Source organism: Capra hircus, chromosome 16 (assembly GCF_001704415.2).
Source record: "Capra hircus breed San Clemente chromosome 16, ASM170441v1, whole genome shotgun sequence".
Lineage (NCBI taxonomy): Eukaryota > Metazoa > Chordata > Mammalia > Artiodactyla > Bovidae > Capra > Capra hircus.
Window position 1 is genome coordinate 70,808,633 of NC_030823.1, and position 462,929 is coordinate 71,271,561.

The 462,929-nt window shown below is 43.9% G+C and overlaps 1 protein-coding gene across 2 annotated transcripts; it reads left to right on the forward strand.

Annotated features, from left to right (window-relative positions):
- KCNH1 (potassium voltage-gated channel subfamily H member 1) lies at positions 37,422 to 454,877 on the forward strand. 2 transcript variants are annotated; one of them, XM_018060769.1, is made up of 11 exons: positions 37,422 to 37,699; positions 67,592 to 67,715; positions 72,238 to 72,344; positions 89,400 to 89,528; positions 100,863 to 100,981; positions 137,488 to 137,961; positions 222,632 to 223,061; positions 335,306 to 335,505; positions 341,800 to 342,052; positions 365,906 to 366,102; positions 454,017 to 454,877. In XM_018060769.1, exons 1-11 carry the CDS (start codon positions 37,621 to 37,623, stop codon positions 454,863 to 454,865), a joined length of 2,961 nt encoding a protein of 986 aa, XP_017916258.1. In that variant the 5' UTR covers positions 37,422 to 37,620; the 3' UTR covers positions 454,866 to 454,877. The 2 variants fall into 2 exon arrangements, with proteins under 2 accessions (XP_017916258.1, XP_017916257.1); XM_018060768.1 differs by having other exon boundaries at positions 137,488 to 137,880.

Genomic DNA, 462,929 nt, shown 5'->3' on the forward strand with positions numbered 1-462,929 from the left:
CTTGCAGAGGACCCAGCTAAGCCATTTATAAATTCCAATAAGCCACTCAGTTTGTGGTAATCTATTAGGTAGCAATAGAAAATGAACACTGTATTGTTACAGAATTTTGCTACTTTTTATTTTGTTGATGTTGAGTTTCCTAAGGGATTTTCACACTTAATATGCTGCTTCAGTCTTCAAAAATGAAATATTTTGGAAGCAGAAATTTTATAATGTAATTGCAGCAATGATAGAACTCTGGGGTAACCCACAAGAAAAGCATTTTTGTTTTTAAATGATCTGGTGCCAGAAATTCCACTCTTGAGAATTTGTCCATAGAAACAAATGTTTAATAGCTATTGGTAAGTTACTCTCTGAAAAGACTACTATATTTCACATTTCCACACCAGTGTGTAAGTATTTTTTTTGCTATGTCCCTATAATGAATTATGCCTATAAATCTCTTTTAGTTTGCTAGGGCTGTCATAACAAAGTACCAGAGACTGGAGGGCTTAACAGCTAACAGTTTATTTTCTTACGTTTCTGGAGATTAGAAGTCTGAGATCAAGTTCTTGACAGGATTGCCCTCTTCTGAGGCCTCTCTCCTTGGCTGGTGGAGGACTGTTTTTCTCCTGTGTCTTCACATGGTCTTTACTCTGTGTGTTTATATCCAAGTTTCCCCTTCGTGTAAGGATACCAGTTACACTGGATTAGGGCCATTCCAGTGGCCTCATTTTAACTAAATTATCCCTTTAATAAAGACCCTATCTCCAAATGTAGGCACATCCTGAGATACTGAAGGTTGGGACTTCCATACACGAATTTTGGGGAGGAGACACAGTTTAGTCCACTCAGCTTAAATAGCACTTCTTCAGGGAAGCATTTCCTGATTCTGAGAGAGGTTTGCATCTGCGGTGTTGGACAGGACTCTTGAGAGTCCCTTAGACTGCAAGGAGATCCAACCAATCCATTCTAAAGGAGATCAGTCCTGGGTGTTCTTTGGAAGGACTGGTACTAAAGCTGAAACTCCAATACTTTGGCCACCTCATGCGAAGAGTTGACTCATTGGAAAAGACTCTGATGCTGGGAGGGATTGGGGGCAGGAGGAGAAGAGGACGACAGAGGATGAGATGGCTGGATGGTATCACTGACTCGACGGACATGAGTTTGGGTGAACTCCAGGAGTTGGTGATGGACAGAGAGGCCTGGCCTGCTGCAGTTCATGGGGTTGCAGAGTCGGACACGACTGAGAGACTGAACTGAACTGAACTGACTGATCTAGCTATCTATATGGCTTCCTAGCTGGCGCTAGTGGTCAAGAACCTGCCTGCCAATGCAGGCGACATAAGAAATGTGGTTTTGATCCTGGGTTGATAAGATCCCCTGGAGGAGGGCATGGCAACCCACTCCAGTATTCTTGCTTGGAGATTCCCATGGACAGAGGAGCCTGGCGGGCTACAGTCCATGAGGTCACAAAGAGTGGGACGTGACAGAAGTGACTTAGCATGCATATATGTGTGTGTATGTATATATATTCCTATACTTCCTCATTCTTCCTGGGGTCAGGAAGATCTCCTAGAGTAGGAAATGGCAACCCACTCCAATATTCTTGCCTGGAAAATTCCATGGATGGAGGAGCCGGGTAGGCCACAGTCCATGGGGTCACAAAGAGCTGGACACGACTGAGCCACTTCGCTTCATTTCACTTAATACTTCCTCATGACCTATCACACTTGTAATATTCTCCTATTTTTGTAAAACAAACCATTATATCCTCCCTTATATAAATGTCTGTATATTTGTGTGTAACAGTATGAAAATGGAGAAAGGTATAGAAAGACAATTTAGACTGGTGACATTGGTTACATGGGGACTGGAAGGGATGATCCAGTAAGAAGAGTGGGAGAGATATAGTAAGCAAGCAAGCAAACAAACAAAACCCCAAATCAACAACCTGCAACCTGGAAAAATATGATGTCCCTGTATGCATGGATATTATACAATTTAGTATTAAAATTGTTTTCATTGCCTATCTCCTGTTGTATGGACAAAGAATTGCAAACTCTCATTGATACTGGGCGATAGGCATTCGTTTACCTTTCTTATCTGTGGCTTGGCTGGGCCGGCAGGAAAGGCATTACTCAGTGTGGCTCTCTCTGAGTTAATCATTCTGATCTAATCTACAAATGTAAATACACACTTAGAGTTACACACTGTTATCTGTACATAAAGAGTTTTATGAAAGGATAAACCCCAAATTAATAGGATTTTTGTGAACAGGGTAGATTTTGAAATTGTTTTTACTTTTTGTCCTTTTTACTTATGTACTGTTTAAATTTTTGCCCTGTATACCGTTGCTTTGTATAACCTTAAAATAACAATAAGATTATTGAGAGTGTAGCATTGAAACATATACATTACCATATGTAAAATTAGATGGAAATTTGCTATATGACGCAGAGAGCTAAAATCAGGTGCTCTGTGACGACCTAGGGGGGTGGGATGGGTTGGGAGGTGGGAGGGAGGCTCAGGAGGGAGGAGGCACGCCTGTACCTATGGCTGCTGCATGTTGATGTATGGCAGAAACCGATACAATATTGTAAAGCAATTATCCTCCAGTTGAAAATAAACTCTAAAAGAGAAGGTATTTTATTGAGGAGTAAAACTAACTTTTTTTCAGTTGAGGGGCTGGTGAGGAGACGGAAGAACAGTGTAAGCAGAGAAGGCCCTCCGAAGTCAGGCCAGCTTGACACACAGTCTTGAATTATAAATAACTTAAGCAAAATAGTTTCTGTCGTCTTGCAAAACCACTGAGTTGAGTCATGTAGATACTCAGCTATAACTTGATATATTATTATTCTAACTTAATTTAATGATTATTTTATTCCCTTATAGCTCAGTCAGTAAAGAATCTGCCTACAATGCAGGAGACCCAGGTTCGTTTCTGGGAGGGAAGGATGCGCTGGAGAAGGAAATGGCGACTCACTCCAGTATTTTTGCCTGGAGAATCCCATGGACAGAGAAGCCTAGCAGACTACAATCCATGAGCTCGCCAAAGTTGAACTTTCTGAGTGGTTTAGTTTAGTGACTAAACCACCACCACAATAAAAAATACACTCAAGCAGTGGATCCCCAGAATCTAACAGATCTCTAATCCCTCAGAAGGCTTTTCAAATTATATAAATTTCAAAGCCTTGTTGCTAACTCAAGTTCATGACATGGAGCTTAGAAATCAGAACTTTCACCAACCTCCCAACTAATTCTAATGGTTACCACATTTGGAAACCCTTGGATAAAGCTAATTTTATAGCAGTTTTCTTGCATTCCCTCTTTCACACGGATGGAAAAAACAAGGAAGAAACTAATGTCTAGAATTTGGGGGGATAGGGAAGACAGAAAAGGTTGAGAATGCTTGGATATGCAAAAAGGGAACTCCATGAGAGAGAAAAGAAGAGGAAAACCGAGGAAGACAGAGCCCCTCTAACAAGATTGTCAAATCTGTCTCAATGTGGAGGAGCAAAACCAAACTGATAGATATCTAACAATCTGGACCAGTTTTCAAAATTTCTCTGTAGTACAGCCTAAAGAACTTGAAATTTACAGCCATAAAGTAATTTCCTTCTCGTATTTCACGTGGGTAAAATGTGCTGAGAAAAGTAAACTTAAATTAAAAGTACCAAAATATGTATCTCTTGTCCTCTTGCACTTCTTAAGGGCTGGAAAATTCCATTTCTACCCATTTCATCTTAAACATCTCACTTGCTCAATTTTGGACAGAGTCTTAAACTCCAGGCTATAAAAGATAAACACGAAGTCCTATCAGGTACAAGGCATCCCAATTTTTAGCCACAAATTTGACCAATTTGTCCCTAGTGCCAATAATTGAGTGCCAAGAAGAAAGTGCAGAGCAAATGAAAAATGTGATTAGAATTACAACTGAAAACACAAGTTACCAAACTCGGACTAGACTCTGGTTCTATTGAAATGTGCTGACTCTGGTCTGGGGGAATGCCACTGTGCTGCAGCTAGATCCAGGGAGTTCCAACATTGCCCGTCTCTCCATCAACTTTTCCATCCATTATTCTTCCCTAACAGCATGACATTCAGCACTCTAGTAAAGACCGTAATGTCTTTAAAACAAAACAAAAGCGAAACAAAACTTCCAGTTCTGCTGGAGACACTCTGTCAAATACTCGAGGTAGAAGTGCTACCTTCCCTTATCAAGGGGCAGAAACTTAACCACATGAATATCACTTCTCTTTAGGTTGTACTGGGGCTTCCCTTGTGGCTCAGCTGGTAAAGAATCTGCCTGTAATGCGGGAGACCTGGGTTTGATCCCTGGGTTGGGAAGATCCTGTGGAGAAAGGAAAGGCTACCCACTCCAGTATTCTGGCCTAGAGAATTTCATGGACTATAGAGTCAGACATGACTGAGTGACTTTCACTTAGGTTGTATTGAGAGTATTTTTGTAGACCAAATTGACTCAGTTTTATAAATGTAGCTACAGACTTCCAATTTGAACTAGTGAAGTACTTTTAAAATCCTTTAAATTTATTTGAAGTGAAATTAAACACAGTACTCAAATTCAGTAAATGTGTGCAATTTGCTTTCAGATTTCAATTGTTTCTGTTTTGTTCCAGTGTCAGGCCAGGCTGCCACAGTTAAAACAGCCTTAGAAATAAAAGGATGAATCCAGTTAAATAAATATTTTTGTGTTGTATTTGGTCTCACTGAGAGAAGAATTTTTTCCTTCTGATAAAGTAAGAGCAGATTTGAAAGTACCATATCGATGATGTTTAAAAAGATGTTACTTATGAACATGCTTGAAAAGATGTTACCGCAGTCTATTATCTGAGGCTTTGAAATGGGGGTGGGAAAAGGAAGCAGAATGCTTTAGGTGATTATCTTAACAATATGTTAAACCATATTCTTATTCCTGTTTCCAAGATAGTGATCCAGAAAGAGAAAAGAAGGAAAGGAAAGATTCAGCCAAATAACTATTTGGGAATGTTTGACAACTGAGTTAGATGACAACATCCCTCCCATTGCTCTTCCTAAATTCAAGTCCTCAAATGCATCTTGTTTCTCAAAAAAACCCCACAAAGTTTATTTTGCCTTAAGGGAATTCCAAGTTTATTTTTTAAACATTGAGAACTTAACCAAAACTCTGACCAAAGTAGCAAAACAATTCAGATAGTTTTCATTGTTTTAAGGAGACCAGTGAGAGTATTAGGGTGTGAATGCCTGTCCCTCCAAAATACGTAATGTGATGGTATTTGGAGGCGGGGTCTTTGAGAGGTAATTGGTTTTAGATGGTGTGTGTTCAGTGACTTCAGTCGTGTCCAACTCTTTGCGATGCTATGGACTATAGCCGTCCAAGCTCCTTTGTCCATGGGATTCTCCAGGCAAGAATACTAGAGTGGGTTGCTATGCCCTTCTCCAGGGGATCTTCCCGACACAGGGATGAAACTTGCATCTTCTATGTCTCCTGCATTGGCAGGCGGGTTCTTTACCACTAGAGCCATGTGGTTTTGGATTAGATCATGCAAAATCTAGTGTGGTGGGATTAGTGTCTTTATAAGAAGAGGGAGAGACACTAGAGTTCTTTTTCCCTCCACCATCAGAGCAAGAAGATAACCATCTACAATCAGGAAGAGGGTCCTCACCAGTAGTTGAATCTTCCAGCACCTTGATCTTGGACTTCCCAGCCTCTGGAACTCTGATTTAAAAAATGTCTGTTGTTTCAGCCACCAAGTAAGTCCGTGATATTTGGTTATAACAGCCTGAGCTGATTAATACAGATAGGTTCAAGAGAGTAGTAGTCGTGGGATGTACAAGACAATCTTAAAAGTACATGATGGGACAGGGAGCCGGAGAATAAGAGAAATAAAGGTGGAAATGGTACAAGTTGATCAGCTGGTCTTGTGAAAACCAGACTTAAAAGGAATGTATAAAACTTTTACTTCCAATCATCACTGCAATAATTGTTCTTGAATTTCCACCTACAATAAGAAAACCAGACAAAACATACGTTTTAAAGATACTTCTTTATTTTTGGTTTTCAGTAGTTTGACCCTGATATTCTAACTAGCTGTGGTTTTCACTGTATTTATCCTGATGAGGTTTGCTGAGTTTACTGGATCTGCAAGTTAATATTTTCCACCAAATTTGGGAAAATTTCAGCTATTATTCATCAAATATTTTTCTTATCCCATCCTCTCTTCTCTTATTCTGGGATGCCAAGTACATTGTCCCATAGGTTTTTGAAATGGTTCAATCTTTCTTACTATTTGTTTTTCATATTGGATAATTTCTTTTAATCTTTTTAGAGTTGACTGATTCTTCTGCCATCTCAGATGTGATGTTGAGTCCATCTAGTAAACTTTCCATTTCTATCACTCTACTCTTTATTTGTTCTTAAAAAAAAAAATAATTCCACATGTCTGTTGAGGTTCTCTATCTGTTCACACATCAAGACCACATTTTCCTTTAATTATCTGAACACATATTATTTTAATTCTTTACAGTATTTTCTTTGGTATCTTTGATTTTTATATATAACATTCAGGCCCGCTTGGGATCATTGTCTAAATGACTTCTCCTGAGTGGGTCCTCCTTTCCTGTTTCTTAGTACAGCTAGTAATTTTTGGTTCAAAACTGAATATTATAGATAATACATTGTAGCAACACTACTATTTTTGTTTATTTTAGTTTTTGTTTTGTTTTTAAAACTGGGTACTCTTATAGTTTTCTAAGGATTGTTGGGGTTTTGTGTTAATAGGCAGTTAACTTGACTGGGCCAAAACAGTTGTCATCCTGTTGGTATCTTCTGTGCACTCCTACATTAGTGGGTGGCCAGGAATATGGGCAGATTTACATTCCTATTTTGACACTTCTGCACTTCTAGGATTGTGATCCTAAACTTCTAGCTGTTCTTTCATCCTTGAACTCTATCCTCTGTCACACTGAATGAGTAATGCTTCAGTTTTCTGCTTCTGGAACTACAGAGTTTAGGGGAATATTTTAAGGCAAAAACACCAGGAACTCATTTTCTTAACTCATGTTACTTGTGGATTTTCAAGTATAAATTCTCATCTGGTTTCTTTTGAATGTCTTTAAATAATGGTTTTTAAAAAACATTTCATCCAGATTTCATAATTATTATATGTGGAAGAATTTGCTTGAACACGTCATCCCATAAATACGGGGAACCAGAGTTTCATTCTTATTTTTTAAAAGTGTTCTTGCTCCACTTAGAATTCTTTACTAACAGATTTTCTTGTTTCTTTTCAACACTTTAAGATGTGTTAACTGTCTTCTGGCCTTCATTGTTTTTAGTAAGAATTTAGGTGATTTGATGGTTCTTCTTATTGTTCCCCTTTATGTAATGTATCTCTTTTTCTCCAACTAGATGCGTGTGTGTGTGTGTGTGCGTGTGTGTGTGTGCGTGTGTGTGTGTGTGTTTATGTTGAATTTGTCTAACTTGCTGTTAACTAAGCTTCTTAGGTAAATATGTGTCTCAAAACATGTTTTTTTCACAGAATTTGTGGACTTTGTAGCCATTATTTCTTCAAATGTGTTCTCTGCCCCATTCATTGTCTTCTGCTGCTGCTAAGTCACTTCAGTCGTCTCTGACTCTGTGCAACCCCATAGACGGCAGCCCACCAGGCTCCCCCATCCCTGGGATTCTCCAGGCAAGAACACTGGAGTGGGCTGCCATTTCCTTCTCCAATGCATGAAAGTGAAAAGTGAAAGTGAAGTCACTCAGTCGTGTCTGACTCTTAGTGACCCCATGGACTGCAGCCCACCAGGCTCCTCCATCCATAGGATTTTCCAGGCAAGAGTACTGGAGTGAGTTGCCATTGCCTTCTCCAATCGTCTTCTTCTGGGGTTCCAATTACACACATTAGGCTGCTTACTTTATTTTAAAAAGCATATTATTTAAAGCAAAAATAGTAACATTGCATACTGGAATTTATAACATATAGCAATAAAATATATCACAAAATGGCACAAAATATGGAGGGATAAGAAAGAAATCATACTGTATACTCTTCTTATATTGTATAATGTTAACCTTAATGAGGCTGTAGTAAGTTAAAATTATACAGTGTAATTCCTAGAATCATGACTGAAAATAACTCAAAGATATGTACCTAAAATCAAAGAAACAAAAAAAGGAAGAATTGAAATATAATATTAAAAATACTTAATATAATAATTAAAAATAATTAATATTTTAATATAATATTAAAAACATCCAGTCACTCAGTCATGTCTGACTATTTGCAACCCCATGGACTGCAGTATGCCAGGCTTCCTCGTCCTTCACCATCTCCTGGCGTTTGCTCAAACCCATGTCCGTTGAGTCAGTGAAGCCATCTAACAATCTCATCCTCTGTCATCCCCTTCACCTCCTGCCCTCAATCTTTCCCAGCATCAGGGTCTTTTCCAATGAGTTGGCTTTTTGCATCAAGTGGCTGGGGTAAGACGAAAAAAAAAGGATGGAGATATGAAATAATAGATGGGCCATATAGAAAACTAAAAGCAAAATGTTTAACTCAATCCCAACTGTCATATCAATAATTATATTCATTGTAAGTGGATGAAGCACTTCAATTAAAAGGAAAAGATTATCACAATGGATTAAGAAAAGACCCATCTGCCTACAAGGGAATTTACTGTAAATATAAACACACCCAACTCTTTGCAACTCCATGGACTATAGCTTGCCAGGATCCTCTGTCCATGGGATTCTCCAGGCAAGAATACTGGAATGGGTTGCCATTTCCTTCTTCAGAGGACCTTCCTGACCAGGGATCAAACCCGCATCTCCTGCAAGTCTCCTACTTTGCAGGAAGATTCTTTACCACTGTGCCACCAGAGAAGCCCAAATACAAACACACAGATAAGTTCAAAGTAAAAGAATGAGAAAACTTACACCATGCAAATAATAAGTATAATAAAACAGTTGTGTTTATACTGATATCAAAGTAGACTTAAAGACAAGGAATATCACCGTAGATAAAGAGAAACATATTTAAATGGTAGTTGATTTCCAATGTTGGATTAGTTTCTGATGCACAACAAAGCGATTCAGTTTTATATACATATATATAAGACTTTCTCAGATTCTTTTCTGTTATAGGTTATTATAAGATATTGAATATATAATATTCCCTGGGCTATAATATAAACCCTTGTCATTTATCTATTTTTATATATCGGAGAAGGCAATGGCACCCCATTCCAGTACTTATAGACATGTATTAACCCCAAGCTCCTAATTTGTCTCCCCTCCTCTTAACCATGTTTGTTTTCTATATCTGTGAGTATGTTTCTGTTTTATAAGCATAAATTTCATTTGTATCATTTTTAGCTCCCATATATAAGTGATATCGTATGATATTTATCTTTCTTTGACTCACTTCATTTATATGATATGCTCTAAGTCTATCCATGTTGCTGCAAATGGCATTATTTTATTTTTTAATGGCTGAATAATCCTCCATTACATTATCCATATCTGTTGATGGGCACATAGGTTTTGTCTATGTCTTGGCTATCGTAAACAGTGCTGCTGTGAACATTGGAGTACATGTATCTTTTCAAATTAGAGTTTTCTTCTTTTCTGGATATATGCCCAGGAGTGGGATTTCTGGGTCATATGGTAAAGAAGAAACATTTTAGAATGATAAAAGGATCAGTTCATTAGTAAGGTGTATCTATCTTAAGTATCTATCAACCTAATAACAGAACTTCCAAATATGAGAAGCAAAACTGGCAGAAGAAAAGGGAGAAATATGTGAATCTACAATTTTTAACACCCCTCTCTTGTAAGTAAGTGAATAAAGCAAGAAGAGAAAAGTCTATAAGGACATAGAAGACAAGTGAATCAACTTGATTGAAATTTTTTATAGATCATTTCACTCAATGACTGCAGAATATTAATTTCTTCTAAGTGAATATGGTTGCTATGTTGAACTATATGTTGGATCATAAAAGAATTCTCGGCACATTTAAAAGGTTGAAATATTACAGAGTATATTCCCAAACCATGATGGAATTAAATTAAAAGTTAATTACAAATAAAATATCTAAAGAAACTCCAGATATTTAGAAATTAGCACACTTTTCTCTAACCCTTGTTTCAAAGAAAATAATCAAGAGGGAACTAAAAAACATTTCAAACTGAACAATTTGAATCCTGTCTGACTCTTTGCAACCCTGTGGACTGTAGCCTGCCAGGGCAGTCAATCCTCTGTCGGTGGGATTCTCCTGGGAAGAATACTGGAGTGGGCTGCATGCTCTCCTCCAGGGGATCTTCCTGACATAGGGTTCAAACCGGTGTCTCTTATGTTTCCTGCATTGGCAGACAGATTCTTCACCACTGGTGCCGTCTGGGAGGATCACAAGTGGCTTCATTGTTAATTAACTGATTCATGCTGGCACTGCTGTTTACTAGCTGTAAGCCCTCAATGAGTCACTTTCTCTGCACCTCAGTGTCCTCCTGTGTAAAATAAGGATAATAACAGTGCTTACCTTATAGGTACTCACAGAATGAACCTTATATGAGTTAGCGTGTGTATAATGCTTAGAACAGTGCCTGGTACAAAACAAGTGTGACATTCAAGTATTAACTGATGTTGCTATTGTTATTAACTCATTCATCAACAGTGCAATGTGCATCCTTCCATATTAATAACAATGACTCCGTGGTGCATCTCACTCCCAGGAGCTGAGAGACAATTTCCCTACCCTGGAAATTGCTTATCCCATGCCTTAGCCTGTGTCCACTCCAGTATTCTGGCCTGGAGAAGTCCATGGACTGTGTAGTCCATGGGGTTGCAAAGGATCAGACACGACTGAGCGACTTTCGCTTTCACTTTAGCCTGTGTCCCTCGGGTCCCTCCTTAATGGCAGAGCGTCAGCACCCAACATGGCCTGACCCCAGCTTTTAGTTCTAGTCCTGGGCCACACTGGCTGAGCTGGGAGCCCTTGGCCAGCATAATGAGGATGTCTCTGATATTTTCTGGCAAATGGCTCATTGTTTTTTCTTCATTTGACTCTGCCTTTAGGATGTTGGCCTCTTCTTTACCTCTTTTTATTTTTTAAAAAGTTAAATTTTTTTTGACATTTATTGATTTATTTGATTGCACCAGGTCTTAGCTATGGCGCTTAGGCCCTTTGATCTTCACTGTGGTGTGTGGGGTCTTGAGTTGCAGCAAGGGAACTTTTAGCTGCATCATATGGGATCTAGTTTCCTGACCAGGGATCAAACCTGGGTCTCCTGCATTAGGAGCGCAGTCTTCGTCACTGGACCACCAAGGAAGTCCCGTTACCTCCTTTTAGAGCTAATCAAGCTGTTTGGGACTACTGCCCAAACTCCACCTCTTGTGTCCCAGAAAACTTGTTAGCTTCAGTTCAGTTCAGGTCAGTTCAGTCGCTCAGTCGTGTTTGACTCTTTGTGACCCCGTGAACTGCAGCACACCAGGCCTCCCTGTCCATCACCAACTCCTGGAGTTCACCCAAACTCATTTGCATCAAGTCGGTGATGCCATCCAGCCATCTCATCCTCTGTCGTCCCCTTCTCCTCCTGCCCCTAATCCCTCCCAGCATTAGGGTCTTTTCCAATGAGTCAACTCTTTGCATGAGGTAGCCAAAGTACTGGAGTTTCAGCTTCAGCATAAGCTTACCTTACTCCATTTTGTCTTCAATACATTTGAAACTTAAATTTGTTGTTGTTTAGTGGCTAAGTGGTATCTGATTTTTTTGTGTGTGTGTGACCCTATGGACTGTAACCCACCAAGTTCCTTTGTCCATGGAATTTTTTCAGGCAAGAATACTGGAGTGGTTTGCCATTTCCTTCTCCAGGGGATCCTCCCAACTCAGGGATAGAACCCATGTTTCCTGCATTGGCAGGTGGGTTCTTTACCACTGAGCTATCTGGGAAGCCTGAAACTTAAATGCTTTCACAATCTTCTTTGACGTTTTATATTTTCCAATACCCATTCAAAGACTTATGCCTCAAAAGCCTAGGGTTATAAGCACATGGAACACTGACAGAGGAGGCCTTATGTCATTTTCTTGGGATCCTATGCAAAATTCTGAGTTTTAATTACTGTTATCAATCAGTAGCTAGATTTCAGTTCTTGTCTTGTTTGTTTGCATCTGTTTAATGGGACTTGTTTAGGCAATTCTTTTATGGTCTGTAAGTCACTTATTTATTCATTTAATGCTGTGTCACTGTGAAGAACAGATGGCAGAAAATAAATTTTGACTTGATTTAAGGACTTGAATTTCCCTTGCATTTATGGATTGCCATTTTTAATGCTGCCTTCTCTTTGAAAGTTGCTTGCTTATAAACATGTGAGACTACGTAGTAAAAATCCTTTATCTCATCTAAGCACTTACGCCTAAACATATGCACACGTGGATAGAATATGAACTTCAGTGGCAGTCACAGCTGTGTTTACCACCTGGCTCTTGGAGAAAGTTCATAATAGCTGCTCGAGTTTGAGCAAATCTCTTCATCAAAGAACAGTGATATTGACTGTTGACTCTCCAGAAGTCCACCAGGAAAAACAAACAACTATGGATCAAAACAAATCTATGCATATTGGACTTACTGTGGTAAGGGTGAACATCACCTTGACAGAGACTTAGGAATATCTCAGAGGGGAGATGTCCAGGAAGGATATTTAAAGGATTTAGAGTTAGGCTGGATGATTTTTAAGGTGGAGAATTGGTTGAGGATGGGCAGAAATTATGACATAATAGCTCTGAATTGTGGCCCCAGTGTGGCAGGCGTTTTTCATCTTGGAATTAACCTATTTTAGTTAGTTCATAGTCTTATTTTCCTGAAGCAAGTGGTTAGGCTGCTTTTGCCTCTTTTCTGTACTGGCTATCGTGGGGACTGGAAGACGTCTAGTTTCAGGGCTGTTTAATATGGGTTTAGGAAGTGTTCTCAGTGATCAAACTATGTCAGTGGTTGTTGTATTAAATAGAATACTGCATATAAGTGAAGCTGGCACTAAGTGCTCATTAAAATGCTAGTTTCTCTCTCTCTAACCCCAGCTGCTCCTCTCTGCTTACATGAGGGTCTCATCTTCATATTAATAACATCTAAATCAGTGGTATCCCAAGTATTGATACTCATAAAGTATGTTGAATGAGTAAATGAAGATCAAAAGATAAAATTAAGAAAATCAAATGCAAAGTACTTTGTAGCATTTTAATACTAATTTAAGCCCATGAGACTTGGTTTTTCCAAACATAGTTAATTTATTGTTTTACCAAATGTAATTTTCTCATTAATGTACTAAAGTTCTGAAAACTTGAAAACCTAAGGGAAAGAGCTTAAAATTTGATCCCAAATATTTAGGTAAATTATTTCAACTTTGTTAACTCTTCTGGGGGAAAAAAATTGTCCAGATTAGTTGAGTCATTATTTCCCTGGTGGCTCAGTCAGTGAAGAGTCTGCCTGCAATGCAAGAGACCTGTGTTGGGTCTCTGGGTTGGGAAGATCCTCTGGAGAAGGAAATGGCAACCCACTCCAGCATTCTTGCCTGGGAAATCCCATGGACCGAGGAGCCTGGAAGGCTAAAGTCTGAAGGGTCGCAAAGAGGTGAACATGACTTAGTGACTAAACTAAACTGAAATCAGATGCTACAGCATGAGAATAAAGTGGGAGTTCTGACTATCAGGTTCTTTCTTAGGCAGTTTCTTCTCTCTTTGAATGTGATCTTTGTTTTTGATTCCTCTCATTAGAAAACCATTTCGGTAACTGCTCATTCACTTTACATCTACTTTCATTGATCAAGTGTCTCATATCCCAACATGTTCTACTTTCCCACAGCACTCACCTGCTTTCTCCTCCACCCCACCCCCACACAAAAGGAGGATCCAACCATTAGATGGGAATGACGTTAGGTCTGCAGTTCCCTGATCATTAGAGCCTCTCAGAACTGTAAAAGTATACACGTCAGAGTCCCATTCTCTCCTCGCCAGCCCCTAGATTCTGATTCAGTTAAGTCTATACCAAGCATTTAGGAATCTGTTCTTTTAAGAAGCTCCTCAGGAAATACTGAGGCTATCAACCAGGTTTGAGAATCACCCTCTGAAGATAAAGGTCTTAAGTGCATGTACAACCCAGGACTCCTACGATTTCAGAAGAGCCGGATGTCCTCTGAGAATCATTCCCACACATCAGGTGCATTTGCTCAGATGTTTTTCTTTTCTACCAACATCCCAGTTTCAGTGGAGGCAAGCAGGGCACATCTGGTTACAGGCATGCTTCATTAGCTACGAGGATAATACAACTGCAGCTTTTTCTTCTTTCAGGGACAGCAGGAGGGTGAGATGAACAGGAAAAGGAAATTGAATACAGTACAATGCTGTTCTTTTAAGAATAGTAACCACCTTTATTCATTCACGGGCACTAGATATGAGTGGAGGTGTCAGCTGACAATAGATTATGAAAACCTCACCAAGAAATGTCTGGGTTTCTGTAGAATTTAAAGCCCCAGACTGATCTATTTTAGTTTCAAGGCAGGTGTTAATTTTTGTGGCTACTGCAGGCCTCTTTCACTCTCTCCTGTGACATTGGACCAATAACAGTTACCATTTATTGGCAGCTGCTATGTTCTGACAACAAGTTAAGCACCTTCTCTACTTTGTCTCTCATCCTCATGAAAACAACGAGACCTGTTATTCTTATATTACATAAGAAGAAACTGAGGCTTGGGGAGATTAAATAACATCCCAGCTTAGACAACATGTAAACTGCATAACCAGCACTGAGACCCAGGTTGTTGCTGTTGATTTTTTTAACCTCTAAGATCTGAATCCTGAAGGATTCACAGATTAGAGGTTAGGACTATGGGCTTTGAGTCCACCTGCCTGGTTCAGCCCAGACTGTGTTGTTGTTGTTTAGTTGCTAAGTCATGTCCGACTCTGCAAACTCATGGACTGTAAGATATCAGGCTCCTCTGTCCTCCACTATCTCCTGGAGTTTGCTCAAATTCATGTCCATTGAATTAGTGATGCCATCCAACCTTCTCATCCTCTGCTGCCCTCTTTTCCTTTTGCCTTCAATCTTTTCCAGCATCACGGTCTTTTCCAATGAGGCAACTCTTGGTATTTTGTGACTAAAGTATTAGAGCTTCTGCTTCAGCAACAGTCCTCCAATTAATATTAGGGATTGATTTCCTTTAAGATTGACTGGTTTGATCTCCTTGTTGACCAAGGGACTCTCAAGAGTCTTCTCCAGCATCACAACTTGAAAGCATCAGTTCTTCAGTGCTTAGTTTTTTTTATGGTCCAACTGTCACTTCTGTACATGACTACCGGAAAAACTATGTGCATTGCTTAGTCGTTCAGTTGTGTTCAACTCTTTGCAACCCCCAGTCATGGACTGTAGCCCACCAGGCTTCTCTATCCATGGGGATTCTCCAGGCAAGAATACTGGAGTGGGTTGCCATGCCCTCCTCCAGGGGATCTTCCTGACCCAGAAACTGAACTGGAGTCGCCTGTGTTGCTGGCAGATTCTTTACCAGTTGAACTAGCCAGGAAGCCCATAGCTTTGACTATATGGATCTTTGTTGGCAAAGTGATGTCTCTGCTGTTTAATACGCTATCTAGTTTTGTCATAGCTTTCCTTCCAAGGAGCAAGTGTCTTCTAATTTCATGGCTGCAGTGACTGTCTGCAGTGATTTTGAAGCCCAAGAAAATAAAATCTGTCACTGCTTCTAATTTTTCCCCTTCTATTTGCTGTAAAGTATGGGACTGGATACCATGATCTTAGTTTTTTGAATGTTGAGTTTTAAGCCAACTTTTTCACTATTCTCTTTCACTCTCATCAAGAAGCTCTTTACTTCTTTACTTTCTGCCACTAGAGTGGTATCATCTGCATATCTGAGGTTGTTATTTCTTTCTCTCAGTAATCTTGATTCTACCAGCCTGGCATTTAACATGATATACTCTGCAAAGAAGTTAGATAAGCAGGGTGACAATATACAGCTGTGTCATGCTCCTTTCCCAATTTTGAACCAGTCAGTTGTTCCACGTCCGGTTCTAACTGTTGCTTCTTGACCTACATGCATACAGGTTTCTCGGGCAACAGGTAAGGTGGTCTGGTACTCCCATCTCTTTAAGAATTTTCCACAGTTTGTTGTGATTCTCACAGTAAAAGGCTTTAGCATAGTCAACGAAGCAGAAGTAGATGTTTCTCTGGAACTCCCTTGCTTTTTCCATGATCCAATGAATGTTGGCAATTTGATCTCTTATTCCTCTGCCTCTTCAAAACCCAGCTTGTACATCTGAAAATTCTTGGTTAAGGTACTACTGAAGCCTAGCTTGAAGGATTTTGAGCATAACCTTGTTAGCATGTGAAATGAGTGCAAGTGTACAGTAGTTTGAACATTCTTTGGCATTATCCTTCTTTGAGACTGGAAAGAAAACTGACCTTTTCCAGTCCTGTGGCCATTGCTAAGTTCTCCAAATTTGCTGGCATATTGAGTGCAACATTTTTACAGCATCATCTTTTAGGATTTGAAATAGCTCAGCTGGAGTTCTGTCATCTCCAGTAGCTTTGTTTGTAGTAATGCTTCCTAAGGTCCACTTGACTTCACCCTCCAGGATGTCTAGCTCTAGGTGAGTGACCACACCATCATGGTTGTTTGGGTCATTATATAGTTCGGTGCATTCTTGCCACCTCTTCTTAATCTCTTTTGCTTCTATTAGGTCCTCATCATTTCTGTCCTTTGTCGTACCCATCCCTGCATGGCATGTTCCCTTGATACCACCAGTTTTCTTGAAGAGAGCGCTAGTCTTTCCCATTCTATTGTTTTCCTCTATTTTTTGCATTGTTCATTTCAGGACTTCTTATCTCTCCTTGCTGTTCTCTGAAACTCTGCATTCAGTTGGGTGTATTTTTCCCTTTCCTGGCTGTGTAACCTTGGGCAATTTTTTGAACCCCTCTGTGCCTCAACTTCCTATCTGAAAATGGGACTCTTAACCCAGCTAATACATGGGCAAAATATCTGGAAAAATGGCAAGTAAGTATGCAAAAAGATGCTCAAAATCAAATGTTACTAGGGAATTTCAAATAAAAACAACAATGAGCTATACCACCAAACACCTATTAGAATGGCCAAAATCTAGAACACTCACCACACCAAATGCTGGGGAGGGTATGGAATGACAGGAGCTCTCATTATTGCTGGGGATATGCAAACTGATACAACCACTTTAGAAGACAGTTCAAAGCTACTCTTACATTCTGATCTAGCAATCATCCTTTTTTGACATTTACTCAAAGGAGTTGAAAACTTGTACCTATACAGGAGCTTGCACATGAATGTTTATAGCAGCTTTATTCATAATGTAAAAAACATGGATGAGACCGAGATGCCCTTCAATGGGTAGATGGACAGACAAATTGGGACATCCATATGATGGAATATTACTCAGCATCAAGCTGAAAAGTTTACACATTATAGGATTTTGACCATATGATATTTCTGAAAAAGGCAAACTATGAAGAAAGTGGCAATGGTGGTGACTCCAAGGGGGTCAGAGTTAGGAAGAGAGGGAAGAATAGGGTGACCACAGGGGAATTTTAGGGCAGTGAACATCTTCTGTATGATACTGAAATGATGGATACATGTCATTACACATTTGTTAAAACCCACAGAATGTACAACAGAAAGAATCAACCCTAATGTAAACTAGGGACTATAGCTAATAATAATATATCAATATTATCTCATCAGTTGTAATAAAAGTACTATGCTAATGCAAAATATTAATAATAAACAAAACTGTGTGCATGGTGGGGTGAACGTGGAAGACAGAAAGGACATATGAGGGGATGCTGCACTTTTCACACAATTTCCTGTGAACCTCAAACTGCTCTAAAAAAGAAAATCTACTTGTTAAAAAGGAAAGTCAACATCAAAAAAAAAAATGAGAGCAAGTTATTGGGAGGATGCGATGTTATTATAAATAAAACAGAACAAATGCCTCCTACACTGTGAGTGCTGCATAAATGTTTATTGTTATTGTCATTATAATCATTATCTGTATTGCTTTCTTGGAAGTGATCCAAACATTTTTCTGGAAGCAGCCTGAACTTTTGGCAGGAAATTGAGTGTGACCTTGGGCAGGTCACGTAAATTCTGTGAAATTATGCTTCCTCCTCTATAAAATGCGGATGATAATGGTACCTGCTTCTTATGCTGTTGTGAAGATCTCATGAATCGATGCACATAAAAGGTTTAGGACAGTGCCTGGCATGTAAGTGTAAACGCACCTACTTTTACTGCTCTTTCTGTACTGTCTTCCAACCCTGAGTACTCTGTGAAATTTTGCTCAAGCATACTCCCTGTTTCTTTTTCCTTGGCTTGCTCCCACTTTAGCCCAAGACCCCTTAAGCACCTTTTAACTCATTATCTCTGGTCTTAGTACAGAGACTAGAACGCTAAGATGCTCAGTATCTGCTGGAAAAACAAATGGACAAAGCTACAGAACTGAAACCTGGACAGCTCAATTGCAAGGAGCCATTTAACATTCAGTGGTGTGAGAGCATTTCAATTATAGGTCTTATTTGGTATGATAGGGGAAGAGCACATTTGCTTTTCTAGAGGTCCCCCTCCTTTACTATCTACTGTGTTTTGGGCTCCTCTTGGCTGATTCTAACATTTGGGCACTTTTCCTATAATACCTACCTCCTATCCCTCTGTAGTTAGGTTTGCTACTTGGACTATACTGCAATGAATTTCAGCTGTTTAATCATCACAGTGATCATAAGTTAACAACCCTAGGGTTGACATTGAATCTCGAAGCTATCCCTTCTGGTATGTTAATCCCCTTTCACATCAGAGAGCTTATCAATAGCTTAACTTCACAATCTGATACAGATTCTAGATTTCAAATAACCTTTTAATGTTTTAAGGGCTGAATTACAAATATTCCACCAAAGTTAATTTCTTTTCCTAGAATAGTGTTTGCATATAATATATATATGCATATGAAAGAGTTAGGGGCTTTCCTGCTGGCTCAGATGGCAAATGATCTACCTGCAATGCAGGAGACCCAGGTTCGATTCCTGGGTTGGGAAGATCCCCCGAAGAAGGGAATGGCAATCCACTCCAGTATTCTTGCCTGGAGAACCCCATGGACAGAGGAGCCTGGTGGACTATAGTCTGTGAGGTCGGACATGACTGAATGACTAACACTTTCACTTTTTACCTTGAAAAAGCTGTATTGTTTTCTGTTTCCTTATGAATTCTGTAGATATTTAATTAAAATATATGGACACTATATATTCTCAAAACAGAACCACTTTTTTATGAGTGCATAAAAGATTCAAGAGTCTAGGTATAGCTCTCCTAGGAAAACGTAGAACAAAGACATAGTTTTAACAACAAACCAATCTATTTCCTTGTAATTTTAGAGGTGATAATTATGATTCATTCAGTTCAGTCGCTCAGTCATGTCCAACTCTTTGAGACCCCATGGACTGCAGCACGCCAGACTTTCCTGTCCATCACCAACTCCCAGAGCTTGCTCAAACTCATGTGCATGGAGTCGGTGATGCCATCCAACCATCTCATCCTCTGTTGTCCCCTTCTCCTCCTGCCTTCAATCTTTCCCAGCATCAGGGTCTTTTCTAATGAGTCAGTTCTTTGCATCAGGTGGCCAAAGTATTGGAGCTTCAGTGTCAGTCCTTGCAATGAATATTCAGGATTGATTTTCTTTAGAATTGACTGGTTGAACCTCCTTGTAGTTCAAGGGACTTTCAAGCGTCTTCTCCAACACCACAGTTCAAAAGCAGCAATTCTTCGGTGCTCAGCTTTCTTTACGGTCATCTGCATATCTGAGGTTATTGATATTTCTCCTGGCAATCTTGATTCCAGCTTGTGCTTCATTCAGCCCAGCATTTCACATGATGTACTCTGCGTATAAGTTAAATAAGCAGGGTGACAATATACAGCCTTGATGTGCTCCTTTCCCAATTTGGAACCAGTCTGTTGTTCCATGTCCAGTTCTAAATGTTGCTTCTTGACCTGCATACAGATTTCTCAGGAGGCAGATAAGAAGATCTGGCATTCCCATCTCTTTAAGAATTTTCCACAGTTTGTTGTGATCCACACAGTCAAAGGCTTTGGCGTAGCCGATAAAGCAGAAGTAGATATTTTTCTGGAACTCTCTTGCTTTTTCGATAATCCGGCGGATGTTGGCAATTTGATCTCTGGTTCCTCTGCCTTTTCTAAATCTAGCTTGAACATACGGAAGTTTTAGGTTCATGTACTGTCAAAGCCTGGCTTGGAGAATTTTGAGTATTACACTTTGCTAGCGTGTGAGATGAGTGCAGTTGTGAGATGAGTGCAATGAGTGAGTGCATTGCCTGTCTTTGGGACTGGAATGAAAACTGACCTTTTCCACTCCTGTGGCTACTTCTCAGTTTTCCTTTCCCAATTATGATTCAACTATGCTTAAAAATTGGCATCAATTTATTCTCAACTAAAAACATTTAGGGAATGTATATATGACACGATACCAATGTTGATTATTCTAATAATAAGCTGAAAAACATATATACCTTTTATAAATAAAATCTAAATCACAGTTATTCACTATCCTCTTGATTTATAAATCCTTGATTTATACATCCTCCCAAACATGTATCCTAATCTTTTGAGGTGGCCTGGAGAGTGCATTTGGTTTATCAGTGTTGATGGTGTAGAAAATCCTCATAGGAGAGAACCACCTCCCCCTCTGAAAAGTTTCCCAATAAATCAGAGAATGCTCAACCCTGTTATTGAGCCAGTTGACTGTGTTTATTGATTATTCCAGCTTCATAGGGAATTTTAGGCTTAGAAGACAATGTTAATAAAGTGTGTTTCCTTAGAAAAGAGGCATTTCACAAAAATGAAAGGAGTATATCTTTAACAATTTAAATTTTGGAGAGAATATTAAAAGTCTACTCTACCCTGAGTGCCTTTCACATAATAAGCTTGGTATCATTATGATAAGAGAGGGGGATTCTGCAGGGCCAGGTATGATGCCGTTTTCTAAGATGAGAAAATTAAGCTCGCAAGTAGTCAAGTGACTTTTCAATGCCTACATGAAATTTGCCTCTGCCTGGTTCAGCTGCTGTCACACCCGTTCCTGCAAAGTGGTAAACTTCCTGTAACTTCCTTAATTTTTCATTGCTGCCAAATTACTGCCAACTAGCGTCACGGTCTCCAGGCTTAGCCCGTGTTGGGAATGTATTTTCTACATTGAAGCCGAAATGATCTTTCGAAAATGCAGATCAAATCCTGTGACTCCTCTCTTTAAAATCCTTCACTGGCTTTCTGTTGTTCTTTGAGAGAGTAAATCTTTAACAGGGCTAACGAGGACTGAGAGGATCACCCCCTCCATCTCTCCAAACACACCTCTATCCACGCCTCCTCTCACAGTCTTAGTTAGGCTGCACCATCTCTTGAACTTCTGTTTCCTCTCCCCACCAGCTGATCCTTGAAGTGGGTCATTCCTTCAGGTTTCAGTTTATTCTCTTATTTTTACTTGTAAAATATTGTAATGCCTTTTCATTTTCCACATACTAACATTATTATTACTCACTTCATATTTATGAAGAATTCATAGAGCTGGTTAATGTTCTCATCTGAAATGTTAAGTGACTTACACTCTGGCATACTGTTGATCTATCATTTCCTGGTAAAGAGCACTTTATTTGAATGTTCAAGCTACTATCAACGAGACTATCTTAATCTACAATATCTGACCTGTGCCATAAAATATGTGTTGTTAATACTATTGCTTTTAAATTTCATTAGAATTGGTTGTATGTCAATGTACATTTCGATTGTTACAGAATTTTTCAGTTTCCATCGTTTTGGAAAAGTTTCCTTTGAACGTCCATAGTTCTGTGTGTGTGAGTGAATCCAGCATGACATGTGGCTGGATAAGAGACTGTAAGATAGAGTTTGGAACAGACGATATTTTACTCTTTATATACCTGAAACATAAAAATCTACACATTATCATACTAATCAGCAATGTACATCATGCATAAATTAAAACACATTTATTTTCCCATCATACTGGTCCTCTGAAAAGCAAGCTATAATAATAGATTTCTAAACTCAAGGTTTAATATCTGCTTTAGACATGATCATTCAGACTTAGTAGTGACAGTGACGCAATAGCCTCTTGTTCCTGTACCATGCTGGAAGGCTCATTCCAATTGCATGCAGTAAGTACTCTTATCTTTTCTTGTTACTTTTTTCCTTAACATATTAAAAAAAAAAAAAACCTAGGGATCTTATTGGAAATGAAGAAACTTAGGTACTATTCAGAATCTGCATTTTGACAAAATCCCCAGCGAATCTAATAGTAATTAACTTATTTTTGGGTAAATATGTGAGATTTAAAATTACCCTTAAATTGGTTCTGCTTGCCTCTAAAGCTCCTGTTTCCAACCACGAGGCTGATGTGACTCCAGTCAAGGTGCCCTTTACTTTTCTGCTCTTTAGTACTGCGTGCTGTGCTGCGCTCAGTTATGTGCGACTCTGTGACCCCGTGGACTGTAGCCCGCTAGGCTCCTCTGTCCATGGGATTTTCCAGGCGAGAATAATGGAGTGCGTTGCCATGCCCTTCTCCAGGGGATCTTCCTGACCCAGGGCCTGAACCACTGTGCTACCTGGGAAACCTCTTCAGTGCTGTTAGCTCTAAATCAACTATCTGTCAGAGTGTTACCGAAAGAGTGTGTAGTGGGGTCTGGCTGCTCACCTCTCAAAAGCCAATTAAGCCTCTCAATAAGCCAGGGTGGCGATAAGGAAAGTTTGCTTTGTTTCAGGTGCTGGCAATTGCAGAGGGGGAGGGTGGTGGACATCTGCCCAAAGGCCCACTACCACCCCCTCTCCACAAGCAGGAGGTGAGAGTTTTTATAGACAGAGTTGGTGGTAGTGGTGGGGGCTACATGCCGAAACAGCACAGTCACCTCTAACAGTCATCTTCAAATTGACCATCAGTGATCTGACCAGCATCATCTTGGTTATTTTAGGTACAGTTCATCTTCAGTTCCAGGGTCCATTTGTTCCCATTTCTTTGCACCTAGGTCTTGGAATTGTGGCAGTTCGTGTCCTGGGTACAGTCTGGTCACCATGTAGTTAACTCCTCCCACTTGGGGTTTCAGTATCTGTAAGACAGATCACAGGGTATGGCTTGGAATATCATCCATAGTCCTTGAGAAGGAACTACAAGTCCTTGACTATGCTTAATGACTACATTACTATTAGCTGGTCTCCTTTGACTGTTTCTCTTTGTTTTCGTATTTCTCACTTCTCTAATTAAACTTATTCTTTGACTGAAGCTTTCCACAGATGAAAGACAGGCAGAAGACATGATTGGTGGTGGTGGGGGAGGGGGGCAAGGACCACAGGGTTTTGCTCTGTTTCAAGAGTGTCTTAGTATAAGTTGATCCTCAAAAAATGTGGTTAATAAGAAAGATGGTCCTCCCATGAATCATAGGAGAAAAATGTTGATGTTCCTCAGGAACCAATGCACACATCATTTCCCACTTCCCCCTGCACTAATGCTAAAATGATTGCTTAAGTGCTGACGATATGTGAGAAGCTAATTTTAGTCTTTCCCTCTCTTAGGAATTAGAAGTATGAAACCATGAATTGGTGATTTGAACAGCTGTCTTACCTTCTCTGCATCACTCTGTCGATCACAGCATTGCTCTCTGTCCGGGGCTTTATGACTTTATTTCCAACGGCCACATGTAAAGTCGTTTTTCCCATTCACAAACTAAGGTGCCTGTAATCTGCAACTCTTCCTCTTTCGTCTTCCCAACCCCAACTGAGCACTTGATCACCTATTTTCATGTCATTTCCTGCTCTAGGCAAGCCTGTCTTGCCATGCCAGCAACGTCAGTGGCTCCCTATCATCTTCAAGATCAGTAGAAACTTTATTCTTGGTTTATGTATGTAACCCACGTGTTACATACCCATCGACACCTAAAAAGTTCACCCCAAACCCCAGGAGCCCAAGTTCCTCTTGCAGATTTCCGTGTCTGAATCTTTCACATGAACACTCTTATTTCTTGGCCTGGGTTTTAGTGGATAGTGCTTCTGTGGCAAACCAGATATGTAATTCTGCTTGCTAAGTTCTACAAACACTTAAGGAGGCCCATAGATTTGGCTTTAAAATTATCTGACTCAAAGAGGATTTTTCAATTCCATTAAATCACAAAGCCCTTTTGATCTAATATTGCTTATCTGTCCAGTCTCATCTCCTTACCACGCCATGTGTTGTTTTCCGTATCAACACACCACGTCCTTCCTCATTTCCCTATTTTAAGAACATGTTACTACTTCTTCTGAAAGCCCCTTTCCAGTCTCCCAAAAAAGATTATATATATATACGAATTTATGCTTCTTCAGTTCAGTCGCTCAGTCGTGTCCGACTCTTTGCGACCCCATGAATCGCAGCACGCCAGGCCTCCCTGTCCATCACCAACTCCTGGAGTTCACCCAGACTCATTTGCATCAAGTCGGTGATGCCATCCAGCCATCTCATTTTTGGTCGTCCCCTTCTCCTCCTGCCCCCAATCCCTCCCAGCATCAGAGTCTTTTCCAATGAGTCAACTCTTCGCATGAGGTGGCCAAAGTACTGGAGTTTCAGCTTCAGCATCAGTCCCTCCAATGAACGCCCAGGGCTGATCTCCTTCAGAATGGACTAGTTGGATCTCCTTGCAGTCCAAGGGACTCCCAAGAGTCTTCTCCAACACCACACTTCAAAAGCATCAATTCTTCGGTGCTCAGCCTTCTTCACAGTCCAACTCTCACATCCATACATGACCACTGGAAAAACCATAGCCTTGACTAGACGGACCTTTGTTGGCAAAGTAATGTCTATACTTTTCAATATGCTATCTATGTTGGTCATAACTTTTTTTCTTACACAAATATAAAATAAAAGCACATCAAAGATTTTATTTAGTTCAGTTAATGAAGGAGCTAGTTAGATGCTACAACTAGTTCAAAGGAGAATCTAAAGAGTAGAAACATACCTAGCTCATTAGGAATAGTTAACTAAATTTCCTTCGAAAATGTTAAACTGGCTTATTCCACATTAGAGGAAGAGAATCAATTGAATTTCCATCAGGAAAGAATCCATTTGTACCTCTCTGGACAAGAATCGTTTGCATTGCTATAGCTGTCTACAAATTACAGAGTTGTAAACAGCTCAAAGATCACAAAAGACACAGAGACCACATAAACCAGACACCTTGGATGGATGTGCTAGACACTACCTGGTTTTCACTGAAGACATTCCGCAGTCTTTCGGGTTCATTTCTGAGGCTTTCATAATTTTTCTTTATATTGTCTTTCTTTCTACCATCTTTCCCCCCATTTGGTTGATTCATGTTGACTCCCAGTGGTTAATTCGTTTCTTCCTAGACACTCCCAACCCATGTTTAATCGCCTGTCAACGTTTTTCAGAATAACTATAAGCTAAGCGGTGGTTTGCAAAATGATTAATTTCTTTCTCCTTTTGAATAAAATCAGGAAAATATTTTCTTGTGCTTAGGCTTCTGGTGCCTGTAACGTTTCATGCAGCTGGGCATGGAGACTTGAGCTAACTTTAACTTGTTGTTCAGTCGCTCAGTTGTGTCCTACTGTTTGTGACCCCATGGACTGCAACACTCCAGGCAACACTCTCCATCACCATCTCCTGGAGCTTGCTCAAGCTCATGTCCATTGAGTCAGTGATCTCATCCAACCATCTCATCCTCTGTGATCCCCTTCAACTTCTTTAACTACTTGTACAGTTTCTTAACATATATTCCCAGGTCTCAGACTTCAATTTCTTTGTGACTTTGAAAAGTTGCTGCTGCTGCTGCTGCTAAGTTGCTTCGGTCATGTCTGACTCTGTGCGACCCCATAGACAGCAGCCCACCAGGCTCCCCCGTCCCTGGGATTCTCCAGGCAAGAACACTGGAGTCGCTTGCCATTTTCTTCTCCAATGCATGAAAGTGAAAAGTGAAAGTGAAGTTGCTCAGTGATGTCTGACTCTTCGTGACCCCATGGACTGCAGCCCACCAGGCTCCTCCGTCCATGGGATTTTCCAGGCAAGAGTGCTGGAGTGGGGTGCCATTTCCAATTTAAATAGTATTCTCTTTAACAAAGAAGGTAACAGCAAAAGAAACCTTGAGAGATCCCATTTTTTGTCATGTTACATTTATATGGATGCATATTCTCCAAATGATTCTCCTGTGCCTTATACATGGATTTAATTGTTCTAAGAATAAGATTTTGGTTAAATTTTCCATAATTCTCAGAATACTAAAGAAGTCATTCTCTGACATTTGGTTCACAGGTTGAAACAACTCTCTGGCATTTAACTTTTGTCATTTCTGTGTTTATGTCTTTCTAAACGTGAACTACTTGGAAACCTTAGATGGTTTGGTTTATGTTCCTCTTCACTTTCTTCCTTATTGGGGTGCTGCAGTCCATGAAGTCACAAAGATTTGGACACAACTGAGCGACTGAACTGACTGAGTCCAAAGCATCCATCCCCACCCTAAATCTTTTTTAATTCTGAAAGAATAAATTCCATGTGTGAAGACTAGCCATGTTTTTCTGCAAGTGGTCATACCCAGAAATACTGATTTAGCATTTGATACTAAACCGAGTTTCAGTCCTATTGAAATCACACTGAATCTTCGAGCCCCCTATAGGTCATGCCACACATCTTGATCTGTTTCTCACTTGTTGATCTACTCATGATCTTTATCAGCAATATAACCACATGGCAGATCCCCTGATGGCTTTGTGTGTCATATTTGATGAAGATATTTGGTTGATTAAAGTTGATATTAGACTTTATCTTTTTTAGGATTCTTTTAAACAATTTTTTTGGGGGGAAGGAAGTGGCAATCTACTCCAGGATTTACTAGCAACCCACTCCAGTAAATCACATGGACAGAGGAGCCTGGCAGGCTGTGGTCCATGAGGTCGCAAAAGGCTCTGACACGACTTAGCGACTAAACAACAACAACTTTTTATAGGCTCCAATTGTTACCAATGAACAGAGGAAGCCAACTGGAAGAGGAAATATCAAAGGATCTTTTGAGAAGGCTGAGAACAATGAAGACAGCCCCTCAACTTAGCATAAAGCACCCATCTCCAGGGTCCCATGATGGGAAGTAATATTGATAGCTCATGTTTCCTGTGATATGAACCTACTCTAAATCATTCTCTTATAGCACCAAGTAAATAAAGGCAAGTGAAAATTATCTATGTTTTAAGATACAAAATAATGTGTTTATTATTTTTGCTAGTCTCATCCAACTAGATTTAGCTCCTTGATAGGAGAATATTTCTTTTCTTCACTGTTGTATCTCCAGAACCTAGAGCTATTCATGTACCTGCTTAAACTTTGATTCCTGCAGACTGTTCACACGATAAAGTGAACTTTACAGTTCTAAATGCTAGACTTAGCACGACAACAAAGCTTTTCCTGATCTGGCCTTGATCTGGTTTTCTACCCTTTCCTCTCTACCTTGCTTGAGCAGCAACACTGTCACATCTTTGTGCTCATTGCTTTGGTTTTAGTTCTGGTTTGTTTTTTGGTCCTCGGGGAATTTGTTTCATTTCATGTGAAAGTTATTCAATTAAAAGCATATATATATATATATATGTATACATATAACTGAATCACTTTGCTGTATACCTGAAACTAACACAGTATTGCTAATCAACTATGCTCCAAAACTAAAAAATTAAACTAAAAATTAAGAAAATATAAATATATATGTGCATGTAGTATGTTGTGCATATAATAATGTATACATATAACTTTATCATTTATTAATTTTATTCAGAATTTTTTGATATTTGTGATAGGATGGTTTTACAGTATTCCCCAAATCCGAAGTCTTACTATTTCCGTTTCCATCTCCCTCTATTATAAACATTTCTGTGTTCCAAGGGAGAATTTTTTAAACCATCACAAGCTTGATTCTGTTTTGTTTTTATCTGATATAAGTGTTTATTTTAATAAGAAAATTTAGGTGGTGCTAGTGGTAAAGAACCCACCTGCCAATGCAGGAAACTTAAAAGATGTGGGTTTGATCCCTAGGACGGGAAGATCCCTTGGAGGAGGGCATGGAAACACACTCCATTATTCTTGCCTGGAAAATTCCATAGACAGAGGAGCCTGGTGTGCTACATACAGCCCATGGGGTTGCTAAGAGTCAGACACAACTGAAGCAATTACCTGTTCGCATACACGGGCACACATACAAACACACACACACACACACACACATTGTGATTACTGACATATTTTGGTGTATTTCTGCCACTTTTAATGTATTTTAATCTACCATATTAATTCTTTACATCTTTTCTCTCTTTATGTGGCATATTTTGATTTGATTATATTTTCTTTACGCCCATTCTTATTTCCCCTCACTGGTCTGAAAGTTATAGATTTTCTAACAGAGTCTAAACTTTAGCAGACTTGCTATTATAAGACAGATTTTGAAAGATTTCAGTTTCCATTATTCATTCTGCTGTTGTCAAGTATTTTCCTGTCACCATATTTTTAACACTTCTCTAATTTATCTGTTATTGTCCTCACTGTTTCTAGAAGTCAATGTTTATTCGTGTCTACTACCATGTTTTTACCAGTTTCTCTTTCATTATTGCATCATGTAATCCACTTTTTCCTTCTAGTTCTTTTTTTCCTAATTCTTAACCAGTTTTTTTCAGCAAATGTCCATAAGTTTTAGCCTGTCTTGTTAATGTCTTTACTTTATCCTCCCTTTAAAATGGATTCAGATGGATATGAAAAAATTCAAATATACAGAAAATTTGAAAGACTTGTATAGTGAACACTTACATAGCAACCACACAGATTCTACTATCATTACATTGTGATGTTTTTGTTTTATCGTGTCTATTTATCTTATTTTTTTGATGCATTTCAAAATAAGTTGGAGATATCCATATACTTCACTCCTAAATGGTTAGCCTGAATATAACTAGCTAGGGTTCAATATGTAGAGTTTCTTTTTTGAAATAAAATAGTCAGAATGTATAAAACTCAAATGTATCATTTTTGAGTTTTGACAAATCATATACATGCATAACCCACACTTTCATGAAGATATAGAATGTTGCTATTACTCCCGAAAATTTCAGCATGTCCCTCCCTAGGCAATCCTCAGTATCCCCTCTGAGAGACAAACACTGTTCTGATTTCTTTGTCAGCTTGTGTGCTTGTTCTAGAACTTTGTATGAATGAAATAACATGCCATATACTCTTTAGTCTAAGGCTTTTTCACTCAGTGTAATGTGTTGAGGTTCATCTATGTTGTTTGCCTTTAACTGTAGTTTGTTTCATTTTGTTACTCTGCAGTGTTCTATCCTATTGGTACCCCACGGTTTGTTTGTTTATTATGCTGGTGATGGACAGATGCTGCTTTTAGTCTTTGACTGTTATGAATGAAGCAGATACAAAGAAATCTTTTTTGAATGTATGTGGAATTTCTGGGGAGTGGGATGGGTGAATGGTTATTGATAGTTTTGTAAGAAACTGACAGGCTATTTCCAAAGTGATTTTTAAAAAATCATTTCACACTCTCACAGCAATGTTTGAGAGTTCTGTTGGCTCCACAGCCTTGCCAACATTTTGCCCTGTCAGTCTTTTGAAGTTTAGCCATTGTGTTGGAAACCACTGGCATATTCCATCATTTTTAACTCTCTTGTTAGATTGAGATCTCTCATGTCAATATCATCTTCACATTGTTGTAGATGATCTATTTTTTTCCTATGATAATTTTTAAGATTTCCTCTTTTCCTTTTACGCTCTGGAGTTTCACTTCTATATGATTAGGTTTGGATTTGTTTTCATTTATCCTGCCTTTTCAATCTGTGAATTTAATTGTGAGATATTTGATTTCTTTAATTCTGGAAAATTTATTCTCATTGTCCCTTTGAATATTGCTTCTTCTCCATATACGTTTTTATTCCCTAGAGGAGTCTTTTTAGACATATGTTTGAGCCTTTCACTCCATCCACTTATCATTTACATTCCCCATCTGTTTATTTCTATAGGCTATGTTCTGTGTAATTTCCTTTCCAGCTAATTGGGTGTAGACTACTGAATAATATACCCAGGGGATTTTTTGTTTCCATGACTGTTTTGAATTTTGTTTAATTTTGATCAAAATCTGCCTGTTTTTTTGTCATAGTGTCTTATTTTCACCCTAAGGTTTACATTTCTTTCTTATTCTCTGAATACATAAAATACACATCTCAACTTGCTGCAACCTGCATTGTTTCTCAGTTGCTGTTTTCTCCAATTTTTTATTAGACTTCATTTATGATATAGAATTATTTTTGGTATGATTTATAATTATGCCTGTATGCTTTCTATTGGGGGTAATTTTTATCAGTTGGATCTTGAGGTATATTGGTTGGTATATGTTTTTCCTGTAGTGGCAGTTTCTTACTGGTTTCTGATGGGGCTATGTGACATTTCTGTATAAATCTCTTAGCACAAGATTCCACACTGTGAGGGTAGCTGGGAGAATCCTGTTCCATTAATGTGAGACTTAGTGGTCTAGGAGTTCTGATTTGTGAAGGTTTACTGTTTCCACCCATGTTCTGGACCAGCTGAGAGCTCAGGATTGTGGGTTCTATTTTTCCAGGTTCCTGGGTCCAGCAGAGACTCAGCTCCAGTTTCCCCACCATGAATGGGGCCTCTGTCCTCAAAACCATCACACAAATACCCAAACTGGACACCTTAAGGAGCGTTTCTTTGGAGGTTACACTCCCCTGATGCTCCCCATGTATTCCCACAACTGCAATGGATTCCTGCCTATTTTTGACTTCTTTTGATCTTGGCAGTATATTGAAGATAAGCTTAAAAACAATTTATTTGGCATTTCTGTATGTTTGAGTTAGAAGGCCAGTTTTTGCTAGCTCAGTCTGCTATCTGGATTGTAACTTTCTCATTGTTCTTTAAACCCATTGTAATGTGGCTTTGTCCCCACTATTCCATTGAAAATGTTTCCACTAAGGTCTCAAAAGACCAACTGATCATTTTGTCCCAGGGACATTCTCCACACCAGGTTCAATCCCTGGTTGGGGAACTAAGATCCCACATGTTACATGAAATGGCCAAGAAAAAAAAAATAAATAAATCTGGGCTTCCCTGGTGGCTTAGAGATAAAAAATCTGCCTGCAATGCAGGAGCCTCAGGAGACACGGGTTTGATCCCTGGGTCAGGAAGATCCCTTGGAGAAGGGAATGGCAACCCAATATTGTTGCCTGGAGAACTCCATGGACGGAAGAGCCTGGCGGGTTACAGTCCATAGGGTTGCAAAGAGTCAGGCACGACTGAAGCAACTTAGTCCGCACATACATATGCATATAATGGTGTTCATTACGCTTCCCATTTAAAGACTTCTCTCAAATGGCTTATTCCAGTTCCCCCTACTTTCTAGGCTGCTCCTTCTCACTCTCTTTTGAAGGCTATAAGCTAGTGATTTTCAATCTCTGGCTCTGCCTAGATGTTTCTCTCGGGCTCTGTGCTTGTGCGTCCAACTACCTACTCTTGATGAATTCCCACTTCACTTCTGGCTTCTAGGAGCAGGGGCCATGGCAGATGAATATCTTCTAAAGGAGTGTGATCTGTGGGACTCCAAGACCTTTGGGGAGAGACAAGTCTCAATGAAGAGAAGGCAGGAAAGTCTTCAGTGCGAAGATCAAGCTGAAATGTAGTTTGTGGACCAAGATAGCAGGGTTTGGAGGACACATCTGAGAGAGGAAAGTAGCTGAAAGGAGAGAAATCATAAAGAAGCTAACTACTCACTGATTCCTGAGCTTCATGGGGGCAGATGCCAATCATAACCCTCTTGTCATCCTTAGAACCTATTCCAGCATCTGGTGTATGCTAGACTCTGAGCGGATGTTCGCATAATAAAATGAGACGGTTGTAAATGCTTTTCATTATTTTCCTTGAGAGGGATGTGATAAAAGATCTTGTTCCCTTTTGATAGGAGGAAATGAGAGAGAAGGATAATAGGCTCTGGGCATTTAGAAGGATATAACCCAGTTCTGCAAATGTTTAAAAATGCCTATTGGGTTAGCCACAGTTGAGCGTAGAACCTACATCAGTGTGACACCCTCCAGTCAATTAGATTCATAGGCTACAATTCTTATGGAGGCAGACTTTCTTCTTTTTCCAAGCACTTGGTGGAGGTAGGTGTTCATAATACAGAATATGCCTGTGTGTGTGCTCAGTCGAGTCCAACTCTTTGTGACCCATGGACTATAGCCCACCTGGCTCCTCTGTCCATGGAATTTTCCAGGCAAGAATACTGGACTTGGTTTACTCCTCCATTTACTCCTCCAGGGGATTTTCCTGACCCAGGGATCAAATCCACATCTGCTGTGTCTCCTGCATGGGCAGGAGGATTCTTTACCACTGAGCCACCTGGAAAGCCCCATAATACAGAACAGATCTTTCCAGTGGATATGGCCTCCCCAACACATTTCCTGTACGTCTATTAGAAAATACGTTTTGCGAATGGAAATTACATATAATAAATCAGTCACTGGGTCATAGAAGCTGAAATTTCTCATGCATGCTGCATATTCCCCCTCTTTTAGATATTTTACTCATGGTGGCCAGGAAGGTGAAGTCACTTCTGGGTTCAGTTTCTCCTACTGAGGCTTATTCTTTTCTGAAGAGGAAACACCCTTGTTTGCCCATTCTTCCTCTGAGAACTTCCAGGGCTCATGGGCGACTCTCCTATGTTTGAGAGGTTCTTGGCTTTTGAAATCTGTTCCTATACTTCATGGTCTTATTGAAAGGAAAAAATGTAATTCTTGTCTTTGCATGATGCGATCTCCCCCTCCACCCCATCCCTGGTGTGTGGTACTGTCTTCCTCTTCATTTGATAGATATTTTTTGTTGGGCTTTGAGATTTTTCTGTCCTCTCCAGAACTCTTTTCCCAGCCATTCTGTAGAGCTCTATTTCCATGCTCTCTCTGTAGTGCCTCCGTCGCTGTGAACTACTTTTGTGAACTCACCAGTTCTACCATGACACCACCCTTATGGCAGAAAGTGAAGAGGAGCTAAAAAGCCTCTTGATGAAAGTGAAAGAGGAGAGTGAAAAAGTTGGCCTAAAGCTCAACATTCAGAAAACGAAGATCATGGCATCCGGTCCCATCACTTCATGGGAAATAGATGGGGAAACAGTAGAAACAGTGTCAGACTTTATTTTTTTGGGCTCCAAAATCACTGCAGATGGTGAGTGCAGCCATGAAATTAAAAGACGCTTACTCCTTGGAAGAAAAGTTATGATCAACCTAGATAGCATATTCAAAAGCAGAGACATTACTTTGCTGACTAAGGTCCGTCTAGTTAAGGCTATGGTTTTTCCTGTGGTCATGTATGGATGTGAGAGTTGGACTGTGAAGAAGGCTGAGTGCCGGAGAATTGATGCTTTTGAACTGTGGTGTTGGAGAAGACTCTTGAGAGTCCCTTGGACTGCAAGGAGATCCAACCAGTCCATTCTGAAGGAGATCAGCCCTGGGATTTCTTTGGAAGGAATGATGCTAAAGCTGAAGCTTCAGTACTTTGGCCACCTCATGTGAAGAGTTGACTCATTGGAAAAGACTCTGATGCTGGAAGGGAGTAGGGGCAGGAGGAGAAGGGGACGACCGAGGATGAGATGGCTGGATGGCACCATGGACTCGATGGACATGAGTCTGAGTGAACTCCGGGAGATGGTGAAGGACAGGGAGGCCTGGCGTGCTGTGATTCATGGGGTCGCAAAGAGTCGGACACGACTGAGCAACTGAACTGAACTCATTATATATATGAAAACAAAGATTGGTGAAGTTCATCTGTGTTTCAGCTCACCATCTATTGTATGATACAGACAAACCACGTGTTATAATCCAGGGGTAACCACAATACTGAGGGCATAGGAAAGGAAGACCACTGAGACACTGGTTAGAGACAGTGGTATAAAATTTTAGAAGTTTTCATTTCGGACTCTGTATTGTTCTTGGTAGACGTTCTAGACAGAGGTAGCCCACTTCCTGCAGAGAGGGACAGAGGCAGTCTAATTGGAACTCTGGTCCCAGTTATTTAAAGTTGTTCCTTTGAATAAAAAGTGGCTTTGCCTGTTATATAAAAATACAGAGGTACACTGCTGTACTGTGACTCTTTTACAAAGGTGTTAGCAATGTTGACAAATTTGTAAGATAAAGGTTGTTCTAGCTGACTTTCCTACATTATAGTGCTAGATCTCAGACAGAGCTTTAAGCTGAGCAGCTCCTGGAAGTGAATATAGAGTAGGGAACAAAAGGTGGGAAGTAAGAGGCAATGAGGATAATATACTGTACTGTCTAGCTAGTCCCAACAAAGAGGGTGTGTTTCCTGAACACATGCAACCTAGGCCTGCGGATAGCGAAGAGAACCTGGGCAAGGCTTTATTCCTACAGTCAGGCAGTGCTGAGGGTCGGCCAAGGGAATGCGGGACAGAGGATGGGTTTTCCTTTTGTAGATGCCGTGAGGTATCCTCATGCTGAGTAGAGATAATGGTTAGATTTCTGACTGTTTAAGTGATGTTTTAGGTCTTTTAATCTCTTCAAGGGTGCCACTAAAAATGACAGTATTCAAATTGGTGCCAACACACACACACACACACACACACACACACACACACACAGTGCATGCCGAGAACCACAGTAGTAGTAGTACATTTGAAATTAAAAATGGAAGACATCTCTTCGCCCCTTTTTCTTATCAGGTATCCTGCCACGGCTTTAACATCTCTCACCTTAAATGAACATCATCTGTTTCCTTTATACCCGAGCCCTGGAACATGAGAGCTCATTAAAATCTGAGAAATTTTATTAACTCTCTCTGATCGCTCTCCCGTCCCACCCATTCTTTTATCTTCCTTTCACAAGCAGGATTATGAGGTTGCTTGACAGATTTAATATCATCATGAAAAACCTCCCCTTGAGCCTGCAGTAGATTACATTACCTTAAGAGCCTTATTCAAATGAATTGATTCAAATGAAGTAGGCAGACACCTCCGAACCAACTCAGCATCAATACATCTCCAAGTTCTCATCCACACTGCTTGTTATTTCATTTGTAATAGAGCAAAGAACCACTAGACGGAGCTAGGGTTTAAGAAATCACTGCTCTGAGCTGGGTGACGGATGTGCCTGGTAGAATGTTACCTTGTGGAAGAAGTATATCATTACTGGTTTCAAAGCCCATGCAAACCTTCCCTAACTCTGCGAAAAGCTCCCATCCATTCACTTTGTGTCTCTACAAGGTGAGACACAGGGTGATGTCTGTAATGGCCCGATTTATTTGGTCACTCTAACGATGACGTCTGACTGTGGTATACTACTCTACAATTTAGGGGGAGCTCCCCTAAACAATCACGTTTGATCTTCAAGGCATCTCTGAGAGATTGCTGGGCAAGAATTAGTTCCTGTTTTTAAAGATGAATAAACTGAGACGGTATCTACAGAATATTAGGATGCATCAGGCTAGTTAACCTGGACAGCCGAGGTTGCACAGTCAGTTTTTCGCCTCTTACATTCCTGTGTCACTGTTGCTTGTCCAGCATGGAACTGACCAGGAAACTATCGACTCATTCTTTCTGTGGGGCAGCTCTTTAGTCTCTGGCCATACACTCTCTGGGGACACACAGTGAAGAAACAGATAAAGCCGCTGTGCAGGCAAAAATCTCCTAAAACAGTCTGAGCTCCTGCCCAGAAATCTTGAGTTGATGTAATTCTTCTTATACCAGGAGGCAGGTGTGAAGATCAACACGGCATCCTGAACAGGGTGGCCCATCCGTAAAGTCAAGGCTGCGCTTTTCAAAAATTAATTTATTTTTTATTGAACTTTTAATTTTGTATTGGAGCGTGCCTAATTAACAGTGTTGTGATGGTTTCAGGGGGACAGCTAAGGGCCTCAGCCATACAAATACATGTATCCATTTCTCCTCCAAATTCCCCTCCCATTAGGTGCACCAGATAACATCCATCAGCGTTCTCTGTGCTGCACAGCAGGTCCTTGTGGGTTATCCATTTTAAATATAGCAGTGTGCCTGTCAAGCCTGCAGTTTTTGCGTTTTTGTGTGCTAAGTCACTTAATAGTGTTCGACTCTTTGCGACCCCATGGACTGTAGCCCACCAGGCTAGTCTGTCCATAGGATTCTCCAGGCAAGAATACTGGAGTGGGTTGCCATGCCCTCCTCCAGGGGATCTCCCTGGCCAGGGGATCAAACTCGCATCTCCTGCATGGCAGGCGGGTTGTTTACTACTAGTGCCAGCTGGGAAGTCCTCTGCGGTTTTTAATTGATGTCAAATGCCTGGGGAAGCTGCCCACCCCAACCCCAACCTCCAAGCATTTGCCCTCAGGGACAAGCCCCATCCTGCCTGTTTGGATGTTTGTCAGACAGCTTGTTTGTTTCCTAATCTTACACACTGATCATAACAGGTTGTGATTCTGCTAACAAACAAACAGAAAACCTTTCTGTATATATACATGTATTTTCTTGGTCTTTGCTGAAATATTCACTGGATAAGAGTGGAAATGGAGACAATGAGCCCGCAAACTTGTCAAACGTCTGGAGCGTGCGTTTTTGATTTTGCTGCCGCTGCTGCTAAGTCGCTTCAGTCGCGCCCGACTCCGTGCGACCCCACAGACGGCAGCCCACCAGGCTCCCCCGTCCCTGGGACTCTCCAGGCAAGAACACTGGAGTGGGTTGCCATTTCCTTCTCCGGTTTTGCCTTTAGGTTACCTTGAAAAGCAACCCAAGACAGCTCTTCTGGAGTCCAACCAATTAGTCACTCTGCAAGCCTGAGCCCTTAAGTACTTCATTAATTAATGGTCAAACATTGGCTTCAGAATGCAGGTAGGGTAACTTTCATAAATAAGGCTAAGAGACCCTAGGGGGCCAGCAGGAAGGGGTTTCAAGAGTTTCAGAGGTCCCAAGGGTTCCGGCCTGGAACGGAGCAAGGCAGGAGAGGTACACTGTCACGTTCCTCCAAAACTCCCTGCGACCTCGTTGGGAGTGAACCCGCCGAGAGACAGCAGCTCCAACGCCCCCCTCGCCACCCAACCCAAAGCGCGCCCTGAGCACGCTTCCCGGCTGCGGCCAGAGCGCGGCGCTGCCGGTCCAGCCTTGGCCCGCCGCGGCGCTCGGCTTCCCAGCCGCTGCGGGAGCGCCCCGCTCGGTCTCCCGCAGGCCGGCGGGGTACACGCGCCCGGTAGGGGGCGCCGCGGGCAGGGTTGCTGCGGCTCCCCCCCGCCCACCCGGAGGCGGCTGCGGCGCGGCGAGCCCCGCGCGAGTACACAGCGAGGCGGGCCGCGGGGAGGGAGGCGCGAAGAGGGCGCGAGGGTGGCAGCCGGAGGGAGCCGCCGCCGCCCCTGCCCGCCCGGGTCCCCGTGGAGCGCATGGGGCGCTTCCAGCCGGGATCGCTCGCGGGCCCCGCGCCCAGCTTGCTGCTGCCGTGAGTCGCCGTGCCGGGACGCCCCCCAAGACCGCGAGCTGCCGGGAGGATGACCATGGCTGGGGGCAGGAAGGGACTGGTGGCCCCGCAAAACACGTTTCTGGAGAATATTGTCCGGCGGTCCAATGGTAAGAGGTGCATTCGGATTTGACACCCCGGATTTTTATCCGTGCTTTTATTGCAGACGCCTCCCGCCGCTCGGCACCAGCAGATGCAGCAGAACCCCGGGGCTCTGCTGGGAGCCGCGGCGCGGGGCTGACTCCCGGGGGCTGGGAAGGGTGGGTAGAGTGCGGTGGGGTCTAATGGGTCCCCATCCCAAGAGGAGAGCTCTCCTGGGGTCGCTTTTGGGCGCCTTTCGCGCGCCTTCTCAGTCTCCCCTCCAGGGAGTGTGACAGCTGATGAGCAAAGTCCCGGGAAAAGTGATGGGAAGCTGGTCGCGGCAGGAACGGCAGCGCCTTCCCCTTCAGTACTACTCGCCCCTCCGTTAAGGCTCTCCGGGTTCCCTGGCCACTGCCCACGGCGCCGCCTCCCCCCGGAGAGAGAGCCCCGGGAGAGACCGGCACCTCCGAGTCCCGGTCCCCAGGGATGGGAGGATGCGGCTGCTTCCACCTCCCACCCAGGCAGCTGAAAAGTCAGAGGGGTAGGGATGTGGGAACCTAGGGACGTGCTGCAGGCTGCCGGATTCCACCTCCTCACGCACCCACACCCTTTGAAGTTAAGGCTCATGAAGGGCAGAGTTTCCTGAACTCGAGTGCAAAGTGGAAGGGCGCAGGTACAAACCTGTCATCATTTCTCTCTTCCAAACCACAGCAGCGTTTTATAACTCTTGCTCCCCTGTACATTCTCACGCAAACTGTGAATGTATCCACTGCTCGATAAACGAGAGCTCCAGCCCCTCTCTTTTCCAGTGGCATTAAGATGGCATGAGGTGGTGCGAAGTCCTAGGAGCAGGGATAGAATGCAATCATTTCAAACGCCCTTAGTACTCACAGCAGAGCTTCCAGGGTAAAGTGTTTACAGGGCAGTGGGAGAGCTCAGCAGTTGGAGAATGCAGTGCACAGCCGTTCATCAAACAGGCTAAAATGACAGAGAACACGCCTAGAGACGTTCTATACAGGCTCCTGGTCCCCTCTTCTTCCAGAGACAAATGACATTCTGTTGGGAGGAGGTGAAGAGCCAACTCAGGAAACGGGTTTTTAAAATGTGTAAATATCACTGTTGCCGAGCCTGCAGGAAATTGTGTTAAAATTCTGCACTTCTATTAGAATTTAGTTTGGGATTCAGGGGAAGGGCATGAAAGTGACTTATGCTACTAGAAAATACTCTCTATAATTAAAAACAGATTTAAATTTATCTTCTAATAAATAACTTACCAACTGGGACAGCAAATCATCATGTATTATTCAGGCACTTTTTAGAAATGTGCCTCTTGAAGAATTTCTGGTCAATCACTTTTCCTTTCAAAGTGAAAGTGAAAGTTGCTCTGTCCCTTCTGACTCTTTGCTACCCCGTGGTCTATATAGTCTATGGAGTTCTCCAGGCCAGAATGCTGGAGTTGGGTAGCCTTTCCCTTCTCCAGGGGATCTTCCCAACCCAGGGATTGAACCCAGGTCTCCCGCATTGCTGGCGGATTCTTTACCAGTTGAGCGACAAGGGAAGCGCTTTGCCTTTCAAGGGCTTCCTCAAACTAAGGTAGCTTTCGGACAGAGTCCCGGCCATTACCTGAGGAGAGAAGGGAATGCTAATCACTATATGAACAGCCACAATGAACTCTTCTGCAGTGAAAAAGCTGCAGGTGATCATGGCTCTTTAAGTAAAATCTCTGTTTAAGAGTTAATTCGCTGTGATTGCTGTTGTTATTGGCCTGTTGTGGGTTATCAAGGGAGTCGTGCTATTTGAGGATCCAGTTGACAGTGACATCAACTTTCTCATAAGAATCAATGACAACTGTATTATTTTGGTGAAGAGGTAGTGCCCTTTAAATATGAGGGAAAACTATATCTAATGTATACCTTATCATGTTTTTGAGTGAAGAGAGTGGTAAGAGAATCTTAAAAGTGACAATCACAAGGTTCCTAAGGCTTATAGGAGGAAATGAAGAATCATGGAACTAATAACCACAGTAAAATGACAAAAAAAGATACGAATTCTGGAGCTGACACAATTACAGAAACTCCTGGAACTGAGAAGGCAGGATACTTTCTGATTTAGTTGATCTTGGAGCTTCCTCCCCTCTGTAGGCAGACATGGAAGGTTAATAGAATAAGTAGCAGGCAACATTATTAGCACTGGTGCTTTAATTTCAGCTCCAATTCCAACAGCTTGACTTCAATTAACCAACCAACCAAAACAACATCAACAACAAAACCAAAACATCTTGGGAGGAGAGACGGATGAACATTTAAAATAATCTACTGTTTCAAGGTTGTGAGATTTCAGTTTTTAGTGACCCCTGTCTTCATATTTCCTGAGCCCAAACAGGAAAAACAATCTGGACTCTTGGAAGTATCACAATGTCTACCAGCATCATGTTATTTTACTGCGATGGAAAAAATCTATTTAAAAATATTGATTGTCTCTTTCTAGAATCCACCAGCCGTTTTGGGGGTGGGGGCATGAAAGTGTTTAAATAGCATTTACCTTAAAATAGCGGTACTTTTTGATCATTTCTTAGGTATTTTCTCCCAGTGGTCCTATGCAGCATTATTGTTCCTCTTTTACAGATCAAAACACTGAGTCCCAGGAATGTTAAGTGACTTATTGGAAGTGGCAGGCAGACAGTGCCTGAGGCAGCTCTAGAGGGAATCATTCCTCTTTCTTATAGCATCATTGTTTCTCCAGCCATTGTGACTTAGCTTGTAGAACTGTTTTCATCATCCTTTAAAAAATCTCTCATTATGTGCTAATGGATCATAGAACTGGCTTTGTTCTGGGGCATTTGAATATCTGGTATCTGGAAAATCATAGAACTGAGACAGGCCTTAGATGCTTGGTCGTCTACCTCTCCTTCCCTAACACGGTATAAATGAAGAAATGAAAGCAAGTGAATTTTCTCAAAGATTTAAGGGCAGAACTAATGAACCCTAAGCCCTTTGACCCCAGTGTCATGCTTCTTATACTATACCTTGAAATGGCCTTCCTTGTATTACCATTATTTTCTCTAGAGAAGCACAATTTCCCAGTGGAGATTAAATAAAATGTTACAACAACAAGAACAGCATCTATTTTGGCTAACAGCCATGCTGCCACATCCAAGCAGAATTATAGGGTAAAGGACAAGGTAATTCTGTTTCAAGGAAGGGCAGTATTTTCACCTTTGTCAGTGGTTTAGTTGGAGTCACAGGCAGGGTAACAGCACTTGTCTGTGTGCCTTTTGTAAAGTATTAAGTTACTTTCCATGGAATATCATCTTTGATTCTCATAAGCCAGCAGAGGAGGTGCAGTGTCTCCATTTTAGAAATTCAGGGATTAAGAATCTTCAGGTTAAGTCATTTACCTACATTTAGTTAGAAAGAGGCAGCTCAGGGACTAGTCAACAGTTGTTACTGGTTCATTCAACAAAGATTTATTGAGCATATTTATTGAATGCTTGGGATATAGTAGAAAGCAGGAGATCCTCTTTACTTTTAGTAAGTTACATTCTAGTGAGTCTGGGTCCAAGGACCCCGCTCTAATTCCACAGTGTTTCCTGGCTACAACTCTTATTTAGATCTGACATTTTATTTCTAAAAATGTTTAAAAGATTCCTGGTCTTAGTGGGACTTAAATCTAGTTTAATTTACTTCTATATATCCTGAAACCATTTGAAAGAAATTACCTGTTTTTGTTTTTTGTTTGTTTTTGCTTAGCTGTAAGTAGTCAGAGGGCATAATTAGCACCCCAGATTGGATTTGATTTTGATTATCATCATTTCAGATCCTTCTACTGACTTCGTGGCCACTTAGGCAAAGCCAGCCTGTTTCTCTTGATATTCATGCTTGAAAAGTGTTGTTCCAGAATATTTTTTGATGGTTCCTTAAACCTGCAGCACTTACTGTCAGAATGCTTGCTGAAGCAAATAGATCTGTCTTAGGGAGGCTGTCAGATCTCAGTGCCAGGAAACTACAAAAATATTACCCTAAATGGTCCCATTCTAGGCAGAACATATGTTTTAGTGTTCGTAAACCTATATCAAACAATTGTAGGTGCCAGTTAAGAACCCATGCATGTTAGCAGGAGTGAAACGCGACACATTTGGTACAGATTTATGTACATGTATAATTTACAGATTGCTAAATCAGCTGTGTTTTTGTACGGCGTTAAGTTGGTTCAGGTTGTTGATGTAGGTACTTAGCAAACAGGATGAGAGCCGTGGGTAATGTTGTGTCTCCTCAGAAAGTGTTGAGCCATGGGAATATTTATGAAACAGAAAACTGGTTAAAGTCCCTTATTGCTCTGAATGCAGAGTAGGTGGTAATCTGAATTATTACCAGTTCAACAGCATTGTTGTTGGTTTTTTTTCCCCTTGTAGTAAGTTCCAAGATAATCCTGAACCTTGGCTCAGTTCGCTTTCTCTGAAAGGCTCACAGGTTTAATCTATTGGCTGACAGTAGCTGGGAGATTGAGAGGACGGAGCCTCTGATTTAATGTAAGGCAACAAGTTTTCCAAACTCCCTGACTTTTATGAAATCCATATATTTTAATAATCTATCATAAAAAATAGATGCCTTTGAGGAACATTGTGATAAATGGACTCTTTGGCTTCATTCTTTCCAACACTAACTCTTCACTGATGATTGGACTCCATTTGGCAGTGGTTTCTTCAGCATTACCTTGAAGCTCCCTGTTTCTTCCCTGCCTCTTTATTTTTGGTTAGTTAATGGCTTGTAAAGAAACGTTTAAAATATACTTTACTTATTTATTCAAAGAAGCCCTTTCCTAACGTGTCTGTGTTATACACTCAGGATCTTTGGACTATAGTTGGTGATGTTTTTCCTCTAAGTGGCCACACCTATAACTAGCGAGAATCTGGAATCTGAAGGGACACACGTTGCTATTCCTTTTCCAGAATTTGAATCTTCTCCAGAGCATTCCTTCCAGTGGTTCTGCAACCTATGCTTGGAGAGCTTCAAGATGGGACATTTAGTTTCTCACTAGAATGTTGTCTTAAGCAACTGTAACTGTGACCTGGTTTCTTCCCCTCCCTTCCCTCCTTCCTCTCCTCCTTTCTTGTTATTGTCCGGTCTCACCAAAATCTGCCCTCCTATAGATATCATTCATTCCAAGTCTGCCCTGTAGAACTAAACAGACCTAGCCCACTCCTTTTTCCACCTGAAAACTGTTTGGGGAGTAGTTTACTAACAGTTTTCTTAATTCCTCTCCCCGTCTCTTTTTTTAAAAAATGTATTTATTTGTTTTTGGTCGTACCAGGTCTTTGTTGCACGTGGGCCTTCTCTGGTTGCAGCAAGAGGGGGCTACTCTCTAGCTGCCGTGTGGCTTCTCGTTACAGCGGCTTCTCTTGCTGTGGAGCACGGGCTCTATGCACGCGGGCTCAGTGGTTGAGGCTCACAGGATTTAGTTGCTCTGTGGTATGTGGAATCTTGCTGGACAAGGGATTGAACCTGTGTCCCCTGCATTGGCAGGCAAATTCTCATCCACTGTACCACCAGGGAAGTTCCCCTTTTCCTTTTTTTTTAAACTTTTTGTTTGTTTGTTTTAAAATAATAAAAATGCACATGAAATCACTTTGTGTCGATTAATACATTTGTATAATGTTCTGTCACCGCCTTAGTGAGATCTTGCCAGCACTCCAGGACTCCTGGGACCTTCCTGTTCCCATCTTCATTATTACTTCCCAAGGGGAGCTATCTTCTGAGTCCAAGGTGACCATGATTTCTTCATATTCTGCCCCATAATTTCACTTGTTTTGCATTCCTGAACACTGTAGTTCACGTGGTCTGTTTTTGAGCTCTATGTGCATGGGACGCACAGCACGGATCCTCCATCAGCTGATGAATCCTCCGTGCTGTTGCTGCATGTGCTTTCACTGCTATGAAGTACTTTATGGAATGACCCCACTATGCATTGTATTTATCCATTCTACTTTGATGGATACATGTTGTTTTGCAAACTGGCTCCCTTATAGGGAGGGCAAGGAGAGATGGAAGAAAGAGGCAGCCCACTATTGACTGGTAGGCAGCAGCTTTAATAAGTGAGGGAACTCATTGGGTTTGTCTTGGGCACTGCAGTGTGAGTAGATCTCCACAACTGCCTGCCAAAACTTAAACGTTAAAAAGAGGCCTTTATTGGATTCAGTCACATATTCACTCAGATCAGGGATCCCGAACCTCTGGGATCTGATGCCTGATTATCTGAGGTGGAGCTGAGGTAGTAGTGATTGAAATAAAGTGCACAATAAATGTAATACACTTAAATCGTCCTAAAACTATCCCCCCTCCATCTGTAGAAAAATTGTCTTCTACGAAATCAGTCCCTGGTGCCGAAAAGGTTGGGGACCACTTGTCTAGATGGTCTCAACAACACCCTCCTCTCTCCTTGGGATGGCTCCTACTGGGGGAGCAGTAGGCGGAGTGTACATCCCAAGGACAGGAAGAGGTGAGGAGCCTCTGATTGTTTGCGTCCAGCTCAATGGTGAGCTAGCGGTCACATCCTCTCGCTGACCTCCTCCAACCACGTGTGAGTTGTTTGCAGATTTTTGCTGTTAATGCCGCTACAAATATTTTTCATGTCTTTTGGGCATATATTGAGTGTGTACGTAGGATGCCTGTCTTTAACTGTGGCAGAGGCTGCCAAACAGTTTTCCAAAGGGCTTGTATCATTTTTCACTCCCTCCAGCAGTGTATGAAATTTTTCAGCACTCCACAGCACACCCTTGTTGACACATGCTATTTTCTCCTTTAATAGGCACTACCCAAACAATCTAGTAACCAATAAAGCTCACATTAATAGTGAGCACGTGATCAAAATGAAATGAAAACAAAACTTGCCCTTGTCCTTCGGGAAGCTTCACTATCTTCTTCTTGTTCGGTTGTTCAGTCATGTCTGACTCTTTGTGACCCCATGGACTGCAGCACGCCAGGCCTCCCTGTCCCTCACCATCTCTTGAAGCTTGCTTAAACTTATGTCCATTGAGTCAGTGATGCCATCCCACCATCTCATCCTCTGTCATCCCCTTCACCTCCTGCCTTCAATCTTTCCCAGCATCAGATTCTTTTCCAATGAGTTAGTTCTTTGCATCAGGTGGCCAAAGTATTGGAGTTTCAGCTTCAGCATCAGTCCTTCCAATGAATATTCAGGGTTGATTTCCTTTAGGATTGACTGGTTTGATCTCCTTGCTGTCCAAGGGACTCTCAAGACTCTTCTCTAATACCACAGTTCAAAAGCATCCATTCTTCAGCACTCAGCCTTCTTTTTATTGTCCAGCTCTCACTATCTACTCTGTGTTTAAACATTCCTATAGTGTGAACTCCCGCACCGTGATGGTAAATGATATGAAAGACTCACGCAGGTAGAATTGTGTGCAAAGGACACATGCGAGTGTGTGTGCGAGAGACTCATTTTCTTCAATGGAAAAACTCTGGGGACATATGTAAGAATTCAGGCTGGAAGTGAGAAGGGACTAGGAGGTGAATGACATGTTTATTTTAGTGAAAGAAATAAAGTGACTGAAGTGGGGGCAGTGATATCATGGAGGAATCAAAAATCAAAGTCAAACTGAAAAGCTAAGGCTAGCCTCCAGCTCAGTTTCATAGACATGATGGACCTCCTTTGTGCGTGATGCTGTGCTTGAGCCTGGGACTCCCAAAATGAATGTGATGTTTGTGACTCTGGGGCTCATTGCAGAGGGATGCAGACCAACATGCATTGCAAACCTCAGCAAAGATTTAAGAGATGCTCTGCCGACTCAGTACTTACCACACATTTTTTCCATTATAAACATCTCACCCAAACTTATTCTTAGATTTTATAGCTCGTTCTTTTTTTGTGAGATTGGATATGGGATGACCAGGTCCCTTACGTCAATTTAAAGGGGACAACTGCAGGATGTATGAAGCTTTGTTTTGAGGTGGTGGAAGTGCTCGCCCACTGCTGTGCGATTCCAGCCTGTCTTAGATGTTGGGATTTGTCTGATGCCCCGGCTGCTCTCTGTGCAAGTACAGCCTTGCTGAACAGATTGCAGTCTGGCCAACTTTGGCATCTCCCTCAGTTCTCATGGTCTCTATTCTAACAGTCCTGTGTGGCTGCTGAGGGAAAAAACGACTTAAACAGCTCTTTTGATTAGGCATTAGAGAATTATGCTACTAGTCAGAATCTGTTTGCTTACTCATCCTAAGATTCATTTTATCAATTAAAATGACAGCTCTTTCTATTAGTCTTATGTTGCATAAAACTGATGTTCTGAAATTGAGTTAATCTTGTAATTATTAATGTTAATTATTAAATGAGAGTGCCTCAAGTCTCCCATTCCTCATAGCTTTTTAAAGGGTCTTTGGTGACATCAGCTCAGTTCAGTTCCTCAGTCATGTCTTACCCCATGGACCCCAAGCATACCAGGCTTCCCTGTTCTTCACTAACTCCTGGAGCTGGCTCAAACTCATGTCTATTTGAGTCAATGATCAAACCATCCCATCCTCTGTCATCCCCTTCCCCTCCTGCCTTCAATCTTTCACAGCATCAGGGTCTTTTCCAATGAGTCAGTTCCTTGAATCAGGTAGCCAAAGTATTGGAGCTTCAGCTTCAGCATCAGTCCTTCCAATGAATAGCCAGGACTGATCTCCTTTAGGAGGAACTGGCTAGATCTCCTTGCAGTCCAAGGGACTCTCAAGAGTCTTCTCCAGCACTGCAGTTCAGGCACTTTTAAAAAGAAGAGGATGGCCTCTAGTTACTTCCCTCTTTCCTTACAGCAGTGATGTAGGCACCCGCCACCAGCGTTCTCAGAGTGCTGAAGTCAGCATCTGAAAGATGATACGATTTGGGCAAATTTTACCAATATGTATCTACTGCTTAACTTCAGTTTCTATTAAGAGTGAATTTGGAAAGCGTATTTTAGACTAGAGCTTTATAACTGGCGAAGAAAATATGTTTACTTCATCTACATGGATTTTTATGTTTTGAGTTCCTTTACTTTTGTTTCCTCTCAGCATTACTGGGACTGAATTGATTAGCATCCTATGCTGCAGTCTTTAAGGCTGTGCTTTGAGCTCCTACAAGGGCCAGCGTACCGCTTTATCTTCTGCTGTGCTCAGTCGTGTCTGACTCTTTGCGACCCCAAGGACTGTAGCCACCAGGCTCCTCTGTCCATGGGATTTTCCAGGCAGGAATGCTGGAGTGGGCTGCCATTTCCTACTCCAGGGGATCTTCCCAACCCAGGGATCACACCTGCGTCTGTGGCATCTCCTGCACTGGCAAGCAGATTCTTTGTCGCTGGGCCAGGCTTTTTCTTCTGTAACCTGCTCTGCATCCTGGGAGGGTGACCTATGTGGATTATGTCTGTAGGCTCCCTTGCTTCCTGCCTCCTGGCTGGCTTCATACCACCATGAGATGGGGAAGGAGCAGGGGGAGACTGTAGTATTTATTCTCCTAGTTTCCTCCCTGCAAGGTCATCATTGTAGCCTATCTGTTTTACTTTGAGTAAAGGTTATATCTGCAGCTCACTCTCTTTGGGTTTGGGTAAACCTTGCAATTTGCAAAGGTTACTAATACTGGGGGTCCTGCACTGTCCCTGAATTTTTCCCCCATGGTGTGCTGGGGCAGGTGCAGCTGGCTGGTTTCAATACTATCTCTCAAGATGTGGCTATGCTCATCTTTTCTGTATTCCTAGTTCAGGGAACTTGGTAGCTTGAACTCTGCCATGTGGGAATATTTACCCCTCAGAAATTGTCAAATGATATAAATCAGAGCTTTTTCTTCTCGAGAGAGTTGGTTTACCACCTGACCCATGCTTTTCTTAATAGTTCCTTGATTAAACCCTCTTCTAATTACATGCTTAAATGCGTCATTATTTACCTGCTGGGACTCTGACCATAGAACCTGTTACTCATTCTCTGGACAAGTACCTTCTCAGTAGCCTGTTGTCCAGACCAGTATCAGTCATGGGCATGAACTTGGTGAGACGGTATGAATTCAGGTTCTTCTCTTCAACAGAACGAAAAATGCCTGTGTTCTCCCTGGTGAAGGTAGCACGCACCTGTCCTTGCTTTTCAGCTCAACAACTTGGTCACCTATAGGCTTGATGAGATATTTCCATGTTCTTTTTCCATCTTTTTTCACTTTTCAAATTCTCAGAATTCAAAAAACATTAGAAGCAAGCAAATACTTGTTAAAAGCATTCATTATAATCACTGGTTATAACCATGACTTGGGCAAATTAAAAAACCTTTCTCATATGTGTGTCTGGCAGTGTGCCAAAGATTTCACATGTCTCATCTCCTCTGATCTCACTAAGACTATTCTGTGAGCACTCTCACTATTCCGTTTTACTACTGCAGAAACTGAGGTTTAAAAAAGAGATTAAGTAAAATTGCCTTCATTAATTTCTAGTGGTAGAACCTCTAGGAACTTGATAGGAATGCAAATTCTTGGGGCAAATCTTATTTCTGGTGGTTCAGTGGTGAAGAATCTGCCTGCCAATGCAAGACACATGGGTTTGATTCCTGGGTTCGGAAGATCCACTGGAGAAGGAAATGGCAACCCACTCCAGTGTTCTTATCGGGAGAATCCCATGGACGTTGGAGCCTAGTGGGCTGCAGTCCATTCAGTCACAAAGGAGTTGGACACGACTTAGCAATTATAACAACAGCCTTATAGGTAGTGAATCAAAAACTGAGGGGATGAGGCCTCATTATCTGTGTTTTACTGAGTTCTCCAGGCACTTCTGATGGATGTTGCAGTTGGCAGATGACTGCTTCTGAGCCAGCCCCGTGTGTTTCTTTACTTGAGAGGTAGAGGCATGGCTTCCAGGGAGTATAGATGGAGGGTATGTGTCGGAGGGTGAGTGGACTTTTTCTCTATTGGCTTTCTATTGGTTTCCCAGTTTTTGCTCAAATCCCATTCCTGCCTTAGATAGTAGCTAACAGTTCAGTGTCCTGTGTCTCATTAGCCCCTTCCTTGTCCACATCCCTTTGGAATTTCAAAATCATGGCTTCCTCTGCTGCATCTCATTCTCCACTTATCCTTCATCTTCCAGAAACTTAGCTCTTGCCTACTGGTGACCCTTCCCTTTGATGTTGTGGGAATATCCCTTTGAATTTTCCAGCCATCATTCAAGGATGAGGAAGTAAATACATGTTCTTGACCTGCCACTTTGAAATGATAGCTGATAGTTTTTAAAGATGGAGGAGGTTCTAAATTTGAGTCATTCTTCTGTCAGCTAAATTCCCCTTGATACTTTTCCCACCTGGCTGGGCCGGTTGTGCTCCTGCCTGACTTCATTCACTGTGCCTCTTTTCTCTGTTACTCTTGTCAAATGATGAAGCTAAAGCAAGTTAGTAACGACTCTGATGTCCTTTTTCTAAGAGAAAACAACCCATGGACTGTGGGAGTGCAGGGCTCACCTGTGGTGGAAGAATATGCTTTCCAAGGGATTTGGGACAGGAGCAAGGCTTTTCTTTTTTTTTTTAAAATAATTTTATTTATTGGCCGTACTGAGTCTTCACCTGGAGAAGAGAATGGCACCCCACTCTGGTCTTCTTGCCTGAAAAATCCCCTGGATAGGGGAGCCTGATGGGCTACAGTCCATGGATTCGCAGAGAGTCGGACGTGACTGAGCGACTAACACACTGGATCTTCGTTGCTGTGCAGGCTTGTCTCTAGTTGTGGTGAGCGGGGGCTACTCTCTACTTGTGGTGTGCAGGCTTCTCATTGTGGTGGCTTCTTTAGTTGCTGAGCCCTCCAGGGCACATGTGGGCTTCAGCAGTTGCAGTTCTCGTGCTCCCGAGCACAGGCTCAATAGTTGTAGCGAACGGGTTTAGCTGCTTTGCATGTGGGATCTTCCCAGACCAGGGATGGAACCCAGTTCTCCTGCACTGGCAGGTGGATGCTTTACACTGAGCCACCAGGGACGCCCAGGAGAGAATTTTACGGAGCATTAGGAGAGGCATCTCAGACCCAGAGCACGTTTGGCTGGCAGGTTGGAGATTTCCTTTTAAGGCTGCCTGGTCCTGTTTTCTCGGGTCAGGTGAGCCAGCTCTAGCCGAGTTGCGGAACTGTGACCAGGGCCCCAGTGAGCTGTCTCCATCACTGCAGGCTGGCTTAGGTTGAGATCTGTTGACCCTGTTCCCTGGGTCCTGATACAGGAATTAACTTTGCCATGATCTCTCCCAGCTTCTCAGCGTCTGCCTCTCACTTGTCTCCGGCAGTGCCTTTTCTTGGAATGTTCTGGTTTTCTTCTCTGTATCTCCCTCTGGCCCTTGGTCTATCTCTCCTGTACCAAGTCTGAGGGCCTTGAGCTCTCTCCTCACTCTCTCTCTAGATGTGGCTGTGGGTCTCTACCTCGGGGCTGCCAGCTCTTCAGTTCCGGCTCATTCTGTGTTGGCTCCCCTTGCCCCTCACCCCTGCCCCATGCCCCTCCGTTCCCACTCCCTCTCCTCTTCTTTCCGTATCTCTCTCCCTGCTCATCGCTGTGAGTTGCTGCCTGCCACCGATCGTCTCTGTTGTCTGACTGTTGCTGCCGCCTGTCTTGGTCAGTCTCTGTCATCTCTCTCCATCTCTCCCTGTTGCTGTCCGTCTTTGTCTGTAGTCTCTGCCTCTGTTTATCCATCTCTACCCGGTCTGTCTGTGTGTGCAGTTCTCCCCTCGTGTTGCCTCAGTCACTGCCTTCTATGTACCTGTCTGAGGTTCCCATTTCTCTTGCAGGACGGCCTTTCTCCGCCTACTCACCAGCATACATGTGGTCAGCTCTGCTGATCTCTCAGCTTCAGTGTCTTAGTTTTTGTTCTGGAGGGAGAATCTGTTGGTCTAGCCCTGCCTGTGGGCCGGTTGTTCTCTGCTAGTCTAGTCTGCTGTGTCTGGGTCTTGGATGGGGGAGCAGGCTGTAGAGATATGTGATATACAGATAAAGCTAAGCAGGGAAGTGGAGCAGAGCTTTCCAGTGAACAGAAGCATCCCCTGTACTCCCATCATGCCTAGGACAAAGTGGATACTCAGATATTTGTTGTATGAAAGCTAGCTGCTCTGAGATTTCTCCCGTTCACCCCGATGCTATGCTCTGTCTACACTGAGCCATTTGCCATGAAAGTAGTGAAACAACACGGGAGGTAACTGTAAAGCTAACTCAAAAGATCTTTTTCTAAAATTAAAAAAAGATCTTTTTCTATGCCATTCCATATTTTTATATTGCTTACTTTGAGCCAGTTTTTTTTTTTCTTCAGTTCTGGAAATCAAATTTTTATGTTACTCAGTGATGGTCTAGTTGTTTTGTTTAAAGTGCATATATTACGTTCAGATGTGCATTAAGAAATTATTATGACTGTAAAAATGAGAATAAAGCACCCGACTGATTAATTTATTGCACCACTTTTTAAGCAGTTGATCACACAGATAAATATTTCTTAGCAGTAATTCAACATATCATTGACCTCTTATTTATTAAGTAAAAAATATCATTGAGTAATGAAAGAGTCTGTGTTTCTGAAACTATTTCATGTATATCCTCATTCACTTCCATCCTGCTTCTGAAAGGGATTCATATATTTTTATTGTTTTAAAACCCTTTAATTTGATGCTGAGTGAAGATGGAAGTCAGGCTTTGGAAGCCATGTGCTTAGGCATAACCATCCAGTCAATGAAGTGTCTGAGTTTGCTTTTGAAATTGATATCTCTTTCCCCATTGTAATTTACTGACTTAATCAAAATGTATTACTGTAGGATATTAAAACCAGAGACAAAACAAACAACTATTGAATCTCTTAGGAGTTTGGTTTGTATAGTGCAAAGATTGCGCCCTTGACAATTTAGAAGAGTCATTTTCATGGAATTTTATTGCTGAGAAACTGCAATACAGCCACAAAATGACTTTTGCTGATATTAAGGCTTTAGCTGTACCATACTGACTTTGCTTCTTCGCATCCCTTCCTCTCCTTTCTCCTAAATATTACCAAATCTTTTGATCTGTCTGTTTTGTTTTAAAATTTTATCAATTTATTTATTTAGGAATCATATCCCATGCGTGTGTGACTGAGGCCCTTTGCACTGAAATATTAGTGTTTCTTAATGTTTCTAACTCACAATTCCATGCTGTTTTCACTGCATGAGTTTTGTCTGAAAGAATGAAAGCATTCATTGGAAAGCACTTTGGTGTTATTGGGGTCCATCATCATCCTCTGCCCTCTCATACTTTGTTAGAAGGAGTGAGCCTGTAAGTGAGAGATGAGGTGATCTAAGCCACTAACTTCTTGTTGTTGTTCAGCTGCTAAATCGTGTCCAGCTCTTTGTAACTAACTATCATGGGCCAAAGTGCCCCCAATAATGTCACTTCAGATGTGATGGAAAGACCCAACCCTATCTGCCTCCTCTACCCACCACAGGGTAATAGTTTCCAAAAGTTAGGGGTTCTGAGCATCACGTTAAGAATTACTCTATCTCTATTGTCCTGTCTTAAATTCAAACACACTGAGAGAGACAGTACTTTAAATAACCAACAGGGAACTCTGAATTTGTTTATAAGACAACTCTTTTCCACAATAGGAGAAATAAATTGATTTAAGTAACAGAAAGCTCAGAAAAGAGAGAAAAATACAGAAAGAGGGGATGAAGTATCCCGAACTTAATCTGCTTCACAATGTTGCTTAAGCCAGGCCTTAACTATATTATAAAGATTGTTGTTGACATATCATAATATACAAGTAGCAAAATCATCTACTAGCTGTAGGTAAAAGATGACTAGTGCCCAAAGAGAGTATAAAGATCAGTTGTCATTTCTAATTGAGTTGAGAACTTTTTTGGGCTACTGATATTTCAGAGACAGTCTAGGGAAAGTTGCAATTCATGTGAGTTAATAATAAAGGTGGTGAAAACAATGAAATGGGTAACATCAGGTTATGTCTGGTACTGTTCTAAGTTCATTCATTCATCAAACATTCTGTACTACCTTCTGTGTGTTAAGGTACTGTTCTAGATGTTGGAGATTCAGTGGGAGAGGGAAAACAGGCTCTTGCTCTCATGAAGCTTGCATTCTACGGGGGAGGCAGATAATGAGCAAACATCTAGGTGTCTAACATATCAATGGTGTCAAGTGCTTGGAGAAAGTAAGAGAAAAGGAAACAGGTATTGTCAGGTGAAGTTGATTTTTTTTAAAAAATTAATTGATTGATTGGATATCTGTAGGAAAGGAACTACAATCGGCAAATATCCTGCATGCGTGCTCAGTTGTGTCCAGCTATTTGCAGCCCCATGGACTGTAGCCCTCCAGGCTCCACTGTCCATGGAATTCTCCAGGCAAGAATACTATAAGTGGGTTGCCATTTCCTACTCCAGGAGATCTTCCCGACCCAGGGATCCAACCCACATGTCCCGTGCATTGGCAAGCACATTCTTTATCACTGAGCCACTTGGGAAGCTTCCAGATGGCCTGAGTCCTACCTACAGTTGATTAGGTGTTTTTGTTTTTATAAAAATTAATTTCTGGTATAGATTTTATTTAGGTTCAGGCAAATAAAATTGTTGTTTCCCAGTCTTTGTCTAGTGCTTCATGCCTCTTGTCCTCATCATGTATCTCAATCAGTCTTCTATTGCTCTAAAAGGAAGAAAAATGTATTAATATTTTTACTCAAACCTGCTTTCTCTAAGAGTGCTGATACCCTTAGTAATCTGCAATGTTGAGAGTGTCCTGAAGGTGTGTTCTCTTCTAAGAAAAATATTCTGTTATTAGAAGCATATGGTGAAATATTTACTGTAGCTCTCTAAATAATCAGTGTTGGCAGGGAACAATAAATTTGTGTGAGCGGCTCGCTGAATGCAGCTTTTATCTGTGTAATTGCCCAAACTGAGTCACTTTTCTAAGTCATTGCTTTAGTTGGTTTCTCCTTTGTTATTTGTGGTAATTATGATGAAAAGCAGTTTTCTAATAATTTCCTTTTCAAGTGTCTCTGTGTTATGCTTTATGGGCAAATGGTAGGTTTGGGATGATTTTGACACACCTGATGACTGCAGTGTGGCTTGGCTCATCACCCATCCCCTGAAGAACCCTTACATGCTTGCGGGAGGAGAGCTCTCCAATGTTGAGAGGACGTTTCATTCTGCCAATGAGAGGAAGACTGTGGGTGGGCTGAGAAAGGTTGAATTCAGGAAGCCTTACATTTAATTGCATGCAGTCTTCCAGCTAAAGACCCTCAGGGAGTAAAGAGGCATCTGAGGGAGGCTGGAGAACCGGGTTGATTTGCATCAAAGACCTGGAGACACTGGGAAATTTCAGATGAGAGCCAATGAATAAATCATGGCAAGGGCAGCCAGGCTGAACCTCCACGTTTTACTGGACAATGTGGGAGGGACTCAGTTCAGAAAATAGGAATTTGGAGGTAGGCTTAGGGCTTCAGCTGGGCCGCTGGCTGATGGGGAGTTACACATTCTACCTGAAAAACCTGTATGTGTGTGTATGTACACACACAGACACACACGAGATACATATGTATATGTCCAAGGCATTTGTCTTATCTGGATTTTATTGATTCCAAAGGCACATTTAGGCATTTTCTGTATATATAAATGGAAACACCGATATGTGATTTATTACTACTGTAAAATCCCCTGACAGGATGTTTTTACATTAATACTGCGCATCATGCTTGCGTGCTAAATCACTCATTCATGTCCGACTCTTTGTGACTCCGTGGACAATAGCCCACTAGGTTCCTCTGTCCATGGGACTCCTCAGGCATGAATACTGGAGTGGGTTGCCATGCCCTCCTCCAGGGGATTTTCCTGACCTAGACATCAAATCCGTGTCTCTTACATCTCCTGCACTGACACACAGGTTCTTTACCACTAGCGTCACCTGGGAAGCCCACTGCACATCATATCCTATCTTCACATCCAAACAATTCCACCGACAAAAGCCGGTACAACACAGTTCACCTAAAATGTGAGTGTCACTTCCCACTGAGTCAAGTGTAGAAGGGGTTGCTACTATTTTAAAAATGACCCAGGCTCTACAGAGTCCATCATTTGAAGAAGTGATATTTCAAGGTGATGGCTGGTTGATTACTCCACGTGGGTGTGAGGCCTGCAGGTGGCCAAGGTGTCACCTGACTCATTCTTTGTTATGAATCCAGTTACATAGAGCAGCGGTCCCCAACCTTTTAGGCACCAGGGGCTGATTTCATAGAAGACAGTTTTTCATGGACTAGGGAGGGGGAGATGGTTTCCGAATGATTCAAGCACATTGCATTTATTGTGCACTTTATTTCTATTATTATCTCAGCTCCACCGCAGATCATCAGCTATTAGATCCCAGAGGTTGGGGACCCCTGACTTAGAGCATCAGATTTGATTGCTGCCAGAAGCATGGAGACCTTGTAGCTTGCCCGCACGGAGACTCACAGAGCTGAAGTGACTGACCACACAGCTCCTTAGGGACAACACTTCCATTTGAGCCCAACTTGTTGTTGTCTCCAGTGTTAGTCTTTCAAATGGTGCTCTGGGCTCCTAGGGATTGCTGGGGAAAGGTGAATTAATAAGGTGGTGCTTACCCCTCATTTTCCCACTGGGTTTCTTTGTTGGCTGGGTTGGTTGATTTGGTTCCTTGGTGCTTTGTTGATTGGGTTCCTTTGTTGATTGGGTTCCTTGGTGCTTCTACGTGTCATCTCAGGACTTGTTTCTCACTAGGGGACCTCTGCTTGTAGGGTCTCCATATGACCTCTCCCACACCCACGTGGAGAGTTCTCCCATAGCAGCTCAGGGCTCCCACGAGCACGGAAGCAGAAACTGCTGGACCTTAATGCTTATGGAAGTGGAGCAACATCCATTCTATTGCAATATGTTGGTTAGAGCATGTCACAGACTCACCTAGCATGAACTCAAGGGCCCTGATAACTCTGAATCTGATCTTGGTCCCTATACTCTTGCAACTCTCCCTTGCCCTCACCCCTCATGTCACATAAATGAATCATACAGAATGTACCCTTAAAGGCTGGATTCTTTCTCTTAGCATGCTTTTGAGATTCGTTCATGCTGTTGCATTCAATGACAGAACACACACACACACACAGACACACACACACACACATGAAAAGCATGAGTGCGAGGAGCCATGGTTTATCAGGGGCTACCAGTAGAATCTCAACTGTTTATCGTGATGCTTTGACTGTACCAGCTACCACAGAGTTGAGAGTCTGACGCAGGTAAAGGGCTGGTCTTTCTAAAAATCTTTTTTTTTTTTTTAAGAAGAGAGAAAGTGAAAAGGTCTGGCAAGGCACTGTTGGTGTTCAGGAAGGGATTGTGTTGTCTCTTGTTTTGTAGGGAGTTTGTAAAGACTCTTACCGGTGTGATTCAGTAGCGCCATAAGGCAGGAAAGCAAATGACCTCTCAGTGCCCTTTGGGATACTAGAAGTTTGATCCCATTCATATGTTGTGTGTGGCTTAGTCGCTCAGTTGTGTCTGACTCCTTGTGACCTCGTGGACTGTAGCCCATCAGCTCCTCTGCCCATGGGAATTCTCCAGGCAAGAATACTGGAGTGGGTTACCATGTCCTCCTCCAGGGGATCTTCCTGACCCAGGGATCGAACCCAGGTCTCCCACATTGCAGGCAGATTCTTGACTGTCTGAGCCACCAGAGACCATTTTATCCTCATTGGAGACTGGCTGAAGGAGCCAGATGAAGGTCAAAATACAATATCAGCTTTTTTATTGTTAAACTAGATTGGAGAACATGGCCGTGCCATCTGTCTCCCTCCTCAAGCCTAGGCTTTGGTTTCTAGGCTGTGAGTTGCTGACCTCCTAGGTCACGAATCTGGAGCTGATAGAGCAGGGGGCTGGCAGGGCCCATCACAGGTGGGATGTGTGTCTTATGAGGAGCCAAGTAGCTCTCACTCAAGCTCTGTCTTCTCCCAACATGCTGGGCTCAGGCTAGCTTGAGGGGCCAAGACACATAGTGGATGCCTCTTGCTCTTGAGATGCCTACTGAGAGCTTGATGAATCTACTCAGGGAGATATAATTGAGGGAGGTGGAGAAAGGAGGCAAAAGTATTCATTACAACATTTCTTTCTGGGGGTGAGTGGACACCTCAATGAAAGCCTAGGTGTAAAAGAAGTGTTGCCTTTATAAAAACCTTTTATTAAAATAGAGGTTTATAGAGTCACTGTATTCTGCGAAACCTAGAGTCCCAGAGTACCTCCAAGGACTCTGAGGGAGTCTCAGAATTTGTAAGCTCTGGTTCTGTTGATTCTGTTAAAGATTGTTGCAGAATGATATAAAAGAACACTGGCTTTGGTGCTTGTGATTGTTAATTTTATGTGTCAACTGGGTGATGGGATACCCAAATATATAGTTAAACATTACTGTGGATGTTTCTTTGAAGGTGTTTTCAGGTGAGTTTAGCATTTAAATCAGTAGACTGAGTAAAGCAGATTGTTTTTCCTAATGTGGGTGGGCCTTATCCAATCAGTTAAAGGTTTGATAGAGCAAAGGACTGACCCACCCCTGAATAAGAGGGCATGCCTTACCGATTTTGAGCTGGGAGATTGTTTTTTTTTCCCTTTGCCTTTGGGTTTGAATGGAAACATTGCTCTTCTGTGGTCTTGCACCTGGCAGCCTTCAGACTGGAACTTACACCATCAATTCTCTTGTTTCTCAGGCCTTTAGACTCGAAATGGAACCGTACCATTGGCTCTTGTGGGTCTCTAGCTTGCCAACTATGGACCTTGGAACTTGTCAGCATCCATAATCACATGGGCCAGTTCCTTATAATAAATCTGACTTTCTGTCTCTCTCTCTCTCCTGTTGCTATCTCCTATCGCTCCCGTTTCTCTGGGTAGCCTTGACTAATAGAGTATTAGATGTGAGACAGTAGCTACTCCAACAGATGTAGGACACAGAAAGAGTTCCTTTGATTTGCTAAGTTCTCTTTGTTGTTGTTATTGTTTAGTCTCTAAGTTGTGTCTGATTCTTCTGCAACCCCAAGGGCTGTAGCCTGCCAGGCTTCTCTGTCCATGGGACTTCCCAGGCACAAATACTGGAGTGGGTTGCCATTTCCTTCTCCTGGGGATCTTCCTGACCCAGGGATCAAACCTGCATATCCTGCATTGGCAGGCAAATTTTTTTCTGCTGAGCCCCCAGGGAAGCCCCTAAGCTCTTTCACAAGATCTATAAAAGTGGGATAATACTCATGCCCTGCCCACCTCATGGGTGAGTATTAATACATGTGGTCTTGATGGTGGTGATGCTGTCTTCATAGATAAAGAATGTCAGATAGCCTAACATTTCTCGGTTTAAAATCTCCAAATCTCTTAGATCCAGATCTGGTCAGTTCTGTGTGTGTGTGTGTTCTGTGTGTGTGTGTGTGTGTGTTTGTGTGTGTGTGTGTGAGAGAGAGAGAGAGAGAGAGAGTGTGTGTTTGTCTGTGTCATGTGGCTTGTGGGATCTTAGTTCCCCCACCAGGGACTGAACCTAGACCCTCGACAGTGAGAGCCTAGCATCCTAACCAGTGGACTGCCAAGGGAATTTCTCAGATCTGGTCAATTCTGATGCAGTCTCAGGAGATTATATATTTTTAATATTTTCTCCATGCAGTGGGTTACTTTCCCAATTAAGTTTTGCTTGGCTTCAAAATAAATGTTCATTTACTGAGTTTGGAAAATGACTCTTAACCAGTGGGAATACAGCCAGCCACCTCGAGGAATTAAGGAACCTTGGCTTAGCAAAGTTGCTATCATGGAGTCCTTGCACCAGAATTTATGTACCTTTGTTTTTTCAGGAGAGTCTAAGTTTCTGAGCCTGTCTATTCTTATGACAGATATACTTTTAGAGGCACAATGGCAAATTAACTCAGACATACCTAGGTTCACTTCTGTATTTTAACAGATTCTAGTTCCCTCACAGGCTCCCACCACACTGACTGGCAAGGGGAAATCAGTCCCGGGAGGACTCTGAAGTTTCCAGATAGCATCTCAAACTCTTCCAGTTTAGGTGGTCTTTTGGGGGTAACTTGAGCTTCCATGGTGGCTCAGATGGTAAAGAGTCTGCCTGCAATGCAGGAGACCTGTGTTCTATCCCTGGGTCGGGAAGATCCCCTGGAGAAGGAAATGGCAACCCACTCCAGTATTCTTGCCTGGGAAATCCCAAGGACAGAGAAGCCTGGCAGACTACAGTCCATGGGGTTGCAAAGAATTAGACATGACTGAGCAACTTCATTTTGGGGGATAACTCAGTTGATTTGTGTTTAGATGCTTGTTCTACCCGTAGGACTTAGGTTCTGTCTTTGATGGAATAGAACTTGGTGCTCTGCCCCAAAATACTCTATGTGTGTGTGTGTATATAAAACTTGATCTAATCGAGGCTCTCACTGGCTCTGTAGCTCACCGCTGATAGTTTGCTGAGCCCTCAAGTTAATCTTAGGCTTGGACAGTATGAGGAGCAGTCTTTATCTACATGGTCATCACTGACATGATGGGGACAACCATCTGCTTAGGCAGCCACACAGAAGTGGAGCAGTTGGAATCTTCTAGGTCTTTTCCAGACCCCATGGGGACTCTGGAAGGCTGAGGGGTGCTGGCGGACCAGCGCCTTTAAGTCACCAGTGTGGTGTTCTCTCCCATCACTGAGTCTCAAAAGGGGATCCAGGGACAACGTCTCCCCTCTCCTATCATTGTGTGGAAAGAAGAGTGTTCTAGAAATATGTTGGCATGCTAAGTATTAAAAAGTACGAAATGATAGTTTGCAAGTGAGGGAAGAGAAAAAACACTGAATAGACAGACAGGGGAACTGAAGCGTTTAGAAGAAGAGCAATTAGTTCTACCCATGTCAATATTTCCTGTGGGCATCATCGTGTATCACAACGAAGAATCATAATATATGACGGCAATAATGGTAGTTAACTCATAATTAAATGTCTCATTATACTTAGTATTTTAGCAGAAAGGTACGTAAATCTAATGTGTTACAAAGATTTTTCATAGAAATGGTCTGATCTTAGTACTTAGTGGAATAAGGAGGAGATTATGTAATATAATGATTAAAAACATGGATTTTGAAGTCAGATAGAGCAGGTTCTCGGAGAAGGCAATGGCACCCCACTCCAGTACTCTTGCCTGGAAAATCCCATGGATGGAGGAGCCTGGTGGGCTGCAGTCTATGGGTCGCACAGAGTCGGACACGACTGAGTGACTTCACTTTCACTTTCATGCATTGGAGAAGGAAATGGCAACCCACTCCAGTGTTCTTGCCTGGAGAATCCCAGGGATGGGGGAGCCTGGTGGGCTGCCGTCTATGGGGTCACACAGAGTCGGACACAACAGAAGCGACTTAGCAGCAGCAGCAGCAGAACAGATTCAAACCCCAATTCTACCGTGCTCTAACTGAGTGGGTCCTTAGAGACTTAGCTTTTCTTGAGTAAAATGATAAAATCCATGACACTTCATTCAATAAAGTAATGTTGTTGTTAGGTACTAAGTCATGTCTGACACTTTGCGACCCCATGAACTATAGCCCGCCAGACTCCTCTGTCCATGGGATTTCCCAGGCAAGAGTACTGGAGTGGGTTGCTATTTCCTCCTCCAAGAGATCTTCCCAACCCAGGAATCAAACCAGTGTCTGTTACATCTCCTGCATTGGCAGGTGGGTTCTTTACCACTGGCGCCACCTAGGAAGCTGTTATTTGTGTGGGCAATCCCTCAGTTTACACATTCAGAGATTGTACTCTGGAAGGTAAGTTATAGGTTATTTATTGTATCTATGGGCTTCCCAGGTGGTACTAGTGGTAAAGCACCCGCCTGCCAATGCAGGAGATGTAAGAGAGGCAGGTTCGATCCCTGGGTTGGGAAGATCCCCTGGAGGAGGAAATACTGACCCACTCCAGTATTCCTGCCTAAGGAATCCCATGGACAGAGGAGGCTGGTGGGCTACAGTCTGTAGGGTCACAAAGAGTCAGACACGACTGAAGTGACTTAGCATGCAGGCACACATTTGTATGTTATAAATTGAATATGTTCCTTTTAGCCAACCATAGCAGGGTACACATGTGTGCTGTGGATGTGGTGGGGAAGGGGAAAGAATTTCTAAATGCTTGGTTTCTCTGGTATTAGAAGCAAATGGCTTTGTGACTGGAACTAAAATTCTTTCATTCATTTCAAGTCCGTGAATAAGAGGGAGTTCTCTTTCTCCCAAGGCATATTGTTTTATTTATTTATTTGCTTGTTTATTTAATTGAATAGTTAATTTACAATATTGTGTTAGTTTCTGGTATACTCAAAGATATTCAGTTATACATATATTTATAATTTCTCATGTTCTTTTCCATTATAGTTTATTGCAAGGTATTGAATATAGTTCCTTGTGATATACAGTAGGACCCTGTTATTCATCTATTTTGTATATAGTAGTTTATATGTGCTAACGCCAAACTCCTAATTTATCCCTTCCTCCTACATTTTCCCTTTGGTTCCTGTAAGTTTGTTTTCTATGTCTATGAGTCTTTTTCTGTTTTATAAATAAGTTCATTTGTATCATATTTGAGATTCTACATATAAGTAATATCCTTTGATGTTTGTCTTTCTCTGGCTCACTTCACTTAGTGTGATCATCTCTACGTTCACCCATGTATCTGCAAATGGCATTGCTCCATCCCTTTTTATGGCTAATATTCCACTGTGTGCGGGTGTGGGCTTCCCTGGTGGCTTAGATGGTAAAGCATCTGCCTGCAATGCAGGAGACCTGGGTTCAATCCCAGGGTTGGAAAGATCCCCTGGAGAAGGCAATGGCACCCCACTCCAGTACTCTTGCCTGGAAGATCCCATGGACGGAGGAGCCTGTTAGGCTACAGTCCACGGGGTTGCAGAGAGTCGGACACGACTGAGCAACTTCATTGTCACTGTCACTGCAGGTGTGTATGTATGTGTATACCGCATCTTCTTTATCCAGTCATCTGTCAATGGACAGATGTTTCCTTTCTAAAATCAAAGAAGATGCTGCTGCTGCTGCTAAGTCGCTTCAGTCGTGTCCGACTCTGTGCGACCCCATAGATGGCAGCCTACCAGGCTCCCCCGTCCCTGGGATTCTCCAGGCAAGAACACTGGAGTGGGTTAAAGAAGATGCTAGTGTACATGATTTTTCCCAGATAAGGCTGTAATATGCACCCCAGGAACATTTGGAGTGCTTGAGAATAATGAATACCTTTAAAAGATGACCAGACTACTTTTATGAGAAATTACAGTGATATCTGGAGCTTGAACTATATTCCATTCTCATTTTTTTTAGTAATTGAAAAATTTAATCAATGTTAACCTCTTCTGATTAAATTCATTAAAAGTTAAGAATATACTTATTTTTATCAAAGTAGTATACGTTCATGAGTAAATACCAAGCTGAAGAGCCTATGAGGAAAACAGTTGTCCTATGCCTGTCTTTTCACCCATCCTGCTCACTGGAGGCCACACTTTCTAATTACAGCTGTTACTTCTTATAGTTTCTGCTGTGTCTCTAAAACAACATGCGTTGTAGCTATTTTCAGGTTTATCAACTTTAGATATTATCTGTTGAGTTCTGTTAATTTATTTGAGCTTTCAGCTCACGTTATCTATTTCCTATCCATCCTCCTAATATAATTACATTACTCCCTTATTGGTTATCTTTGCAGCTTTCAGTGAAATATTTATACATTAAAAAAAATTAAATCAGCTCTAGAGACCATCTGATGATTGTTCTCCTCTTTCTCAGCTTATCGTTTGTAGTTTTACAGAACTGATGAGGTTAGAGTTGATGAGGTTATTGAGACACTTACAGTCAAATATTCCATGCATACTTTGACTATGTTGGTTTGAAAAATTGGAACTTAAGATGTTTGCATGATGACGGTGATGTGATATAGTATGATTTGGCTTTCCTTCTTGCACAGCTTTTGTTTTCTTTGTTTCTAATTGCCTTTCCTGCCCCCCATTATATACCTTTACTAAGCTTTTTATGTTATTCCAAATTTTCAAGAATATCATTAGATCCTGACTCCCTTTATCTCTAGATAAGTCTCTTCTGGAACTTCTTTTCTCAGAACCATTCTGTATTGAATACTTCATAGCAGCTTCCTTCCCTGCTTTCTATATTTGGAGCCACTTTCCCCCTAGTTCCCATGTTGTCTTCTTTCTTGCTTTACACCCTCTTTTTGCTGATACACATCAAGTTAACTTCCTGAGAAAGGATATATGGGACATAAATTTCCCAGCTCTTATCTGAAGATAACTTCTGGAAATATTGTTATTTTACCCTCACATTTGATAGTTTAAAAATTTTTTTTAAAAATATAAATTTATTTATTTTAATTGGAGGCTAATTACTTTACAATATTGTATTGGTTTTGCCATACATCAACATGAATCCACCACCCTCCCCATACCATCCCTCTGGGTCATCCCAGTGCACCAGCCCCAAGCATCCTGTATCCTGCATCGAACCTGGACTGGTGATTCATTTCCTATATGATATTATACATGTTTCAATGCCATTCTCCCAAATCATCCCACCCTCTCCCTCTCCCACAGAGTCCAAAAGACTGTTCTATACATCTGTGTCTCTTTTGCTGTCTAGCATACAGGGTTATCATTACCATCTTTCTAAATTCTAACTGAGGAAACCAGAATTGAAAGAGACATGTGTACCCCAGTGTTCATCGCAGCACTGTTTATAACAGCCAGGACATGGAAGCAACTTAGATGCCCATCAGCAGACGAATGGATAAGAAAGCTGTGGTACATATACACCATGGAGTATTACTCAGCCATTAAAAAGAGTACATTTGAATCAGTTCTAATGAGGTGGATGAAACTGGAGCCTATTATACAGAGTGAAGTAAGCCAGAAAGAAAAATACCAATACAGTATACTAACATATATATATGGGATTTAGAAAGATAGCTTAATTTTTAAAAAATGTCTTCTATCCTATTCTGTGCTGTTCTTTCTGCTGTTCTTATTAGGATGCATGCTGTTCTTCTTGATTGATCTGTTTGTCTTATCTTTTTCTTATGTTTTCTATGGCTCTCTCTGTTGAATTTTTAATTGTTACTCAGCTTTGATTTACAGGAGCTCTCATTTGCTTGTTCATTTGTTCTCTAATGAGTCTTCCTCACGTGTCCCCCACATCTTATTTTTGTTTTATGGATATATTATCTCTTGAGCCTTTCTGAGTCTACTAATTATGTGTTTTTTTTTTTTAATTCTCTGTTTCCTAGTCATTTTCCCTCTGCTTTCACTTTATTTTTTTTGGTATGTGTGTTTACCTTTTAAATAATTTGCTTTTAGGGTGGCCTAAGGTAGGAAAGAAATGTAAACATATGTAGTTAAACTATTATTTATTCCTCCCTCTCAGCACATAGTCTTACTGGGACTGGGACCCATGAAAATTTCACTCAGTTTTAACCTCCTACCTAAGTCTTCTGAGATTATTACAGTTTAGGCATTAACAAGAGAGTTAAAGCCACTCGACTTCACAAACACTCAGGGGTAATTCAGTCAATTTTGTACTTATTTTAAGGCTTAGTGGCTCAGGTCAAGAAGTGTGAGGTTTTTTTTCAGGGAGAGAAGACCAACGTATAGGGATTACCTGTCTTCAGAATGAAGTCAGAAGTCCTTGACACTCAAGACTGTTCCCAGTCTGGTCTCCAGGCTCCTCTCCTGTTCGTCTTCCTGGCTTCCCTGTCTGTCTGCATTAGTTTGCTTTGTGTCCCATGCCTCCAGACCTTTGCTCATGCTGGGTCCCCTGCCTGGAATGTTCCCTTCCTCCCACATCTTCTTGAGTTCACCGAAGGCAGGCATCATATTTTCATTTCTATATCTTGTTGTTTTTTTGTATCATCTGTGGTAGCTATATCTTAGGCATTGAAAATGTTTAACCAAATTTTACTCATCCTTCCAGACTAGAGCAGGTTTATTCATGACCACTCTGAGACACAATCCTTTACCTCCCTTGAACAGGTTAATCATTTTATTCCCTGTTTCTTTAGTTAGTTGTATGCATGCCTATTTATCTTGGTAAGTTCCTAGAGAACATGTACCATGTCTTGTCAAGCTGGATATCCCAGGGTTTCGCATTGTGTGTTGTACCTAGTGGGAATCAAAAGTATTTATGTATGTCTGGGAGGGATAGAAGAAAAGACCAGCCATAGATTTTTATTAAAGGTGTATTTATAAGGCTAGTGGGTTTGTAGATACACTTTATGAAGGTGCTATTTTCTGTTCATTTTCAATATACCAAAGCATTCTCAAGAGTAGATTAAGAGTAGATTACTGTATACCTCATATGAATGTGTGTATCACAACAGATATGTACATAGACACGTATCTTCAGCAAAGAGAAAGAAGCGGAACAAATAAGAAGTAATAGACACTCTCTAAATTCAGTCAGGGTTAGAACTTTGAAGCTTTGAATGTTCATAAAATGAATCCCTCCCTGAGTGGAAATGCTTGCTCAGGCTGACAGTAAGCATTGCTTCCATTGCTAATAACTAAGTAAATAAGCTCTTCTTTCATTTTAATTCTGCTGCTTCTGACCATCGGACCAATATTGTTTTATCTGATGCTGAATCTCGGACCCTCTGAGGCTCAGGTTGGCTGCAAGTGCCATAGCCCATGGGGTTAGCAGTGTGCCCATCTCGCCACACCCAGGGGTTCTCAGGGAGGAGTCTTACTTCCAATACAGAGGTGATCTCTGATTACTTGGAGCAAATGGGAATTTCGAGTAAGAAATGAAGGAGCCATGGCACCTGCCCTAGATTGAGGAGTCAGGCTTAGGAGCCCAGGTGGCCCTTGAAAGCATCTGCAGGCAGGGTAAGGGACGCAGCCCTGCTCTCACAGCGGGACGGGGTGGATGGATGTTCACCAGATGACCATCTGCCATTCCCGCTTGTGTCCACTGGCAGAGGCTCAGGTGTGTGGCCCATCTGGCTGAGGTAAGGTCTCTCTTAGGGAAGGAAGTCATGCTAACGACCCTTTAGCTTTCAGCTCTCCTGGTGGTGGAGACCACCCAGCAGAGACATCACCTTTCACCAGGAGGGGCTCCAGCAGATAGTGAGGGCACAGTGGACCACCACCACCTTTTGGACCACCAGAAAGGAACAGGTATCCAGGTACACTGTGTGGCTGGAGCACTGCAGAGAGGCTTCTCAAGGCTGGTGGCAGCTAAACTGCCCACTTGAATCCAAAAGTTCTCAAATGTTTGCAGGTGTTAATAAACAAACCAAATGTCACAAAAAAAGAGTTGCTTGCTATATTTAGCTATTCCTCCTGTGTCTCCTTCCTCTGTTCCTTCTCACATAGATAGGAAAGGATGATTACCCATACTGAGAATAATCTGTAAGTGACATACTAGAGCCAAATTAACCTCCCAATTAAATGAAGACATTGCATGTCACCACCACTCCACTCCACAGAGAGCACATGTATAAACAACCCTCCTCTGGTTTCCAGCAAAGGAAGGGTCTGTATGGGTTTTCTTTGCTTCCTTTTGGGTAGGGGGAGGTGGGGAAGGGGTGATTATTCTGTGGAAAGGAAAGCATCAAGCAAAAATAATGATTATATTTAAGTTCTGGATGTTATTTGCTTAAGGTATTGAAAAGAGAAAAGGAATACGTGATTTCCTGAGCACAAAAGGTGTTGAAGACTTTTGATCTTTAAAAATGTAGAAAGTGGTGAGAACATGCCCGACAACCAAACATATCTGGCTTACTTAATCCCTGCATCTTGAGTGAATGGTGGTCTAGTGCTCCATGAAAGAGGTCTGAACTGTGCCTTCTGTGGCTCCAGGATTTCGAATCAGTAAGGTTTGTCATTGCCTGGTGTCTTGATCAGGGTCCACAGAGCCCCAGGATTAGGGATCTAGTCACTTCCTCACCAAGAAGAAGGGTCTCTGATATGTGTGTTCCACGAGGCATTCTGCTGCTGTCCCCTTTGCCTCTCTAAGGAGGCCTTCTCCTCCATGGACTGGCAATTGCTAATCAGGGTGAGTAAGGCCAATTTGTCACTTCTGCCCAAAAGATTGACAAGCTAAGATGCTGTATGGAACTCAGAAGAAATTACTTTCAGTTTCTCACTAGCTCCATGTTAGCATACTCTCACTAAGATGAAAAATTAGGACTTGAATATGTCTTATGGAAATCAGTGGATTTCTGCAGGAAACATTGTTTGGTTAAGCATGCTTCCTTTGGAGTACATTACTTTGCTGACAAAGGTCTGTCTAGTCAAAGCTATGGTTTTTCCAGTAGTCATGTATGGATGTGAGTGATGGACTGGAAAGAAAGCTGAGCGCCAAAGAATTGATGCTTTTGAACTGTGGCGTTGGAGAAGACTCCTGAGAGTCCCTTGGACTGCAAGGAGATCAAACCAGTCCATTCTAAAGGAGATCAGTCCTGAATAGTCATTGGAAGGGCTGATGCTGAAGCTGAAAGTCCAATACTTTGGCCACCTGATGCAAAGAAGTAACTCGTTGGAAAAGACCGTGATGCTGGGAAAGATTGAAGGCAGGAGGAGAAGGGGATGACAGAGGATGAGAGAGTTGGTTGACATCACCGACTCAATGGACATGAGTTTGAGCAAGCTCTGGGAATTGGTGATGGACAGGGAAGCCTGGCATGCTGCAGTTCATGGGGTCACAAAGAATCGAACACAACTGAGCAACTGAATTGAACTGAACTGAACCTCAGCATTTGCTTTCCAAATATTCAGTCTTAGAGCTCTGTTCTTCTGTGTTTCTCAGAGGGCCAGTTTCCTATTCAAGAGACTATTTTGGGGGGGAACAAAAAATACCTGGATTGGTTATTATTTGTGTCCTCATTGAGTCTCAATAATGTCTTGCCTCATGTGCCCTCTTCTTCTCCTTTTTTTGTTTTCAACAGATACTAACTTTGTGTTGGGGAATGCCCAGATAGTGGACTGGCCTATCGTGTACAGCAATGATGGATTTTGCAAGCTGTCTGGCTATCACAGGGCGGAAGTGATGCAAAAAAGCAGTACCTGCAGGTATTTATGTTTGGGCTTTTTCTGTTGAACACTGTTTCATGGTATCTTTTTGGAAAAAGATAATAGCATACTCAACTTGAGAATTTCCTTTCAAGCAGTTTCATTCAGGAATGTACTTCCGAGGTGGCACAAGTGGTAAAGAATCTGCCTGCCCGTACAGGAGACCCAGGAGATGCAGGTTTGATCCCTGGGTCAGGAAGATCCTCTGGAGGAGGAGATGGCAACCCACTCCAGTATTCTTCCCTAAAAATCCAATGGACAGAGGAACCTGGAGGGCTACAATCCAAAGGGTTGCAAAGAGTCAAACACGACTGAGCGACTAAGCACGTTCAGGAATACTTATCACACTGTCATCTCTAGTTCACACACTGTACTGGGAAAATGAAAGAAGGCCTATAACATGGTCTCTACAACTAATGAATTTACAGTCAGTGAGATGAGGGAAAACCTAGAAAAACTCAGGAAAGTCATTTTATCAGTAAAATGTCAACTCAAAATTTTGAGGTTTTAGATGGAGAAGACAATGGCACCCCACTCCAGTACTCTTGCCTAGAAAGTCCCATGGACAGAGGAGCCTGGTAGGCTGCAGTCCATGGGGTCGTGAAGAGTCGGAAACGACTGAGCGACTTCACTTTCACTTTTCACTTTCACGCATTGGAGAAGGCAATGGCAACCCACTCCAGTGTTCTTGCCTGGAGAATCCCAGGGACGGGGGAACCTGGTGGGCTGCCGTCTATGGGGTCGCACAGAGTCGGACACGACTGAAGTGACTTAGCAGCTTAGCAGATGGAAATTATGTGAAAATTAGAAGATTAAACAAAGTTAAATGAAGATGAAATAAAAATTTAGGTCATTAAATTAATTTTTAAAATATATGGTCATTAAAAAATTTTTTTTATTCTTTGGCCACATCAAGTGGCATATGGGATCCTAGTTCCCTGATCAGGGATTGACCCTGTACCCCCTGCATTTTAAGTGTGGAGCTTTCACCACTGGACCACCACAGAAGTCCCTGTCCAGCCATTTTTGAAGAATAAATACCGTTTTGGAGACATGGGCCATGCTCATAGGGCTTTTCATCAGAAAAAGGGAAGAGGCCATGTTTTGCTGCCTTGCTGTTGCCACATCTGTCTTTGACCACTGATTCAAAGATGCAAGTGAAGGGTGCTATGCAGCGTGGGCATTTGACAGGGCTACTAGCCAAGTAGTGCCCTTGGTCTGTGTCACTGGAAAAGCGCTTTTAGAGCATCTTCAAGGTGCTGAGTGGAGCCTGTGGGCCAGACCCTGTGCTGTCTCAGCAAGGTCTTGGCTCCATAGCCTTTTGCTCTTCTCACTCTTTGCCTTCCTCAAGGTTGTCTGTCTTCAGTGGTGTTTGCATGCAGTGGAATCATCTTCCTAAACCTGTGTGCTGTGCTTAGCTGCTTCAGTCATCTCTGACTCTTTGCCACCCCATGGACCATAGCCCACTAGGTTCCTCTATCCATGGGATTCTTCAGACAATACTAGAGTGGGTTGCCATGCCCTCCTTCAGGGGATCTTCCTGACCCAGGGATCGAACCTGCATCTCCTGCATTGGCAGGTGGATTCTTTACTGCTGAGCCACCCAGGAAGCTATTCCTAAACCTGCTAGAGCCAAAAATGAACCCGTCTCCAAAGGGTGGAAAAACCCGTTCAACCCAGGCATAGTCTTTGGTTCTCAGAAGCTGCCTATTTGTATTAAACCAACCAAGTAACTCATTTGGTGAAAAGGATTAAATGTTTTGAAAATATTATCATTTTCTTAAATCTTAGGTTTTGGGGACTGGGAAATGGGAAGTTTAAGCTTCCCTCAAAGTTTTAGAAATTATGACTCAAGTATTACAGTAGAATTCTCTTACACTCTTGGTGTGCTCTTATCCTCTGAGGTATCTGTGTGTCTGCATCTAGTGTTCATCTGTATGTGTACAAACACAATCTGAACACATTGGGAGAGTGAGCTTTGCTTTCTAGTGTGGCTTGAGCAGTCTTTCCTTACCTGTCTTGCTTCTTATTGACTATCATCAAACACTTTAAGAAAATCAGATAAGAGTACTGGATAATTTTTATGCAGATAAGAGAACTTAGTAAGTTTCTAAGAAATTTACTTATTTCTCTGAAGGTGTCCCTTTTCTAGCAGGAAAGGTAGCATGCCCTGTGTTAGCTACATCTCTAATAGCTCAGGGGTCTTTGGCTGATTTCCTGCATTGCAGGCATCTGAAATCTAATGTCCAGAGAAAGGAAACTTGTATCTACCACTGAACTTCAGCCTGAAAAAGCACATAGAATAAGGAAAGCTGAATGTAATGACGGCGCTTCATTTGTGTGAAGACTCCATTTAGCAGGGGTTGATTTTACCTTGTGAAGGAAATTGCCAGCCTGTATACCATCACATCACTTAAATGGAGGTCACTTATCTAGCAAATCCATCCAGAAAGGGAAAGTGGGAGGATGCTAAAAAGGCCTTTGAGCAACTGGCTAAGTGAAACGGTAAGAGAGCATCAGTTTTTACTTCAGGAGAGAAAGAAATCCCCTTGTTCTCAGGCACGGGTAATTTAGTTTTGATCTATCCTTCTTTTTAAAGGTAATTCACCAAGTGTGGTTGTCTCTTTTCCTGATTTATAGTTGAAGAACACAGCCCCAGAGCAGTGCATTACAGGAGATGGGCACACAGGGAACTACAGATGATTGACTTGGTGGTTTGGGAACTGTGCTTCCTAACTTCTGAGGTTCTTGTTAGCTCTGAAATTCTTTGATTCAAGTCATCAAGAAGAAGCTAGGTTGCATAGCTAGGTGTGCACAATTTTAGGAGATGCGTTGTGTATTGCTGGGGAACCCGTGCCGCGGCTTCCACATCACCTAAGCCTTGCGGGCTGAGTGTGGCCATTCTTCCTTGTTGGTGTCACCTGAAGGCCTGGAGGGGGGACATGCTCGCAGGGTCCACTGGCAGCCTTGTTGGAGGGCTGGCCTTTGCAGCCCCGTTGAGGGATGGCTTTTCTTCTCTTGCATTCTGTTAGTGTCCTGTGCCGTGGTTCACTCTACCAAGTTGTTGGTGAGGGGGGAGCATAACCCATTCCTAGAGGAATAAACCTTGGTCTTCAGACCATATTCGGTGTGAGGCCCAAGAAAGTGGATGGTCCTGGCAGTTACTGCCTCGCAGAGAGTCAGTATTACTCGACAGCAGCTTCTACTACTGAGTTTTTTCCTAATTGTTTTTTCATGCTGCTTATTAATTCTTGTTAGTTTACTTTTCTCCAAATGTGAAGAATGAAAAGTGAAAGTCTTAGTTGCTCAGTCATGTCCAATTCTTTGTGACCCCATGGACTGTAGCCTGCAGACGCCTCTGTCCATGGAATTCTCCAGGCAAGAATACTTGGAGTGGGTTGTTCCCTTTTCCAGGGGGTTTTCCTGATTCTTTACCATCTGAGCCACCAAGGTACCTCTTACTAACTTTTTTTAAACTTATTAACCCTTTTGGTTTATTTTTCTCCAAATGTGAGAAGTATGGAAATTAGGAAGAATTTGTAGAATTTTATCATCTTGATTTTTTGAACCCAGTTCTCTGTTTTCTTTATTAGTGGGGGTGGGCCGGAAAAGGAGCTGCAAAGACAGTGACAGTGACTTGCTGAATCTTCTTTTCTTTCCTTAGCTATATCTTGCGTAGAGCATCAAATTGCACCCTTTTTCTTGTTTGATTGGTGACTTTTTGTGATTTTTTTTTCCCTATTCGCTTGTTTATTTTGTTGGAAATTAGGAGAGGAAAAAAATCTGTAGTCCAGATTTATTCTGCTGTCCTTCTCAGGAAGTCTCCCAGAGTTGTATTTCTAAAATGCAGATTTGATTATGCAACTCCTTTGCTTAAAACCCTCCAGTGGCTCTCTCTGCCTTGTTTTGGGGATAAAGTTTAAATTACTTCACCTGGTCTATAATGCCATGGTCTCTTCCATGGCCTGACTCTTTCTTTCTTCTGTATATTATTGGTTGCAAATTTTCCCTTCAGTATCTACATTCCAGGCATACTGACCTGAACCATATTCAGGTTCCAGGATTAACCTCCCTCTCACCCCTGTGCCTTTGCAATGCTCCTTTTTTGCCTAGAACGTTCTTTTCACTCGCTTTCTCAGCTAATTTCCACCTGCTCTTTAGATCTCATTTCTCCTTGCCTCTGGAAAGCCTGTCTGACCACTCGGGGCTCTGTGTCTACTCTTTGTATTGTCATTCCTGTGTAGGGTCATACTGTTTTCTAATCTGCTATTTAGATCACTGTTTTCTAGTGTGTCTCTCCTATTAGACCATTAGTTTTCTGGGGGGGGGGAGATGGTGACGGAGTGTTGATCCCATTTCAGTTAGTAAATCTCTTCTGATGGCACAACTGTTTTCAGTGTGTGTGTGTATGTGCGTTTCACAGTGCATAGCACAGTGCTGGGTATATAGCAGGTATTCAACAGATGCTTGTAGAATAACAAATACTTGCTCATCTAACTCGGGCTCTTTGGTTGTTTTGCAGTTTTATGTATGGGGAGCTGACTGATAAAGATACCATTGAAAAAGTGCGGCAAACCTTTGAGAACTATGAGATGAATTCCTTTGAAATTCTGATGTACAAGAAGAACAGTGAGTATTCAGAACATTCTGAATCATACCTTGATGTGCTTGGAAGAGCATAGCTACTCTTTCTCTATCGCTGTCTTGGGTTTTCTTTTCTCTCATCAGCTAAGTGTTGTGTCTTGAAGCCTTTGTGTACGTTGGGCTAAGTGGTATGGCTTGATGAGTTCAGTCCTGCACAGGAGCATTTGTACTTCTTACTAACCAGTTAAGATTTCTTGATGTCTTTTTTGCCAAGAGTTAGTGTTTTTCCTATTGATTTTCTTATGATGAGCTGTTGGCTTAAGATACTTGTAGACTTAAAGGCTATTTTGCTGGGAGAGAGGAGGTAGGTCAGATTCTCTGTCCAGTTCACCTTCATATCTATCTCCCTGTAGTGCTTAGCACAGCAGGTATTACCAGTTGATTGCCCAATTAAGAATTTCTGAATAAAATTTTGTTTCCCTGGTGACCCCAGTTTTCTGTAAGAGACAGTATTAATAGTCGTAGTGTTTGTATTGTTAATTTATATTTGTTTTCTCTATAATCCCTTCTAAAAGTATAGTAATGAAGAATCTAGGTCAATAGCCATACACAAGTATAAAACTTACTTTTCTCTTAGAGGTTTCCTATTGAGTGGAGATTAATTATATTAGAAGTATGAAAAGCGGGCCATGTGGAGACATGGCAGTAACAGGGTGCAGACGTGTTGAAAGGTGCTTTCTCTTTTTAAAACACTATTTGGTTTGTAAAGAATCCTGTTCTTTATATATAGGATTGAACTAGGTAGGTCATTGGTTCACTAGAAAATGTCCGGAGTGGCCCAGGTGGCGCGGGAGGAAACATGTTTATTTTGGTGGCATTCAGGGTGATGTGTTTCACTCTGGAAAGCAAAGGGCGCATGTGGCTTTTATCCAGAAGGACCTGGGGCTTTTTTTCAGTCTGGAGTGCTGGAGCAGACAACTGAGAGGACTCTTTCCTGGATGGCTGGTGCGGATGCCGAGCCGAGAGATTATCTTTGAGCATCAGCAACTCTGCGAGGGCTGGTCCCGTGATTTCTCTCTAGAGCTGCTACCTTGCTCATTTCACCCACTCAGCCAGTAGACCTAGTTCCTACCCTGTACCTCCCCTAGTTCCTGTCTTGAGACATTTTGCCAAACAGGGCTGAGAGGAATGAAGTGAAAGATGGTGACCGGCTCTATGCCAGCCCTTCCTCTACGGGAACACAGCTCAAAGCCACAGCTCTTCCCAGGAGCACGCCAGCAGTGCCTTCTCATGGGAGAGGGGACTCTGCCTGTGTGCCCTGAAATAAGGGAGTGACTTAAAGGTTTCCCATGCTGGCAGCGTTGTGTCCTGAACAGCATAGATTTCCTCACATCACAGAATACTAAATTGGGATCCCATATGGCGCTAGTGGTAAAGAACCCACCTGCCAGTGCAGGAGATACAACAGACGTAGGTTTGATCCCTGGGTCGGGAAGACCCCGTGGAGTAGGAAATGGCAACCCACTCTAGTATTCTTGCCTGGAGAATCCCACAGACAGAGAAGCCTGGCAGGCTGCTATCCATGGAGTCACAAAAAGTTGGACACGAGTGAATGACCAAGCATAGATATACACAGCATAGATCTCAAAGACAATGCCCTGCATTTGTATTTTGCTTCAGAGTTTTCACGCTTTGTTAGACTATGCATTTAACTTGCTCAAAGTCCACTATACATGTTGGCACTAAAGAGAAAGAGAGGGATACAAAATTAAAACCAAGTTGGCGATTCCGCTCGGAGAAGGCAATGGCAACCCACTCCAGTACTCTTGCCTGGCAAATCCCATGGATGGAGGAGCCTGGTAGGCTGCAGTCCATGGGGTCGCTAGAAGTCAGACACGACTGAGCGACTTCACTTTCACCTTTCACTTTCAAGCATTGGAGAAGGAAATGGCAACCCACTCCAGTGTTCTTGCCTGGAGAATCCCAGGGACGGGGGAGCCTGGTGGGCTGCCGTCTCTGGGGTTGCACAGAGTCGGACACGACTGAAGTGACTTAGCAGCAGCAACAGCAGCGATTCCACTTGCTGTTGTCTTCAGTGGACACATAGCGCAATCCTATTGTATCTCATTGCACTAAAGACGATTCTGATATTTCTGTTTCTGTACCTTAGGTAGACATGGGCTATGCATGGAAGCAGGTCAGTGCAGCTCATGTTTTTACCAAATTATTAGCATCTCTCCCCTCCCTGGAGGTTGTGCTGGGCTTACTGAGAGAGACATGCCAATCCCTGGAGTGGCATGTCAGCCTGGGTATGGACTCTACTTCGTGGATGATATGGAGGCATTCTCAAGGGTAATTGAGGTCCTGTGAAACTTTTACCTTACCCTTTAATTTTAGAAAATACTCTCAGTGGAAGGTATGATTCCACTTTTTTAAAAAATGTTGATTCTCTAAGCCCAGTGAGGTGGGCATGGCGGATGTCATCTCCATTGTATAAGAAGGTAAATTCCTCACCCAAGGTCATGCACAGCTAGGACCTGGTTTCCACTGCTTCCCTATGGCCATTCTCTCCAGACTGGGTTAGATTTAGTGGGGGCACAGGGCAGGACCACCACATATGATGATGCAACCCTGCATCGGGGACAACTGGAAAGCAGTTTGCTGAGTCCTCAGAGCACCCTGACCTAAAACTGCACCTGTGCTGAGGGGTGACCTTCTCTTTCTAATTTACACAAGGAAGTCCACTGCGTTTGCAGGGGTTTTGTTTAAGGCTCAGTTTAGTTCAGTCGCTCAGTCGTGTCTGACTGTTTGCGACTCTGGACTGCAGCACGCCAGTCTTCCCTGTCCATCACCAACTCCCGGAGCCTATTCAAACTCATGTCCATCATGTCAGTGATGCCATCCAGCCATCTCATCTTCTGTCTTCCCCTTCTCCTCCTGCCTTCAATCTTTCCCAGCATCAAGGTCTTTTCCAAGGAGTCAGTTCTTCGCATCAGGTGGCCAAAGTACTGGAGTTTCAGCTTCAGCATCAGTCCATCCAATGAATATTCAGGAGTGATTTCCTTTAGGATGGACTGGTTGGATCTCCTTGCAGTCCAAGGGACTTTCAAGAGTCTTTTCCAACACCGCAGTTCAAAAGCATCAATTCTTCAGTGCTCGGCTTTCTTTATAGTCCAACTCTCACATCCATACATGACTACTGAAAAAACCATAGCTTGAACTAGACAGACCTTTGTTGGTAAAGTAATGTCTCTGCTTTTAAATATGCTGTTGGTCATAGCTTTTCTTCCAAGGAGAAAGTGTCTTTTAATTCCACGGCTGCAGTCACCATCTGCAATGATTTTGAAGCCCCCCCAAAATAACATCTGTCACTGTTTCCCCATCTGTTTGCCATGAAGTGATGGGACCAGATGCCATGATCTTAGTTTTCTGAATGTTGAGTTTCAAACCAACCTTTTCACTCTCCTCTTTCACTTTCATCATGAGGCTCTTTAGTTCTTCTTCACTTTCTGCCATAAGGGTGGTATCATTTGCATATGTGAGGTTATTGATATTTCTCCTGGCAATCTTGATTCCAGCTTGTGCTTCATCCAGCCTTGCATTTTGCATAATGTATTCTGTATATAAGTTAAATAAGCAGGGTGACAATATACAGCCTTGACGTACTCCTTTCTCAATTTGGAACCAGTCTGTTGTTCCATGTCCAGTTCTAACTGTTACTTCTTCACCTGCATACAGATTTCTCAGGAGGTAGGTCAGATGGTCTGGTATTCCCATCTCTTTCTGAATTCTCCACAGTTTGTTGTGATCCACACAGTCAAAGGCTTTGGCATAGTTAATAAAGCAAAGTGAAGTGAAGTCACTCAGTCGTGTCCAACTCTTTGCGACCCCGTGGAATGTAGCCCACCAGGCTCCTCCGTCCTTGGGATTCTCCGGGCAAGAATACTGGAGTGGATTGCCATTTCCCTCTCCAGGGGAACTTCCCGACCCAGGGATCAAACCCAGGTCCTTTGCATTGCGGGCAGACGCTTTAACCTCTGAGCCACCAGGGAAGCCAAAAGTAGATGTTTTTTCTGGAACTCTCTTGATTTTTCTATGATTCAGTGGATGTTGGCAATTTGATCTCTGGTTCCTCTGCCTTTTCTGAATCCAGCTTGAACATCTGAAAGTTCATGGTTCATGTACTGTTGAAGGCTGGCTTGGAGAATTTTGAGCATTACTTTGCTAGCGTGTGAGATGAGTGCAATTGTGTGGTAGTTTGAGCATTCTTTGGCATTGCCTTTCTTTGGGATTGGAATGAGAACTGACCTTTTCCAGTCCTGTGGCCGCTGCTGAGTTTCCCAGATTTGCTGGCATATTGAGTGCAGCACTTTCACAGCATCATCTTTTAGGATTTGAAATAGCTCAGCTGAATTCCATCACCTCCACTAGCTTTGTTAGTAGTGATGCTTTCTAAGGCCCACTTGACTTCACATTCCAGAATATCTGGCTCTAGGTGAGTGATCACATCATCATGGTTATCTGGGTCATGAAGATCTTTTTGTATAATTCTTCTGTGTATTCTTGCCACCTCTTCTTAAAATCTTCTGCTTCTGTTAGGTCCATATCATTTCCGTCCTTTATTGTGCCCATCTTTGCATGAAATTTTCCCTTGGTATCTCTACTTTTCTTAAAGAGATTTCTAGCCTTTCCCATTCTATTGTTTTTCTCTATTTCTTTGCATTGATCACTGAGGAAGGCTTTCTTATCTCTGCTATTCTTTGGAACTCTGTATTCAACATGGGGCAGAAATGGACACAGATAGTGTTGGCTTCTTCCTAGGATTCTGTTCTTTGCTGCAACTCCTCCAAATCCTACCCTTTCTTGAGGAATTTAGAAACTTAAAATTATTTTTTTAAGCTTGGAAATTTTACAGTTGCACCAAATTCTGTGCCTTTTTCCCAACAACTTCTTAATGACCAACTAAAATATACCTCAGAGATATTGTAGGTCCCATTCCACAAATTTTGATTTCCCAGTGAATGTAAAAGTTATGTTTACGCTATAACTGTAAACATAGCTGTTTATTAAGTGTGCAGTAGCATTATGTCTAAAAAGGTTCATATGCCTTCATTAAAATTAACTAATTTATTGCTAAAAATTGCTAACCATCATCTGTGCCTTCAGTGAGCTGTAATCTTTTTGTTGGTAGGTGGTTTGAAATACTGCAAAAAAATTACCAAAATATGACACAGATACATGAAGTGAGCAAATGCCGTTGAAAAAATGGCACCAATGGACTTGCTCAGTGTTGGTTGTCACAAACCTTCAGCTTGTTCAAAAAAAATGCAGTGTCTGTGAAGCGCAATAAAGTGAGGTCTGCCTGTACTCTGTTAGACCCTGGGCTTGTTCCTAGGAATGCGGTTATGAAAAGACAGACCCAGCCTCGGCTCTCCCAGTGTTTGCAGTAGTCAGGGGCAGCATCCATAGGTTAGAGCTGTAAGTGTTTTGATAGTGGCACACCTGGGGGTTGTCTCTTCACTCCAAACATAGGAGGTCAGGGAGGGAAGTCTTCCTCACAGGTGGGAAATTCATGCAGAACCCAAGGGGTAGTGCTGAGTTAGGCAGAGAGAAGGGCCGGGAATATCCCAGGCTGATGAAAGGAATGTATAGACAAGAACAGCAGTGAGGGAGCGCTGAAGTTTGAAGAGACACAGAACAGCGCTCCTCAGACTTTGATGTGTATATGAAATCACCTACAGATCAAAATTTGTATATCTCTATTCAGATAGGTCTACCAAAGGGCCTGAGATTCTGCTCCAGGTGCTGCCAGTGCTGCTGGGCCAAGTAGCACACTCTGAGGAGCAAGGACAGAAAACAGCCTCAGTGAAAGCTGACTTCCATGCCTCTCTCTTTTGCGGCACCCAAGGCGGTGCCTGACACAGAAGGTGCTCCACCTGAATTGATGGAGCACTATCTCTTGAATAAATGAGGAGTCACCAGTGAACCTGGAGAGGTTGGGAAGGGCCAGTCATGCAGCCACATTTAAGAGTTTAGAATTTATCTTAAGGGTAGAGGTGGTGGGACCAGAGAGTGGGGTGAGGGGCGTTGAGGGGTTTTAAACAGGGTTTGTTTTTTGTTCAGTCACTAAGTTGTGTCCAACTCTTTGCAACCCCATAGACTGCAGCATACCAGGCTTCCCTGTCCTTCTCCAAGAGTTGACTCAAACTCATGTCCATTGAGTCAGTAATGCCATCCAACCATCTCATCCTCTGTCATCCCCTTCTCTTGCCTTCAATCATTCCCAGCATCAGGGTCTTTTCCACTGAGTCAGTTCTTCACATCAAGTGGCCCAAGTATTGGAGCTTCAGCTTCAGCATCAGTTCTTCCAGTGAATATTCAAGGTTGATTTCCTTTAGGATTGACTGGTTTGATCTCCTTGCTGTCCAAGGGACTCTCAAGAGTCACCTCTAGCACCACAGTTTCAAAGCATCAACTCTTCTGCTCAGCCTTCTTTATGGTCCAACTCTCACATCCATACATGACTACTGGAAAAACCATAGCTTTGACTAGACAGACTTTTGTTGGCAAAGTGATGGCTCTGCAGGGTTGCTGCTGCTGCTACTGCTGCTAAGTCGCTTCAGTCGTGTGCGACTCTGTGTAACCTGATAGACGGCAGCCTGCCAGGCTCCCCTGTCCCTGGGATTCTCCAGGCAAGAAAACTGGAGTGGGTTGCCATTTCCTTCTCCAATGCATGAAAGTGAAAAGTGAAAGTGAAGTCGCTCAGTCGTGTCCGACTCTTAGTGACCCCATGGACTGCAGCCCACCAGGCTCCTCCGTCCATGGGATTTTCCAGGCAAGAGTACTGGAGTGGGGTGCCATTGCAGGGGTAATTGTGTATTAATCAGATTTTCATTTCAGAAAGACAACTTCATCAGAGAGTGGAGATGGAATACAACATAGGAGACAGGAGGTGGGGGGCTTGTTAAGAATCACCCCAGTGACAAGATGGTTGTGGGCTTCTGGCGGAGGGATGGGGAAGAGGCAATTGAGATGGAGAGGTGTCTGGGGAAATGGGAGGAGACTGAGTGTAGGGATTTTTCTGGTGCTGCCTTCTGATGGGCAAGCTGATCTAGCTCATAGTCCTCCTGGAGGAGGTGCTTGGTTTACTGAGTGACTTTAAATGAACCTGATATTTACCAAGAAACAAATGGGTGACCAATGAGTGACTCAGAGCAAGCACTTCAGAGCCAAGGAGCAAGCTGTGTGAGGCTGAACTGACCAGCAGTGGCCTGGGAGGAACAGATTGAACAGAGATGGATGGGAGGAGGGGAAGGAGGAGGCCGAGTCTGTGGCTCCTTTCACAGTTTGCAGTTCAGTAGCTCGAAAACTTCAGCATTTTAAAGCTGTTCAGAGTGCCCTGAAGAAAAAGTTATTCCTTTGAGATTTTAAAATGTGAAATGTCACTCTTTAAAGGAATGTTTTTTTCTCTGATATTTACATTGGTGATGGGTTAGTCTCTAAGTCATGTCTGACTCTGAAACTCTATGGACTGCAGCCCACCAGGCTCTTCTGTCTGTGAAGTTTCCCAGGTAAGAATACTGGAGTGGTTGCCATTTCCTTCTCCAGGGGATATTCCTGACCCAGGGATCAAACTCGGGTTTTCTGCATTGGAGGCAGATTCCTTATGGACACCAGGGAAGCTGGAAAACACATATGAAGGCTTAAAGAAGAAAATCAATCACCCCAAAGACTCAAAGACTCCAAGAAATACTACTATACCTTACACTTTCTGGTGTTTTGTCTTGCAGATGTTACATAATTGAAACTTCTACATGTATTCAATATGAAATAATACCTTTAATCTTTTATCATGAAAACATCATAACAATATCCTTATAAAAATTCCCCATAAATATAATTTAGAAGGAATTTTATTAATACTTCCTTTATTGCTAGATATTTATGAACTCTAAATTTTCTTGATTAAACACAATGCTGGCATGAAAATCTTTGTGCAAAGATATTAGTTGACATTCTGAAATATTTCCTAGAAGTTGAAAATTACTGTGTCAAAGAATGTGAACCAAGGTTCCTGAGACATTTTGCCAAATAGCGTTTCAGAATTGAACCCATTTCCAAGTTCACTTGCAGACTGTGTCTGACTCATTGAACTGCTCCAGCATTGAATATTGAATCATTTTAAAAGATCAAATTGCCTACAATTACAGGGTTTTTTTTGTTTAACAAGTATTTTTAATGCAAGTGCAACTGAAGCATTTTTTCTTATTTAATATCCATTTAAAATTACTTTTTATATTAATTGTTCAGATTCTTTGCCATATGTTCTACTTAATTCTTGCGATTTTCTCATTGGTTTTCCTCATAAACTTTTAATAAATTGGTTTGTGCCCCCCCCACCCCCCCCATTGGTATTTGCAAGGACAACTTTGTAGGAAAGATCTAACTATTGATAGGCATTCATGTTTTTGTTACCGTTGAGGGAGTTGGGAATAATTAGCAGAAGGCTTCATTGTGTTTTGGAATGAGTGTGTGGAATACTATTATGTATCTTGGAGACTGGCTTATCTGAAAGGTTTCTTTCTATTTATTGGGCAGTCTAATCAGTAAACCTGGACCTTTTGGTATTGCTATATATTTTGTATCATTCCTTAACTCATTCTCAGTATGCTGGATAAGTTTCTTAAATTAGTGACAGTCATCATTCCTGAACTCATTTAGCAAATATTTAGGTGTCATTTTTGTGCTGGCCAATTAGTTTCTCCATTTTTCTTTTTTTTTAAAATATAAATTTATTTATTTTAATTGGAGGCGAATTACTTTACAATATTGTATTGGTTTTGCCATACATCAACATGAATCCGCCACGGGTGTACACGTGTTCCCCATCCTGAACCCCCTTCCCTCCTCCCTCCCCGTACCATCCCTCTGGGTCATCCCAATGCACCAGCCCAAAGTTAAGCAGTATTAGCCATGAGTGAAAGTACTCCACCCTCAGGACAACACTCCCCAGCATGTGACTAACTCTGCAACTCGTGGTGTGACTGGAAGCCCGGGTTTGGAAGCCTTGCATCAGCTTCTCCAGCAGAGAAGTGCAGGAAAAGGCAGCTTAGAGCCAGGAGAAGCTGTCAGCCAGTCCTTGATTACCTACTGCAGGCCTGTGGGTTTGAACCGCAGAGATCCACATGTGAGAAACCTACTCTGCCTTGAGGTGGTGGCAGTCTAGTTGTGAGGACAAATCATCGCTTGCCTAGTTTGCCAACAGATTGTCTTTTCTTTTTCCAATTCATTTTTGACTGCTCCGGGTCTTCATTGCTGCGCTCGGGCTGCTCTCTAGCCGTGGTGTGCAGGCTTCTCATTGTGGTGCTTCTCTCGCTGCTGAGCACTCCAGGGTATGCATGCATTTCAGTAGCTGTGGCCCCTGGGCTCCTGGGCTCAGTAGTTGTAGCGCACAGGCTTAGTTGCCCTGAGGCATGTAGAATCTTCCTGGATCAGGAATCAACCTGTGTCCCCTGCGTTGGTAGGCAGATCCTTTACCACTGGACCACCACGGTGGTTACCACTACCACCAACAGATCGGTCACTTATTCAGTACTAGAAGCTGTTTATATATAAGGGATATTGATACTAAATCACACACATATTGAAAGCTGTTTTGCCTATTAAATTTTTTCTCTTTAGTTAAAGACTTTAAAAATACCATATCTGTTGTTGTTCATTTGCTCAGTCATGTCCAACTCTTTGCAACCCTATGGACTGAAGCATGCCAGGCTTCCCTGTCCTTCACCATCTCCCAGAGTTGGCTCAAATTCATGTCCTTTGAGTCAGTGATGCTGTCCAACCATCTCATCCTCTGTCTTCTCTTTCTCCTCTTGCCTTCATTCTTTCCCAGAATCAGGGTCTTTTCCAATGAGTCAGTTCTTCCCATCAGGTGGCTGAAGTATTGGAGTTTCAGCTTCAGCATCAGTCTTTCCAATGAATAATCAGGACTGGTTTTCTTTAGGATGGACTGGTTGGATCTCCTTGCTGTCCAAGGGACTCTCAAGAGTCTTCTCTGACACCACCTTTAAATTTTTTTCTCTTTGACTAAAGACTTTTAAAATACCATATGTAAGTTAAAAAATGTTTTTCAGTCTTTTTCTTTGTGGTTCTAACCTTTATATAATACTCAGGAAGCTCTTCTCCTTGCCTAAATAATAAACATATTCTTCCATTTTCCCTTCTGGTACTTTTAGAGCACTATTTGTTATCATCAATCTCTTTCTTTCCAATTTGAAATGCTCTTTTTTAAAATGCTAAATGTTCACATTCATGTATTTGTGTCTCTCCTCCTCTTTTTTTTTTTCAGGAATCTTTTTGTAACTTATTAGCTTTGTGAGTTTGGTTAAAGTGCCTTCCCACTTAGGTTCTCCATATTTAAATAAAAGATAATGTCACAGTAGCAGTTCCACCTCACAGAGTTGTGAAAAGTAAACCATGATGTGTCAGGGTTTGGCCCCACTGTAAGCACTCAGTAAATGATATTATTGTTTTCATTTTTGCTTGTTTTAGGGTCACTGCCATTGGTTCCTAATTACTATGGAAATTACTATGGTTCCTAATTACTATAGTAAGTAACCCCTGTCATTAGTTTTCTCTTCAAAAATTTCTTGGCTGTTCTGCCACCTTTATTCTTCTATTTGAATTGAATGTCAATTCATCAAGCTCTGAGAAAAACAAATGAAAAAAGAAACAATTGAGATTCTGATTGAAATTGCATTAAACTTATATATTGAAAGAAGAGGTTTGACATCTTACAGAATTGAATCTTCTCATCTATAAACAGTGTAACTCTCTCCTTTATTGAGGTTTTGTTTTTTGCTCTTTAATCAAATTTAAATTACATTGAGACTTAAGCATTGCATTTTCTAGCTTTTCCCTTGTTATGGTTGAGACTGGCTCTTTTCCTTAGTGACAGGTGAAGGCAGCTTTGGATTTTCATTAAACTCCTTAAGATACATTGTCTTTTACAGTCATATAAACACCCCTGTGAGATGAGATTGAATATTTCAAACTTATAGATGAGGAAAGAAGGAAAGAAAGTAATAGTTTTATATATCCAGGTATCAGGCATTTCAACTTAATCTAAAGTCAGTCTTGTGGCTCAGACAGTAAAGAATCCGCCTGCAATGCTGGAGACCGGGGTTCGATCCCTGGGTTGGGAAGATCCCCTGGAGAAAGAAATGGCAAGCTGCTCCAGGATTCTTGTCTGGAGAATCCCATGGACAGAGGAGCCTGGCAGGCTACAGTCCATAGGATCACAAAGAGTCAGACAGGACTCTGACACACTAAAGTAGATCTAACGTAGACCTACTGTGTTACACCAGAGTAGTAGATAGATCTAACACACTAAAGTAGACTAACGCTAAAGTAGGTCTATTATCCCCGTTTTACAAATAAGGAAACTGATTCTGGGAGAAGTTCAAGTGACATGGCCAAAGCATACAATAAGTGAAGGCGGGGCTCAAACAGAGGGCTTGGGATTCTGAATGAGATGTCCTAAAGACTAGTGGTCACTACCTCCCCTACCCTCTCTCATATTCTCACACTTGTCGTTTGTCTCAGTAAAGTTGACCAAAACCTTGCTGGTCTGTTTCCCAGAGCAGACTGCTATTCTCTAGTTTCTGGACTCATCACAATGGCCCAGCAAGTGCAGCCCTTCCCAAGGGCCAGTCAAGTGGCTTGGTGGATTCTGTTGCGTTCGAATGTGACCTGGGGCTTCCCAGGTGGCGCTAGTGGTAAAGAACCCGCCTACTAGTACAGGAGACTCAAGAGATGTGAGTTCGATCCCTGGGTCAGGAAGATCCCCTGGAGAAGCGAATGGCTACCCACTCCAGTATTCTTGCCCGGAGAATCCCATGGACAGAGGAGCCTGGCAGGCTACAGTCCACAGGTCTCAAAGAGTCAGACACGACTGAAGTGACTTAGCATGCACCCATGTCATCTAAATTTGAAAGTGGCCTGGATGTCTGGCTATGGAAAGTGCCTGGAAGGATGTCCAGGGTCAGAGGGAGACTGATGGAGGCCAAAAATCCTGTCATACACCTGCACCTTGCTGTTTTGTTATCTGACTGTTGTGGTTGAGAAGCTCTACAGTGAGATTAGGTTGTCAGATTCATTAGTGCACAACGCAAGGGAGCAACATAAGAGATGACCGTCACAGAGTGGCCAGGAGGAGGAGCCTAACCTGGAACTGCCCTTCCGCTGCGCGTCCTCAGCCAGAAAAGAGCTGCAGCCTTTGCCATCAGTGGGATGTGTTTCTCCTGGATTTGTGTATTGATCTTCCTTTAATAGAAAGTTTATTATTGACCCTTGGTTCTTTTCACAGAAAAAAACATTAAGTACTTGCTTTTCTTGGTTTTCCCATGGTAGCCACTTGAGTGAGGAGGCAGAATTTTAACCTCTTGCTGATTTTGTGTGTGTGTGTGTATATCTGTGCATTCATTGTCTCTCTTGTATCTTGAGGGAATAAATCCTGCTTTAGAATCTGGGCTCTAGAAGAGATCCCCAGAGGCCAGCTGCCCCCAGACAGGTCTTCATCTGAATGGAGACAAAACATTTCTGAATATACCCTGGGTGCATCTGGAGGGTGTAAGGGAACCTGAATGGGTGGGGCTCTAGGCTCTGGATATTTCATGTTTGCTTGAAAAAGCTGTTTCCCGTATTGAGACTTTGAGTAATATTTCATTAGCTAAAAATGCTTCACTCTTACGAAGCAAAAGGTTGAAATGACTGGTCTGTGCTACCTAGGAGGGACTCATATATTCTCTTTTGGAAAAATTTCAGAAATGAAAAATTTGAACCCATTCTTCTTAATTTCCTCGATTTTTTTGGCTAGTGATAATCTGGGGGAGAGAGAGAGAGGCAGGTCTGAGTAACTGTGAGGACACCGGAAGTAGGATTTCTTTCTTTGAAAGTCAGCAGGCATGCCTAGAGCCTGCTAGGTTTTCACAGCTCCAGGCTGGCACCTCCTGGAGCTGAGCAGCATAGTCGCCTCCTGTGACCCCTGGGTAACGCTGCTCTGGATGGCACTGGACTAGGGATGTAGGACCATGAGACAGGAAGAGATCAGGCCTCCTGCCCTTGGAGCACATTGTTATTGTTCATTGCTCAGTCATGTCTGACTCTTTTGCAACTCCATGGGCTGTAGCCCACCAGGCTTCTCTGTCCATGGGGTTTCCCAGGCAAGAACACTGGAGCAGGTTGCCATTTTCTTCTCCAGGGGATGTTCCTGACCCAGAGATCGTACCCATGTTTCCTGCATTGGAAGGCGGATTCTTTACCATGAATCAGGGAGCTCTAAAGAAATAGTCCTTAACTGTTAAGGTTTGATGGGGGTCAGTGCACGACATTGTCTTTCCCTGCCCGTGATCAGAAGCAATTGAGAGAAATTCAGGCATCAGGAAAGTTCAAATATCACCTTTATGACTGGTAAATCTGATCCTAGAGGATGTATTTTATATCTATGGGAAGGTGAGTTTTTAAAAGTTAATATTAGAATTGGACAGACTTATCCACCCAACACAGCTACTGACTAAAAAAAATTAGTCACAGTCTGAAAGTAGCGAGTTATTTTATTTGGTGGGAATGTTAGGGACTCCAAGTCCAGGAGGCAGAATCTCAGTAGTCCTGAGAAAATTGCTCTGAGGAGGTGGGAGTGGGAGTCAGGTTATATATAAGTTCACAACAAAGAGGACAGGGAGTCTGACCATCAAAGATTACTGCTAAATTGTAAGGAAAGCCAAATATCAAGCTAAGGGATTTGGTGTTCTATGTAAGAGAAGATGCAAGCCTCTGGGCTCACTGAATTCATTCCGTTCCTCCGTACCTAAGCTATGTAAGGCCAAACCCTGTTTGTTTGTTTGTTTGTTTTGATTTCTCACATCCTGCCCCTACTTAGCCCCTCAGCTCTTCAGCAATCACTGTTAGGGATGACAGCATTTGCTGAATTGCAGACCCTTTTGGGAGCCTTCATCTATTCAGATGGTAGAGAATTCTCCTGCCAATGCAGGAGACCCGGGTTCAGTCCCTGGGTTGGGAAGATCTCCTGGGAAAAGGAATGGCTACTCACTCCAGTATTCTTGCCTGAGAAATCCCATGGACAGAGGAGACTGGCAGGCTACAGTCCATGGGGTCACAAAGATTCAGACATGATTGAGTGACTAACACTTTCATTCACATATGGCGGCTTGGAAACGCTGATGGCTGTGACATTTCTTGCCCACCGATATGGCAGGAAATATTTCATTTCACACAGGTAACACGAGAGAACCACAGTCTTCTCCTGCCAGCTATCCCCCTGCCCTCTGACCTCTCCCCTAACATTTACAGAATGAGGAAATGGAGTAGAGTGCTCCCTAATCTCTTAAGACAGCGGAGGAGAAAAGGTGGCCAGGCTACACATGTCCAGTTCTTACCCCCCATATTGCCAACCCAGGGGAAAGTTCTGGAGGGTTACACTGAAAGATGTCCCTCCACAAAAAACACCAGTTATGGGAAAAGGAGGGCTTCCCTGATGGCTCAGATGGTAAAGGATCTGCCTGCAGTGCAGGAGACCTGAGTTCGATCCGTGAGTTGGGAAGATCCCCTGAAGCAGGGGATGGCTACCCACTCCAGTATTCTCGCCTGGGAAATCCCTTGGACCAGGTTCACCCTCAACAAGCCCAGGTGATCAGCTGGAGAGGAACTCTTAAAGTAATAGATGCTGACTATATGAATTTTTGGCACAAGAAACAGATTTAGATATTGAAAAGGAATGATCAGAATAGCACATGTTTAGTCAGGGAACATTTCTGGAAGGAAGCAATGGGCCATTTGGTAGAGAGATGGGCACATAGCTTTAAACAAATAGAAATGAGGGAAAGTTCTTGAGGAGCTTGAACTATGGTAAAATGAAAAAGGCCTCCCAGCATGACAGATACAGTGGCTATTGTGTGACCTGGGAGATGTGAATTAGTGTCAGCAGCCTAAGTGGTCATAAAGATTAGATGGCACAGCCCCAGCTGGAACAAGTTCGTAGACACCAGGCCAGCTGGTGTAGCCCCGTGGAAGGCCCACAGGCGGCAGCTGTGAAGGAGGTGGTTCTGGGGATTCCAGCGAGACCAGGCTCCTGGCGTGAGACAGTGTGAGTGGGGGGGCCTCCCTTCTGACATATTACTGGTTTGATAAATCGGGTGTGCTTTCTCATTTACCCAGCTGAAAAAACACAGCTTTTAGCTTAGTTTTCTTTAGAGCAAAAGGAAAAGTGTTCTGTTTTTCTCTTTGTTATATCAGCTAGTATACAACTGAGAGCTGTGTGTACATAGGCTCAATTTTTCTTGAGTTTTCTGTCGTTTAATCCACTTTAGGTTCTAAGGAGCATCCTGGGAGGAATAGTAACACAGGCCTTCCAAAAACTGTGGATAATTCAGAGACCATATATTTTTTGATTTTGGAATTACTCTGATTTTTTTTTCCTTTTCTGGTTGTGCCATGCACCTTGTAGGATCTTAGTTCCCCAACCAGGGATCTAACCCTGGCCCTTGGCAGTGAAAGCACGGAGTTCTAACGACTGGACTGCCAAAAACTCCTGATTTTTGTAAGGTGAATTTTTTTCTTTCAAAACACATTTTTCTTAGGGTGACATTATGGTGTATTCTATGAGTACCCAGAAACTGGTAGGTATAAAGGGAAGGGACAATAGAGGTTTTAAAACTAACTGTGGATGGATATATAGGCAATCAAAATTTAGGAAGAATGTAGTCCTGTCTGATCCATTTGCTGCCTGTTTGACCATACATGGTGGGGTTATTCATACTTACATATGAACAAGCAGCAGATATATGAGCTTGTTACTGTTAAACTGATTAATCCAAGTGTTAATCAGAGATGTCTGTCTGTCCGTGTCATATAGTAGAGTTTGTTGCAACTATAGGCAGAGAGATCTAGGTGACCAATTGAGAATGTATTTCCATCTGCCTCTTATCTCCTAAAATAAAACAATAAAGGTAAAATGCTGAGCCCAGTGCCTTGTGCAAAGGAAGCTTCTCTAAGACTTAACAACACGGAGAAATATCTACTGTATTTTAGTTTGAAAGAGGTTATAAAATGGTATGTAAAGCAATATCCCAGCCAAATAGTTGTTTAGTTCCATTGATCCAGACGCTGTTTTAGGAGCTAGCTACAAGAGCTGGGCGCGGGGAGCCTCTGTTGCTCTGTGCCACATTTAGTTTTGTTACACAGGAGAGATTGGTGCATCTTGCTATGATGTCCTCAATAGACAGAAAACATCTATTTCTTTTCCTTATTTTTTGGGGGGGACGGGGAGCCAGAGACTAATTTTGTGCAGATATTTGTCCATAGAGCCCCGAGTAGGTGGCCTCTCGGAGAGGTCAGTCACATGAGCCCTGCGCATCTTCTCCTTCTGGGGTTTAGGGCAGTGCTTTGGGAGAGCTTGTTTACCCTTCCCTCTGGAGACCTCCCTTTCTGGGGAAGCCTTGGCTTGGATTTCCCTCCTTTCTCAGTGTGTCCTCTTTTGCCATCGTGTTGGACCTTTGAGATTTTTATTCTCGGGAGAAAGACTTGGAAACATAGTTTCTAGCCTATGGTGAATTAAGCATTTGAGTCACATTGATGGGTTCCCAAACCAAATTTTGGCACCGGAGTCTTTAGTAATGGAAATTTGAGTTTTGTGGTCTGCTAACCATGGATGGTGCTACCCAACTGGCCCCCACTCCTTGCTTGGTCTCTATATGCCCTAAGGTAAGTCTTCAGGTCTCTGTCCCTTAGTTACTTCCATAAGATCAGGAGGGATTTCCAACCCATTTTCTAACCATTTGACAAGGTTTAAGAAATCTGTACTTACAGAATTATTTGAACAGGAGAACCTCCTCCACTGAGTAGTTACTATGAAACTTTTATTCCAGCAAGAAGAAAAATTAGTGGTGTAAACCCCCAGAACCTGAAGGAATGAAGCCATTCTAAAAATGAATTAATGTTTGTACCGATTTGTTCCCAAGTCCTTATGTTGGTCCCTCTAAAGAGAGTGCAAATTACTGACCAACCTTTTGGTATTTCTTTCAGGGACACCTGTGTGGTTCTTTGTGAAAATTGCTCCAATTCGAAATGAACAGGATAAAGTGGTTTTATTTCTTTGCACTTTCAGTGACATAACCGCTTTCAAACAGCCGATTGAAGATGATTCATGTAAAGGTTTGTAATTCTGATTTGTACAAAAAGAATTATTATTATTATTATTTTTTGCCTATAGTGTGACTCTTTGTTACAGAGAATTTGAGGTTGCCACAGCAATCTCTGCACAAGGACAAATATTTAAACTTTAATTTGTGTTGGGTAAAGCATTGTATCATTCTGGAATGCACTGAGGGAAAAGAAAGTGAGGAAAAAAAGCTTTGGTTAGGAAGGCATTTTAATCAATTTCATACCTCTGTAGATTAACCCTTTCCAAGTAGACAGAAGAAGGTAATTGGGCACTTCTGGTATCTTTGGAACCTTTGCAGGTTTTCACATGACAGATGTCAGTTACCCCAATGAGCTGCTCATGACCATATTCATCTTATGTCCATGTACACTTCTTTAAATTCGAGTTCTAGCATTTTCAGAGTGTTAAAGCAGATTTTAGCACATCGCTACCTCTGTGGTTGATTAAGTCTGTGGCTGGTTAATTCATTGGAAACATGGCATTAATGAGGCCAGTGTCTTCAGTAACATTCCCATATGGGTCATTTAATCAGCTCCGGAACCACAGATTTTAGCACTCACCTCAGCCGTATCACACACACGTATTGTTTGAATAACACTGGGGACCTAGGAGAGGAAAAGGCTCAGGATTTCTAAAACAGTGATACTCCCGAAGTGGTCCAGCCCATCAGGCTGTCAAACCCAGAAGTCTGGAATTAGGAGGTTGTCAGAGCACTCTTTTCCAAGATAGTCAAGAGGCCAGGAGCTCTTTCTCGTGGCAGTATTTCCTGGCTGGGCGGCTGATTTTCCAGCTGTACCTGAGACCCTGCTCCTTGCATTTTTCTGAGCTGCAGCAGAGAGATAGGAGTGAAGTTCAAGGGAGAGTAAAACTGGGGCATGTTATCCTTGATGTGACAAACTGATTGTTAAATGGCAAGAAAGGAGGAAAGAAAAAGCTTTCCATGGCTGCTCCCTCTGGGGCTGTGTCCTCTGAGGGCGTATAAAGTCCTGCCACGTTTGGATGCTCATTTTTATAGAGTTCAGAGCACAGTGCTGTGCGCACAAGTGCATCCTTTTTTTTTTTTTTTTTTACTGTCTATAGCTCAATAAATCGATGACAGCCTGCCTTTGGATTTCAAGACCAGAGCAGATGTAAATAAAGTCTCTCCACTGGTCTGAGCCTCCCACAGTCTCCTTTTTTTCCTGCAGATTTGTAATTCCCTGATTTCTGGTTTCTGACTTGAAGATTTCTCAGTGCAGTAGCTATCCCTGGGCGATAGACTCACTCGTGATGAGTGTCATCCTGTTACCATCTAGAAAGGCCATTCGCTTTTTTAACTGGGTAAACACATAAATAGCACGTTAAAGATAATCTGATATTTTGACACTTATTTTTGCAAGTTTTCTCTGAAAAATGTGAACTAGGGGATGTGGTTGAGTCAGAATGTTTCTTATCATCACCACTGGAACATTTTCAGGTGATGTGAAGGGATTGTTTAGCAGGAAGAGCTGAGTCAACTTAGAGTACCCCCACGGGGTGTCCGCGTGGCATTCTCGGGGAGCCTGAAAGAAGAGATAAATCAGACTGATACAGGGAGACTCACTGAGGTTTATTTTTCAGGCATAAAATGCTCCACTTCTTTTGTCCTGCCTCACTCATGCCTTCCCCTTGTGCATTAAAGTTTTTGTACACACACGCACACCCTATTCCCTGTTAGCCAAGGGAACCAGATATTAATTCTCTTTGTCCATGAAATACATAGGAGTAATACGCGGCTTGCTTCCTAAAAATTTAAAATATACACGTGTGCACACACACACAAGTACACACTGTTTGTCCCTCAATATAAGAATGCAGATAGTGGGTCATGTTCAATGTTTCCTCCAAGACGGGACTTAATAAGCCTGTCTACTTCAAATGCTATGGCAGATATGTTTAGACCTTCCCACTCGTCATGTCACTGTGCCCCTGACCCATGTGGATTTGGTGGTCTGTTTAGGACAAGGTCAGGTTTTATACTAATCTGTTGATGATGGAAGAACATGATAATTCTCCAGCCTTGTTCGTTGTAAGTCTATAAACTGCAGTTCTGGCTGTAAGGGTCCAATATAACGGTGGGCAAACATCTTGTAGATGGAAAATACACGGCCATGTGACTGGGTGATTCTCCTGACTTGACATTTCTCCTTGGAAGTGTTCTCACATTGTGAGATTCCAGCCGGTCTAGCTGCGCTTTCAGTGCAACACCTCAATCAGCATAAAAAGTCTGAGTGTTGGTGACCCAGGCTTGCGTAGAATTCATCTTCAAGAAAAAAAAGGTTTCTTTATTTTGGGCTGTGCTGAGTCTTTGTTGCTGCATGGGCGTCTCTCTAATTGCAGTGAGCGGGAACTACTCTCTGGTTGCGGCGTGTGAGCTTCTTGCTGTGATGGCTTCTCTTGTTGCAGAGCGTGGGCTTTACTGCGTGTGGGCTTCAGTTGCTGTAGCTGGTGGGCTCCATCGCTGTGGTTTTCCAGGCTCTACATCATAGGCTCAACAGTTGTGGCACCTGGTCTTAGTTGCTGCATGGCATGTGGGATCTTTCTGGACTAGGGATCAAACCCATGTACCCTGCGTTGGCAGGCAGATTCTTTACCACTCAGCCACCATGGAAGCCCGTAGAATTCACTTTTGAGGTGTAATGGAAGGATGGATAATTGAAAACCTCAGAAAATCCCCAGGTATTTGCTCCTTAGCCTAGCAATATGAGATGTTTTCCCATAAAGTCAGCTATGCTTAGATTGTCTTTAAAATGATTTTGTTTTTTCTGATGGCTTTGTGCCGAACTTTGGGGCTTGGGAGTGGGATGGGTGTATCCTAACAGTAATTCGAGAAGCCAGTTGGTGCCTAACATTTTCCCATGAACAACTCACAAAGGGGAGAACACACAGGATCATTGGTGATAGACTATTTTAGCATCTGACACAAAGTAACTCCCCTTTGGCCCTAAGCTCCAATCACATGTGATGGGCCCTGGGTATGCTCTCTAAGCCTCCTCTTTTATTTAGTGTATCAGTTCTCATGACCCTTTTCATGACTTATCTAGACCCCTGATTGCCTCATCTCTTCTTTCCTGTTCATCTTTTGGCTATTTCCCTTGTTCTCTGATAAAAAAAAGTGCCCACAAATGGCATGGAGCAAGGGGATAAAAGTCAAGCTAGGTTTGCTGTTTGGAAACAGCTGTAGTGTGTGTGCATGTGTGTGTGTTTAAAGGCTGAAGGAGAGAGTAGGTGGGAATTCTTGGTTGAAATGAGACTCAGGGACGCTCTGGGGTTTCACTTGTTCCCCATCTCTTGCTTTTCTGTTTCTGTGGATAATTGGGAGTGGGCTGCAGGGTGTTTTTCTCTGTTGAATCCGCCCTTGTAAACCAGGCAAGTAGGTAGAGAAGAATTAGAGTGTAGGGCTCAGAGGTTTTTTCCACATTGTTCACCCCACAATGAGTCACCCCTCTTGTTTGCTCTCTTACCTCACTGAATAATCTCACATTAAAGGAGCAAATTCATTTTCAAAGATCCACACATTTACTTCTAAATTCAGGGTTAAAATTGAGCCAAGAGTAGACAACAAAATGAATGTAAAACTCTGAAGGAGATTTGTAAAGGCCAAAGATATAGAATATTCAGGGCTGAAGGCTCTGGCAAGCTGCCCTAACTGCTGACCCTTCTCCACGAATCTTCACGTGGGGTACATATGAGGTGCTCTCAGGGAAGAAAGAGGGTAATAGATACAAAGCACAGGCCCCCGCCCTCTTCAATAGTCAGATTTTCTCTCTCTGCACTTGGGATGACTGGAAGGTGATGATGTAGTGACTTCTGCTTGAAGAAGCCATTCTAGAGTTTTGGTTGTTGGTACATCGATAGAATGATCTGGGGGCAGGAAGACTTGAGGACACCTCGGCAGTGTCCACACTGGTGGCCCGCGTGTCCTTGGTTCCCTGCTGGGTGTTGGATTACGGCTCCAGCCCCTCTCAGGGACTCCGTGGCTCTGCAGCTCAGGATGTGCCTGCGTCCTGGCCTTTGCCCCCCAGGGTGCTTCCAGGAGTCCTCTGCAACTTCTGTTCCAAGTGCTCCCAGGCGGTTTCCCAGGGAGGGGCCTCTAGATCTGTGTTTTCTAGTTTCTCTGGACTTGTCCTGGGAGGAGCTGCAATTTCAGCTCCTCTTAGAACCATCTCTTCTGGCCTAGGGAGGATACAGGGATGTATGGGCTAAAACAGCCTAGTGGGGGACTCACCCCAGCTGAAGCCAGTAGCCAGTGTGGGCTCAAGTAAGGGAGAGAGGGTTGTCCTTACTGAGTGGAGAAAGGACTCAGTGAATACTTTCTAGCTGCTTGTTAGAGTGCAAACTGCGTTCCCCTTCTCCTGTCCTTCTCCATTCATGCTTTGTTCCCCCCTCCTGTTTACCCTTCTCATCTTGCCTGATCATGTGATGCTTTGATCGCCCCCTGACACACCCAGCCCTACCTGCCATGTGGTGACCTTTAAGACAGAGCTAGAAGAACCCTGAGCTGGGGATTTCTTCATCTGAGCTCAGTTCCCTGTTGAACTCCCAAATGGGATATAATTGGAAGGGTGTGCAGAAATACCTCCTAAAACTGAATAGAGTTTGTAAAACGGGCCACTTTTCCTTTGGGACTTTATGTCTACTGGAAACCCAGATAGAAGTAGGACAATGGGAGAAAACAATTTGTTCTTCATCCACGTTTATTCAGCATACACACTTACTGGGTGTCTTTGGGGATGTTTAGCTTTATGATCGACACTAACAGTAAGGAAATGTAAGACAGAGACCCTGCTCCTTATAGTCTATTTGGGAGATGTGCAGACAGGTAAGCAAATAAGAGCAAAGAAGCCTAACCAATAATCTAATGGGAGCCTGCCTAAGGCAAATAGGGGTACATAGGCGGGAGCCGGTGATTTGGCTGGGGGTAGGTGGTATCAGGGAAAGGCTTCCTTGAAGGCAGAGGGTCTCCCAGCTGCCTTATTTTCCTTGTGGAAGTGACTTCCCTTAACAAGATCACCTTAAGCTCGATTCTCATTGAGTTATTCTCCCCCAGGTGGCCCCTCGGACAATAGGAAATTGACTTTTTCCAGCAGCGTTTTTCCTGATGCTCTGCTGTAAGGGACATTGTTGGTCCAAATTGTACATTTATCTTCTACCAAACCCATTTGCTTCTCTTCTGTGTTTTCTTAAAATTTTTATTGATGTATAATTACAGTAGTATGTAAGTTTCAGGTGTACAGCAAAGTGATTCAGATATATGAATGTGTATACATACATACTCTTTTTCAGAACTTTTCCATTATAGGTTATTACAAGTGAATATATTTCCCTATGCTGTACAGTAAATCCTTGTTGTTTATCTGTTTTGTGTATAGTGATGTGTGTCTGTTGATCCCATACTCCTAACTCCTCCCCACTGTCCCCTTTGGCAACCATAAATTTGTTTTCTATGTCTGTGAGTCTGTTTCTGTTTTGTAAATAAATTCATTTGTGTCTTTTTTTTTTTTTTTTTAGATTCCACACATAAGTGATGTCATATACTTGTTTGTCTCAGTCTGAGTTACTTTCTCCCATGTTTGCAATCTTATTGTATGGCTATCACCCCAGTCACCCTAACCGGGGACCCAGAGGCCACTTGGATCGCCTCCTCTCTCCTTCTGCAGTCATCGATTCTACCTCTGCAGCTGTTCTCAAGTCTCCCCTTGTCTCCTGGCTCAGGCCACAGCACTGGCCCAGGCCCTCATGATGTCTTGCCTGGGATTCTGGTTGGTCTTCTATCTGTTATCCACTCCCACACTGCCATTCTCTCCTAAAATGCCCCCACCACATTTAAACTCCTTTACTGGATTCCCTTTGGGTTTCAGGTTGAAGTTCAAATTTGTTAACTTGCCATCTAGGTTCTTGCACCTAAGTTCTTCTTGGTCTGACCTTTGATGACCTCTTTAGCATCACTTCAGGCCGCTGCCTGCATTCTCCTCCCCTCTGCATGCTATGCACCATTCATCTAGCTATTTAGAAGGTCTTCCTTGTCACTGACATGTTATTCTGCTTTATGATTTTTATGCCTTCATGGGTGCTGTTGCTTCTGTGTTGGATTGTCTGTCTTTTCTTTCCTGAGTTCAGCTGGCTCCTACTCATCTTTGCAAAGTTTGCTCTAGTATCACTTCCTGTGGGAAGCCCTCCCTGATAGCTCAGCCTGGATTTGTTATGCCTTCTCTGGACAGTTGAGATGCTTCTCTAGCATCCTGTAATCATGTATTATATAATTTAGTTTACTCTATCATGGTTTTTAATTTACTTATCAGTCTTCTGTACTAGAATACAAGCACTTCGAGACCAGAATCTGTACCTTACTCATCTTAGCATCCCTGGTACTTGGCACTTCGATGGTACATAGTTGTTATGTTTGGAATTAATATGTGAATGAATGATGTTCTTCCATCTGGCTCAGCATGATTCCTATTACAAAGTTTTTAGAGCCCAGAAAGAACAACTTGGGGGTGGAACTTGGGAAAGGACTTATTGCCTCCCTTCAGAAGAGGCAGAGTCTGCCTGTCCTGGTAGAGATGTGATGGAGGGTTTCATGTCGCCTGTCCATTTCCCCATCCAACATCCACTCACCTTCCTGTGCCCTTCACAGTCAGTCGAGAGCAGAGAATCAGGGCTAGAGTGAGGGACTAGCCTGGGCCTGGGGAAATGCCCAAAAGTCCAGGAATCTTTCTTTTAATGTTTTGTGCCATGCCATTGGATGGACCAGGATCCCAATCCCTGCCAGGCAGGGTCTGAGATATCTGCCCTGCCAAGTCCCTCTTATCATTGGTCCCAGAGTGTAGATCATGGTGGAGGTGGTAGTGGTGGGTAGGTGGGTAGGACTGAATGGGGGGTATGCAGAGCCCTTGCTGATTTTTATGTGCACAACTGTTTCCTCCCCACCTGGAAAATATACTTTCTTTTCCTCTTGAAGAGCTTTGCAGAATTCATTTCCAGCTTTGTTTTGAGCTGAAGGTGAGCCTGACTCCAAAAGAGACTTTATTTATTTTTTAAAATATAAATTTATTTATTTTAATTGGAAGTTAATTACTTTACAATATTGTATTGGTTTTGCCATTCATCAACATGACTCTGCCACGGGTGTACATGTGTTCCCTATCCTGAACCCCTCTCCCACCTCCCTCCCCATACCATCCCTCTGGGTCATCCCAGTGCACCAGCCCCAAGCATCCTGTATCCTGCATCAAATCTGGACTGGTGATTCATTTCATATATGATATTATACATGTTTCAGTGCCATTCTCCCAAATCATCCCAGCCTTGCCCTCTCCCACAGAGTCCAAAAGCCCGTTCTATACATCTGTGTCTCTTTTGCTCGCATACAGGGTTATCGTTACCATCTTTCTAAATTCCATATATATGCATTAGTATACTGTATTGGTGTTTTTCCTTCTGGCTTACTTCATTCTGTATAATGGGCTACAGTTTCATCCACCTCATTATAACTGATTCCAATGTATTCTTTTTAATGACTGAGTAATACTCCATTGTGTATACGTACCACAGCTTTCTTATCCATTCATCTGCTGATGGACATCTAGGTTGCTTCCATGTCCTGGCTGTTATAAACAGTGCTGCAATAAACATTGGAGTACACGTGTCTCTTTCGATTCTGGTTTCCTCGGTGTGTATGCCCAGCAGTGGGATTGCTGGATCACAATGCAGTTCTATTTGCAGTTTTTAAAGGAATCTCCACACTGTTCCCCATAGTGGCTGCACTAGTTTGCATTCCCACCAACAGTGTAAGAGGGTTCCCTTCTCTCCACACCCTCTCCAGCATTTATTGCTTGTAGACTTTTGGATTGCAGACATTCTGACTGGCATGAAATGGTACCTCATTGTGGTTTTGATTTGCATTTCTCTGATAATGAGTGATGTTGAGCATCTTTTCATGTGTTTGTTAGCCATCTGTATGTCTTCTTTGGAGAAATGTCTATTTAGTTCTTTGGCCCATTTTTTGATTGGGTCATTAATTTTTCTGGAATTGAGCTGCAGGAGTTGCTTGTATATTTTTGAGATTAGTTGTCTGTCAGTTGCTTCATTTGCTATTATTTTCTCCCATTCATAAGGCTGTTTTTTCACCTTGCTTATAGTTTCCTTTGTTGTGCAGAAGCTTTTAATTTTAATTAGGTCCCATTTGTTTATTTTTGCTTTTATTTCCAGTATTCTGGGATGTGGGTCATAGAGGATCCTGCTGGAATTTATGTTGGAGAGTGTTTTGCCTATGTTCTCCTCTAGGTGTTTTATAGTTTCTCGTCTTACATTTAGATCTTTAATCCATTTTGAGTTGATTTTATGGTGTTAGAAAGTGATCTAGTTTCATTCTTTTACAAGTGGTTGACCAGTTTTCCCAGCACCACTTGTTAAAGAGATTGTCTTTAATCCATTGCACATTCTTGCCTCCTTTGTCAAAGATAAGGTGTCCATAGGTGCATGGATTTATCTCTGGGCTTTCTATTTTGTTCCATTGGTCTATATTTCTGTCTTTGTGCCAGTACCATACTGTCTTGATGACTTGGGTTTGTAGTAGAGCCTGAATTCAGGCAGGTTGATTCCTTCAGTTCCATTCTTCTTTCTCAAGATTGCTTTGGCTATTTGAGGTTTTTTGTATTTCCATACAAATTGTGAAATTATTTGTTCTAGCTCTGTGAAAAATACCGTTGGTAGCTTGATAGGGATTGCATTGAATCTATAGATTGCTTTGGGTAGTATACTCATTTTCACTATATTGATTCTTCTGATCCATGAACATGGTATATTTCTCCATCTATTAGTGTCCTCTTTGATTTCTTTCACCAGTGTTTTTATAGTTTTCTATATATAGGTCTTTAGTTTCTTTAGGTGATATATTCCTAAGTATTTTATTCTTTTCATTGCAATGGTGAATGGAATTGTTTCCTTAATTTCTCTTTCTGTTTTCTCATTATAGTGTATAGGAATGCAAGGGATTTCTGTGTGTTGATTTTATATCCTGCAACTTTACTATACTCATTGATTAGCTCTAGTACTTTTCTGGTGGAGTCTTTAGGGTTTTCTATGTAGAGGATCATGTCATCTGCAAACAGTGAGAGTTTTACTTCTTCTTTTCCAATTTGGATTCCTTTTATTTCTTTTTCTGCTCTGATTGCTGTGGCCCAAACTTCCAAGACTATGTTGAATAGTAGTGGTGAGAGTGGGCACTCTTGTCTTTTTCCTGACTTTAGGGGAAATGCTTTCAATATTTCACCATTGAGGATAATATTTGCTGTGGGTTTGTCATATATAGCTTTTATTATGTTGAGGAATGTTCCTTCTATTCCTGCTTTCTGGAGAGTTTTTATCATAAATGGATGTTGAATTTTGTCAAAGGCTTTCTCTGCATCTATTGAGATAATCATGTGGCTTTTATTTTTTGATTTGTTAATGTGGTGTATTACATTGATTGATTTGCGGATATTGAAGAATTTTTGCATCCCTGGGATAAAGCCCACTTGGTAATGGTGTATGATCTTTTTAATTGAAAGAGACTTTAAAATATTCTAGCCCATGGTTCACACAAGCAAATTCCAATGAGCACTTTCATAAATGGCCGATTTGGGGGAAGATGTCAAAGACCCCTGGAGAGTCTGGACTGTTCCCTCCTGTCAACACCAGCAGGACTCCCCGCAGCCCAATCACCATGAGTCTCTTTTCACACTGACCCCAGCAAGTCCCATTTCTCTGCCTAATGGAATTGGGATGGATGAAAATGCCACTACCTTTTATTATAGCCCCAAACTTCTGGAAGAGATAAAAAGACCTGATTTGCTATTCTTGCTATATTGACAAAAATTTGTACAGATTATGATCCTTAAAGATTGTGCAGAAAAAAAAGAGCCATCATTCTGCTTGACTCCATTGTCCTCTGGATTCTCAGTCTGTCTTGGAAAGGTGCTCCAGGGTAAAATGTGGTAAATGAGATTTCTGCTGCTAGGCACTGACTACTTCTAAACTCTAAAGGATGAAATATAATATTGCCTAGTTTTGCTTTTAGCTGTCATGTAGAAATAGTTACCTGCTCTGTTTATTTAATATGGCACTTCCAAGCCCAAGCCTGGTTTGGAGAACCCCTACAGACTTTCAGGAGTCTCATGAGACAATTGCTGTGGTCATAAGCTTGATGCAGAAGGCTTGTGGCATGTTGGAATGGACACTTGTCTCTGGGGACCTTTAAAACATCCCTCATGCATCTTAAATTGTTAGTAAAGATCACTTGTTCATTTTAGATTTTGGAGTATGGAGTGGGAGGATTAGAAAAAGACCAATGTTTTACTGCCCCTGGAGGAACTAGTCCAAAGGGCCAAGGAGGCCTCAAGACAGTGTTTATTTTAGTCCACTGCTGCTCAGAGCCTGCTAAGCTTAGTTTGCTTTACCAGGAAAATGCATCCTGCACTTAAAGCATGTAGGTAGAGTATTTTAAGTTCCACTTTACAGGTGAGATAACTGAGGCCCAGGTGACTTAAGCAATTTGTTGTTGGTCACAAGCAAGCAAATTTGGGACTTACATCCATATTTCTTTATTCCAAGTTCAGTGCTAGGCTCATTGAATTTCTAGTTTTAAGGGGACCTACATGCCATCAACTATCCTTCCCTCATCCCAGAGAAAACTAAAATCAACCAGTATTATTCCCCCACCTCTCCAGGGGTTAAATTCATTTCTTATTCCCCTGGCTTTGGAGAATGTAGTACATGGAATGACCATTTGACTAGTTTGTCTAGTTATTTAAAACCTAGAACCAGCTTGGTCTCTGCTAGGATCAGACGCCATGGGGCTTGCAAACAGCCTGAGCCATACATTCAGAGAAACATCTCGGTTGGCTGGTATTATCTGGCAGAAAAGCCTTGGGCCAGAGTAGAGTGATCTGGGTTCTAGACTCTTTAACTGCCTGGACACTCTGTGCCTCAGTTTCCCTATTTGTAAAACAATGCTACTATTAAAACCTGCCTTCCCTACACCACAGAGCTATGATTAGGATCAAGTGAAAGTACAAAGGAAAAGTCCACTGCTGCCCAGATTTCAGCATGTCCAGGGGCTTCTCTGAGCAGCGAGTTTTGATGGCGAGGATGGCTGAGTGACTCATGGGTGCACAAGAAGGTGGGGCGGTGGGGTGGGGGGTGTGGGGGGCGGTGGGGTGGGGCGGGGTGGGAATCTGCATCTGACAGCGTAACTCATGGTGTGAATGTCTGAGTGCCTTCAGGACCCACGTGAACCTGTCTCCCCTGTCTTCCGCATGCTCCAGGCTGGGGGAAGTTCGCTCGGCTGACCAGAGCACTGACGAGCAGCAGGGGTGTCCTGCAGCAGCTGGCTCCCAGTGTGCAGAAAGGCGAGAACGTCCACAAGCACTCCCGTCTGGCTGAGGTAAGGGCAAGGGCTTAGTTCAGCTTAACCCTCCACTCACTTCAGGGGGTCCCTGGGCTGAGAAAATGGTCCCCAAGGAGGGTGCTGGCTTGGACGGGACCTTCAGGACTCTGGACTCTTGTCTCGGCTGAGCTGCATACCACAATGTGTGACTCTGGGTAAGTGAGTTAACTCTTGTGAGCTTTGTACTTTGCTGTATGTAAAAGGGAACTCCAAATTCCATTTGAAATTGCTTGAGATAAAAGATGTCAGTTGACTCGGGAAGTAGTAGTGCCATATATATGAAGGGGGCTTTACTTATAAACCTTTGCTGTTTGGGCAATGCATACTATTATAGGAAAAGAAAATACAGGAAACAAAAAGAAAGAGAATAAAAATCACTTAGAATCCCACTAAACAGGTAACATTGTTAGAATTTTTTATGGGTTTGCCTTTACTCTTCCTTGTATTTAAGAAATATTCTATTTCCTCAAGCCTAAGCAATGTATTTTTTTACTCTAATGGAGAAGAATCAATATGTGCATTTAAGGTGGCTTATATTGCCTTTTCTTCATTTTATATAATTATCAACATGTGAAAAAAAAGTGAAAGTGTTAGTCGCTCAGTCATGTCCGATTCTTTGTGACCCCATGGACTGTAGCCCACCAGGCTCCTCTGTCCATGGAATTCTCTGGGCAAGGATACTAGAGTGGGTAGCCATTTACTTCTCAAGGGAATCTTCCTGATCAGGGGATCAAACCCAAGTCTCCTGCTTTGCAGGCAGATTCTTTTACCATCTGAGCCACCAGGGAAACCTGATTACGAACGTTTTCCTGGATAATAAATATACTTAATATTATTGTTGTTTCCATAACCTTTGTAGTAAGGAAAACTCATGGTGATGGTGTTCCTCCTTTTGCTGGGACAAGTGAGAGTCTAGGAAGCCTGGACAAGATGTTTGATCAGGCTTAGTGCACCCCCATGATTACTGTCTGTCTTTGGCGGTTTTGCATTGCAAACCACTCTCATCTCCCTGTGGTGGTGCCTGGTATTTTTCCCAACTAGACCAAGTAAGGTCTAGTTAATTAGTAAGACCAATTAAGAGCATTACATCTTCCATACAGCACATTTCCATCATACCCAAAGATGACATACCTTAGCTGTTTCTCTGCCTGGTGGTGGCCCGTCAGTTCTTAATCTGAGCGCAGAAGGCAGGGTGCTTCCTGACTTGCCTCTTGGCTCCCATACCCCTGAGGGAGATGCTCCCAGCACGGTGCAGCTGACAGTGGGTGCTCTGCACATATGCACCGAATGTCTAATGACCTGACTACAGAAGATGTCCCTATATGTATAGCAGCCGAAAGCTTCTGCCCATGGTGAGAATGGGACATTCATTTCTGTCATATTGGAGCAGGTGAGACCTTGGATGATGGTAGCGTCATTTTTATCATGACGTGGGCTCATATTATGATAAAAAAAGGAGACCGTTCAGCTCACAGCCTGTACTGTCTGTCCCTGATGCTGCTTTTGGTTAACAAAGTTCCCTCCTCTCACACTGCTCTCCACCTGGCTCACTCCCTTCCAGCCACGTTCCTGCTGTTCCTCTTACAGCACAGGCTTGCTCTGCCTGTAGATATCTGTGTGCAGCTCCTTCACCGATGGCAAGTCTTTGCTCAATGTCATTTTCTTTTTGTGGCTATCTGTGTCGGTAAGAGTTACAAGAACTAGTAGGATATTTATATTTGAAGAGATTAATTGAAAGGAGTTGGTTAATGTGGCAGTGGGGGCTGGCTGGATAGGTACAGAATTCACAGAGCAGGTTGGCCAGCTGAAAACTCTTGCAAGGAGCTGATGCTGAGGTCCATGGATGGAAGTTCTTCTTTCTCAAGGAAACCTCAGTTCTGCTTTTAAGGCCTTTCAACTGATTAGATGAGGACCACCTAGATTATAGAGTGTAATCTCCTTTCCTAAAAGTCAGCTGATTGTAGGTGTCAATCAAATCTACAAAATATCTTCACAGAAGCACTTAGTGTTTGATTGAACAACTGGGTATCATGGCCTAGCCAAGCTGACACATGAAACTAAACATTATGGTTTATTCCTTGTCAATTTGGCACCTGTATACGTTTCCTTAAACCATGTTTAATCTCCAAATAAAGACAAAAGTTGAGCGCCGAAGAATTGATGCTTTTGAACTGTGGTAAGGAGATCAAACCAGTCAATCCTAAAGGAAATAAGTCCTGAATATTCACTGGAAGGACTGATGCTGAAGCTGAAACTCCGATACTTTGGCCACCTGATGCAAAGAACTGACTCACTGGAAAAGACCCTGATCCTAAGAAAGATTGAAGGCAGGAGGAGAAAGGGATGACAGAGGATGAGATGGTTGGATGGCATCACTGACTCGATGGACGTGAGTTTGAGTAAACTCCAGGAATTGGTGATGGACAGGGAAGCCTAGCGTGTTGCAATCCATGCGGTCGCAAAGAGTCAGACACAACTGAGCAATTGAACTGACTGAAAGACAATAACAAAGTCATACTTCCACCTAATATCATCCTCTTATCTTTTTAAATTAAACTTTTAATTTTGTATTGAAATATAGCTGATTCACAATGTTGTGATATTAATAGTTTCAGGTGGACAGCAAAGGGGCTCAGCCATACATATACCTGTATCCATTCTCTTGCATATAATCAAAATATACCAACCCTCCTCCAGAGGAGGATGCAAACTGCTTGGATGAGATCCTTGACATCCTGTAACTTAAACAGTGTGATATAAACTTAATTTCTATCAATATGTCTTGTGTTAGATGATAAAGGAATAAGAGGGAAGAAAATAAAAGTAATAAATAAAATAAATTGCCTACACACACACACACACACACACACACACACACACAGATACATGCAAACATTCATAACAAAATAAGAAATACTCATAACTTAATCTTCTCCTTAACCTCCTCTGTTATTCTCCACTTAACATCTCCCGATATACTCTGAAATTGAAATCGTTAGTCACTCATGTCCAGCCAACTCTGCGAACCCATGGACTGTAACCTGGCCGGCTCCTTTGTTCATGGGATTTCCCAGGGAAGAGTACTGGAATGGGTTGCCATTCCCTTCTCCAGGGGATCTTCCCAACCCAGGGATCGAACTCAGGTCTCCTGCATTTCAGGCAGATTCTTTACCCTGTGAACTACTAGGGAAGCTATACAGTTTGCTTATTTATTGTACTTACTGTTCACTGATATGTCCCAAGCATTTAAAAACAGTGTTTGGCACATAGTAGATGTTCATAAGTGTTTTTTTTTTTCTTAATTGATCAAATGGATAAAAGAAAGGAAATTATGTTAGTGTTTTTGTCTACCTGTCTGGCATGAGTAAGTGCTGGTTGACTGGCAATATGAGGCAAACATCTGGGTCCTCTCCCAGGGGCTAGTAAATTTTAATTAGCCTGGCTAGAGGCTTATGGATTTTATTGATCTTTTCAAAGAACCAACTTTTGGTTTTGTGGATTTTCTCTAATGGTTTCCTGTTTTAAATTTCACTGATTTCTGCTCTAATTTTTTTTTCCTTCTGTTTAGTTTGGATTGAATTTACTCTTCTTTTTCTAGCTTCCTAAGACGGAAGCTCAGTTTATTGATTTTTGATCTTTCTTCTTTACTAATACATCAATCCTATAAATTTCCTTTTAAACACTGCTTTCACTGCATCCCACAAATTTTGATAGGTTGTGTTTTCATTTTCACTTTGTTCAAAATATTTAAAACTTTCTATTGAGATTTTTTTCTTTGATCCCATGTGTTATTTAGAAGTGTTGTTTAATCTCCAAGTATTTGGCGATTTTCCAGCTATCTTTCTGTTACTGATTCCTGGTTTAATTCCATTGTGATCTGAGGGCAGACATTTTTTGATTTCTATTCTTTTAAATTGGTTGTGTTTTATGGCCTAGTGTGTGATCTGTCTTGGTGAATGTTGCATGTGGGCTTGAGAAGAATGTATATTTAGTTACTATTAGAGGAAACAGTCTATAGATGTCCTTTTTATCCACTTGATTGATGGTGGTGTTGAGTTCAACAATGCCCTGAGTGATTTTTGCCGGCTGGATCTGCACGTTTCCATTAGGGGGCTGTTAAAGTCTCTAACTATCATAGTGGATTCATCTATTTCTCCTTACAGTTCTTTTCGTTTTTGCCTCATGTATTCAGTTCTTTCAGTTTTTGCCTCAGGTATTTAATATTCTGATGCTCTGTTGCTTGGTGCCTATGTACTAAGGATTGTTATGTCTTCATGAAAAACCAACTCTTTTATCATTATGTAATGCCATTCTTTTTTTAAAATTTATGTTTTAATTGGAGGATAATTGCTTTACAATGTTGTGTTGGTTTCTGCCATAATTATATATATATTCCCTCCCTGTTGAGCCTTCCTCCCCTCCCCCATCCCACTCCTCTAGGTCATCACAGAGCGTCAGGCTGGGCTCCCCGTGTTATACAGCAGCTTCTCACTAGCTAGCTATTTTACACATGATAGCCCAATCAAAAAATGGGCAGAAGACCTAAATAGATATTTCTCCAAGGAAGACATACAGATGGCCAATAAATACATGAAGAGATGTTCAACATCACTCATTATTAGAGAAATGCAAATCAAAATTATAATGAGGTGTTACCTCACACCAATGAGAATGGCCAACATCAAAAAAAATCTACAAATGATAAATGCTGGAGAGGATGTGGAGAAGAGAGAATCCTCTGCACTGTTGGTGGGAATGTAAGTTGATACAGCCACTATGGAGAACAGTATGGAGGTTCCTTAAAAAACTAGGAATGATACTACCATATGACCCAGCAATCCCACTACTGCATATATACCCTGAGAAAATCATCATTGAAAAAGACACATGTGTTGTAATGCCATTCTTTATCCCTGATAATTTTTCTTGCTATAAAGTTTCTGGTCTGTCAGAAATGAATATTGTAACTCCCATTTTCTTTTGCTTAGCATTAGTATGGTAAATCTTTCTTTACCCTTTTGTTTTAATCTATTTGTGTCTTTGTATTTAAAGTGGGTTTCTTATTGACAGCATATAATTGGGTCTTATTTCTTGATCCACTTTGATAATCCCTGTAATAATTGGCCTATTTAAATCATTGACATTTAAAGTGATTATTGTCAGATAATCACTTTAAAGTCAGATTAAAATTGGATTAATATCTACAGAATTTGTTGCTGGTTTTTCTTTGTTGTCCTTGGTTCTGTGTTCCTATTTTGTCTTCCACTTTTTTTGCCTTTTATGGTTTTAACTGAGCATGTTATATGATTCTATTTCTTTCCTGTTTCCTTAGGATATCAATTATACTTCCTTTTTTACTTTTTTTTTTAGTGGTTGCCCTAGAGTTTGCAGTATACATTTACAAGTAATCCAAGTCCACTTTCAAATACAGTCATCCCTAGGTATCCACAAGGGACTTTTTTCCAGGACCCCTCACAAATACCAAAATCCATGGATGCTCAAGTCTTTTATATAAAATGGCATGTGTTTGTATATAACCTAAGCAGATCCTCTTATATAATTTAAATCATCTCTAGATTACTTATAATACCTAATACAATGTAAATGCTCTATAAACAGTTGTAAATATAATATAACTGCTGTGAAGATAGTTGCTGGTGGAGCAACAAATTCAAGTTTTGCTTTTTGGCACTTTCTGGAATTCCTTTTCTGAATATTTTGATCTGCACATGGTTGAGTCCACAGGCGTGAAAACCATGGATTTAGAGGGCCCGCTGTAAACTGTGGGTTGGGAAAATCCTTTGGAGGAAGAAATGGCAACCCACTTCAGTATTCTTGCCTGGGAAATCCCTTGGACAGAGGAGTCTGGCAAGCTGCAGTGCGTGGGGTCGCAGAGTTGGACAGGACTGAAGTGATGAGCATGCATGCCCTGTAATACACTGCTTCATGAGCAGTGCAAGTGCTTTGTAATTAAATGCTCTGCTAATTGTTCTGTCATGTCCCTTGTATCAGTCTTGTGATTCACTTATTCATAAGTGTACATAAGCATTTATATACACACACACACACATATTATCATACATTGCTGCTGTTACTTTGAACAAGCTGTTACCTGTCAGATCAATTAAGAATAAAAAAAGTTTTCTTTTACCTTCCCTTATTCCTCATGCAGTGTGCACTATTCTTTTTAATTAAGTAGATCCAACTTTATGACTGATATTTCTTTCTCTCTGAATATCTTCTTTATACGCTTCTTGCAAAGCATTTCTGCTGGCAACAAATTCCCTCAATTTTTATCTGAGGGAGTCTATTTATCTTTTCACTTTTGAAAGATAATATTCCAAGGTATAGAGTTCTAGTTTGGTGTTTGCTTTTTCAACACTTTAAATATTTTACTCTACTCTCTTCTTGCTTGTGTGGTCTCTGAGTGGAATTATGGTGTAATTCTTATCTTTCCTCCTAATAGGTTATGATTTCCCCTTACTCCCACCTGCTATGCACCCCCTTCCCTGCCCCCGCACCCTGGATTCTTTGAGGAATTTTTGTTTGATTTTCTGCAGTTTGAATATGCTATGCCTCAGTGGGTTTTTTTTTTAAACGTTTCTTTTCATTATCTTGCTTTGTGTTTACTGAGTTTCCACTCTCTGTGGTTTGGTGTCTGACATGAATTTGGGGGAAATTATCTGTCATTATTGCTTCAAATATTTCTTCCATTTTCCCCTTCTTTTCCTTCTGTTATTCCCATTTCATATTTGTTACACCTTTTGTAGTTGTTGCACAGTCCTTGGACATCCTGTTTTACTTTAATTTTTTGTCTTTTTCTCTTTACTTTTCAGTTTTGAAGGTATCTGTTGACATGTTCCCAAGCTCAGAAATGCTTTCCTCTGCCATGTCCTGTCCACTATGGAGCCCATCAAAGGCATTCTTTATTTCTAAATTTATGGTCTGATAATTCCAGCATCCCTGCCATATCTAGGTCTGTCTCTGTCTCTTTAGACTGTGTTTTTTGGCTTTCAGTATGTCTTGCTACTTTTTGTTAAAATCCAGGCATAATGTTCTGGGTAAAAGGAACTCAGGTAAGTAGGCCTTTCGTGTGGTGTAAGATATCTGGGCAGGTGATGGGTGTTTCCTAGGGGCGCTTTGTTCATAGTGATGCTTTCTAAGGCCCACTTGACTTCACACTCCAGGATGTCTGGCTCTAGGTGAGTGATCACACCATTGTAATTATCTTGGTAATGAAGATCTTTTTTGTACAGTTCTTCTGTGTATTCTTGCCACCTCTTCTTAATATCTTCTGCTTCTGTTAGGTCCATACCATTTCTGTCCTTTATTGAGCTCAATATGTCAGCAAATTTGGAAAACTCAGCAGTGGCCATAGGACAGGAAAAGGTCAGTTTTCATTCCAGTCCCAAAGAAAGGCAATGCCAAAGAATGCTCAAACTACCGCACAGTTGCACTCATCTCACATGCTAGTAAAGTAATGCTCAAAATTCTCCAAGCCAGGCTTCAGAAATACGTGAACTGTGAACTTCCAGATGTTCAAGCTGGTTTTAGGAAAGGTAGAGGAACCAGAGATCAAATTGGCAACATCTACTGGATCATGGAAAAAGAAAGAGAGTTTCAGAAAAATATTTATTTCTGCTTTATTGACTATGCCAAAGCCTTTGACTATCTGGATCACGATAAACTGTGGAAAATTCTGAAAGAGATGGGAATGCCAGACCACCTGACCTGCCTCTTGAGAAATATGTATGCAGGTCAGGAAGCAACACTTAGAACTAGGCATGGAAAAACAGACTGGTTCCAAATAGGGAAAGGAGTACGTCCTTATTTAACTTATATGCAGAGTACATCATGAGAAACGCTGGGCTAGATGAAGCACAAGCTGGAATCAAGATTGCCGGGAGAAATATCAATAACCTCAGATATGCAGATGATACCACCCTTATGGCAGAAAGTGAAGAACTAAAGAGCCTCTTGATGAAAGTGAAAGAGGAGAGTGAAAAAATTGGCTTAAAGCTCAACATTCAGAAAACGAAGATCATGGCATCCGGTCCCATCACTTCATGGGAAATAGATGGGGAAACAGTAGAAACAGTGTCAGACTTTATTTTTTTGGGCTCCAAAATCACTGCAGACGGTGACTTCAGCCATGAAATTAAGATGCTTACTCCTTGGAAGGAAAGTTATGACCCACCTAGATAGCATATTAAAAAGCAGAGACATTATTTTGTCCATAAAGATCTGTCTAGTCAAGGCTATGGTTTTTCCAGTGGTCATGTATGGATGTGAGAGTTGGACTATAAAGAAAGCTTCTAGTCAAGGCTATGGTTTTTCCTGTGGTGATGTATGGATGTGAGAGTTGGACTGTGAAGAAGGCTGAGCGCCGAAGAATTGATGCTTTTGAACTGCGGTGTTGGAGAAGACTCTTGAGAGTCCCTTGGACTGCAGGGAGATCCAACCAGTCCTTCCTAAAGCAGCTCAGTCCTGGGTGTTCATTGGAAGGATCGACGTTGAAGCTGAAAGTCCAATACTTTGGTCACCTGATGCGAAGAGCTGACTCATTTGAAAAGACCCTGATGCTGGGAAAGATTGAGGGCAGTAGGAGAAGGGGATGACAGATGATGAGATTGTTGGATGGCATCACTGACTCAATGGACATGGGTTTGGGTAAACTCCGGCAGTTGGTGATGGACAGGGAGGCCTGGCGTGCTGCAATTCGTGGGGTTGCAAAGAGTCAGACACGACTGAGTGACTGAACTGAACTGAGCACCGAAGAATTGATGCTTTTGAACTGTGGTGTTGGAGAAGACTCTTGAGAGTCCCTTGGACTGCAAAGAGATCCAACCAGTCCTTCCTAAAGCAGATCAGTCCTGGGTGTTCATTGGAAGGATCGATGTTGAAGCTGAAAGTCCAATACTTTGGTCACCTGATGCGAAGAGCTGACTCATTTGAAAAGACCCTGATGCTGGGAAAGATTGAGGGCAGTAGGAGAAGGGGATGACAGATGATGAGATTGTTGGATGGCATCACTGATTCAATGGACATGGGTTTGGGTAAACTCCGGCAGTTGGTGATGGACAGGGAGGCCTGGCGTGCTGCAGTTCGTGGGGTTGCAAAGAGTCAGCCATGACTGAGCAACTGAACTGAACTGAATGGACCTTGAAGGCATTGTGCTAAATGAAATATGTCAGACAGAGAAAGACAAATACTGTATGATCTTACTTTTATGTGGAAATAAAACAAAGCAAAACAAAAAACTCCTGATCTGCATAGATAACAGACAACAGGTTGGTGGTTGCCAGACACAGGGGATAAGGGCAAATGAAATTGATGAAGTCGGTCAAAAGGTACAAACTACCAGTTATAAAGTAAATGAGTTCTGGTGATGTAATGAAGCATGGTGCCTATTGTTTGTAATACTGTATTGTATATTCAAATGAGTAGCTAAACATTCTTACTGCAAGAAAAAAATTTGTAGCTACACGTGACAATGTATGTTAATTCGACATTGTGGACATCATTTTGCATTGTATATAAATAAAGAATCATTATGCCATAAACCTGAAACTAATAGGATGTTTCCCTGATGACAAAGATGGTAAAGAATCTGCCTGCAATGCAGTAGAGCTGGGTTCCATCCCTGGGTCAGGAAGATCACCTGGAGGAGGGCATGGCTACCCACTCCAGTATTCTTGCTTGGGTATCTAATAAACAGGAAATAGGATGTTACATGTCATCCTACATTTCTCAGTAAGAAAAAAATTTCAGTTTTCAGAAGTAAAACAAGTTTTTTGTTGGATTCATATATGCATATATATTTCATATATATAGTGTTCATATCTATTTATATTGATTTTTTAAAAAACAAAATGTTGTCGTAATTCTGTATGTGTTATTTTCCAGTTTGCCTTTTCCCCCACTTCCTAGCGTATTTGGGATATTTTCCTAAGAGCTCATATCCCTTTCATTCTTTTTAATGGTTGCTTTGTATTCATTGCATGACTTTATCTAAAGCTGTTTAGTTAGCTGTCCCCTTGTTGATACATAATTAGATTGTTACCAGTCTTTGGTTACTACAGATCATAATGCTTCAGTGAACCTCTTTGTATATATATTTTTGTTTTAATTTAGAAAACCTTAAGACATTCAGAGTAGTAAAGAGTAATTTAACAAGTTTTCATTTACCTAATTTGTTTATATAGTACGTGCTGACAATTTCTCACTCCAAATTCTTTTTTAAAAATTAAAATATTACATGGAAACCCCCTAGTGGTCTAGTGGTTAGGAGTCAGCAATTTCACTGCTCTGAGCTTGGGTTTGATCCCTGGTCAGGGAACTAAGATCCCATAAGCGACTTAGCAGCAGCAGCAAGCTGCATCAGATCAGTTCAGTTTAGTCGCTCAGTCATGTCCAACTCTTTGCAACCCCATGAACCACAGCATGCCAGGCCTCCCTGTCCATCACCAACTCCCAGAGTCCACCTAAGCCCATGTCCATTGTGTCAGTGATGCCATCCAACCATCTCATCCTCTGTTGTCCCCTTCTCCTCCGGCCCTCAATCTTTCCCAGCATCAGGGTCTTTTCAAATGAGTCAACTCTCCGCATCAGGTGGCCAAAAAATAAAAAAATAAAAATAAAAGATAAAATATTACAGGTAAAGTTGAGGTCCTCTTAGAATTTATTCCCAGAGGTAACATTACCCTAAAGCTGTATGTCTCCTTGCTATTGGGGTTTTAATATTTTTATTACTTATATTTTTATTCATAAACATATATACTCTGATTTGTAGTTTTAAAAATGTGTGTTCACAAATCATATCATATTTTATGACATATTTTATACCCAACATTAATTTTTGAAAGCTTTTTATTTTAAAATTATTATAGACTCACAGTAAGTTGCAGGGCTTTGCTGGTGGCTCAGAGGTAAAGAATCCACCTGCCAGTGTAGGAGATGCGAGTTCAATCCCTGGGTCAGGAAGGTCTCCTGGAAAAGGAAGCAGCAACCTATTCCAGTATTCTTGCCTGGGAGATCCCATGGACAGAGGAGCCTGGCAGGCTGCAGTCCATGGAGTCGCAGAGTCAGACACAATTGAGCAACTAAACAACAGCAACAGGTTAGAAAACTAGTACACAGGGTGCTCTGTACCCTCCATTCAGCTTCCCTCAGGGCAGCATCTTATAAACTACGGTCTAATAGTACACAGTGCGACGTATAACTATAGGAGATCAACATGTGTTCAGGTCAGTTCAGTTGCTCAGTCCTGTCCGACTCTTTGTGACCCCACTGTCTGCAGCACGCCAGGCCTCCCTGTCCATCACCAACTCCTGGGGTTTACTCAAACCCACGTCCATTGAGTTGGTGATGCCATCCAACAGTCTCATCCTCTGTCGTCCCCTTCTCCCACCTTCAATCTTTCCCATCATCAGGGTCTTTTCAAATGAGTCAGCTCTTTACATCAGGTGGCCACAGTATTGGACTTTGAGCTTCAACATCAGTCCTTCCAATGAATATTCGGGACTGATTTCCCTTAGGATGGACTGGTTGGCTCTTCTTGCAGTCCAAGGGACTCTCAAGAGGCTTCTCCAACACCACAGTTCAAAAGTATCAATTCTTTGGCACTCAGCTTTCTTTCTAGTCCAAATCTCACATCCATACATGACTACTGGAAAAACCATAGGTTTGATGAGATGGACCTTTGTTGGCAAAGTAATGTCTCTGCTTTTTAATATGCTGTCTAGGTTGGTCATAACTTTCCTTCCAAGGAGTAAGCATCTTTTAATTTCATGGCTGCAGTCACCAGCTGCAGTGATTTTGGAGTCCCCAGAATAAAGTCTGTCTCTCTTTCCACTGTTTCCCAATCTATTTGCCATGAAGTGGTGGGACTGAATGCCATGATCTTAGTTTTCTGAATGTTGAGCCTTAAGCCAAGTTTTTCACTCTCCTCTTTCACTTTCATCAAGAGGCTCTTTAGTTCTTCTTCACTATCTGCCATAAGGGTGGTGTCTTCCGCATATCTGAAGTTATTGGTTTCCCCCGGCAATCTTGATCGAGCACTGCATTTCTCATGATGTACTCTACATGTAAGTTAAATAAGCAAGGTGACAATATACAGCCTTGACATACTCCTTTTCCTATTTGGAACCAGTCTATTATTCCATATCCAGTTGTAACTGTTGCTTCCTGACCTGCATACAGATTTCTCAAGGGGCAGGTCAGGTGGTCTGGTATTCCCATCTCTTTCAGAATTTTCCACAGTTGATTGTGATCCAGATAGTCAAAGGCTTTGGCATAGTCAATAAAGCAGAAACAGATGTTTTTCTGAAATTCTCTTGCTTTTTCGATGATCCAGTGGATGTTGGCAATTTGATCTCTGGTTCCTCGACCTTTTCTAAAACCAGCTTGAACATGTGGAAGTTCACGATTCATGTATTGCTGAAGCCTGGCTTGGAGAATTTTGAACATGCTCAAAATCAACATGTGTAGAGTATTATTAGTTAAAGATCATATTCAGATTTCATCAGTCTTTACATGTACTCATTTGTGTGTGTGTGTGTGCGCCTTTGTATAATATATACATGTGAGTATGTATTTAGTTTCACAAGAAGCTTCCAAACTATTTGCCAGTTGCAATTGGTTGTACTGTTTTACATAGGAAACATCCAGTTTCTGTCCTTGCCAGCATTTGACATTGCAACTATTTTTTATTTTAACCATGTTACTAAGTACATAGTGATAGCTCATTGTGGTCGTAATTTGCATTTTAAATGGCTAAAGATATTGAATGTCTTTTCATGAGCTTGTTTTCCAACCATTTTTCCAACCTAGTGAAATGTCAGATCATGTCTCTTGCCCATTTTCTGAGTTCTGGTAATATTTCTTCCTTTTTTATTGCCTTAGAAATGTCAGCTTAATTAATTTTTTTATTATTGGAGTATAATTGCTTTATAATGTTAGTTTTTGCTGTACAACAAAGTGAATCAGCTCTATGTAGAGATGTCAGCTTACTTTAAATCCTCTGGTTTGGTGTTTACTTTCCTCTTGTAGTGAGCTTATGCCCGACCTGAGATTGTTGGTGGGAGTCCACTGGGTCCCTAGTCGATGAGGCATCTGGATGTGGTGGTTGAGTTTGCCCGCCAGATTCATAAACTTTCATCTGGTTCAGACCAACTTTCCTGTACATGTTTTTAGCCCTGGGGCTCCCAACCATGTGAACAGCAGGAGTTTGGCCCCACACTCATATATGGCAGGTACTTGGGGTTCTGATCTCTTACATGTAATCCTCTTCTATCCAAAAGGCCGGACAGATGACCAGTTTCCTGTTTACGTCTCTGAAGCACTGTTAATGGTTTTCTGCTCCACGCCTCTTTGTCAGGGCAGCGCTCTGCCACCCCAGGAAGAGCATGTGGTTTCCCTTCCAGTCCCATCCGGTGCATACCCAGCTCTGATAAGCCCTGTTTCTGAAAAACTCCTGGACTGTTTCATTTCAGCTCCTACTGGCAGCTTTGGTATTGCATTTCCTTTACTGTTCTGGCGCCTAAGATTTTGAACTTTATTATTTCTTTTGAAACATTTGTTTGAATTTTTAAACAGTGTCTCAGTGTGTTGGGTGTAAATGGATGGGTTACCATTCTTAGTCCCTTCTATTGATTGTTAGCTCTCTAAATACTTGTGCTAGAATAAAAATGATGGATTACTAGGAGTGGAATTAAGGAGACAGATGGAAACATTTCAAACTAGGATAGAAACTGCCAAGTTCAAACAAGGTTATGCCAGTTTGCCAATTTCTTTCTTCTCTCACCAATATTAATTGCCATCAGTTTTTACTCGGTCTTAAGTTTTAGCATTTCAGTTAATTCTTAAAGGAAGGACACCTGCTTTTCAATGACTGTGCATGGGTTTAGTCTAATCAATACAGAAGCTGCTTTCCTTATGTACACGGAAGTGGTGTCATGGCCGCCCATGTGAGGAGCACGAGTTGGCCCTGTGCCGACCATCTCACGGCAGCTGGACAGAGATGCAGAGACCAGAACTTTACTTACTGGACACCCGCACAGCTGGGCTTGCTCTCCACATTCCATGCTGATGAGCAGGCACGCTGTCCTTGGCTGAGACAGAGTGGAAGGTGGGTTTGTGGAGGCCAAGCTGGTAGTGTGTGTGTGCACTCAGGCGTGTCCCACTCTTTACGACCCCATGGACTCTGTAGGCCACCAGACTCCTCTGTCCATGGAGTTTCCCAGGCAAGAATACTGGAGCGGGTTGCTGTTTCCTTCTCCAGGGAATCTTCCCACCCAGGGATCGAACCTAGGTCTCCTGCACTGCAGGTGGTCTCCTGCATTGTAGGTGGATTCTTTACCAGCTGAGCCACCAGGGAGCCAGTATTAGGGTCCCTAGTTTTTGGGTCCCTCAAGCCAGAATCACTGGTAGAGGCTGCCAGATTGTATGTGAACAAAGGTGTTTTTTTCTGAGAAATAGACCGTATGTGCCTTGAACTTGACATTTCCCACTCCACTATTTCTTTGGGGGGAATGGGGAATGTTGACTTCATTTGACTCTTCAGAGTCAGGGGAAAGTGACAACACTCAGGGGTGTCTCACCATGCAACATCGTATTCTGATGTTTTGTACATGAATATGTTAATAACTGGCGACAGGAACTTCTGCCACAATTATCTGGGTTTGAAGCTCGTTTTGTCTCTCATAGAGAGTCTTTTTTGAATACTCACACTATCTCAGTATGCCACAAGCTGCGCCTAGGTAGTGAGCTTATCATTTCTGGAGGTGTGTTGGGTGACCGTTTGATGGTGCATGGACGGTGAGTTTTGAAGTGTGGCTAGACTAATGGCCTCTGGTTAGCATCCAGCCCTGAAGGGTAGCCTGTGCCTGGTGGCTCCACCAGCCCTCAGGGCCACAGAGTTCCTTCCAGTCAGCACTCTGCTCTCAGGGCTGAGGTCTTAGAGGCGGGACTGTTTGCATTTTTCCTAAGAGGGCCCTATCGTTTATCCAAGCAGGTAGGGAAACCTCACATGTTCAGTGATGCCAGGGATCAACTCTACACTTGATTTTGATTAAAAAAATAAACAAACTTGTCAATGAACAGCTTAATTGAGGTTTAAGGATTTTTTGCAGGTTTTTTTCCCCTTAGAGACAGAATGATGTAGTGGAAAGTGGAAGGGATTTAGAGTCAAACTGACCCGAGTTCTGTCCAAAACTCCACTGCATTCCAGCTGTGTGATTTCATAAAAGTTGCTTAACCTCACTCATCTTTCCTCATACTCATGAACTAAAGATGCTACTTATCTACCCTGAAAGACCATCATGAGAATTCGTGACGCTTCCAAGACACGTCCAATCTTACTGCTCCCTGCTTAAAACTCCTTTAACATCGTCTTGTTATTTCTTTGGATAATTTAAAAATTTACATTGTGACTTACAAGACCTAACCCCCTCTCTAGCCTGACCCAGCTTTATGCTCACACTGAATGTCAGCCAGTGGCATACGCTTGTCAGACTGTCCCTGAGGCCTTGGAAATGCCCTTCTTGTGCCTGCGACTCTTGCTGTGTCTCTCTGCTCGCCTAGCTCCTACCCATGCTTCCAGCCCCAAGGTGGACTTCAGACCTCCCCTGTGAGACCTTCCCAACTGCCCTGTCCCACCTCAGGCAGGTAAGCCTCACTTTCAGAGGCTCTCCTTGCCATGGGCAGTTTCCTCTTTGAGCTCTCATGCCCTGAGAATGCTGCTGTCTAATATTTGCCTCTTCCAATAGATGAAAGGTCTGTGAAGACAGCATCTCTCTTGTTTATTCTACATCTCTACCATGGAACACAGTACCAACACCCCATAAGTGCTTGCTGAGTGTTCATTAAAGGAATGAATGAATGAAGAAGGATGCAAACACTTAATTCAGTGCCTGACGCTTGGTAGGCCCTCAGTAAATATTGATTCCCTTTCACTTTTAACCTCTTCCTCCCCACCTGAAAGTTATCTGCCTCTATCGTGGATAATGGACAACTATTTGCAGCTGATTTTGATAATGATGGCAGTGTTTCCATGATTCCACCTCATCACTAATACTCAAAAACTAGAGTTTTAAAAGTGTAGTTGAAGAATTCAAAATGAAAAGTTAAAAGAAGAGCACTGAAGTACTCCTCAGCTGAATAGAGAACAAAAATGTTGCCCAGTTGCGTTTCACTGTGGGCTTATATTTGTGGAGGCGTCATGGGCTGGTGCTCTATTGTGACATAAAGTATATTGGTTAATACTTTTAATTGCCTCCCACTGCCTTTATCTCTCCCATTAAAGAACAAGTGCATCATGGAAAAAGTTCTAAAAATAGAGCCTGCCTGGTTTATGGAGAAGGGTGTTTATGACGGGAATTAAGCACGTGTTTAGCTCACATGTCTTAAGCCCCGAATCAGGCTTTCTTCTGTGGCCGGGGCCTCGCTAGCATCCAGCGTGCCCTGTTTATTGGAATACACTTTTTCTGGTGGGAACAGACTCTGTCCTCACTCTGTGGTTGCAAAAAACCCATGTTGTTTCTAAGCAGGGCATGTTTTTGGAGCTGTACTTGGGGAAAGGGAAAGAGATGCAGGTATAGGTGCTGAGGGCGGGGTTGTGCCTGGAATAAGGGGTTTAAGGAAAGCAGGATTTCACTTCACTCACAGTGGGAGGGTTTCTGAGGCAGCTGTGAGGGATGAGGGTGATGGTGGAGTTCGTGGAGCAGGCTCTGTCTGTGGCCTTGATCAATAAATGAAGCCAGTTTGGAAGGTAAAGTGGTGAGCTCCCCAGGGCTTCCCTGAAAGAGGAACTTCTCGTTCTCTGTGTTTGACTCTGGTTTCTTCTGCCGTCATCCAGGGAGATGACGCTGACCTCCCCCGTGAGATGGTGGGCTTGAGGTGGCTGGCTGCTCTGACTCTTGCTCGGGTTCCTACTGGCTATGTTGGATTGGCCCAGTGTTCGGGGCTCCCAGGGAGACTTTGCACGCTGCTGTGTCCTGTGCTGCTCCCTGGTTCAAACCCACACCCCCTCCTTCCTGGAGTTCTTCAGCATCGTGTAGCAGGCCTCCCCGTGCTTCTAGACTTGCCTCTTCTGATCCTTCTTCCCCGCTGAGGCCCGATTATCCTCGCAGAGAGCAGTTTGGTTATGCACCTCCTTTACGTAAAGTTCTTACCGTTGCATAAACAGCACATCAAAGCTTGACCCCTCCCTTATATTTAGCTTAATTTCTCAATATTACCCTCTCTATATCCCCTCTCCTTCCCACCCCTGCCACCACCACACGAGAATAGCCATGACAGAAAGCAAAGACTTCCTCTGCCTCAGCACAGCAGGCTTCTCCCACACTGATCTCTTACACCACTTCCGTTACCTGTCTCAGCTTGTACACACAGCCTGCTGGAAACGTCCAGAATTTTGTCTGTCTGGAAATGGGGATAGTTACCTTGCCTCCAAGCTTTTCTGATGACTGAAGTCAAGTTGCTGTCTCTTTTCCTCTTAAGGTTCTTCTATCCATTGAGTCTCTTACGACGTTAAGTATTGTATTTTCACAGTTTGTTTGCACATCTCTTTTCTGCTCTAAACTATGGAATCTTTGGATATTTGTGGGTAACTTCTGATGTCCAAGAGTCCATGGCTCTTTTTATTAGAATAGGTCCATAGCATTGATGGGGTCTCCGAAGCTATTTTGTCCTTTTTTCTCCCAAATAAATTAATTTTATCTGTCTACTTTTCTTTTCAGGCCATATTAGTTTTGCCCTTCTTGGTCCCCAATCTTTGAGGAAGTCCAAGCCTTTAGGTAAAAAGGATGTACTGTAGGAGATGAGCCTTCCTGATTCTCACTGAGAATCTCCTGAACCAATCCTTTCTTTCTTTATACAAAAATACTAGTGTTTGAATACTACTTAACTCTTTGCAAGAATAATTTACATATGCATACACACATTTATACCTATAATCTTATCTGCCCTTCACAATATCTGCCTGGTATTGAGCTTCCCAGGTGGGTATAGTGGAAAAGAACCTGCCCGCCAATGCAGGAGATGTAGGAGACATAGGTTCAATCCCTGCGTCAGGAAGATCTGGAGGAGGGCATGGCAACCCACTCCAGTATTCTTGCCCAGAGAATCCAATGGACAGAGGGCCACGGTCCATAGGGTCACAAACAGTCAGACATGATTGAAGCAACTTAGCACACATGCACAAACATAAGTAGTGTTAACTTCATTTTTCAGGTGGGGAAACTGAGGCATGGAGACTTTGCCTTGCTCAAGGTTGATCAGCTGTACCACTTATATGTGCAATCTAAAATAGAACACAAACAAACTTCTCTACCAAACAGAAACAGACCCACAGACACAGAGAATAGACGTGTGGGTGCCAAGGAGGAGGAGGGTGAGGGAAGGGAGAATTAGGAGTTTGGGGTCAGCAAACTATTATATATAGGGTGGATACTCAACAAGGTCCTGCCATATAGCATAGGGAACTATATTCAATATCTGATGATAAACCGTAATGGAAAATAATATGAAAAATTATATATATATATATAACAGACTCACTTTGCTATACAGCAGAAATTAGCACAACATTGTAAATCAACTACACATCAATAAAGTAAATTTTTTAAACAGGCTGATCAACTGTGAAATCAAGACTGGAATCAGCTGAGTTCAGCCTGCTAGAACCGTATCTTGGTTGACTTACTGTTTGCCGCCCTGTCCCTAACGGTTTCCCCAGTCTACTGTCTAACGTCCTCCCTTCTCACCACCCCCAACTTCACACACAGTTCCATGTGTACACGTCTGTGATTCATGTTTTTTAATCAGTGCTTTGGTTGTGTGGTTCCATTCCAGGTCTGCTCTTGAGCTCCATGCCTACATCTCTTTCAGCTGGTTTGGGACATTCCTAAAGTGCGATGTCATGCTGTGGTTTAGACTGTTGCTGTCCAGTGTTGTGACTGTGTGTGACTGTGGAGCAGCTGGGATGTGGTTCATCTGAACTGAGAGGTGTATTATACTTATTGTATTTAAATCACTATGAGAAAAGGAATGTAAAATATCTCACTGATAATCTCCTATATGGGTAGTGGTAGAAGGGAGTTGGAAAATGGTGAATGGATCCCGAGTCACAGGTATTTGGTGGTAGAAGCAACAGAACTCCCTGGTGGTTTAGTTCTGGAGTTTTCTTGAAAGCCTATGTCAGCTCCATACCTTGAGGTACCACAGCGGGAGAGAGTGGCATTAAGAAAGCCAAGCAAGCAGAGTGTTTCAAGAAGGAAGAGGCGTGAACATCTGTAAACAGCTCCTGAGAGCATGAGTTAGATCAGGATGGAAGCATCCATTGGATTTAGCACCACTGAGATTGTTGGTGACCTTGACAATACCTATTTGATTAGAGAGTGGAGGCAGTGGTCAGATTGGGATGTGCTGAAGGTGATTGGAGGGGAGAATGTGGAGACGTTGTGTTTGGATTATTCTTTAAAAAAGTCTGGCTATAAAGGGGAGCAGCAAAAGGAATTGAGCAAGAAAAGGGAGTTGATTGATGTTTAAAGATGCTGATGAAATGATCCTGTGTCCAAGGAAAGGTTTACGGGAACAAAATGAGGGGAATCATGGGGGTTGTAAAGAACTTGAGGAGGGGGAGCAGGATGAGATTCAAAACACATGAGAGAAATAGACCTTTGATAGAAAGAAGGCACTTCCTCTGTTGAAACAGAAAGGAGGCAGGTGGGTAAGGATAGAGACTGATTTATAGATACATGACCATTGGAAGACTGGTTTTATTATTTTTCTTTCAGTGATTCATTTAGGTAAAAAACATGAGCTAAGAGTGAGGTGAAGCAGAGAAGCACTTAAGAGCTTCTAGTGAGATGTTACAATCTCTCATCCACATCAGCAAAAAATCACTTTGCATGGTAACATTCATTTGACACTGAAGGGTTTCAAGGTAAGTATAAACTAAGATCATGGCATTCAGGAAATAGATGGGGAAACAGTGAAAACACTTATATTTTTGGGCTCCAAAATTACTGCAGATGGTGACTGCAGCCATGAAATTAAAAGACACTTACTCCTTCGAAGGAAAGCTATGACCAACCTAGACAGCATATTAAAAAGCAGAGTCATTACTTTGCCAACAAAGGTTCATCTCATCAAAGCTATGGTTTTTACAGTAGTCATATATGGATGTGAGAGTTGGACTGTAAAGAAAGCTGAATGCTGAAGAATTGATGCTTTTGAGCTGTAGTATTGAAGAAGACTCTTGAGAGTCCCTTGGACTGCAAGGAGATCCAACCAGTCCATCCTAAAGGAAATCAGTCCTGAATATTCATTGGAAGGACTGATGCTGAAGTTGAAACTTCAATACTTTGGTCACCCGATGTGAAGAATTGACTCATTTGAAAAGACCCTGATGCTGGGAAAGATTGACAGCGGGAGGAGAAGTGGACAACAGAGGTTGGATGGCATCACCAACTCTATGGACATGAATTTGAGTAAGCTCTGGGAGTTGGTGATGGACAGGAAGGCCTGGTGTGCTGCAGTCTATGGGGTTTCAAAGAGTCAGACACAACTGAGTGACTGAACTGACTGTGATGTGGTCCTACTTCTTTCTTAATCTAGCTAGGTGTGGCCTGGGGACTAGTGGTTACTCTTCAGGAAGATAGACTCTGGCCAATGTGGCTGGTTCAGGACTTTCATTGGAAAGTCCTGGAGAAGGTCCATCATGGGAGGTGGTGCCTTTGATGACAGGTGTCTTGTTGCTATCATTCAGAAGTCCTATGGAGAAACAGTAGTTCATGAAGAGTCAGTATGCAACAGAAGAAAAGCATTGAATTAGGAAACTGGACATGAGTTTGGGTAAACTCCAGGAGTTGGTGATGGACAGGGAGGCCTGGCATGCTGCAGTCCCTGGGATCGCAAAGAGTTGGACATGACTGAGCGACTGAACTGAGGAAACTGGACTTGAGCTTGTGGTCCTGTTTTGTCATCTGCTATGTGACTATGAGCAAATCATTTAGTCTGAGTTTATTTTCCCAGTCTGTGAAAGAAGAAAAACACCAGCCTCCCTGTTTCATGAGGTGGCGTGAGATGTGACGGCTTATGTCAGTGTTCTATGAAAGGCATTTCAGGCTGTACAAATAGATTTGTGAAGAGGCTTGGAGCTGGCGGCCTGGCTTGTACTCCCAGCTCTCTGCTTACTCAGCCCTGGTGTGACTCAGTGTGAGTCACTTCGCGGCTCTGAACCTACGTTTTCCCATCTGTAGAACACCTTCACAGGGTGAATGTAAGGATTCAGAAGCACAGTAGAGGACTTTGGAAGTGAAAGTGCTAGAGAAATGGGATAATCAGTCTTAATTCCTTATTCTTCATTTAGGGGAAGGACCTAACTTATTTTCCTTCAGAATCCATCTGTGTTCATGGGCATTCTTTGACTTCATCAGTAATGGCTTACAATGAGCTTTTGTGTGGGCAGAGCCTGAGTGTTGCAGGGAGAAGTCAGGGAAAGTATGAACGAACAACATCACACTTGGAAGAGTGTGTCTGCATTTGGGGGAACTCCTGTCTGATTGGGCATGTGGGACAGGTGCAGTCGCACTCTTAGGAAGGACATCCTGGAAGAGCTGTGAGCTCTCTGCCTTTGGAGGCTTCCATGGTACAAAACTTATCAAATGGAAGAAACTAGAAGCATATTGCTCATGCTGATAATTGTAGAAAAGAGGTAGGGGAGAGGACTAACCAAGGGGTGGCCGCTGAGAGCACCAGAGCAGGCTCTGTCTCCACGTCCGCTGAAGCTGTTTCTCTGCAAAGTTTTGAAGCATCACTGAGCATCTAACATTGGGCCCAACTGTTATGACTGGACACAAGGTTGGTGTCCCATCTGTTTTGATTCCACACCCAGAGACTTCTCCCTTTGGTGGACACTGACCGCTTTCCTAGTGGAGAAATATTGTGCACGATCCCTGGAATGCTTTTCCTTTTGACGGTGGCAGCCATGGAGCTCATCAGAGCCATTCTGTTACCACTTGTTCTGGTCTGAATCCATTCCCGGAACACTTGTGAGGGGGACAGTGGGTCTGTCTTCTGGGAATCTTTCTGATAAACACGGATCCTTAGTCATTTGTCACTGCACTCTGAAAAGACTGTCAGTTTACTGGATGCGAAGTACTCTTTTGGTCTGGGAAATTTTCTGAAGAATCTTGATTTTTCTGTAATGAAGAACTCACTCCTTGGAATTTCCATCTTTTGTTTTCCATGTAATTGCTAAAGAGTTCATATTAGAGTGAAACACAGAGGATCTCAAGTCAGACTCTAAAAACTTGGCCTGAGGGGAACAGTTTTCAGCCTTTAACTTAAAGATTTGGGAAGAGAATGTGTCACATTTAACCTGATCAAATGTCCTGACTTCCAGGCTTCTTGTAGAATGCAGATATCATGTGATTTCAGTGTGGAAGGCTGCATCCCAGAGATGGGAAGCGGAAACTGAACACAAGGCCTAACATCCCTGCCTGTCTGGCTTAGCAGCTCTGTCTATACCCTTTGAACCCATGTTGTTGGAGTAGCCTCAGAGGGCGAGTTGTGGTCAGCAGCACTGTTGGGAGGTCTGAGGACACTATTGACCCAGGCCTCACTCAAGCAGGGCCTAAGAGTGTCCTGAAAGCTTCAGAATGGGAAATCTTATTTGGGGATCATTATGGATTTTATCAGACTGTCACAGGAACAGCTGTTTTTCTGTAAGAGGACATTTCCTCCGTGGAACTCCAGGCAACTCTGGTGTGCGGTCAGCAAGTGGCTGCGTACTTGCGGTTTGAGTTCTTGCTGAATGGTCTTCTTGCCCAGATTGTATCTTGCAAACATACAGTAGACTCCTAACTAACTCGTCTCCCTTTCCCCTGCCTTTCACTTAGCTCCGTGCCCAGGACTCCTTCCTTACAATGCTTGTGATTCATCTCTAGTCAGTTAATTGTTTAAAAAATTGGACTTAATTTGAGATGATTGTAGATTGATGTGCTGTTTTAAGAAATCATACAGAGATCCCAGGTGCTCTTTACTCAGTTTCCCTGATGGTAACTTCCTGCAGAACTGTAGTTCAGTATCATGGCCAGGATATTGACATTGGTGCAGTCAATATATAGAATGCTTTCATCACCATAATAACTCATGTTGCCTCTTTATTGGCCACACTCTTCCTGCCCTCACCCCCTCCTTAAACCCTTGGGAAACACTGATTTGTTCAATATTTCTATGATTTTGTCATTTCAAGGATGTTATATAAATGGAATCATGTAGTGTGTTGTCTGAGGTAGGCTTTGTAAATCTCTGGATTTAATCCAGCTTGTCGGTTGTATCAGTAGCTGCATCTTTTTATTACTGAGTGGTAGTCTGTGGTATTGGAGAAGGCAATGGCACCCGACTCCAGTACTCTTGCCCGGAAAATCCCATGGACGGAAGAGCCTGGTAGGCTGCAGTCCATGAGGTCGCTAAGAGTCGGACACGACTGAGTGACTTTACTTTCACATGCATTGGAGAAGGAAATAGCAACCCACTCCAGTGTTCTTGTCTGGAGAATCCCAGAGATGGGGGAGCCTGATGGGCTGCTGTCTACGGGGTCACACAGAGTTGGACACGACTGAAGCAACTTAGCAGCGGTGGCAGCAGTCTGTGGTATGGATGTGCCACAGTTTAACTATTCATCTCTTGAAGGACATCTTGGCCGATGCTGTTTTTTGGTATTACAAATAAACTTACTGTGAGCATTCATGTACAGGTTTTTGGTTGAATCTAAATTTTTGTTTTTCTGGGATAAATGCCCAGGAGTGTAATTACTGTTGCATATTTTGTTGTTTAATAAACTGCCAAACTCTTTTCTGGAGTGGCTGTGTCATTTTACATTTCCATTAGTGATATATGAGAAATCCAGCTTCTCTGCAGTCTCACCAGCATTTGATGTTGTCAAATGCTATTTTTTACTTTAGCTCTTGTGATATGTACATAGTGATATCTCATTGCATTTCTCTGATGGCTAATGACGTGAACATCTTTTCATGTATTTGCCATCTGTGTATCCTCTTGGGTAACATGTCCTTTCATAATTTTTGCTCATTTCTTTCTTTTTTTCAAAGTCATATTTTGTACTTTATCTTTTAATGTAAATGCTATTTTTTCTTTTCTTTAAATCTCATTAAAAAATACATTTCATTGGAGCAAAATTGCTTTACAATATTATGTTGGTTTCTGCCACACATCAACATGAATCAGCCATAGGTACCTGTATATCCCTTTCCTCCTGAATCTCACTCCCACCTCCCACCCACTCCCATCCTTCTAGGTTGTTACAGAGCACCAGGTTTGAGCTCTCTGCATCGTATAGCAAATTCCCAATGGTTATCTATTTTACATATGATAATATCTTGCATATACACACACACACAATGTATACGTTTCAATGTTACTGTTTCAATTTGTCCCTCCACCTCCTTCCCCTTTTGTGTCTACAAGCCTGTTTTCTCTGTCTGTGTCTCCATTGCTGCTCTGCAGTTAGGTTCATCAGTACCATCTTTCTAGATTCCATACACATGCATTAATATGTGATGTTTGTTTTTCTCTTTCTGACTCTGTATAATAGGCTGTACGTTTATCCACCTCATTAGAACTGACTCAAATGCATTCCTTTTTATGGCTGAGTAATATTCCATTGTACATATGTACCACAGCTGCTTTATCCATTTATGTGTTGATGGACATCTAGGTTGATTCTGTGTCCTAACTATCGTAAATAATGCTGCAGTGAACAATGGGCAACAGGCGTCTTTTTCAATTATGGTTTCTTCAGAGTATATCCTCAGTAGTGGGATTTTTGGGTCCTCTGGTAGTTTTATTCCTAGTTTTGTAAAGGAATCTCCATACTGTTCTCCATAGTGCCTGTATCAATTTACATTCCCACCAAGATCGCAAGAGGGTTCCCTCTTCTCCACACCCTCTCCCACATTTATTATTTGCAGGTTTCTTGATGATGGCCATGAGGGGACACCTCATGTGGTTTTCATTCACATTTCCCTAATAATGAACAATGTTGAATATCTTTTCTTGTGTTTGTCAGCCAAGTACATGTCTTCTTTGGAGAAATGCCTAGTTAGGTCTTCTTCCCACTTTTTGATTGGGTTGTTTTCTGTTATTTAGCTGTATGAGCTGCTTGTATATTTTGGGTATTGATCCCTTGTCAGCTGGTTCATTTGCTGTTATTTTCTCCCATTCTGAGGGTTGTCTTTTCACCTTACTTATAGTTTCCTTTGCTGCACAAAAGCTTTTAAGTTTAATTAGGTCCCATTTGTTTATCGGAGAAGGAAATGGCACCCCACTCCAGTACTCTTGCCTAGAAAATCCCATGGATGGAGGAGCCTGGTGGGCTGCAGTCCATGGGGCTGCTAAGAGTCAGACACGACTGAGCGACTTCACTTTTACTTTTAACTTTCATGCATTGGAGAAGGAAATGGCAACCCACTCCAGTGTTCTTGCCTGGGGAATCCCAGGGACAGGGAAGCCTGGTGGGCTGCCATCTATGGGGTCACACAGAGTCAGACACGACTGAAGTGACTTAGCAGCTTAGCATTTGTTTATTTTTGTTTTTATTTCCATTATTCTAGGAGGTGAGTCATAGAGAATCTTGCTGTGATTTATGTTAGGGAGTGTGCTGCCTATGTTAGCCTCTAGGAGCTTTATGCTTCTGACTGGTCTATGCCCCAACCAGTAATGCTGAAGAAGCTGAAGTTTAATGGTTCTATGAAGACCTACAAGAACTTCTAGAACTAACACCCAAAAAAGATGTCCTTTTCATTATAGGGGACTGGAATGCAAAAGTAGGAAGTCAAGAAACACCTAGAGTAACAGGCAAATTTGGCTTTGGAGTACAGAATGAAGCAGGGCAAAGGATAATAGAGTTTTGTCAAGAGAACACACCGGTCACAGCAAACACCCTCTTCCAACAAGACAAGAGAAGACTCTACACATGGACTACTTCACCAGACGGTCAATACTGAAATCAGATTGATAATATTCTTTGCAGCCAAAGGTGGAGAAGTTCTATTCAGTCAGCAAAAACAAGACCGGGAGCTGACTGTGACTCAGATCATGAACTCCTTATTGCCAAATTCAGACTTAAATTGAAGAAAGTAGGGAAAAACACTAGACCATTCAAGTATGACCTAAATCTAATCCCTTATGATTATACAGTGGGAGTGAGAAATAGATTTAAGGGACTAGACCTGATAGAGTGCCTGATGAACTATGGATAGAGGTTTGCGACATTGTACAGGAGACATGGAGCAAGACCATCCCCCAGAAAAAGAAATGCAAAAAAGCGAAATGGCTGTCTGGGGAGGCCTTACAAATAGCTGTGTAAAGAAGAGAAGTGAAAAGCAAAGATATACCCATTTGAATGCACAGTTCCAAAGAATAGCAAGGAGAGATAAGAAAGCCTTCCTCAGTGATCAATGCAAAGAAATAGAGGAAAACAATAGAATGGGAAAGACTAGAGATTTCTTCAAGAAAATTAGAGATACCAAGGGAACATTTCATGGAAAGATGGGCTCGATAAAGGACAGAAATGGTATGGACCTAACAGAAGCAGAAGATATTAAGAACTGGCAAGAATACACAGAAGAACTGTACAAAAAAGATCTTCACCACCAAGATAATCACAATGGTGTGATCACTCACCTAGAGCCAGACATCCTGGAGTGTGAAGTCAAGTGGGCCTTAGAAAGCATCACTAGGAACAAAGCTAGTGGAGGTGATGGAATTCCAGTTTAGCTATTTCAAATCCTGAAAGATGATGCTGTGAAAGTGCTGCAACTCAATATGCCAGCATATCTGGAAAACTCAGCAGTGGCCACAAGACTGGAAAAGGTCAGTTTTCATTCCAGTCCCAAAGAAAGGCAATGCCAAAGAATGCTCAAACGACCACACAATTGCACTCATCTCACACGCTAGTAAAGTAATGCTCAAAATTCTCTAAGCCAGGCTTCAACAATACAGTTCACAATGAACTATGAACTTCCTGATGTTCACGCTGGTTTTAGAAAAGGCAGAGGAACCAGAGATCAAATTGCCAACATCTGCTGGATCATGGAAAAAGCAAGGGAGTTCCAGAAAAAATATCTATTTCTGCTTTATTGACTATGCCAAAGCCTTTGACTGTGTGGATCACCACAAACTGTGGAAAATTCTGAAAGAGATGGGAATACCAGACCACCTGACCTGTCTCTTGAGAAATCTGTATGCAGGTTAGGAAGCAACAGTTAGAACTGGGTATGGAAAAACAGACTGGTTCCAAATTGGGAAAGAAGTACATCAAGGCTGTATATTGTCATCCTGTTTATTTAACTTATATGAAGAATACATCATGAGAAATGCTGGGCTGGATGAAACACAAGCTGGAATCAAGATTGCCAGGAGAAATATCAATAACCTCAGATATGCAGATGACACCACCTTTATGGCAGAAAGTGAAGAACTAAAGAGCCTCTAGATGAAAGTGAAAGAGGAGCGTGAAAAAGTTGGCTTAAAGCTCAACATTCAGAAAACTAAGATGAAGGCATCTGGTCCCATCACTTCATGGCAAATAGATGGGGGGAAACAGTGGAAACGGTGTCAGACTTTATTTTTTTGGGCTCCAAAATCACTGCAGATGGTGACTGCAGCCATGAAATTAAAAGACGCTTACTCCTTGGAAGAAAAGTTATGACCAACCTAGAGAGCATATTAAAAAGCAGAGACATTCCTTTGTCAACAAAGGTCTGTCTAGTCAAAGCTATGGTTTTTCCAGTAGTCATGGATGGATGTGAGAGTTGGACTGTAAAGAAAGCTGAATGCTGAAGAATTGATGCTTTTGAACTGTGGTGTTTGGGAAGAGTCTTGAGAGTCCCTTGGACTGCAAGGAGATCCAACCAGTCCATTCTAAAGGAAATCAGTCCTGAATATTCATTGGAAGGACTGATGCTGAAGCTGAAACTCCAATACTTTGGCCACCTGATGCCAAGAACGGACTCATTTGAAAAGACCCTGATGCTGGGAAAGATTGAAGGCGTGAGAAGGGGACGACAGAGGATGGCCTCACTGACTCAATGGACATGAGTTTGAGTAAACTCCGGGAGTTGGTGATGGACAGGGAGGCCTGGTGTGCTGCAGTCCATGGTGTCACAAAGAGTTGGATACAACTGAGGGACTGAACTTGACTGAACTGACTGGATTGTTTTTTATTGTTGAGTTTTGAGATTTTAATATTGTAAATTATGTATATCATGGATCCTATTTCTTTGTTGAATATGTGATTTGCAAATCTTTTCTCCAAGTTATATGTAGCTTGTGTTTCTATACTTCTAACAGAGTCTTCTGCAAGGCAAAACTGTTAACTTTTGGTAGTGCCCAATTTATTCATTTTTTTTCTTTCATGTATTGTGCTTTGGGTTCAAGATTAAAAATACTTTACCTACCCTGGGTCCTAAAGATTTTCTTAAATGTTTTTCTCTGAAAATTTTATAATCTTACATTTAAGCCTACAATCCTTTTGAGATAATTTTTATGTAAGTGTTGGTCACTCATCTGTGTCTGTCTCTTTGTGACCCCTGGGACTGTAACCCACCAGCCTTCTCTGTCCATAGAATTCTCCAGGCAAAGATACTGGAGTGGGTTGCCATTTCCTTATCCATGGTATCTTGCCGACCCAGAGATTAAACCTAGGTCTCTTGCATTGCAGGTGATTCTTTACTATCTGAGCCACAAAGGAAGCCCATTTTTGTGTAAGGTGTAAGACATATTGAGTCTCATTTTTTTTTTTTTCCTGTCTGTGAATGTCCTTTGCTCCAGCATCATTTGTGGAAAAGGCTGTCTTTCCTCCACTGAATTGATTTCTGCACCATTGTAAAAAATCAGTTGAGTATTTGTGTGGGTCTATTTCTGGGTTCTCTATCTGTTCCATTAATCTGTGAGTCTCTTTTTCTATCAGTATCACACTGTCTTAATTACTTTGCTATGTACTAAGTCCTGAAATTGACTAGGCTTATTCCTCCCACTTTATTCTTCTTATTTAAAATTGTTCTATCTATTCCCATTCCTATGCCTTTCCATATAACTTTTTAGAATAATCTTGTGGATATTTACAACTCTTGTTGGCATTTAGATAGAAATTATGCTAAACCGGTATCCATTTGGAGAGACTGGAAATCTTTAGTATGTTGAAGTCTTCTAATTTACACGTGTCTCCATTTATTTATATCTTCTCTAATCTCTTTAGTCAGCCTTTTGGCTTTTGTTTTTGTTTTGGCATACAAGTTCTGTATGTTTAATTATACCTGTGTGCTCAATCACTCAATCATGTTTAACTCTTTGTGACCCCACGGACGGTAGCCTGCCAGACTCCTCTGTCCATGGAATTTTCCAGGCAAGAATGCTGGAACAGGTTGCATTTCCTACTCCAGGGGATCTTCCCAACTCAGGGATCCAACCTGGGTCTCCTACATCTCCTGCATTGGCAGGTAGATTCTGTACCACTGAGCCGCCTGGGAAGCTTATACCTGTACTTAAGTGTTTTTTTTGAGTGATTATAAATGGTATTGTATAACACTGGTCTTCATTTCTAGTGTAAGAAATATGATGAGTTTTGTATGTTTATCTTATGTGACCTTGCTGAACTCACTAACTGTAGGAGTTTGAATGTAGATTCCTTGGGATATTCTATGTATCCCATTATGTCATTTGCAAATAGGAATATTTTTATTTCCTTCTACCAAATCTGAATGCCTTTTATTCTTTTTCTTTTTCCTCTCTTTCTCTCTCTCCCTTTTTTGCCTATTGCAGAGGCAGTACTATATTGAATAATAGTAGTAAAAACTGATATTTTTCCTTGTTCTTGATGTTAGGGGGAAAGGTTTCAGTCTTTGATCATTAAATATGATGTTAGCTCTAAGTTTTTTATAGATGCTATTTATCAAGTTGAAGAAAATTTCCTCTATTCCTATTTCTTTCTGAGTTTTTATCATGAATAAATGTTGACTATTGTCAAATTTATTTTTATTACACTGATTCATTTTTCAATATTGAATTTGCTTTCCAGCCTTGGAATTTACCCATTTGGTCATTCTTTTTATATATTGCTGAATTCTATTTGTTACTGTTAAGGATTTTTGCAGCTTTATGAGTGATGTTAGTCTGTAGTTGTCTTTTTTGGTACTGTCTTTGTCTGGGTTTGGAATCAGGGTAATACTAGCTTCACAAAATGAATTCAAAAGTATTCCTTTTACTTTTGTTTTCTGGAAGAATTGTCATTAATTCTTGGTTAAATTTTGATGTCATTAAAACCATCTGGGCCTGGAGATTTCTTTTAGAAGTTTTAAAATTATGAATTCAATTTTCTCATAGTTTATAGGGATATGAATTGTGGTAGTTTGTATTTTTCAAGGACCATTTCATTTAAGTAGTAAAATTTTTATGTGTAGAGTTGTTTGTGGCATTCCCTATTCTATTTTGGGTGTCTACAGTTTATACTTGTATTTCCTGTTTCATTTCTGATATTGGCAATTTGAGGCTTTTCTTTTCTTTTTTTCAGTCTTGCTATTGGTTTTATTTATTTTTAAAAATGACTGATTTTCTCTATTGTTTTCCTATTGTCAATTTCACTGATTTCTACTCGTTATTTCCTTCCTTCTGCTTGCTGATTTAGTTTTATTTTGCTCTTTTATAAGTTCTTGAAGTGAGAATGCACATTATTGATCTGAGACTTTTTCTTTTTTCTTATGCATATATTTAAGTGTTATAAATTTTCCTTTCAGTACTGCTTTAGCAGCATCACACAAATTTTTATATGTTATGTTCTCATTTTCACTGAGTTCAATATATTTTTAAATTTCCCTTGAGACTTCTTCTTTAGATCATAGATTATTTAGAATTGAATTGTTTCCAAGTGTTGATATTTAGTTCCAAGTATTTGGATATTTTCCTCTTATCTTTCTGTTATTGATTTCTAGTTTGATTCCATTATAGTCAGAGAATATACCTTGTGTGATTTAAATTCTGTTAAATTTGTCAAGGTTTGTCTTATGGACTAGTGTATGGTCTGTCTTGAATAATGTTCCACATGCACTTGAATAGAATGTGTATTCTGCAAATTCTTGTTGGGTGGGGCATTTGATAAATGTTGATTAAGTTCTGGGTTGGCTGATATTGTCATTGAGATCTTCTATATCCTTGCTTACTTTCTGTCTAGTTGTTCTATCAGAGGTAGAAAAAGAAGTGTGTAGGTTTGTCTGTTTCATCTTTCAATCAGTTTTTGCTTCACGTATGCTTGGAACTTTTTCGTTTGGTGCATAAGCATTAAGATTTCTATATCTTGTTGGAGAATTTGCCTTTTTATCATTTTGTGGTGTGCCTCTCTGTGTCTGTTGTTTAGATTGGGTAATTTCTATTGTTTTGTCTTTAAATTCACTGATTCTTTCCTCTGTCCCCTTCATTCTGCTGTTGATCCCATCCATTGACTTTTAAAAATTAGTTGTCATCATTTTTGGTATTAAAATTTCTATGTGGTTTATGTATTCTCTTTTTGGTTGAGACTTTCTGTTTCTTTGCTATTTCTTTTCTATTTATTTGCTATTTCTGAGACTTTATTTTTGTTTGTTTCAAGTGTGTCTGTAACTGCCTGTTCGAGCATTTATTTTTATTTTTTATGATGGATGTTTGAAAATCTTTGTCAGATATTTCTGACATCTTTGTCATCTTGATTCTTGGCATCCATTGATTTTCTGTTTTTCAGTCAGTTTGGTGTTTTCTTGATTCTTGGTATCAGTTCAGTTCAGTTGCTCAGTCGTGTCCGACTCTCTGCGACCCCATGAATCACAGCACACCAGGCGTCCCTGTCCATTACCAACTCCTGGAGTTCACTCAGACTCACGTCCATCGAGTCAGTGATGCCATCCAGCCATCTCATCCTGGGTCGTCCCCTTTTCCTCCTGCCCCCAATCCTTCACAGCATCAAGGTCTTTTCCAATGAGTCAACTCTTTGCATGAGTTGGCCAAAGTGCTGGAGTTTCAGCTTTAGCATCAGTCCTTCCAAGGTACACCCAGGGCTGATCTCCTTTAGAATGGACTGGTTGGATCTCCTTGCAGTCCAAGGGACTCTCAGGAGTCTTCTCCAACACCACAGTTCAAAAGCATCAATTCTTCGGTGCTCAGCTTTCTTCACAGTCCAACTCTCACATCCATACATGACCACTGGAAAAACCATAGCCTTGACTAGACAGACCTTAGTTGGCAAAGTAATGTCTCTGCTTTTGAATATGCTATCTAGGTTGGTCATAACTTTTCTTCCAAGGAGTAAGTGTCTTTTAATTTCATGGCTGCAATCACCATCTGCAGTGATTTGGGAGCCCCCCAAAATAAAGTCTGACACTGTTTCCACTGTTTCCCATCTATTTGCCATGAAGTGATGGGACCAGATGCCATGATCTTTGTTTTCAGAATGCTGAGCTTTAAGCCAACTTTTTCACTCTCTTCTTTCACTTTCATCAAGAGGCTTTTTAGTTCCTCTTCACTTTCTGCCATAAGGGTGGTGTCATCTGCATATCTGAGGTGATTGATATTCCTCCTGGCAATCTTTATTCCAGCTTGTGCTTCTTCCAGCCCAGCGTTTCTCATGATGTACTCTGCATATAGTGACTGATTTTTTGTTGAAATGGCCATTTTGAATATTATATTGTGAGACTCTGGATCTTACTTAAACCTTTGGTTTTAGATGGCTACTTTTGAGACAGATACAGATAGAGGAAGGAGTAGGCATCCCCTCATATCTACCAGGTTGGGGTGGAAGTCCGAGTTTCCAGCTCAGCCTCCACTGACACTTGTTAGGGCTCCTTGTTAGTGATGGGTGAGCATAAGAGCAAGAGCTCCCTGCTAAGCTCACATCGATCCCTCTGTGCATTGTAGTGGTGGTGGGCCTTATTGCTGCTGGGGGAAGTGAAAGGAAGTCTGTGTTCCCTGCTGGGCCTTCTCTGGTAATACTCGAGTAGGAACAAAGTGGAGGCTGCATGCTTCACTACAGCCTCAAGAAGGGGGAAATCTAGGCTTCCTAGTAGCCCTTCCTGGCTTAGATGGGAGTTGGGGCCACAAGTTTTCTATTGTATTTTGACAGGTAGAGCGATTATTATCTAAAGTGTTCTGTCTGTTGAGGCCCCCTTCCCAGTTTTTGTGCTAGAGAGACTGGCCTTTTGTTGGGACTCTTTTCGTCTACACCCACTGATATTTCCATGTTGCTGCCTTCTTCAGCTCCAAGTCTAGGAATATATGAAGCAGAAAATAAAGCCAGAGAACTCACCACAGTTATTCCTAGCCAGTTTGCTTTCCTTTCTCCACCATTCAGAATAGTTTAATGTTTGTTTAATGTAATGTTTTTTTGTTTTTTTAATGTCTAGAACTTTTCAAGGTACTTAGAGCAAGGAATCAGGCTTTCCAGGTGGCTCAGTGGTAAAGAATCCATCTCCCAGTTCAGGAGATGCAGGGAGCGCGGGTTGGGTTCCTGGGTCAGGATGATCCTGTGGAGTAGGAAATGGCAACCTGCTCCAGTATTCTTGCCTGGAGAATTCCATGGGCAGAGGAGCCTGGTGGGCTACAGTTGATAGGACTGCAAAGAGTCAGACACGATTGAGTGACTGACCACGCTGAGCAGAGTGAGGAATAGGGAGGAGTATGTCTACTCCGTATTTGTGAAAGTGGAAGTCTCATCCAGTTTGCTTTTACCTGGTTTATTCTAACAGGCCAATCACTTTTCCTACCTGAGGTCTCAGGTCCAAGTATCCTTAATCAAACTTGTGTAAATTGCTTTCCATGGGGAAGGAAAGTTAAAATCCCAAAGAGCTCTGTGCATTGGTGGGATGGGTAGAAACAGTTTTCATACCCCAACTACACACTGGGCCCTCTGAATTTATAGCTTTCTTTTTCTCACCTTTAAGGCTTGGGGCCAACTAGAGGGGGGCCAGAGATACTCAGATTATTTCACATTCATTAAGGGATCTTTTGAGCTTCCCTGGTAGCTCAGCTGGTAAAGAATCCACCTGCAGTAGGTCAGGATTCCTAGGTTGGGAAGATCCCCTGGAGAAGGGATAGGCTACCCACTCCAGTATTCCTGGGCTTCCTTGGTGGCTCAGACGGTAAAGAATATGCCTGCAATGTGGAAGACCTGGGTTCGATCCCTAGGTTGGGAAGATCCCCTGGAGGAGGACATGGCAATCCACTCCAGTATTCTTGCCTGGAGAATCCCCATGGACAGAGGAGCCTGGTGGGCTATAGTCCATGGGGTCACAGAGTCAGACACGACTGAGTGACTAAGCACAGCACAGCACAAGGGATCTTTATTCTCTAGAGGTACAAAGACGTTCCCATGACACAAGGGGAAGTTTCACCTAGATGTTTCTAAGAACCACCTAAGTGCCGCAGAGGAGCAGCTGGGGGACGTGTATGGTGGGTCCCTGCAACTTGGCCTGACTTCTAAAAGCAGAGCTTCTTGCCTTTGATTATTGAGGGTGAGAACCATGCTTAATACTTTCTTGGAACCAGGCTTCTCTATATTTCATTGTTTACTGAATCTGATTCCTTAAAAGCCTGTTATTTAGGGAAATATAATCTTGCTGTGGAGCAGCACATGTTTTTAATCCAGCTAGATCTCATTTGGGATCCTGGTCCCATCTTTTGCTAGCTGTATGACCTTGAAGCTCAGTCATTCACTTAGAAATCGTCCTGTACTGCCTACTGTGGACCAGTTACTGTGCTGTGTTTTGGGAATAAAGTAATGAGTACCCCTTCTCCCTTTACTTTCCAGCCAATAGCAAGTCCAGTTGGTTTTAATTCAAAAATATATCCCAAATTGGATTACTTTTCTCCATCACCCTATCGTTTCCCCAGACTATAATAGTGAGTTCTCTGATTCTGTTCTTCCTTCTAATCCTCTGCCTCAATTTATTCTTTCATAAACATGCATCTGATTATTACTTTCTTACTCAGGACCCTCCAGTTACACTGAGACATGCTGAGAATAAAATCCAACACCTCCACATGGCCCACTAGGGCCTGCGTGGTCTGGTTTCTGTTTCCCCGTCGAGTTGTTTAGCATCCCTTTCCCCCTCGTTTAGTATGCGTTAGTCATACCAGACTTTCTTCCTTTCCTTAAACTATCTCACTTGTCCTACCCTGAGGCCATTACACTGGTTATCTTCTCTATCTTGGATACTTTTCATCCAAAGTTTGAATGACTGGTGTCTTGCTTTTATTCAGATTTCAGTCCAAATGCTCTCTGCTCTACTCCTCAAGTCACATTCTATCAAAACACTGTGTGTCCCCCAGCCTCTTATTTTTTGAAAGTAAAATTTCATTGTACATAGTTTTATTAGAATACAGTCACAATCATTTGATTAAAATTTGTCAATAGTGAAATTTAATGATAATTCAAATTTATTTTTTTTACAAGTACTCAGATTTATTTTCTAGGTACTTTTATGTATGTTGTCTAATTTATACTTGACAGCAACCTGTAATGAAGTTATTGTTATCATCATTATTTAAAACACTTACTCTTTATTAGCCACTATTTTAAGCTCTGTGGGTTTCCCTATTGGCTCAGTGGTATAGAATCCACCTGTAATGCAGGAGACGAGCATTCGATCCCTGGGTCAGAAATATCCCCTGAAGAAGGAAATGGCAACTCAGTTCAGTATTCTTGCCTGGAGAATCCCATGGACAGAGGAGCCTGGTGGGCTACAGACCCACCAGGGGTTGCAAAAGAGTCGGACACAAGTTAGCAATCAAACAAAAATAACAGCAGCAATTTTAAGCTCTATGCATATATTAACATATTTAATCATTGCAGCAACCCTATGAGGTAGGTACTGTTGTTGTCCGCATTTACTTTTTTTAAAATTAATTTTTATTGGTGTATAGTTGATTTACAATGTTGTGTTAATTTCTTCTGTACAGCAAAGTGATTCAGTTATATGTAAACATATATCCACTCTATTTATCTCTTCTTACAATTTGGTATCGTCTTGATTTGTCTACTAGACTAACCTCTCCAAGAACAAGAATCATGCTGTTTCCTTCATTGCTATTTGCCCAGTGTCTAGAACAATTCTGGTCCGAAAGTAACCAATATTTGTTGAGTAAAGTTGCTTAATTCTCTTGTGCCCCAGTCTCTTTCCTGTGACATGGAATAATAACTGGCTAATCAAACAAGGTTGTATTTAGAATTGTGAAGTAATCAATGTCTGTGAGCTACTTGGTATATTTATTGTTTCATTATGATCACTTTTATTACAGTGCTCACTCTATTCTCCCATAGTCCTCCAGTTCCTGTTTTTGTACTTCCTGATCCATCTGGAATGTCATGAGTGTTTATCCGTGACAGAGGCTGACTGGTTTGATGCTTGCGATGAAATCCTCACCTAGTTCTCTCTTGGCTGTATTTTTCCTCACAGGTTCTACAGCTGGGCTCAGACATCCTTCCCCAGTACAAGCAAGAGGCGCCAAAGACTCCCCCGCACATCATCTTACATTACTGTGTTTTTAAGACCACGTGGGATTGGATCATCCTGATCTTAACCTTCTACACAGCCATCCTGGTTCCTTACAATGTCTCCTTTAAAACCAGGCAGAACAACGTGGCCTGGCTGGTTGTGGATAGCATCGTGGATGTCATTTTTTTGGTGGACATTGTGCTGAATTTTCATACCACTTTTGTTGGACCCGCTGGGGAGGTGATTTCTGACCCCAAACTCATTCGCATGAACTACCTGAAGACGTGGTTTGTGATTGATCTTCTGTCCTGTTTGCCCTATGACGTCATCAACGCTTTTGAGAACGTGGATGAGGTTAGTGCCTTTATGGGTGATCCAGGGAAGATTGGTTTTGCTGATCAGATTCCACCACCCCTGGAGGGGAGAGAGAGTCAGGTACATCCCTCAAATCTCAGACCTTGTTGTCATGTCTTTAATTGTGGATGCTCAACAGAAGAGTACTTGAATGGGTGGGAATTAGTACGACTGGTGTCTGAAACAGAGGGAGCATGATGCCTGGTCAGCGTCCTTGCCTGCTGCTCTTGTCCTTTGGAGGTGTGCAGAACCCTGCATGTCAATGGATGGGTGTGGAGGAGACCAGAGGCTTCTCTCTTCCTCATGTGGAGTGCAAGCTGCTGGCTTGGGAGGTGGGGCTGCAGAAGCAGGCATGCATTGCCACTGCACTGGTGGATCTTACACTTGGTATGCAATTGCTGAATGCCTATCTACTGATTATTCTCACTATGGGGACTTTTCCATTTTCTGCTGCTGACCTTTGGCTGTTTCAAAACTGATTAACTCTTGAAATCAGGGATGCTACTCTCCCCTAAGGTTGCTTGCCTTTATTTTTCCTTTTTCTCTGGTAAGTGTCAGGAAACAATGAGTTGATTCTTCGCTAAAATGAATTTTGCAGGTGACCAATGGCATTCACTTGTCCATGCTGTCCCTTGCCTAAATTTGCTGAGGTAGTCAGGCTGTGGTTAAGTCTGACTCTTGTGGTTAAGTCAGGCAAGAGGAAAGTGTTACTGGACTACACTGCTTTGGGTTGTTATGGGAAGAATTAAAAGAAGATAAATGCTCTGAAACAGACTAAAATCAGGACATGCTTAAAGAGTCAGTGAATGGGTGCTGGGACCTGTTGCAGCAGGAAGGGGCCACTCGGCTGGTTAAAGTGATTTTCTCCTTTGAAAAAAGCAAGGGTGTCATATCACGGCAAAGGAAAATGTCATATTCTTATCTAGTTTGAGTGTTCAGTACACCTGGTAAGTAGGTCTTCAGCCTCGGGTAGCAGTGGCCCTTGCTGCCTCGGGTTGCAGAGGGTCCCCGAGGCCTCAGTGCGGCTGTGCTGCTGTCTGGGTGGGTCATCAGGAAGTCGCTGGGAGGCTGAAGTGAGGCAAGATTCGCTCTCAGGGCTAAAGGGCGAGTAGGATTCAGCCTTGACATAGTGGGAAGGGACAGCCAGTTCCCTGCCAGGATAACAGGGACTGCCACTGACCCCACGTCTTGCTGGTGGCATAATGGTGCCTCTCACCTTCACATCAGTACCAGCAGTGTGCGAGGATTCCAGCCCCTGCCTAAGAATCCAACTTCCTACTGTTTGCTCTCCAGCAAAGGGGAACTGGTGTTCAGATGCTCCAGACTCAGAACAGTCCCTGTTTTCATCTGTGCGGTGTGTTTTAATAGACTTTAAAATCCTGAGAAATAATGCTTCAGGTGGCTTGTGTGGATTTTGTAGGGGGATTAAATGAGTCGAGACATTTAGAAGAGTGAAATCATCCCTAAAGTGAATGTTGGGATTCTTAAATGTGAATTTTAGTACATGTTGGGAGTGCTATTTTTCTCTGTGAGTACATTTCTAGCAAATTTTATGTTAGTTAGTGAGGAAAATATGATCATTTTGGCTTAGATAATTTAACTGATTATTTCAACCTAAAAGAGCTTCTTATGCACATATGGGAAATGAGTTTTAACTCTAAAAATACTGGTTGAGTTTTAAAAATAAGCCATTTGCTATTTACAGCAATGACATTGAAATTTTGCAGATAAATAGAACAGTTCTTTGGCTTCTGTGGTTTCTTACTAAACACTGGCAGAGCTGTAAACACATATGTAAATGTGTCAAGATTACCTTGTAGGTTAGCAGAGCATAGAGCTTCTTCCTATGCACTGTGTATGTTGGGTTAGAATTCCTTTGCCATTAATTGTGAGTACCCTTGACATGGTTACTGGTGTCCAGATTTGTGAAATCTATTGTAGATAGGGAAATTATAATTTCTCTGCGACCAGTCCCTCAGTCCTGTCCAACTCTTTGCAACCCCATGGACTGTAGCCCTTCAGGCTTCTCTCTTCATGGGATCTTCTAGGCAAGAATACTGGAGTTGGTTGCAATTTCCTACTCCAGGGGATCTTCCTGACCCAGGGATCACACCCATATCTCTTGTGGCTCCTGCATTGGCAGGTGAATTTTTTACCAATGAGCCACCTGGGAAGCCATAATTTCTCTATGCTTTCTATTAATAGTTGGCAAAGGGTTTTAGCATTGAAGTTCTTACAACTGTGTCTTGATCATGGATAATAATATGAACATTAAGAGGTTATAGTTATGATTTGCTTCTGTAAAGACTTGACTTTATATTTGATAACTCCTTTCAGAGCTTTGGCTGACACCTGAAATAAAACCTTTCTGTAATAGTTGTGGTAGAGTTGGGGAAACACAAGAATACTGAAGATTTGGCTGCTGGTCCTCTTGGTCTCACCTATAAGGACAGCTGAGAACCTTGTGCATGTCCTATAGCCTTTCTGGATCCCAGTTTTGCTAGCTGCAGCTAGGGGATGATACCACCTCACCTGCCTGAACACATCACATTTGGGCTGTGGATTTGAGTTCTCTGTCAGTTGCAAAACCTGGTGAGTTCAGAATCCCTGGTGTTAGTCTCACCTCCAGACTGACTGTAAAAATGAGAGACTCAGCACCCTGACTTCCTATCTTTGGTGGAAGTTGGAGGAAGGTAGGGTGGGAAGGGAATATTTAGCAGGTTACTTAGATGGTAAAGTGTCTGCCTGCAATGTGGGAGACCCGGGTTTGATCCCTGGGTTGAGAAGATCCCCTGGAGAAGGAAATGGCAACCTACTCCAGTACTCTTGCCTGGAAAACTGTATGGATGGAGGAGCCTGGTAGGCTACAGTCCATAGGGTCGCAAAGAGTCGGACACGACTGAGCAACATCCCTTTCTTTTCATGATAAGTAGACCGACTGGAGGTCAGAGCCCAGTAGAGCTGTCATATGGTTTAACCTTCTTAACTCACAAACAGAACAGAGAAGAATCACAAGGGGACTCAGTATTACTGTGACCATATGATTTGCTGCACCATCTTGAATGAGTCATATTCTCTGGGTCTGTTCCATGACAGTTTTGGTAAAATAGGGAGAAAACACAGAAGGATACTATTGAGTCAGAACTGACCAAGAGGTTCCTGATGTGTGTGGTTCACCCTTGGCTTGGTTGTTGTGATGGGGAGGCTGGGTATGGGGTACCAAGAGATGGGAAGAGGCAGTTTCCCTGAGGCAGGTGGGTTGGTGATGAGATGGGCAGTTTAAGATGTTCACCAAGGGATAGCACTGTTTTCCAGGCACAGACTTTTGTGTTAAAAGGCACCATTAAATCAGTGGGCATGAAGGGCTGCTGGTGCTTAGAGTGGGTTGGAGAGGCCATGAAGGGCACCCCACCTGTTGAACCTGGGTTCAGTTCAGTTCAGTTGCTCAGTCGTGTCCGACTCTTTGTGTCCCCATGAATCACAGCATGCCAGGCCTCCCTGTCCATCACCAACTCCCGGAGTTCACTCAAGTTAGTGATGCCATCCAGCCATCTCATCTGTCGTCCCCTTCTCCCAGCATCAGGGTCTTTTCCAATGAGTCAACTCTTCACATCAGGTGGCTAAAGTATTGGCGTTTCAGCTTCAGCATCAGTCCTTCCAATGAACACCCAGGACTGATCTCCTTTAGAATGGACTGGTTGGATCTCCTTGCAGACCAAGGGACTCTCAAGAGTCTTCTCCAACACCACAGTTCAAAAGCATTAATTCTTCAGTGTTCAGCTTTCTTCACAGTCCAACTCTCAACAACCATACATGATCACTGGAAAAACCATAGCCTTGACTAGACGGATCTTTGTTGGCAAAGTAATATCTCTGCTTTTCAATATGCTATCTGGGTGGGTCATAACTTTCCTTCCAAGGAGTAAGCGTCTTTTAATTTCATGGCTGCAATCACCATCTGCAGTGATTTGGGAGCCCAAAAAAGTAAAGTCTGACACTGTTTCCACTGTTTCCCCATCTATTTCCCATGAAGTGAAGGGACTGGATGCCATGATCTTCGTTTTCTGAATATTGAGCTTTAAGCCAACTTTTTCACCCTCCTCTTTCACTTTCATCAAGAGGCTTTTTAGTTCCTCTTCACTTTCTGCCATAAGGGTGGTGTCATCTGCATATCTGAGGTTATTGATATTTCTCCCGGCAATCTTGATTCCAGCTTGTGCTTCTTCCAGCCCAGCGTTTCTCATGATGTACTCCGCAGAGAAGTTAAATAAGCTGGGTGACAATATACAGCCTTAACGTCCTCCTTTTCCTATTTGGAACCAGTCTGTTGGTTCATGTCCGGTTCTAACTGTTGCTTCCTGACCTGCATACAGATTTTTCAAGAGGCAGGTTAGGTGGTCTGGTATTCCCATCTCTTTCAGAATTTTCCACAGTTTATTGGAAGGCTTTGGCATAGTCAATAAGGCAGAAATAGATGTTTTTCTGGAACTCTTTTGCTTTCGATGATCCAGCAGATGTTGGCAATTTGATCTCTGGTTCCTCTGCCTTTTCTAAAACCAGCTTGAACATCAGGAAGTTCACGGTTCACGTATTGCTGAAGCCTAGCTTGGAGAATTTTGAGCATTACTTTACTAGTGTGTGAGATGAGTGCAATTGTTCGGTAGTCTGAGCATTCTTTGGCATTGTCTTTCTTTGGGGTTGGAATGAAAACTGACCTTTTCCAGTCCTGTGGCCACTGCTGAGTTTTCCAAATGTGCTGGCATATTGAGTTGCAGCACTTTCACAGCATCATCTTTCAGGATTTGAAATAGCTCAACTGGATCCTGGGTTAGGTGGGGAAAATTGCTTCATTAGAAGAGTTCTGATTAATTCAACATACGTTGTCTTCTTCCCCAGGCTTTGCCATGGGGCTGCTCATCTAAGACTAGAGAATGGGGAGAAATAGGGAATTACTGATTCATTTCGCATAAACAGTAATGGAGCAGACCTCTCTCTGGTATCCTTTTAGTTATGCCAATGGAATTGTGTTGCAGTGGAGACCACCAGGGAAGCGGCAGATGGGCAGTGGGGCCTTTGCCATCTGTGTGTGTAGGGGTTAGGGTATAGGCGTGGGTACTGGGGAGAGGGCTCTTAAAGTGAAAGGATTGGACCTTCCCAATCTTGGCTCAGGAAATTAGGTTAAAAAACCAGCAATTGTTAATTCAGCCCTGTTTGGATGGAGCCCACCTCATGATTTAGGCCACACAGGCAATCCATTTTGCCCCAGCTTGGTTCACTTATGTAGATGGCCTGTGTTTGCGTCATTCTCCAGTCTGTTGGTAATCATCCGTTTTGGAGGCCATTTGGGAATATGTTTGCGCATTAGTTAAACTGGTGAGAGGACAGAAGGTCTGGAAACGGAGTAAGTGGAAGCTCGGAATGGGTGTGCTAGAGCAAAAGCCCAGGGGGTCTCTTTCAAGCACTTAGTGCAGTGGGCCCCGACCTTTTGGGCCCCAGGGACTGGTTTTCTGGAAGATGCTTTTCCCATGGACCAGTGTTGCAGGGCAGGGGGGCTGGTTTGGGGATGATCCTCATAAGGAGTGCAGTCTACATCCCTCTCGTGCACAGGTCACAGTAGGGCTCACGCTTCTACGAGAGTCTAACGCTGCTGCTGATCTGACAGGAGATGGGGCTCGGCGGGTAACGCGAGTGATGGGGAGCGGCTGTAAAGACAGGTGAAGCTTCGCTGGCTGGCCCACCGCTGTTCACCGCCTGCTGTGTGGCCAGGTTCCGCACTGGCCACTGACTGCTGCCTGGTCCATGGCCTGGGGCTTGGGGACCCTTGACTTAGTGGATTATTGCCCTGGTGTGTGTCATGGGTTAAAGATAGAATTATTATTCACAAAACATAAGGAATCCTAATTTTATCCAGTGGAGTGCAGAAGTGCAAACAGGGGATGAGCCAATTGTGCCCCCACCTGGGTCACAATTCTGGTGCCCTGAGGCCTGGGGCCAAGAGCTTCCTCTGTCCCTGGCCCTGCAACCTCAGACTGCAGCACCACCAGCTAGGGCCAGTCACAGCTGACAGTTGCCAAAAGCACATGGGAGACGTTCACCCAGAGCCGAGGAGGACCGGGGCATGCCGATGGAAAGATAACAGCACTGATAGCGACTTCCCTCCATCTAGAGCATCTACCTTTCCCAAACACTTTCAAGTGGATTGTCTTTTTTATTATTGAAATGTAGTTGACCTGCCATATTATGTTAGTTTCAGGTGTAGTCCATAGTAGTTAGACATTTGCAAACATCATAAAATGTTCACTGCGCTAAATCTAGTAACCATCTGTCCTCATACAAAGTTTTTATAATATTATTGACTGTATTCTTTGTTGTGCAGAGGGCCTTTGTTTCAGCTCTGTGGTGGTAAAGAAACTGCACTTAACTGAGGGGAAGATGACTTGTCGGCTTCCAGCCGTGCAAACCTATAGAAGTCATTTCGTCTCCTTGGACTTTGCTTACCTCACCTGTAAGATGGGTCTATTTCAGCTTAAACCTTCTGTGGCTCTAGGAAAGATTATCCCTGCTTTGCAGATGAGGGGAAAGGGCCAGGTTGTCCAGAGAGTAAAACTGGACTCTGGTCTCATAACTCCTAGGTCTGTGCTTTTCCCTGCAAGTCATGCCGCCTCATCAGAGATCTAGAGACAGGATGAGCCAAGCAGTGTGTGATATTCCTCAAGTCCTTCTGTGAATTGTTCCCAACTTGGCCCCTTCTGCCTGCCCCCCACCCTACCTCCAAGGGGTGAGAGGTTTGAGTGGTCAGCCTGGGTGACCCTAAACTGAGGTCCCTAGTGCATACACATAGGGCTGGACAGTGAGCATGGGGTCAGAAGTAAATCTAAAGGGCTGGTTGCCTGTCCTCCTCTCTTCTTGGCAGATGGGTCAAGGTCCTTCTAGGATCACTATTCCTAGCCTTTCTGTGATTTCCTTATCACTGAAGCTGAAATCAAATTGGATCTATGTACACAGATCATCCCGTTGATTTGTAGTTTTCAGGGCTTACCTGTGGTTTCTATTTAGGTGGATGGACACTGGTTCAATTCCCATACAGGTGACACCTCTTTTCCAGCTGAAATCTCAGAGGAAGCTGTCGGCTGAATGTCATGAAATGACTGAGAGTTTTCTATCCTAGACTTTCAGCAATACATTGTGTGGGTGTACTATAATTTCTTTATGTATTTTCCTGTGGTTTATCATAGCAATTATTTTTTATTAATAGACTAATTTTCAGAGCAGTTTAGGTTTATAGAAATAGAAAGACGACCTTCACCACCGGCAGATTCCCTGTTGTTAATACCTTGCATGCACGTAGTACACTTGTTACGGCCAGTGTGCTCAGTCACTCAGTCGTGTCTGACTCTTTGTGACCCTCTGGATTGTAGCCTACCAGGCTCCTCTGTCCATGGGGTTCTCCAGGCAAGAATACTGGAATAGGTTGCCACTTCTTACTCCAGGGGATCTTCCTGACCCAGGGATCAAACCTGCATTTCCTGTGTCTCCTGCATTGCAGGCAGATTCTTTATCTGCCATCGGGGAAGCCCCGCTATGGCCAACATGAAGCATCATTATCAGCTGAAATCCATAGTTTCCATTAGGGATCACTCTTTGCAGTATACATTTTCTGGGTTTTGACAGATGGCTAATGACATGTGTCCACCATTGTGTATCGTACAGAACAGGTTCACTGCCCTAAACATCTCTGTGCTCCACCTAGTCATCCCATCCTTCCCTCTAACTCGTGGCAACTGCTTTTTACTGTCTATCATTTTACCTTTTCCAGAATGTCATAATGTTGGGGTCATATAATACGTAGCCTTCTCAGATGGGCTTCTTTCACTTAGAAATAAGCCCTTAAGTTTCCTCCATGTATTTTGGGGACTATCAGATAGCTTATTTCTTTTTATTTCTGAATAGTATTCCATTGTATGGATATACTATAATTTATGTATTTCACAACAACAACAAAATAGCTATTAAAAAACTCCATTATTGATAGCACTGGTTATTTAGGCCTGATCAGCACAGGCCAGGAGAAGGCAATGGCACTCCACTCCAGTATTCTTGCGTGGAGAATCCCGGATGGGGGAGCCTGGTGGGCTGCCGTCTATGGGGTCGCACAGAGTCGGACATGACTGAAGCGACTTAGCAGCAGCAGCAGCAGCAGCAGCACAGGCCTGCTCCTGGGCTTTCCTCCTCCCGTGGATCCCCGGAACATGGAGAATGTGGAAGAGCTGAGACGCTGGCATGCAGGCCAGCCCGTCTCAGCAGCCTACGCTGTCTCTTGGATACAAACTGAAAATGTTTAACTCAAGCTATTAAGTCTAATGGGCTTCCCAGGTGGCTCAAGTGGTAAAGAATCTGCCTTCTCAAAACAGGAGACACAGGAGATGTGGTTTTGCTGCCTGGGTCAGGAAGATCCCTGGAGGAGGAAATGGCAACTCACTCCATTATTCTTGCCTAAAAAGTCCCATGGACAGAGGAGCCTGGCGGGCCGCAACCTGTGGGACTGCCAAAGAATCAGACGCGACAGCTTAGTGATGCTCTGAGAGCATTGTACATTGGAGCAGAACAGACTCGAGAGATGTGCCTGGCCCACCTCTGCTCACACATTGTCCTTTTTCTTTCCCCCCTAGTCTCTTTTTTGGCCAACCCCAGTTCTACTTTTAATTCTCTACCAACATTTCTTCGAATCTTGTTTAGGGTCCTGTCCTGCGCTTAGTCACTCAGTTGCGTCTGACTCTTTGTGACCCCATGGACTGTTGCCCGCCAGGCTCTTCCATCCATGGAGATTTTCCAGGCAAGAATACTGGAGTGGGTTGCCATGCCCTCCTCTAGGAGATCTTCCCAACCCAGGGATCGAACTTGGGTCTGCTGCACTACAGGCGGATTCTTTACTGTCTGAGCCACCAGGGAAGCCCAATAAAGGTTATTTGAACATAAGCATTGTGATACAACAGTAGATCTGATAACCCAGGAGTACTGAGTGGGTAGCCTATCCCTTCTCCAGGGGATCTTCCCGAGCCAGGAATTGAACCAGGGTCTCCTGCACTGCAGGCAGATTCTTTACCAGCTGAGCTATCAGGGAAGCCCCTGTTGAGGGTGTTTGTAAACCCCTGTTGAGGGTGTTTGTAAACCCCTGTTTAGGGTGATCTTTCCTTAAAGAAAACTTACTGACTGAGGTGGTAGGGGATGGGGATACAACTCTTCAGTTTGCTCCCAGTCTAGTGGGGACATTGAATGATAAACACCAGCAGAGGATGTGAGAAGGGTCAGCTCAGGGTGTTATTTCTTGCTGTTGAGGAGCATGTAGCCTGTTGAGAGAAGCTGGAAGGCTTCCTGGAGAAGATGACTGGGGTTAGTCTGGTGAGGAGTAAGGAGGAGAGTCTTGTAAGAGGAGCACTCAGGAGCAGAGGGGTGAGCTGTCAGGGACTAGCAAGGCGTTCATTACGTCCAAAGCAGAGAGTCAGCCCTGGGGAAGGGTTGAGAGCAGGAGCAAGGTAGTGACACAGGGTCTTGCCAAGGAGTTTACGTGTTGTCACACAGACAAAGAGAAGCCACCCCGGGTTTCCATTAGGTGTGTGACACGATCTGATTTTGATTTTCGAAAGTGTTCCCAGACAGCAGTGGTGAGAATGAGAGGGAAAGGGTCTCCACTTCCACTCCTCCTGTTCTAACATCACACGGCTGCCGTCGAGCTGTAACCTCCGCCGTGGCACTGAGCTGTCCGTGTTCGAGTTTATTTTTAGGCTCTGTGATGTCCCACTGGCGTGTTTGTCTATTCTTACAGCAGGACTGCACTGTGTTAATTGTGATAGCATAATAGTAATTATTGATCAGTTACTGTCTTTGTTCTTTTTCTTCAAGACTGCCCTGTCAATTCTAGTTTCTTTGTACATGCACTAAAATTTGACAGTTAACTTTTTAATTTCCACAGCCTCCCCCCACCAAAAAAAGAACCCAAAACCAAAATCTTGTAGGGGTTTTGAATGGGATTATACTGAATCTAAAAACCAATTTGGAGAGAATGAAAATCTTAATATTGTGTTTTCTAATTTATGACCATCAACCAGTCACATCTTTGGATCTTCTTTAAATTTCTCTTAGCAGTATCTAGTGGTTTTCAGCGTCAGTGTCTTACACATTTCTTAAAGTGCTGTTGTTAAACTTATTCCTAGATATCTGATGTTTTTAGTGCATGTGTTGTCAGTAGGATTTAAATTTCTTTGTTTTTAATTGTTTGTTGCTGGTATAAACTATTTTATTTACTGACTTTGATGCTTGCTTTGGTAACACATATACTAAAATTGTTTACTGATTTTGCAGCAAAGTTGGCAACTTTGCTTATTAATTTGAATATTTTGTAGGTTCTTCTGTATTTTTACATACACAGTGATGTCTTTGCGAATTTATTTCCAAAATCTATGCCTTTTACTTCTTTTTCTTGAATTAGTGCTAGATAAGATCTCTGATGAAATGAGTTAGACAATTTTGTCTTATTGTTAACCATGGGGGGATATGTTCACTATTTCACCTTCAGTATTTTGTTGACTTTAATTGATTTTAGTTTACAAATACATACTCCTTTTTAGATTAAGAAAGGTCTCTCATAATCTTGGTTTTATGTGAATTTTCATCATTAAGAATTATTTAATTTTACCAGATTGCTTTATACATTTATTGAAATAATGTTTTTTCCTCCTTTCTTTTGTTAATGTGATGAGTTATGTTGATTGACTTTTGAATGTTAATTAACCCTGCATTCCTGGAGTAACTCCTAATTGGTCATGATATGTTGTGCTCTTTTATATACTTGTATATGATTTTATAATATTAATATTTAGGCATTTTGCATGAGAGATATTGGCCTTTCATTTTTTTCCCTTGTGATGTCCTTGTTAAGGATACACAGGGAAGTGTACCCTTTGAAACAATTTATGTAACATTGATATTATTTATTCCTTAAATAATTTATCAATAAAGTTGCCTGGCTCCGAAATTTTCTTTGTGGGAAGATTTAAAATTATGATTTCAATTCCTTTAGGAAGTGTAGAACTATACAGATATTGTTTTTTTCATTTGTGTCGGTTTTACATTGTTGAAGGTTTACCCTTTTCATCTAGTGTGCCAAATTTATTGGCAAGAAGTTACATATAATATACAATTATTATTTTTAAATGTCTATTAAATCTAAAGTGATTTTCTTCATTTATTCTTTTTTAATTTTGTTTTTTAATTTATTTTTTAATTGAAGGATAATTGCTTAACAGAGTTTTGTTTTCTGTCAAACCTCAACATGAATTATTTTTTTTACTGCTGTATAGTTGATTTTAGAGTGCTGTGCCAATTTATGCTATACAGCTGAGTGACTCAATTATGAACATACAGACATTCTCTTATCTATATTTTCCATTATGGTTTATCACAGGATACTGAGTATAGTTGCTGTGCTGTGCAGTAGGACCTTGTTTATCTGTCTTAAGTATGGGAATTGACATCTGCTAATCCCACACTCCCAGCCTTTCCCTGCCACTCCCCTCTCCGTCGGCAACCCCAGTCTGTTCTCTCTGTGTATGAGCTTGTTTCTGTCTCATAAATAGATTCATTTGTGCCATATTCTAGGTTCCACATGTAAGTGACATCATATGGTATTAGTCTTTCTCTTTCTGATTTACTTCATTTAGCATAGTAACCTCTAGTCGCATCCATGTTGCTGCAAATGGCCGAGTGCTACCCCACTCCAGTGCTCTTGCCTGGAAAATCTCATGGACGGAGGAGCCTGGTAGTATGCAGTCCGTGGGGTCGCTAAGTCGGACACAACTGAGCGAATTCACTTTCATGCGTTGGAGAAGGAAATGGCAACCTACTCCAGTGTTCTTGCCTGGAGAATCCCAGGGACGGGGGAGCCTGGTGGGCTGCCATCTATGGGGTCGCACAGAGTTGGACACAACTGAAGCGACTTAGCAGCAGCAGCAGCAGCAGCCACACTTTATCCATCCATTGCTCTGTCAGTAGACATTTAGGTTGTTTCCATGTTTTGGCTATTCTGTATGCTGCTGTTGTGAGCATAGGGATGCATGTGTCTTTTTGAATTATATCCGTTTATTCCTCATTGGTCATTTGAATCTTCTCTCTGTTCATTTTGGTCAGTTGTGGTAGGGTTTTGTCAATTTTATTAATCTTTTAAGGAACCAATTTTGACTTAGCTAATTGTCTGTTTTCTATTTCATTGATTTTTGTTCTTATTTGTATTTTTCTTTCTTGCACTTTAAAAAAACTTAGTCTATTTCCCACCCAGCATAATGGGATAGAATCTTTGATCATTTGAGCAAAGATTTAATATATGAATTTAAAGCTGTTTTATTCTCTAAAGACTTTTTGAAAACATCCCCCAAATTTTAATGTTAAAATCCTATTATTTCAGTTCGGTATACTGGGCTTCCATTGTGGCTCCGCTGGTAAAGAATCCGCCTGCAATGCAGGAGACCCCAGTTCAATCCCTGGATTGGGAAGATCCCTTGGAGAAGGGAAAGGCTCCCCACTCCAGTATTCTGGACTAGAGAATTCCATGAACTGTATAGTCCATGGGGTTGCAAGGAGTCAGATATGACTGAGTGACTTTTACTTACTGACTAGGGCTTCCCTGATAGCTCAGTTGGTAAAGAATCCGCCTGCAATGCAGGAGACCCTGGTTTGATTCCTGGGTCTGGAAGATCCCCTGGAGAAGGGATAGTCTTCCCACTCCAGTATTCTTGGGCTTCCCTTGTGGCTCAGCTGGTAAAGAATCCTCCTGCAATGTGGGAGACTTGCTTTCGATCCCTGGATTGGGAAGATCCCCTGGAAAAGGGAAAGGCTACCCACTCCAGTATTGTGGCCTGGAGAATTCCATGGACTGTAATAATCCATGAGGTCACAAAGAGTTGGACATGACTGAGTGATTTTCACTTTCTTATACTTCATTTCCATTGTGATTTCTTTTATTTGAAAGTGTTGCCTAATTTCTAAACATTTGATAATTTTCTAATCATTATTGATTTCTAGATTATTTCTTTAGCGGTAAGAAAATATACTATATGATTTTAATTCCTTGAGTTTTATTGAGACTTGCTTTATGGCTAAATATCTAGTCTATTTTGGTAAATATTTTATATGAATTTACAAAAAATGTATATTTTGCAGTTGAGTGTTATATTCTCTATATGATAAATAGGTCAAGTAGATTAATAGTTTTAAAAATTGTCTATATTATTATTGAATTTTGTCTGTTTGTTCTATCACATACTGAGTGAGGTTTGTAAAGTCTTCAACTGTGATTGTGGAATTGTTTATTTCTCCTGTTAGTTCAGTTAATTTTTGCTTTGTGTATTTTTAGAGCTATGTTGTTAGATGAATACACATGTAGGATTGTTATGTCTTCTTGTGAATGAGTCTTTTTGTTATGAAATATTCCCATTTTACTTAATATTTATTACATTTATGGAAGTACCAGACCACCTTACCTGCCTTCTGCGAAACCTGTATGCAGGTCAAGAACCAACAGTTAGAATTGGACATGGAACAACAGACTGGTTCCAAATTGGGAAAGGACTACGTCAAGGCTGTATATTGTCACCCTGTTCATTTAACTTATATGCAGAGTACATCATGAGAAATGCCAGGCTGGATAAGGCACAAGCTGGAATCAAGATTGCCAGGAGAAATATCAATAACCTCAGATACGCAGATGACACCACACTTATGGCAGAGAGCAAAGAGGAACTAAAGAGCCTCTTGATGAAAGTGAAAGAGGAGAGTGAGAAAGTTGGCTTAAAACTCAACATTCAGAAAACTGAGATCATGGCATCTGGTCCCATCACTTCATGGGAAATAGATGGGGAAACAGTGGAAACAGTGACAAACTTTATTTTGGGGGCTACAAAATCACTGCAGATGGTGAGTGCAGCCATGATATTGAAAGACAACTGCTCCTTGGAAGAAAAGTATGACCAACCTAGACAGCATATTAAAAAGCAGAGACATTACTTTGCCAACAAAGGTCCATCTCATCAAAGCTATGATTTTTCCAGTAGTCATGTATGGATGTGAAAGTTGGACTATTAAGAAAGCTGAGCACTGAAGAATTGATGCTTTTGATCTGTGGTGTTAGAGAAGACTCTTGAGAATCCCTTGGACAGGAAGGAGATCAAACCAGTCAATCCTAAAGGAAATCAGTTCTGAATATTCATTGGAAGGACTGATGTTGAAGCTGAAACTCCAATCCTTTGGCCACCTGATGCAAATAACTGACTCGCTGGAAAAGGAGGAGAAGGGGATGACAGAGGACCAGATGGTTAGATGGCATCACTGACTCAATGGACATGAGTTTGAGCAAGCTCTGGGAGATGGTGATGGACTTCCCTGGTGGCTCAGACAGTAAAGCATCTGTCTACAATGTAGGAGACCCAGGTTCGATCCCTGGGTCGGGAAGATCCCCTGGAGAAGAAAATGGCAATCCACTCCAGTACTATTGCCTGGAAAATCCCATGGACAGAAGAGCCTGGTAGGCTACAGTCCACGGGGTCGCAAAGAGTCAGACACAACTGAGCTACTTCACTTCACTTCAGTTCTGGGAGATGGTGATGGACAGGGAAGCCTGGAGTGCTGTAGTCCATGGGGTTGCAAAGAGCCAGACACAACTGAGTGACTGAACAACAATTGCATTTATTTTATTTTTTTTAATTTTAACTTGTCTAGTATTCATATAGACATCAGCTTTCTTTTAGATAGTGTTTGTATGACATGGCTTTTTCTATCTCTTTCCTTTAAATTTCTTGTGTCCTTATTTTTAAGGGATATTTTTTGTAACTAAATAGCAAAGAATTGGGTCTTTTTATTTTTTGAAATCTAGTCCATCAATATTTGCCAGATAATTGGAATATTTAGTCCGTTTTAGTCCCATTGTTATCATTGGTTTTATTTTACCATCTTGCTATTTGCTTTCTATTTCTCATATCTGTTTTTAGGTTTCTTTATTCCTCTACTAATATTAATAGCTCTATTAATATTACACAAAAAGAACTTCAAAGGAAAATTATTATAAGACATACAGATTTCATAATGTTAAAATTCAATCACCAGAAATATATAATTTTTTCAAAATTCTAAAACAAAGCTGTTTCTTTGAAAACACTTAGTAATAAAGTTAATAACCCCTGGCAATACTAATTAGGAAGAAAAAGAGAAAGCAAAGAAATGAAAATGAGAGGATATAACCAATATCAGGGATCAAAAATGAAAAAAGAGACACAACTATAATGTCCTACAAGCATTAAAAGATATGAGGATATTATTTATCAACTGTATGCTAACAACTTTTATAAATTGAAACCTATAGAAAATTTATAATAAATATGGTTTACAAAATTGACTCTAGAAGTCTTCCCAGGTGGCATTAGTGGTAAAGAACCTGCGTGCCGGTGCAGGAGACATAAGAGATGTGAGTTTGATCCTTGGGTCAGGAAGATCCCCTGGAGGAGAGCATGGCAATCCATGTGTTCTTGCCTGGAGAATCCCACGGACAGAGGAGCCTGGTGGTTTATAGTCCGTAGGGTCGCACTGAGTTGGACATGACTGAAGTGACTTAAGACACAATAGAGCTATACCAACTTTTTCAGTTGTTTTTAGTATTTACATATTGTATTTTTCCCTTGTTTAATAGAAACCCTGCTATATTTTATTTTTAGACATGTGTCTTCTAAGCTGCTTATTTTTGATACAGTCTGGCACATTTGCCTTTAATTTGAAGTATTTAATTAATGTGATGTTTTGGTCTATATATTCTATCTTATTTTGCTCTTTTTTGTCCCATCTGTTCTTTGTTTGTTTCTTTTCTTTCAGCTCATTTATTGCCTTCTTTTGGTATTGATAATTTTGTGTTATTCCAGCCCTCTATTAACCTTTTATTTTCTCTTACTATTGTTTTAATGTGTACTCTGGAAAATACAGTATAATTTTTCCAGTTATTATAAATTAATGCTTAATGCCTCTTCATAGATGTTGCAAGGATTTTAAAAAACTTTAAATTCTTTTACTATCTTTTTCACTTATGAACTGTTATCATCAAGTGTATATAAGTTCTATATGTATTTTCATTGTTTTGACGCCAATATTCATTTGTATCTATATTCTCTTTCATTGTTCCTTATCCCATCTAGCATCTCCTGGTTTACATCTGAAAAGTTTTTCCTTCTAGCCAGAGAATACCCTTTAATATTTAATTTAGTCTGCTGGTGACGAATTCTCCTGAGTTTTGTTTGTCTGAAAATATCTTTATGTTGCTTTAATTCTTGAAAGATGTTTGCATTGGATATTAAACTCAAGGTTGGAAATTACTTCCTTTTGGTTATTTGGATGTACTTTCTTAATCATCTGACCTCTATTATTTTCTGAGAATTCAGCTCTTGGACTAATTGTTGTTTCATTATAGGAATTCTGTCTTTTTTCATGTGGTTGCTTTTAAGATACTTTCTCTTCTTTTTCATTCTTCTCCCACTCCTTTCCCCTTTCCTTCTTCCTACCCCCTTCTCCTTCTTCTAGTACTTTTACAATGACATACCTGAGGATGACCAGCATCCTCAGGGATGTCGAGGACCTTGTGGATAAGAGATAATTAATGAAGAGATGATTGACAAAGGCATTGGACAATATACTGCAAAACAGTGGGAGATAGTGGAGATTTGGGCCTAGTAATAGAATGAGAATTTGGAAAACTCAGCAGTGGCCACAGTGGCCACAACTGAAAAGGTAGTTTTCACTCCAATCCCAAAGAAAGGCAATGCCAAAGAATGCTCAAACTACCAAACAATTGCACTCATCTCACAAGCTAGTAAAGTAATGCTCAAAATTCTCCAAGCCAGGCTTCAACAATATGTGAGCCGTGAACTTCCTGATGTTCAAGCTGGTTTTAGAAAAGGCAGAGGAACCAGAGATCAAATTGCCAACATCCGCTGGATCATCGAAAAAGCAAGAGAGTTCCAAAAAAACATCTATTTCTGCTTTATTGACTATGCCACAACCTTTGACTGTGTGGATCACAATAAACTGGAAAATTCTGAGAGAGATGGGAATACCAGACCACCTGACCTGCCTCTTGAGAAATCTGTATGCAGGTCAGGAAGCAACAGTTAGAACTGGACATGGAACAACAGACTGGTTCCAAATTGGGAAAGGAGTACGTCAAGGCTGTATATTGTCACCCTGCTTATTTAACTTCTCTGCGAAGTACGTCATGAGAAACGTTGGGCTGGAAGAATCACAAGCTGGAATCAAGACTGCCGGGAGAAATATCAATAACCTCAGATATGCAGATGACACCACCCTTATGGCAGAAAGTGAAGAGGAACTCAAAAGCCTCTTGATGAAAGTGAAAGAGGAGAGTGAAAAAGTTGGCTTAAAGCTCAACATTGAGAAAACGAAGATCATGGCATCCGGTCCCATCACTTCATGGGAAATAGATGGGGAAACAGTGGAAACAGTGTCAGACTTTACTTTTTTGGGCTCCAAAATCACTACAGATGGTGACTGCAGCCATGAAATTAAAAGACGCTTACTCCTTGGAAGAAAAGTTAATGACCAACCTAGATAGTATATTCAAAAGCAGAGACATTACTTTGCCGACTAAGGTCCGTCTAGTCAAGGCTATCGTTTTTCCTGTGGTCATGTATGGATGTGAGAGTTGGACTGTGAAGAAGGCTGAGCGCCGAAGAATTGATGCTTTTGAACTGTGGTGTTGGAGAAGACTATTGAGAGTCGCTTGGACTGCAAGGAGATCCAACCAGTCCATTCTGAAGGAGATCAGCCCTGGGATTTCTTTGGAAGGAATGATGCTAAAGCTGAAACTCCAGTACTTTGGCCATCTCATGCAAAGAGTTGACTCATTGGAAAAGACTCTGATGCTGGGAGGGATTGGGGGCAGGAGGAGAAGGGGACGACAGAGGATGAGATGGCTGGATGGCATCACTGACTCAATGGACATGAGTCTGAGTGAACTCCGGGAGTTGGTGATGGACAGGGAGGCCGGGTGTGCTGCAATTCATGGGGTCACAAAGAGTCGGACACAACTGAGCAACTGAACTGAACTGAACTAAATAGAATGAGGCTGGATTAAGATTAGAGTTAGGAGTCTTCCTAGCATGAAGGAGTAAGATGAGTGAGCTTTTACTATAAGCTGGAAGCTGAGAGACAATATGGAGAAAACCACTTTATAGGAATGGTAACTTTTGGCCAAGGAATGCGAGTAACCTATGGCGACCTAGGAGTCAGCTGGGGAAATAAATGCCCTGATCTCCCTTTTCCTTTTTTCACCCTCCAATCTCCTTATGACAACCTGGGCTACTAAGCATGGGAATAGATTTGTATGTGCATTTGGGGCTTCCCTCCTAGCTCAGTCAGTAAAACAAAATCTGCCTGCAATGCAGGAGACCCAGGTTCAGTTCCTGGGTCGGGAAGATCCCCTGGAGAAGGAAATGGCAACCCACCCAGTATTCTTGCCTGGAGAATCCCATGGACAGGGGAGCCTGGCGGGCTACAGTCCATGGGGTCACAAGAGTTGGACACGGCTTAGCGACTAGATGACGACAATGATAGAGTTCATAGGGATTCTTGAATCTGTGGCCCAGATGTAACATTTTATGTAGAGGAGCAAAAACAAATTTTAGGCTGTGTGGGCCACATATGGTCTCTGCTCTCCCTCTCCTTCTTTCCTGACTCTTTAAAAATATAAAAACTATTCTTAAGTCACAGGCCATATAGAAATAGGTGACTCATCAAATTTGGCTGACCCCTGTTATGGGTTGAGAGGGTTTTTTTTTTTTTCTTTTTTGAGGGGGTGTCACTATTGAGGAATTCTCAGCTGTTACCTCTTTCTAACATTATTTTTCAAGTTGATTTTTATTGGAGCATAGTTGCTTTACAATGTTGTGTTAGTTTCCAGTGTACAGCAAAGTGAATCAGCCATATATGTACATATGCGTGCTGGGTCATGTCTGACTCTTTGCAACCCCACGGACTGACTGTATATCCCCTCTCTTTTGGACTTCCTTCGCATTCAGTTCACCACAGTGCATGAAGTAGAGCTCCCTGCTATACATAGGTTCTCATTAGTTATCTATTTTATATGTAGTATCAGTAGTGTCTACATGAAAATCCCAATCTCCCAATTCCTCCAACACACCCTTCTTTACCCCTTGGTATCCATATATTTGGTCTCTACGTCTGTGTCTATTTCTGCTTCACACATAAGAACATCTGTACCATTTTTCTAGATTCCGCATATAGGCATTAACATACAGTATTGGTTTTTCTCTTTCTGACTGCCACTCTGGGTGCCAGTCTCTAGGTGCATCCACGTCTCTCAAGTGGCCCAGTTGCCTTTTTACGCCGAGTCGTATTCCATCGTGCGTACGCGCCGCATCTTCTTTTTCCATTCCTCTGTCGATGGACATTTAGGTTGTCTCTACGTCCTGGCTATTGTAAATAGTGCTCTATAACTTTATTTCTATTTTCTCTTTCCTCTCTTCTGGAATTCCCAGGGCACATGTCAACTCTTCTCACTGAATCTCCCTGTTTCCTGTTTGGCTCTTGTATTTTTTTGACCTTTGGTCTTTCCATGTTGTATTGGCACATTTTTTCTGATTACTCTCCCATTATTCTCCCATTTCCCAATTCACTCTCTAGTTTTGCCTAATTACTTTTAAAACATTTTATTGCATTCATTATTTTGGTTAATTTTTGTTTAGCGTATTTGTATTTTTTAGTGTTAGACTTGTCAGTACCTTATTTTATACTTTCGGATTCTCTGCTGAAATTCTTGATCCTGCCTTTTATTCTGTCAAATAACTATTTTAATGTCTGTATTCAGTGGCTATATAATCTGGAGTCTCTGTAGGTCCTGTCCTGCTGTATTCTATTGTTTCTCTTAATTTGTTTAGATACTGTTCCAGCTCTTCACACGCCTGGTTATTTTTGATTGTGTAGTGGACATTATATGTCAAAAACTATAAAATAGTGTGGGTCTCAGGATGGCATTCTTTTCCTCTAGAGGACATTAACATTGCTTCTTTGTTGTTGTTGTTGAGTCACCTAGTCATGCTTCTTACAGGTGACTTATCAGAGCACCAGCAGCCAGACTTCCCTGAATACAGATTTAAGGATTGAAGTGATTTGAGGCTGTTCTTCAATACATTTCCTAGTTTACTTTACTCTTAAGAATTGCCACTGTGACTTCAGCCAAAAGCAGGATTACCAGAACCCTTTTCTTTGGAAGACTCCAGATTTTATTTTTGTTCTCTTAAATCCGAGAGGCTGTCAAAATCAGTGCTCAGATATTTAGCCTTTTGGGGCTTCCCCGGTGGCCCAGATGGTAAAGAATCAGCCTGCAATGCAGGAGCCCCAGGTTCAGTCCCAGGGTCAGGAAGATCCCCTGGAGAAGAGAACGGCAACCTGCTGTAGTATTCTTGGCTCGAGAATTCCATGGACAGAGGAGGTGGCAAAGACTGTGACACAGCTGAGTGACTAACACTTTCACTGTTTCACTTTCACCTCTTAGCTGCCTCTATAGAACTGGCAGATACTCTGTGGCAGGAATCCCCAGCCTCCCATGTCTAATGCCTGATGATCTGAGGTGGAGACGATGTAATAGTAGTAGAAATAAAGTGCATAGTAAAAGTAATGTGCTTGATTCATCCCGAAACACCCCCCTGACTTCAGTCCATGCAAAAATTGTTCTCCATGAAACTGCTCTCTGATACGAAAAAGGTTGGGGATCACTGCTCTAGAAGAAAGTCGTTTCAAATACTGGACTCATTGTTTGGGTTTCTATCGCTTTCTAAATTTGTGTTCATAATTCTTTACTGCCTTGCTAGCTTACTGATGTATACAAGCTGATTTTTTTTAAAAAGTTTGTCTAGGATTTATAGTTGTTTTCAATGGAAGAATTTGTCTGAATTTCTTATTCCACTGTTACCAGAGGCCCAGATTATTTCTTTGGGAAATTATTAAAAATAGAATTATTAGGATAGTGGGAATGCACATTTTAAAAGTTGTTGATAAACACCGCCAGCTTGTCAACCAATAAGATTGTACAAAAATTTGGGCTAGTTTTCTCATATCTCACCAACATCAGGTATTATTTAAAATTAGATAGTTATAAATTAGAATTCCATTGAGATTTTATTAGGACTGTCATTTATGCTGTCTAGGTTTGAATCCAGCTTTTGCCTTTTAGTAGCCACATGACCTGTAGCAGTTATATTTAGCTTCTCTGTGCTCAGTTTCTCATCTGGAATATTGGAATAAAGATTATACCCCCCCTCATGGGGTAGAAGTGAGGTTTAAATGTGTCAATCTAGATAAAGGGAGTAGAGTAGTGCTTGGGATAACAAAATATCTGAGTGAATGTTACTTTTATAATTCTTTTAGTTATACTTTCCTGGTGGTTAAGATGGTAAAGAATCTGCCTGCAATGCAGGAGACCTGAGTTTGATCCCTGGATCAGGAAGATCCCCTGCAAAAGGAAATGGCAACCCTCTCCAGTCTTGCCTGAGACATCCCATGGACAGAGGAGCCTGGTGGGCCACAGGACACCAGTTGTGTCCCACTCTTTGCAACCCCATGGACTATAGCCCACCAGGCTCCTCTGTCCATGGAATTCTCCAACCAAGAGAATTTCCTTCTTTTATATGAGGAAAGCGAGGAGAGGTTACCATTTGCCCAAAGCAGAACCCTTATAAGAAGAGGCTCCAGAGACCTAGGTAGTTCTCTTTCTGCCATGGAAAGATTCAAATGAGAAGTCAGTACCAGAAGTCCACCATGCTGGCAACTTGAACTTGGACTTCTAGCCTCTAGAACTATGAGAAATAAATTTCTGTTGTTGATAAGCCACCCAGTCAGCCCAAACTGACACTATGCAACCCTCATAGAATATTATTCAGACTTAGATCATAGCTAAATTCTGTCTTGTACTACAGATCCATTGTGCATTATCCACAATTCCAAAAGCTATAAAGCTATGAAAATTGAAACCCGTTTCATTGCAAAACCTCCACTGACCTGAATGTACTTAGATAAACCTGACCTGAACTGATGTGGATTATATACTTCTAGTTTTCATGTATCTTACTTAGTATAAATGCTCACATGTCTTTCTGCAAAAATATTTATGTGCATGAAAATATGGTGCTGCCCAACTTAGCTCAGGGGTATTTGGTCATATATAGTATATGGACTCTATTACCTATCTGAATTCTGAAACCCATCTGAGTGTAAGTCATTGGGTAAGTCATTTTGGACCTCTATGTATTAGGTTGCTGCTAAGTCACTTCAGTGGTGTCCAACTGTGTGTGACCCCACAGACAGCAGCCCACAAGGCTCCCTTGTCCCTGGGATTCTCCAGGCAAAAACACTGGAGTGGGTTGCCATTTCCTTCTCCAATACATGAAAGTGAAAAGTGAAAGTGAAGTCACTCAGTCGTGTCCGACTCTTAGCGACCCCATGGACTGCAAGCCCACCAGGCTCCTCCGTCCATGGGATTTTTCCAGGCAAGAGTACTGGAGTGGATTGCTATTGCCTTCTCTGATGTACTAGGTAGTTGTATGTATTTTAAGTGCAGGAAGCATGTCTATAGTACTAAGTTCAGTTTCTTTTTCTTAGAACGTGTTTTAAATTAATATATACATATACATGTATTTAATTTGGCTAACAGTGATAGAAAACTCAAACAACAGGCCTGAAAATAGGGCTTTATTTTTTTCTCTCACCATTACAAATATATTGGTGGACAATTGCTAATATTGATTTAGTGACGTAACTTTGTCTGGGCTGATATTTCTATGATTCTCTTGCTCTTTCCTCATGACCACAAGATGGCTGCTATAGCTCTAGCCATCATGGACGGTCAGGTAACAAGCAGGAAAAAGGAACCTGTTCCCCTTTAGGAAGATTTTTGGAAGTCTATTCAATGACTTCTGCTTATATCTCATTGGTCAGAATTGTGTTATATTTTTACCCCTCTCTATAAAGGAATGAAAGAAGTGTAGTTTTTAGCTTGGTACATTGTGCCTCAATAAAATAGAGAGTCCTGAGTGATAGAAAGGGGAAATACGTACTGAGTAGACAGTTAGCAGTCCTGGCTATAGTAAGAAATATCTTTTGAGAATTTAATAAATGTTTAGTAAATGAGATACCTTATCATAAGAATCATATGAACTTGGCACATCAGCACCCCATCTTATATATGAGGAAAGTGAGGCCAGGGGATTTTGTTCTTCTGCCCAAAGCAGTACTGAAACTTAGAGTGGAATTGGAATACTGGCTTGTATGAGTCTAGAATACAATTTCAACCAGTCTGCTATGCATCTGCTAGGGTATAACATTGAAATGTTAGACAGAAGCCAGATTATGAACCAATTTGATTGTTAAAAAAAAATAAGAATTTAGACTTCCCTGGGCCTGCCACATTATTTCTAAGTGGTTTAGTTTATGTGTCTGGCTAGACAGATCCACTGACTTCATGCTATGGGTTTCTTCTCCCTTTGTTGATCCTTGGGTTTTCCTTATCAAGACCTTGGAAAGGAGCCCATCCCTTTTGTAAAATTTATTCTAATCGGAGGATAATTATTTTACAGTATTGTGTTGGTTTCTGCTGTGCAACAACGTGAATCAGCTGTTCAGTTCAGTTCAGTTGCTCAGTCATGTCCGGCTCTTTGCGACCCCATGGACTGCAGCACGCCAGGCCTCCCTGTCCGCCACCAACTCCTGGAGTTTACTCAAACTCATATTCATTGAGTCGGTGATGCCATCCAACCATCTCATCCCCTGTCGTCCCCTTCTCTTCCCACCTTCAATCTTTTCCAGCATCAGGGTCTTTTCCAGTGAGTCAGTTCTCACATCAGATGGCCAAAATATTGGAATTTCAGCCTCAACATCAGTCCTTCCAATGAATATTCAGGACTGATTTCCTTTAGGATGGACTGGTTGGGTCCCCTTGCAGTCCAAGAGTCTCCTCCAACACCACAGTTTAAAAGCATCAATTCTTTGGTGCTCAGCTTTCTTTATAGTTCAACTCTCATATCCATACATGACTACTGGAAAACCATAGCCTTGACTAGACAGACCTTTGTTGGCAAAGTAATGTCTCTGCTTTTGAATATGCTGTCTAGGTTGGTCATAACTTTTCTTCCAAGGAGCAAGCATCTTTTAATTTCATGGCTGCAATCACCATCTGCAGTGATTTTGGAGCCCAAAAAGGTAAAGTCTCTCACTGTTTCCATTGTTTCCCCATCTATTTCCCATGAAATGATGGGACCAGATGCTATGATCTTAGTTTTCTGAGATCTTAGAGATCTTAGTTGAGTTGATCTTACTTGAATTTTAAGCCAGTTTTATCACTCTCCTCTTTCACTTTTGTCAAAAGGCTCTTTAGTTCCTCTTTGCTCTCTGCCATAAGGGTGGTGTCATCTGCATATCTGAGGTTATTGATATTTCTCCCAGCAATCCTGATTCCAGCTTGTGTTTCATCCAGCCCAGCATTTCTCGTGATGTACTCTGTATATAAATTAAATAAGCAGGGTGACAATATACAGCCTCGATGTACTCCTTTTCCTATTTGGAACCAGTCTTTTGTTCCATGTCCAGTTCTAACTGTTGAATCGGGTATAAGTATACATATTCCCCCTTCAACTGGGGCCTCCCCCTACCCAGTTCTGCCCATCTAGGTCACCACAGAGCACTGAGCTGAGCTCCCTGTGTTTTATAGCAGGTTCTCACTAGATACCTATTTTACACACGAGGCCCATTCTTTAAGACCCTGCAGAGATATCACCTTCTCCATGGAGATCCTTCCTGTGCTGATACGGTCTCGTCCTTGTTTACATTTCTACACTATCCTATGCCCATACAAAAGACACAAAATATCTATGCCCATACAAAAGATAGGAAGTATCTTTATGATATAGTCATATCATTTTCTTACATGATTAATTATGGTCAAACCCAGTTACCTTAAAATGTTGCATGAATTTGCAGTCATTATAATTGTGAGGGTAGTGGTGGGGGCCTGGTCTCTCATAAACTTCAGGGAGCAGGGAAGAAGAATGTGTGCTCCATGGTCAGACCCCAGCCATGAGGGGCGGGGGCCCAGCCTGGAGCTTTTGAAAGTATGACCTACCTCAGAGACATGGATGGTTCCAGTGGTCCAAAGATGGCCCCGTGAAAGCAGTGCAAATAGTGAGTGTAGATCTGAGTGTGTTGTAAACAGATTGACAGGTCACTTGGGCTGTTTAGGAAAGAGGGCTGAAACTGCATTAAAGGGAAGCATAATGAAAAAATAGAAGATAACAAATGCTAAACAATAGAGGAGAATTCCTTTTTTTAGTTACATTTTTATATAACCAGACTTCTTTGAAATGGATTTGTAAAAGTGAAAAGATTCTATTTGAATAGAGAAAGCAACTAACAGTATGGTAACATTTCGAGGAAAGAATGGGACCTTGTAAAAGATGTCATTTTAAATGTTTTACAGAACCCCTTATTTATGTCTCAATCCAATAAAAGTGTTTTTTTTTTTTAAACAACTACTAGAACAGATGAGATAGTAAATATAAATGTGTTTTGTGCTCTTTGGGAAAAGGTATGACAGAAATGTATTACCTCACTTCTATTTATTCGCTGGTTATCGATTGAATAGCACCAGAAATAGAGCTCTGTGTTTAGTGCTTTGGGAATTTTAGAAAAAATATAATTTCTTCAGGTGGATAGTTTTGAGCCAGGTCTGCAAAAAAGGGATCACCTGAGATTGGCAGGGATCCCAGCTGGCGCAGTGGTAAAGAATCCACCTGCCAAGGCAGAAGGCGTGGGAGATGTGAATTCAGTCCCTGGGTGGGAAAGATCTCCTGGAATAGGAAACGGCAACCTACACCGGTATTTTTGCCTGGAGAATGCCAGGGACAAAGGAGCCTGGCAACCTCCAGTCCATGGGTTACAGAGAGTTAGACAGGACTGACTGAGCATGCACACATGAGATGTCAGAGAGAATTGTTGTTCAGTCAAACAGCAGCACCTTTCATCACAGACTAACCAACTGCCTGCTTGATTCTGTCTTTTACTCTCTGTCTGTTGTTGGGCACATTAAGTATCCTCTCTGAACCCTGACTTCTTACATTTAATGAGGGCAGTGTGTATCTTGCCGGATGTGGGGGAGATTAAATTAGATAACCTGTAGACTAGTGCGCTGCCTGGCACATTGTTGGCACCTGGTCACTAGTATCACTATTATTATTTCTATTGTTGTTGTTAGCCTCGGAAATGATCTAAAACAGCGTTCTCAACCTTTTTGGCACCAGTTTCATGGAAGACAATTTTTTCCAATTTTTCTACAGACTGAGGTTAGGAGAATGGTTTCAGGGTGATTCAAGCACATTACATTTATTGTGCACTTTATTTCTGTTATTATTACATTAGCTCCACCTTCATATCATCAGGCATTAGATCCCAGGGGTTGGGGACCCTTGATCTAAAACCAGATCTAACCCCACAAAGATGCTTAGCTTTTGGAAATATTGCTGTTGGGAAGCTCATCTTTATTCTGGTGGTTACCGACATGAACCACCTGATGCTCATTCACACTCAGTCCCTTATGGAGCCTTGGCTAAAGTGAGAGGCCGCAGCTGCAGAAGAGATCCTACCCAGAGCCAGTTCTAAAGACCAGAATGGCCGTGCTGAGGGCTCATTCTGCTTCTCGATTCAGGGTATCACCTGACTGCACATGAAAATCACCTAGGCTGCTTGTTCTAAATGTCATTGCCAGATGAACGGAAAAGAAGATGTGGTCTATATATACAATGGGATATTGTGTTGTTGTTGTTTAATTGCTAAATTGCATCAGACTCTCTGGGACTCTGTGGACTGTAGCCAACCAGGCTCCTCTGTCCAGGGAATTTCCCAGGCAAGAACCCAGTATTCTTGGGTTGCTATTTCCTTCTCCAGGGGATCTTCCTGACCCAGGGATTGAACCCCCATCTCCTGCAGAACCCTCATCCTCAGGCGGATTCTTTCCCACTGAGCCACCAGGGAACCCCACAACAGAATGTTACTCAGACATAAAAAAGAATGAAATAATGAACCATTGCCATTTGTAGCAATGTGGATGGGCCTAGAGATTATCATAGCAAGTGAAGAAAGCCAGAAAGAGAAAGACAAATATCACAGGATATTGCTAATGTGGAATCTGAAAAAAATGATACAAGTGAACTTATTTCCAAAACAGAAGGTGACTCACAGACATAGAAAACAAATTTATGGTTATCAAAGGGGAAAGGCGGGGGGGAAGGAATAAATTAGGAGTTTGGGATTAATATATACACATTCCTATATATAAAACAGATAACCCGCAGGACCTACTGTATAGCACAGGGAACTATATACTCAATATCTTGTAATGACCTCTAATGGAAAAGAATCTGAAAGAGAATAGTCATATATAGCTGAATCACTTTGTTGTATACTTGAAATTAACACAACACAACATTGTAAATCAACTATAATAAAATTTTTTAAAAAATCACCTAGGTCGCTTGTTGAAAATACATATTCTCAGGTTTTATCCCAGTCTATCTGAATCTGAGTTTTGAAAATCAGTTTTAAAACTCTCCTCAGTTTGTCTGTAGCCACCCTGGCTTCTGACTAGCATTTGGAGTCACCTCAGACCATTTGGAAATTTTCCTGTCAGGCGGGAAAGTTTCCTCACTTACCTTCCAGGCTTTACCTGCTTCTCCCCTGTTTTCCTCAATCTTGGAATCTCTTTGAACATTGATCTTCTGGCTGCCTTGGCTCCCCTTCTGTCTCACAGCCTTGCCTTCTCTGAGTCCTTTACCACCCCTCCGGACTTGAATCAACACTTGCTGAACTTTAGAGAGGCAAGGTGAGCAAACAAAAGGAAAATGAGTTCTTGCTGCCTTTGCTCTGTTGCAGACACCTCTTTGTCTGGTGGTGATGATAATAAAAACTATAAAATAGCTGCTATTTCTTGGGCACTTACCAGAGCCAAGTGTGGACTGGTCTAACTGATTTATGCTCATCATCTAATTTTATTTTACCCTCACAAGTCAATGAAGGAGTCTTCAGTTCAGTTCAGTCACTCAGTCGTGTCCAACTCTTTGCGACCCCGTGGACTGTCGCACTCCAGGCTTCCCTGTGCCTCACCAATTCCTGGAGTTTACTCAAACTCATGTCCATTGAGTCGGTGATGCCATCCAACTATCTTATCCTCTGTTGTCCCCTTCTCCTCCTGCCTTCAGTCTTTCCCAGCATCAGGGTCTTTCCCAACAAGTCAGTTCTTCGCATCAGGTGGCCACAGTATTGGACTTTCAGCTTCAACATCAGTCCTTCCAATGAATATTCAGGACTGTTTTCCCTTAGGATGGACTGGTTGGGTCTCCTTGCAGTCCAAGGGACTCTCAAGAGGCTTCTCCAACACCACAGTTCAAAAGCATCAATTCTTCGGTGCTCAGCCTTCCTTATAGTCCGGCTCTCATATCCATACATGACCACTGGAAAACCCATAGGTTTGATGAGATGGACCTTTGTTGGCAAAGTAATGTCTCTGCTTTTTAATATGCTATTTAGGTTGGTCATAATTTTTCTTCCAAGGAGCAAGCATCTGTTAATTTCACGGCTGTAGTCATCATCTGCAGTGATTTTGGAGCCCCCCAAAATAAAGTCTCTCACTGTTCCCATTGTTTCCCCATCTATTTGCCATGAAGTGATACTGGATGCCATGATCTTAGTTTTCTGAATAAGGAGTCTTCAGTTCAGTTCAGTCACTCAGTTGTGTCTGACTCTTTGCGACCCCATGAATTGCAGCACGCCAGGCCTCCCTGTCCATCACCAACTCCCAGAGTTCACTCAGACTCACGTCCATTGTGTCAGTAATGCTATCCAGCCATCTCATCCTCTGTCGTCCCCTTCTCCTCCTGCCCCCAATCCCTCCCAGCATCAGAGTCTTTTCCAATGAGTCAACTCTTTGCATGAGATGGCCAAAGTACTGAAGCTTCAGCTTTAGCATCATTCCTTCCAAAGAAATCCCAGGGCTGATCTCCTTCAGAATGGACTGGTTGGATCTCCTTGCAGTCCAAGGGACTCTCAAGAGTCTTCTCCAACATCACAGTTCAAAAGCATCAATTCTTCGGTGCTCAGCCTTCTTCACAGTCCAACTCTCACATCCATACATGACCACAGGAAAAACCATAGCCTTGACCAGACGGACCTTAGTCAGCAAAGTAATGTCTCTGCTTTTGAATATACTATCTAGGTTGGTCATAACTTTTCTTCCAAGGAGTAAGCATCTTTTAATTTCAAGGCTGCAGTCACCATCTGCAGTGATTTTGGAGCCCCCAAAATAAAGTCTGACACTGTTTCTACTGTTTCCCCATCTATTTCCCATGAAGTGATGGGACCGGATGCCATGATCTTCTTTTTCTGAATGTTGAGCTTTAAGCCAACTTTTTCACCCTCCTCTTTCACTTTCATCAAGAGGGTTTTTAGTTCCTCTTCGTCTTACTCTTATTTAATTTATTTAGGGCATTCCATATAACATACGGGATCCTAGTTCCCTGACCAGGGATCAAACCCAGGACCCGCACCGTGGAAGCACAGAGTCCCAACCACTGGACCGCTGGTGTAGTCCTCTTACTTCTGTTTTAGAGGAGAGGAGATGGAGGCTTAGAGTGACAGTTGGCCAAGGAGTGAAGCTGACATTCTCACTGTTGGACTTCAATTTCCTGCTCTTCACCAGTTTGTTGATCCAGTGGTTGATATTTGTATCTATCTCTGCTGATAGATCAGGGGGACTTGATCATATAGTTGCCCCAACCCCTTGCCTGAGCTAAATGCACCTTTCAGTGTAGGGAAAGTGAACAAACGGATGTTGAGGTTGTTACAAAGTGCTCTGAGAGTGCAGAGGAAGCCTTCGTTAGATGGACACTCTGGGGATTTCGTAGTGGAGGTGATAAATGGTCAATGCCTTGAGGGAGAAGTCTTGTTTTGGCTGATAATGCTGTAACCAGGCAGATTTTCTTTCCTCCCCTGCTGCAATGAGGATGGTTGTGAATTATGATGCCAACAATCTGCTAAGGACTTTTAATGTCATAACATATCAGGGTGAGGCTTAGCTTACCTTTGGTATCTACTGATATGATTTAGCTAATATTGATGGAAGACTTTCTTGAGCCATGGTTTATTAAATGGAGCTTCAAATGTGGAAATCATATAGAAATATTTAGATTTTAAAACCTTTCAGAAGAAATGGAGGTGTCCCAGGGTAAAAGACAGCTTGTGTTTGTTAAGGACCATCTGGGGAAGTGTGTCTTGAGGCTGGTCTCTCTCAGGGAGGGGTCAGGAATGCCGAAGATGAAGTTTAACCAGGGGCAAAGTAGTAGCAGGAGGCAGGCATGAAGGGGGACCTTCTAGGCTGAGCAAAGAGTTCAGCCACAGCCTGGAGCATAAACGGCGTGGTGTGTCCAGTGCACAGCGAGCTGCCTTGTTGAGGACGAGAGCATAGTGTGTGAGGAAGAAAGTGGGGGACGAGGCTTCAGTGGTGGGGTGGTGCTGGATCAAAGAGGGCTCTGAATTCAGGGTACCGCTTTGACAGTGGTACACACAGTGTTTGTCTAGACTTTAACTCCAGCGACAGATATTGGTTTTTGTTTTTGTTTTTAATTATTATTTATTTTTTATTTTACTTTACAATGCTGCATTGGTTTTGCCATACATTGACATGAATCTGCCACAGGTGTACATGAGTTCCCAATCCTGAACCCCCCTCCCACCTCTCTCCCCATATCATCTCTCTGGGTCATCCCAGTGCACCAGCTCCAAGCATCCTGTATCCTGTATCGAACCTAGACTGGCGATTTGTTTCTTACAGATATTGGTTTTATATCATCTTGTCCAGTATTGTTACAGAATCAGATCTGGCTGCTTGCCACTCAGAAATCAATACGCAAGAGAGGCAAATGTTAGTAGAAAGCAAAGCTGGTTTTAATCAGAATGCCGGTAGTCTGGGGGAGATGGTGAACTCAGTGTCCTGCACAACCACCTCCCAAGATTCTGCTTGGCCATGAAAGGTTTTGAGGAGAAAAGGGGACGGAATCTCAGTTCATCATTGAGATGGGGGTCAGAGTTGTTGCTGTCCCCCCGTGTGCGGGCTTGTCCTGCAGCCTTGCAGCTGCTGTCTTGTTCCCACAGCTTGTTCACACAGTTTATTTGGGAGATTATTGGAAGGGAAGCTGGGGAAGAGATCTGGTCGTCTGTTACTTATTCTTCACTTCTACTTCTTTGATCCGTGGAAAGAACCAACAGGTTAGGCAACGTATTGCGTGATCGAAGGATCTGAAAGGTGTGCTAAGGCTGGAGATGCGTAGAACATGGGGGTGCCTGATTTAGGGTTAGTCACAAGACAGAGGTGTGTCTCGTGCAGAGAGCTCTCTCCTGCCCCAATAATAGGGGCCAGAAAGAAGTGAAAGAGAAGTCGCTCAGTTGTGTCTGACTCTGCGAACCCATGGACTGTAGCCTACCATGCTCATCCGTCCATGGGATTTTCCAGGCAAGAATACTGGAGTGGGTTGCCATTTCCTTCTCCAGAGGATCTTCCTGACCCAGGGATCAAACCAGGGTCTCCCGCATTGAAGGCAGATGCTTTACTGTCTGAGCCACCAGGGAAGTCCTAGTAGGGGCCCGGGTAGTTGCTTATAGAAGGGGCCAGAGTAAAGGCCTTTGGGGGGCATCTCACATAGTTATCTTGCTGTTTTCCCATAATCCATGTTGGTATAACAAAATATAGGTTGTCCAGGTTACTGTGGAGTTCTAACTGCTTTAGGACTTAAAGTTGTTTTTTGCTGTACCATAACGTAGCTTTTTTCCAAATGAAATCTCAGTTTTGATTCTTTTTATTGAAAACTGGTCAACCACTTGTAAAAGAATGAAACTAGAACACTTTCTAACACCATACACAAAAATAAACTCAAAATGGATTAAAGATCTAAATGTAAGACCAGAAACTCTAAAACTCCTAGAGGAGAACATAGGCAAAACACTGTCCGACATAAATCACAGCAGGATCCTCTATGACCCACCTCCCTGCTGCTGCTATTAAGTCGCTTCAGTTGTGTCCAACTCTGTGCAACCCCATAGACGGCAGCCCACCAGGCTCCCCTGTCCCTGGGATTCTCCAGGCAAGAACACTGGAGTGGGTTGCCATTTCCTTCTCCAATGCACGAAAGTGAAAAGTGAAAGTGAAGTCGCTCAGTCATGCCCGACTCTTAGCGACCCCATGGACTGCAGCCCACCAGGCTCCTCCGTCCATGGGATTTTCCAGGCAAGAGTACTGGAGTGGGGTGCCATTGCCTTCTCTGACCCACCTCCCAGAATACTGGAAATAAGAGCAAAAATAAACAAATGGGACCTAATTAAAATTAAAAGCTCCTGCACAACAAAGGAAACTATAAGCAAGGTGAAAAGATAGCCTTCAGAATGGGAGAAAATAATAGCAAATGAAGCAACTGACAAACAACTAATCTCAAAAATATACAAGCAACTCCTGAAGCTCAATTCCAGAAAAATAAATGACCCAGTCAAAAAATGAGCCAAAGAACTAAATAGACATTTCTCCAAAGAAGACATACAGATGGCTAACAAACACATGAAAAGATGCTCAACATCACTCATTATCAGAGAAATGCAAATCAAAACCACAATGAGGTACCACTTCACACCAGTTAGAATGTCTGCAATCCAAAAGTCTGCAAGCAATAAATGCTGGAGAGGGTGTGGAGAAAAGGGAACCCTCCTACACTGTTGGTGGGAATGCAAACTAGTACAGCCACTATGGAGAACAGAGGGGAGATTCCTTAAAAAATTGGAAATAGAACTGCCTTATGACCCAGCAACCCCACTGCTGGGCATACACACCGAGGAAACCAGAATTCAAAGAGACATGTGTACCCCAGTGTTCATCGCAGCACTGTTTATAATAGCCAGGACATGGAAGCAACCTAGATGTCCATCAGCAGATGAATGGATAAGAAAGCTGTGGTACGTATACACAATGGAGTATTACTCAGCCATTAAAAAGAATACACTGGAATCAGTTCTAATGAGGTGGATGAAACTGGAGCCTATTATACAGAGTGAAGTAAGCTAGAAAGAAAAACACCAATATAGTATACTAATGCATATATATGGAATTTAGAAAGATGGTAATGATAACCCTATATGTGAGACAGCAAAAGAGACACAGATGTATAGAACAGGCTTTTGGACTCTGTGGGAGAGGGCAAGGGTGGGATGATTTGGGAGAATGGCATTGAAACATGTATAATATCATATAAGAAACAAATCGTCAGTCCAGGTTTGATGCAGGATACAGGATGCTCGGGGCTGGTGCACTGGGATGACCCAGAGGGATGGTACGGGGAGGGAGGTGGGAGGGGGGCTTCAGGATGGGGAACACGTGTACACCCGTGGCGGATTCATGTTGATGTATGGCAAGACCATACATACAATATTGTAAAGTGATTAGCCTCCAATTAAAATAAATACATTTAAATTTAAAAAATAATTCTTTTTATTGAAATGGATGGAATGTTGATCTTGGAGCCATCCACAGGCATCACTTATTGAGTTCCTAGTATGTGTTCGGTGCTGGGCCAGTGCTGCATAAACTGTATCACTCTGAACCCTTCCAGTTGTACAGGGTGGTTGTGGTTATTTCTGTTTTGCTATTGAGGAAACCAAGGCTTATAAAGGCTAAGTAACTTACTCTCTCATAGAGCCCCTAGGAGTGGAGCCGGGTTTGGAAATCACATTTGTCTTTGACTACTGAGTCAGTGTTCTTTCCAGCAAACTCTGCTGCCACCCCATCTTCCTAAAGGGGTACCTAATGTCCAGAGTCACACTTGAAATGGTGAAATGGTAGCTTGTTGATATTCTTGTGTGTGTGTGTGTGTGTGTGTGTGTGTGTGTTTTCCACTTGTGAGAAGCCTTCTGGCTTCTAGATTTCCCTGGCATAACACTTAGCATGGTAGGAGTAAATGGCCAGCTGATCCCTCTGGATGTTGCAATATTCATTCTTCATTTTCTCCAAGGATCCACAGTCCTGCCTCCCTTACTAGTTCAGACTCAAAGCTCCTAGTGTTGGTAGTATAGTCATTATACTCTTTTCATATGTACCATTGAATTCACCCATACTTGCTGCATAAATCCCCAGAAACACGCTGTTTATAAAGGGCACTTTGACAAGGCTCTAACTCCAGCCTGCTTTGAGGATGCTGCTGTAATTAGTTATAGGCTGGCATTAGCTAAATTGAATATAATCCATCATGCTTATTAGATGTGGTGGGGGAGATTTGCACCCTGAAGGATCAGCAGGAAAGACACATTAAATATAGATGAGCTGAGTATTTTCCCAGGCAGCTGGATAGACAGAGCAGGGCCATGTGTTCATAACACAGCAGCTTTCCACAGTGCACAGAAGAAATAGTAGGGACCTGGAAGAGAAAGCACTTAGAAACTTTAAACATAAATTAAGTTAGTTACAAAGGGTCCCTTATAAAAGCCAAACAGCTGAAATGTAAGAGTGGAAAACAATGTAAGTGACTCTTCAGATAATTACCAAAGATTTTTCAGGAAGGGTGGAGTTTGGTCCAGGCATAGGTATCTGACATCTGTAGATTATTCTAGTAACCTGATGGTTTTCATAGCATTTGATAAGTTTGACTGTTTCCAATTTCCAGAAGTGCTATATGTAAGATGCTCTAGATGATAATTGCCTTGCATTTTTTTCATTGTTTTTCTTTCCTATCAAAGCGAATGTTTATTAATAGCCTGATTTCAGTAGGCACCAGGGGACATGAGGTATGTGGCTCTGATCACTCGGTATTTTGGAGGACATGCCCTTGTGGTGGCTGGCTACATAGATGTCAGAGTCAACCCAATATTTAAGTATCTAAATGGATAGACTCTAATATTGGGTTTGTTTGTATATATGCAGCTGGGGAGCAAATATCAGCTCATGGCTATAATGAAGTTCACAAATTCGTTTTGACATCTGTTACTGTTATAAAATTAGTGTTTGCTGTCTTTTACCTTTGTTTTTTTGCTTCATAAGTACATTGAAAGTCTGCCATAGATTTCAGTCACAACAGAAGTTCACAGCGCTAAGAATCCTGAACATAGTAACAGAGTGTGACCCCCATTCCGCAAGGATGCATTGAAAAACCCAAAGCTTTCCCCTCCTTTCTTTTACCACTGGTGGGCTGGTCCAGGATCCCAGGAACACATAAAGAGGATGTGCAACTGCCGCCGTTTGGCCAACTCCTTTCCTGGGAAAGCAATCTAAAACACATGACAGTAGCACTCTTTTTGTCAAAAAGAAAAAAGAAAACAAAACAGAGCTCCCTAGTTCTATTTCCTGTCGGACACCTTGCTACATTTATTCTGCATTTTCCCTGGTTGTTGCAAAAACCTAAGGAGATACACTGACCACCTTTTTTGTTCATCCTACTAAGCACATCCCTCTGCAAGGCGGGGTAGAGACACGCACAGCCAGTCGGGGAAGCACTGCCGTTCCAGGAAGGAAATCTACTTGCTTTATTGAATGTTGTCAAGTCTAATCTCAAGCAGACAGCACAACATAAAGCATAGCTCCTATTTTATTTTGTTTTGATCCTAGAGTAAGATTCTGGTTTTGCACTCTGCTAAAGCATGGGCATTGCTCCCCTGCTGAGCCTCGTCTATTAAACAGAAATATTTGTATCAAGTGCTTATAAGTCTCTGTTCTCACAGAATCCAATTCACAGTTCTCATTCCCCAAATTAATCATCATGACCATTTATTATGTCTTGGGGCAACACTTTCAAATGTGTTATTCCTAAATATTTATCCCACTATCAGGAGATGAATTTCCCAGGTGGTGGCTTATTGCAACAGTGCTGGCTTGTGTTACGGTGCTTAGTTTATTTTAGGGTCATCTGAATTTTCAAACAATTCTCAGCCTCTCTTGCAGTAATAAATCTCTTATTACTTTTCACATCCTTTTCCTATCTGGTATTTAATTTTGTTTTTAACATCCTTTTGTGGATGTTGAAAATTTTATGAAAAAGGAAGGCAGGGGTCAGGAGTGATTGACTTGTTCAAAAGCCTTGTTGCTGATGGGACTAAGGATCAGGTTTCTTGACTTCTAGGCCAGTTTTCTGATTCTTGCCTGGCTGGTTCCTGAGCTGCTTCTTGTGATTGATATGGTATGTAGTTTTGGACATCTTTCAGACTACGGTTTCTCCCCAAACTACATATTACGTTCACATAAGCGTGTATTCACTGGTATGGATTTACCTTTGCCCCCGTTCCTCATCAAACCTTGAAAATTTTAGCTTCTCGCTCTGTCCCCAGTCTTCCCATCTAGAACAAAGTAGGAAATGAAGGCAGTTGGAATAAAGGAAATGATTCTGATTTGGGACAAAAAAAAAAAACTTAGGACATTTCTCAGGAAATTCTGCCTGAGTCGCTGAGATTCTGGCCCCATTTCTGCTTCACTTTGACAGTGTTGATGGACTTTGGGCAATTTGAATGTATTTACAAAGAAGGAGAACCTGATTTCAGATTATGTCACTCCTTGTTGAGATAGGATTTATAGCTAGCCAACCAAGAGATTTTTATATTGAAAAGTTTCCCCTATGTTAATAACCTAAATCACTTGAAATAGTCACAGTTCAGTTCAGTTCAGTTGCTCAGTCATGTCCAAATCTTTGCAACCCCATGGACTGCAGCATGCCAGGCTTCCCTGTCCATCACCAACTTCCAGAGCTTGCTCAAACTCATGTCCATAGCATCAGTGATGCCATCCAACCATCTCATCCTCTGTCGTCTCCTTCTCCTGAAACAGTCACAAATTCACTGGAATCATTAAGAAAGCCAAACAAACAGTGGCTCTTCTTTTTTCAGGGTGGTGATTTTCTTTATATAGCCATGGGGTGATAACAGATGATTCATTTTATCACTTTCTTTCATGACTCATTTATGGGCTGAGGAGTCCCTTGGACTAGACGTAGTTCCTGTAGCAATCATACCTCACGCTCAGCTTTCTTTTCAGCAATCAGTTCCCCACATATCAGTCCGGCATGGTCGATGTGTAGATTAAGACCTGGGTTAGATTCTCTGCCTGTTCCCATCTGGCCTTACTATGCTATAAACAGTCTGCCTGGACTGGGAAAGATCTTGAGTGACCTTATCTGAATGACTTTAGCACATGTTACCACATTCATAAAAAATTTGTTCCTGAATGCCAAAGGATTAGAGAGAGAGATATAAAAGTTCCAACAATGGGGCATTAATGAAACCCTTTTTGCAGTTTAAAAATACCTAATAAAGATTTACAAAAATTTTCATAGTGGAAATATATAGGCCTTGGAGCTAGATGACCAGAATAACAGTTATAACTAAGCCTTCTTGTCTTTATATGTAAAATTCAGTTGGCAATATATGCCTTGTCATCTATCTATCTATATATATATATGTGTGTATAGGTATAAAAGTAAGCATAGTTGCTCAGTCATGTCCAGCTCTTTGCAACCCCATGGACTGTAGCTAACCAGACTCCTCTGCCCATGGAATTCTCCAGGCAAGAATACTGGAGTGGATTGTCATTTCTTTCTCCAGGGGATCTTCCCATCCCAGGGATCAAATCTGGGTCTCCTGCATTGCAGGCAGACTCTTTACTGTCTGAGCCACAAGGGAAGCATATATATACACATACATACACACACACATATATATAGGTGACAAGATATATAGATGACACATGCCTATACACACACACACACATACATACACACACACGTATATATAGGTGACGAGATATATAGATGACACATGCCTATACGCACACACGCCTGTTGCCTAATACATCATGATGCCTGTCCTGTAGTTTCTTACGTTGTTGCTTCTCAGTGAATATCGGGTGCCATCTCCCGATGGAGAGCCTAGGATTAGAGTAGAGAAGTGGATGGACTCTTTCTGCCTATTCTTGCTTATACTTTTTTCATGACCAGTTAGTTCAGCTGAAACAGAATCTCTTTCAGCCAAGATAATATCATAAAACTGTTCATTTTTTTTTCTTTTCTGTGGGCTTTCTGCTGACCCACCTGTTAGTTAGTGTATGCCATGCCTATGCCATCTTTCACCAGTATGCATTTGTAATATTACAGTTTCTTAGTTTATGAGACATTTACCCCAACCGCTTCCTGGGTGGATAGCTTCCTGATAGAGCATTAGAGGGTAGGGATATCGGGCTGTCAGCAGCATGCCGTCTGAAAATCCAATGATAGGGTAAGTTAATGATGGGATGATTACTTCAGGCAGCAAGCCCTGTTATCAGTGTGAAGATCCTTTTCAGCACTCATCATCGAAGGTGGTCTTCCCTGGCTGACAGGCCCCACTAGTCCTCTCTACTGTGGCTGCCTTGACCTGCATCTGGTGATCAAGTTTCCATTTGAGCCCATATTCCTTTAACAGCTACCAGTTTCAGGTTGTATTCACTCAGCAACTATTTCAGATGAAGCCTGGACTAAAGCTTGCCAACCATGAAGGAAGCCACTTCAAAGGAAACTGAGATGAAGAGGTGGACAGAGCATATTTGGTCGCAAATTCCTGAAATAATTTGATATTTTTTGATATGTTAATGGTGTTGCCAAATTACAGATGTCTTCATTTATTATTCTGCCAGAATATCTTGATACTGTTTTTGAGATGCTAAGGATAGTGCATAAACATAATAAATATAACAAAACTGAATTATATGCTTTAATTTGGATTTCACTAATTAATTTTGCCCCCATTTTAATTTCCTGTTGCAAAAAATTTAATTCATTAAACACTTAATGAATGTCATGTTTGTATAATAAAAGTACTGTATAGACTTGTGACTGGAGGTGAAAGATTAAAGGATTAATTGAGAAGCCACTAAAACTGGTTTTAGTAGAGTGTAACTGGAGAACATCCTCAGATTTAAAGCACCAGCAAACACTCTGAAGTTTGAAATAAAAAGCTTCTGAGGAAAATTATAAAGATAATATGAGAAAAATAATTGAGGTTAATGCATCAAATATATAAGCAAAGATTTAAGAGGTATAATAATAGTTTATAGAAATGAGAAAGATAAATAGGAGCAAAATAGGAGAGTGGAAAATTCACTCAGTGGGAAATGCAAATAAATAAAATAGTTCAACCTTTATAATAATTAAAAATGCTAAATGAAACAATAATGAGAAATTTAAAATATGGGTTACATAAGGCTGAATGGGGCTTCTCCGGTGGCTCAGACAGTAAAGAATCTGCCTGCAATGCAGGAGACCTGGGTTTGATCCCTGGGTTGGGAAGATCCCCTGGAGGAGGGCATGGCAACCCACTCCGGTATTCTTGCCTGGAGAATCCCAGGGACAGAGGAGCCTGGCGGACTGCAGTCCATGGGGTCATAAAGAGTTGGACATGACAGAGCACAACAGCAAGGCTGAATGAGGAGGTGGGCAAATCCTCTTCCTAAAAAGTAACTCTGAAATTAACAAAATTGGCAAAAATAACAATTTCAGTGCTCTGGAAATTAGGCTAAATTATACAATAATCTGAGAAACATTTATAATTAAAATCCCACAGAACTTCAGGTAAAAGCGGTGGCAGTTTATGGCCTTTTAACCTGGGGCTCCTCTAATGTCCTGTCCCCTACAGCTCTGCTGGTGTCGTGCTTCTGCCAGGGCAAGGCAGGATGTTGAGGACCCACAACTGTGCTGCCACAGTCAAAAGGGATTCCCTTGATTTGATTAACTGTTGATGCCCACACCTTCCAGGATTTTCGTGGAAGTGGTGATCTCAGGGGTAGGGTGAATGGGAAAGGCCCCCATCTCTGGTAGTTTGAGGTTGCACTTGGGATAAGCGTGCAAGAAAGACCAGAGAGTGCCCAAACTATCCACATACTCCTGGATAATCCTGAGGTTGTCTGCGCGAGCAGAGGAGACAATAAAGGTCTAACAGCAAGCAAAATACTAGGCAGATTTGCAATAGCTTGAACTTCGAATGGACTTCCCTCCTAGATCTATACTCATTGGCAGAGGATGGAAACCATATGGGCTTCAGGTGCTTGATCACATCCTCTATCTGATCACTGTCTGACTGCCAAGCTAAGCAGATGCAGGAGTGATTCCTAAGAATCCAGTCTTAAAAATAAAAATGATAATAATAGTTAAAAAAAATACAACTCAGCAGAGGCAACATAACTCCACACCATGAGGGAGACAGAATTCGCAGATTTCCCTAAGGCAAGGTACAAACAAGCAACAGTAACCTTTAAGGGAGGAAAATCAGTATCCAGAGTTGCTATGATTTTATGGTTTTAGCCTCTATAATGTGCAGTTTTCAACAAAATATGATGAAGCACACAAAGAAACAGTAAAATGTTTCCCATACTCAGGAAATAAAAGTTGTCAACAGAAACTGCCTCCCAGCATCCTCAGATATGGGTTTAGCAAACCAAGACTTCAAAGAAGTTACATGCAAATTCAAAGAGCTAAATGAAACTATTTAAAGAATTCAAGGGGAATATGAAAGAAATAATTCACCAAAATAGGAGCCAGAAGCTATAAAACAGAACTAAATTAGAATTCTGGAGTTAAAATATATAGTAATTGAAATAAAAAATTCACTATAGGGAATAAATAACAGATTTAAGAAGAAACAATAAGTGAATTTGAAGATAGGTTGATAGAAATGATTTAGGCCTACTTCTCATCTGAAACAATCGAGGCCAGAAAACAATGAAATGATTTATTCAAAGTGATAAAATTAAAAACAAAAGCAAAATTCTATTGAACCCAATTCAACCAAGAATCCTATGTACATCGAAACTATCCTTTGCAAATGAAAGTGAAATGAAAACATTTTCAGTAAACAAAGAATGGAAGAATTGGTTGCTAGCAGACATGCTTTATAAGATATATTAAATGAAATCCTTCAGAATGAAAGGAAATGGCATTAGATTTAACTTGAACTCCTAGGAAGAAAAGAAGGATGTCAGAATGGTAAATATATGTATTCTAAAGACTATTAAAGGCATCTCTTTATTATTTCTTCTAGCTTCCTTAAAAGACATAATATTGAAAATTATAATCATGTGTTTGTGTGTGTGTTAGTTGCTCAGCCATGTCTGACTCTGCAACCTCATGGACTGTAGCCCACAGGCTCCTCTGTCCGTGGGATTACCCAGGCAAGAATACTGGAATGGGTTGCCATTTCCTTCTTCAGGGTATCCTCTCAATCTAGGGATCGAACTCAGGTCTTCTGCATTGCAGGCAGATTCTTTACCATCTGAGCCACCAAGGAAGCCCTTATAATTATGTATTGTTGACTATTTGTATAACATATATAGATGTGATATATATGGCAATAATGGCACAAAACCCTTAAAAATAGAAGAGGGAAACACTCCAAACAGAATAGAGACCATTTTATCTATGAAACTAGTAGTACTTTAATGATAACAAAGACAATGGAAGATATAAGAAAACCACAGACCAATATCTCGTATGAACATAAATAAAAATTCCTCAATGAAACACTAGCACACCAAGTCTGGCCACATGTAAAAACAATTATTCACCATGACCAAAAGGAACTTATCCCAGGAATGCATGGCTGTTTTGACATCCAGGCATTAATGTAATTACTGTAATATACCACATTAATAATGTACAAAGGCAACACGATCATCTTAATAGATGTAAATAAAGCATTAAAGAAATCCAACACCCACCCATGATAAAACTCTCAACACACCGGCCGTAGAAAGGTACTCCCTCAACAAGGTAAAGAGTATCTGTGAAATACCCACAGTTAGCACCATATGGTGAGAAACTCGATGCTTTATCCCTAAGATGTGGAAGAAGCAAACAGAGGAAGGAAGGAGGATAGGAAGGAACAAAGAAAGGAAGGCAGGAAGAAGGGAAAGAAGGAGAGAGAGGGTGAAGGAAGGACGTTAAAGGCATTCAGATCGGAGATAAAGTAGTTACCTTTATCTGTAGATGAAATGATTCATTTTGTAGAACAGCAAAGAATCAACAAATTACCAAAACTAATAAACAGGTTTAACAAGATAACAAAATGAATATATAAAAATCAATTCCATTCTTATATATTAGCAACAAAAAATCCTAAAAATGAAATTAGGAAAACAACTTTATTTACAATAATATCAAAAAGAATAAAAGTTGGATGACTTACACTAATATATTTAAGAATTTACTGTAATGCCATGGTCATCAACAAAGCATGGAATTAACACAAGGATAGAAATATAGGCTTCCCTCATAGTTCAGTTGGTAAAGAATTTGCCTGCAATACAGGAGATCCCAGTTCGATCCCTGGGTTGGGAATATCTGCTGAGGAAGGGATAGGCTACCCACTCCAGTATTCTTGGGTTTTCCTTGTGGCTCATCTGGTACAGAATCCTCCTGCAATGCAGGAGACCTGGCTTTGATCCCTGGGTTGGGAAGATACCCTGGAGAAGGCAAAAGGTACCCACTCCAGTATTCTGGCCTGCAAAATTCCATGGAGTATACAGTCCATGGGGTCACAAAGAGTCAGACATGACTGAGCGACTTTCACATTCACTTCATTTAAACATACAGATTAATGGAATAGAATTGGGAATCTAGAAATAAACCTTTACATTTATGTTTACATTTATGTTTACAAAGATGCTGAAACAATTCACTGGGGGAAAGGGTAGTCTTTTCCCCAGATGTTGCTGAAGCAATCAGGTATCCTTATCCTTTCCTCACACCATACACCAAAATTAACTCAAAATAAATCATAGCTGTAAATGTAAGAGCTAAAGGTATACAAGTTCTAGAAGAAAACGTGGGATAAAATCTTTGCCACCTTGAGTTAGGCAAAGAATTCTTAGATACAATATCAAAAATACAACACATAGGAAAAAACAGATAAATTTTTCAAACTTAAAAATATTTGTGTTTCAAAAGACACCATTAAGAAAGTGAAACTACAAGTCACATACTTAAAGAAATATTTGAAGAGCGTATAACCAAAAAAGTACTTGTACCTAGGATATATAAAGAACTCTTACAATTCAGTTAAACAGTCAATTAAACAATCTGGTTAAAAATTGGCAAAAGATTTTTTAAAACTTTATTCATTTTTAATCAGAGGATAATTGCTTTACAATATTGTGTTGGTTTCTGCCATACATCTGCATGAATCAGCCATAGGTATACATATGTCTCCTCCCACTTAAACCTCCCTCCCACCTCCCACCTGATCCCACCCATCTAGGTTGTGACAGAACACTGGTTTGAGCTCCCTGCATCACACAGCAATTTCCCACTGGCTGTCTATTTTACATATGGTAAGACCCTGATGATGGGAATGATTGAGGGCTGGAGGAAAAGGGGCGCCAGAGGGTGAGATGGTTGGATGGCATCACTGACTCAATAGACATGAGTTTGAGCAAACTTTGGGAGACAGTGAAAGATAGGGAAGCCGGGCGTGCTGCAAGTCCATGGGGTTGCAGAGAGTCAGACACGACTTAGCGACGTAACAGTGTATGTGTTTCCATGTGGCTGTCTCAATTCGCCCCGCCCTCTCCTTCCCCCACTGTGCCCCCAGGTCTGTTCTCTCTGTCTGCATCTCCACTGCTGCCCTGCAAATAGGCTCATCAGTACCATCTTTTTAGATTCCATATATATGCATTAAAATGTGATATTTGCTTTCTCTTTCTGTCTTAGTTCACTCTGTATAATAGGCTCTAGGTTCACCCACCTCATTAGCACTGACTCAAAATTGAGTCTCTTGATGTTTCCAGTGTTATATGTTAGAGATAATGCTGCAAAGAATATTCCCCATACATGGTGTTTTTTCCTTCCTTTGAATTATTTCCAGTGAATATTTTTTAAGACTGAGTTAAGTATTTGGGCAATTTCTAAAAAATTAAATATAAATTTGCTACACACTGAGAAATTTCACTCCTGGATATGTGAAAGCTTATGTTCACACAAAGACATATTTGCAAGTGTTCCTAACAACATTTTTAATAATGACTGAAAACCTGGAAATAACCCAAATGTTCAGCTGATGAACTAACAAGAATTTGGAGGATACTAGAAATGTACTAGTAAAGTATAGATGGTAAAGAATCTGCCCTCAATGTGGGAGACTTGGGTTCGATCCCTGAGTTGGGAATACTCCAGTATTCTGGCCTGGAGAGTTCCATGGACAGAGGAGCCTGGTGGGCCACAGTCCATGGGGTTGCAAAGAGTCAGACATGACTGAATGACTTTCACTTTCACTTTTCAGAAATGTAGTAAAGTGGCATTGTGATGGTGGTTGCACCACCTTATACATTTACTAGTCATCAGTTGACACACTTAACCCAAAATAGTGCTCCTTCTTGAGAGGGCATGGTTAAACTGACAAACTCATGCTTTGAAAATGGTTATGAACCTTTGAGAAAATAATGTAGTAATAGATGGCTAGGAAAAATAATATTAATGTCAACTTTGGGGCTTAATTTGGTCTTAAAAATATTCACTGAAAATAATTCAAAGGAAGGAAAAAAACACCATGTGTGGGGAATATTCTTTGCAGCATTATCTCTGACATGTAACACTGGAAACAACAGAAGAGTCTCATAATAGTGAAATGTTTAATATGTCATTTGGATTAATGTTTTCATTTAAAGATAGCTACAAAGACTGACATGGATAATATGAGTGGTATTCCTGTAATCAAAACAGGCTTTAAAATTAAATTTTGGCTATAGTTAAAATTGTATAAAATTATGTATCCTGGACCTATGGGAAAGGGAAGTTAACTTTGTTTTACCTTAAAAATTTTCATTACTCTTTCTCTTGAATTGTCAAAATAAAATTGTCAAACAAATATGGCACTGTGAGGAAAAGTAATGACCTAACAGTATTGGAGATATTTAAATTTGAATAGAAAAGAAGGGATAAATGAAGGGATAGGAGTTTTGTTTTATAGGTTCAGTGGAGGTGGTTTGGTGGTTGATTAGGGTATGGGGTTGAGAGAGAGAAGAGAATCTCTGTTGACAATGAATCTCTGTCTCAATAGATAGTGGTTAACAGAAAAGGAGTAACTAGGAGATGCTAGGTCCAAGAGCCACAGGTAAAGAAAATAATTCCATTTTTTTTAATGTTATTGAGCATGCACATGAAATAAATATATTCAGTTAACGTTATTTCTCTGTTGTATATATTGAGTTTGAAGTGCCACCTGAAATCAGTTCCAGGTGGAGCTGTCCACAGGTCAGGATGAAGTGAATGCACGTAAGTGTGGAGAGAAGTTGGGCTAAAAGGAGAGACATGGGAACCATATGCATGTGGATGCTAGAACATGAGCAAGTCACTAAAGTTGAAGATTAGGCATCACGGTGACATGTAAGAGGGAAGACCAAGTCGCTGATGGAGGCCAGATGTCAAAGCGTAAAGGACTAGGTAGATGAGGGGCAGGCGACCTGTTTAAATGTTATTTTGAGATATTTAGCAGTGAGAGAGGCAACCCACTCCAGTATTCCTGCCTGGAGAATCCCACGAACTCAGGAACCCGGCGGACTGCAGTCCATGGGGTCATACAGAGTCAGACGTGACGGAAGTGACTGAGCGTGCACACATGCGCAGAAGGAGAAAGATGAGACCAAAGTCAGTAGCAAGACTGTAGAGGGGGTTTGCCCTAGAGATTTTCTTTAAGATTTTAGGCTGAAGTTTATTGTTGCTTGAAGAACCACCTGGCTTCATTACCGCTGTGAATGCCCTTGCACTTGGCCCTCTGACTTTAATGCACAGTTGCCCGGCAGATGTAGACCTTTCCCGATGAAGCAAACTCAATTTCATTGTGTTCTGTAACTGAAATGACTGTTACCCTAATAATAATTTTCCACTGCAGCGAGAAAAGAATTTTAAAAATCAATTTCTCATTTTACTGCCTCTTACAATGAGTCTTCATCACAAAACAAACCAGCATGCCAATTTTGACGGCTTCTTTGTTAAAAGCAGGGTTTTATCTTTTCTTTTCTCCCAGTGTATAAATAAGCCTTTAAAAAAATAACTTTAAGGCAACTGAAAATCATTAAAGAGATGGAGAGGTTTCCAGATGAGGACCGACAAAAAAGATTAAAACTCCTTAGTCTGAAATTACAGTGGTGGAGCGGGTTAGAATTGGAGTCTAAATTGACAAAAGCTACAAGGAAACAATCTGGTCTGCGCATCTTAGACACAGTATGAGAGGCAATCTTCTAGCTGATAATACCTACCTCATGGAGTCTTCAGTAGTGTTAAGAGATACTGTATATAAAAATACTTGGTTATCAATCAAGCACTATTCAAATGTATGATATTATTAAAATTTGATAGGTGGTGTTTTGGGAAAAATAGCAGGGAAAAAGTGCTTTATGATTGGATAGGGAGCATGCATTCATGTGCATACATAGAACTTAGACAGCCTATGTAAGGTCATTTGACTTTGCACCTGGGTGGATTTTTAGAGACCAGCAGGTTTTATCTGTGCCTTCCCTTGATCCTGAATGTGAACTACTTCATGCTGCTTATCACATCTATTTGTTAAACCCAGTAATAGATTGGATGGACACTAACCCCACCATTTCTCTCAGTATATAGCATTTTTTAAAAGTTTGTTTTCTTCAGATGTATACCCAGGAGTGGAACTGCTGCATCATAGGGTAGTTCTATTTTTAGTTTCTTTGAGGAAGCTCTATACTGTTTTCCACAGAGGCTGCACCAATTTACATTCCCACCAGCAGTGTACGAGAGTTTCCTTTTCTTCACATCCTTGCCACTTTAAATATATCACGCCACTCCCTTCTGACTGGCAGAATTTTTACTAAGTCAGCCTGTAGCCCTATGGAAGTCCTCTTGTACAAATTTTGCTGCTTTCCCCTTGCTCCTTCTTATTTTCTCTTTAATTTTCCCCATTTTAATTACACTGTGTCTTGGTGAGGTCATTTTTTGGTTGATCCTGTTTGGGACTTTCTATGCTTCCTTGTCCTGAATGTCTGTTTCCTTTCTTAGATTCGTAAACTTTTTAGCTGTTATGTCTTCAAAAATGCTCTTTGCCCCTTTCTCTCTCTCTTGTCCTACTGGGACCCCTATAATGTGAATGCTAGTAAGCCTGATGTTGTCCCAGAGGTCTCTTAAACTGTTCCCATTTTTAGAAACCTTTTTTGTCTGTCCAGCTTAGTGTTTTCTAGTACTCTGTCTTCCGACTCACTGATCATTCCTCTGTATCAGGTAACTTACTGTTGATTCCTTCCTGTGTATTTTTCATTTCAGTTATTGCATTCCTCACCTCCCTTTGGTTCTTCCTTATCTTTTATTGTTAAACTTCTGTTTTCATTCATTCTTCTCCCCATTCCTTTGATCATTTTTATAATCAGTACCTTGAATGTTTTCTAAGATAGATTGCCTATTCCCACTCCACTTAATTCTACTTCTGGGGCTTTATCTTGTTCCTTCTTTTGGAACATTCTTTGTGTTTGGAGGTTGGAGGTTCTCCCGTCACCTCATTTTGTCTAATCTGCTGCTTTTATTTCTATGTACCTAACAGTTTTGTTACATTTCCCCACTTTGGAGGGGGGAGGGCTTTAGTACGAGAGTATATAGCATATTTAAAGTTTCCTTAGGCTATAAAATAATATATTAGAAAATAGATATAAAAATGTTTAATTTGTTAACACTTCATCATCCAAAAGAAAAAATACCCTAATTTGTTTACTAATATCCATGTATAAATATTTCCTCCATAGCCAATTTGCAGTTATGAACACAAGAGCACTGAGTGTCATCTGGGAAGAAATGCAGGGTAGTGCATCATTATATATTTTCGTGATCTTGACACAGTAAAAGTAAAGAACCTTGAGAGCATGGACAGTAGTAAAGTGGAATAACATCAAAAGTAATGACTTTTGAGTATTTATTACATGTATATTATTTAATAAAATTTTATTTTTCATACTGTCTGTGTTTTAACAACTAGCTCTCAGACTTCCTAAAAGTCAGACAGTTGCTCAATTGAGCCCATGTGAGCTGGTTCAAATACACAGTGCTCTGAATAACTTATTGGTTACAGATGAACCAACATGGAGATCAGAAAATATTTAGGCCTATAAAATTATAAACCTATTATGTATCTAAACTTTTGAGACAAAGCTCTTACTTACATGGTAATCTGAAATGTAAAATGCTTCTTTTAGTAAAGAAGGAAGATTAAAAAATAATGAAAGAAGCACTCAAGATAGTAAAAAACAAGTGAATAAATCTTTAAAAAGTAGAAGAAAGATGATATAGATGAAAGCAGAAATACAAAGGTAAGATCATCAATGTCAAAAGTTTGTTCTTTGAGGAGACTCACAAAATTAACAAAACTTTGCTGAGATTAATTCAGAAAACAAGAGAATTCCCAAACAAAAAAGTAAAAAATAAGGCATGTATATAGATGTAACAGAGATGTGGAGAAGAGTAGGGGGAAACTGAGGACTTAACAACAATATGTTTGAAAATTTGGGAAAAAATAATAAAATTCTGGGGGAGGGGGATTTAAAATTGATTCAATAAAAAATATAGAAAACCTCAATTGTTTTATAAACTTTAATAATGACTGTTATTTAATAAACTTCTCATAGAGAAAAACACCCATACCTGGTGATTTTATAGATTTTTATAGATATTAAAATTTTAAGATATATATCATTATAGTCTTCAGACTTATTTCAGTCTTATTTCAAAGTTTTTCAGAGAATAGAGAAAGGAGAATCCTCCTAATTTATTCTGTAAGTACAGTTAAATCAATACCCAAACACACAAGAGTGGTGTGGGAAGGTAAAATTACAGACCAAACTCATTCACGAATGTGAATGTAAAATTTGTGACCTAAAAAGAGTAAATATAATATTGTACTATACAGAAAAGTTATTATTTCATAACTCAGTTTTGTTCCTAGAATGCAATGGTAGATTAATATTAGAAATTTTATGCCTAATTCATTACACTAATAGATAAATGGAGAAAAGCAGTGCAATTATATGAAAGATGCAGAAAAGGCAATTTATTAAAAGCCAACACCCATTAATGATCAAAACTCTTAGCATATTAGAAATAGAAGAGAACATTCTTAATCTGGTAGAGAATATGTACTGAAAACCTCTGAAAACATCATTCTAATGGGGACATTTACAAAGCATTCTTTACAAAATCAGGACAATGATCCTCACCATCATAGCTTCAAGTCAACACTGTAGTGGAAATCCTTGCCAGTGCAGTAAGAGAAAAAGAAGAAATGATGTAAGAATAGGGAAGAAACAAAAGAAGGCAAATTAAATGGGAGGATAATCTTTAACAGGTACTCAGACTTTCTTATGCTGCTGCTGCTGCTGCTGCTGCTAAGTCGCTTCAGTCGTGTCCGACTCTGTGCGACCCCATAGACGGCAGCCCACCAGGCTCCGCCATCCCTGGGATTCTCCAGGCAAGAACACTGGAGTGAGTTGCCATTTCCTTCTCCAGTGCACGAGAGTGAAAAGTGAAAGTGAAGTTGCTCAGTTGTGCCCGACTCTTAGCGACCCCAAGGACTAAAGCCTGCCAGGTTTCTCTGTCCACGGGATTCTTCAGACTTTCTTATAACAATGTGGTAATTGGGACAGTGTAATATTGATGCAAGATTGACACATTGGCTGATGGAACTTAGGCCCACACAAGCAGAAATCTGATAACGAACAAAGGTGACATTACAAGTCACTGTGGAAATAAGTAGTTCTTGGACATTTGATTACTTGTATGTGCAAAATGATATTTGTTCTTTTTTTATATCCCACACATAAAAATAAATGCCAGATAAATGGTTGAATTAAATGTAAAATGCAAAACTTAAAAATTTTTACAACAAAATATAGAAAGCCCCTGTGTACTTTGGATAGGAAGGAGTTTCTTTTTAAAAAGTATGAGTCCCTCAGTCATGTCAGACTTTTTGGGACCCCGTGGACTGTAGCCCCCCAGGCCTTTCTCTCCATGGGGTTCTCCAGGCAAGAATACCAGAGTGAGTAGCTATTTCCTTCTCCAGGGGATCATCCTGACTCAGGGATCGAACCTGGTTCTCCTGATTCCCTGCAGATTCTTTTCTGTCTAAGCCACCAGGGAAGCCAAGTTAACCATAAAAGTTATATATATATATATATATATATATATATATATATGAAAGGTAACCATAAAAATTTTATGTGTTGACCACATTAAAATTGAGAATTTCTGTTCAGCAAAGACAGCATGCTGCTGCTGCTGCTGCTAAGTCGCTTCAGTCGTGTCCGATTCTGTGCGACCCCATAAACGGCAGCCCACCAGGCTCCCCCGTCCCTGGGATTCTCCAGGCAAGAACACTGGAGTGGGTTGCCATTTCCTTCTCCAGTGCATGAAAGTGAAAACGCTCTGTCGTGTCTGACTCTTGGTAACCCCATGGACCGCAGCCTACCAGGCTCCTCTGTCCAATGGAGCGGGGTGCCATTGCCTTCTCCAAGACAGCATGAGGAAAATGTAAAGATAAATGACCAGTTGAGAGATCTATGCAAAACTTGTAATTATTGAAATATAAGTACTCAGAATATCTATTTTTAAAAGTTCAACAAACAATAAGAGAAAGGCAAAACACATGAATAGATGTTGGAAGAGGAAACACAAATGGTCTAACAGTATAGAAAATGATGTCTTACCTCATAGGTAAACTTCTATTGAGAAATAGAAGTAAGTCTACAGGGAGATACTCATATACCCAATGGCTCACAGAATTTAAGAAAGTTTACAACATCAAGTGACAATAATGTGATGGGCGAGTATAATATTCAGTAGTCCTACTACTAGAATCCTAGAATCCCTGCAATCTTATGCACCAAGCGACATGTTCGAGGATGTTCTTAGCAGCATTGTTTCTAAGAGTAAAAACCTGAAAACAACCCAAATCCCCATCAGTGGGAAAGCAGAAAATACATTGTGGTATATTCACCCAATGGAATGTTGCTCACTGGTAAGAGTGAAGAAATTTAAGTTATTTGCAATCACATGACTGCATGTTAAAAATATAATGTTAACTAAAATCAAATCAAAACTCAGGAGAATGTATAACTTCCACTTATTATATTTATAAAGCTCAAGAACGAGCAAAGCTAAGTAACTTATTACTTATGGAAGGAAGGAGGGAGGGAGAAAGGAAGGAAAATAGAGAGAGGGAAAATAGTAGCCCTAGCATAAACAGTGCTTTGGACATTCTTAACAAACCTTAAAAGCAGGACCTGAGGAGTCCAAAGTATATCCAGGTAACTTAATGGTGTCCCAGGACAAAGCTCAGTAATGTTTATAGGAATACAAAAATATCCAGCCTCAAACGAGGTAAATTCACAATGTCTGGCATCAAATAAAAAAAAAAATTGACAGTCATGCAAAGAAATAGTAAAATATGATGCACAAGGAAGAGAAAATTCAGTTAATCAAAACTGACCCAGAAATTATACAGATGGTAAAGTTAGCAGATAAAGTGTTAAAAGTAATTATTCTAGTTGTATTCCATATGTTTAAGAAATGAATAAAGACTGAGCAGTTGAGTCATGAAAAATATAAAAAGACCCACATTGAATTTCTAGAGATGAAAACTACTTTATCTGAAGTAAAAAAAACATGTATCGTTACACACCTATAAAGACTAATCACACCAAGTGTTGATGAGGGTGTGGAGGACTCTGAACTCTCGAAGACGACTGCTGCTGCTCAGTCCTGTCCAGCTCTGCACCCACCAGGCCCCTCCGTCCATGGGATTCTCCAGGCAAGAATACTGGAGTGGGTTGCCATGCCCTCCTCCAGGAGATCTTCTTGACGCAAGGGTCGAACCCAGATCTGCCACATTGCAGGGGGATTCTTTAGCATCTGAGCCACCAGGCAAGCCCTTTGGACTACTGGGAGGAAAGCAAAATAGAACAGTCATTTTGGAAGTTTCTTAAAAAGTTAAACAAAACACCAGTTATATGACCCAGCTGTTCACCTGTCATCTGCCAAGGAGTAGAAACAGCATATGACCACACAAAGGTCTGAACACAAATCTTTCTTGCAGCCTTATTTGTATTTAACTGGACAGTCCAAAAGCTCATCAGTAGGTTATGCATAAACAAATTGTGGCATTTTCATGCAATAGAATACTACTTGCCAACACGAAGGAGTGAGCTATGGATATAAACAGCAACATAGATGAATTTCAGAATATTTTTGCTGAGTGAAAGACGCCAGGGAATATACTGTGTGAGTCCATTCGTATAGAAATTCTAGAAAATGTGAAGTTATACTGGGAGAAAGCATATGAGTGGAGAACGCAGGCTGTGGGATGGGAGATTACAAAAGGAAGCTTTTGGGGTGATGAATGTGTTTATTATCTTGATTGTGGTGATGGTTTGATGAACATGCAAAAATTAATTTTGCCTCAGTGTAAAGGAGGAGAATAAATAATCTAAAATTTATGATACTGGTTACTTCTGAACAAGGTTGGGAGGAACCACATAGGCAGATGTGATGGAATTGGTCATGTTCTAGTTCTTAGAATGGATATGGGTAGTGGTTTGTTGTTTTTAGTCACATGTATATTTATAGAGTTCTTTTATGTATGTGAAAATTAAGTAATAAATTTAATACAGTGTTGCTGTGAAGAACATTTTTGGTAGAGAAAGCATTTTATGTTGTTATGAAGGCAAGAGAAAGCGTGGCTCATAAAGATAACTTCAAGTAGTTCAATATATCTGGAGATGAGGGCAGAAGAGGTCAATTAAGACGAGAGAAGATGTAGGTGGTTGATAGGTACCAGGTTAGAGAGGGCCTTGAATCCAATACTGAGGGACTTGAACTTTACTTGTAGAAACTGGAAAGCCACTGAAGGGTTTCATGCATGGAGGAGATAGGATTAGGTTAGAGTTTAGAAAGAATGTAAAATTTCACCTTATGGAGGCCAGACTGAAGGGGAGCCAGGGGACCAGCTGAGATGCTATTGGAATAACCCATGCAAGAGAAGATGAGGGCTGTGGGAATGGAGAGAAAGGGATGAATACATACCAGATGTTTCCAGAAAAGTACAAGAAAAACTAAAGGAGAATGTCATAGAAGCCAGCGAGGAGAGAATTTTAAGAAAAGACATGATTGTCAGCACCGATGCGTGCTGCAGGGGATCAGACATCAGTTCAGTTCAGTCGCTCAGTCGTGTCCGACTCTTACAGGACTGAAAAAGCTATCAGTAGATCTGAAAGAAGTCATACGGTGAGTCCAGCTGGGGTCGTAAAGGTGAGTGCCAGCTTGCTTGGATTCAGCTTAAGTGGTGAGAAAGTAGAGATCTGGGGGAGAAATTCTATCTCTAAAAACCATTCTGTGCCTGGATGGAAGGAAAGACTTTCTCTAAGCCTCTAATAAAGAGGCAAATGTGGCTTCAGATATAGATATAATTGAGGTAGAGTAGATGCAATTTGAGGGAGTTGGTATTTGATAATTTTGATTATCTTGGTCAAATAAGAGCTGAGTTAGCTTTTGGAATTAAGTTTGGAAGTTGAGAATACTTGTAATAACATATTAGAGAAGGAGCTGACCAATGAAAATACAAATGAATATAACATGACTGCTGTGATTAGGGCTATTGCATATAGTTGGTTACATACAGCGCAAGATTAGAAGCACCAATATTCTCATGGTAGTCTGTGTGAGTGGTACCCTAGAGGGTTGTGACATATACAGGCTGAACAGCTATACCTGGCAGTCTTAGCCTCCGGCTAGATTGAGATTAGCAACTCTAAGTTTGTAGTAAGAACCATCACCTTGTTTGTGTGATTTTTCTCTCAAGAGTGAATTTTTGGATTGATCCCAAATATCCAAGGTTAGTGGACTTTTGGGAACATGGAGTAGGACAAGGGACTGGATGTTAAAGATGACTGAGGGCAATGAGAATGCTGAACTTCCCTTTCTGTTCCAGGTCAGATATCTGGTCTCATCTCCTCCCTGTCTCTCTCCTTCCCTGGCGGCTTAGACAGTACAGGAGACCTGGGTTCATTCCCCGGGTCGGGAAGATCCCCTGGAGAAGGAAATGGCAACCCACTCCAGTATTCTTGCTTGGAGAATCCACGGACAGAGGAGCCTGGTGGGTGATGTCCCATGGGGGTCGCAGAGAGTCAGACACTACTGAGTGACTAACCACATACTCCTCCCCAAAGTTGTAAGCTCCAGAAAGAAATGGCCAGTTTTAATGTCCCTCATAGTCCCATATGCATGTCACACGTGCACATAGTAAGCACTCCAAAGATGCCTGCTGGATGGACTGATGTATAAATAAGGTCAAGGCTACATGGGGAAGGAAGTTACATCATCAAAGGGTTAGGAACCACAGTGAAAAGAAAGATACAGAGCGCATTTGATGTTTCAAGGACTGGTGTTTCAAGGACTGGTGAAGTAGGAATAAAGGTCTGAAGGAGGTGGAAAGGGTTTGTGGCCAGAGGTGAGCGTGGAATTGTTTGAGGTCTTAGAAATGAGTATAACCCTGTGAAGCAGAAAAGCCTCAGATATGGCTCAGGAAGAGGGGAGGTGATGAGAGGAAGAGGAGGAAGACCCAGGCATACAGTGTAGATATGTGTGTGTGTATATATATATATAGTAAGTGTGTGTGTATACAGCAAGTCCCCTTACATACTAGCAAGTTGCATTCTGAGAGCACATTCGTTAAGTCCAATTTGTTTGTAAGCAAAGCCCAGCAAAGTTAGCCTAGGCACCCAACTGATACAATCGGCTATATGGTACTGTACTGTAGTAGTCTTATAATATTCTTTACATGAAAATATACAAAAAACAAACAAAAAACACATTTTAAATCTTACAGTATAGTACCTTGAAAAGTATAGTAGGACTGTCCAACAGCTGGCATCCAGGGGCCGGCACTGGGCGAGAATGGTTCCTGACTGGAGAAGGGAGAGGAGGTGGGAGATGGTAGGGCTGAGGGAGCGTCAGCAGCGGGGGATGGAGGGCAGGCTGCCGTGTCACAGCGCCTGATGCCGATGCACGCGCTTGCACAGCTTTGAAAGTTCACAACTGGAAGTTTCGTATGTAGGGGACTTTCTATAGATAGTGTGTGTGTATACATACATGCACATATAGTGTACATACAGCGTGTACATATACAGTGTATGACATACAGCTGATTTCATTTTAAGAGAGTGTGGGGGAGGGAGCCTGAGTCTGTTGGGGAGCTAGTCTTCTTGTATCAAGGTGGCTCTGTTGCTTTTTCCCTTACCCTGAACGGCCTATACAGTAACTAGTCAAAAGTTATAATATTGCTTTGATATTTTAATAAAATTACACCATTATAGAAAAAGCATAATCTGCTGCATTTTTATCCCATTACTGATATCCCGTTTTATCCCATTTCTATGTCTGAGGAAGGCTTATCCCATTAACCCTAGAACTGTGACCAGCAGAATGTCTGAAAGAAACTGCTTCTGCCAGACAGCTTAATCTCACAAGTTACGAGCAGATGTCACAGCATCTGGTAGCATCATCTCGGCAGTCCTGCCCTGGTACATAAATTACGCGTACCAGGTTTAAATGGTAAAATCGTCAGGAGTGTTCTCTCTGTTGTAGGTTAACATAAGGGTCTCTGTTTCACTTTTTCCAACGGATCCTGTGCTTCCCAAACCCTATCTGTATTTTCCTTTGTGTGTTTCCCCAGTTTTTCTGGATTTACACAGGCATAGGTCTCTCCCTTTTGTACACTGCACCCCTAGACAGGGGCTCTTCTGTAACAGTGCTGATAACAGAGAGGCCCTGGGCTTGTTCCCAGCCCTTCTGAGTGTCCTGTTGGAGTCTACAGAGATTCTCGCTTTGTGTGTGAGGGTATCTGGGGAAACTCCTCTTCCCTTTTCATTGAAAATAGTCCTTTCCCCATGTAACCAACTTATGTCCTTTATAGAACTTTACACATTTAGCTATTACTTTGTTAAACTTCTTTTCCATCCCTCATTTTTTGCCTCTCCCACTAGAAAGTGAGCTCCGTGAAGGTAGAGCTGGTTTTACTTGCTTAACGCTGGGTCCCCAGGGCCTTGCACAGTTCTGGCACGTTGGGACCACTGAGTAAGTAGATGTTTCAAACCAGTTGTTCCTGCACCTTTACTGAAATGAGGATAAAGAAGCAATTTCATGGAATTACTGTGAAGATAAAATGAGATGATGCATGGAAAGCACTTAACACAGTATTTGGCAGATTAGTTATTAGCCTCAGTATGTAGTATCAGGCAGTACAAGGAACTGGACACATTCTGGTACTTGTTTAGGGCCTGCCCGTCAGACATCCAACTCATTAGAAAAGACCCTGATGCTAGGAAAGATTGAGGGCAGGAGAAGGGGGCTACAGGATCAGATGGTTGGATGGCATCACTGACTCAATAGACATGAATCTGAGCAAACTCTGGGAGACAGTAAACAGGGAAGCCTGGCATACTGCAGCTCACAGGGTGGCAAAGAGTCCGAAACGACTTAGCAACCAAACATCTTGAGGCTGAGAAGTGAGAAATAGCAGCTGTCAGCTTCCTGCTCCCCATGCTGAGCAGTAGGGGGCGCTCTGTAGGAGTTCTATTACCGGGAGGTAGGTGGCGCTCTGTAGGAGTTCTATTACCTGGAGCTAGGGGTACACGTGGGGCTTCCCCGGTGGCTCAGCTGGTAAAGAATCTACCTGCAATGCAGGAGACCCTGGTTCAATTCCTGGCTCGGGAAGATCCCCTAAGGAACAGACTAACTACTCCGGTATTCTTGGGCTTCCCTGGTGACTCAGATGGTAAAGAATCCGCCTGCAATGAGGGAGATCCAGCTTCGATCCCTGGATGGGGAAGACCCCCTGGCGGAGGGTGTGGCAACCCACTCCAGTATTCTTGCCTGAAGAATCCCTATGGACAGAGGAGCCTGGAGGGCTGCAGTCCATGGGGTCGCAAAGAGTCAGATGCGACTGAGCGACTAAGCACAAAACTCACAGGGGTACACACAAGGAGAAGAAACGCCCCTACTTATACACTCGTTGACAAAAAAATTCGTCAATGGTCAGTCTAAGAAAGGAATGGCAAATTTTATTCAAGCCAACTGGAGGATTTTAACTTGGAAGACAGTCTCTCAGCGAGCTTTGAGAACTGTTCCAAAGAGATAGTGGGGGAGGCCATTATATGTGAGTTTGATGAGGGGGCTGCACTCAGTCAAGCAGACATCTTGGTAGAAGGTTCCTCCTGTTTGTGAGGAACAGACATTGTGGTTAATGGTTTTAGTGCTTCTCTGAGTGTGGCAGGACTTCCCTGGTGGCTCAGATGGTAAAGCATCCTCCTGCAATGCAGGAGACCTGGGTTCAGTTCCCGGGTTGGGAAGATCCCCTGGAGAAGGGAATGGCAAGCCACTCCAGTATTCTTGCCTGGAGAACCCCGTGGACAGAGGAGCCAGGCAGGCTATAGTCCATGGGGTTGCAAAGTCAGACATGAATGAGCGACTAACACTTCCACTTTGAGTATTGGAAGATGCAAGAAACTGGATTCATAAAATTTTCTTCTGAAAATATCTAACTCTCTGAGGACCAGTTCTTCCAGTTTTCCCATGTCTTATTCTGATCTTCACCCTTAATTCCCTTCAGGGTGTGTTATAGGTCAGTGACTGTAGTGGTCAGCGACTTGATTCTTATAGAACTGGATGATGGCCAACAGTCATTATTTTTACAATCCTTTCCCTTTGGGCCATAATTTTGACCAGGGTTTGGGAGGGGTTTCATGACCTGTTTGCCCCTCAGTGCTAGGAATGCTCATTCCTACATCAGGCAAGGATTTTGTTGATAGGTCCCTCAATGTGCTATTACTGGATGAGGCCCTGTTAACAGCAACCAACAGCTTCTGTACTTCTGGTTTTGTTGGTCTGTTATGGTCTGGGAAGTGGCTCCCTCTTGTTGCTTCTTCCCTTATCCAGAGTCAGGTTATTATAATCATTGAACTTATAGAACTATATATTTGGCTGATCATTTCAAGTTGCCTAGTCATCCTTATTTTTATTGGAGGCTCAGCCACACATTTGGCAATGCAAGAACCGATCATCTTGTAAAGAGGCAGAATAGAAGAAATATAGCTAGTAACATTAATGAAGCTGTAAGTATTTAAGCTAAGAACTTCCATTAGATACAGTGCTGTATTTACACAAGTCATCTGACCCAGCCTGGTCTTCCCCCATTGCTATCTTTAAGGGAAATGATATATTGGTGTTATGTATAAAGCTTACCAAAGGTGTCTGCACATACAAGGTGAGTAGTGGGTCATCATGACCCCTTACAGGATTAAGACAGGAATGTTATCTTCTAAGGAGTTACATGGTTGGCACCAGAACAAGAGCTGATCTTTATGGTTGAGCAGGTATTTCTGCTGTCGGGAAGGTCTGGTTAATGCATAATGCAAATGTTAATTAGTGCACACTGGGAGGGAAGGTGGGGGCCCGAGGGAGCAAAGAAAAATTTTATGTTTAAATTTTTCTCATCTTACCTTAAAATATAAGCTTTATTTCATCACATCTGTTTTCATTCTTGTTCTGTGTCTGTGTAGCTTGATAATCTTCCTCACTGACTTGTGATTTCAGAAGAATACTGTATTTGATTAAAGCAGGCTTTACATGGTTGGTTCACTGTTCTTTCTTGTAAAAATCCTCCCTGTACCCAGCCGACTGATTCATAGCCTCTTTGTATAATGTTATCTCGTAATGTAGTTGCCAAGGCCTGTAATTGAGGTGAGTGGCTCTGTGCACAGAATGTAATTACTTATCCTGCAGCTTGGAATGTGCCAAAATAATGACCAGATGAACAATTACAATGGATGATACGGCTCATTGTGGCAGATCTTCGGAGAGTGCTAATTGTATCGTTACTGAAATCAACAGCATAAACCTGGAGCACCGCGTTCATTGGTCGGATAATCTTCTCACCACTTATTCAACTAGCATTTGTGAAATCTTCAAGGAGGCACTGTGGGAGGTGGAAAGGGAGCAGAAAGCATGGGTCCTGCCCTCAGTCTTGCTGTCCTGTTGGGAGAGAGAACACACTGGGATGTAGCAATTGGGAACAGTGTTTGTTTGTTTGTCTTTTAAACTATAGTCAAACTACATAACAAAGCAAAAGAGTGATCTGTTTGGATTGTGGTCACACAGGGAAGACTCCTAGGAGAAGGTGAGCCTAGAGCTTGGGTCTTGAAGAAATTGCTCATGATGCTGACAATAGCCTTTGTGCACCAGTACTGAATCGGATCTTGGAGACTGAGTTTTGGGTGAAGTAAGAAAGAATAGTTTTATTGCTTTGCCAGGCAAAGGGTAACGCAGTGGGCTCGTGCCCTCAAAAACTATGTGTCCCAACCCCAGGGTATTTGATGAGGAATTTTATAGCAATGGTTCAAGGGCAGGGCTGCTGTAAGGATCAGGGTGTATGTAGGACCTGCATTCCTTTAATTTGACCTCAAGTGGTCTCCTAATGAGCCTCTGTGGTTCCTTTAACCCAGTCTCGTGTGGTCTTCTCTGGGTTGAGGAATGCTAGCATCCTCCATTTTGGGGGGGCTCAGGTGGTAAAGAATCTGCCTGAAATGCAGAAGACCCGGGTTCCATTCCTGGGTCAGGAAGATCCCCTGGAGAAGGGAATGGCAACCCACTCCAGTATTCTTGCCTGGAGAATTCCATGAACAGAGGAGCCTGGCAGACTATAGTCCATAGGGCCACAAAGAGTCAGACACATAAGTTACACGGTTGTACACATATTTGTATACAACTTTTCTTACTGTGTCATAAACATTTTTCTGCAAGTCATCATAATTATAATTTGAATGAGCTTGTATTTGTGTAGTGCTTTAAAAATGTAGAAATGCCTTATATCCATTGTTTTATCACAACAACCCATGTGATAAGAGGGAGACTTGGTGATTGAGTGACAAGTTCAAGGTCATACAGATATCGCAAGTCAGAATTTCTGATCCCAGATCCCTTATTCATTTTATTTTACAGTTGTTCTACTGATAATTGTATAATTTTCCAAAGTTAATGTAAATCATTTCTATTCTTTTCCTTATTCCATTGTTACATATATCGGTTGCCCCATTTCTTCCCTTTGACCAGTAGTGTCAATAATATGACTTATTTTGCCTTTTATTTATTTTAAGGGGGAGAATTTAGATTTGTTTTAAATTTGATTTCAGAATTCCATTGGTATGAATAGGGTAGGGATTGAACTGTAGGTAGGGAGCGTAATAGGTGGTACAGGGGTAAAAAATTCTGCTTCCCAATGCAGGAGACATAGGTTTGATCCCTGGGTTGGGAAGATCCCCTGGAGAAGGGAATGGCAACCCACTCCAGTATTCTTGCCTGGAAAATTCCATGGACAGAGGAACCTGGCAGGCTACAGTCCATGGGGTCGCAAAGAGTTGGATGCAACTGAATGACTGAGGACTCATGCACACGTACACACTGGTGGTCTCACCCTTGTTCAGCAGCTGCCTGCTCAGAGACTGATCTAATTTCTGAAGTCCTTTTGTGGTTATTTGTGGGGTTCCTATTAGCACCAGGCACAGGGCCAGGTAGATTCTGAAACTGCCAGGGCACTTGCCGTCAGGAAGCTAAGTCACATATGGGAGGCGAGGGGACAGGTAAGCTGGCTGTGATGGTGAGCATGGTGAGTCGGTGGGGGTGCCATCTGGATGCTTGGCAGCAGGCCGCCTTGGCTGGGAGCTCAGGGAAGAGTCTTAGGATGAAGGACTAGTTGGGAGTTGACCAGGCGAAGAGGCATAAGAAGAGGACAGTGGGAGGACACGTCATTCCAGGCAAGGGGACCAGTCTACGTGACAGGTAGGTGGTAAGACAGACCTGGCACACCTGATGAATTCAAGTTGTTTGGGGTGGCTGGGCTAGTGGTAGAGAACCCGCCTGCCAGCGAAGAGAGAATAGAGACACGGGCTCGATTTCTGGGTGGGGAAGATCCCCTGAAGGAGGTCATGGCAACCCACTCCAGTGTTCTTGCCTGGAGACCCCATGGACAGAAGAGCCTGGCGGGCTGCCATCCACGGGGTCGCAAAGAATTGGACATGACTGAAGCGACTTAGCAGGCGTCACACAGCATAGCTGGAGTGTAGGTGTGTGAGGAGGTGGGGAGAGAGAAGGCAGGAGGGTCAGGTAAGGGACAGATGGCCAAGGCCTTGTGTGCCCCATTGGGGAGCACAGACTATATGTCATGAGGGTGTTAAAAAGCCTGAGCTGGAGAGACATGTGACCAGAATTGCCTTTCAGAGAGAACAGGGGAGTTGCAGCGTGGAGGAGGAGTTGCGTCGGGGTGAGCTTGGAGGCACGGGACCAGTTAGGGCAGCTGGGGCAGCAGTCCAGTGGCAGAGACCATGTCGGTGAGGATGGAGAAAGCCGGGCTGGTTCCAGAGGCAGGTAGGGGCACAGTTAATAGAACTGTACAATTGCTCGTCCGCGGGGAATGAGAGACAAGGAGGATCCAAACAAAGATAACATCCAGCGTTCTAAAATGAGGGATTTTTGCATTTTAGATATTTTTCCATCTATTAGTGTCCAGTTAACAGATTATTGGTAAGTAATCTTTGTAGACGCTTGATATATTTTGAGGGTAGTACATTCTCAAAGAGGCAGTCAGTTTAGAATACCAATACATGGATATTTGTGCAACAGAATGATTTGATAAAAACAGTATAAGATGGTAGAAATGGGTGGGTCAGATTCAGTCAGAGAGCCTTGGATGGATCCAGGCTGAGGATATGGTAGGGTTTTAGCCATAACATGTCATGTGCGTGCTTGCTGAGGCACTCAGTTGTGTCTGACCCTTTGCGGCCCCATGGACTGTAGCCCACCAGGCTCTTCTGCCTATGGAGTTTTCCAGGCAAGAATACTGGACTGAGTTGCCATTTCCTAATCTAGGGGATCTTCCCAACCCAGGAATCAAACTTACGTCTCGTGCATTGGCAGGTGGATTCTTTGCCACTGTGCCACCTGGGAAGCACAACTTATCATACTCCTCAATAGCTGATTGTTTGCTTATTCATTCAGGAATCAATTACTGTGTGTCTGCCATGTGCTGGGACTGTGCTGGATGCCTCAGAGATACGTCTAGGTGCTACGTTCTGTAGCTAAGAAGAAGTGTATATATGTAATAGGAGGTCAAGATAGATAGCAAAACGTTAGGGCATGATGAATGTAGTAATAATGGTACCAAATGCTGTGGGAATTCAATGAGAAGAGATTGATTATATAGAGTGGGTGGGGAAGGGGGTAGATTCAGACCGGGCTTCCTTAAAGAGGTGCTGTTTGAGCTGGTTTTTGAGAAAGGGTGAAAGTTTTAGCCACGTGGCTGAGAATAGTTCAGGTGGGGAATAAAACACAAATCTGGGGGCCTGGTACTCCTTTGTTTATTCTGAGATCTGCCTGTCGGGTTGAAGTGGAGGCCCCAGAGAAGGCAGTGCTCTGTATCCTGCAGCTCAGGCTGGCTCAGGATCATTAAAGCCAGGAGTGCCCCAGTGGCTGTCTGCTTCCCAAACGGGTGTCCTATTTTGCTCCTGAGTGAAGCAAATGGAAAAGGATTTACAATTCTTAAATGTAGTTTTGCCTCCAGGTTTTCACCAGGGAGGGGCAGGTCATCTTGCCTCCCTTGGGCAGACTGGTCTGCACCCAGGCCTCTAGGATCGGCAGGTATCCTGGGCTACTTTCTGGCCCAGGGCTCCCTAATTCCTCCAGGAAAAGTACAAGCCCTGCCTCAAGCCCCCAGGACCTGCTCCCACACCACGGGGAGTTATAAAGTCTGACCTTCGTGGTGCGATTCTTCTAAGACATTTCCAGTGATTAAATGAAAACCACAAAGGATAATGTTTGTGGAAATATGTTATAAATTCTTAAATGCTTGGTGGATGCAATGTATTCATCCACTCAACCAATCATTACTGAGAGCCTGCTGCTGTGTTCCACAGGCTAATGATATAGCAGAGCCCCTTAGCATTGTGTTTACCTTCTAGTACAGGGGGCGGAGGAGGCAGCCAATAAATGAACGTAAAGCCTAGAGTAGGTTAAATGCAAAGCCTATAAAGTACTACTCTATTCCTACTCTGTATCTGTGGTTTTGTTTTCCATATTTTCAGATGCCCGTGGTCAACTGTGGTCCAAAAATATTAAATGGAAAATTCCAGTAATGGTGCTTTTTAAGTTCTGAATTGTGCACTGTTCTGAGGAATGTGATGAAATCTCATGCCATCCTGCTATGTTTCACCCAGAACATGAATCATCCCTTGGTCCAGAATATCCTACCTGCTACTCACTTAGTAGCCATCTCGGTTAGGAGACAGCTTGTCACAGCATCATGGTACCCTCATGCTTGTGCTCACGAAACCCTTATTTTACTTAATATTGGCCCAAAGCACAAGAGCAGTGATGCTGGCAGTTTGGTTACTTTCTAAACTGCCTGATTAAACTTTATCATAGATATGTATGTACAGGAAAAAATATAGTACATATACAGTTGACCCTTGATCAACACGGATTTGAACTGTGTCTTGCTGTATCATCCTGCCAACTACAGCAGTTGTCTTGCTGTGTCTCACTGCTTGCTGAACTCAGGGTAGACAAGGAGTGAGTGGGAAGCTGGAAGAAAACTCAAGGGGCTTCAGGAACTGCAGACATGTTTATTCTCTCCTCACTGGCACTAGCAGCCTTAGCAGCCACAGACAACGCTGTATTCTCTTGTGGTTGACCCAGCGGACACAGCCATAATGCAGCCTCAAAGGGCTTTCCAGGTGGAGCTTATATATGTTTTCAGAACAAAAGTGGCCCGTGGCCAAAGAGTACATCGTGACATGCACGCGCAGTGCTCTGAGTGCTCTCAGCTGTTACATCACGGTGTATTTACTGCACGTGGGGTGAGAGTGAGAGGCCGTGGGTGAGAGAGCCTGACAGTGCCATCTTGACTCATTTGCTCTTCCCCTACATACTCGATAGGTCTACTTACATGCAGATTTTGAAAAATAAGTGCTACGGTACTACCCAATCTACAGACTTCCCTGGTGGCTCAGATGGTAAAGAATCCACTTTCAGTGCGGGAGACCCTGGTTTGATCCCTGGGTCAGGAAGAGCCTCTGGAGAAGGGAATAGCAACCCACTCCAGTATTCCTGCCTGGAAAATTCCATGGACTAGAGGAGCCTGGTGTGCTACAGTCCATGGGGTCACAAAGAGTCAGACACGATAGAGCGAATAACACACCTAATCTGCAGATGGTTGGACCCACCAATGTGGCACTGTGGGTATGGAAGGCCAACCATAAAGATACACACAGATTTCCGACTATACGGGGGATTAACACCCCCAACCCCTGTGTTGTTTAAGGGTCGACTGAATAGGGTTTGGTACTGTCTGCAGTTTTAGGCGTTCACCAGGGATCCTGGAGTGTATCCTCACAGATAAGGAGGAACTGCTATAAATGCTTTGGAGAAACATGAAACAGAAGGAGCTAGGATGCGTTAGAGAGAGAGGTAGGTCTGAGGTTCCCGGGGTCTGGGGAGGGGAGACGGGGGAGTCCTTGCTTCACAGACACCGTGCAGTGAGCACTTCCTGCACCTTTGTTTTCTTGCCTGTAAGATGCTGGGTGTGGGCTGTGATCCTTGGGATCCCCTCCTGATCCAAAGAGCTGTTATCCCAGCACTCTGGAGCAAGGCTTATGCCCCGCATTTAGATATGGGCCATTTAGTGGTCCCACCCTTTGGCAGCTTCGTTTGGCCATCTGCTTTCTGGGCCAGAGAACCATGGCTCTGTTCGCTTTCCTGGAGGCTTTTGCAGCTGAAACTCTGTTCTGTATAAATATGGCACTGTGTCCTATCACCAGGGAGGGATTTAAATTATCGTCTGTAAATGCATCGTGACTTTAAAAATCGTCTCTAAATAATATTACCAGTGCCACCAGCGCTCACTTGTGGAGCTTTTGATTTTAACTTTCCAAAAGATGTCCCTGCGAATTGTTCTGCTGTAGCCTCAGTATAGCTCTGTGAACCAGCCGAGCTGTGTGCATACGTGTCTCGTGTCCGACTCTTTGAGACCCTATGGACTGTAGCCCGCCAGGCTCCTCTGTCCGTGGCATTCTGTAGGCAAGAATACTGGAGTGGATTCCTGGGTTGCCATGCCTTCCTCTAGGGGATCTTCCTGACCCAGGGGTCGAACCCGTGTCTCTTATGTCTTCTGCATTGCCAGGTGGGTTCTTTACCACTAGTGCCACCTGGAAACCCTAGGAGACCTGCAAAGTGGCCCCAGCTTGTCCCCTGGCCTTTGAGTAAATCTTTTCCCCTCTCTGGGCATCAGTGGCCTTGGTGAAGTGATTTGAAGAATAAACTGCATCTAAAGAACAGAAGCCAGCTTCCCGTCCCTGGGCCTGCTATGTATGGGGAGCCCTTATTTAAGCAGTCTCCAGGGATCGTGGGCTTCTCTGGTTGCTCACACAGTAAAGAATCCGCCTGCAATGTGGAAGACCTGGGTTCGATCCCTGGGTTGGGAAGATCCCGTGGAGAAGGGAACAGCTACCCACTCCAGTATTCTGGTCTGGAGGATTCCATGGACAGAGGAGCCTGGCAGCCTGTAGTCTATGGGATCGCAAAGAATCAGACATGACTGAGCGACTTTCACATAAGGATCGTGCATAAGGTACTACCCTGGGTAGTCCTGAGATGCCATCATGTCTGTCTGCACGTCATCTTTTACGAGCCCAGAGTCCTCAGTCTATACAAATGCAGCCGGTTTCAACTCTAAGCTTTTTCATGTCATTAGTCTTAAGGAAGGAACATCATCTCTTTATTCTACTGCTGCTTTTGTTTTTTATTTCTTCATTCTGCTACTTGCTATGTGTACTCACAGCCTTCTCGCCGCTGGTAGAGAAGATGACTCTCCTCCTATAGTCATCACTCCTACAGTAGCCAGGTTGGCTTTGGGGGAGGACTTCCTGAGTAGAAAGAGGAAAGGAGTATGCTGGTTGTGTCTTTGGATCAGCCACAGAAGAGGTTGATTTTATTGCTTGTTTTTGAAATCTGATTGTAACTCATCACCCTCCTGGCTGCTTGCCCATCAGTTAATTCATTTTGAAAAATCCATACCTTTACATGTAACAGGGAAAATTATACTGGTTATCCTATAGGATCGTTACAGGAGTCAAGTGAGTTAATACATGTAAGACTAAGAATTAGAACTGCTTGGCATACTGCAAATGCTTCATAAATTATTGTGGTTATTATTTGCTATGACTTAGCGGGATGGGGTTGACAGGTTGGGGTCTGTACACTACTTTTTCATTAAAATAAACTTCTAAGTGGCGTATTTGTTATTTTAATGATTTCTAATCATTGTAGTCACAGTACCAGATCTCGTAAAGAGCATTTAAAATACAAATACCTAGGTGTAAATGACAATTCTGTTAGTTTTCCAGATATCCCTGGGCTTTCATATTCTTATCGGGTGTGTGGCCCAGCATCTCAATGTGGCTATTCTCTTGCTGTTTTTACACCCCCTGCCTGACCAGTCCCCGCTTCACCTGTACCCTACTCACACAAACGTGCTTGCCCCTGGCCCAGCTAGTGATTGTTCTAATCCTTAGGCCAAAACAGCTCCACCTGCTTGTTTATTAAAGGGGAACATTTGCCTTTGCGATGGTTATTAACCTGAGGGGCTGTGAGGGACGTGCCCCAGATGGTTTCCCTGGTAACTGATGAGCCAGCCTGACGTCACCTCCCCCTGTAAATGGTAGCCTAAGGTGCCACCCTGTTCTGCGGACTGCCTGCTGTGTGTGGTGGGGTGTCGCTCCAGGACCTTTTGCTTCAGCTGAGTAAGAGCCCTTGTCCAATAATCCACTGATGTCTCTGTTGCGGTCTCTGGGCTTCTTCTTTGGTCTTGACGCTGGGCAGTTACAAGGCTTGCCGGCCTGTGGGTTGCAGCCCAATATCAGGTGAGGCTGACTTTCAATTACCCCTGCAGCTGTGCGAGTCCAGAAGCACAAGGCTGGGACCCCCTGCCTCTTTCCTTAATCTTATACCCTCGACTGTTCAAGATACTTGACTGCTTGTTTGCAGCTTTTCAGAGAGGGAGTATTAGTTTCCCTCTTTATGAATTCCCACCTAGTGGTGACTTCTCTCTGACATTTCCAGATCTTTTCTTTTCGCCCAGGTCAAATAGTTTCTCCCCTTTGCGTTTCTCTTACTCTTTTGGCTGAATTTTTATAGCTGAAGGAAAGCAAGGTGACCGTTTTTTGAGTAACAACAACAACTAATACTTTTTTTTTTGGCTGCGTTGGGTCTCCGTTGCTGCGCGTGGGCTTTCTCTAGTTGGGCGAGCAGCGGCTGCCCATTAGTTGTGGTGTGTGGGCTTCTCATTGCAGTGGTGTTTCTTGTGGAGCACGGGCTCTGGGTCTGCGGGCTCTGTAGTTGTGGCGCACAGGGTTAGCTGTGCTGCAACGTGTAGGATCTTAGTTTGGGGGCCAGGGATCATACTATGGGTTCCTCTACATTGGCAGGTGGATTTTTAACCCTTGAACCACCAGGGAAGTCCCAACAACTAAAACTTTCTGTGAGCATTAATCCTGTGAAAATGCATTTCCTATGCTTTACAGGTGAATAAATGAAGCTCAGAGAGGTTGGGTAGACTACCAGGGTCATATTTAGTAAGAGTGTGCCAGAGGCAGGACGTGGGTCCAAGCCTGAGGTCTACATGTGGCTCTGGGTGTGCAAGGGCCTCCTAGGTAGTTTTTATTTTCCTGTAATGAGAAGACAATTTCTTTTCTCTATGGCTTGTTATTCCCCAAAGTTGTAGTTACTGATTAGTGTAACCACACAGAATGGTGATTACTTACCTCCACCTGCTTCCAGAAAGTTTGGAACTCTGAATTTACCAGAAGCCTCTTAAAGGAGCCATAACTTTTCCTTACATTATTCCTACAGAGACTTCCTCTCAGAGGGCCACAAGGTAGTCGAGGGAAGCTCTGTATATGGCAGTTGCTTCCCAGGATGGAAGAGTCTAGAATGATCCCGTCACCACTCACTGCTGAGGCTGCAAGGAGGAACAGCCCTTGAGGGTTTTCAGTCTATTTGTGATAGAGTTCAAACCATGAACAATATTGAAAGGGAAGCATGGACCCTCTTCGTAGCCAAAACGGAATTCTTATTACCTTCAACCTAGGAATCCCCAAAGTTAGGGCCACACTATCTTCCCTAGGGTCTGTTTCCCCCGTCCCTTTCTCTGTGTCCGTGTATTGGTCACACTGAGAAGTGTCCTGAGGCTAAGCCCACTTCATAGCCTGCTCCAGGGACCCTGCTCTGAGTTCCCCTTGTGGTCCTTCAGAAGTGTGCCCACCAGCTTATGTAGCTCCTCAGAGGATGCTCTGATCCCGGGGCTTTTGCTGCCCCATGCAGGTGAGCTCGATCCTGAGCACTGGGAATACTTCACAGCTGCCCCAGTTCTCGCAGATTCGGCCCGGGTGTGTGGGCTGTTGCCCTGCAGTCTGCTCTGCCAGCTCCCCAAGCCTGGGGGACCTTGCCTATCTCCAGACTAGCCGCATGAGTCTTCTGTCCTCACCACCCTGGTGGAGGTCTCCCCAGGCTGTACCCCACATTCCCAGTGCTTGACATGAGGCTACACAGTTGGGGGATACTTTATAGCTTCTGGGGGCTTCTACTTTCTTACCTGAAGCTTGGTTTGGAGTGAGGATGAAAATGACATGGGTCATGTTTGGGGAGGGAAGGTGTCTTTAAGCCGAATTAGACTCCTCAGGAAATTATCTGCACCTCTCCTCTGTGTGAATTAGAGGGTTGTTACCCATGGCCCAACCAGGCCCTCACATGTTACCAGTTAATGTGATGCTTTCATAGTGTCAGCCCTGTTTCATGTTGAGAGCTCTGGCCAGGCAGTGATAAGTGAACCAGTGCCCTATTCAGGCCCCAGTGCCGAAGATTCCTACAGACATGACCCTCCTGTAAGCCACGGGGATTTTCACCTGCACCATTGATTTGACTTAAACTCTGATAATTTAAATCAGCCTAAAGCAGATTGAAGGCTTGGCTAGTTCTGCATCAGTGTTAGAGTTGCAGACATGATTTTTTTTTTTTTTGCCTGCTTCATAGGAGAAAAAGTACAGTCTAGGATATCTGGGCTACTTGGGTTCATTTCACTTCCCTGGTAGAGGAAAACCTGAGATTACTATTCTGAGAAAGAGACCTGGCTTGATAAAACCGAATTCTGTACACTATATTCTTTGGATTTTATTTGGCCAGTGATAGAGTTCCATTTTCAAAGCCTCTAGAGAGGAAAAGAGCCTGATGGTATAATATCACAATTAAATACACAGTTTATTTTATAGTTTGAATTGTAAACAAAAGGAAAGTGGATAGTTTTAAGTGTAACTTTTATACTTCCTTTGTTTTCTAAGGAGACTGCAGCTGTGTCTTTTGGGTGCATTCTTGGATTAAACCAATGAAAGGTTTCAAGCTCTCCCATTTTGGGCTAAAAGCTCCCCTCCACTTGGTAACCACATCCTCCCCCTGAGTATGGTCAACATAACTGTTAAGTGAACTAGGAAAAAAGTCCCTTTATGCATGGCTACCAGACTTGTGCTTGTTTAGTCTTCACAGGGGCAGCTAGCTTATGTTTGCTGCTGCATTGCAGTCATGCAGGCTGTTTTTCTCTGTGGTCTGATTGTAGACAATGTGAGGGCAGGTGATGGTGTCTTCTCTGCTTCTGTATCACTGGTCGTTCTGGGCTGTGTCTTCCTATACTAGGTTTTCAGGAAGTGCCTGCTGAGTCAGCTGAGACGAAAGTAAAATGTTGAAGTGATGAAAGGGAAGCAAATTACATTTAAGCTTCAGGGAGTAACTTCCGATGAGATCTGGGAAGCCAGTTTATTCCATTATGCAGTTGAAATGAATCTGCAGAGTGGTGGGACTATCTTGAAATGTTTATTCTTGAAGTCATCTCTGTTTTAAAGACAACAGACAAATCAAGCTCTGTTAATAAAGTAGTAAATCCTTAAAACAGACTGCTAGGCCGCCTCCTTCAAGTAAGTCTCATTGTGAGTTTCCATTTGGTAAACATCTATCGACCATCTGTGAGGAACCAGAACTCTAAAAATGGGAAATTAAAGGTGGAGTCTCTAAAGCAGAGGGATAAAAGCATAATCTCGGGAGTTGGTTGATCAGGGTGCAGATTCTAGCTCTGCTACTTTCTGTGTCATTCGAGACAAATGATTTTATCAGTTTCTTCATCTGTAAATTGGGTGTATAATATACCTACCTCTCAAAATGATGAGGATTAAGTGAGATAATGCTTGTAAAGTCCTTATTGTGTCTGGCATTTAGTAAGTACTCAACAAAATTCCTATTTTAATTAAAATAATTAACTATTACTTCCATGGAAGGTGTGCTTCTTGATCCCAAGGGCCTGATAGCCTAATATAAAGACCATGTGACCTTCATACCTGGGATATTTGGTACTTACTGACCCGCTGGGAGGGATTGGGGGCAGGAGGAGAAGAGGGCAATAGAGGATGAGATGGCTGGATGGCATCACCGACTCCATGGACGTGAGTTTGAGTGAACTCCAGGAGTTGGTGATGGACAAGGAGGCCTGATGTGCTGCGATTCATGGGGTCACAAAGAGTCGGACACGACTGAGCGACTGAACTGAACTGACCCCTGTCTGGAACACGTTTCTCTTAGGTGCCCTGGTGGCTCACGTTCTCACCTCCCCTGGTCATTACTTCAATGCCAAGATTTCAGTGGCGTTTTCCTTCACAGTCCCACTTAACACTCTGCCAGCCCCACTTCCCTGCACGCCTTCTCTATTTCCTGCTTAATTTTTCATCTTACTGTCGTATAACATACCATTTCTTTTTGCTTATTATCTCAGTTCCACGGGGTAAAGATGTTGGTCTGGTCCATCTGTGATCTATTATCAGTGTTTGAAACCGTGTTTGCTTAATGGAAGATGCTCAGTAAGTATTTACTGGAAGAGTGAACCAAGGAACAGTCACAGGAGTCTAGCGCAGGGCATGCTGAGCTCTGCCTGTGGGTATTAGCAAAGGCATCAGGGGAGAGACGGCTTTGTGCTGTGTCTTAGGCTGGCAGTTCTCAACCTTTCTCCTGTTAAGACCCTGTATGGGTCAAGGTCCTACAGAGAAACAGAGTCAGTAGGGTTTGTATATGTTATAAATAAATATTATCTGTATAATTAGCATTATGGTAGTTATGGAGGCTGAGAAGCCCCAAATCCACCCTCGGTAAGATGGAGACCCAGGAGAGGCAGTGGTTACATTCCAGTCTGAGAGCGGAAGACTGGTGTCCCAGCTTGAAAGCAGTCAGCACGAAGTCGCCCATATCCAACTTTCTGTTCCATGCAGGCCTTCAGTGGGCTGGGTGAGGCTACCCACACTAGGGAGGGTGATCTGCTCTACTCAGTCTGTTGATTCAAATGTTAATCTCACTTCAGAAACACCCTCACAGCCGCACCCAGGATAATGTTTAACCAAATATCGGGGCACCTGTGTCCCAGTCAAGTGGCCACAGAAAATTCACCAGTAGACACAGAAAATGAACATAATCAGTGGACTAGGCTCCTGCGCGTGACTTCAGATCCACAGTGTCTAGGTTGTTGCCATGTCTATATTCTTTTTCCCACAGGTCAAGAAAGAACATTGGGATTCAGATGACAGTGATGTCATTGGGGTAAATTTGAACTAGAATTATTTTAAAAGATAAACTACTTTTACACTTGATAAGTCAGAATTTTAGTAATATGTGACTCATCCTGCCACATGGGTGTTGAGAAATGTCCTCAAGGATGGGTAGGGATCTGCCAAGCAGACAACCAGGAGAGCAGTGCTTGAGGCAGAGGGAACAGCATGTGTGAAGATGTGAGGGCACAGAGTGATTGTGGAACCACAAATAATCTGATATGATGAAAGCAGGGGGTGCCTGGGAGGGAAGCAGCGAGTGACGAAGCTGTCTAAGACGACATTACAAAGGCCTTTGTTTACTAAACTAATGGAATTTTATTCAGAAGGCGGTGAAAGCCATTGAATGGGTCTAAGCAGTGTTGGGTCATATTTTAAATTTTACTTTTAATTTTTATAATTTAATCTTTAAAAATTTAAGGTAAACAAAAATTCATATGGAAAAGCATTCAAAAGGATGTTACAATGAAGAATCTCCCTTCTTGAGATCATCCATGTTTCTAGTATCTTATGTATATTCTAGTACCTATGTTCATTCTAGTATCTTATTAATGTTATATCAAGAGACAAGGAATTATTTTTCTATTCTTATCCAAGTGGCAGTAAATTATGCACTGGAATACTGATACACCTTAACATCACCCTTCTAAAAAGAATGTTCCAGTTAAGAAAAGTTTGCATAGGCAGCAAAGATGATGATATTTAGTTTTTCACTTGGGAGACTGTGTACGTTAGGCACATTCTCCAAGTTGGGAAATAGGAGCTGGGCTGAGGGTTAGACGTGGCAGGCTGAGGAAGCTGTGGGATATCCCAGTGACATGTCCATAGAGGGTCTTAGGGTCAGGAGAAATGTCTGGTTTGGAAAGATGGATATAAAGCATGTTATTCTTTCCTGAAGAATCCCAGGGACGGGGGAGCCTGGTGGGCTGCTGTCCATGGGGTTAACGTGGAGTCGGACATGACTGGAGCGACTTAGCAGCAGCAGTATATAGACAGTGGTTAAAGCTACATTAATGGATGCAGCTTCCCAGAGAAAGGAGTATATTGGGAAGAGAAGAAGACCAAGAACAGTGCCTTGCTTTGCATTGAGAGAACCGAGGGAGGGGAGGCCATCTCATATGGTGGTGGGAGTGAGGGCTCAAGGATGTTGTGTGCTCAGAGTTTTGGGGACAGCTAGGAGAACACTTGGCGGCTTTGCTGCCTCAAGCCTTGTGGCAGAACTGGTCCTGTGAGCATATCACTGCTGTTGCTGTTGGATGTGGATTCAAAATGTGCAGTGTTGACCTGACCATCAGTGGACCATGGGTATCAATTCCAGAACCGCTTCTGCTGTCTCTGGGACCTGGGTGATGCTGCCATGCTCTTGCAAAGGGGCCCTGCACAGTTGCTCCATGGGATGCCATCCAGCGACTGGGATGGGTGTCTCTGATGGGCAGGTTCTCGGTCATGTGCTCACACATTGGCTGCAGAAGGAAGGTTTATGGTGTTGTCAGCTTCTAGGTGGGAGAGGAGGTCTACTTTGTAAGGTGGTGACTCCCTAAACATAGACAGACAGTGTGGACCCTGTGTGGCTATGAAGAATGTCACATGCCCATTACAGGTGACAGACGCTGAAGATATGACAATTAGAAGGTGATTGGTGACCGTTGAGACAGTAGTTTCTGGGTAGAGTGAGTGGACTTTTGAGTACAGTGGGTTGAGAAATGACTAGGAAAGGAGGAATCTGAGCTATTGTGTGTTGATTATGGTTTCAGGAGAGAAAGAGTGGGGAGGTATATAGAACTTGAAACAGTAGTATGATTATTTTTTAACAGAAATGAGTCTATGAAAGGGAGATTTGAAGATGAAGGAAGGGACTAGAGAGAGAAGGGTAAGTAGTTGAGGCGATGGGGTTCCTGAATAGGTGAGGAGTGAGTTTTGATTCAGTGTGGAAGGATGGTGCTGATGCATATGCTCATGTTTGTGAAGGAGGAATGTGGATGAGAATCGATACTAACGACCCCTGTGCTCTGTCTGTAAATGGGGAGGTGATGTTGGCTGAGAATAAGAAGGCACGGGTCAGGTGGGATCTTGAAAAGAGGAGTGAAGATTTGGAATAGCTGTTGATGGGAAGGAGAGTGTTGTTAGAGGAAGCGGAAAAGGACAGGTCCCAGCTGAGAATGGAGATAGTAGCCCAGTGTCTGCTGTTGAATCTATACGGTGCTGCATTTTGTAGGGCAAGTGTGATAGGAAGGCAAGGAGAGAGAGATGGTGAGGGTTGTGGGAGGGGGTACTTGAAATGATGTCACAGGGTCTAGTGAAATGGGAAAGGAAGTAAAATCTGGAGAGCTGATGGTTGGGGGAAAGAAGATGGGGATAGAGATATCAAAGAAAAGCCCAAGAGCAGGCTGGATGGGATAAAGGGAAGGATGAAAGGAATGGAAATATGTATAGTCCTTGTGTTGAGTGCTGGTGTGTAAGCTTTCAGAGATGAAGCAGTTCCCAGTCATAACCAGGCACAGGATATGGAGAGGAAGTGAACGTCACTGGAATAGAGAGGCTGGACTGTTGAATGATTTTTTTCCCCTTGAACATTAAGATTCCCTTGCTGATAGCAGGAGATGGGCTGTGGCCAGGTAATGAAGAGGAGGGACTGAGAATTTGATAAATGGGAGAGTAAATGAAAGACGAAGCCCAAGTTCTGGCATATTTGTAACCATTCAATAGATGTTAACTATCAGTAATCAGATAACAGTAATGGTATTGCTGAAGGGCACGAATTTTTTTTTTATGGGGGTGTGGTAGTTTCAGGGGATCTTTATTAATTGCTTTTTTTTGTTTGTTTATTTTCTGGTACATGAATCTTAAAGAAGGGGAGCTTCTTTTCTTTTCTTTCTTTTTTTTTTTGTTTTGAGTGTCAAACAACTCTTATTTGGAACATGAAGTGTGGAGTTTGAAACTCCCTACTCCTAACTCCAGGATGGGAAAAAGCAAGGTGCTTGTGAGAGCCAGTTTCAACTAAAGCAGGAAGGTGGTGGGAACAATCCATGAAGATGCTGAGGCTGGGAATTTTCTACATATCATGACAGGTTCCCAGATGACTCAGAGACCTTTAGTGAATGAGACCTTTAGCTGGAGGAAGGTGCAGGAGAAGAGTAATGATGGGTAATGTGGGGTGAAAACAATTTTAAAAAATCAAGTGTAACTGCAGAATTTCCTCTGGATGCTGTGTGTCACCACATAGACTTGGAAGCCTGGGGACACTTTTCAAGAATGTGAAAGACAGAGTTGTTCTTTTCAATAACACAATGTCATCAGTCTGTGAGAGGGTTACTTTTTGTGTGTATGACAGAAAAAATAAAATGATGAAAGAGCCGAAAACTGGTGAATTTGGCTAGTTGAGGAAGCAAAGTGGAGCTGGAATTAACAGAATGGTTTCTTTAGTCCTGGCGAAGAGGCAAAGCTTGCTTGTGCACAAGTGGACCTGATAATTGCCAAATGCCTACTTCAATCTGAGTTGCGTCAAAATCACTACAGCTGAGATTACTGAGATTGCAGAGCTTTCCTTCCAGTCATACATGTTGGCCTTCAGTGATGAGGCTTACCAGCCTTTCTCAGTGGTCTTTGGCCGTGTGCATTCAACCTGAAATTCTTGGGTCTTCACAACCTTAAGATTTTGATAAAGAACTCTCTGGAACTATTTGGAATGTGAGGTAGGATTTCTGCTATAAGAAATCCCGGGGGGGCGGGGGGAGAGGGGGGTGGGGGAAGTCCCCGGGGAGATGTGATTGGCTCCCAAATGGTGCTGTCATGTTTTAGCATACTATTTTTTTTTTTTTTAAGTTTGGAATATTCTCTCTAGCTAATCCACTGAGCTTCAGGCAAATAAGAAAAAACAACAAATTAGTAGCTTGAAATGCTTTTAAACAGCTAAAATTCCAGCTGTTAGGGCAACAGGGAGCTAATGCAAAACTGTGTAACAGGCCATCCTTGTGCACACAGATAACGCAATGAGGAAAGGCTTACTTTATATAGTACCAGAGGCTCCTGAAAATAAGAAATTCTCTCATAAGCCAAACTCTTTAATTCAGTTTAGAAAATATTTGAGACCCTCTCTGAGAAGGTGCTGGCTTTAAAGCTTGTATAGATATATTAGTTTTCTAGGGCTGCTGTGACAAATTACCAAGAACTCAATACAGCAGAAATTTATTCTCTCCCAGTTCTGAAGGCTAGAAATCTAAAATCAAGGTGTCAGCAGGGCCATGCTCTTTTTGAGGCTCTAGAAAAGAATCTGTTCCATGCCTTTCTCTTCACTTCTCGTGTTGCAAGTCATCCTTGACATTCCTTGGCTTAAAGACCTATCATTCCAACCTCTGCGTTCATAGTCACGTGAGTCTTTCTATCTGTCTGATGAGGACACTGCCGCTGCTAAGTCGCTTCAGTCGTGTCCGACTCTGTGTGACCCCATAGATGGCAGCCCACCAGGCTCCCCCATCCCTGGGATTCTCCAGGCAAGAACACTGACGTGGGTTGCCATTTCCTTCTTCAGTGCATGAAAGTGAAAAGTCAAAGCGAAGTCAGTCAGTTGTGTCTGACTCTTAGCGATCCCATGGACTGCAGCCTGCCAGGCTCCTCTGTCCATGGGATTTTCCCTAGTCATACTGGATTCAGGGTCTGCCATTTTCCAATATGACCTTATTTCAGCTAAGTATACCTGGAACGATAGCCTTATTTCCACATAAGGTTACATTCTGAGGATTCTGGGAAAGACTTGAATTTAGGGAGGAACATTATTGAACCCAATGTAAGAAGCTTCAAAAATGAGTGACAAGTGGCTTCTATCTTCAGGAAGATGTAGTTCCTGATGTAGCTGGGGAACTGGCTGTAGGAAACTTTAATGCAAAGTGACGGATACAGAATAGTGTGAACACACGGAAGGGTGAGTGGCTGGTTGTGACTTCTGGGGGCTCTGGGAAGGCTGTAGGCTGGAGATCTGGCAGACCTGAAGGATAACTAGTGTACCAGCTGGCAGAAATTGGGAAACTGGGCCCTCTGGGCTGAGGGACCTGCCTGAGCAGGCTCAGAGATGCAAGCGTGTGTCCAGTGTGTGGGATGCTCATGCTGCCTGGAGTGTAGGGCCAGAGGATCGCATGGCCTGTGGGTAGGGCTTGCATGTGACGTGGTGGCCACTGGGGAGGGATGGAGCGGAAGGAGGAAGTGCAGGTGGAGCACGCAGGAAGTATGAAAAGGGACGGAGCCCGGCAGTTCATCTCCGTGAATGCCTGCCGCAGAATTGGATCTTCAAGAGGTAGAAGAGGGTTCAAGCGGAGGCTGAAGGACCATTCCTAAGGGAGCTCTAGAGGACACTGCTGGACTCAGAGGTGCTGGACGAGACGACTCCTGTGCTGCGTCTCAGCTCCAAGTTCTGTGACTATTAGGTAGAAATATCTCTTCACTAACTGTATTTCTTGGCAAAACTCTATTAGTCTTTGCCCTGCTTCATTCCGCATTCCAAGGCCAAAAAAATGTGCCTGTTACTCCAGGTGTTTTTTGATTTCCTACTTTTGCATTCCAGTCCCCTATAATGAAAAGGACATCTTTTTTGGGTGTTAGTTCTAAAAGGTCTTGTAGGTCTTCATAAAACCGTTCAACTTCAGTTTCTTCAGCATTACTGGTTGGGGCATAGACTTGGATAACTGTGATATTGAATGGTTTGCCTTGGAGACGAACAGAGATCATTCTGTCGCTTTTGAGATTGCATCCAAGTACTGCATTTTGGACTCTTTTGTTGACCATGATGGGTACTCCATTTCTTCTGAGGGATTCCTGCCTGCAGTAGTAGATATAATGGTCATCTGAATTAAATTCACCCATTCCAGTCCATTTTAGTTCGCTGATTCCTAGAATGTCAACATTCACCCTTGCCATCTCTTGTTTGACCACTTCCAATTTGCCTTGATTCATGGACCTGACATTTCAGGTTCCTATGCAATATTGTTCTTTACAGCATCAGATCTTGCTTCTATCACAAGTCACATCCACAGCTAGGTATTGTTTTTGCTTTGGCTCCATCCCTTCATTCTTTCTGGAGTTATTTCTCCACTGATCTCCAGTAGCATATTGGGCACCTAATGACCTGGGGAGTTCCTCTTTTGGTATCCTATCATTTTGCCTTTTCATACTGTTCATGGGGTTCTCAAGGCAAGAATACTGAAGTGGTTTGCCATTCCCTTCTCCAGTGGACCACATTCTGTCAGACCTCTCCACCATGACCCGCCCGTCTTGGGTTGCCCCACAGGCATGGCTTGGTTTCATTGAGTTAGACAAGGCTGTGGTCCTAGTGTGATTAGATTGACTAGTTTTCTGTGAGTATGGTTTCAGTGTGTCTGCCCTCTGATGCCCTCTTGCAACACCTACCATCTTACTTGGGTTTCTCTTACCTTGGACGTGGGGTATCTCTTCACGGCTGCTCCAGCAAAGCACAGCCACTGCTCCTTACCTTGGACGAGGGGTATCTCCTTACCGCCACCTTTCCTGACCTTCAATGTGGGATAGCTCCTCTAGGCCCTCCTGTGCCTGCGCAGCCACCGCTCCTCGGGTTGCTCCTCCCAGCCGCCGGTCCTGGCCTCGGGCGTGGGTGGCTCCTCCCAGCTGCCTCCCCTGGCCTCGGGCTCGGGGTGACTCCTCCCGGCCGCCACTGGCCTCCAATGTGGGGTAGCTCCTCTCGGCCACGCCTAGTGCACAAGAGAAGACTCAACACATGGACATCACCAGATGATAAACACCACAATCAGATTGATTATATTCTTTGCAGCCAAAGATGGAGAAGCTCTATACAGTCAACAAAAACAAGACCAGGAGCTGACTGTGGCTCAGATCATGAACTCCTTATTACCAAATTCAGACTTAAATTGAAGAAAGTAGGGAAAACCGCTAGACCATTCAGGTATGACCTAAATCAAATCCCTTATGATTATACAGTGGAAGTGAGAAATAGATTCAAGGGTCTAGATCTGATAGATAGAGTTCCTGATGAACTATGGAATGAGGTTCGTGACATTGTACAGGGGACAGGGATCAAGACCATCCCCATGGAAAAGAAATGCAAAAAAACAAAATGGCTGTCTGGGAAGGCCTTACAAATAACTGTGAAAAGAAGAGAGGCGAAAAGCAAAGGAGAAAAGGAAAGATATAAGCATCTGAATGCAGAGTTCCAAAGAATAGCAAGGAGAGATAAGAAAGCCTTCAGTGATCAGTGCAAAGAAATAGAGGAAAACAACAGAATGGGAAAGACTAGAGATCTCTTCAAGAAAATTAGAGATACCAAGGGAACATTTAATGCAAAGATGGGCCAGATAAAGGACAGAAATGGTATGGACTTAACAGAAGCAGAAGATATTAAGAAGAGGTGGCAAGAATACACAGAAGAACTGTACAAAAAAGATCTTCATGACCCAGATAATCATGATGATGTGATCACTAATCTAGAGCCAGACATCTTGGAATGTGAAGTCAAGTGGGCCTTAGAAAGCATCACTATGAACAAAGCTAGTGGAGGTGATGGAATTCCAGTTGAGCTATTTCAAATCCTGAAAGATGATGCTGTGAAAGTGCTACACTCAATATGCCAACAAATTTGGAAAACTCAGCAGTGGCCACAGGACTGGAAAAGGTCAGTTTTCATTCCAATCCCAAAGAAAGACAATGCCAAAGAATGCTCAAACTACCACACAATTACACTCATCTCACACGCTAGTAAAATAATGCTCAAAATTCTCCAAGCCAGGCTTCAGCAATACGTGAACCGTGAACGTCCTGATGTTCAAGCTGGTTTTAGAAAAGGCAGAGGAACCAGAGATCAAATTGCCAACATCCGCTGGATCATGGAAAAAGCAAAAGAGTTCCAGAAAAATATCTATTTCTGCTTTATTGGCTATGCCAAAGCCTTTGACTGCGTGGATCACAATAAACTGTGGAAAATTCTGAAAGAGATGGAAATACCAGACCACCTGGCTTGCCTCTTGAGAAATCTTTTTGCAGGTCAGGAAGCAACAGTTAGAATTGGACATGGAACAACAGACTGGTTCCAAATAGGAAAAGGAGTACGTCAAGGCTGTATATTGTCACCCTGCTTATTTAACTTCTATGCAGAGTACATCATGAGAAATGCTGGACTGGAAGAAACACAAGCTGGAATCAAGATGGCTGGGAGAAATATCAATAACCTCAGATATGCAGATGACACCACCCTTATGGCAGAAAGTGAAGAGGAGCTAAAAAGCCTCTTGATGAAAGTGAAAGAGGAGAGTGAAAAAGTTGGCTTAATGCTCAACATTGAGAAAACGAAGATCATGGCATCCGGTCCCATCACTTCATGGGAAATAGATGGGGAAACAGTAGAAACAGTGTCAGACTTTATTTTTTTGGGCTCCAAAATCACTGCAGATGGTGACTGCAGCCATGAAATTAAAAGATGCTTACTCCTTGGAAGAAAAGTTATGACCAACCTAGATAGTATATTCAAAAGCAGAGACATTACTTTGCCGACTAAGGTCCGTCTAGTCAAGGCTATGGTTTTTCCAGTGGTCATGTATGGATGTGAGAGTTGGACTGTGAAGAAGGCTGAGCCTCAAAGAATTGATATGTTTGAACTGTGGTGTTGGAGAAGACTCTTGAGAGTCCCTTGGACTGCAATGAGATCCAACCAGTCCATTCTGAAGGAGATCAACCCTGGGAATTGTTTGGAAGGAATGATGCTAAAGCTGAAGTTCCAGTACTTTGGCCACCTCATGCAAAGAGTTGACTCATTGGAAAAGACTTTGATGCTGGAAGGGATTGGGGGCAGGAGGAGAAGGGGACGACCGAGGATGAGATGGCTGGATGGCATCATGGACTTGATGGACGTGAGTCTGAGTGAACTCTGGGAGTTGGTGATGAACAGGGAGGCCTGACATGCTGCGATTCATGGGGTTGCAAAGAGTCGGACACAACTGAGCAACTGAACTGTATTTTGCCTCTTATTAGTAATCAGGTTTTTGCTTCCTCTTCCCTTTCTTTCTCTCGAGCATCCTCCACATGCCAGCCCCTGAAGACCCAATAGTGAGCAAGAAGACAAAGCACCATTTTCCTCTCTTCCTTGTAGCTTTAGCACAAGGAGTACAGAGTCAGTTCCCCATAAATGTTGCTTGGGTTGAACGTGAGAGAAACATGACAAGGCAATTTTGCCCAGGGTAATGAGTTCTGCTTCAGAGTAGAGCTGCTTTGAAAGATGATTTCAGGAACCTCCTTATGAGGAGGTGGCAAGTAGGTGGCTGCTTACATGTGTTTGGTTTCTGAGTCATCAAAAAGGCTTCTTTGCCTCCCAAAATATCTCCTTCATCCAGGCTGTGGGTACTTTTAATTCCATGGTTGGAAGCTGATTTCCCTCTGTTAAAATGCAAATACCCTATGGGAAGAGGATATCCATTTACCATCATCAGTCTGTTGCACCTTGATATGAGGATTTTCTCAACCATTTCTCATGGCAGATTTTTGAAAAAAGCACATGGAGGGAAAGGGGGTCCAGGGGATGAATACTGGACACGGCACAGATAAACTTTGTCAAAGTCAGCAGTTTGGATGAACCGCCTGGCTCTGTCGTCCCTTTTGCCTAGTAAGATCCACTATTATGTATTGGCAGGTGTATGTTGGGCCAAAAATGGTTATTTCTGTTGGGAATTTCATGGTTACAAAACCTTTTTTTTTAAGGGCTTCCCAGGTGGTGGTAGTGGTAAAGACTAATCCCTAGGTCAGGAAGATTCCCTGGAGAAGGGAATGGCTACCCACTCCATTCCCTAGAGAAGGGAATGACTACCCACTCCTCCTCTCCTATGGACAGAGGAGCCTGGCCAGGCAACAGTCCTTGGGGTTACAAAGAGTTGGATACAACCAAGTAACTAAAACTTTCAGTTTCACTTTTTTCCCACCCATACTTCAGTGAAATTATTTGTGTGGTTTTGAAATAACCTGTTTGGTTTTATTGCCGAGGCTGTGCTGCATATGGTTTGTGTGTTCATTTGCCAGAGAAGGCTAATGATAGGGGCTGTCACAAATACCCCCAGAGTTTCAGTGGCTTATATAAGAGGTTCCTTTTTCATTGACATCACGATAGGACTCAAGCTGATTTGGGGGATGCTATATTCCACATAACCTCCAAGGGACTCAGGCCCCTTCCGTGCTATGTCTACCATCTTCAGTTGTTGTTCAGTGGCTAAGTTGTATCCAACTCTTTGTGACCCCATGAGCGGCAGCAGGCTTCCCTGTCCTTCACTATCTGCTGGAATTTGCTCAGACTCATATCCACTGTGTCTCCAGTGGATACAGCCATCTCATCCTCTCTCACCCCCTTCTCCTCCAGCCCTCAATCTTTCCCAGCATTAGGGTCTTTTCCAATGAATCGGCTCCTTGCATCAGGTAGCTAAAGCATTTATTGGAACTTCAGCATGAGTCCTTCCAGTGAATATTCAGGGTTGATTTCCTTTAGGATTGACTTCTTTGGTCTCCTTGCAGTCCAGGGGACTCTCAAGACTCTTCTCCAGCACCACAATTTGAAAGCATCAATTCTTTGGTACTCAGTCTACTTAATGGTCCAACTCTCACATTCGTACATGACCACTGGAAAACCCATAGCTTTGACTAGATAGACATTTGTCAGCAAAGTGATATCACTGCTTTTTAATACACTCTCTAGGTTTATCATGGGCTTCCCTGGTGGCTCAGAGATTAAAGCATCTGCCTGCAATGCGGGAAACCTGGGTTCAATCCCTGGGTCGGGAAGATCCCCTGGAGAAGGAAATGGTAACCCACTCGAGTATTCTCGCCTGGAGAATCCCCTGGTCAGAGGAGCCTGGTAGGCTATAGTCCACGGGGTTGAAAAGAGTCAGACATGACTGATCGACTTCAATTTCACTTTCTAGGTTTATCATAGCTTTTCTTCCAAGGAGCAAGCATGTTTTAATTTCATGGCTGCAGTCACCGTCCACAGCGATTTGAGCCAAAGAAAATAAAATCTTTCCACTTTTTACCTATTTGTCATGAAGTGATAGGACCAGATACCAGATATCTTAGGTTTTTGAATGTTGAGTACCTGACCTCAAAGAAGTCATGCCCTGGGGAGGAGAGAACTTGTAGAGAAAGTCTTCTTACAGTTAGCTCCTTGGCGTGGAATTGACACTTCTTACACCTCGAATTCCATTGGCTGGACCTGATTCCAGAGACCCGCCCAGATGGAAAGAGGCTGGGAAATGTGGTTAGCTGTGTGTCCAGGAGGAGGCAGCCTTGGTGAGTCTGACCCAGACTCACCCGGAAACTTCTACGTGTTTTCCTTCTGTCTGCGACATAACCTGACCCTTGAGTGTTGTCATTAACAGTATGGAGGACCAAAGAGGAAACAGTGAACTGGAACCTGTCCAGTGCTTAGAGTAGTGACAAGTCATTCGCTCTGCCTGGCGAAGGGCCTCATTCTGCAGTTAGATTTTTGCTGTGTAAGGGAGACCGAAGTCTTCATTCAAAGAAATGTCTTTATGATGTTTATTTGCTTTTTAATAGAATTTGGGAAATTTTAATGGAAATCTCCTTTCTTTGTACCTTGGAATCATTTCGGAATGGGAGTTTGAGATTTGAATGGTATAGCTTCTGTAATATGTTTCAGCTCCCTTAGGAGATAAGAAAGAGTAAGTTGGCCTATGCGGAAGTTGTATAGCTCTTCCCGTCCACCTCCCGCATTGTCCAGACAGGTGAACTGAGAGGTAACTGCATGGTCCAGATTTACACAGTAAGTTAGCGACCTACCTGGGTGGTAGACCCCATTTTAAAGATTTCTACACTAGTGTTCCTGCCCTACCACAGTGCTATTCCCTAGAGAATTGTTTGGAGAATAGCCCTGTCCTGGTGGGATTTGAAGGAAGAGGTTTTAAGCAGGTGAAATCAGAAGGCTCCTTCTGGTTTTGAGATTCCCTGATTGACTGAGATTAAGTACATTTTGTCTGGCTATATCCCTGACCTGACTGAAGTGCTGTAACCTTCCAAGAGTTTGTAACTTTCCTGGGAAAACAGAATTTCAGTTCTTTATTCTTTTCGGCTGTTCCTTTATTTTTATCTTAAAAAATTATTTGTTCTTTAAATATGTAATTGTAAAGGTAACAGTTTTTAATTGTAGAAGTAAATATATGCAAGTGTAACAAAAATATATATGAAATGTAATAAAAATTGCCCGTAATTCTATAACTTGACAGTGTAGCAATGATCCCTGTTAATGTTTTCTGTGTCTTTCCATGTGTGTTTCCTGACCATTTTTCAATAGGAAATAAATATGCAACTCTAAAAATATTTCATATTACTTAATATGAAATATTACACAACCCTTAATACTGTTTTGAAATGAATAGATGGAAAAATGCTCATATTTGTATACATATATACAATATAATTAGAATGAAATTCAAATTTTATTTGTCTTATTTTTTATTTTAGCTTTTTATTTGCTTTTTAAAGGATGTAGGAAGAAGCTAATGGAAATCTTCCTTCCGTATATGTTGGAATAAAATTCTTATTATATTGTATCTAAGCATAAAAGTATATATGGGCATTTCTCTATGTCATGACTTTATTCTGAAGCAATGTTTTAAGGGTTGCATACTCCAGCATCTCATGGGATATGTGTGCTGAAGGAAGCCTCTTGGGAGGTGGTGGGACGGAGTTGGTGCTCTCTCTGTTCTCGGCCCTGACCCTGTGCCCCTTTTCTCCCAGGGCATCAGCAGCCTGTTCAGCTCTCTGAAAGTTGTCCGGCTGCTCCGTCTGGGACGAGTGGCCCGGAAGCTGGACCACTACATTGAGTATGGAGCTGCTGTGCTGGTCCTGCTGGTGTGTGTGTTCGGGCTGGCCGCTCACTGGATGGCCTGCATTTGGTACAGCATCGGGGACTATGAGATCTTCGACGAGGACACCAAGACCATCCGCAACAACAGCTGGCTCTACCAGCTGGCCATGGACACTGGCACCCCTTACCAGTTTAACGGGTCCGGCTCAGGGAAGTGGGAAGGGGGTCCCAGCAAGAATTCCGTCTACATCTCCTCGTTGTATTTCACCATGACCAGCCTCACCAGCGTGGGCTTTGGGAACATCGCCCCATCCACAGACATTGAGAAGATCTTTGCCGTGGCCATCATGATGATTGGCTGTAAGTATCACAGTGGCGGGGCAAGGGGTGGGGCATGAAGTTTGTCCATCCTTTCGGTTAGCTGGAATAGGGCAATGGTTACAGTGCCGTAGGATCGGGGTGTTACGGCTTAACATAAGGAAGGGTTTTTTTGTATTTAAAGACTAGCTTTATAGTTTTCCTATTAAACAGTATATATTTACTGCACAGAAATTCAGAAAATAACAAAAAAGCACAGAGTAGAAACTTAATGGCTAACCATACATTATTCTGTTTCTTAAAATTGCTGTTTACTTTTGGTGTTTCCCTTAGAGATTTTTGTCTATCCATATCTGAACACACAGATAACACATTTTAATGGTTAAAATGAGATCATGCTATGCATTTTGGTATCCTTCTTGTTCATAGAGCAGTGAATTGTGGAAGTTTTTCCTCGGCAATTTAAAAATAGCTCTAGATTGCACACTTCAGTGTGGTACTAGAGAAAGGATGCATGAAAACAAAATCAGAAGTATCTCATTAATCTTTTGTATTGATTATATCTAGAAATAGTAATGGTTTTGCTAGAGTGGGTTAAGTAAAATATCCTAGTACAATAGTTTTGTATATATTTTTACTCTTTAATGCGAATCCTAGGAAAATTTTAAATCTTATTTCTATTGAACAGTGCTGAGCTAGATCAATATTTTTGATGTCTGCTTGGTGATTGAGAGATTTTCTAAATCCAAAAGAAAAAAACCTACAGGAATAAACAGCTCCTGTTCAGTTGAGAACTAATGGGGTTTTGGATTAACTTCACTGGACTGAAAAACAGAAACAACCCTAGTTCTCGAGGAAAGTACACTTGGCCCTCTGTGTCCATGCTTTCTGCATCCTCGCATTCAACCGACCATGGATTGAAAATATTAAAAAGAGAAACTTCCAGAAAATTCATGAACCTTAAATTTGCCACATACAGGCAATTATTTACATAGCATTTATATTGTGCTCGGTACTGTAAGTATCTAGGGATCATTTAAAGTATATGGGAGGATGTATGTAGGTTATAGACAAATAACTATGCCATTTTATATATGGGACTTAAAAATCTGTTGGTTTTCATATCTTCTAATCAATTGGTCCTAGAACCAATTCCCTATGGACAGAGGAGTGAAAATGAACCCATGGACTGTAGCCTAACCAGGTTCCTCCGTCCATGGGATTTTCCAGGCAAGAATACTGGAGTTGGTTGCCATTTCCTTTTCTAGGAGATCTTCCTGACCCAAGGATTGAACCCAGGTCTCCTGCATTGTAGGCAGACAGTTCACCATCTGAGCCACCAGGGAGGATCTGAAAGTCACTCAGTTGTGTCCAGCTCTTTGCAACCCCATGGACTACATAGTCCATGGAATTCTCCAGGCCCAACTACTGGAGTGGGGATATTCTCCACCCGGGAATTGAACCAGGGTCTCCTGCTTTGCAGGTGGATTCTTTACCAGCTGAGCTACCAGGGAAGCCCTAAATTTTTAAATGCCTGACCATTGACCATTCTGTAGATGTTGCCACTATTACTAAATCTCAAAACAGCCTTGGGTTGTAAACAACAATGAACTCCCCTCACTAAAGGGAGTCTTGGGGAAGATTAGGCCTAACTGGGCTGGGGAAAGCACGTGAACTTGAGTGGATTGGACTCATTGTGAACCTGCCAAATGCACCCTGTTGGTGCTTCCAGGACACACTGTGGTGTGAGAGAGGACAGACCTCCTGTGAAGCATGGGTTTGGACAGTAGTCTGGTCACAGGTGATGAAGCTGGGCCCTAGTTCCAGCTGGCAGAAACCCTTCTGCTTGACGTGCTTCCTTGGGTGGAGTTGACATCTTGTTAAACCAACCAGGGAGTTCTAAGACCTCAGGGAAACTGAGGCTTCAGTTTGTCTGGCTTTGTCCAGCCCATCCATGATCCAGGGACCCCTTGGCAAGTGGATTTTGTTACCCCTTTCGTCCCATTTGCAGCTTGCCTCCTTTTTATTTGCTATTACCTCATCATGTCTGATGTACTCCTTTCCTAAAAGCCCCTCTGCCGTACCCAGAGCCTGGCTCTGTGTGTTTACCGAATGTGTCTAAGGCTTAACTAGTTTGTGGGAAGTTGTGCTGGGGAACTTTTGAGTCCACTCTTTTTGTAAAATGGGTTTTAATAGAGATGATTGCCTGACCACGGGGAGCAGCATTAAGTATCTGTGGGTGGCTAATTGCTTTAGCTTAATTAGAACCCGAGGTGCTTTCTCATGTCATGTAAAAGGATTTAAGATCTTTGCTCTTCTAGAACTATTTCAGCCTTAACATCTCCTAGTTTTCTAGGCAGTGCTTGCAGCATTTTGTGAGCCTTGGGGCACCAGTAAACAACCAGATGCACCGTGCTCCGGGCACAATTTCTGTCTCTTAGGGGGGAAGATGAGATGCTCTGTCAATCGAAATACTTCATTATATGCATTACAGAAAATTTGCTGAGAGTGGTCAGTTAGGAAATAGGCTCCGTTTCATGAGCTCCCTGAAGGCTTTCAAATATGAGGAGACTTCCTTGCAACTTTTTACCTGGAAGAAAAGATAAGAAAACAGCTTTGGTGGCATATGAGGATAAACTGTTTCTCCAAAGCCATCCTTCTCCAGAGAAAATAATTTCCTGGGTATAGTCTCTAAAGGAAAACCCAAACAATTAGCATCACCTCTTTTCTCTCCCCACCTTTTCAAAGCTTTATAGTGTTTCCATTTATTTCTCTTTTTTAAAGTGTAATACAGAGGCAGTCACCTCTGCAATATGCCCCAAGTATGATATTTAGGTAGGCAAGTCTGCTTAATTGTTACTTTGTTTCCCAATCAGTTGCTGTTTGCCAGGTGCTGTGCTAAATATTCTATATGCAAATCCTCCTGTTTACAACAACTCTGTGCCTTAGAGATTATTAAGTACATCTTGCAAGGAAATGGAAGCTGGGAGAAGCTAACTCCTTTGCCAAGAATGCATGGCTAGTATGTCGGAAAGACAGGATTTGTGTCTGGGACTCTGAATTAAAAGCCCAGCTCTTCCCCCTGTACCCATCTGCGATGGCATGGACTGAGAACACAGACCTCATCAGCCTGTCCTCTCTGGCACACCACTCACACTTTGAAAATTCTCTCCATAAGCTTGAACAAGCCAGCGATTTCTACAGTGGAAAGTATTTGTACATTTGCCTGTTGCTTTAACTTAAGAACAAGTTTACAGTGGAAACTCGGGGGACCAGGTGCTTCAGACACCAACCATTTTTTCAGCAACCTGTCACTTACAGTTACAGCTGTTCCCCTTTCTGTGTGACAAGTCTGACATATTCTTGTGCTAACAACAATGCTATTGCCCTCTGTGTAATGCGCTGGTAATTATCCTTGTAAACTCACATCCCAGACAAGCTTTGTTCAGGACAGCTGCTGATGTCTTACTCGATTTACGGGGCTCTCTTTTATCTTGCTTTGCCTGTGTGCACACGTGCGTGCTTGCATCCTTACTGCATGGCTCACGGGACTGGATGGCCCCAGAATTGGGATCTTGGTTAACAGGGAGCACTGACCACACCCTGCATTTATGCTCCGGGGTCAATGCCTCTCCCTCCCCAGTCCCCCAGAATCAGACTAGCATTCTTCAAGGGGAGTAGAGGGAAATAAAGCCAATGAGCTTTGAAGTACTGGTAACATTGTGATTTTCTCCTTTTTGCTTTGAATTTTATGTGCATCACTAATAGTATTTCTTGGTTATTCAGTTGCCACATATTAACCATGATATAGGTTATCCAGAAGCCTTCCGTTGCTTCTCCTCTTTGTTCTCTGTCACTGAACATCTTATGGTAACTTAGCTAATTCCCCAGAGGCTGCCAGGAAGCAGGAAAACTAAGTATTTTCAAGTTTGCTCACGTTTCTCAATTCTGATTTTAAAAAAATGCAATAGGAAGAGGAGAAGACTTGGCTAAAATGAGCATTTGTGATCATCTCTGGATGTTGGGGATCTATAGTGTGTCCACCTCCTGGATTTCATGTCCAACTTGTAGGTGTTGACAAGTCAGCCCTGCCCTGATCCCTTTGCCGTCCTTGAACAGGTCCTCAGTGGTCTCCTGCAAGGCTCACCCTGTGGGGTGATGGGGGGACCCCTCTTTTACATGTGTAGGTGGCCTGTGTGTTGATGCTGAGAGAAGCACAAGGCCCCTCTGGCCCTCAGGGTGACATTTGGGAGAGGTGGCCTCATTTAGCAGCCACGTACCGAGTGCCTCCCTCAATAGACCTCTGAGGATGGAGGTGTCTCTGTGGGTGGCACTCCCAGGAGTCCAAGGTCTAGGGGGTGGACACTGGGGATTGTGGGCCTGTCGCCCACCAACCAGTGAATAGGGCCTGGAGATGGAGACTTCACTGTGGGCTGAGCCCTTCTGGGGCTTCTGAGGGAACCCTCAAAGGTAGGATTGTCAGGGACGAGGGGAGAGTCCCTTTATCTTGGGGTCTCAGTCTCAGGGGCATGACTGTGTCTGGGGATCTCTTCCAGGGAGGATTTGACGGTGAAGCAGCAGTTCTCGTTTTCTTAATATGGGCTTTGCACTTTTCTGATTCTCTCCTCATAATGTCATTGCTGTCATCCTGTCATTGTAATTAAGCCACATTCATTTCCTGTCTCTCTGATGATGGCAGGGGGTCTAGACATCACACTCCTCCTCCAGACGGCCTCCACCCCCCAAGCCCAGCCCTTACTGTTCTGTCTCTGCATATTTCCCCCGCTGTCCTCCTCCGCCTCAGCTCCTTAAACCCAGAGCAGAATGTGAGTGCTGAGGGGACTCTTGTGAGCATCTGTTGAGTCCACAGCAGTGCCTCCTAGTTCTGCTGGGCTGGATCTCATCCTGCTCAGGGCTTTAGTCAACCTCAGCCCACTCCCTCCCCTACGTGGGGGCTGAGAGCTCCAAGAGAGTTATTGGACTCAACCATAGCATTTCCTTACATCACCTTCTTTCTTGGCAGGAAGGGACACTAATAACCTGCTGCTACTGCTGCCGCTAAGTCGTCTCAGTCGTGTCTGACTCTTAGCAACCCCATGGACTGCAGCCTTCCAGGCTCCTCCGTCCATGGGATTTTCCAGGCAAGAGTACTGGAGTGGGTTGCCAGTGCCTTCCCCAAGTAACTTCACCCTGCACAATTTGACCCGACTACCACCACACTTGCAATATGCTTTGTGGCCCCCTTTCAGCTTAGATTGTTATTTGCAAGCAAATGGGGACTTTACCCTGGCTCCTTCAGGACTTTATTTAAGCATTCTTATTTCTTTTCATTCACCTTTATGGAATATGCCTTTTTGCACTCTATACCATTATACTGGTTTTTCAAAAAGGATTGGGCCTCTCTCTCTGGAGGCTGTAAGATGCTCTTAAGAGACTTCAAACACATACCAGACTCTTAATAAAATATTTATGGTCTTGTTGAATCTGAACCATTGAGAAAGTTCTGGAGTTTTAGAAATGGTGTTCAGTGCTGCTGGCAAAACTTCTTTATTAGTTAGGATATAGGTTTAGTTGCTGGACAGAGATGGGACATATGTTTCCTAAATGTGTAGGGCTGGACTGACTGCTCTGCAGTCATCAAAGCCCAGGTTTCTCTGCTATCTTAAATTCATGACTTCCATACTGGGATCCCATATGGCTGTCCCAGCTTTGGCCATATGTTCTTTCTCCGGAAAATAGGGTGGGGTGGGACAGGGGTGGAACTGAACTCTCTTCTTGAGCTCCCTGAAGTGTCTTCCTTTTGAGGACAAGACTAGGAAGTTGTGCATGTTACCTTTGTTCATATCACTTTTGCTGGCACTTGGTAACCTGGCCACATGCTTAGCTGCAAAGGAGGCTGGGAAATGTAGTCTTCTTCTGGGTGATCATGCATCCAGGTAGGAATGCAGTGATACAGATAAGGAACACAGTTAGTGAGGGATGGCCAGCGGTGTATGTCTACCTCAGCCTTTCTCCCTCTTCTCTTCTCCCCTCAACTGATACCAGCAAACATTAGCCCTCTATGACAGGTAGGTATCGTTGGAACTTTGTTCCTGAATTGCTAGTTGAGGGGTTTGGGTTCAAGTCCTCAATAGTTTGTACCTCTCTGCTTTAGTCTGTACCTTTCATTTCCTGCGGATTAGAGGTAAGAAGCTCTCCTGACCATCTCATTTGGTTGAAGTGAGAACTAACTGAAATAATCACATAGAGTAGCTCTTTGAAAAGCTGAAAATCTACATTCAGACATCATGGTTTTCTTGTTAATAACATCGATTGTTTCTTGCTCATCCCAGTTATTTTTCTTCCTGTTCTTAGAAAAAAAGAAAATAATAATTGCTGCTCCCTTCTCAGGAACATGGGACTGCTGTTTAGTTTCATTTGAGGTTTATGCTCATTTTGGGAAATGGGGCCGTGTCCAGAGTGCTATGGCAGAAATAACTGTTCATTTCACATTTATTCTTAGAGATTTTTTTTTCTTAGCTAGCAAATCGGTGGTTTTTTCTTCTCTAGACCCTGATTATTTAAAAAGCTCTATTTACCATTCTCATTTCAGGTGACATCTCCATCTTTAACACAACCTTGAGCTTTCTGTCCTCTGCATCCCTGCCTGCTCTTCTCCAGGAGACCATCTCTGCTTATTACCTCCCGGCTCTCAGCCCTTCATTGTCATCATACTTTTAAAGCTGATGGACCCTGCTTTGGGTTTACTTGCTTGCACTTAGAATCACACTGCTCTATAACACTCTTAGGACTTCAGAGTTATCTTTGTTGTCTTCAGTATATTTTTGTCCATCTCCCATGACACTCTAGGCTCCCAGAGAGCAGAACCTCTGAGCTCTCTGCCCTTTCACTTCTCCTCTTTGTCTGGGCACATGCTGTTGAAATGTGAGAAAAAAACACAAGCTTTGGAACCAACCGGTTCTTCAGAGCTGTACTATTTTAAAAAAAATTTTTAATTTAAGTATAGTAGATTTACAATGTGCCAATCTCTGCCATATAGCAAAGTGACACAGTTACACACATAAACACATGTGCGTGCTAAGTCATTTCAGTTGTGTTCGACTCTGCGACCCTACAGATTATAGCCGGCCAGGCTCCTCTGTCCATGGGATTCTCCGGGCAAGAATACAGAGTGGGTTGCCATCCCCTCCTCCAGGGGATTTTCCCGACCCAGGGATTAAACCCGCATCCCTTTCATCTCTTGATTGGCAAGTGAGTTATTTACCACTAGCGCCCCCTGGAAAGCCTAATCTCTACTGTACAGCAAAGTGACTCAGATAAACACATACTTAACAAAAATTATTTTCTGCTATGGTTTATCACAGGATATTCAGTATGATTCCCATTAGTTCTTGTTTATCCATCCTACATTATACTAGTTTCCATCCATCCCTCTCCCTACCTCTCTGCCCCTTGGCAACCACAGGCCTATTCTCTATGTCTGAGTCTGTTCTGTTTCCTAGGTAGGTTCATTTGTGCTGTATTTTAAATTCCACATATACGTGCTATCATATGATATTTGTCTTTTGGACTTATTTCTCTTAGTATGATAATATCTAGTTGCACACTCTTGATTAATAATGTCTGCTGTTGCTGCTGCTAAGTTGCTTCAGTCATGTTCGACTCTGCATGACCCCAGAGATGGCAGCCCACCAGGCGCCCCTGTTCCTGGGATTCTCCAGGCAAGAACCCTGGAGTGGGTTGCCATTTCCTTCTCCAATGCATGAAAGTGAAGAGTGAAAGTGAAATCACTCAGTTGTGTCTGACTCCTAGCGACCCCATGGACTGCAGCCTACCAGGCTCCTCCGTCCATGGGATTTTCCAGGCAAGAGTACTGGAGTGGGTTGCCATTGCCTTCTCCATAATAATGTCTAGTTGCATACAACTCTTGATTAACGGCAGTTTCCTCCATTGAAAAATGGACATACCAGCCTCTCCTTGATCATATTTTCAGGGTGGAAAAACATAAAATGATGCCATGTACCTAACATGGTGCTTCACACCTGGGTGTTCTAACGATGGTCGTTTCTGTCCCTGGCCCTCCATTTCCACTCTCGCAGCACATTTCTAGCACTCATCCAACTATGATGCTTCTCAATCCTTTGTTAGTCCTTTGAGTATGCTCTGCTTTATACAAATTTGAACTTGTATAAAATATCAGGTGCATTGCTGTATTTAAAGTACAGGCCATTAAAATATGTGTATCTGGAGTTTCCTAGATATAAAGCTTCTCTTAAAAAAAAAAAAAATGGCCTGACTGCAGAGCAAGTTAGGGGAAGCTCTTAAAGGAGGAGAGAGTCATCTGTGTGATCAGGAAGCATCACCTGCCAGAGCTGACTGGCAGGATTTTCACTGGACAGGAAGTGGTACCACGTGGAGTGTTAGTGTTCTCCCTGGAGGAGAGAAGGGACTGGAAACACTCACGCACTGAACACCAGGACCTACCAGTGTCGTGCTTGAACTTCACTCAACAGCCTCATACGTTGGCTCTCTTATTCCTGTTTTGTAGATAAGAAAACCGAGGTTCAGAAACACAAAGTATTAAGTTATCTGAGGTCACAGTTTAAGAGGTTGCTTAACTGGGTTTTGAACAGAGTTTTATCTAACATCAAAGTTTCATTTTGTTGCTTCTGTTGCTGATTTATTTGGGGATGTCAGTGGGGGGAAGTGTTCTCTTCAGGGTGTATGTTGTTGAGGGCAGGGAAAAAAGTTGTCAAGAGAAAGGGGCTGTGGAAAAATTGCAGAGAAGGGGTGCTTTTTCTGATGCTTGTGTGCCAAGTTGCTTTGGTCATATCTGACTCTTAGTGATCCTATGGACTGTAGCCCCATCAGGCTTCTCTGTCCATGGGATTCTCCAGGCAAGAATACTGGAGTGGGTTGCCATGCTCTCCTCCAGGGGTTCTTCCCGACTCAGGGATTGAACCCATGTCTCTTATATCTCCTGCATTGGCAGGTGGGTTCTTTACCCCTAGCTCCACCTGGGAAGCCTGCTTTTCTGGAAGCCTTGTCTGTAATTTTCAATGATAATTATGGTGGCAAAATATGTGATGTGTGTTCTGGGACGACATGACCCTTGTTCATCCCTGGATTACCACACAGAGAGAAGCGTTTGCAACAGAGGTCTTAGATCTGAGGAAACTCTGCCAGTGGGAAGCCAGATGGATGAGGGGTATTGTCTCTGACCTTGTGGCTGCCCATGTCATTTGCAAAATCCTTTTCTTTCTCTTTTCAAATATTTCCATCCAAGTGGGAGCTATCCTGTGGACATGTTGCTGTAGTCAAGGCTTTTGTTTCTATTTCGATTCTTCTTTGAGATTCTCAGTACCCCATGGGACAGGTAGTATTCTCTCCATGTGTTTTTTTTTTTTTTTTTTTTGGATAAGGAAATTGTGGAGTAACCTGTTGAAGGTCACACAGCTGGTTAGAAGCAAGGTTGGGCTCAGGCCCGCATCATCACCCCCAGCTCAGCGCTTTCCCGCACTTCTGATCACCATGGTAGCGGCTGGTGCTGGTATCTCCGGATCGCAAGTTATGCCAGTAGACACTGGCAGCTGGTTCCTTCGTGGGATGTCCTCAGAGCTTGATGAGAAGAGGTGAGGGTGGGTGAAGGGTGCTTTACCTCTATTCTATTTTCAGCCTAGGAACCCGACTAATCAAGTTTCATACCTCTTCAGCTGCTTTTTATCCAGCCTTTGTTGTGGCTCTCAAATGCGAGGCTGACAACTACAGACAGCTCGAGTGAAATCACACAGGGGAGGAGATCTTGTTCCTTCTTTAAAATTAGTCAGGAGGAAAGCTCACCAGGGAGATGTTTTCTAAAAAATACTTGAACAAGTATGGTCCCTGAGAAGACAAACATTAGATTTCCCTGCCAATTCCCCAGAACCTTGATCAGTCAAGTCTTGAGTAACTTTGTTTAAGAGACATTTTTGGGTGTCTACTGTGGATGGTGTGGGGCTTCCCTGAAAGCTCAGTTGGTAAAGAATTCACCTGCAATGAGGGAGACCCCGGTTTGATTCCTAGGTTGGGAAGATCCCCTGGAGAAGGGATAGGCTACCCACTCCAGCATTCTTGGGCTTCCCTTGTGGCTTAGCTGGTAAAGAATCTGCCTGCAATGTGGGAGACCTGGGTTCAGTCCCTGGGTAGGGAAGCTCCCCTGGAGAAGGGAAAGGGTACCCACTCCAGTATTCTGACCTGGAGAATTCCATGAACTGTATAGTCCATGCGGTCACAAAGAGTCAGACACAACTGAGCAATTTTCACTTTCACCGATGTGTACCGATGTACACCAATGGTGTACCAGATACCATCGGGGCTGAGGATGGAGCATTGAATGAGATAAGTAGCTCTGCCCTCTCATGGCTGATGATCTGCTGGGGGTACCAGATCAGTAAATAAGAAACGGCTGTAAAGTGAGATGAGTCTGTGCTAAGGACAGGTTGTTATGGGAACATGTTCAAGGGCTCCTCAGCCAGTCAGGGATCAAGTAGAGGGTCAGGGGGTACATACTCTGTTTATTTGGGCAGATCTCTGGGTCAGGTTCCTCCTCAGATTTTTCTCATTCCATCTTTTCTGCAGATGTCTCTCCAGTCAGACTTCCAGTTGCCTTAGGTTCGGGGCTGTGTGAGCCATTACCTGGTCCACGGAGGGCTCAGTCAATAGCGAATGAATGTAGTAAGGGGGTTAAAATAAGGCATCACCCCTTCCTCAGCCTGCTTACCATCTAGTTTGGGAAGCATTCATGTGAACAGGAGAAACCACGTGAAGCTGGAAAGCAGTGAATGTTCGTGGAATAAGTAGGAGAGCCCATCTGTGCTCTCAGACCCCTGGGAGCTGGTGAGCATTTCTATAAAGTGGAGGTAAGAGCGGCATTAAGGAGGTTTCGCTTGGCCAGTGGATGATGGGTGGGGTCTGTGTGGCATTCAGACAAGAGAGATAAGAATTGTGCTAATAATGATGTTAGCATACACTGTGTAGGACACTTTATACATATTCTTCCTGAAGTCTCCTGACAATGCTCTGTTACAGGTATTATTACCTTAGTCTTCCAGGTGAGGGACCTGAAGCTCGGAGAGTTCAGTTAGATTTCTCTGGGTCAACCTTAATATGACTGGTAGAGTCAGAACTGAAGCCTAGATCTCTGACTCCAGGTTCATTGTCTGTTCACCAGTTTGCACTGCCACCCCAGGATCCTGGCCGTGAAGCAGAAAGCTGCAGGGAAAGCAGCACCGTCCCTTCCTGCCAAGTAGGAGAGTGAAAAGAGAGGACGAAAGGCAGGAAGGAAAGGTGTGCTGGTCTGAGAGGGGCTGAGTGGCCACACAGAGCCTCCTGGTTTGTCAACATGTTAGATTCCTTCCTGCAAGAGGCTAGCTAGTGCCTACTGAGCACCTCTGACAGTCCGTCGCATGCCAAGCTGTCCAGCTGAGCTGCTGAGTTGTTTGAACATCCAGATCTCAGTCTTTCAGTGTGTCATTTAGAAAGAGGCCACCTGTGTGCAGATTTTATTTTTTTACTTGGAGGATACCACCACTGATTTCTGGATTCTGTCACTCAGTTCGTTAGACTAAAGTTGCTACAGCCACAGTATTAATCAGCTTGTCCCCATCAAAGACTGTCCCCTAGTCCTGGATAGCCTGCTTCTGAAATGATGCTGCCAGAGAGGAGACTAGATAAGGAGGATGGCTTCTGAAAGCTTATCTTCACTGCCATCAGAATCTGTCAAGCTGCACATGCAAATGAATTGGGTCAAGGACATAATTTTAATTTTTAAAATCATAAGAGAGGCCATCCACAGGACCAAAAGAGATAAGCACGGGTAAAAATCCGGATTCCGTGACTGAATACTCCAGTGAACAGGTTGCTTGATTCCTGAGCCTGTTTTTTCATTTGCAAAATAGAGATGATGCTCCTTCAGTGGTATAAGTGAAAGTAAAGGGTCTTCGCTTTCAGCCTGTTTCTGCCTGGTGCCCAGTCTGGATCCCCAGATGGTGAGTTGGTTGATGGTGATGCCATTCTCCCAGCACCCTTGGTCTGCATGTTTTTCTCAGCAGTTGAGTCAGAGACATTGGTGGGCGTTGGTGGGGATTTAGAGGAGGAGGAGGAGGTTTTGTGTGCAAAGGTGGTCTTGGAATAGGGTAGCACAATGCTTTGCACATGGAAGAGCTTGACAGGGGTTTGTTGGTGGAACTAAACATCAAAAATCTTCTGGTGAAGATGGTGCAAAGCAAGGAGCTGTCAGGGCTGACTCCATAAATCCTCACCTGATAGTGACTTTGCAAACTTAAAAAACATTTCCATTTTCACTTTTTCCCATTGTGGTCCTCTGCGTGTGTGAGAGAGAATAATTTTAGTTCTTGTCAGCTAGAGGTCTGGCTCTGAATCATAGCTACGTGGTGATAAAAACCCACTGTCGCCTCAAGAAAGCTTGGCAAGGAGAGAGGTCTTGGTAGGAACAGCAAAATGAAAGAGCAGGAGGCTGCGAAAATCAAATCTGTGAAAAGCTGCTGTTGAGTTCTGCAGAAGCACTGTGCCCTCCTTGTAGCACCAACCCTCTGGAGCAGGGGACTCTTTGTTCTTCCTTGGGGATGGGAAGAGGGACTGGGCTGAGCTGGAATGGGGGTGGAGAGCTAGAGCAGGGGAGGGGTCCCTCTTCCCGATCATAACTGCAGAGCTGAGGACCAGGCCCTCTTCTCAGAGCTCCTAGGGTTAGGGATGAGGGAAGCAAAGTGTACGCATTGGAGAAAGGAATGACAAAAACTTTAAAGGGTTGCCTGCAAAGTGAGGTACAAACGCACAGCCTAACAGAGGACAGCAGGCTGACCACAGCTCTGCAGAGACAGCACGAAGCGACTCCCACCTGGGCTACACCCTGGCACCAGGGCAGAACAGGATCACATCACGTTGCCAGTAATAGAGCATTTTCATCTGGCTTGCTTTTTAAATTCTTTTTTTTTTTTTTTTTTTTTAATTCCAGTTTCTTTTCTTAAACCTTGGTGCTCTTAGTTTAGGCTAGAAGATACCCCATATGCTGTACTCTTCTCTCCTGCTTTCTCACAGAATCTCACCCTATCCTAAAGTTCCTAGACAAAGCTTGTGCTTGGCAAGCATCTGTATATGCAGAAACTATAATTCTACCATTCTTTGCTTTTACGATCGGCTTTTGGGACCCTACTCCATGACTAGCAGTAGGGAAAACGCTTCGACACTGGGGTGCAGCTTCTTGATACTTAAGGAGGGCCGTTGTTCCCTGACTACTTGGCACCCTTGACCCTGGAAAGCACTGCGTTTCCCTGATCCATTCTCACCTGGGCAGCTCCTGTGGCTTTACACGTAAATGTCAGCATTTATGCTTTCATTTGCTTGGATACAGTTTTGACCAAATTACACTCTTGGATTTATTTTTGGTTATTTGATTGTCAGGTATGTGATTTGCAAATATTTCCTTCCACTCTGTGGGTTGCCTTTGTGCTTTCTTGATGGTGTCCTTTGCACAGAGGTTTTCATTTTGATAAAATCCAGTGTTTCTGTTTTTTTTTTTTTTCTTTTGCTTCTTGCACTTTTGCCATATTCAAGGATGGTGATCTTTACCCATTGGTCGGTTATGGTTATTAACATTGCATGCTCTGGAAATAACTCCCTCCTTCCACCACTTCAGAAACTTACAGGGAAGCTTCCTGAATCTGCTGGAATCAGAGCAAATGTGCCGAAAGTGCTGAATTAAGAGCAAGACATGTAGCTCACAAAATCACAACTTTATTATGGATAGGGTTCTTGGAAACACTGTTGTGTGAATTTCACCCACTGAATGCTTCTTATTCCCATGAGCAGAAGGAGACGTGGGAAACGGTTATGAAAATCTCTTTAACTTTTCTGGGGTACTGCTGCGAGCTGGAGCCAAGATGGTCCCTGGGTGGAGTGACGGTCAGCACTGCTCTCCAGGGGAGGCTCCCGAGTGTTCCAGAGCCTGGGGTCGGGCGGCCCGTGGTGTTGAGCAGGGGCTACCTGACCTGGCAGCATCTTGTCATCCACTCCCCTGACACCACATCTACGATGATGCCCTGGCAGCCCAGAGCTGCTGCTCATCCCGTGTTCAGTCACAGACCTGATGCTCACAGTCAGCTCGGCCCTGGAGACTTGGCTGCTTCTAATCTCCAGGCTTAGAAGCTGAGCATGAAGCTTGGGGCAGGGAAGGGACTCCCATGAGGTCACAGGCTGACCTTTCCACAGCCAGCCCGGCTGAAAATAGCACCCAGGAGGGACTTCAGTCTCCAGGAGATCAGACCTGACTCTGTATCTCTAGCCCATGTTGCCCCTTCAGCTGGCTGCTTCCTCGAGACCCCGCAGCCAGCTGAGACAGAGAAAGAGAGGAGTGTGCAGGTCAGGCCTGACTGACGGGAAGTATGTACACACTCTGGAATTAATGGGATAGATTCAGGGAGAATGAAAACAAATTCTAGTTCCCCATACTTTTTTTCCCCTATTTTTTTTTATTGGAATATAATTGCCTTATGATGTTAGTTTCTGCTGTGCAAGGCAGTGAATCAACTCTATGTATACCTGTGTCCCCTCCCTTTTGGGCCTCCCCCCCACCCCCATCCTGCTCCTTAGGTCATCACAGGGCACCGAGCTGAGCTCCCCGTGTTATCAGCGGTCTCCCATCAGCGATCTGTTCTCCCCGCGGTAGTATATATCTGTCCGTCCCATCTCCCACACTGGTATGCTGCTTTGTGGCTAGCAGTGTGTTGTACGCACTATGCCACTAATGCTTGTACTAACAGAGCTTAAATGAGGCCCAGAATGGCTGACTTTGTCACATGACATAGCTACTGAGCTTACATCCAAGTCTTACGAGGTGTCCCCTCAGCACCCCACAGCTGCCCCTTTGGGAATCCCACTGAGAACAAGGAGCAGCTGGGCCAGTTCCACCTTTTATATCTCAGCTCTTGCTTCACTGAGATGAAAGACAGGAGTCTCACAAAGAGCTCTCTTGCTCAAACTCTTATTGTTAGCAGTAGTCTGAGTTCACTGACCTCAGAGCCACATGTTGGGAACTGAAGGCCGAGTAACCCCAGAGGAGGACCAGGTCTCTGCCTTGGGGAGATGTCTACATTGGCCACTTGCCCTGTGGCTGAGCTAAGGGAGGAGAATTGACCAGAGTGCCCTGGTGCTCTGTGTCTGGAAGCTCAGCAGTACCAGTATGTCTTGTTTTTCTGTGTTTGGATCAATCAGAATAATGACATCGTTGACGATGCTATTAAGAGCTAAGCTTTATTGAACACTTACTAAACACCAGGGACTCCTAATGGCTCATTTAAACCTTACAGCACTCTGAGATGAGACTATCATCATCATTCCCATTTTACAGAAATGAAGATGGAGGCATAAAACAGTGGGAAGTTGTTTCCTTCAAATCAACTAGCAGGTGACAAAACTCAAATTCATAGACTCCAACTGCAGGTACTCAGAACTGCAGGTACTAGGCCAGAACCTGGGGTATAGGCAGTTTTCAGGGCGTGGCTCTTTCTTCCCTCTGAACTGACTCTCTGCTCCCGTTTCTGCCTCTTCAAGGGGCTGAAGATGTGGGGAGCTGTGAGGGAGGGCAGAGTGATGGAGACCCTCGAGTGAAAACAGGCAAGAGAGATGTGCTTTTCACATTCCCTCAGCTGCTCACTCTTCCTGCAACTTTGCGAACTTCCGAGCACCCATTAACTTCTGAGCTTCAGTGTCCTCGTCTGCAAAATAGAGATGATGCTGTCTCCTTGGCAGGGTGGTTGTGAGACTTAGATGTTATGTCTGTGAAACCCTGAGAGGGGGCCAGACACAGAGTAATGACGGAAATAAATAGGGCCGGAGTTACTGATCACTGAGCAAAAACTTGTCTGACCTCATGCTCTCTTTCAAAAACCAGCACCCAGGAAGTATGAGCAGGTGGCCTGGCCCCAGGCAGCCCGACTCCACAGCCTTCTCCTCTTGTTATGAAATGGCAGGCATCATTCACTTATTCATACCATTGGCCTTTGAGATATATAACAGTGCCCCCAAAGAGAGTTTCTCCATACCTTCCTCTGAGTCTATCACCCCTCCCTCCCTGGCCAGACCTTCAGTAGAGATGGAGGCTGTGAATGGTGGGGATGGAGAGACAGGAGAGAGGGTCGTGGGGCCAGCAGGGGCAGAGCCTGAGAAGGATGCTCTGCTCCACCTGGAGGCTTCTTTAGGTCACCACCTTCCAGGGCTTACTCAGCTGCACCTCTCCCCTTTTAAATCAGGCTTCTTGCAGAGCAGTTATCTCATTATTTAAATAACCTCCAGTCGAATGTTCTCACATTCGTAACTTAATGACCTTAATTATGCATATTAGTGAGAAAAGTACTTGGCATTGCTTTGCCATTGCCTGCTAACATTCCCAGGTTCCTTAGAGGCTGTGAGTTGGGTTTATGGGTGCGTGTTTCCAGGTATGGAAAAAGATCAGAGAACAAGAGATGTGCTGGGGTACGACGGGCTTCTCCAAGCTGACCGCAGCTCGCTGTCCTCGGGCTGGGCGTCTCGGCTCATCTGTCTCCCGCTTAGGGGTAGAGATGAGAAGAGAGCAGTGTTAGTGGTGGGGCCACTTCTATGTCTGCCCCCAAGGAGTTCTGCTTATCTGTGCCTCTCTGATTCATTCACCACCTGGAGACAGGAAAAATCACCCCATCTCTCCTTTCCTGAGAGAGGCAAATACTTGGGGTGAATTTGAGATCTGCTCTGTCACTTTGATCCAGAACTTCTCAGCAAGGTCTTCAGTGGGAAAAGCCTCAAGGGTTGACTTGTGTATGTTCCTCTAAACAGGAGGTAAACAGGGGCTTAATCTCTTGGTTATTGCCTTACATTGTTTCTAAACTTGTATTGAAAGCCTACTGTGTGCAAAGACACATCATAGGTATTTCCAGGTACCAAACAGACCTTTTTTCTCTCTCAGCCTGCATATCAATGACAGTTTTTTTGCTATTTGCTGATGTAATGAAAGACTTAGTGCGTCTACCCGCTGTGCTTAGGGTGGACACTGGGAATATTGCTGAGCTATCCAAGTAAAGACAAATCTGTTTGCCTAAGTTGTGTTTCTGGAGGCTTGACATGGTCCTGTGGTGCCATCAGCCCTTGCTACATCCTCCCAGGGAGACTGCCCATTTACTGCCTGTGACTGATGAGAATATTTCATTTATTTGATTGCTTAATCAAAAGATAGCTAGAAGCTGAGAATAAATAAAACAAATAAAATTGCAAAGCGGTGACAGTAGAAGGGGGAGCAGACAATTTAAATGCAGGTGAGAAGTCGTATGATTGGAGTTTTAAGGGGAGGTGTGGGTAGAGATTACCTAAGCCAGTCTTAGGGCTCAAGGAGCAATGGATTTACTGTCACCTGCAGGCCAGCTTGACTTAACCAGGTGAAAAGCGATGGAGGCGATAGAGGCAGTCCAAAGAGGAGAGAGCATTTGCAGAGAATGAAGTGAGTTCACATAGCTGAAATGTGGTGGGAAAGAACTCAACTAGCAAACCCCAAGACTCCAGCAGAAAGTAGGGTCGATAGAAAGGGCTTTAAGTGCTAAAGAGTTTGCACTTTGGGCTGAAGGCAGGAGGGACTATCCAAAGATATTCAGCCGGGAATCTTACCATCAGAGAATCGAATGGAGGGCAACGGTGCTAGAGGCAGAAGCAACAGGGTGTTCTGTACTATTTCAGTGGAGAAATGTGGATGGTCTGAGCTAAGGCCGTGGTAGTGAGGATGGGGGAGGCGGAGAGTTTGCAAAATCTTAAGAAAGTAGCTGGACAGCTCTTGCCCGTGCTCCTGTCTGGGGCTAGGGACAGAGTGCTGCTGCCTTCCTTTCCGCAGGCTTCCTTCCCAGCCAGGCAGGTAGAAGCACATTTTCACAGTGCCCGGACGTCTCTTCCTGGTGGCTCAGCTGGTAAGGAATCTGCCTGCAATGCAGGAGACCTGGGTTCGATCCCTGGGTTGAGAAGATCCCCTGGAGAAGGGAACAGCTACCTACTCTAGTATTCTGGCCTGGAGAATTCCATGGACTGTATGATACATAGGGTCACCAAGAGTCGGACATGACTGAGTGACTTTCACTTGACTTCACTGGAAGTCTCTTCCAGCCATATGGAGGGTCTGTGGGTGGCCAGGCAGTGACAATGGGGAACAGCCGGCGGCCAGCCAGCAGCAAGGGTGGATGAGCGCGCTCCCAAAGCCAAGACTCCCCCCTCGGCCCCCTGCCCACAGCCCGCCCCCCGACCCCACCCCCGTGCGCAAGGGCCCCGGGGGGTCACCCGGGGGTGGAGAGACACTGCTGTCTACAGCACAACAGCATATTTATTTGTTCTTTCTCCAGCAGCGCCCTTTGCGTGAGCTTCTCTGGGCAAAACTGAAGAAATGCTCTGTCTTTGGGGGATTATTTGACTAAAGGAATCGTTGGTTAGATCCTAAGACTCACTCCCCAGCCCAGCGCCACATGAGGATCTTTGCTCCTGGCGAGGGGCGCGTGGGAGGGGAGGGCGCCCTCTTCCCGCTGTGCCCTCCCCTTGCCGGCTCCTGTACTCACAGTCGATGTTTCCTCAGGTTCCCTTCATCACGGTCTCCCCCAGGGCCCCACACACCTCTGGGCCACTCACCTGTGCACCTTGGAAGGTGCCCAGCGCCTGCGGGGTCACCAGCCCTCAGCTCCAGCTGAGAGGTGGTAGCTGGGAGAGGGAAGGTGCCCCCTGTCCTCCAGATGCTGGAGGTTGGGAGGCCTGAGATGTTTGTTGTTGTTTTTTTAATTGGAGTATAGTTGCTTTACAATGTTGTGTCAGTTTCTGTCATACAGCATAGTGAATCCGACACATACATATATCTACTCTGTTTTGGATTTCCTTCCCGTCTAGGTGGCCAGAGAGCATTGAGTAGAGTCCCGTGTGCTCTACAGCGGGTTCTCGTTAGTTATCTGTCTTATTCATAGTGGTGTGCAAGCAGAGAGAGAGATACAGACATAGAGAACAAACGAGTGAAAGCCAAGGAGGGAAGGAGGTGGGTGGGATGGATCGGGAGGTGTTTGTTCTTCTGATTTTCTCCTTTGGGGCCCTAGGGCTTTGTTGCAAGGCCGCAGGCCCTGGGGTCCAGGCTCACCCACGCTTGTATTGCTCACTGACCTCAGGCCCCTCCTCCCGCCTGTGGGAGTGACCACACTCAGAACCTGCTGGTCTCCAAGCTCTGCATTCCTCCTTCTGGCTCTCTGCCTTTCTTTCCCACTGCTCTCTGGGCCTTCAGTTCTGAGCTGCAGAAGTGTTTCCAGCAACTTTGCTGGGTTGTGAAGGAGAGATTCTTGGCTCCTGTCAGCTGGACTTTGGGCCCGTGCTTTGCTCTGAGCTGAAGGTGGCACTGGGGTAGTTGTCTGTGAAGTCAGAGACCCTGCCAGGGTCTCGGCCTCACAGGGTCCCTGGTGAGGTCTCAGCCTCTCATCGGGCACCCTGTTCCAGCAGCGTCCAGATCCCAGCCTGTGAAACCAGCCAGACAGGGCCCTTGACCCTTCGTTAGTTGTGGAATAAGACTCCTGCTTCCCGATCTCCTTTATCTGATGCAGGACTGACTGCTGCTGATGTGGAGAGAAGCACCATAGATGCAGTCTTCCTAAAACTCACGTGCCCTCCACCTACCCCACCTCAGCCGTGATGTCCCAAGCTGCCCTCCTTGAAGTCCCTAGGAACAGAGAGGTTGAGTCTGATTCAGGATTGTCCCTTCTAGCATCAGGAGAAGTGACCGGTGCGTCACTGCTGCTCCTGTTCAGCTTGGCTGCCTTTGCAGCACTTCAAGACCTGGGAACCCACAGTGGTTGGGAAGGGCCACTTAGGTCTGTCCCTATGGCGTCCATGCTGCTGAGACACCATTGCAGCAGCCAGGCAGGAGTGGAGGTGCCCTCTGGCCTGACCATGCCCTCCTAGAGGTGGGAACAGTAGCCCCAGAAGACCCAGTGTGGCGCCCTGGCCCTCAGGCTGTAGGCATTCTGCTCTCTGCCTTTCTTGGTGTTTCTTCTTTCTGTGTGCTCATTGATGTTTGTCTTGGAGTTGGTCCCACCCCCATGCATAGGAAGATGAGCACCGTTCTCTCTTGAGGACTGGGGTTGGGTGGGGTACAGGGAGAGGACCCTGGCTCTGAGCGCTTCGCTCCTGCTCCGTGCATCCACCCAGCTGCCGGTGTCATCAGCAGGGGCGACACAAACATGACTCATCAGCCTGTGATGCGCTCCTTCCCACTGTCTCTATTTGCATAATACTATTGTTTGCCTTCATCTGATGGCATTGTCTCCACACTGCCATTACTCAGGTTTTATTATTTTTTTAAAAATACTTATTTATTTTTGGCTGGGTCAAGTCTTAGTTGCAGCACACAGGATCTTTGTTGTAGTGCTCGAGTTCAGTTGCCCAGCGGCATATGGGATCTTAGTTGCCTCTGTGTGTGAATGCTAAGTTGCTTCAGTCCTGTTCGACTCTTTGTGACCCTGCCCCATAGCTCACCAGGCTCCTCTGTCCAAGGGATTCTCCAGGCAAGAATACTGGAGTGGGTTGTCATGTCCTTCAGAGGATCTTCTCTGACCCAGGGATCGAACCCACATCTCTCAGGTCTCCTGCGTTGGCAGGCGGGTTCTTTACCACGAGTGCCACCTGAGAAGCCCCAGACTAGGGATCAACTCACGTCCCCTCATTGGAAGGCAGATGCTTAACCACTGGACCACCAGGGAAGTCCCTCACTCAGGTTTTAAAATCCACACACAGTGGTGTGTGTGGATGGTGTTTTCCTCGTTTCTTCGTTGATCACATGTGTGTGGAGTCCTGCATTCCAGGGCTGAGTCAGGCTGTAGGGATCCTGGGGATGAATCGCTCTCAGAGGTGACCCTCAAGGAACCCATCATCCAGTGGTCAGCAAATCATTCTCAAAGTGGATGCAATAAATGCCGTGAAAAGGTCTTTGGAGAAAGGTCTACAGGAGTTCAGAAACTGAGAAATGGCTTTGAGGAAGCAATGCCTTCTGCAGCTATGAGAGCAGGCCTGGGAGAGTGCTGTGTTAATGGAAAGGAGTTTTTCAGAGGTTTGGTATTGTCATTGCTGGAGAAGCAGGGTTGGTTGTGTTGTGCACGTGTAGTGTTGATGTGGGTGTTGAATTGGGTGGGGGAGGTGGGCCCTTCTCTATCCATCTAGATGAACGCTAGCCTTTAAGCAGCCAGAAGGGGCTGAGTCAGGGGTCCTGCCTGCTTGAGGAAGCCCATGTAGTGGGCTTAGCAGACATTTAAGCAGAACAGCCAGCATATACGGGTCACTCACAGCCAAGGAATGCCAGTGTGAGGGACACGTGGGTCCAGCCTGGGCTGCAGTGATGTCATGTATGAAGCTGCAGAACCAGCAGGGAGAGGCCTTTTAGTTTCCTATTGGGTTGGCCAAAAAGTTAGTTCTGGTTTTTGTTACTGTCCTACGGAAAAACCCAGACTAACTTTTTGGCCAACTCAACGTTTTGAAAAGAAGCGATGTTAGGGATGCCAAGTATTAGGAGATGGGGTCCTGGCCCCAACTGGCTCATCATCCAAGTGACTATTAGCTCCTGACATAAAACACATACACAGAGCAATGGGTACTACGTGAAGCTGTTCTCTACCATCTCAGGGTCCACAGGGTTGACCTGAATCTGCAACCTGGAAGCCACTCTTCCTTCTGACTTTTTCAGCTAATAGCAGCAGTACTCCCAGCTTCCAAGCCCCCACCTCCGCCCCTGGCCTTTCCCCTCCCTTCCTGTGTCATCTCCTCCCTGGAAAGCCTATCGAGTCACCTCTGTAAGAACTTGGTGTCCACCCACTCTATTTCCCTGATCCTGGCCCCATCATGGGAGTACCTCAGGAGCCTCCTGATTTGAGCCCCGCGTCTTGCTTTTTTCCTCTTCTCGACCTGACTCCCCTCTGCCAACTGGAGGTTGCACTAGAGACTGGGGGTAGAATAGGCAGAGTGCTGAAAGGTGGGGAGTGCAGTTCCGGGTGAGAGGCCAGTGAGCACTGTTGGTGGCAACGGACATGGGGAGAAGTGGGAAGAGCCTGGATAGGTGTTCATGGTGGAACCAACAGGACCAGGTGATGGATTGCCTGGGCTTCCCTGATAGCTCAGTTGGTAAAGAATCTGCCTGCAATGCAGGAGACCCCGGTTCAATTCCTGGATCAGAAAATGGATTGTCCTCTGTGAAGGGGTTGGGGGGATCCGGTTGTGAGACTAGTGGTTGACTGGGTCGGTGGAGGTGGTCCGGGTATGGACGTGGGAGTGGGAGCCCTTTTTGGGGGTAGATTGTGAGCTTGGGTCCGGATACATGGCGTTTGAGTTACCCGAGAGATGTCGTGGAGCACTGACTTGTGGGGCCGGGGCTATGGAGAGAGGTTTGACCCAGAGGTGGAAATCTGGGCGTTGCTAGCACATGGCTTCCCAGTTGGATCAGGATGTTAACCGGGAATGTGCTGTTACATGCAGCTTCCCTCCTGAAGGCCTTGGAGGCGGTGTGGGGGTTTTATTTTTACTCCGGTTGTGTGAGCGGTACGTGACTGTGACAGGGAATGAAGCTGGCCTCTTTCTGTCTGGCTAGGTTGAGGAGGAGGGTGGGAATAATGGAGAACAAAGAACCACCTATGGTTTAAAAAGAAAAAGCCCGTCAGTGAGGGAACTCTTGCTCCTTTCATCAACGTCTGTGACAGTGACTGTGGCCCTTCTGTCAGCCCCGCGGAGAGGCCGTTTTTGTGAGCCGTTCACACCCTCTCCTCGCCCCGTCGTGACCTCGGCCCAGTGTTTGCACACCGTGGCGAGGAGTGCAGCTAATTGCAGCAACCCACCTCGGTGCCACCCACCGGCCTGGGTATTATTCCTGCTTCTGCCTGGAGCCTTGTTCCAGAAATTCTCTCTTCAGAGCAAACATGCCCACGTGCTTCACACCTCCCCCGGCCTTTCCAAGCCCACCAGGCTTCACAAAACATATTTGTCCTTTCAGAGCAAACAGGAAGCTTGGCTGATCTGGAGGCAGTAGACCAGGGGTGGCTGTGGCTGAAAAAACATCACGGAGCTTTGAAATGCGTTTCTGCTCAGGCGCACTGTGTGAACAGCCCCAGCTCGGGTCTGACAGGCGCTCAGGGATGGTTTGTGCCATGTGACTCTGTCCTCCCAGCTCTCAGTACACTGGCAGGGACTGTGCTGAGCAAACTCCAGTCCCATCCAGACGTTGCTCTTTTTGAACTGCTTTCTGTTTGTATAATTATCTGGCTTCCCTAGTGGCTCAGATGGTAAAGAATCTGCCTGCCAATGCAGGAGACCCGGGTTTGATCCTTGGGTCAGGAAGACCCCCTGGAGAAGGCAATGGCAACCCACTCCAGTATTCTTGCCTGGAGAATCCCATAGACAGAGGAGCCTGGTGGGCTACAGTCCGTGGGGTCACAAAGAGTTGGATGTGACTAAGCGACTAACCAACCAACTAATTATCTGTTTAAGGCCTGTCCTCCCCTCTGTAAGCTCCTTAAAAGGAAGGAAAAAGGTCTCGTCTTGTTTACTGATGAATTTAGGAAGCTTTCCCCGTGGCTCAGACAGTAAAGAATCCGCCTCCCAATGCAGGAAACGCGGGTTCGATCCCTGGGTCAGGAAGATCCCCTGGAGAAGGGAATGGCAACCCACTCCAGTATTCTTGCCTTGGAAACCCCACAGATGGAGGAGCCTGGTGTGCTGCAGTCCTTGGGGTGGCAAAGAGATGGATATGACAGAGGGACTAATGTGACTGACGCTAACACCCTCTGGGCATGAGACAGTGCCCGGCAGGTAACAGGTATTAAGGCTTAAAGAATTACACTAATTTACTACCACTTTATCCTAAGCGCCTTCCTTCACAGTAGATCTTCTCTACTTCCACTGTTATAGGTTTGGCTTTTTAAAAATCTGACTTTAGTTTGTATGCCACTGCAGCATTTAAAAAAATCAATCCTATCCACTCCAGCATTCTGACCTGGAGAATTCCGTGAACTGTATAGTCCATGGGGTCACAAAGAGTCAGACACAACTGAGTAACTTTCACTTCATGCAGGATTGATTTTTTTAATAGGAAGATAGTAGTTAACAGCCTGGGCCTTAGAATTTGATAGGGATGAGCTTGAATCCTATTCTGCTCACCTAATAGCTGTATGACCTTGTTTCCTTTTTCTCATCTGCAAAATGAGGACAGGTTCATACCTTAAGGTGTTATTGCAATGATCAAATGAGATTTCAAATATACAATGGCTAGTACAGGGCCTGGCCCACCAATTAGTGGTAGTTAAACACAGATACATTTTGAATGTGTCTTTACCATTGTTTTATTTAGATTAGTGATTCTCCAACATTTTGATCTCAAGGCCCATTTATAATCTTAACAATCCCAGAATCTCAAGGAGCTTTTGTTTGTATGAGTTACATCTATGAATAATTACTGTTTTAGAAGTTAAAAATAATAATAAGGCCATTGCATTTGACCATAGCTATATTTGACAAAGCAAAAAGATATAGTATCAAGAGGGGTATTGTTTTGATCCTGCCTTCCTAGATGACAGCTGAAGTCTCAGCTCTGCCTCTGTGTTCAGTCCATAGCTCTGTCACATACCATGCAGCCTCCGGAAACTCCACTCACTGTATGCTTGAGAGAGAATGAGAGTGGAAAAGGAAAGTCATGTCTTAGTATTACTCTGAAAATAATTTTGAACTTAAGGACTGTCTGAAAGGGTCTTGGAGACTCTCAGGGATCCCTGGTCACATTTTTTAAAAAATTCATATTACTAAAGTAGAGCTGATTTACTCTATTGGGTTAATTTCTGCTATATAGCCTCGTGATTCAGTTGTACATACACAGACATTCCTTTTCATATTCTTTTCCATTACGGTTTGTCACAGGATATTGAACAAAGCTCCCTGTGCTCTACAGTAAGACTGTTGTTTATCGTTCTGTGTTTACCAGTTTGCACCTGCTAATCCCAAAGTCCCAATCTGTCCCTCTTCCCCCTCCCTCCCCCTTGGCAAGCACAAGTCTCTTCTTTCTCTGTGCATCTGTTTCTGTCTCATAGGTAAGTTCATTTGCGGCGTGTTTTAGTTTCCATGTATAAGTGATATCAGATGATGTTATCTTTCTCTGTCTGACTTACTTCACTTAGTATGATAATCCCTAGGTCCATCCACGTTTCTGCAAATGGCGTTATTCCATTCTTTAAGGCTGGGTAATAATCCATTGTGTGTGTGTGTGACACCTCTTTGTCCATTCATCTGTCGATGGACATATAGGTTGTTTCCATGTCTTGGCTATGGTGAATAGTGCTGAAATGAACATAGGGATGCATGTATCTTTCTAGATGATAGTTGTGTCCAGATATATGCCCAGGAGGGATGGCTGGATCATATAACTTCAGTTTTAGTTTGTTGCATAATGACCATAGTGTTTTCCATAGTTGTTCAGTCCCTCAGTCATGTCGGACTCTTTGTGACCCCGTTGACTGCAGCATGCCTGGCTTCCCTGTCATTAACCATCTCCCAGAGCTTTCTCAAACTCATGTCCATTGGGTTAGTGATGCCATCCAATCATCTCATCTTCTGTTGCCCCCTTCTCCTTCTTCCTTCAACCATTCCTAGCATCAGGGTCTTTTCCAATGAGTGTGCTCTTTCCATCAGGTGGCCAAAGTATTGGAGTCTCAGCATCAGTCCTTCCAATGAATAATCAGGCTTGATTTCTTTTAGGATTGACTGGTTTGATCTCCTTTCAGCCCCATGGACTCTCAAGAATCATTTCCAACACCACAGTTCAAAAGCATCAATTCTTTGGTACTCAACCTTCCTTATGGTCCAACTCACCCAGCCCTACATGACTACTGGGAAAACCATAGCTTTGACTGCTCGGACCTTTGTCAGCAAAGTAATGTGTCTGCTTTTTAATACACTATCTAGGTTTGTCATATCTTTTCTTCCAAGAAGCAAGCATCTTTTAATTTCATGGCTGCAGTCACCATCTGCAGTGATATTTTTTTCCCCAGAGTGGCTGCACCAATTTACATTTCTACCAACGGTGAAAGAGTATTTGCTTTTCTCCACACCCTCTCCAGCATTTGTTATTTGCAGTTTTTTAGTGATGGCCATTCTGCCTGGTCACATTTTTGAGAATGGTTACTCTAGGTATTGGGTTTCCAAAACTAGAATCATAGTTGGATATTTGGGGCTAATCTGAGCGAGGAAATCAATGAGACTGATAGACATGCCTTGTGTGCTGAGCCCCGTAAGGCGCTGCATGAATCTCAAAGTCTAAGCATCTTCAAGTCAATCTTTCCTCCTCATCTGGGCATCTGGCCAGTTCGGGAGCTCTCTAAAGAGTCTTCTATCACCTTTATTTTCTCCATTCTTTCTGTCTCCACCTGAGTCCAGGCTCTAATTACCCACCTCCTGACCTTTCCAAGAGTCTCTCAGGAGTATGACACTGTGACGTAGGAGAACAAGCATGAACTCTGGAGTCATCCAGACCTGGCTACACAGTCTAGCTTCATTTTCCATGAGGCGTTGGCTGCCCATCTGTAAAAGGGGGTTGCTGGGAATCTCTTCAGGGCTCTTGTAGTTCTAATGAGATCAAAGCCACACACCTGGCACACAGCCCGGTTCACAGTGGTTACCCTATCCTCTGAATTCTACCAGCTCACTCCTGGGCATCACCAAATACCTCTCCTCTGAACCCCTATGGTACCTAAAGTCAATACCATTTGTATCTACTGCTTCCCTGCAGACTGTATTATTTCTTCTTCTTCTGTTTTAAATATTTATTTATTTATTTGGCTGTGCCAGGTCTTAGTTGCGGGCATGTGAGATCTAGTTCCTTGACCAGCGATCAAACCTAGGCCCTCTGCATTGGGAGCATGGAGTCTTAGCCACTGGACAAGCAGGGAAGTCCCTATGTTGTTTCTTAGTAAGTTTCTCAAGATGATAAGATGCAGGAGGCAAAACCATGCCTCTTAATGTTTCTGTACCTTCCATGGGGCTGAAGCTTATAAATATGTGTTGTTTTGTGCATCTTCTGACCTTGCCGGATGAACAGTTCAGTGGATGACATACTCCATTTGTACAAGGAAATACTATTGCTCTTAGAAAGTGGTATTATCAACAAGTGACAATCAGCAGGCAGGTCAGATCCATGGACAAAAGATGGCTTGTGCAAACACATCTATTTAACAAAGGAAATTGCTAAGCCTTTGCCAATGGTGGACATAGTTTGAGTATTTTTTAAAATAGCACAATTCACAGAGAGGAAGAAAAGGATATAGTGGCTTGGTTATTTAGAAAGGTGTTAGACTAAGCCAGGTGTTACTGGAAGAGGCATCTGAAAGGTGGGCCTGGCCACTCACTGAACAGCCACTCCCCCCAGGGGCATCCTCATCACCCCAGGTCTTTAAGGAAACCCTGTCTTCCTTGAGCCTGCAGGCTGGTATCCCCTTCCAGTCTTGGAGCAGGGGCTTTCTGCTTCTGCCTGCACCTCACTCTGTGACTTGATCCCCTGAAAGTCCTCAGAATGGCAGAAAACAGAAGCCCAGGAAAGGTATTGGGAGGTAGGATTTGCTTCTTGCTCATCTAAGTGCACCACCCTTCCTGCCGCGTGTCTGCAAAGGCAGGTGTGCATGCGAAGCCTGTACCTGCTCAGAGCAAGGGAGAGAAAATCAGAGCCATGCGATATCCAAATTAATAGCTCAGTAAACGACCCTGTCTCGTTAGAGGATCATAGACGGGCTCTTCTCTGGTTTCCTACTCCACGGGAGTCTGCTGGAGTCCTGGATGGAGACCATCGTCACTTGTCTGGGAGAGGACAATTGATCTCCTTGGTTCCTCATGCAGGGCACCGCAGAGTGTTTGAGATGGAGGCAGATCTTAAAATGGACCCCCTCTAATCTCCTGTGTCCTGATGAGATTATAACCAGCCCAGACAGAATGGGTAATTATTTGTCTTGGGTTTAAAGATTTTTAGGCTTCCCTGGTGGCTCAGATGGTAAAGAATCCGCCTGCAATGCAAGAGACCCAGTTTCAATCCCTGGTGGGGGAAGATCCTCTGGAAAAGGAAATGGCTACCCACTCCAGTATTCTTGCCTGGAGACTTCCATGGGCAGGGGAGTCTGGCGGGCTACAGTCCATGGGGGGTCACGAAGAATCAGACATGACCAAGCCACTTTCACTAAAGATTTTTAAGCCAGACATTCTACCGTCTTCTCACCTGCCCAGTTTTGTGTTCAGTTCACATAGCTTCCTCTGCTGCCAGATAAGAGGACTCCACTTCTCTTTTCTGCTGAAGGAAGCACAACTTGCTGACCTCTTTCTCTTACTGGACCTTCACTGGCTTGAAGACAACCTCTGTCTGTCCATCTTGATCTCTGTGGTCAAGTTGCCTTTGAATCATCTAGGTGTTAGTCATCATGGTACTGGCTTGGCCAGAGCTCATTTATGATTTGGTTGTGATGGTACCAAACCCTGAGGCATGGAATGTTTCTTCCTGAAGAAGATCATTGCATTGAAAGTTGTGCACTGGTGATGAGCAAGGCTGTGTCTCCCAAAACCAGATACGCTTGTTTGAAAATACTGCAAGAACATGCACACAGGGGAATACCATTCTACTACTTGTTTGTTAGAAGAACCCAGAAAAAGATGTGATTTTACTGATGTGCTGTTTATCCACAACCCCCTCCGTGGGGTAATAGGAATAGGAAAGAAAAGTCTGTCTTCTTCCTTTTCTTCTTTTCCTTTCTCTTCCTCTTTTGCTCACGTTGTTTCCTCCTCCCTACTTCCCTGATTTGTCATTCTATTCCATTCTTCCTTCTTATCTTCTTTCTTTGTGTATCAGATCAGCATGAATTCTAGAGAAAGCTGAACTTGAGCCTGGGATACTGGAAGCAGGAGGCTGAAATGTTTTCATATCAGGTTGCTAGGCAGGTTCAGCTGAGCTTTCTGGAAGAGGTGTTCATTTTTATCCATAGATCTTTGGTTCATATATAAAATAAACTGTTCTTCAGAGATTTAGCTGAGGTTCTAGGACCTAGGACTCTATTCTTCCCTTATTCTATCTTCTTGCTGACCAAATTTTACTCCTCAGCCAGTCTATCCAAGGTGGAGACAGGTAAATTGAAAGAAGAAAAATCTGGTCTTTTAGGGGGAAGGCTGTGAACTTATGTTTATCACAGCTTTTACCCTTGAACTGCTTAAGGATTTGAAGGCAACTTCCAGCAGCCTGGTTACTGGTTAGGTTTTCTCTGTAGCCTCTGATTTTGATGGCAGGAGTTTGTCAACATTTTAAAAAGACCCCATACATTAATGACACCAATTTCATCAGTTACCTATGACAGGGGGTGCTTGCTCTTTCTCTTCAGCTGTTCCAACTCTTTGCGACCCTATGGACTGTACCCCACCAGGTTCCTCTGTCCATGGGATTCTCCAGGCAAGTATACTGGAGTGGGTTTCCATGCCCTCCTCCAAGGGATCTTCTCAACCTAGGGATCAAATCCGAGTCTCCTGTGTCTCCTGCATTGCAGGTGGGTTCTTTTACTGCTAAGCCACTGTCGAAGCCCCATGATAGGGGGTAGATGAGTCTAAGATCTTAGAATTAAGGACTGGGGAAACTACTTGTAGACTGTGTCATTTAATCATTTTGGATTGTTGTTCCTGTATGTAAAATGAGGGAGCGTGATACTGTCTTAACTAAGGTTCAGGAGTGGGGCAGACTCACGGAGATCATTAGTATAAAAGTTCCTTGTGTAGCTCACATTAAGTTTCTTCTCACACACCCTGCTCATGATAAGCGGAACCAGTAACAGCTGTTGACATGCTGTATTACCTGGATATCTGGTAGCTGTCTGCAGTATTACCACAGGATTTCTTGTCTGGTGATCTGTCTATATTAATCTCAGTTGCACAGTGAAGTTTAGGAAAGGTGTGGAAATGCATGCATGAACCTGCATGTGATTGGGCTCTCTTGGAGAAATATAACACAGAGGTAGTCCTGCTAAGTTAGAGCAGTGTGAGAACCAGCGGGAATATGAAGCCAAGCAATGAGGAGCCCCTCCCTCTTCCTTTTAGCAACCTCCTCCAAAGAGCCTGTTTCTTTGGTTTGGACCATAACTCTTCTCTGATACCATCAGTACCCTGTCTTCTGCTCTCAACTTTTATCCCTTCCCTATGTTTGGGGGTCCTGGTGTCTTTGACTCCAGATCTTGTTTGGTAATGAGTGTGTGCAGAGATGATTATAAGCCAGAGAGGCCTTCTGTTGCATTCTACATGCCAATGAGATATGAACCTTATCTCTCATCTTCCTTCCCCACCTAAATACCATATCAGTTTCTGATGCCTTGTTAGGGATGTATTAGAAGACTCCATGTGTCATAGATAAAACAGAGGGCCTGTAATTTCTTTCAACCCTGAGATGCTATAAGTGTCCTATGCATCACCCTTGCCACCCCATATTGTAGTCAAAGCAATGGCAAAGGCAGTCAACATCTATGACACTCCATGAACCTTTGCAAATTATGTGTGAAGATATGAAGATGAATAAAACACAGGCCTATCTTTAAGGAGCTCAGAGTCCAGTGGGATAATGGACATATAAGTCGAGTGTTACTAAACAGTGTGATTGACTGGGCCAAGATGGAGTAACAGGCTGGATTGACCTTCTTTCCTGAAAAAATAAATAAAAGCAAAATCCAGGCAAAATATATAAACCAATACTTTTGAAGATACTGGGCATCAAGCAATGGAGGACATTGATCCTTGAGATCTAAACAGTGAATGGGGTTAACTCTGTGATTCTCCCAGCTTACTGCCTTGGGGAAAATTTCTGGGCTGTGGGTACAGGCAGAGGAAACCCAGGTAGAGACAGAGCCTGAGAGTTGGAGCTGAGAGTCTGGGGCAAACCAAGGCAGTGAGATCTCACAGAATAGGGTATCAAACAGAAGACTGCACAGAGGAGAACTCTGGAGATTTGTGGTGTCTCTCTCTCGGATCTTCAGTAGACCATGTCAATGAAATAACGACTCAAGACTACGGAAATGACTACTCAGAAACATAAAGAAAATAGTGCTTGGTGCTCACAGCAGGGCTGAGAATAGTGACTATTCCCATCAGACAGACTGAACTCATAGGCATTGAGTTGAGTTCACAGGAGGGTTCTCCACAGTGATGAGAAATGATTAGCTTTAGACTAAATACTGCTCTGGTCCAATCTAGCAAATCTCAAAAGCAAGACCTGTAAGAATCAAACTGTCTCCTGGTTACTAAACTAAGTCCCAGAACAAGTCTCAAGAGCATGTTCTAGGAATACAAAAACATCCTGCATCCCAGCAGCTCAGATTCATAAAGTTTTGCCATTCAGTCGCTCGGTCATGTCTGACTCTCTGTGACCCCGTAGACTGCAGCACACCAGTCTTCAAGGATAGGCTTCCCTGTCCTTGGCTACCTCCCAGAGTTTGCGCAAACTCATGTCCATTGAGTCTGTGATGCCATCCAACCTTCTTGTCCTCCTTTTCTCCTCCTGGCTTCAAGCTTTCCCAGCATCAGGGTCTTTTTGAATGAGTCACTTCTTTGCATCAGGTAGCCAAAGTATTGGAGCTTTGACTTCAGCATCAATGCTTCCAGTGAACATTTAGGCTTGATTTCTTTTAGGATTGACTGGCTGAATCTCCTTGTAGTCCATGGGACTCTCAAGAGTCTACTCCAACACCACAGTTCAAAAGCATCAGTTCTTTGGCACTCAGCTTTCTTTCTGGTCCAACTCTCACATCCGTACATGACTACTGGAAAATCCATAACTTTGACTATATGGACCTTTGTCAGCAAAGTAATGCCTCTGCTTTTTAATATACTGTCTAGGTTGGTCATAGTTTTTCTTCCAAGGAGCAAGTGTCTTTAAATTTGGTGGCTGCAGTCACCATCTGCAGTGATTTTGGAGCCCAAGGAAAGAAAGTCTGTCACTGTAAGTGATGGGACCGGATGCCATAATCTTTGTTTTTTGAGTATTGAGTTTTAAGCCAGCTTTTTCACTCTCTTCTTTCACCTTTCTCAAGAGGCTCTTTAGTTCCTCTTCACTTTCTCCCATAAGGGTGGTGTCAAAACATCTACTTTTGCTTTATTGACTGTGCCAAAGCCATTGACTATGTGGATCACAACAAACTGTGGAAAATTCTGAGAGAGATGGGAATACCAGACCACCTGACCTGCCTCCTGAGAAATCTGTTTGCAGGTCAGGAAGCAACAGTTAGAACTCGACATGGAACAACAGACTGGTTCCAAATTGGGAAAGGAGTACGTCAAGGCTGTATATGGTCACCCTGCTTATTTAACTTATACACAGAGTATATAATGAGAAATACTGAACTGGATGAAGCACAGGCTGGGATCAAGATTGCCAGGAGAAATATTTATAACCTCAGATATGCAGATGACACCACCCTTATGGCAGAGAGCAAAGAAGAACTAAAGAGCCTCTTGATGAAAGTGAAAGAGGAGAGTGAAAAAGCTGGCTTAAAACTCAACATTCAGAAAACGAAGGTCATGGCATCTGGTCCCATCATTTCATGGCAAATAGATAGGGAGACAGTGGAAATGGTGACAGACTTTATTTTGGAGGCTCCAAAATCACTGCAGATGGTGACTGTGGCCATGAAATTAAAAGCTGATTGCTCCTTGGAAGAAACGCTATGACCAACATAGACAGTGTATTAAAAAGCAGAGACATGACTTTGCTGACAAAGGTCCATATAGTCAAAGTTATGGTTTTTACAGTAGTCATATATGGATGTGAGAGTTGGACTATAAAGAAAGCTGAGCACTGAAGAACTGATGCTTTTGAACTGTGGTGTTGGAGAAGACTCTTGGACTGCAAGGAGATCCAACCAGTCCATCCTAAAGGAAATCAGTCCTTGAATATTCATTGGAAGGACTGATGCTGAAGCTGAAACTGCAATACTTTGGCTACCTGATGCAAAGAACTGACTCATTAGAAAAGACCCTGATGCTGGGAAAGTTTGAAGGCAGGAGGAGAAGGGATGACAGAGGATGAGATGATTGGATGGCCTCACTGACTCAATGGCCATGAGTTTGAGTAGACTCCGGGAGTTGGTAACGAACAGGGAGGTCTGGCATGCTGCAGTCCATGGGGTTGCAAGGAGTTGGACACGACTGAGTTACTGAACTGAACTGAACTCTGCATGTAAGTTAAATAAGCAGGGTGACAATATATAGTCTTGACATAACTCCTTTCCCAATCTTGAACCAGTCCATTGTTCCATGCCTGGTTCCAACTGTTGCCTCTTGACCTGCATATAGGTTTCTCAAGAGGTGTAGATAAGGTGGTCTGATAGTCCCATCTCTTAAAGAATTCTCCACAGTTTGTTGTGATCTACACAGTGAAGGCTTTAGCATAGTCAATGAAGCAGAAGTAGATGTTTTTCTGGAACTCTCCTACTTTTTCATAAAGTCTGGTATTGAATAAAAAACTAAGAAAGTAGAATTCATGATGAGAAGAAAAATCAATTAATCAAACCTGACCCAGGTCTGATACAGATGTTAGAACTGGTAGACAAAGACACTAAATTAGCTATTCTAATTATATCACATAAGTTACAAAAGTTGAGACATGGAAGATTTTCTTTTTTTGATCTGGATCAAGCTTCTAGAATTGAAAAGTACAATATCTGATGTTTAAAAATGCAGTGGATCAGATTAATGGTACAAGTAGACGCTAGAAACTATGAAAGAAAAGATTAATGAACTTTAAGACATGGCAACAAAAGCTATCCAATTCAGAGCGTGTGTGTGTGCTGTGGGTGCCGCAGTTTCTCTGTCCTCTCTTTGTTGCTGCCCAGTTGTCGTTGTTGGGTTTTTTCCATCCACAACCCTCCCTAGATGTGATGTAGGCATCCAAGGGCACAGCTTAGAGCTGTTAGTGGCTGCAGAACTGAAGAGGCTGATGGATCGTTGTCCAGAGCCTGGGCTGGGATGAAGATGTTTAAACCTTTGAACCTTGTCCAGTTAATCATTCATCAGTGCAGTAAAGTTCTCTTGCATTTCTTTATTTTAGATTCTGTACTAGATCCTATTTCCTTTTTCTGAATTGTCCAAATTTTACCAGATTTGCTTGGAATTGATGAAACTTGGATGGCCAAGACAGAATTATCATAAGCCTATGAATTTTTATAGCTCTTTCTTTATACACTATAATGCTTTCTCATGGCTGCCTTTAATACTCTCAATGACACTATAAAGTATGCGATGTAATTTATGTGCACTTTGAAGACAGGCTGGCTGGAATGAAAAGAGATTAAGCAGCTTGCTCAAGGTTGTGCAGCTACTAAGAGATGGGCTCTGATTCAATCCTGCCTTCTGATTCTAGAGCCCTAGTGCCATTTTGCCATCAAGAAGCAAATCCCTGATGGCATTCGTAACAGGATACGTTGTACCTCATCTGTTAGTGTGTTGGTCTCTCAGTTAGTAGCTCAGTTTTGTCCAATTCTTTGTGACCCCACGGACTGTAGCCCGCCAGGCTCCTCTGTTCATGGAATTCTCCAGGCCAGAATGCTGGAGTGGGATCTTATTCAGGAGATCTTCCCAACCCAGGGATCGAACCTTGGTCTCCCGCATTCCAGGTGGATTCTTTACCAGCTGAGCCACAAGGGAAGCTCAAGAATACTTGAAGTAGGTGACCATTCCCTTCCGCAGGGAATCTTCCTGACCCAGGGATTGAACCCGGGTCTCGGTCTCCTGCATTGCAGGCGGATTCTTGCCCATCTGAGCCACCAGGGAAGTCCCACCTTATCCATGAGGAAAGCCAAAGACTGGTAGGATGTGTGCTTTGTGGTGTTCCCAGGTCACAAGTGGGTTTGTAGAGAGACTCCTTCATTCTAAGATCTGGTCTGGTCTCTCTGGTAGTCAAGTGCCAACATGCAGGAGATGGGCTGACTTGGTTAGCCTCCCACATATCAGCCAGGAAAGCAGAGCTTTTCTCTGTACAAAGCAAAGAAGCAAATCCCTGATGGCATCTTTTTTCTTCATTAGCACACATTCACTGCACTAAAGCGCTGAACTTACCACCTATGACTGAATTAATTTACATTCATTTCTCTGTAAAGGCCTAGACTCTGATTCAAAGTTTTTCTACGTGTTCCCTCCCCCGCTACTTCATACCTAGCGCTTGTTTCTAGTCTATTGGATTTGTAATTTAGGGAGAAAATTAGGTGACTCTGTTTTGGGGGGCAGAATTTATTCATTTTAACCCCTCGCCACTGCTACCTGGGTTTATTACTCATTCCTGCTAAATGTTGGTGGCTGCATGCTTCACAGTCTTTTTCACAGTTTCTGTGTTTTACTGGATATTAATGACTCCATTTTGCAGAGTGATAATGTGGTGATGGTTTTTCTTTTCAGAGCTGAAAAGCTTTAGAGATTCTGCCCATTGTGGCTTCTAATTAGGCTAGAGTTTAGATACAAGCATCGATTTCTTCCTTCCAAACAAAGAGAAACACCTCAGCAATTCCCCAGCAAGTACATACAGCCTGAAATGGGACAGATTTCCCTCCTACTCCTCATCCTCCTTATGTTTGTGTTTTCTTCCCCATCTTCCCTGCTCACAAGTACACCGAAAGTGTCTCTGACACAGCGAAGGAGACAACAGGTTCCCCTGCTAACCTTGCTTCATACTTTGGAGTAATGGAGAGGCCGCTGGGTTTACCACGTGAGCCCAGTCTCTGCAAGCCCAGGTCTCGTCACTCAGGATTTTTGAGGGTGAGTTTGATCTTGCAGTCTGAGGAACTGGGTCAGGTGTGTTCTCGGGTGGTGGTGTCAGATGATTCCTTCCAGAACTAACTCTCTGAATCTATCCTGAGGTCTTCCTCATTAGAATTTGTCTTTCTTTCATATTCACATGAGGATGGGCTTTGCCCAATTACTGTTCTGTTAGAAGATCACTTACTTGCTTGATAATGTGCATCCATGATTACACATGGCAAGGAAAACCACCCTTTGGGTCACTGCTTTTTTTTTTTTTTTAATCATCTAAAGGAGTTCTTTTATCTAAAGATTCTATAATGTCCAAAGATGCCAACATACAGAAATAACTGAGTACAATATTGAATTCATATACCACATTTATAATTCAGAGTCAGAACTAAGTGACTTCAATATTTATGCATTTAAGTAATTTTCGGTTACATTTGTATGTTGGGCTTATATTGTCAATGACAGGAGCAAAGGGACTATGCATTCACTTATTCGTTTGGTGCCACCTGTCTTCCAGGCAGTCTCTTGTCAGGAATACAGTGATGAGCAAGGTAGACGAGGTCCCTGTCATCGGCTGGAGAAACAGGATGAAGTAAATAGTAACTGGAGGGTAGAGGTCAGGATGGCAGAGTAGGAGAATGTGGGTCTCGCCTTCCCCCTATGAACACATTGGAAACACATCTAGATATGGATAAATTCTCCCTGAAAATTAACTGGAAGCTGACAGAGGCATTCCTGTACAACCAAGACTATAGAGAAGATCCACAGAATCAGATGGGAAGGGAAGAGACAGGGTTATGTTGGGACTGCTGCCCCTAGGAGGGGGCTCAGAGAAAAGGAGGTTACCTGGAGTGAGTGGTTCCAGCCACTTAGTGGGCACCCAGCCTGCCCTGCAGCACCGCTCCAAACCAGGGCAGGGGTGGCGGTGGCCGAGGGGAGAGCTCAGCCGATACTTTGAGTGTCAGTGGACTAAATGCTCCAATCAAAAGATGCAGGGTGACTGATTGGGTAAAAAAATGGGACTCATCTAGTTACTGCTTGTGAGACACTTATTTTGGAGCTAGAGACACACAGACTGAAAGTGAAGGGATGGGAAAAGATGTTTCATGCAAACAGATGATAAGTAATCGAGGTAGTAATACTCATATAGAACAAAATTAACTTTTAAAATCTATAATGTTTTGTTTGTTCTATATGAGTATTACTACTTTGATTACTTATCATTTCTGTTTGCATGAAACATCTTTTCCCATCCCTTCACTTTCAGCCTGTGTGTCTCTGGCTCCAAAATAAACATCTCACAAGCAGTAAATAGATGAGCATTATATTATGATAAAGGGATCAATACAAGAAGAAAATAAAAGACCTAAGTATAAGATCAGAAATAATGAACCTCCCAGAAGAGAGCATGCATACTGCTCTTTAATGTAAATTGTAACAGTTTTTTAAAAATCTGTATCCTAAAGAAAATAAAAGCAAAAAACAAAGAGAAACAACAAAAAACCCAAATAAGACCTAATTAAACTTAAAAGCTTTTGTGCAGCCAAAGAAACCATCAACAGAATGAAAGACAATATACAGATTGAGAGAAAATATTTTCAATGACATGATCAATAAGAGGTTAATATCCAGAGTACATAAATGGCTCATACAATTCAATACCAAATAAAAAACTCAATTAAAAATGGTCAGAAGACCCAAACAGACATTTTTCCAAAGAAGACACACAGGTGGCCCACAGGCTCCTGAAAAGATAGAACTGCTATCATCAAAAGACCACAAATAAATGTTGGCAAGGGTGTGGCAAGGGGGAATCCTTTTACATTGTTGGTTGGATTGGAAATTGGTATAGTCACTATGGAAAAATATATGGAAGTTCCTAAAAAACTTGTGATAGAAGTACTATATGATCTAACAGTTCTACTCTTGAGTATTTATCTGAAGAAAATGAAAACATTATTATATTATTTTAAAATGATACATGCACTCCAGTGTTAAGAGCAGCATTATTTACAATTGCCAACATCTGTCAACAGATGAATGGGTAAAGAAGGTGTGATATATGCAGTGGAATATTATTTAGCCCTAAAAAACGAAATGCATTTGCAACATTAGGTTCCTATGGGCGAACCTATAGAATATCATGCTAAGTGAAATAAGTCAGACAGAGAAAGACAAATACTGTAGGCTATGCCTCATATGTGGAGTCTAAAAAATAATGTATTTAAAATAAAACAGAAACAGACTCACAGATACACTAGTTACTAGTGGGGAGAGGGAAACAGGGAGAAGCAAGATAGGGGTATTAGATTAAGAGGTACAAACTACTATGAATAAAATAGAGAAGCAACAAGAGTATTTTGTATAGCATATACACTGTTCAGTATTTCATATAGCGTGCATCACCGACTTGATGGACTTGAGTCTGAGTGAACTCCGGGAGTTAGTGATGGACAGGGAGGCCTGGCGTGCTGCAATTCATGGGGTCGCAAAGAGTCAGACACGACTGAACTGATACACTGTTTGTAATAACTTTATGTGGATAATCTATAAAAATACTGAAGAATCACTGTTGTATGTGTGCTACGCTTAGTTGCTCAGTTGCGTCTGACTTTTGACCCCATGGACTAGAGCCCACCAGGCTCCTCTGTCCGTATTGGAGTGGGTTGCCATGCCCTCCTCCAGGGGATTTTCCCAACCCAGGGATCAAACCCAGGTCTCTTGCATTACAGGCAGATTCTTTACCATCTGAGCCACCAGGGAAGCCCAAGAATACTGGAGTGGGTAGCCTATTCCTTCTCTAGGGGATCTTCCCAACCCAGGAATCAAACCCCGTAGGGTCTCCTGTATTGCAGGCAGATTCTTTACCAGCTGAGCTACCAGGAAAGCCCACTGTGTTTTATACCTGGAACTAAATAATACTGAAATCAACCAGAATATGCTTGTGTGCTCAGTCACGTCCAACTCATTGGGACCCCAGGGCCTGTGGCCCCACAGGCTCCTCTGTCCTTGGAATTTCCCAGGTAGGAATACTGGAGTGGGTTGCCATTTCCTCCTCCACAGGAACTTCCCAACCCAGGCACTGAATCCACATCTCTTGCCTTGGCAGGCAGATTCCTTATCACTTGTGCTATTGGGGAAGTCTGATACCTTATCTATGTTTCTCTGAAGGCAGTATAGCGATAGGTATGTAGAAGTTGTTTATTTATTTGCAGAACAAATAAATAACTTGCATGCAACAGTGCAGTGGGTAAATGGGCACAGATTGGGGAGAAACTTTTGGGTGTTCACAGGGGCTGTCGTTGTCAGTTACTGTTGCCAGTGAAGCTGGTGGGTGTTGATGCAGGTGTGGAAAATCGGACATCTTACATCCTGCTAGCTATAGATTTTGACAGCCTGTTCACTTCCTGAGGTTGCAGTTTCATCCACAGCCCCACGGGAGCTGGGCTTCAGAACCACTTTTTCCCTTTGATTTAGGAACAGATGAGACGTTCTGTGTCACTGCACTGAGTGCCCTTCTTCAGACTCTGCGGCCCCATCTTTTTCCTCCTGCTGTGCACCTGCGCTCGCTCCCTTCTCTCTTCTTTTTCACACAAATAAGCAGATCACTTACACCTTTAATTAGGAATGGCATAGTTGAAATTCTGAAAAGCATCTTTCTGCCTCCAGTAGCAAATCCTGGAGCAAGTAATTTATTCTCACTGGTGAGCTATGGAAGTCAGGCTTGGTGGTATCAGCCATTTTTTTTTTTTTTTTCAGTCTGGGGGAAAGCTGCACCCTAAATTGACTTATAATTTCCCTGGAGAAAGACGAATCACCAAATTATTTGAGAACTGGTTAACTCTAGCTGAGAGCTAGGGTTAAGTGCTAGGGAAGGAGGGGTGGAGAGGGCAAGCCTGTGCACTTAATCCACTTTGAGTTGATTTTTACTGTGACCTGCTGGAGGCAGAGCTAATACTGCTGTGTTTGACCAGCACTTAGAAAGCGTATCAGTTCAGTTCAGTTCAGTCGCTCAGTCGTGTCTGACTTTTTGCGACCCCATGAACCGCAGCATGCCAGGCCTCCCTGTCCATCACCAACTGCTGGAGTCTGCCCAAATCCATGTCCATTGAGTCAGTGATCCAACCATCTCATCCTCTGCCATCCCCTTCTTCTCCTGCCTTCAATCTTCCCCAGCATCAGGGTCTTTTCAAATGAGTCAGCTCTTCGCAGCAGGTGACCAAAGTATTGGAGTTTCAGCTTCAACATCAGTCTTTCCAATGAACACCCAGGACTGATCTCCTTTTGGATGGACTGGTTGGATCTCCTTGCAGTCCAAGGGATGCTCACTCCTTTGAAGGAAAGTTATGACTAGCCTAGATAGCATATTAAAAAGCAGAGACATTACTTTGTCAACAAAGGTCCGTCTAGTCAAGGCTATGGTTTTTCCAGTGGTCATGTATGGATGTGAGAGTTGGACTATAAAGAAAGCTGAGCACCGAAGAATTGATGTTTTTGAACTGTGATGTTGGAGAAAGGGTATAGGGGTGCTAAGTTACATGAAGGGCACTAAGGGATTCTGTGAGGAAACTGGATGCCCTTTGCCGCCCCACACAGAGCCCAGTAGTTTGTGTTCCTTGCTGCTTTAGTGCTCCTTGAAAACACAGGGATGGCATTGATTTCTTTTGTTTGTGGATGTTAAATGCTGCTGCATTTTCTCGCCTCTCAAGAGAAGCCCATAAAATCAAAGGCCCCATAGAGATCAGGACTCAAGGGACCTCTGTCGTTGTAGGGAAAAGGGCAAGAAAGAGATTTTAGTTTTTCCCATAGGCCTATTTACTCCTGGCTATTTTAGTATGATTTCAGGGAATAAGTCTTGGTGCATCCCTGTCTATGGAGGAGCGAAAAATTGAATCTTAGGGAAATGGGCGAAACCACTTTTCCTCCTGTGGTAAACAAATTCCAAAGAGTGTTTGTCAGTGGAAAAGGGGGAGATGGGGGAAGAATGGGTTTAGGATTATGGGCAGGGAGGGATAGATGAGGGGTTCAGTTTTGTATTTGTTAAATTTGAGATGTCAAAGAGAATTGTGCCCAGGGTTGTTTAATCTGATCTACCAATTTATTTGTGTATCATGGCATAAGCATCTACTTTAATGCAGGTGTTCAATGTATTTTGACCAGTTTTCTTCTTTGCCATTCTTTAAAAAATTATCTTAATTATTCATGTACTGTTGTTGTTGTATTGAAATTTTAAAATAAGTTACAGTGCCCTAAAAACTGTTGGGAGTTTGCTTAATTTTTTTAATAACATTGAGTCTTACCATAATGTCTTATTTCTCCATTTATTCAAGAATTTAAACATAAATTCTTATATTAACATTAATGTATAATATATTAATATATATTAATATGATCAATTTATTTCAAAATCTTAAATATAAAATTTCTTATATAGATGTGATAATTTTCTCCATAAATGTTCTACACATTCTCATTAGTTTATTCCTAGATGTTTTACAGTGTTTATTTCTCATGAATGTTCTCTTTTTTCCTTATTAAAATTTCTAATTGATATTGTTTCTCAAAATAATGCTGTTTATTTCTGCATGTAGATTTTGTATCTAGTACCCTTCTATTCTAGTGTTTTCTGGTGATTTTCTTGTGTTTTCTATGTAGATAAATATACAATCTATGTATATAATTTTAATTCACGCTCTAATCATCATCATTTTTTGTTCTTATTAAATTTGGGGCACATTCCATATAATAGTCAACAGAGGTAGTCATTTTAGCCTTTCTTCTTTTGTTGACTTTAAAAGCAAAGCTTTTAAGGTTCTACTGTTAAGAATAATGTTGACTCTAGGTTTTGGATAGATGCCCTTTTCAGGTTAAAGCAGTGCTTTTCTAATCTTGTCTTCTTAAGAATAATTCATGGTAAGTTTTATTGAAAGCTGCTTCTGTATCTCTTGGGAAGCATCCGTGTTTCATTTCAGTCTATTAATGTAAATTACATTTACAGGTATTTGTTCCCCTTCTTTCATTCCCTTCTTCCCCCCTCTTCCCTCTCCTCCTCTCTTCTTCCCCTTATCTCAGGTAGAGAAAATTAAGTTACTTACACTCCCCAAAGTATGGGACACTCCCAGCCTTGATCTGTCAAGGTCCTTTTTTTAACTATGCTTTTCGCTGTAACTCCCATTTCACCTTCTATTTGTATATCTAGAGATACGCGTATCCTTGAGAAACAGCAGGTGTTGTATATTGGGTGTTCGTGTTTAATTCACATGAAAGTTATTGTGCTATCATCATGGTTTTCTTGTTTCATTCAACACTGCGGTCTTCAGCATTATTATATCTATACTACTACATATACATAGACATAATTTTAAAATTAGTTGCCTTTACTAATATGATAGAAATCTATTATATTACTCCTCATGTGGTTATGCAGAGAATTCAGTGTTACAAAAAACTACATTTTACTTATTCAGTCCTCTAATGATGGACTTAGGTTACTTCCCATGGTTTGGTACCACAAACAGTGCTGTGATGAATATCCTTGTTCATGTTTCCATAGGACCTTTGGAATCTATAATATATAGAAATGAAAGTGTGGCAAGTTTGCTAGGTTTTCTAATATTAGCCAATTCTTATAGTTCTATGAACAGTCCTACTTGGTCATCAGTTAGAATGCTTTCAGCTATAGACAGAAATTTCTGACTCCTATTGGCTTAAACATTGGGAAACTTGAATCTCTTACACTATAAGATGCCGTAACGTGGAGCTTCTGCACACTGTTTAATCCAGTGGCTCAACAGCAGTTATCAGGTTCCTTCCGTCTTTCTTCTCTGGCGTCTTCCACGTTGGCATTGCCCTTGGCCAGAGTTCCAGGGTTCACATGCAGGTACTGCAGTGCCCAGCAGAAGTAGACAACAACTTGCTCCCTTTGACTGTTTAAAAGTAAGGAAGCATCTCCCCAAAACTCCACCTCCACCCTCAGCAGACCCTTCTGTGCCTCACTGGGCATAATTACATTGCATGCCAAGGGAAACAAAGCCATCCCAAGTGGTTTTGATGAGTAACTCTTAAACCTGGCTGCACATTAGCTTATCTGAACTGTATTTATTAATATTTTATCTAAATTCCTTACTACCTTCTCAGTGTCGTTTGGGGTTGTTGGTCTGTCTTAATTTTTAAATTCTTTGGTTTGTGTCTTTTATGATCACGAGTCGCTGCGATTATTTACTGTCAGCTGTATCAGGAGAATTTCTCCTCAGCCACTTCCTGTGTTTCTTTGGTCCTCTCTTTTCTTTTTGCGCCTTTGAATCAGTGGCGTGCTCCTCTCATGGCCCAAGGCGGGGGGTGGGGGTGGGGGGGAGGGGGTGCGCAAGAGGGAAATCCCAGCTGTGCAAGCACATTGCACCCCCGAGTGCATGGTAAACTTTCTCACATCTCATTTTTCAGATGAAGTCACATTGTTAAGTCCAAACACAAGGAGTACACACTTTTATTACACCTACCATAAGGCCATTGTTGGGGTGAGGGTAATAATACTGCACAGGAGAATGAAGGAGTAAGACCAGTGATTCAGTCTACCTCAGGCAGGAAGTGAAAAGGACAATTCAGTGGTTCTTGTAGCCAAAGGAGAGAATGGGAAATTCTGTCAAAAGCTGTAGAAAGGCCATGGACTAGTAGGCTTTTTAAAAGTCTTAATATGGCCTAGAGGCCACTGGTGATTTTTAGAAGAGATAAAAAGTGTTGGCAGGTAAAAGCTGGATTAGAGGGAGTTAAGAATGAGATGGTACAGAACTCAGAGTTGATAAGCCATGTTTATGAAGAGCTGGAAAAGGGAAGAAAAGAACATACTCTGTTTTTTTAATAAAATGGAAAATCTGAGTAGACATGAAATGATTCTGAACATGCATAACCATTAGTTAAGGAGTAATCGTAATAGGTGGGGCAGAGGGATGGTATGTAGACTAGATGAAAAGTTACCTTTAATCGTCACCACCACATCTAACATTATTAAGCATTTGCTGTGGCCCAGGTATGGTACTTTACTATGGATTATCTTGCTTAAGCCTTAAAATAACTATAAAAGTATACAGAATGTATGATCTATATACCAAAGTATGAACACAAGTTCACGGGGAGTGAGTAAATAGCCTAGGGCTACCCAGCTAATAAGTGGCAGAGCTGGTACCAGCATCCAAAGGCAGTGTTAGTCATCCTAAGGAAGGATGGTGTGGAGGAGTGAGGAGTTGAAGTGATGATTTATGTACCCTCAAGCCTAAGGATCTCACAACTATGAAGCTTGTTGGTGCTGAGAAGGGAGAGAAACAGGCACCTAGCGTGGGAAGAATGTATAAATATCGCCGAGGACCACAGTGATATCAGAAAGGTTCACTCTGTAGTGGGCCGGTTCTCATCCCCCTCTGTCAGAGATCTTCACCTTGACAATGGATATTAAGAAAGAAAGGACCTAAGATGGGAGACTTGACATGCCACTATTGAGGTATGATAATGCTGGGACCAGGATAAGAACACTGGGGGAAGCCAGCTGACTAATAGAGGCTGCAGCTGTTAGCAGAGATGTAAGTACATTTCAAATAGGGGGTTGGGAGGGCATCGGATGAATGTTGCTCACAATGGGAAAAGGGAGTACCCTATGCTTTTTCATCCCAACTCTTGTGCTGGGAAAGCCCACAGTGTTCTGGGTTCAGAGGAAACCATCAAACCTAAATCACGTCTTGGGTGTTGAATACCACCAGAAACGGTTTTGGGGGTGGGGTGGGTGGGAGAAATGGCACTAGGCCGTTTCATGGCGTCGGCTGCTTCTACTTCTATTCGTGAGGAAGTAACTGGGCTGGACTTGTTTTCCTACTGAAAAAGCGAGACCAGCCAGGCAGAGTCCTGTATAACAACTCTTTCCAGATACCAGACAGCAGGCAGTTCAGTTTTCTGACCCCTCTGAGAAGGGGAACAAGTGAGGTGAGCCCTATGGGAGTGTTAGTTTTCTATCTGGAGGCACTTTCTGGACCACAGTACAGACTCAGCCTTAGCCTGGTGGCATCACTGAATTTAGGAGATAGAAATGAGAATTTGGAGAGGCTGAGGTGGCTGGAGTGTGCTAAGTAGAAAATTCTCAGGATTTGCCTAGAGGTCCTCTTGCATCTACTTCTGAGTACTAGCTGTAGGGTGAAAGCACGTGAGGCAGGCAGAGAATGACTGAGTTCCTATAAGTTGAATAATTCCTAGAGGTAGTACAGGGCTATAGAAGTGTGAGTTCTAATCAGCCAGAGTGGAGGCTTCCTGATGAAGATTGAGTGCAATCCAAAACCCCAAAGAGTCAAGGCTTAGGAATAGAATTAAATGAGTCCTAGAGTAAACTCTGCCTGCGTGTCACTCTGTTGTGTCTGACTCTGTGACCCCGTGGGCTGTAGCCCACCAGGCTCCTCTGTCTGTGGAATTCTCCAGGCAAGAATACTGGAGTGGGTTGCCATTCACTTCTCCAGGGGATCTTCCCAACTCAGGGATCAAACCCGTGTCTCCTGCTTTGCAGGCAGATTCTTTTACCATCTGAGCCATCAGGGAAGCCCAAACTCTGCTTATTAAGGTTCTAATAAAACTTAAAAGATCAAGTTGATATGCAAGTAAATTAATTGCCTTAGAGAACATAGCCCAGCACTCATTAAAAACGATAAAATCCAACATTCAATAGCATAAAAGACACAATTTCCGGTACCCAGTCCAAAATTATTTGACATGAATTAGAGGGAAAAAAATGTCCATAATTAAGAGAAAGATCACTTAATAGAAAGAGGCTCAAAATGGTAGTTAAGATATAATGAGTAGATAAGCCCATTAAAAGAGCTATTATAAATATCCATGTAATTGTAGCCTCTGAAAGGGAGGAGAGTAGAAAAAAATAGGAATAATGGCTAAAATCTAAGTTTTATGAAAGCTGTAAGTTCACATATCCAAGCAGCTCAACAATCCCCAATCAGGATAAACACAAAAGAAAATTACATCAAAAGAATTACTGGTCAAATTACTGAAAACAGTTTATAAATAGAAAGTTTTAAGAACAGACAGAAAAATACTATGTACAGACATAAAGCATTACTTACAGGGGAATAAAGATAACAATGTCCAGATACTTGTTAGAAACTTTTTTAGATGGAAGAAAATGTAATGTTATCTTTAAAATGCTGAAACAAAAACAACCACCAAATAAGTCAAAGTTGCTCAGTCGTGTCCAACTTTTTGTGACCCCTTGGACCATATAGTCCATGGAATTCTCCAGGCCAGAATACTGGAGTGGGTAGCCTTCCGCTTCTCCAGGGGATCTTCCCATCCCAGCGATCAAACCCAGGTCTCCCACACTGAAGGTGGATTCTTTACCAGCTGAGCCACCAGGGAAGCCCAGATAAGCTGTTAACCTAAACTACAAATAAACTGTTAACCTAGACCTCTATAGACAGTAAAAATAGCCTTTAGGAACAAAGATGAAATGAACACTTTTTCAGAGAAGCAAAGCTGGCAAAATGCTTCACCAGGAGACCTGAAATGCAAATTCTTAAGATGCAAGGTGACTAATATCAATGAAACTTAGATCCCCACAGGTGAGGGAAAAGCATTATGTGTGGGTAAATACAGAACAGCAGAGTAAAAATCAACCTCAGAAGGTGATATACTTTATAATTTCGTTCATATAACGTTCTTGAAACAATGAAATGGTCAAAATGGAGAACAGATTGGCAGTTGCTGTGGTTAAGTGAGAGGGCATGGGGGAAAGTGGGAGGGCAGTGTGTGTGTGGATATACAAGGAAAACTTGAGGAATCCTTGTTTTGGAGAAGGTGCTAAGACGGTGCTTCAATGGAGAAATAATCTTTTCAACAAATAGCGCTAAAAACTTGTTATTCATACTCAAAAGTGAACCTCAACCTTTGATTCACACTAGACACAAAAATTAACTTGAAATATATATAAAATTACAAAACTATAAAACTTACAGAAATCATAGGAAATCTTTGCAGTCATGGGGTAGACAAAGATTTCTTAGGGCACATAAAATTTGAAACATTAAAGAAAAAAATGGATGCATTGGACTTCATCAAAAACATTATTTAAAAAGACACCATTAAGAAAATGAAATTTCTAGCCATAGATGAAAATAACTTAGCTGGTAAAGGATTTGAATCCAGAATATATGAAGAGCTCATACAACTCAGTAATAAAAAGTCAATTCAATTTTTTAAATAGGCAAAAGATTTGGACAGCCACTTCACAAGAGAAGATATGTGAATGGCCAAATATCACATGAAAAGATACTCCATTTACTTTAGTCATCAAGGAAATGCAACTTAAAATCATTGAGATACCCACTTTAGGATGACCAAAATTAAAAAGACTTCAACCCTCATTTATTGCTGGTGATTATGCAAAATGATATTGAATATTTTGGGAATCAGGGCTTCCCTTGTGGCTCAGTTGGTAAAGAATCTGCCTGTAATGCAGGAGACCTGGGTTCAGTCCCTGGATTGAGAAGGTCCCCTGGAGAAGGGAAAGGCTACCCACTCCAGTATTCTGGCCTGGAGAATTCCATGGACTTGTGTAGTCCATGGGGTTGCAAAGAGTTGGACAAGACTGAGTGACTTTCACTTCACTTGATGGTTTCTTATAAAGTTAAGCATATACTTACCATAAAATCCTATGTATCCCATTTCTATGTAGTTACCAAAAAGCATTGGGAACTTACGTCCACACTAAACTTGTACCTTAATGATCAGAAAAATCCAAATCAGGAAAATCCCAAATGTTCGTAAGCAGATGAATGGATAAACAAATCTTAATATATTCATATGGGGTCATATTATCAACAAAGTTTTTAAAAAGCAATGAACTAGAGATACCCATGACAACACAGTTGAATATCACATATATTAGGCTGAGTTTGTTTAAAACCCAGATCCAAAGTAGTACACACTGTATGGTTTAATTTATGTGAGATTATGGAAAAGGCAAACTGTCCTATAAGGACCTGAAGCAGATCGATAGTTGCCTGAAGCTGGGCTTTGAGCATAAGTATGCACAAGGGAACTTTTGGGGGTAATAAAAATATTCTCTATCTTGATGATTCATGTTGGTGGTTACTTTTGTCAAAATTTATCAAACCGGAAGCTTCAAATGGTGACATTTTGTCTCATATAAATTACACCTCAATAAAGTTGGTTTTTAGAAAGCAACATCATCTAGTTGCTTTTCATTCTATGTGTGGCACACAGCCCCATTCACCAGGTTGAACCAGAGTGCCTGGAGGTGCTTCATTCCATTCTTAATATTGCCTAGGTTTTATATGGCATTTTAATACGTATATTTGTATGTATGTGTTTTATATATATACATGCACATATGTTCATGTGCTTTATTGAAATAAAGCTCACATACCATATCATTCACACATTTAAAGTGTACAATTCAACAATTTTTACAAAGTTCACTGAATGGTGAAAGCATCTCTACTGATGATTTTAAAATACTTTGATAACCCTCAAAAGAAACCCCATACCCATTTGCAGTCACTTCCTATGAATTACACCATTACAATATGTGGCTTTTCTGACTAGGTTATTTCACTTAGAATATTTTCAAAGTTCATCGATGTTGTAGCATGTATCAGGACTTCATTTCTTTTTATTGCTGAATAACCTTACATTGTGTGGATGTCTTCCGCAGCTCATTCCCCCTTTCATCAGCTGATGGACGTACAAGCTGTTTACACATCACTTGGCTACTATGAGCAATGCTGCTATGCACATTCGTGTGCAAGCTTTGGAGCAGAGGCGCGTTTCCGTTTCTTTGGGGTATATACGAGGAGTGGACTTGAGGGGGAGGACTGCTGCGCTGCTCCCCAAAGCGCTTGCAGCTGTTTACATTCCTGCCAGCAGTGTGCTGGGGTCCACTATTCTCTGCATCTCCACCAACACTTGCCTTTTTGTTTGTTTGTTTGTTTAATTTTGATTTTTTTTTAACACCAAAAGCATTTCGTGTTGGGGTATATCCAATTAACAATGAGACAGTTTCAGGTGAACAGTGAAGGGACTCAGCCATGCATACACATGCTTCCATTCTCCCCCAAACCCCACTCCCATTCAGGCTGGCACACAACACTAAGCAAGGTTGGTGGGCGGAAGGGATAGTTAAGGACTTTGGGAAGGTCATGTACACACTGCTGTATTTAAAATCGATAACCAACAAAAACCTGTTGTATAGCGCTTGGAACTCTGCTCAGCACTTGCCTTTTTGAGTATCACCCTTCCAGTGGTGTGAAGTAGTATCTCATTGTGGTTTTGATTTCCATTCCCTTGATGATTAATGATGTTGTGAACTTTTCATGTATCTGTTGACCATTTGTATATCTTTTTCAGGAGGAATATCTACTCAGTTCATTTGCCTATTTTGTAATTAAGTTTTCTTTTGTATATTCTGGATACAAATCTCTTATCAGATATATGGTTCATACATATTTTCTTCTCTTTTGTGGGTTGTGTTTTCTCTTGTTTGACATTTTTTGCAACACAAAGATTTTAGTTTTCATATAATCCAGTTTATTTTTTCTTGTGCATTCAGTTCAGTCGCTCAGTCGTGTCCGACTCTTTGTGACCCCATGAATTGCAGCACGCCAGGCCTCCCTGTCCATCACCATCTCCTGGAGTTCACTCAAACTCAAGTCCATCGAATTGGTAATGCCATCCAGCCATCTCATCCTCTGTCGTCCCCTTTTCCTCCTGCCCCCAATCCCTCCCAGCATCAGAATCTTTTCCAATGAGTCAACTCTTCACATGAGGTGACCAAAGTACTGGAGTTTCAGCTTCAGCATCATTCCTTCCAAAGAACACCCAGGGCTGATCTCCTTTAGAATGGACTGGTTGGATCTCCTTCCAGTCCAAGGGACTCTCAAGAGTCTTCTCCAACATCACAGTTCAAAAGCATCAATTCTTTGGCGCTCAGCTTTCTTCACAGTCCAACTCTCACATCCATACATGACCACTGGAAAAACCATAGCCTTGACTAGACAGGCCTTAGTCGACAAAGTAATGTCTCTGCTTTTGAATATGCTATCTAGGTTGGTCATAACTTTTCTTCCAAGGAGTAAGCATCTTTTAATTTCATGGCTGCAATCACCATCTGCAGTGATTTTGGAGCCCCCCAAAATAAAATCTGACACTGTTTCCCCATCTATTTCCCATGAAGTGATGGGACCGGATGCCATGATCTTCGTTTTCTGAATGTTGAGCTTTAAGCCAACTTTTTTACTCTCTTCTTTCACTTTCATCAAGAGGCTTTTTAGTTCCTCTTTACTTACTGCCATAAGGTGTCATAATTAAAAAGGGTTTGCCTAACTTATGGAGAAGGCAATGGCACCCCACTCTAGTACTCTTGCTTGGAAAATCCCATAGACGGAGGAGCCTGGTAGGCTGCAGTCCATGGGGTCACTAAGAGTCAGACACAACTGAGTGACTTCAACTTTCATTTTCCACTTTCATGCGTTGGGGAAGGAAATGGCAACCCATTCCAGTGTTCTTGCCTGGAGAATCCCAGGGACAGGGGAGCCTGGTGGGCTGCCGTGTATGGGGTCGCATAGTGCTGGACACGATTAAAGTGACTTAGCAGCAGCAGCAGCCTAACTTATGGTCATAAACATATACACTTATTTTTTTCCTAAGAGTTTCATAGTTTTAGCTCTTATTTTTTGATCTATGATTCATTTTGATTAATTTTTCTGTATGGTATGAGAAAGGGATCCAACTTCATTCTTTTGTATGTTATAATCCAATGGTCCCTGCACCATTTGTTAAGAAACTATTCTTTCCCCATTGAATTGTATTGGTATACTACGTGCATTAACAAAAAACAAACAACCTAAATCTGGTCTCTAACATACTGTTGGATTCATATTTAGCTTATGCATCCATCAGCTGCCTATGAAGGAGAATAACAATAAGGATCAAAATGGGAATTTCCCTATTTTATTTGACTGTGGTTTTTCCCACAGGCTAAAATTCTAAATAAAAGTGTCTATCTTAAGGTGTTGGGGAAAAGTAAGAGACAGCCTTTGTTCCATTTTAAAGAACAGAAATTCTGAGCTGTGCCCTTCTCCTCCGGGAAATGCGACAAGAATGGAGGAAGCTAGGGAGGGACAGCAGGGCAACCCACACACCTAGCTTCCATCCCATCTGGAAGGAATGGGACTGCTTTCCAAAGTCCCTATTTATTACACAAAATGCATTTATTAGCAAGAAAAATAGCATTTATGAGTTGCAAGGCTTAACTGTGGCCTTGTGTGTACACTGTGAACATTTAGGCATCAAATGGACAATTTCTGATGAATAAGAGGCTGCCCTTAAAAAAAAAAAAAAAATCTTGTTCCCACTGCCCTAGAACCTGATCATTTTGTTTGCAGCATAATGTTCTGGAAAGATTACAAGCTTTGAGCTCGAGCAAGTTGTTAACAGATTTAGATCTGGATTTGATACTGTTTCTGTGCTTAAAAACTGCATGACTTGAGCAAGCTATCTAAACCGTTTGAGTTCCATTTCAGTTATAAAATGGGATGATGATAAACTACCTTGCAGTATTATTGTGAGGACTGAATTAATGAGCTGTCATACGAAGGCACTTGGTCCAGACCTGGCGCGCTCTCTGCACTGTGAGAAATCCACGCCCAGGACTCTGCTCTCCAAGAGCATGAGCTTGGCGGGTGCACTGACAGGCTCATCAGGTAGGTCAGAGCAGGTGTCTCTGTCCCTCGGCAGGTCTGAACGTAGAACTTCCGCTTTGGGAAGGTCTCCATGGGTTCGAGGAAGTTCCCTCAGCTACTCTTTACTTTCTTGGGAACTTAGTTGCCTGCTCCCTTTTAACCTTCCAGTGGAAGTCATCACAGCTGAACTCAACATGCATGCCCTGAACGTCCCTCCTCTTGCATTCTAGGACAGGACAGCTTCCATCAGCATTTGGATTTCTTGCCAGATAGCCTGTTGGCTCCAGGGCATCTGAGTGGAGGAAGGCAACACTCCTATCAGGTTATACATTTAGAGGTTCCCAATAGGTGGGGAGCTGAGGTGTCCCCAGATTGGGAGAAGAACCTCTCCTCCGTGTTCCCTAAGAGTTTCTTTAATGTTGCCCTTCGCACGAGGTCAGGGACTGGGTTTTGGTTCGTTTGTATGCATAGTATACCCATCGCGTAAGTGGATGCTCGTGGATGTTTTAGGTAAAGTGTGAAGGAATACTTACCAGTCCTATCTCTAACTATTGAAAATAACCAGGTAAACCTTCTTGCTCTGAGACTCAGATCCCTGGGTGGTACGACTTGGTTTCATCCAAGGGTCTGGCCTCATGCATAAACAAAATAGACATCCATTCTCACGGTGTGATTTCTAGAGTGATTTGGGACCCTCATTTATTCCTTTTTTTAAAAGTGAAGTATCATTGATTAACACTGTTATGTTAGTTTGAGGTGCACAATATAGTGACTCCGTATTTTTACAGATCATACTTCATTTAAAGTTATATAAAATATAGGTTGTATTCCCTGTGCTGTACATGACAACCTTATATCTTATTTTATACCTAGTCAACTGTGCCCCTTAACTCCCTTCCTCAACATACTCCTCCCTTTCCTATCCCCACAGGTAACCTTTAGTTTTTTCTCTTTATCTATGAGTCTGTATCTCTTTTGTTATGTTTGTTTGTTGCTTTTTTTTTTTAGATTCTACATAGAAGTGAAAACATAATGTATTTGTCTTTCTCTGACTTTACGGAGCATAATACTCTCTAGGTCCATCTCTGTTATTGCAAATGGTGAAATTTCATTCTTTTATTATGACTGAGTGACTCGTTTGAAAAGCCCCTGATGCTGGGAAAGATTGAGGGCAGGAGGAGAAGGGGATGACAGAGGATGAGATGGCTGGATGGCAACACCGACTCGATGGACATGAGTTTGGGTGAACTCCGGGAGTTGGTGACGGACAGGGAGGCCTGGCGTGCTGCGGTCCATGGGGTCGCAGAGTCGGACACGACTGAGCGACTGAACTGAACTGACACTCCACTGTGTGTGTATTTTTGTATGTACCCCACATCTTCTTTATCCTTTCCTCTGTTGGTGAGCACTTAGGTTGCTTCCATGTCTAGGTCATTGTAACTAATTCTGCTGTGGACATTGGGGTGCATGTGTCCTTTCAAATTTGAGTTTTCATTTTCTTCAGATGTATTTCCTCTCTCTGGTTCTACATGCTAGAAAATTTTTAAAGCGGGGTGGGGGGGTGGGGGGATAAAGCCTTTCATTAAAAGATATTAAATGAAGTCATTGGTGTGCACAACAATCGGTTGACCCAAATGTGCGCTAAGTCAATGCTTCTCACATGTTGATATATATACAGGCGACCTGGGGATCTTGTTACTATGCAGATTCTAATGAGGTAGGCCTGGCATGAAGTTCATGGCTCTGTCATTCTGTGTTGCTCCCAAGTGATGCTGCTGCTCCTGGCCTGTGGACCATACTGTGAATGAATGAAAGGTTTTGTTATGGGCTGACTTGTGTCCCCTCAAAGTTAATATGTTGAGTCCTAACCCTCCGTATCTCAAAGTGTGACTCTGTTTGGAGATAGGGTCTTTAAGGAGGTAATTAAATTAAAATGCGATCATTATCGTTGTTGTTGTTCAGTCATTAAGGCGTGTCCGACTCTTTGTGACCCCAAGGACTGCAACACGCCAGGCTTGCTTGTCCTTCACTATCACCCAGAGTTTGCTCAGATTCATGTCTATTGAGTTGATGATGTTATCTAACCATCTCATCCTCTGCTGCCCCCTGCTCCCTTTGCCTTCGATCTTTCCCAGCATCAAGGTCTTTTCCAGTGAGTCAGCTCTCTACATCAGCTCTTCGTAGCCAAAGTATTGGAGCTTCAGCATCAGTCCTTTCAGTGACTATTCAGGGTTGATTTCCTTTAGGATTGACTGGTTTGTTCCCTATTAGGATGGACCCTAATCTAGTATGACAGGTTTCCTTGTAAGAAGAGGAAATTAGGACACAGGCTCACACAGAGGGATAGCAATAAAGGTTGATCCATCTATAAACCAAGGAAAAGAGCCTCAGAAGAAACCAACTCTTCCACACCTTGATCTCAGACTTCTATCCTCAAGAACTGTGAAGAAATAAATGTTTGTGTTTAGGCCACTCAGCCTGTGGTACTTTGTTATGGCTGCCCTGGGAAACTAATATAGGCTCTAAGCTGGGGGCTTCTCAACTGAGATTGTATCCAGATTTTCTATGATGCTATACAAAGTTTAGATTTAAGACTTTCATTATTAGAGGTACTAGGTGAGCCTCTCTAGAGTACACACCAGGCCCGAGTATAAACCATCCCAAAAAACACTTTCTGTTACTGGAAGTTCTAGCAGGGCATGGGATGAGGGGTGACTATATGGTGATCACTGCAAAAGCTTAAATGAAGAGAAATTCGAATTCTACAGCGAGAATGTGCCCAAATGGGTGATTTGTCCACATGGCTGACAGAAAAGGAAGAAGGGAGAAGCCAGGCAAGCATCCTTGCCTCCATCTGTATTCAGGGGCTTTAGTGTTTCATCCTGCTTAACTTTTCACTGCCCCCCCCCCCCGAGCCCGAAGTAGTCTGCCAGGTAGGCTGCTCAGAGGGCAGTGGGGGAACAGGTGTGGGCTGGAGACTGGGTGGAAGACGTGTCTCTGAACATCCATCCGAAGAGAAGAGAAGCAGAAGAAATTCAGTTCCTTTGAGGACATGTTTCTGGCTCTCCTGGGGGAATAACAGGGATTATTCCGGCTAGGCTCTGGTTTATGAAAACTGCATGAAACGCCCCTCACAGGTGTCTCTAAAGAGTGCTTGATACTCATGCTAAGCATGAGTTTAATGGAAAATTTTGACTCTAGGTAAGTATGGAAACTAGGGGTTTTAGATGGCAGCTGCCCCCTGAGTTTCTATAGCAAACTGAGCTGAGCACTCAAGACTCAGGAGGAATTTGGAGTGTCTTGATCAAGGTAAAGTGACAGATAGTGGACAGAGGCAAGAATGACTCCAGGATGTCAGCACCGTTGCCTGGGACACAAGGTCACCTGCCAGCCAACAGGCTTATAGATAAGGGTAAGGTAATTTCTTGACTTTTTTTTTTTTTTTTAAAGAAAAAAGCTTGTGAAACCATTCTTTGAAATAGAGCTATCCAACTACAGTTCTAGTACTGGCAGGTGAAATGAGTCACTGAGGGAGAAAGTGCTAAGAGAAAAAGTAAATTTCAGAAGAACTCAGCCACCTACACCACGTGTGGAAACCTCGCCAGCATTTCCAGCTGAGCCGTGAGGCTCTGCCCTAGAAAATCAGCAGGTAGGTGGGGCAAGCTGGGGACCCTGAACATCCCATGAGTCTTACTGAGACTGGGCCTGCTCTCCGTGTTGCTAATGGAGCAGCTTCTACCTCTGGCTAAGCGGTATTGTTGTTCTGCTCATCTGCTCTGCGTCTCATGGTTAGTTCCCAGCCTGAAAATGGAGAATATGGTCAATCTGCCATCCTTAAAAATTAACAGACGTCTAGGGCCTGGATTTCCCTCTTCTCCCCACGTGCTGCCTCTAGCCAGAGCCGCCGTGCTCACACCTTTGGTGGAGCCTTTGGCCGACACGGAGGAAGGGTTATTTGGGCGGAGGGAGGAAGCTCACATAGATAATGAGAGGTTTGAGAAAGTGTGGCTTCGCATCTGTTCTCTTAACTCTTAGGTTAGAACGTTGACTGAGCGACTCAGTTTCTACCCTTCTTTGCTGTGCTTCCTTCCCCTGGTCTCAGTAGGTGCCTTTGCCCAGGACTGAGCTGTGGACTGGTTTGGAGGTAGATAATTCTTTGGATGATGCTTTTGAGAGTCAGCTTTCCGAATTTCCCCACATTTGGCACCTTTGCCCTCTTTCTCCTTCATCACTAAGTATTTGTATCCAAGTGTAGTGAGGTTAAAATGAATAAGGAGGGCAGTCTTTTCAAAAGAAAATTGCAGCAGGTAGGCTGGGGGTGATCATCAGGTATTTCTAGCATTAGCTAAATATTTATTGAGCTTGACTTCCTCTCCCTGAGGTTGTCATAATACTAAAGCCAGGGCTAAGGATAAGTGCTCTATTCCCTATACTCATACAGGCTGATACAAGGTGCAGCTTGTACCCAGAAGGACTGGCGCCAGGTTGGTGATATACTCTGTTGTTACTGATTGTGACTGGTGGACACCCACCAGCTGCCAGTCTGGTCTTCAGGGCTTCCAGACAAGCTCTGCCATTGCCCTGCTCATCCTGCTGTGGTTGTGGATTTTATTGGTCTTTTTCTTTTTCGTTGTTGTTGGCCATACTGGAGTCCAGCCCTGTTCATTCTCCCCTCCTCCTGCACTAGATGAATTAGCTGAGCCTTGATATCCTCATTTGTAAACTGAAGGGCTCTTCCCTCTATTTTTGTTATTCTGTGAAATGAAGTAAAAGCTTTCTCATTATGACTTGGTAATAAATATAGATTGGGAAGAGACTCCATTATTGTGTTATATAACACTCGGCTTTGTGGATTTCAAGTTAACGTGTGAATGCCAAATATAAAGGCTCCTTTCTCCTTTTGCTAAAGTTTTCCTACTTAACATAATCATATAAATGAGAGTGGCACATTGCTGGAATAATGGGATTTTTGATCCTCGGTTATTTTATCAAGAAGATCAAGCACATTACGCCACTTGATAAGACTTCAGTCTCATTTTTAACTGAATAAACCTCTTTCTTAGGAAATTAAAATGTTTCAGATTGAGACTCATCAGTCTCCTAGAGGAAGAAATGAAATGCTAAACCAAGAATTCACAAGAGGCAAAAGAGAATTGGGCTGATTTTAACCAGGTTTGAGTCTATAGGCAGAATTTAACAAGGGTATTGATCAGAAAGAACAGGAATAACAAACAAGGATCCATCTGGCAAAAAAGAAGTGAGCCAGCGTGGTGGCAAAACATGAGAAATCTCCCAGAAATTGTGTTTCTCTGGCATTGAACTAGGAACAGTTGTAGTTTTGTTTAAGTCTTTAACGGTGGATACTTGTCTGGTTGGCTCTACCCAGTGAGGCTGAGTTTGGGCTCTGTGGGCGTCCCTGGTGCCCTTGCCCACACAGGAGCCCTTGGTTTCCATATTTTCCTGTAGGACAGAGTCCCTGGGGGGGTTGAGCTCAATGGCATGGGTCTCTCCTGGCGAGCCCTAGCTCTCTCTGTGTATCATCTGTGTTGGTGGCCAGGCCTCTGGGGAGCAACCCTGCCAGGAAGGGCTTTGCTGCGTCCCCAGCATGGGCCGCCTTCCAACATTGGTCTTTTGTTACTTTGTGCCTGTTGTATGTCATACACAGGGCTAGGGCATTTCAGATGTGATCTTTTTTAAAGCCAGAAAGATTCTGCCAGTTAGGTGTTATCTCTGTTTGCCAGAAAAGGAAATTGAGACTCAGAAAAGAACAGAAGTTTGTATGGCCAGTTGCAAGGCAAAGCTGTGGGTTGGATCCAACTCTGTCTCACTGCAAATCCCTTGCTCTTTCTATCACAAATAACAAACGTTACCCTAGAAAAATGAACATTTTTGTGGTTTTAATCCTGCCTTTTCAGTGGCCCTGTATTCATGCTTGATTGCCGCTGAATGATAGAAATGTTGGGACTAGAGAAAGAAGACATGGGTCAGCAGAAGAGGACATGGCACTCAGATAAGATGTGGTTGTGAAAGCTAATGCTTTTCAGCATAAGCGAATGCTATAGCTGTGCCTAGAATCTTCTAAATTGCTTTTGACTGTCTGAGTCTTTTTAATGGGATACCTAAGCAATTCCAGACTATAAAGAAAGCTGAGTGCCAAAGAATCAATGCTTTTGAACTGTGGTGTTGGGGAAGACTCTTGAGAGTCTCTAGAACAGCAAGGAGATCCAACCAGTCCGTCCTAAAGGAAATCAGTCCTGACTTGCCAGGGTCCAGCCCCGGTGGATCCAGGGTGATTCGAAGGTGGGGACGGCGTCAGCGTCCTTGGAAAAATACATATTTAATCACAGATATATAGAGAGATTAGAAACGGATAGTGTAGTAGGAAGATTAGTGGAGGAAAGGGGCTGAATAACTTGGATTACGTGGAATAGCATCCATGCTCCAGATGGGAATTCAGCCAGAAAAACAGGGAGCAAGAAAGAACGACATGGGGGAATCAGTCTTTCCAGAAACTGATCCGATTTATTTATTTTTGGGTTTGCTTATATACCTTTTGTTACACATAGGGATGAATACAGAGTCACGCGGGGGTCAGCAGTCCTGACCTTTATCAAAATCAGGTGCTTCACATAAAAAGGTCTTAGGGACTTTATGATCCTTTCTTTCTGATAACCAAAAACTTATTTTTTCCAAGGGTGTTTTTTCTTAAACCAGGCACCACCCTCCAAATAAAGTTACATTCCTAAAGGGTGAGGGTGTAGTGAGTTACAATCAAGAAAGAAATTTATTTAACCCAAGGTTAACATGATTAATCTTAAAGGTTAATACTTATTTCTCCTATATGTTTAAAGGTTAATACTTATTTCTCCTATATGTTAGTTATATTCATTATAAGGGTAGGGAACATGGAGATTTAGCAACAAACATCAGCCCAACAAATGAAAATCCTTTCATCAATGTTCCCCTTAAGATCTATGTAGTCTTAAGATAGTGATAAAGTTACATTTTTACATAGCAAGGACACAGTGATTTATAGCAAAGCACAGTGATCTATTACAAAAGAGGAAATCCATTAACTCAAAAAGTCTAGTATTGCTAACATCAAAAACTACTATATTTCCTTTTCTATATTCCAAATACATTGATTAATATATTCCCAGGTGCCTAAGGATATGGTGACCTGGTGGCAATCATTGATTCAACAAGAAGAAAAAGCCCTATGCTAATTAAGACTCTCAAAATACTCCCAAACTCTCTGTGCTGTTTATGGTTGAGAGGTAGTAAACAATCATGTGCCTAGTGGCAGCAGTATGGATAATCCTGTCACACAAGCTAGTCTGTCAGCAGAGAGGTTTGACCTGAGACATCCTTGTCCCACCCAGAGCAGGGAATTAGCAGCAATTATTGGCACAACAAATGAAAAAAACCCTTCACCAATATAATTCCTAATCAACCCACTATACTAATAATTTCCAACTCCCCAAAAGAATTTGCCTTTAGTAAAACATCTCGTGCCTCTCAGGTTGGGAGGCTGTAAACAATCACATGTGGCCGGACGAACCTATACAGGTGGGCTAGATAACCTTCAGAGGAGTCCGTAAGCTGAAACACTCTTGTCACGCCCAGGAATTTTTATTGCCTTGGAGCTTCACGTTTACTCCTTCTCCAAGAGAAACGGTTATGGGGAAGAGCCCCCCGTAAAGTCAGAGGTGTAGGCGAGAGCATAAAACAGACTCTGGTTTTGGGGTAGATGCTCGGGAACAGGGGGTTTCCTGAGGCTTGATCACGCCTTTGCGTATGCCAAGCCTCCTTCCTCATGACCTTTGCCATGGGCGGAGTTCCTCACACTGGCCCCCGGCACTGACTATTCATTGGAAGGACTGATGCTGAAACTGAAACTCCAGTACTTTGGCCACCTGATTCGAAGAACCTGACTCTTTGGAAAAGATCCTGATGCTGGGAAAGACTGAAGGCAGGAGGAGAAGGGGACGACAGAGGATGAGATGGCTGGATGGCATCACCTACATGAGTTTGAGTAAACTCCGGGAGTTGGTGATGGTCAGGGAGGCCTGGCTTGCTGCAGTCCATGGGGTCGCAAAGAGTGGGACACAATTGAGCGACTGAATGGAAGCAATTCCAACCTTTATTCTTGGTGTGGTGAGGCAACTAGATCTTCATGAAAGAATGGGAACTATGAAATGATGTTAACCTTGCAGAATGTCTGTAGATATAGGAGCATTTCTTGCTTCCCTTGGACCAAGCATGTTGGCCTCAACAGCATTTACATAGTGCATTGTTCCTTTGGGTGGATGGGAGAATGGCTCTAAGGGTGGAATTCCCTTTCCACCATTGTTCTGCTGGTTTTGTGGTTTACAAAGAACAAGGGACTCTTTTAAATGTTTTCATCAGCAAACTGTGGACTAGAATCATTGAAATAGAAGGATTCTTAGAAATCACTTGGATTATAAATTAAAATGTCCTCTACCAGCTAAGCAAAGCCTTTACATGGAGCCCAAGTTAACTGAGGGCCTGCTCTGTGCTTGGCACAATATGCTGGATCTTCCAGAAGTGCCCTCACTCGGCCAGCCACATCCCCAGCCTTCAGTCTCACAACCTTTCCTATTCCCAAGCTCCCTGCTCCAAACACCTGAGCTTTTTCAAGTTCTGAGCATACCAACCCCTTCCTTCCCTCTGAACCTTTGTCAGTGATGTTCCTTTGGCCTGGAATCCTCCTTCTCTGCTGTTTTCCTTAGCTGGCTTTTCTCATCTCTCCCCTCAGAGATGCTTTTTTTCATTCTCCAGCAGGAAGAAAGTCCATTCCCAACCCCATCTTGCTTTCTTTCCAAACACTTTTCTATCCTCCTAACACATCACATTGGCGATTAATGTATATTTTGCTGATTTGGTTTCTTTCTCCCCCTCTAGACTTTAAGCTATGTGAGGGCAAAGGCCACGTCTGATTGGTTCACCAGAACATCCTTAGCAATTAGCAACTCCTGACATACAGGAGGCAGGCACTCCATAAATATTTACTGATTTGGGAGTGTATATTGTAATCCCAGGTTGATGCCCTGAAGGTCAGAGAGGTAATGTGCCTTCTCGAAGTCACTCATCCGGCAAATGACAGAGTTAATCCAGTGCTCACTTTGCTTTCCAGTGCTGATGACTTTTATTTAGAGAATGTAATTTTTTTGTGCCTCATTGATGGGATAATGGAAGCAGATTCGGTTAGCTGTTATAGTGATATTTAGCACAGGGTTAGAGAAAGTACCAAATGAGGCACCTGGACACCTCAGACTGAGAACACTTAGCAAGAAGAGAGAGCATGTCCTCTGAAACTGGGAGCTCCCTGGGCTCAGGAGGCAGAGCTGTCCAAAGGCTAGCAGCATCATGACCAGAGAGAGGCCAGGGTTGACTTCCTTCTCTGTCCCAGAGCAGACAGCACATGGCTTTGTCTTCTGAGAGTCCGTGTGCTTGGAAGACCGATTTTGAACAGCCCTGTAGGTGAGCAAGAAGGCAATTTGGTGGGCAAAGAACTGCATCTCATTTCCTGGATCTGAAATGACTTCTTTGTGCATGAAAGGCGACACTGAACATGGGTGGTTGGAGGCCAGTGGGCTCTAAAGAGGTGGAAGGGACATCTGGAACAAGCTCTAGAAAGTGGGCTTTTGCTCTGCTCCTGGATGCTGACGGAAGAGCCCATGTTCCCTTTATCTCCCATGAAAGGCTGTTACTGTGGTTAAATCACTGATACTAGAGTGGCATTGTTCTGCCTCTTGGCTTGCTGCGTCAGACCTGAGCTGGTGCCCCGAAGCCCCTCAGGAGTCCCTGCTTTGCCCAGGCCAAGCCAGCAGAGCTGCAGGCAGGGTGATATGCCTGCTGTCTTGGGCACCACTTTCAGTTCATCGGTTGATCTCTGGATTCTGCATTCAATCCTAATCAAAATGCTTTTAGATAAAAGCACATGGCTTGCTTTACCCTCTTGCTGCTGACGTCTTCTCTGATTTCTCATCGACTTCGTTTTCTGAAAGCCTTTCTTCCTGGGACAGGTCCTTACATGAATACTTTGCTTGCCTCCTGCTCACATGTGTCTGGCTTCCTTCTCCAATACAGGGGAGGCTCCCAGGGAGGATTCCAAGCCTCACATGACATGCCATTCCTTCTAGACCAGGCTTCTAGACCTCTAGTGTCTCTCCATAGAGAGACTCGAATCACAGACAGTGACATCAGGAAGGGATTCGATGATCATCACCTGGGGCCTCCACCCTAGAGTCTGTGAAGCCCAAGGGGCTCTGACAAGTGAGAGGAAGGCTGAGGGAAGATGGAACTCCTTTCGCTTCCTGTCTACACTGCCATTCTTTACTTGCTTACGTATTGAACTTCCATCTAAGATACTGCTTGATTAAAGGGTTCCTGGCTTGAAAACATGATCTGATGATCTCTGGTCTAGTTCAAATCCTCCAAGAAGGCAATAATGATCAAAAAGAGAAAGAGATGGGAAAGGGAAAGAGGTGGGATTGTCCTGCAGAACCATGGAGTGGAAACTTGGGGGCAGGACCTGGCTTAACAGAGAGAGCATCAGAGGTAGGACCCCCATATAGAGCTGAGGGGCTGCCACCCCAGTGGGCCTGAAGGGCAGAGTGTCAAACCAAAGAGGATTATCCTTGGGATTTAAGAGCTGGTAAAGTTTGATAACTAGGTTTTGGACTTGCTTGGGATCTATCCCCTCCTTTCTTTTTTCTAATTTCTCCCTTTTGGAGTTGGAATGCCTGTCCTATGCCCATCCCATTATTGTGTTTGGGAAGCAGATAACTTGCCTGGTTGCACAGGTTCAGAGCTGGACAGATATTGTTCCTCAGGACGAATTGTGTCTCAACCCCCACTCATACCTGATTTAGATGATATTTTGATGAGACTTTGGACTTTATTTTTTTTAATTTAAATTTATTTATTTTAATTGGAGGCTAATTACTTTACATTATTGTATTGGTTTTGCCATACATCAACATGAATCCACCACGGGTGTACACGTGTTCCCCATCCTGAACCCCCCTCCCACCTCCGTCCCGGTACCATCCCTCTGGGTTATCCCAGTGCACTAGCCCCAAGCATCCTGTATCATGCATTGAACCTGGACTGGCAATTCAGTTCATATATGATATTATACATGTTTCAATGCCATTCTCCCAAATCATCCCACCCTCTTCCTCTCCCACAGAGTCCAAAAGACTGTTCTATACATCTGCGTCTCTTTTGCTGTCTCGCATACAGGGTTATCGTTGCCATCTTTCTAAATTCCATATATATGTGTTAGTATACTGTATTGGTGTTTTTCTTTCTGGCTTACTTCACTCTGCATAATAGTTTCATCCACCTCTTTAGAACTGATTCAAATGTATTCTTTTTAATGGCTGAGTAATACTCCATTGTGTGTATGTACTTTAAACCTTAGAATTGATATTGGAATGAGCTAAGACTTTTAGGGGCTGTTGGAATGGAATTAATATATTTTCCTTGGAAGAAGGACATGAATTTCCTAGGACCAAAGGTGTAATGATTGTGACTAAATGTATCCCTTTATGTACCCCTAAAATTTATATGCTGAAACCTTATCCCCCAATGTGGCTATTTGCAGATATACCTCTTTGGAAGTAATTAGAGTTATATGAATTCATAAAGGTGGAATTCTAATCTGATAGAATTGGTGGTTATATAAAAAGGGAACAAGAGATCATTTTCTTTCTCCATATGATTGCACTGAGGGAAGGCCATGTGACCACAAAGCAAGAAGATGGCCATTTTCAAGCTAGGAAGAGAGCCCTCACCAGAAACTGAACTTCGCTGGACCTTGATCTTGAACTTTCCAACCTCCAGAACTATGAGAAAATAAATTTCTGTTCTTTAAGCCGCCCAGTTTTTGATATTTGTTTTGGCAGCCCAAGCTGACCAATACATCTGGTTGCTGGAGATCACTCTTGGTACTAAATATCGTTTACTTTTGTACTAATAGGTGGTTAATAAGGACTGTTGAATCTTGACAGAACCCAACTCAAATGCTTATTGCATTAAATTGAATTTATAAGACAAGGTTTAGCAGAAAGCAGGCTATGACCAATGAGGGAGACATGAGCCTTGGAAGCTTTCTATTGTTCATGCCCCAAATTCTTTACATCTTCTGGGTGTAAAATGACAGGAGAAATTGTATATTGTGTAATGTAATTCAATAAACCGTTATTGAATGTCTACTATTTATGGGCTTCCCTAGTGGCTCATGGGTAAAGAACCCACCTGACCATGCGGGAGACATGAGTTCTATCCCTGGGTTGGGAAGATGCCCTCAAGAAGGAAATGGCAACCTACTCCAGTATGCTTGCCTGGGAAATCCCAAGGATAGAGAAACCTGATGGGGTCAGACAGGACCTAACAACTCAACAACAACAACTACTGTTTAGGAGACACATTTCTAAGCCTGGTTAGAATGTATTAGGATTCATAAGATGTGGCCTCTACCTTCCCAGAACCTATCCCTTGTGGCCTTCCTGACTCGACAATTCTTAACCATGTAGGCGAACCGTATCAGCTTCTAATGTCCTCCAGGTTGAGATTACCCAGTGATTATAACTCATATTCATCTTCAAGGACAGTTGCCTTCCAGGACGTGACCCACTCTGTCGTCCTTTTATTTTTAATTAGCTTATTCATGTTTGGCTGAGCTGGATCTTCATTGCTGTGCATAGGCTTTCTCGAGTTGCAATGAGCGCGGGCGACTCAAGCTGTCATGCACAGACTTCTCGTTGCAGTGACTCCTGTTGGGGAGCACAGGCTCGCGGCTCACGGGCTTCAGTAGCTGGGGCACATGGGCTCAGTAGTTGCTGCCTGCAGGCTCAATAGTTGCGGCACACGGGCTGAGTTGCCCTGCAGCATGTGGAATTTTTCCGTATCAGGGTTTGAACCCAGATCCCCTGCATTGGCAGGTGACTTCTTAACCACTGGACCACCGGGGAAGTCCTGTCTTTCGGTTTTCTACTCTTCGCCCCTGACCTGTACTCTTAGGGTTTTGGGACTGGCTATGTTCTACCTAACTTTGTTCCTGGTCATCTTTGTCACAGAAAGATGGCAGAAATTTTCTAAACATTGGTGAAAAAGTGCTAGGTTCATGTGTTACAAGAATTACTGCATGAGAGATTGACTTAATTTTGGTCCCTGTGGGAGATGTTAGAAGATGAAATTTTTTTTTAAATGTGTAATTTTTTCATAGGCACTAATGATCATAATGAAATTAACCAGCGATTAGGATTTGTAGTGGGAGTAACTTGACCCTAATGAGTGGAGGCAATCATTGGTGCCCACATTTTGCTCTTTAGCCATGACATTGAACAAGGGGCCATTTTAACTTTTGAACTAGGTGTTGCTCTGCACCTAATGATGAGATTTTGTCACTTTTCTTTGAAATGTTTACCTGCCTTGCAGGCAGATTTTGAGGGGCAGGGATACCTTTTGACTTCCCCACAAAAATATGGAGAGAACTTGTCTTTCTTGTTGACACTCCCTTTGCCTTCCTTCAATCTTGGAAAAGGCTATAATTTTTAAATTTGTGGGAAAGCTGGAGATTTGGGGTTAATTGGCAATGTTTGCAAGCTACAATTAGTCTCATTATGCTTTGATTATCTTAATTAAACTCCTGTCCTGGAGAGTAGTCACTCACTAATTTTTTTTCTTTTTTGCATCTCTGCACGTGTGCATCTTGAAGCTGCCTCCCTGTGGTTCTCAGAGCACATGGAGTGGGGGTCATGCTTGTTCATCCTCATACCCCCAGCATAGTTGTGATGTATCCTAAGTGCTTGTAAATGTTTCTTGAATTGAGTCAAACAGGTAGGGACATAGCTTGGAAAAGCCATGATGGTAACTCCAGTGGCTTCTAAATGTATTCTCCTTGCAAAACAAATACCTACAATTGCTAGCCCATACTGGAGAAGGTAAGGGCACCCCACTCCAGTACTCTTGCCTGGAAAATCCCATGGGTGGAGGAGCCTGGTAGGCTGCAGTCCATGGGGTCGCGAAGAGTCAGACATGACTGAGCGACTTCACTTTCACTTTTCACTTTCATGCATTGGAGAAGGAAATGGCAACCCACTCCAGTGTTCTTGCCTGGAGAACCCCAGGGACGGGGGAGCCTGGTGGGCTGCCATCTATGGGGTTGCACAGAGTCGGACACGACTGAAGTGACTTAGCAGCAGCCCATACAAATGATTTGGAAGTCTTCTCATTAGCTGCAATAGCAAATACGTAAAACAACAATCTACTGGCAAGGTACGAGGTGGGAAAAAGGAGGACATGACTTCAGTGGCAGTTTTACACCTGACACAATGTTGGGAGCTATCACACGTGCCATCTCATATTATTACCAAAGTGCTTTTTCCCTGGCCCCAGCAGGTTGTTTTCAACCAAAGCCAGCTGAAGCCAGAAGGAAATTGCAGCTTGGCTTGCTGGAAACCCCTGAAGAGGCCCAATGCTGCTGAAGGGGATTAATAAAAACAAGTTTAGCAGAAGCCCTTCTTTGTGGGCTCATCATTAAGTTATTACCTCTTGGGAAAACACTTATCTGGATCAGGGGTCCCCAACCTCTGGGGTCTAATGCCTGATGATCTGAGGTGGAACTGATGTAATTTTAATAGGAATAAAGTACACAACAAATGCAATGTACTTGAATCATCGCGAAATCATTCCCTCCACCCCCGGCCTGCGGAAAAATTGTCTTCCACAAAACCAGTCCCTGGTGCCAAAAGGGTTGGGGCCTCCTGAATGATAAACTGACTGTAAGCCCTATTGATCTACCCAATCCGTAGTATTTCTTATTTACACAAGAGTCAACTGCTATTCACCTAGACGAGGCAGCTGACTGTTCTAAAACAGGATTATCTGTGAGGCAGAGACAGGAGGCAAGTTGTCTTCTTAGCATGTCTGTGCTTTAAAGAGGATGAAACAAGTGACACCATGGAAATATGCTTCTAGAACAAAATGCGATTACAAATAGCAGACAGCCCCATTTCATTCCTCACAATAAATGTGAATATTAGTGGGTAATAGTTAATATGATTTGTAATAATATATTTATAGTATATTGACTCAAAATGATTATATGTTGAATACTATGCTAATATATTATTAGGTATCCATATATCAATATAGTATATATTATATTAATGTTAGAAATTATGTTAATAGATATAGCAATATATTAATGGAGTATTAATATTTCATACACAGACATACAGTAAATGAACATGATCCTGTGACTCTCTGGTAAATACTATCAGTCATTTGGTTGGTTTTAATCTGCCTTGGCCTCCCCAGGCCTACATTGGTTCAGGCTAAGGTATAAGAACACGTAGGAACCAAACAATGTCCACTTAAGGGCAATTCATCTCTACTGTGTTGGGTGCTGGAAGAGTTTATTGCGGAGACAAAAGAATGCCAACCCAAAGACCTGCTGAGAAAAGGCCCCAGAGTAGAGTTACCAGAGGAGAGATCAGTGTTCAGCCTGACTCAGGGGAGCGTAAACATCTGTCACTCGGCCCGCTTGGTCCTTCCGTCTTCTAAAGAGGTGAGCATATTAGTGGTTGGTTTCCTAATAAATTATACAACAGGATGTTCCAGGGGGTCCATTTCCTGAAGGTGGTTGCTCAGCCTCATGGAGCACAGTTAGCACCACTAATGGTACATCAGAATTGTCCAGTGGTCTAGAAATGCCGCTTCTGTATTTCTTGAAAGCACATTAATTCAACCTGAGAAGGAACAGCGCTATGCACCACTCAGTTGATGCACTGAAACATCATCTTTTTCCCCCTCCACCCATTTCTTCTAAGAGAGTTCTCCTTATCTTCTGCAGATCTGGTGATGGGTCCATCTTGGATGATTTTGAATATTTTGTAGGCAGGCACATTCCTTATTTGTTTCACTTAAGACATTTTAGAGGAAAAACTACTTTTCCTTAACTGTGGCTTGTTGGCTTGTTACCAGACGCAGTGAATGAGGAGATGCGGGCAGTGGGGCACCCATCCCCTGCTGGGAAACAACAGCTGCTTAGGGTTCTTGCAGTCTATCAGGGTTGTCAACTCCACCATCATTAGGGATTTTTTTTTCAGCCTGCCTTACTTAAACTCCAGCTGTTTTGTCACCTGAATCTGAAAATAGTGACATCACACAAGGATGATGACAAATAAATGTCATGATTGAAGGAACTAGCCCTGTGCCTGACACCTAGTAGCCACTCAGTAAATAGTAGTTCAATTTCCCCATCATCCCGGAAGCCTCACATCCTTAAAGGCATTGTACCTTTGACTGATATATAATAGGTATTTTCATCATGTCCATTTGTTAGCTCAGTTCTCACCATCTGTGTTCCTTGTCCATCTGCCAACCTGGGAAAACCTTCTTCATATTTCTAAATGAAGAGTTCCGTTTTTTAGACAACACTTTTATATTTGGGATTTTAGTAAGGTGGAGTGCTGTAAAGTATTATCATTTAGTGTCTTATCAAGATAATTAGGACACTACGTGTTCTATAGATGAGCTTGGTCATAGTAGGGGAGGAAACAATGTACCCTTGTGCCTTCATGTTATTTTCGGCTAATGGAGCTACTGAAAATCCAAACCTGATGGATACAAAACCAGATTTGCACACATGTTAGATTTACTATGTAAGGGCATGTTGGGTCTGTCAGTGGAATTAGGTCACTCAATGGGGTATTTCTTTGCAAGAGTTTGTTAAAGAAAGAGCTCTTGTTGTATCCAATTTAAAACCTGTTTTTCAGAAGTTTCTAGGATTCTCTCACACTATGTTTTCCACATATATTTCTTAATCCCCAACAGAGTATAAATGGGGTTTGAAGACATCCAGTCTCTGCCCCTGCACTCCTGGCCCTCCCCACTTGTGCTTGTAATAGTACAAGTTGTAGTTACAGTCCACGAGGGTCACGAGCTCCTGCAGATTCAGGCTCTTAGAGGAAAAAAAAAAACAAACCAGCCTCTTGATATACAAAGGGGGAAACGTCTATTAGTGGACAGTTTTCCTGTATTAAAATAAGAGATTGTGGAAGCCTTGAGGGTATACTATGTTAGCCTCTATTATTTCAACAAAGATTTCAAACTCTGGACCTTCCTGGCCTACTTACCTTTTCCCTCTATCCCAGAAGATTGGTTAAGTTGTCACAGTGGGTGGTGGAGAGAAACATAAATTTCTTAAGTGGTCTTAAGAGCACCTACATTTAATCCAGCTTTATAGGGATGTAAAAGTCACCATCTCACAATTAATTATGATTTTTCCCAGCCTCACTTATATTGTAAAATTCAGCCTTTACTGTGAGGGGAGTAAATTTCCCATTCCTTGATGGCTGTCTTTACATTACAGAGGATCCCAGAGGCTTAGGGCTGGAAGGCACTAGGTACCAGCTTACAGTCTCTGGGTTTTACAGTAGACCTTGGAGGCTGATCTGTTACAGTATTAATGGTATCAACCTCCCATGGCTCCCTTTTAGAAGACAGGTATAAATACATTTAACTAAAACGAGAGTTAGCTAGGAGGCGGGTGAAGCCTAAGCTAATGAGTCTTTCAAATTCTTGAATGATATTAGATAGGCAATAGCCCCATTTGTGATGACTGACCATTTGGGAACTATGGCTTTGAATCTTTTTTTTTTTTTTTAACGTTTATTGGTTGGCTTGTCTGCATCAGGTCTTAGCTGCGGCACGTGGGATCTTTGTTGTATCCTGTGGGTCTTTAACTGGGACGCACGGACTCAGCACCCAGCATACATGGACTCTGGTGGCACACAGACTCAGTAGTTGCAGCGCGTAGGCTTAGCTCCTCTGAGACCTGTGCAATTTTGGTCCCCCAACCAGGGATTGAACCCATGTCCCCTGCATTGCAAGGCAGATTCTTAGTGACTAGACTGTCAGGGAAGTCCCTTTAATCATTTTTTTAAGTGGCAGGGACAGATTTTTGCAGACACTGAGGCTCTGTGTTGCTTGATCATCTTTCTGTTTACTGACCCACATTGCAGGACATCTGGCCTGGTGTCCATTTATGGGGAGAAAGGTAATAGGCCAACGTAAGATTGCAAACCTCGAGTCTGACCTCATTAGAAGTGTGCTTACTAGTGGTGTAAACCATGGCATCATTCTTCCTGCTGGTTTGGGTGATTTTGGAAGTTGTTTGAGTTTTGCTATTTCAACAGTAGCAGGCAGGCAGCTGCAGGGGAGATAACTCCTGTGTGTCTGTAATGACACCCCTACAGAACACATTGAATACTGACTCAGACCATCCACTTGCCTTTAGACCATCCTTTGAAAACAGACAATAGCTTTCTTCAGTGTCTCTAGGGAAGACTTCAGACTTGCTTTTGCAACTCCAGTCTGCAAACAGCTAGAAGCGAGTACTTCCAAAACTCATCCCAGGCCCACCTGGTGTGATGTTACCATTTCCATCTTAGCTGACAGGGTACGTAGGAGAGCTTCGGCACAGCTAAGAGCATCTTTGGCCTGGCCTTGGGCCTGTGTGCTGGAACCAGGAGGGGTTGCTCCAGCCGGTTCTGCTTTTCATGTTTTTCCCCCTTGTGTTATATTTTCTTTTCCTGGTCTTTCATTTAACCCTCTCAAAGCCTGGAAACCCTCAAGAGAACAGCAGCTATGTATTGTTTTTTCCTGATCTAGGCTGCTTTTTTTTGAAAGAAAAACCACCCCACAGCCGTTATCTGTGTACTTTGCCTTTACTGGAAGCTTCCCTCTGAAGACTCTGCCTGCCATGCAGGAAACCTGGGTTCGGTCTCTGGGTAGGGAAGATCCCTTGGAATAGGGCACAGCAACCCACTCAGACATTCTTGCATGGAGAATCTTGTGGACAGAGGAGTCTGGCAGAATACAGTCCATGGGGTAGCTAATGTGAAATGAATGGGCTTCCCAGGTAGCACAGAGGTAAAGAGTCTGCCTACAAATGCAGGAGACGTGGGTTCAATCCCCTGGAGGAGGAAACGACAACCCACTCCACTATTTTGGCCTGGAGAATTCCATGGACAGAGGAGCCTGGTGGGCCACAGTTCATGGGGTCTCAAAGAGTTGACATGACTGAATAACACTTTCACTTTTCACTTGCCTTTATTGAAAGAAAAGTGCCCTAATTCAGCCAATGCTATGAGAGACATTTATTCCAGGGTCCATGTTGTCATAGACTGATAACAATTAGTATGTGATCAGATATTTCTTGGAGAAACCTTTTAAAAACAGTGTGTGTGTGTGTGCGCACACACACCCACACTCCTCCCTCTGCCAGCCTTGGTTAGCTTGCTCTTGAGTCCCAGAACCACTGCCTTATTCCAGCCAGATCCCTTTTTAGGTGGATAGTGAAGAGATCCTTCATTTGTTTCAGAGAAGACAGAATCCAGCCTGAGTGCAAAGTCAATTCCTTCTGCTATAAATACAAATTTTTACTCAGTCTTCCTTTAAAAGACACACAGAATATTTCCAATATAATTGAGGACTTTCTTCACTGTAAACTTGGAAAGACTTCATGAAAATTTTATTTTAAAAATGATAGGCATTTGTTTAGCCCTTTACAGAGTATTCTCACAAAGTAATAACAATGAGAGTAACAATAGCTGGTGTTTACCCATTGTTGACTCTGTGACAGACACTGGTTGTAGTGCTTTCCAGGCTCATTTAATCCTCGCAATAACTTTATGCATAGGGACTGTTATTATCTCCATTTCCAGATGTGTAAACTGAAGCATCAGAGGGCTACATGACTTTCCTAAGTCATACAACCAGTAAGTGCTAAGGTAAAAGATTCAGCTAAAGTTATGGTTGACATCCAGGTTTTTGTCCTTCCCACCATCCCGTGTTCTCTCTTAATCATTAGCATCAAGCAAGAATGCTGTTTCAGAGCAATTAAGTGACTCAATTCTGATGTTTCAACCAGGAGTGACAGAAAGATTTGACGTTTTTCCTTTTCTTTTTACTGATTTCCCCCACTCTATGTCATGGGCATCTAGGTCAATATTTTATTGAGCTCAAATCATCCATTGAGTCCCCATTATGTACTGGGTGCTGTATGACATTTCGTGGTACAAAGATAATGAACTTCCCGCCCTTAAAAATTTTACAGCCTGAGTCTGGGGAATTAGATAAAACACAGTGACAGATGCAATCAGTGTGAATAACGTCCTACTAGGTAGGGTGAAGTACATGTGTTCTGGGAACCCTGGGAATGGAGCACTATCCCAGTCTTCTGATCATGAACGCTGTTAGTCGCTGTGAGCAGTGCTGGCTCTGTGATGGGCTGTGTCATTGAAGAATTTTGAGCAGGTGATGTAGAGAATGGTATAGAATAGATGAAGAGGTTTAGAGGCAAGGAGAACCATTTAGGAGGCTATTAGAATTGTCTAGATAAGAAATGATGGGGTCCTGACCTAAGGCAGAGGCAGTGAGTCAAGCTCTTTCTGTCTCTCCAGGATACACTTAATTGATTCTTCTGTTGCCTTCAGCAGCCAGCACGTCTGCCTGGCTGTCCATTCAGCTACTGAACCTTCATCCCTTTCTTTGTCTTCCTGAACTGCACTTTGTGTACCTGTCTCTCCTTTTAGCTCCTCAGAGGCAGCCAGTGTATCTTTTTAATCTTTATTCTCACTGTACAAGTACTGTGTCTGGTACGTGCTTTTCAAGTTCGTGATGGAGATCAGTTTAGTATGGCCATAGTCTAGGGTCTTTTTTGCCAAGGATTAAAAGGGCTGTTGGAAAGGAAGGATGAGGGAGGAGATGTCTTTTGCTCTACAGGAAAATTGAACGATGTTGACAGATGAGAATTGCCTATGACTTTACTCCAACTCTGCCAGAATGCATTAGCATTCTTCTGGGATTTAAGGTAATTTCCTGGCAGGTCTAATGTTTATTCTTAGTAATGTTTACACAACTTCTGTGCCATCTCTTGAAAACAAATTAGGCTTCAACACAAATAATTAAAGACAGGAATAGCCAAAAAAAAAAAGACGGAAGCAGAAACATGGTTCTAGCACCCGTCTCCTGGAGTATGAACTCACCCTCTAACCAGTAAGTGAAACCCTGCTCTCCTCTCTGTAAGTTGTGTCAGGGCTGTCCATTTAGCTAAGGAGCTTGCAGAATTTCTTTATGTTTTTAAATGTGAAAGCCTCCATGGGAGCCAGATAGAGAAATCAGATTTTTATAAGGAACTGTTCTTGCTGAAGCCAGAGCCACTTTGGGGAACCAGAAGCCATATCCAGCTGTCTTCTGCTCCACCTCCTCCTCACCCCTAAGTAAAGGGATTGTGGAAAGCACTAATTAATACCATCCGCATTTCCCTCTTAACTGCTCATTTTGATCCAATTTCTCCTAAATTTCACACTATTATTACATGGAGCTTTTCACAGCCACTTAGAGGTTTTGTTCTTATGTTCCAGCACTTTTTGACCCTGGTGTCTTCCAGCCAGTCAAAGGGGGATTTGGCTTCTCCTCTGCCTTCCTCCCAGGTTCTCATATGCCCTTCTCCAGCAATGACTGGAAGACAAGCTTACACCTTGCAGTTAGATGCCTACCAAGACCTTAACTGAGAGATAATCATCGTTTAGATAAAAGACTTCCTTGAAAGGATAAATGTTAAGGTAACATTTTCCTTGAATTCATGCAGTTTATTGTTCTTGTTAACATTTAATTATACCCCATGGAGCTCTGGCACATGTGGCTATATTTAATGGCCATTGTGCTTCTATCAAATGTGTTAAAATTAATTTTTGGCCTTACAGAAAAAGAGGCTGAACTCTGGGCCTAAAGATTTTTCAGGATTACCAAGAGGTTTAAAGAGATCAAAGAGACCTCAGCTTGTTTGTGCCAAGGTATGAAAATGTAGTCATTTATTATTCTTGAGCACAGAGAAAGGATTTGTGTACATAAAATTTGGTAAAGGATTACTTTTTAGAAGAAATGAAAGGCAGTCTATGGGTGTGAGTTCTTAGGCACTTTGTTAAAGGTGGTCTGCCCAATTCTGTCTTCTGTCTCAGTCCAGTTCTCCCCACCTGTTTTCAGAAAGCTTTACCAGTCATGTTCAGAAGCCCACCAGGGGTTGGGGTGAGGGCTGTCTGTCAGCCCTGTTTGGTGGCTACGTAATGAATTCCTGCTGTCCAGTAATGCTAAGGTTGTGCCCCATTTTAGAAACCTGATTCATAAACACTTTATATTCTTAATTCTCAGCTCTATTAAGGGTTATTATTTACTTTGAAAGAGGGTTTTGAAAAAGTAAGTGTATTTATCCTAATTCCTGAAAATAGCCCTCTCTGAATGCTTCCTGGGGACTGTTTACAGATCATGTACAATCTAGATGAAGGAGAAGAGAAACACAGAGAGCTAAGATGTTTAAGGATCTGCTGACTCTTTGCAGAACAATCCACAAAGGTGGTTAAGAGTCTGAAATAATTTAAGTTTCTCAGATTCAATTTATGCATATCTTTTTTTTTTAGGAATGCAACACTCATTTATGATTTGTCTAAAGAATATAGCAATTGTAACATGCTGATGTTTGATTTGCTGTGTAATTTATAAGACAATTCTGGAATAGAAGGACATCTGCCTCCCCTTCTCAGTGGCTTCCAGGGCTCAGTGAGAAACCAGGGATAGAGAATTTAACTTTCTCTCACTTGCTTATGATCTCTGAAGGGAGGTGCTTATCTCAAAGTTTCATTCACCCCCAATAACAATTAATTTCTTTCAAGAAGGTTGCTTTTTGCTATTGACTCCTAGAGGGAAAGAAACAAAATAACCCTGGGTATCCTTGAACATATTTATATTCACTTTTCATGTTTCTACACAATTTAAATACAAGAACATTGATGTTCTTAAGAGTTACAAATCCTCAAAGCCAACAGAATAGATAGATCCATTAGATAGATCATAATGGAGAAACGAACATAAAAGGTAGATAATTTGATAAGACTCTGAAGAACTGTGAAAATGGGCTTATCAGATTACACTAAGATACCTGGAATATTCATTTGAGCTTCAAATATTTACTGAGTGCTCAGTGTATGCCAAAAATGTACTAACTAGGTAAGGTTCAAGGAGAAGATTATTAAATATCTGAGCAGAATCAAATAAGAGGTCATGATCTTTTTGAGCAGACCTCAGCAAATCCCATGGACAAAGGAGCCTGGTGGGCTGCAGTCCATGGGGTCACTAAGAGTTGGACATGACTGAGCGACTTCACTTTCACTTTTCACTGTCATGAATTGGAGAAGGAAATGGCAACCCACTCCAGTGTTCTTGCCTGGAGAATCCCAGGGACGGGGGAGCCTGGTGGGCTGCCATCAATGGGGTTGCACAGAGTCAGACACGACTGAAGCGACTTAGCAGCAGGAGCAGCAGCACCAAAAGGTCTCTGTTTTAGTACTTTGTAGGAATTTGGCAAATCAGGACATATCCAGAGAGGGCGAACTACAGGGAGAAGGTTCTGGAAGCCGTTTTGTTTGAGGAACTGTTGAAGAAACAAGGACTACTTATCTGGAAAGAGGAAGATTTTTGGTAAAGAGACCATGAAAAATGTCTCAGTCTTTACCGTTTATAAGATAGCTGCTGACCATACGTGACTAAAGTAATTAAGATTAAATAAAAATTAAAAATTTAGTTCTTCACTTATACCTATACATTTCAGGGGCTCAGTGGCCACATGAACAAGCAGCTACCATTTTGGACAACACACAGATTTCCATCGCTGCAAAAAGTTTTGTTAGATATAACTGCACTGAGTACTTGAGGGATTTCATGTTTATCAAAAGAACGAATTCAAATTGTGTATCTCCAGAAGGCACAGTTTTGCCCAATGGAGAAGAACTAGAGGGGAAATGTTCCAACACGAGAGGTAGTCCAGTAACAGAGGAAGCAAAGTCGGAAGTTCTCTGAGAGCGGGAATGTCCCCTCTTGGAGACCCTTGTCAAGGATGCTATAGAGGAAGTATGTGTAGATGGCTCCTGCAGCATCCCGCTTTCAGACTTTGCTTGTCCACATCAGGCGCCCAGCCAGCCCACCCAGCCATCTGTTTAGACTCTCTGCAGCCCCACCATCATGTGTGATGGAAAGTACCCTAGACTCAGCTCCCTCTCTCCATTCTGTTTTAATCCGATTTAAACCCTCCTTGGGAGGTTGGTAATTTACAAAGCTCATGAAAACCTTTCAATGGAATTATGCCTAGAAAGAAATTATTTCCGGAAATCCCAAAATGGGGATATATTTTCTGAGTTTAAATTCAGGTGAATGAGGAATGAGGATAATGAAAAGACTTTGTTTTCTAACCCTGTGTAGGCTTGAGTTATCTAAGACCCTATATATTAAAACACTTTAATTTAATCAGAATAAAATATCAATTAGCAGTTGGCAACAGTTTTTCCTTGGATATGACACAAAGTAAATAGTTGATCTGTATCTGGAGAGATCTGTGTTTGCAGGGTATCTTAATGGCAAAGCCATGATTTCTCAAATACTTGGTCAAATTCATATAGAATCAAGGGACCATAGTGAGAAGGTATTATATATATATAAAGCTCTTTAGTAGCTTTTGAAGAGACTGCCGGAGAACTCAAGTAATTATTTCTGGAAATCTGAAACCAGGAGGAGTTACCTGAGCACATTCCTTAATTAAGCTTGATGTATTGCCTTGCTTAAGAATCTCAATTCTGGTCAAGCCTGGGCAATTTTATTGGTCTTTTGGAGTTCTGAAATGACACTCTCGAACTGCCCAAGAGTACCAGAGGAGGAAAATGACACTCATTAGATACATTAGGATCGTCTGTAAGAGGTGAAGAGAGAAAATGACTTGCAGTTCTGTAGAGTCACTGGAGGCAGCTTGTGGTCTAGACTGACAGCTGTCTCCGACTGACCTTGCCATTTTCCAAACTCTCCATGGAAAGTCATTGTCTGGGTTTTTTTTTTTTTAACCTTAATTGTTTATTTTTAACATCTTTTAGTTTGCTCTTTTGGTGGTGGATGTTATAAGCAGCTGTTTTCTCTTCTCTCTCCTCTCCTATTCAATACAGACTCTGGTTTACTTCTGTCCGGTTGGTGGAGGTCAAACATACTTTAGGCAAGCGTTTTATCATTGATGTTCTCCAACCCACCCTGTGCTTGAAACTCAGGTATCATTTCTGTGCCCTCTGAGAAAATGCCTCCTTGAGGCAAACACAGATGATTTGCTAGAACTTTGTTTCTTCAGGAAAGCATCTTTGGTTTGAGCTGGGTACACTGAGGAAGGAGCTCTTGTTTATGTCTGTATACAGTCAAGAGAAAGTTCTCATGAACAGTGATGCTTAAATGAAGTTAGAAGATGAGTAGGAGTTTGTGGCATGGATGAGGGTGGAAACATTCCAGGGAGAAGGAATGGCATGTGTGCAGGGAAGCGCCAGACTTGAGATGTCTGAAGGAAACTCAAGGATAGTTCTGTGAAAAGAACTAGTGTGAGAATCATTTATTTATAAACAACTATTTATTAAGTACCCATGATTTGCTCAGCCCTGTTCTAAGCACTGGAAATATTTTAGTAAAGTAAGAAAAAATTCCTGCCCTTATGGAACTGATATGCTGGAGGGAAGATTCAGAAAACATTTGATACATATAATTCATGTATTAAGTTAGTCCTTTCTAAATTGCTTGGAACAATTCTTGAAATATAATAAGGGCTATATAGTGAGAAACTTTTTGGTGGGGGGGGGGCCGGGGGCTCCCAAATCATTGCAGATGGTGACTGAAGCCATGAAATTAAAAGACACTTGTTCCTTGGAAGAAAAGCTATGATCAACCTGCTGCTGCTAAGTCGCTTCAGTCGTGTCCGACTCTGTCTGACCACATAGACGGCAGCATAGACTCCCCCGTCCCTGGGATTCTCCAGGCAAGAACACTGGAGTGGGTTGCCATTTCCTTCTCCAATGCTTGAAAATGAAAAGTGAAAGTGAAGTCACTCAGTCGTGTCCAACTCTTAGCTACCCCATGGACTGCAGCCTACCAGGCTCCCCCGTCCATGAGATTTTCCAGGCAAGAGTACTGGAGTGGGTTGCCATTGCCTCCTCCAGTGATCAACCTAGACAGCATATTAAAAAGCAGAGACATTACTTTGCCAGCAAAGGTCTCTCTAGTCAAAACTATGGTTTTTCCAGTAGTCATGTATGGATGTGAGAGTTGGACTATAAAGAAAGCTGAGTGCCGAAGAATTGATGCTTTTGAACTGTGGTGTTGGAGAAGACTCTTGAGAGTCCCTTGGACTACAAGGGGATCCAACAAGTCCATCCTAAAGGAAATCAGTCCTGGGTGTTCATTGGAAGGACTGATGCTGAAGCTGAAACTCTAATACTTTGGCCACCTGATGCAAAGAAGTGATTCATTGGAAAAGACCCTGATGCTGGGAAAGATTGAAGGCAGGAGAAGAAGGGGACGGCAGAGGATGAGATAGTTGGATGGCATCATTGACTCGATGGACATGAGTTTCAGCAAGCTCTGGGAGTTGGTGATGGACAGGGAAGCCTGGCATGCTGCAGTTCATGGGGTTGCAAACAGTTGGACACAACTGAGCAACTGAACTGAAGTATTTGATATACTGAATAATTTTGTGTGTTTGATAGAAGGCAATAAGTGTTGTCTAGGGTGGAGGTGGGGATTATAGAGTTTGTAAAGAAAATTGAAAATGCCAAAGGGGGTAGGTAGTAATGTCACAATGCCTTTGAGAAGCCTTTTTCCAAAAGCACCATGGAGCAAAGATTTGCAAGGGATATGGGGTTAACAGTACAGTTATTTTGATAAAGCACCTTTCTGTGCAGGTAACAATCAGTGCAAAGACCATAAGACTGGAGATTGTCTTCAGGAAATAGTAAGGATGCAAGGATGGGAGAATGAGGTTGTATAGATGAGGGGGCGCAGATGGAAGGTCATCATAAGGACTTCAGCTTTCATTCTCAGAAAATTGAAGGGCTGTGAAGTCTGACTTAGATTTGAAGAGGTCAGTCTGGTTGCTCTACTGAGAATAGACTTTAGGGGGTAGCACTAATAGCCATATGAAAAGGCAACAAGCTGAACAGCTACTCAGGATACTAACCTGTAAAGGGCACTGAAATAGCACTTTTTTTAAGAAGAGATTGTTCCTACTAGAACTCACCTCAGGGAAGGTACAGTTCACATCAATGAAATTTAATCAAGAACTTAAATTTCTTTTTTAAAGAAAAGAAAATTAAATCTAAGAACTCACCCTCAATCAAGAACGTGATTGGCTGGGTAACAGAGATAGCCACTGAGTGCGTTCTGAGGACCATGGGGCTAGTGAACTGTGGACTCTTTGTTTTGATGAGTATGAGCTACAGTGTGGGGCCAGAGTGGAATTATCAGAATTATGAAAGAGAGGATTCCCTCCACTTGGAGTTCAGCCCCTCCTTAGACTAGGGTTCTTATTGAATCAGACCATCCAGAGAGCCAAGCTTCAGTCCCACTGCTCTGAGAGGAAATACAGGACCAGATCCTGAATGACCTTGAATATCCTTCACAAAATACCTGGTTATGTAAGCCACGCATTTCCATGATGACCTTCTTTTCCCATCTTCAGACCCTAGAGAAGGAGAATGTTCTATTCCTTCATCCTGGGAGCAGTTTTATTCCACTCTTCAGTAATAATGATTCACTGTTACTCAGAAAGACATTGCAAATCATTTCTGAAAGAGTCTGCCCTTGAACAGTGGGGTTTAGCTGAGGATGGCTCAGAGGGTTAGCTGCTGCTGCCCTGAAGATTTGGCCCCTTGGAGTGGAGCCCTAGGAATCGTTGACATGGGTGAACAGTTCCCAGAACTGCAGTTCAGAAAGGACTGTCTGGTCGCCAACAACCTGCTTTAATATAGCACACTTTTGTTGAGTGCCTGAACCATGACTTGTGTCCTTGATGGACCCACTTCCAGCTCTATCATCTCTCCCCTGAGAACTTGTCAGTCCTACCTAGATTAGACCAGTTAGCAAACAAGAAGCAAGCTCATATATGCATGCTGTTCATTCAAAGTGCGCATATAGTTGTTTAATATGAAGAAATGCTATTTTGCTTGTAACTGTGTTTAATTATTCTGGAATGATGAAAGCACAGGTGTAATAGCAGTTTTCTGTATTAATCACCTGTGTATACATGTCAAAAAATGTGCGCAGTGTCTGTAATTCCTTTTTCTTGGTGTCTATTCTGAATACATTTACTGAAATATACATTTTAGTCTGCTGAATCCAATTTAAAAATTGAGGCTTGTATTTTATTCATCGTTTCGAAATGTAACTTTTCTGAATTTAACTTATTTCAACCCAAGTATTAATCTGAGATAGGCTGGATATTTTTAAAAAATGAATTCTTTACTAGAGGTAGCTTGAAAAGCACTGAACTAGAAAACTAAGAAGAGGAACTATGCTACTATTTTTCTTTCTTATTTGTGGAGACTGTCCAGACCCATCAGCAGTAGGGGTGCTCCAAGTTGTTTTCCACTTGCAACAATGGGTTTATGGGGCGCCATCTGCACCCATTCTCCTATGCCCGTGGAGTCAGTAAAGCTGCCCACAAAGAATACAGTGAAAAGAATGAAGATAGAACCTCCCATCACCCAACTCATTTTAGACAATAAAACCAACTATAAAAGTCAATCCAAAGGTCAAGCAATGTGGGAGGCAGAGCATCTTACCCTTCATGGGAAGGCGAACTTAAAGGTTATTTTTCCTTTACCTTCTTTCTAAAGGGAGCACAGCCATCAAAAGAAGAAAGCTGACAACCTCCAGTTCAGCTTTCAGGATTTCAGTTGAGAATATCTAAGAAGTATTTTTCTTCTCACCGTGAAATTATCTGTTAAAGCAATTCTGCAGTCAGTCTGAATACATATAAACTAAAATGACTTACACTCTGAGAGTTAACATTTGCAACTGGCAACGTGCAAAAAGCAGCTTTGCAAAATGTGCCTTTGTGTGCAGAGCCCAGTGAACAACTAACTAGTCCTCCTGACAAAACTGTGTAGGCACAGAACCTGGGTGGTGTCTTCGCCAGGTTTGTCCTGGGCCTGCCAAGTTGGCATCTGGCTACTCAAAGTCTGGTAGGAAACACATTCACCATCAAAGAGCTAGGTTCTTAAACCAGGATGGATTATACATGTACTTTTTCAATTTCATAGATACAGTTCTAACCTTTTAAAAATATCAGCTGGCAAAATCCTTCATGAAGATGTATTCTTTCCTTAACTCCATATTTATCATACAGTAAACATTAACACCTCATGCGAAGAGCTGACTCATTGGAAAAGACTCTGATGCTGGAAGGGATTGGGGGCAGGAGGAGAAGGGGACGACAGAGGATGAGATGGCTGGATGGCATCACTGACTCGATGGACATGAGTCTCAGTGAACTCCGGGAGTTGGTGATGGACAGGGAGGCCTGGCGTGCTGCAATTCATGGGGTCGCAAAGAGTCGGACACGACTGAGCGATTGAACTGAACTGAAACATTAACAAGTACCTCTGTGTTTCAAGGATCTAGGTGGAGAACTGGAAAGCTCAAAGATGAAGGTATCCAACCTAAAGGAGTGTTTGTTATATGGCAAATAAGTAATTCTTTAAATACCTCTTATTTGTACATTACAGTTTACATTTGAACATCACAGCTGCCCTTATCCCAGTGAACTAGGCAAGGACGAGTTATGGCCATTTTTCCAAAGAGGAACTGGAGAATAGGATGTATTAAATCATCATCTTCCATTCACACCACAAATGGCAGATCCAGAACATAGTGCTGGCTAAAAGCATAACTTTGGTGTCAGCTGAATCTGGGTTCAGAACCAGCTCCAGTAGTCATCACTTTGTCTGGTTATTTTGGACATATCGGCCTATTTGTGTTTCTGCTTCCTTTATCTATAAAATGGAGACAACATCTGCCTCATAGGCTATTGTAAGATTAACTGAGAAAATGTGGAGGTGGCAGGAGCTTAGTAAGTGATGCTGGGTATCACTACTTTATCAAGAATACTTTATTAAGCTCCCACTTACACTGCACTCTGTGGAAGATAACATAAACACAGGAACTCACGATATAGTGAGAAGTCGACAAAGAATGTAACACAGTAAAATGAAAGTGACAGGTCAGGCACTGATGAGGACTGCCGCCTCAGTGTTCCCATGGCAACGTCTAGGTCTCAGAGCATGTGTGGAATATGCTGTGATTAATAGGGTCTGTGGCCACCCTACCCTCACCTCTCACCAGTAGATTATGAACTCCGGGTAAGTTTCAGTATTTTTCCTAAAACTTAGCTACCATAGAAATACTGACGGAGATCACGGAGTCAGAAAGTAAGGGCACCAAGGACACAGCCTTGGTGTTTGCCCTTGGAACATGCCATGTAGCTGACACTCAGCTAAAGCGTGCTGAATTAGGTAGATTGTTGATGATTAGATGGGTCTTTCTGGGATTTTCAGTTGTCTTTTATTGATTTCTACTGTAATTCCATTGTTGTATGGCAATCATTGTTATATGATTTCTGTTCTTTTTAATTTGTGAAAGGGTGTTTTCTGACCCAGAATGTGGCCTCTCTTGGCAAATATTCCAAGTGAGTTTGAGAAGAGTGCGTATTGTGCTGTTGATTGTAGTCTGGAGATGTCCATTGTATCCAGTTGATTGATGGTGTTGAGTTCAACCAGGTCCTTACTGATTTCCTCCCTGCTGGATCTGTCCATTTCTGATAAAGGGATATTAACATTGCCAGTTATGATTGTAGATTTGTGTGTTTCTCTTGCAGCTCTCTGTTTTTGCCTTATGTAGTTTGATGCTCTGTTATTAGGTTCATACACATTGAGGGCTGTTATGACTTCTTGGAGAACTGACTTCTTTCTTTTGCTGTTATATAATTCATTTTTTTTTTTTCCTAAAAGGAGGCAGGTAATGCTGTGTTCTCAAAATTCACTTTCAGGTCTTCATCACTAGCCAGTTCCAGATATATTAGTTAACTTTAAATTATTTTTTGATGAAAAATGAATCTGTAGAATTTTTATGCATAAACCTGGGAAAAAAGATTCAAAATATTCTATCAAATTCAGGAAATACTTGGCAGTAATTTTTGGCAAATGTGCTGTATCAATATCATCACCTCTTTCACTGATAATTGTTAAAGTCTAGAACGTGGTGTAAACATGGAAAACTGTTCTTTTAAGCATCTAGCTTTCATTTTTGGTCTTCAATCTTATCTGCCATTGAAAAAATGTTTCTCCTTAGCATGACAGTATTAAGATAATTAAAATAGCAAGGATAAAAAAAAAATAGCTAGTGGGAACTGAGCACAGGAAGCTTGGCTTAATGCGCTGTGATGACCTAGATGGGTAGGATCAGAAGACAGGGTTTTCCTCTCGATAACCGTCAACATGCAATATTGTTGTTTATGATTAGCTGCCTTCTCCATTGTTCATTCAGAGTCACCATGAATTTAACTCACTTACCTTTATGTATTTCACGATTTTTGCTATGTCACTAAATACAATGTTTAGTTTAGCTGACTTGTTTTTGAAGCCAGCCATTCTCAACAAAGGCAGCAGTGCATCCATTTACCTTCTGGTATAAATTTATTAATCTGGGTAGTCACTTCCTATCATTGCAGCTGTGCTATCAGAATATACTTGTACATAGAACTTAAACTCCAAACCACATCTGTTGACAGTGGTAATTCTTTTTAGCTTAATACATTTGAAAGCTAGTGGTATCCTTTGGCAGTGAGCATGAAAAACATTTTTCCTTCCTTCGTATCGCCACCATGGCCAAATTACATCCGTACTGCAAGACTGCCGAATTGGCAGGGCACATATTAATGTGCAATGAAAAACATTTCTCTTGCTTCATTTGGGCAATGAGTTGATCTTATCATTTCCCTGATGTGTTAATCTGTGATGTCATTTGAAAGTGGTAGTGGACTTCCCTTCTTTGCCACAGACTAATGTTTCCAAATAAACACCTCTGTTGCAGATTGTCACTAATGCCTCATTGATTGCACAGGTTATTTTTTTTTCCTTAGCAACCCAAAGTGCTATTTTAGTAGAAGTGCATAAGCATTAACATGTAAAATATTGAACATTTGCTTCTGTGGCTTTCTAATGCAATACTTTTAAATTTCAAACAATTCTTTTAGTTTTGAGCTTTTTTTCCCCAGCCTTTTATGAGTAAATTGTTGCCCAAGAAGTTTTGAAGGAATCGTTAGTTGGAACATCTCTGCCAATGGCTGCAGACCTTTGGGTTTAGCATGCCACCCTCAAACACGGCTGCAAACTCAACTCAAACTTAGTATATGAGGAGTGATCTTCCTGAATAAAACTAGCACAAAGTCTTTAGTCTCTATTTCTTTGGAATCACTTCCTTTGCTATTATTTGGTTTCCTTCTACTGATGCATTCAGATAAAGTATATCTTTTACTGAAACAAACAAACGAGTAAAGTGGAATTTCTTCTCCTGTTTGAAATTAGAAATAAAAAGATATAATACAATTTTTCCTTTTTTAATTAAGCTAATGTTAAGCTACAAATTAAGCAAGTTTGATTAAAAGTTGAAATGATCACGAGAGTAACAAGTTAGAAAAGTAAGTCGATTCCAACATTTTTTTGTATCTTCCTTGTCTTCTGTGGATTCTCTCATCTGACTTCCTAATCGACACTTCTCATCTCAGCTGTCAAGGAGTTGAATAGGAAGATGTTTCTCTAGTAATTGTTTAAAATCCCTCTATAGCCTAATTCATGGAAAAAGTAGGGAAACCAGGATTTCATGTCTTTTATGTTTCATGTTATTTCCTAAGGAGTATGATAGTATCTAATCGTGTCCTGGAGAAATGAGACATTTTCACCATTCCAGGTGTAAGATCCATGATTATATTGATTATGTTTAACTGGATATATGGTATCAAAAAATGTGATGGCTTCAGATCAACACATATATTTTGAGCACCTACAATATTCCAGGCCCTGTGATAGATGTAGCAGAGAATACTAGAGTAAGTCAATCATAGCATCTGTCATCTATGACCTGACAAATATAACATGTATTGATTATCTGTTGCTGCATAGCAGATTACTCAAAGCTTTAAAGTGAAAGTGTTAGTCTCTCAGTATGTCCGATTCTTTGCAACCCCATGGAGTGTAGCCCACCAGGCTCCTCTGTCCATGGGATTCTCCAGGCAAGAATACTGGAGTGGGTGGCCATTTCCTTCTGCAGGGGATCTTCCCAACCCAGATCAAACTTGGGTCTTCTGCATTGCAGGCAGATTCTTTACCATCTGAGCCACCGGGGAAGCCCACTCAAAGCTTAGTGATTTCAAACTGTAACTATTTCTTTATTTAGCTCATACATCTGCGTCTGGACAGTGGCTCACCAGGGTGTCTCCCTTCTGTTTCATAGGTTGTCAGTAGGCTCAGCTTAAATGGGGACTGGATGCTCCTCTTTCAAGATGGCTCACTCACATGGGCAGCAGGTTGGTCCTTGGGACCAATTATAGCCTGGGAACTTAGCTGGGGCTTTGAGCCGGGGACTCAGGTTCCTTTCTGTGCAGGCTTCTGCATAGGAAGCTTGGCCTTCCTCACAGTGTGATGGCTGGGTTCCAAGTGTGAGTGTTTCAAGAGGTCAAGGCAGAAAGGCATGGCACTTTTAAGACCCGACCTCAGAAGTCACATAACATGTCTTCTGTCAGCTTTAGAAGTTGTATAAAGACCTGCCTTTATAGGCAGTCACAAGAACCTGCCAAGTTAAAAGAGAAGGGAACAAACCTATTGATGGGTATATGGCAAGAATATAGAAGAGTGATGGGACATATTGTTGTAACCATCTTTAGAAGATACAGTCTGCCATACAAGTCACTTGTTTATTCATTCAGCAGATATTCACTAGGCACTTACTATGTCCCTGGTCTGTTAAGGACTGAGCATTCAAAGATAAATCAGAGATGGTTTCTGCCCTAAAGGAACTATCAGTTTTAGGAGAGAGAGTGAGATAATATAATGAACTATATTTAATAAAATGTAAGTACTATACCGAAGTTTATACGAATTAAATGATGACACAAAAGAAGGGGTAAAATTTCTCTGAGAAGTTACATGTACGATGACTCTCAAAGGGTGTGTAGGGCAATAGTTCTCAAAGCATGATCTGTGTGTCCATGGGGGTCCCTTGGACCTTTTCAGGGAGTTTGTGAGGTCAAAACTATGGATGTAATAATAGTCAGACATGGTCTGTTTGACTGTGTAGATGTGTCCACTGATGATATTTACAAAAGCAGTGGTGTGTGAAAGAGCCGCATAGCACGAATGAGGCAGTGTTGAACTGTATTTGTAGTCTTCATATTCTTCATCAACAAAAAATTTAGTTTCACTCAAGAAGGCCCATGATGGAGCCAGAATAATTGAATTTATTAAATTTCAATTCCTGAGTACATATTTTAATATCCCATGTACAAAATGAGAATTATGCATAAAGCACTTTGCATCCTGAAATATTATGACTGTTTCAAGGAAAAGGTTTTGTGCAGTTGAATTCCTAGCTGAAGTAGCTGCTGTTTTCAGTGCCATTTTTTACTTGAGAGAACAACTGACGGACAAACTAGGGTTATTCAAGCTTGGGTATTTGGCAGACATTTTCTTGAAAATCAATGAGGTGAGCCTGTCACTTCAAGGAAAACAACTGACAATATTTGTTGCCAGTTATGAAATTAAAGCTTTCAAGCAAACATTAATATTGTGAAAAACTGATATCTGCCAACATGAATTTAATGATTTCCAAAGAATGGTTTGATGCAATTGATACTATTAGCAAATTGATTTTTTGATCTTTTTAATGAAATGTGTTGGTTTGGCACAAAGAAATGCAATTTTTGGAAGAGCTTTATAACACAGTGAATCCATATTTTCCAAATGACCAATGCACAGTGTTCAAAATCATGCATAAGTAAAAAGATCCATTCAAAGAGTTGACAAAGAACAATGGGTTAATGTAACGGAGTATGAGAATTTTACTGATCTTTCAGACTCCACATTACATTGTAAGATACTACCACTTGTTGAATTTTAGGATAGTATCAAAAGCAATGTTCTCAGTTATCCAAAAAGTAGTTCTTTCTTTTCTATCTACATATCTATGTGAAACTGAATTTTCCTTTCAACTACAACAACGTATTGCTTAAGATTGAATGCAAAAGCAGGTATAAAAGTCTGTTATCTCTGAAGTCAGACCTTAAAAAGATTTAGAAAAATGTGAAGCAGTAGCATTCTTACTAACCTGCCTTTTGAGAAATCTGTATGCAGGTCAGGAAGCAACAGTTAGAACTGGACATGGAACAACAGACTGGTTCCAAATAGGAAAAGGAGTGCGTCAAGGCTGTATATTGTCACCCTGCTTATTTAACTTCTATGCAGAGTACATCATGAGAAACGCTGGACTGGAAGAAACACAAGCTGGAATCAAGACTGCCGGGAGAAATATCAATAACCTCAGATATGCAGGTGACACCACCCTTATGGCAGAAAGTGAAGAGGAACTAAAAAGCCTCTTGATGAAAGTGAAAGAGGAGAGTGAAAAAGTTGGCTTAAAGCTCAACATTCAGAAAACGAAGATCATGGCATCTGGTCCCATCATTTCATGGGAAATAGATGGGGAAACAGTGGAAACAGTGTCAGACTTTATTTTTTGGGGCTCCAAAATCACTGCAGATGGTGACTGCAGCCATGAAATTAAAAGACACTTACTCCTTGGAAGAAAAGTTATGACCAACCTAGATAGTATATTCAAAAGCAGAGACATTACTTTGCCGACTAAGGTCTGTCTAGTCAAGGCTATGGTTTTTCCTGTGGTCATGTATGGCTGTGAGAGTTGGATTGTGAAGAAGGCTGAGTGCCAAAGAATTGATGTTTTTGAACTGTGGTGTTGGAGAAGACTCTTGAGAGTCCCTTGGACTGCAAGGAGATCCAACCAGTCCATTCTGAAGGAGCTCAACCCTGGGATTTCTTTGGAAGGACTGATGCTAAAGCTAAAACTCCAGTACTTTGGCCATGTCATGCAAAGAGTTGACTCATTGGAAAAGACTCTGATGCTGGGAGGGATTGGGGGCAGGAGGAGAAGGGGACGACCAAGGATGAGATGGCTGGATGGCATCACAGACTCGATGGACATGAGTCTGAGTAAACTCCAGGAGATGGTGATGAACAGGGAGGCCTGGCGTGCTGCAATTCATGGGGTCGCAAAGAGTCAGACACGACTGAGCAACTGAACTGAACATTCTTACTAATTTTTTAATGTTTTGGACAATATTGCTATTTTCATAAAAAGTATTATCTATGTTAATGTATAATGAGTTTCTTATTTTTTAAAGTGGATAGGCAAATATTTTTAATTTCCTTAGATTTCATTTCTAATGTGGTAAATAGTGATAGACATAGGACATATAAAGTAACACTGTCTGTGGTGCACAATCTTTTGAGGGTAGAAAGGAGACCCAAGACCCAAATTTGAAGCCCAAATTTCAGGCGATCACATTCACCGGGATAATGAACATGCTGGGAACAAAGTCTCAGCAGTCCCAGTGAGCGCGCTGGGCAGTTCAGAAGACTGTGCACGTTCAGATGGGCACCAGAGTAGGGTAGACAACGGGGCAGAGAGAGAGGAGGCAGGTTGGTGGGCGGGGACAGCTGTGATAAAGTGCTGAGGCCTCAGATGGCCTGCTTCAAATCTTGTTCCACCACTTGGTTCCCATGTGATGTGGGGCAAATTACTTAGCCTCTCTGTATCTTAGTTTTCAAACAGGGGTAATCGTAGCTTTGTTACCAACCAGGTTTCTTGACCCCCTTAATCAAAAGAAACTGAGAAGGGGCCAGACAAGAAATTTAGGCAAGGCTTTATTGAGGCTCCAGCCGCGGCAGCGGGGAGCAAGAACAAGCTCCTTTGCTTGCTTACTCACTCCCTGAGAGCAGCAACCAGCTGGTTCCTTCGATGATGGCAAGGGTGGGTACCGGAGTTAGGCCAGAGGGGTGGCTTAGGTGGCATGCATAGCACCCTGCTTTTTGCTCCCAGCTCTTCAGAAGTGGCAGTTGGATTTCTGGTCTTTTTGTATCCTGATGCTCGTAATTTGCCCTAACTAGGCATGCGTGCAGTTATATTTAGTCTCTTGTAGTTTCTTTTTACTTTGTTGCTCAAGGAGATGTTTGTCCAGGTGTAAGCACTGGATGGCAAAGGGCCCCAGGTCCCAGACTGTCTCAGCACCTAGTATTTAAGTCTATGAGGATTTAATGACACAATCTCTGTGAAATACTCAATGTGGTATTTGGCACAAAGAAAGATCTCCATAAATGTTGGCTATACCATGGTGTTTGGGCTCTACTCTCTAGAAAGGAGAGTACTGAAAGGGTTTTTAGTGAGAAAAAGACACGACTTGGGTAAGATGTTCTGTAAATAAAATATATGGAGGGCACGTGTTATCGTTTTGACCTTTCTTAATGCTATATGGTCCTCAGAGGAAAACACATCTGAGTTCCACGGGGTATATTTGGGATGGAAGTCCTCAACCTCACAAAACCTCCTGGGCATCCCAGCGCATCACTCACTGTAGGAGTGATTTTATATACACCCGGGAATGAGTTCTCTTCTGTGGAAAATTTTGCTAGCCTATTAACTTTCAAATAAGGGTTGATTTTTTTTTTCTTCTTCTTTTCACTCAAAAAGCTCTTCATGTGCTTTACTAGTTACAAAATCATTTCACTCCCCTCAAGTGATTGGCTGCCTGGCGCCTGTTTTTACATTACCGTAGTTTCTGAGATGACCAAACGTTACCATGGGCACAGTCTGCAGAACTGGGCTGGGCTGGGAGTAGCCATGGGGAAAAGAGAATTGGGGGCCTAGAAATCACTGGGTTATTACCGAGAGTGAAGTTCAATTCATCACTAATGTGCTGAGAGTTTACTCTGTGCCAGGTCCCAAGAAAGCAGCAAAGGTTAAAGAGTGTACTTCTCACCCCCACCTTAGAGAACTTTGCCTGTCCTTTCGGTAAGGAGACTGAGGTTTGTTGGCAAATAACTATATTGTGAGCTGTGTGTGACAAGTGCTAAAACCGAAGTAAAAGCAAAGTGTTTGGGGAGCCCATTGGAGACCCTTCTTCAGGCTTGAGGAGTCTGGCAAAGACCTGATGGCATTTGAGCTGAGCCTTGAAAGTGGGGTCAGCTTCTAGCAGGTAGGAAAGGACACATAAAGGTCTTTCTGTGGAGAGAATAACATTGGGTTAAAAGTAGGGATAAAAACTTGCAGCATTGGACTTCCCTGGCAGTCGCGTGGTTAAGACTCTGTACTTCCAATGCAGAGGGCGCAGGTTCGATCCTTAGTTGGGGATCTAAAAGTGTTCACGTTTGGCATTGGACAAAAAATATTTAAAGCAGGCAGCATCAGCAGCATGATTTGTGGGACTCAGTGCGAAATGTTTCTTGTTCAGTAATCATTCAGAATGGTCAAGTCAATGACAGCACAGCATTTAACCACTTGTGGGGCCTCCTAAGGGCAGAGGCCACGTGACTGCACAAGTTGTATGTCCACAGAGCTAGTCCTCAGGTGCAGGGTACACGCAAGGAAGGGGAGGATTCAGGGTTGTCTGAAGTATCGCTGTGTGAGTGGTGGAAAGCAAGTGTGCAAAGGCAGGTTGTGTTACCAGATGCAAGTTCATGTGAGGCCAAACGAACAGAAAAGTCAGAGTTTGGAACAGAGAAATGTAAAGAGATGGGTGGCTCATGCCCCCCCAAACCTGGAACTCACCAAAGGATTTCATCAAAGCATTTGTAAAGGTAATTGAGGGAGGGGCGTGGTTAGTTGTTGTAAACTTCTTGGTGCAGGTAGGAATCCTTGGTTCTTGCAGCTGCCTGCATAGGTCAGGACCCAATGTTGCTGTAAACTTCCTGTAAGACAAATGTTAGTCTCATTTCTGCAACTTTTTCCCTATAGGAGAGGATTCTGAAAGATCAGAGCCCTGAGAATAGGCTATCCTGTATATTCTAGGCTATGGGCAACATTCTTAACTTAAAGCAAAAGCATGAGAATGCAAAGGCTAAAGTAAAGGAACAGATCTAATATAGAGGGAGATTTGTTCTCCCCTGTTACAGCTGGGCCACATGCTTGGGCACCATGCTTCGGAGGATGGGCTGGATGGGGAATCCCTGAGTTCAGAGCCGGGATTGATATCGAAAAGAATGCCTTGGACAGATGGCCACTGCAGTGCAGAGTCAGGATTTAGGGTGGTTTGGGAGGAACTGCTTGCGAAGCAGTAGAAATGTGGACCTTTGAGGAGTGGTTCTGAACACTAGAAGAAGCAGCGGGGATAGAATGGAGAAAGTGGGGAGCAGAGACTAAGCAGAAGTAGAGATGCCAGGTAAGGAGAAGAGTGAGGGAAGGAACGTGCAGAAATGGTACCGAAATATTTCACCTGCATGATGGGACTGATGAGAAGAGCTGAAGGGAAGTTGGTGGGTGAGGAGTTTCAGGCATTCAATCCATGCTCCTTGACCAACTGGCTGATTATCTGCAGTGATTTCAGTGCTGTCCTAGGATTTATTTAACCAAAGCAATGAAACTGTGGAAATGACGGAGTGTGTGTACATTCTTCAGCAAAGGGCAGTCCCCGTGCCCTCATTATACTTAATGAAGTTCTGAAAATGTCCGTGGGTTCATAGCACACACTCATAGTTTGGTGAGCAAGTCTTGATTAATTGAACATCTCCCATCGGTACCTGGTCCTCCAGGGCTGAACCGGTTGCCTTTGCTAGCGAGTCTTCCTTCTCCACTCCGCTGCCATACCCCCAGCTCCCATTTATCTTTCAAAACTCTTCTCCGAGCATGCTGCATGCCCTGCCTGCCTGTGCCCCCCTCAGTCTAGATTGCACCCTGACCACACCGTGGCTCATTTGTTCCTCATGGGACCAGGTCTTATCAGACATTGCATCTGAGCAATAGTACCAGACCTGTCCCAAGAGAGATGCCTGGCAAATGTTTGTGGCATAAATAAATAGAGAGATCCAGTTTTTCCATTGGACTGAAGTGATTGAAAACTCATTCAATTTAAGTTAAGTAGTTGTACTGTTTTTAGTTCCAGAATGGGCAGGAGATCTGAAATCTCTATGCAACAGAGCAAGCAAATGCCAAATGGGGTTCAGTTTGATCATTCTGACAGCAAGACCCACCTGTTGTAACCAGAGATCAGAAAGGAACAGGGCTGCCCCAAACGAGAGATGGGCCGGGAGTGTCCACACTAGTGATCTGTCCACAAGCAGAGCAGCGTCCACATCCTGGGATTTTAATATTTAAAAATATTAAAATATTGAATGAAAGTTGGACTATTTCTATGATCACCCTGAGCGGGCAGGTCTAAATGTGTCAGTGATGGAATACTCCCCACTTCAGAGACTGTTGCCACTGGTCCCCCAGAGCGAGCTAATGAGCCCTGCTGGGGCGTAGCACAAGGTTTTGATCAGGCCTCTCAGGAAAGAATGCAGACTATCTGCTCTTTCTAAACCCTGGGCCCCTTTGAACTTCCTTTGACCTCCTCATATTGATGGCAGTGTCGTAGCCATGCTCCCAGGGCCAACCCTATCACTTCTTGGGTTCTTTGCATCCCTCCTTTTCAGATTCAGGGGGCCATCCAGAGAATTGATTGGCTCAGAAAAGCCTCTCTGAGTAGAACTGGATTCTCAATTTTAGAAGAGAGGTGGAGGGCTGGCGTGGAGCCAGGACCTCTGCCCTCTGTGTATGCTGCAGTGGTGGGTGAATGATGTCTAAAGGAGGAGAGGCGGGCCTGTTGCTTGTCTTCTAATTAACCGGCACATGTAGACCTCAATCAATAAAAATAACTTCCTGAAACTGCTCCCCTTGTGCTGAATAAAGTTGGAAAATATTTGAAGTTACAGAAGCAATGGCAATTGGGAAACTTTTACTAGTGAACATTTTGTATCGGGATTGGCAAGTTAATTCTATAATGTATATTGATACCAAACCAAATTATCAGTCTAAAAGATGTGGTGATGCTAAGTGGATCAATCACTCATAAACATGGAGGTGGTCAGTGTCTTTCTTGGCCTTATGCCAACCATTAGGATGCGCACCCAGTGGGTGGCTGCTCTGAACCCTCTCTTGAAACTCACAAGCAGAACGAACAGCGTCCACATCCTGGGATGCTGGTTGAGTGGGGCGTGGCTATTGTCTTGCTGCTCCCAAGGTGGGAGAGAACAAGTATAGAAAAGGAACTCCACTGCCCTCCAGATAAAACTCAAGGACACCCTACATGAGGCGGGTCTTGTCACACACCAGGCTCTCCCCTTCGGATCACCCCACCACCATCCTCGAATTTTAGGCATCAGCCGTGCTGAGAGACATGCAATTCGTCACACAAAATTTGTTCTCAAACTTCCCATCTTAGCCATCCTATTCCCTTTGCCTGGAATTTCCCGTGTATTCCCACTCCTTCATTTACCAGAATAATTAAAATGGAGTTCTGACATCTCCTCATGCAGGAGGTCTTTCTTGGCTCAGTTAGACTAGTTAGATGCAGTCTCTGTTTTCATGTATTAATGTTGCAGCTGTCTTCTAGTCACGTTGCCCTATCCCTGCCTTCAGCTCCTTTGCAGACATTTCTTTTTTTTTTTAATTTAAATGTATTTATTTTCATTGGAGGCTAATTACTTTACAATATTGTATTGGTTTTGCCATACGTCAACATGAATCCGCCACGGGTGTACACGTGTTCCCCATCCTGAACCCCCTCCCTCCTCCCTCCCCGTACCATCCCTCTGGGTCATCCCAGTGCACCAGCCCCAAGCATCCTGTATCCTGCATCAAACCTGGACTGGTGATTTATTTCTTATATGATATTATACATGTTTCAATGCCATTCTCCCAAATCATCCCACCCTCGCCCTCTCCCACAGAGTCCAAAAGACTGTTCTTTACATCTGTGTCTCTTTCGCTGTCTTGCATGCAAGGTTATCGTTACCATCTTCCTAAATGCCATATATATGCATTAGTATACTGTTGGTGTTTTTCTTTCTGGCTTACTTCACTCTGTATAATCGGCTCCAGTTTCATCCACCTCATTAGAACTGATTCCAATGTATTCTTTTTAATGGCTGAGTAATACTCCATTGTCAGTTTCATCCACCTCATTAGAACTGATTCCAGTGTATTCTTGTTGATGGCTGAGTGATACCCCATTGTGCAGACATCATTTCTGTTGTCTGGAACCCCTTGCCACGTGCTTCCTTCTCACCTTGGCCTTGCCCCTCCTGCAGAATTCTCTCGGGGTAGTTTCTTCTACTCATCTAAAGGCTGATTGTGTTTTTCTAAGCACTGTTCTCTCAGTCTCTGATAACTACTGCCAAGTCAACTGCTCAGTGGAGAGGCTGTGGTGAAACTAAGAAATCTAGAGGAACTCACAGCTGTTCCATTAACAGCAGCACTATTCACAGAACGATGGAACCCAGTGAGACCTTCCCAGGTGGTGCTAGTGGCAAAGAACCAACCTGCCAGTACAGGAGAGGCAAGAGACGTGGCTTTGATCCCTGAGTCAGGAAGATCCCCTGGAGAAGGGCATGGAAACCCACTGCAGTATTCTTGCCTTGGAGAAGCCCATAGATAGAGGAGCCTGGTGGGCTACAGTCCATGGGATCACAAAGAATTGGAGATGACTGCAGCGACTTAGCACAAATGCATGAAACCCATTAATCTCTGATTGCTATTTTGGGGACAGATTTATCACAGCATGTAAATATATCAGTAAATAAGCTAAGTACAAGATGAATGTTGATATTTTCCCTCCCTGAGCTCAATATATCCACCACTGCTAAGCATACTTTTTATCTTTCTCCCTACCCTCAGGGTAACTTCGACTGTCTTGCAGCCCCAATGATTCAGGGCAGGGAGCCCAGGGCCCTTGGCCTGTCCTAAATGTCATAGCAGACACTCAAAGCTTGGCTGTTCCAAGCCCTGGTGAAGGTTCTGTTTCCTCCCCCAACACTTGGTGAATCTCCTTAGCATCTCTCTTCACGAGACATAATAACCTTGCTATTTTAAGGCCTAAATTTAAGTTAGTGTTAGTCATTCAGTCATGTCCGACTCTTTGCAACCCCATGGACTGTAGCCACTAGGCTCCTCTGTCCATGGAATTCTGCAGACAAGAACACTGGAGAAGAGGATACATTCTTTTCTCCAGGGGATCTTCCCAATCCAGAGATCAAACCCAAGTCTCTGTAAAATCTGAATCTAGCCTAAGGTTATTTCTTCTGAACTAGGGAAAATTCATTTATCAACTGAGTCCTAATTTCTTCAGTTAACTATTTCCCCCTTTTATTTTTTAATCACCAGTAGCCAAGTAGTACTAAGTATAATATGTTTATAATATGTTTCATAAAGACATCACACTCTTTTCCTGGAACATTTTAAAAAATAGACATAACCAGGCTTTCTGAAAACGATGCCTCTAGTGGTTGCTCACAGATGAATTTAGACGTTCACAGATGGGGGTGAGATAGCGACGCCTGTAAGAATCAGGGCAGTTCTACAGCATCTGCTTGTTCACCCTCTTCTTACCCCACTTCACCCCTGAGTATAGCGAAACCTAGGAAACTGAATCTTAAAGAGCTCTTTCGGTGATTCTAATAGGGCCCTGGTTGAGAATCATGGTCATGGAGGTTCTGGGTGAGAAGGGCCCATCTGAGTTATTATTGATTTCACACATGAGTTACACTGGAGAACAAGCCCAGTGGGGAAGTTAGACGTGCAGGATCTGGGTGGCTTCTGGAAGACTTACATTTTGAGCTGGATCTTGAATGATAATAACAGCAATAACTGGCTTGTATTTGGCATGTGCTACATGGAGTACTTCACGGACAACATCACATTTCAGTTCAGTCACTCAGTCGTGTCCGACTCTTTGTGACCCCCTGAGCCGCATCATGCCAGGCCTCCCTGTCCATCACCAACTCCCGGAGCCTACCCAAACTCATGTCCACTGAGTCGGTGATGCCATCCAACCATCTCATCCTCTGTCATCCCCTTCTCCTCCCACCTTCAATCTTTCCCAGCATCAGGGTCTTTTCCAGTGAGTCAGCTCTTCGCATCAGGTGGCCAAAGTATTGGAGTTTCAGCTTCAGCATCAGTCCTTCCAATGAATATTCAGGACTGATCTCGTTTAGAATGGAATGGACGGATCTCCTTGCATTCCAAGGGACTCTCAAGAGTCGTCTCCAACACCACAGTTCAAAAGCATCAATTCTTCGGCACTCAGCTTTCTTTATAGTCCAACTCTCACATCCATACGTGACTACTGGAAAAACCATAGCCTTGACTAGACAGACCTTTAATCCTCACCGAAATCCTACCGTAAGGCAGAGAGTATTATCCCCTTTTGATGCATGAGGAAAATAGAGGTCAGAGAGGTTAAGTGCTTTGCCCAAATTTGCACAGCAAATGAGTAGCAGATAACTGGTATTTAACCCTTGAATCATGTGACTCCAAGCCTCTACTGAGAGATGTTTCAGACCTAGTGAGAAGGAAGCAGCAGAGATTCAAGATGAATGTATTGGTAAGAGAATTATTTCCTACCTGATTAAAATCTTTGTGGAAGACAGATATCTAGGCTTATAAGAACTCCTCAGAGTCAATTATGGACATCATCATTAGTATGTAAATTATGTGTCTTTATAGACACAATTGCCTTTATGTATCTATGAAAATGAGAAAGACCACGTTTTTGTCATTAGGAATAGGACTAGTGTCCACTTCAATTTTTCCTTTTAATCCCATAGTCCACAATTCATAATCAGCCATTTTGGGGGAGATTACAGGGACTTCAGATCCCATGCAGTCCTGTTTCTTGTCTGACTCCATCACTCGGCAGGTTTATTGATTGAAGGGAAAGAAGTAGAGTGTAGAGCAGTGGTCCTCAGCTGGCTGTGAATTTGCCTGCCAAAGGTCATGGCAATGGCTGGAGACATTCTTCATGACCACATCGGGGGTGGTCCTGGCATCAGAGGGTAGAGGCTAGAGCTTCTGCCACACATCCTGTGACACACATGGCCACTTCCCACAGCAAAGAATTCACTGGACCAGCATACTGATGGCGCAGAGGCTGAAAAACTCTGGTGTAAAGTTTGGGGGCATGGACTTAGTATCTTAGTATCTGCCTTGGTTTGAATCCGGCTCTGTACTAGCTAGCTGTGTGATCTTGGCCCGTCTGTAATTAAGGTTAATGATAGACCCTACCTTAGAGGGCTGTTAAGAGACTGAAATATTCAATATATATGAAGCATTGGAATAGTATCCGGCAGACCTGTGTTTAGAGAGGCATCTGGTACCGTGGTGGAGGCCATTCCCGAGCCAGCCTGCCGGGGCGTGAATCTTCCATCTGCCTCTTACCAGCTGCGCAACCTTGTGCCCGTCACTTAAACATTCTTGACTCAGATTCCTTATCAGTTAAGTGAAGATAATAGTAGTAGCTACCATTAAGATAAACCACGTATGCAAAATGGTTAGAACAATGACTCTTACATAGTAAAACCAGGTACATGCTAGTTGTCATTGTTACTGTCATCATCACTTATTCATTCGTTAAGTAACTATCTGGGCCCCCAGTGCCCAAATGGATGGGGTCACTTGCCTTACAGCTATGAGACAGTAGGCTTGGGATTAGCACCACTGAGTCAGGAAAGAAGGACAGTTCTGTCTGGTGGGATAGTTGATAGCTCCCGACTTCTTGGCATCCTGGGTAGTGTGAAGCTGGGGGATCTGTCATTCTGGAGGGAAGGTGGAAAGAGGCACTGTGACCCACAGTGTCACTGGGCAACTAAATACCTCCAATTCTGCTTTTGAAAAGCTAAGAGGCTAATGGTGGTTCAGTGAGGAAAATCAGCAGATGCTCGAGGTGCTGAGATCAGAGTTGTCAACGATGAGAAAGTGATTTCAATTTCTGTTATTATTATTGAAGGAGGTATAAGAGGCCCTGTCTGTGGTCATTGTGCTGGTCCAATTTAGTTCACCATGGTGATAGTAGTACCTTCTGAATAGTTTCTTTTTTCCATTTTGAGATGGTTTTGAAAAAAAAAAAAGTTTGAGCTTTGTATGAGCCTATAACTTTAGGAATAGACATAACTGAAAATGACCCCAGTTAAGGTTAACATGCTTGCTTAAATGACTTCAAAAAGTATGTGTCATTTTTAGATGGCTTTGCTAATTAGATTCTTTTTGGTGACTCATATTGGAGAAATAGGGCTCCCATTGTGAAGTAAAGCAAGGCCTGGATTTGCAAACCTGCAAGGCAGCCTACTGTTAGCCAGGTAAGACTGTACTTAATGGTCATCTCTTTGCAATCAAGAACTCAGCAAGCACAAAATAAGTGAAAGCAGCAAATTATTCGGAGACCTTTTCAACTTGCTTCTGACCTTCTTGATTCATTTGCAGAAGTAATTGCCTGTGGAAATTGCTGGGCCTTTATCTGTGGTGCTATTAAAACACTGGTTGAAATGAGGTGGCACAGGCTGCATTGTTAATGGGTTACCATGGGGTAGGAGCTGTTGTTTTTATTCAACAGATGAGAAATAGCTGAAAATAACCTTCTGTCTCCCTGTAAGAATTCTGCTTGTTAAGTGACAGTCACCACCACGGCAGAGGTTTAACGTGGTATAGGAATTTGTGCTATTCTTAGCAAGATATTAAATGAGAGTTTGCAGGCTTTTCTTGTTATAGGGAATGTTAGGAGGGTTTTATATTCTCTGATTTGGGGGGAATAGCTGTCCAACTTGAGGAATGAGGGCATAGTTCAGTTCAGCTCGGTTGCTCAGGCGTGTCCCACTCTTTGTGACCCCATGAGCTGCAGCATGCCAGGCCTCCCTGTCTGACACCAACTCCCAGAGCCCACCCAAACTCATGTCCATTGAGTCAGTGATGCCATCCAACTGTCTCATCCTCTGTGGCCCCCTTCTCCTCCCGCCTTCAATCTTTCCCAGCAGTAGGGTCTATTCCAATGAGCCAGTTCTTCACAGTAGGTGGCCCAAAGAGGGCATAGTGCTGGCAGGAAATTCAGAGCTGAGCATAGTGTTTCCATTGGTGTCCCAGGCATCAAGGTATCGCTGACCTGGGCTTACTCTCTCATTCTCTCCTGGCTTTATTGCCATTGTTCAGTCCAGTGGAATAAGGTCAGCTGCCTTCATAGCCTCTAGTGCTTCCTCAATATGGCCCACTATTTTTTCCCCCCTCTGACCATTCTCCTCCCTTGGGGTAAGGCCTTATGCTTAAAACTTATTAGGGAAATACTGAGGATGAGGATGAGGTAAAGCAGAGCTTCTCAAACTTCAGAGGGCATCAACATCACCTGGAGAGTTTGAAAAAACACAAATTCCTGGACCTCACCCCCAAACATTCTGATTCAGTTGGTCTGGGGTGGGCCTGAGAACCTGCATTTCTACCAAATGCCTGTGCCCAAGACCAAACTTTGAGAAGCTCTCGTGCGATATTATGATTCATGATAAGAAATGCATGTTTAGTCTTTGTCCCTATCTTTGACACAGAGCTGCTAAAACCCTTGACATTTTCTGTGATGAAAGCAATAAAGGTGTCTCTTGATGTGTTAATGGGGTGACTTGGCCCCACCGAAGGATGGAGGCTGGTTGCCGATGGGGCCAGCCATGTGGTACAGACTTGGAACTTTCAGCCCCGCCCCTGACCTGGGAAAGGAGAGACACTGGAGACTGAGTTCAGTCACCAGCGATGCAATCAAGCATGCCTATATAATGAATCTGCCATCAAAACTCAGAAGGATGGATTTGGAGAACTTTCAGGTTCATGAACCCGAATGCTTCCATGTACCACCATGCTAGACCCCAAACTCCACAGGGGCAGGAGTCTCTTTGTTTGGAGCCTCATCCTATATGTGTCTTCATCTGGCTATTGATTCGTATCCCTTAATATCCTTTGTGATAAACCAGTGATCTAGTGAGTAAACTCTGGGAGTTGGTAATGGACAGGAAGGCCTGGCATGCTGCGGTTCATGGGGTCACAAAGCATCAGACATGACTGAGCAACTGAACTGAACTGAGTAAACGATTTTCCTGGGTTCTCTGAGCCCCTCTAGCAAATGAATCTAATACAAAGAGGATGTCGTGGGACTCTCTGATGTACAACCAGACAATCAGAAGCACAGGTGACAACCTAGACTTGCGTTGGGAACTGAAGTAGAGGGCTGTCTTTGGATTGAGCCCTCAGCTTATTGGAGTCTGATGGTCTCAGAAACTGAGCTGAATTGTAAGACATCAGTTGGTGTCAGAGAGTTGGTGATGGCATGTGGGAAAAGCGAACCCACGCTGTGTTTGGCTCTAGCTCTCTTTGTGCGTGCTAAAGTCAGTTGTGTCTGATTCTTCGTGACCCTATGGGCTCTAGCCCACCAGGCTCCTCTGTCCATGGGATTCTCCAGGCAAGAATACTGGAGTGGGTTGCCATTTCCTCCTCAGGGGGATCTCCCCACCCCAGGGATTGAACCCATGTCTCTCATGTCTCTTGCACTGGCAGGCAGGTTCTTTACCCCTCGCACCACCTGGGGAGCCCAGGTTCTAGTTCTCTTTGTGCCTTGTATAATTGAACCTAGACAAACTCACCTTTTTGGAATAGTGTCTTCAAGTGTTAGTCAGCTGTGTTTACTGAGCACCTACTGAATGCAAAGAAATATGCCCCTGAAATGACCCCACCACTTCCTGCAGTCTGGAAAGTCACTATTTAAGGACAAGCGCAAGCCTATATACTGCAGGAGAAGGTACCCACCCAAAGCCGAGGACTGAGGAGACTGGAGTCAGGGGTGACTGATGGAGGGATGTTCACAGTGGGTGGTTCAAAAGAGGAAACTAAGATTGATTTCCAGCCCACCCCATGCCAGCATTGTAGTTAGCATTTGTCACTGCTGGCATTTATCACGGTAACTCATTGAATCTTCACTGAGACTCTGAGAGGTGGAGATTACCCTCTCCCTTTCACAAATGAGGAAACTGAGGCTCTTATGACCTGAGTTAGTGGCAGGACCAATAATTTAACCCCTTGGTTCCTTCTCTTTGGAGCCTGAGCTGTGTTCACTGAACCATGTTGCTTCCCAGCACATGACTCACTTGAGTACTGAGCTAACGTTTGTTGAATTAAAACATCTGATGATTAACTTAGTGAAGGAACATTTCCAGGAAATAACCTGGAAATGGTCCTTAACCGTTCTGCAATTAATTCTCGTTATTTTATATTGAGCATTTATTTTGTACCAGGTATTGTGATAAGCAATTTATATACATTATACCACTTATTTAAAAATAAACTAAAAGGCAATTATTAAAGTCTACTATATATGATGAAATTTAGAGAGGGTGAACCCATCATCTCAAGGTTGCGGGGTGGAACCAGGATTCCAAATTGCACCTTTTTGTCTAAAGCGCAAACCGCATTCTCCTGTGCTGGCTTGATCTGCTGGCATGGCCAGGAGCCTTTACTTCTTTTCCTTCCCTTTGTTGCTACCCATTTCTTCCCAGACAATGAGTTTCATAGCTGTGGGCTTCAAATCACAGGAATTAAGGTTTTGAAAGTTAGTTGCCAGTCACCATGCCAATATAAACATCCTCACGCCCACTCTGTCATTATCCCATTAGAATAAGCAAAAGCAATAACAGCAGCAAAGACCAAAAATACGTTAACAAAATCAGATGTGTTGCTGTCATGTGGGCCAGATGACATGAAACAAGAGCTAGATCTTGTTTCCAGGCCTCATTCCCTACCCTCTCTTCCTGTCTCCACTGCCCCCACCTGATCACTTACTCTCATCCTTCGGTTCTTCCTAATCCACAAGCGGCTTCATTCAGAACCACTCAGTAGTCATTCTGTCAGCTGGTATGTCAAAGTTCTTCAACATTTATGGATTTTAGAGATTCCTTTGGAAGCATCTGTTTGTACACTATGTGGTGGTTTCAGACATGTCTCTTCTGGACTGCCGTATTTTCTTGTAATGATAAATTTTGAGTCCACCTGAGGCTCAGATGGTGAAGAATGTGCCCGCAGTGCAGGAGACCTGGGTTCAATCCCTGGGTTGGGAAGATCCCCTGGAGGAGGGCATGGCAACCCGCTCCAGTATTCTTGCCTGGAGAATCCCGTGGACAGAGGAGCCTGGCGGGCCACAGTCCATGGGATCGCAAAGAGCTGGACACGACTGAGTGACTAAGCACAGCACAGCATGCAGTTAAAAGACAGATTCCATTCAGACTACTGTTCCTCACTATTGTCTTGAGGAAAGGTTCTTGGGTGTGTGTACTCTTCACAGGTGACTATAGGACTTCCCTGGTGGCTCAGATGGCAAAGCATCTGCCTACAATGCGGGAGACCGGGGTTCAATCCCTGGGTTGGGAAGATCTCCTGGAGAAGGAAATGGCAACCGGCTCCAGTATCCTTGCCTGGAAAATACCACGGACAGAGGAGCCTGGTAGACTACAGTCCATGGGGTCTCAAAGAGTCCGCAGGACTGAGCAACTTCACTTTCCCTTTTTCACAGGACAGTGAGCTGTAAAGATAGATACACTGGGGGTCTGTATGTTCCTGCCCCATACTCCAGACACTGTAACCCAGTATCCCATTTCCCTAACAATCCAGGGAGGTAAACAGGTATTTTTCCTGCTGTCAGATGAACAGAAATGAAGGGGGAAGGAAGTAATTTGCCTCTGGGCACACAGCTCTTAAGTGGCTGAGCTGACATTTCAACCCAGGAGGGTGTAACTGAGGATAGCATCTTTCTTCAGATAACATTATGGGTGCACACGTTTCTGCATTCACTGATCAGGATTTGCTGGGCTACACCTAATGTAGGAAGCAGAAGATTCAACTTCTGAGCTCTTTCTCTGCCTTCTTAGACTCTACTTTCTGTATGTCATTCATGTCGTGGAAGTGGGAGAATGTCTCTGAATTGCTTGGAAATCTCAATGCCTATGTTAGGTGTGTGTTAATAACTTTCCCTCCAAACCCACCAGCATAGCTACCTGACTTAATGAGCATTTCATGCTCATCAGATGGCTGGCTAATGGGGAATTAAGGATCACTGCTGCTGCTGCTAAGTCGCTTCAGTCGTGTCCGACTCTGTGTGACCCCATAGATGACAGCCCACCAGGCTCCTCTGTCCCTGGGATTCTCCAGGCAAGAACACTGGAGTGGGTTGCCATTTCCTTCTCCAATACAAGAAAGTGAAAAGTGAAAGTGAGGTCGCTCAGTCGTGTCCGACTAGACTGGTGATTTTGTTTTAAGGGAAATTCATATAACAAGTCTTTTTCCTTTTTCTCCAAAAAAAAAAAAAAAAAAAAAAAGAAGAAGAAATTAAGCCTCATTTTTAAAAAAGAGCTGTAGTGAGGCATGATCTTAATGGATATTGAATTTCAGGCGCTATCTAGTTTAATGCAAATTTAGAAATAGCTTCTGTTTCCTCAGTTTTTCTTGTTGGTACCTATGAAACCTGAGGGTGCTGCGTAGCCAGAGAGGAAGAAGCCTTAAAGAAGCAAGGAGGGGAGAGAGGGAGAGAGAATGTTATAGCCTATATTCAGAAACTGGCTTTTTATAGATAAGCAACTCTTTCCATCTACCTTTGCACGTAAAAGAGAAAAATCAGTGAATACCCAACATGCTTATTTGAAGAGGAAATCAAAACTAATGTTCATGTCCATAGAGTTTGACAACATATTGTAAATTAAAACTTGGATTGCAATAGAAGATAGACTCAGTAGCATGCTTCCCGAAGTTCCCAGGAGTAGCAGCATCACCTGGGAACTTGTTAGAATGAAAACTCTCTAGGGCCCACCTTGGTGGCTCATATGGTAAAGAATCTGGCTGCAATGCAGGAGACCCAGGTTCCATTTCTGGGTCGGGAAGATCCCCTGGAGACGGGAATGGCAACCCGCTCCAGTATTCTTGCCTGGAAAATCCCATGGACAGAGGAGCATGGTGGGCTACAGTCCATGGGGTCTCAAAGAGTCAGACATGATTGAGCACCTTTCTTTTTTTGGGGGCCTGCCGAATACCTACTGAATCAGAAATTAGGGTTAAGGCCCACTCAAACTGTTAAAAACCCTGATGAACTTTTGCTGGGTGTTAAGAATACAGAAACAAACATAGGTGTGAGGGTAGAGTCTTCTTTACATTCTAGTTTATTATGTGGAATTCCACATCGAACTAAGTCAGAGTGGATAGACCCATAAACTACCAATAGAGAGCAATGATTTTTAAATGATTACAAAAAGGAAAAAGATTCATATTCTTTATCTCTAAGTGTTGATAGAGATAAGCTTTGCCAGCTGAAGGGGCACCTTATTATTTACAGTTATTTTTCTTCTTGAATTTTGAAGTCCATTATGCCGTGCAAGTTTGTTTATTAAAAGTTGGAGTGCATTTTCTGAAATAATTTTATGAATAAAGACCAACTTCCTGGAGCAGCCTATAAGTCTGTTTAACCCACTGATTATTAGAAGTATGCTAGGGACGTCCCTGGCAATCCCGTGGTTAAGACTCCACGCTTCAATGCAGGGAGTGCAGGTTCAGTCCCTGATTGGGGAATTAAGATCCTGCATGCTTTGTGGCACTGCCAAAAAATAAGTATCAAAGCAAGCAAAGAATTAGATTGTTATATTAAAAGTGTGCTAGTGAGAGTTGACAGCTCTGCAGAAGCTGGTCACCTGGCATTCCAGAGATGCCCTTCTAACAACAGGACAGTTTCCTGCCTTCTTTGCTTCCCCTTGGTAGCAGGTAGATGAGCTGCACCTGGAGTAGGCGTACCAAAGAGGGACAGGAGAGGAGAAGGGGTGTGGCTGATAAAAGTCTGTTATTTGTTGCAGAGAATAGTCAGCAGCTTAGGACCTGAGGCCTGTTCAACACTCCTTAGCACAGACTCCCTCCTTGAACATCTTTCTGTCCCATCAAAGATCCTAAGCGTTGTGCTGCCTCCTTCCTTTTCCGTTGCCTTTAATATATTGTGTCCAACTAGGGCTTCCTAATATTTGGGGCTCATAGAACAGACTCTCAGTTTCCCTTCTCCCTTGCCTTTTGAGGGACTGTGAAGAAATTTATCCAGGTGCTAAAAGAAAGCTGACTAGAAGTTTAAAAAGTGTCCTTGTTAATGCTGGTCCTTCCATCAGCACGCCCCCTGACTGCTGTCACCACCTGCCCATCTACTTTCTCACCTCCCCTCTGCTCTCTTCTCTTTTCCTTTTCTTATCACTTTGATCTGCTGGAGGAAAGTTAACAAAAGAAGAGAGAAAAGTATACGAAATAACCCAAGAAAATTTTCTTAAAATAAAGGGCATAAATTCTTGGGTTGAAAAGGCTTATTGAAAGCCTAGCACAATGGACAGAACCTGAACCAGAGCAGATGGTACATCTTTATGCACTTTTAGAACATTGTAAAAAATGAATTTCTAGAAAGGAGAAAGAAAACAGGTTCAGTATGAGAGAGGAAGGGTCTGAATACTTTTGACTTCTCAACAGCAAGACACTGGGGAAATGCCCCCAAAATTCTGGGAGAAATGATTTCTAATCTAGAATTCTACACCCAGACAAGCTGTTAACTGAGTATGAGTCAACATGTTAGGTCTCAAAGGTTTTGCTCCCTTCTCAGAAAGCTGTTAGAGGATGTCTTTGACCAACAAAAAGGGAGAAGCCAAAACAGAAGACACAAGACGCAGGCATCGAAGGCTCAGACTCAATAGGTGGAGTGACTTCCTGGGTGGACGCATCCACACAGCTGACAGTGGAACAGTTCAGAAGCTTCTAGGGAGGACTTCTTTGAGGAAATGAAGTAGATAGACGAACTAATGGGTTTTAACATATTAAGAAGAGACGTATTTATCTGTGGGAGAGTCTGGAGTCAAATTAGCGACAGCTAAACCAAGCAAATGAAAAGACAGAGTCTATTATTAGAAAACATTGCAGGAAAGGAAAAGTAACCACTGTCGTCACATGAAATGTAACCACAAGACTTATCTGTGCCTGGCATTCATTTAGTTGTAATATAAACAGATAATTGTCTAACCAAAATGATGGTATGATATTTTGGGAGGGTGGGGCAATGGGAAAATGTATTGGGTTTGAGTGTGAGATTGGAAGTAAGGGAAGGGGAAGTGAGTGGAAGCTAAATTCCCAGAGGTCAGTGGATAACATCTGAAACTAAAGTATCTGGACACAGTGATCTGAGCATGATATTCAAAGGCAGAGATCAGTAGCGAAGCAATCAGCTACTTGAAAGTGGGTGCTTCTGCAGAAGAGGAGATAGGGTGAAAAGGAAGAAGGCCGAGGGGACTAAGGATTTTATGAAATCTTAGCCACTTAACTCTTTAAACAGTGTATATGTATAATGTATACAAAAAGAATTACTAAACTTTCTAAAGAGAGATGAAAACTTTGCTGCCTTTCCTCCCAAAGTCCATGCAGAGATTTCTAATTAAGGGTCAGAGAATATTGTCTTATTTTTCTCTGGGTGGGACACAGAGCTTCAGTGTGATAGAATGTTGACTCTTTTTTTTAACCTGCTCTTATCCAAATCCACAGTTTGGGTTGGGGTTGGCAAAGGCCCTCTTACTTCTTTCCCATCTTGGGAGGACCCAACTGATCCACAGTGAGAGTCACCCAGGGCGCTCCCCACACTGTGGAGTTCAGCCCTGACAGTGACGTGACCGTCTCCCTCTCTCCCTCCCCACATCTCATTCAAACGTGTTCATGTCATAGCTTGACTTCAAGTCTTCCAGTTCGATTTCGAGTATTTACGGGCATAATACATCATATGTAGACATCAGTAAATAAAATACACACATTCAAAGCATATAACCGTTGGACCATAAAGAAGGCTGAGCACCAAAGAATTGATGCCTTTGAATTGTGGTGCTGGATAAGACACTTGAGAGTCCCTTGGACTGCAAGGAGATCAAACCAGTCAGTTCTAAAGGAAATCAGTCCTGATCCACTGGAAGAACTGATGCTGAAGCTCCAATACTTTGGCCACTCCTGATGTGAAGAGCCGACTCATTTCCTGATGCTGGGAAACATTGAGGGCAAGAGGAAAAGGGGGAGACAGAGGGTGAGACAGTTGGATGGCATCGACTTAATGGATATGACTTTGTGCAAACTCCAGGAGACAATGAAGGACAAGGAAGCCTGGCATGCTTCAGTCCATGGGGTTGCAAAGAATCAGACACAACTGAACCACAATAAACCTCACTTCACATAAAATTAGAGAAGGGACATTGAGAGAAGAAGTACCCATTTTTAATAATAATGATATTTCATAATAGTAAATAATAATTGAATAACGTCCTCCTGTGGAGCCTTAACCTTCCAGAATGCCTCAGAAGCAGGCAGGGGTGGGAAGAGTGGGCATCACTGCCTTAACTGACCAGCACACCAGTTTCTCAGACCTGCGCCTGGTTCACGGATCATGGGCAAGAGAGCTATTCTGATTGTATTAATTTATTGTAACTCTGTTTTTAAGCTCCAAGATTCAATTAACTTTCAGCAGCCATTCTGAGAAAGGCACCTCTACTCGGCATGGATGACCTCTGGTTCATAGTGGACCAGAAAACCGAGCTGAGGCAGGACTGCCATGCAGGCTCATTGAGTGAGAGTCAGACTCCTTGGGAACAAAACTGCCCTTGATCACGCTTGGGGGCATTACTGGACAGGAGGAGCTGTGGCCCCTCTTGTGTTTGAGGTCATTTACGAGCTTAGAAGAGCTGGCGTCTGCATTCTTCAGGTTGGATGACTTCTGCTTTTCATCTGGCTCCTTTTGTTCAGATGGGTACCACTCCTGGCACCTGTCCAGAGCTGGCAGCATGCTTTCCCATCCTCATTTACAATTCTTGTTGGATAGATTTGTGTCTTCAGTTTTCCAGGCAGCCGTGTCCAGTGCTGTCAGACAGATTTACCTGAAGATTTCCTTCCCTTCCATCCATATCTCTGCCTTTCTTTTACTTTCCCTCCCTTAGTCTGTCAAGCCGAGGAAGATTATTCAAAAGAGATGATTGGGGTGTGTCTGTACAATGGGTTCTATTCATCGGTAGAGAGGCATGAACTGTTGATACATGCAACAGTGTGGATGGACGTGAGGGGCATTTTAGTTGGTGAAAAAAGCCAGTCTCAAAAGCTCATACTGTATGATCCTATTTCTGTGATGTTCTTGAGATGACGTAATTATCAAAGGGAGAAGAGATTAGTGGTTGCTGGGGGAGTGAGTATAAAGGGGTAGCAAAAGGGAGATGGCTGTGGTGATGGAATATTTCTGTATTTTGATTGTGGTGCTTGGTACACGTGAATGTACACATGTGATCAAATGATGCAGAACTATAGCTATACTTTATAACAATGTAAATCATTCAGTTTTTCTATTATCCTCCAGTTATATAAGCTGTAACCAGTGAGGCAGTTAGGTGAAGGGTACACACATGGATCTCTGTACTATCTTTACAGATTTCTGTGAATTTATAATTATTTTTAAGGTAACACTTTTTTTCTTAATAAAACAAATTATTGATACATGCAACAACACAGATCAATCTCAGACTAATTCAGTTCAGTTCAGTCGCTCAGTCGTGTCCGACTCTGTGAGACCCCATGAACTGTAGCACGCCAGGCCTCCCTGTCCATCACCAACTCCCGGAGTTCACTCAGACTCAGGTCCATCGAGTCAGTGATGCCATCCAGCCATCTCATCCTCTGTCATCCCCTTCTCCTCCTGCCCCCAATCCCTCCCAGTATCAGAGTCTTTTCCAATGAGTCATCTGTTCGCATGAGGTGGCCAAAGTACTGGAGCTTCAGCTTTAGCATCATTCCTTCCAAAGAAATCCCAGGGTTGATCTCCTTCAGAATGGACTGGTTGGATCTCCTTGCAGTCCAAGGGACTCTCGAGTCTTCTCCAACACCACAGTTCAAAAGCATCAATTCTTTGGCGCTCAGCCTTCTTCACAGACTAATTGGACTGAATGAAATAAGCCAAGCAAAAAAGGAAACAGAAGAAAATACAGATAATTAGACTACATCAAAACTAAAACCTTTAGTGCTGCGAACCATACCATCAAGAAAGTGAAAAGACAACCCACATGATATGAGACACTATTTGCAAATAGTATCTAATAAAGAATTTATATCCAGAATATATTAATAACTTATAACTCAGTAATAATAAGACAAGTCCAGTTGAAAAATGGGCATAGGATTTGAGTGGACATTCTCCGAAGAAAGCATGCCAATGGTCATTAAGCACATGAAAAGACGTTTAACATCATCAGTCATGTGAGAAATGCAAACCAAAGCTTCAGAGAGATATCAGTTTACACTCACGAGGATGGCAATAATCAAAAAGACAGGTGATAACAAGTGTTGATAAGGATGTGGAGACATGTGGAGACATTTCCACCCCTAGCGGAAATGTAAAGTGGTGCAGCTACTTTGGAGGATAGTTTGGCTGTGGTTCAAAATGTTAAACATAATTACTGTATGACATAGTAATTTTACTCCAAAATAATTGAGAACATGTTCAGACAAAAGCTTACATACCAGTGTTCATAGCAGCATTATTTATCAGTAGAAAGGCCCCAATGCCTATGAACTGATGAATGGATAAATGAAATATGGAATATCCATCCCGTAGGACATTAGTCAACAATAAAAAGGAATGAAGTACTGATACATGCTACAACGTGGATGAACCTTGAAATCTTTATTCTAAATGAAGCTAGTTACAGGAGGCCACATGTATTATTTAATTTGTACGAAATGTCCAGAATAGGCAAATCTATAGGGACAGAAAGTAGATTTTTAGTTGCCTAGGGCTAGGGGATTAGGGAGGAAATGAGGAATGATTAATAATGGGAACAGGGTTTCCTTTGGCAAAGCGTGAAAATATGCTATACTTAGATTGTGGTAATGATCGCACAGCTCGAGCAATGTACTAGAAGCCCTTGAACTGTACACTTTAAATGGAGGTATTGTATGGTGTTTAAAGAGAGTATATACCATACGATTCCATTTATATAAAATATTTTAAAATGCGAGCTAGTCTACAGAAAGCATCAGCAGTTTCTTGGGGATAGAAGGGTCAGGGGATTATAAATGGACATGACCAAATTTTTAGGGGTGATGGATATGCTACTGTCTTGATTGTGCTAATTGTTTCATGGGTGTATATGTGTCAGAACCTACCAAGTTGTGTACTTTAACATGTACAGTTTATTGTATTTCAGTTCAGTTCAGTTACTCAGCTGTGTCTGACTCTCTGTGACCCCATGAACCACAGCACACCAGGCCTCCCTGTCCATCACCAATTCCCAGAGTCCACCCAAACCCATGTCCATTGAGTCGGTGATGCCATCCAACCATCCCATCCTCTGTCGTCCCCTTCTCCTCCTGCCCTCAATCTTTCCCAGCATCAGGGTCTTTTCCAGTGAGTCAGCTCTCCACATCAGGTAGCCAAAGTATTGGAGTTTCAGCTTCAAAATCAGTCCTACCAATGAACACCTAGGACTGATCTCCTTTAGGATGGACTTGTTGGATCTCCTTGCAGTCCAAGGGACTCTCAAGAGTCTTCTCCAACACCACAGTTCAAACACATCAATTCTTCAGCACTCAGCTTTCTTTATGGTCCAACTCTCACATCCATACATGACCAGTGGAAAAACCATAGCCTTGACTAGACGGACCTTTGTTGGCAAAGTAATGTCTCTGCTTTTTAATATGCTGTCATTGTATTTCAGTCACTTCTTTTTTAAAATAAGCCATAGCAAAAACATATGCAATTCACTAATGTGACACATTTGTTGGGCACCAGTGTAGCACTAGCCCCCAGGGTTTAGTGGCAAGGAAAAGCTGAGTCCAGCCTGCAGGACCACCCCGTAAGGGCAAGGTGAGCAAGAATGCAATTATGAAATGGTATGTACAGCGTGAGCTCGACAGAAATACGGTCTCTGACTTGGGATTTTTTGGCTTTACAGTGGTGCAAAATTGATATGCCTTCAGAAACTGTACTTCCAATTTTGAATTTTGATCTTTTCCTGGGCTAGTGATGTATAGAGTGATTCTCTTGGGATGCTAGGCAAGTGGCAGTGAGCTGCAGCTCCTAGTCAGCCATGCGATCATAAAGGGAAACAACCATCTTGCTTTTCACTTTCAGTACAATATTTAATAAACTACATAAGATATTTCACAGTTTATTATAAAATAGACTTTGTGTTACATTGTCCAATTGTAAGCTAATGTATGTGTTCTGAGCATGTCTAAGGTAATTAGGCTGAGCTATGATGCTGGGTTCCGAAGATCTCCTGGAGAAGAAAATAGCAGCCCACTCCTGTATTCTTGCCTGGAGAATCCCATGGACCATGGAGCCTGGTAGACTACGGTCCATGAGGTCCCAAAGAGTCGGACACGACTGAGCGACTTGTTTCACTTTCTTTCACTTTCTTTTACTTTCAGGATGCTCGGTAGATTACATGTATAAGTGCATTTTTAACTTAAGACATTTCCAACTTACGATGGGTTTATCTGGATGTAACTGTGTGATAAGTTGAGTTAGATTTGTATGCTTGGGAAGTCTCATAGTCACCCTCATGGGGACAGATGGAGGGGAGGAGTGCTGGGGAGGCTTCCTGGAAGAGGTAGCACTTGAGCTTAGCATCCAAAGGCAGATACAGTTTACACATAGAATGTGGAGTTTTCTGATGACATAATGGACACGTAGGGGGAGCAGCAGTAGCATGTAGTATGTGCTTGTTACGTCTCAGAGGGGACCTGACTTTATTCTGTTCATATCAAAGCCATGCTTTTCCCCCAGGAGCCACATCACAATGCAATGGCGTGTTGGGTTAACACACACCTCAACAATAAAACAAAGATCTAACATCCTTCAGTGTTCTCGGCAGGCTTGCTCTTATTTAATTATCTGTGATTCCATTTTTAAAGTCTGTCTTTTTGCTGTGTTGTTTGCTGTGTGAGAGCCAGGACTGAGGGACACGTTCCCCCATCCTGTCTCCAGCAGGTAGGGTCGTTGACAGACAGCACAGTTTTAAAAAGATGATTTGCTGATTTGTATTTGGGTTACCCTGGAGAAGGAAATGGCAACCCACCCCAGTATTCCTGCCTGGAAAACCCCATGGATGGAGGAGCCTGGGAGGCTACAGTCCATGTGGTCACAAAGAGTTGGACACGACTGAGTGACTTCAATCCTTGGATTTGGGCTGGTACAGAGCATATAAGAACACATTCAACTAGCGGCTTCAGGCATGGCTCAAACTTTCTGTGACAAGTATACATGAAGCAGTTCAACCGTCCTGTCCCCAGCCTGCACTGCTATCTGTATCCTCGTTCTGGCCCCAGTCATGCCAGTCCCCTTAACCCTCTCTCTGTCTCCAAAAAGTCTCACCTGACTCTTTCTGGGTCCAATCCCAGAGTCTCCTGGGCTGAGCTTCTCCTGAGAAGGTCAGGACCGTCTGCTCTGGAGCAGCCACTCTGGCCATTGGCCTACTTTGAGCAAGTTTGACGTTCTTGGGTCCTGTTCAGGGACCACTCACGTGTGTGTTTTTCTCCTCCTCTTGCCGCTAGCCCTCCTCTATGCCACCATCTTTGGGAACGTGACGACCATTTTCCAACAGATGTACGCCAACACCAACAGGTACCATGAGATGCTGAACAGTGTCCGGGACTTCCTGAAGCTCTACCAGGTGCCCAAGGGGCTGAGCGAGCGAGTCATGGATTACATCGTGTCCACCTGGTCCATGTCCAGAGGCATCGACACAGAGAAGGTAAGGAGGCTCAGGCAAACCACTCGCCCCTCAGCCTTCCCAGGGATTCCTGAGCCTCACCTCGGACGGTTCTCACACCCGGCCGTGCATCTGAACCCACCTGGATGTAGGTTTGGAATCCCAGGTCCCACCTCCAGAAACTTTGCTTGCCCATCAACCTTTCTGAAGGACCAGCAATTAAGAGATTTTACAAACTGGTAAGGCAGATTGTATCAGTATCTCCGGAAGAGGAGATGGACTAGCAGTCTGTCTATGGCAGGATTTCCTTATCAGCTGATATGCTGGTAAGAGTCAGGGCCCCCCAGGGTGAGATGACCAGTATTACTGATTTTCCTTTCACCTCAGGCCCCAAGATGACATATTTCTGCTGCTAGTCCACTTTCGATTCAAAGTTTCCAATTCAGATTTTTTATATATTTTTCATTGCATGAATTTTGATTTTCAGACTATTGCATCACACTATGATTTGTTTGGGGACTTCCTTGGTGGCTGAGATGGTTAACAATCTGCCTGTAAAAATGCAGGTGACCCAGGTTTGATCCCTGGATTGGGAAGATCCCCTAGAGAAGGCCATGCAACCCACTCCAGTACTCTTTTCTCAGAAATCCCATGGACAGAGGAGCCTAGCAGACTGCAGTCTGTGGGGTGGCAAAGAGCTGAACACGACTGAAAGACGAACCCATGATTTGTCTTGATGACGGAGTTTTTAACATGTCCTTAAATTTTGTGTTCTAGGCTATAGCTTTAGTCTTGGCCCTGATGGGACTCCTAGGACGTGGTCATTAAAAACGGGTTTCCAGTCATCATCCTGGACCTTTGGAATCAGAATTTTGTGAGGAGGAATGAGGTGGGATAGAGATGGACAATCTGCATTTTGAACAAGGGTCCTGTTCATTAGACAAGTCTGGGAGATACTGACCAAGGGCTTTTACTTAATAAGCAGTTGATTTGACCAGAGCATCCCTTAGGCTCTTTTCTAGATGTTCCTGTGAAAGGGAAATGGCAATAGATCCCTACCAGTCTCCAAAATTTGCATTATTCTAGATGTATTCCAATAAACTGAAGAAAATTTGGTGGTGCTGGAAAGAACAAAGATATTTGAGAATGATCATTTGTGAACGATCTCCTTTGTAATATTTTCTTTGAGCAAAGTTGTAATCCTAGGTTAGTTTTTCTCTGCTTTTTATGTCTTTGGAATGGCTTTTCTCTCTTTAATCACCATTCCCTAAGTACTCAGGGAATTCAGATTCCTTCCCTTGTTAGAGTGAGGCAAACAGAATGATATTACTGTTGAAAAATACCTTCAAAGCCAAATTCAGTGTCTTGGGAGTCCGCTCTTCACACTCTGGTCTTTCTCCATTAGAAGGGTCCCTTGAGAGTTGACAGTTTAAATGGAAAAATGTGACTAAATTTAACTGATCCCACCTTCAAAGGGAGGATACTTTGATTTTATTGAATATCTTCTGTAATAATAGTGATAACGAAACCATACCGTATACCAGCTAGCACGTCTTAAAGTTGTATTAAGAGCAGATGCCTAACTGCACTTCTGGCCCTGCGTTCCTGCTTCACATGCTTCACAACCACCCTGGAGAGGGAACTGTTCTTAGGTATGAGGACCCAGCAGCCCAGTTAACTTTATTAATTGCCCCCGGTCACAGAGTTGAGAACGGCAAAGTCTGAATTTGAACCCAGTTTTGTCTGACTTCAAAGCTTGTGCTTTTTCCTACTACTGCTTTAAAAAAAAACAAGTGTAAAACACAGACTGGAGGGAAGGACGAGTCCAGATGGGAGTGCCCTCCTCTCTCAGATGGGCAGGCATTGATTGGGAGGGACTTCATCTCTGGCTTTGCTCACCACTGGCCCCACTGCTCCTGTTTTTCTATTCTATTCGGCTGTCTCAACCCAGCCCCTGGAGGTTCTGTGGGTGCCTGGCAGCTGATGGAGCAGAAAGGAACTTGGATCGCTCAGCCCTGGGGCTCCTTTTCCCAGGGGCCAGGATTCCTTTGTAATCTGGTTGTCCGGAAAGAAGCCCTCTTCTGTCCTCACTGCAAGGCTGGGCTGGGCGGCTGCCCCTGGGAGACAGCACTCATCAGCTCTGCTCCTCCCTTCCCCTGCCTGCTGTCTCCCTGGAGGGCTCTGGGATTTTCCCTAGGTCCTGATCCAGATGGAAGAGGAATTATTGAGGCAGCTCAGAGCAGAACCCAGCCCGGCCTGGTGTGGCTGCTCTTCCTTGGCAGGCAATTACTGGGGAGAGAGCCAGTCCCAAGGCCCTGTCTCCCCCCGCCGCCTCCATTCCAGACTGGAATGGTCAGTGATGACTGGGGCGTCTAGGGGATGTGTGTGCAGTGGAAGGGTGGGAGTGCTGGGCAAGTCTGACGTTAACAGTAATTAGCTGACAACCTTGGACCTTAGACCACCATGGGTCCCTCTGAGCTTCGGTTTCCTTGTCTGTGACACATGGCAACTAGATGACTTGTAAGGCTAAGGCCGACCTCTTGGACCCTTTGGACTCTGACATCCAGAACTTCCAAAGCCTCCCTCAAGCTGACCTGCTGCTCTGCTGTGATGGCACCATCCTAAATGAGAGCCCTTGTGCGTTGAACCCAGTCTCATGCAGCAAGCCAAGTCTTTGACACCACAGTGCATGGGATCTTCCAAAGAATTCTATACGCCAGTGAGGACAAGAAGACTTGGGGAAAGTAGAGCTTTAAGTTCACATGACTCCAACAAGTGGAAGCCAGGAGTCCAGATCTGCTTCATCCTGAAGCCTGTTCCGGCACCCGTGCTTTATCCATCCTGCACTCACCACCCCTTCCCCCAGGGAGGCTCCATGAACCTCCATGGTGGCATCTCCTCGAGGCTTCTGAGGCCTCAGAGACCAGCAAGAATTTTCTCTCCTCAAACCAAGCCGAAGGGCAGGTAACCCAGGAAGATGGCAGGGTCTCAAGCTGATACCCTCCCTCAGAGAGAGGTGTTCAGAAGCCCCTGCCGATGTAGGACCAACGCAAGGACGATGGGGGTGCTGGTGGCTGAGAGGGTCTGTGATTTCTCCCCTCCAGTCCCCTCTCCTCCTCATACATGCCTTCCCGTGGCTCTGGGAACAGGGCCCATGAATAAAACATTGTCTCCATGCCTCTGCCGGCAAAGCTCAGCCTGAGGGAAGGGAAATATTGAAAGGTGAACTCACCTGGAGAACAAGTCTTAGTTTCAGACCGCTGGGCACAGTTTCGACATGACAAGCAAGTGTTCCCCACTCCCTGGTGTTCTGCTTAGAGATAAAGGATTCAAATTAAATCTGCCTTTTCCCAGGAGTTTTGCTTTAATGAGTCTGAAGGAGGGGAAGTACTTAACGGGCACTCTGCCTAAGTATTGGCCATCTGATTTTCCCTTGCCTCAGTCAGTCCTCCAGCCCCACTCCCAGAGAACATGCTCGCTTCCTTGGCATCCTGCCACTGCAGAGCAACAGAGGGGGCCTGCATTTATTGAGTGCCTTGCTGGGGCCACGAGGTGTTGCAAGGGGTAGATACCAGGTGCACTGGTAGATATAATATCATTTAATCCTCATAGTGAAAGTGAAAGTGAAAGTCAGTCGTGTCTGACTCTGCAGCCCCATGGACCATACAGTCTATGGGATTCTCCAGGCCAGAATACTGGAGTAGGTAACCAGTCCCTTCTCCAAGGGATCTTCCCAGCCCAGGGGTTGAACCCAGGTCTCTCACATTGCAGGTGGATTCTTTACCATCTGAGCTGAGGGAAGCCCTCAGTCCTCATAAGGCAATGATGAAAATGAAAGTGTTAGTCAGTCAGTCGTGTCCGACTCTTTGAGACCCCGTGGACTGTAGCCCGCCAGACTCCTCTGTCCATGCAATTCTCCAGGCAAGAATACTGGAATGGGTTGCCATTCCGTTTTCCAGGGGATCCTCTGACCCAGGGATTGAACCCAGGTCTCTTGCATTGCAGACAGATTCTCTACCAGCTGAGCCACCAGCGAAGCCCAATGTTAGCAGCGTGCTTTGTTTTTTTAACAGCAGAAACAACACAGGGAGCCCAGCCTAGCTCTCTGTGATGATCTAGAGGTGTGGGATCCAGGGAGGGGAGGGAGAATCCCTAGGGAGGGGAATGTACTTACAATTAGGCTGATTTGCATTGTTGTACAGCAGAAACTGGCTTCCCAGGTGGCACTAGTGGTAAAGAACCGACCTGCCAATGCAGGAGACATAAGAGATGTGGGTTTGATCCCTGGGTTTGGAAAAATCCCCTGGGGGAGGGTATGGCAACCCACTCCAGTATTCTGGCCTGGAGAATCCCATGGACAGAGGCGCCTGGCAGGCTATAGTCCATGGTGGTCACAAAGAGTCGGACATGAGTAAAGTGACTTAACACACACACGTGCAGCAGAAACTAACTCAACATTGTAAAGCAGTTTTACTCCAGTTAAAAAATAAATTAAAAAAATAAAGAGGAAAAAAGAGACACTGAAGTGTAGAGCAGTGGAGAGAGGAAAGGATGGAGATTCTGAGTGTCGGGCCCCCGCTTTCCAATGCAGAGCTCAGGGCAGTGCAGAGGGCTGGGTGGGGCAGCGCTGTCCAGGACAAGGTGAGGTTGAAGTTGGGTTTGAAAGAGGCTGCGGGACTTGCAGATATGGAGGTGAGCACCAGGAGCACGGGCAGATGGCTTGTGCTGAGGTGGAGGAGCAAGGGTGGGGAGGTGACCAGCACCGCCAGATGTCTTCACTGAGCACATTCGATGTTATACCCCCAGTTTTGTTCACAGGCTAGGATGGGAGAAAGGGTTCGTTTAGGGACATTCCTGCTTTCTCAGGAAAAGTCCACTTGGAGGTGTCCCCTGTGTTACTTCACGCTTGCTGTGTAAGGGGGCCACGAATGGTTTCTTGCAAAAATTTAGTCCAGAGAAGTGTTTCTCCCTGTAGGAAAGACTGAGAAATTTTTATTTCTTTGGGAGGTGAGACCCACATGGCCTCTTACAGGTCCCAGTTTGCCTTGAGTTCCTTGAGAGCCAAAGTGCAAACCCTTTGGTTTGGGGCAGGTGTATCTTATAGGAAGTGCTTGGTATCTAAACTGGGCTCTGGAGTGAGACTGCCTTGTCAGCGTCCAGCTCTACCATTTCCTGGTTGTGCAACTTCGGGCAAGTTATTGATCATCCCCGTGCCTCAGTTTCCTCATCTGTAAAATGGTACCACAATAGCACTTACACCAGAGAGTTTACGTGAGGATTCAATTAGCTGGTGCACATAAGACTTGAAAATATAAAATCACACCTCTCCTGACGTTCCCTCTGCTTTCCTTCTCTATCGTTCTCAGCACTTACTGCTGAATTTTACTCATTTTGCTTTTTATTTGTCCCCTCCCACTAGTAAGTCACACAAAGGCAGGGCGTTCTGTTTGCTGCCTACATCCTCAGAGCCTGGAATGTGTTCAGTAGCTAAGTATGAAATGAATGAATGACTCCAAAGTGCTTAGCAATGCCTAAGGAAGTGCTCAGTAAATATCACTTCATATCTCTCTTTGAATCAATCCACCTTCAGTCCATCAGCAGACCATGTCAGCTGTATCTTCAAAATATGTTCGGGATTTGATTACTTCTCCCTGGCTCCCCTGGCAACATTCCAGTCCGAATCCCCTCCCTGCTCCCCGGAGGGCTGCAGCAGTGGGCTAACCCAACACCTGGGCTCCGCTCCTGCCATCCGACAGTCAGGGCCTGCTAACTCCACTCTGGAGCTGCCACAGTCCTCTTAAAATATAGAGGATCCCCATCCCTCCCCTGCTCAGAGTCTCCCAATGTGTCCCCATCCCACTCAGAAGCAAAATCAAAGTCTTTTCATAACGTAAGTCTCCATATCCTCAAGCTTGTCATCCTCCTGAAACCCCTCTCCCACGCCCAGCTTTCCCCTCATTCACACAGGCTGTTGCTCAGGTTCTCTCACAGCCTTTGTGACTCTGCTGGAACTCTTCTTTCATAGGGCTCCCTCTGACACGTTATGCGGACGTCACCGTATTTGTCACCCACTCAGGGAGGCCTTTCTGGATTTGCTTGTCAAAAGGGTCTCACATATTCCCAGCCCCTTGGCTCTCAAGTCCCTGACCTGAGCATTTAGCACAGATTTGGGGGCCCCTGTCTCTCTCTCCCACAGGGACTGAGGCTGTCTTGTCCACTGGTGCCTTGAAGAGTGTGGTCTAGCCTAGTGGGTGTTGCTTCAGCCCCTGGGGAGCTGAGAGAGCAGCAAGCTGGAGGCCACAGCAAGGATGCTGATGCTTTTTCTTTCCGTGCCAGGTCCTGCAGATCTGCCCCAAGGACATGAGAGCGGACATCTGCGTGCATCTGAACCGCAAGGTGTTCAAGGAGCACCCGGCCTTCCGGCTGGCCAGCGACGGCTGCCTGCGGGCGCTGGCCATGGAGTTCCAGACGGTGCACTGCGCCCCCGGGGACCTCATCTACCATGCAGGGGAGAGCGTCGACAGCCTGTGCTTCGTGGTCTCCGGCTCCCTGGAGGTGATCCAGGATGACGAGGTGGTGGCCATTCTAGGTAGGTACTGCCTTTGCTGGGTGGAGGCCTCCTGGTGGCTTGGCTTCGCTGCCCCCTTCAACCAGAGATGGCTTCACAGGGCTGGCCCAGTGGTTAGCATCTAGGCATCTATCCAACAAACACATGTCTGAGTGCCTGTCTTGTGTCAGGTGATGTTTGAAGCACTCAGGATCCTTCAATAACAAAAATGTTTCTTTTTGTCCTCCAGGAGCTCTGCTGGGGGAGGAATAATAAGCAGACATTTGAATATAGTGGCAGGGACACCTGCCCAGGATTCAAGTATTGGGAGTGGCTTCCTGGAAGAAATGACACCTAAGTTGAAAGCTAAAACTTTAGCATGAGTTAGCACTGAAAAGAGAAGGGACACAGGAGTATTCTAAGCAGAGGGGAAGGCATGTGTGAAATCACTACACAGAGACAGCAAGCATGATTCATTTGTACAGCTGTCATGCTCAGATGGCTTGGAACACACAACAAGGAGGGGCGTGGTGAGACGTGGGGTCAGGAAGGGAGCTGAGCTCTAGGCAGATTGTGTCAGGCTCTAGAAGCCAGATTAGGGACTGGGATATTATATTGAGGAGCCATGAAGGGCTTCAAGCGAGAGAAAGGCATGATCAAATCTACACTTTAGAAAGGTGATTGTAGTTGCCGAGTTAATTGAAGAGGGAAGGCGGGGGTTGAGAGATGAAGCTGGAGACTTGTTCAGTTCTGTTCAGTCACTCAGTCGTGTCCAACTCTTTGTGACCCCATGAATCACAGCACGCCAGGCCTCCCTGTCTATCACCAACTCCCGGAGTTCACTCAGATTCATGTCCATCGAGTCAGTGATGTCATCCAGCCATCTCATCCTCGGTCGTCCCCTTCTCCTCCTGCCCTCAATCCCTCCCAGCATCAGAGTCTTTTCCAATGAGTCAACTCTTTGCATGATGTGGCCAAAGTACTGGAATTTCAGCTTTAGCATCATTTCTTCCAAAGAAATCCCAGGGCGATCAATCTTCAGAATGGACTGGTTGGATCTCCTTGCAGTCCGAGAGACTCGCAAGAGTCTTCTCCAGCACCACAGTTCAAACACATCAATTCTTCAGCGCTCAGCCTTCTTCACAGTCCAACTCTCACATCCATACATGACCACTGGAAAAACCATAGCTTGACTAGATGGACCTTAGTTGGCAAAGTAATGTCTCTGCTGTTGAATATGCTATCTAGGTTGGTCATAACTTTTCTTCCAAGGAGTAAGTGTCTTTTAATTTCATGGGTGCAGTCACCATCTGCAGTGATTTTGGAGCCCAAAAAAATAAAGTCTGACACTGTTTCCACTGTTTCCCCATCTATTTCCCATGAAGTGATGGGACTGGATGCCATGATCTTCGTTTTCTGAATGTTGAGCTTTAAGCCAACTTTTTCACTCTCCTCTTTCACTTTCAAGAGGCTTTTTAGCTCCTCTTCACTTTCTGCCATAAGGGTGATGTCATCTGCATATCTGAGCTTATTGATATTTCTCCTGGCAATCTTGATTCCAGCTTGTGTTTCTTTCAGTCCAGCGTTTCTCATGATGTACTCTGCATAGAAGTTAAATAAGCAGGGTGACAATATACAGCCTTGACGTACTCCTTTTCCTATTTGGAACCAGTCTGTTGTTCCATGTCCAGTTCTAACTGTTGCTTCCTGACCTGCATACAGATTTCTCAAGAGGCAGGTCAGGTGGTCTGATATTCCCATCTCTCTCAGAATTTTCCACAGTTTATTGTGATCCACACAGTCAAAGGCTTTGGCATAGTCAATAAAGCAGAAATAGATGTTTTTCTGGAACTCTCTTGCTTTTTCGCTGAGCCAGCGGATGTTGGCAATTTGATCTCTGGTTCCTCTGCCTTTTCTAAAACCAGCTTGAACATCAGGAAGTTCATGGTTCACGTATTGCTGAAGTCTGGCTTGGAGAATTTTGAGCATTTCTTTACTAGCATGTGAGATGAGTGCAATTGTGCGGTAGTTTGTTATCTAGGGGCAAACTGGTGGTGCCCTAAACTATTACTCGTGCTGGGCAGATGCAGAGGAGCACATGGAGTTGACATATTTAAGAAATAGAATCAACAGCACCTGATGGTGGATTGGCTATGGGGGAGAAGGAAGTCAGTGGATGAGGAATGCAGGATCTGCTGGGGAGCTGGTGTGCCATGCCCTGTGATAGGGAGTGTGGCGGGGGAGCGGGAGCATGGGGGAACACGTGTGTATTCGGTGCTTGAGCACTTGTGGCCTTGGAGACATTCATCTGGTTGCTGGCGGCAGCTGCAGAATGCCTCTTTAGGGGGCACGTTTGCCTCTCCGAGGGGGCAAGCCTCCACAATAATACCCACCATTTATGGTCATCTATTCTGCGCCAGGCGTTTCACATACAGATCCTCAGTTCGTCTTTACAGTAACCCTACAAAGTGATTTTATTATCACCATTGTGTAGGTGAGACAATGAAAGCTCAGAGAGGTTAGAGAAGTTTCCTAGGATCTCAGGGTTGATGAGGTCCATGGAGTCAGCATCTTGGAGTGCCTCAAACTCTAGAACCTGGGCTCTGCTCCACTGCGCAGCACTGCGGTCCTAATGGTAACACATGTAGTTTGCTGGCTCATTCAGTTTGCTGGACACTGCCACACATTTGGACTTTTTTTTTTTTAATCTTTGGGTGTGCCTTCTTAGGAAACTGAGACAGAGAGAGATTGTTACACTGAATTAGAGTTGAGATTCAAACTAAGTATCCAGACATGGATAGCATCCTTTGTTAAAGCCTGAACTTTGTTTTTGCTTGATTTGGGAGTATATGATATCCAGCCTCTTTTCTCCCCTGGCTCTGAGTCAACTTGCCCTCTTGATTACACTCCACTCAGGGTAACCCAAAGATGCTCGGTATTCTTTGGCATACGCTGGCAGATGGTGGGAAGGAGACTGAGATAGAGATGCAGCAGGGGATGGAGGCTGAAATTTCGTTCAAGTAAAATTTGGATTCCTAGTACCCACTGAGCTCTGCCGAGTTGTTCTGTCCCTTACCTTCCTCATCCACAGAGATGTCAGATTTGATTGTGCATAAGGAACAGCACACACAAAGGGTTAAACCATTGCTTTAGTATTGCTGCAGGGAAGAGATTTATCTCTACCTTTAACACTAATCAGTGTCCCCAGTAAAGAGGACTTTCCTTCAGTGATAACTCTCTGGACATTTGCCTGGCTGAGAAGAAGGGTAACTAGCAACTAGTGGGCTCTCTCTTGAATTTGAATTTGAGTTGATCATTTGGTGTAGGGTGTCTTTCACCCATTTCCCTCCCTGATAACTTCCCATATGCCTTTCCAAGGAGTGTAGCCTCAGACCAGTACCATCCCTCTTATACACTCACACTCAGGGCTTCCTAATCAGCCCTCAACCCCACCCCCACCCCCACCCCAAGCTAAACTGCTGCACTATTAGGGGTTGGGTTTGGCCACCTAGGCATGGAGGTTGGAAGAGCTGCAGAGGGTGAGGAAGTCAAATGATTACTTCCCAGCTTCATCTCATATCCCCTCAGGCTGGGCCTCTTGTGGGGAAGCAACCAGAGCTTGGGCTTCCCAGATTGGCGCAGGGATAAAAAATCTACCTGCAAATGCAGGGGACATAAGAGACATGGATTCAGTCCCTGGGTTGGGAAGATCCCCTGGAGTGGGAAATGGCAACCTGCTCCAATATTCTCGCCTGAAGAATTCCGTGGACAAAGGAGCCTGGTGGACCACAGTCCACGGGGCTGCAAAGAGTCGGACACAGCTCAGCACACACACACAACCAGATCTTGTTTCATTGTTGACTTCCTTGGTCAACTGACTGCTTCTCCAAATCCAGCCCTCTGCCTTGGGCCCTCTTGGGCATCCTGCCAGCTCCAGCTGGCAATGTGGATAGGACCTCTGAAATAGCTCAACAGCTTCAGATTCAGCGTGGTTGTTTCCCTCAGGCTGTGCAGCCTGGAAAAAGCAGGTATCTTCAGGAGCCAGACTGAGTCCAAACAGTAGGTCCTAGTTTGACCTCCTAAAGAATCTTTGACATTTCAAGACACTCTTACTCTATAAAAGGATGGCACAAGTCCTTTGCATGAACTGAGCCTCTGGGCCGAGAGATACGAGAGTCCAAGCAGTTTTCTCCATGGAAACTTCAGAGTTTTGTTGTTATTGTTGTTTTTCTCGAATTAGAATATCCTGTGCTCAATGGACTGAAATCAGTTTGTTCTTACGAAGAGGGTTCAGGATCCAGCAGATATTAGAACTAGAGTTTTATGGTCCTTTGATGCCTTTCACTTCAGTCCGCTTGAAATTTACTGTCAGCTGTCATAGAGGTGGGGATGAAGCAGTGGACCAAATGTGAGTCCAGCCTTCAAGGAGCTGCTGCACATGGTGGAGACGGACATTATTAAAAAGATACCAATCATACTGTTTGCTAACTGTTGCCATAGAGAGAATACAGGTGCTTCTTGAAGGTTATGGGACACGTAACTATTGAGAAACTACTGTGTAACCAGTGCTCCAATGAGAATAGCCAAGGAATCCTTAGTTACCATAAAGCAGGAGGCGTTCAGAAAAGACCCAGAACTCATCCATCTCATTCCTTTGGTCTCTGGCCTCTTGTTACCAGTTCTCTCATTTACACTCTGCTAATTTGCTTCCTCCTCCGAGTTCTGATATTCCACCCCCATTCTCTGTTTAATTTTAGCACAGACTCCAAGAACAAGGAAAAGGGTCAGGACTCTTAACTGAATGTGTTTCGTATGTATTAAAAAGGAAACCCTCTCTGATAAAAGTTTTCTAGAAGAGTGTCAAGCTTTCTTGACTGCAACTCAGTATGTATTGCATTGTGAACTGGCATACCCATGTGCACAGACACAGTTATACATGAACCCAGTACTTAATGCTGCTGTGTGAGATGCAACCTCGTATCTTCTACTAGATTCTATTCTCTTTCATTTAGAAAGAAACTGACGGTCATGACCCACTCAATTGCTGTCTTGACCTGCTGTCAGCCTGCAGTTTAAAAACATGGTCCTGCAGACGTAGATAGCATCTCTCTCGGGTTGAAAGCCATGCTGTCCCCCAAGGACAGAGAATATACCAGATGATCTCTTGTGTTCTCCTTTCCCTGTGAGGTTCTCTGCCTGATTTTTGAGATGATATCCTCCTAAGCTCCTTTTGGAATTCTCTTAGAAATCACTTCATGGCTTCTCCAATTTAGTTTCTTGGCTCTTTGGAATAAATTCAAGTCTTTAGCCTGTGTGTTTTATTCATTAGATTTTTAAGTAATCTTCTTTTAAGTTTTTCATAGATACCAGAATAAAAAGTACTCATGTCATCGCTGCCCAGGTGGCACTCTTAGCATCTGCAAGTAAGTTGTTATCTCAGTGTTACTTGACCAACATAAGTGAGTGATGAGCTTTCATCAGGGCTAAGCTTGAGTGTGATCTACCTCTCCGTTTCCATCTTATATGGGCAATATTTAAATGTCTCTGTTTCACTGTGATTTAGCATCTCTGTAGTAACTTTTATGGGGTTTGCATTTTAGTACTTAATTCATATTTTAGTCATGGATCATCGCACGTCTTCCGTTTTTGTTGTGTTTTGGTTCATCATATTGGGCAAGACAGACATCTTGGTTGCCAGGCTACAGTGAGTAGTGGAAAGAGCCCTGGACGTGGAACTGGAGATCTAACTGTAGCCCTGTCCTTCACTAACTCCCTGCAGGAGCTCCCACCATGTGGCTGAGTCTCCAAGGCCTCCTGTGGTCTGCTAAGTCCATCACACTGCATCAAGGGCACGTTTACCCTTCTGTCACCTGTGAGCTGAGTCCTTTGGTTTGAGATGTCTGGCATGGCCCAGCACATGGAAGACAGTGTGGGATGTTTGCTGAACTGAGCTGAACTGAACTGAAAAGCAGGACTATGAAGGGCCCTATGGTCCAGAATAAGGATCTGGACTGTATCTTAGAGGGATAAGGGGCCCATAGAGGGTTTTAAACATGGGAAAGATGTGAAGACTTGGTTTCCACAAATACAGAGACGTGGAGGCTAGTCAGGAGGCTCAGTTGAGAAATCACAAGGACCTGAGTAAAGTGATGGAAAGGAGCTGGGGAAGAAGTGCCAGAAAGAACAGAGGGGGGAAGGACCTCCAGGAGATGGGAGGTGAGGAGAGAGAATAGTTTCCAGCAGCAACTGACAAGCAATAGAGTCGGAGGGGGAGAGGGAGGAAAGCTGATGCGTTTATTCTGTTGAGTCCAGTGTCTTTTTGGAATCGATCTAGCCATGGCTCTCAACTAGAGGAGGCACTTCTGACTTGTGGATGGGCCAGAGTCTGCCTAAGGAAGGGAGCAGCCAGGGAGGAGGTTGATGGGCAGGCCCTGGCACAGTAAGTCTGGATGAACCTTCTCCTTGCAGTTCTGTCATTGTTGAACTAGGATTGACATGGACATTCTCCTTAAATATATGCATAAAGTTGTAAACGCTTGTTCACAGGTGGAATCTTTCTTTTTCTTTTTCTTAATAAAATACTCCCTTCTCACAGTTCATAATTTGGAAGGTACTTTCATCTTTGCTTAGAGAGTTGGTTTCTTTGGGTCCATTGACCTTGGATGGACATTAGTGTAGCAGGCATTTATTTAGCATCTGTCACAGCCTAACTTGGTGTTGGTCTCTTTGGGATGGGTGGGGGTGTGGAGAAAAGTCCTTATTGTGGATGAATGTTCTATTCCCTTTGGGAAGAAAAATGCATGATTAGTGACAAGTGACACTGTACTTCTTTCTCTAGACTTCCTTGTGTGAACAGGGAAGTGTTTATGAAGGAGATAGAAACTGGCCTGGGCTTGGAAGGATCCTCAAGAGTCTCTAGGGTCGTTAGAGGTAGGAACCCTGTGGCATATCCAGGGACCGGTGTGAGTGGATGGAGGAGACATTCTGTGCAGGGCAGCGGTCCTCTGCTTTAGCAAGCAGACGTCTCAGTTGGAAAGCGTGATCACAATGCAGATCCCGGGCCCTCCCTGCAGATTCTGATTCTGCAGCTCCAGGGTGGGGCCTTGGCATCTGCCCTCCCTGCCTCACTCCATGGAATGGTTCCATGTCACGCATTGTGGTGGACAGAGGACTGTACTTGAGAAACGTTGCTGTAGCCAGTCACTACTTGATATTCTTTCTTTGTGGGATGGGCTGAAGAAATGAACATGGGGAAGACGGTAAGGCAGGGAAGCACCAGAGAGGGGATCTTATATTACACTAGCCAAAACCATGTGAAGTTGCTGACTTTCAACTATTTCTGACCTTTCAAGATGATGGTGTAAGCTTACTCATGATCTGTGTACAAGGAGGTGAAGGCTGAGCCTGGGGTGGTGGCTTTGTGGAGGTGGAGCCGGCATTTGGTCATGTGAGGTAGGGTATCATAGATGGAGAGAACCGTGTGAGAGGCCAGGGAACGGAGAGTATGGGGTGATCTGTAACCAGGAGACCAGCACTTGCCCTGGGCCCGAGAGGTAGCAGGGGGACGTGGGCTGGAGAGGCAATGTGCGCTAGCCTGTTGATGTTTCTAAATGGGAGCCTGAGGGACTAGGCAGTGGGAAACTGCCAAGGGTGGTGAGTAAAGTGCGATACCATTAAAGCTGCGATTTGCAAAAATTAATGAATTTGACATAGAGACAAGGAGGTTATTCAATGACTTATGGCTTATAGTATGGATGAAAGGTGTTAAGGTGTGGGCAGGAGAAACTGAGACAGGATTTGGGCTGCCGAATAAAACAGGGGCATCCAGTTAAATTTGAATTACATATAAACAAAGAATAATTTTTAGCTTAAATATTTCCTAAATATTGAATGGGCCATATATATATATATATATATATATATATATAGAGAGAGAGAGAGAGAGAGAGAGTATTAAGAAGCAGAGACATTACTTTGTCAACAAAGGTCCATCTGGTCAAGGCTATGGTTTTTCCAGTAGTCATGTATGGATGTGAGAGTTGGACTATAAAGAAAGCTGAGCACTGAAGAGTTGATGCTTTTGAACTGTGGTGTTGGAGAAGACTCTTGAGAATCCCTTGGACTGAAGGAGATCCAACCAGTCCATCCTAAAGGAAATTGTCCTGGGTGTTCGTTGCAAGGACTGATGTTGAAGCTGAAACTCCAATATTTTGGCCACCTGATATAAAGAGCTGACTTATTTGAAAAGACCCTGATGTTGGGAAAGATTGAAGGCAGGAGGAGAAGGGGACGACAGAGGATGGTTAGATGGCATCAGCAACTCAATGGATGTGAGTTTGGGTAAACTCTGGGAGTTGGTGATGGACAGGGAGGCCTGGCGTGCTGTGGTTCATGGGGTCGCAAAGAGTGGGACATGACTGAGAGACTGAACTGATATATATATATATATATGCTAAAAATGTATCTATTTATCTGAAATTCAGATTTAACTGGGTATCCTGTATTTGCTGAGTTTGGCATGTGAGGGACAGGTGGATGAGACCTTCTGGGAGGAGAGTCTGAAGGGCCGTAAACGATAGGATGTGGGGAGCAGATATGGGGAGGTAAGAGAGGTGACTGATGTCCAGGTGGGTGAGGAGATGGAGGCACCAGCAACAGAAATAGCCAATCAGGAGGAAGGGTGGTGCGAGGGAATGACGAGCTTGGCTTTGGCTTGTTGCATTTAAAGGGCAATTGGGTATCCAAGTGGAGTGTTCCACAGCTATTCAGAAAAGCACGTCTGGAACTGGGAAAAGAAACCAGGGCTCAAGACAGATTTAGGATTCAGAGGAAGGAATAGGAAATCAAGGGGAAGATAGGTGCAGAGAGAATATATGGATGCTTATCTGAATGACCAAGTATTTCAGAGCATTTTAAAAGAAATGAGAGTGTAGTCATTCAAAATGCTCACAAGGAATTTTAAATGATATTAGAAGCTCCTATGATAAGTAGATTAATAAAATACACTTTTTTAATGTAATGTGACCTCAGCTATGTGGGAAGAAACATTCATAGATAAAAGTCCACCAACAGCTTCATCACCACGTTATAGTTGGTGACTTTGGTTTTGAGGTGCCAGGGGATTTCATTTTCTTTTTTATATTTGTCTTTCAAGTATTCTTTAAAAGAATGTATGCTACTTTCAAAATCAGGAAAATTAAAAAAAAATTTTAAGTAGATCTTGAGAAAGCGTTGCTCCAAGTTTCACATATCCTTTCAGTTATTAGGATGCAACCTGAAAAAAATAACATTTTATTTTTCAAAAGAAATCTTGACAGCATTTCTTTTGTTATCTCCTCATCCAATCAGAAAAAGTAGCATTAATCTTAGCAGGTCCTCCGAACTCCTCCTTCAAACAGTTCTGGGAAAGGAGAACCACTAGACAACAAAGGCAGACTGGTTATCTAACAAAAGTCGAAAAAGCAGCAATAACTTTGTGTAAATCCTAGTTGTGTTAGAGACAGAGAAGCTAAATCCTTTAGAGACGTTTCCCTTCTAAGGGGTTGAGGGGAGACCCCTCCCCCACCCTCCACTTCCTGCACCTCCGTCTTCTGCAATGTTCCTCCACATTCCCCTGGGAACTTGCTAAGTGGCTGCGTGACCACTGCTGCTGTGAACCATATAATAATACCTCTTGCTCGTGCTCAGCACAAAGGGAGGAAGCTTTGTTTAAGTGTCTCTCTAAACACTTCAGCCAACATTAATATTCATATAGCTGTTCCATCAGCCGAAGCAATTATATTAAATCCGCACTCCTAGCCAGGAGCCATAGCGTGAACAGAACTTCAGAAATGCAGAACCATTTGTATCCGGTAATGTATGCATTGAGTGAGGGTGGGAAGGACGACCAGGTTCTTGCTCCTAATGCTGTTTTTGCTTAAGCAATTTAAAAGATTGGTTTGTAGTCCCTGTAGTCCCAGTGAAGGCACTGATAGTTAGGAGAGTTAATAGAGCTTTCTAAAGGAAATTCTCATAACTGTAGAGCCCAGACAGAGAGGATTGGTTTTAAAAAATTATGGTAAATCAAGGGCAATTGTTATGATGATATAAGAAGTTTTATTGGAATGCAAAATGTTTCAAATATAATGTTAACTGGGGGGGGGGGGGTGGAAAAACGGAATATGTAAGTATGTATGTAGTAACCTTAACTTACATAAAAATGCATATGAGTGGAAGAAAGATGGAGCGTGTACCAAAGTGTCAACTGAAGCTTTCTGCATGCTTTTCTATCGGTCAAAAACATAAAGCCCATATTTTCTATTTTTCAATATATTTCAATTATCTTCTACAATGCATACATATTGTATAAACAAAAGAAGGGAAATCAAGTCAATTTTGAATTGTTATCTGTAGCAATCTTAGAAAATCATCACCTGCTTTCAGTGGAAGATTTGTGATCTGTTTACTTAGTGGAGAAACATTCGGCTAATTTAATTTTATCTGATTGCAGTTGTGAAGAACAGATGTCGTGATGTTTCCAAGCCATCGGTTTAATGTAACCATTTATGTGTGGTGCCCCCATTCAGAGAGCGATGCCAATGTTGTTTGCGAAAAGTAGAGTCTCCACCAGGAAGGCCGGTGACCCATATTTGGATGAGATTTTAATTCCTTTAAGGAAAGCAGTTATATCATAGGATAATTTCTAACATCCATCATTTTTATTTCTTCTTTTTAGATCTGTCCATAAATTTTCAGCTCAGCATTAAGCTGGATCAGAGTGAATTATGGGTGTGTTTCTGAGCAGGTCAGCAAATTCCTTCTAGAGTCAGGCTGACAACATAGCCACCTGAGGATACTTGGACCCGGGACCAGTCCTGTCCTCAAAGTCATCCATCCTAGGGCGTTCTCAGTCTTTTAGATCGTGGCCCACTGTATATTATTCCACTCAGATCCATCTTTCATATATTGATTTGTTCATTCCATAAACAAACCAGCTGTAGTGCTTAAGTCTCACCAGGAAAACAGACAAGTGAATATGCAGTTTCACTTCTGTTATTTAATAGAATGCCAAGAGTTATAATAGGACAAAGAATAAAATACTATGGGAGCTTGTAAGACAGGCATCTAATTCAGCCCAGCCAGGAGAAATCAAGGAAGGCTTCCTGACAGAGGTGGCATCTGAACTGAGACTTCCATGGCAAACTGAATTCCACTAGGTGCAGCAGAGAAGTGGGCTAGGGACTAGGATGGGAGATTTAAGAGTGAGTGTTCCCTGGCAGAAGGGCAGCACCCACAAAGACTTTAAAGGAGAAGAGTGACGGAATTGATCTGTGTTTAGAAAGATCATCCTGGCTGCTGTGAGGAGAAAGGAAAGCAGGCAAGGAGGCTGGTGAGGAGGATGCTGAGAGATGAGAGAGGCCTGAGCCGACTTCACAGGGTGGAGAAAAGTAAACAGATCCAAGATTCAAATGATCAGAGCGTGGTCATTTATTGAATATGGAGACAAGCAAGACGGTGGAGTCTGAAATGACTTGGACCACTTTCACAGGGAAGGGGACACTCCCTCGAGGAGGCACAGGTTTTCCTGGGAGCAGGACTAGTTCCAGCTTTGGGTCTGTGGGTTTGAGCTAAGTTCAAGTAACCGATGGGAGATGCTGGACTCAGAAGAGAGGTCAAAACGTGAGGTGTAAACTTGGGGATCATTGCGATCCTGATGGCACCTGAAGCTAGAGGAGAGGCTGAGAAAACTTGGAGAGAGAGGGGAAGGTAAGAAACAACAGGTCTCAAGCAGAGCCCCAAAGGACACTGTTTAATATGGGTCACAGGTAGGAGCCTGAAATGGACCACCTGCAGAGGGTGAGAGACCAGGGGAGTGGGATGTCACCGAAGCCAAGGAGGGGCAGAAAAGGGCATTTTCAAGTGCTTCAGAACTACATTTCCGTTGTCTAGCAGATGCTGTGGATGATAAAGACGCACCAACATCCCATGGCCACCGAGGAAACATGCTGCCAGTTAAACCGCGATAGATCATTGATTGTAAAATATGTTCTGATTTCAGAGATAAAGCATGCCGACCAGCTTAAATATATCTTAGAATCAAAGAGCTGCAATACGCTGAGGACTGAAAAATATCTTTTAGGCTGTTATCAGGAGAAGTTATTGACTACTGTGAGTAGAGTTGAGAGTATGGTCAGAAGCATGATTAGAGGAGCCTGAGAGATGAAGAGAGGCAGGTGTTGGTTCAGGGGTGCTTCATAATTTGTATTCATCTCTCCTGGAGTTCTGAACCGAGAGAGAGACAATACGTATGATGGGTACCAGTCAAAATATCACCTTTCACGTTTGTGATAAAGCTGATATTGGAGAATATGCATTATATTTGCATCCAAGAAGGCTTCCCAATATTAAGAGCCAGGGTTAGACCCACCCTTGTGTTGCTGACCAGCACAAGCCTACACCTGGGAGGCTCTGTCCTGTAGCTCTGTTCTGCTGGCAGAAGGGACCACCAGAGAGACAAGAGAGGATAAGCTTCCAGCAGGCAGATCCCCAGGACAGAGAAGCGGCTGGCCTGCACACGTGCAGGGTTTCCTTCCAAACTCATCAGTCAGATGAGGGCACAACAGAGGCCAGGAGTGTGGTGCCCCTGGAGCTGCCTTCCAGGCAGGAGCCATCAGGAATAGGGACCAGTCGTTCCCCTTCAACAGTGAGAACATGGAGACAGTATAGATAACACTGCCAAGAACCTGAGCCATTACAGAAAGGAGAGCAGAGCCCAAACCAGCTCTCTTGATCCCCAACCATCCAGTTTTCCCCCCTGCTGCTTGGGGAGATTATCCGTCTCTTTCATGTGTCTAAATCCCCTTGCCTTCCTGTAGAAGGCCAGCGCCATTCTCTTTTTCTCCGTGAAGTCTCAGTAGTTCTGCCTAGATTTGTTGCTGTTTGCTTGCTCGGTCATGTCCAACTCTTTGTGACCCCGTGTGCTGCAGCATGCCAGGCCTCCCTGTCCTTCACTGTCTCCTGGAGTTTGCTCAGATTCATGTCTGTTGAGTTGGTGATGCCATCCAACCATCTCATCCTCTGTCACCCCCTTGTCCTCCTGCCCTCAATCTTTCCCAACATCAGGGTCCTTTCCAGTGAGTTGGCTCCTCCCAAAGTATTGAAGTTTCAGCTTCAGCATCAGTCCTCTCAGTGAATATTCCTGGTTGATTTCCTAGAGCAGCCTCTCACATATCTTGGTTTTACACTTTTGTTTGTTTTGACTTCATCGTTTCACACATGTAAGTTTTGTCTCCTTACATTGTAAGCCCCTTGAATGTAGAAATGAAGCCCTGTCTTTTTGCTTTATCTCCCTTAATTCCTGGAACACTGCCTGATCTGTAATAGGTTGGGCCAAACCTTGAGCTGGATTGAACCATGTGCAAAAGGGTGGTGAGATGTAACCCCACCTTTGGGAACTCCCAATCTAGTAACTGCCTGGGAGAGTCAGAGACAGTTCACATTGCACCTGGTGTATGACGCTATAGGTTCTTGCTTGGTTTTCATCAACCAGATATTTGGCTGAACTACACCAGTGCCCCATTTCTAGTACAGAGATAGTTTGCAGAGAACAGCTGTTCTCCTTTATACCAACCTCCAGAGAAAACAAGTATTTCTTGAACGTCTCTGAGCTCTCCTACAAAATCTAACGTGAGACCAACCTTTCTAGAAGGAGACATCCCTGTGAGAATTGGGATGAACTGCACGCCTCTCCCTGGAGCCTCGACCTCCTGAGCCTCTCCATTCCCTGATTTCTTTTCTGGCAAAAGAAATCCAATAAAACATACAGGCTAAGCACCCAACACCACAGCACAATCTGATAAGATCTGACACTGAAAGCTAAGGCTTTATTCCTAGTAACAGATCTTCATGGCCTGGACAGGAAAGCAAATGGATAAGCTTTCCACGGTGTCTGTCTGTCTTTGATGTACATTCTTATGTCTCTAAACTGCAGGAGACGAAGCAGAGATCACAGACTGCCAGCAGCATTCCCCCCCTCCACACCCCCCCCCCCCCGCACCCCGGTAAGAACAAGGGCTTTGTGGTTTCACTACAGACAGGAGGCAAGATTTACAAGGTGTCAGAACTCTGCTTACCTTCGCTCCTCCATGGGCTCAGACAATGCAAGGGAAATGGCTACAAATGCATGAGGGAGAGTTCAGTATTCCAGAATTAGCTTGAAAGCCTAGATCTTAGCAGCTTTGGGGTGAGGTACGTAGTGGATGCCTAAAGCAGGGTCCCTGGCTGGCCGCTGGCCTGATGCACCAGGACTCCTCAGCAGATCCTGGCTCCATGTCCACACTCAGGGCTGGTGGGAGGTCAGTGGGTACTACCAAGGTGTTTAGCTCAAGTCGCTGGAGCTTTTGCTCTGAATGTGCTATCAGAGCCTCCACCGTCGTGTTACTGTCTGATCCTGCAGGCATAAGGAAGTCCATGCTTTTTCCTGGAACAGGTGAAGGAAATAGGCGTGTATATACCTACTCCCATAGATACAAACACATTCCAGCCCCACCGGATAGTGGACTCCTGAATTGGCTAGGAGGTAGGTTCGGTCGATCCAGCAAAACCCTGAAATAGTAGATAAGACAGAAGCTTGTTTTGTCTCATGTAGCCAGCAGTCCAGGTATAGGGGCCTGAAATGGCAACTTTATGGTGTCAGGCAGGCAGCCTCCTTCTAGCCTGTTGCTTCATCCTAACTAGGTTGGCACCTGGGCTCCCTGGTCCAAGGGAGCTCCCATCCTGTTCAGGTCAGGAGGAGGCAGGGAGAGAGGAGGGCAGGGCAGGACCCAAGGGGGGCACCCACCCCTCCGCACCCCTCGCCTTAACCAGAGCTTGGGCAGAGGGCCACACTTAAGTGCGGTGCAGCCTCGGTTCTGGTCGTCTGTGTGCCCAGCTGAGGGTCATGGATTCCATTTCCGTAACAGAGAAGTCGTTCTGGGGCACATGTGAATTCCTTGGTCATGGCTCCTTAAGGCCAAAGCAGCCTCTGATTTATCCTCTTACCTGTCACCCAGCTTGGTGCCTGCCCCAGGTAGAGGTCTCTAAGTGTTGACAGAAGAAGAAGCTGTTTGGGGCGGGCGGGGGCGGTGGTGAGGTTGCAGAGGATGACCACTGGGATCACTGGGAAGCCTCTCTCCATGTGGAGGCTGCACCGGGGTGTGGGGAAAGTCTGTGGGTCACGGACTATCATTTAAACCTCTCTAGAGCTCACTCTTCCCTTCAAAATGGGACTGATGATCCCTGTGGAATTTGCATCACAGGGCTGTTACAGCAGACTCTTCTTTTTTTTTTTTTTTTTTTTTTAATATTGAACAGGAAAATTGATTATGCATGCTTTAAATTTTTCTTTCTTATCCCCAGCACTCTTTCTGAGAATGGTTCCCACCAGCATCTCCTCTCCCCCATAGCACTCTGCTTCCTATTATCTTTACTCTTACCGTAACTCTTCAATATACTTTGGTGGGTGGGGCTAAGAACTAATTCATTCTTGATATCATATCCCTCAGCACTTAGCACAATGCCATGATAGGCATGCAATACATATTTATTGAATAGAAATAAATCTGAGAACAACAAACCCAGGAGGACCCAGCAGGACCCGGCTGGCCCCTCCTCCTGACTCTCCACCTCCAGTCACATGGCACACGGGTTCTTGGACTTCCTCCAAGTCCAGCTCCCCGCTTCCCTCTGGGCCTTCCCAGCACAGCCTCAGACACTCCACCCTGCTTCCTGGTCTGGATAACTCCTTCTCGTGCCTCGAAATACACCCATACCTCCTCCCTGACCCCTTGATCATATTTGTGCCTTCGGCACTCTGCAAACATAACTCATCCCAGGGGAAGTACCAGGGAGGAGGAGATTTTGGCCTGTTCTCTTTGCGTCTTAGTCTGAGGACCACGGCGAGGACCTGGATTGCACAAGCCTGGTGTGTATCCTGAGTCCAGGAGGTCTGAGAACTCTCCACTTCCTCATTCTAATCCTCCTGAGCTAGCCAGTTCAGTGGGTGTGCGCTGTCTGCTCGGGGGTTGCCTGGACAGATTGTTCCAGCTTCCATGTTACGTCCCCTAAGCAGAATTACCCCCAAGGGCCGGGAGAGAGAGTGGTTCTCCCTCAGAGCCTCTCTGCTTATGCCAGGATCTCTGCTGCCACATTTCACCCTCCTGATGCAGTGAGTGGCAAGGTGCCTCTAGTCTTCAAATGACTCGAGGGCGTAAGACTTCCTGATGCCCCAGAGAAGAATAAAGGCGCTCGGGCGGGCCCTCACTGCACGCTGCTCGTGGCGTCTCTCTCAGCATCCCGGGGAGGGGTGGGCGGGAGTGTTCATGTCACACGCTCACTGTAGAGTCTGGAAGGTGCTTAGATGAGTTTGCAGCTGAATGAGGAGACCAGGCACTTTCCTCAGAGGATTACAAAATAGGCTGTCCACGCTCAGGCTGGTGAGGGAGCAGATGAGCCAAAACATGGGGCAATACAGAGAGCGTTCAGTCCTGCTGAAGAGCCGCATCCTGTGCCTCAGGGCCTTTGCACATGCTGCTCCCGCTCCCTGAAATCATCTCTCTGCTGTGTCTTTTTTTTAATTCCTGTTTGCACAGCACTTTAATACTTTAATATATCATTTCATTTGATCCTGTCTACAAACCTTGGATGTAGGTACTTCCTACTTCAAGCATTTTATAGATGAGATCATTGGAGTTCATAGATGGTCAAATACAAATGTAGATTTGATATTTTAAAAGAATAGTAACAACACTAACCTAATTTGACTGAGTGTGACTCAGGACCTAAGCAGTGAAGAAAATTACCACAAACATTTTTTAAAAATCAAAGTATTAGCTTTCAGGGTTCCAGCAAGGCCTAGATAATTATAACTTTTTCAAAGAGGCCAAAGCTAACAGTTGTGCTTAATTTTTTCCACCTGAGGCTTAGGCTGTGAAGATAGAAATATGCATTAAGTTGAAAAGCCTAAGATAGTCCCCTTAGAGAGCAGAAATGACTAAGAGAAAACTGAAAATTCAAAATTGCAGAAAGTGAAAACAAGAATGAAGCAGGAATGTCAAAGACAAGAGTAGCCCAACTGAGGAAACTGCTCTGACTCCTTAGGTATGTATTCATTCTGGGCCTAAGAAACATGTCGATCAGGGTATTTATTGCTGCTATTTAATCACCCAGTCGTGTCCAAGTCTTTGTGACCCCCTGGACTGCAGCACGCCAGGCCTCCCTGTCCCTCAGCATCTTCCAAAGTTTGCCCAAGTCACATCCGTTGCATCGGTGATGCCATCTAGCCATCTCATCCTCTGATGCCCTCTTCTCCTTCTGCCCTTAATCTTTCCCAGCATCAGGGACTTTTCCAATGAGTCGGCTATTCTCATCAGATGACCAAAATACTACAGCTTCAGTATCAGTCTTTCCAACAAGTCTTCAGGGTTGATCTCCCTTAAGATTGACTGGTTTGATCTCCTTGCTGTCCAAGGGACTTGCAGGCATCTTCTCTAGCACCACAGTTTGAAGGCATCAAGGTCCAAAGAGTAAGGCAAACATTTCAGCGAGGGATTGTGGAAGGATGACTCTTCACTGTAAGAGCAGTGTGTGCGTCGTCTTCATGCTGGCTCACCGGATCCCTTCCTTTAGATCTCAGCTCAGATGCCTCATGTCCCTGGAAGCCTTCCCTTGCCCTTTGAGCTTGAGCTGAGCACCTCTCTCTGTCTCCCACCGTAGTCCCTAGCGTGTTAGCATCACCTGCTCTGTTTCTCTCCCTCCACTACCTCTGCCATCCTGCTGCTCTAGACCTCAGCACCCAGAAGAGCGCCTGCTGAGAGCTGCATGAGGAACTGAATCAGTTCTTTCCAACTGGTATGGGCCTAGAAGTGGCTGATGATTTTTAGCAGCATATGATGACTTTAACTGCAGAGTTACATTTTGCTTAGTACAGGATACCAGTCTGAGTGGTCCTTATGAGAGGACATAATAGAGAATAGTGACAAGAAGCAGCTGGAATTTCATTTTTGCTCTGACCCCTCCAAGCTCACTTACAGCCAGTCTGAGAAACAGGGCTTTTTCTGGAGTGCTGTAAACTCAGTCGTCTGTTTCTGCAGCTCTTTAGCATTCAGACATCAGCTGTTGGATCTTCTCAGATCCGTGAGTCCCAGCACCTCTTGAATTTTCCCCGATCACTCCTCTTAACCCTCCCAACCTCCCTGCTCCCACTGTCCTCTCTGCTTCAGCCTCTGCCTTCATAACATCAAATTGTCTGTAGCAGCAGTCCCCAACCTTTTTGGCATCAGGGACCAGTTTCATGGAAGACAGGTTTTCCATGGATGGTGGCCGGGGGATAAAGAGCACACAACCTAGATCCTTCACATGCTCAGTGCATGGCAGATTTTGCACTCCTATGAGAATCTGTTTGCAAGATTAACTTATTTATTTTAATTGGAGGATAATTCTGTTACAATATTGTGATGGGTTTTGCCATCCATCAACGTGAATCTTGAGCTGCTCTGGCAGGAGGTGGAGCACAGGCGGCAATGCCAGCAATGGGGAGTGGCCATAAATACTGATGAAGCTTCACTCACTCTGCTGCTCATCTCTGCTCTGTGGACCGGGGCTGAGGACCCCTGTTCTACGGGATGTTGGACTCCTCCTGTGCTGGGCTCCTTGTGGAGGGCTCCCCTCCCTCTCCCGGGGCCACCTCAGCCCTGTGTCCAACCCCCACCTCTGCTTTGCGACTGTTCCTCAGCCCCACGTTTGTACCCCAGAGGGCTTTTTATGTTTACAGCAGGAGGAGGTGCAGTAAAGAAAGCTGTGTAGAACTGGGGGTGGGAGGGGAGGAGGATTAATTACCACAGGGATGTTTGCTTGGAGTTTTAATGAGACTACCTTTCCCTTACTCTGCTCTCCCTTTTGTTTTTCCTTTTTTCTTTTCTCCCAGCTGAGAACATCCACTTAGTCTTTCCGAATCCTGGAACATTAGGGTTTAACATTCTGCGCCCAGCGTCTCAGTGTAATAAATAAATCAATAAGCTGATTGCCTGCAGAAGTTTGATTGCTGAGTGCAGGGGGGTACCTTTTGTTCTTCAGCAAACAATCATTTCACACTAGGGAACAGAGATGAATGTGGGTATAAGCTTGTCCTGGCCTCTGATGCGTGACCCTGACCCCGGAAGTCATGATTCCAGCAGTGTGTGTAGTTTACAGGCAGCTGCCAAGTGCTCCGCGTCCTTCCCTTTGACAGTTTTGCGTGTCATAAATTCGTTTCTCATTTGCCAGAATAGTCCTGGGTTTGTTTTGAATCTGACAGGTCCTCCGACACCTCTTTCTTAAATCTCACTAACAGATCATTTATACCAAAAAAGGCTGCCTTGACAGGAAGAAAGATAGTATGATTTTCAGTTGGGGCTGAAAATCAGATGCAAGTTATGACAACACTGAGACTTCCTAGACCCTACAGATTAATCGTGACTATCTCACCGTGAAACACTCGGTGTAGTAGGAACTAGTCTTCATTTATTGTGGCTGTCAAAACCTTTGATTGGAAAACTCTTCACAATGGGAATATTGTCATTTCTAAAGACGCGTGATTTATTTCTTGGTATGTTCAAAACACAATATGGTTGCTCTTTGTGGTAACAATAGATATGCCCCTGAAGAGTTGTTTTTTTTTTTTTTTTTTGTAAAAAAATGAATTTTTACAAATAAACTCATATGTTAAATATACATGGGGGGCTATTATTTTACTTTATGGGTCCTTTTATCATTAGACTACTCCTAGTTCATTTGAGATATATAATGTTCACGTATTGGGTTTTGCTTAAATGAAGTAATATTTTTTCTGATTACAAAATATTATACTTTGAGAAGAAGTATAAACAAGGAAAATCTCGATTTGTAAATCCATTTCTCCATCCTGAGATAACAGTTGATATTTCGATATATTTCCTTTGATTATTTTTTATGTCTATTTTTATGACATGGGAATATAATGACTATATTGCTAAATAATCCACATTTCTCCAGCTTGTTTCTTCAACAATTTCCCCTCATATTTTTTCCATAGGTTTTGAAATTGAAGTATAGTTGATATACAGTATTATAATATTATAGGTCACAGTATAGATACACAATTTTTAACACAATTTTTGTTCCATTTATAGTTATTATAAAGCAGTGGATATTTGATAATAGCCACATTGTACAGCATATCCTTGTAGCTTTTCTGAACAGTTTGTGTCTTTCACTCCTCTGCTTCTGTGTTGCCCCGCCCCCTTCCCTCTGCTCACACTGGTACCTACTGTTTTGTTCTCTATGTATATGAGTCGGCTTCTTTTTTGTTTCATTCACTAATTTGTTATTTTTTTTTAAGTTTCCATGTAAATAATATCATCCAGTATTCATTTTTCCTCTGATTTATTTCACGTAGCATAATACCCTCAATCATGGCATCTGGTCCCATCACTTCATGGGAAATAGATGGGGAAACAGTGGAAACAGTGTCAGACTTTATTTTCTTGGGCTCCGAAATCACTGCAGATGGTGATTGCAGCCATGAAATTAAAAGACGCTTACTCCTTGGAAGGAGGGTTATGACCAACCTAGATAGCATATTCAAAAGCAGAGATACTACTTTGCCAACAAAGGTCCGTCTCGTCAAGGCTATGGTTTTTCCAGTGGTCTTGTATGGATGTGAGAGTTGGACTTTGAAGAAAGCTGAGTGCCGAAGAATTGATGCTTTTGAACTGTGGAGCTGGAGAAGACTCTTGCGAGTCTCTTGGACTGCAAGGAGATCCAACCAGTCCATTCTAAAGGAGACCAGTCCTGGGTGTTCATTGGAAGGACTGATGTTGAGGCTGAAACTCCAATACTTTGGCCACCTCATGCGAAGAGTTGACTCATTGAAAAAGACCCTGATGCTGGGATGGATTGGGGGCAGGAGGAGAAGGGGAAGACAGAGGATGAGATGGCTGGATGGCATCACCGACTCGATGCACATGAGTATGAGTGAAGTCCAGGAGTTGGTGATGGACAGGGAGGCCTGGCATGCTGCAATTCATGGGGTCGCAAAGAGTTGGACACGACTGTGACTGAACTGAATACCCTCAAAGTCCATCCATATTGCTACAGATGGCAACATTTTATTCTTTTTTATGGCTGAGTAGTATTCCATGTTGTGTGTGTGTGTGCGCGCCTGCCTATATGTATACATACCACATCTTTATCCATTCGTCTGTTGATGGAAGCTTAAGTTGCTTAGATGAAGTAATCTTAATAAGAATCAGGCAGGGTTGCCAATCTATTCTCAATAGTTCTGACTTAAACCACTAAGTAATTTCTTATGGGCCCTTCAGCCCAGAGCTCCGTGATTCTGTGTGTTCTAGTTATCTATATCTACTGACCAAACCACTCCCAAATTTAGTGGCTTAAAAAATTGTTTCTCATGACTCTGTGGGTTGTTTGGCTCAGTTGCTGGTTCTCCCTTAAACTTCCCACACATGGTTACAGTCCAGTGCTGGCTGGGGCTGAAGTCATTTGAAGGCTTGTCTGGGCTGGAGGACCAAGACGGCTTGCTTACGAGACTGGCAGAGCCTGGCTGTCAGCTGGACTCTTAGAGCACTTCTGGGTGACCTCCTATGTGGCTTGTTCTTCTCAAAACATGGTGGTTGGGTCCAAGAGGGAGGATGCTGAGAGGTCAGTGTTCCAAGAAACCCAGGCAGAAGCTACAAGGCTTCTTATGACCCTGCCTGAAAAATCCCAGAACATCGCTTCTGCCACATTCTGTTGGCCAAGGCAAGGGATTAAAGTGAGTTCCAGTTTAAGGAAAGGGAATTAGGCTTCACCTCTTGACATAGAATGAGACCTCCACTGGCTCAGGTGGTAAAGAATCTGCCCACAGTGTGGGAGACCTGGGTTTGATCCCTGAGTTGGGAAGATCCCTGGAGAAGGGAATGGCAAACCATTCCAGTATTCTTATCTAGAGGATCCCCATGGAAAGAGGAGCCTGGTGGGCTCCATGAGGTCTCAAAAGTGTTGGACACCACTGAGTGACTAACGCTTTCACTTTTCTTGACATAGGTTGAAATATGAGAGTAGGGTCTATGTTTTGGCTATCTGCCATACTGTGTGTCAGAAAAAGCGCGTTGTCTAGGGGAACAAGAATACATAATTACGAAAGGCATGAGAGGCGTGGCAGAGCAGTAGAGAGGAGTTGCAGTATGCTCCACGTGTATGAGTGAACTGGCCGGCCTTGTTGATGAGGACTCCGTGCATGCTAGGGGACACACTGAACGAACCCCTCCCCATGGAAGCCAGGTGGCACCCCACAGAGAGAGACATTCCCGTCGGCTGGCTCCTGCTCTGCATCACCACACTCATATTACAGATGGCTAAAAAGCCACCTGGTAAGGGATAGCACAGGCACATACCTGCCTGAGAGCTACCCCAACCTGGTATCCCACTCGTATGATGAAGCTGTGTTCATAAATTAAAGCTGCACTTCATTTCACAAACACACAATGTGTGCAGTAATGTGCCCAGTACATCTGCTTCTCAGCTCATGTCGTGGAGGTGCTTGAGAGGGCGATACCCGTGGAGTACCTGATGTGCTTAGGGTGGACACTTTCTGGTGTTTGAGGTCAGTTTCTGTCCAGATGCTTAAAGCCCTAATTGCGTCCCTTCACCTGAATTAGGAAAACAGCTGCCCTGTAAAGTGCACTGAGTCGCAAACCTGGGCTCTAGCTGTATAGGGCGGCTGATCTGAAACGCCTGGGCTGACAACTCCCTCAGGGGCTGTTGCGTTGGTTTTCACCCTGGTTGCATTGTTTCCTTCCTTCCCAAACACCTCTCTCTGGCTCCCTGGAGATTCAGATTTGTGTTTATCTGTGCTGAAAATTTAAAGGCAAGAGAAACAATGTTTCAAGCTATTTGATATATAACCAGAGGCTGTGCCAGGAATGAACTAAGCTTTGCATTAGACATATGTTAAAAGCTCAGTCTCTGGGAAAGGTTGGAAGAATATCCCTAGGTAAGAAAAACGAATATTTAGAGGAGATTGATAGAAGTTTGACCCAGAATACCGCGACGTGGGATGAGTACTCTATTGACGTATTATTAAATATAGTCTTGTGGAATGCTAGGCATAAGAGGATCCTCAAGATGCCAGTTATATAGGGCCCATATTTTTATACCACCAGGAGGGCATCTGGCAAGGTGAGGAATATGGAAGGAGGGATGGGGGAGAGAGAGAGAGTGAGGATGAGGCACCACACACATAAACCTCAGGGCGGTGGACAGAGTTTGGAGGAAGAGGAGCTTCACCCTTGCCTGGTTTCGTCCATGTATGTCATGCTAATCAGGGGAGACACCTCCTGTTTTTCAGCTCCCGATGAAGAGTCCACACCCTCCCCGTTGCAGCCGATGGTGTGCCTCTCAGTCACACTAATGTAGACCTACAGTTTACCTTCCTTCCCTTTTGCCAGCAGACATTGTGAGAACCCTGCTGTGTTGCCAGATACTGTGTTAGTGGAGGGACGGGACGCAGGAGAGCTCGTGCCGGGAGACAGACAACAAGTAACATCATTACAGATGATGATCAGTGTTTTGGAAAACCAGGGGTGACAAAGAATAACTTGGGGTTCCAGTTTCACGTAGGATGCGCGCAAGGTCACACGTGATCCCGAAGTTATTGGTTGAACTTTGACATGTATCCTATGGCATTTTTAGTTTTCTGAAGTTGCATGTCATTAAGGTCCAAATTAAAACCATTCTGGCCTTTTCTAAGCCCCAGCCGTGGAATGCCGAACGGACAGTAGTCCTGGGAGATGGTGGAAAGCCAGCACCAACGGCCAGACTGCTCTGGTGGGCACTTTGCTCATCACCGCGTTCTCTCCTCAGGGAAAGGAGACGTGTTTGGAGACGTGTTCTGGAAGGAAGCCACCCTTGCCCAGTCCTGTGCCAATGTGAGGGCCCTGACCTACTGTGACCTGCATGTGATCAAGCGGGACGCCCTGCAGAAAGTGCTGGAATTCTACACGGCCTTCTCCCACTCCTTCTCCCGGAACCTCATTCTCACCTACAACCTGAGGAAGCGGGTGAGTGTGCAGTGTCCGTCTCGTTTCTACCAAGAGCAGTCTCTGCGCTCTTAGGACAACCACGTGGGCTGAGGAAGTCCTTTCGCTGTCTATTTAAATGGAGTAGCCGATTCTGTAGAGGTTCTGCTTGTTGCTCGCTCTTTGGAGCTTTTGCTATAAAATGAGAGAGAAAAGGACGTTGCTTGATTAAAAGATGGATTGATTTTGGGGCAGAAAGGTTTGCTCCTGAGTGTGTCTGTGGGCTTTTCCTCAGTAAAATCCTCACCTTCTAGCATTTTTGAAAAGATGAGTTAAAAAAAAAAAAAATGAGGTTGTTAGTCAATAAAATGGTTGAGTGGAATCACTTAATTAATGTAAACTGAATTCTCCCTGCTGATTAGAACACACTAAATGGTGTGAGGCTGTTAGCCAGCTGGTAATAATATTTTTTAAAAAAATAAAGATAGGAAAGTGAGTCAGTTGAGTCCAGAAAATAAGAGATGGGATTGGATTGTCTGGAGATTATTTTGTATACAGATGTCAGTTTACCTGACTGAGAAATGATTTGTGGTTTTAAGAACCTGAAGATCTCTCATCTGAACTTGTTACTTTCACCCTCAAATCATCAGAATTGCTCCATCTGTCTCTGCAAGGATTAGACAATGTGTCTTATACTTGGGGTTTTCACGACCGATGTTCTTGCATTTCATTTATCTCCTTTGGTCAAGCAGGTAGCTCCCCACCTATAGAATTCATCCGGGAGGACTGTCTTAGGAATCTTTCCAGAAATGACCTCGTGATCTTCCCCCATCCCTCAAACTGCTCCTCTTTCCATGGTCCCTGTCTCTATTAACATTGTCTGTGTCGCCCTGGGGCTCCAGGTTGGAAAACCCTGCCATCATCCTCGATGCTTCTTCCCTGTCTCCCATGCTTCCGTTTACTCATCACATCCTGTTGCTTCTACCTGTACCCTCAAACCTCAGTCCACACTGCTCTCCTCCCCAGGAATTTCCCTGAGCTCTTGGACCACAGCACCCCTGATAAAGCGTCTCCTCCCGTCCTGGACCAAGCAGTAGGCTCCAAACCCACTCTCCCGCCTTGTGTGTTTCCGCAATGCAGTACTTCCCCGCTGGCCACTTATGTGACCATTGGGATGATGTCATTCCCCTCCCTAAAGGCTTTTTGCCCCACTCTAACTACAGCATGATGTCCGCTCACTCCCGCACGGTTTATGTGGTTTTCCACATCTGGCCCAAACTTAACCCCTAAGCCCCAACCCCAGCCATTCTTCCTGCACCCACCATTCTCACCAGGAAAATGACCCATATGGTCTGTAAACATGCCACACCCTTTCAGAGCACCATGTCTCTGCATGGGCTTCCTGGCCTGGAATTCTTTTCTCTCAAACCCTTCAGTTCAGTCACACAGTCATGTCCAACTCTTTGCAACCCCATGGACTGTAGCACACCAGGCTTCCCTCCATCACCAACTCCCAGAGCTTGCTCAAATGCATGTCCATTGAGTCGGTGATGCCATCCAACCATCTCATCCTCTGTTGTCCCCTTCTCCTCCTGCCTTCAATCTTACCCAGCATCAGAGTCTTTCTCAGCACCAGAGTCAGTTCTTCACATCAGGTGGCCAAAGTATTGGAATTTCAGCTTCAGCATCAGTCCTTCCAATGAATATTCAGGATTGATTTCCTTTAGGATGGACTGGTTGGATCTCTTTGCACTCCGAGGGACTCTCAAGAGTCTTCTCCAACACTACAGTTCAAAAGCATCAATTCTTCGGCACTCAGCTTTCTTTATAGTCCAACTCTCAAATCCATACATGACCACTGGAAAAACCATAGCTATCACTGGATGGACCTTTGTCAGCAAAGTAATGTCTCTGCTTTTTAATGCTCAAACCCTTAAGGGTATGCTAAAATATTTATTTATTTATAAATCCCATACATGCCAACTGAACTAGACTAGATGTATAAAACTGAATTAACAGCCAGCTCCCTAGCTTCAGGAAGAGAAAAGAAAAAAAGTGAAGTCGTTCAGTCATACTTGACTCTTTGCGACCCCATGGACTGTAGTCTGCCAGCCTCCTCTGTCCATGGGATTTTCCAGGCGAGAATACTGGAGTGAGTTGCTATTAGCTTCAGGAACCTCAAGTCTAATGGAGAAGATGCACACAGGAGGGATAAGTGCAATACATGATGCTAAGTACCCTGAGTGTGATTTGTACAAGGTGTTACGAGATCATAAAGGAGGAGGGCAGATAAAGGAGGAGGGCAGCTAAAGGAGTCAGAGAGAAAGTACTGGGGGTGGGTGATGAGACCTGAGCTGAGTCTTAAAGGATCAGTTTGCCAAACAAAGGGAAATTGGAGGGGAGTTTGAGTCAAGGCACAAGAAAGGAAAAGCTTTTTGCCTTCCAGGTTTTTGGTACAAAGTTCCAATCACTTGTCATTGGGCTATCACAACAAAGTGCTTCCACTTGTTTTAAATTCCTTGACTTGCATTGCCCTGTGAGTCTCTGCTCAGAGATCTGGGAGGGCAAGGGCTTGGTATCCCAGTGCCTAATCCAGAACGGGGAATTTAAAATACATCTGGGGATGGCATGGAGAAAGAGATGGGAGCTCTGGGTCTCAGCATCTACATCATAAAATGTGAGGTTGTGGCCAAGATGATTGATTATTTTTCTGGCTCTGTGATTGGAAAACTGGTCATTTAAATTCCAGTGGGGAATGGGAAGTGGGGGAGAAATGTGCATTCACAGTTCCTCCTCGTTTATCTGCAAACGTGGAATGCCTGCTGCTGATACTTTTAGCTAAGTGGATTCTCTTAAAGTCTGTTATTTGATTGATTCCTTCTTTTTATGAAAGCAAGTTGCTTATAATCAGCTTTCAGTGTTGCTGATAACATAGGATGGGAAAAATGTACAGTTTGGGTTATCTGGAGAACTAATCATCTTGGAATAATTGTGGATCAAGTAAATCTGTCTTAGAAAAACAAGGACGGCAACCCAAACAACAGCACGTCAGTGGTCAGATTGCTTTTGTTAAGTGCAGAATGATGGACAGCTCTGCAGAAGAGAAGGCTCGGGGGACGTGTTTCTGAAAGGCTGTTTGGAAGAGCAGCTGGCATGGTCTGTATGGCCACGGGGCACAGAGGAAGAACCAAAGCTGTAGACAGTATGAGAGAGACCTCGGAGAAGATCAGAGCTGCTCAATGAAAGCAGTAGGTACCTGGTTTCTTGTCCTGAAGGTGTTTGGCCATCCTCTGGAGACCCCCTCAGAAACATTGTGGAAGGGACTTAGTCATCCGACGGAGAGTCAGATCAGTTGACCTTCAAATGTCCTTCCAATCTCAAATGCCTATAAATCTGGTATGGATCTGAGAATTTTAGTGAGTTCTCTTCTATAAAGAGATAGCCATTCTTTTTCTTGGGAAAAAGAAAAATAAAAGAGGCTTGTCATTTTGGTATATCCATTGTAGTCTCTCATTGTGTCCTTCTGAGAATTAATTCCTAGTTACATAGGGCATAGAAGATGAGAACATTACATGCATGAATCATTCTTGTAGCTATTTTTTTTTCTGGCCAAGTAAAGTGTATGCTTGTGGCTGTTTCTATCTTGGCAAAATCGACTGTGTTATTCTGCAAAGATGCCTGAGAACACGGTGCCTTTGACATCAGTTTGGGGAGTTGTTTGCTCTTGTGGACGCCCTCCAGTGCACAGCAAGAACTCTATCCAGTCTCTCCTCCATTTCCCCACCACCCTCATTTCACAAACGTGACATTGCATAGAAAGTTCACAGAGCTGGATGAGTAAGGGAAGAACAGGAGCCAGAAACGACTCATTGGCCAGGTTTCTCTCTGCCTCTCACAGCTTCATGGCTGACCCTGGCCTCTGCATCGCAAGCCTCACTCTCTCACCCCTAAGTCCATGTGTCTGAGCACCCTCAGCCTTGGGCGCTGCTCTTGGGATCCAGCTCGGGGAGGACCTGTTACCTTTTCCTCCAAGACACCTGGGGTCATAGGCGGTGATGAAGGAGGCAGAACCTGGAGGCCGGTCCAGCATTTTGTTGACCTTGGGTTTTCCTTGTCTCTGGGCTCTGAGCCCGATGAGACCTCAGTCTGCGTCTTGCTCTGCCACTTTGTGCTTCTGCAAGCCCTAAATGCTGCCTTCCCCATCTGTAAAATGGGGCTGATGGAAAGGTCTCCTTGCAGGATTATTGGGAGGATTAAATAAGATACTATTGCAAAGCTCCCACACACAGGGTCTGGAGCATAGTACATGCGCAATTAAGTTGTGCGTTATCATTGTTTTTTGTGTCCACTTGACACTCTTCTTTCTTGTTCCATGCCTCTGCCTTTGCGTGTAGAGGGCACTCATCCTTCAGAACGTCAGGGTGCTCGCTCTGCAGCATGTTCTGTGGGTGGATGCTCCCCCCGGGATCTCTGCACTTCCTGCAGCAGAGGGGCCAGCTGCTCTGGCCTCCTTGTCCCTTTGCTTTGGTCAGTGGTGGCGTCGACCCTCACCCGGTCTTTTGGCCAATTCCATTCATGGAGGGAAAGCTGAGGTTGTTCTGACCTGTTGAGCCAGTCACCAGGGCATCTGTGTTGTCAAGAGGAAAGCACAGCTTCCTCCTTTCTTCTGAGGGAGGTGGCATATTGTTGTCCTTGATAAGAAGGAGGTAAAAGGTCCCCATCCCAGATCCTTGGCTTTCTAGGGTGTCAGGCTCTCTGGACGTTTTCCTACAGGCAGCTGGAGCTTTGCACACTATTAATAGTAACATTATTCCCAACTCCAGTTAGTCACAGTGGCAGTATATGTTTTATGTCAGCTTATTAAATCTTTAGAACAGCCTTCTGATATCCCTGTACCAACCCCACTCCTCAAGGGAATAGACTAGGACCCCACGGAGAACAGAATCACGTTTCTAAGGTCACCTACTTGTAAGTGGTAGATTGCAAACCACGCACGTGCCCCCCTCCCTGGTAAGCAGCATCACATCCTGTGGTGGGGCCCTGGTTACCTGTGGCGCTCAGCTTTTCCATGTGAGTATTCTCCTTCGGCCTCTGCTTTCTCTCAATCTGTTGACTTTTCAGAGGTGGCACAGTTTGTCTCTAAAATATCTCTACTACCTTTGTTGTTCTCCAGCACACTCCAAAAATTGTACAGTAAATTGCAGTCATATCTCAGGTTGTGAGACTTGAGAAGGTTTCCCCCCAAAGTGACAGCCGCACCATTGCTGGGTGTGCCAGAGAGGCATGGACCAGCAGGTCAGCCTGACCGGTGTTAGTAATTAGGAAGAGCTAAGGACCTGGGTTTGAATCCTGGTGTGACTCCTGACTAGCTGTGTGCCCTTGTGCAAGTTACTAAAATAGCCTAAGCCTCAGTTTTCTCATCTGTAAAAAGGGTTTAATAGGATTCCCTCCTAACTAGGTTTAATGGGAAGATCACATACATTAAAACAAACACAGTTGACATAGTTCCTGTAGGAACCACTCACTACATATTAGTTCCCTTCTCTTCCCCACCACCCGTTCTCTCCTCCACCTTCAGTCCAAGAAGTTCTGGGTTCACCCTTTGCTGTGCTGTTTATAACCAGACCCCTTCTTGAGTTGGCGTTTCACCTGGCTCTACTCTCCTTGTGACCGGAGGGGAGCTCTCACCTCCCAGGTGCTAGGAGATCGGTCCTCCTGCCCATTGTTGGCACAGTAGAGGAAATGGATCACAAGTAACTGACGTATTGCAGACAAGCAGTTGGGTAATTAACAGCAGTCAGTGCATGGGATGATTGGCATGTAGGTTATTAGTAGGGTGGCGCTCATTTTCTGTGTGTGGGGCTTTATTTTTAAAGTCAAGATTGTGCTTTTGAGTATGTTTTGCATCATGTTTGCATATAGTAATTTGTTCCAGGATAGATTTTTTTTTTTCCCTTGGCTTGATAAGGTCTCAACCTAATGAGTTTGGGAGGGACCTGGGACAATAGTTACTGGTGGTTTCAAAGCAGGAGCCTCCTGATGCCTGTTTTCTAAAACGGAGGTTGCCATAGTGAATTGTGATGAATACTATAAGTACATTTCTAGCCCACTTTAACCAAAGGGGATTTTATTAATATTCTGGAGAAGAGGAGATCAAAGCTTGGAGGCTTGAAGAGAGCTTTGGCTGTAGCTGGCATTGGAAAGCCTTGCAGTTTCCTCCCCAAACAATTTCTCATGGAAGGTTGGTAAGAGGCAAAGACAGACTGCAGAGCCAGGTGCTTGGAAATACGTCCCCTTCCTCACTGCATCGCTAAGTTTTTAAAATGATCTCTACACAGCCCATATTTTCCTTGTCATTCTTCCACAGTGAGGGCTTCTGTGGAATGAAAATCATCTATTAAACTGTCAAGCTATAAAGATCATTTTAAAATCAGGGTGTTGAAATTAAGGATGGGGAAGGAAAGAGATGGGTGTGAGTGATAAGACCATAATTCTTTCAGGACAACAAAATATAAATCAAAATTGAGTCCCTTTTTCCTTCAAGAGGATCAGGAGTGATGTTTAGGGACCTGTGAGGCCTTCCATGGATTTTCAGGGATCCTCCCTAGTGCTCCCCCCTACAAAGCATATGATCACAAAGGTGAGAGATAATGAAAGGACCCCATGCTTCATTATGTATAAATCTGCAGCCGTTTCCAAGGAAGCAATAAAGTTCTGGAAGAAGTATGAGGTTTAAAGCTAGAGCCTCCTACCTGGACTCAGCCACTTGTTAGCTGGGAAGGTGAGAGCAGTGAGGGAGGAATTTGAGTAAGTACAGCTTTCTTCTTCTGTGGCTTCATCCTGTCTGCCCCACAGGGTGGCTGTGGCAGGATGATCAGGTGGAAGGCACAGGGCCTTACAGGTGGTAGGTACACAGTCAGATGAATTCCCTCCCTTTATCTGTAGGTGTGGGGGCTGCAGAGCAAAGGAGAGCAGGGGCTGTAATAGTTTGGCTCTTTGGAAAAGACCCTGATGCTGGGAAAGATTGAGGGGAGGAGGAGAAGGGACAACAGGGGATGAGATGGTTGGATGGCATTGCCGACTCAATGGACATGGGTTTGGGTGGACTCCAGGAGTTGGTGATGGACAGGGAGGCCTGGCGTGCTGCGATTCATGGGGTCGCAGAGTCGGACACGACTGAGCAACTGAACTGAACACTCATATGGAGGCAGTAGGTAGTGGTGGCTTAACATGTAGACTCTAGTGTGAAAAGTACTTTTCAAATCCTGACTCTCCTTCAGGACCCTGGGCCAGTTACCTAACTTCTCTGGGTCCCAGTTCATTCGCTGCTAACATGGAAGCAGTAATCGTACCTTAGCAGGATGCTTTGAGGAAGTATGTTCTCAGTGTTATGTGTAGCTATCATTATTGTTATTGATGAGCTTAGCTTTTCTGGAAATGCAGAGGTCCTATCAGATGCTGAAAGTTTTAAAAGGGGAATAGGGGCTAAATTTGAACAGGTAGAAATCTCCCAGACAGATGAGTCCAAGGTCTGTCCCTGGGCCCCTCAAGTTGTACCAGAGGACCAGGTGATTTGTCAGGGAGGTTTGGGAAAGAATGGTGCTGCTGGACTCATCACAGATCCAATTTCCTCCCCAGAGAGAATAGATGGAGGAACTGGAAGGGCTCAGTGTCGGGGAGGCGGGGTGGGAGGGACGTTGTAATTTATCTTAACCCTTATCAACATCATGTCACTGGCACAGTGTGTTTACTAGGAGCTAGAAAGGATCCGGCCTACTGTAGAGGACTGCCATGCCAAAACAATCTTTTGGAGATTGATGTACCTTCCTAATATTTTCTTAGAAGTATGTTGTAATTAATGATAATATCTAGGGTCGTGCTAACGAGTCCCAGACTAGGGGCTCATCCCCAGGTGAGCAGGTTGACATCCTGAAGCCTCAGATGTTTAGCCCACTATTTCTCACATTCATCTGGCCCCTGAACACTTTTTGAATTGTACCAATTAGTATCTGTTATCTATTTTAGTACACCTACTAACATCTGTCAGAGTGAGCGTTTTGCAGAGCATCGTTGGGAAACAGGAACTACCGACCTTTAATCTCTTGCGGCTCCAGTGGTCAGTGACCTGCAGAATAGATGAGTCTTGTCTGTGAAACATCACAAAGCCAAAGACACTCAGTGGTGTGGGGGGGTGGGGTGGGAAGGGAGGGGTGCTCGCTGGGTCCTCAGTAAATCCTGAGCAGAGATTGCTGGCAGAGTCTCCCTGCTTTCTGAACATCCTCCTAAACTCAACTTTCCCTCACTCCCTACAAGTGCCCTGTAGCCCATTTGATTTCTAAAGGGCAGCCAGCCTTACATTGTCAGAGAGCGTTTGACAGCACATTCTTGCTGGCATAATCCCATGGACAGAGGAGCCCGGCAGGCTATATTCGGTGGAGTCACAAAGAGTAGACCCGACTGAGCACACTCACATGCTAATAGGAGGCTGCTGAGACATATTGTCTCCTTGACTTCCGATGCCTTCCTGGTTGTTTTATTGGCTCGGTCAAGTTTCACGTTCCTACCTCATCTGCCACGTGTCTGTGCTTCCTAGTTCCCATTTAAATGTTCCTCCTACTCTTTAAAATTGTCTCTTCGGCTATGAGCTCATCCTTATAAAATTTGCCAGTGAGTCATGGAGGTCTTTATTCTAGCCCCTGCTCCCCTATAACTGGAGAGTCAGGATTTCAAACTAGGCTGCCTGTCACAATGAGAACTACCTTCTAAGATGTTAGAGTAATGGAAACAAATGTTAGTTCAGCCCTTTGGACGCCTGCATCAGGAGCTCACACACAAATCTGCCCCAGCCCAGATGTCCATGCAGATGGTTCTCACTGTGATGTGTGTCATGGAGCAATCCAGTTTTGATGCTTCTCACAGCAAACTTTGTTGGTTGTAATTTACTTGTTACCAGTGTCACTTAATGGTCTCGTCCTGCCCTTACTTAATTTAAGCTTCTCAAGTGAATCCACTGGTGGGCTTGGACTCCATCTGTCTTCCCTTCAGCCTCTCTAGTATTGGTGAGGCCCCCTGTCCCTCTGATCCAATAAGCACTGGTCACCTCACTGATAGCTCTCATTATACTTCCAAGTAACTCTAAACTGTGGGCCTTTCTAGAAGCTCCTTAAGGGCTGAGCCTTGTCTGACTAACTCACCTCTGTCCTGATCAATTCTCTTAGAGCTTGGTACAAGTGAAGAAGTGAAGTCATTCAGTCGTGTCCAGCTCTTTACGACCCCATGGACTGTAGCCTACCAGGCTCCTCCATCCATGGGATTTTCCAGGCAAGAATACTGGAGTGGGTTGCCATTTCCTTCTCCAGAGGATCCTCCTGACCCAGAGATTGAACCCGGGACTCCCGCATTGTAGGCAGATGCTTTACCATCTGAGCCACCGGGGAAATGGTAAACATTTAAAACTAAATGAATGAGTGAGTGAATGAACAGAGCAGCTGACCAACCAGACAACCAACGAATTAACCTACAAATCCATCAACTTATTGGGCACACGCCTTTCTCTTGTTGTTATTATAGATTTTTGAAACCTTGACTGTAAGACTGCATCCACAGAGACACCTCCCTTTCTTTCCATCTCAGAAGCTTTGCCCATAAATCCCACACCATAGCCTAAGGGATAGTCATCTGACACTATCTCTTTTCCCTATGCCTGATGCCAAAATCTTGACATCTGTGTGCCAATGCTGAATCAAATCTCAGTTCAGTCCAGTCATTCTGTCATGTCCAACTCTTTGTGACCCCATGGACTGCAGCATGCCAGGCTTCCCTGTCCATCACCAACTCCTGGAACTTGCTCAAACTCATGTCCATTGAGTTGGTGATTCCATCCAACCATCTCATCTTCTGTGCTCCCCTTCTCCTCCAGCCTTCAATCTTTCCCAGCATCAGGGTCTTTTCCAAGGAGTCAGTTCTTTGTTCTTTGTATCAGGTGGCCAAAGTATTGGAGCTTCAGCTTCAGCATCAGTGCTCCCAATGAATTTTCAGCCCTACTTTCCTTTAGGATGGACTGGTTGTATTTCCTTGCAGTCCAAGGGACTCTCAAAAGTCTTCTCTAACACCATGGTTTAAAAGCATCAGTTCTTCAGTGCTCAGCTTTCTTTATGGTCCAACTCTCACATCCACACATGACTACTGGAAAAACCATAGCTGTGACTAACCAGACCTCTGTCGCAAAGTAATGTCTCTGCTTTTTAATATGCTGTCTATATTTGTCATAGCTTTTCTTCCAAGGAGCAAGTGACTTTTAATTTCATGGCTGTAGTCACTGTCTGCAGTGATTTCAGAGCCCCAGGAAATGAAGTCTCACATTGTTTCAGTTGTTTCTCTATTTGTCATGAAGTGATGGGACCAGATGCCATGATCTTAGTTTTTTGAATGTTGAGTTTTAAGCCAGCTTTTTCAGTCTCCTCTTTCACTTTCATCAAGAGGCTCTTTAGTTCCTCTTCACTTTCTGCCATAAGGGTGGGGTCATCTGTATATCTGAGGTTATTGATATTTCTCCTGGCAATCTTGATTCTAGCTTGTGCTTCATCTAGTCCAGTGTTTCTCATGATGTACTCTGCATCTGCATATAAGTTAAATAAACGGGGTGACAATATACAGCCTTGATGTACTCCTTTCCTGGTTTGGAACCAGTCTGTTGTTCCATGTCCTGTTCTAACTGTGCCTCTTGACCTGCATACAGATTTCTCAGGAGGCAGGTCAGGTGGTCCGGTATTCCCATCTCTTTAAGAATTTTCCACAGTTTGTTGAGTCAAATCTCAAGGACAGAGTTTTGGGTGAAATAGGAAAGAACACTTTTATTGCTTTGCCAGGCAAAGTGGGACAGTGGGCTTGTGCCCCCAAAACTATGTGTTGCAACCCAAGAGGATTTGGTGAGGACTTATATAGCAATATGGGAGACCTGGGTTCGATCCCTGGGTTGGGAAAGATCCCCTGGAGAAGGAAATGGCAACCCACTCCAGTATTCTTGCCTGGAGAATCCCATGGACGGAACCTGGTGGGCTACAGTGCATGGGGTCGCAAAGAGTCGGACATGACTGAGTGACTTCACTTTCTTTCTTTCTTTCTTATATAGCAATAGTTCAAGGGTGGGATTGTTGATAAGATCATGGTCTGTGTAGGCTCTTCAAGCCTTTAATCTGGCCTCAGGTAATCTCTTAAAGAGCTTCTCTGCTGCTGCTAAGTCACTTCAGTTGTGTCTGACTCTGTGTGACCCCATAGACGGCAGCCTACCAGGCTCCGCCGTCCCTGGGATTCTCCAGGCAAGAACACTGGGGTGGGTTGCCATTTCCTTCTCCAAAAGAGCTTCTCTATTTTCCTTTTAATCTGGTCTCGGTTGGCCTTCTCTGGAATGAAGAATGCTGCATCTTCCATTTGGGGTCTTACTTCTGTAAAGTGGAAGATACTGTTCTGTGTGTCCCTTGAGGTGTGATCAGATCCCGGCCCCAAGCCTGCACTATCGTTTCTTGACTCTGCCTCCCTTGGCTCTGTATCCCTTCTCTTCCCTGATTATCCACCGTTCGAATCTGCCCTTTGGGACTCAGGGAAGGTCATGGAGGTAGGAGTCTATTCCCTACAAATTAAACCTGGGGGGCACAGGAAGGCTTCCAGGCTCAGGAGCCCCACAGGGTCCTTCTTGCTTTCACACCTCACAGACAGGGCTCAGAGAAGACTGGCTCAGTGGCTGATACTTAATCAGGAAGGTGTTCTTGCTCGGATGACAGGAAAACAGTGAATCGAATCAGTAAGGCTCGAGAACAGAGGGCCTAAGAGGGAGGCACTAGCAGTCTCCTAACTCCACAAGTTTTTTTTTTCCTTGCCCTTTCCCCACCTGGTTTTACCTATGAGGAGGCTGCTTGAAGACATCAAAAGGGAGTTTGTCCCAGACTTACAGGCTACTCCCCCTTCCTGGAGGTATCTAGAGACCCCATGGAGAACTGGATCAACATGGACTAGGACAGGCTTCCTTGGTGGCTCAGACAGTAAAGAATCTGCCTGCAGTGCAGGAGACCAAGGTTTGATCCCTGGGTCAGGAAGAGCCCCCAGAGAAGGAAATGGTTACCTCCTCCAGTATTCTTGCCTGGAGAATTCCATGGACAGAGGAGCCTGGCCGGCTACACACCCCATGAGGTCGCAAAGCACTGGACACGACTGAGCAACTAACACTCACTTTCACTCACTTCATGGACTAGGAAATGATGCTCTCTTTGGGCCAGAGTGAGCTTGCTATCTCTTCTGTACCCAGCAGTGTTGCAGGGACCCAGCAATTCCTCAAACCTTTTACTTTCCAGGCTTTTACATCCACCTGACTGTCCCTGAGCTGCCTATAGCAGCAAGAGCCTGCATATTTTCTGTGGTAGATTTTATTTTTAAAAACTCCCTTGCTACCAGCAGCATGCCGAGGATGGTGCCTTTTTCCTCGGAGATCTATTTGCAGACAGCTCCTGCATTTTGCTGCATTTCCCAGCACGCTCCTCACAAATACTTAAGCCAGACATGAAAATAGCTTCTGGTTCACAGGGTATGAATTTTTAAAAGAGGACACTTGGTTGTATTGTCTCAGGGAAAAGCCTGCGCTCCTTCTGGAGCACATCGTATATTTGGCGCCTCCTGTTGGTGAGGTGTAATAGTGCATCTAACCATGCACTCCGTAACCAACCGGATGCTCAGAGAAGTGAAGCTGGTCCCAGAGACTCAAACAGGGAGAGGGCCCAAGTCAAATTCTACGGTAGATGATGGAGGGTGGGAAAAGGACATGGAAAAAGAAGAAAAGGCATGCAGAATTAGGAAATGGCATAAAATAACTAAAATCCTTGATGACTGATGTAAACTGGACTTATGGTGGTGACCGTTTTGCAGTGTATCCAAATACTGAATCGTCATACTGTACACCTGAATGGCACGTGCCAATTATATCTCAATGAAAGCAATACTGAGACTCCTGACAAAGTATACCGCACAGAGCTCTAGCTAGCAGCAGGCCATGCAGTAAATCGCCAACGTTTCCTTCCGTAAAGGCCCATTCTCAAGCACTTGGAGAAATTTAGCCACAGGAATTTGATTTATCTTGATTTCATAAGCGGGATGATGAAATGATTATATAAGGCTCGGGGTGGGGGTGGGGTTGGAGGCATGCCGCTTTCTCTGACATCCTCTCTGTTTGATTTTTCACTTGACTTGGGAAGACTCCAGAAAATTTGCTCCAAGTGGAAGCTACTTTCTTCTGCCCTAGGACAGCGAGGGTGTGGAACAAGGATTGAACTGAGGGAAAAGAATGGGGAGTGAGAAATAAAGGCAAAGCATACCCATGACTTTTCAGGAGCAGATTTGGCGAGCATGATTAACTGAAGAAAGGAACCTGGTCCTCGCCCTGCTGAACTCTCACGCAGGGAGGCAGATGCCTTTGCTAACCCCAAACTGTGAGCTGGGCTGGAAGGAAAAACCCAGGGCAGAGTGGGCATGCCAAATTCAATTTTCCCATCCTTCCGCCTCAAGGCCAGATGAATCCAGCAGCAGAGCAGCTTTGTTTTGCTGTTGTGTCTCACTGCGTGTCGGGGCAGCTGGGAAGCCGCCAGGGTTTTCATCCTGGGCTTTCTGTTTGAGCACCTCCTAATTCCGCCCTGACGTTCCTCTCAGGTTAGAACCTGAAACAGGGTGCTTTCATCTTAAGGCTTGTTGACTGGTGTTGGCAGCAGCTTCTCATTATGTGGTCACAGAGACAAAACGCCTCGGAATCTGTAATCAGTCCCTTCAGTCACTCCACGTCCCCCAGCCCCAACTCAGCTGCTGTTGCACAGCCTCCCCTGCAGGGGCGACGCCCCCTGCACCCCGTGCTCCCTCCTCCCCCCTCTGCTACCGCTCATGTGTGCAGGGCCCACGGAGGGGCCGGAGTGCAAGCCGCTACCCCTCTGTCCCTGCGTGGACTTGGGCTACCGTGTCCTTCTGCGGAGCCAGGCTCTGTCTGCACCTGGGCACGCACACCCTTCTCACAGCCTCGGCTGGAAGTCTGCAGGCTTCCCCATGGGCCGGGCTGTCTGCCAGCAGTGTTGCTGTTGTCGGGGTGTGTGTGTGTATACTCTCAGGCGCACATGCATCCTATCAATGACTAGTCCTAAAGGAGACAGCCAGGGAGAAGAGAACTGGGTAACCCAGCACCCGTTTCCGGCATCCGATCACCCCAAGCATCTGTTTCTTCACTAGCTGCGTCTGCTTTGCTTGGCTAGGAAAGTATTTGTTTGTTTTTTCTTCCTTTCCATTAAAGTCTAACCTGTCATCTGCAAGCTCAGAAACCCTGTCGCATGCCATGTGGTAGTCAGTTGTTGTTCATCTATGTGTGTACTTTATCGAGGATAAATGTCCTCATTTAGGGCCATTTGCTTGAGCCCCAGATCCCTCGTAGGCTATGAATAGGTGAGGCAAAGAGCCCGGGGAGGCTAGGAACCACCGTGCATGTAATGCACTCTGAGTGTAGGGCCTTCTAGGCAGGGGCCTTCCATGACAGTTACAAATAATTCATGCCTACAAACCTTCCCCCCGCCACTGGGTTTCTAGGGGTTATTTATGATCCTAAGGCTTCAGGAAACAGAAGACCCTCCTCCATTGAGACAGAGGGAAGCATGTGTCCAGGGTACATACTGGACCGCAGGCCAAGACCCGCCCCATGGAAAAGCCTGGCCTCCACTTCCTTAGGCCATCAGAGGCATTCGAACGCCAAGTTCCACTTGTTGTTTACTCGATTCCACTTTGAGTGTCTTTTTCGGTTATTCACACACGTCCTGCATGGCCTGGCAGACTCAGATTTCCCTTGTTGGCTGGACCTTCCCAGGGTAAAGCATGGCATCAGACCAGAAGCATCTTGAGGGTGGTACACTGTGGCTGCCCCCATCTCCCCACGCACACCCGCATGGGGGATCCCCAAGTGTGTTAGTTTCCTGCTGCGGCTCTTGTACAGATGATGACACACTGGGTGACTTAAAATAACAGGAATTTATTCTCTCACAAGGGTCCAAAAGGATGTCAGCAGGGCCCTGCGCCCTCTGACAGCTCTGGGGGACAATCCTTCCTTCCAGCTTTGGATGGCTCCTGGCGTTCCTGGCTGGTGGAGACCTAACGTCCATCTATGCCTCTGTGTGGCCTTCGCCCTCTGCCTCTGCACCTCAAACGTCCTTCTTGTCTCGCTTGTAAAGACACCAGTCATTGAATTTGGGGCCTTAAATCCAGGATGGTCACATCTCGAGGTCCTTAAATTAATTACATACACCAAGACCCTATTTCCAAATAAAGTCACGTTCACAAGTATTAGGATTTAGCGCTTGGATATATTGGCAGGAGGGAGGGTGCAGCTTCACTCGCACGCCTGCCTTTCCTCTTCCTCGTCTGCCTTCTCTTCTTCCTCTTTCTGCTCTTCATCCTTCCTCATCTTCCTCTCTGCTCCCCTTTCCTCCTCTCCCTTCTTCTCTCTCTGAGCACCTTTCCAGCACAAGATTGTTTTTTTCCCATAAGTAATAGTCTCATGTGAGTTATGTTTCTTCTCCTGGATGGTTCTTGGGATAAAGTCCAAGTTATTTGGTTAATCCTTTGAGTCTCCGGGTAGAATATCATTTTCCTTTGCTTTTTCTTGAGTGATGTCTCCTTTGAATCCTGTGAAATTCTCTGACATAGAGATTCACAAGGCACAGGAAGCATCGAGATCACAGGGAAGAGCTTTGTGTCAGACATTAGAGAGAGCTTCCTGCTGGGAGAGGTGAGGAGAGGCGATAAGCAAAAGACCTAAGTGGGTAATGGACTCCCCTTCCCTGCGGATGGTTAAGAACAATACTTTGTTGGTTATCTAGCTCTGATCTCTGTCACTTTCTTGTTCCAAACCTTTGATGGGTCCTTGCAGCCTCAGAATAAAGTCCAGGCCCAGGGGTCTCCTCTAAGCCCATATTCCAGCTGCAGTACAAACTGTACTTCTTGCTGTTGTCCTCCGCCCACCCCCACAGTTACACATCCTGCTGAGCGTTTACTTTGCCTGTGTCCTCTCTCTTGGGATGTCCTTCACCCTACCTCACCACCTCCCTTCAAACCCAAGCCAGCCTCAAGCCCAGCTCAGCCTCTCCTTCCCACTTCTCAGTCTGCTTCCAGCTAGAATCTCTCTCTCCTCTAATTTGTCTTTCTCTGCTATTCTCTTTGTCCTTTAAAGAGGCCTCCACTCATAGTTTCGTGTAGAATAATGAAACATATATGGAATTTTTCCTCTGAATGTGGGGGTCCTGTATTTTCATTGCTTGCATTTCTTCACCTAGTGCCTGGCCCTCAGTGTTTGCTGGTTTTCAAACCCCTGTCTCCTGCATTAGCAGGCGAGTTCTTTACCAGCTGAGCCATAGTGATTCCCTCTTTGTCATATAGCCACTAAAACTGCTTTCCTCACATGCAGGAGGGGATCTTTCTGGCCATGCACAGCCTTCCCAAGGCTTCCCCCAAATGCAGTCTCCTAAATGTGACTGTGGACTTTCCACCAGCTCGGCAGCCTCCTCATCAGCCTGCTGTCTCTTCTGCTCCACCCTAGCCCAAATCCTAACCTAATCCAAGTAGCTGTCCCTCCCAGACAACCCGTCCTTTCTCCCAGCTCCTGATTTCCTGCCTTTATCACATCAAAGAGGGCCTGGGAGGGTTGGACCCCACACGGAACCCTCCCTTCTCTGGAGCCACAATTCAGAGATGCCTCCTCCATAATGCTCTCCTCAGGAAACTCCTCCCTGCCAGCCACCACCACCAATCATCGCTCTGGGGCCCCTGAGTGACTCAGTGGAGCAGGGCATCTTGAGGAAAGTACCTTGTGCCCTGGACTGTTGTCGGGACCTGGGTTCTACCCCATGTATTTCCACTAGGCCAAGTTATTAACCTTGATGTTGCTCATTGTAAAATGAGAACATTAGGTGAAGGCTGATTATCAGCCTTATCGAATTTGAGTTCTAGGGGTATCTGCCTACCCTCTCTACTCTGAAGAGCATGGATACAATGTCCTAAGCCAGGCAGCATGGGCAGGAGGCCTCTACCATCTTGGCACATCCCCCTCACCTGTCCTTGCTTGACTTGTAATTCTCATCTGTATCCTTTGATTCCCCATAATCCCAGTCTGACCTGTCTGTGAATGGGACAAAAAGGCCACTCCCTACAGCTTAAGAGATTTTAAAGTCCAATTGGAAGACCAGGATTCCTTTCCCCTGACTTGGCTTACAAAACTGGAGATTGAGGAGGAGAGGTTCAAACCCTGAGCCGTGTCCCTGGCTCGGTTTCCACCAGGCCCAAAGCTGTGTCTGGTTTTCCCCCACTGTGCCCCAGATGAGCTCGCCAGGACCTGCTTGTTGCTGCCCCGGGATGTAGTTGAGTCTACTGAAGCAATGGACAGGGTTACTTTCTGCTTCAAGCTCGATCACATGTGCACATCTGTGTGTGGGAGTGCACACACCCTTTGAATGTCTACGCCCACTTCACTTTCATATATTTTATTTCATCTGATCCTTGTAATAACTTTGTGAGGCTGATGCTATTATTTCTCTTATTTTTCCATATGCAAAACCTGAAGCTCAGAGGAGTGAAAGGTGGGTTCAGTTCAGTTCACTCACTAGGTCATGTCCGACTCTGCAGCCCCATGCACTGCAGCACGCCAGGCTTCCTGTCCATCACCAACTCCCAGAGCTTGCTCAAACTCATGTCCATCAGGTCGGTGATGCCTATGGGACAAAACTAGAACTGGAACTCAGATCTTCCAACTCCAAATCCCAAGTCCTTCCCACTAGCCCACCCGACGATATGGGTCTGCAGAGGGGGACTGAGCAGCCTCGCTTCTCCCTCGTACAGGGGCCCTTGAGAACGTTGCGCTGACAGGCGGCCGAGGAGAGCTTTCTTCCCCAGCCTGGTTTTGTAAACTAGAGTCTCTCAGTCTTCAGTGTGCACACAAGTCAGCTCTGATCTTGTTAAGATGCAGATTCTGATTCAGCCGGTCAGATTCAGGGAGGGGTCAGAGTTACATTCCTAACAAGTGCCCCGGTGGTGATGCCTGTGTAGCAGCTGTCGACACTTTGAGGATCATGCTGGAATGGCAGGACTGTAGGCAGCCCTGGTTGATACTTGCAGAGGCGGAAGGATGGGAAATCTGTGTCTTCCCAGGCCTGTACCTGGGAGTCCAGTGCTCTTCCCCAAGTGGCCGAGGCTGTTGAGAGGCCCAAGGATGCTGATCCCTGGGGTAAAGAGAGAGAGCTCCTTTGTAGAAACACACTCATGGTTGTCACCCAGGGCTCAGATGGTGAAGACAGGTGGTCCTGCAGGGGCCAGAGTCAGGTAGGTGTAACAGACATGGGTTCAGTCCCTGGGTGGGGAAGACCATCTGAAACAAGGCACAGCCACCCACTCCAATATTCTTGCCTGGAGAATCCCATAGACAGGGGAGCCCGGCGGGCTACGGTCTATGGGATTGCAGAGTCAGACCTGACTGAGTGGCTTAGCACTCGTGGGATGGGCCAGGAGGGTCTCCGGTGTAAGGGCTTGAGTCTCCACTGGAAGGCCCTGTGCTTGCCGATCTTGGCCTGGGGAACTCCCCTCCCAAGGGACAATGTGTTTTGGTACAGTGACGATTATGGTTATGTAATTTATATAATACCGTAAAATTTTATTATTGTTTTTATTACCATTTCCCAGTACTGAGTTTCTTCCTAGTATGCAGCCCTGTGCTAGGCACTGTTTGTAAAACAAATCTGAGGATTTCAAGGGCGGGGATTATGTTTGGGGGATTGTATGTATCTGTACACAATAGTCACTCAATAATTCCTCCGTTAACCGAGGATTTCTTTCTCCTGATCTTCTAAAAGTGGCTGTCGGTGAGGCACATTGAGTGTGGTGCTTTTGTTTTGCTTTTGGGGAATGAAGTAGAGGAGATCATGGGATAAAAAAATCCAAATACCCACCCTCCCACTCCATCCTTAGAGTCCAGCTGGACTCAGGAGCCTGGCGTGGTGGGTCCTGCTGGCCTCCTGTGCCTTATATACAGTACATCACCCCAGGGCCTGGCCTCCTTGCAGCTGTGGCCCCTTGGCAGAGTGAAATCAACTCTGCCCTGGAGCAGAGCCAAGGCATGCTCTGGCATGAATTCTGCTTTGCATCCCATTATTCTGGGTAGATGACTTTTAAGTCTGGTGACCATAGTTTCTCAACCAGCCTACATAGCAGAGGTCTTTTCAGCTACTTTTGGGAACAAATGGACATCTGAAAATAGAGCTTGAATATGCCAAATACAGAATTTCCATATATTTTTTTAAATGGGGAATATTTATAACTTGGCTGCCCCAGGAAATTGAGGGGATACAGTGCACCCACTGGGCTTTGCCCCAATGCCTCAGTGGTAAAGAATCCGCCTGCCATGCAGAGACATGAGAGACTGGGTTCGATCCCTGGGTCAGGAAGATTCCTTGGAGAAGGGAATGGCAACCCACTCCGGTATTCTTGCCTGGAAAATCCCATGGACAGAGGAACCTGTCAGGCTACAGTCCATGGGCCGCAAGGAGTCAGGCATAACTGAGCGCGCACACGCAATGCACGCCTAAAGCATTGCTTCCAAGAGATGTTCCCTGACCCTCGTGCTCCCAATCCAAGTTAGTTTTTCCATCAACTTTTACTCAGAGCACTCTTCTTTCCCTTCATAGCCCTAAGCAGTGTATAATTTTAAATGTACAATCTTTGTTTGAGACTTGCTTCTGAGAGATGTTTTGTCCCCTGCTGTATCCCCCGTAATTAATGGTACCTGTATGTTGCAGGCTGGGTCCCTCAGGCACTAGGGAGTTGTTCCCAAGTTATGGTCTCTGGTTGCAAAGGCAAGTTCTTGGCCCCATACTTGATCTATTGACATAGAATCTCCTGAACCAGACCCAGAAACCCATATAATGTTAATTCCTGTAGCGATTCTAATGCCCCTAAATCTGAAGAACCATTGCCTTGGGGTCTGGGACCAGTTCCTCAGTGTCATACAGCATGGGTTAAGGAATAGCCTTACGTGGGCTGAAGGTCAGTGAGAGAAGTGAGACATCTCAGAGAGAGGTGAGGGGGCATTCTGGGTGCTCATTCCAGTGGAGGGACCCCATGCCCTTGAGCATCTTCCCTCTTATACAGCGACGGAGAGAGCAAGCTGGTAATGAAGGGCCACAGAAGGGCCTTGGCAGAGGCAGGCCAGGGAGCTAATGGATTACAGGAGTAGGCTGGGAAAGCTTCCCTGGTGGCTCAGATGGTAGAGTCTCCACCTGCAATGCAGGAGACCTGGGTCTGATCCCTGGGTCGGGAAGATCCCTTGGAGAAGGGAATGGTAACCCACTCCAGTATTCTTGCCTGGAAAATCCTTATGAACAGAAAAACCTTGTGGGCTACAGTCCATGGGGTCACAAAGAGTTGGACATGACTGAGGAACCAACATGACACATAGAAGGGAAAGCTAGCTGCCCCGCACCTGGAGAGCCCTAAGGCCCAGGAGAAGCTGTAGACCCTGCTACTTCAACACAGCAGAAGCCCCAGCCCCTGGGAAGCTGAGCTTAGGTGCAGCCCTGCCCACAGGGAGAGGGGGAAGCTCCCAGTCCCAGCTGGTTCACTGCCTGGGCTGTGCAGAGTGAGATCCCTGGGGCAGCTCTGCTCATAGCCCCGGCACATAGCAGGCACTCAAACTTTTTGGGGTGAAGAAGTAGGGTTTCTTCCAACTCTGAGGCTGATCCTGCTTTCCTGAGGTTTGGGCTGCTCACCAGCAGACTCCTGGCTACTCAACGACCTAAGTATAACAATCTCTCCTGATGGACAGGCCAGAGTCTCCATCAGCCCCTGTCCTTGCACCTGAAAGCAGGTGCTTGTGTTGGACTTCCCGACTCCTCACTCCCGCGCTGTCAGCCTGGCTTCCTGGGAGGCTTTGAGGGTTCTCAGTCCCACCGCCCTGGTTGTAACCAGCACCCCCAGGCTGCCCAGCCTACTCAGGCCAGCAGTCCCTCTGCCCCGGGACTGCCCAGGTAGAGACAGTGACTGGGAGTGTTTCTTTATACCCCAGTGGAAGGGCTGTCTACAGACCTGAGTCCCAAAGGCTTTCCACAAGGCAGGCTGACCCTCCGGGGAGGGCTGCTGCTGCCTGGATCCCACCATCTCTCCCAAGAGTCTCTCCCAGGGCACTTCTCAGGGCACTCTGGTTGACTTTTATTGCTTAATTAGAAGTCTCTGAACAACTGGAGGGAAACTGATTACACTGCCTTCCCTGCCACCTAGAGGAAACAGCAGGAGCTGTCTCAAGCCCCCAACCCCAGGCTCTCATCTCGTTATTCCCCACGCCCCTTGCTTTGGCCAGAAGTCCACATTCCTCCTTCATCTTTTGTGACATCGTCTCTTTATCACATGAAACATATACCAATGGCTCCCTTCCTTGACCCTTAATTTCTTCTCAGTGCTTTTTAATCTTTGTCTTCTTTCTTTCTTTCCTGCTGCAGTACGTTTTTGGGACCCACAAATAAGTGCCATCAACAAAGCTTTTGAAGTATTTCTGTATATCCTCTACCCCTAAAGACTCAGACACACACACACACCCCACCCCACCCCCTCACCCCCCCACCCCCCTCCCCACCCCCCGTGAACTGAGCCTCATTGATCTGCTTCCATAACCTGAAGCCCTCGGGCACATCCTTCTTCCTCCCACTCTGTATCAGGCTCCCACAGGTCATTAAGTCCGCTCCAGGAGCGATCAGCCTCCAGACAGCATCTCATGACCATGTCCACAGGTGAGAGTTGGGAGGATGGGGTATGAGGGGCCTGGTGAGGATCTTTATTTACTGTCCTTTACTGGGAAAGTGCCTGAGTCAGCAGAAACCAACTAAGACCTGAAACACAATGCCCTCCCTCAAATTCAGCCCCATCCCGCAGGTATTGCTGCGTGCTAGGAAAGGAAGAACCTGAGTGATACGGGAGTCTGGGTGTTGCCTCCTCAAGCCCTTAGGAAGTGGAGGGTTTGGGACTCTCAGATCAGAAATCCCACTTCACATCTGCTAGAATACTACTCATTCGCCTGGGAACTTAGAGATAAAACCATGAGGACTAGAGTGTTAGGACTTCTGGCCGAATGAAGGCCATCCTTTTGTGACACCTCCCTTCGACCAAAGGTCACCTTGAGTCAGTGGTCCCCTTTTGCTAAGATCTACTCCAGCCGAATTATCAGAAATAAAATAATATTTGTTCCAGCTAAATTCCCAGAAGTAGATGAATTCCTGCAGAGTTCATGGTGACCCAGGTCAGCTCCATTGTCTTTTTCTCCATTGTTTTGTTCTCGGGCTTCCTGCGCCCTAACTTGGTGCTTCTGAGGAGGCCTGCGTCCAGGCGTTACAGTTCCCTCTTGCTCTGGTCTCTGGCAGGTGACTTCCTGACTCAGCCTCTGGCAGCTCACTGAGTTGTCTTCCTTCCAGGAGTTATGGGAGTACCATCAGTAATCAATTTGCTTCAGGCAAATTAAATAATATCTTGCCTGCCAGGAATCCTTTTAATCCTAGCTGTGCTTTTTTGCCCACCCCCAACAATTTTTTTTAATGTAGTTCTTTAGAACGCTTCTGCATTGATTTCCAGTTACTTAATGCAGACCCTCACTGCAGAGGTCCCCAAGTGCTTGGGCTGTCCTTTTAGGTTGGTGGGAGGTTGGCTCTTGCCACTTGGTACCTAAGGCCAGTCTGGCACACAGAACTTTGGCTATACACTCAGTTTGTTGCCTGAAAATTGGATTGGAAACCGCACGCCTCGGATTGGGACTTAAAACCATGGGCTGGGGCTTGAACCAATGGTCTTATAATTAGAATCATTCACCCAGTGTCAAGGCTTAGGGAGGCTCAGGTTCTTTATATCTCAGCTCAGAAGGCATTCAATGCGAGGCACAGTGTTAGGCAAGAAGTGGATTTATTTAGAGAGATACATTTTCCATAGAAAGAATGCAGTCTGTTTCAAAAGGCAAGAGCAGCTTGAAGAAGCACAAGCTGGAATCAAGATTGCCGGGAGAAATATCAATCATCTCAGATATGCAGATGATACCACCCTTATGGCAGAAAGTGAAGAGGAACTAAAAAGCCTCTTGATGAAAGTGAAAGGGGAGAGTGAAAAAGTTGGCTTAAAGCTCAACATTCAGAAAACGAAGATCATGGCATCTGGTCCTATCACTTCATGGGAAATAGATGGGGAAACAGTGGAAACAGTGTCAGATTTTATTTTTCGGGGCTCCAAAATCACTGCAGATGGTGACTGCAGCCATGAAATTAAAAGATGCTTACTCCTTGGGAGAAAAGTTATGACCAACCTAGATAGCATATTCAAAAGCAGAGATATTACTTTGCCAACTAAGGTTCGTCTAGTCAAGGCTATGGTTTTTCCAGTAGTCATGTATGGATGTGAGAGTTGGACTGTGAAGAAGGCTGAGCGCCGAAGAATTGATGCTTTTGAACTGTAGTGTTGGAAAAGACTCTTGAGAGTCCCTTGGACTGCAAGGAGATCCAACCAGTCCATTCTGAAGGAGATCAACCCTGAGATTTCTTTGGAAGGAATAATGCTAAAGCTGAAACTCCAGTACTTTGGCCACCTCATGCAAAGAGTTGACTCATTGGAAAAGACTTTGATGCTGGGAGGGATTGGGGGCAGGAGGAGAAGGGGACAACAAAGGATGAGATGGCTGGATGGCATCACGGACTCGATGGACCTGAGTCTGAGTGAACTCTGGGAGTTGGTGATGGACAGGGAGGCCTGGCGTGCTGTGATTCATGGGGTCGCAAAGAGTCGGACATGACTGAGCAACTGAACTGAGTGACATGTGATCCAAGCCCCAGTGGACCAATTTAAATGAGCATGTGTCCCCTCAGGTGGAAATTATTTAGTCTCTTTAGAGACTTGATTTTTATGGGGAGAAAGCAGATACCTTGATCACTCTGATTCGGAGTGATTGAAAGTACTGCTTCAGTTTTGGTTTCAGGACAGCTTACCTTTCCCGTGTCTTAGCTCCTGGAACTGGCTTTGCCTGATGATACTTTGTCCCTTGTTGCGGAAATGCTCTTCATGCCTCTCTCCCTCCTGCTCGCTGCCTGCCATTACTGTATGAAAGAGAAGTGCTGAGTGTGTTTTGGCTCTAACTAGTCTGAGCTTATTTCCTCAAAAGGCTTTTGAATAAAGAAAAATTCTTTCTAATCATAAAATTTAATCAGAGACTTTTTCTCAAAGGAGGGAGAAAGGGAGATGACTATTTCTAATTCGCCTAATTAAATCCTAAAAGGTAAATAAAAAAGGGCAAAGAAATAAGGCATTGGCAGCCTGTAAATCAAATTCTAAAAGCTTTCCAGAAGAGAACAGTTCTGGCAAAGTGTAGGACTGAGGATCTAGGAAAAAAGGAAGGAAAAATGCACCAGTAACAATAGAGTTGGGTAATCAGGAAAGGAACCGCAGGTCTCATAGCCATGGCTAACACTTCATCAGGTCTAAATATAGTCATCATTGTTAGAAGGTAAAAGTCCATTTTTAGAAACAGAGAATGAAAAGGGCTTTATCAGAGAGTTGATTTTGAGACTATTTGAAGAATATATTTGAATATAATTTGAAGAAGATAGGGTGGGGCATTTTTTTCAGAAATGGTATTTCCTGGTGTGCTGGGGACCACTTCAGATGTATTGATGGGAATCAGTTTGTCAGACTTTGTCTTGTTCGTCTTTATCTATCTACGCCCTCCCGCCTTGTATACTTTTCTCTCTATCACATCAAGTCCCTCCCTTCCTTCAAAATCCTGATTATGTCTCTTTTTCCAGAAAGCTCTACTATCTTTATTTAGCTCTTATCCCTCTAGGCAGCCCGGTATTTACAGAGCTGCTACAGATTTTTTTGGTTTGTGTTCATGTGTTTGTTTTTCCTCCTGGTATCCTGAGGATATCTTGGGGACAGGCACTAAGATGGAACAGCTGGGCTCTTCCCTGTAGCTCCTAGGACCCCATGTCCTGGAGCTGGTTTCAGGTTGCAGCCTAGCCCTCCTTGGGCTCCTGGAGAACACTGTCCAGGGTGCTGATCAACTGTAATTCGATTAAGATAACTTCTGAACTTCTGGGTTTCCCTGGTAGCTCAGCTGGTAAAGAATCTGCCCGCAATGCGAGAGACCCCAGTTCAGTTCCTGGGTTGGGAAGATCCCCTGAAGAAGGGAATGGCTGCCCACCCCAGTATTCATGGGCTTCCCTGGTGGCTAGATGGTAAAGAATCCACCTGAAATGTGGGAAACCTGGGTTTGATCCTTGGGTCTGGAAGATCCCTTGGAGGAAGGCATGGCAACCCACTCCAGTATTCTTGCCTGGAGAATCCCCATGGACAGAGGAGCCTGTTGGGCTACAGTGCATGGGGTCTCAAAGAGTAGGACACAACTGAACAACTAAGTGTGCACACACTGAACTTCCAGTTAGCTTAGACTGAAAATTCATCTTGGCTAAGGCCCTGTGGCCAATGTCCAAGCAAAACTGCAAGCATGTTTAGTTAGAGCTGAGAAACACTGTCCCTGGGCACTCATGCCAGAATGTTAAAGAGCTTTTATCAGCATTTCTTTCTCCCTGACCCCTACTGCTCTCCTTCCAATGAAAACAAGCCTGGTGATGTCAGAGGAATTGTACAGGCTCAGCTGAACAGACCTGGCTCGTGGTGGTCCTGCCAGGTGAGCATCATCTTTGAGGATTTTCCATGGCCAGACTTGGCCTTGCAAAGGGCAGAAAGCAAACCATGCACTCTAATGGGGGCCTTCAGCTATTGCGGGGTGGGCGGTGCATTATAGTCCAGCAACTATGATTTAGGAGGAATGGACACTGTGCAGGATGATAACTGACTGCACTGTTCTGGCATTTTCCAGGACTGAGAATGAGCATTTTTGAGCACAGAGCTGGCCACTCTCCCTCTGAATTCTGTTTTCTTTCTTTAGCAACCAAACATTAAACTCTAGACTCTCTTTTCACACAATCTGCCACTTCATTTCTTGGACTTCCATTTTCTTTTCAGTAAAATAAGTTAACCTATATTTTTGAGCTATAAAGGAATATGGGAACCTGTCAGTATTATTTTTAGTACAATAGTGGGATTTTAGGGGAGTCATAAAATGTCAATGACAAGACTAGTCTGGCTGGAACTCTCCTGAAACACGTATCACTTTTACTGAGTGGCTGGAGAACCCAGAACAGGAGAAAACAAGAATTGGGAAATGAGATGGCCCATCAGTTAGAGTTGTTAAGTTTCATGTAATGGAAAATGACACTGGCTAATTTGAAAAGGGGAGAGAATTTATTGGAAGGAGATAGAGTAATTCACAGAATTGAAAGTATTGATGCAGAATCAGGCTGAGAAAAAGATGGATCCAGGACAGCCCAGGTATCAGGCAAAGACTGTCAGGGCCCCACTGCTGGGATCAATACACTCCGGGACATGTTTCCACCGCACCATCCTTCAGGATTCACAGACCCAGGAGAGAAAGCCCAGTTGTCCAAGCTTGGATCACATGACCATCTATAACTCCATTTCCTCATCGTTCAGAAGCATGAAATGAGTGTCTTTGATATATCAGGGATATATCAGTGAACAAAATTGGCACCTTCATGGATCGCTTGATGCAGAGGGGTCAGAGGAGCCGTCACACAGATTAGGGAACATTTGAGGAAAGACTCAGGTTATGTGAGACAGTAGGCTGTGTAGATATCTGGGGAAGAGCATTCACACAGAAGAAACAGCCAGTGCAGAGGCCCTGGTACATCCAAGAGGAAGCACAGAGGCCAGGATTGTTGGGGTGGGATGAGTGAGAGGAGAGTTTGCAGATGAAATCAGAGAGGTGGGGGTGGCAGGCTCACCCCTGTAGGGCAGTATGTGGATGGTGACCCTTACTCTAGGGCAGTGGAACAGTTGGAGGATTTTGAGCTGGAGAGTCATGTGCTCTGACTTAGATCATGAAACCCTCAATCTGATAACTATTTTGAGAGCAAAGTAGGGCAAGAGTGGAAGCAGGGAGGTCAGTGAGGAGAACACTGTAATAGTTCAGATAAGAAATAATGGTGACGTAGCGCAGGATGGGAGCAGCAGAGGTGTGAGGAGAAGTGGTTGGATGCTGTAACAGATTCCCTGTGGGGCAGTGAGACAGGGTGGTGGACATCTGCAAGGCCTTTGGCCTGATTAAATGGAAGGAAAGAGTCGTTACTAAGCTGACAAAGACTTCTAGAGGATCAAGTATGAGGGATGTGTCAGGGCAGGTGGAGTTGAGAATTCAGACTCAGAGATCAAAAGGAAATTTTGGACAGGCTCTATAAATTTGAGACCTATCTGTCTCTCCAAAGCCACCAGACTGGATGACATATGAGTATAAGATGACTTGGGTAGTAAGTACCTATAGAAAAGAGGTCTCCACCCTGAGCACATGCTGAATTGTTGCAGTCATGTCAGACTCTTTGCCACCCCACGGGCTGTAGCCTGCCAGGCTCTTCTGTCCATGGGATTCTCCAGGCAAGAATACTGGAATGGATTGCCATGACCTCCTCCAGGGGGTCTTCTCAACCCAGAGACTGAACCCATGTCTCTTACATCCCCTGCCTTGACAGGTGGGTTCTTTACCACTAGCCCCACCCTGAGTTGCTGATGCTGCTAAGTCACTTCAGTCGTGTCTGACTCTATGTGACCCCATAGACGGCAGCCCACCAGGCTTCCCCGTCCCTGGGATTCTCCAGGCAAGAACACTGGAGTGGGTTGCCATTTCCTTCTCCAATGCATGAAAGTGAAAAGTGAAAGGGAAGTCACTGAGTATAAATGTTAACTGACCTAATACTACTTGAACGAAGGATTAATGTCTATAATTCTAAATGCCAAGAGGTAAGATAGCAGACAATTATAGAGTCTTTTGTTCCTGGAGAAAAATAATAAAAACATCCACCAAGCCTAGAAGAGCCCCCCTTCTCTTTACACACTGATGACTTTCTTTCCTTCAGTCTCTTCCCTTCGGTTGTCTTCCATCATCATTGCTGTCTCTCTGACTGAACCAGTTAGCAGAGACCACTTCCCACCAGCATCAAGTATAGACGCTTGTGGCTGGGGCTGCTGGCTGCCCAGCGAGCACCCTTCTCCTCTCCCTCCCTCCCTCCCACTGAGAATCCTCTGGTAGGAATCCAGGTGTCAGGGCATGGAAAGGCTGGAAAGAAAAGATCTGACCCCACTCTTGGCTCTGTTAGGATGCCTTTCTTTCCTTGTTTTGGTCCTGTGTCAGAAAATGGCTGGAACCTCCTTTAGGAAGTGCTGATTCATGTAATTCAGTGTAAAAGATGATGATGCCTGGGAGGGAGGGGATAAATACTCTTGGGTGAGCCTCACCTCTTGTAATCTTGCCTAGTGATTGCCTGTGCTGTATGAAAAAACCAGGAAGAGGGTGTGCGTATTGTGAGAATTACAGCCTAGACAGTCTGGGAGGATCTCATGACCATGTGAGAGATTACCCTGACCGCCGCTGCCGTCCAGCCTCCCCCTTCACTCATCTCCATTCAGCCTGGGTGCTGAGGTGCTGGAGACTATTTGGGGCCCATTTTTGTGTGCCTTTTGAGAGTTGATAGATCATCTTTTTTAGGGTTTGTTTTTTTGTCTTTCCTATGAATCTGGGAATTCCCCAAAGGCCCAGACTATATGGAACCTCTGTGTCCTGGTCCTAAGTAACCTTGAAGTTGCTCCCTTCCCCGAAGAACTCCATTTTTAAAAATCTAAAGTTAAAAATTAGATAAAATAACACAAAGACTGTAAGATAAAACACAGCTTTCAGGATGCAAAATGGATAAGATAATGAAAGTGACTAAAATGAAAAAATACAGAGTTTTGAACAGAATGCCCATGCAGGAGTGAGGAAAGCATCTTGGCAGAATTGAAGCGGCAGGAAATAGCTAGCGGTGGGAACTGCGCCTGTGTGCGGATCTGTGTGTCTCCCGGATCTTGGTATTTAGCTGGCGGGGAGAAGATGGTATAGTTAGACTTAGGCAAATAAAACTCTCTATCCACTGCAGTCAAGATACGGAAACCTCTCTGGTGGCCTCTTACCCGCAGCGCTGGGCTGAGGGTTATAACAGTCCATGTACAGGCTCCAGGGCTGGGCAAGTATATCCCCCGTCTTCCGCGGCACCCACCGCTCCATCCCCGGCATCATTCATGCTCCCACCCGCATGCCCACGCACATGCATTTATTCATCAGATGCTTGTTGAGTGTCTTCTGTGTGCAGACAAGGCATGGGGCGATGAAGTCTTACTCCCCATGAGCAGGACACTTGAAAGATGAGATCAACAAGTAGCAGTAGGAACTGAGCATGATGCCTGCTTCCTCGGAGGCAGACACTAGGTCCGTGGAGGCACAAGGGGCTGAGAAGTCTCACAGGCAGGGTGCTGCCTCCTCTGGGTCTGATCAGGTGAGGGGAGTCACAGGTAGAATGGGGGGCGGTATGGAGGCCTTCCAGGGAGAACACTCAGCACCCACAGGACCCCTGGGGTGTGAAAGAACACAGATGTGTGGGGACTGTAAATCATCCCAGACTAAATGGTGGGGTCCAAGCATGAGTGACTGGGGAAAGAAGCAGAAAATGAGCCCAGAGGGTTCGGTGGTGGCCCATCATGGAGAGCCTTGTAGCCTGAGGGGCCTCTAAAGGGCTGTACATAGGGGAAGGATGTGGTCTTTTCTAACTAGATAGGAGGAAGAGAAATAGTAATAGTTAACATTTCTTGAGTGCCTAGATGGAGTGTGTCATGTGTATCATTTCCTTTCATCCTTCAACCAGCTTTGTGGGCTTTGTGTTTAAATGGTCACCCTCTCCAGGTCCTAAGAGGCCTCATGAGCCAGGGGGTCATTGCAGAGTCGAGGCCTGCAGTTTTCACTGGTGTCCCGCTGTCACAGGGCTTAGCTTCTGCCCACATGTGGCTCAGATGGCAAAAAAGAAGGTTTAGTCACCCAGAGAGGTCCCTGCCTCTGTTCCAAACAGCTGCTTCCTGGAGTATCCATTGTACCCAGAAATTTCGGAGTGGGGGGAGAATTATGTAAGAATAAAAGCAGATGCTTTTTATAGTAGATGTGAACTTTGTCTAATTATAAGATAAACGTACGATGAAAGAAAAAAATGTTGTTTTTTTTGATGGGCCTTGAGCTGGACCTCTCTTTCCCCTGTCACCTCCTGTCCTTTCTGGAACATTTTGGTAGGAAGGTTTAAGAAGCTCAGGAAACCATTGTTCTGATCCCCCCAAAAGAAACAACGTCTAGTGAGGTCTCTGCAGGTGGGGACGGCCTCAGAGTAGCTGGGATCAGCCAAGGAGTGGGACCGTTACCGTGACTCCCCCAGTCCATCAGCTCTGTAGGTTCATCATCCTTCAGCATCGAATTCAATATAAATAATGATAGAAATGTAAACCTGAAGGGTTGTTTTTATTAAGGCTATGATTCCTTTTTCCCCCATGTTATTAATTTTTAAAATGTTTATTGGAGTATAGCTGATTTACAGTGTTAGTTTCAAATATACAGCAAAGTGAATCATTTATGCAGCCACACTTATATATATATATATTTCCACTCTTCTTTTGATTCTTTTCCCATCTAGGCCATTGAGGAGTATTGAGTAGAGTTCCCTGTGCTAAATACGCTATGTCTTATTATTAATCTATGTTAGATACAGTAGTGTGTATACATCAATCCCAATATCCCAATTTACGCCTACTCTCACAACCCCCTGGTAACCATAAGTTTGTTTTCTACATCTATAACTCTATATCTGTTTTGCAGGTAAGCTCATTTGTACCATTTTTAAAATTCCACATGTAAGTGATACCATATTTGTCTTTGTCTGACTGACTTCACTCAGTATGACACTCTCGAGGTCCGTCCATGTTGAACCTGGTCTGGGGGCACCACGGACAGAGCTGGCTGAGCCAGGACTGATTTCTTATTGACTCTAGGAGAGCTGAGTGTGAATTCTGAAATGTGAGAAATAGAAAGATTCGTGGAAGGTACTCCAGGCACTGACCTTTTGGGGCTAAAAGGTAAAAGAGTGTTTATGACCAGAGCGTGCACGGGGCAGAACAATGGAGTAGCTAAGACTTGGCCTTCTGCATTCTCCTCTCATGATCTTCCCCTCTTTGCTATGTACCTCAAACCGATTTGGACCCCCCCCCCCCACTCCTGTCTCTCTCTTCACAGCCCTGCCCAAATCTGCTGTCTTCAGAAGCATCTGTGTCCTGTTGCCTGAGTGTGAGTCATGTGAGGTCTTCCTCTTAGGCAACAAAGTTCATCAAGAGAGCCCCGGTACATGCCCATGGTTGGTGTGGCTTACCCATCTCAGGAGGCAATGCCATTTTACTACCTATAGTGATATCTTGAATTTGTTCAAATTAAAACATAAATGTTCATGCAGAACGTTATCAATTGTTTGTAAGAAGTGTGATATTTTAGGCTTTTTTGACAAGTTGGTATGGAAAGTAATTGAGGGTGACGGGAACCTCGTGGGGGCTCCCAGGTCTCCTCCTTCATCTGCACGGAACTGACAAGGGTTGGGCTGCCTTGTAGCCACCCCCCACAGTCTGGATTAACCTTAAGGTAAATTCCAACCCTTAGCCAAGTTCCCATGAGCTTTGCTGCTTCTTTCCCAAGTCAGAACATTTTCCAAACATAAGCTCACGACTCAAGTCCTACTCAGAAAATCTTTATACAATTTGCACAACTTTCTTGGAAGAGAAAGAGGTATATTCTCTCAAAAACTTGAGGCAAGAAAGAAAGGAAAAATTAGGCCCTGTCAAACGATACTTTGTTTTCCATTTAGCTTGCTTCATTTAATTGATAATTTGATCTCCTGATTCTTCTGTCACCAAAAGCTAAGTAGAAAAGAGCTTGTCTCTTCAACTCTGATGGATAGAAGGGCCCTGGGCATCTGAAGGATTCGACTCAGAGAGCTGCTGCGCCCTGCACTCTGAATGAGCCATCACCTAAGCCAGAAAGTGTTGGGGCCTCCTGTGTGCTGACGGCTGAGGGGAGTTCTGTCCTAGAAGGCAGTTAGAAGGGCTGTGCCCTTGAGCCTTGAACACATGAGATAAGGTGGCCAGGCCTGTGGCCGCAAGATAAGGATGCTCTGCTGTAGGAGTTCTGTAAGGGCAGGGCAAGGCAGACTCCAGAGGCTGGAAAGAACTCGCCCGCTTGTGCAGCAAATGTGCCCTGTCTTGTCTGACCCACACGTCCCCGGGCACGGCTCCTGCCATGCTCATGGCCTCTCCGTGGGCCACTTGGCTTCTGAACGTGAGGCTGCTGGGCTGATAGTGGCGCATCATAGGAGGAGCCCACACAGGGTTGCCTGGTTACCTGTGAGAGTGGAGCGGAATTTATCCTCAGCCAGCCGGCCCCTCTCAGGTCTGTGGCCTCATGGTGGAAGGAGCATCCGCCACTATTGTCAATGTTCTTATGGCCACTCCTGGCCTGAGCTCCCTCTGATGAGCTCCTAAATGATTCTGAGATGCCAAGGCAGTGCCTGCTTCTCTGGCACCCCAGGCCTTGGGCTCCAGGAGAGTGTTCATCTGCTACAACCTGACTCAAGTCAGCTCTGCAGAGGAAATCAGAAGTAGCTGAGATAAAAGGTATGATCTCTCTCCTCCTGGGCATGGGTGTTGAGGCGCCTCCTGACCCAAGAGCAAGATCAGGCAGGACTGACTTTTCCTATATTAGTTCTCTCACTTGCCCAGTGTTTGCTCAGATGATGATTTGTGGGTTTAATACATGTACCTGGAGCTCTGTTACTTTACCTGAGAATTCCACCCGAGCCTCCTTAGGACAGTTGTATATTTGAACAGCAACATATATGTTTTGAAAGGGGTAATTTTAAAGTGAATTTACACCATCCATTGTTTTTCAAAGGGCTTATGGCATTTTTTAACAAGCCTACCTCTTTCATAAAATTTCCCCTGTTAACTGGAAATAAGACCTTGAGTTCCTCCCCTTACAGTAACGTGCTCCTTTGTTGAGCTTACTCTTTTAAGCCTTTGTAAATAAATTGTGTATGGAGAAGGAAGGTCTTGTGATAGAAGTGGGCCCACCATTGTGAGGGGCTGTATAGTGATGGTTCAGCATGCAGGCTCTGAGGCCATACCACCTAGGTCCAGGTGCTGACTCTGCCCCTCCTATCTGGTAATATGATAATGTGGTCATGTGCAGATTGCTTCGGGTAGTACTGACATGGGAAGGTCTCTTAATGTCTCTGGGGTAAGTGGCAGAAAAGAGTTTTATCCCAAGAGTTAGAGCCTTTTATAAAATGCAAAAAGCCATGCACACATTATTACTGTAACTACAAATATTTCATAGGAAGTTAGGGAAAGTGATGGAAGAGCTAGAAATACTTCAGCATCATTTCTGCTCTTAAAAAACGTGCAGTGTGGTTGGAAAGATAAAACACAAGAATATAACAGGGCAGAGACAACTCTCCAATCTACTCTCTCTATTCTGTAATCAGTTGGCCCCTTCTCTGTCATAGATTCAACTGTCTTCTAAACAACAAAACACATATATACATATAATATATATATTTCTCCTATGTTTTTAATTCTCCTTTATTAAAGATGAGGATTCTGTTGTTTACAACACAGTTGATTCTGTGACAGAGAAGTTAACACAATAAAGATGAAAAAAAGACAGGACAAGTAAGATAAATGTCCAGGTGCCTGCCTGGATAGTGTCCAGGGGAGAGGATTAGAATGGTCGCTGAGTATATTGCAGATCACAGTTGAAAATGGAAAGCCACTTGGTTCGATTGTGATGGAGCATGAGTAGGCAACATGAGCATTCCAAACTGTTTGAAGCATCTTTGGGAAAGGATTAAACACAAGAGTTCGCTGGGCTCATGCCTGGATAAGAGGCTTTCTGCAGGTCCAGGCAGCCCTGGAGGCCAGGCCAGGAATCTAGACTGTTTGAATTCATTTTTATTTCCTGCCACGTCACACTTCCTGCCTTCTCAGAAAGCCATCCTGCCCCTACTCACCCTGTGACTCTCCTTCAAAGTCATAAGACACCAAAAGAAACGCAGTGGGACAAGTTAGAGAAGCATAGGAAATATTGGCATGTCTCATCGCTGATTACTAGATACACTCAAAATCGGAGGCTGTCAGAGGTAGGGAATGAGATAGTGTTATCACTCAGCTGCTTCTCATCTCAAAGCCGTTTGCTGTCCTTAAAAAGATGACTTGCAAAGAAGTTGCCATGGTACCCAAGGTCACCTGGTGAATGACTTTGGCCATTTCACTCCTTTTTTTTGCACTTTTCAATCAAGAGCTCTTTCTGAGTTAGATGAGCTATGCTTTGATAACCAGGAGTTTAGCTCTGACCATGTCCCTTTGAGAACTGGTACCACCTGCCTTTTGGAAAGAAAAGAATTTGGATTATTTTCCTGCCTAATCTTAGGCAGTGATGTTTCTCAGCTGTAGCTTGGAGATGTTGTCATCACTATAGTAGCAAACAGTCACACAGCTCTTACTGTGGATCAGAGACTATCCTCAGCACTTCGCAGATGTAACTATTTCAATCCACCTTACCTTCGTGTCACAATTGCCCTGGAAAATAAGATGATGGACCCTTATTTTAGAGTAAGACTGTAGTGAGAAATGCCTGTAGGAATAAATAGGGAGGGCCCAGCCAGAAGCTGGGGACTCTCCAATTTCCATTCCTCTCCAATCTCTCTTCCTTTACTGGCCTCACCAGGCCCAGGTCAGTTGTCTGTATCCATAAAAGAGGGTGGGGTGGGCAAAAAGACAATGGATATTCCTTAGCTATTCTTTAGCTAATGGGTAAGTCTCAAAGAAGGTGATATGGCCAAGCTACATTACAATGCACTGATGTTGACTTAACTCTGCACTTGCAAACTTGGAAAGCTATTTGTAGAGCGCTGATAACATGCTTTTGAAGGAAGCCCCATCTTTATACAGGGGGAAGGGTCTTATCAGTTTGCTAGGAATTTTCATTTTTTTCCACGCCCTGGGAAACAAGTATTCCATCTGTTACTGAGTAAGACAGATCGATTTCTTTTCCCCAATAAGTTATGAGCTGTTTTGAAAGCAACTTATCATTAATGACAGTCAACAACAATTATTTTCAGATGATTTCCTTTAAAAAATTATACTGCGTTCAGGATTATGCCTATAGTCATGCCATTTCACTCATTCATGTTTCAGCTTTCCTTCATGATGGAGAGAAATGGGGAATTACAGCTCGCCAGCTGAGGGGGTGGGGTTGGGCGCGTGCAATGTACAGTGAGTTTGAACATCCCTTGCTGCCTAGGGGGACACTATTGCTCAAAGTAGTTAATGTTAGATTTGAGGTATTTCCACCTGAAGTTTCCCTTTGAATTTGAAGTATGTGGGAAAGACAGGTGAGTTTTTTCTTGAGACTCTCTTAACCAAAGTTCAGACCACTAGCAGGATAAATAAGGAAATACAAAATGAAAGGAAACCTAAAGAAGAAGCCACTTATTATGATTGATTTGATCTTTTCTTAAATATGTTTTTGATTGGAGGATAATTGCTTTACAATATTATGTTGACTTATGCCATACATGATTTGATCTCTTGATTTATAAATGTACCTTGTGTTCTAAATGCCATTCCCCTCTGGGAATGCTGGGGAATTTTAAAATACAGAGTGATTGGAGAGAAGTGAATACATCTCCTAACCCTTTTTTGCCCAAATCAAAGCCTAGCTTCTCAGTCTGTCTAGAATCCAACCTCAGCCCCATTATTGTTTACTTTGAGCTCTCCTTTCAATTTGGTAGCCTTTTGTTCTTACCTGGCAATACTTGGTTGGGCTTGTGAGTCCCTGGAGGGCTGGGACCACATCTGAATTGCTCTAATGATGCCTTGAACAGGAAAACTCCCAATGAAGGCCCTTTGGCAGATTGGGATACAGATGGCTAAGGACCAGAGAAGAGCCAAAGCCCAGCCTAGCGGATTACCTGCAAACTGTTTTTGCCCCCAGGTTAAGGGCAAAGCCATCACGATGCACGGCTGCACCTCCTGCCTAAAGGGCTGTCTATCCAAGGCGGAATTGCTCTTTTCTTGGCATTTACTCATTGGGTTGCGTGGGGTCTTCATTGCGGCTCTCAGGATCTTTCACTGTGGTGCAGCTTAGCACGTGGGCTTGTTGCTTCATGACACATGGGGATCTTCCCTGAGCAGAGATCAAACCTGTGTCCCCTGCATTGCAAGGCAGGTTCTTATCCACTAGGCTACCAGGGAAGTCCCCCAAGGCCAAGTTTTTCCATTGTAAATACATTTGCAGCTGGCTCTTCCTGCTGAACTGATCAGTATTGAATGTGGACAGCTAGATCCCTAGCTGCGTGTCTGTGAGCGTGTGTACAGGCACGCGGCGCACGCCTGCACACATACTTCAAACCGCTGGTCTGCACTATTTCTTTTCCTGTTTCAACTGCATGACATGGAATGACCGGAGAGAAATTCATCTATGATTCCCATGTGATCAAGGCAAAAAATTCACTCCAGGTTCATGTTTGGTAATTACTATATTGAAATCTATTATTTCCCTAGTAGCCTCCATTGTTCATTATTTCATTCATCCAGTAACCTGTTCTAATACGTGACCTACTCATATAATCTAGTCACCTATTCCACCACCACTCGCTGATAATTCTTTATGTGCCAGACACTGGGAAGAGCAGACATAGTCTCTTTGAAATGGGCTCAGGCTATGAAATTATCAATAAAAATGGCACAAACTCAATCTCAGAACACAGAGCTTATCAGAACTAGGACAAAGGTACCAGCAGTCTTCAGACCCTTAGACCTCAGTGAATTGTGGTTTGGAGAAGTTGTCTGACAACTTTAGTTCCTGAAGAGCTTATTTTAAAATGTAGGCTCTTGTGCCCACCCCTAGAGATTAAGATTCAGTAGATATGGGGTGTTCCCCAAGAGTGTGCATTTTTAACACATTTAACGCATTTAAATCACGTACCAGCTGATTGTGATACACTTGGTCTCTGACCATAGAGAATATAAGTTTAGAACCTCCAAGCCTCCTTTGTTATCCTTTAGAGTGGTCTATCCACAGTTGTTTCACTTTGCTTTGTGGTTCAAATCAATCGCTTGTTTGGAGGATCATCAAATCCCTAGAGACAGGAGACAGGCTTCTGAGGGGCTTTGTTTTTAAGTGTTTTGCTGCTTCCTATCCCATAACAGCCATCTTCTGGACTATTTTGAGTACTGGAGAGAGGATGAAAATGCACCTGGCTCTTGCAGGCCAGTGAAAGCTAGACTCCAGAGAAGGCTTGTCAAGCCATTTTCAAAGAATCAGACTCTCTCATGCTTTGATTGAAATGAGTTTGTTTTGTTTGAAGTCAGGATAATCTCTGATATCCAGTGGCAGAGCATCTAGATTTTTTTTTTTTTTAGATTATCAATATCTCAGCTTGTTCTCATACCTATAGTTGCACACACCCCTTGCACCATTTCATCCTGGACAACGAAAAGTTAACTAGAGGCTTTGTTTCTGTGCCTTATGGGCTTCTTGAGTAAGGGAAGCCTCTGTGTGCATGTTGGAACTGTCACAAACTTACCATGTAGAAGATTCTATGGGAACCTGCCTTGATTTTGCCGATTAAAACTAGGGCTTCTGTATCGAAAGACACATGTCTTTTCCTCTTTGAAATACCCATCTCTATTCTGGTGGCCAGAATAGTTTCTTCTGCAGTACAGGCATCTCACAGTAGAGCATGAACAGACTTTGTGCCCTTCCTAACCCCACACAGCATCAAGACATAAATGACCATTCCTCATCATTAGCCATGGTTGGCCCTGTGACACATGCTGACTAGTGGCTGGACCAGACAGAGCATGATGACCAAGTCGTGGCCTCAGCCTCCCTGAGCTGAGGTTTTCTCACTGTGTTTATGGTGAAAAGCCTTGGGGGGTGGGGTTTCCATACCCACCTCTCTCTCTACTGAGGGTTGGGTAGGGCTGTCTGTGTTGGAACCTGCACATTTGAATGAACAGAGGAGAGTAGCCTGAGCCTGCACCCCTCCCGGGCGCTGTCCGGGGTCCCTAAACATTGGGCATTTGTATCACTTGACTCAGCTTGTTTGAAGGCTCAGTGCAGTGTTTGAGTAGGAACATGTTTTGTTAAATCCATCTCCTTAATCACCTCATCCCGCCTCTAAAGGTGCTGTCTTTCAAATGAGAGAAATGCTGGCGTGCCTGGCTTAGATAAAAGGATGCAGGCTCTGGCCACAGCAAAGTGTGCCTCGCTGTCGGCACTGGGTCTAAGGAGTTGAGCTGGCCTGCCTCTGATGATTCACCGCACGCTAGCCTGAGCCCCGTGATACTCAAGGTCCAGATGCCAACTTGGCAGGGTGCCCTCCGTCCTCAGCGTGAATTATTACAGGCATCTCAGAAGGGCCTTTCTTGAGCTGTTACTTGTGATTAGATTCACGAATAATCAGTTTGCTTCCAAGTCTCCCCATTCTCTATCTGCTTATGGTGCAATTGCGCACGTGCCAATTGCCAAATGAGCCGTCCTTTCAGAAGTTGGTGCTTCTGCCTGTCTTGCCAGGAGCTGATGATACCAGCGTCCTCCTGTTAAGTCACCCCTATATTAGCCTGTGCTAGGGAGACTGTGCTTGTGCCTTTGAATTGTCTTAGTTCCTGTGAGTTTTTGGTCTGTTCATTTATCTTCTTTAAAACTTTTTTTTGAGGTGGGCTGTTTTTAAAGTCTTTATTGAAGTTGTTAGAATATTGTTTCTGTTTTGTTTGTTTGTTTTGGCCCCACTGCCCCAACAAGGGATCGAACTCATAGCCCCTGCTTTGGAAGGCCAAGTCCTAACCACTGGACCACCGCCGGTTGACCCTGTCACACATGCTGACTAGTGGCTGGACCAGTCTGAGCGTGATGACAAAGGCATGGCCTCAGCCTCCCTGAGCTCATTCTGGTTTCTCACTGCGTTTATGGTGAAAAGCACGGGGAGGGTTTCCATATCCGCCTCTCTACTGAGGGTTGGGTAGGGCTGTCTGTGTTGGAACCTGCACACTTGAATGAATAGGGGAGAGTAAACAGAGGAGAGGAAAGTCCCTCATGCAAATTTTTAATATTTTGCTTTGTTCCTTCATTCCTTTGTCAAAAAGAAGGCACATGACGTGTCTCCCGGCTACTAAACACTTGGCATGTGAGAAGGATTAAGACGCGGTTCCTATCCTCTCGGACTTCCCAGGTGGTCCCAGTGGAACCCTCCTGCCAGTGTAGGAGACAGACGAAAGAGATGCAGGTTCGATCCCTGGGTCAGGAAGATGCCCTGGAGGAAGGCATGGCAACCCACCCCAGTGTTCTCGCCTGGAGAATCCTATGGACAGAGAGGAGCCTGGCGGGCTTCAGTCCACAGAGTCTTAGAGAGTCGGACACGACTGAAGAGACTTAGCCTGCATGTACACACCCCTGTCCTCTAGAAACATACAGCCTAGAGAGGCAATCAGATAACTGTAATATAATGTCACATGTACTATGGTTGCCCAGAGGTAGGGACATCTTCACAGAGAAGGTGCCATTTGTACTGGACCTCGTAGGGTTCATAGCACCCACTGGACCGAGAGGAGTAATGAGCATTCCTAACAAAGAACACAGGCCCGGCAAGGACAGAAATGTATGAATGAACCCACATGGTCTGGTTGGGGAAGAGTGAGTAGTGCTGTGGGACTCGACCCAGGGGACTAGGAGGGAGAAGGGGCTGAAAGACATTTTGTGAGGGGCCTTTAGGATGACTGAAAACATTTGCATGAAGCGAATGCTATCCTGACTGCCTGCAAAAGTGAGTTTCTTCAGTCGGTCGTTCAGCCCCTGATCATATTCGATGTCTTCTTGCAGATTTCCTTCATTTAGATTTCCTTTTGTTCAGGGGCCCTTCTGTGTCACCCTTCACCCCTTCCTCCCCAGCTGAGTTAAGTGGTGTACTGGTGGGTCCATCATGTAGCCACTACATTGGGTTTTACTTGCCTTTTTTGTATCCAACTTCCCCACTGGACTGCAAGCTTGCTCATGTTAGAGGCTGGACCTTATCGGTGTTTTTCACTCAGTATCTTGGGTCATATCTAGCATAGGAAGGCTACTCAGTAAGTGTATGGATAAATGTATGGAAACTAAAGGAGTGCCTTATACTCCCCTATAAGATGCAACCTAACATGTATTATTGAAGGGTTTAAAAATACTTAGGCAGCAAAATATATCTGTGTTGTACAGCTATGGGCTATGGCTAGTGAGAACAGAAGTTGCATGAGATGAACTGTTAGGGAGGCTTTAGGCAATTATAAGCTATAATCTAATAGGGTAAAGAGGAAAGGGTTAATTGGAGGGCAGTGACAGGCTGAAGGCTCTGATTATACAAGTCTTTATTATACAACCCAAGCTAGCTGTCTCAGCTGAAGTGGCCATGGTGGCTCTCGTCCTCAGAAAAGCAAACGTTTTTAATATGAAAAAGTATTTTCCATCATTTCCTTATGACAGGAAAAGTCACAAAGATGGAATGTTCTGTTCCACATGGCACTCGGCAGAGGATGTTTAAATCCTGATGATTTTGCCCTAGAAAATGAGTGCTGTTAACTGAGGCATTCATTGGAATTGGCAGACAGGACCCATCTGTCTGAGCAGATGAGATATGAGCATGACGTTGGTCATGGGTACCTTTGTGAGTCAACACACTCAACTGTGAGCCCCAAAAGGCAGCTGGAGACCCTAAAGTCAAACTCCAGCTCAGCCTTCCAAAACTACGTGGCCAGAACTGGACAGTAAAATGAAACCATTGTGAATGTCTGAAAGTCCTGTTCACAAAGCCCATGCACTCTGCTGTATAGGAAAGACTCTTAGCCCTCAACCTGTTTTGTTTTGTTTTTAATCCTATTTATAAGGAAAGTAAACATGATGTCAAATGAGATTTCCTTTGTCTGAATCCCAGGTCTCCCAATATGTCCAGTATGACAGCCATTTGATGACTTAAAAAAAAAATTTCTGGATTGTTACTTCACGGTTGGCAGTATTGCAGAGAAAAGTAAGCAAAGACCTGGAATCAGATTCAAATCCTAATCCTACTATTTGTAGAGTTGACCAAAATGTTCATTTGGGTTTTTTCCATAAGAGTGGGCGGAAAACCTGAACAAACTTTTTGGCCAATCCAATACTAGACCCGTGGCTGCTCATTGTAGTCATCTGGGGGAGATCCAGGAAGTAGGTGGACTTGGAGTACATCTCTCTCCATGGATACGTCAGGAATACACCTCCAGACACAGAAGATCTTGCAGAACACAGCTGAGAGCGGGCAGGAGTTCCTGACCACCGGAACAGAATATATAGAACCACGCAAAACTTGGTAGGACAAAGGGAGGATGGAAAAAAGCGGAGAGTGAGTGGGACTGGAATCATCTGGGGAGCTTTAAATATACTCTGCCCCAGAGATTCTAGTTTAATTGGCTGACCATGCAGCCTGGGCACTGTGATTTGGGGCTGTAAGGGTAAGCCTTGGTTGAGAACTACCATATTCAAAGAATCACCTTGGAAAAGTTACCCAGCCTCTCTGGGTCTTATTTTTTCTTGCCTGTACACTGGGCTTCCCTGGTGGCTCAGATGGAAAAGAATCAGCCTGCAATGCAAGAGATCTGGGTTCAGTCCCTGCATTGAGAAGATCCCCTGGAGGAGAGCATGGCAACCCACTCCAGTATTCTTGCCTGGAGAATTCCAAGGACAGAGGAGCCTGGCGGGCTACAGCCCATGGGGTCGCAAAGAGTTGGACGACTGAGCGACTAAACACAGCACAAACTGGAGATTATAGTATGAAACTCATAGAATCGTGAGGCTGGAATCGGATAAGGTCTGTTCACTGAGTGACGACTACTGACAGCTGTTACCACATTGCTAAAGATAGGATCATGGATAGCCCATGGAAGCTGGTGACCTTGCGTCTCTCTTGTGAATGACCCAGGCCACGCTCTTTCCCGGCCATGGCAGGGACCACATGAGCGGCTGTGGATGGCTTGGTGAAGCCCGTGTCTGCTGTACCGCTAGGAGTGCTCAGCTCACTGCAAGGACAGATCACAGGCCTTCCTGCCACATGAGGGTGTCCAATGACGCCCAACCAAAGGTCTTTGACTCACAGGTGTCCCTCGGTTAACCTTCTGAGGGCTGGATCTTTCCACTCAGATAGTTAGCTTGTCTTTTTTGTTCTGGAATTATTGATTTCTTATTTGTCTTTTCTTTTTAATCTTTGAGAAATCAGGACCTGAAGCCAGAAGAGCCAGGGGAGCCAGAACACCTTGCTGTTATTTTTCTCTTTGTTGCTCAACCTACTGGCTGATAGTCCCCAGACTGTCATTAAAAGGCCTGTCTTTGTTTCTGTGAGGTCATCAAGTTCCCAATCAGCTTTTCTTTAAAGGAGAGGTATGTTAAGAAAGAGTATTTTCTATGTTTCCCTGTAGAGAGCTTCTTGGGGGGACAGGATGGACCCTTCCTTCCTTCCTCTTCTCCACTTTAGAGGAGTAGCTGGACCTATAAAGGAGAACTTCTCTCCCCAGGGGCCACGGTCACTCCTAGGGCAGAGATGTTAGCACTGAGCACCATGATTGACTCTGACTGCCGTGACCCTCCTAACAAAACATTTTCCTGGTGGCTCATAGATGTGATATTTTTTACTCTATGTAACAGTTTTTTTAATGTTGGTCGTGATGGTGGGTTTTTTTTTTTTTTTTTTTTTTTTTTACAGAGAAGTACAAGGTTTTATATTTATTTTTAAAATTTTATTGGTGTACAGTTGATTTACAGTGTTGTGTTTCAGGTATACCAAGTGAATCAGTTAGACATGTATTGAGCTCGCCAACCCAATACATATACCTACTCTTTTTAAGGTTCTTTTCCCATATAGGTCATTACAGAATATTGAATGGAGTTCTCTGCTCTATAGTAGATATTTATTATATGTAGCGTAGTTTTTAGATTTTAAGTTTAAAAATGTAAGGTTATTATTCCCCCCCCCCCACCCCCTCTAGGAAAGAAGAGGGATTAGAGAATTTTCAGAGAACATCTGATGTGGGTGGGGCCAGATGGGTTTCCTGTCTGGGTTTTCTGTCTGATCTGCCCACCTTACTTAAGTACTTTGGTTGAATGTCTTTACTGATTAATTTTACCCTTACAGTTGAGTGCCCTTCAGAAGTCTGTTTACCTTTCCATAAATTGGTGTTGATTCTATCAGGATAAGTTGTCTCCTTGGAGGCCTTTCAGGAACAGGAAACACATTAACCCCAGTAAGGCTAGTGTGGGATTTTTCCAGGAATGCCTTGGTTCCCCTACATATGGGGTTAAAACAAGTGATCCAATTTCTGAGACACTGTCCTCCATTCATCATGTAAACTGAATCTCACTTCTACAGTCCCTCAGGCTTCAGATTCCTATATTTTACTAGACCCAGTTCTGGGGTACTTCAGATAATCATAAAGAAAGATAGTCATACATTCCACCAACTTTTATTGAGTTTATATCTGGTGTCAAGCCAAAGGATGGAAGATGAATCAGATCCCAAGGAATTCAAGTAGCTAAGAGGAGTATTACCCCTCTCTCATAATTGTGAAGAATAAAGGCAATGAATATGGGGCAGGGGTGATGAACATATATGAACATGTTGAACATAGAGGCAGAGGTGATGGAGTGCAGAATTCACCTGTGCTACCAACATCACCTCCATGGGGTCTCAGAGTCGGACATGACTGAGCGACTGAACACCAGGCAGCATCACCAGGCCCTCCCCTGCTACTCACTCCCCTAGGGCACAGGAAAACTGATCCCTTCTCAAGGAGCTCTGGCTTTCTTCATTGCCTAGCTATTCAGTGGCTCCCTGCTATGTGCCAGGCATTGCTCTCAGCCCCAAGGATACAGCAGTTAACAAGACAGCTGCAGTCTGTCTGCGATGGCCAGAATAATGGGGGAGGAGGAGGACTCCTGCATTTACTCCTGCAAAAGGCAAGAGTGAAATATGCACGTGGTGATTATTTGCAAGCACACATAACAACAAGTACTAAAGCCAAAACAGCCCTTGGAGCCTCAGGAACCCTTCTGGGGATGACCTGTTAGTCCTTTCTATCTGTGCAGCTTCATCTTTTCCAAGCGTTTTTCCATCTTCACCTTTGAGCTTCACTCCAGCCCAAGAAACAGCACAGCCTAGATCATTATCCCTATTCACACAGGAAGTAGGGGCTTCAGGGACTGCCTGGGTCTAATATCTGATAAAGTTCTCATGAATAGTCTTAAAAAAAAGGTCCAATCTCTTGGCCTTAGAGCAGATTTTCTATTTTCTGTCTTTGTAACATTTGTGGTCTCCTGTGAGGCTGCAGCTCAGGGGCATTGGTTTCCTTACAGAATCTGGGTCTGGAATCCACTGGAACTTGCCCTGTGCCTGGTTATGGGTGGATGGGCATGGGGGGAAGGGTGAGGGCAAATGGGGGGTCAGCGATCTTCAGCGGACCATGAGTCAGCTCAGAACCCTAAGGACAAAAAGCTGGGCCCGATTTGCAGTCTCTCCTGGAGCCACAGGGAATTGGCTTCTGACAGCTTCTATCTGCAGCTTCTGACATGTCTCAGAAAGCAGTCAGTTTGCTGAGACAGAGTCTACTCTGTGCCTCGTTGCCCAGAGGCAATTGTGTTCATCCATGGAGGGAGTCTGAATTGTATTCCAGCCATCCATTTCTACACGCGTAAGTCTCAGAGTCGTATCAGGGATCTCATTATTCTAAAAACAAACAAAAATACCTCAAGAGAAAAGGCATTTTATAAGAGCTAAACATTTTATTAACCTGAACCACCAAGTGCTCATAAAGCTGCAGCAGCCTTTGTGAGCCTGAGCTCTTGTATTGAAGAATTTTCATTAGAATTAAAAACCACTCTGATAATCAGGCCAGTGGTGGCTAAGAGCCAAGGCAGCAGGACCTGGGTCATGCTAGTTAAATTTAGGTACTTTTAGTTACCAGAGCATCAAGTATGTATTGTGCGTGCAAATCCAGTGCCAGGTGGAAAAGCCACAGGAAGCAGTGGAGAGAGCTATGAGCTGGCCAGGAGGCATGGCTTGGGCTCCCCGCTAAGGTCAGGGCTCCGGTGCAGAGCTGGCACTTGACTCCTGCTCTCTGGGTCACTGAGTCCTAGCTATTAAAAAAAGGAGGTTGAACTTGGGTCCCTTCATGTCCTCCTAGTTCTAAGGCATTGGGGACTGTGGAGGGCTTGCAGGAATGATAAGGAGCTGCAGAAGAGCAGTGACGCCAGTGTCAGGCTCATCCTTCTATGATGACACCCAGCTTGTGTTGACTCAATTCTTCTTCCACTGTCCCCGAGGAGGCCCAACTTCTGAACAGTGAGTAGCAGACAGAACATTTCAGCTGCTATAATTGCTCCTCTCCTCGGGCAGGCCACCTTTTCCCAGCCAGGGTCCCTCCAGGCAGGGACTCAGCCCAGGAGAACAGGTGAGACAGTGTTACGATGCCACTGCATGATTCATTAACATGCCATTTTTGGCCAGAGTTGGTGAGAAAAAACAATAGATCTGTATTGTTCCCAGCTCTTTTGAGCAAGCAGGTTCAAGTTAACCCATTTAGATACAATTAAAATTCTATCCCTTCTGACTTTTCCCTTTATCTTTGGCATGGATTGTTCTGTGTTCTTCCCCTGACTTGCCCCCCCAGGGGACCTGACCTTGAGCGGCTCCAGCTTCTTCACTGTTTAACTGCAGCTGCTTATTCTCACTTTGATATGATTGCCCATCAGATGGGGGTTTTGTGGCCTAGATAAGCCGGTGCAGTGGCAGCCTTTGTGAAATTCTGTTTGGTTAAACCAGCTGTCCTCTTGGTTCACCTCATATTTTGGCCAAAAGAATGCAAAGAATTCCTTAGTTCTCTCCTCACCTCCCATTCCTTCCCGCACATCTTTATTTTCCTGTTTTCTCTCCAGTAGTTCTAGCTCACCATACTAATTTCACTGCTTCTACGAATCCTGATGCTCTTCCTACCTTCGGTGAAGCAATTTCCTCCTGTTAATTCTGTCCACTTGTTAGCTGGAAAATTGCCTTCTCATGAATCCTGTTTGACCATAGAGTTGCCCTGCAGCTATGAGGATTTCAGGGTAGAGCAGTGATGTGGCCACGGCCCTTGCTTTCAGAGAGTTGAAAATCTGCTCATTGTTTCCCCATTCAAGAGGAGTAGAGGAGGGACTTCCCTGGTGGTCCAGTGGTTAAAACTCCAGGCTTCCACCGCAGGGTGTGAGGGTTCAATCCCTGGTTGGGGAAATAAGATGCTGCAGGGTTCAGGACACAGTCCCCAAAAATGCAGTGGAAGAAAGAGGACCCAGAGGCACACATACACACACACACAAAGAATCCTAGGAGAGGGAGGGAGGGATGGGAGCCCCGTGTGCCAGGACTCGGGCTGGCCATTTAAACTTCTTTATCTCATTTGATCCCTTGTATCATCTTGGGGGGTGGTATGGATTGCCTTTCAAATTTATAAATGAAGCAACATGCTCCAAGAGTTAAAAACAGTGTCAGTTAAAAGAATTAAGCATTTCATTCCACAGATTCAGTTATGTAAGAAAATGACCTTATTTTCTTATAAAACAATTTAGGTTTTATTTCAAGTCCCCAAAACTATAAGTGGCAGAACTTTCATCTCAGGAAATTTGGGGCCACTCCCCACATTTTTCAGGGGCTGACCCAAATTTAGGCCAGTGCGTGCAGTAGAACTTTCTGTGATGGTAGAAGTATATTTATATTGCTCCGAGCACTAGCTCCTAGCCATAGGTGTCTAACGGGCATTTGAAAAGTGGCTGATGAACTGAGCCAATGACTTCTTAGTATTATTTAAATGAATTTAAACAGCCACGTGTGGCTGCTGCTGCTGTCACTAAGTTGTGTCCGACTCTTGTGTCTCCATGGACTAGCATGCCAGACTCCCCTGTCCTTTACTATCTCCTGGAATTGGCTCAAATTCATGTCCATTGAGTCAGCGATACTATCTAGCCATCAATGGCTAATGGCTGTCATATTGAACAGTGCAGTTGTGGGCAAAATCGTATGGCACAAAGGCTTTTTTTTGGTGAGTCTTGACTGAGGGCTTATCCTGTGAACCACCACTTACCACATTGGGAACTTGATAATGATCCTGTTTGCGTTGAAATGGCCAAGGCCTTGGTCCCTGTAGGCTCCTGGGCTCCTTCCATTCCCAACCCTGGGCCACTTTGGACTGGCTCCCTCTTCACACCTTGTTGGTTCGAGGATGACACTGTCTAACATGGGGTCCCTAGACATGTGCACCAACTGTGCACTTGAAATGCAGAGAGTGAGCACTGAGATCTCTTGTAAATATTAAAAATACAATAGATTTTGTCAAAAGGGAAATCATAAAATTTCGAGAAACAAATGACAATGAAAACAAGACCACTCAAAACCTATGGGATGCAGCAAAAGCAGTTCTAAGCTGGAAGTTTATAGCAACACAATCCTACCTCAAGGAATCGAGAAAAGCATCAAATAGACAACCTAATTTTACACCTAAAATAACTGGAAAAAGAAGAAGAACAATGACAACAACAAAAACCCAAAATTTTTAGAAGGAAAGAAGTGGCAAAAATCAGAGCAGAAATAAATGAAAAAGAAATGAAAGAAACAGTAGTAAAGATTAATGAAACTAAAAACTGATACTTTGAGAAGACAAAATTGGCAAATCTTTTAGCCAGACTCATCAAGAAAGAAAGAGAAAAGAATCAAATCAACAAAATTAGAAATGAAAAGGAGAGGTTACAACAGATAATGCAGAAATGCAAAGGGTCATAAGAGACTCTTCAGTTCAGTTCAGTCGCTCAATCGTGCCCAATTCTTTGCGACCCCATGAATCGCAGCACGCCAGGCCTCCCTGTCCATCACCAACTCCCGGAGTTCACTCAGACTCACATCCATCGAGTCAGTGATGCCATCAGGCATCTCGTCCTCTGTTGTCCCCTTCTCCTCCTGCCCCCAATCTCTCGCAGCATCAGAGTCTTTTCCAATGAGTCAACTCTTTGCATGAGGTGGCCAAAGTACTGGAGTTTCAGCTTCAGCATCATTCCTTCCAAAGAAATCCCAGGGCTGATCTCCTTCAGAATGGACTGGTTGGATCTCCTTGCAGTCCAAGGGACTCTCAAGAGTCTTCTCCAACACCACAGTTCAAAAGCATCAATTCTTTGGCGCTCAGCCTTCTTCACAGTCCAACTCTCACATCCATACATGACCACAGGAAAAACCATAGCCTTGACTAGACGGACCTTAGTCGGCAAAGTAATGTCTCTGCTTTTGAATATACTATCTAGGTTGGTCATAACTTTTCTTCCAAGGAGTAAGCGTCTTTTAGTTTCATGGCTGCAGTCACCATCTGCAGTGATTTTGGAGCCCAAAAAAGTAAAGTCTGACACTGTTTCCCCATCTATTTCCCATGAAGTGATGGGACCGGATGCCATGATCTTCGTTTTCTGAATGTTGAGCTTTATGCCAACTTTTTCACTCTCCTCTTTCACTTTGATCAAGAGGCTTTTTAGGTCCTCTTCACTTTCTGCCATAAGGGTGCTGTATGAACAACTATATGTCAATAAATTGTATAACCTGGAAGAAATGGACAGATTCTTAGTAAAGTTCAGTCATCCAAGACTGAACCAGGAAGAAACAGAAATTATGAACAACCCAGTTATAGGCGCTGAAATTGAAGCTGTGATTAAAAAAAAAAAAAACTCCTCCAAACAAAAGCCTAGGACCAGATGGCTTCACAGGAGAATTCTATCAAGCATTTAGAGGAGAGCTAATGCCTATCCTTCTAAAACGCTTTCAAAATGTTGCAGAGGAAGGAACACTTCCAAACTTATTCTACGAGGCCACCATCACCCTGATACCAAAACCAGACAAAGACAACACAAGAAAAGAAAACTACAGGCCAAGATCACTGATGAACATAGATGCAGAAATCAGCAACAAAATTTTAGCAAACAGAATTCAGCAACACATCTAAAGCTCATACACTATGATCAAGTTGGGTTTATTCTAGGGATGCATGAATTCTTCAATATACATAAATCAATCAATGTGATACACTATATTAACAAATTGAAAGATAAGAACCATATGATAATCCCAATAGATGTAGAAAAAGCCTTTGATAAAATTCGGTACCCATTTATGCCTAAAACTCTTCAAAAAATTGGCATAGAGGGAACCTCCCTCAACATAGTAAACGTCATATATGATAAGCCTACAGCAAACATTATTCTCAATGGTGAAAAACTGAAAGCATTCCCCCTAAGATCAGGAACAAGACAAGGGGGTCCACTTTCACTACTATTATTCAATATAGTTTTGGAAGTCCTAGCTGTAGCAATCAGATAAGAAAAAGAAATAAAAGTAATCCAGATCAGAAAGGAAGAAGTAAAGCTCTCACTGTTTGCAGATGACATGATCCTGTACATAGAAAACACTAAAGATAGTATCAGAAAATTACTAGAGCTAAGCAGTGAATTTAGCAAAGTTTCAGGATACCAAATCAATATACAGAAATCACTTGCATTTCTGTATACTAACAGTGAAAAATCAGAAAGAGAAATTAACGAATCAATCCCATTCACCATTGCAACAAAAAGAATAAAACATCTAGGAATAAACTTACCTGAGGAGACAAAAGAACTGTACACAGAAAATTTTAAGACACTGTTAAAAGAAATCAAAGATGACATAAACAGATGGAGAGATATTCTATGTTCCTGAATAGGAAAAATCAATATTGTGAAAAGATTCATTGTGATCCCTGTCGTATTACCAATGGCATCTTTCACAGAACTAGAACAAAAAATTTCACAATTCATATGGAAACACAAAAGACCGAATAACCTCGAATAACCAAAGCACTCTCGAGAAAGAAGAATGGAGCTGGAGGAATCAAGCTTCCTGACTTCAGGTTATACTACAAAGCTACAGTCATCAAGACCGTATGATACTGGCACAAAAAACACAAATATAGACCAAAGGAACAGGACAGAAAGCCCAGAAATAAATCCATATACCTACGAGTACCTTATTTTTGACAAAGGAGGCAAGAATATACCATGGGGCAAAGACAGCCTCTTCAATAAATGGTGCTGGGAAAACTGGACAGCTACATGTTAAAGTATGAAATTAGAACACTTTCTAACACCATACATAAAGATAAACTCAAAATGGATTAAAGACCTAAATGTAAGACCAGAAACTAAAAAACTCCTAGAGGAAAGCATAAGCAAAACACTCGATGACGTAAAGCAAGATCCTCTGTGACCCACCTCCTAGAGCAATGGAAATAAAAGCAAAAGTAAACAAGTGGGACCTGATTAAACTTAAAAGCTTTAGCACAGCAAAGGAAACTATAAGCAAGCTGAAAAGACGACCCTCAGAATGAGAGAAAATAATAGCAAATGAAACAACTGACAAAGGATTAATTTCCATAACTTAGCTCATATAACTCCAAACAGCTCATACAACTCAGTACCAGAAAAACAACCCAATCCAAAAGTGGGAAAAAGACCTAAACATACATTTCTCCAAAGAAGACATACAGATGGCTAACAAACACATGAAAAATGCTCAACATCGTTCATTATTAGAGAAATGCAAATCAAAACTACAGTAAGATATCACCTCACACCTGTCAGAATGGCCATCATCAAAAAGTCTACAAACAATAAATGCTGGAGAGGCTGTGGAGAAAAGGGAACCCTCTTGCACTGTCGGTGGGAATGTAAATTGATACAGCCACTATGGAAGACAATATGGAGATTCCTTAAAAAACTAGGAATAAAACCACCATATGACCGAGCAGTCCCACCCTAGGCATATACCCTGAGGAAAACAAAACTGAAAAAGACACATGTATCCCATTGTTCATTGCAGCACTAATTACAGTAGCTAGAACATGGAAGCAACCTAGATGTCCATCAACAGATGAACGGATGAAGTTGCAGTATACCTACACAATGGAGTATTACTCAGCCATAAAAAGAATGCATTTGAGTCAGTTCTAATGAGGTGGATGAGCCTAGAACCTATTGTACAGAGTGAAGTAAGTCAGAAAGAGAAAGATAAATATCATATTCTAATGCATATATACAGAATCTAGAAAAAATAGTACTGATGAATTTACTTACAGGGCAGCAATGGAGAAACAGACAGAGAGAATAGACTTATGGACATGGAGAGAGGAGGAGAGGGGGAGATGTATGGAGGGAGTAACGTGGAACTTATATTACCATATGCAAAATTAGATAGCCAACGGGAATTTGCTGTATGGTTCAGGAAACTCACACAGGGGCTCTGTATCAACCTAGAGGGGTGGGATGGGAGAGAGATGGGAGGGAGGTTCAAGAGTGAGGGGATACATGTATACCTATGGCTGATTCATGTTGAGGTTTGACAGAAAGCAATAAAATTCTGTAAAGCAATTATCCTTCAATTAAAAAATAAATAACTTAGAAAGAAAAAATACAATAGATTTTGAAGACTTAGTGGGAAAAAGAATAACCCACTTCTCATTAATAGTTTGTTTTTTGTTGACTGCATGTTAAAATGACCATATTTTGGACATAAAAGTTAAATACATAAAAGTTAAATAGCAATAAATTGCTATTTTTTGTTTAGTTTCCATTGTTTTTATTCTCCCTTATTTATTAAATGTAATTGGAGTATACATTGCTTTACAATGTCGTGTTAGTTTCGGCTGCTGTATAGCAAAGTGAATCAGTTATGTATCTACATACATCCACTCTTTTTTAGATTTCTCCCTTATTCTTTTATAAATTTGTTTTAACTTTTTTTCATTTTTATACAATTTCTGAAGGTTACTTTCCATTTAGAGTTATTACAGAAGTATTGGCTATATTCCCCACGTTGTGCAGTGCATCCTTGAGCCTGTCTTACGCCCCACAGTTTGTACCTCCCCACTCTCCCGCCCATATGTATTTTATGCGTACAGTATATAAAGTTACTTTTTTAATGCACTTCTGGAAAACTCACACGTGTGACTCACATCTGTGGCTCACGTCTATTGGGGAGCACAGCTCAAGGAGTCAGTGTGCTGTTCTGAGCCTCCTGAGGGAGATGTAAATCCATTCCCCAAGAGTCTGGCCGTCCGGATGGGAAAGGGGCAAGGTGGAACTGGAAATACATATTTCGCAATGTTACTTCCCCACCCAGCAACTGGATTCTCCCATGAACTCTGAAAGAGAAGGGGGTTCCCAGTGTGGGCCGGAGCCTCCCTGCAGGCTGAGGGCCGCCCAGGAGTGGGTGAGGTCCCCGAGGGAGGGAGACGTACAGCCAGCCTCCGCCTAAGGTGGGACCTGTCTCACCCTTGGAAAGCTGGGTCCCTGAGGGCAGGGAGCAGCAGGGGCCTGCTGAGGGCAGTCTGGAGACTGAAGTGCATTCATATCCTGACCCATGAGAGTCTCACTGATGAATCCCATCACATCCCCCACATGGCCCAGCTCTAGTTGTGACCCCCAGTCAAAGCATTCAGTCCCCAGGTCTGCAATTAAACCTTCCCTCTCTCATCTCACACCTCGCTGAGGGCCTGGCCCTTCAAAATCTTCTGGGGAATGCCTGTTGAATTAAAGCTGGGCCTGTGAGAACAGTGTCTCACCTAATCCCAGAGGCTCCCTGGGAAGCAAAGAGGAGCCACTTGTAAAGCAATTTATAAATGAATCAGTGTGTAGTCAAATAGAAGAGAAAGTGCAAACCAAAGACATAAACTCGCCCTTTTCGTTATTCTAAGTTGGTCAATCAGCTGTGTCCTGGCACCTATTCTTAGAGCCTCTAATGGTCTCTAGGGCTTCCCAAGTGGCACAGTGGTAAAGAATCCACCTGCCGTAGCAGGAGATAGGGGTTTGATCCTGGTCAGGAAGATTTGGAGGAGGAAATGACAACCCATTCCAATATTCTTGCCTGAAAAATTCCATGGACAGAGGAGCCTGGCAGGCTACCGTCCACGGGGTCGCAAAGAATCAGACATGACTGAGCATGCTCGCACAGTGATCTCCATAGCTGGAACAGGAGTCCTCAGGGAGTCTGGTTGGACAGCAGCAGGCGGAGCACATAAATGCCTGGAGAGAAGGAACGGAGACCTCGGTGAACATAGTAGACTTGCTGGGGAAGATAGGGCTCCATACAGGTTGGAGTTCAGAAGTCAAATTCCATCTTAAATGCCTGTAAGGGAGACCCCACTGTTAGAGGAACCCTGTAGCAAATTATTATGCAAGGTAGATCCTTCAATAATACAGTTGTTGGGGGTTTCCAGAAAAAAATCTGAATTTTTGTGTGTGTGTGTCACACACTTTCTTAAAGCAAGATCCATCCGAGCGATGCAAATGGAATGTCTTTGAGCAGGGATGGGAGCACTTAGAAAACAGATGTCAGGGAATGCGGTGCGTCACCTTGCTGGTGGCCTTCTCTGAAGGATACTCCCATTGTCCCAAGACCTGCTTCCCTTTGGAGCCCTAAGACCAGGACAACAGGCCCCTTGGAGCATCTTCTGAATTTCTATCTGAAGATCTGTCCTGCCGCCCAGCTCTTGGAGTCTGTGCTGATGATAGGAAGACCCCAATCCCGGCACCACCCCCAAAAAACACAGCTGTGTTGTTTGACCACATGCCTCAGACTGCACTTCTCTGCCAGGCCCCACATAGGCTGGTTTTATGATTATCGTTGCTGATGTTGGATTAGAACTTTGAGCCTCTTTTTTTTCTTTTCAGCCCTGAAAAATTGCAGTGACTCGTGACTGTCTGTAACAATTAGCTCTTTATAGGAAAATTATGCCCTAGTGATTATGATGCAAAATCCTGGGGAGGTTGCTGTGAGAGATTAGTGATGCAAAGTTGAAACAAGCCCAGCTAATGCTATGAAGATTTATATTGTGAGTTGTGTAATTCTGGCTGTTGACAGTCGCGGCTCAGCAAAAGAAAATCGGGCTCTGCGTCCCTCATGGTCCACAGGCAGAGATTGGCCAGAGGCACGCTCAGTGCCTGGGCCTGAGTCAGCAGGTGCAGACAGTGTATCTGTTCTTCCAGAAATGGTCCTGAACCTGCCAGAGTAGGTGGAGGCCTGTCTTGGCCCCTAATGGAGGGAGCTGGGGGTTCTATTCTAGAACCTTCTCCGAGTCATTACTGGTCTTTGCTGCTGTCCAGCCTCCCCATGAAGGCGGATCTTCCCCATGGACTTGATCCCAAGCCTTTCTGCTCTGAGGTCTGGCTGCTCTATGCCCTCCCTCCAGGACTAACACAAGCCTCCAGTGAGAAGTCTGTGCTGGTCAGACATCACCATGGATCATGCCTTGGGGAACCAGTCCTCTGTTTGAGGAGACAGTGTGCCTCCCAGAACATTCCAAGGGTCTCCTCTTAGAGCAATGCCAGGGCAAGTGGGGGCATGCATCAGCCACACGCAGGCACTGGCTGAATCAAGTACTCACATTCATTTCCTACCTTCTGGGTGGTTTGCTCCAGAGGAGGGATACCTAGGTAGGCAAATGGCCTAGAGAGGAGCTGGAGTGCACAAAAGATGAAGGCAGAAAGGATAGAGACCACATCCTCTGAGTACAGGGCTGCTGCAGAGATCTCATTGTGTCTCCAGAATATAGCCCAGCACACTGGAGCCAGGGGGCTACATATTTGGGTGAATGGAAGAACTAGGATCATAATTCATGAATTAGGGCATGCACGTTATATTGACCCCTATAGTAAACGTGATTTTGACCTCTTGTGCAGTGCAACAAACTCATTGCATGTATCATCACGTTCAGTCCTCAGTAGCCCATTCTGCTGATGACCTTGCTGAGTTTTGGGTTGAACAATTTGCCTAAAGTCATGTGGTACATAAGTAGCAAAGGCCCCAAACCCTAGGTAAAGGCAAAATAAAAAAGGACACAGGAAAATGTTTAAAAAGCACCTATCCCAAACCAGGTTTCATTTAAACCCCTTCCATCTACCTTATAATGTTTGTCTTAATGTTCCATGAGGTAGACTTTACTCTTCTTGTTGAAAGATGAGAAACTGAGGTTCAGAGAGGTTTCGTGATGGGCCCTAGGCACACACAGCCATCAGTCACTGCACAAAGCCACTGCATCACAGTTCACATGCAGTTCCACAGCCCCGAGCTCCTTCTGTGACCTCCATGTCTCCCCACCACACTGCACGCAAGACAGCCTCTTCCCTTCTCACAGTGGGATCACTGCAGGCAGCTTATTGGCCTGGAGCTTGGAGAAAGTTGTCAGTATTCACACCCTTTAGTTTAGAACAATCGTGGGAAGCCGCCCCACTGAGTGGTGGGAGAATCGTCACTGAGGCTCCCAGCACACAGGTCTGCTTTGTTGCTGCTGAATCCCTGCTAGCACCAGGCAGAGCCACCTTGGTCCTGAATGAAGTTAATTTCTGGTGTTTGACCTCTGAACTTTCCACTTCATGAAAAGAGATTATCTTTAAGGCAACACAAGTAGGTGTATATTGATTATTGCTTATGGGTCTGGCCCTGGGTTGTGTCCTTAAAATAGAGACAAGGATAAGACAGGCCAGAGGGAAGAGCTAAAAAGTCAATGCAAAAGGAAAAATGAATAAGTGCTAATATGTCGAAGCAATTGTCATGAGATGTGGAAACAATTAATTTAGCTTGGAAATACATAGGAAGGCTTCTTGGAGGAGGGGGCATTTGAGTTGGGCCATGAAGGGATTCTCTGGACAGAAGATGAAGGACCAGACATTGCAGTCTGAGAAAAGCTAAGACAGAAAGTCTGTTCTTTCTCAAAAACCACTTCCCTAACCCCCATACTTCTGGGCAAAAACCCCAAAGCCAAGGATAATTGGGCAGGTAAATCCACTTCTTTAAGGAGATCGGGGAAGAGAACACATCTTGAGATGTATTTTACCCCCAGAGTCTACGGACTTGGCAGTTAGAAGATGTGCATTTAATGTTTATGGACGAAAGAGAGAATGGACTGCCTTCCCCAAGGCCAGATCACAACTGCATTTTTAGTGCTGAAAGCATGATCTGGGACCTTGCTGACCTCTTTGTGATAAGGGCTGGGAACTTCCAAACTTGTGCCTGGTCCTATTGCTATCTTTGCTTTGGCCTCTAGGAGACTCAGAACTAGACCGATGGCATCTTAGAACCTTCTGGTCAGCTTTCCCCTGTATCTCATTTGCTACCTTTGTTTCCCTTCTGTCCTCATTTTCTTGCTAATGTTATCATTTATCGTGTGTTTTACACATCTAAAAATGCACCTAGGAATCTGTTGGTTTTGAACTGAGTTGGGGAGAGAATTTTTCAAGGTGAATGAAATAAATTGGCTAACATGGGAGGAAATCTAAGTAAAAGATTACTGCCTACATAGGAGCAGTCCTCCTGAGGGAGAAGGCGGGCGAGAAGCATGCAGGGAGCTCTCTGAACAGGTGTCGGGGTAGCCGGGCAGAAGGGAGGCCTGTTCTGTGGTTGGGGTGCAGAGGGAGGAGACCGTTCACAGTTTCTCCGAGGCCTTGGCACTGAGGCGCAGACTTGCAGATTCCTGTTCATGTGCAGCTCTCAGAATCCTTAGTGAACTTAAGACAGAAGCATGAGGGCCCCAGGCATTAGGAGCAAATGCTTCAGGAAAGCAAAGCTGAGTCTTCTGAAAAAAAAAAAAAAAAAGGAAGCTGGATTATTTATGGCAGCAGCAGCCGGTTTGGACATCACCTCCTGCTTCCTTCAGTACTGTTTTTGGGAGAATGGACAGCCAAGGCTGTGGAGGAAGATGGCAAGTCAATGTAGGTCTTGCAGCAAGAATTCCCTCGCCATATGGCAAAGGACAGATTCCGGGTCAAACAGATATAGAAAGAGCAGGAAGACACTCTCTCTTTCTCTCTTTCCCCGCCCCCACAACCATCCCTCCCCATTTCTGCTGGGAGAGGTTTGGGCCCTCTCTTTCCATTCTCTCTCTAAGCTCTTAGCCCATCAGACTTCTGCTTTCAAGTATCAGGAGGTGTCAGGAAGCAGCCCCTGAGAAGGTGTTGATTTGATGTGGAAACCCATCAAAGTTTTCACTGAGGACCACCCTGGCCTTGGTTCTACATGTAGCTCACAGAAGTCCTGCTTGTATTCGTGAGCTGTAGTTTGGATGAACCTCGCTCTGGTTGCAGGAGCATAGCCGTGCTCCTTTCTTGGATCCTAGAGACAGAAGTTGAAGGATTTGAATGGTAGAGCTCTTTTGGGGTGATCACTTTGTGCTTGTCTGTGCTGTTTGTGGGCTGAGGGGACACGGGGTAAGCCAGGCAGGCAAAGGCCCAGCCTGTCCCAGTCACAAGCTGGCGAGGACTTCAGTAAGTGACCACAGAGCTTCAGGAGTGCTCCGACAAGTACTGTTGGATGATAAGGAGACATAAGAGAGAGACACTCAGCGCAGCTCTGAGTCCAAAGGAAATGACGTCTGAACTAGAACCGGAAGGTAGGGGCTGGTAAATTCAAGAGGGGGAAGAAAAGCGACTCAGGCCAAAGGAACAGCATGTAAGGCATCTCAGAGGCTACTGGAAGCCTAGCATGATTGCTGGGAAAAGCAGCATAAAAAGGGCCAGGTGAGATGTGAGCCAGGGCTAGGACTAAAGCAAACACCCCTTACAGGCTGAGATCTAAGAATGGGAGTGTGGTCTGGGGAGACAGTGGGGAGCCAGGCCTGGGCCCTGAAGGGGCCCCTCCAGCTCCCCAAGGTTTTAAGATTCATACACATCTTAGCAGAGGCCCAGGCAGCAGCTCCAGTGTGAGGGCCCAGCAAGATTTCTGACTTGCCAGTGTGATGGCATTTGCATCAACCATAGTGTCTGACCTCCTCACCCTTGCACTTGGAGGGGTCAGGGGCTAGCTGGCTTGGCTAGGAGTGGACTAGGGATGACCTCCATGGGCCAAGAACGGGAGCTACCAAAATAAAGTGAGGCTCTGGGACCAGAGAAGAGACAGAGCTAGTGCCTCTGCGGAAGAGCAGAATCCAGGAGGGGCCGGATGGGCTGGCACTTTGAAGGGAAGCAGGTTGGACTCCTGGAGCAGAGGGCAGGGGCCTCGTGATGACCGTGCTCATCCTCAGTTGCTGCAGGAATGAACGTGGGCTGGCCTGGATTACAGGGAGTGAAGATACAGCTTTCCCGTTCCTGATCACTCTGGATCCCTGGCCAACTCTGTTGAGCTCCCTTGTCTTAACGTGGGATCCATGAGGGCAGGGTTTGTGCAAAGCAGCAGGTGTGACAAACGAGCCTGCGTTGGAGGCCAGGCAGACCTGAGCACGAATCCCAGCCTTGCCACTTACTAACCTGATTTTGTTAGGCAGAAGCCGTAACCAATCTGAGCTTCATCTTCTGTGAAACGAGGATAAGCATATTTATGCCACAGGGTGTTCAGGAGGACTAACTTGCACAGTGGCCATGCAGCACAGAGTCCATTTTCTCCCTGTGGGTGCTCGCTGAACAGTTTCTGCAGTCTCTCTCCAGCTCCGTGTGGGAGAGCTGCTAGGCTGGGAAGGGCCTGTACAGCTGTTGGATCAATTGATTCATCCATCCATCCATCCATCCATCTCTAGCTTCCTTAATGTATGTGTGTTTATTTCTATCTCTATGTCTGTATTTTAAACTAATAGAATTGTGGCTCTGATCCTTAGTTACCTTAGCTTCATGATGTCACCATCATCACCAGCGGTCTATCTTAAAACTCTGTTAATTTGCTAAAGCTGCCATAATAAAGTACCACAGACAGGGTGGCTTAAAGAGCAGGCATTTACGGGGGACTTCCCTGGTAGTCCAGTGGTTAAGACTCCACACTTCCACTTCAGGTGGTGTGGGTTCAATCCCTCGTTGGGGAACTAAGATCTCACAATAGACTACATGGCATGATCAAAAAATATAAAAATTAAACAATAAGCATTCATTGTTGCACAGTCTCAAGGATTTGAATTCTGAGATTAAGGTATCAGCAGGATTGGTTCCTTCTGAATGCTGAGAGGGAACGTCTGCTCCAGTTTCCCTGGTGGCTCAGGGGGTAAAGAATCCACCCACTGATGCAGGAGTTCGATCCCTGGGTCAGGAAGGTCCCCTGGAGAAGGAAATGGCACCCCACTCCAGTATTCTTGCCTGGAGAATCCCATGGACAGAGGAGCCTGGCGGACTATAGTCCACGGGGTCGCCACGAGTCGGACATTGAGACTAAGCATGCACGGGGAGTGTCTGCTCCAGGCCTGTCCCCTGGCTTCCGGTGGTTTGTGGAATTCTTTGGCATTCCTTGGCTTCTGCTGTGTCACTGTGATATTCACGGGGCAGCCTCCCTTTGTGCGTGTCTATCTCTATGTCCAAGTATCCCCTTTTTATCAGGACAGCTGTCATACTGAATTAGGGGCTCAGCCTCCTCTAGTACGACCTCATCTTAACTGCTCACATCTGCAGTGACACTGCTTCCACTTCCATTCTGAGTGCTGGGCATTAGGACTTGAACAGATGCATTTTGGAGGACAAAATTCAACCCATAACGTCTCCCACTCTCTTATCCAGCTGCCTGCGCACTTGTGACCTGGCTGTGTAGGGTCATGGCCACACAGTGAGGTGGGGTTTGGGGGATTTGAGTCAAATGAGGACCTAGAACCTGAATCCACAATGTTGACTTGCTAGGACTTAAAACGTAAGTGGTTAATGCTATCTCTTGGAATGCCTCATCTTGAGTTATTTATAGCTGTCTCCAATTTGCAAAAGAAAGAAAAGAACTAGGGTTCCCTTAGTCCACAGACCCCTCCCAGGTACTATAACCTCTGATCTAGGGTCTCAAACACAGATCTCACCCTCCACCCTGCCCCGGCCTTGTCCTTCCTTCCAAGGAAATGAGATTTGTGCTGGTGGGAGGAGTTTGGAGACTGGTAAAGTAACCAAGTTGAGACTTTTCATTTTGGAATTGGGAATCTGGATGTTGCAACAAGACCAAATGTTCTGGCCTTGCAGGAAACCTTCACACAGAGCAGCCTGATCCCATTCAAATCCCTGCTGGTTTCAGCCTGCAGCCTCAGTGCTGTGCCCGAATGGGTGAGTGCAGGCGGGAATGAGTGAGAGGGCCCTTCCTCTCGGTGAAGTCCAGTAAGCCTGCAGGAGTAAGGGAACTCCATCTAATTGGAGTGGTCAGCAAGTATAAAGGGTTAACTTGTGATGCCTGTAAATATGAAAGCTGTTTATCAATTGTAACTATGTCAATGGACGATCTAGGGATGATTACTCTTTCATTAAACATCCAGGCACAGTAAAACTCAACATTCAGAAAACTAAGATCATGGCATCTGGTCCCATCACTTCATGGCATATAGATGGGGAAACAATGAAAACAGTGACAGACTTTCTTTTCTTAGGCTCCAAAATCACTGCAGATGGTGACTGAAACCATGAAATTAAAAGACATTTGCTCCTTGGAAGAAAAGCTATGACCAACCTAGACATATTAAAAAGCAGAGACATTACTTTGCCAACAAAGGTCCATCTAGTCAAGGCTATGGTTTTTCCAAGAGTCATGTATGGATGTGAGAGTTGGACCATAAAGCAAGCTGAGTGCCGAAGATTGATGCTTTTGAACTGTGGTGTTGGAGAAGCCTCTTGAGAGTCCCTTGGCCAGCAAGGAGATCCAACCAGTCCATCCTAAAGGAAATAAGTCCTGAATATTCATTGGAAAGACTGATGCTAAAGCTTAAACTCTAATATTTTGGCCACCTGATGTGAAGAGCTGACTCATTGGAAAAGACCCTGATGCTGGGAAAGATTGAAAGTGGGAGAAGGGGATGACAGAGGATGAGATGGTTGGATGGCATCACAGACTCAATGGACATGAGTTTGAGCTAGCTCCAGGAGTTGGTGATGGACAGGGAGGCCTGGTGTGCTGCAGTCCATGCGGATACGACTGAGTGACTGGACTGAACTGAACAGAAAAGATGTCTCTTACTTTAGAGGCTCAGGACTCCTAGACAGTGACAGTTTTTGTAGGTGGAGGAAACTGTGGGTCCTCATATATGACATGCGCTCTGGGTGCTACAGGGCATGGAGGCCTCTGTACCATGCCTCACTGCAGGCAGGGGCATAGCTCTGCAGCTTCCGTCGGCTTCAGGCTAATGTGGTCTCAGTGTCAGACTCTTGGGAGCTCACAGGAGGTCCACAGCCTTCCCACCTATCTCCCCATCATTGTGCATGCAGAGCTCACCTCTGTAGAACTCTACTGGTTGGGAAATCCCTTCTCTTGGGACCAATACCCCTTGGTCTTTTCCAAAGACACTTGCTCCTTGGAAGGAAAGCTGACAAATCTAGACCACATATCAAAAAGCAGAGACATCACTTTGCCAACAAAGGTCTATATAGTCGAAGCTGTGGTTTTTCCAATAGTCATATACAGGTGTGAGAGTTGGACCATAAAGAAGGCTGAGTGATGAATTGATGCTTTCTAATTGTGGTTCTGGAGAAGACTCTGGAGAGTCCTTTGTACTGCAAGGAAATCAAACCAGTCAATCCTAAAGGAAATCAGTCTTGAACATTCATTGGAAGCATTGATGCTGAAGCTCCAATGCTTGTCCACATGATGAGAAGAGCCAATTCATTGGAAAAGACCCTGATTGGAAAGACTGAGGCAAGAGGAGAAGGGGATGGACAAAGGATGAGAGGATTGGATGACATCAATGAACATAAGTTTGCACAATCTCTGAGAGATGGTGAAGGACAGGGAAGCCTGGTGTGGTGCAGTATCGGGTTGCAAAGAGTTGCACATGACTGAGCTACTGAACAACAACTCAGCATCCTCTCAAGAGTCCTGGCTCTTTCCTCAGAGAACCACAGTGGACTTTAAGTTCTTCCAAGGGAGCAGATGCTGACTTTTTAAGTCTTGAGAGATAGCGTCTACTTGACTCCCAGACAACAACCTTTTTTTTTTTTTTTTTTTTTTTTTTTTGCTAATGCCTGCTACTACTCACTGCACAAATTTGAAATGAAGTCCAATGCTTCATTGGGAAAAAAAATTTTTTTAAACAAGGGTGAACAAGAAAAGGAGTGAAATAGGTGAGGGTAACCAGAAACACTTCCTGATACCCTCACACCCTCTTGGTGTGCGTCCGTGTAAGAATGTTGTGTTCATTCATTCAAAAGACAGTTGCTGAGCTCCTGCCAGGGGCCTGGGACTGTGCTCAGCCCTGTGGCAGATGCTGAGATGAATCAACCATGAACTCTGCTCTGAGGGGCTGATGAATAGTAGAGGAACACGGATTTCTACACAGAAGACTAATTCAGGGTGGAAAGCGTTGTTTATAATTAGAGCAGAGCGGAGGTGGGGCTGTGTTCAGAGAAGAGTTGAGTACTTCCTGGAGGCAGTGGCATTTTCCTCAGGCCTTTGCTGCAGGGCTTAGATCTGAGCCAGTGGAAACGGGCTTGAGGGAAGGAGAGAACAGTCCAGTCTGAGGGCAGCATGAACTGGAGTGGGGCGGATGGTGGGCACTTGGCATGGAGTCCTTCTTTGCCTGGAGATTAAGGGCTGTAGTGAACACACATGACGCTGCCCCAGGTATTGTGCTGTGTCCATGTGTCTGTACCTTGTGCATCATGCCCGTTCTCACCATGTGCCCCAATCACACACCTGTACCATAGCCCGACCACACTTCAGAATGGGTACAAGGCCAAAAGGAAGGCCTCGGCAGCAACTCTGAAAATTGTGTCTGCTTGAACAGATTCATCTGACATTTGCAGGGACCTCAGGGAAGGCCCCTTTTATTTATTCTGTCTCCAGCACCAGATGCATTGATTGCCCTTTAATAGGTTCCGAAGGGGAAAGAATGACCAGACTGTAGGAGTTTTCACCTTTGTTAGCATGGAAGGGTTTATTAGAAGATGCTCGTGTGGACAGGCCACATCTAGATTGCACAGCCCGCCCCCATGTCCAGGTGTGAACCCAGCTGCCTGGAGAAGATGATCAGTTTTCCCCTGCATGGCCAGTGGCTTCCTGGATGATCACTCACACCTGAGATCTCTGCCAAGAACTCAGATCGGGCAGCCACTTCACTGTCCACGTAAAACACAGTGAGGGGGAGTGGAACAGAGCTGGGCTGGGGTTTTACTGCCAGTAATTGCTTGTGCTGTCCCTCTCCTTGAACAATTCTTGATGTAAATGCGCTCTTTGGGAGCAGAGTCTGGGACAAGCCAGAGTGATGCCCACCACCTCATTATGAGTTGACCCTCTGCATGCCTGGTGGTTAAGATCTTTTGCTTCTGAGTCCGGGGAGCACAGGGATGGCCACCTCACTTTGGAGCTGGGGTGGGGGCCCTGCTTGGCCACTGATTGCCTGGCATCCCCTCCTGTCCCCTCTGCCCTTGCCTGTACCTCCCAGACTCCCCTGGGATGTTGGTCCATCAACAGTGTATAATGGAAAGTGGACCTCGGTGTACCCGTCCCTGCACGTATTCCCTTCCCTCTCCCCCCGGACTGCTGTTCTCCATGACCTTGAATTCCCAGAGAGCAGAGACTATCCTATCTGCCTCACACCCAACCTTCTCTGTGGTTCTGACATCACTTGGGTTTAGTTGTTGTTCAGTAGTTAAGTCTAGACCAACTCTTTGCGACCCCATGGACAGCAGCACCCCAGGCTCCTGTCCTCCCTATCTCCTGGACTTTTTTCAAACTCATGTCCTTTGAGTCAGTGATGCTAGCTAACCATCAGATCCTCCGCTGCCCCCTTCTCCTTTTGCCTTTAATCTTTCCCGGCATCAGGGTCTTTTCTGATGAGTCAGCTCTTCACATCAGGTGGTCAAAGTGTTGGAGCTTCATCATCAGTGCTTCCAATGAATATTCAGGACTGATTTCCTTTAGGATTGACAGGTTTGATCTTTCTGTCCAAGGGACTCTCAAGAGTCTTCTCCAACAACACAGTTCAAAAGCATTGATTCTTTGGTGTTCAGCCTTCCTTATGATCTGACTTTCACATCTGTACATGACTACTGGAAAAGCCATAGCTTTGACTATATGGACCTTTGATGGCAAAGTGATGTCTGTGCTTTGTAATATGTTGTCTAGGTTTGTCATAGGTTTCTCTCCAAGGCCTACTCATCAAATGGGAGGTAATAGAGCAGGAGGCACCAATCAGGGAACCCCCCACCACCACCACGACCCATGCGCAGACTCCTCTATTAGTGCTGATATGTCCTTGAGCCTCAGTCTTCTCATCTGTGAAATAGAAACAATCGCACCACCTGGGTAGTGTGGTGAGAATTTAGCCACTAGGCTTAGCATGTATCATTAGTAAGCACTCTTGTTGCCTTCTGCCTTCATGATAACACGGATGGTCTGAGACTTGGGAGAGCTGAGTGGTCCCCAGTTCAGGCTGATATTTCCTGGCTACAGGACCTGGAGGAAACCACTCCATCTCACCTGGGGCCCAGGTCTCCGGATTTGAATCTGTTTCTTCATCTGTGACACAGAGAACCTGAACAAAGTGATATGTGAGGTTCTTTCCAGACCTGACAGTTTGTGGTTCTAATTAGATCATTAGGCACCAACCACCCACGTTCTGAGTCACCAGCCATGGCTCACAAATCCCAAGTAGAAGCTAAAGCAAAGGTCATTTTTATTTGACTTTCAGACATTTTGCTTATCTTACGATAGATTTTACTTTGTCTACATGGCACTTTGCTCAGGCAAATACTAAAGGCTGTTTGCTTTGTTTATATCCCCTCAATACATCAGTGACTTCGAGTAAGGACAGGTGACATCTTGCCCTCTGGGGAATGTTCTCCACCTGACACTGCCCTGGCTGTGAACAATGGTGTCTGAATTTCATGAAGCTGATAGCGGCCAAGGCTGAGTGCATCTGGAAGAGGCATCCCCTCTTCCTTTGCTACAGAGGGCTTCCTGGAACAGAGGAGATTTCAGGATGAATGAAAACAGTGACAGTGATGAGTAGAATTAATTGCCAAAAAGACAGGAACTGGGCCCAGTTCTCTGGATTTGAATCTCTGTTACACTGAACCTCACCAAGTCCCGGTTTCTTCATCTGTAAAATGGGGTTAGCGATGGAACCTTCGTTAGCAGTACTGAAAGGATTAAATCAAATACAATATACAAAGAGTAAAAGCAGTAAGCATTCAGTAATGCTGCTGCTGATTATGAGTATTGTGGGGGGAGCATTGTTTAGGGCTTGTCATGGCCTAAAGACCGGGAATTGGAATTAGGAGGCTCCACCATAGAGGAGAGATGCAGTGTAGCCTGGGAGGAAGGATGTGAGGAAAGGTAATCTTAAGGGCATGAGTGTGGGCTGGCAGGAGGGTCCTGACTCAGAACTACAGGGCCAGGGGGTCCCCAGGGGAGGACCACCAGGGAGAGGAGAGACGATGAGGAGTTGAGAGTCTCTTGGAGTTGAGAGTCCTGGGTTCTGTCTTCTGATCCCTCTCCTTCTCTTAAACCTTCAGAGCCATCAGATCGAGGATTTTAGCTTTGTTGCTGTTGTTATGGAAATTGCAGCCAAATGGACTCTGTGGCTGGGCCGGGGTCCCCAGGAGCACCTGTGATTTAAGTGGGACTAGAGCTCAGCCTTCCAGCTCCCGTACGCCCTTCCCGAGACTGTCACTGTCACTTGAATGGATGCTGCTTGGTGAGCCAAAACCCACACGGCCAACACCCACATCTGCCCAGTGACCTCCATGCATTCCTCAGGATGAGGGTTAAACCCCCAGGGAAGAGAAACTTGAGAGGCCTGTAATTCTCTGCCAGCTCTGTCAGCTCCTCAGCTGGGCAAGAGTGTGCCAGGCGCAGGAGAGTTCAGATCAAAAGACTTTGAAGGAAGGGCATTTTCACCAAGGGCCTGAGCTGTCGGCTTCCTTCCATGGAGAGGCTGGCAGGCCTCACTTATTCCAGGACCTTTTCGACAGGCACCCTCCACCTGGCAGGGAGGCAGAGGGGAGGGATGGTGAGGTCTGTGGCTCTCTCCAAAATTATCAACGTGGATGAGATAAATTCCCATCTCCAGACCAGGCGCTGTCCCACCTCCCTGTCCATCCTTCCCCACTCTCCTCACTCCCACCTGGGAGAACCCAGATGAAGCCCCTCCCAACCTACTTCCAACCCCCCACAGACCTCTGCTCACTGGGGAGGTAAGAGAACTTGAGTTTGTAGCCTGGCAAGGAGGAGGCTTCTGAATGAATCGTTTACTGTCCTGGACTTTGCAACATGTACATAGGAAGAAAGGGCCATGACCAGTTGCTCTCCAGGTCTGAGAAGCAATGAGCAAGTGGAACTGGATTTAAATAAAAGCAGACAAAACTGTGTGTGTGTATATATAATTGGTCGTTGGATGATTAAATACAGACTTGACTCTGTGGCCCTTTGAGAACAAAAGTCGCGTTTAGGATTGGAAGAGGCAGGGGCCTTGTGTCTCTCAGCCTGTGTCCTCGTCTATACAAAGCCAGAATACTTGCCCCACATGCCCTGCAAGGCCACTGTGATCCCCAAGGAGACTTGCGTGTGCCAGCTTTCTGTCGACCATAAGCAGGGAACAAATGTCAGTTGTCCTGTTGTTAATGATGCCAGGCACAGTGGCGGCCTGCCCCGAATGGTTTAATTTAGAAGGTCCCTGGCCTGAGGCTGAAGGACAGGGCCAGGTCCCTCTGACTCCAGCACCACTCCCCGCCTCCTCTGCCTTTGTTATCAGAAGAGCCCCGGCCACTGGGAAACAAAAGAGGAGGGATGGGAGCGAGTCTGGCGGAAAGGCTGTGTCGGGGTCTGAGGACTCTAATCTTTGAGGTTTAGCCGTTGTTATTAGCAAGGAGGATGATAATCTAAACACTGAAATGGCCAGGAAGTCAAGACTTCTATCGTTCTGCTCCTCACCCCTCCCTTCCCCTGGACTTCCCAGCAGCGGGCAGGAAGGACCCCTGTGGCTGCAATGTGTTCTCAGGTGGCACCAGGAAAGGTGCTGGAAAGGAAACTTCCCTGACCCTTGACCCAGGGAGATTGCCTTGTGGCATCTGCCCTGGTCGAGGGCACCTCTCCCTGCCCAGGAGTTGCCTCCTTAAGCTGACAGTGGGGCATCAGTGATTGGCAGTCTTGGCAGTGGTGGAGTGGTGGCCCCCATCTCTCACAGGGCTGTCTGCTAATGGGGCTACCGTCTGCACTGCCGCCCTGGAGCTCCGTCTCTGAACGTGAGCCCCGTGTCCAGCTCCTGGATTCCTGTGGCTCATCTTAGCTGCTGACCTGCACCTTTCTGCTTTGGAGAGGGGACCGTTTACAGCAAAATGAGAAACCAGGAGCACAAGCCCAAGATGACAGGTTTAGCCTAAGAATGGACTATTACTTGTCCAAATCCAGGGCATCCTTGGGTGGGAGCTGCACTTACTGGGTATGGGAATGCTGTGTATACATTGCGTGTGTGCTAAGTTGCTTCAGTCGTGTCTGACTCTTTGCAACCCCATGGACTGTAGCCTGCCAGGCTCTTCTGTCCATGGGATTCTCCAGGCCAGAATACTGGAGTGGGTTGCCATGCCCTCCTCCAGAGATCTTCCCAAACCAGGGATTGAACCTGTGTCTCCTGCAACTCCTGCCTTGTAGGCAAGTTCTTCACCACTGAGCCACCGGGGAAACCCCTTTAGATCTCCTTTAATACACATGCCCACCCCAAGAAGCATGTTGTTCTCTTTACACTGAGTATAAAAATGGCAGAGAGACCTGCTTTGGGAGAAGAGGGTCCAGAGAGCACAGGTAGTGATCTGGCCTGGAGACTCTTGATTGAAAAAAACAAAAATGCACAACCAAAAAGTTGAGAATAGTGTTTTATTCTGCAGACAAAACTGAGGACTTAAACCTGGAATGCAGCTCAGATAGCTCGAAGGGACTGCTCCAAAGAGGCAGAGGAGGAGTCAGGATAATAGAGTTTTTGCAACAAAGACTCAGTATCAGAAGATTCAGTTCATTCCAGTCAGTCAGTTGTGTCTGACTCTTTGCAACCCCATGAATTGCAACACACCAGGCCTCCTTGTCCATCACCAACTCCCGGAGTTCATTCAGACTCACGTCCATCGAGTTAGTGATGCCATCCAGCCATCTCATCCTCTGTTGTCCCCTTCTCCTCCTTCCCCCAATCCCTCCCAGCATCAGAGTCTTTTCCAATGAGTCAATTCTTCACATGAGGTGGCCAAAGTACTGGAGTTTCAGCTTTAGCATCATTCCTTCCAAAGAAATCCCAGGGCTGATCTCCTTCAGAATGGACTGGTTGGATCTCCTTGCAGTCCAAGGGACTCTCAAGAGTCTTCCCCAACACCACAGTTCAAAAGCATTAATTCTTTGGCGCTCAGCTTTCTTCACAGTCCAACTCTCACATCCATACATGACTCTTGGAAAAACCATAGCCTTGACTAGACGGACCTTAGTTGGCAAAGTAATGTTTCTGCTTTTGAATATGCTATCTAGGTTGGTCATAACCCTCCTTCCAAGGAGTAAGCGTCTTTTAATTTCATGGCTGCAGTCACCATCTGCAGTGATTTTGGAGCCTCCCCAAAATAAAGTCTGACACTGTTTCTACTGTTTCCCCATCTGTTTCCCATGAAGTGATGGGACCAGATGCCATGATCTTAGTTTTCTGAATGTTGAGCTTTAAGCCAACTTTTTCACTCTCCTCTTTCACTTTCATCAAGAGGCTTTTTAGTTCCTCTTCACTTTCTGCCATAAGGGTGGTGTCATCTGCATATCTGAGGTGATTGACATTCCTCCCAGCAGTCTTGATTCCAGCTTGTGCTTCTTCCAGCCCAGCATTTCTCATGATGTACTCTGCATAGACATTAAATAAGCAGGGTGACAATACACAGCCTTGACGTCCTCCTTTTCGTATTTGGAACCAGTCTGTTGTTCCATGTCCAGTTCTAAATGTTGCTTCCTGACCTGCATACAGATTTCTCAAGAGGCAGGTCAGGTGGTCTGGTATTCCCATCTCTTTCAGAATTTTCCACAGGTTATTGTGATCCACACAGTCAAAGGCTTTGGCATAGTCAATAAAGCAGAAATAGATGTTTTTCTGGAACTCTCTTGCTTTTTCAATGATCCAGTGGATGTTGGCAATTTGATCTCTTACTGTTAATTAAAGAAAACCAGACATCTTAATGAATTTAACTCTTTTCTATGCACATGTGTGGGAAGATGCAAGAGTCTAGGCTCGGCGAAATCATCCCTTTGATCTGCACCTCAGCTCTCTGGGCCAGCGTCCTGTGCTTTCTCATCCTGAGTTCCATCAGGTCTCACCGTGGGAGCAGCTGTAATGGTTGACAACTATACCATCTTTTGTTTGCTGATATGGCAATCAGTATTTTTTTGTTGACAAGACTTAAGCTTACCTACATTGATTTGTTACACAGCAGGCTATGGTTAAGACTGATAAGAAGGAAAGTGAGCCACATTTTCAAATAAAGGTGTTTTCTTCTCCCACTGAGAATCGAGGAGGACAGAGCAGCTGACTGTGCCCCGTGGAGGAGGCTCAAGCTGGAAGATTGGCAGATGCTACAGCCCACAGCCTCAGGGGTCAGACAAACCTGAGCTTGCCCCTCACTCACTGTGTACCCTCTCTCAGCCTCAGCTTCCTCATCTGAATAATGGGATGATAATAGCAGCTACCTCAATCTGTTGTAGCAAGAGACCCGTCTAAGGCCCGAGAGTGGACTCTTGTCTAACACTCAGAAATGAGTTGTCTGAGGAGACACGTGCGTGGCCAAAGCAAGAGTCTTTATTGGGAAGAGGCATCAAAGTGGAGAACGGGGGGTAAGGGAACCCAGGAGAACTGCTCTGCCACATGGCTCACAGTCCCAGGTTTTATGGTGATGGGGTTAGTTTCCGGGTTGTCTCTGGCCAATCTCTCTGACTCAGGGTGCTTCCTGGTGGTGCGTGCAACGCTCAGCCGAGATGGACGCCAGCGCGGAGGATTCTGGGAGAGGAGGGACATATGGAGTCTCATTTTGACCTTTCCCAAACTCTTCTGGTTGGTGGTGGCTTATTAGTTCCATCTTCCCTGCTAGGACCTCCTGCCCTAAAATAACTCATGCAAATGGTTACTGTGGTGCCTGGCCAGTGAGGGGTAGGAGGGGGAAGTTTAGGTCAGTGCGCTTCCCCTGACAGTAGAGTTACTTGGATTCATTGAAACCATGTGTGCAAAGTGTGAGACCCACAGCTGATACACAGGGAGCATGCAGTGGCTGCTGGCCGCTGTCATTATCAAATGATTCTGGGTCCCCTCTCGGGGTGCCGCTCCTGCCTCTCCGCTTAGGTGGACTGGCTACATGAAAGCTCATTTCTCTGCCATCTTGATGCCTCAGTGCCTTCTCTTCTCTGCCTTTTCTCCAGCTGTTTCTTCTTCCTCTCTGCAAGGTTCTTCTGCAAAGGCTTCTCATCTTTCTCTTCTTCTCTCCCTCTCTTGTGCTGTTCTGTTCCGTCTGTCCGTCTCTTTGGGCCTCTATCCATCCCAGGTGCCCGGTTCCTCCTAAGAGGGAGCAGGCACCCTCCAGGCTCACTTCCCCCGCCTCCTCCGGGCCCTGCGGCCCCTTTCTTGCTCGCGGGAGATTTCCCACAGGCTAAGCTGTGGGAGGCACCAGCCCTGGGTAGTCACAGCAAAGTGGGGCCAGTTTGCAGCACTTACACTCCACCCCCAATTACCCTCCCCAAGGAAAGCCAAGAATACCGCAGGCATCCTTGCTTCAAGCCTGTGGGCTGATATAGACGTGAGAAGGGAATGACAAATTGTCCAGACAGTCAGTTTCTGGGTCAGCTCAAACACCAAAAGTTGTCCCTACAGTGAAAGTTTCATCAGAGAAATGTTGCGAAACTGAAGGAACTGAAGGCCGGATTCTGCAGCCCAACCAACCAGCCTTCCTACCCTGCGTGGGGTTCAGGACCAGCTCCTGCCATCTGGATATCAAAAGAAGGAGAGAAATAGTCTGCAAACTATCCAGGCACCATGGGCTTGTGATATCGTGTGAAAGAAAATGCAGAGGAAAGGGTACGGAAATGATGTCACCACTTGACATGCCCCGCAGTTCAGTTCAGTTCAGTTCAGTCGCTCAGTTGTGCCCGACTCTTTGCGACCCCATGAATCGCAGCACGCCAGGCCTCCCTGTCCATCACCAACTCCTGGAGTTCACTCAGACTCGCATCCATCGAGTCAGTGATGCCATCCAGCCGTCTCATCCTTGGTTGTCCCCTTCTTCTCCTGTCCCCAATCCCTCCCAGCATCAAAGTCTTTTCCAATGAGTTAACTCTTCGCATGAGGTGGCCAAAGTTCTGGAGTTTCAGCTTTAGCATCATTCCTTCCAAAGAAATCCCAGGGTTGACCTCCGCAAGCCCCCTAATTAACTGCTTCCTGAAAATTGAAACGTCACTTCCCCAGATGCCTTGATGGGCATTATTCTACTGGGAACAGCCTTGCCTGGTGTGGGGTGTGGCAGATGGGAGCAAGATGAAGGTCCTTGGAAAAGATGGTATTTAGCAGATTGTGTGGCCAGGCCTCTTTGGTGAGAAGCTGGTCCCTGAGCTCTGCACAGATCCATGGGCCGGAAGGAGAGTGACCCCTACCCTATGGCAGTGAGTGGCTGCAGCGCCAGCGTGCATTCTGTAATTTTGTGCGAATGTGCAGTTTAGGAGACAAATGATTGCATTTGCTCCCTAGGAATGAGGAGTCCTCTGGGATTGAAATAAACACACGCTATGTCTGCATTAGGCTAACAGGCTTTATGGAGAGGCAGAGGGACGCTCCTGAGGGCTGAACTGACTTCTCAGCCCCCAGGGCTGGAGCCGGGCCCCAGTGCAGCAGTCAGTCCTGGGTCTGGGTAATTGACATTGGTCCTCCTTTATCATGACCTCATTAATCCTCAGGGGTTAGGGTTAGGTGCTTAGCCCAGAACATGCTCAAAGCCTGGTGCAAGTAGGTATCCTGCCATGTTTCTTGTGTCCAGTCTACCAGGAAAGTCCTGCTAGCCCCCCAGGTGCTCAGCCCTCTGGAGACCATCCCAGCCTATGTTACAGAGCAGAGGAGCTCGAACCTTTGCCCTCCCCAAGGTGCCTTCACTCTGGAATCTGCAGGGATCGCAGCTCCAGTGACCGAGTGTGGGCTCTGGTCCTGGGTTTGCAGACTGAGTAAAGTGTCAGCAGAGGACTTACCCTCTCTGAGCCGGAGCCCCTCACCTTTGAAGGAAGGCCGATAATAGTTCCAGCTTCATGGCTTGTGAGTGAAAGTGAAGGCATGTAAAGGCTTAGCACTGGGCTTGGCTCAGTAGAAGGCTGTGAATCACACATCTTCACCCAGGGACACAGCTGCCCAAGGGATGGTTCCTCCAAAGACAGACTTGGGTAAAAATCTGCCTCTGCCTTCCCCGCACAGGCCTCGCTGCACACCGTTTGCCAGAAACTAGAAAAGAGCAGATTCTGTCGATGATGAGGGTAGACTGAGTGCCGAGGGAGGGAGGGGACCCTGTGTTGTAGCCAAGAGAACCAGCAAAGTCAAGGCCTTGACTGTCGCACTCACAGGCTCCAGAGAGAGAAACGAAGGATACTGACAAATGTGACCTTACCCAGGGTCCCTGCCCCAGCCGCCACTGGCAGCCTGCGGTGAACAAAACAGAGGCTGTGGGTCACCAGGTCGGGGTTCAAGTTCCTGTGTCTCATATGTAGTGAGGTTTCAACTTGAACTTTCTCCCTTCAGGGCTTCCCCCGCCCCTCCCCCCATCAATGATGGTTCAATCAGGAAAACAGAAATTAAAATGACACTAAGTTTTTTTCTTTTCTTTTTCGCTAAGGGTATAATCGGAGAAGGCAATGGCACCCCACTCCAGTACTCTTGACTGGAAAATCCCATGGACAGAGGAGCCTGGTGGGCTGCAGTCCATGGGGTCGCTGGGAGTCAGACACGACTGAGCGACTTCATTTTCCCTTTTCACTTTCATGCATTGGAGAAGGAAATGGCAACCCACTCCAGTGTTCTTGCCTGGAGAATCCCAGGGACTGGGGAGCCTGGTGGGCTGCCATCTATGAGGTCACACAGAGTCGGACACGACTGAAGCGACTTAGCAGCAGCAGCAGCAGCAAGGGTATAATATTTATCTTTGGTAATGGTGGTGGTTTAGTTTCTAAGTCATGCGACCCCATGGACTGTAGCCTGCCAGGCTCCTCTGTCCATGGATTCAATACTGCTTCCTTTAACATCTTTTTGTCCAATGTTAGTATTACCACATCAACTTTATTGTTTACACTTTCTATCCTTTTCATCTTTATGTAACATCATTATATTCAAAATACATCTCTTGAAAGCAGCATATAGTTAGGTTGTTTGTTGTTTTTGAAACTGCACTCATTTTTTTGAGAGGATTTGAATGAGGAAATTGGTGAAAGAGCAAAAATGAAAAGTCGAAGATGCTCAGATTAACAACTAGAAGCAGCAGCTCCCCTTCCCAGGGATGGGGACAGGAAAATGTGGCACTGTCAAATCCTGGGAGGCCAGAGAGGGGCCTAGCTTCTGGAGGGGGTGCTTCATGCAGCTGGTGCCAGACCTCCAAGGAAGGATGCTACATGCCCGGTGCTGGGAGGTCTGAGAAGGGACACCCCAGGGCTTGTCTCCAGAGCTCTGGGGTGGAGCTTTGCTTGGGGGGGCTCAGTTGGAGAGGAGAGTCAGGTGGGCTGCTCTGGATCGCGGGAGTAGGGTAGACACACAGGGTCTCATCTGTCTCCAGGACCACGGGGAGAAGCTCCCAGCCTCCCTCTCCCTTTCTCATTCTCCCTGTAAAATGCAGCTGCCTCAGATCCGCTCAGGCCAGTAAAGCCCCTGGACCATCAGCTCCCAAGGGAAAGGCTCTCTCTGCTTTCTTTAAAGGTGGGGCTGACCATCTCACATACTCAGCAAAGGCTTTTTTGAATGGCTGCTCAGAGCTATTTCCTTGTGGAATGAGGTCTGGGGATGGGGGAGGGGGGTGTCATCTCTCTGTAAGACAGAACATGAGGTTTAAAAGCAGCACGAGGAATTCCGGAGAAGGAAAGGAAGTCTTCCTTCCTAAGGAAGGAAGTCCTGAGCATGGAAGGCCCCAGGCTGCTCTTCTGCCAAGGTCTGGGGTCAAGGTTGGGGCGGCCCAGCTCCATGGGTGATTCAATGGGGCCTGACATCAGAAGAAGGGGCTAGATGACCCAGGCCCAATGCATGCTAGGGTACCTACAGCCGCAGACCCCCCAGCTGAGAGTTCCTACCTGGGGGACAGGGTGCGGCTCTTTTTCCCACCTGCACACACCCTGCAGGCCCAGGGCTCAGGCAGTACAGATAGAAATCACCAGCAGAGCTATTTTTGTATCCTGGCCTCTACCCAGGATGGAACTTGGGACTGGGAAGTGGGGAGAGTGATGCCTGGTGCCCAAGTGGGAAGCTCAGAGGGTCAGAGGACTGGCGTAGCCAGGAAAGGTGAGGGGCTGTGTGTGTGCAGCTGGGATACAGGCACTGAGCAGGTGTAGCCTGTCTCCTGAGGATATGTGGGTAAGTATGTACACGCGCATGGCCTCTCAACAAGGATGCAAAATATGTGCCCAGAGCAGTCTTGCTCTGTCTCCCAGTGTATGTCTTTATTTTTAGGCTAGGGCACTGGTTCTCAGAGAGGTGGAATTCAAGGTGGGGGTGGGACGCGTAGACATGTTTTCTTTCATTTAAAAAAAAAACTTTATTTTGGAGTACAGCCGACTAACCATGTGATAGGTTCAGGTAGACAGCAAAGGGACTCAGTCATAAAGATGCATGCGTCCATTCTCCCCCAGACTCCCCTCCCGTCCAGACTGGCACAGAACACTGAGCAGAGTTCGCTGTGCTCTACAGTAGGTCCTTGTTGGTTATCCATTTGAAATAGTGTCCTGTCCATCCCAGACTCTTCTGTTCCATACGCTTTCAGTTCCATGGCTAAAAAATCATTGCCAAGTCCATATTGTGAACATTTTTCCATATGTTTTCTCCTAACATAAAATTCAAACAATTTTATGGCTTTACCTCTTACATTTAGATCTGCGATCTTGAGTTAATTTTTGTATGCAGTGTAAGGAAGGGGTTTGACTTCACTGTTTCGCGTATGGATATCCACTTCTCTGAGCATCATTTGATGAAGACTGTCCTTCCTAGGAACCTTTGTCAAAAATAATTAACTATTCAATTAATTCAGTCATGTTCAACTCTTTGCAACTCTAGGGACCATAACCTGCCAGGCTCCTCTGTCCATGGGATTTTCCGGGCAAGAATACTGGAGTGGGTTGCCATGCCCTCCCTCCTCCAGGGAATCTTCCTGACCCGGGGATCAAACCCATGTCTCTTACATCTCCTGCCTTTGCAGGCATGTCAAAAATAATTAACTCTGTAGATGAGGGTTTATTTCTGGATTCTCTGTTCTATTTGTAGTCCTATAAATCTGTCCTTCTGCCAGTGCTACACTATTCTGATTACTGTAGCAGTGTAGTAAGATTTTATATGAGAAGTATGAGACCTCCAGGTCTAACCAGGGGATGTTAGTGCTGAAGAACTTGCCTACCAATGCAGGAGACATAAGAGACATGGGTTCCATCCCTGGGTTGGGAAAATCCCCTGGCGGATGGCATGACAACCCACTCCAGTACTCTTGCCTGGAGAAGAGCCTGGTGGACTACAGTCCATGGGGTCGCACAGAGTCGGATATGACTGAAGAGACTTAGCATGCACGCACGCATGAGACCTCCAACTTTGCTTTCCTTTTTCAAGATAGTTTTGGCTATTCAGAATGCCTTGAGAATATATGAATTTTAGGGTACATTACTTTATTTGTGTAAAAGCACCATTATAGTACTAAAATCCATAGATTACTTTGAGTGGAATTATCATTTTTTTTAATTGAAGCATAATTGACATACAATATCCCATTAGTTTCAGTTGTACAACATAATGATTTGATATTTGTATACAGTGTGACATTATCACCACAATAAGTCTAGTTACCATCTGTCACCATACAAAATTACAAACTTTTTTTGGTGTGTGTGATGAGAGCAATTTTCAAATTTGCCATATAATAGTATTGATTACAGTCACCATGCTGTACATTATATCCGATGACTAGCTTAAGCATCTGTCCCCTAAACCTATTTCACCCACTTCCCAATATTGTCCCCTTGGAAACCAGAAATCTGTTCTCTGTATCTGTGAGTTTTATCTTGATTATTCATTTGTCTTATTTTTTAGATTCCACATGTTAGTGAAATCATACACTACTTGTTTTCCTCTGACTCATTTAGCATAATACTCTCAAGGTCCACCCACGTTGTTGACAAATGGCAAGATTTCATTATTTTCTTAATGACTGAGTAGTATTCCATTGTGTGTGTCCCCCATCTTATTTATGCATTCATCCATCAATGGATACTTAGGCTGCTTCCATATTGTGGCCATTGTAAGTAATGCTGCTCTGAACTGTAAACACTAGTGTGCATATATCTTTTCAAATTAGCGTCTTCATTTTCTTTGGATAAAAACACAGAAATGGAATTGCTAGGTCATATGGTAGCTCTGTTTTAATTTTTTGAGGAGTCTCAGTATTGTTTTCCATAGTGGCTGCAGCAATTTACATTCCCACCAATGGAGCGCAAGGATTCTCTTTTCTCCACATCCTGCCCCATACTTGTTATTTCTTTTTTTATAATAGCCATTCTGATAGGTGTGAGGTGGTATCTTTGATATGCATCTCTCTGTTGATTAGCAATGTTGAGCATCTTTCCCTGTGCATCTTGGCCATCTGTATGTCTTCTTTGGAAAAATGTCTATTCAAGTCCTCTGCCTATTTTTTTTATAGGTCATAATATTTAATATAAATTTATTTAATTGGAGGCTAATTACAATATTGTATTGGTTTTGCCATACATCAACATGAATCCACCACGAGTGTACACGTGTACCCCATCCTGAACCTCCCTCCCCATACCATCCCTCTGGGTCATCCTAGTGCTCCAGCCCTGAGCATCCTGTATCATGCATCGAACCTGGACTGGCGATTCATTTCACATATGATATTATACATGTTTCAATGCCATTCTCCCAAATCATCCCACCCTCGTCCTCTCCCACAGAATCCAAAAGACTGTTCTATACATTTGTGTCTCTTTTGCTGTCTCACATACAGGGTTATCGTTACCATCTTTCTAAATTCCATATATATGCGTTAGTATACTGTATTGGTATTTTTCTTTCTGGCTTACTTCACTCTGTATAATCGGCTCCAGTTTCATATACCTCATTAGAACTGATTCAAATGTATTCTTTTTAATGGCTGAGTAATACTCCATTGTGTACACATACCACAGTTTTCTTATCCATTCATCTGCTGATGGACATCTAGGTTGCTTCCATGTCCTGGCTATAAACAGTGCTGCGATGAACATTGGGGTACACGTCTCTCTTTCAATTCTGGTTGTCTCCGTGTGTATGCCCAGCAGTGGGATTGCTGGGTCATAAGGCAGTTCTATTTGCAATTTTTTAAGGAATCTCCACACTGTTCTCCATAGTAGCTGTACTAGTTTGCATTCCCACCAACAGTGTAAGTCCCACCAACAGTGTAAGTCCCTTTTCTCCACACCCTCTCCAGCATTGTTTGTAGACTTTTGGATCACAGCCATTCTGACTGGCATGAAATGGTACCTCATTGTGGTTTTGATTTGCATTTCTCTGATAATGAGTGATGTTGAGCATCTTTTCATGTGTTTGTTAGCCATCTGTATGTCTTCTTTGGAGAAATGTCTATTTAGTTCTTTGGCCCATTTTTTGATTGGGTCATTTATTTTTCTGGAATTGAGCTGCAGGAGTTGCCTGTATACTTCTGAGATTAGTTGTTTGTCAGTTGCTTCATTTGCTATTATTTTCTCCCATTCTGAAGGCTGTCTTTCACCTTGCTTATAGTTTCCTTTGTTGGGCAGAAGCTTTTAAGTTTAATTAGGTCCCATTTGTTTATTTTTTTTTTTATTTCCAGTATTCTGGGAGGTGGGTCATAGAGGATCCTGCTGTGATGTTGGAGAGTGTTTTGCCTATGTTCTCCTCTAGTTTTATAGTTTCTGGTCTTATGTTTAGATCTTTAATCCATTTTGAGTTTATTTTGTATGGTGTTAGAAAGTGTTCTAGTTTCATTCTTTTACAAGTGGTTGACCAGTTTTCCCAGCACCACTTGTTAAAGAGATGGTCTTTTCTCCATTGTATATTCTTGCCTCCTTTGTCAAAGATAAGGTGTCCATAGGTGCGTCGTGGATCTATCTCTGGGCTTTTTATTTCGTTCCATTGATCTATATTTCTGTCTTTGTGCCAGTACCATACTGTCTTGATGACTGTGGCTTTGTAGTAGAGCCTGAAGTCAGGCAGGTTGATTCCTCCAGTTCCATTCTTCTCTCTCAAGATTGCTTTGGCTATTGTAGGCTTTTTGTATTTCCATACAAATTGTGAAATTATTTGTTCTAGCTCTGTGAAAAATACCGTTGGTAGCCTAAGGATTGCATTGAATCTATAGATTGCTTTGGGCAGTATACTCATTTTCACTATATTGATTCTTCTGATCCATGAACATGGTATATTTCTCCATCTATTAGTGTCCTCTTTGATTTCTTTCACCAGTGTTTTATAGTTTCCTATATATAGGTCTTTAGTTTCTTTAGGTGATATATTCCTAAATATTTTATTCTTTTCGTTGCAATGGTGAATGGAATTGTTTCCTTAATTTCTCTATTTTCTCATTATTAGTGTATAGGAATGCAAGGGATTTCTGTGTGTTGATTTTGTGCAGACTTGCCTGAGTGAGTGACTTCCTTGTCCATGTCACCGGGTGGTGGTGAGGAGTGGGTTACTGATGCAAACAAAATGCTTAGCCCAATATCTGGTGCTTCATTGAACACCTGCTTGGTACTGGCCACTTTTCTTGTTGAAGGTTCAGCTGAGGAAGGGAGTGGAAACACAGTAGAGTGATCAGATGTGAAGTGGTGGCAGTGAAATGTCAACCTGCACGAGTCAGACAGAGAAAGACAAATAGCATGTGAGCCACAGGGCTTCCCTGGTGGCTCAGATGGTAAAGAATCCACCTGCAATGGAGGAGAACTGGGTTCAATCCCTGGGTTGGGAAGATCCCCTGGAGGAGGGCATGGTAACCCACTCCAGTATCCTTGGCTGGAGAATCCCCATGGACAGAGGAGCCTGGCAGACTGCAGTCCATGGGGTTGCAGAGTTGGACACAACTGAACAACTAAGCACATATGATATCACTTATTTGTTAAAAAATGATAAAAATGAACATATTTACAAAACAAACAGACTTATGGACTTACAAAACAAGCTTACAGTAACCAAAGGGGAAAGGTGAGAGGGAGGGATAAATTAGGATAGGATTAATGTGTACACACTACTATATATAAAATAACCAACAACGACCTACTGTATGCCACGAAGAACTCTACTCAATGTTCTGTAATAACCTACATGGGAAAATAATTTGAAATAGAATACACACACACACACATAATTGAGTCACTGTGGTATACACTTGAAACTAACACAACATAGGAAATCAGTTATACTCCAACATAAAATAAAAGTTTTTAAAGTAGAAAAAAAAAAAAGTCAACCTTCAGTGCCCACAGTGGCTCCCCTGCCTTAGGGTTCCCTTTGCTGCTGTTTACAGGACAAATACCCCTACTTTCCCTCTGTCTGAGATCAGAGGCAAAAAGAATGTTCAGAAGACTATGCTTAGGGTGGAGATAAATGTAGTCCCAACTTTCCAGAGCTGTGGTGAGCAGGTTTGTGCAGGAGTATAGGTTGAAGGAAGTGGTAGGGAGTGAGCTAAATGTTTAGGCAGAGAAGTATATGGTGGATTTGAGTTTTGCAAGTCACAAGTCATCTTCTGCCTTTTTAAAAAATATAGTTCATTTACAAGGTTGTGTTAGCTTCAGCAAAATGTGTTAGTACAGCAAAATGATTCAGTTATATTTTTCAGATTATTTTCCATTATTGCTTATTACAGGATATTGAATATAGCCAGCCCTTTGTGATATATACAGTAAATTTATATACAGTAAACCCTGTTGCTTATCTATTTTATGTATAATACTTTGTGTCTGTTGATCCCAAACTCCTAATTTATCCCTCACCTACCTCCCTTTCCCCTTTGGGAACCATGAGCTTCTTTCCTATGTGAGTCTCTTTTTATTTTGTATGTAGATTCAATTTTTAGATTCCACATATAAATGATATCAGATAATATTTGCTTATGACTGACCACTGAATATGATATTCTCTAAGTCCATCTATGTTGCTGAAAATATCAATATTTTGTCCTTTCTATGGCTGAATAATATTCCAGTGTATATATTATATACCATGTATTTTTAACCAGTCATCTGCTGATGGGCTCTTGGGTAGTTTCCATGTATTGGCCGCTGTAAATAGTGCCGCTATGAATACTGGGGTGCAAGTATTTTTTCAAATTATGGTCTTCTCTGGATATATGTTCAGAAGTTGGATTACTAGATCATACAGTGGTTCTACTTTTAAAGGAACCTCCATACTGTTTTCAATAGTGACTGTACCAATTTACATTCCCACTAACACTGTAGAAGGGTTCCCTTTTTCCCACACCCTCTCCAGCATTTATTACTTGTAGCCTTTTTGATGAAGCCATTCTGACAGGTGTGAGATGATGCCTTTGCCAGTTGCCTCATTTGCAAGTATTTTCTCCCATTATGTAAATTGTCTTTTCATTTTGTTGATGGTTTCCTTTAATCTGCAAAAGGTTTTAAGTTTCATTAGGTCCCATATGTTTATTTTTCTTTTGCCTTGGGAGACTTATCTAAGAAAATATTGTTAAAATTTACATCCTGAGAATGTTTTGCCTATGTTCTCTTCTAGGAATTTTATGACGTCATGTCTTATATTTAGGTCTTTAAACCTTTTTGCATTTATTTTTGTATATGATGTGAGGGAGTGGTCTAATTTCATTGATTCAGAGGTGGCTGTCCAGCTTTCCCAACACCACTTGCTGAAGAGTCTGTCTTTTCTGTGTTGTATATTCTTGCCTCCTTTTTGTAGATTAATTGACTGTAGGTGTGTGGGTTTGTTTCTGTGCTATTATGTTCCATTGATCTATATATCTGTTTTCGTGCCAATACTATGATTTCTGTGACTTTGTAGCACTGTGTGAATGAAGGCCTGAAGAGTTATGCCTTCAGCTTTGTTCTTTTTCCTCGGGATTGTTTTGACAATCTGGGGTCTTTTGTGGTTCCATATAAATTTTAGGATTATTTGTCCTAGTTCTGAGCATCTTCCACTTAACTTCATTTCACAGGTCACGATTAGTGCTTCCCTAGACAGGAGGGAGGCATTGTTGAGGGAGTGCTGGAGGATAAACACTTGTCACTTGTCTTAATCCTGGAGCATCTTTGATGGGGGAGGCTTGTCCCCAGCTCCCCATTTCCTCCTGCCTGACTGGTGGCTTGGCTCACACACAGGAAAGATGGGTGGGAGGGAGGCTGCTCTGGCTGGAAGAGTGGAGGTTGAGGAGTCAATGAGGCAATGATACAGCCATGCTCTATGGGAAGACTCAGGTTTAGAGCTGGGGCTGGAGCGAAAAACAGCATTGCTTGTGAATGTGAAGGGAGGGAGTGGTTTCTCACAAATGTCATTTCATCACATCACTGCAGCAAGGCTCAAAGTAAGAAGTTTTGTCAATAAGACAACTGAAGCCTAGAAAGAACGAGAAATGTCCTCAGGGTCCCAGCAGGGAGGGTGCTTGTACCAGTCTTGTCAGCACCTTTGCTGGCTCTTAGCCGCACGAAGGTGAGGTGGGCAGTGAAGCAGAAAGACCTCATGGAGCACAGAGAGAATAGGGCAGGGCTTTGGGGGAGGACCACACTCAGGGGATGGGAATAAGAAGAAGCTGTATAGGAACCCAGTCTTAGGGCTGTGACTACAAATTATCTCAACCTGGGTGGCTTAAAACAACAGAAATGTATTCTCTGTGTGGAGGACAGACACTTGAACCAAGGTGTCTATAAGGTCGGCTCCTCCTGGAGGCTGTGAGAACCAGTCCATGCCTCTCCTAGCTTCTGGTGCTATCCGCAGTCCATGGCATTTCTTGGCTGGTAGCTAAATTGTTGTTGCTCAGTTGTGTCTGACTCTTTGTGACCCCACGGACTGCAGCACTCCAGGCTTCCCTGTCCTACACTATCTCCTGGAGCTTGCTCAAACTCATGTTCACTGAGTCGATAATGCCATCCAACCATCTTATCTTCTGTCCCCCCTTCTCCCCCTGCCCTCACTCTTTCGCAGCATCAGGGTCTTTTCCAGTGAATCAGCTCTTCACATCAGGTGGCAAAGTACTGGAGCTTCAGTGTCAGTCCTACCAATCAATATTCAGGGTTGATTTCCTTTAGGATTGACTGGCTTGATCTCCTTGCTGTTCAAGGGACTCTCAAGAGTCTTCTCCATCACCATAGTTCAAAAGCATCAGTTCTTTGGCACTCAGCTTTCTTTATGGTCCAACTCTCACATCCATACATGACTACTGGAAAAACCATAGCTTTGACTAGATGGACCTTTGTTGGCAAAGTGATGTAGCTAAATACAAAACTCCAATGTCTACAAAACTCCAATGTCTACCTTTGTCTTCATGCGGCCTTTTGCTCTGTTTTATGTCTTCTCTCTTCTATCTCTTGGAAGGATGCTCATGCTTGGATTTAGGGCCCACCCTGATGCAGAGTGATCTCACCTCAACATCCTTACCTTATTACATCTGCAAAGACCCTAAGCCCAAACAACATCACATCATGAGGTTCGGGTGGATGTATCTTCTGGTGCCTGTAATTCACAAGGTGAGAAAGAGAATGAGAAATATGGCCTCAGAGAAACACTCAAGGCCAGTGACACCCACACAACAGCAGGTCTCTTCTCTGAGCAGCAAACAAGGGGTGCGTCTCCTTCACTTGGTAGTGTTAGGAAGAAGGGATCCTCGTTACTCTTGGGTTTGAGCCTTCCTGACGACAGATGAACAGACCGAGGCTAGTCTGTCCACAGAAGACTTTGCTGATCCTCTCGCTGTCAGGCGGGGCCCTTAAAAGAGTGAAAGAGATGATGCCAGTCCTCATGGGATGTCACTGAGGGGTCTGACAAGGTCATTCTTGATTGATGCCAGAGGAAACTGCGGATGGTGCATGGGAGGGGCTGGCCTGTGAGCTGCACTCTGGGTGCCATGGACCCAGAGGACCGCTGGTCTCTAGATTCTTTGTGGACAAAATCCACTGGGACTTCTGCTCCTCCTACCTGAGGCCATGCCCTGAGCATAACTGGTGGCCTCACCACTCTCCAGGGAGGCAAGATTTTCCCAGGAACCAAAATACTCAGCTCCTGTGTCCTCACAGGTCTTCTTTCTCACCTTAACCACTCCAAACCTGGCTCTCACATGAAGTCAAGGACCACACTAATAGGTTCTAATGTACCTAGTGAGTCCTCCTCCTCTTAAATTCTTTGAGATCCTCAGCTTCATGGTCTCTCACCGCCCCTTGGCCAGACCCCTCTGTTTCACAATGCTGTCCCTAAATTCTTTAGAGAGCTCGCTGATGGACAGAGAGTAAGAGAAACTACAAGAGAGGTGGTGGGGCAGGGGTGGAGTTAATCAACACATCCGAGAGAAAAGTCATCCTTTTCCCTAAAACCAAGGCATGTCCCTAGCTGAATGACTCAGAACATGGGTACGATGGGGGCTCAGATGGCCAGTGTCTTAGCTCCACTCTGTGAGTGCCCTTAGGTGGTCAGCTACCCTTTCTAAGCTTGGTTTTTTCATTTAAATAATGAGGATGGTTGTCCCCACCTGCTGGGGCTGCTGCAAGGATGATGTGAGATAGCGCATATCATCAAACATTGAACAAAGTCGTCTACCTCCCACTGGGACTGCTGCCATGAAGACACGGCTCTCTGCTGGGTGGCCTTTCTACCTTTGTGTCAGTACATGCGCTGTTTCCCGTGTGAACACCTTTGCCCAAGTCTTTCACCTTTTATTCCTAATTCCAACTCATCCTTCTAGAATCATCTCAAAGGTTGCCCCCACAATGAATGATACATAATACATTTACTCAGCGACTACTGAATGTCAGGAACTCTTTTCAAGACTCTTCTATTACCCAACTTCATCCTCATGATACTAAGTGTCAGTTGCTCAGTCATGCTGGACTACTGAATGTCAGGAACTCTTTTCAAGACTCTTCTATTACCCAACTTCATCCTCGTGATACTAAGTGTCAGTTGCTCAGTCATGCTGGATTCTGTGCAACCGTGTGGACTGTAGCCCACCTGGCTCCTCTGTCCATGGGATTTCCAGGCAGCAGTACTGGAGTGGGTTGCCATTTCCTTCTCCAGGGGATCTTCCTGACCCTAGTCTCCTGCATTGCAGGCAGACTCTCTACATCTGAGTCACCAGGGAACCAGTAGTGCTATCTGCTTTTACAGACAAAGAAACTGAAGCTTGAGGACCATGGTCCTAGGCCTGCCTGGGATCCAAAACTTGTGCTCATGCTGCCCATCACTCCACGTGACTCCACCCGCCCCGCACCCCCCGACCCTTCTCCGGGAAACTCAGCGCCTTGTACTTCAGCTGCGAGTCTGCCTCAAGCGCAGTGCTGTGCTTTCCTGCCTTCTAGCTCCAGGCGCCGGCAGCACACGGGCTTAGCTCAGGGAGTGATTATTGACCTGGACTGGCCTGGGTCTCTTTGGGAGTCCTGCACCCTCTGAGACTCTGCGTCTGCATGGCCCATATGTTCCTGATGCTGTTGAGAGAAAAATGTAGCATTTGATTCCACAGGAAACAGAAATGGCCATCTTGAGGGGGTTAAGAAAGCAGCCTTTTCAAAAAGCCTCGTCATATCTCTTCATCTTCAGCTTGTTTTTCTGCGTTTTCAGTTTCTTAAATGGTCAAGTTCATTAATCTTCATGCTTTATGCTCTGTCATAAAACCAGGCAGGGCTACTGGTGGAGGGGGCTGGTGGCTGAGGAAACTATGAGGAAATCAGCGTCACCGGGGCCTTTAGGGACATTCGGGTGGGCCTTCCTCCTGACCCCACGCTGCTCTGTCCCTCTAAGTGGCTTGAGTCAGTGCCAGCATAGACTCCAGCTCTGGGCAAAAAGGCCTGGCCTTCCTCTGTCATGGAGTGGTTATGGGTATGTGCCTTGCATACAGTAGGTGCTCAGCACGTTTGCTTGGCTTGCTGTCCTCCACCCCAGACAGCAAACCAGCCTTTTGTCCAGTCAGAGGAAAAAGGTGGCATAAGTGATTGCAAAGCCTGCCAGTCACCTTTCAGTCATCCTCAGGGACTGGGGGCTCACTGGGGTCATTCCTCCTCCTCTCCCATGACCCCACTCTGCACCCAGCTCAGTCTCAGCATCACAGAGGAGGGGAGGAGGGTGCAGAGGTGGTATGTGACCATACTCACGCATAAGCAGGTGCACACACGGAGGACAGCACAGTGACCTCACTAGTTGTCAGCCCTGGGGTTCTGAGAGCCTGGTCAGCAGCGCTGGCCTCAGCTGCCTGGGTCAGCAGCACCTGGGAGCTTGCTGCAAATGCCAGTTTCTGACCCTGCCACGGAGAAGTCTCCCTCAGTAGAGACCACCTCCTCTTTGACGTGGTTTTGAAGTGCAGCTAGATTTGAGAACTGTTGATCTGGTCCAGCCAAGGAAGGATGTGACTTGCCCAGGGTCACACAGCTGGTCAGTGGCAGAGTTTTCTTTCTACTCTTCTCTATGTGTTTCAGATTTGGGACATATGTCTAAATTCAATTAAAACCAAAATCTCTTTTGGTTTATCCACAGTTTGCTATGATTCATACCTCAGTCTCTGTATTTACTCAAACCACTGAAAATTGACATTTTATAAATGTTTTTACTCCGCAATCTAAGCCCTTTTAAGCCACTGGACTCCCATCCTCCGTGCTGTCAGGACTCCAGGTGGTTCACCCCCCTCCAGGCCCATCTTTCCCCTCCCTGTGCTGTGGGGACCCTGCTTCCCTGGGTCTGGTCGGGGTTTGGCCCTCCTGAATGCAACCCAGGAGAGGCAGTCAAGGGTGCTGACTCACCTCAGCTTCCAGGATTACCTTCTCAAACAAACTTGAAAACAACTGCTCAGGAAGCCCTGCAATCTGAAGAACTGGGTGCCAATTCAGTTCAGCTCCCGGACTGTCTACTAAGGCCCACTGCTCAGTGAGCCTTCAGAGGGATCTCCAGAGAGATGAGTGAGGCATAGCAGCCACCTCTGCCCTGGGGCATCGTGTCTCCCCATCTACGCTGTTCAGGATTCAGCATGGGCCTCCCATGCCCAACACATCAGGCATTCCTGTGGGCTGTCAGGACTGTCTGGCTAGGGAGGATCCAGACTTACCCCATCACTGGTGCCTGGACCAGTGCTGTTGGTCAGTTGCCCATTCCTGTCTGACTCTGAGAAGCCATGGACTGCAGCACGCCAGGCTTCCCTGTCCATCACTGTCTCCTAGGAGCTTGCTGAAACTCATGTCCATTGAGTCAGTCATGCCATCCAACCTTCTTATCCTCTGTTGTCCCCTTCTCCTCCTGCCTTCAATCTTTCCCAGCATCAGGGTCTTTTCCAATGAGTCAGCACTTCATATCAGGTGGTCAAAGTACTGGAGCTTCATCATCAGTCCTTCCAATGAATATTCAGGACTGATTTCCTTTAGGATGGATCGGTTTGATCTCCTTGCAGTCCAAGGGACTCTCAAGAGTCTTCTCGAGCATGTTTTCAGTTCAGTCGCTCAGTAGCCTCCGACTCTTTGCAACCCCATGAACCGCAGTACGCCAGGCCTCCCTGTCCATCACCAACTCCCGGAGTCCACCCAAACCCATGTCCATCGAGTTGATGATGCCATCCAGCCATCTCATCCTCTGTTGTCCCCTTCTCCTCCTGCCCTCAATCTTTCCCAGCATCAGGGTCTTCCAGTGAGTCAGCTCTTCACATCAGGTGGCCAAAGTACTGGAGTTTCAGCTTCAAAATCAGTCCTACCAATGAACACCCAGTACTGATCTTTAGGATGGACTGGTTGGCTCTCCTTGCAGTCCAAGGGACTCTTGAGAATCTTCTCCAGCACCACAGTTCAAAAGCATCAATTCTTTAGCACTCAGCTTTCTTTATGGTCCAACTCTCACATCTGTACATGATTGCTAGAAAAACCACAGCTTTGGCCAGATGGACCTTTGTCAGCAGTGATGTCTCTACTTTTTAGTACGCTGTCTAGGTTAGTTATAGCTTTTCTCCCAAGGAGCAAGCATCTTTTAATTTCATGGCTGCAGTGATTTTGGAGCCCAAGAAAAGAAAGTCTGTCAGTGTTTTCATTGTTTCCCCATCTATTTGACATGAAGTGATGGAACTGGATGCTATGATCTTCATTTTTTTTTGAATGTTGAGCTTTAAGCCAGCTTTTTCACTCTCCTCTTCACTTTCTGCCATAAGGGTGGTGTCATCTGCATATCTGAGGTTATTGATATTTCTCCCTGAAATCTTGATTCCACTTGTGCTTCATCCAGCCTGGCATTTCACATGATGTGCTCTGCTTATAAGTTAAATAAGCAGGGTGACAATATACAGTATTGACATACTCCTTTCCCAATTTGGAAGCAGTCCCTTGTTCCATGTCCGGTTCTAACTGTTGCTTCCAGGTGGTCTGGCACCACAGCTGGCTTAACGTGGCTTGTACTGTGTCTCCCCGCAGATCGTGTTCCGGAAGATCAGTGACGTGAAACGGGAGGAGGAGGAGCGCATGAAGCGGAAGAATGAGGCCCCCCTGATCTTGCCGCCCGACCACCCCGTCCGGCGGCTCTTCCAGAGGTTCCGCCAGCAGAAGGAGGCCAGGCTGGCCGCAGAGAGGGGCGGCCGGGACTTAGACGACCTGGATGTGGAGAAGGGCAGCGTCCTCACCGAGCACAGCCACCACGGGCTGGCGAAGGCCAGCGTCGTCACCGTCCGAGAGAGCCCTGCCACGCCCGTGGCCTTCCCGGCGGCCGCCCCGGCGGGCCTGGATCACGCCCGGCTGCAGGCGCCTGGGGCCGAGGGCCTGGGCCCCAAGGCCGGCGGGGCCGACTGCGCCAAGCGCAAGGGCTGGGCCCGCTTCAAGGATGCCTGCGGGAAAACCGAGGACTGGAGCAAGGTGTCCAAGGCCGAGTCCATGGAGACGCTCCCCGAGAGGACGAAGGCCGCCGGCGAGGCCACGCTCAAGAAGACGGACTCGTGCGACAGCGGCATCACCAAGAGCGACCTGCGTCTGGACAACGTGGGCGAGGCCAGAAGCCCCCAGGACCGGAGCCCCATCTTGGCGGAGGTCAAGCACTCCTTCTACCCCATCCCTGAGCAGACGCTGCAGGCCGCCGTCCTGGAGGTGAAGCACGAGCTCAAGGAGGACATCAAGGCCTTGAGCACCAAGATGACGAGCATTGAGAAACAGCTCTCTGAGATACTCAGGATATTAACTTCCAGAAGGTCCTCTCAGTCGCCTCAGGAGCTATTTGAAATATCGAGGCCCCAGTCCCCAGAGTCAGAGAGAGACATTTTTGGCGCAAGCTGAGAGGTCTGTTGTAAAAAAAAAAAAAAAAAAAAGGAAAGTCCAAGATGACAAAAACCTACCGTCCTGCCCTAGACACCGCCACACACACACACACACACACACCCCTACATGACCAATAACTTTCAAAGTAGGCTTTTCCCAACGGAAAACGCAAGTGGGACCAGTCACTTCGGCTCGCTCTCTCTGGGGAGAGGCATGCGCCCCCACCCTGCAAGATGGGAGCTGCGTCTGAACTCTCTCTGCAGAATTTTGGAAGAGGGGGTATGCCGTCTAAAGGGTATTTTCCTTCATTTTTAATTTTTTCTTACTGCCATGATATTTGTAACAACGTGAAAACTACCAGGAAAGAAATAGCAGCCGCTGGGGATGGGTTGGGACAGCAGCAAGGACCCCTCGTGTGTACTAGCACACTGGGCTTCTCTGCCAAGACCCCCCCCCGAGACTGCGGTAGGCACAGGAAGTTCCCAGTGTTCCCTGTCCTTGGACAGCCTATGTCTGATGTCACCGTCTATTTTTGTACCGTCATCATTTGTAACAAGCTTGGGACAAGGGGAGCTGGAGGGAGGGCAGAGCCTCTTGACTTCCTGTCTCGAACATTTAAGACTGAAAAGCAGCTGAGATAGCTTTGGGTGCCTCTTCTAGACTTAGAGCCGGGAATCTTCAGGTCTGTTTTCCCCAAAGAGATGAGCCAAGAACTGGAGACTGGCGGTGGGGAGCCAGAGACTCTCTGGGCTGTGATCTGCAGCCCTTAGCTGCTAAGGGAGCGCAGAAGGGGAGGGCCCTGTGGGCTCCAGATGAATCTCTGGCCCGGCTCCATGCCACTGGCCACATCACACAGGCCCCTTGCTTCTTTTCTTTCTTGACCTCTTCCTAAGTGTTCCTGTGGCATTCCTCAGGGTACGGGGCATTGGCAGGAAGGGTGATGAGCCCAGATTTGCTTTATTAGCAAAACCGACACACAGACACTCACACACAAAACCTCAGTAAAATGACTGTAACAAGAGCAATGTTTATATGATGATTCTCACTGGGACTGCCCCTAGAGAAGTTTGTATTTTGTCCACTGCATGGGTTCATTTATAGGACACTTGGGAGCCGTGCTTGGCCTTATTTTAAAGCTAATCTTTTTATCTCATATGAAAGTCAGTAGGACTTGGAAAGAAACCAAGAGACTGCAGGTCTATGACTGTACTTGCTTCAGGAGAGAAGAGAGAAAGAGGCAGGTGTTTCCAGATTGTCTGTGTCAAGCGACAGAGAGGTGACTGTGGAGCTGTGGTCTACGAGGAAGGTCTGAGCTTAGAATGATGATCATGGAGCCAGCTGTGGGCTATCCACGTCCCTAAACTATGATGCTCAGAGGACACTGCACTGCCTCACAGTCACCTGGGGTCATGTTTGTTCCCATGCTTGGGCTCCTTTCAGGGGCATCTGAGAAAGGAAAGAGGGATCATCAGGACCCTAAAAATTGATAAGCAAGTTTGGAAGTTCAGAAAACTCACCTTGGAGAGAGCGGAGTTAGGAGGGCAAGTGATCTGGACTGTGAGGGAGCATGGGATCATCCAGGGCACTCACCTTTTGCACGCGTTGCCCTGTGGCAGTCCTGTGCGTTGCTGGCGTTGCTTTGCAGCAGAGAGAGAGGCTAGGTCCCAGTGGTGATTTCCCTCAGTACTGAGGGGAACCTGCCAGGTCAGGACCTGCCCAAAGATGTTTAACGTTTCTGAAAGCCGCCTGTCTGGGCCCGCCTCCCCCTTCAGTCCTGCTCAGTGGCCATGGCCTGACCCAGGACTTGGACCTAAGTTGTCCCTGTGGAATGGGGCTGTCCTCACCCGGCTGCTGGCTTGGCACAGCCTGCCCGGGAGAGCAGAGACTGAGGTCCAGGTGAGGGTCCTTCCTCAGGGGCCACACACCCTTGTTCAGCTTTTTCAGGTGGTTTACATGGGTGCTCCCAGGCTTCCTGAGCCTGAGACATTACTGGATTCAGCCTCATATGGCAGCAAACAGCAGGAGGGGGTGGGTAGTGAAATTCCCCAGGGCCGAGAGTCATGACTGTTAATGATTCTGGGTAAGCTGTGGGGCTTTCAGCCTCTTTGAGAAGCTGCCAACTAGTCCTTGGGGCTGAGCCTGGAATTGCATCTGCCAGCTGTCCCTGAAATGTTCCAGTTTGCCATTCCTTAAACATGCCTCCCAACCTGCTCCCCAAGTTTAGGACTTACCACTTGTAAGGCAGGGGAAAAGTGAAAGTGTTCGTCACTGAGTCATGCCCAGCTCTGCAACCGCATGGACTGTAGCCCACCAGGCTCCTCTGTCCATGGGATCCTTCAGACAAGAGTACTGGAGTGGGGTGCCATTGCCTTCTCCCAGGGATTGAACCCGGGTCTCCTGCATTGCAGGCAGATTCTTTACCATCTGAGCCAGCAGGGAAGGCAGGATGAGGGCCCTGACAACACCAACACCCAGATTCAGCAGCCCCTGCCTAGGACCCGGTGGGCCCTTCCCTCCAGCTTTGCCTGAGGGGCAAGAGTGCTCATGTGTGAGGCTTTGAAGTCCAGACCTGATTGGGGAGAAAAATAATGCTTCATGAATACATTGCTTGATCAACTCCTAGGATTCAAACTGAGCTCACGGCGAGAAGCCTGGATCCACTCATCTGGGGGTCACAGGGCCCACAACCCGTGCTCCTGGGGGTAACAGAGCCACACAGGCAGGGCTGTATATGCTTTTACTCTTCCCCATTTAAGGATTTGTGGGATTTTTGCTATAATGATTCTCTGAAAAAAAATTTTTTTTTAATGAGCCAAACCTTTACTTGTACTTTTATGACATGCACTTGGCCCCAGGCTGCTTTGTGCTTACTACCTACCTTTGCCCAGATGCTGCTCTGGCTTCCCAAGCGAGGACCACAAGCTTCAGACACCACCAACTCAACCTTCCACTATAAACCATTATCTGGTGGCTGAAGAGAGATTAGGGAAAACAAAAACTGTTTGGGTATTGGACCTGACCTTTAGAGTGTAGAAAAGTTATGCTGAGGGATGTGGACTAACCTGAGCTGTTTTTCTCCTTTTTGAGGGAAGGCGACATGCTGTCTTCATACCATTGCCCAGGAATTGCTGGTTACCTAATCTTTTACATCATCAGTTCCTTACTTTGGATGTCATTCATAGGGAGGCCCCATTTCCCAGGGAGTATCCTTGACACATGTTGGAGAAGGTTTTGTCTGTACCCCTCCCTCCCTGCTGACGGAGGTGAGGGGTGAGGGTTGAGTCTGTGATGATGGTCAACAAGATGGAATGCACATCTTGGCGGAGGGCATCGTCTCCAGCAATGAGTGTTGATGTTCCATATGCCCACCAAGGCTCCTCCTCTGGGTAGGAGGAGATTCCTGTAGGAAGTAGCCGGACGCAGACACCTGGTTGAGAAGCCCTGGTCTGGCGCACAATCATTGTAGCTCCACCGTCACCCATCCCCTCCCCTCCCTCACCTTCACATCCTCTGGCTTGATTCTTTCCAAGACTTTTCTTTATATTCCGGACCTCAGATTAAACCTGTGTGCACAAGAGTTTGTAGCCAGTAGTCGGAAACCACTGGTTTCCAAAAATGCCACAGCAACATGGGCCCACGTGTTTCAGTGCTGTTTCCAGTTCTTGTTATCCAATCCCTGGGCTTGTTTTACCTTCAGCCTTCTAGATCATCCTAAGTGCTATGACACACAGCGCGTCGTATGGCCAAACAGCAGGGCCCTTTCCTGGAATCCTTTTTCAGCCAGCTCAGAGTAAAAACGCCCTCCATCACGCCACCATCCAGCGACCTGCCTCTCCTGGATCGGTAAGTGGAAGGTGAAAGTGTTAAGCCAGCTGTTAAACTTTGCACCCAAGCCTGGGTGGGGAGGAAATGAATGCCTTAGAAGCCCCAGGCAGGTGTAGGAGGGAGCCTCAGAAACCCTTGCTGCATTCACCACCAGATGGCACAGGCACCCTCCGGGGACTGTCAGGAGCCCTAGCGGCCATTCGAGTTGACGTGCGTTTGATGAACAGACTGTAGAGTGTTTTGCTCTACAGATGTTTAGCCTTAAGACCTTTGAATGGAACTCCAACCGTGATGGCGCTGCCAACACTCTCTTTCCCTCTCCCCCTCCTCACGTAGTGTTGCTTAAGGAGGAGACCCCCAAGGGCCTGCTCAGGCCCCCACAGGGCCTCTCCTCTGTCTCTCTGTCACTGCACTGCCTTCTCGCTTGCGTCAATAAAAATGACCTTCACCAGCTCTCGTGCCCTCCAACTGGATGAGATTTCAGCGTCCCCCCAGCACGAACCGCAGCCATCAGAGACAGCACCCAGGGTGTTCATGTTGAGATGTTTCAACTGACTGACTGTGCCTCCAGCTTAACTTTGTTTCAAATGAAACTTCATTCTCACATGAGCCTATTGGACTTATTCTGGAACCTCTAGAACTGGACCTGACGACCCCACAGGTGCCAGATCGGTGGGTGCCCTCCCTCAATACCCACCAGGAAGCGTTTCTTGGAGCCACTGTCTTTTTATCTGTGACTTCAGAGTCAGCCAACAGATCCCCTAGTCATTCAAGGAGATGTTCACGGATCTTGTATCAGGATATGAACTGCTTTTATATGAAGAAAGATGCAACCCCCCTCCCCCCCCGCCATGAATGTATTCTCACTATTCAGACACTGTGTGTGCATCCGTCGGAGACTGTCCCACATTTCGCCAGTCCTTTGAGGACACTTCTGCTCACGAGCAGTTCGTCATTTTGGGACTCCTCCTTGTATTAACACTCTTGCCATTGAGTCCTGCCAAATCCTCCACTGGGTTTCTCTTCTTCCTTTGTATCTGTCATTTAGTCCAAAGAAGCATGAATCAACAGAAGTGCAAATGAGCTGATACTATTTTTGTGGTCAGCTGAGGACGCTGCCAAAACTCCGCTGTCTGACTGCAACCCGGGGACGTGAAGAGGAATGCGTGGCCCCACCACTGATATTCCCTTCTCAACATTTTTAAATAAGCACAAGTGATATTTGTAAAAAGAAAAAAAAAAGTTTAATTTTATTTATTATGGTAAATAAACTATTTTATAATGATCATACATGACTGCTTTTGCCTTTCCTTATATAAACTTCCAGGCACTGAATTAGGGGTTCAGACCTAAGATAAAAGAACTAGGTGGTACTTTCATAGACCTTTTCAAAAGCCTGGGGACCTCTAATTTGGACAGCACCTATGACTGTGGTTTTTGGAGAATTTTAAAATTCTAGAGACACCAAGATTGAGTTCTGCACAGTGAGAGAATGGTTGTGAAGGTGCTTTGACATATGATCTTGAAATAGTGCTATCAATGCTATGAGACATACAGAGATGCCTTCCAAACCTGGCATCGCTGGGCAGTTGTGGTACAGCACATTGACTGAACACAGAGCTGAAGCTGACCTCCCACCTAGATCTGAACGCTTCAATCCTGAACAATTTGGATTGCAATCTGTATGTTCATGCTTTGCTGCCTTTTAAAACATACTGTCAAAAACCAAGTCTTTCTGCAAAGACTCAGTGCCAACAATATGAGTTCTGACCTGTGCTTTCTTCACTGATGGTCTCAGAAGCGATGGAGGTAGAAAACTGCGTGTCCCTACAGTAGTGCTGTACCCCAGCACCGATGCAGCTCTGCTGTGGTTGTGACAGATACCGCCTCCTGCTCACAGCACAATCCTCCACAACACTGCCAGCAGGAGCCCTTATTTCATACCAATGGATCACATTTCACAAATGGCGCTTTTCTACTGATAGACGGTAGAACTTACCTCAGGGATGAGGAATTTGTGATCCACAAGCCACATTCAGGCCTCTGCTTGATTTCATCGGGCTGCAGTATAAATCTAGTATTTTTAGTAACTTTCTGTACATGCTCTTTTTTTTTAACACTGTAGGAAAGCATAATAAAACTAATGGTGATGGCTTTTTTAAAGTTCCAAATGACTGATGCTCATTTCAAAAGTTTCACCTAGTAAAGCACTAAATATTGTTTTTCACTATTGAGGTGCTCTGAAGAGTACATCTTTCTCTGTAAATATGGTTTTTATAATTAGTCACAAGGACTAAGTAACACAGAGCCAAGTAATAGATGTTACATTTTGGATGCCAAATGGGTTTCAATTAAAAAAAAAAAGGAATTTTGCTGGCTTGTTCCAAAAAATATAACAATTTCAATGAAAGAAAGGCTTCAGAGAGGCATCTCAACACACACTGAGAAAGGACAGCACCATTGAGATAATCTGGCTTCTCAGTAGTTGGCCTTTCTATATAGATGTTCTGGGACATTTGCTAGAAAAGAAATTCATTATATTTATTTCGTATACTGCTTAGTCAATCATTATATTAGTTTAAATAAAGAAGCAATGAGTAGGCTCTTTCTCTAAGGGGAAACTCCCTCCCACTAAATTACCATTCTCCCAATATATAGATTATACCTTATTATATATGACTGATTTATTTTCTAAGTCTACAGTCTTTACTATTAAGAACAAAGGGCTTCTGCTGTCTCTTTTCAAATCTGAGGAAACAATGAAATAATTTTCTATCTTCTTGCACGGTCCCAGGAATTCATCAAGATGAGCAATATTTGGCTGTCCTTCCGACGTGTTCCTGGCCTCCTTGGAAATCATCATGGCAATCATGCCTGGAGCGAGTCAGAGGATCCTGGGGCTAGAAGTGACCTTGGGACCTGTCCCTGTCCCATGCTTGAAGTTGCCCCGGGCTGATAAGTAGGGAAAGTGACATGTCAGATGTCCTTTAACTGGGACTGCTCTGTCTCCTCAGACACCTCAGGAGTCCTTCATTTAAAGCAGCTCCAAGAATTTGAGTTCATATTCATGGAAACAGACATTATTTTCATATTACAGTGGGAGAAAAGCAAGAGGTTAAGGTTAAGATAACAGTAGTCCTGGATGGTTATTCACATATTGGTTAATTAGGCCTCAAATATACAGCTAAACACAATAATCATGTACTCATTCCTGAGAACCACTCAATCATACAATAGCTGAAAGAAATTCAGGATTATTACTTTCAAATATATTCACTTATTCTTCCAGTCTAGCTTAATAGGCTATTAAGGCTATAAGCCTATTTGTTTTTATAAAAATGGCATCTCCAAAGAGTTGAAAATATTTTGCATTACTTATATTTATAAGGGCTTCCCTGTAGCTCAAATGGTAAAGAATCTGCCTGCAATGCAGGAGACCAGGGTTCAATTCCTGGGAGAAGGCAATGGCAACCCACTGCAGTACTCTTGCCTGGAGAATCCCATGGACAGAGGAGCCTGGCGGGCTACAGTTCGTGGGGTGACAAAAAATTGGACACAACTGAGCGACTAAACACATAGATAGATATACACCGTTTATATATTTATATACACACATATATTAGGCGTGTGTGTGCATGCTCAGGTGTGTCTGACTCTGCAACCCCAGGCAATGTAGCCTGCCAGGCTCCTCTGTCCATGGGATTCTCCAGGCAAGAACACTGGAGCGGGTTGCCATGCCCTCCTCCAGAGGACTTTCCCAACCCAGGGGTTGAACACACATCTCTTAGCATCTCTAGCACTGGCAGAAGGATCCTTTACCACTTCGCCACCTGGGAACCCCATACATTAGACATTTCCCTGCAATTATCTTCACATGATTTTGTTCCTATATAAACTTCAGCTAAAAGACCTCTGGCTGATTACAAATCTTGAATTCGTGTTAAGAGTCCCTGAAGTTTTACTGTATTCATCTGACTGCTCACCCTTCCTCAACCTCATCTCCTCCTGAAAACTTCCAAGCACAAGGACTTGCCAGCCTATGTCTCCTCCTCCTTTATCAGGCCAGCTGCCAAGGCCGCTGTTGCCCTGGTCTGCCTGCCCCCCTCCAGCCTCTGCCCTTTGCTGCAGCTAACACAGAGTGTGCCTACCCTCTGCCACCCACATCGGGTCCCCTCCCCACTTGCCTCCAAGCAGAGTGGCCGGGAAGAAAGGACGCCAGCAAGCTGACGGGTCCTGCACTCCGCAAGTTTAAATCTC

Excerpts from the sequence above, each read along its gene's own strand:
- KCNH1 (XM_018060769.1), top strand. The coding sequence starts at position 37,621 with ATGACCATGGCTGGGGGCAGGAAGGGACTGGTGGCCCCGCAAAACACG. Across the intron at positions 223,062-335,305 it reads GGCCATCATGATGATTGGCT|CCCTCCTCTATGCCACCATC; the intron begins GTAAGTATCACA and ends TCTTGCCGCTAG. Across the intron at positions 366,103-454,016 it reads CCTACAACCTGAGGAAGCGG|ATCGTGTTCCGGAAGATCAG; the intron begins GTGAGTGTGCAG and ends GTCTCCCCGCAG.